The sequence below is a fragment of the Dermacentor andersoni genome, chromosome 4 (genome assembly GCF_023375885.2).
Source record: "Dermacentor andersoni chromosome 4, qqDerAnde1_hic_scaffold, whole genome shotgun sequence".
Classification (NCBI taxonomy): domain Eukaryota; kingdom Metazoa; phylum Arthropoda; class Arachnida; order Ixodida; family Ixodidae; genus Dermacentor; species Dermacentor andersoni.
Window position 1 is genome coordinate 95,082,377 of NC_092817.1, and position 576,716 is coordinate 95,659,092.

At 46.0% G+C, this 576,716-nt stretch overlaps 8 protein-coding genes and 4 long non-coding RNA genes across 25 annotated transcripts; 7 read left to right on the plus strand and 5 right to left on the minus strand.

The window, feature by feature from the left end:
- The first annotated feature begins 17,137 nt into the window (after positions 1-17,137).
- Positions 17,138-19,008, plus strand: LOC126536518 (uncharacterized). Of its 2 annotated transcripts, none has more exons than XR_007600679.2 (3): positions 17,138-17,156; positions 17,835-17,977; positions 18,794-19,008. It is a non-coding gene; the product is annotated as an uncharacterized lncRNA (long non-coding RNA). The 2 variants fall into 2 exon arrangements; XR_008613721.1 differs by lacking the exon at positions 17,138-17,156 and adding an exon at positions 17,248-17,262 and having other exon boundaries at positions 17,818-17,977.
- Positions 19,009-19,518: 510 nt separating this feature from the next.
- LOC129386274 (uncharacterized) lies at positions 19,519-38,470 on the plus strand. 4 transcript variants are annotated; one of them, XR_008613722.2, is made up of 3 exons: positions 19,519-20,869; positions 23,279-26,000; positions 30,941-38,470. It is a non-coding gene; the product is annotated as an uncharacterized lncRNA (long non-coding RNA). The 4 variants fall into 4 exon arrangements; XR_011893883.1 differs by having other exon boundaries at positions 19,519-20,409; XR_011893884.1 differs by lacking the exon at positions 19,519-20,869 and having other exon boundaries at positions 22,698-23,492; positions 25,660-26,000.
- Positions 38,471-63,477: 25,007 nt separating this feature from the next.
- Positions 63,478-74,357, plus strand: LOC126536517 (uncharacterized). The gene is made up of 2 exons (XR_008613726.2): positions 63,478-65,754; positions 69,341-74,357. It is a non-coding gene; the product is annotated as an uncharacterized lncRNA (long non-coding RNA).
- On the minus strand, positions 72,388-103,875 carry Pss (phosphatidylserine synthase 1 homolog l(3)77CDf). 3 transcript variants are annotated; one of them, XM_050183507.2, is made up of 14 exons: positions 103,507-103,874; positions 101,164-101,313; positions 98,861-98,952; positions 95,033-95,077; positions 93,855-93,976; positions 92,417-92,575; positions 89,635-89,786; positions 86,755-86,814; positions 85,045-85,126; positions 84,809-84,921; positions 83,527-83,592; positions 80,711-80,810; positions 79,487-79,546; positions 72,388-75,638 (listed from the first exon to the last, which is right to left on the minus strand). In XM_050183507.2, exons 1-14 carry the CDS (start codon positions 103,674-103,676, stop codon positions 75,468-75,470), a joined length of 1,542 nt encoding a protein of 513 aa, XP_050039464.1. In that variant the 5' UTR covers positions 103,677-103,874; the 3' UTR covers positions 72,388-75,467. The 3 variants fall into 3 exon arrangements, with proteins under 3 accessions (XP_050039464.1, XP_050039466.1, XP_054930032.1); XM_055074057.1 differs by lacking the exon at positions 72,388-75,638 and adding an exon at positions 78,898-79,174 and having other exon boundaries at positions 103,507-103,875; XM_050183509.3 differs by lacking the exon at positions 101,164-101,313.
- Positions 103,876-104,104: 229 nt separating this feature from the next.
- Positions 104,105-115,415, plus strand: mTerf3 (mitochondrial transcription termination factor 3). The gene is made up of 5 exons (XM_050183512.3): positions 104,105-104,418; positions 105,127-105,658; positions 110,313-110,546; positions 113,038-113,128; positions 115,062-115,415. Exons 1-5 carry the CDS (start codon positions 104,291-104,293, stop codon positions 115,337-115,339), a joined length of 1,263 nt encoding a protein of 420 aa, XP_050039469.1. The 5' UTR covers positions 104,105-104,290; the 3' UTR covers positions 115,340-115,415.
- Positions 115,416-118,473: 3,058 nt separating this feature from the next.
- RpL7 (ribosomal protein L7) lies at positions 118,474-135,083 on the minus strand. 3 transcript variants are annotated; one of them, XM_055074061.1, is made up of 7 exons: positions 134,906-134,934; positions 134,637-134,757; positions 134,388-134,554; positions 132,462-132,599; positions 128,921-129,030; positions 125,227-125,453; positions 118,474-118,645 (listed from the first exon to the last, which is right to left on the minus strand). In XM_055074061.1, the coding sequence occupies exons 1-6, from the start codon at positions 134,917-134,919 to the stop codon at positions 125,245-125,247; spliced, it is 759 nt and encodes a 252-aa protein (XP_054930036.1). In that variant the 5' UTR covers positions 134,920-134,934; the 3' UTR covers positions 118,474-118,645; positions 125,227-125,244. The 3 variants fall into 3 exon arrangements, with proteins under 3 accessions (XP_054930036.1, XP_050039477.1, XP_050039476.1); XM_050183520.3 differs by lacking the exons at positions 118,474-118,645; positions 134,906-134,934 and adding an exon at positions 134,982-135,083 and having other exon boundaries at positions 125,198-125,453; XM_050183519.1 differs by lacking the exon at positions 118,474-118,645 and having other exon boundaries at positions 125,198-125,453.
- A 165-nt stretch (positions 135,084-135,248) lies between these two features.
- Positions 135,249-290,824, plus strand: LOC126536512 (uncharacterized). 5 transcript variants are annotated; one of them, XM_050183514.3, is made up of 4 exons: positions 135,249-135,950; positions 263,579-263,981; positions 287,980-288,087; positions 288,968-290,824. In XM_050183514.3, exons 1-4 carry the CDS (start codon positions 135,880-135,882, stop codon positions 289,100-289,102), a joined length of 717 nt encoding a protein of 238 aa, XP_050039471.1. In that variant the 5' UTR covers positions 135,249-135,879; the 3' UTR covers positions 289,103-290,824. The 5 variants fall into 5 exon arrangements, with proteins under 5 accessions (XP_050039471.1, XP_050039475.1, XP_050039473.1 ...); XM_050183518.3 differs by lacking the exon at positions 135,249-135,950 and adding an exon at positions 136,216-136,444; XM_050183516.3 differs by lacking the exon at positions 135,249-135,950 and adding an exon at positions 216,289-218,295.
- A 1,278-nt stretch (positions 290,825-292,102) lies between these two features.
- On the plus strand, positions 292,103-327,473 carry mtd (TLD domain-containing protein mustard). Of its 2 annotated transcripts, XM_050183503.2 has the most exons (11): positions 292,103-292,294; positions 293,690-293,913; positions 296,337-297,979; positions 300,800-300,826; positions 304,983-305,139; positions 313,252-313,576; positions 317,479-317,589; positions 318,741-318,893; positions 318,996-319,091; positions 319,679-319,752; positions 324,795-327,473. In XM_050183503.2, exons 1-11 carry the CDS (start codon positions 292,199-292,201, stop codon positions 324,928-324,930), a joined length of 3,042 nt encoding a protein of 1,013 aa, XP_050039460.1. In that variant the 5' UTR covers positions 292,103-292,198; the 3' UTR covers positions 324,931-327,473. The 2 variants fall into 2 exon arrangements, with proteins under 2 accessions (XP_050039460.1, XP_050039461.1); XM_050183504.3 differs by lacking the exon at positions 300,800-300,826.
- A 13,827-nt stretch (positions 327,474-341,300) lies between these two features.
- Positions 341,301-363,315, minus strand: LOC126536516 (uncharacterized). The gene is made up of 4 exons (XM_072287889.1): positions 362,886-363,315; positions 354,226-359,623; positions 351,750-352,062; positions 341,301-341,663 (listed from the first exon to the last, which is right to left on the minus strand). Exons 2-4 carry the CDS (start codon positions 354,293-354,295, stop codon positions 341,612-341,614), a joined length of 435 nt encoding a protein of 144 aa, XP_072143990.1. The 5' UTR covers positions 354,296-359,623; positions 362,886-363,315; the 3' UTR covers positions 341,301-341,611.
- Positions 363,316-400,337: 37,022 nt separating this feature from the next.
- On the minus strand, positions 400,338-402,617 carry LOC126536816 (cullin-3-A-like). The gene has a single exon (XM_050183819.1). The coding sequence runs from the start codon at positions 402,615-402,617 to the stop codon at positions 400,338-400,340; it is 2,280 nt and encodes a 759-aa protein (XP_050039776.1).
- Positions 402,618-453,906: 51,289 nt separating this feature from the next.
- On the minus strand, positions 453,907-549,557 carry Dbx (homeobox protein Dbx). The gene is made up of 5 exons (XM_050183511.2): positions 548,941-549,557; positions 505,990-506,130; positions 497,752-497,895; positions 482,735-483,054; positions 453,907-456,262 (listed from the first exon to the last, which is right to left on the minus strand). Exons 1-5 carry the CDS (start codon positions 549,431-549,433, stop codon positions 455,954-455,956), a joined length of 1,407 nt encoding a protein of 468 aa, XP_050039468.1. The 5' UTR covers positions 549,434-549,557; the 3' UTR covers positions 453,907-455,953.
- LOC126536519 (uncharacterized) lies at positions 531,771-539,511 on the plus strand. Its single transcript, XR_007600680.3, has 3 exons — positions 531,771-532,207; positions 533,333-533,423; positions 539,264-539,511. It is a non-coding gene; the product is annotated as an uncharacterized lncRNA (long non-coding RNA).
- Positions 549,558-576,716: the final 27,159 nt, after the last annotated feature.

Genomic DNA, 576,716 nt, shown 5'->3' on the forward strand with positions numbered 1-576,716 from the left:
GACTGACTGACTGACTGACTGACTGACTGACTGACTGACTGACTGACTGACTGACTGACTGACTGACTGACTGACTGACTGACTGACTGACTGACTGACTGACTGACTGACTGACTGACTGACTGACTGACTGACTGACTGACTGACTGACTGACTGACTGACTGACTGACTGACTGACTGACTGACTGACTGACTGACTGACTGACTGACTGACTGACTGACTGACTGACTGACTGACTGACTGACTGACTGACTGACTGACTGACTGACTGACTGACTGACTGACTGACTGACTGACTGACTGACTGACTGACTGACTGACTGACTGACTGACTGACTGACTGACTGACTGACTGACTGACTGACTGACTGACTGACTGACTGACTGACTGACTGACTGACTGACTGACTGACTGACTGACTGACTGACTGACTGACTGACTGACTGACTGACTGACTGACTGACTGACTGACTGACTGACTGACTGACTGACTGACTGACTGACTGACTGACTGACTGACTGACTGACTGACTGACTGACTGACTGACTGACTGACTGACTGACTGACTGACTGACTGACTGACTGACTGACTGACTGACTGACTGACTGACTGACTGACTGACTGACTGACTGACTGACTGACTGACTGACTGACTGACTGACTGACTGACTGACTGACTGACTGACTGACTGACTGACTGACTGACTGACTGACTGACTGACTGACTGACTGACTGACTGACTGACTGACTGACTGACTGACTGACTGACTGACTGACTGACTGACTGACTGACTGACTGACTGACTGACTGACTGACTGACTGACTGACTGACTGACTGACTGACTGACTGACTGACTGACTGACTGACTGACTGACTGACTGACTGACTGACTGACTGACTGACTGACTGACTGACTGACTGACTGACTGACTGACTGACTGACTGACTGACTGACTGACTGACTGACTGACTGACTGACTGACTGACTGACTGACTGACTGACTGACTGACTGACTGACTGACTGACTGACTGACTGACTGACTGACTGACTGACTGACTGACTGACTGACTGACTGACTGACTGACTGACTGACTGACTGACTGACTGACTGACTGACTGACTGACTGACTGACTGACTGACTGACTGACTGACTGACTGACTGACTGACTGACTGACTGACTGACTGACTGACTGACTGACTGACTGACTGACTGACTGACTGACTGACTGACTGACTGACTGACTGACTGACTGACTGACTGACTGACTGACTGACTGACTGACTGACTGACTGACTGACTGACTGACTGACTGACTGACTGACTGACTGACTGACTGACTGACTGACTGACTGACTGACTGACTGACTGACTGACTGACTGACTGACTGACTGACTGACTGACTGACTGACTGACTGACTGACTGACTGACTGACTGACTGACTGACTGACTGACTGACTGACTGACTGACTGACTGACTGACTGACTGACTGACTGACTGACTGACTGACTGACTGACTGACTGACTGACTGACTGACTGACTGACTGACTGACTGACTGACTGACTGACTGACTGACTGACTGACTGACTGACTGACTGACTGACTGACTGACTGACTGACTGACTGACTGACTGACTGACTGACTGACTGACTGACTGACTGACTGACTGACTGACTGACTGACTGACTGACTGACTGACTGACTGACTGACTGACTGACTGACTGACTGACTGACTGACTGACTGACTGACTGACTGACTGACTGACTGACTGACTGACTGACTGACTGACTGACTGACTGACTGACTGACTGACTACTGACTGACTGACTGACTGACTGACTGACTGACTGACTGACTGACTGACTGACTGACTGACTGACTGACTGACTGACTGACTGACTGACTGACTGACTGACTGACTGACTGACTGACTGACTGACTGACTGACTGACTGACTGACTGACTGACTGACTGACTGACTGACTGACTGACTGACTGACTGACTGACTGACTGACTGACTGATCTGATTGATTGATTGATTGATTGATTGATTGATTGATTGATTGATTGATTGATTGATTGTGACAATGTTCTACTGCAGCACATGGTCGTGCAGGCCATGCCACAAATTGTGTGTTTCTTGGTTTGGACGACAGTCAATAAAGATGTGATGCATTCATTAACACACTTGTATCCTTAGAACTAAACGAATGCCTTAAAAGGATGCACTCAAATGCCATTACTAGAATAAGTGCAAGGAAGAAAGAAATACTATAACAAATTCACAGTAGAACACCAACTGCATTTAGGAGCTCATTTGAAGTCAACAAGTTGTACTGGTTGTGGTGTTCCAACAAATTTCACATTGCCTTCACACATGTTTGGGCAGTGTGATTAAGGTACTGTAGTTGGATACAACTTACGTCTGCAGTGAAGCCCCACCCAGGCCCTCGTAACCCCAGTCACTGTTTCTCCACGAGGCTGCAAATAGTTTGTACTTCAAACTTTCCCTGTTACCTGAAAAAGGCAGTAACCACAAAAATAAAATTATAAGCACATAATTTTATACTTGTTTACTTGTCTATTATAGTGGAACAGTGAAAGCCTAATTCTTTATTGAACTGAAATAAATCGCTTCCTTCATTGCAACTATTTATTGTCAAGTTTCACTTCAGTTGGCAGCGAAGTTTCATGAGTAAAACGGGATCAGCAGTGAAATTAATTGTACCGTGGACTTTTGAAGAGTGAAATGCTCAGACTCCATACACTTTGTCCGTGTCTGTCACACACCTCATCACTTTCACCGATGAAAAGACTTTTCAAGAACACTGGATGCTCCTGGGGTATCAAGTACGATGCCATTTTGAAAAGGTCGCATGACAAAGATTTTATTTGCTTCTGTGATTGGCTGGCAGAGCAACACAACCCTGCACAGTCCTTGGTTGCCAACTGCTGTTTTCTTAAGTTGTATCCTACTATAGCAGTATTGCAACATGAGTGACCTTTTCTTATGCAGTGACTTTTAGAAAAAGAAAATTGCATTTTACTGACATTTTTGTTGATGTTCCTCCTTCAGAGCCCCTCAGATGGAAAGAAAAAGCTTTTTTCAATCTTTCTTGATTTTATTTTTTTCGTGTGTCAGTGTGAAATAGTATGCAAAAGGCTCGCATAATTATTTTCATGCAGCAGCAGGAGGCACACAGATACTGTCAACACAAAACCTCTGTGTCCACTGCAGCTATGCTATCCCATGCCAGTGAAACCTCATAGCCCACAAGCACATGCGCAATGGAATTGTGATACTGCTTCTGCCCTCCGAGCTTTTTGGTTAAGTCAAACCTCAAGTTGCACCTGCATATCACATGACTAAGTGACCATTCTGCTGTACAGTTTTATTCGTGCCCTTTGTGCATACTGGTCAGCTGAGCAGTCACTTCAGAACAGATCACCATTCTGCAGTGAAAGAGAATGCCAACTGCATATGTGGACCTTGTGAGGAGTCACTGGATGAGAAGATATGTTTGCCTGCAGCATGTCATGCGCCGTTGTGGTGGGCAAGCTAAGAAGAGCTGTATATGATGTGGTGTACATCATATTGCCATGTCACTGTGCAAGACACTCAAACATTGATTGAACAGGTTGTTTTCTCGTATATTAAGATGTTATTGCTTGCTGAAATGAAAGTCATGAGGAAGTTTGTTGTAATTAAATAGCAGTGCATGGTGATGTTCTGTAATGTGAAGGCACAGCCAACCTAATAGCTTGCGTATCAAACATGCCTACCTTGGGTAATGAGGCCCACATTAAAGGGCTTAGACATCATGACCTCTTACTCAGTGAATGATTAAGTTGCCTTTCATGGAGACATAATTTGCAGCTAATGCTGCTGCATGACGGAATGTAATCGTGGAATCAGCAGTGTCTATGTGTATACAGTAGCACCTAGTTGTGTAATGCTGGTATTAGCTATGAAATCTATAAAATTATGTTATGTGTACTATGGTAGGAAGGATGTGTAGATGCTTAGTTGCATGGAAGCTCATTAGTATTTCAAAAAGTGCTATCAAAAACACAATTGGCAGATGCACTCTTATGCCTTGACCATTCATGCTGAGCTATTTTGAATCTAAAACTTACAATTATTCCTTTTTTTTTTCAGGCTTGGGAATGCATATATAATGACATCCATGTTTGTTGCAGTGTTATCGAAATTCTTAGAAATTTTTAGGTGTGAGTTGACATCATGCAGTAGAAACAATGGGTATGTGTTTTGGTAGAGGTTGCCTTGTTGCTCTAGGAAACAGTCTGACTAAGCTGGACTTGCAGTGTTGGACAAGTCAGAATTGTGGTGCTCACATCCACCATTACTTGACAACTATGCTTTACTTCTACATTTCTCAATATATGCACAATAGTGCAATTGGCAGCTTTTGAATCCAGGCACTTGTTGTAGTGTCCCACCTTAAGAGTCTTAATTCATCCATTCTAGGCTAATATATTATATAGCTTGCATGCAGACTGAGCCACTTGCTCCTCAAGTAGTGTCAGGAATGCTTTGTTAATTATTTCATATTGCCTGATTTCGCATGAACAATATGCATGATTGAGTGATTCTATATTTGTAGCATTTTCAGTAATAAGCTTACCGTCCGAGTTTGACATTAGGCATGTTTATTGTCCATGGGACCAATCCTCCTTTGTAAATGTGAATTGTGTCGAAATCAAGGGACACTGATGAATTGTGATTTGACAGCCCAGGTCACAAAATATACAAAAATTAAATCTTGTGCAACTAGCTTATGGAAGCATCAGCACTGGACCCTGTTTCGCTGTAGAACTGCTGTGTGAACTAGTTCTGAATGCAACAGCTGCCATTTATGTGTTTATTTATTTATTTGTTTATTTATATGTGTGTATGTATGTATGTATGTATGTATGTATGTATGTATGTATGTATGTATGTATGTATGTATGGTGCTATGTACCTGTGGGCCTGTGATTATATTGAAATTGTATTCTTGTGTTCTTTCAAGCACGATATGACTAGTAGCAGGCACAATAGCTGTATACATTGATGGTGAAAGCTTATGCCAACTTGTGTCTTCAGGGAATAAGTAGCATCCACCCAAGCAACCTTGGCCAACTGCCGCTGCTTGGCCGATCGTCGGGAAATGATCGTCAAACGACTATATTGGCCAGCGAAGGTTGGCGAGAGGTCGGTATGACAACGGCCGCCGCCTTTACCGGCGGGCAGTCGGCAGAGGGCGTCTTGCCAACCTCTCTGTCAGACTGACTCCCGACCCGCCAGTTGGTCGCCGGCTCGGTACGATGGCAACGCGTCGGACCAACGCCCGAGGCCGATGAGTAGCATAATTTAATTTTTATATCAATTCCTGTCTGTCGGTCTATACTTATAAAATTCTCACTAGGGAAATTTGTTATAGGTGAAGGCAATACATTGTTATGCTTACAGAATTTATACTTTTCGTGACTATTACATATATACACAGCTGCATTATAGCGCAATGCGTTCAGAAACAGCGATATATGTGTGTGGGACCGTTTTCTGAAGCAATATGAAACTCGTCGTACGCGTAAATATGTAAATTAACCTGCCATGCTTCTTTAAGGGAAATTCTCGGGATGCTTGCAAGGATTAATTCTGTAAACATGCGGAATTTCACGTGGGCTGTGGTATATATTATGAATTTTCGCTAATTCTTTTTTACTGTAATTTAAACACTAAACTTCTAGAAATATTTGGGGTTTAACAAAGCAAACGTCACTAAATTAAACTTGTACCTACCGCCCTAAACATAGCCTCCGAGATGCCATCATAGAGCGCCGACAAATCTCTGGGGCGGAGCGCTGAAGCGGTTAGTGCGACCAGACATCGCATCGCTCTGTTAGCGCTGCCCTCGGCGCGCTGCCACGTTCGCTGCACTGCTAGTTTTCCTCCTACTCCCTCCCACAAGCGTCTCCTCTCCAGAAACGTCACCCCCCTCTTCCACCCGGACTCTCCGCCTCCGCGCCAAGAGCTGCAACACAGAGGCGCCTTCCCCACCCACTGCATTCAGCCACCACTAAAAAGAGACGCGTTTTACGATGCTTGGCATCTTTCTTTGCCTCCCTCAAGCTCCTTTATGCATCAACTAATAGCGCTTTCACTCGTGTGAACGACAAGTGCACCAGGACATACGTATGCTCAGCCTGAAGTTAACTTATGCGAATTATTAGACTGTGGAGCTAGGAGTCCTTGAATTCCGCTCAGCAGGCAGTACCGAGCGGTGATGCTTTCATTCCCAAACAGAAAAACTAATGCAGGCCTTGCTCCACAGTGAATTTTTTATATTTCATTTATCACGGCAAGACTATTCGTATCCTCCTCTTTTGGATATTTGATGTAAGGAAAGTGTCAGAAAACTAGTTAAACATCTATTTACTACAGCTGGCGCAGATATATTGTTTACTCAACATGAATTGGTCAGATATGAATTCACAATTTAAAATTTCGGAAGAACATGCGCGACGAGGTGATAACACTGAACGCACGCTGAGCATTTGCCAAAAGGCGAACGCGAATTGTATTGAACCAAGAATAGAACTACGGTTAGGAAAATGCATATTATGTGGAAACCGCTGGAAACAAAAAAACAGTGGCGCAAGAAAAAAAGAGGACTAGAAACAAAATGAGCCCTGTGTCCTCGTCTTTCACGCCATGATGTTTCCCATGAGCCAAATAGCCCAAGCAAACGTTATGCGACATACTAAGAATTAACTTCCCCTAATAAAAGTGCTGATGTCTTCATTTTGCAGGAGATGACTGGGGAGCGCCAGGGGTTTTCTGTTCCTGCTTTGCTACGGGACTGTGAAACGTAAATGCATCAATAGTATAACTTCGGTGTTGCACCTACAGCAACACAATCTCGAAATGTTTTCAGCCAATCTTTTCTTCCTTTTAGTAGAAATGATTTGGCTGCTACGACGGCGCAATTCATCTGCTACGGCACCGAGTCCCACTACCCATTCTCTAAATTTCCGTTTCTTCTTTCAAGAAATGGTTTGCCAAAGGCTCGAGGATCCCTTTTTACGAGTGCGTCCCAGCAAGACTTTCTCTGTTGCACGCTTCTGCAGCAGCACTTCGCGCTCGCCCAGGTTTTCTCGCATAGTTTCCGCGTGGGCGATTTTCAAATAGCAATGCAAGGTTTTCCCTCATGGTGCGGGCTGCCGATTTGACACTCGGCACGCCGCTTTCCGGTTTTCCAGTTGGGCTGGCAAGCGCTCTGTTAGGCACTCATATACATAACAGACAACTGTATCCTCGCAGTAAGCGCGTTTCTCTTCGGTGCAACAAAAAATACGTTCCTTCATAAAAAATCTAACACGAATGATTTCGGCTCATATGTATATCTACAGCACACCGACCTCTTAATGGAATAGTGCTTTATGTTCAGATTCATGATTTATCATTCGCTATGTGCCACTGGCTGCGCGCAATTCAGTCTAATCCTTCATACTGAGCATGTGCCATCTTCTTCGGGTGATTCGTGACGGACGGCGCGGCGCTGCTCGAGACTGTGAAGTCTCCTTTCTTTTCGAACTCGCGCTGCTGCTTGCGGACGGAATGCTTTTCTCCGGAGCCTGAGGGAACGAAACTTGTTCTGCCCTTTTTTTCCTTTCTTTTTCAGCTTCTTCTTGGATCACTGGTAAAGAAAGTTGTGAGTTCGGCGGCAAGCGAACCGCCTGGTTTCCGCGACCCCGAATGTCAAGACGAACACAGCCCCCTCACTCCCCCCACCAACACGTCGCGCGAGAGCAGGCGGGGACCATTCATGCCGTGCAGGCGGCGATCATGTTACAGCGGGGCTGGGGAGAGGAGCGGGCTTCCTGCCGCCGAAACGCGCCGGCGCGCGTATACTACTCCTTGCCCCGCTAAGAATTTGAAAAGGCGGTAGCGCAAGAAGACACGGATGGAGACGAGAGGACAAGGATGGGTGCTGAACTTCCAAAAACATTTATTGTGAATGAATCACGAATATATACATGCTGTCCGAGCCCGGTGTAATCATCTGCGCATTCGTAAATATGCCAACTATTTGTCTGACAGCGTGATGGATGCCATGTTGACACATCCCCATGCTTACACAGCTTTTTTTTCCTCTCCTCCATCGATGATGGAAATAAAGTTCAAGTTCACTTCTAGAAATCGGTTCAGATTCTGCGATTTCCCGTATAACACGAGTTTTACTCTTCTTAATAACGAAAGTGTTTACAAGGTCGGGCGAACAGTCCCTGCAAGTCAGACAATGACTTGCCAGAAAACCTTCGAAATCTTTTCCTTCACGCGGATTTTTTTACATTGTTTGCGTGCTTCCTTAACCTATCATTAACACATCTCCCAGTATGGCCAATGTACACTATTCCGCACCTTAAAAGAATTTCATAGACTACCCCTTATGCGTATTCAATAAAAGGCGGCCTGTGCTTTATGCCGCAGTCACGTTACTGGCTTGCTTCCGGGTCGGTCATTCTACAAAGCTTTTACAGCTTATGGGGAGCAGCGAACACTCGTAACGCTGAGCCACCTTTTCCAAATTGTGGGATAGTGTGTGAACGTAAGGTATCACAGCTACATTCTGCCTACGCTGTGCGCGGGTTTCGCACGTTTGTGGCTTTGTGCGCATATTTCTCAGCAGGTTCCCTGCAGTATTCTTAGCAAAAAAAAAAAAAAGCCCTCCTCCATTGCACCCTGTGAAAGTGGATGTACAATGAAACGATTGCCGACGTTAGACGACGTTACTCAGAAACCAACCACCTCTAACACCACAAGCGACGTACGTAACGCGGGCACGCATGTATACGGAAGTGCAGCATACATGGCCCCCGCCAAGCGCAAGAGCCTTATGGAACTAAATGAATCTTTGAGGGTAAATTGTCAGAAAATGCGTAAAATACAACTTAAGCACAAGCTTCAGACATGATAACTTCGGATTGCAAATCGAGTGTGCGGGAAAACATAATTCTGTTACGCGGAAACTGAAAGACAAAGCCCTTTTCTAGCTGCCATTTGAGGTCTGTCTGAGTGGCCACGGTCGGTAGGTGGCGGTACCTCAGATTAGTACCACAGAGAAAGGCGGAAAAAAAAAGCGAGCTCGCCATGCAATAGGCTGCATAAACATGCAGGGCGCCAGAAGAAAGGAAAAGCGCTTTTAAATTGAGGAGCAGTTAAATAGAGAACGAATCGGGGTGTATGCGGTTATAAAAAACGCACCTTAGAGACTTAAAAGATGCACCAGTCATTGAGAATTATGTTTGGGAAGGTTGCAACAGAACTAAATCGAAAGGAAAGGGAGGGGGGCCGGAATGTTCAAATGGGAAAAAGCATATTCAAAGTGTCAAGGGCATCTTTGGTTTTCAGGCACAATGAGTGGAAATAAAACTTGGCTGGGATTAACGTATTTATGAACGAGAAAACATTGCAGAGAGAAGAACCAAGGCTTAGCGGAATGCCTAAGTGCTGATATTAGGCGTTTTCGGAAATAATGCCGAAATTACCCTGTTAGGTGACATGAATGCCCACATACAGGATCTAGACGTTTATACCGACAACAACAGGAAGTTATTGCTGGACCTTTGTGAGCAACGTAACCTCGTTATCGTAATTACGGGCCGTAAATCTGATGGTCAGATCAGATGGGAAGTTGGAAATAGGCAATCGACTATTGGTTACTGTCTGATGACGGAAGATATTTATGATAAGTTCAGATCAGTTGAGATAAGTTGAGCCATTGGCGAGTAAGACTGTAGTAACACAAGGACTGGCCATAAACGCACCATTTTGAAAATGGGATATGTAGTTGTGAAGGAGAGCACGGAGCGAAGAATGGCCAGTCCAAATTTGAACGCTTAACAAATAACAAATATAGCCGCGAGAGTCGAGAAAGAACACGGCAAATGGCCAAGCAAAAAGTGGGAATACAATGAGCTTCTAAATGTAATGACGAGAGAAATTAGGAAGGAGAAGCAACACGTTTGTTGGAAAACAAAAAGGAAGTCAAAAAAGCTGGTGGAATAGCGTGATACCCGAAGCGATCGATGAATGACAGAAAGCATTACGAGAACATAAGCAGGTATAGAAAGTGCAGTTGCCACAGGTTGAAGTAGACAGAAAATTAGAAGTATACCGGAAGAAAAAAAAATCTATTGTTATAATACTGGTTCAAGCAAAGTTCAAAGGTGAAAGTGAACGTTGGTTGTCGGAAATACGTGAGAAAAAGAAGGCCGCGCCTAGAATATTTTGAAAACACACAAACTTATTAAGCAGAAAGTCTGGAACACAACAGCATGTCCTAGACTAAGATAAAAAAAATGGAAGGGGATGCGACATTAGATTACATCCGAAAAATAACGACCGAATCATTCCAAGGCAATGATGAAGAAGTTTTAAAGAAGAAGAGCGTTAACGAGAACCAGAGAAAATTCTAAAGCGCACAGCCATAGGGTTAGGCGAGGTTCCCGTTAGGCTGATTAGCGAACTAGGATCAAAAAGTAAGGAAGCTCTGTGGGAAGCAGTAGAAAAAGGCTTACAAGATAGGCGAATACCAGACAGCCGGAGACAAAGTAGAATGAATTTAATGTATAAAGATAACGGAGAAAAGAATTGAATTCACCCATATAGACCGTTGACCATTATATCGGCAATATACATGTTAGCAATACAGGTAATTAAATTACAAGTGCAAACATGGGCAGAGAATGGTATGGGAGAACTTCAGAACGGGTTCAGAATAGGCGTCTGGATGATAACTTATTTGTTCTTATTCAGTGTATTGAAATATCCAAAGAGAGGAGACTGTTTTATGTGGCTTTTTTAGATATTACCGGAGCGTATGACAACGTAGACCACAAAATTTTGTGGGATATTCTGGAAGGCATACGCAACGACTTTATATAGCTTTTGACAGAGACCTACCTAGAAAATACAGTTTGTGTTGAATGGGGAGGGATGAGGAGCGAGAAGCAAGTTGATATCAACTAGGGACTGCTGTTTGTGATGTACATGGTAAGTATGAAAAGGGCGCTAGAGGGAAGCAATTTTGGGTTTTATCTCTCATACAAACAGGCGGTTAAAATAGTAGAGCAGTAGCTTCCAGGTTCGTTTTATGTGGACGACATTGTGTTGCTAGCTAACAAGCGGAGTGTTATGCAACGCCTGGAGAATATATGTGCACATGAAGGTGAGAATTTAACATTTGAAATTTAGTGTTAGGAAATCAGCTTTTATGGTAAACAGTACTCAATGAAAACAGTGAACAGACAGTATCAATACAGGGCCAGGAAATACCTCGAGTAAAAGAACACAAATACCTCAGTATACACTAAAAAAAAAAAAAAAATCCACGCTTAATCTCACGCTAAACTGTGAGTTTTAGCGTGACGCGCATGTAAGTGAGGCGCGGATGACGTTTCAGGCACCCGTGACCGAAAATAAGCGTGACATTCCTTTGTGTAAGCATGAGGACAAGACTGCCTGCCATGGTTCTGTCTTGTGCGAGCGTGAGCGAGCCGCGTACGCGTGAGAAACGCAAATTACACGCTTAACATCCCGCAGAGCGCTCGCGTGGGAACTTTCCATCACCCATATAAAAAATCCGAATAGCGGATCCGTTTTATATCACGGGATCTGCGCGGAGCGTGGGCGAGGGAAAACAACGCTGTGTGTCTTCTCACTGCCCTGCGGTGAATGCGAAACTTTTCTTGGGGGGGGGGGCTGAAGGAGACCGTGGTGTTTTGAAGACTGCACCCGGCCATTTTTCGTGTGGATTTTCCGGCGGACTGCCACGAGCGACGTTCGTTCATTGCAGCGCAGAGCTTCCGGTCTAATTGTCAGAGTTGGTGTGTATCGCCATAGTATCGCCACGCTCACTTCTACAGACCTTCATGGCGTACAACGCCGGTGGTGTCTGCAGACATTGTGCACTGTGCCGAGTTTACGAGAGTTTACGAGAGAGAATCCACCGCGGTCTGACGGCTCCAGCGCCATATGGATAATGGATATATGTCGCGGTCCCTCACCTGCTATTCATGGACGATTTAAATATACAGGTAAGAACAGTACTCATGGTTCGCTTTTGTTAAATAGCGGCTGACTGCCAATTGGTCATGATTTCCGGTAAGTGCTTGTATGATGTGTGGTGCAAAATTTGCCGTAATGGTGAATTTATTGAAAAGCGAGCAGTAGCGTTGATCGAAATAGATAGCAGTCATCATCGTGCTTGTTTAACAAGTTTTAACACCGGGCTGTTGGATTTTTATGAATTGTTCAGCTAATTGCGCTGAAGTACCAAATTCACACCATTTCTATTGTTTTTAATTTATCTTCGCCAACTCACCGTTCTCTCTGTGCCCGCTGCCATTTCGCCTCGGGCAAGGGTGGCGAGCTTGGAGTTGTCACTGCATTTTGCACTGTGCTTCTTCTCATGGTTTAGAACTCTGTTAGTGACGCATCGATGTGGTGTGCCATGTATGCCGTGTAGTTGCCGCGTATGCCGCTCATGGTATACTGCGGCCTATAATGTGAAAATTCATAATTTTGTGAGCTATTTGTCGACTGACAGTGACCTGCATCTCCGAAGCGCTGCATGCGAGGTTGCAACCACACGCGCTACTTAATTTGTAACCTCAATTGCACTCTGCATTAGGATATCTATCTTGTGTAGCTCTGCATATTTTACATATTTTTAGCTTTAAAAAGAGGAAGTGTGACTGTGTTCGATGAACACGAATGTACTCTGCCCGTTGCAGCTCTTGATTTCCAGCTGCAAACATGTATATGTCCACAGTGAAAGTTCACGTGTGATAAGTTCACGTAGAATGCCATTCTTGTCAGAATTTCCATCTCCATTGGGTTTAGAATTAAGCGTAACTGCGTTTTTATGGCTCATTTTTGCTTCTATAATGAAAGCTACTATCAAAAGCGTTGCCACTTGTGTTCGAACTTTTAAACTTTATTTTTATCAAGCGTATAATGGAATAATATCAGTTGCAGCTATGTGACTCACCTAATTGCGTTTTGCACATCGTTATTTTGTTTTTCAGGTCCCATTTGAAAGCAAATAAATGTTTGGAAGTAGGATTGATAAAAATGAACAAAATTGAAAATGTTCCTTCTGATCTTATCAAAAATACTGGAATTTTCTGAGCCTTCATTCGTCGCTTCAGAAGCAGGCTTGCAATGCATGCTCTCATTAATGCGGTGATTTGACCATTTTTCCCATATCCCCAAATTCTAAAAACTTCCGGACCGCAACATTTTAAGAGCAGTCAGTAGGAGAAATCTCAGAAGTGCAATCAATGTTAAAGCAGTGAAAAAGCAAGAGGTACTAGTTTAAACACATTTAGCCTAAAGGAAACATATTTTCATCTCTAAAGTATTATACTTTGCGTATAAAGAATTTTTTTTTTTTTTCAGATAGCGCTAAGCGACCTTATAAGGTCATGCAGTGTCTGGGGGGAAACAAGGCTCCTCATATGCGGCCGTCAGCAGGAAAACGCTGAGATAAGCGATGACACATCCCTAGAAAAGGCACTAGTGATGTGCATATGCCTTAATAGTATGCAATATGTAACATATCCGGCGGCATATGGCCAATTTTAGTGCAACCAACTTAAAGCCAAGAACAAGCAAAGAAATATCATGGGTGCAAACTACATTAAAGGATTTGTTTACTGCGTTGCGCATTTAAACCAAACTCGTATAAAGACTTACGCTTTCTCAGTGACCTGAAAACGCTTTAACTTTAAGTTTTGCTTTTAAGCATCAACGTTTCATTGTATCATATTTTCTGGGAATGAATATTATGAATAAAAGATTTACCCCAGGATGAAATATGTCTCATACTTTTTTCGCTGCCTAGAATGTTCGTCCTTCTTATAGAAAGAGGCCAGTGAAAAAAATATTATCAGGCATCAAGAAGGCGCCGTGACCCTGCTTCAAGCCCACCAAATATGAACTAGTGTTTGAAACTTGTGAACGTGTCGGTGTACATATACAATTACAAGAAATAAAGAGCTGTATCAGAATCTTTTGCCTGGCATTTATGTGGCATGAAAAGTACAAAAAAGCGTTCGCTTTCGTGTGGTACTTCTATGCCGGCCACCACACAAGCATGATGCATGATGCGCATGCATCATGCATCATGCTTGTGCGCATGCGCACATCGTGTAATATATATATATATATATATATATATATCGTTTTTTTTGTGAGACCGAAAGTCCCCTCATGTTATATTAGTGGTCGCATCATTTTGTGCATATACGCTAAGCGTTTAATTGGTTTTTTAGTGACGCCACAAGGGACCATGCACACTGTCCGACAGCCGCTGAGCCAATTCGTATATTTAAGAAGCTGTGTTGATGCAGCTTAGTCTTGCAGAGGCCGCCAAATTTAATGTCTTGTCATCGGTCACAAGAAAAGCTAGCATAATAAAGTAACGGGGCACGAAAGGTCTTCACGAGTGGTTCAGGCAGCAATTGAACAACACTTTGAAATTGAACCTTCAGGCCATGCGTTCACACGCGCCAGTGCGTTCCGACAGGCTGCGCAGTCCTTTGAAGAAGTGAGAGGCAGCAATTTTTTGTTGTTGTTGCTTTTGCGTAACAAATGTTGAAGGACGAATATATATAATGACGGAATATATACCAGCTATACAAAAGCGATGACGGCGGTTCATCACACGGGGAAAAACAGCAACCATCACATACAGACGTCAGTGACAGTTCATCTGGCAGTTAGATCACCTTCCGGCTAAAGGATGGTTCTGTGTTTTGTTCTGGACTGATAGAACTCTAGTAATTAGAGTGAATAATGAAATCCGAATCAAATTTATTTTCGCCATATATGCGGGTGCGCATGCAACGACCACTATTATGAGAGCAAGAGTACGTGGAGACCAGTGTGCAAGTCGCAAGAAGAAGACATATCGCGTAAGTATTACATTTGCTTTACCAAAAAGCACAAGATTTCAATACTTCAAAAACGGATATGTTTGCAACACTATTGTGTCGTTCATTATTGCTTTCTTCTTTTGTAGTTAAACTATCGAGAAAATAACTATTTAACGGGGAACAAAATTTAATCAAGTGGATATTGCATTAGACAGTTCTCGTAATAGTCATCTGAACTGCAGAAAGAGTCAAGCAAAATTGTTCGCGAACGGCGCGTTAATTGTAAACGGCCCTGTCGCAGCACAGAAAAAATCGTCAAACGAACTAAGCGCAGGCGACTCGTGGACTGTACAGTTCTAGGAAACATTTCAGTTGAATGTTTTCACTGGGGAGGGTGAAAGAAGCGATTATACGAAGGCGAATTGTGAAGAGATGTCAAAATCTGCAATTTTTCTAGCTATTGTCGATTCGTCTAAGAATAATTAAGGCTGCATGCCAATCAATGTAAATCATAAAATAGAGCATTTCTGCTGTCGACGTGGATTTGATTGGGAAGAACTAGAGTTAGATCAAATTCTTCCAATTTTCGCTCAATTAACTAATGACGTTCAACAATCAAGCAGTTAAGAATTAATAAATTCATGGTATATCATGAGTGTTTTTTCAAGCGCCGTCTCCTGTGAAGCATATCTACCATTTTCGTGCAAAGCTCTCTGGAAAACGTATTGACTGCGTATGCATGCATGCACCTATCGAACTTCGTGCACATATAGACGTGATGCTTTGACGATAAATACTTATTAAAATTCAAATTATTTATTTCTGCCTTGTAAAGGTACAGACAGCAGAGGCGCAGAAAAAGCTGTCAGATACAGATTGACAAAGCCGCAGCCCCCTTTCGCTTGGCAGAGCCTTTACAGCGACACTTTTAAAACAAAGACAATTGCACCCGGTAATAACAGCTATACAATACTGAGCAAGTACAAAAGGAAACCAATCAAGATTATACGATATTTGTACAATACTCCCAAACAAGAAAACAGAACCTACATGCTAACGTACATAGCACCCAAAGTACTGTTCGACACGTTGAAGAGGTCAAAATTATTGTTCACATAAGGTATATACATATTCGTATAGCGCTACCAATCCCTGCAAAATATAGAACGCAGATTTTCATTACACACACGCACGCACGCACGTGCACAGCACACACACCAAAAGGAAACGGCAACGCGCTCACAGGAAGCGCCTGAAAAACGAAAAAAAAGGAAAAGTGTGGGGAACCGAGGTCGTCTTGGGCTGTCGCCTCTCCCTCTCCCAGAAGGAATGAAGAGGTTCTTGGAAAGCAGGGACGGGCGATTCTCTCTGTCAGCATCAGCTCCCACCAGCGAGGACGGGGCGAGAAAGCGAAACGGGACTTTCCTTGCTGTCTATTTTTTCTTCGTCAGGCCAACGCCGCTTGCTTGCAGGGGCGCAGGCGAGTTCCCGCCAAATAGCGCGGGTGCGTGAGTTGCCGCCAAATGCTAGCTCTGGATGCCAGCTCGTTCCGCGTCTCATGGTAGACTAGTTGGTGCATTTCTGTTATCATGGACTGCGCATATAAACGCAAGCTACACAAAAGTGACATGGACAAGAACAGCGCAAGCCCTTTACATGCAGTGGAGCCGCCGTATCTCGCCGTTCAAGATATGCGTACTCGTAAGTGGCATTTTAATTTCACGTTGTGTAATGCATGACTGTCTTTTTCAAGTGAACAAAGGTCGCTTTGTATTGTGTAAATGGTTTTGCAACGTATGATAAACTCCTTGTCTTTCAGGCTTATTTTTTCTGACAGGAAGAAAAAAAAAAGAGGCTTTACATGAGAACGGATCAAGCGTTCGAGAGTTGGGACAGGGAAATGTGAGACGTACTTTCATGTATATATTTCTAATATTATTTTTTCGTCTTGTATTCTCGTTAATTTTTCTCTAGGAAACACTGGAACGACACTGCTTAAATTGAAGCACAGTGTGCGAATGACCTGCTACGCTCGGAACTCTTATCACCATTCGGGAAGAAATTGGGTAAGACGCTTGTCTGGTTATTATTGCGGAAAAGTCATAATTAGAAGTTGCTTTCGTTCCTTCCCACAGGTGAAAAAACATAACTGTAAATACCTGTATGATATACGTCTGGTGCATTGCAGGTAAGAATGGATTGTGTGTGGCGCGCTTCACCGCATGTGGACTTGAGTAGATCTAGGAACATCAGACAAGAAGACACGTATGTGAAACCCCGCGGATAGCCCATATGTAAGTTCTTCCTCAATTTTTCTTTTGTTGCCTTTTCGTAGTTTACGTGTAATACTTTGTCACCGCGGTCTCGACGTTATGTATACCTATACATTTGTCTCGTGGCAGTCTGCGTGCTATTTTGTTTGTGCAACTATGTGTTATATTCATTTATCGCGCTGCCTGGATGGTTTTTTTTTACTGATATTCCGACCAAAGTCGGTAAACCTATCCTTCCTGTCCTCATGTTTCCTTGGGCGGCTCTAAAGCGTATCTTAGAGGAATATTTAGCTTCAGATTCCCGCATGGAACAGATGGTGAATGACATGCTGTGTTTTCTTTTTAGAGAAACTATGTATTCATGTTTAATATTTGGTTGATTTTCATTTTGTCATTCATACAATACCGCAGCCATATGCCATTCTGTCATAGAACGTTGTTTCTAGATATATTTGTTTTATGTGGTTAAAACATTTAAAACGAGAGCGTTTCTTATCCTGGCCATTATTTTTTACAGACCACGATAACCACGTATTTGGATGTCTGGTTTAACTCTACGTGCGCTGGTTCGTGCAGGTGAACTTGTTTTCCAGATACGGAGGAACGGACACCGGTCGTGCCGTGAGCACTATTCTGCAGGGCATACTTACAAATGAAGCTGCACTGCAGTTCAGCTGGAAAGGGTCGCAGGGGAGGAAGCACGCCTTCGTGAAGCTCATGGCCATCACGAATATAAGTAAGAAATATGGCATAACAATCAGCTTTCTAGTGCACGTTGCGAACATCGGTACCAACTGCATGCTTAGTTTTTTTATCTTCATTCAAACAAGCTGCTGCTTATTGCATCTTGCTGCGTCCAGTATTAGCATTTTCTTTAATAAAATAATGCCGTAATAAGTGAGTTCTACTTGCGGCGTCCATATTTTGCCACTGCTTTTGAGGAGTTTGTTTTGCTTCACCATATAATACATGCTGTATATGCTGTTTCTGCTTTAACCCATGTATGCTAACTGTTTTCTGCAAAACATAGACCTATCATCGTTGCTATCATGTCAGCAAGTATATGTATCATGCCATAAGCTTCCCCTCTTGCCTCTCCAGACATTTACCTATTCACCTCCTTGTGCCGCTTGGCGCGCTCCGGGCTCCGGCGCGTTCTTTGTCTCAGCGTTTCAACTCGGCTGTTTCATACAGTGCTCACGGGAAGCAACAAGACCTATCGTGGTGTAAATAGCCGCGCTACCTATAGACACAGTAGCCACTGTGTATGCGTGTTTTGCTATGGTTCCGTGTTCAGTTCCCCCTATTGCTAACGACATATAAATTACCAACTATCCGGTACTTACACGATTTGTGTCGTCCAGCCACTCCTCCTGACAGCTTCGATACTGATTTGCACGTCCCTAATATTACTTTGTTGTCGTTTCTTTAATGTTTCGTGAATATCTGACTTATGATCTTTTTGATTGTTTCACTTCTTCAAATGGAATGCGACTCACCAACTGAACTATAAAGCGGGGGCAGCTTTCTTATATGTGCCGCTTTCTTGCAGCATCTGTGAGGAGCACGTTCCCTGACGCTTCACTAGCATCAGTGGCTGGAGTCGCAAAACGCTGGTTGGTTGGAGCAGCTGACAGGGATTGAGGCCGGAATGAAAGAAGGCGCCGTGACCCTGCTTCAAGCCCACCAAATATGAACTAGTGTTTGAAACTTGTGAACGTGTCGGTGTACATATACAATTACAAGAAATAAAGACCTGTATCAGAATCTTTTGCCTGGCATTTATGTGGCATGAAAAGTACAAAAAAGCGTTCGCTTTCGTGCGGTACTTCTATGCCGGCCACCACACAAGCATGATGCATGATGCGCATGCTGTTGTAAATGCATGATGCAAAAGCTACGATTATTCGGGGCGTCAAAAGCAACGTCGGCTTTCAGCACCGGGCCGGTGCAATGCCGACCATTATTGTCGTCAGGGCCATGGCTGGCCCGCGTGTGGCATGCGCTCGGCTGCGTTGGCCAAATAGAATGGCCCTACGGCTGGCCGACTGACTACGTACCTAAAGCCTTGGTAGGCCCTCGTATGGGACGCCGTCGGCCAAGTCGGCCACAGTGGTCGGGCCTACATCGATTGCCGACGATCGGCCGACGTTAGGCCAATGTCAATCCCCAAAGCTGGGCCGCCCTCGGTTGCCGAGGTCGGGCCAACCGTTTTGCAGTCGGCCGGACACGTCGGGCCGACTTTTTGCCACGGTCTTTTTGTTGCTTGGGCATTCTGTTAGTTGGCCAAATGCAGTAGACTTTAGTTGATTACATTCCTATTAATTCATTCTTCTTTTTTGGTCAATTCAATCTCAGCTCGAGGTCTTGATCGGCCTGCCGTTGGACACTGCTATGCGCCCAAACTGTCATTATTTATGGCTTGGGCCTCGCCGAATTAGTGAAAGGCCCGTCACTTTCTCCGCATACGGCGATTTTCGGCCAACTTTCGGCAGATTTTGAAGCGATCATGGCAGCTCAAATTACATGGTTTTCATTTTTACCGATTCTAATGCACAATTTTTTTTTTGTTGTTGTTTTTACAGCAAAGCTGTTAAGGGCTGCTTTTTTTCCCCACAATCGTTTTTTCCCCACTCGCCGCGTGTAGAAAAAAAAATCCTGAGGATGGTGAAATGCCGGGCCGACCCACGGCGGAGGTGACGCAGGCGTTAAGCACTCCCCATACGTGGGCCGATCCCGAAGATATTGATATGCCGGGCCGACCCGCGGCGGAGAGGAGGTGCCGTTCGTCATTAAGAGGCTCACATACACAGCTTCGCTGGTCATCCTTCTTCACAGAGTGGAAGGGCACTGAATCTTTTTCTTATTATATATATGTGTAAGGTTGGTAAATAGCTTACATGCGAAACCGAAACTGCGTTCGCCACGTTAGCGTGCGACGGCCTGCAGGGTCTACTGTCAAGAGTGAGCGCCATCGTCATCGCAACATGGCGGCTGAGCTCGTCTTGTTTATGCGTTGTATGGCGACGACGACGCGCTGCATTCAAGCTTACGAAGGCTCACTCAAAAGATAAGTAGTTGTACATGCAGGCAGCGACAACAGAGGCGCGTAACGTTCTTTTGGCGCTCCGGATACTTGCATGCATCGCAAGATCGACTGGCAAAGTGGTTAGTCATGGCGTAGGCCGCCATCTCGTTCGCAATGGTTGCGGAGTTTATAGTGGACTGCACGATGAAAAACATGTTAAAAATGTCTTTTAGATAGACAACAATAGTCATCAATGTAGATAAATCTGCCATTATATACTCATTCCTTTTTAACAATGAAAGTCAGACATTTCGTGCCACTTTAAGCCGACTGGACGACGAAGCGTCCACAGAAGAAAAACGGACTAAGGTCTCGAAAGTCATCCGTGCTGTAGGCCGCAAAAGCGCTAGCTGCTGTACTTTTACAAGGCTACTGAGCTCTGCGATTGTCTTTTGTGCGGTGAAGGCTGTTATCTCTGCGTGCGCGCATCACATGTTCATTTCCATAGTTTCTGCCAGCTTCTTTTCCTCCCAGTGTTGTAGGGTAGCAAACTAGGTGCAACCTGTTTAACCTCTCTTATCATTCCTTCTCCCTGTGAAGGTGAGCTATTTGCCATTGCTAGAACCGGCGGCGTACTACCTTTGTTGTATTTGTTGCGAACATGTGTGCGTGTGATAACATTTGGCGTGTTAGATTTGGGATTGTTTCGTATTATGAACTCATTGAAACGCTGCGCATTTGATACGGGGGCGCATTAAAATTGTGGTAAGTACCACCAAATGAAGCAGTGGCATGTTCAAATATTTCTTTACTGTTTCTTTTAATTCGGCCTGCTGTGTGGTTTGATTAATCTTGTCCTTCACGTTAAGATTGAATAAACGGACCCTTGACTGTATACGTCGGCACGGTATGTTCAAGTGGGGAATCAGCCTGTCGCTGGATATGATTCCTGAACTTGTCACATTTTAAAGCTAAGCTTTTATTGCCTGTCTCCCAGCGGTTTGACATGGCCTCGTTGGTCTAATCAGGTAGTCTCAACAATGAGTCCTTTCACGGCTATACAGCAATAACTAGCTAGTCGGCACTGCTAGTTGACGATGAGGAGAGCAATTTTATGCATAAAAAAAAAAGCCTATCAATTCGTGAAGTCATTAATTTGCAACCACAATTCTACAATTTCAGTGGGATAAAACAGGCCATGTTTATTAGAGCTTTCTTTGTGCCACATGAAGGCTTAGACATAATAGGCGTGGGTGACCCTGTGATCAAAGAGGTCCATTGAAGAGCAGCACATACCCAGAGACCCAAGTTGGCGCTAGGTTTATTGTAGAGCGGTACATAACTGTGTGTCACTTACACAGTGACTGAAGTGGTCTGACAGTTGGTGTCGAACCTGGTTCCTTAGCACAGCAGCCAAATACTCCATGGACTACCCAATGACCCAAGTCGGCGGTAAAACGGTCAGAGAGATAGACCGACAGATGGACACCAGAATATGCTTGAAGTACTAAGAATGCTAATTGCATTATCATTAATATTTACTGGTCATCATGTTTTTGTTTATTTGTCAACATTCATTTTCAGCAATAATGATGTATCTTCATCTATGGTAATTGGACGAAGGACTTAAAATGGTTTCCCATATTTCTGTGCACATGTCTGCAAAGTTGGCTTAGCAACGTCACCTTTTATTTTCCCCGGCTTTCATCTTATTCTTTTGCTTGTTCATTCTGTGTATATGGTGGAGCATGTTGAGTTATACACATTCTCACAAAGAACCTCTTGGCTAGCACCGTCCTCGCTGCTGGGCTGCTGTACTATACAGGGTGTTTCACATAATTTGTGCTAAGGAGTTAAAGTAGTTAGCCACAACTGAATGAAACCAACGGCTTATGGTTTGCTGTCATGTGGTGCTTCTTAGAGTATTTTTTATATTCCGCTTAGTTAAGATGATATTTTAATATTCACTTTAAGGCCAAATGCGTTTTGTTGCACTGTAGAGGAGGTTCAGAAACCATCGATCCAATTTTTTGTGGCAATGTACATGCTGCGTGGTGATTTTTTATGCGTTTAAAAAAAGCCCGCGAAATTTGAATTAAAACCATGCGACAGCACTCATGCATTATTGTATTGCAGCACTCTCAATCACAGTTAGTGCTAAAGAACCGTGCACACAAACCATGGCGAAGTGATTGGCCGCAGCTCTAGGCATTGGCTTCACAGTGCGTCAGCATCTTTTTTGGAAAGGAAGCACCGTCGTCCCTGATAAGCGATAGGCTTGATGCATGGTTGAGAGCACTGCAATACGATAGCGCACGGGTGCAGTCACATGGTTCTATCTCATATTTCGCAGACCTTCTTTCACCAGAAAATCGCCATGCAGCATGTACGTTGCCACAAAAAATTCAATTGGTTGTTTCTGCACCCACTCTACAAAGTAATGAATGGCACTTGGCCCTAAAGTGAATATTAAAAATTTTGCATAATTCATCTTAGTTAAATAACTAATTAAGCTCAATGTAAAAAGTACTCTATGGAGCGCCACATGACTGCTAACCATTTTTTTTAAATCCTTGGCACAAGTTACTTGAAACAGCCTGTACATTTTTGGTAGTGTGGTGGATAGGTGTTGTTTATTCGTTTCTTGTACATTCATGGGCAACAGATAACTAATGGACCAGAATAGGTTAAGAGAGTACGTCAGAGGAAACAGAAAAAAAAAAAAGCATGTTTCAAATGCTGTAGTTCATGATGCAAAGCTAGCATAAATTTGTAGAGATAAAGAAAAGGTAGGGTGAAAGAGACAGTATGTATAGACTTTTGTTTGCTTGGTGTTTCCTGCACTGTGTATGTGTGGCACGGCACAGACTCTAATGCATGAAACATTGCAGAACGAAACCACTACAAAACAAAATGCAAAATATTGATTTTATTAAGAAACACTCATACAATTGCAAAGTGAAATTTTTACTCCAGCTCATGTTATGTCGCCGTTGATTTCTGCCACAGAATGAAGACATGCTACAACCTGTCATATGGCCACTCATGAATGCCAGTGAGATCGACAGACTGATAAACCTGCTGTGCTGCGTGCCTGCTGGATTCATTTTACTGCATAGAGCAGTCCATGCCTGAGCTACTTGCATATTAATGCTTAGCCTTTCAGAATGACAACTATGGCCAGAACATTTTATGCGCATAGTGGCTAACACAAAAAGCTAGGGTATGTGTGTAATACCAGTGCCTCATGAAAAAAAAAAAATGGAATTAACTAGTTTTTTTTATCCAAGTTTAATGCCATTCAAACAGTGTCACACAAATGTACTTAAAGGCCAACTGTAACAAAATTTTGAACAACATAAAAAGCTTAGATTCAGATAGATATACAGCAGCCTTCATGCAAAATTATATGTTTGAAATACCGGTGGACATGACAGGAAAAGTGTGCTGCTAACCTGAAGGTTAATAGCTTTATTCTTCTCCTTCCACAAGTTTTACCAGTTAGTAAATGTCTCATTCTCCAGCCTCTATGACGTGTGTGTGGCGGAATCATTTCATTTCCTGGGTGCCCTTTCTGCTGATGCCTTACAATTGAAAAAGTATTTCTTTTTGCTGCTGTGTACAGCTTTGTGTACCTTCTTTCTGGCATAGTTTATTTTTGGCTCTTCACTTGCTGTTATTAAATTATCCTTTCTTGTATTCAATGTTGATTGCATATTGTTGTTTCTATAGCAGTGTGATGGTGAAGCTTAAGAATGGGCTCGGATGCACATTGTCTGTTTCAGACAGTTAAATAAAATAAGTCTATGTCATTTACAATGTAAACATTTATACTGTTCATATGCTTCTAACAAAGTGGAGGGGTAACTTGAAGAACGTAAATAACTATTGCCATAGAACCCATCTGTGGTTACAAATGGTTGGCAGTAAGGTTAAGAAAAATGTATTTTGAGATATCTTAAGGTCAGTGTTCTTGCATCATTTCTGTGTCCATTAAGCTGTGATATTGGAAGCTGTGCAAATGCTACTTGACTGTATAAATTATGTTTTTACTTTAAGCATGCTTTAGTAATTGCACTGTTAAAAATTGTTTTGTGATGTTCAACCAACTGAAGGATGTGGCCGTTATCTTTTTCAACTCTAAAAAAGCTTCTTCCTTAACTGCATTTGCTTGCTCTTCGGTAGTGCGATTCCTAAGGAACACTCTTTATGTAGGGTATGCCTCTAAATTGTGAACCTCAAGAATTAACTACATGCATCTGCGCGAGGGAGTGATGGGCCTGTTTGGATGTGACAATGTATGAGCAGCATAAACTCGGTATCCCTTTTGGACATTGAAAGAAGCATAAGAGTTAGCCCTGGCACATAATTTATTTTGGGTTGTGTGGTGCCTGCTGTCCTGTTTTACTCTTTTCTGGTGTAGTAGCACGACTGAGGTACACTATTTTGCTCTTTTTACACTGTACTGGTTGCTTTCTCCGAGTTAAATCTCTTGGATTGTGATGGACGATGTTTGCCACTTAGCATGAACTGCTTTAAAATACTTGTGCATTGTGCTTTTCCATTTATTGTGAAGTGTTTTATGCTATTTTATGCTTGGGCAAGAGTTCACCAGAGCCAGCTTTAGGAGCCATTCACCACGCATTATTATTACTTACAGCACGCACTAATGACAAGGACAACGAAAAGAGACGAAACACAAGCGCCTTGTTATTCATCCTTGTTATTAGTGCGCACTGTAATTACTAATAATGCAGATGTACCAACTTGCCCAGCTAGCTACCGTTCTACAGTTTATTCGCCACACAGCAAACATTCACTAGCACTGGTTCAGTGCAGTTAGCTGTATTTTTCAGCATTTTCACATTTCCCAGCAGTGCATACCTCATTCGTTTTGTGCCGCAAACCTCTGAGCAGCATGTGCATGCTAGCCAAGCAACAAATAACACATTGCAGTGCATGCAATTTAGCCTATCTTTAACACGTTCTATGTGGAAATAGATTCTTAAAAGAGTTTTTGTATCATTAGTAGTAACCTTCTACTGAGGCAGAAACATTAAGGTGAACTAGGCAACTTCACGAATAATCTACTGTAAACACATGGCACAATCATCCTTTTAGTTTGCTATGCCCGTTGACCACTATGCTGCCAATAAGCACTGAAACTTGTTATAGGAAAGGCCTTTCCTTACTGTTCTTGTGTTTGGCAAGTTGAGGTTTCATTTCAGTGACACAAGCCTTAGCTTTAACGAATTGTTTTAGGCGAAGAAAAAAAATTTGTTGTTTGCATTAGTATGTATGCACTCTAATTTCTTTGGTGTTTCATAGCTGCAGCTTTGCTTTCAATTAAAAACGATACTCACGTGGTTCCTCTCATTTTTCTTGTGCAGCATTAGGTCGTTCCAGCCGTTCAGCGACTGGCAGAGGTGGGAGGCCAAAGCAGGGGCCACGCCGCCACCGCTGTCACCTCTGCAGTTACGTCACTGAAAAACTGGCACATTTGAGAACGCACGAGCGCATTCACACAGGCGAGAGGCCATTTCGTTGCCACTTCTGCTCCCAAAGGTTCTCGCAAAACTCCCACCTCAAGTCGCACCTACGCCTCCACACGGGCGAGCGACCATTCCCGTGCGCCTTCTGTTCCATGTCCTTTACACAGCCCAGCCAACGTAACAGACACATGAAAAGGCGTCACCCAGACGCCATGCAGTGAAGTACATTGCTCTATTGTGTGAGTAGACCTGGCTTATTTATAACAATGTGCATGACAATCCTATGTGCAGGAAAGCGACTAGGTATTTTAATAGCACAGAAAAGGAAGTATCATTGTACATTCAAACCTCAATAAAATGAAGTCTATAAAAGTTAGCACTTTACTTCATTATAAAGAAATGTTGTTATATTGCAATGTCAACCTTTTATTCAAGAAACGTAGTCGCCAATGGATTTTTCTTAGAAGAGGCCGTAAAGCTTTTCAAGTTAGGCAATCCGCATGTTTCATTTTCCTGTGCTGCCCTCTGCCACGCGCCACTGAAAACGTTTTGGAAGGGTGCCAGTGCTTTCGCCGGTTGGTTTGTGTACCTCCCTCCGCCCATGTTGAGTGCGTGTCTGTTGTGCGTTTTGTGGATCACTAATCATTATTAATGGCTTCTTCGAGTAGCATGGTGTTCCTGGAAGCCATGTAGCACTCGACGATTACTGGGTGAGCAGGCCTGAGTGCGCTATTGTGCAAACAGGATGGCCGATAAGGGCACGCTGAGTTGCGTTTGCCGAAACGGCTGCCTTAGAGTTTGTAGTCGCTGATTTCTGCACTTGGAGCTCGCTTTTTGCATTCTTTTTACACATTATTTAGACATTTTTCATATTCAAGAAGTCTTCAGCACAGCCTTCCGTGTTGGATTTATCAAAGTGGTTCACTTGTTTACATTGGCATATACAGCTGCAGATCTTTGTAAGTGTCAAAGATTGTGGAAAAGGTGCACCGTTGATATGAAATAGTGACAAAATGTAGCAAAACATACATATCTGCGCAAATGTGCCGTGTTGTTTCAGTCTGAAATGAGCCAAGGGTGGTGAGAGACTGCACCACTCAAACAAGTGACCCAGATACATATATTACCGGTTGTTACTTTATTACTGATTCTCACTTTTCTCTAACTCAATCATACTTGTTGGCACGTGCCATAAAGCATTATTAGAGAAAACTGCTCGCATATGTGCTCATTTATAGGCCGTGTTCTCTCATGAAAACGCGGTTGTCACCACTGACACCGTTGGTATAACTGAGCAAGACGGGTGTTTATCCAGCTGCATACCAAATGTGCCAGCGTTTGCTTGACGTTTGATGCAGAGTTAAACAGTGAATCTATGAAATTGAGAAATGTGTCGGCATGAGACATACAGGCCCACCCATGTAAGTAGCGAATGCGACCGGTAGCCTACGGGAATTGTGACGTATATAAATGTTGGCACAGCACTGTGTCGCCACTTGCTGCTTATTGTGTACGCATTGTGCGAAGTGAAGAGTAGGTAATTTCAAATCGTTAAGGCCAGTACTGAACTATAAAAGCAGTTTCCTTCACTTTTCAGTTCAGGTCTGCTGGTAGTGGAGTACGAACTCGACCACGAACTCGACGGCACCAGGCTTGACCTTCACTGAAGATAATCAACATTGGCTCGAACTTAATGTGCACAGCTTGAAAGGGTTGAAGCTTGTGCATTTGAATTTGGTAGGCGTGTTTGACTCAGTTTGAGCGTGAATAATTATATATACAAGTGGAGACGCTATCGCTATTGCGTTGTTGGTTCGACGCAGGGTTCAGTCGAACGATGGTCGGTACGCTGATTGTCGGTGCAGTTGACAAGAAAGTCCATCGCACTACAACAACTCGCGCTCATCGGTCACGTTGTTGTCCTGGTATGATAAAATGGTCTCAGCAACGCACTGTGCTAAACATTCGGCCAATCATACGTCGGCATAAGCGTCTTGTCACTCTCATATCGACCCAGCATTACCGCGCCTTAAACGAGTATGTGAAGTCAAGCACGTGCTGCCACCACCAGAAAGTGAAGGCCGATGCTGCAAGAAGACTTCGTCGGTAACGTGATGTTTTTTAAGTGTCACTCAAGTGTAATGCACGGGTTTTTCGTTATATTTGCTAGCCATCAATAAAACGCGGCGACTGTATGCCTGGCTTACTGTGCAGTCCACACAACTCGGACAAAGCCCTGACCGCTTTCTGTTTTAAAGTGGAGTTGCAGTCTTATGCTGCATACGTTTACGGCACCACACCGACATCGAGCTACCAGTGCAGTTTCAACACGGTAGGCAGCACAAGTGTTTACAACAGCGCGTGTCTAAGCATTTTTTTTTCTCCCAGGTGACTTTTCTGCGCGTGGCCCGTTCGACCCTTCCAAAACGTTTCGCAACTAATCCGCTAGGGCAGGGCACATGCGCCATCGCGGCATGAAAAAGGTGGATTGGAAGAAACAAATATTTTCCTAAATTTGAGAGTTAGTAACCAATGGTGTGGTTTCGTGCTATTTTGACAATATTTTCGCAGTGGCGGTACAAGTTAACCCTTGTGAAGCTTGCGCGTCTACTCCGCCGTGGCGGCTGTTACTGTTGCCGACAGTGGGACGGTGCTGTCATGAAAAGTGCAAACCTCTTGCTTCAACAAATCTCCAAAACTGGATGTTATGCCACCTCCAGCACTCGGGGAGGCAGAGCCCAAGAAGCTACAGCCATCTAGGTTTGCCAGTCATTGCATCCACTGCATATTACCTCCAGATGGGGTGCGCAGGCCACATATGCGCTCGCCATGCTCAGCTACTGCTTGACTAGAGGAGATGTGCAGTCCCCACAACCTCCTAGCACATCCTTCATCCTATTACTTCTCACTCGCTACCCCCTCCCCCTGCTTGCTTAGGAAGACAGCCCGCATCAAGCCACCATCATTTTCGGGTCACCTTCGCACACTTTCCTTAACAACCAAGTTATGCGGTGCTCGATAGGGTCTTATCACACTTGGACTTTATATGGAACATGACAGCAAGACGGTCTTGCTGCCATGCTGCTGTGCTTCGGTGGCCACTCGGTCGTGCGGCATGCGGTTTGAGAGGTGCGTTCATAAGCAGCCGCATGTAATTCCAGTTTCCATTTATTGCTACAATATTCCTTCACAGCAACAGGGAGATATTGTTATGTTAAAATTGTGTATAAACACATTTCGTTACATTGAGGTTCAAAATACATGGTGCTCTATTGACAAGAAGTTTGTTATATCAGGTTTAACGGTATTGTTCTTAATAAAAATGCTGGCACTCTTCCATAGTGCACTCAAAAGTTTAATTAATGTCTTGCGCTGAAGGCAGGCACCACCACACAGTGGGGAGCTCTACCACACAGCTTGAAGGGAAATGGCAGGCATCGTGCTAGCATCGTGTCTCATTGAAATGTAAAACATTGCAATTTGCTTATTTTGTTGGTGCAGTGAAATGCACAATGAATTTAACTTTGTGCTTGAAAATTCACTGTCAAAACGCTGGAGTGAGGAAGCGCGGCAGCAGCAGCGAGTGAATTGACCTTTGTGCTTTGTCTCGCATCAATGCGAACTAAGCTGCAAAAACAGAGCGCTAGGCAGGACTTTGTCGCCGTCGCAGATGGCTTTCAAGATAAAGCAGCCAGTGGAGTGGGGATAGTGTTAACATTGTCGAGAGGGTGGAAGGGAGAGGGAAGCGCAAGGCCAGTGATGTGATGCAGCAAAGCCATGCAGTGCAAGGTGCATGGCACAAAGGCAAGCGTGACAAAGTGGCTCCCCCTTCCTCCTTGGGTTTTTGCATTTTCTTTTTCTTTTGAGGTGCAGTGCACACCCAGTAGCCAGATTTAATTGTTATATAGTGTAACATAACATGGGAGCATTGTAGTATGTGGTTTATTTTTCCATGGAACACGTACAAAAGTTGACAGTGCATCAGCTGCTCAGTGTTGTATTCGACATGGTCTTAAAACTGGTATCATAAGTGGGTTCAACTGCACCCCAAACTTTTGACTGTTGTGGAAATAAATTTGTCTAGTTATGAAAAATTGAAGCAATAATCTGCCTCCTAGGTATCTGAAGTCTGCTGCTAGTATTATGAGAGACATAATGCTGGCCTTGTTGCTTCCTTTTGTTATTTTTCATAGGTGCTTGAACAGGCTTGTTTCAATTTTCTTCTGTAGTAAAGGCCTCTCTACTTTTCATTAAAATAAGTAGTTCTTTACATTGCTGTATTATGGAATTGTGCATTTGTTGTATTCTGTATTAGCACATTTTTCTTGCTATTTTGTTCTGTATTTGTTTATTCCTGTGATATAATGATAACATTGTTCATCTCTTATTTTATTGCCTAAAAACTAATTACATTGTTGGTTTTCACTATTCTGCAGCACCTGTGCGACCCAGAATTTCCTAAGTTAAGCAGGGCCTTTGTGGGGTGCTGCAAAACACCTTTAGCCCTACATAATATCGGCATCAAATGAAACGCAAACAGCGGAGCACATAACTGAAAGTATAGGGCACGCTATCCAGTCACCACCATTTACAGGTGCGCACATTCGGTTTGACCGCACTACGTGATGATGGTCCCTCTATACTGTGATATTTTCATTTCTGTTCTGGTTCTCTTTTATTTGAAAGTGATAAAAGATTACGGCGCAGTAATGACTGCGATAACTGTACCACACGCCGTGCTGTTCGCATTTCATTTGACAGCACATACGGTTTCGCCGCACTGGGCAATAATACTGACCCTGACCTGTGAAATTTCAGCTTCTGTTTTCATTGCTTTTTCTTTTCTCACTTTCAAATTAAAGAGATCCAGAACAGAAACGAAAAGGAAGAGCATCATTGTGCAGTGTGGTCAAGCCAGATGGTTGCACCTGTCAATGGTGGTGATTGGACGGGGTATGCGCTATACCTTCAGTTATGCTCTCCGCTATTCACGTTCCATTGGATACTGATACATAGTACCTCAGTGTGCAGTATAAGCTTCTAAACAAAATGAATGATAAAATGAAATTCGTTATTTCAGATTGTCTAGTCTTTTCTGTTTTGCATGTAGTAATTTCATGTTGTAAATAAAATGATAAATAGCTGTCTTGTTTGATTTTCCCTTTTATTTTCTCTGCAGCCACAGGATGGCATCATCACCATCTGGCCACCATCAAGCACCAAGTGTCACTGCACAGGTGCCGCGACCCTTGTGACCAGTGTTGTTATATGACCCTCGGACTATCATCTCTCATAGCACATGGGGGGGTGCATTCCCACACAGACTGGAGGCCATTTTGGTGTTGCTTTTGCTCTTGGAGCTTTTCACAGACGGGAGATCTCAAGTTGCACTTGTGCATCCAGATGGGCAAGTGACCATTCCTCTGCCCAGTCTGCTGTATCTCCTTTGTGTGGGCTGCTCGCCTGAACGGTTTTTTGTGAGCGCATCACTGTGCTACCACAGAGAAGCAGAACACCGACTTTGTATGTGGACATGGTTCATTAACGAGGGATAAATGAAGTTCTGCTACATATGCGGTATGCTGCATAGCGCTCTGGTATGTTGGCGAGCAGAAATGTAACCATGTACTATAATATGTTATAATAATAAAATAAATAATATTTTAAAATGGTGCAGCAAAACTAAAGAAGCTGTTGAGACACTGCTGTGGCCAGTTAAGGTTGTTCCACTGATTTCCCAGTGCCTTAGTATAGTGGGTGGGGCACACATAAATATAGACAGCCATGATATTACGCTTTATTTGAACACTGATACATTGAAAGGTGTAAGCGAAAGAAAAGCTTGCTATGTCAAAAATTGTTTATACAGAAATACTGCAAAGCAAGCCGTTTTTGCAAATTCAGACATTTCCTGTAATTGTTGGAGGTTGCGGCAAACATAAGCTTACTGAATGGTGCATCTAAGGTTTCTAAATTGCACGGCTTTGTGAAAGGACATGCTTCATACCACGGCATTGTTAGGACATGCACAGGTGCAAAGCACAAGTACCTGATCTGCCATCATTACTAGACTTAACTGGCACTCTTTGCTGAAGCACTACAGCAGCAACGAGAGAAGCAACCATAAAAAACATTTCTTTCTTTGGGGTGTTGGGATCTCTGGGAATGCACTGTCATGACGACGCACGTAGCAAGAAAAAGTCAGTGGCTTGCAGTTTCTGTTTCTTTATTTTCTGCTTTTTTCTTTATCAGTATAAACGTTAATATATATTTTGTCCTAATTTTTCTGAATACCGGTATCCTTTGGAATTTTATGCATGCCACTTGGCATTGCTTTGTTTGGTTTTGATTCTTCATTTTTGTGTCTAGAGTGTTAATATTGCACAACAATGTAATTTGTTTATATTTTCTATGGATCAGCATACAGTGAGCTTTGCTGTATGCTGTTCACTATGTGCAGTGAAATGTGTTGCAGCTAGTGAAATGTGTTGCAGCTAGTATTCAGTGCAAGTAACCTTTTTATCTATCAACATACGGTATGAAGTCTCAAGAAAGTCTCAAGAACCTGAGTTTGCAAATAAGAGTTTATTTACTATACTTATACCAAATAATGCTGCCTTCTGTCACCTGCTATTGATGGGTGTGTTGCTCAGTGGCTATGGTGTTAGGCTGCTGAGCACGAGGTCACTGGATCGAATCCTGACCACGGCGGCTGCATTTCGATGGGGGCGAAATGCGAAAACACCCGTGTACTTAGATTTGGGTGCACGTTAAAGAACCCCATGTGGTCGAAATTTCCGGAGTCCTCCACTACGGCATGCCTCATAATAAAAGTGGTTTTGGCACGTAAAACCCCATAATTTTAATTTCAGAACACATGAGTCAACTTACACTTCATTTCAAGCAGTCAGTCAAGATATCTGCTTGAATTAAACTGACAGTTCGTGCTTACAGAAAGGGGCAAGAGACACAGATAGAACTTTAGTAATCTGCATACATTTTTGGGGGGTTCCCACAGCAGACAAGCGAAGCACAGTGTACTTGCTTGACGAACAATCGGATACGACTTATGTCGCAATATCTTGGTTTATGGTCAACAAGCAGTTGTGTTAGACTTATTGGCAAAGGTAATTCTCTACCAAACTGCATAATTATTGTATTCCTTCTCTTCTTGAAGACTATGGCATTTAATGTAAAGTTATAGGCACGATTATTTTACCACGTCAGTTGCCACACTCTGTACCTTGCTGCACCAAAGATTGAGAGAGTGGCTGTAAAAGCTCACTTCTGGTATGTTAGAGTGCTTCCACTTTTATCACTGACATTTCAAAAAATAAAAATAAAGTATCTTAATCCAACAGTGTCTTAACGAGGTCATCACACTGTCTGCATTCAGTAAATTCCAAAACAAAATTTTAAAACCCGGTTGATTCTTCCAGTGTATAGCCAGCGGGAAAGCAAAATCCGTGGAGAATGGAGAATCGAGGTAGAAAGTGGATGGGGAGAAGAGTGTTCTTACATTCCATGAGCAAGGTACAGCTGGTTGTGTTGGCATGTACTGATGAGGTGGAGTCTTTGCAATGGCCTGTACCGTGTTATTCAGTCTAGTGCATATGTCATGTAGTGGGAGTTCAAAATAAACAGGCAGTGTTCTCATTGTTTTAGTGGTATCGTCAAGGGAACTTTTGCACTGCTTGATAAAAACAACTTAATCAAAATATTCAGATCCTGTATATGTAGGTTCGACTGTGCTCGCAGAAATAATATCAAACCTTTCAAAGGGACATGTAGCTGTGCAAATATGTAATTTCACATTTAAAAATTATTGTATGTTTGTGTTTACAGAAGAATGGCTGACTTCATATTGCTATTCTAAACTACCAAGTTCCTAACTCACAGTATTGTACTATAATGTTGATTATACAAAGATATTATACGGTGTTTGGACACTTGCTTGTGTCAGTGATGCATTGTGTTTCAGAGCTTTTGAAGCGGCTTGCCCTATGAACCTCTTTAATTCCTTTCCCCAGTGCTTTCCTTGGCTTGATCTCTGCTAGCTTCATGTTGTAACTAGCAGAGAATGGAGCCCATCCGTTCTCTTTATTTTTGTCATGCAAGGATGCCAAATACTTTATTCAATACTGTGGACTGAGAAATGCATTCTTATTGCGACATTATAGTGAGAACAAATTGGCAGCAGTAAGTCCAAAATGATTTTTGTAGTAGTTAGAATAAAATGCAGGTTGCTGTACAGCAACAGAATTCTTTTCCTATGTGTTGACTGTGGCTATGTGGCATTAAAACATGAGTAAATACTGTATTTACCTGATTCTAACACACCCCCAAATTTAACGCAAACCCAATTTTTGCGGGTTCAATGTAAGAAAATAGAGGTGCTTCTGAACGTAACATGCCCCCCCCCCCCCACGTTCGCTATCAGAAAAACTTGAGGTAAATGCAGGACATGGTTAGAGACTCCCCCGGGACATTCAAGCACTTGCCCGATGACGAAAGCACTCGGTTAAATTCTGTCACTAGTACTCAACCATTCGTTGCAAAAAACATCCTTGTATTGTATTATAAGACGAAATAAACTGCTACTTTTCCCGTTCTATTTTATTCTTTAGAAAAATAACTCGTTGAAATTACCCTTGACAATGACGCGGGCGGTTGAAAGGTTTCAATACCACTCGGCTTCGCGCTGCCCACACTTTCGCGTTTCACTAGTTTCGTTATCGCCTAGTGCTGCACTGGTTTTGTTGGCTCGCGAAACTCACTCAAGCTGCAAGTAGCAGAGAATTCAACTTCCATGTGATGTCGCAGGATGTCCAAACAGTCTGCGCCGCTTGACCAAAATATAGCTGCAGCAACGAATCCACCACTCTGTCTTGGCTCGGTAGTGCCGTCTGTCGAGCAGGGTTTTACTCACCAATAGCAGCAAAAGGTGATGATGGCGTAATCAATGTAACCACTCCCCCAGTTGGGTGGTGGGAAATTAGAATTTCTAGAAAAGCATTCAGACCCTTCAGATGCAATTTTCCCGCAAACTAAGTCTTTTCTTGGCACGAAACAAGCATTGCGAGGGTTCTGGAATCGTATTTAAAAAGTCCACGTTGACTTAGTATTTGCCTTTAGTGTCCCTTTAATGAAAGTGGCATGTCATTGTCTGCATTGTTGCTTTATTAAAGGCCACAGATACTAAGTATTCTCAGGCGATCACATTTAGAGATAGTCTACGCTCGTTACAATGGACCCACTTATGACAGACTCGGTTATAACGGACCATATTTCAGCCTTAGTTTGTTCTACCTGTTTTATTAATGCAACGAAGTTCGCTTCTAACGGACCGCACTACTACGGACTGTTGGCTACAGTGAACCATATTTTGAAAGCGATCTGCAATGTGGACAAAGCACGCTCAGTGCCAGTAGCTTCGTATGTGCTGTGCTTTTGATGTTTAGTTCATGTTGAAGCGAGAGACAGCAAGAAGGACAATTCGCTCGGGGCTGCTGCCGCGCTTATCTTGCTTAATTGGCTATCGCAATCGATGTTTCACCTTTCAGGTGAAACTGCGACTTTGTTTTTTACTTTGGACTTTCGTCACTCACTTTTTGCAATAAAGTTCTTAAACATTGCGACGAAAGTTTCGGATATTACGGACTTCGGATAAAACGGGCATATTTTGTTGGATTATCAGGGACCGTTGTAACGAGAGTCGACTGTACTACTATCACTTTTGCTAGGTTTTACCTGACTCTGCATTGTACTTGTTTAAATACCGTATTTACTCGAATAATGACGCACTCTTTTGTCAAAAAAATTGGCGCGAATTCAGGGGTGTGATCATTACACGGGTTAAATTTCCTGCGAAAAGAAAAATTTTTCATCCCGCGTTTTCTGCGGGATGACAACGGGTCAACAAATAGGTGGCTGCTGCTGTAAGTAGTGCGGGACACCAAAACAAAAATGGCAGCCGGTGGAGCAAGCTGAACGCGATTTTTTTTTTGTTCTCGTGAGGACATGACATGCATTGAAACAGTTCCTTCCGTATCAGTAATGAATAATATTAATATCGGCAAGTTTGCGGCAATAATGTAGCCATGTCCACTTTGAGGGGACAGAAACAGATGGGCGCGCTTAGCTGCCAGTGACATAAAAACACAGCGGGCATGCTGTAAAAACTGCGGCATTTGTCTTCACTACTATCCTAATACGGCACGTTTCCACTAAGGGTGGGCGAATATCTTAGCTGTGTTACAAGCTTCGGCGTATGAATAGGGTACGCTTATAACGTATCAGTGTAAATGGGGCTACTATCGTTTCCGCTCGCGATTTGTTGCGTGCCCACGAGTGCAGATGAGAAGAATCAAAAAGCGCCTTTTTTGTTGTTGACCACAACCATTATAAAGCCTACACATAATAAAGGCAAGTTTGGTTGTACCTTTTTTTGTCATGGAAGTGCGGAAAGTGATGAAAGGAATGAAATGGTGCATCTACTTAAGAATGTTTGGTGCATGCAGACCGCTTGGTTTGTCTTGGAAGAGTCGTTCGCATAGCATTCTACAGATGGTAAGCACGATAATTATTAGCTAGACTTGGCACACAACATATCGCTGTGGCAAGTTCGGGGTACGATCATTACACGGGAAATAAAAAAAATTGAATTTGGCGACAAAATTCAGGGGTGCGATCATTACGTGAGTAAATACGGTGTGCAACCGACAGTGTTCCTGGCACTGCGTGCAGATGGCAAGTGCGGTGTAGCACCAGAAACACTGGCAGCTGTATATACCACCGCATCTGGTGCTGAGTCGTGAGAAATCTCACGAAAGTGATAGTGCCCATATTTCCTGGACTACAAATTACACCTTTTTGTAAGTATAATTGATATGTAAGTTGTGTCAGTGTATCAGACGTGCTTATCTCACTTTGGTCGACATGATGATGCTTGATTATGCGCACTTGCACACTCATCGCAAAAATTCCATACTTACCTATTTCAGGGCACTAAAAAAAATCAGGGAGGCCAAGTGGGTTGCCACTGTGCTGCCTGCATGGTGAGCCCAAGGAGCTAACATCTATCGCCACAATCATTCCACTGTTAATACAAAGTTCGATTTCTTTCAAAATGTTGCTGTGCACGACTTCTTGTTCTCTGGGGGGGGGGCACTCATGTTGGTCTCACCCATCTGCATGCCTTTATGCATATAGAAGTCACACCGTTGCATAGGATGCACTGACAAAAATTTTGTTAAATAGAACGGGACTTGTAGTCCGTGAATTATGGTATGCATCTCGAAAAGTAATTGACCGAGCGTACTGCTCCAGTTCATAGTAGAGCATAAAACTAAACCCATAGCAACCTTCACGAAAACGTGCTCCGTTGCCATCTTGTGATGGTGACGATGCTGCGTCTGGCAGTAAGCTGTTGCCAACACTGCAAATGTTGTTTTGGTTCTGTATCCGATTGTAATGCACAGGCAATTATTTCTTCTGAATGAAGGTATGTGTTAGATTCTGGTAAATACAGTATGTTGGCTACGACTGCACCATGCCATAGAATATGCTGTCTAATGAAGCTGTACAGACATAAGAGCATAAATTGTAAACCTGGATCTCAGATTCTACATCATGTAGAATCTTTTCTACATTTTGCCACACCTCATTCTTTAATTACATTGTGTCTGCAGTTTGTTAGAAGTGACCATGATTTCCATTCAGGTGTTTAGCACGACACTTTCGTTTGCTCAGCAGTATAAATACTTATCCTAGCTGCCCATTTTTAGCACCAATTTCGGGCTGGTGTAAAACTCCTTACATCTTCGGTACCTTTCATGGCACTTGTATGAGATGCCTTTGTTAATCTTCTGTATTTCAGTCTGAGAGCACATTAATATATTTAGACATTGTTATATTGTGATGCCTTTTTCTCTTTCCCTCTTTTTTTTTTTTCATGTGATAAATATTGAAAGGATATGTGGTAGCATGTTAACCTTGATAGAGTCAACTTGTGCACAGTAGCAAAAGGTATGGTATGTACAGTGTTTGCCAAACGTAACAAAACAAATCCACCTAGAGGTTGGATTGCCGAGTGATGGCTACATTGTGTTGCACCTCTGGAGCTTCTGGTTCTAGAAAGGTCGGAAGGGTACGGAAAAGTGTTTTCCTTTTTCTCCAGATCTGTTGGGCCGAGCAGATCCAGTGGGTCGCTGACTGCGCTTTGCAGTCACTGAAGCAGTGTCTGCTTTGTCAAAAGCTGTACTTCCTACCATATAGCACTGCACCCACATTCATCCGCCTCGATGCTGGTGCGGCTGATTCATTGCTGATAACATTTTTCCCCCCTCTTCACATATGGGCCGTTTGTACTTGGTGAATGTTATGTCTGTAGCCACAAGAATAGATATTTATTTCGAGCCTTCGGGTTGAGTGGCTGTATGTCTGAACTTCTTTACACCTCTGTAATTGCTGTCGTCAGTGTCGAATTTGGGTGCATGCGGAAATGTTACCTTTTCTTTATAATTTTTATTAGACATAGTACATTTAGCATTTCTCATTGAACTTATTCTTTCATTCTGTTCAGATCTCCTTATTATATTTTTTTCATGTTGGCTATCCTTCACAGCAAATAGCTGTTTAACCTTCGTTATCATTTGAATTCACTATATGTCTGTTTCAACCCACTGAATAAATGACTGTGTCTAGTGAATCTGTGCTGTTTACTTTTGCTGATGTATCTGTGCTTGCAGTTACATTTGTAAACTGTTTTTGATAATATGAACCTTCTTTTTTAAAATGAGGAAAGCTGCTTAAAAATTGAAATGGTTGCTGTAGAGCACACTTGTTATTACAAATAATTGTCTTTAAAAGGACACTTAAATGCAAATACTAAGCCGACGTGGGCTCTTAAAATACCATTCAAGAAACCTCGCAGTGCTTGTTTCGTGCCAAGAAGAAACGTAGTTTACGTAAAAATTATGTCTGAAGGGTCCGCATACCTCTAGCGCCATTTAAATCACCTACCCTCGATTGGGGCGTGGTAATGTTGCGTACACCGTCACCGTCCTTTACTGCCGTCGGTGAGTAAAACAACACCCAAGAGATGGTGCAACAATTCCTTGTGCAAAATGCAGACACACAGTCGTGGCAAAACCGAGCTAAGGCAGAGCATTGAATTTGTAGCTGCAGCTGCTCTTGGTCAAGTGGCGCGGACTGTTCAGGATCTCGCAACATCACATGGACCTGGAATTCTCTGCTACCTGCAGGTTGTGCGAGTTTTACAAGCCAGCAAAACCAGTGCAGAACTGCGTGATAACAAAACTACTGAAACACGAAAGCGTGGGCAGCACAGAGTGGACAAAAAATTGATTCGAGCGCCCATGTCGTACTCAAGGGTAATGTCAGTGAGTTCATTTTTTTCAAAATTGAATATAACTGGACAAGTACCATTTTCGTTTATCTTTTAATGCAATACAGTGATCTTTTATTACGAGTGGTTCAGTACTAGTGACAGAATTATAATGAGGAGTGCCTTCATCGTCAGGTTAGTACTTGAATGTTCCAAAGGAGTTTCTAATCGTGTCCTGCGTTTACCTCAGTTTCTCAATTACTAAAGCTCTGTTCGCGATAATATTGATGCCTTAGACATTCTCGAGCGCTAATCTATCAGTTTAGCTTGACTTAATATTTGTCTTTAGTGTCCCTTTAAAGCTATGGAAAAAGCCACAATGACATTCCAAGCTAATTGTTAAGATCCATGTACTTGAACCACGTCCTTGTTGAACTATCTTGCTGGTAGCTGCAGAAGTACCAGCATGAAATTTGCACCCTAGTTTTTCTGTACAAGGCATTTACCTCATTTGAAGCACTTTGAGCTAGGTAGGTAGGCATCGTTTTGTTGCCTCTTCAACAAAAAAATGTGTACCCGATACTGGGATTGAATTCCGGCCTCCCAGTGTGCCAGCATGATGCTCTAACAATTATGCCACACTCGTACACTTGTCGCATAACAGCACCAACTATCTACCTGAAACGACTGGCGTGTGAATCACATTGAATACCATAAGCATGTGCCAGTTTTCTTCAAACTACAAACACTGAGATTAAGTGCACAGATGGCCAACTTTACCACTGTCGTTTGTCTGTGTCTCGCTGAATAGCAACAAGTTGCTTATAAAAGAGAGCATGCCAATTTCTCCCACTCTTCTCTACTAGCAGCAGCACTTTGAGGCATCGTGCTTGACTGCAATGCCTTTGGGATTGGCCCACCATTCCTGTCTTTTTCTCTTACTACCTCATACAACATAGATGTCATGAGGCATTCTACCACCTTCATGATCAGTCCACTTAATGGAAAAGGTTGTTTAATTTCTTTGCCAGGGTATAAAAAAATTCAAGTCATGCTGTCTCGTCTATACTAGCGGTGTCACTTACATCATTGTCTTGCTGCTGTCATCACACGATTGTGTGCCTTGCACAAACTTGTTGGTCCATGTGGTAACACTTGACAAAACCCCGCGTGATGTATAGCAGGCTGTCTACTCGCGGTTGTAGCTCGGTGGCTACGGTGTTGTGCTGCTGAGGTCTCTGGTTCGATCACGGTCACAGCCGTTGCATTTAGATGAGGGCAATTAGCAAAAACGCCCATATATTGTGCATGAATGCACATTAAAGTACCAGCCCTAGACCTTGCAACTCACTTAGATAAGGCTAGCATGAAAGAATGTGCTGAGAAGACCCAATACATCATACTTGGTGGCTTACCCAAGGAGCAGAACAAGGTCTGTCTCAGGCTAGCAGATCAGACAATCCGTAGTCCAGAAAAGCATCAGATTCTTATCCTTGACACGCCCCTTCATGAAGATGGGGAGTGCCACTGCATGGTTTAAGGAAATGAAATGCATTGGGAAGTACTACCTCCATTCAACCAGGGGGACCTCGCAATGAACCAGGGGAGCAGGCACTAAAATTGACCACATGCTTGTCATGGCACCCTTCATATCTCATGCCTGCCATAATGCTGTATGCTTCTCTCACCTATGTACAAAAAGAGGAAGCTAGAATTTTTATATTGCGAATCTAAGCAGTGTTGCAATAGGCCTTTCTCGGCACACAAGATCATAACTTCAGCGCTTCTGCAGTCTTTTCTACAATGGGAGCCAGTGTTGAAGAAAGAAAATGGAACCATGGTAGACGTCGGACATTGGCTTCCTCTGCGAGACTCCCCCATGTCCCATGAATTTCCGAGTATACCTCCGAAGACTCCGCCATAGGAAGATGAAAGGATCCTCGGAAACAAACCTATTACGTGAAAGACAAATAAGGAAGCCCACACCCCTCAATGAGCCTTGCTTAGGCAAGTGGGTGTGATAAGACTCTCGGTGCTCTCTTCACTGATGCTGCTTGGGATCCTGCCAACCACTCTGCAGCCATTGCCGTCCACCATCCGGGCCAAAATGGAACCCGTGGCTGGCTACATCGGTACGAGAACAAGAAGGACCTTTGACATGTGTGCTTGAGTTACGTGCAACCAAATGGCTTTGAAATGTCACATAGCAATCCATACAAGGCTTGCCAACATCTAACATCAAGTTGGGCCAGGCTCCTTAAGCTGGGTCTCTGACTGACGGGATAAAACAAGCGAACAAAAAGCAGTTGTGCATTCTGCTTGCAAAATAAAGTAGACATGTAGGTGAACTTGGTGCCCAGTTATGTGGCTGGCATCGGTACTTTTGTCACTTGTGTCTACAAGTGCGTCGGTGAAACCCCACTTGCAGTACGGGCACACCTCCACAGCCACCTGCACTTTTGAGGACCCAGAGGAGAAGGACAATTTGCTTAAAGAATGAGGCAAAAGAGTCCTGTATTCAACTGTTCCAGCTAACTACCATCCACTGCGCAAACCACAATCACGTTGCAAGTGCAAATCCACATTCATGAAGTGAGAGCAGATGCAACCTTTAGAGAAACCATACTTGTCAGATAGTGTACACATGGAAGTCACCATGGCACACAACAATACTTGGGTACCATCAGCACCTGCTGGATGTGCAGCATGCATGCCTGCCTTACACTGAAGCATCTTGTGTGAGATTGCTCTACTCTAGGGACTACTTGGGCACTCTGTCATGTTAGTGTGTTCATATGACACTGGACTTCAATCCCCAAAGGCAACACTACACGGGTCATGCATTCGCTGTAGGATGTTCCCCTTGGAGCAGGCATCTTTGCAAGGATATCATTTTACCTCGTTTTACTATTCCTCATTTCCCCTAATGTTGGGCAGCGTGCCACCAACCTGCGTAATAGTTTTTCCATTGCATTCCATCATTTACGTTAGAGGAGGTGCATTCCATGTTGACACTACATATCAAAGATTAAATCATCCTGTTATATGGGAAGCATGGCACAGCATAAAATGAAGACATGGGAGTCAAAGAAGACATCCTTTGTGGAGACAAGCTCTGTTGCATACTCACATATGTCTTTCTTGCACAACTCTTGCATGTCTCCTTACATTCAGATTTCCTGCATGGCACACACAATGGTAGGACCCAGTGTCGTAACATAGCTACAACAGATGGCACAAGTGCTCCTATGTTAGTGCCATCTGATGGCGTCTATAGTTCATGTGTGTGAGAAAGTTGCTTTCTGCTTTTTGATTGTGGGATTTCAGTGTGAAGTCTAATAGTGCACTTTTTGGTTCACTCAAGGATTGTCCTGCAGATGGCTTCCCTTTTTAACTTAGCAGCACGGCAGCAGCATAGGTAAACCTGATTACTTAGGCATGCTTTTGGTTTGCAGGACCATACCTGTTAATGACCCAGACCTCTCAGTTCAGCATGGGCAAACTTTCCCTCTGTATTCCCGGCTGGTGAGTCTTAACATCCTGAATTCCTCAGCATGTCTCAACAAGGAACTTCCCTCAGTATACCAGCTAGCTGGAATTATGCATTCAAGGAGCAATGAATGCCCTCTTTGTGTAACTACACTACTGTACGTTGCATCTCTTGTTTCAAAGAGCCAATCAGTCTTGCATATTTCAGAACTTCTGTACCTCCCCTTGGGTCCTGGTCTTATGTGCTGTAATTTTTTTTTCATGTTCCAGTACTGACGAGCCCAACATTGAAAATTGGTGAAAGCAACCCTCAGTGCTGCATTGAAGAGGCATTGCCATTTGCAATGGTGCATTCTTCAGGAAGAAACAAACTTGACTTTTTCCAGTGCTGTATGGAATGTTGCCGCTCTTTGCCCACATGTACCTTTCAATTTCTTTTCTTAGTCTCCAGCATCCCTTCCTCTTGCTCATCACTAAATTTTTTTTAACAACAAACACTGAAGGTGCGGGACAGATCAGTCCCAAAAGTGGTGTTCCAAATGCGGGCCATAAACCAAAAAAGAATATGGATTTTCGCCGAACCTTGTTCTCGAGCTCAAGTTGCTTTCCATCTCACAGTGCCATTTCTAGCAAAGTTGTACATTTCTTCCATTCACTTTTGTTACACATGTTTTTGGCAAGCTGAAATGTTATTTCATTCACACCTTTGCTTGTCCTGCTTGTTCTAATGTCTGAAAGCGAAAAAAAAAAAAAAAAAATCTTGGCAACTATGTTCAAGCTTGCCAGTTTTCTACATTCATGAGCGCAGTTTTTCTTGTCCAAAGTATGTGCAACTGACCGTTCTGATTTATGTTATTTTATTTTGTGCAGTAACAAGGTTTCGTGGCCATTCTGCTGCAACCAGAAAGCGTAGAACATCACTGGAGAAGCGCTTCTACTGCTGCCACCACTGTGGCTACGTGACTGATAGGCCATCGCATTTGCTAGTGCACAAGCGTACCCACACTGGAGAGCGCCCATTTCAGTGCCAATTTTGCCCTCAAACCTTCTCGCACAAGTGCAACCTCAAGTCGCACCTACTCCTACATGAAGGCCAACGACCTTTTCCCTGCAGCATTTGTTCCATGTCCTTTGTACAGCCAGGCCACCTGAACAGACATATGAGAATGTACCACCGTGATGCTACACAGTAAAACTGGAAATGGGTGAATATTTTAAACTTTTGAATGGTGAATCGAATAGTATCTTATTCAATTCGGTCTTCGAATTGAAGTCACTATTCATAAACAAATATTTTTTTAATAGTTTTCTAATAATTCAAAACATAACTGTGTGCAATCAGACATGAAATTGTAGCAAAAGTACAATAAATTCATCCCTGCCGGCATAGTATAGTCAAAACATGAAAACTAACGTAGTGCAGTAAGAGGCTGCGTCGCTCAGGGATACAGACTTTACCGGCTATACAGTGAACACACTTTCTGAAAAGTTCTGTGCATGCGAGCAAACTGCTCGTTTGTTTCTAATGATCAATTTGTGCTTTTGATAAACAATCCTTGTTAACATGCAATGCAGTGACATCATCATCATAAGCCTATTTTATGTCCACTGCAGGATGAAGGCCTCTCTGCGATCACAAATTACCCCTGTCCTGCACCAACCGATTCCAGCTAGCATCCGCGAATTTCCTAATTTCATCGTACCACCTAGTCTTTTGCCTTCCTCTACTGTGCTTCCCTTCTCTTGGTACCCATCCTGTAGCCCTAATGGTCCAACAGTTATCTAACCTGCACATTACATGACCTGCCCAGCGCCATTTTTTCCTCTTAATGTCAATTACAATATTGACTATACCCATGTGCTGTCTGATCCAAACCGCTCTCTTTTCTGTCTCTCAAGGTTATGCCTAGCAATGACAGAGACTTGCCAATGTAACGATTACTATGATGTGAACACCGTCTTATGATATTTGTGAAAACTGTTGTTCATTATTTGAAAAATATTCAATATTCAATTCGCTTCTGGCATTGTTTGAATTATATTCGATTCGGTCTCAAGAATAACTATATGCGCACTGCTATTCAAAACAGATCATCCAGTCTTGCAGGTGGACCTAGTATGCTTAAAAAAAGGGCCGGACCAGAAATTTTTTAAAGTGTAAATCACGGTATGAAAATAGTTTAGGTGAGAGGACGCCGCCACTCTCCACTTCACGGCAAAGCTCTGCTTCTCAAGTGCCCCAACAGATGGCGCTACCAACATAGACCCCCCCCCGAAAGGCCTGATCATGGTGTGGGCCAAGTAAACAAAAAGCCAGCCTGGTTTCACAACGGCATCGTTGCGAGGCCAAAGCAAATTGTCCAGTAAAATAAATACCTTGACTTTACCACCTCCATGTTCTGGATTATAAAAGTGCATCATTTATCAAGAACCTAGTGTTCGGTTTTATATGCAGCGAAGGTGAGACAACGAGTTTGGGGGCAAAGTCCCATGTGTCCGGCCGATGTCTGCGCATGCGTTAAGTAGTTTCTTCGATGCCGGCTGTCGCATGAATAAATGTCTGCAATGTTTTCGTTTTCCCCAGTCAATCGTCATAGGTGGTCAAGTGCAGCTACTGTTATAACACCGAGTTTATTTTCCATTGCTCACGTGTGGCTCACCATGGCGATAACATCGTGGGTTGGCGATAAACATGAAAGAAAAGAGAATTCACAGGAAACAGTTGCAACATCTTGGCCTAGAAAACAGCTAATAAACTGTTATAACCCTTGCAACTTTATTCAGCTGTGTCTAACATGCATGTCTTTGACAACTACAAATTTGATGCTGTCTGTCATGTATACTTTTTTATTCGAACTTTAACCCTTTCAGGGTTGATTTTTTTCGCCATATACGACCGCTCAGGGTTGATTTTTTTATTGCAGATTCCAATTCTTCTGAGAAACCTATTTCGAAAAAAAATTACCGTAATTTTTCTAGGGTGACCATAAAGAGAGAAAAAAATATTTTGCGTTGGAATATATGCACTATTTAATCATGAATAACAACAATAAAAAAATAAAATAAACTTATAAGAATTATAAATTTGATACATTGTTATACACACAGTTCCAGGCTTAGAAAATGTGCACACGAGAATATTTCACAAGTTTCAAATGTTCCTCCTCTTACACTAATATTTGTGTCCATAGCGTAATCGAACTGCGTAGGTGAGCGCACTCAAGAAAACTGTGTGGTTGTGTGCCCATCAAAAAAGCTAACTGTGCGACAAACTTCTGCTAATCTTCATTTTATCGCCAACCAGAGGCAATTAGATTTCGCGAGTCTCCCCCCCCCCCCAAAAAAAAGGAAAGAAAAGGAAACACCATGCACGGCGGCATTCTTCCTATTCTCACCCCTTTGAGCAATAAACGAGCGAGAAACAGGCGGTCGCCCTTTGAGCGATTAGTAATGAAATAGCCATCAGTTTTGCGAGTGCAAGAAGCCGAAACCACCCACAGAACAAAACCCAAACTGCCGCATGCCCATGCACGCACTAACGTGCGAGTGGTAGTATAAAGACACGCTGGAGCAAACTAGCTCTAAATCTAACCATGCAACGAAAACCAAAATAGGGAGGCTCGAGAAAAAAATTCCCTGTATTCCCACATAGTGGCAGCACATGCCAGGAAAGAAATAATTTTGAAATTGGTGCACCTTTAAAACGTTACAGACGGCGCCATAAATATACGGCGCTGTATATTTACATCATCGACCCTGAAACGGTTAAGATACATACAGTTTATAGTCTTGTGAAGAATGCATACATTTGTGTGGATGACAACTAAGCCTTGACCTCATAAATGCCATTTATTTGCACTACAGAAAAATTACATCGGTAAGAGTGACAGTGTACATCACACCATACACACACAAAAGAAAGTTTATTCACATATATACTACACATTAGCACTATATTGCACATTGCAATATATGAGCGAATATAAGTACCTTGGTGTAATAATAACAAAGAATCTGAGTTGGAATAACCACGTATCCAACATATGCGCATCCGCCTTCAGTAAGTTATGCTTCCTCAAATATAAACTTCGACAAGCCCCTCCATCCATCAAGCTGTTGGCCTATAATTCAATCATTAGACCTACCCTCGAATACGCATGTGTTATTTGGGACCCACACACTAAGAAAAACATTGATGCTCTAGAAATGATTCAACGTTAATCCATTCGGTTTATCTTTTCTCGATACCGCCTGACGGACTCCCCAACCTTAATGATGCAGCAAAATAATATCCAGGAACTTAAGCTACGTCGAAAAATTTTGAGACTAAAATTTCTTTTTCACTTAAAAAACAACCATCTCGCATTAGACCCTGCTCAGTACGTCCAACCTCTGATGTCACGAGTGACTCGAAATCGTCATGCTGAATCGATAACACCATTTAGAACACGTACTAACACATTCAAGTTTTCATTTTTTCCACGAACGATTACAGAGTGGAACGCTTTGCCGCTATGTATGCTTCAAAACAGTGACTCATTCGAGGCATTGACGTCATAATGTGAAGCGCTTTTCTTGTTTTTTCTTGCAAAGGACTGTTTTCCTAAATGTTCATGATTGTTTTCACGGCCATAAGGTGCTAATTTATGTGTCATCTTTATGTATATATATATATTTTTTTTTCTCTCTTCATGATTTATGATGATTTCTGGTTGATGTCTTGCCAGTGCTTGTGTAAATCTTTTTCACCCCTCCTGCATGGGCCCTCGCTTGGGCCTGCAGTATTTTTTAAATAAATAAAATAAAAAAATTGCGCTCATCCCGGATAAAGGCAGTCATACAAGTTTTGACAAATTATGCAAGTCTTGGTTTTTTTACATGCTTTTTCTTTAACTGTCAACAGTGCTGACGCATGTGCAGGCAGACATAATAGTGCAAAAGCTTAGCAAGCATTTCTTCTTAATGAGCAGCACAGGGCAATGTGGAGTTGAAGTTTTCTAGCACAGCGTTAGTCGTGCAATCATATACAACCCTTTCGCCAGCATGTTTTGCGATGTGCTCCTCAGCCTTTTTAAAAAGAAGAAACCGATGCACATTCGAATGTGCGAGCCTTCCTCTCGTTTTACAGTTTACTAAGTCGGCTTCAGGTAGCCTTGATATACCCTTCTGTCTGACCAGAGCCTCCTTACAAACTGTACAGGATGTTTGAGTGCCAAGCTTTCATGCCACGAATCCAGTGACATAACACACATTGCAGTCAACAAATGCAGCATTCAAATAGTCATGCTCAAACACATCATCACACTCCCAGGTTTTGTCACTGATAAGGCCATCCAGCTTCTGCTTGAGGTCATGCATTTTACCGGCGTGCTGAATAGCTGCAGGTTTAACCACCTCTGTAAAATGGTTGAGAGTGAGAAAAGCAGATTGCTCTTTCTCAGAAGCTACACAGTTGCCAAACTGTGGTGGCCTCAATAAAGAATAAAGAGAAAGCATGCGGTAAAGCTTCAGGGGGGTGGGGGAATGTTGGAAATGTGGGAAGCTCTTATAATACAAAAAGAAGAAAAACTTCAAGGGGTCCTGATTCATTTTGGCTGGCAGCACATGCTTTAAATCGCACTCCTTCAGAAGGAACGCTGACAGTTCTTAAACAGACTTAAGGATAACATGCAAGCCTTTGGCTGTAGATTGTGTTAAAAAAAGATCTGTATGAATGTCACCCCTCACAACTTTGTTCCGTGCCATAGCATGATACAAAGCACTTCTCCATCGCATAGCATACCATTACACTGAACAATAAAACGATCGAAGCACAAACGTGTGCGTGATCACAAGAGCAGGCGCAGCGGGTACGACCAGCATGGATGGGGGGGGGGGGGGGGGCTAGGCGGGTGCTAGTTTCACGCACCACCTCTCGAGAGGTCTCCTAACCAGAACTTAATTCGCCTCTCCCCACGAAGCGTCACCTCTATGCCGTTCTCTCATCTGACCTGTTCTTACACCGTGATGTAAATTGTCACCACTGGCCACACTGTGGCGTATTTTGCTGAGCTGTGTGAAAGTACCTGGTAACTTCAGAAGACGCTGAATGAGAAGCTTATGAAAGGCAGCATGGAAACAGCGATAGCTTGCAGCAAAGTGTGACTGTGTGCTGGACACTGAAATACTTTGAGGATACATGAGAACACTAGAGGAATGTGTCATGTTAGGACATTACAATGGTCGTGTGAAGATATGTTGCATGGAAGTTTGTTTTGCTGATGCTGCGCTGCACTTCAGTGCTTATGTGCAGGTGGTATTTCTGTATGTTAACATACGACAGACTCTGAAGCCCAAGTACTTAAGAAACCAAAGTGTGCAAAAATCAACCATTGCTTTTATTTTCGTGAAGTCAGCTTGTCTGTACCAAGGTGCTCAAGCCAAATTGATCTTGTAGATTCAGGAGTGCTTATGCATGATAAAGGCATGATGCTGTTATCAGACCAGGTTGTTGAGCAGGAACCTTTTGTGCCATTAACTTTGACTATTGCCAAGCCTAAAACTGTTTATCATTCATATGTTCCGGTAAAAAACGCAAGAAAGACCGAGAAAATATGCGATCCAAAGTCACTGCAAAAGTGGCAGACTCAGCTGGAATTGACATCTACATAATGCGCGAATCATTGCTGCACGAGACACGCGTGCCGGGCTAGCGGGGCTCAAGTGGCCCTAAACGCGCATTATCATTCTTGTGGCTTTGGCAAGCTTTATGTTTGCGCTCCTCGTATTCATCCTTAGCAAGCAGCTTCTTTGAATGGGGAATTTTAGCACGAAGTTTTGACATGTCCACTCGGTGCGAATCGCTGTGGCATGAGGTGCCAATGCACCGCGAACGGGTGGGGCCCAAGCAACCCGACACGCATGTTGTCGTTTTCCTATTGCATAGTGTTTTAAGACGATGACGGGAAAATGAAACAAAATTGAGCTGGTGGGCCTTACTGGAAGATGACGCCTACGATGCCGCCAGAGCAAAAGGTGATTCTGACTGCTGCCTGCAGCAGGGAAAGGTGGCGGCGCATTTGGGTTATCTGTTAAAAGCGTACAGTATGCTTTCAAATGGGGGGGGGGGGGGGGGGGGGGGGGGGGGGCTGCACCCCACACACTGTGGAACAGATAGATGAAGATTCTTATTGCAATAAGGTTGGCAGCAAAATCTGTGAATGTGGTGTGCGACACTCAGGAAGATTTGCTGGTATTGGAATAGGAAACTCTGTGCACGCTGGCATTTTCATGTGAGATGGGCGGATGAGTAGTATTGTGGAGAAGCTGCGGCTGCGGACAGCTACTACTCTTGTCGATTGTGCGTGTTTTGCGCCTGCTCTTGTTTACATGGGGTCTAGCAGCCAGAAAACATATCATACGATCGCAGTTTGGCAATGTACTGAACATTGGAGTCGAAAGACCGTGTTTTCCGAGAACATATGAACCGGGAAAAAAGAAGCCTATCTGTAGTGGGTCATTTTTTGTTTTCACAATCGCGAACATTTGCATTGGAAAATTGTATGTAATTGCAATGCAATTACGTACAATTGGTCTACAATTGGTACAATACAATTACGTACAAATGGTCTGATGTGGTACCACATCAGACCACTTCACACCACTTGAAAACCATTAGTACCACTTGAAAACCAGTAGCAATATTTTCACCTGGGATTGTATTGGTGAAGTTCTAGTGTGTTTCCAAGTCGTATAAACTCTCTCTTTCTGGTAGATAATTTGTGCTCTTTTGACTCTCTATTTCTCCTGTCATAATGCTGAAACATGGTCATCAGGTCCATGAGAATATCAAAATTGGAAAGGTTCCAGTGTATAAGCACCAGTAAATGTGCTGTTGCAAGGGCACCATCCGAGTTAATACAAAGTGAATATTTTGAATAATATACCATGGTGTTTGGAAAATTATTTGGTTAAAGAGTGGTTATGCTGGTGTATTAGTATGTGCCCGTATAATAATGTACGAAGAGTTTTAGTAAATGTGTTCGAAATGTCTTATATAAGTGATGAGATACTTAAGTGATTGCCCTGGAACTGCCTTGTCTACAATTGCAGACATAAAATAAACCAAGGTAGTAATTATACAAGTAATTAACTAATTACACTAATCAGCTTTTTAACCAGAAGAGTGTAATTATTTGTCATAATGTGAAACTTGAAGCTCGTTTCCTAAGAGTACTTAACCAATTCCAGACTTGAGAAATACCGACTTAATGCCTACAATGTAATGAATTTCGCCGAATTTGACCTTTGAAACCCAAACTGAAAGACCAGTGAGTGCAACTGGCATTCCCCAGCAGACGTTGTGAGTCGCATGACTGTTTCCATTTCTCTATTGGTCGAGTTTGAAGCAAGCGAGATAGAGGCTTGACAAATAAGCTCACTTATGCTCGCCCAGCAATGAGGCAAAAACAGTCTCATCACTCATGGGCACCTCTAATTCTGCAAGGTCCTTGCACAGGTGTGTACTGGCACGTATTTTGCTATGCACGGTATTGTTTTAATGCATCTGAAGTTTCTCTTGTGTTAAATTCATTTTTGCAAAAGTGTGCTAGCTGAGCTCTTTGTTATGGATCAGATTCAAGACGTTTAATAACATTGGCTGTAAGCACGCTTTAAGCAAACATTGTTAAAGCGACGCCAGAAAGCAGCAGCAAATCACTTTAATCTCGCAAAGTAAGCAAACAAAACTCTTTATTTTCACTGGTTTAATGGGAAAAGGTTGATTATTGCTGCAGAAAGTGAAGGCCAAACATCCCTTCTTTGAATTTCATGGGGAAACCTACCTGTCACTGGGATTACATAGATTTCAAAGTATTTATTTCCTGATTTGGCCACTCTGACACAGAAAAGCTCTTGAAACTTTCTATGACGAGACTGGTTATTATAGTGTGCAGTGCAATCCCTTATAAATAATTAAACTACACCCATGCTTGTGCTGTAAAAAATCTTTGATGTCGTAGTGAACTGGTGCAGGAAGTTCAGGGCAAAGTTGCCACCCATCTGATTTTTGTGTCTTTTGTGGCTTACAAAGACTTCTGTTATTGTACGAGTGCCTGCTTTGCTTTTACAGAAGTGTTGTTTGGTCATGACACCTAACTTACTGCTTTTATTTAGTCTTTAGTTAATATCCATGTAGTTTTTGTGTTATCACCATGTGCATACTAGTTCAAACCATCCTGTTTATGGTTTTGCTGGGAGTACTTGTGGATTGCTTACAGAAACCCTATATTGAACTGTGTGGGATTTGCTTATGTGTCCAGTAATAGCTGCTTTGTTTAGTACTGTATCAAATATGTGTCTGACTAATAAGGATGTGCGTCTTGATTTTAGTGATGGACTTCTTTTGTAGATATGTGTTTTTGCTTTGTAGTAGTAGCAAGGTGCCTAAAACAAGTTTGTATACACATACAGCCTGTATTTGTACAGTAATAAATTTCGCATTGCAGTTTACTCAATGCATGTGTTTGGCATGAGTAAGTATACATAAAAGAGCTACACTAGCAGTTTTAGATATCACTCGGAACATAGACATGTGCTACCGAGAACATATATTTTACTAAGCCGACTATCGCACTGTTTTACTGCGATAGCAATCAGAACCCAGCTGCATTTCCTGCCATCGGCATGATGTTCCGTATAAAGTCTAAATGTGATAACATCGCAGCTGTGTGCTGTGGGTGTGAATGAAAGCATACAAGGTTGAGCCGAGAAGTATGGTGGCTCAATCTCGCGTGCGCAAGTGAGCACGGTGAGAATGAAGTGCACCATCTTCCATTGCTTGCAAGACAACAGGGGGGAGGATGTTCGCTTCGGTGGCCTATCTTGAAAGCCATCTGTGGTGGGTTCGCAGTCTAGGCGTGCCGAGGGCTGATAACTTCACCTGTGCTCTGTTTTCGCCACTCTGTTTGTGTTCAAGTTAGAGGCAGCACAAAGGGCAATTCGCTCACTGCTGCTGCCACTCTTCCTCATGCCAGCATTCTGATAGTGTCCAAGGTCATGGAGCAAGACGCGTTTGTGTTTGCCTTTTTGTATGTGACAGTGTGCTTGTTAATTTAGTTAGTAAGCGAATGTTTGCAGCGGCTTATGCAGCTGATAAAATGACAAACCTCACTTTGTATAGCTGTCTAATAATTTGCTGTCGCAATCAATGCTTCACCTGTCGTGCAAAACTGTGACTTCTTATGTTTTGCCAAATAACTATTCCTGGCTGTTTACTTTTTATCACAGAACGGTATCAGAATCTTATATACAGTGTCATACTGTACAGTCTGGCCCAAATGTACCCGCTATGGTAGCTTAGTGGCTATGTCATTGCACTTCTGAGCTCAAAGCTGTGAGTTTAATCTCAGTCATGGCGTTCGCATTTTGATGGGGGTGAAATGCCGAAACCCTCATGGTACTTGGACTCCAGTGCACATTAAGGAATCCCAGGTGGTCAAAATTATACCAGTGCTACCAGGGTCCCTCATTGCGGCATGTCACGTAATCAGATTGTGGTTTCAATATGTAAAACCCCAGAATTCAGTGTTAAATTTAATGTCCTGAATGTGTAACAAGCCACAATCCTTTCATTCGTGCATACCAGTATTTGTAAAGTGGAGCTGCAGTTGCTGGGTTTTATTTGCAGTAAAATGGATGCCGTGTTTCACTCCAAGCAAGTGCAAGCCAGCAGAACTGCAACATGCGGCAGCTGATACAACTTGTCAACAAGAACAGTAGCCTTTACACATTTGCAATGAACTGTTTACCTACTGTGTATATGTATATTGCGTATGTTTCCAGTTTTCCTTAATACTGTTGTGCAACAATTAAGAAGTTAATAAGTGTGACAGATCAGACACCAAAACATGCACGAATACATCCATGCACACAAAGTGCATGCATTTGCAACCACCATCTGCTCAGCTGTTTTCAGGAGAGTCAATCCTTATTGCTTATTATCTTGCATTTCTGTCTGCCTCCAAGTAAAGACAAGAAGCCATGAAAAGCAATTACGAACAGTGGGTTGCAAATGTGAAGTGCCATTGTCGTCGTTATGTCAGTTGTGGGTGTCATTTGACGACACAGTGCAGAAGGCAACTAGGCACAAACATAAAAGATGTATGCGTGCTGTAGTATATATATTCATGAGCAGATGTGTAGATGAGAGTTGTTGAAAGTGAGCGCTTGCCGGCCATGGTGATGTAGTGGCTATGGCGTTGTGCTACTAAGCCCGAGGGCACAGGATCAAGTCTCAGCCACGGTCGCCGCATTTCGGTGGGGGTGAAATGCAATAACACCCATGTACCCTGCATTTGGTGCACGTTAAAGAGCCCCAGGTGGTCAAAATTAATCCAGAGTCCCTCACTATGGCATGCTTCATAATGAAATCGTGGTTTTGATACGTAAAACCCCAGAACGTAATTTTAACTCAGCGTTGCATTTGTCTAACTTTTTATTCGTGCTCGGTCATCTTTTACACTGTATTGCGAAACCATGCTATGCCAACTCACCCAGACCTACGTCCTGCTCATTTGTGTGTTGCAACAGACGCAGGCTTTTCTCATCGTAGGTTGCACTATGAGATGGTAGCAGTCAAGGTGGTGGTGCACTCAGAGCTGTAGCCTAACAAATCACGGCCACAGTTCCATGCAAATTTTACGAATTATGCATCATCTTGCCTGTATTGCCATTGTGCACCATCATACAGCATGGACTATATGGCCGGTTAAAATGAACACAATGTTACAAAAAAGAAAAACCTTGCAATAGTGTGCATAATTCCAATCTACATGTGTATAAATGCACATAACCATCATGCATTACTATTTACATCAGGTGCATTAGGCTTGGTTATGCATCGTATCTCACATCGCCTGCCAGTATTTATGTTTTTCTGTACAATAATTTTGGGCTATTCTTTATTTATTTGGTATAGGACATGTTTTACACTGTCTGCACATAACTTTAACATGTCAACTTAAACCATGTACATACGGATGTATAAATATTCAAGAGGTTGACTACAAATGGGCACACGTTACAGTCACTTAGAGGCCAATGCTGGTCATGGCGGCGGCATTATGATGGAGGTGAAATGCAAAAACGCTTGTGTACTTAAATTTAGAGGCATGTCTTTTTAAAGAGCCCCAGGTTGTTAAAAGTAATTCGGAGTCCCCCAGTGCAGCATGCCTTATAATCTGATCGTGGTTTTGGCTTGTAGAAACCCATAAAAAACAAAAGAAAAAGATGTCCAGTATTATTCTATTCAATACTATAGAAATGTTATACATCTGACTTTTTCTGGTTTCATTTGTGGCCAAATATTTTGAATAGCAAATGTTATTGGAACCTACAGAGGGTTGAGAGACATGCCAGTGGAGGCCACACACTGACCAGTCAAAATGTCCACTGTTGGGCATAGTCAGCTGGAGATATGTTACAGTTTCTTTTTAACTTTTATTTCATATTATCCTGTTGATATTGCAGTGAAGAGGTGCTGGTTACTGGCAAGCGTATGCAGCAGCTAATATTTTTGCACAACTTGCCCATTACATAGTAAAGGTTGTCTGTGTTGTGGACTTATCTCAGTTTATGCATAATAATGCCCTGCTTCCACTGGGCATCTCGCTATGTTTGCAGTATTGAAGTGGTGCGTGGTATTGCAAGACATTACTTGGCTTATTTCTGAATATTCGCAGCCATTTTCAGTTTTGCTATAGTGCTTTCCTAATGCAGTATATTATATCGATGTAGCTCACTTATTTTATTGCTAGTCTTAATGGCAGCACAAGATGTCATCATCTCACTTGCATGCAATTTATAAGTTGTCCATTACTAGAACCTGAGTTGCAAATGTCATAGTGTGTTTTACAGGATGCAAACAACCTGTTGGCTAGAATGCACATGTCCAAACTTTTCCTCATACTGAGGGAGTATTCAGTATGTGATCCAACATTTAAAGGCATATATTTTTTGGGATATTTGTATGCAATTTCATTTGAAGGTTTCACTATTTTAATAACCACACATAATAGGCAACAAATGGGAAAATATTTTGCAATTGCAGTGCTTTCTTTTTCTTCTTTTTTCTAAACATAACTTATTTTGCCTTTAGACTGACAACTGCATGTACAGGAACAGTCTCATTAAGAGAGGGTCTGTAGAACCCAATTATGTTCCCTTACTGTGTAATGTTTTGCTTTTGTAGGCCATCCTTGCTTGGAAATGTTGGAGTGAAGCTAAAGCGCCATGTTAATATTATGTATGCTCTGTCTTATGTTTATATTTATGACATTTGTTGTTTATGTAGCACAATGTTGACCTTCCTTGCACCTTCTCATACAGCAACAAATTGCCGATGCTACCACCTGTGTGATTATGCAAGCAACAGATCAGAGCTCATAGCACATATACGCACCCACATGGACAAGCAGCCATTTCATTGCCAATTCTGCCCTCAGAGCTTCTCTCAGAAGGGCAACTTCAATTCCCACTGCGCCTCCATGCAGGCGAGTGACCATTCCGCTACAGCATATGTTCTGTGTCCTTCATGCGGAGCAGTCACCTGAAGAACCACATGAGAAAGCCTCACCAGGATACTGCACTGTAAAGTGGATCGCTCAGCTCTGCAAGTGGGCTTGTTCCACTGGAACTAGGTTGTTGAAGGGACCACTAAAGTAAAGCACTAAATTAGTTTAGATGGATAAAGCATTCTTTGAAAAACTCTGGTTGTCATTAATTTTAAACTAATAGGTTGATTATTAAAAAAGAAAGTGAAGGTCAAAGTTTGTTTTTGAATTTCGTGCCAAATCGCCAACATCGGTATGTCACTGTGACGGCGGGGATTTCAAAGTATTTTTTTGTGTTTAGGCTGTGTTGGCTCAGCAAAAGTTCCCGAAACTTGCCAGGTTCAATCTTTGGCTCCTATAGAACATGATGTAGTCCATCTTTACTGCCAAAGAATTAGCCAGGCCCTAGAAGATGCTGTCAGAATCCATGACGTTGCAGCAACTTGGTGCAGGCACTTCTAGGAAGTGTCACCACCTGTCTTTTGTCATTGCACTTGTTCTGGCTTGCCAAGTATCCTATTATGGTAAGAGTGGTGTTTTTGATAATGTGGAAGGATAATTTACTCATACAGAAGAAATAATTTCTTTCTTTAGTGTCCCTTAACGTGTGCCTGCCAGAAGCAGAAGGGTGCGCTGATGCAACAAAAAAGGAGACTTGAAGAAAAGCTTTATCTAGGGACCAACTGTGATTTCTTGGTTCTAGTACATGTTAAATGCAGAAGCGCTTTCATTAGGCAACTGCTGGACTGGTTTGAATAAAATTTGTTGCATTTAAAAGAGAGCTAGATTATTTTACTTTTTGTTGGTCTTATTTGGTGTCAAGCTTGCCACGAAAATTGCCCAAAGTTTTCTATGTTTAGTAGTGCTCATTAATTCTGCACTAAAAGCAGGCATCACGTGCACTCCTGTTTAAGTTATCTATATTAGAGTGTATAAAGCAAACAGATGTAGTACAGTTAACCCTTGTTATAATTAAATGGTTTACAACAAACTAACGAGTATAACAAAACTACTTATTCCCCTTGAAATTTTCATAGAGAAATATGCGTTCAAAATTTTGTTTCAACCAAGCAAGACTTTCTTTTGAATGGATAAAATGAAACTTTATTTTTGTTAATAAAAAAAGTTTGCTGATAACTTAATGTTGAGTAGGTAGGAATATAGTGGTCTGCTATGTTATTGGTAACTCACCTGATGTGTCTGTTAAGAACTCCCATGCACTAAACCAGCTGCTCTGTCAGGTCATTGGCCTCTCTACTTATGCGCTGTGCTTATTCCAGAGACACTAACTCTGCTTCCACCACTTCTATGCTCCCATGCTACTACCTCGCTGCTGTGCGCTACGATCAACACTAACTTGACTCCCACAATATGTGCATTGCACACCGCACTTTGGTTGAGTGAAACAAGGTCAAACCCCTAGCCATGGCTGCAATAAACTGCTCCATTTCAGCAGTTATGTGGTTCACAGATCTGTGTCCTGATCTGTTGTTCTTGGCAAACACTCAGCTTATCAGCATTTTGTGAGCATGTTAATGAAGTCCTGCAAGCCTACATTCACTGGATACCACAGCAAAGAGTTAGCCTCTTTGTTGTTGTTTAGCAGTGTCTGCTTATGTATAGTGATGAGCATGTTGTGATATTGGAGGCTTGTAGCATTATGTCAATACACTTGCAAAACGCTGAGCACAGCAACAAAGACCATAAAGCAGGACTCAAAGCCATCCATAGACTTAACTGCACATGCTTAGCGGTTTATTGCAGCCATAATCTGATGGCACAGCATTACTGCAATCCGGAAGAATAACTTGTTTATGCCAGAAGAATAATTTGACACATGTGCCCCCTACTCCCCCAATTTCACATCTCATCAGCAGTGCATGACAGGCTGTTGCAACATCTTTGGCTTGCCTGATAGTAGCTCCCTCTCCCATAGTGGGCAATGTTGGCTGTGTGGGTACACGACTGTTATAGCAAAGTAATAATTATAATTAAGTAATGCCCCCCTCTTCTCCCCCTCTTTAACTTCAATAAGAAAGTTGTCACTGTACCGTATCTTCCAGTGTATAAGTCGCAGTATCTTTTCTGAATTTTTTGTTGGTGCCTCTTATAGAATAGCGTGACTTATGTGCGTTTTCTTTTTTCCCCCTGAAAAAGCTGCTGTCAAAATCAGATTGGATGCCATGGCCATGCAAAGTGCGCTGGGTTGACCTTCTCTGGCAGTTGCTACAAGTTGTGTGCACGCTATGGAGGGTACCGGGTTCTTGTGGTTGAGTTGCCGAGCGCCGTGTGAGAAGGATGGAGCAGCAATGCAAGCGGCAGCAGGTAGACCGCGAGTCAACCGGCTATGAAGTCATCGCATCTGCAGACCGCTTTCAAGATACGGCGCGCGCCGTTGCGTAAACTACGCAGTTGCTACCAGAGTAAAAGCCATCCCTGTGCTGCCATGCCCTTCCGGCTTACTACCCTTGTGCAAAATTTAATCACTATCACGCGCTTTCACTCGCACATACAGCATACAGTGTGCGGGGACGATGTTAACACCCTTGGACTTTATACGGAACATTGCGAAAACCACGATGGCAGAAATGCGCCTGGTGTGTCCATATCATTGCTATCGCAATTCTGTAGTAATGGCACCAATACGCTTGCACGTGACCCGCGTTCACAAAGTGAAACGTGATTGTATCTTTTTTTTTTTTTAATCGCTTACTGAATGAACAGGTACGTCTTATACACCGGTGTGACTTATAGACTGGAAAATAGGGTATGTGAGTTTAAATCTTACTTGAAACTATTGCATTGTTCACTAAAGTAAGTGCTGCAAATGTGCTACTCAGAAGTTAGAGGGTATAATTGAGAGCAGTGTGTATTGTAAAATGGGCATGCTGAGTGCCAATTCCTGCAAACGGCTCCTTTTCTTCTGCCTTGTTTTTTCACTTCAACTTCATTACACTAGACCATTCTGCATTTCTAAAAAGAAAGCTTTGTACACAGCAACATCAGTTTTGCCCGTAGACTCCCTTGGTACAAATTGTAAACCACAGAATTGTTTTTTATTCTCCCCTCCAAACTTCCCTTACTACATCTGATACTGCACAGCCAAACAGTGTCAGTAGTCATAGAGACCCTTTTGATGCCAAAGCATGAAATGGCTTATTGAGTAAAAAAGGTGGCATCTGGTGTCTGTAGCAGTGAAATGGCACCTAAATTCCCATTCGCTGCAATGCCATGTCATGAACACACCTCGATGAAGCAGAGTGGGCAAAAGGGAGCACCTGCTGCGGCAGTAGCATGCCAGGTGTTGTGTGAGAGGAGAGGGAATCGCTGCGTTGCCAAATCACCCTCACTCTCGTGAGCCTATGTTATCCACGCATTCCTTGTCCGCACAAACTCTCACCTGCGTTCTAACTGTGCCTTGGTAAGGCCAAATCGAAATGCATCAAGTGTCTCAACGAGCTAGCTTGCCCACAAGGAGATCATAACTCGAAAGCCCACTCAGCAGTGTTTAATTGCATGCGCATTAACGCTTTCACATTCGCAACTTGTAAGAAGTGTTTAGCAGTCCTCAGATTCTTGTGCTTGTTGTTTGTTAAACACTCTTGCAAACCTTTTCTCTATCATTTTGGCTGATAGTTTGGAATATGTGAGTTTGATGGGGATATCCAAGTTGTGCACTTATTCAGGGCAGCTTTTATGAAGTAGTTCATACAGCAATGTCCCTGCTGAAATCTGTAGCAAAGTGTTCACTGCACAAACAGAAGCCTAGGAATGTTGATCCCCTTTTGCTCCCAGCCTGCTTTCAGTATACTGTTTCCAGTATCACACTAACTGTGTTTAAATGTGCCCCTCAAAAGCACTCCTGTGTTTTTTGGAGGCACTGCCCCATAAATCACAATCATGTCTAGATTACCTAACATCTGCAGCTTTCAGTAAATTCTTTCTCTTTGACTTCTTGCTGTATCTCCATGCCCTAACTCCTTTTGCAATGACAAATATGTTGCATGATGTGCTGCTACCCCCAGTTTTGAAACTCTCCTTGTTTTGTACCGTTCCCTCCCCTTCATCTTTTTTTCTTCTCTTCCCCATCTTAGTTTCCCACCAATATTCTTAGACATGCGAAATGCCAGCACACATTCATTTCACATTCATTTTTATTTATTTATTTATTTTGCAGATATGTGCTGGTTACAGCTACCCTACCACTAACACTAACACACCAAAGATGTCAAGGCAGCCTTAGACAAAAATGGGTCTACCCGCCAAACATCATCCAGCGTGCCTGAAGCAATTTATCTGGTTCATCCAATTTTTGCCAAACAGTGTGCTCCCATTTGTCAGCCTTCATCTTGACTGATCTGTCGTACTGAGACACTTTGCTGTGCTAAAATCCATTTATCTATTTGAATATTATCACAGATTCTCAATGCTTTTGTGTAAAAAAGAAATTAACTGCATCATCCAAATTATTAAGTTGCCAGGTCTCTGGAATATTCAATGTGTGAAGGCACTTTTAAGCACATGAATGCTGTGGTCTCCTGGCGATAGTATGTTGTATAGTGGTATTTCAGATAGTATCCGTCAAACCTGCTTTGTGGGAGCACACACGAGGACTATTTTGCTGTGCTTCACAGGACTCACTCAGCTGCTGGGGCCCTCTTTATGTCATTATCGATTGGCTAGCCATGTCCTTTCTTATTAATTCATTAAAATATCCTAAGTAAATTAAAAAATCCAAATTGACCGTGTGTTTGTTATTAGCTGATGTTGAGGCTCCTGGTGACACCATGGATAAAGTTGTTCTCATTTGCATACCCCTGATAATGTGTGTATTGCAGCAACACTGCATTGTGGGTCTGCTTTTTGTATTCTGTATTACCGTGTCACTGTTTGTTACCATATGCAAGCAATATATATATATATATCATTTGCTGTTTGCTTTTGTAATGTCACAACAGCACTTTATAGTTAATTTTTCAGTTCTGTATCAATGTGTGTTCACTTGTGTTTCAAAAATGTTTCTTGTGGCATGTTTGCTCATACTTGTCCAAAGGACTCTGCTTATCTTGGACTATTTTCACATTTGTAAAGTGGGATGAGGCCCTCGTCAAGATGTAAGTGGTTTGTGTATGTGTGTATGCACACACACACATGCTCACACACACATACGCACACCTTATTTTCCGGACTGTAAGTTGTCCACAATTTTCCTCGGTGCAACTCGTCGACGCTGAAATTTACATATGCATACAACCATGCATGCTTGCATGAACAATATAAGCTATATTTTCCCAAGCACACCATACCACAGAAGCAATGCAAGCAATGTGCCTACAATGTCTCTAACAGTTTATTGGCCAATGACGGTGACTTGGCGATGCTGCTGCAAGGCTGAAGTAATTGAACTTTTTCACTGCGTCGAAGGCCTCATCCTTTGATGGCTTTCAGTGAAGTGCAATAAATGTTGCTTTTTTGGCACCTGAAAGGAGTGTTGAAGTTTTTTTCTGATAGAATTTGCAGCTCATAAAACTTTTGTTCGTAGAAATTTAGTGCCCTGAAATTAGGGTAAGTACAGCGTTTTGAGATGAGTGCACAAGCTTGTGTAGCCATGTTGTAGTGAAATGTAGCCATGTTGTAAATTGCGAAAAGTAGGGGGTGGGACTCATACAGAGGTGCAACCTATATTCCAGAAAATGTGTGTGTGCGTGTGTGCGTGATACTCTTCTTTCTATTAGCACACAAAATGCTCAATTTAACAGTGCTCATATTAAAAGAAGACTAATTTATTCTTCTATACACTGGAATAATTAAGATTAGGTATGACATGTAGCCACATAACAAGCTTGTGTGACAAAGGTTCAGCAAGCATGACAAAAGTGCTGCAAGAACATTTTAAACTGGCAATATGAATACCTGCTTTTCATCATGTGCATCATTGTTGCACCACCATATCGGTAGTTTTGCATACACGGGCACCAAATTACCCTGTAATAATTTTTGTGAGCTGTGTATGTTCACTGATGTTTGCAATAACAGCGGCACTGCTTAATATTCTATTAAGTATTAGCATGAGCAGGAAAAGACATGCACCTTCTTGTTTTTGAATTTTTTTTATTCTACCATAGTGGAGCATCTGGAGTACAACTTGAACATTGTAGTGTTTATAATTGTGCATTAATAAACTTAGAATATATTGCCATGTGCTCGGTGAATTGCGTTCTGTTCAGAACTAAGCTTGCATAAAGGAGCACTAATTTATGCTGAGCTAAACCCACCATCCATTTTATGGTATTGGCAGCAGCCCAAGAAGACTCTCATGAGAGTCATTTAGTTTACACACTGGAATGCTTTATATCCGCCCGTAGTCTTGCCTGTCATAATAACACTGCTTTATTTACATATAGGAGTCAGCTTACCATAGAGCATGCAATATAGTGCATATTGCTTGCTCTACGGTAAGCTGACTACCATATTGTTATGCATTGTATTTAACTATTCAACTTAGTGTCTCTGAGAATACCATTTCTGCTTGCGCTAAACTGTTGTTGGATTTTAGTTAAGTTTATCAGCATATCACACGCAGCATCGTCGAGATTGTGCAATCTTGTATGTAGATTCTGCAGTATAATGCAGGCATTATCTGGTGAATTGGTCAGCACCTTATGATAGAGCTTGGACCGCTGAGTGCATGCATGTTAATATTAGCAAGTGTTAGCAAGAGAGAGGCTGTGCAGCAAAGATTACCATCCCTTACTATGCAAGATTTTGGCAGGTGGCTCTTAATTCATGCATTCATCATACATGCAAGTCTTTGTAATGGGTAGAGCTAAAGCATAATGTTAGTCTAACGCAGGCTCTTGTGTCTTTTTAAATGTTCGCAGCTGTGACCTTTATTCCGTGTTTTTTGTAGCACACTGGTGACCTGCCTTTGCCTTCTCGTGCAGCAAAAAATCGCCCGGGCCGTCGAGCAACTGTCAAATACCAAACATCACTGCAAGGGCTCCTCCAACACTGCCACCAGTGTGATTATGCGACCCACAAACCATCAAATCTCGTAGCACACAGGCGCATCCACACAGGCGAGCGGCCATTCTCATGCCACTACTGCCCTCAGAGCTTCTCTCAGAAATGCAGCCTCAACTCGCACATGCGCCTTCACACGGGCGAGCGACCATTTCGCTGCAGCATCTGTTCCGTGTCCTTTGTGCAGCGCGGTCACCTGAACAAACATGTGACAAGGCATCACCAGAATGCCACACAGTGAATGGTCGTACTGCTAGGCAAGTGGACTGTTATTTTAGAATGGACTATGAATCTAAGTGTGCTTGATGAAAGGTGCAAGCTGTTTTTATGCACAAATTAGAAAACTCAGTAGAAACATATGCTGTTGTTATCCCCAAAATACTGAGTCACTTTCAATTTCACTTTTTAATTCATTGAAGCCGTTTTGTCATGTTGAAACATCCAAACAGCCTGAAGAATGTCGCAATGTTTTTTCAATAACATGCACACAAGCCACAATGCTCATGTATGTGCATGGCTTGTTCCTGCATGAAAAAATACAGTGCATTTATATCACTTGATTACGGCTTAAGAGGAAGCTTTAGTACGGGCCCTCCTACCTAAATACATGTAAAAGGAAAATTCGTTTTTCTCGGAAACCAATGCACCAAACTCGACAAGATCTAAAAGAAAAACTTACAGTCTAGTGACTGTTGGTTTCAAATCTTTTATTTAGGTCGTCAATCTTGTACTAAAAATTGGCAAAAATCGTAAATTTTCAGAAAACGAAACTATGAAGTTTACAACTTCGTAACTCGGCAATGAAAAATGTCGCAATTCTGTGAACTTCATCTCACAGTACATCTAAAGCGGACAAAATTGATACGTTACACATTAATTTCAAAAAATTCATTAATATGCAACTAAAGCTTTTGCAGAACCCTTGTACACAACGTAACAAATTCACATAATATATAAATTGATATACTGAATTCGTCCGCTTTGAATGATCTAGTGGATGCCGTTCACAGAATCGTGATATCTGTGTCTGATGCAGAGCTGTTAATTTGTAAAATTTGTGCTTTATTTCTTTAAAACTGCCAAATTTTTGAAAATTCTATAAACAAGAATAAGGCCCTAAATCGCAATTCCGCTGCCAATAGTCACTATAATTCAATTTTCTCTCTCAAAAGCAACAAATGTCATTAGAATCGGTCCAAGGGTCACCTCAAAAAAGTGTTTTTACGTTTTACATGTATTTGAATAGGCCGTGTCGGAGTTGGGCTAGAGGTAAAACTTTCTCTTAAGAGATTGCAAAAGGTAGGTATTGTGTCTGGCTAGAATGACTGATTACAGTCCTGAGTAAACAGAAGGCCGAGTCACTAAGACAGCACGGTGCCAAAGATCACACGAGAAGAGCTTGTGGAGATATGTCATCCACACGTCTTTGCAGCACGGTGATCCTGCCCTGCATTGGCAGCATAGGAGATCACGCTATTCTGAGCACTTAACCTCAGTGATTCAGTGCCTACAGCATTCTGCTGCTGAGCACAAGGTCATGGGTTCAATTCCTGGTTGCTGTGGCCACAGGTTTATATGAGTGCAATGCAACTATACATGTGCACTCAAAATGAAATGCACATTAAGGAGCCCCAAGTGACCAAATTTAATCTGGAGGCCCGGCCCCCACTTGGGAGTTTCTCATAGCTGCAGTCTTTGGCACTTTGAGCCAAATAGATGATTATCATTGAGCACTAACACATTAGGCTGGTGGACCACAAAGAGAGGCACTGTGTTCCAGCAAGTAATGCTGACAGAGAAGCATGATGGATCAACAAGTTCTTGTGAAGGGAAATTTAGTAATATCAGTCAAGCTGCATTTTCTCTTGTGTTGCAATTCTTTTGATTGAACTGCTATTTACCTGTTATATATAGGACCGAAGCCCTATATATAGGAAACTGGTTTAATATTCTCCCATTGAAGGCACCAATCCTGCCTTACATTTACATCATTTTATTCTTTACAAAAATGCCTCTCAACTGAAGTGCCGCTTTAGAAATTTTGTTGCTCTAGGTCTTGCCACTTTAGCTTGGCTTAACATTTGCGTTTAACCTTCCTTTGCCTTTAACCTCTTGCAGTGTGTCCCTCTGGCAGATTTGCATTGGTGAAATTTAAGCGTGGTCCAGACACCCACACTAAGTTTTATATGGTCGCTTTATACCTGCCAGTGCAGTTCGCTATTAGTGTATTACTCAATTCAGGTCAGTCGCGCAACTGTCCACTCAGTTTAGTCTGTGATGCATTGCAGTGCTTAATTGTAAAGCAACCTCATTAAAGGAACCTTAAACGGGCTTTAGCTGCACTAGTGTCAAACATTCGAAACAGTAAAATATATTCCTTTATGCCCTTGCATGCGCATGCTTACGTCACTTTCAGAGGTATCTACCCTCAACAGGTGCACAATGGTACACCGTGCGGATGTCTACCTCCGCTTGCTGCAGAACAAAGCTGAAGTGAAAACTTATATCATGTTGATGCTCAATGCATCAATTCTTGCTGCAAAGGTGAAGGTTTTATATTTGGCATTTGAATTCTCACTGTTTGCAGCTTTACTAGATGTTCATTTCTTTTTTGAAGTTTAAGCTTTTCGGAATGAAACAATGTGATAGGTAGAAAAAACCAGGAGTACTAGGCCAAAAAAAGTATACATTTAATAGATGTCTCAGCTCCCACATGGAAGCCCTGTTCACAGTGGTACTGTGAACAAGGCCCCCGTGTGGGAACCAAAATGTCTATGAAATGTATACTTTTGTTGGCATAGTACCCCGTGTTTTTTCTACCCATCACATTGTTTCATTTTCATTGAAGGAAATATAGTGATGATGGTCACTATGCTTTACTGAAAGAAAAGGCAACTGTTGTAGTACAAGCAAGAAACTACAATTCATGTGTATCAGCATTTGAGTCTCCTCTGTTGTAAAACTTCTCACATGACACTAGTGCAGCCCTCAAGCTGCACATGATTATCCACTAAGGTTTTCTTTTCATGAAGGAACACATTGCAGAGACTATAACATAGCCTGAGAAATTATATTAGTGACCAAAATGCTTCCTTCAGTCATCTACTCCTTCAGTTCACTTTTATAACTCAAATGCAACCGCACACCTCATATGCTATGTTGCGAAGCATTAGCATTCTTTTGCTATCATTTAAAAGTGTTGTGCCATTTTGGTAACATTAGGTATTTACAATAATTAGTACGGTCTGATTAACACAATAAGTATGTTCTTGTGGTCAGGTAGTCTATAGAACATAACAGAATAATGCGAGAGGCCCCACATGCTGCTATTGATGCTAAAAACACTTATGTCGATTGAGCTGGGACAATACTGCAACCATGCAGCATTGGTAAATGTTGTACCATCAGCAACTCTGGAACCACTGTCAAGAAAATACTTAGCGATTAAGTAAGGATGCCGGGAATGGTCTTTACTGCAATAATAAACAGCACAGATAGTTTCGAGCAGCACACACTGACACAAACAGTAAGAAAGGGATGACACACAATACTTTTGTGAACTAAGGGGAATGCAGAAATTAAACGTATTGCTGGCCCAGAGCTTACATACTGCTTGTATAATTCACAGAAACCTTGGCACATGGTCCATTACTGACTGGCCATAAAAATTAGTACTTAGCACAACAGTTTGCTTCTGACATGTTTGTAGTGGCTAGCATATCTATGGGCCTTGCCAAATGTTCTGTATTTGTTGCTTATAAGTGAGCAATCAACATGATTACCTCTGAATCTGAAGTTATGTTCCTTCACATACAGCGAAAACCAAAGGAGCGATTCAAATGAGTCTCAGAATAAGGAATTTATAACTGGCAGAAACTTAATTGGCAGAACCTGAACTTGAGCATCTTGTTATTTTGGAACAGTTCTTAAGCTTAACTACTGCACTTGTCATTGCTGTGCTGCTGCCATTGACTGCAAAGCATCACTGTCAGACGAAGACAGATTAAATTCCTGCCTTAGAATGATTTCACTTTGCTGTGTTATGTGTGTACTGGGTGGATGTTTTAATTCTTTTTCTTGCATTACAGTTGTGAAGGGTGGGATGTTGATAATATTGGATGAACTTATATGCAAGGAAATATAGTGTGACATCACTGTACTTTCTTCTTTAAAGGCTGGCCTAGCAAGTTCATTCTTTATTAAGTTTACTCCTACACTGTTTCTGTTAGCATTGTGTATGATTAAGAGAAATTGGTCTGTTATACATGTGGCAAGTTATGCAACTGCATATCTATTGTGCTTAAAAACAGCTCAAATCACAATGCCAACATAAGGTGAACTTGCATCAGGAAACTGGAATAAAGAGTTTTTGGTGAACTGTTGCTGCTGTTCTTCTGTATGTCTGGGCAACAGGTTACATACGTTGAAAAGCTAACCTAATGCATGCACTTTTCCACCAAGTGTCTGTGCCTATTGTATGCGTATTACGTTTTATTAGTGAACATATTGCTGACGTTTAAGTTTAGCACTGTTTCGGTATTCATGTTCGCTCATGTTTTCAATAGTGTTTTTGCAGTGATTGGCTCATGTTACTGTTGTTCATGCAGCAGGCACTACATACTAGTAGTGGACATGTGAAATATGGATATGTGCTGCCCCATTGTGTTTCTAGCTGTGCATGCAACATTGTCCATGACTAGCAGCATTTGCTCCGATTGTACTACCTAAACTTAAGTCTCAACTAAGGTAATATGGCGCCGAGGTATCTGCTGCGAAAATAAATGGCTACTATCGAGTAAGCAAAGTACTAGTCGAGTATGGCATTGCATTGGGGCAGTTGAATGCCCAAGGGCAAAGCACACTTTCTTTATTTAGTTCCCTTCATTTCTGTAAGGAAATAATTTCTGGTGGGAAAAGCAGGTTATCACGGACATAACTAACCTTTCACTGTGGAATCATGCAAGATAATGAATGGCTCATGCCCCTGCAAACGCAGCCTCCCCATTACGTCAGGAGAGAAGTGAAATTCTACACTGGAATGATGAGTGGCAACAGAGCGAGCCGTGGAAGATTACAACGCTCGAGCTATTGCCGACGATGATAGATTTTTGCACAACGGAGCCAGCTGTAGAAGAAGACGATGATGATCGCACAAGCAGTGGCACTAGGACATTTGCGCAGTTGTAGCCAGAAATTTTTTTAACAGTCCTTTTTGAAAATTCTGTGCAAAGCATTCTTTCAAAAACCTCTTTGGGTCCCACGTGTGACAAGGCTAGCTCAAGGGTGCATTACAGGTCCCTGAGCCTACAAGGGGTATGTGTCAAATCACATGTGTCAAATCACAAAAACAAATCACATGGTGATTTGTTTTTGTCAATGTCAGACACATTTTTTCCCCACATCCTAGCCATTGAAAGCTTCGCTGTAAAAAAAAGAAAAAAAAGAAAAGAAAAAAGAAACCAGTAATGTGGATTTCTCCACACAATCTTTTTTATTGTAGAGAGTGCACATTTCAAGTAGGTTGCAAATATGCACACGCATGCATGGACATATGGACAATGTTAGAAAGCATACGGTCGCCAGTGCTGTTCAGTGTAGGACTGTATCACCTATTAAAGAAATGTCACTGTGATGTCTAAGCATGACAATGCATGTTCAATTAATGGCCATCACAGCGATGTCCTGATCAGAAAGCGATAACCAAATACCCATCTGCAGAACTTATGACAAAACTACCTCTGGTTGAAGTTAATTCTTCCCTTTACTATCCGTCATGGTCCACAACCATAATTTATTGCACTTCTGCTTTAAATATAGTCTTATTGTTTTAATGCTGTGTTGGTCTCCCACAAAAGCCTCATTATGCTCACTATATAGGTGTATCGTGAATTAATGTGAACCCCAGGGTCGCCCGGGGGTGCGGTGATGATAATCTAGTGAGAATAAGCCATGCCAATGCCTTGGGGGTGTAAAAAAATATAGTTGGTCATCTGAATATAGAACTAGGAACATTTGAAAAGACTTCTATCGCATCATCTTTTTGTAGTGTTGTACACAAATTTATTCGCTGAAGAGATGCATGTATGATCTGCTTCTCAAAGAGAACTGAGTGAATGTGTGTACATTTCAGGAGGCTTCCCTCGGGAACGGCAGCAGCAGCCACAGCCACAGCAGGGCATTGCTACAGGATTGCACTACAGCTGTCACTCGTGTGGCTACCAGACCAGGCGCAAGGACAACATGGAAAAGCACGTGCGTGTGCACACAAAAGAGCGGCCATTTGCATGCCGTCACTGTGGTAGGACGTTCAGTGACCCCTGCAACCAGCGGCGCCATGAGCGCAGGCACACTGGTGCCTGTTACCGTTGTGTGATCTGTTCTCGCACATTCATGCGCAAAAAGTACCTGACGGACCACTTAAAGACACACTAGAGAATAAGAGAACCCCCCAGGTTCACATGTCACTGCTGCAGCGATTGATCAATAAGTTCTAATAAACTATTGCGGAATGGTGATGGCAGATAGTCGAAGCACAGGAAGCGATAGCAAGGGCTAGCCCAGTGCTCTAGCTTCTTGTACGGTGTTGTAACAATATAGGTGGAGGCGTCATGTTGGCACGGCACAGCATGAGGCAACCGCTGCTGCACACGAGAAACAGCACCCTGGCAGCTATTGCGCATCTTGCAACATTCTCGTCATGAGGAGCACTGGCAGCGGTGTTGTAGGCACTGATGGAAAACCATTGGCATTTGTCAGTGTCCAAGGAAAGAATTAGATGGTTTCAATTTGAGATGTGCTGTTTATTCCACTTGGACCAGTTTATGCACTACGGTGTGGTCTAGTGACCATGTGTGTTCTTACAACACTCGTGCCAACAGTGGAAGGCAGAACACTGCCCCGGCTCCCCTGCAGAGCAGATTAAACAAATCGTGGCAGCGCGCCCACTTGGCTGGGTCGCTTTTGCAGCTAAACACAATGTGTGTTGCTTAAGTCTATGGAGGCCTTTTAACCCTGCGCACGTGGGTCCCACATGCACCGTCGATAACATGGCAGTATGGCGGTGCCGACAGCAACAGAACACGTGCCCAGAGTGCCTGTATAATTGCTATCGCAATAAAAGGAAAGGTCAGAGATGTATAAGCGGCATGTGGGAAGAAGAATCGGCAAGGTGTTGGTATCATGTTAAGGATTCCAGTTTCATATGTAGGATAGTGGTGGGTCAGGAGTAATTTCTGGGTCTCTGTTTTCGAATTAATCAACATACCATGGTACGACCACTATTAGCTAGGCATCACCACTATGCCAGGCGACTTGGCTGTGGTGGTGGGCCCCATAATGAGAACCTGCCCAGGAGCACGAGGGACAGTGGCAACACTTACACTCTAGAAAGGGAAAGGACATGTACTCATGCCCTGATGGAAAGGCGAGAGTACACGGTTGGACTGTATGTGTACGTTAGGCCCCAAGTTCTGTTGAATGACCATTAAAAAATAAAATGCTTCTTAGACTTTTTCTAACAAAGCAGGTGGATAGCTATGTTATTTGTAAAATAGTTAGCCAGTGGCATGGCTATAAAACTCAATGTCCTTGCACCAAGCTCGAATGAGTGCAACGTGTCTCCCTATCATTTGATAGACGGACAATAATTGAATGGCTGCTTCGAATTCCAAAAAGCCATTCAATAACCAATCACGCTTGAATGAGTGCAACGTGTCTCCCATATCATTTGATAGGCAGACAATAGTTGAATGGCTGCTTTGAATTCCAAGAAGCCATTCAATAACTAGCCTTTGTATGCAAATCCTCTTATTACTCCCATTTTGCACTGACGCCAGTCCATGTTCACGCATAATCAGCTGATGCAACCCGGCACCCATATAGCACAATCCTATCTCCACCAATACTACCAACTGCATTAACTATAGCTCACAGGCCACAATACAATGCCTGAGTGACTGTAATGCAATATGTGGGGTACAAGAAGAGGTAATCTATTATTGTGATAGCAATATTATATGGGCACTCAAGGCATATTCATGCCATCACTGCTATCGTGCTGTCACGGTATCGATGGCACATGCACAAAGAACACTGGGATGTCTAAAAAAGACCGGCAGTGGATTTAGCTGCAAAAACAATGAAGCCAAGTCGACACTCTTTCACATACACCACTCAATCGGCTCTGCAGCGTAGCCAGGGCAGCGTTCTGCCTTCCACTGCTGGCATGAGTGTTGTGCACAAAAACTAGAAGTCCTGCTGAGCAGCTGTGAGTGTACCACACCGTGGTGCGTACAATAGTCTGAGCAGAACATACAGTACACTTCAAGCTACAAACTCTTGACAGTTTCATCAGGCCATATGTAATTAGCCCTTTTGTGGCATGCCAGCATCACTGCTAGCAGAAAGAAAACAGTTCTTGGCCTATCAGTGCACTAAAATTGGTGGAATCCATGGTGGCATAAAGCTAGCGACATAAGTAAATGGCAAATGGGTCACATGTCACCAGCCTCGCGCCGCCTCTGATAGGCAATTTGAATCAACCTGATGCATAGTCTCTATCTGCCAGACAATCACGCCTACTGTTCTGTGCCATGCAGCAAAAGGCACCTGGTAGGAAAAGTGGAACATGTTCTTGCATCTTTCCATTCTGTGCAAATGTGAGCATGCACACAAGAAAGGTGCAAGGAAGGAAGCCCCAAGGAGTGTGGAGATGCAGTGCTGATGAGCATCCTTCCGAAGGGGCCATTATCCTGAAAGGCAACCAAAAGCCCCACGAATAGCTCATGTGAATCTTGTACAGCATAACTCACTGGTTTGTGGGCTGTCACATAGGCTGGGCAGTAACCAAGCTTCAGAACTTCATCTGCAGTTTTGTCAAATATTCTGTTCCAGACTTTAGGGTATGGTCCTTATGCAAGTTTAGCTTTACTACCATATTCCAGTTCTTTTTGCAGAAACCCAGATACAAAAAAGCATTAAAACATGTGGAACGTATAACCTCTTTCACTTGCAATGAAAATGTAAGGTATTCAAGAAAAACTGCTTTAAATTCAGTGAAACAAGGGTTGGTTTAAAATGGTACACATCAATACAGCACATGTGGCTCTCATTAGCCATCAAATCTAAACAGTGACGTGCACCAAGTTCGCAGTGGCATTGGCAGAAACATACTCCACAGCAGATAAATAACTTTTCTTTATTTGTTCTTGTTCGAGAATAAAGAGTCTGCATCGTTTTTCTCTTGTACACATGCAAATGACAAAAGAAACAATAGACTGGTGTTAAAAGCATAAACAGCAGTCAAATTCTTTCTAACCTTCACATGTTTCAGTGAGTGACACTACTGTTCAATTCTTTAAATGTGAAAGACACTATTACTGCTGGCCAGGCATAAATTATTCTGTAGAACTAAAGGCGGAGATTTGACTATGAGCATGTCACAAGTAACAGTGTGCGCTTGAGTCGAACAGCAAGACATTGTCACGACCTGAGTGGCAACATTGAGACACCACGTGGCAACGACTGCAAACACATGACAGAAGTATACAAGTGGGCTGTTGCTGCTAGCTTTGACTCCATCACAAGTGTAAGGTACCTGCAGTGCTTCCTTGTGTTCAAACAAGTCCGCAACATTTGATAACATATTTAGTTGCTGGTGCCAAACAGCAACATGCTCTGCCGAAGAACACACAAGGTGCTCGAAACTGACATACCCAATCATAGGACGTGACAACATAGCATGGGAGTGGAAATATGCAGCAGGTGAGCTGCCCATATATGTACATGGGCAAGTGATAATAGCTGTCAAGCTTGTGCTAAGCACTGTTGATGCCAGAGGTCTTGCACCAGAAGCGTGAACAGGAAAGAAGCACAGCCCAAGCAGTGATACTTTGTTGTTTCTCAATCAGCTTCTTTAAAGGCAGAATGCTATGTATAGAAAGAAGGCTGTCTTGAGGAATCTTACATCAGGAATATCGCTTTGCCTAACCGCTTGAAGATCAGCTAAGTGCTGATCACAGTGGAAGACCACCAAGATCAGAACCAAAGCAGGGACTTGACACATCTAATTCTTGTGTGAAACTGGCTGGGAACATTTAGTGCACATGGCAATTAAGCTCTATTTTGTGAAGGAACCCTCCAAGCCATTCCAAGATAAGTTTTCTTTTTAAAGCAAATGCATGCACAAAAACACTCTTGTGTACATTTCGTGTTCACCATAACCAGTACACTATACTAGGTGAAAAATGGCACTCATTGTTTGTTCGGTTTTTGTCTTTTCTTTCTTCTACGAAGACACTTGTGTTCCAGCCACAAACATGCACAAGACAATGGTAGACCCAGTGATAAGCAACTCCAGGGCATGCAAAATTGCATGAAAATCATTACTGACAGCATGCCATGGCTGCAGTCTTGAAATGACATCCACAAGACAATATCAAAACAGCACTACATGCCCAACCTATCTTACAACTTTTTGTATGTGGGCATGTTAAAACCAGTTGCATGCACCACTTGGCCTACACACGTCACACCCTTGTGTGTGGTGTAACATTGTGAAACGTTTACACACACTGGTGTGCACAACTTTTCTTTTTTCCAATCCAGCAATGTAAGGGTACAGATTTTAAATCTGTTCAAATTTTTAGCAAAGTGCATTGCCTGATTTTCTTGTTGATGCTGACCAAGTCACTGCCAAGCACCTGAAACTTAACAGAGGTTGGTTGTCAAGCTTTGCTGTGTGTAAACTGCATGCTAACACTTCTCATTTCAGCCAACATTTCATTAAAAGCAATTCCATGCTTTGGCACAGGTCTCTTGGATCTTGGGCACGCTCACGGCATAAATGTCCCGACATCACAGTTTTGCCGTCTCTCAATGAGACATCTATAGCGACATCCCTTGCACTTCCAGAGTGACAAGTTCATGGTACTTCAATGTACACTGAGCCTTACCCTGACTCCAGTCATCCAGGCCAATCAAGGTAGCCATCAGCGGTTTCCTACAATTGCTCTTTCTTTGAATGGAGAGCTTTTGTTAGGGTTTCATGGTGCAGCAACGAAGTTTGACTATGGCGCAGCAGAACGCCAACTGGAGATTCAATTTTTGTTTGTGTCTTATTTTTTTCAATAAAGATAGGTGTATACCAATGAACAGGTGTGGTTGCATAAAGCGACATCTTCTACCATAAAGTGAAATTTCATAAACAAAACCAGACAGCTGAAATCTCATTCAGGTTATCTGAAGTCGATCACAATATCAAATAACTATCTTTGTTTAGCAAGACAGCCTATAGGTGCTTTGTAAAGAACACCTCTTCACAGGAGTATATAAGCCAGAGAGGGTATTTTCAGCAAAGTGGTTCACCATCTCAGTGAGCAGTTTACCTAATACATCACATTCAAGCAGGGAAGCTGCATCCTGTTTCTAAAATGAGTTCGTTTATGCTGCTTCCATGACTACTCCCTTCTTTCTACCCCAAATGCAACTGATATCCTCAATGGAATGTTGCCATTTCTGCATGTTCACTTCTCCAAGGAACACTTCCACAGAGCATGTGATATGTGCTCTTCAACACCATGAACAGAAAATACATGTTGATGATTATGTTACTCGGCAACGATTCTAGCCCCCGACAACACAACACTTCAACACACATTTTCTATGGAGTCAATTTCAATCACATTGTGGCAATTGACTGTGTAGTAATTCAATCTGTACAGGGAAAGCAAGGACAGGAATAATGTTCACTATCCTGCATGTAACAACTAAAGCTGCAACAATAACAAAATATAATACAAGCTACTCTACCATGGACGAAGCTTTTCAAGCTTAACACTGTGACGAGGGTATGTTACAGAACTGTTACGCAATACACTCCTGCTTTCTATAAAGTGCAATGAAAGTTATTTCAAATATTTTTGCCCCCTTTCCCCATTCAGAAAAAGGTAAGGTTTTTCTCAACGGGCATACCCATATCTGCCTCCTATATGCCAGTGTACTGAAGTTCTTTCAACCTTAACAGCATTCTTCCACACAAGTCACTTGTCACACAACAGGGAATAATAAAAAAATCAAGCCTAAGGAAAAGATAACGGTCACAGTTCTTAAGCACAGTGTCCTAGGTTGAGTTGAGCAGTTCAAACCAGTCTTTTGTTGATCAGCTGTCTCAACAATGTGCGTTGGATGCATTCTCTTTGGTTATTAAAGGACAAGTGCCTTGAAGGGCAATTGAAGTGACCATTCAATGGTCACTGGGTTTACAGGGATCCATTCACGTGTTTTTGCTTGCGTCGCTGCACGGTGCGCTCATTTGGCGAAGGTGGTTTCAACACAGCATCGCCGGCCTCATATGCGGTTGCATCGGCAGCACTGCTGTCACATGGTTGAGTCAAATTGTCCGCTGTAGTGACCTCCTCACCATCGTGATACTAAACAAAAGCAGCAAAATTACAGGTTAGACTATCAATGCCAATTTATTAAGAAAACAATGATGGAATGCCACACAGCCCAAGACAAATAGCGCCCTGGCAATGCTCCAACAGAACACGATAATTTACTTTAAAGTAGAAGGAAAACCGTGTGTTACCGATGAGATATAATACAACATGCTAGTGATGCCAGCACACCACACATCTAAGCTAGCTGGTTGCACACAGTGAGCGATTGGAGTAAAAGAAGAAAAAAATACATAATAAAGGTTACACACTGCTAAGCTGTCAAAAGCAGCAGCCAATAAACTGACATCATGAGTAATTCCAGTACGCCACCACTGTGGCAGCCCTGCGCAGTGCGTTATGGTCCCAGCAGTCCCCGTCGCCTCTGGTCTCTACTTTTGGAGCATTTGTATTGGCATTTCAGCTGTACATCAAATATATTTTATAGAGCGAATCAACCTTCAGTCCTTCTTGACGATGGTCAGGTTAACATGCTGTGTGCCAGCATGCCTTATGAATAACAAGATGCATAGAGGTATAGAATTTTACAACTTTGCCACCAAAAAAAAGAAACAGCGGGAAGATTGGATCTGGAACATCAGATGAAAACGAAACAATGGCAGGTAATGTGCTCTGTTTTGTGCCTTTTCTAGCTTAATTCTAAGTATACACGAAAGCGAATCAGAAAGTCTTTGCACCTATTTTTTTGCTATATTACGGCTGTAAATTCGAAGTCAACATATCCATTCCCAACAGTGGACCTTTCTTGGACTGGCCCTGCTTTATCTGCCAGCAGCTCTGTGGCAAGGCACTGCTATCGGTTGTTGAAGATGGCAGTTGTGCTTTACATGTCCTCAGTATATGAGCAACGAAGTGTGATTCGTTTTATATGAAGCAAGGAATGAATGCCCATGAAAATCAACAGGGAAATGCAGCGCACATATGGGGAAAGGTGTCTCGCTTTGAGAAGTGTGAGGAGGTGGTATTGTGAGTTTGCAAAAGGCCGTGAAGACTCCCATGACAATCGCAGTCAGAGGGACAAATTCTACCACAGGGGCATCTCAAATTTACTGCTGCGATGGGACAAATGTCTGAACTGGTGCAGGGACTATGTGGAAAAATTGTGGAAGGTACATAGAATAGTATGTATACTTGTAGTTACCTGTATATACCTTATTTTGGCTAATGAAGAATAGGGGCAATGACTTTCTGATTCGCCCTTGTACAAATGAAATTATTTAGTGCGACATGTATAGTGGTCGTCAGTTTAGAGAAAGAGCAAAAAAGGCAAAGAAAGATTGTCGCCTTTCTGTATAGAAAGCTCGCAAGCACTTGATGCTTGCTTGCTCGTTGTGTGTGGTGTTCGTGTGCATACTTGCAGAGACCTGCGTTTTTGTTCTAGCAATTTTAAAAAGATTTAGCACTTTATGGTACTCTCTTTACCCAGACTTTGCACCAAGACAGCATTTTTCAGTCCTCATTATTCAATAAAAGACTTGGAATCATTTGCCTGGTTTGTACTAGACAGACAGCAAAACTCCATGTCTCCGTGGAAGCGTGCTTTTTCCCTGTACGTGCCAGATAAGGTAATGTCAAGTGCTTCATTAGCAATGAAAATTTTCGCTATGCAAGCATGCTGCGATATATGAGCAAGAACAAGGCAGTGATGTGCACCAAGTTTTCATATATATATTCTAGAATAGAAACTCACATACCAGTATGTACTATCATGGCTTTTTATGAACGATACAGCTTTCTTAACTTTTTGAGGGTTAAGACCTTAACCCTTTGAGGGTTAGATTGGTGCCGCACACATATGGCACCGATATTGTGTTTGATACTGTGCATGTATTTGACACCACTGCCTGTTGAGAGGTGCTGCCAACTCTATGGAGTCACCTAAAGTCACTTGAATTTGTGTTTCAGCTCACCGGTGGGCGCAGCTAGACTTGTTTGCCTCCGGATGCTCGATCACGTGACCGCATACGGTGTCATCTGCTACCTCCAAGGCACGTAAGGAGGAGGTCATTCATTACGATCTCCACTAACGCATTTACAAGAGCGTGGTGCAGCTAAAGTTAAAACATCCTAATCAGTTTTCTTTTTCTTTGCTTTGGGTTGCGGTTACCCCTTCAGTTCTGGTTTGCATATTCTCGTACATTGGGGTGCGGGTGCGCGCAGTCGTGATTTCGGTATGGCCACGCGCGGTGCCTCTTCTGGTAATAACTGCTTAAGCTTTTCTTCTTGTGACTCGTTTATGATATTTCTTCTTCTGATGAAACATGTTTTTGGGACACCAAATTGATAGCCATAAATTTTGCCCGATATTTCTCTCAACCTCTTGCTGTATAGCGTGTCTGTGCGTATACTGTCGGTGCGAGTAAAGTGTTTGAGATAAAACATTCCTTGCAATGAATTTTTGCCCTATTAATGAGTTTTCAATCGTTTCTTACTACTGGAAGCTGCAATAATAATAATAAAAAAATTACCATGTGAACACGATTTTTGCAAGAATTTCTACCCTCAAAGGGTTAATCACACAGCCGTGTTGTATTGACACATAGAAGGTTATACAACAAAATTTTGTAGTCTCACAACATTGCAATGTTTCAGGAAACCTTCTTCAAAGGGAATCTAACAACGATCGCAGCTAATGAAAGCATATAGTTGGCGTTAGTGCAACTATAAAGCCACTAGCAAGGTGGCAGCACATAACTTAGGGAAATCTCATGCATGCACGCGAGGACCGGTAATACCCTGCTACAGGTCAACGACCCCCTTTTAGAGCTCTCCTCTTACATTGCTATGTTATTTCATAGGCCAAACTATTTATTTATTCGTTCTGGTGTAGCCTTGACGACCACTTTGCATGCAAAGTCGCACTATTCAAGCACTTTCATGAAGAACAGTGGCTGCAACTGGAATATCAAACTTGCAAGCTAACTTGTGCAAGCACATGCTGCTGAACTGCTTCATTTTCTAAATTTAAATTAAATTGTGGGGTTTTACATGCCAAAACCACAATCTGATTATGAGGTACGCCATAATGGGGGACTCCGGATTAATTTTGACCACCTGAGGTTCTTTAACGTGCACCTAAATCTAAGTACATAGGTGTTTTTACATTTAGCACCCATCGAAATTCAGCTGCCATGGCCAGGATTTGATCCTGCAGCCTCGTGCTTAGCAGTGCAACACCAAAGCCACTAAGCAACCACGGCGGGTATCCATTTTCTAGTGAAAAGAGAACGGCTACAGGTAAAATACAGGAAAGCTTCTGTATGCGAAGTTTATTGAAGCAGTAAATGCCTAGGTGCCAGTGAAGCAGTGAGAGAACAGTAATGCTGTGCCATTATAGTGCAAAGTCAAGGTTCACTGTTGTTCGCAGCAATGCCCATTCACATTGGGTACCACTCGAAGTGACAAGCAATGATCACAGAATTATCATGTAACAAAGTATGGCGAGGGTCGGGTAACTTCTCCAGTAGTATCCGGACCCCTGCTTCTGACACCTTCAGCATTCACATACTCTGCAAAAAAAAGCAATCAAGGAACTACACCTCAGCATGGATGTTTACAGGCGGTGATGGAAGCATGGATGTTTACAGTATAGCGACTCTTGTCATGAGTCACCATGCTGTAATGGAGGCGATTCAGTATGTTTTTCTTCTTGATGTCAAAGAGGCAAGATAAAGTGATCCAACCTGCTTATGCTAAGCCATTTCTGGGCAAAGCTTTACTCCAATATAAGGCACCCGCATTTCTTTTCTACACTTCATAAAAGGAAGCTGTTTCCATGAGCACAGCAATACACAAAAACTGCATCAGCACTTCTGGCTTACCTTTCCTTGATAATTTGCGTAAAGAACACATCCATAGACACAAGCGACGCTCATAACAAACTGCAAAGGAAGAAAATAAATAGCACAGTTGCAAAATATTCAGTGATTATTAAAGTTTCAAAATCCACTGTTCTTATTTTTCTGATCAAAGCTCTTCGCTTATTTGAGACTTCACTTCGACCACAGTCCTTTACAATCAGACATGTAAGCAGACTTCACTGCACGCAATGTCACTGCGAACAAATCCGATCCCTTTCTGTGCAAGAAAGTTAACGAACTATCTGAATTTATTTCTTAAGGAAGGAAGCTCTAGGAAAACACATTCAATGAAATACAAATTCACTGAACTAAAAGTGAGGGTACATTGTGAGTCACATGTTTCCATTCTTCCCATTTTGTAGCACTGTTCTCAGGCTGTTATTCAAGGTAACAGTTTAACATTGCAACCATCTATCCTTACAGGGTCCTTGTTCTGAAGTGAACATGATGTGCTCGTGAACCAGTTCATTAAGCCAAGCTATTTTCTACACATTTCAGCACATCAGTTGGTTTAAAAGAATACAAATAAACAAAGTTTTGCAAATTAAAAAAAGGGGGCATGTATAAACTCAGAGCTCAAAGAAAGGTGCAGCATACATTTCCCTATAAAAGCACCATGCTGCACCCATGAAATCTAACGGGAGTGCCAAAGCCGTGAGAATATGCTATTTGAAAATGAAGGCTATTTAAAAGCAGTCGTATACTTAGCGCATTTTGTTGATACCATGTCAACAGTGTAAACCACACTGTCCAAGTGATAAGTGAATCAATTGCTTGAACACTACAACGCAATTAAATTGTCTGAACCAACCAATATATGCAGAAAAAATACATTTATACAAACGCACATCAAAAGTATTTGGAATTAGAGTGGATTGAAGTTAAACAAGCTGGCACAACACGTGGCACATCATATCCAAAGCATTGTACAAGGCTGGGTCAAGGAAAAGATCCCAGTCAGAGAAACCACGCCAATGGCTGCAGGGCAAGTCATGGATAGAGTGATTATACCACTTTTCTTTCCACGCGCTGGCATAAGAGTGATTTGCATCTTATTAAATTTAAACTCAGCTAAAATACTAATGGCACATTTTCTCCTCGACAAATTCATGTTTCAAAATGCATGCGCAGCAATATTCTATATACATGAAGTGTTCCAAGTGTAGAACCAACCAATTAACTCACCTGCAGAAAAACCCAGAGCAGGATGTTCACTATCTGTGTTTGAGCAAAGAGCTCCAGTCCAAACTTTATGCAGATTATGGCCTCTGTTAGCATGATGGCACTGAAAAGATTGCCAGATTACCAGAAAGATCAGCAGCACCATTGTGCATCTCTTAATTGCAAGGTGTAATATGCATTTGCAATTCTGAAATGCACTAAATAAGATGCAGCAGAATAAATGTGTACAGAAACTTAGAAGTAAGCTCAACTATCTAGCATCATGATGTCAGGTATGGCACAACAGGTAACAAGCTGCACAAGTGAACATCGGATGCACTGAATACAGTCACAATGGCAACATATTAATAGGCATGAAATATAATACTACAGCCACTTTACCTGGATGTGCATGAAGGCGTTCCAACTAAACAATTTCATATGGCCAAAGCCATGACTACAGCCCCCTCAATAGTACTTGCCTGATACATGGGCTTCTACAAACCTACATTGAAGAAAAATTTTAAACCTTTTTAGGGGTTATCTTGTCCCCAAACAATAATTGTGATCTATCTTGTGTGTGCTACCTTTCACTAACACTGCACTCCAGGTACTTTTTACTCCTGGTACTTTAGGGTCAAGAATGGCACACACATATCAACATGACATTTTTGACATGAAAGTAGCAAACGCAGAGCAGCAAAAAAGCAAGTGTAGTAAGATCAATGCTGTTTACTGTTTGGAGAAAGATAAGCCCTAAATGGTGTAAACATTTTTCAGAGTGCATGCATTACTTTAACAAAGTGCAGTGCTTCATGGGTGCCACATACAATGATCTTTGAGCTGCCAGATACAGCCATATTGCACAACTAAATAGAACACATTTCTGTATAAAGCAAAAAGTACACTGCAATGGGGAAGATCAGGTACAGTATACTTCTGCTAATTTGACTCCGGTTATTTCGGTCCTGAACGTAGGTCCTGGCCAGCACCCATGCATGGGCCCAAATTTTCATTATTTCAATCATAAAATTTACTTTTGCCAGATAATTCTAACTTGTTCAGTCAGCATGCACACGCCTGGCCCTTATGGCGACCCCAATAGTGACCCCTTTAATAGCAGCATCCATTTTGGCAGAACCCAAGAAGCAGTGAATGAGTTAAACACACGTAAAAAATTTCACGTCAGAAACACCTATTTCTGGCCTGCCTTCAGAAGACTTTCAAGCAATAAACGTAGCTCACAATGTCTAATTACGTTATTTACCCAATTCTAACATGCACTTTTTTTTCCCGTGGAAATCTGGCCAGAAATTGCCTGAGCGGTGCAAACGGATACACAACCAAAACTGCCATCTGGACTATTGTATACTTTACCGCGTAACAGGAATGTATTGCGGCAAAGCTGACTTTAAGAAACCGGCCGCCATGCTACAACACATATTAGACCCTTGCCCATTTTTCTTGCTAAAAAGTCGGGCATGTTAGAGTTATACTTTGCTTAGGAGCTTTAATCTTATCTCTGCATTAGTTTTCTACTTTGGACACATAAGAAACGGGCGTGCATTTTATTATTGGGCATGTTGGAATCGAGCAATACAAAGCAGTCTGCTTTGACATTTTTTTTTTACCTCTTCTTGTTTAATTCACCGTGCCAGATAATTCTATGAATTTCGGCGGTCCCACCATGGTCGAAAGTCGACTGTACTCCCGCAGCTGTGCCAACAAGAAGATCATGGGTGCGTTCCAATTTTGGCTAGCATTGAAGAATAAGACTGCTAGAAAGACTGCTTTAAGCCAATGCATTTGGACGGTACATCTGTGACTTGATGCCACCTCATGCTGACAAGAGAATGCTAAGAGAAGCACACGTTTAACTTTGTGTGCATGAACCCATGAAAAACACAACATAGTGTACATTAAGCGCATAACAAAGCTTGATGTATTCTTCAGTGCAGGTGACCTTGACAATGAGCTTCCAAACATTCTCTTCAACTGCCAACTTGTCTGGACAGCAACATAGCCTGCATCGTTCTTGACTTTGATGCTGTGTTTTCAAAGCTGTCTCCTTTGCCAGCTTCGTCAGAATTGTAACGAGACTTATAATGGACACTATCTGCTTAGCCGTCTATTTAGCTATCTATGCTGCGCACTAGGAACACAAACCATGCAAAAGCAAGCTTGTACCATTACTAACACACACATAAAAATGTTTGTCATCATCCCTATCAGCCACTGCAGGGCAAGGGTACACACCAGTTTTTTCAGCTATCCCCATAATGCACCACCCACCCTGCCTTCCATAAATTCCAGCCTTTCTGAAGAGCATGTTTTGCTTTCCTTGGCTTCTATGTAATTATTCTAGGTGTGATTTCCAATGGGCAAGCAGGTGCAGAACCTCTGCTGTTCAACTATGAGGCAATATCATCGACTATGCAAGTAGCAACAAGTTTCATGCACTCTGAGCAGCCCCAGCAGCTTCCTCACTGACAGAAGAACACATTTAATGGTTTTAATGGCAACATTTCCACCACCTGGTTTGTTAGTTCTTTGTTTATGTGCACGAGCAAATTTTGCAGGGGAAAGAAAGAGAATCACATGACAATATATTCTTGCACTACTCTCAAAATGGCAGGTCCAGACAGTTGGCAGAGCAAGGAAACCTGTTTGAACACTGCAAGTTGTTATAAGTAACTCCATTGGCAATCTGTTTTACACATTACAAGTCCTACCGAAGTAGGTGGCCCAAATTTTTGCTGAAATATCGCCAAAATACACTAATGGTATGCACACTAGTGACGATACTTGACAATATCGCTGCATGTACACCAGTCACTCACCCAAATACCCAGCATTGTGTGCCCACTCGTCGGCATCTTGTGTCTGTAACGTAGCTGTAGTACTGCCTGCAAGCAAAAACACAAAAGCTTCACAAAAATTTTGATCTGTATCCTCAAATGCAGCCGGCAATTTTTAACAGAGAAATATATTTGAATTGCTCTGATGCAGCACCAGTTGCACATAATGACATGAAAATCATGCAGTGCACCAATAATGATGAAGCCACAGATATTAACATTTTTACACTGATGTGAAATGACTGCAAATAGACTTCTGGAACTTGATTTACTGCACCTGCTTAATGCCCCTTACAACTAATACATAATGGCAGATAAAGTTCTTGATGCTGTGGATTTCTTGCTCAATTTTTCAGACACAATTCATGTGGCAACGTTGCTAATATCCCAGCCACGAACGAAGTTGCCATCATTCAGGTTACCACATGCACCCTCACTCTTTGCACTATGCCAAATTTCTCTCTTGTCAAAATATAAAGAGATGCAGGTCTTGAGTAAGCTTTTGGACAGCTGCAAAATATTCATCTGTTTTTGCACTTTCAGCTCCCTGTACGTACTGATGCCATCTAACACCCATACACACCACATAGTGCATTACATGCAATAATTATTCCGAATTCAAAGCTTGTGTGGCCGGCCAGTGGCAACACACAGGTGTATCACTTGGGGACAACTGTCCCAGCATCAATAATGATGTTCACACTGGGGTCCCTCCAGTTCAGCTATATCTGTACATTTCGGTAATCCTTCAAGTAAAACAACAGCAGGTCTGGCAGCATCAAACATTTCATATGCAGCTGCAGGTAATAGATAACCACAAGAGTTGTTTTGCAAGTTTTTGTCAGTGAACTTCTTTAACGGTGCAACAATATTTATGCCAAATGCCCGAAAATTCACAGACACTGATGCCCTCCATTTATGGCACCAATCCCACTTGTGCAGAATAAAGCTAAGTGAGACCAGTAGTAAGCTAATAGAGCAACAATGTGCATTCTGGATTTGGAGATCAACAGTGACCACTGAAATGAGTATAAAAATTAAGTACCACAAGTAACAATTTATTTCCATTCAAACCACACTGCCTAAAACCTATACGTTTGATAAAAACAACAAGCTCATTGCAACCCTCCCTGAGCAACAAATTCTCTCTCCATACCCATCAGAAATTCAGTTCAATAAATGGTCCAGATTTTAGAGCATGGCATGACGCCTGTAAACTTGTGTAAATAAGATAATTTGTGCAAGGGAAAAGAATGACACAGACCTCAGTGTTGGCGCCACAATGATACCGATGAGCATTAACCTTGCCACACTCAGCGGGTGGTCTGGGGGCACCTCGAAAATGTGTTTCAAGAAGAATGTATTCAATTCCGTTACCTGTAGCCAAGAATTACATCATCACCATTAGTCACTTAAGCATGACTAAATATCATTAACACTTGCGCAGATAAAGAAAGATAAAGAAACATAGGCAGCATGCAATGAAAATGGAAGGCGCACCTGCCAAAAAATGACTAGCTCCGTGACAGCCAGGAACCGCATGTAGGTGCACGTAGGGTCCATCCACCGCACATGTGTCCAGCTGCACAGTTATTTAGGAACGTGGGGCAGTGCTCAATGCAGTGTACTACACTACAAGTGACGCTGCTGGCACATGCAATTTCGGAGCAGTAAAATGGACTTTCAGAGCAGGTTTATGAAAGCGATTGCAAACCATATTATGTGGAGCTCTTACAGTGGGCAAGCCATGTGAAAGCAGTAAGTGGTCAGTGGTTCGTAAACACAATCCAAAGACTAAAAATGACTCCTCCCCACTTCATCGCAGCCCTTACTGTGGACTGTGACGAAGCGGCAGTGTCCTAAGATGTGCTTAGAAGGCCACTTCAATGGCTTAGAAAAGCAATGAAGCACTTGGACATGCTATGTGCAGACTTCGGAAGCATTTCGAGAACCGTCAGCATGATTTGACTGCTAGAAATGTATTCTTTCAGATGGAGCACCCTGTGGAAGAAAGGTATCTTGATAATACAGCATAGCCTAATGTATTAGGTGCGCCTTCCTTCTCTAACTCCACAAATGGAATTGGCGATCTCGTTATTACGCATGAGCTACCTGACAATAATGTTTTTAGATATCAAACTAAATTTGACTGCCAATCATTGCTGCTGGGAATATCACCCAAGGGAAACAAAGGTGCTGCTTCCACATGCCTCATCACATTCAAAGCTTGTGAAGCGAGCAATTGCAAACTTATGGTTTGTGAACGCGCTCAGCAAATTATGCCCCAACCAGATGCCTGAGAGTTTTTCAAGACAGAAAGAGTGGCTACTGGAAGCAGGCTACCCTATCCACATACTTTTATCAGTAACAGAAAATACGGTGAAAAAACTAGGTGAACCAGGTGGTAAGCACGAGCACAGCCACGAAAGGATGTAGAAGGTGGTTGTACTGTACACGCATGGGATGTCACATGGCTTAAAGTAGGTGGCCCGAAAAGTGGAAGTGAACATTGTATTTTCAGCTTCACAAAAGCTATCAAGCATATGTAAGGCCACTGATCCGATGAGAAAGATGCGCCAAAGATGCGCGAAGAGCCATCGGCCGCCGTTTGTGCAATGCGCGCAAGGTGTTGTATATCGCTTCCCTTTCTCATGCGGCAAAGTGTACATAGGCAGACAGGCAGATGCCTCAATGACAAGCTAAGGGAACACAAGCAAAAATTGAACCGTTATCAAGATGGACATGTCTCCATGCATTGTGATGATTGCAGTTGTAAACCACTGTTTAAGGATTGTGTAGTCGTGTTTAGAAATAAAGGTAAAGATACGAGGGAAATTGTAGAAGCAAGCTTGACTGCAAAAGAAGGTGCTAACTGCGTCAGCGCTCAGTCGATTACTCTAAGCAGAAAGGAAACTGCCTATCTGGAAAATGTTGGGTTGCGCATGCGATGATTTCCACTCATTTGACCGGTATAAGTACCATGCTATTCTGAAATAAAATTCAGTTGATAGTAGGTGCAGGCTCCATTGTCTTTCTTGTCCATGTCAATCCAGCGCTATGACTTCAATTAATGCAACGAACCAACTAGCCCAAAAATCTGTACTCCTGGATTACATTCTTTCTACTATCATTTGATTGTGTGAGTGCACACTTTCATGCATAAAAACAACAGCAATACACATTTAATGTGTAGTGTTGCTAGAAACAAACCTGGCAGGTGTAAACTGCAGCAGCGCTCTCCTAATCTTTCCCGTTGTAGTTTGAATGTTCCTGCAATTAGAAAACAAAAGTAACACTGAGCATCAAGGTGTATTTGATCTCTCCAGTAACCTCATTTCATAAACAACAATGACAAAAAGATGCAGGAGCAAAAAGGAAAATGATAGAGTGATGGACCGAGCGTATCGAGTGGCAGCTGCATGGCCAGTGGTTGTCCAGTATTCCAATATGCATACCTGCCAACTCTTCCGAATTTTTCGCGAATTCGTCTCATTGTACGATTTTACAAATGTTACGTCAAGTATTATGAAAAAATTACACAGTCTCTTAAGATCTCTCTTAAGAGCTGAACGGCGAAAGCCTACTCTTCCTCCTCTTATCATTCGCCTCTTTCTCTTTTTTCTTTTAGTTATTACTGCTCACTACTAAGCATTTTTAGTCATTCATAATCAATTGTGGTCATTACAAGCCATCGTTAGACATGTTGGTCATTTCATAGTCATTAATAGTCACTAATACTCATTACAGGGTTCATGCTGGTGTATATGACAAAAATTCAAGGGTTTTTAAGGACTTTCAAGGTCCTGTGTGTGGTTTTTCAAGGACCACATGCAGGGCCATAATTATACATGCGTGTATAATTATGGAATACGTACTGTGTTCCGTGACAACTGCCCCTTCCCACGCTTGTTAAGCTTCACCGCAATACTTCACGTACGCTTCACCGCGTAACATCGCTGTGCTGAGGCGCAGCTGCCTTTCGGGAACCAGCATTATGCAACGCGCCACGCTTTCTAAGCTTCGAAGCCATACGCGAGGATTACAGATGCGGAGTTGGTGCGATTACTCAGAGCAGCGAATTCTTTCAACGGCACCGACAACTTGCGCCGAACGGCAAGAACCTTAATAGCGAACGTCGAAGCAGCGAAGCCCAGTGTTGCCGCGGTGGTAGCTACTGCTGCCAGCGGATCGGCGTGCGAGAGCGCTGGTTAATTCGAGGCGGTGAGAAAATCAAAACGGCGGTGATGGCTTTGATTAATGCCATTTGGGACCTGCAGTCGCGGCAAGAACTCGGGAAAATCGGACAGCGAAGGGTTCTTGCGTCTGAAATTACAGACGTTCTTATACATCGACTCTATGGGACGCGTGGTGGAGCCTCAAAGCCGTCCGTGCTATCGGGCATTTCACAAAAATCAGGCGTCCAGAAAATCAATTGTTCACTGTACACAAGCAACTTCTCCAGCCAACGACACGGCATCAAAGACCATTCGTAACGAGTCCTCTCTTTTACTCGAGCCAGCAGTAGATCGCGACTTTCGTTCCCTTTCAATAAAATGACAGCCAATTTTCCGATTGAAGCACAAATTCCCCGAGTTTTCCCCGAGTTTTACCAGACAATTCAAAATGCCTGAGAATTCCCGTTTATTTTTTTTTTTTTACAAAATCGCAGCGGAAATTCAGGAGGGTTGAAATTTTCTCGAATACAATCAATTGAAGTTTATTAAAAATAAAAATTTAGGAAATTAAAGGATTTTCAAGGATCTCCGAATATTCCAGGACTTTCATGGCCTTGAAAACGATCTTTTCAAATTCAAGAATTTTCAAGGGTTTCAAGGACCCTGCATTACGAGACATTGCTAGTAATTTCTAATCAATTGTGGTCATTACAAGCCAACGTTAGACATATTGGTCATTTCAGAGTCATTGGTAGTCATTACAAGTCATTAGTAGTCATTACTAGTCATTATTAACGTCTACCAATCTCTATTAATAACGTTATCATTCACTAACTGTCACTATCAATCATTTTTCATTGTTTAATCTATCTTCATATGGCTTGATGACGCTTCGTTTGACACTCCGGTGGTCAGGTCTGCCGACACAAACTTCACCATGAGCCTAGAAAGGCTTTCGCCTTAAAACAATTCCATTATCGAAAAAGTTTTAAAGGTGTTGCAAGGTGGGCCAGCACATGATTGCAAAAAAACACATTCCAGGAAAGAAATTGAGATGGTATTTGGGCCACCCTCTTGTGGTAACGCAATGCACAATATACCAGAGAGGTACACCCATGAGCAAAAGTATATGCACCACAGGGTTGCCGAAAAAACAAAATTTCTTCGCAGTTAACACGCATAAATGGAAACTGACGAGTGCACTAGAGAATTCATAATGCTGAGTTCGGACTGCAGTCTTTCATTTCAAGTTGCATTCCCAGACAGAGGTCTAAATGAGCTTTTTCGCACAATCCTAGGTCTGTATACTTTTGCTCATGGGTATAGATGCTTTGAGCAAACTTATCCTGAATAATTGCTAAAGCACGCGAAATAGGCAACAGCAAAGTTATTGAAAAACAAAACAACATGTTACTTGTCAGTTTCAACAACTTCAACTTTACTGCTGCTTGTCTGCTGTATCTAAAGGCAGACCATAGTTAATTAAGTACAGATGCATTCCACAAAACGTCCATGCTCAGGGCAAAGTCTGAAAAAATATGCATTCTTCTTTCCCCAGGTCCTGTGCACGAAATTTATATGAATTTTTAAGTTCACAGGTTAGCCAGTATGAATATAGGTCACTTGCAGAAGATGGTCCCATATACATGCTAATGTAAAAGTGAATACTAGTGTACTAGTTTTTTTTACTTATACAATTCAGCTTACATGTAAAATCAAAGCTTCTAGCTAATTTTACTTTAATAAGTGCATCATTCTAAACATCAGTAATTAAATGCTCTATGGTTTGGTCATTTTATACATTACACAATTCCTCAACACAGCAGAGTTGCAGCACAAGCCTTTTACGACGACGTCACATGCTTATACAAGCTGCAGAGCAAAAAGCACAAAAGCACCACGTTTATTGACTCACTTAATACTTTCCCATTTGTAGGTGCGCATTTCAAGCGTCTCACAGATGCGCATACCAAACCAGATGCCCAAACCATTGCACAAAAGCACATCCAGCACAATGGCATCCCACCAGCACTCCTTGAAGTTGGGCAGCAGGTGTGCGAAAGCCATCTGTTGGCCAGAAACAAAAGGAATGGTTTGTCACCCTCATCCTTATTACGAGACCATGAAAAGAAAGGCAACAGGTAATCAGCATTAATGCAATCAATGTTGAAAATGTTCCCGAAGTTTTGTGCCCAAACGCTACACGTTGGTTCTACAAGACCCCACAGTACAATGTTCCCAGATGTCCGGGGTTCTTTAGCATGCACCAGAATTTCTGCAAATGGAAATTTTTGTGCTCCAAACCAGATGCCACCCTCTGAAGTAGGGGGTCAAACTGATCAAGCCATCACATAAGAAAAAAGACTGCAGTACTCTTCCTTTGTATTCTCCGATACACTTAACGGTTTGGGAAGGCCTCAATTATTTTCCATACACATGCACAGTGCACTTCTGTTAAGCTGTACTACTGAAAATCTGAGCTACCCAAATGTTCATACTGCTAGTGCCTGCTGGCAGCATTCAACCACTGTCATGAGCACTATATAATAGTAGTGTCCTTGAAGTTCCACAATTGCTTCATGATAACGGCTCAAAAACAATAAGCATGTGCCACAACTTTCTAGACATGTTTAACATGCTGCTCTTAAAATCAAAATGTTTACATCATAAGGCCTATTTGTAATGACCTTGCAAGGCTTTGCATCATTACAATTTTTATTGATTAAAATGCTATTGATATGGACATTCCACTGGTAGCCAAAAGAAACATTAATAATTTAAAACACTTAATTGCCCCCTATAAAGCAATGACAATGCCAGCAGCTAGGCAACACTAACATAAATGAAGAAAAGTGAATGAGCAAGTCGGTGGGACAGCATGGATCACAGACACGCAGGGAGTCGCTGCTATTACTGACTGATGTTTTGTACTGTGGGTGAGGTAAAACAAGACCGACGTTGATGCCTGGTGTCCACAAATCATATTTTAACAGGGCCGCTGGCCTTTGACCTTGCAACTGCCAACTGCTTGCTCACGCACCGTCAGCGTGTTAGGCGTGTTGTCTTTTTTTCGTCGGATCACTGTGGCCCATAGTAGTGTGCTAACATACCGGGAATTCCATGAATAGGCATGCCACACGGCTTATTGATGCTAAAATTTTGCATTGGTAGCATTTCGCAATGGATTTAATTTAATATGATATTTCCGGGCATTACTTGACTGTTTTGTCCACAATGAACTCTAAGTGCATATTGTCCGTAGTGACACCTGTCATAAGATGCCAATTCTACTGCAACAAAACAATGGCGCCATCTATGATGGCTACTGTGAAACATGGTTCAGGTTTATTGTGGCCAAAACAGGGAGGGCGGGGGGGGGGGAAGCAATGCCCAAAAATTGTATTAAACTAAACCCTCCGCAATATGTTAGAAAAATTTCAGCATAAGTGAGTAAACAGTTTAACTGGAAGAGTCATGTATAGTGTACGAACGACTATCTTATATAATGAACGAGAAAGAAAGGGGGTTAACCGAGGGGCGCAATATTTATTAATCATAGCATAGGAAGCCAGCAAACAGACACCAAGTACAGCACAGGGGAAATTACTTTTACTTACTAATTGAATTAAAGAAGCGATGAATTAATGGAAATATAAGTGGATAAAGAAAACTTGCAGCAGGTGGGGAACAATCCCACATCTTCGCATTATGTGTGCGATGCTCAACCAATTGAGCGACCGCAGCGCCATTCTTCCATCCACTTTCTGGGGTATTTATGTATTACTACTAGAACTAAACCTGGGAGTGTTAGCCAGCGCCCCACTCACAAACCTTGGTGGCGGATGTTAAACATCCTTGAGCATCACATGCGTAATGCGAAGATGTGGGATTGTTCCCCACCTGTGGCAAGTTGTTTTTCTATCCACTTATATTTCCATTAATTTATAATTTCTTTAATTGAATTCGTAAGTAAAAGTAATTTCCCCTGTGCTGTACTTGGTGTCTCCATTTGCTGGCTTCTTATGCTATCTTATATAATGAAGTATATATAAACTCTGTTTGCTCGTGTTTCCTTTCAGTGGGGTATTCTGTTATTGTAACGAAATAACGCAAGATTAGATGTGCAGGCTAAACTAGCAGTATTAGCAGCAGAGTACGGATCCACATGCAGTCCCCTCCTTGTTTGAAACGTATCTCAGCAACGTACAACATTTTGGCCAGAAGCATGGCTTGGTTGGACTGCAGTTGGCAAGCCAAATGCCGATCCCGCACGATAACAGCGATTACATGGTCGCGTATTTGCAGCGATACAGCGCTTGTGTATTCAATTTAGTGTTCTTCTCCTTCTCCATATTGGCATGGCAAGATGTCAGTGGGTCATCAAAATCCACAGACCCTTTGCTGGCCCATCGGAGGCACCCCAGTTACATTTCTGTTGCATAGATCTGATCACAATGATCTTTTCCATCGATATCTATGTGCATGTTTATAAACAAATATCGGATACAACAAAGGTATTTTTGTGTACAGTATGACTTCATCATTATGAGGTTCGACCGTAATGTGCATTCCTATTTTTTGAACACTTGGTGCTGAAGGACTTTAATCAAGAGACTTGCGCTGTGTCAATCACAAGTGTCAATCACAAGCAAGAATATGTAGGCAAGACAGCACGAAAAACAGCCAATAGCTCTCACCTCTGTGATCTCCCAAGTCACGCTTATTGTCCAGCATATGCCATAGTGCCGCACCAGTATGGCCTTCATGGCCCAGCCAAAGAAGTGTCCAAAGGCAAACACATCCATATGGGCCCACAACTTCTCCAGCGTGATGTCTGAGCAGTTCACACCATACTCCTAGGCACATTTGCACAACGCAGAAAATGGGTGACATTAGAAATTGCACAAGAAGCCATTTCAGGATGACTTTCGATTTTATGCAATTAGCATTTAAGCAATGTAGTGACACACTGTATTGATGTATGAGGTGTGTACTCAGCCGGCCTCCTCTTTCGAGCTTTCCACTGGGCACGCTGTGCCATCTAGCAATGGAACCACAAAGTCTGCACATGGTGCGTGCTTGAATATATATTCAGACAAGACTGTCTCAATATATATACATATATGACATGGATTCGATTCTACCCAGCATCACAGAAATGTGAAAGGATCTTCCTCTCCCCCCCCCATTCCCATTTAAAAGCAGCACATACCTAGTGACCAAGTTGGTGTGAGAGAGGTTCACTGAAGAGCGGCACATCATACCCAGTGACTCAAGTTTGCATAAAAGAAGTTAGATACAGACAAACCTACATATGGTAAACTGAACAAAGTTCCCAAAGAATGCTAACCGCATTCAAACAATGAACTGTCAGCCAGCCTCCTGTGCATACAATATGTGGGCCCCAGCGAGCCAAGATGTAGTAAAAAAATAAATAAATTATAGGGTTCTGCTGGAACAGAACATTTGCTTCTGTTTTGCTTGAAGTTTGCAACATGTTTCTATGGCTTGTTGGTTTGACTTGTCACTATGATTAGTTATAGTAACCTCATGTATAGCCCAATGCCAAGCAAGGCAACTGCTTCCACCACTGGCATTGACATTGTGGTTCTGCTTCAATGGCCCCTTGTACATTTCTTGCTTCCTCTTTTGTTTAGTCTTCTTTCTAGCATTTCTTATTTTCCTTCTGTCTTTCCGTGTTTTTTTTTTCTTTGCAGATCGGCTTTAAACAATGTATGTATGCCCTTCTTGTTCGCACTGTTGCTGTACTTAAATGTTTATTACAAGATGGCCATGCTTGTTTGCTTCTATTAAAATCATTTTTAGGTCCCATTACCTTCTGTTAATACCCCTTTGGGATCACTTGTACTGCGATGGTTTCGCTCAAAAAAATGAAACATACAAGCCAGTTTGCAATAACCAAAACAATAGGTTGGAAGAAATACACTTGAACTGCAGGCAGGTTGCTGCTCTACAACAAATAAAACCATTGATGTTTCAGCATTGCATGAGCTTGACTACAACAATCAACACTGGGCAACCACAATGCAACTTTCCCTGACAAAGTGAGAACCAGACATTGACACGTTTGAACATCAAAATTGCAAAGGCTTATTATAGGCAGTGCTGTCTCACCTTTTCCAAGTCTATGGAGAAATTCTGCAGCTTTGGGTAGAACCAGTACATGACATTCTTGATTGTAGTGTAGTTTTGGAAAAGCAGGAACAGGAGGCCCATAAGGTAGAGCACACTCAGGCCTGTGAAAGATTACAAGCAAGAAAGGTCGCTGTGACCCTGCTGGGCTTGTACACAGCATATTAATCACAAAGCAGCCTAGCCTTGCAAGACAGAATCAATTTACAAGGCTACGCAGGCCCACCAAACAGTCACTGATGTTTACTACAACAGAGCACAAAATCCAACAAGGAGAAGGTAGATCAGAGGAAAAATGTAGCATGATGTGGCACCATGTAAGGCATACACTGGAAGCAGTAAGGTGCCATTTCAGGAATGTTCTTCCTTAGAAATTAAAAGTATAAGTTAGGAGTAGCCTTACAACTTCACTGTTCTTTTCAGTGTGGCCATCTACTGGCATCTGTGCCCTTGCTTGATGCACTGAACAGCACAATGGACCTACCATCTTAATATTTTTTCTTTCCCTTTTTTCTGCAATGGCAACTATTATATATTATTACCTCCACCACTTCTAATGACACTCAGTCTGTCTTCTTTCCCTTCTTTTTCATGTTGTTGTTGTTGTTGTTGTTGTAGTATTAGTATTAGTATTAGTAGTAGTAGTAGTAGTAGTAGTAGTAGTAGTAGTAATTCGTTGTTTACGTTAAAGGAAATAAACAAAAGGAAAGTAAATTGCTGCTGACTGTGCTGTGACTGTCTAGCTACATCTGGTGATTTAGCTAGGATAGACACTGGATCAAGCGTAAAATATGAAGTCTTCACCTTTGCCATCGTCGTTGACTTTATTAGTTTTACAACAGGGCGGAGGCTCATCCTAGCAAGTCTCCATTTACCCCTCTCCTGGGCCAGCCAACTCCATCCATGGTAAAGATTGGCAAATATTATTACTCCATTTAATCATCTGCTGCCTACGACTTCACTTCCCTTCACACCAGTTTTTTTCTACTACTCTAACAGATAATTGGTTATTAGTTCTATGCATCACATGACCCACCCGACTCAAAGAAAAAAGGACAGCTAACAGTGTTGAAGTGCAATTGATCTTGTCAGGCCATCCTTCAAACATTTGGTGGCTCTCACAGAAAATGAGAATGGTGGCTAAAATCAAGGTGGCTTACCAAAGACTATCCTCCACACAGCTGGGTGTGGTCGAATGAAGGGACCTGTAAATATCAAAGACAAAAGCAAAGGCATTTAGTCTTTTCAATTTTCATGGCACACACGTTTTTAAAGTGCATGAGCATATTATGAAGTTTATCTTCACAAGCAGTGAATCCCAGAAACAATTACTAAGACAGAAAAAAATAATTTGTATGCCCTACAGCTGAAGCACTGAAAGGTGCACTGAATGCCTGTAAAACAGACTAACACAAAATTAAATTCTTGCAAGCCGAGCTCCAGAAAATATTCAAAATAAGCAAAAAGTTTTCAATCTACAAACTCGTAATCTCTTCCTCAACAGGTAAACCTGAAGCTCACGGAGGTTTCCTTACTTAGAGCAGGAAGAGCACCCTGTTCCAGCATTTAACAATGCTAACAGACATACAATTATGGACCCTTAGAATAGCAGTAAAATTTATGTGGAAGAAATTCCAGCAGCAACTGTCAAAAATAATTTGCAAAGTCAGTGATAGCTTTCTGTTATCCTACTGAATTTTTTTTGTGCGGAAAGGATGTGGCCTGGTGCTCTGCTTCTTTCTATGTGCGTGAAATCATCTGCACTAACCAATCATGCGCTTCCCACTCTCCTCCTCATCTACTCATGCACTCCCTTTACCCTGTACTCTCCCCCACACCTGAACTTCCACTCTACTATTTACTTTCCTCCTCCCTACTCTTGTTACCCTTTAACATGTTAGATCAACATCTGCAAAACAAAAACCAGGGGAAGTAGCTCAAGAAAGCTATTGCTTTAATCAAGGTAGCAAAACATTGTGTCCCTAGAAAAAGTTCCAATAGAAGTTTGTATTAGTCTAATACAGTTTCGTATTAGTTGTATAAGTTGTGTATTAGACCAATAGGAATTTCTATTAGTTGTACTGATTTACCTACATAACCAACAGACCCTGTTTATTAGACCTATTGGTCTTATACAAACAGTTTTGCATGTCTGGTAGTTTCTCTGTTAGACTAATAGGTCCAAATAGTCCTACACAGACTGTTGCTGGTCAGTTATACAGCATGCATTGGTGGATTCTGCTACTCTTGTTTAATGCAAGGGTGAAAGTTTATGAAAAATTAAGACTATATAGGGGACTGTTTGCTTGCATGGAGAGGTGTCTCTACTTAATTGCTGAATCATTAAGCACTCTGCTGTACAAATGTGCAGCACACTGCGTCAGCACGTTTGTATTAGCCTCTGTTTAGCCTCATTGTGATGAGTTGCTGAGGAAACAGCTAGTGTTTAGAGCACAGCGAGTGCTTTCCAGCGAAAAAAAAAAAGACAGCCGCAATCTGCAAGGCAGATTCGCGGAGCCCAGTGAATTTATGAACGATGGTGCAATCGCAGTAACTTATTTGTTTGCCACTGAAGTTTCGTTAGTACCGTATTTTCTGTTGAGGTGCGCATTAAGCAATGTTAAACTTGTAATCTATACTGCTAACTTCATACCACATATAGAAGGCCGTAATATTTATTCACATCAAAGAGCAGTACTGCAGCGAAGGGAACACAGCGGGTGGGAAAACATAAAACTGAGACCGTATTCAGCCATAGTTGCACATAGCAAGTGTGTATTGGTAGGTGCCATGTCAAAGCGAGGCGTGCGTGTTTGTTAGTGAATGAACGATGAGTTTTTAAGGGACCTGTGGTGTTGGCGCCTGCACAATCTTATTCATGCTGTAGTATATCTGGATAGTTCCACCTATGGATGCTGTGTGACTTCAAAACGCAAGGCAACTTTTTTCTCCTGTGCCCCATGGCTTTGTGGACCTATCAGCATGCATTGATGTGCAATGTATTCCCTGTGTTGATTCTACCATTTGGAGGTAATTATTCTACTTGTTTAGGCTTCCATAGAGCACATAAAAGCTTATTTCTTTTTTTTTATCCAAACGGTGGACATACTTCAGTACAGTATCATCAGGCTGATTGTTGTGCGCGCTGCAGCAATGACATGCCTGTTTCTGACAATGCTGTAAAAGATTTCTGCCTAGAGTTGCACTTTATTACCTACAGTTTCGATGTAACACACAGAACATCTTATGTTGCTTTCGTGTGCTTCCTAATTGTTCTGTCGTGTCAGGTCACATGATTTTTCAATATGATAAACATTTCAAGCTAGCATATCGCACTTTGTGCTAAAACAGGTTTAGTAATTTCGGAGCCACATTATTCCAATTTAGCAGCAAATATTGCCAAAACCATTTAATGGTAGGACTAGCAGCCCTGCTTTTAAATGTTCCTGTACATGCATATTTTGCTGCCCAGGTTTTTTAACCACTTCTTCAAAAGGACGTGTTCTGGTTGAAGTGGACTAAAAGCTCTGGCAATCAAGATTGCTGGCATGACGAAGATCTTGAAAGAGCAATCTGTAAAAATACATGCTGTGCTAATAAATGCTTCTAGCAATTTTAGCAATTACGGCTGTTTTTCATTCTGTATCTGGTGCATTGAAATGTTTTTTTTAACACCAATAGACGTATTAGACTAACACACTAATAGGCCTATTAGGCTAATACACCAATAGATCTATTAGGCTAACGAACTAATAGCCCTAATAGACTGTATTGGTGTCAATAACCTCATAGGCTATTAGTTTTTCTATTAGAACTTTTGCTAGGGGTGGTAAGGGCTGAAGGTTTCATTAATGTGTCTGTTGGTTTTCACAGCCCTTGATGCACACACTTCATGCTCTCAACCAATGATCAGTGCAAATGCATGATCCTTAGGCCATATTCTCAAACAACCATTGTTTAAGTTGAAGCAATTAGCTTTTAAGTGCCAACAAAGGGAGTGCGCCCTTTGTTATGATCACCATAACGTTTTGCATAAGGTGTCAAGCACTGGAAGCTTAAAATAAAATGTGGCGCTCAAGATTCCAAGAAAAATAGCATTAAACAAAGCATTTCCTTCTATAATACCTCAACAAAGCATGATCCTTATCACGTGGAACACATGAGAACTTTCACAATGGCCAGTGAGCACACACAACTTGCATGCAGAGTAGTTATCTCATGCACCTATATCAATTGTTTTATCCTCCATGCTATGAAGCATGGCTTCAATAAGTACAAGGGCGCACACTGCAACAAGCCTTCACAAAAGGTAAACAGTTACAGGACAGTGAGAGAATGCCATGAATGACTGAGAATGCATTTTTCAGGAGAATGCTTGTATTACATTTGAAAATGTTGCAAACTGAGTCATTACATGAGGAGCAGAGGCAGAGTCCATTTCACATCATTGATCACAGACCATGTGAAATCTGTTATTAAGACAACAAACATTTTAACATGAAACAAATACAGATATAAATCAACGGCATTCTGCTTACTCATAAAATATATATGAAATCATTTTCTGCTGAGTTTAATTTCAATGTGGCTTAACACATTCACTGCAGCAGCACTTTTCAAAGTCTTGATTCCTGTGTGTCATGACCCACTGGCGGGTCACTTGCGATATGCGGCTGGTGCGTTGTGACCCCCCAGTGAGCCACCAGGGAGTTATGCTCCTTTAAAACGTCCTGAAAGTGTAGGGAGATGGCACCACGATGCATCAGATTAGAAGCAACAAGAATCTTTCAATTTCTTCACTGATTTCTATGTTTGCACCTCGCAAGAAAGCCCTGCACAGCTGCACAGGAAGAATAAATGTTGTGACCCACATGTGACCCATGTATAAGGGACAAGGGTCCCAATGTACCACTCACAACTTTGCAAATTAGAAACGGTGCCCATTCAGATGGCTCCAAAGGATCTCCAAGTTTGTCAGTCACCCTTACCATTTGGGAAGGCGAGGACACTGATGATGAGGAAGAAAAATGCCACGCAGCAGATGCCACTCCACATATTCTGTTCCAGATTTGCATCATCTCTGCGAAGCGTAAAACAAAGACAGAATAAACGCCTATATTTTACAACTCTTTGCTACACCACCAAGAGGGATAAAAAGCTATTATGCCAAAAACTGTATTATGGCGTCCAAATAGGAGGAGAGTTGCTCTATACATTGGTAAGGATTGTTGGTGGGCTAGCTGGTTCTGATTACTAATGAACGAGAAAGTGACACACACATGTGCTGATTTACAACTACTTTCGTTTTTGTAAGTGTACAGAAAATGTAGCATACACATGACTACATGCAGTCATGTGTACGCTATATATATTTCGTACACTTCCACAAACAGAAGTAGTTGTAAGTCGGCACATGTGTGTGTCACCTTCTCGTCCTTGTCTTCTCGTGCTGTTATTCGTTCACTATGCTCTATACAGGCGCAGAGCTGTCCCTTATGAGAAGCAGTGTCCACAAAGAAGTAAAATGGTTCCACTAGTAGGTTTGAAGTAAGAAAAACTTATACCACTGGCAGGAATAGCGGTGATAAGTTAGTTTTATAGGCACTAGCAAAAATTGTACGCAGCATGTGAAACAGCACAGGCTTGTGTGATCATACTATTACTTGATGAAAAGAATGAAAAATGAGCTCTTGGTACATCTCACATATCATATAAACAGAGCATACTTTAGATAGAATAAATGAAGTATTCTGCCCTGGGTAAAAATAAGGACAAAGATAAGGACAAGAAAGACAGCAGACTTCAGCAATTCCTTCAGCTCTATACTCATTTACTGCGACAGCAGCATTATTCCAGTGTGAAGACCACCATCTTAATTTTGCTTGCCTACTTTTTCCTTAATTAATGATGCTCACCCACAACCGGGGACTGGACAAGAAGCCAGCAGTTATTGGGTGGTTTATTGGAGGGTGGGATGTGATCGTATAAAAATGAATTAGTTTTAAGTAAGCATTTGAAGAAGCTTAAATGACATATAATATTTAAATTACATTTACAAATTTTGTGATATTATAGAAAAATATGTCTGCATTAGACAAATAAGTTGCTACTATCTTCTTTGCAGTGTTTGCAACGTCCTTTCCTTATGGCATAGTAATGCATGTTTTGAATTCAAACTACGTACAAAGACAGAAAGAGAGCGACTCTCAGACTTCCCATGTCTAAGTAGACTAGGTTTATTTAGTTGAAATTAGTAGCTATAAGGAATATTTTGTTCACAGCTGTTTGACCAAAGGCTTATGCTAATTTTTTTTTTGTTGAAGGCAGTTCAACATTCTACTGTTTGAATATATTTAATGCTGCCGGGATGAGGAAGTTGTGTTGAAGGTTTCATACTTTTCAGGTTCCAGTAGTAGTTCTGATGGCACTGCCTGGAGATTAATAAACTCTTAGGCCACAACTTCTACTACAACTGATGTCGCCAGTAGAATGATACTGTGCCATCTACAAGATCTGAGCAATTTCTTTTTCCCCGTACATTTGCAGTGCTGCTATATAGGGCACTAGGTGGGTGGTAAATTCTGTGTGCCGCTGTGTAAACTATGTGGCGTTATCACTTCGACGTCAATGTCGACACTCACGTCATTGATGCTTCCAATGTTATTCTCCACCAACCACTTGAATCTCAATGTATCCTCTCTTGTGGGTATTGTGCCATGTTTACGGCTGATCATCATCATCATGCAAGTCTCCTTTGAGTCACCTGCACTGTTTCCACGAGCATGACAACGAGAAATTGCATGCCAACACACCGCCATCTTGGAAAGAACAATTTCTCTGTGATGCACATGTCATCCTTGTCCACCACAGTATGCTTGTTCAGGCCTCCAAAACACATGCACAGGCTCCGTCACTCTCACAGCCTGTGCAAAATCTTGCAGTAAATGACCAGCGCTGTTATTGCACCAGAGCCCAGTGGATGGCATGCCTGATTCCAAAATGCACCAGTAACATGGGTTCGAATCTGAGTGGTTGCAGTTGTGGATAGTGTTCTTTTTCTCCGCCCTGTGGCAATGGCGAAGCTAGGGTTGACGAGGTGACCTGACAACAGCAAAAATGGCCTTTAGGTGTTGTCAGCATAACGAAATGGACGGATGGCATGGACGGAGAAGGCAAGCCCAATTTCGAGCACTTAACTGCTGTCGCAGTAAAATCAGTTTTCGGCACTGATCTCTGTCCCAATCAACAACTCAGCACTGCAGACAGTAAAAAATGCAAAGGCCTGTCCTACAGTGAGGTCTCTCCTGAGCGCACACAGGAGGCTGGCATCAGAGATGGAGAGCCCTTTTTGGATGCCAAGCAGATAGCTTCAAATTCAGCTCCCAGAGAGTGGACTGATGGTGCCACCAAGAGTCTGGATGGTAAACCACAGGAGACAATACTGGAAAGGAACCCGGGCCAAGTTCTGTATAATGGAGTTGATTAGCATGCCATGTGAAAGCCTAGTGTCAAGACTTTAGTTTTAAATGTAAAAATAATATGATATGGGCACGAAACAGTGTTAGAGTGTATTGAATTTTGACATTATGTCATTGCAATTAATGAAAAATGTGTCCTGTGTGTTTCCAGTGAAATCATTATCTACTTAACCTAATGAGTGCCCATGGCATGCTTCTTATCTTATCACACTGAAAAACAAGCGTGTACTCCATGTAAAAGCTTGTGTGTTCAGGTTATATGTTTTGTACACATGATAAAACAGCATATCAACCACTTTGTTTCTGCATCTGTAGGCTCTGCCAACATACCCATCAGAAAAATCAATTCTTACATGTTACTTCTTTTGCATATAAGCTTATGCCGAAGGGCAACTTAGTCATGCTTGCTTAAGGTGCATCATCACACATGTGCACCTGTTAAGTTTGCACAACACAAAGCCGGCACAGTTGTTGCATTGGTCATGTGGTGTGGTAGAAACTGGTCAACAGTGCCCTCCTTGCTGCATTCGCCTGCTTCAGGGAAAACGGACTGGTGCATGCTCAACATATGCACAGAGCCAAGGTGTATGTATAGGTTTCAACCATGCTGTTGTATGGATTATGGCAAGCTTCATGCACAGTGGGCACTGTTGCATCCCCTGCACTTTGTGAGGGAAGCAGACTGCTTCTCACAGTAAATGCGTGCAGCACACCAGAAATGCTTGAGTGCAATGCAAGTGGCTGAAGTCAATGAGCAAGTAAACTGTATGAAAATTTGTTTTACCTGAATGAATGAACAGTCACATCTAATGAACATAGTTGATACAATCACTGGAGATATAGGACAAGATCAGTGGTAAGCGGTTGTTCTGCAAGAGGCAGTCCATAGGACCAACTTTGGTATGTACCGACACTGAATGCTGCTAAACAGACAGCCAAAGATACGCTTTTGGTACAAAATGTTGGTTGCCACATCGATCACTGGTATATGAGCAATGGAGTGAAGGTAGCTCGCATGCGCAAGTACGATTGAGTCGCTACAAATTATTAAAATCACTAAAACACTGCACGCAGATAGGAAAAGAAATGGGGGTGCAGATACAGTGCTGTTATTTGTTTTCATTACAGTAAGCAACTAGAATGGCAAGTAACATTCCTGTTTAAAGAGGATATGCAAGCTTCCCAGTTACTTTCTGTTGCTCTGGTACACATGATTACAGTAGCTTAATGGAACTGTGTTAAGTCACAGAGTTCCCTTCCATGCCTACTGCATGTTGCATTATTTGCTATGCTGGCTACAAAACTTGCTTAACTGGTGAAATGCAATGTATTGCGAGAAGAATACATTACCCTGCTAACCTTATGCACATTCCCTTATGTTCTCATTGCTGCTCACTGTTCTGCTCTTGAAGAAATTCAGAACCATTTTTCATGAATGACCATTTGCTTGTGGTAGTCTTGACTGAAGCGTTTGAATGCAAAAGCCGGTAATGTCAAGCTGGTTTCTCATTTTCGTGTTGCCGTTCAGAATATATATCGATATTTTTTTTTCTTTTTTTAATTTTTTGTTGATTTATTTGTTTACTTATTTATTTGCTAGCTCTATCTTTTAACATATGAATGGACACTGGGCTCTAAGGTGAGTATGTGAGGCAAATCACAGTTATCCGTCGCTCATATAATTGCACGGCGAGTGCGTGCAGGAGCGAGGTAGCTGATGTTCCAAGTGATACTCCATGCGAAACTGATGGACACACAGCGCGCAGATGCCTTCGAATATGTTTTAGATAAGCAGTGCACCCCGTAAAATGAGCGTTATGAAACGTGCAAAAACAAAATTTAGTGTATTTTTGTTCTATATCTGTTTCTTTTTACGCTTTAATTGCTCTCGCGCTGTAAAATTATCTAGCTTGTTCTCCAGTTCTTTTGATGAACATACAGGTTAGCGCTGTTTCATAAGTCGCTGCCCTCTGCTGCCTTGAAGAGCACCGCTTAACGACAGAGCCAGATGCGAAACGATGCGTTTTTGGCAGCATCTGCGAAATCTTACAGTTGCTGCAAAAGGCGCACATTCGCGATCACGTTTCTCGCCGATTAAAAAGACGCAACGCGCTAGTTGCGCGCCCCTGGAAGCAAAATGGCAAGAAATAACTCACCGTGTGAAGGCGAAGTACAACAGCACAATGATAGACACTGTTAACAGTGTAATTGTGTGAGGTTTGTAGAAGAAATCCAGGGAAATATCGTCCACTGTTCGCTCGTTGATAGAGCCGAAGAAGTCGGGCTTCTGACTAGCCTTTGAGACAGCACCTTTCGATGTGCCCATTGTGAATGTTCATCACACAGGCAGTATTTCTGCAAGCTGGACTAACCGGTCGCTGCTCAACCGTGACTACGTAGGTTTACAGCTGGACATAACAAGACACAAGAAAACCCTTCAGCAAGTGATCAGACGAACTGGTGAACGCTGAATGGGCTGAATCGACTCACGCCATGCCTGAGACTGGAGGAGGGAGAGGAGAGATGTGCAGCATCCTCCTCTCGGTGGGCTCCGCAGAGAGTTCGAAAATGAAGCACAGAAACTAAAAAATGCTAGAAATTAACGTGTTTCTGTGCAAGCTTAAAAAAGTCATTGGAGTTCGTCGGAATTGTGCAGACAGTTGTGGGCGTAAAGCTTTGCGCAATCCGTGAACCTGCGCCAAAAGTCTCTGCTACGGCGCGCTCGCTATGTATAACCAAACTAATTTGTTTTTGCTGTTTTTTTAAAATGGCGGCCCCCTGCGTAGGCATGGTTCCCTTGGTTTCCTCTTGGCGGTCCTTGAGAAGAGCAAGGGAGCAGTGACATTGATCTTGTTTCGCCATAACCGTTTCATAACGCGGTTGACGAGTTGGAGCATATAGATACGTATATTTTCGTCTTAGTTATCAGGCAGTGCACAGATGGCGTCTGCGGCCTGTCGGACATGGCTCGCATCTTCGCGATGCCTGCGCGGTCGCGGAGTCGTCGTAAAACGGGCGCATCTCTCCTCTTTTAAAACCCCTGAAGGAGCTGTGAAATTTTGCTCTACGTATGTAGATTTATATCCGTATCAGCTGAGTGTTCTGCTCGTATTCTATGTTGCCATTCACATGTAGTGTATGAAACCACTCAAACTATTGTTACCATTACGTGATTGTTTCATAACGTTGCACACACGGTTGTTAGAACATTCATACACTCTTGCACGCTTTTATCCTATACTTCTTCAAACTTGTGAGTCCCTCAGCATGCATCTTACAGCTTGTGACCGAACAATAGCCACTTATTTCTCATTTCGGCAGTTGCATCGTGACATGCACTTTACTGGTGAATGTGCGGAGTTGCAGCTTTGAGGGAGTCATAGCTGCTGAAGTTACGGTCGGTACGTCGTCACATTTGTGCAAGTCTTGCACAATCGGCGCAGCTCGAGGCAATGTAAATCTCTCTTAGGAACTTTGTAAAAAAAAAAAAATGCCGGTTACTGACCGCAAGGAACTTTGTAATTGATATTAGTATTACGTTTTTATAATGTGGCATTGTAGAATTTTTCAATTAATAAATATTTTTTTTAATGTCTGTTGAGGTTTCCGCAGAAAATAGCATTTATTAGACTCTCATCAGAGGTAGCCTCATTTCTTGAGTTACTCGTCTTGTCCGGTTTTTGCTACGTGTATGCATGTTCATCTAAGTTAAGTGTTTTGCAGTAGGTTCCGTTCAAACTGTAGCATACACACCGTGTTACTCTTTTCAATTTCAGTCACATCTCCAGAAAAGATGGTGCCACAGCATCGAAAGAACCACTTGACAGTATTGGGGGCCCCGAATACTTCAAGTCACTTTATTATTCATTGCACGAAACATCGACACACTCAACACCTTCTCAAGTCAAACCTGCTAGAGACGATAGCCCAGCAGCTGCTGTCTTTCAGATTCCCAATATTGCTGGACTGGACAGTGACGACCTCAGCACACTGCAAAATGAAATTGCCCTTGAACCTAAGCTGGATGCACTGTCAACAAACATTGATGCAGAGTTTCTTGATGAGATGGGACCTGCTCTTCCAAAGGCCTTCAACCTGGCTGCATATGCCAACAAGTCCACTACAGTGCAGCGGTTTGTGCAACTTGGTGTTGACTTGTCAGTGTTGGAAAAGAAAGGCCTTGGGCAGGAGATAATCGAACTTGATTTTGAAAAGGATGTGGAGCCAGTGATTCAGTTCCTCACATCACATGGTGTGCCAGCTGAGCGACTTGGTTGGTGGTTCACTAAAAATCCGTATCTGTTTAAGGTAAGATTGTATTCTCTCTTTAATTTCAACCTTCCAGGAAATTGTGTGTCCCAAGTTGGCAAAGTAGACAAGTGCATAAGCACTTTTCCTCCCAAGGCAGCTTTAACATTATGTAATGTGTTATTTCCTAGAAGCCTATTTTACGTAATGCACCTCTTGCCAGACTTGCTATGTAGTCAACCTGCTTTTGGGCATCTTCATCAGATTTAAAGGTGGCCTTTACCAACCACGTGTTGCACAAGATTGGGTACTTGAAATACTGCAGTGAGAAACCTTGCCACTCAAATTTACAAATGTCTCAAACAAACATTTTCATGTTGTATTCTTTGGAAATATGTGTTTAAAGGAGTAGTGAAATCAAAATCTCACCTTCTCTTTTGCACAGTAGGTAGCAGATATGGTATTGCTAGGTTTCTACCTTTTCTGATAAATTCAATGAAATAAAAAAAAAACACTTGCTAGTAAAAAATTAGCAATTCGGAGTTTCCCAAAACTGAAATCAAAGCTCCCAATTGTGTTCATGCGACTATGCCATGACAGCTTTCGCGGAGAAGTATGAGAAGCAGAAGGCGTTCTTTGGATAAATGAACCCCTCATGCACAACCCGCTCATCAAGTGGAGGTCCTTAAATAAAAATTAAAATGAATCGCACTGAATATTTAAGAAACTAGAAGCTGGGTCTACTCTTTTGCGTGATATATACCATGCATGAATTGCCATGCGCCTGCGGATGCCAAGTTGATGGAATGACACATCTGCGACAACTTTTCCGTGAATGTCGGCTGCATGTTTGACATTGTAGATGATAAAAAGCATTGTAAAGTCGAGCAGCTTCCAAGCTCTGCTGCTGTTGCAAAAAAAGTGGAACCATGCAGTTATGCTTGGTACTGCTGAGTTCAGGCCATTGCTTGTCCGTCGCTCCCCATGGCACCCTTGCTGGTCTGGGCTCCTGGCCCCCACACGCTGCAAACAAGGCTCTCAACAACGGCTTCATATGTACAGGTTTATTTACACATTTACATATCACCAACAGCCTCGGCTGTCACCACAGTCCTCGGCTCCAGCTCTCATCGCTCTCCCTAAAAAGGCCAGAATTCCCCGTTTTAAGCAATTTGGTTAACACGAGAATTCCACTTATCCGCCCCTCGGCAGCATAGAGCCACTGAACTCTGGCAATCACAAGCAGTCTTACAAGCACGTGCTTGTCATGAACCAATTGTTAGCTCAAATCAGACCAAAATTTTTCTTTAGGCCACCTCTATTGGTTCCTTTTGCTCTTTCCCATTTTTCTCTGGCTACTCCTTACATTGTGGCCTCACTTCAAAGCAAACACAAACCACCCAGCAACAATAAAGTACACCATCAAAAGCCAGGACAGCATTTCCCTTCCATTTTTGAATCCGCTTATTACTTGAACCATGCACTGGAGCAAGCTGCACACTGGAGAACACACCATGTAATTGTCTGAAGACAGGCGCTGGCCTACTCTATGTAACGAAGACCGCCTTGGACATGCGACTCCCATCTGCCCGTTAACCTCAAACACTGCTGGTGCGTGCCTTTTTATCATTTGCCCAGCTCCCCCGACACGGTGGAGGTGACAGCGGTGAGGGATAACCGGCAAATGAAGCATTTGTTGGTACCCGTTTGTTGTGTTTGCTGGTTCAAAACATCCTGCACTTATGGTCAACTACCATTGGCTTAATGACACCTGTCACCACCTCCAAACGACCCATCCTACTAGTATAGCACATGCACTTCCCGGGCCCACACACATATGGAAACGTTTCTGCAAAGTCTCCCTATGGCCATGTACGTGTAAACAAATAAAAGGTACAAGCAAAGGTTGCCGACCTGAACACCAAAGAAATAAAAGATACAAGCGAAGGTTGTCGAACTTAGCACATGCTGTGTAGTGAAACATTTCTCATGACTTGCACTACACCAGTGAGCCATTCTGGTGCAATGCTCTGATCATGAACCCATACCTGAAGGCAGCAGGTACGAATAATGTTGCGAACCGCCATCCCCAGGACAACAGTCGTGAACTGGCACCAGTGCTTGACATGTATGAGTTGTTGCTTTCTGCCGTTTTACCACTGTGACATTGCGGTGCCTTGTTGGAAAAAAAAGTTTCCGGAATGTCAGGCATATGCTGTTGAAGAAATCGCTGAACCTCTAGTTCACCGTAGGATGCTGCACAGACTAGCCTTTCCATTCTCATACTGCACTGAATATCACTGGATATACTGGCTTTTCCTGTATCCATCGCAAGTGTTGCAAGTGCTTTCTTGATGTCTTGTTTTTGCAAAATGGGAGCATGTGCCACATTGACCAATTCTAACATTGGTAAATATTATAGGTCTGCGAATATGTGAAATTTTAGATATAACTACAATAATCCGTGTTACCCAATTTGAGAATTCACTGTTCAAAATTGTCAAGTATTTGTTTCTTTCAAATGTATAAAATAACACTTATTGCAGCCCTGATGGAAACAGAATTATAGATGTGCAGACTGCTCCAAATGATTCTAATTTCGTATAATTTTCGAATTCCACTCATTCAATAAGAATTTATATATTAATACCTCAAGGGTCCAAATAGGCCATTACATGAGCGCTGGGCACGTAAAAGGTGGGATTGATGATGATGAAATTAGAAAGATGAGTCGGAACACTTGATGGCAGATCTAAAGCGTGTTGTATCGCGGATGAGTGCAGTTTTTCTGGGAAGGCCATTCCACTCTCGGGCAGTTCGATCGAAGAATGCCTGCAGGAACGTAGTGGCGCACCACTACGCTTGTGGTGGGATTATTAAGTTCGGATGGCCTGTTTGAAGAACACGATGAGCCAGCTGGACCAGCTGGCTGTCACGAGGTATGGAATAGAAAAACCTGTGATAGAGGCATAGGCGAGAGATGCGACGACGAGAGGCAAGAGGCGATAAGTCTAGTTTAGATTGTAGTGATGAAACGCTTGTGTGATATGAGTAATCTGAAAGAAGAGAATGACCCAATTTCAGGCAGAATATATATGAACTTGTTCCAATTTATCATTTGACACTCTCAACATGTTCACATGCCTTTAAAACAATGTGCGGTGGTGTATTATCCAAGTTATCTCCTTTCAATGAACACAACACTTGGATGGACCTGATAACATACTGTTTTCTTGTTTCATTACTATCATTTCCAAAGTGCTTCATATAATTGAAATGCAGATATTTATCTGTTACGAGCTCCTCATTTGTTCGGATGTGTAATTGTTAATAGTATTACATTTATGCACGATTGTATATAAGCCTGATATCTTTTTCTTTTTTCCTAACTGATTCTGTGTAAGCTTAAAATTTCATGTTGCTTTAGAAATAAAAAAAAAAATATTCTATATTTGGCAGTCTTCTTTCTCAAGTATCCGTATTAAATTTGGAAATTTCACTTTATGAAAACCCTTATTAAATATACGAACTGAACCTTTACAGTAATGTTTAGTGGCGCTAAATCCTTCTGCTATTGTAAATTATGACTAAATAAGCATTCCTGCAATTCAATTGCCCCTCGCCCCATTTATTTTTATTTTTGTCTAGACTGTTTTTGAAGGATGAGCGAGAGATATATGGCAAATAAGGCTAGAAATACAGAAAAATTCAAAATTTCATTGCACCATAAGATAAAGTTTTGATAAAATCCATTTTCTACATAAAAAACTTCTGGAGACGATTTTGCCCCAAAATAAGCTCCGAATAGTGAGAACCTAGATGTTGCAAATTATACAGTACTATACAGGTGATTCATTATTTGTCCTTCTTTAAATAAATATCTTGAGTATCCAGAAGCCAGGCTCTATAAGTACATAACCTGCTCTGAACAGTGCATTTTATAAAGCTATAGCAAGCCTTGTGACGTGAATATGAACAGCGAAAAATTTTCACTCTATACGTTCCAGTGCTCTTCAAGCTTTTGTACATACATTCTTACACTTGATGCATTCTATAGTTGCCACTTTTGCTGGACTTATAACCTCCTGTGCTTCCTTAGTGACGTCACTCTGCTATTGATTACACCAAGCTCTGCACCATGAGAAACCACAACTTCGTTGTTATTACAGGTATTAAATTATTTATTGTGTGCTGGCTGATTCTAAAGTGCAAGAGATTGTGGTTAATTACACACGCAGTATTTTAAAGAATAAGACAAACAAAATTTTAGCACCATCTCCGCATGTGTCATTTATAATGATCAAGAAGGCTCTGTCACTGTCCGCAGTGATCACATTGTGTGCAAAAAAACTGGAAGGAGGCTTTTTTACACTGTTAGGTTGCCCTGCACAAGCAGTGACGTAGCCAGGGTGTGAAGCACCAGGCAGATGTACCCCTTCAAAAGATATTTCTGGCTACGCCACTGCATACAAGGTGGTCAAACTCCCGCTCACGGCACCATTGAGCCAAAGGTAGGTCTTCAAACCATGGGAATTATAGTTAGGAGAAGAATAAGCACTACCAGCTCGTGCACTACTGCTTTATTTTCCCTTCTAGGGTGATGTCCACCATCTTGTGTGGGTTAAACGAGATATGTGAAAAAGCGCACTTGCAGAATTTCGCATACCTGTAATCTTCTTTTTCTTAATCCTATTCCTTATTGTCAACCCCCTAGCAACCTCTGGAGAACCTTCAGGTGCGAATCGATTACCTGCTGTCGAAGCGCTTCTCACAAGAGGCTGTGACACGCATTCTGAGCAATGCACCACGGTTCCTTGCCTACCGTGTGAAGGACATTGACCAACGCCTGGGCTTCCTGCAACGTGTTCTATCCCTGTCTGGTGCTGAGGTGCGCCATATCGTTACACGGTTTCCCAAGCTGCCAACGTGCAAGTTATTTGGGGTCGAGGTAGGAATATCTTCTTTTTTTAAATCAGGGGTGTGCAGAGGACAAATGAGAGTTGGCCTTACAAATTGAATTAAACACCAAATATTGCCCCGTTTCTAAATAGCAAAGTAAAAAAAAAATGAAATTGGCAGTTGGTGGTTAAAAGGCTTTGCAACACCTTTGTTTGTCTTTTTACTTGTGGTAGCAAGTAATACTTAAGTACTAAGCCAATGGACCAGCGTAGCCTCTTAACGAGGTTGTGTGTCTTGTGGCAAGATGAGCAAGCGTAAGTGTTCTTGCTTGGCTCTTGTATAGCCTTTGCACCTTGCTACTGCTAGTAGATTCAGTCACAGTTGAGGCAAATAATCCCCGAAGTTCTTTATATATGTAGGCACACATGGCAGGGGGCACACGTGCAAACACACATTTATTCATTTAAGTGATGTATTTATTTGTTTGGAATTGCAGTTCTTTCACTGTCATCAGTTCATTGGAACATCTGAATAAGGAGAGAGTATTGGCAGGTTTGTTTCAGTGGCTGGGTAAAGCACATCCCCAAACAGACTTCTGAAAAAAAAAAAAAAAAGACAGAACGAAGAAGCCACACAGTTGTGCATGAATATTTGGGTATTGCAGAAGTCTCATGTACTGCATCAGGCATGAGGATGTCCATTTGCAACTGTGAAATGAGGGGATAACAACACTAATGCCAAGAACCAGCCCTTTAGGTTTAAAGGTATTGCAGGGCCTCTGAATGGAAAAAAAGAAAGGTTCACCATTATCACTAGAGTAGTTAAGCGTACTTGTAGGAAAAAGACCTCTCGAAATGCTTTCCAGTTACTCTTGTCTGTGAAGAACTGCTCCAACTGTGTAGGTGCAGATTTTCTAATCTCATCAGTTGACGTAATGGTAAGCTCATGAGGCTAGCAAAGCAGAGGGGATGTGTGCCCTTGAGCATGCATAATATTATCTACAAATGTATAGAAAGAAGCATGCCGAAAAGCCCATAAGTGAGAAACTAGTAGAATTGAAACATAGTCCGTGTGACCTAGGTGATGACAAGAATGAACATTGCATGCATGAAAAATCTTTTAGTTGTGCACTGATGCAAGAGTGAAAAATGGCTTTTAATAACTGTTAAGATAAGGAACTACTTAAAAATCATAAATGGCAGACATTTACGACAAAAACTGGTTGAGCATCATGAAATGAACAATTAGCATTCCACATATCAACTTAATGAACTTGCATATATTCTAGGTATTTGAAGCCCTCAATCAAAATTCAGCTGTCAACAGTTGGTCAAATTCATATTTCCCTCTTATGTTCAAATTTAATTCAAGTCAGTTTAGCAGTTTCCAACTGATAGCACTTCTGCATTTCATGTGCACTTGAATAAGGTAATTAGAGTTGATCCATGAGCTCAGAAAAAACATGTTTTAAAATTCTTGTAATTTATTGTAAAAGATGAGAAAAACATCATGAAAGAAAAAAAAAATCAGGAGCTTGTTCTAAGAGAACTGGGTAGTGTTTGGACAGCAGGTGCTGAAGGTGGTGGCATTGTTGTGCTTGATATTTGGCCATTTTTGCCATGATGTCAGAGGAACTTTTCTGGTTCTTTTCTCATGTCTTGCAAAGGGAACATAGAAAGCTAGCAGATAAGCAAATTCTATATATAACTGCCTTGCCATGATGCGGTAGTTTGATTAGGTTAATTCATTGTTGAGCTTTGTTCTAAATATGAATCCTCAGTAGCTCTGATGGAGTCCCATAACTCTGGAGCTTCTTCCAAATTCTTTGAACTTCTCACAGACCACCACCGCGTCACTGTGTTCCAGCATCCTGCAGAATGAACACAGTTTGCCTTCTATGCAGTTCCATGCTTCTGAACTTAACATTCTGCACTCTTCAGTTTAGCAAAGCAGGTTGGCTCACATAGGCTGCTTTGTTTCTAGAGCATTTCATTCCTCCTAATATTATCTATAGAAACAGTTCCAAGCTGGGCTGCATGTTGTTCATGAAAGAATGAAGGTGTGGGAGAAGAGAACAAGCATGCTGGTATTGTCTGTCTGAGAGTTTTAGCTCAATGTTCATTGTCCACTCTGTGCACACCTGTGCAAATTAAGAACTTGCACAAAGACACTGCCAAGGTCCATGTTGGCAGACAAAAGCAAAGTGCATCCCTTGCTCCACTGCCGAGCTGGTTCAGTGGGACATTATAAAAAATGCAGAATGAACACAGTTCTTAACAGTGTCTTAGTGCAGACCATAGGTTACACTGAGCAGGAACAGTTTGTCTCTGTTCGCACATTTTTGGTCTATGCACAAGGCACTATCTCTAGGGCCACAGGTGTACTTATGTATACTGTCATGATATGTGCACTCGTATGCATGCCACTGGGGAACTGTAGAGCATGTTTTCTGTTAAGCTTTCATCTGTAAAAAAATGCTGTGAATGTTGGTGTTCATTGCTATCATGCCTTGTTTTTGCCATCTCTCTTATGTCCGGCAGCGCAACGCGTTTTCAATAAAGGAGGAGATGGGATTCACCGTGGCTGAAATGAAGCAGATGATCATGGTTTGCCCAAAGCTCCTCATAAGCAGTAAGGTGTTCATTTATTTGTTGTGCCATGAAAAAAAAAAATTTTTAGCCTTTGCTCTGGGATCTTCGTATTGTGTGGCACAATATTTATGAAGGTCTTGTCATATTTTGTTACTTTGCTTTCACAGCATCATAAAGATATTTTGAACTCATTGATGCAAATTGCTATTTTGGAGAGATAACTGATAGTGAAAGCAAACACATGGTAATTGTGACGTGACCTCCTCACTGCTGCTTGCTTCAGGATGGAACATAGATGTCGGCAAGGGCTATTTCGAACATGTTATTCGCTCTAATGATGCAGTAGGGCCAATTTACTTCGATGCTAGGTTCCTTTTTCTTGTGATTATGAAGCAGAAATATGCTTTGTTGTGTAGCTAGCGAAGCTAGTGAAACTTGTAAGTCTGCCAGGCTAAAATCTTAAAAATATTGGGTTGGCACTTAACGCACTGTACAGCGTTACCTGCTTCATATATTTCTGAGAAAAATACAGGAAAATATTTGCTCTTGTTACTGCAGAAGCTCAACAAAAACCTAACATTTACATTTACATTTGTTAGAAGATATTAATGAAAATTTGGTAGAGGTGAGAGCTGGAAATTTTCATAATATATGCCCGTCTGCGTAGTTTGCCCATTGTATTGAATGGACAAAAATACCTTGATGCTCTTGTAGACTTTTGGTGCAAAATATGACTTGAATCCAACACTAACCCCTTCAGGTGCCAGTTAATTCTCTCCATTAAAAATTTAGTTTTGCCACATTACTTGTACCTTCGGAATCATGAAAAGCACACAGCTGTAGAATGGATTAAGCGTTTTCAATTCTTCAACAAGTTTTCTTAAGTTTACAGAATGGGCACTCCATGCTAGAACCCTCTAAGGCAATATCAGGTATGAGAGCATCAACTTTTTCAAGTCTATAGTCGGGTTCACCCTAAGAATGCAGGAGAGGCCCTGTCCAAATGGCCAAAGCGCATTCAGCTGATTGCCTCCGTGACTAAAGAAATAGTCCCACTGACTTGACTCAGCCCATTTTGAAGCACAGGCTGCCATGTTCTTCATCAGTGGGGTCATCAGCTGTCCGGCTCATGACGTCAGTCTAGAGTGCGCACCCATTGGTGGCGGCTTGCGTGCACCCGCCTTTGAGGTGGCAAATTCCACTGCCTTCTAAAGTTGTACTGAATATAAAATACTTGGAGACTTATCTGTTGAGCTACATAAAATATATGCTTGATGTAAAACATTGTGAAAAACAATGAAAGAAGTGAGCCCTTTAGAAAATACGTAAACACTTTACACAAATTATTCAAACTTGCAGCACAGTTTCAGCATGCATGCGACACATTTTAAATATTCATTTCATCAGTGCCGTTTCTGCTACACTAATTCGGAGGGCACAATTGTGCACACAGTGCCTGAAAGAGTTCATTTTATTCATTGTATGCTGTCTCATTCGGGCCACCATTGATAGGGAAGCTTTGAAACCCATTCAGGCTAATCCAGAGCTGACTCTCTTGTCTTTGTGCAGTCTTACTCACAGCTTATGGAAGTTATGACAAATCTTGCACCTTTTTCACTTCTGTCTGTGTTCTTTCCAACACATCTTTCAGTTCTACAGTGAAAGTGTAATTATAACAGGAGAGGTTAACCTATTGGCATGCTTAGTTGGGTTATGAAGAAAGTTTTTTCATCACTTTCATGTTCCAAGGACTTCTACAACAATCATGCATAATATGCATTGGAGGAATGTTAAGCCAAATGTACATGCATACTGACCTATCAAGGTGCCATGCCTTTTGTCATTTAGGCATGGCCCCCATGTACATGCGTCTTTGTTTGCGCCATTGCACCTGCACATTACCTAGGTAAAAAAATTAGTTTTACTCACTTGTCAAATAAAATTTCAATATGCTTTTATTTGCACTGCCCCAGATCATGACAAAATTGTTGGTGCCTTCACCTACCTTCATAAAGAAGCAGGCCTGAGTCATGCACAGCTGACGCAATTTCCGGCCATCTTGCGTACACGCGAATGCATCTACAAACCTCGTCACCAGTTCCTCGTCAAGCTTGGCCGAGCACAGTTCGACGCAAAGGAGCCCAACTACGTCTCTCTGAAGGCCTTAGTTTCTGGTACTGATGCTGTGTTCTGTGAAAATGTTGCCAAAACATCTGTGGACAAGTACAATGAGTTTCTAAAGACACTGTGATGTGTGTGGCTATGAAAAATTTAAAGAAGAAAAATAAATAGGGACTGGGCAGCTCGCCTAGTCCAGTTAACGTAAATTATTGAGTCTTCTTCTTATGTGTTTTTTTAATCCTTTCGACTACAAAGTTAGTTCCGGAAAAAAAAATATGCATAATTTTTTATTAGGTACTCTGCTCAATTTTCTTATGTCATGATATCCCAATCAAAAATGATCTTTTATATTCCTAAATACTACCAAGGTAACTTCGAATTCTTGCGTTTCTCACTATATTGCCAGCGCTAGTATGTCAGTTTCACATCACAGATTTCAAAGTAGTATACTTGCATATGGGCAGCTGCGGCTCAGTAAATGTTTTTGAAACTTCAGCCTTTGGCTCCTTCAGAATACAATGTAGTCCGCCTTTACCCATACAATATTGACTAGGCCTTGGCACAAAGTATCAAGAGATCCACTTCGTCACAGCAAGCTCGTGCAGGAACTTCAAGGTGGCCAGCACCACCTCTTCTGCTTCTGCATTTTTCCTCACAACACCGCCTCTCATGGCAGGAGTGGCTTTTTAGCCGAACAAGGATCGAGTGACTCTTGTTCTTTGCCCAGCACTTCCTGTTCACCTCTTGAGACGATCGGGGAGGAAATTCAAAATAAATCAGAAAAAACTTTTAAAGAAATAGTACAGTACAAAATTCATGGGTTTCATTATAGATACGATACCAGATCATAAGTTTAGTTACAAGTTGAGTTACTGAAATGTCTGGAATAATTATAACTAATTAGAAATCACTCAGACAGCCAGGGACGAAATTCAGAATAAATCAGAAAAAAAGAAATAGAACAGGAAATAGTACAGTACAATATTAATTGGTTTCATTATATATATAAAATCAGAGCATAACTTTAGTTACAAGTTTAGTTACTGAAGTGTCTGGAATAATTAGAATTAATTAGAAATCACTGATTACTGCATGCCAAAGTACAGAATCATAGACTTCAGACGCGCCACGTGAGCACAGCTCTGGCGAAATTCTTGGAAACCCAGAAGTAGAAAGCGGAAGTAATGACGTCACTAATGACATCACACACGAGAGGGTGGCATGATATTTAACCGGCTAATTAATGGAAAATAGTTGCCTTTGTGTTCAGTTCATGTGTTCCATTTGCCTAAAGTTAACCTAAAGAACATTAATGCTGTTACGTTTCGCCTACGACGCGCGGTATAGCCGGCGCGGATGCAACGGACGCCGGGGCTTCGTTCAAAGCGGCGGACATTTTGGCCCGTTCGGAGCTGCCGCAAAGCCTCCCCGCCAAGCGCGTCCAGGCGTGTTTCAATGCCACGTGTCTTCGTGTGTGCGTGTGTGTGTGTGCCCACGCTTGTCAAAGCGCGGCAGCCGTTGAGAGGAGCTTCCCAAGTGTGAAGCGAGGAGGTCTGATCGGCGCCTGCTCGGCGGTTGAGTCACTACACTCGTCTCAACATGTCTCTCAGCTCGTCCGTGCTCCGCCGTCACGTGGTCTCATCCCGTGACCTTCCTTCTTGCCCGCGACGCCGAGAGTATAAGAGCAGCTGCCCCCGGACGCCAGGAGAGAGGCTCCGATTTCTTCTGTTGAGCAACGTGCACTCCCGTCTCTCCACTTCGGTCGACCTGACCGGCCGCTCTTTTGCGATGTTAGAATAAACAAGTTGTTCTGTTACCAGTTGACTCATGCTTTGCCGGGACCTTCGGATGCTTCCAGTGCCCCAGGCCGCCAGGCCAACGCTACCCTCGGGGCTTGCGACCCATTTGCAATAACGGGCGTCAGCGCTGAGTTTGCAACAACTCGTGCCAGCGGTGCGATTCCAACAATGCCAAGGTGCAAATGCCACTAAGAGACACCTAAGTCAAATATTAGTGTGGCCTACCATTTTTATTGATATTCTAGAAAGGCAACATGTTAATTATAGCTCAGCTGATTGTTCTCTTCACTGTACCTTGAAGATGTGTTAAGAAAGCCCGAGGAAGCCGCTTACACATGGAAAATGCAAATTGCATTTTATGCAGCTAAACACAGAAGTCGCTCAAGCTGCCGCACTGCTGCAAGACCTTCATGAGCCTCCAGATGCGTCTCAGTTTTTTGAACATTTATATGTTTTGGAACTTCTATGACACAATGCTGTAGTCTCAAATGTTGCACATTTTCTGAATCGCTAAACACCTTCTCTGTGAGATTTCTAGGAGTCCTTGAAGGAGGGTACTTTAGAGCAATGTTTCTCAAACTTTTGACAAGGCTGTATTTGCTTTCTTGATACAACCATGTCTGCTGACCCCTGCTTCTATACAGCGTCCTGAATACTTCGCTGCATGTGTTCGAAAAAAGGTCTTGCGCTGTTCTTGCTCAAATTTTGCAGAACAATTGCATTTTGGCATCCACTTTGTTTAGTATAACACTTGGCATAGTTAACTGCCTAGGTTTTAAGAAAGAAGTGCAAAATTGCCTGTACTTATGGGGATGCGAGCTGCTGCCACGAAGGCGCAAGCATATACTTATATCAACACCTGCCGTCATCTGCAGAAAGCAGTGTTTCAGGGAGGACTGTCACATGTTGCTCGCTCCTGAAGCAGGCGACTTCCCTCCCTGAAATGTTGTTTTCCATAGCTGCCGGCAGGTGGCGACACAAGTTTATGCTTGCGCCGTCGCCGCAGCAGTTTGCATCCCCATAAGTGCAGACAAATTTACACTTTTTTCTTGAAAAACCAGACAATTAACCTTGCCAAGTGTTATACTAAATGAAGTCGATGCCAAAATGCGATCGTTCTGCAAAATTTGAGCAAGAACAGCACAGTGGTGAGCACAAAACCTTTTTCCGAACACGCACGGTGAAATATTCAGGACCCTGTACACTTTCGGTGATACTGAAGTGTCTGCGGTTGGAAGGCTGTGTTCGATCAAGTTTCCTTTTTGGTGACTGAAGGTTTAACACCAAAGCTACCATGAGCCCCCCCCACACACACTTTTATAAGCTTTCTGAAAATTCACTTTTTTCTATGATGCAGATACATATACATTTTAATTTATTTAAAAGACATTAACCACAGCAGACAGAGTTGCCAAAAATACTTGTTAATGTTTTTAACAAGGATTGGTGTAATTGTGTATGTTAATGAGAAGGTTGCATTTGCTTTATTGATAGTACAACCATATCTGCTGAACCCCAATTTTATACAGTTTCAGTGAGACAAGACTGGCTGCAGTTGGGAGGCTGTGTTCGGTGAAGTTTTCTTCATGGCGACAGAAGGTTTAGATCGCTGTTCGTCTTTCTGTTTCACCGGCCATCTTGCGGCAAAAAAAAAAAAAGAAAACTAATATTACACTCTGCATAATAAACATCATTTCAAGGGTGATACTATACAGGGTGGCCCAACTATCATGCACCAAGATTTAAAAATATGCAAATGCCACATAGTTGGACAGAAGCAAGATAATGTTGTTTACTGTTGCTTAGATATGCTCATAATTCTCATGTTCTGCCTAATTACATACTTAGTCTTAATTAATCAACTTCTCAAATATAATTAGATAAAAAGTGTCAATGAGGAAATTGTAAAGTAACATGAATAATTCCCGATACAGCTTTCTGTCGCTCAGTATGTGTTACATAAAAGTGTTTTTCCGAGTGTGAAAGAAGCCTGCAAATACACACAAAATTGCTTTGCGACTGGCCACTCGAGGCACTTCGCGTATATTGACACACTTCATCTGATTATAATATCTGAGAAGTTGATTAATTAAGACTAAATATGTAATTAGGTAGAATGCAATAAATAATAGCATCTCCAAGCAACTGCAAGGAATATTAACTTGGTTCTGTCCAGCTAAGTGGCATTTGCATATTTTAACATTTTAAAGTTATTTAATATTTTAAAGTTATTTAATATTTTAAAGTTAGGACAACATGTATATATGCTTATAACACTCTTAAAGAAAACGGCATTAAAGGAGCATGGGCACAGAGACTGAAAAACATCTTTGTTCTGGCAAGCAAAGTGTACATATAGTTGAGCTCTCTATGACTCTCAGAAAAAGGCTCATGACCCGCAGTTTCGTAAACACTGCTTTAGCAGAATGCTGGTTGCTCTCCAAATAATATACAAGCTGGTAGTGTTCTCCAAATCTATAGATGTGCAATTTGACTCGAAAAGAACAAGCAAAATTTTGCCATCTACAATATTGTCATTGTAACTATTGGAAGTGTTGGCACTGATATGAAGCATGAGGGTTGACCTACCTTCAATGTGAGAATAACCTCCATTGCCATCCAGGCAAAAAAATTTAAAGCAAAAACGACAGCAACACTTCGATGAATGAGATCCCAAGCTACTTAAGTTGGCAGGCCAGTTGTCGAATACAATAAGGATTACACTTCTTTTTTTGCTGGTATACACCCATTCACAATTGATGAAACATGCTAACAGATGAATTTTTGGAGTGCTTTTTCTTTTATTACTCTTATAATGACAAAGATAGCCCGAGCATCACTGCTACCACAGACATAAGAAGACTGAGCTTCGGCATTGCAGCTCGCACTAGACTAGGGCTGTGCTACACTGTACCTTATGCATCTGGGCCAGTGGCGTAGCCAGAAATTTCGTTTGGGGGAGGGGGGAGGGCTTACGTTGCATCTTGGCATCCTCCTTAAGAGGAAACTTTAGCTCAGGTGCTCCTATCTAAATATATGTAGAAGGGGAATTCGTTTTTCTCTGCAACCACTGTACCAAATTTGACGAAGTTTGATGCATTTAAAAGAAAAACTAGGGGGGGGGGGGGGGTTCTAGTGACTGCTGGTTTCGAATTTTTCATTTAGGTCGTCAATCATTTATTAAAAATTGGCCAAAATCGCAAATTTTCAGAAAACGAAACTATCAAGTTTAAAACTCTAACTCAACAATGAAAAATGATATCACAATTCTGTGAATTTCATCTAATAACACATCTACAACAGGCAAAATTGATATGCTACACATGAATCTAAAAAATTAGTATTATGGAAACACGGCTTTTGCAGAACCCTTGTACACAACGTAACTAACGTAAGATACAAATTGACATACCGAATTTGTCCGCTTTGACTGTTGTAATAGATGCCGTTGACAGAACTGCGATATCTGTTCTTGATGCAGAGTTATTGAATTGTAAACTTTGTGCTTCTATTTTTTCAAACTTCCGAATTTTCGAAGTTCATTCTAACAAAATTCAGGCTCTAAATCGAAATTCCGCTTCCAACAGTCACTAGAATTTAACTTTCTTTCTCAAATGCGACAAATTTCATTAAAAGCGATCCAGAGGTTATCTCAGAAAAGCGTTTCTGTGTTTTACATGTATTTGAATAGGCCGCGTCAGAGTGGAGCCCGAGTTAAAGATTCCTCTTAAACAATTTGTCGAGGGATCAAATACATGAATAATAATTGCATTGCCATTGCCAAAGATGCTGCAAACGAATTCTTGAACATTACGCACTGTAAAAACAGGTAAAATATATCATTCTTCATAAAAGAATTTACTCGTATGTGCCAAAAATTGTGTCCAATATAACTGATATCAATGCTTCCATGTTTTTTTGTCTATTTATTAAGTAAAGAAAATATCACACGAACTTTAGAAATAAATCAGTTCGAAACCAGCAAAGCAGTGCATGCCACTGATTTGAAAAATGTAAAGGCCATGAAATGAACAAGTTGAGGACAAATATGTTAATGAAACTTTGTCATTCAAGAACCGTGTTTACATTCATTTACGTATGCAACGGCCAGTGCAAAATATCAATGTCGCTGGCATTTGTTCCAATGTATTACGCAGGAGCAGCTGTCACCAGTCGTGTATCGTGAGTAATTGCGCCGAAATTATAGTCGCAACAGAGAGCGCATATAAAAAGCAGGAGTTCTGCAAAATATACGAGGGCAAGTGAAATGAAAGTGAGCCAATGCGAGTATATGACAAAAGGGGTACTTTGTTTAAAAGTAGTCTCCATGAGCATTTAGACATTTGTCTCATTGACTAAGGAGTTGCGCGATTCTGGTCTCAATAAAATTCCTTGGGTTGCTGCTTCAAAAAGTCTGCAACTGACTCTTTCACGTCATCGTCCGACGTGAATGTAGTTCCCTTGAGCTGTCTTTTTTTTTCGGTTGCCCCAAAATGTGGATGTCACAAGGCGACAGGTCTGGACCGTGTGGCGGATGTTGCGTTTCCCACTTGATGAAATAAAGCATTCATGCATTCAAAAAAAAAAAAAAGGTGATGCTCCCAGGAAAGTTAATTGGTCCCTGTATCCAATTTATAAACATTTGAATTACCATTTTAACGAAGACAGATTTATTTTTTGTTTTATTGATAATTAATATTTCTAAGTTCTCTGTAAAGAAGTTGCATTTTCTAAGGACGCACTATATTAGTAATATATTCATAGCAACCACGCTGAATCACATTTGTATTTGTGAAATAAACTGCATTTTTTACTGCTCCCGCAATCATCTGTGAGCCATTATGAAAGGTTGTGTCTGTGTAGAGACAGAAAACAGCCTTTCGGCATGCTGTTTTATCTTGCTTAATATGCACTCTGCACACACTACCACTCGTTCCTGCTACCATTAGTACTGCATGCGACCGTTTAAGAGTGCAGTCTACCTGAGGTGATAGTGGTGTTTAGTGGCTGTATTTGCTTGTGGAAATGGCATATGTGGGTCTTGCACATGGATCCATGCATTTTCATACCAGTGCAAGTCTACTGGCACATAATGTGCACACGCAGTGCAGTCTACTCATGGCCTGTGGAATAATGGAAATAGAATTGTACATTTGTTGCAATGTTTCAAACAGACATGCTCGTCAAGTGCACTCTTACAGCCAGCAGGCATAGTATAGTATGCTAATACTGATCCGCTACTGTCAGAAAACAGTGGTCCTCTCTGACTCTGAAAATGTAGAACAATTTTACAGGCATGGTGCTTGAACATTGAGAATGGCTGAACAAAATGAATGGACTGCAGTGTTTTATGTGCATTCAGTGTGTGCTTAGACCAAATTGCAACATTTGTTTAAGCGGTATCTTAAATTCTAAAAAATAAAGAAGCATAATGAAAAGTTGCTTTTTCTTTCATACATGCGTAGTAGCAGACGTCTGACTTTGTATGAAAACCTCCAATAATGCAGTGGTGGGAATGCTGCACCAATCTGCGCCGACTGGGATTTGCAGTTCCATACTGCCCCAAAAGTCTTTTTCACCTAAATTGCGCCACTGCTACGCCACAGTGTAGTTTCAGCGGTGTGATAATTGGAAGGCTACCATGCAATACAAGAACTGTATCGCCATTGCATTCATTGGCCACATTCATTCAGTGTGTTACAGCCAGCAATACCGGCGCTGTGACAGGTGACAGAATTGAATTGGTTCCTATTTTTATACACCAACCGTGAGGCATGCATGAGGATACAATGAGTTGGGTGGCCATGCTAGCTTTGCAATGCCATGATCAACGCAGTAGTTTTACGCATCGAGGGCTGATGCGCGATGGTTCTTTTATAGACAAAAAGGTGATCAGTGTACACCATACTTATTCGTGTTGCTTGCTTGCAACTTTATTAGTTGCACTGCATTACTTCTTTCTTTCAAGAGAACTTGAGGTCGTTGAATTTAGTATTCGGCATTACAACCAACCGCACGGTGGTTAGGTATGCTCTTTGCCACCATGGTTCGTGCTCTTTGTCAGCTATGTCTTTGGTAATACAGTACATGTGCCTTTGGTAAAGCTCGCGGTAAAGTAGTTGAACGCGAACGAGCAAGTACTCCAGCCCTATACGCCTTTCCTGCGAGTACGCACCAGTGGCGGAATAAAGAACATTACGTGCTCTCACCACCCTGATATGGTTCATAAAACAAAATTAAAATGAGCGGAATATCAAACCTATGAAGCAGTCCTTCCTTAATGGGAAAATAAAACTAATTTCAGCTGCACTAGTGAACTACTGATATAAATAGCCCCTCTTATAGTGAGAACAGGCTTCGTAAGCCAGAAGAGATGCTAGAACGAAAGACAAGTGGCGACCCAGCCTTGGATTTTGCGCACCAGCTCACCGTGACGTCATCAATTCTGATGGCGACTGCTCATCCCCAGATGTAGTTGTACTGAATTTCATCCTAGAAGAACGAAGGACTACTTTACAAATTTGAAGAGCTTTTATAGGTCCACGACAGACCAAGTGCAAGAAAGCACTTTGTCAAGCACGTGCACGTGCTGTCAAGCTAGTGCTGGTATTGAAGCGCATGATTTATTTAGGACTGTGACCTTCATTTACTGTTCTAATAATCTACTTAATACGACAAAACTGAAGAGTGTTTCTCTTTATAGTGCCCTTCAATGTTCCTTGTGTGGTTTTGCACAGCGCCAGTGGTAGCATGTGGCTGTTAATGTATGATCGCCGCTGCCGTCATAGCTTGCTGTGGTGAATCACTTTTGTTCCTAGTTATGACGAGTAAATGATTATCCGAGCTAAAGAGAACACTAAACTATATTTCATTTTTTCACATGCCCTTTCGTAGAAGGCTTACACCTGCTCCAGTGGCTGCTCCAAAACACTGAAGGGCATTCACACCACTGATAATGTTTCATTGCCAATTTTGGCACACATTAGGTACACATTACTGTTCGTGAGAGCTGATGCCATTTGATCACTAGAAGTGCTTATACTTACATGAGCTTAGGCAAAAACTGTTGTCTTGCAGTTTAAAATAGGTGTGGGAGAACAATATGTAGAGCACAAATACATTTTTTTGTGAACACTGGGATAACTGTTTAGGTTTTGGTGCAATGTATCGACAAAAACTAATTAGTTGCACTGTATTTATTACTTCATTAAATGATTATCAGTTTAGTATATGTGCAATATTACAGTGGCATGGAATCAAGGGCTTGAAAACAGCTCATCTGGTTCATTCATACACTGACCAGTCTAAATAAAAATTTTACTGTGGTTGTTGCCTTGCTTGCGCTTTTGTAGCGACATGTAAAGCGAGAATTTGCGAGCGGCAACGATAGTAGCCACGTTTACACTGATACGTTACAAGTGTACCCTATTCATACGCCGACGCTTGTAACACAGCCAAGATATTCGCCCACCCTTAGCGAAAACGTGCCGTATTAGAATAGTAGTGAAGACAGATGCCACAGTTTCCGCAGCATGCTGGCCATGTGTTTCTATGTCACTGGCAGCTAAGTGCGCACATCTGTTTCTGTCCCCTCAAAGTGGAGATGGCTACGTTATTGCCGCAAGCTTGCAGATATTAACGATATTATTCATTACTGATACGGAAGAAACTGTTTCAACGCACGTAATATACTCGCGAGAAGAAAAAAAAAAAAAACAATCGAGTTCAGCACATTCGACTTGCACCGCCGGCCGCCATTTTTGTTTTGGTGTCCCGCAGCAAATGTGGGATGAAAAACATTTTTTCTTTTCGCGGGAAATTTAAGCCATGTAATGATCGCACCCCTGATGTTGCGTCAATTTTTCTGACAAAAAAGTGTGATCATTATGCGAGTAAATACAGTAAACTGTAAAGCAGGGGCAAGAACCAGAGAAAGGAATCGCTAACATTAAGGCTGTTACCATTCTCCATCTAGAATGTACAATTTGACTCCAGAACAAGCAAAATTCTGCAGCTATGATATTGATACCCAAACTATTTAACACAAAAATGACAGAACTTAGATGAACAACATCCAAAACTACTAAACTCCATTTACAGGCAGTCCATCTACTGCCACGCATAATACGAATGACATTTACTTCGACGGCATCCACCCATTTACAATTGATGAGACAAGCCAACACAAGTTTGTGTGGAGTCCTTTTTCTTTTATTACCCGGAGCAGTAGAAAGCCTTAAATCATCCTGCGAAGGAGCCGGTTGACGAGGTCCTCCCGGTTTCCAAAGTCCCCACCCTCGCTGTAGTGGTTGGTCTTCTTGCGCCATCCGCCACGGGGTGTGTTCAGCTTGAAGTGCCACAAGAAGTTGTTGGCCTTCTTAAAGTTCGGCCCCACTGTGTAGATCTCATGGATCAGGTCCTCAATGCAGATGATGCCCAGCTTGCCTGCACGAATAACAAATGTGTTAGATAAGTAACTTTCATGCTTCCTCTTTTGGTTCTCCTTAGCATTTACCCATAACATACCTGCCAACCTGTGAACTTATTTGTTGAGAATCTCGGACACAACATTGGATAGAAATAGCACACATTTGAAAAAATTTTACCTTCAGCACACACTGCTTGTGGAAAATATATACTTTTAATAGCGACTTTACCAGCTTCTGGAACTTGTCCGAATGAACTTTTGCTCAAAGCAGGTACGCCTCTGTGTCCTTTCAAAATGAAAAGTCCCCAAAGTACGGTCACAGAGCAAACGGGTGGAATTTTATCGTAAGCAAAATTTGTAATAATATGTGACATTCATAAATACTTTCATAAATAAACTTCACTGGAGCGCTCCCAAGAAGGGTCAAAACTAAGGGAATGTTTGGTGAGAGTTATCATGCCGAATAGAAGCATTGATGTTTTGATAGAAATCACATATAGAATAAGCAATCGCTTAGTTCAAAGTATAAGGTACAGTATCAGAAGCACAACGCGTGCTGTCCAACTAGCAACGTTGTGGATGTTTTATATTACGTATACACCACTAGCCATGGCACTTCGCATGCTCCCTTGCATGGAAGAAGGAAAAAGATGGGAGCGAGCCTACCGCAATGCGATTGAAGCAGTGTGTGGAGGCCCAACACGTAGTGAAAACGTCGGAGCGCGAGGTAGGTTTCAGTACTCTCGTTTGATTTCTTTTTTCGATACCCATTTGAAGCTCTTCATATAAACAAAAACAAAACCAAGGAAAAAAACACAATGAAAAAGATTTGCCGAGGTATAAAAGAGGTTTGAATTTAACCTAGCATATGGCGCCACAGCCTCAGCGGTGATGTGTTGACGATGTGGAATGCTTTTAACGACTAATGGTTCATTGCATTATTTTCTACTCCACTCTTGTACGGTATGCAATGACAGTGAGGAGCAAATGCCAACTAGACGCCGCAACGTGGCGAGGGTGAGCATATTCAGGACATTTGACGGCATCTAAGATACATGCACCTTCAATATCGCCCAGCACTGCTTGCAAGTCACTGTTTATGACATGTGCAATGTTTAGGCTGCAGCGAGCATTTTCTTCACATGAACAAGTACGTCAAATAGTTCTGGTACTGCACATAGAGTAAGTCCTTGTACAGCACATGCTAAAGCACTCTTCAATGTGACAACTCATCACTGCTCAGCCACGGAGGTACACTGACACTAGACTCTCTTCAGATACAATTTGATGGCAAGTCGAGCTAGCTGGTTGATGTTCATAATAGACCTTGAAGCGTAATAGCACTGTCCTGTCTGCTATTGTGCTCTATTTCTGTGTGTCCGCTGGGGGACTTCAAGATTTGTTATTGTCTACTCTCTTTAGATAAAACATTAAAAATATATGCTTGTGTGAATATTAGCTTTTATTGTTTCAAAGCAAATACAGTTAAACATCAATATAACGAAGCTGGCAAAATCGGCAATGTGCTTAATTATATTGAAATTCGACCTTTAATGCAAATTAGTTGCCAATAGATTTTTCTTACTCGGAAAGGCGCCGCAGAATTTTCCGAACTATTGGGCAATCGGAAAAAGCTAATTTAGATGAGGAAGATCCATTTTGATAAATTCTGAAGTCTGCTATGAATGATACGGTTTCATGCCACATATGTCGATACATACGAGATTACACAACATTACATATATGTATATGAGATTACACAACCTCTAATACTAAATGTGCAGGAAGACAGCTTGCATGATGCCATATCATTGTGGCATGTCCACTCTTTGCACACGTAGCAGATTACCTTTAAAGCAGGGTGCGTGGCTGTGTATGTGCTCAGCTGCTCTTACAGCCACAGCCGAGACAGGCGCCAATCCTGCTCCCTCCCACGCCCTTGATGGCACTACCGCGAACTTACTCCCTTCTCCCTCTTTGCTTTTGCTCATGTGGGAAGGCGGCACTTGAAGCCACCGTCTTGTCTCACCCTCACACACTTTCACTCGCACTTAAAGCACAGTGTGCGGGGCGCGATAGGCCAATAAAAGCCAAACCAGCGGAAAATACAGCATAGCAGTCCTCAAGATCAGGTACTGTGGCTTGGAATGAGCAATTTAGTCCAGAAAATTAAACTTTGGGACCTAAATTCGCCCGAAAAATCGGTCACAAAAATTTATTAGCTCTACAGGAACCCTGACGGTGCATTTATGAAGTTCTAAATATCCATCAAGTCTGAATTTATGGAGTCCGAAAAATCTGTCGGCGACTGTATTGAGGTTCGAGTGTACATACAGAAGTCATTCTACCTTGATTTACTGTGAGAATGTGAGCTAGCCACGAGGGTCAATTCATATGACCGGACCAATACATGCACAAAAAATGTCTGGCAATATGTAACTTTCCCTAAGTCCATGGGTGAGGAACAGAGAGAGCTCTCACGCACCAATTTGATTTGTGCACATTTTTCTGACCAAGCCAGTTTTGTTAGCTACTGGCTGGTTAAGGGACAGTGCACTGATTATGCAACAGCCACAACTGTCAAATGCATTGCTGCAGCAAGAAACGAAATGGGTTGCTTGCTACCGCCCAAGTTCAGGCAAAACATGCACACTAGTGCTTAAAATCTGCATCATTAGCTGCATTCCCTATGCACCATGTGTCCACGATAAACAAGTGCAACGCTTGTTCTGCCTTTCTTTTCCTAGTTCCACATTTCTTTTTGCCTGAAAAAATATGACGCTGTGTCAACAGACAGCTGTGCAATCTGCATTAAAATGGCATCTCCTGAAGCCGATCTTTCCTTTTCTGAAGGCAGCACTCCAGAACAATGCAATTTTCTGAACTTATAAACAGTTCCTTCTAATGTTCACGTGAAGAAAATGCTCACTGCAGCCTAAATTTGGCACATGTAAACAGTGACCTGCAAGTGACCAAGCCACTGTGGCCATAACAGCAATCAACAGCTGCGCCAAATTACACCTTAACTTGAACTTTCCTTTTTCCGTGTACCATCCTCCCAGGGGGTTTGTCCCAAAACCTTACTGCAGCCTCACTAGCATGGACGTCTCGAGTATTTGTAGAAAGCTCTACACTGTGTGGATGAGCAGCCACTAGGTTCAGTACTTAGCGCAACAGTTAGCTTTGACATCATGCATTCAGCGTGATACTGCTTTGGCACATTTATATCATATGTGCATCCATTTGGAACTGTTGACATATAGCATTGTGTTATGGAGATATTAACACAATCTTAACAAAAAGCGACAAATTTTTATATTTATTGCTCCTCCAAGCAAACTACGTTACTGCTTATATCCTGCATATGAACTTCATTATGTAGCCTAAAAATATGCAGCCCGCTAGGAAGATTTATTATAAAGTAAACATGGTAACAGTGCAACAAAAGAATGCCAAGTTTTTGAAAGTAGAAATCACGACTAACCAAGGCGCTTCTCAATGACAGAGTTGTCAGACAAGGCCACCCTGCGGTCGTCCAGGCGTCCGAAGCCTCTCTTGTAGATCATCTCCCGTACAGTCTTCAAGTTGGGGTAGCTGTGAGTAGAATGCATATAAATATTACATGTGCCACAGCAGAGGTAGGTCGTGAAGAAACAAAGCTTGAATGATGCAATGTCCCAAGACCTTCACAATACAATGAACATTAACATATGCATAACCAGCTATATGAGCAAAGGCTTGGTACAATGACTTGCAACCCCACCCTGACAGGTGACAGAAAAAATTTCAGTGCCTTCCCACTCTGTGGAGAGGGATGACCAGCGAAGCTGTGTATGTGTTCCCCTTAATGGCGAACTGCACCTCCTCTGCGGGTCGGGCTGGTATTACACTATCTTCGGGATTGGCCCACTTACGAGGAGTGCTTAACGCCTGCTTCACTGCCGCCGCGGGTCGGCCCGGCATTGCACTATCTCCGGGATCGGCCCACGTAGGGAATTTTTCGCTTACCACAACGACATGAAAATTTTCTTGGACAGTAGACGTAGACAGCTTCACTGTTAAGCATTCTAGATCGTCATCTATGGTTTAGTCTGCCTGCTTTGTGTTTACTCAGCGATGCTATCACACTCGAAGAGGTTTGAGAAGGCGCCACTAATTACTCTTTTTCACTTCTGTCGGATATTAGACAAAAAAATAAAGTGCCTCAACTCACAAGTGCTGCTAATGCATGTGGAGAGCAATGTCGTCATTACATTACCTGAAATGTAATGGAAGAGCGTCTGCATTGCGCTATGTGGACAAAGGTTACCACTATGTGTGGAGGGCAGTTTTCCCCATAAGCCTTCATTTACATGTATTTTTGTGACTTAGTAAGAAACTTTAGCTCGGGGCTAACTCCGATTTCCTATCCTCGTCAGTCACGGCGTACTCATTTGTGGATGCAACTTATTTTTGCAGTTTCTATGCAGCAGTTGCAAGGAATAGACAATGAACATTAAGCTTTAAGTAAATTGAACATTACGCTTTCCTAAAGTACACCCATTTCACTTCCGAGTGAAATGTATCACTTCAGATGACCGCTTTGGTGAAGGCACTGCCATGTTTGACGGGACGTTTGAAATGGAGCATTTCAGTAGTACTAATTCTGCTATTTTTCTCCCTCCTCGTATTAATGCTTGCACCAAATAATTAACCTGTGCATGTAATTCAAGGGGGTGATTCAATATTCTTAATGATGAGCAGTAGCATGACTGACTGTAAAACAAATGACTAATCATTATGTAATTATGATGGGTCACTCATTTATCATCAGCTGATCGTAATATATGACTGATGGAGCTATTGAAGTACATGTAAAATGTAGACATGCTTTTATGAGAAAACGTATTGTTGTGATTCTAGGAAGCAGATTTAGGGCCTGGCATTTCCTTTCACGAGAATACCGGAAAACTTACAATGGACAAATATATGTAAATTTACAGCTTACATGGAACTGTTGCAATGTTCATGAGGATTTTGCAGTAGTCCTACTCACAAACTAGTGGCATGATTCAGAGCGGCGTATAATGTATCAATTTTGTCCGCTTTAGACCTGTAGTTAGGTGCCGTTAATTGTGACCAGTTTTCTATTGCCCAGCGAGCTGCCGTTTTTTTTTCTCCAATATTCGATATACTTAGCAGACATGACTGTTAGTGAGCACGTATGCACAGGGCTTGTCAGCTCAAAATGACCAGACCTGGTGAGGGGCGCTCCTTTAAGAAAACCTTTACGGCTTCACTATTACCATGTTACACTCCCTCCCGGTATTTGTCCCTTACCTCTATGCTGAAATACTACTACAAACAAGCACATTGCAACATGAATCCAATCTCTTCCCAAAGTAAAACGTAAAAAAGAAACATTTAACCTGCCATAGTACCACTAATTTATAATTTAATACCATATCTATTCGAATGTATGCTGACAGTTTTTTCATATAATCATATACCAAACTTTAGGGTTGGCTTAGATTCGAGGATTTTAAGAAATGTGCCAGTTTTCCACTGAAATTGACGTATATGGTGTATACCTAGCGCAATCTAAACAAGTCAGTATCACAGCTGCTACTGGCTGCACCAGTAGCTACGTGAGCGACGAGGTATTATTGTAATGGCACCAAACAGGCAATGCCACTATAGTGCCGATTCATACGGAAGTTGTGCTAGCTGCAGAGGCATCGTCAAACGTTCAAGCCAGCCGAGGCTTCAGCATCAATGAGAAAAGCGCCAGTCATTGGAGGGGGCAGGCAATGGGAGATGCTTTTCACGTGCACTGGAACAAGGATGGCATTTACCAGACCACAAAAGTGATGGCGTAGAATGAGCTCGGCATGCTCATATTCTATAAATGCAGTCTTCATATTGTGAACACCGTCCTCCATTTTTTGTTCGGCCTACATATGAGGCAAGCTCCCCCCCTGGCTTCAGACTTTCGGTGGTCGGCTTAGAATTGGGGCCAGCCTAGATTCAAGTAAATACGGTACTCTCAGGGTCAATTTATATGAATGCGCTGATTGACAGGTAGGCAGAAAAATGTCCAGCAATGTGAGACTTTCTCCAAGTCCCTGAATGAGGAATGAAGAGAGCTCTCGTGCGCCTATTTGATTTACGCACGTTTTTCTGACCAAGCCAGTTTTGTTAGCTACTGGCTGGTTAAGGGACAGTGCACCGAATACACAACGGAAGGAAAGTACGGGATCACAAATCTCACAACCATGAAGTACCAGTAAACTTGAGATTTTCTTAGCATTGAAGACAAAACAGTTCTCTTTAGGGACACATTAATCCTAGTAACATACACATCAAAGGAGCTCACGTCTATGTTGTGCATGAAACTTGACAGCTCATAAGATTTCAACATTTCATCGCATACCTGCCAACATATAATGAAACAAAGGAGGAGGAAATGCAAGTGCTGTCACACTGTCTACTATTCCAACAGGCACAACCGACGATTACTAGAGACTGACGCAGTGGCATTCCGATACCCGTGCTGACTTCCAAGACATCTACGATATGAATACTAGCATTTAGCATGAAGCCCATTGATGTGTATACAAGTGTTGAGAAAATAGCAGGATATGCAGCCAGACAAGCTTGCACTGCACAAAACAAAATTAACAATGCATGAGCAGTGAACAGCCTGCGACTGATGCAGCTGCAAAAACAACTGAATAAGTTGACAAAGCAAGAGACATTTGACCATCCTTGGCAAGTATGTCACAAGCACTTTGCAACAGAAGTTGTCATTCTGGTGTCATCTCGGCACTGAGAAGGCAACTGTAATCATTCCAATTGTCAAGGCGACTTCAGCATGATTTTGGAAACCTGTTCTACCCCAGATGCACACATTTTTTTCCCTCAGCCTTGCTAAACAAGCATGATTTTTTTTTTCTGGTTAAGAAGTGCATCTAGCTTTGTGAAGATATCAAACAGAAATCTGCAGAAAACGATGGAAAAGGTCTGAACAAGCTGCAAACACTCACCCCCAGGCGATGTAAGGCTCAGCAATCCTCAGCATGTTGAGGGTGGCTTTGTTGAGCTTGACAAAGGTGGCGTTGTTGATCTGACGCAAGCGCAACAGCTGCAGCACTTTCCTAGGCTTGGGGCTCACACCGTTGACACTGCACACACGGGCCAAAGTTAACAAGTGTTAACTCTTCGCTGACCTAATCCCTACAGATCACATCTTGACATCACAAATAGGTGCTTGAGGTCTCATTCACCAGTCAGCTTATTGTTCCCACAGAGAGCTTACATGTTCCCACAGTGGTGACACAGTAGACAAGTCTGGAAAATTTTGTGTAGATTCCACAAGCAATGCAAGTAGCCATTCCTCTAGCTCTGAAGATTTTTAAACCCTTTCAGTGTCACTCACACACACTGGTACGTTTCCACATTTTTGTCTCGCCATGTTCCTATTGACATTCCTATTGTCAGATAGGAATGCGAGGACCACATGAAGAGCGCATTTGCTATTATCCATGTAATTTTCTCACTTCTACACAAATAAAATAAACCATAGGTTCTGTTCAATAACATCTGGGGGAAAAAAAGGACACTGGAGGTGCATCACCTTCGAAAACATGACACTGAAGGGGTTATAAAACCGCATAAACGTGCAAACTTGCAAACTGGTGTGTGCGTGTGGGAAGTGGAGGAGCTCTTGGTGGTGGTTAATTTCCGACAGGTATCGGTAGCCAGTAGTTGACACAACAGCTCGAATACCCTCTCCCTGATCGTAAGCTAGCGCTGGTGACTGAGCAGGAAACAGCTTTGTGAACGAGGCCGAACAGGTGTGGGAATGACCTGGAGTGCTTTCCAGCAGCAAAATTGCTGCTTCAAAGTGGGAATCATCCACATCATAGCATCTTTGTAAAACTGAATGTGTTCCTACCAGCCAAGTTTGAAGACGTACCAAGACAAACAATTTCTACAGAAGCAGCCACTGCAGTAGATAAAACAGAACTGGATTTGTATATGGCTGCATGCTTGTCACTGAAGCTATATGCTATGCTAAATTCACCTCTTTGAAAGAAAAACTCTTACTTTGGGACAAACTGACACAGTGCTGCCTCCCCTGCCATTTCCAGCACCCACCAATGTGTTGCCAGCCAGGGGCTGTATTCTCGGACAATCACTTTCACAGATAGTTCCACCTATGCAAGATTTTGGGAGATCACCGGTCTCAGCACAGTTCTGGCCAGACATGAGACATAGCTCTAATCTCTAGCTGTAGTAACACGTGCTGCCTAAGCTGTAGGTTACTGTGGCCATTTGAAAGGCACCATGCAGTTAGCGTTCACAAACTTGGAAGATGTCTCTATCACACCTAGTTGATGCTCACGACCCTCATTTCTTCTCTTCTGTCTCAGCAATCAAATCAATAAAGCGTGTCTCCCTGAAATATCTAACCAAGCGATCTGCAGCAAAGCTTCCAATATAGAAATCTGTATGAGACACAACTTTCGATGCAAATTCACAGCTGACAAGTAGAAGTTGATGTCACTTGTAATGTACATGCCTATGCTTCGAATGTAGATGATTTTCACGGCATGCTCGCATTCTATGCTACCCTTTTGCATTTGCTGTGCACAAGGAAGTACAAATCTCATGCTGTTCAAACAGCAACAAGAAACGATGCCAACAGTGATTATCTGCTTTCGGGGACTAAACGACATTTGGTACATAGGTAAAAAAAGAATGAAAAAAGAAAAGGAGACTCATTTCTGCAATGTGCGCTTAAACCATCGACATCTTAATATGGTTCCAGTAAAGCAAGATACGCGAGATACTGTGCAGTCTTTCACAGAATCAAGAAAACCCGTGTCACGGGAAACTTCAAGGATAGTACTAAACAAGCAACACAGTTTGGATAGACAGCACGAAGGTTTCGCCTGTGGCGTCCCTACCCTCTGATACGGATGACGACAGCCAGTTTAGGCTCCGCCGGAACGTAGAAGTTGCCCTTGTTCCTAGCCACACGCTTCAGGCGGATGGTGTCGCGCTCTTGTCTCCTGTACTCCTTCACGTACTGCTCGGCCCTCTTGAATATTTCGAGGCGCTTGGCACGCTTGGCCTGCAGAAGAAAACACGCATGTCAAAGTGACGACAGCTCACACACGATGCGGTATCGATAGACACACGACGCGGCTTCTCACCTTCCTCTGCTTGATAGCATTTTCGAGCTGTTTAACTTTCGAGATGGCACGCTGCTTGCGGCGCTTGAGAAGGGTTTCCGGGACCTCCGGAAGCTTTTGTTTTTCAGGTTTGGCTGTCGTGCTGCACAAACAAAATGCACGCGTTGCACATACCGCTCAATGCATGGCCGACGACACTGTTGCAGCGTGAAGTTTTTCAAAGAATTCGGCACAGTTTGGGAAATAAATAAACACAAATACATTTTCAACAAATCTCTAAGTTCACGTACAGCGCCGATGACATATTTAAAACAATATTTGAGCACGATGTAGACAGATTTTCCAAGTAGAAACGGCCGTACTTACGTCGGTGCCATGGCTACCTCGGAAAAGAACACATCCGGGGATCAATGGCGCCGACGGGAACTCGAGTGCCCCAGTGGTCATTGACAGAAGCAAAGTTAAGCGAAAACTCCAAAACTATGGCTTCCGAGATTTCCAATGCAGCGCCAGGGTTGCTTTCTTTTTCTCTGGTAGGATATCTTGGAAGCTACGTCTGAGGCCAAAGCCATATCTAGTAATAAAACACGTCACGATACGTCTCTATGCAGAGAGATGGCGCACCATTGCCACTGACGTCATAACTGTCGCAAACATGGCGATTTAGATGACGATTGAAAGCAACGCGGCTGTTGCTGGAGGTGTGCGATTGTAAACATTCGGATTAGCGCAGCAGCAGTGCTGACCGCTATCTGGCGCTTCTCTCCCGTTGCTCTCCATCACCCGTTCGCGCAGTGCGGGCTTTAATAACGGTGCGTTGCGCGGCGTTGTGCACACCTGAGCTCGTCCCTGGAGTTCGCTCACGTAAAAAGAAAAAAGAAAGGCGCATCGGTAGTATTTTGGCGTGCATCGAGCGCCTTGCCTCGGAGAACGTCGTCGAGCTCGGCCTCGGCGCGGCGCCGCCAGAGCTCCTCGCCTGCCGCTTTCCATGCTGCGTGCGTCGGCGCAGCGGCGACACGACCTTGACGGCTTCGCCCCCGAATCGGAGCAGCCGATACAGCGACGAGGCACCTGCCTGAGTGGGTACGCTTGATCGCCGACGTCGCAAGTCACCGGCAAAATATTATGGTGGTAACAGCGGCTCCTCCACTCAAAACTATGGCGCTGCAGCGGCTGATCTCCGTGCATCGTCGTGAGCGACTCGAGGGATAGGCACCCGGAAAAGAAACATTGTCTGGTGATCTGCGACAGAGTTGCGACAACGATGTCTTCGTCGGGACCGACTCGTCAAAGATCGTTCCGAGACCGGCTGCACGGCATTGGCCTGTCCTGGCAGTAAGTACGACTACGCTTATACACACTTTCTCCATCGACGCTGTTCCTATGCGCGGGTCGGCGTTGCCGTAAGCCTAATGAGCTAGGTGGGTCCTGCGCGGGGGCCCAGGCGATGTCGGGGCTTAATTTTATGACCGGACGTTGACGCCAGTCGCCGTCGCATGACTGAGTCTAGAGACCTCGCGCGCCCTCCTTCGCTTCTGTCCGATATCTGCGTCGGCGTCGCACCGTTCGACGGGCGTCGCGGTTAGTGGAGTTCTGAGGCAGGACATCCGAGCATCGCGCACTGAGGCGGCGAAAACGAAAGTGAGGAAAAAGACAACGAAGTGTCATTCCAAAGTGTCGCGAGCCATCTTGTCCCTTGTGTGGTGTCGTGCCCTGGCTGGTGCTGCGACTTGGGCGCGATAAATATGACGCCCCGCCGCCGCTGCACCGTTGAGCCAGGGCCAGTGCGTTTCGGTTTCATCGGGGATGATGTCTTCCTCCGCTGATCGGTGAGCATTGCGGCGAAGCTTTCTGTAGAGCGAAGTACACGCTTTGGCCATCAAGCATGCTTTTTTGTGAGTACTTTCTTGTGATGCAGACTTTCGCTTTCCACATCGGCGTTTTCTGTCTTGTTTTCTTAATGGTAACAGTTGCGGCTAAAGGTTACGTGCTTCTTTTTTATATATAACTATAGGAAAACGTAAGTTTTGTGTCAAACTATTTGCCCTGCTCAGGATATATAACGGCACACATCTGCTGAATATAATATATACGTAGCGTGCGCTTGTTCCTTCCTGTCCTGAATCTAAAACAGTCGCTCATACGAATTTTCGTTACCAAAAACTACAATTGTGGTGGGAGACGTGCCACAGTGACGTTAGAGGAACATTTATATACTGACATAAAATTGTGGCACGAATCGAATATCTTCCCCGTTGTGAATAAGGGTCAGATATTAACGCAAACCCAACATATCTCGAGCTTCTCATCGAACATATCTCGAGCTTCTTATTTACAGTCACACCTCTTACAATTAAGTACGATTTAATGCATGTTGCGTTACATTTGGTTTCCGTTTACTAAATTGCGCCATGCGCACGCATTTCTTTGTGTATCGTTCTTCACGGGCGGACAGTTTGTTTCTGCCCTCCCCCCCCCCCCCCGCCTTTTTTTTTTTTTAAGCTCAGCACCAACTGTAGCACACCGTCGCATTTTCTCTTTCTTAATTAATTATGGCGTTTTACGCGCCAAAACCACTTTCTGATTATGAGGCACGCCGTAGTGGAGGACTCCGGAAATTTCGACCACCTGGGGTTCTTTTAACGTGCACCTAAATCTAAGCACACGGGTGTTTTCGCATTTCGCCCCCATCGAAATGCGGCCGCCGTGGCCGGGATTCGATCCCGCGACCTCGTGCTCAGCGTGCCTCATAATCAGAATGTGGTTTTGGCACGTAAAAACCCATAATTAAATTAACGAGCATGCAGCTTAATTATCCTGCCGCGCACTGTACGCGTGCCCATAGTATGTAAGTACGCAATTACTGAAGATCCTATTGATTGTGGTTTTGGCACCACGCGTCATGGGTTGTTAGGGAAGAGCTAAGCCAAGCGCACTTAGTACAGTGCACTACATGTACAGTGTTACAGTCGCACTGGCATTTCCCCGAGTCACGCTCATCGCGCTATGTTTTCAGATGCGGGATGGTCTTTCGCTCACATGCGCAGAAGGTTCGCAACTTCCGCAACTCACATGCGCAGAAGGAGCGCAACTCCCGAGTCATCGTCCATGTGCTCGTTGCCTGTATATGTCCGTGCTTGTCCACATGTGCGTGGGCCTGTATGGGCCCGATCGTACTGCAACCAGATCATCTATTTCGCATCGTGTGGCTATAGTTGCGAATATTTATCTTCGTCGGCTTGTCTCACATATTACTACGGGGATGTTGGGAGTACAGAAAGACTGTATTTACAATGTATACACAAGCAGAGTCTGTAGTTAACAATGGCTGACCAGCAACAACACGCTGCAGCCAGCGTCTCGCGATCGTCTTCCTTGCTCTTCTTTTATCCTTCCGTAACAATATCAATAGGCGTATCTACAGATTTCTTTTTTTTTTTTTAGTTGCCATCGAATCGAGTGTTCATTGCTTGTTCCATCTAAAGCTTGCGCGTTTGCACTCTTGACGGTTCGTCCCGGCCGCTCCTCCTTTTTATTTAAATTAAATATGAATATTCTAAAAATACGGTCTCGTTTCTCGAAACAGAGGGAAAGAAAAAACAGCCTGAAGAGGGCCTGATTAATTTTTTTCTTTCTTTCATTCCTTTTCTTCTTTAGTTTTTTCCACATGCTCTGTTGTTAGTCGCAGGTTACTTAAATTGGACGGCTTGTAAAAAGTTAACACAATTTGTCAAACTTTCAGGTTGGCTTACAACGGGCATATTTATCGGCCCTTTTCTATGGCTCCTATGGTAGTATGTAACCCTGCGCATTCGGCCGCAATACAATATCCGATGAAATCGAATATCGAAATGACGGATCGAATAAATAGTTTGATGTGAAATCGAAATATTCAATTTGCATTCGAAATGTCAAATATTCGCACCCCCTTCCCCTTTCCCCTCCTTGACCATCACTGCGTCACAATGGAAAAAAAGAAAGTGCGTGAAAGAGACAGGGACTCAAAGACCACCACACGAGCGCTTGCTCACAACTAGATTTCTGGAATGTATATTTTTTTCTTTTCTGAAATAAATACAGAATGTATACAGTCGTGATAAGCAAAGAAAAAAAAGTCACTTTAAGCTATCAACAAGGATTACAAACGAGAATGTGACGGGTGGTCGTCAAGAACGCTAGCTCTTTATCACGTTGTTAGGCCATCACGTCTCCTTTTTTCTTTACCCATCACGATTGTATAGATTCTGTATTTCTTTCAATAAAAGAACTTGTGCAGAAACCATCGAAGTTGATTGTCAATGTAAGCTAATAGCCGAACGTTTCGAGAAAGATCATTTCGCTTTACTCTATATATATGTTAAAGGAATGGTGCGCTCACGGCTTATGTTTGTTGCATATATGATATTTCAATAGCGTTTATTTTTTTATTTTCTTTAGTGATTCCGTAGAGAACAGGGCTGTTAACCAGCACACCTGTAGCGCAAGTGTATAGGTGGACACGAGGGGTTGATTTTTTTATTATTAGATACCTCCTTGTGTGGTATTTGCGTCGGTTGGCGTTCGGCAACGAGCGCGCATGCCACACAACTCGGTTCACATGCCTTCGCGCGTCCTGCTGGCGATTCTTCACTGCGTGTAATTTAGCACCGGCAACATTACACCGTGCAAGCATGCAGCGTATATATGCAGTTTCCTACAAAAAAAATTACTATAAAAAAAAAACTGGTGGAGCGAACGTTCAGCTATACCGCGGGAATGCTTGGCATATACATATATATACATCATGGATGTGCACGCATGTTCGTGCTCGTCGCTTCGGACGTTCTTGTGGCGTTGTTTATACTAACGCTTTGCCCGTCTATAGCTACGTATCTTAAAACGCACACATTATGTACTTTTTCTGAGCGCAGCAAGTCGGTCGATCGACCTCGCCGCGTATATATGCGCAGTCGCTACGAATCGTCGCATTTATATTGCGCGATATTTCGTTGAAAGTTGTCGTTTCGCAAAGTCGTGAAGTTGGATATAAAATAACATCATCATTATCATCATCAGCCTGGTTACGTCCACCGCAGGGCAAAGGCTTCTCCCATACTTCTCCAACTACCCCGGTGATGTACTAATTGTGGCCATGTTGTCCCAGCAAACTTCTTAATCTCATCCGCCCACCTAACTTTCTGCCGTCCCCTGCTACGCTTTGTTGGAACCTCAGCGCTGACGCCCGTTGTTGCAAATGGGTCGCAAGCCCCAAGGGTAGCGTTGGCCTGGCGGCCTGGGGCACAACTGGAAGCATCCGAAGGTCCCGGCAAAGCATGAGTCGACTGGTAACAGAACAACTTGTTTATTCTAACATCGCAAAAGAGCGGGCGGTCAGGTCGACCGAAGTGGAGAGACGGGAGAGCACGTAAGTCAACGGAAGAAATCGGAGCCTCTCTCTTGGCGTCCGGGGGCAGCTGCTCTTATACTCTCGGAGTCGAGGGCAAGAGGAAGGCCTCGTGACGAGGCCACGTGACGGCGGGGCACGGACAGGCTGAGAGACACGTTGAGACGAGTGTAGTGACGCATCCGCCGAGCAGGCGCCGGTCAGACCTCCTCGCTTCACACTTGGGGAGCTCCTCTCCCCGGCTGCCGCGCTTTGACAAGCGTGGGCACCAACATGCACACACACACACGCACACTTGAAGACACGTGGCATTGAAACACGCCTGGACGCGCTTGGCGGGGAGGCGTTGCGGCGGCGTCGAACGGGCCAAAATGTCCGCCGCTTTGAACGAAGCCCCGGCGTCCGTTGCATCCGCGCCGGCTATACCGCGCGTCGTAGGCGAAACGTAACAGCTTCCCTTCCCTTGGAATCCAGTCCGTAACCCTTAATGACCATCGGTTATCTTCCCTCCTCATTACATGTCCTGCCCATGTCCATTTCTTTTTCTTGATTTCAACTAAGATGTCATTAACTCGCGTTTGTTCCCTCACCCAATCTGCTCTTTTCTTATCCCTTAACGTTACACCTATCATTCTTCTTTCCATAGCTCGTTGCGTCGTCCTCAATTTAAGTAGAACCCTTTTCGTGAGCCTCCAGGTTTCTGCCCCGTACGTGAGTACAGACACAGCTGTTATAAACTTTTCTCTTGAGGGATAATGGCAACCTGCTGTTCATGATCTGAGCATGCCTGCCAAACGCACCCCAGCCCATTCTGATTCTTCTGATTATTTCAGTCTCATGATCCGGATCCGCAGTCACTACCTGTCCTAAGTAGATGTATTCCCCTACCACTTCCAGTGCCTCGCTACATATTGTAAACTGCTGTTCTCTTCCGAGACTGTTAAACATTACTTTAGTTTCCTGCAGATTAATTTTTAGACCAACCCTTCTGCTTTGCCTCTCCAGGTCGGTGAGCATGAATTGGAGTTGGTTCCCTGAGTTACTAAGCAAGGCAATATCATCAGCGAATCGCAAGTTACTAAAGTATTCTCCATTAACTCTTATCCCCAATTCTTCCCACTCCAGGTCTCTGAATACCTCCTGTAAACACGCTGTGAATAGCATTGGAGAGATCGTATCTCCCTGCCTGACGCCTTTCTTTATTGGGATTTTGTTGCTTTCTTTATGGAGGACTACGGTGGCTGTGGAGCCGCTATAGATATCCTTCAGTATTTTTACGTACGGCTCGTCTACACCCTGATTCCGCAATGCCTCCATGACTGCTGAGGTTTCGACTGAATCAAACGCTTTCTCGTAATCAATGAAAGGTATATATAAGGGTTGGTTATATTCCGCACATTTCTCTATCACCTGATTGATAGCGTGAATATGGTCTATTGTTGAGTAGCCTTTGCGGAATCCTGCCTGGTCCTTTGGTTGACGGAAGTCTGAGGTGTTCCGATTCTATTTGCAATTACCTTAGTAAATACTTTGTAGGCGACGGACAGTAAGCTGATCGATCTATAATTTTTCAAGTCTTTGGCGTCCCCTTTCTTATGGATTAGAATTATGTTAGCGTTTTTCCAAGATTCCGGTACGCTCAAAGTCATGAGGCATTGCGTATACAGGGTGGCCAGTTTTTCTAGAACAATCTGCCCACCATCTTTCAACAAATCTGCTGTTACCTGATCCTCCCTAGCTCCCTTCCCCTTTGCAAAGTTCCCAAGGCTTTCTTTACTTCTTCCGGCGTTACTTGTGGGATTTCAAATTCCTCTAGACTATTCTCTCTTCCATTATCGTCGTGGTTGCCACTGGTGCTGTATAAATATCTACAGAACTCCTCAGCCACTTGAACGATTTCATCTATATTAGTAATGATATTGCCGGCTTTGTCTCTTAACGCATACATCTGATTCTTGCCAATTCTTAGTTTCTTCTTCACTGCTTTTAGGCTTCCTCCGTTCCTGAGAGCATGTTCAGTTCTATCCATATTATACTTCCTTTTGTCAGCTGTCTTACGCTTGTTCATTAACTTGGAAAGTTCTGCCAGTTCTATTCTAGCTGTAGGGTTAAAAAGAAAAAAGAACTAAAATTAAAGAACAAAGTTTGGGCAATTCCAAGCACATAGCCATCATCCCCAAGCGACCGCATACTATATGCATGCAACTTATGCATAGACAACAGCGCAAGCTCTCAAGTATAAACCGCCTTATATGTATTGCCACGGAATTTTGACCGGCAAATTGGTGCCAGTGAGTGCGCATCTGTTTTGCGTATATATACCAAACAATAAATCACGACATAATACATTTCCATATAATGTCGACCCACAGGTGTTCCTAAAGCACGCGGACCTTTTAATGGGATCGCGCGTTTTATCCAACGGCATTTTATTTATTTTCTTGAATTTCTTATTTTAGTCTATACGCCGTTCTGAGGCCATTTAGGTATACGGTTACGTACAGCTGGGTGTGAGGGCATTCTTGGCCATTCCTCCAGAATGCGAAGGGGTCGCTTGGATACAATGGGTGTATACATGTGTTGCACTTCCCTGCATGCATATCAGTCCTGGTTAACCGCCCTGCCTTTCATTTATCATTTTCTCTGTCTCCCTGTGCATACAACTCTCACCTCGCATCACCTCGATCATCATACATCGTTCTCAACCCAGTGACATCGCTGCGTCGCCGTCTCACACAGTGCATCCACCTGATTTGGTGTTTGCATTTCGTCACATAGCTTGTGGACGATGTATAGCGCATAAACGCAAGCATCGTGTTTTTTTTCTTCTTGTTTTTTCTTTTTTGCATGTTGCATATAGGATGAAAATAAACACGAATGCACGCTTCGCATTTAGTTGTACACCATTTAAAGGAGCACCGACAGGACAGTTTCGACTTATTACGATGTATTCTTTTTGTAATTATTTTTCTGTTTCTTGCGTCAAATGAAGGTTCTGGACCTCGAAAGCAAGGGTGGGGGGGGTGGGGGGGAATATGGCAAGTTTCGGTTTAGTTTACCGTATGTCGTGATGCCATGACACAGGTGGTCACGTGGGAGCAAGACATCGCGACGGTTTGGTAGGGTGCATGGACCGTAGTTCTGGAGCTCGCTCCGGCCCGCTCGATGGTCTCTTGCTACATCGGGCCGTGGTTTGTAGAAAAGCTATTATAATAAATTATTCAAGGCTCTCGAAAAGCTCTCGGAAACATGCCAGTTTTTTCACAGGACTTTCACTTAACGCAAATCGTGAAGAGTCGCAAGTAACCATGTCAGTGTATTACTCCTTCAATTAACCGCTTCACGCTTTGCTGCCCGTCTGCATTCCAACATGTGCGCTTGCTGTTCAGCGTTTTCGTTGGAAACTCAATGGCAACCCAGGACACGTTCGGGTCATCGTCGAGGACACGTCGTTCGGCCGTAGGGAGTACAATGACACCGTGGTACGTAACGGGTGGTCGCAGAGCAACAGCGATCGCGCCGCGGCGTCGCGCCAGTCGACATAAATGAAGCCGTGGGTGTTTCGACACTCGCTAGTCGCGGCGGCTGCCTTCCCGCCCGCCCATCCCGCCGAAGTGGCTCAATGAAGTGGGGGAGACCAGCGCCGCAGGGTCGTCGTGCGCGGCGTAGCGGGGTTTTGGTGTTTTCCTTCGGGGAGGAAGAAAGGGCGGTCGTGTCAAGGCTGACTTGCGGCTCGCGCGCTGAGGAGCGCGCTGGCTAATGGGAGCGGGGCTACAGAGCGTACACTTTCCCCCTGTCCTGTCCACGCGTCCGGAGTGCATTGGTGGGTGTTCGTGCGGGCGGTGGTGGCGTCGGTCGTACGCGTACCAAGTCGTTGGGCGGGGCTGTTTTGCGGTGATCCGAATAAATAGTAATAGTAAGCCGGTAAGTTAGCGTTATTTACCCGCCGTGGTGACTTAGTGGCCGTGGCGTTGCGCTGCTACAGGCACGAGGTCGCGGGATCAAATCCGGAGGCCGCGTTTCTGTGGGGGGCGAAATGCGAAAACGCCCGTGTAGCGTGCGTTGGGCGCACGCTAAGAAATCCCGGGTTGGTCAAAACAGCAGCCCAACACCATAGCCACTGAGCAACCGCGGCGGGTAACAACGAAAAATAAAAGAAACTATATATATATAAAGAGAACACTTCTATAGTAATAATAATAATCATCATACGGCCATTTTGGCATTTTATTTTGTACGAGAAAGAATAAGGAAATAGCACACGATTATTCCCGCAAGGTAAACGTTGAACCGCGTTGAGCACAAACATTGATCGTCACCTGTATATCTTTCGCGCATTACCTTTCATTAGTATTCCGCTCTCGCAACCTTCCTTTCAAGAACGCTATGGCGCACTCATGCACGCATGCTGTTGGTTATCCGAAAGTACCGCGCGCGCAGCATTAAAGGAAGGAAAGGGTACAAACTTTTCATGGCGTGTATGAGCTGAAGACCCCCCCCCCCCTATCTATCTATCTATCTATCTATCTATCTATCTATCTATCTATCTATCTATCTATCTATCTATCTATCTATCTATCTATCTTGTTACAATGTGTGTTAGTTCGTGTTTCTGCTTCTCGGGACAGTTCCGGTGTTAACGCTAAGCTGATCCGTAAAATAAATATTAACATAGCATGCTATATATTGTAGCATACATATATCAAGACGATCGCCGCGTGCTTTGAGACGCCGCCGTTGTGAGTATGGCTCACCATGCACGCATATTATGCTGAAAGGAATTGGAGTGTTACCGGGTAGCATATGGATTGCACAATTCTCCGGCCCTATCGCGACGCAGCCGGCCCGGCGGGGAGTCGAATCTTCGACTGTGCTCCGCAGCAGAAAGTCGCAGCCACTGGAGAACCCCCAGTCGTGGCGCGGGCACGTTCAGTGAACGTCGGACTATGGCGCGCCGTCACCTTAGCCGGTTCTTCCTTTTTTAGCGATATAGCGGTTATACGGCGCCGCACTCACGTTGTCATCTCCCGCCGTGTGCTGCACCGGTCTGCATGCAAGCCCGCTTCGATCTCTCTGTCGAGTTATGTCGCAAATAATACCGGTCACAGGTGCGCGTGCGCCCGGCTTTCATTCAGCTAAAACGTTACTAGATTGCACAATTTGGATTGCGCGGGTTCCGAGGGTCCCGTTGCAGTCTTTGACATTGGGACCCTCGTTTGTATATTGTTGCCCATTCATTGTGTAAAGAGTAATAAACTGAAAGTGAAAGCGTCCCTCGGTATGGGAAACGCGCTCGGCGTTGTGCTCATCTGGCAATGCTCTACCACTCGACGGGCGCACGGACACTCGCCAGCGGTTCTCCGCGAGGCGCGCCGTGAAGTCGATGGTTCTATAAAACGAGGCGCGGGATAGAGGAAGACAAAAAAAAACACAAAAAGAAACGTGGCGTTCGCAGCACGGGCGCAGGTTGTGCGCAAGGGCGTGTGCGCGTCCCGATTTCAGATTTGATCTGCGCAGGCTTTGAGGGGTGTCCGCGTGTGTATATGCGATCGGACACACGCGCGTGCTTAGCGTTGCTCGGAGCGCACGGCGTGAATCGAAGAACCTGTGATCGCCACGTTTATATACGTTCTTGAAAAAGGGGGGGCCGCATTGCTTGTTGTTCGTGTGGTGCTCGTTGTCATTTCCTCGGCACCGTAAGCTGTTACGCGTATACACGCTCGAAAACAGTGTGGTTTTGTCCGTACATATGCGTGCTACATGGGGGGGCTCACCCACTGATCTGATCGGTGGGCTCACCTGCCTTTGCGCGACTTTCTTTCTCTCTTCTGCTGTAGCCGGTTTGCGCGGGTTCCGACGGCAGTTTCCTTTCTCTACACCAGCGCTCGCGCGCGGTCATGTATCGATACCTGTGTATGCGTGCGCCCACTTGTATACTGTACACGCGACGCGTTCCTGTTTCTCGGGCATTGACTTACGTTCGTGTGTGTGTGCGCGCGCGCCTACTACATGCGCGTGCTATATGGAGCGCCTCGGAGTGGCGAGGGCTTTACGCTTTTGCCCGCGCTGTCACCGCTGCTCCCTTTTGTGCGCGGTTCCCTTCCATTCGCCTCACTTGCCGCGTTGACGCAGCCGGCCCGCGCAGTGCATGACTGCGCCGGCTTCCCTTTGTCAGAGCGCGACAGCTGGGCCAGTCGCGGGCACGAGGGCTGAACCAACGCCACCTAGACGCGTTCTTTAATATTGTTATGTTCGCTGCTGCTGCTGCTGTTGCTGCTGTTACACCGGTAGTGTTGGCGGCGGCGCGGGCGTAGTTTGTGTCGTAGATTAGAGATGGTGGAGTTTGCACACCTGTTTCACTGTGCCACGGTAACCGGTCGTTATAGCGCTGTTACAGGCATATACGGCTCCTACTTTTGCGGATGTCATCTTAGAGAACTGGGAACACTACAAAATGTGTTTTTCTTTTCGTTCTTATTTTGATTGATTTAACTGTGGAGTTTAATGTACCGGAACTGCAGGGGAGGATAGACGACGTAGTGGAGGGCTCCTAATTAATTTTGTCAACGTCGTGCTTTAACGTGCGTCCAAAGCTCCGTACACAATCGTTTTTGCATTCCGCCCACCGTCGGAATGAGGCCGCTGCGGTTGGGATCGAACCTGCGACCTTCTCTTCAACAGCAGAACGCCATGGCCGCTGAGCCACTTCGGCGGGTCATTGCACAAAGTTGTACCTTTGCCTGACCCCCCCCCCCCTCTCTTTCTCTCTCTCTCGCGCGCGCGCCAGAGAGAGAGAGAGAGTCTATATCTACTTACTGCAACTGCCACATAATCTGTGAATACTGAGATTTTGAAAGTTGCTTTGTGTTCCCAATAAACAGAGTGAACAGAACGGCGCATGCGCAGGACCTGGAGCCTGCTCAGGCTCTTTCGTGCGCAGGCCCTGTAGCGTCCGCTAACTTACAGCGCTGCCTCCAAAACCGTCGGAACACTGCTTTAGTAATGTGTCTATGATGCCACGTGCGATTCACCTGCACAACTTCGCGCAGTGCAGCGAAAGCAACAGATTGCGTCAGGCAATCAGCAACGAGGTTAGGATCAGTGTGTCTGGGAAGGATATCGAGGAAGGAAAGCTCTATAGGATGGAGCATTGCTCAACACGATTGAAGCCCAACGGGTCCGTTCAATCCGTGACCGTCACCACAGATCACTCGCCGCGGTGGCGTAGGCGGCTATGGTGTTGCGCTGCTAAGCACGAGGTCCCGGGAGCAAACCCCGGTAGCGGCTGCCGCATTTTGGTGGGGGGTGCAATGCAAAAACGTCTGTGTCCCGTGCAGTGGACGCACGTTAAAGATCCCCTGGTGATCAAAATTATTCCGGAGTCCCCTACGACGGCGTGCCTCATAATCAAATCGTGGTTTGGCGCCTAAAACCCCGGTATTAAGTTCAATTCACCGCAGATCCTTCGGCTTTGCCTCTCCAGGTCAGTGAGCATGCATTGCAGTTGGTCCCCTGAGTTACTAAGCAAGGCAATATCATCAGCGAATCGCAAGTTACTAAGGTATTCTCCATTAACTCTTGTCCCCAATTCTTCCCAATCCAGGTCTCTGAATACCTCCTGTAAACACGCTGTGAATAGCATCGGAGAGATCGTATCTCCCTGCCTGACGCCTTTCTTTATTGGTATTTTGTTGCTTTCTTTATGGAGTACTACGGTGGCTGTGGAGCCGCTATAGATATATTTCAGTATTTTTACATACGGCTCGTCTACACCCTGATTCCGCAATGCCTCCATGACTGCTGAGGTTTCGACTGAATCAAACGCTTTCTCGTAATCAATGAAAGCTATACATAAAGGTTGGTTATATTCCGCACATTTTTCTATCACCCGATTGATAGTGTGAATATGATCTATTGTTGAGTAGCCTTTACGGAATCCTGCCTGGTCCTTTGGTTGACGGAAGTCTAAGGTGTTCCTGATTCTATTTGCAATTACCTTAGTAAATACTTTGTAGGCAACGGACAGTAAGCTGATCGGTCTATAATTTTTCAAGTCTTTGGCGTCCCCTTTCTTATGGATTAGGATTATGTTAGCGTTCTTCCAAGATTCCGGTACGCTCGAGGTCATGAGGCATTGTGTATACAGGGTGGCCAGTTTTTCTAGAACAATCTGCCCACCATCCTTCAACAAATCTGCTGTTACCTGATCCTCCCCAGCTGCCTTCCGCCTTTGCATAGCTCCCTAGTCTTTCCTTACTTCGTCCGGCGTTACTTGTGGGATTTCGAATTCCTCTAGACTGTTCTCTCTTCCATTATCATCGTGGGTGCCACTCGTACTGTATAAATCTCTATAGAACTCCTCAGCCACTTGAACTATCTCATCCATATTAGTAATGATATTGCCGGCTTTGTCTCTTAACGCATACATCTGATTCTTGCCAATTCCTAGTTTCTTCTTCACTGCTTTTAGGCTTCCTCCGTTCCTGAGAGCATGTTCAATTCTATCCATATTATACTTCCTTATGTCAGCTGTCTTACGCTTGTTGATTAACTTGGAAAGGTCTGCCATTTCTATTCTCGCTGTAGGGTTAGAGGCTTCCATACATTGGCGTTTCTTTATCAGATCTTTCGTCTCCTGCGATAGCTTACTGGTATCCTGTCTAACGGAGTTACCACCGACTTCTAGTGCACACTCCTTAATGATGCCCACAAGATTGTCGTTCATTGCTTCAACACTAAGCTCCTCTTCCTGAGTTAAAGCCGAATACCTGTTCTGTAGCTTGATCTGGAATTCCTCTATTTTCCCTCTTACCGCTAACTCATTGATCGACTTCTTATGTAGCAGTTGCTTCCGTTCCCTCCTCAGGTCTAGGCTAATTCGAGTTCGTACCATCCTATGGTCACTGCAGCGCACCTTGCTGGGCACGTCCACATCTTGTATGATGCCAGGGTTAGCGCAGAGTATGAAGTCTATTTCATTTCTAGTCTCGCCGTTCGGGCTCCTCCACGTCCACTTTCGGCTATCTCGCTTGCGGAAGAAGGTATTCATTATCCGCATTTTATTCTGTTCCGCAAACTCTACTAATAACTCTCCCCTGCTATTCCTAGTGCCTATGCCATATTCCCCCACTGCCTTGTCGCCAGCCTGCTTCTTCCCTACCTTGGCATTGAAGTCGCCCATCAGTACAGTGTATTTTGTTTTCACTCGACCCATCGCCGATTCCACGTCTTCATAGAAGCTTTCGACTTCCTGGTCATCATGACTGGATGTAGGGGCGTAGACCTGTACAACCTTCATTTTGTACCTCTTGTTAAGCTTCACAACAAGACCTGCCACCCTCTCGTTAATGCTATAGAATTCCTGTATGTTATCAGCTATGTTCTTATTAATCAGGAATCCGACTCCTAGTTCTCGTCTTTCCGCTAAGCCCCGGTAGCACAGGACGTGCCCGCTTTTTAGCACTGTATATGCTTCTTTTGGCCTCCTAACTTCACTGAGCCCTATTATATCCCATTTACTGCCCTCTAATTCCTCCAATAGCACTGCTAGACTCGCCTCACTAGATAACGTTCTAGCGTTAAACGTTGCCAGGTCCATATTCCAATGGCGGCCTGTCCGGTAGGTCCGCGTGGTAGGTTATACTGCTCCAGCAGGGCAGCCTCCGGCAGGCAAAGCCCCGGCAGGGCAGCCGAACAGGTGCGCGTCGGTTAGAAACCACCGGGACCCAAACATTCCTGTCCAGTGCACAGAGTCTCAGAGGTCAGGTGTTGGGCCGATACTGCGGGGGAAAAAGCGAAGGGAACGGCTTCACGGAGAGTTCGCTTGCCAAGGCTGGTTTCGTGACGTAATGATGCTCCCTCCTAGTTTATTTCCTTCCTACATGCTGCATCAGGTGGGCCACGGTTAGTGTTGCGCAGACAATTCAGCTTCCGAGGGAATGCAGGGAGGAGGTCACATTCACTTCTGCGAATTTGTTCGTCTCGATTTAGGCAAAACAACTATTTTTGTAAAACTCGGCAGGGTTAGACTCATTTAAAACGATTTACGGTGCCATTGAATTTAGCTCCTGCACTTAGCAGAACACACTGCTATGTGCACCTGGGGGTGGGGGGCGGGGGTATTCTGTAAAAGTCCACCTGTAGTGGCCTGTCTATTTCCGCCGCTGCTGATTGGATGTAGCTGTACGAGCGAGAAGGAGACGAGCGGCCCTAGCCAATCAGCAGCGGCCGAAATGGACAGGCCACTAGATGGACTCTCACAGAATACCGCCCCTAGTGACGCTTGCTGTTCCTTCATTTTATTGTTTTCATTTTCATCTAGAGGTGCGCGATATATCGCACGATCATCGAGTTGTTTTCTCAATTACAAGCTTCTCACTTGACCTGTCGTCCAGTTGCTATAATAACGCGAATAAGCTTCTCCTTCTTCTTTCCAACTGGCTGCACACAAACTTTCTACTTCGCTTTGTTTAGAAATGAGAGATATTCGACATTAGAAGGTCGCCTTTCTGAAATATCCGATTCGACAATCTCGTTATTCCGAAGTCTTTTTTAAAAGGAGCCTGTTCGAGTGAGAGAGATAGAGATGGCATGTACGGGCCAGTGTGGTAGACAAAAGGACTTGTCCGTAGATCCGCGAGGTAGTATAGGTGCCATTCATGTGACAATCAGCAAAGGGAACTTGCAGTTCCCCGAATTGGCAATTTGCTTTTCGTTGAATCGGACTTTGCGTGAGTGTGTTTGCGCGGACATGGCGCGTGCGTGTGATGGAAAATGGAGAGAGGACGCATGGAAAGAAGAGAGTTCGGTGGCCGACCGCGCTTCGCTTTCATTCTTGTCTGCGGTGAATTGGCTTTGCACAGGAGAGGAACCTCGCGTTGTTGGCGCCAGAGAAGCAACGACAAAGAATCGATCGATTCGAGCGAAGATATCGCTCGAAAAAAAAAAAAAAAAGGAGCGCGCTATAGAGCCGTACGTATTGGGCTCGGCGGGAGCAACGACTCTTCGATTCGCCCGCGCCTGCATGGTCTCACGTGGCAGTTCGGCAAGCCCTTTGTGTACGAAAGAATGCACGCGTCCGTTTTGATGGTATATGGTGCAAGCCGTGTTGCCGCCATGCAGTTTGGGACTTCGAACGGCTTTGCAGGGTTTAGTGCGCAATGTGATCTAATTGTGGCGTGAACACGGTTGATACGAATTTAGGGATAACTGTATAGTGCGATAAACCGTTGTGCCGGCGAAAACGCTTTTGTAAGCAACGTGCGTAACGTAACGTCAGGTTTATTTCGCCAATTGTGGGTGGTTGAAAGGGAAGAGATAGGTGGATAAAATTTTGCGTGAAGGGAGTCAAAGAATTGGTGATATGATTTCCACATTTTTAAGGAGGTGGAACAACTATAATTTGTGTTAATGTAAGTGCCAAAGATGGAGTAATTGAAGGCCAAGTTGAAGACAGATCTGTCTTCAACTTGGCCTTCAATTACGCCAACTTGGCCTTCAACTTGGCGCCAATTTCCTCATAACACCCTTATGAACTCGAGTTCATAAGGGTGTTATGAGGAAATTGGCGCGGAACCGACTCATGAGCGTTCCGCAAACGCCAGAGTGGAAATGAAGCCCGTGCGAAAACGGCGGGAGAAGCGGATCTGAGCGAAAATAGCTTAAATTCGTGGCCTCTGAGAGCCGTTCGACCAGGCAATGTTTAATGTATCTGTTCATAAGCGTCAATTGCATGGGAAAAGGGTGGTGCCCTCCCACCCTCCCTCTTCTGGGACACAAACCTTGGGCAGCTACGAGGAGGTTACAATGTTACAATTTTATAAGGAGATTCTTTTTGTACAAAGGAATTAACCATGGGTAAACAAAGTTCGAATGTTTTATTTATTTTGTGTGCATTCTTCAATGCATGGTTATTTCTGCTGCCACACGAATTCTGCCCCCTCCACCCCCCCACCCCTGGAAAATGGGAACGCCACGCCTCTGTGTCTGCTTATTACTATACCCAAGCCTGCAGAGAGTATGAGTCTGTCACGTGTGTACATGCGTGTGTGTGTATATTGCAAGCAGCGCTTTTGTGTGGGTTCGTACAGCAGATCGACTGTCGACGCCTCGACGCGGAGAAACACGCGGTGCAGGGGGCACGTTTATAAGCTAAGACCAGCTTTCGCGCCGCACTAATGTGCGACTCTCGCTCTGTACTGTATGCGTTCCGTCGCTTTGTATTAAGGAGGTTATATAACATTTCGGTCTGCGTTGGACGTCGCTGTGTACGGTCCATCCCCGTGAAAAAGATTTTTCACCGCCCGTCTGCTGGTCTAGATTCGATCCCTTCACGGAAAGGGCAAGTGTGCAAGGCGAGCTCATATAGGGCAGTACGACACAAACAACGTGCTTACATAATCATGTTTGGTTCTTTTGCGCTAACCTGCGGTCGTAAATTGTGTTCAGAGTCCCCTCCGCGTGTCTCATCGGGGTTGCATCCGAGACGGGGAATCCCCCCCCCCCCCCCCACCTCACCTCGACACAAAGGGAGCGCGCGGATCACGCTTTGCGGAAGCAAGTCTGTCCCTCGTCATTTATCTCCGTCTTCTCGCCCCCGCCGCTTCGTTTGTTTGCCGGCGGGTCTATGTGTGTACTAAGCCTTTATGTTGGTGATGTGTGCGTGCACGAGCATTGTGCGCTGTGTGACCACGCGGAAAGACACGGGACGACGACGTGAGCGTTTGCGACTGCGCGGTAACAGAGAAGCCCGCGCTGCGCGCGCCTTTTGGCGGCTGCTTCCGCGACGGAAATAGTGCGTGCATCCGTCCGCACGCGGAAGCGTGTGCAGCGTTTGTTTCTAAACGACTGCTTCTCCGTACGCACTATAGCACTGTAGTAACAAGCCGCACGTATAGTGCAAGGCGTTCTGGCCCTGCGCCATGTCGTCACTCAACATGAACGAGTACGGCCACGAAGCGAGCCAGCGGTGCTTATGGGATTCGCACATTCCTAACGCCATGCTTTGCAGTTTAAACGTCAGTCCATCTTCTGCGACGTTGCAGCTCCAAGCTCGCAGGCCTTGCGTTATGCGTTATGCATAGGTGGTGCTGATTGCAAACGCACCATGTTCGACATTCGATTAAGAAAAGACAGAAAAAAATATCATAACACAAAATATTTACGAAGAGTCGAAGTATACCATCATATATTTGTAGGTCTAAAGCAACACATAATTAGAAATATCTGGGATTTAAGTTACAGAAGCTGCATAGTTGTGTTATGAGGGATGCTATATGTGGAGGCCTGAAGTATAATCTTGACCGTTGAGGGCTCCTTAACGTGGACCCAGAACACGGTGCAAGAATGTTTTCGCATTCCATTATCATCGGAATGCAGGCTTGTGCTCAACAGCAGAACGCCGTAGCCAAGAGCCACCGTGGGGGATGAAAGAAAGGAAGAAAGGAAAAGAAAAGACAAGAGGCAAACTGCTTTCTTTGTGGTGTTATTTGTCCTTCTATTCTTGTGCATTTTTGTTATAATGTTTCAGATGTTTGTTGACCTACAAGGCCACCCACAACGTGCGCTTCAGTGCATACAAAAAGGCCGTGTGTGTTCGAAGCCGTGACGGGATGACGTTAGTGGGCCGATGTTTTAACAGCGGGGCACGCAGCGAGGGAAACGTGAATGCACTACGTGTTTCTTTCCGTCTTTCCGCCGCTGTCGTTTGAATGCAGGCGTTGTCAGCTCTTTGCTGGGAGCGTCACGGTCACGAGATTCCCGTCCTTTTACGGCGAGCTGCAGAGCGCGACGTCATGAAGATTCAGCGGCCTTAATCACGTTAAATAAATGTAAGATAACCTTTACGACGCGAGTTTTCTAGTAACACGAGACGAGTACTTGAGGGCGAGTTTTACTTCGCGAAAATAATTTAGCAGTGCGGTGACTATATGCATATTGTGAGAAGTCGACCGATGCGTTGCTTTTATTCCAGAGCAGCCGCCCGAGACAGAGCCGAAGCACCACATGAGCCAAAAGATGATGATGAGTCGTACGTACAAATGACGACGACGATATGCACAGATAGCGCTCACAGTATATATATAATTGGAGAAGGCGCGTTTAGCGTTCGTCTGGCTCAATTTACCTGTATGCACTATGTGGTCACACCACTTTGTTTATAAAGATGGAACTCGTATAGTATGCGTATTGCCCGAAGACTTTAACGATTGACGTCGGCTTCCCGCTGTTTACTATTGCAGTTGCAGCTTCCATGGCTGTTGATTTGTTTTACGGGTCGTTGTTTTCGGATTTACGACGGCTCAGTGCTCCGCGTCGCGTTTGTTCCACTGAATGTTTAGCGCACGATCGTTGTCGCAAGCAGCCTGTCTGCCACGCTGGTCTGATCGGAAGCGATAACAGATATATCGCAAGATCCCGAGTATATGGTTCCACCCTTGAAGTTAAGGTACACTTTATCCTGTCCCTCCTGCTATACTGATGTGCGTCGCATCGCAGATATAAGTGACGATTGACGACGGCTCTGTGTGCCGATAATGGCCGGAATGTGGGGCGTGAAGATCGCACCTGCCGATCTGCTGTCGCGTGTCAAATAGCCGAACGCGTGATACCGTGCAAATGTTAGGAGGTTTTGTCAGTGCGCTAACGCTGCAGGAGCATCCAAGAACTGCTGCTGTGAGCACATTCTCGCAAGGCCTCGAGCGAATCTCTGTTGTGACGGTCTAAAACGCGAGCTTTAGACCGTCGTATATATATATATATATATATATATATATATATATATATATATATATATATATATATATATATATATATATATATATATATATACACATACACTCATTGTTTGGCGACGTTGGCACAGGCACGCGACACTTGCACGACGAAAATCAACGCCACGGGAATCGCGAACATTGAACGAAAACCGAGAATCTTGTTCGCGCGATATGCAGTACCGACCCGATAATAAGATAAGCGTGCTTATGTATATTCTGTCACATACCTAACGAAAAACAAAGCGAGAGAGAGAAATGAAGAGAGGTATGTAAGGAGCATAACCAACACCGTACCTGCGGTTGGCTATCCTACACTTGGTAAGGAGAAAGGGTAAGAATAGATAAGGAAAGATAAGAAGATAATAAAGAGTTGGTCGTTGTAAACAAATTCGCAGAGCGTTTAATGCGCCTTTTGCTTTAACATTTCTCGGACCTTTATCGTCGTCACCACCATCATGTAACCAGCCCAACTTGCGGCTCTAATGCTTACATTAATTGTAAGACGAAGGCAGTGCGCAACGATTTTCAATTACTCGTCTTGCGTCAGCCGCATGATCTCCGTCCTATGCTTGCAAATTTCTTAATCTCATCGCATCACCTGATTCTCTGCTGTCCCCGACTGCGTGGGCTCTTCACAATTGACACCCTTTCGCAACTCTGTATAATGGACCGCTGGCTATTTACTCTGCGCATTAGGTGACCTGCCCGACCATGATAATTCAGCCCTATCTTATCTACAATACCGACTGTACTCGCGGTTGCTGTCTAATCCACGTTACGATATGTATCCCTTTACATTCCGTATCTCGTGTACCGCGGTCCTTCTAGCTTCTGCTCTAGTTATATTGTTATCCTCGAAGTTTCAGCCTGCACATCGTATATAGAGATGCAGTGTATAGATAGCCAGAAATGCAAAAAAAAAAAAAAAGAACGATGTAGGAATCGCTCACACAGAATCAAGGGAACACGGATAAATGTCATAACGATGGAGTTAATTCCATCGCGCAAACGCGAGCTGAACTCTGACAGTGCGTGTATATACTTACTCCTTTGTTTTCTTGCCGTTGTTCGGCTCCAATGTATACGTTTGACCAACTGTGCAGACTCACAGTTCTCGAGAAAATTGTGTCACGACGCGGCGCTTGAACAGCCACACGGTGCTGCTGTTTTATGCTTGTTTTTATAACAACGTCTTTGTTGCTGTAGCCGCTGCCTTAAATTCGCCTAACCTGACTTTAGCCATACGCTCACATTAGCTAGTCGCTCGTGGTTTTGTTATAGCCGTCTTCGAAGAGGTGTGCGTATTCTTTACGGAAATACGAAGCGCATATGCGCCGACTATAGTGTATATGCGACGAACAAAGCCGGTCTCAGAATTTGGATGATGCGTGAACTTCGTGAGCGCGAGCTCTCGGTGGTACTGTTATTATTGACTGGCGTGCGATGTGTCACGTGAGATCACCGATCATCAAGTATGCGTGCGGGGTTGTTGATCGTAACGGGCACGCACCTGCGCTCCGCTCCTCGTTCTGCCTCACCGAGAGGAACATCCGCTTGGACTTTCGCCAGCTTTGTAGATTAGGTGCGAACGCTCGTGTCAGCCATGCAGGGCTCCTCGCGCATCTGCGCTTGACGTACTCCTCCTGTTCCTATTATAGCTGTATCAACATCAAATCTCGCGCCTTCATTCGCTTGCTTTATGGTCGTTACGATATGATAGGCTACGCTGCGGATGGCCGACCCGCTACCGTTGTGCTGAAGCAAGCGTGATGACCGTACATTCAGGTGGCGGTGTCGGCGGGAGCTTTCGCATTTGGTGACATGGAACTGTATAGTAAACACGTTCTTCTTCAGTGCCCGTCGCGACCGGTGTATCCTTCGTGCTCGTGAGACAGCATCTGACTGGCTAGCGGTGTCCGTTCTATATACACTTTTACTTGCGTCGCTTTCGGGTAGCGCAGAAGTATATGGGGAATAACGTCCATCCTAACTCACATGTGGCAAACTTGTTGCTTCACTCCCCGCCAGGGACATGGAATAATCAAACTTTCTCATCGGAGAGAAACTTATCTTTACTTGTGCTTGGGAGGAGTTACATTTCCCGCAGTTTCTCTCGGGGAACGTAGACTTATACAACAATATTTCATGGGCACATAAGGCATGAGTGCGCAGATGCATATGCGACGACCATGCCTCTTTCGCCGACCTGTCACGGATGCCTTCAACCGTGGCTTCAATGCATAGTGCGGAGCTGCGTCACAGAGCGTAAGAAAAATGATTTGGCGACATCACCGTCATGAAAGCAGGTTGCAGCTGCCATATGCGTGAGGCCATATGAATCGTGGTGAAATTATGATGATGATGATGATGATGATCCGCTTTAAAACGGGCTGGTGGCAGCATGTCACCAAGCTCGCTGTTTAAAACCTTCTCGTGCATTGGTAGGCGAGGTATATATAGATACGAAATCTCGCGATCGCGGCGGAGCAACTGCAAGAGGGTGTGTTCACCGCTTCGACGAGAGAGCGCGCGATCGTTCCGCGGTGTTCCTTGGTCATATTGGTTTTTCGAGTTGCTATACGATGCTCCTCAAATAAGGCGAAAACGCGATCGTAGTAGTATATACAGGCATGAAACGCGCGTTGCTTATACGTCGCGGGTCGGCGGCGTGCAGTCAGCCGGGGAAGGTAAACGAGCAATATGTGTGCTTCGAGGATGTACGCACACGGCAAGGAGAAACGATTGGGGCCCCCTGCTATACCGCACGCCCGTAAATGACCGCGGCGACGATCGTCGTCGTTGCATGTGTGGAAGCGGATATCGAGGCCATTTTCGCCCAAGCGTGGCAGTTGCCTGATCCCGGCCTTCCTTGGTATGCACTGATGCGGTGGTGGTCAACCGTATTCGCAAACGGAACAAATACGTGGCGGCGGCGGCGGATGCCGGAGAGGAGATGCGTCGCTGCACGAGGAAGATGTGCGCACATATCTCATACGCAGGTGACAGGATGCGTCGCCCGACCAATTTCTCTCCCCGATGTTCCGTCGTTAGCCTACCGAGGAATAGGCGTGTCAGCGAGCTGTGTTACATGTGGTCCTAAGCGCTTGTTAACGTTGGAGGCACACGCTTCACTGGCTCGGCGATCAACTGCATGCTTCGCTATATAGCTCTGCCGCTCTGATTCGTCCATTCCCGCGGATGAGAAACTGTGATGACAGTTGTGTACTCTGCTGACGAATTCATCGTCGGCCTTTCCTAGATTACGTCGCAGTGAGAACGCGTGGAGAGCCTGTGGTACGCATCAGAGAGTGTTATATATATATACATACACAGGTGCACAACACTCTCTAACGGTATATATACGTTTCTTGCCCCGGTGTTAATAATTGTCATGTGACATGACAGAAATTTGCAGACTACGCTTTTAAAAAGATAAGGAGAGATTAAGTGAAGGCTGTGGGACTAATGATGGGCGACATGCAAAATGCGCAAGGCACTTCATACATCTCGTCTCACATAACCAGTATATATAATGGCGGATGTCGGGCTGGGATCGCAGAAGGCGCTACATATATACCTGTCACCCTCTGTCCCTCGCGCTTTCAAAACGTGCTATTGTCAGCGCCGATATGCTGGTGACCACCTTGTTTAGGGCGAGTTAGACGCGTGGGAAAACACGCTCGGCGAATTTCGCGTATCGTCCATTCCTAGGTGGAGTCACGTAGTCACGTGATACGCAGACTGGAAAGTTATTGGAGGGGCTGCCCACAGACAGCGTCCATCCAGAATATCCTGCGGGATAAACATGCCCCCGTGCACTTCCCCTATATCGGACACCTCCTCTCCCAACCCGGCCCTATTCCGTACGCTAATGGCGCTCACTAATGCGCGCGGAAGCGTTAATCCAGCTTAACAAAAGCCCGAAATGCTGTAGTAACGAAACAGAACGAAACGAAAAAGAGGTGGGGATGCGCTTCCGCGTGTTCCGGAAGTAAATAAGTAATCTGCAAGGTGACAGCATTTCTCTCGGTACAGTCACCGACTCTTCCCTGTCATCCCTGCGTCGCGCTCGTTGTCCGCTCTATCCCCGCGTCGCTCGGTTCATTAGTGCTTCTTTTTTTTTCGCGGACGGCGACAGCCCCGGGCCGCGGATGGTCCGCGAACGCCCGAGAGACGACGCGACCGCCCGTCGCGTATGTTGTGCCCCTCGGCGGCGGCAGGCGAGCGAGCTCGCGTGTTGCGAGGAGCCAACTCTCTGCCGGCCGCGCGCGCTAACGTGGCGGCGACGGGGGCCACCAAATTGCTTCCGACGCTCGCCACCGTTGGCCCCGAGCGGCAAGCGCGCGTCCCTATTCCGCGCTTTCGGGCTCGTTCGCCGCCCGCTTTATTAAATTGCAGCCGAGAACACTCTCCGTATTATTATTTTTTTCGACTTCCCTCCCCCCGATCTCTCTTGCCGCCTTTGCTTCTTTTCTTTCTTTCCGGTTCTACCTTTTTTTTTTTTCTTCCTGCTCCGAAGGTCACGCAGTCGTTTTTCGACGCGAAGCCTAATTCTTGTCGCACTCTTGCAGTTCTTTTCCCGTTTTCTCTCCCCCCCCCCCTTTTTTTTTCCTTTGCTTTCTTTTCTTACGTCTCCAGTTCTTCGAGTTCGTCTTTCCACAATGGCGAAAGAAATGACGGCTGCATTCGTGGCGTGAAGTATGTCGTGTCTTTTTCCGCGCCGAGCAGTGACGGCGTTGCATGTGGTTGGCCACGCATCCCGTTCCTTCGCGGAACTCGACCCAGAACTCGATATATTTTTCTAACGGTCGCTCGAAAACGCAAACGATATCCCTTCGCTCAGCCTTCATATACCTTAGTTTTATCTTTGTTTCGTCTTTGATATCGCGTGAGAGAGAGAGAGAGAGAGAGAGATATTGTGGGAAGGCCACTTACTGTCAGCTTAAGGAGTCCGCAACGTCTGGCTTTTGTAGGCGTATAGGAACATGCTGCCTTTCGTTTTACATATAGCATGTCGGGGTGAAATAGAAGAATAGAAGCGTGCGCCGCATTATAAAGAACATAAGTTTAAAGAATCGTGCGGTCTCTGCTGTGTGAATGCGCTCTTTCGTTTGAATTATTAGATTCTGTGACATGCGCCGGGTGCCGAGCCGTATATGAATCGAGCCTACTCGGTGAGAGAAGCTGCGCTTCTCGAATCGTCGTTCTTCCCCGCGTGACACAGGGAGTGCGTCGAAGCGCCGGTCTCTCCTTGCAACGGAAAAATATCTGACAAGCCCATTTATTTGATTGATTTTAATGTCCTATATATGCTTAGGTAAGTGGAGCATGGATTTGGGTTATGTGATGGGCGGAGTAGCTATAGGAAGTGCATGGTCTGTCGAATAACAGCAGTACGCGGGTCAATAGACGTGAAATGCAGTCGTGGGTGAACGAGTCGAGTTTGTATAGTTCGAGTTTGGTTGACGTGGGATCAACAGGGTGGGAGCGGGATATTCGAGGGCGAGCACGGTGCCCCCCGCCTCAGTAGGCATAGGCATAATCAGGCCGATAATGGTGGTGATGACGAGTGGCGCAGCTAAAGATGTTGCCGGAACATTATAGGGGGCACGGCCAAGTGCGACCACCCCGTGATTCTTTATCTTGCGCCGAAGTCGCTTACGACCGTGCGCGGTCGTTTTCTTGCATTTCTGCCTCGTCGGAACCCGGAAACCGAGGCAAACCACACCCTCGACCTCGTTCGTGCTCCACGACCGTGAGTATAGTATATGTATGTTTCTGTATAGACAGAGCCACTCCCATCGCGTGGCCTTCGCGTGCAGTTAGACTATTCGCACCAAACTGCATTTCTGTTTTAGTGCGATTAGCATGTTATTTACCTACTTCAGGCACTTTGAGACAGCGGCGGCAGTGTAAAGGAGGACAACGATCGACTGCAAGATTAAGCGAAACATTCCGGCAGAACCCATCTCGCGATGACTGTCGACATGAATGCGATGAGTATTCGAGCAATGTAGCGACACACCGTATTAGGGAAAACACCTTTAATTGTCTAGAACCTGCAGTGATCATTCTGAGATTCCCATTGTTTCGGCTATGCGCGACATAAGCAGTCTCCGGAATCGGCCCACTTTTCTATGACACTCGTTCGCCAGGATCGGCCATGACCATGACGGCATGACGACGATGGAATGAAGGAATAACGTTGATGGAACAATGAAGGCGGTATGCTGACGACGGCACGGCTATTCTAAAACGAATAAGTGGAATAACGACAAGGGCGTGACGACGGCGGCATTGAGAGAACGGGACGACTAAGCTCGAATGACGACGATGGAACGATCGACCAGAACAGTCTCCCGAAGACATTATGACAGCCAATGCACGACGACCAACCAATGACGATGATTACTCCACAACGGCGGCATAATCAAGAATGAATGACAGCACGATTACGATGGTACGAAGAAAGAGGAATTGACGTATATGGAATTACACAGGCGGTATGACGACGACGGCATTAATGCAATTGTATGACGATGATTGTATGACGACGACTGTAGGCGACGATAGCGGGGCGATGACGGTATGACGAGGACTGGATGACGACGATAGAACGGCAACATGGCGACGATGCCACGACGAGGGCCGGATGACTGTGTATGTGTGTGTTTGTGGACGTACACACGCACACACACACACACGCACCATTATTGCAAAACCTTATGTGCGATAAAATTTAAATCTAAATTCCCGGATACAATTTTTCAATTAGAAGATGCGTGTATATTCGATTGGTGTGTTCGAAACACCGAATGCTCGGACAACCCCATAGAAATACTGTTTTGCCCGAGAATTAAGCTAGTGCATGCATGTTTGGCAGTGGATGCACGCTTTCTCGTCTTGTATAGTTTTTGTTTAAGTCCACCGACGCGCGTGCTTGTTCCACCAGCCAATGGCGCAAGGAGAAAGACGAACCGTAGCGTTCGATACTCGGGGCACCATTATTTTCTGCCCTTTCTTCTTGTGTCTCGTGCGTGACCTGCCTCGTCTGTAGGCTCGAGGACGAGCGATGCGCGGCTGTTTTCCTGCGGAAGGGAAACATGCGTATCAGTCACGTATCAGTTTCGATCGCGTACACGTTTAGTCAAATGCAAGAGTCCCTCCCACGAAAACTAGCAGAGTGATGTTCTTTGATTAGCTACTGTTTGTGCTATCGCTTTGCCGAAGGCAACAAGTTAGCGAACGCAGACGTGGAATTGACCGCGTATAGGAACACGTATACTGTTCCACGCGTACAGCTGCTGTGTAGTGTAACCGATGATGCAGATGTGTACCGCCCATATTACAGCTGTTAGATGCAGCGCTCAACAAGCATCTCCCTATTGCTCACCAGTTCAGTGCAATTTCGTTTTATATATAAAAAGAATACCGAACCAAAACAACGAACTCATATTGAACGTGTAACTAGTGAACGTGCAGAAGTCAATTTACCGTCACATAATGAACATATAACAATACTGTCACATGATACATTTTTGCATACGGTGTCGAGATCTGCGCTTTTTAATGTCGCTCTTGCAAAATTTTGTATCGTCAGAGCCTCGGCTAGCGCACGTTGACTGCCACTCTCGCTGAAACTGTGCAATTGCGCCATGTTGTCATTTCTGATTGGCCTGAAGGGCCGCTATGACCGCTCTGATTGGCTCAAAATGACAACATAGCGGAATTCGACAGCATAGCTGAATTTGAGACTGTCTAGTATAGCACTCTCGTTCCTAATTAAGGTTTCCTTCTCTCGGCGCCCCTTTGGTTAGTGCGGCATATAACGCCATCTGTTGTGAGCATTACGTGAATGCCACTTCTTTATCTTAATATTGTGGGCTCACTGTACGTCTCCGCGCACGGCGTCGCCAAGTGGCCCCCGAGAAGTGGAGCCTCACGACGCGGCACGACGGCGTACGGCGATAGACCCACCGCAGGTTCGAGCACCGAGCCGAAAGACCTGGCTGGCTCTGGCCGTACGCATGGGCGCTCTCCCAGGAACACAAGGCGTCCAGGACAGTTAAGGCGTTTATTGATCACAAATGGCCAACACGTACCAGACTGCACCCAAACACACGGAGTACACTCGGCGCCCGCGGTTCCCGATGGCGAGGAAGGCGGGTTACGCGCCGCGTCGAACGATGGTTTGCGCACGCGGGCCGAAATGCGTTCGCAAACGCTACCTAGCGCTTCCCGTCACCGACAATGGTCTGCGACGGTTCGGACACGCAAAATGTGACGCACTGAGCACCTGCGACTACCGCAAGGGCGGAACGCAGAGCCACTCAGCAAGCCACACTTACGCAAGCTGACAAAGCACGTGAACGTCCCCAGGCCGGGGCGTTGGGGACACAAATAGCTGGTCGCTCACGTACCTTGCAGCTTGCCTCTCGTGACCGGCGCTCATCCCTCTCGCAGCACGACTCCCTCGCGCACGGCGATCGTCCCCAGTCGGGGCTTCTTCCCTACGTCACGCCCCACGACCCAATCGCAGGGCCGCGTAGCATGACGTCGCGGGACGCGCTCGCGGCGCCCGGGGAAACGGCGCGCGGTCGAGGGGCAGTCATTTGGGAGGGGTTTTCCTCGCAATGGCGAATAAGTCCGTAGCCGTAGGCACAGCAACGACTGCGCCCCGGTAGACCGAAAGAACTCCCACATCATCTACGAGAATTTATTTGCGTTTGATCCCGAATCCCCACCGGACTCGCCATGCTGGTTCAATGGAAGTGTGACGTTCAGCTGCATGAGCGTGAGGTCAAAGGTCCGATTCCCGGCATCGTTCCGGCGTGCTTGGAGGGAGGAAACCCGTGTGTACTTAGATTGAGGTGCACGTTAGAACACCATGTCTAATCCGGAGCGTTTTTCATAGTACCAGTCTTGCTTTGGGACGGTAGTCCTCATAATCTGATGTGGGTTTTAGTCGAATTCACAGTGCAGTGACTTTGTACCTCCAATAACCTTCTTTTCGGAAGGGTTAGATTTTATAAAGTTGCTTAGACGCATCCAGAACTATCAATTCAGGATCAAGGGCTCGGACCAGTGGGAAACGTTGAACCGTGTTGGCACAGCGCGCTGGAGCAATTATTCTTCAAACTTCGCCTTAACCCGAAACTCCATAAACGCCAAATCTCGCAGCCTGGCCCTAATGCAATGAAGTGGCTGCCATGATGTCGTCTTTATTTATTTGACAGGCAGACTGACAAACACAGACAGACAGACAGACAGACAGACAGACGGACGGACGGACGGACGGACGGACAGACGGACAGACAGACTGACAGACACAGACTGACAGACACAGACTGACAGACACAGACAGACAGACACAGACAGACAGACACAGACAGACGGACACAGACAGACGGACACAGACAGACGGACAGACGGACGGACGGTGTTAGAATCTGGGTCGCAAGCCCCAAGGGTAGCGTTGGCCTGGCGGCCTGGGGCACAACTGGAAGCATCCGAAGATCCCGGCAAAGCATGAGTCGCATGGTTACAGAACAACTTGTTTATTCTAACATCGCAAAAGAGCGGGCGGTCAGGTCGACCGAAGTGGAGAGACGGGAGAGCACGCTACTCAACAGAAGAAATCGGAGCCTCTCTCTTGGCGTCCGGGGGCAGCTGCTCTTATACTTTCGCAGTTGAGGGCAAGAAGGAAGGCCTCGTGACGAGACCACGTGACGGCGGGTACGGACAGACTGAGAGACACGTTGAGACGAGTGTAGTGACGCATCGCCAAGCTGGCGCCTGTCAGACCTCCTCGCTTCACACTTGGGGAGCTCCTCTCCCCGGCTGCCGCGCTTTGACAAGCGTGGGCACACACACACACACGCACACACGAAGACACGTAGCACTGAAACACGCCTGGACGCGCTTGGCGGGGAGACTGCGGGAGCTCCGAACGGGCCAAAATGTCCGCCGCTTTGAACGAAGCTCCGGCGTCCGTTGCATCCGCGCCGGCTATACCGCGCGTTGTAGGCGAAACGTAACAGACCGCCCCGCCGGGGGAAGGAGATCCCGATGGTCAGGGGACTGCATCCGCTGTCCGGAGGGATGTCGCTCGATGATGCTCATAACCGAAGTCGGGCGTCCTTCGGCGTTTCTTGAGCGCAGCGCACAGAGAAGGCCTCGTTCTCTCGTTCAGGTTCACCCAGGACACTGCAAAGTGACTTCGGGAGAGTTGACATTTTTGTTCTCGTTCCCGGCAAGCGTTAGAACTACGCCGAAACTCAACCGCTCAGTCAGCAAGAACGGCACAACCCTCACTAAGCCCTGCCAGGCTCTTTCCCCTTTTATACTACTGCCTAGTTCCTTACAGTAGTTTAGCAGCACTCAGAACACGTCCACAAATTGGAATATTGCACGAGAAAGCACATCATCACTTTGAAACACTACACAAAAGCAATATGTTAAAAATCCTGCCTCAGGAAGAAAAACATCAGTAACAAACAATTTTGAGGCTGATTCCCACGTTAGGGGCTTCGACTTAAGCCATCGGCGTTACCGTTGAGACTCCCCTTTTTGTAACGCACCTCAAAGGAATATTGTTGCAAAGCGAGGCTCCAGCGCAGGAGGCGGCCATTTTTGGGAGAGATGGTCTGCAGCCATTGGAGAGGGCAGTGATCCGTCTCAATGATAAACCTCGAGCCGGCTAGGTAGCATGACAATTTCTGAACGGCCCACACGATACACGCACACTCCTTCTCGGTGGCGCTGTACGCCTGCTCACGACTGGTCAGCTTACGACTAGCATACTCCTAGGACGGAGTGTTCTACTTCTCCATTTTCCCGTTGGCACAGTACAACGCCCATGCCTCGCTCACTAGCATCACACTGAACAACGAACCCTTTTGTGTAGTCGGGCGATCGTAGCACAGGCTGGCTTGTTAGGGCGCTCTTTAGGGCGCTAAAAGCTCTTTCCTTCGTCTCATCCCAGACGACTGTTTGCGGCTCTGTCTTTCTTAGAGCATCCGTCAAGGGAGCCGCGATATCAGAGTACCTGGGGATGTACCTCTGATAGTAGCCGGCGACACCTAAGAACGACCGAATATCGGTCTTCGTGCGCGGTTGCGGGAAGTCTCGCACAGCGGCCACCATTATTTCAGAGGGGCGGCGACGACCCCGACCAATCACGTGACCGAGGTAGACAACCTCGGCCTGTGCTAACTGGCACTTGGGAGCCTTGACTGTCAAGCCCGCATCGCGCAGGCGGGTTAGCACTGCCCGCAAGTGGGCCATATGCTCAGGCCAGGATGCGGAGAATATCGCTACGTCGTCTAGATACGGTAAAGCGAATTCTTGCTGTCCCCGCAACACTTTATCCATGAGGCTTGAAAAGCAGTATGGCGCGTTCTTCAAACCAAAACTCAAAACTTTAGGACGGAATGTCCCCATTGGTGAAATGAACGCCGCATACCTACTAGCCTCTTCTGTAAGTGGAACCTGCCAATAACCCCTGACAAGATCTAGGGTGGAAATAAACTGAGCGCTACTCACTCTCTCAAGGCGCTCCTCGATGTTAGGGATCGGATAAATTTGATCCTTAGTGATGGAATTAAGCCTGCGGTAGTCGACGCAAGGACGAGGTTCCTTGCCCGGTACCTCAACTAATATCAAAGGGGAGGTATAATCACTCTCACCCGCCTCAATAACACCGAGCTGTAGCATTTTCTTTACCTCAGCCTCCATAATATCGCTCTGGCGGGGTGACACCCGGTACGCCTTGGATCGTACTGGCTCTGGGGAGGTAAGTTCTATGTCATGAGTAAGGACAGAAGTCCTACCAGGCCTCTCAGAGAACAGACCTTGAAACTCTTGTAAGAGCTGGTGTAGTTCGGTTTTCTGCTCAGGCGACAGCGATGCTTTACTGATTAAGTCACTAATGACTTGATCGGTGTCTTTCCTGTTCGTTACTGAGCCTAGTCCCGGAAGCTCGACCGGTAGCTCTTCGGGAGCGTTTACCATCATACATACTACTGCTTCCCGTTGCTTATAGGGTTTGAGCAGATTACAGTGGTAAACTTGCTGTGCTTTCCGTTTTCCTGGCAGACTGACCACGTAGTTAACGTCCGACAGTTTTTGAACAATCCGTGCTGGGCCCTCCCACTGCACGTCGAGTTTGTTCTTTAGCGACGTGCGCAATATCATGACCTCATCGCCCACCTCAAAACGACGGGCCCTGGCTGTCCGATCATAATAAACCTTGGCCCTCTGCTGGGCCTTTGCCATTGCTTCACCTGACAACTCCTGTGCCCTTCTTAAGCGTTCGAGGAGCTTAAGCACGTACTCCACCACGACTGGGTCGTCGCCCCTGCCTTCCCACGATTCTCGAAGCATGCGAAGCGGAGACCGCAGCGAGCGACCGTACACCAGCTCAGCTGGCGAAAACCCCGTGGCCGCATGCGGCGCGGTCCGTAATGCAAACATCACCCCAGGCAGACACAGCTCCCAGTCAGTTTGATGTTCAAAACACAATGCTCTCAACACGCGCTTCATGACGGAGTGCAGCTTCTCAACGGAATTCGACTGGGGGTGGTGCACTGAGCTGTGTAACAGCTTTACCCCGCACCTTTCGAGAAAGGCTGTCGTCAAAGCGCTCGTAAACACCGTGCCCTGATCTGACTGGATTTCCGCAGGAAAACCAACTCGCGCAAATATGGACAGTAGTGCATTGACTATCGCAACTGAGCTTAGTTCTTTAAGCGGCACTGCTTCAGGGAACTTTGTCGCTGGGCAGATCACAGTCAAAATGTGTCTGTACCCCGTGGCTGTTACCGGCAGAGGTCCCACTGTATCAATAACGAGCCGTCTGAAAGGCTCCGTAATGATAGGTACCAACTTCAACGGCGCCCTCGATTTGTCCCCTGGTTTGCCCACCCGCTGACAGGTGTCGCATGTCTTCACAAAGTGGTCTGCGTCCCGAAAACACCCTGGCCAATAGTACTCTTGCAAGAGACGGTCCTTAGTTTTCTTAACTCCTAGGTGTCCGGACCACGAACCCCCATGCGACAAGCGCAACAGATCCTGACGGTAGCACTGAGGCACGATCAGCTGATCGAACTCCACTCCTCTGCGGTCTAGATACTTCCGGTACAGGACCCCACCTCTTTCCACAAAGCGAGCATTTTTCTTGGCGATACCTTCCTTGACAATGCAGCGGATGTTTTCTAGGCTGCCATCCTTCTTTTGCTCCGCTATCAAAGCCGACCGGCTGACTTTTAGCAACCTATTCAGTCCATCTGACGTAGGCGCGATGAGCAAATCTGCAGATAGCTCTTCTAACTTTCCCGTGTCGGGCATTTCCTCTCCAGTATCTGGTGCCTTCAATGCTACAGGCTCAATTTTATTCAGTTCGGGCGTGCTCTGAATATCAGCTTGCTGCGCCTCCGATCCTTTCTCATTGTTCGACAACGTCGGCCCCGCAACTACTGCCTTTGCAGCGAGCTCCCGAACCTTCGATCTGGTTAAGGCCTGAACGCTAGCCTCACCAAACAAAAGCCCCTTCTCGCGCAGGAGGTGATCGGACCTGTTCGAAAATAGGTACGGGTACTGGGGGGGCAGCATAGATGACACTGCCGCCTCCGTCTCAAGCGCTCCGAAAGGTCCTTCAATCAGCACTTTTGCTACGGGCAGACACACGCTGTGAGCTTCCACGGCTTGCTTGATCCATGCGCACTCGCCCGTGAACATATCGGCTTCTACGTAGGAGGGGTGAACTACATCCATCGTAGCTGCGGAATCGCGAAGCACTCGGCACTCTTTCCCGTTCACGAGGAGGTCTCGCATGTAAGGCTCGAGAAGCTTCATGTTCTCGTCAGTGCTGCATAAGGACAAAAACACGACTTTTGTTTTTGTTTCTGGACACTGCGCCGAAAAGTGACCCGGCTTCTGGCACGTATAACAAACGCGCGCTTGCCTCGTCTCGAACCGTTTTCTGCGTTCGGCTTCGGCTGCCGCCGTCTCCTTAGGTTCGGTTGGACACTGCGCCGAAAAGTGACCCGGCTTCTGGCACGTATAACACACGCGCGCTTGCCTCGTCTCGAACCGTTTTCTCATGGGTGTGAACTTCGGCCTCTCAAACTTGGAGCCAAATTCACCCTTTTGACCGTCCTTAGCTCCGCGAGCCCGACGCGTCACAAACTCCTCGGCTAGCTCAGCGGCTCTAGCCACCGTACTAACGTCTGGCCTATCCAAGACCCAGTACCGCACGTTCTCAGGTAACCGACTATAAAACTGTTCTAGCCCGAAACACTGCAGAACTTTCTCGTGGTCACCAAACGCTTTCTCTTCTTTGAGCCACTCCTGCATGTTTGACATAAGCCTGTACGCAAACTCTGTGTATGACTCACTTCTGCCTTTCTCATTTTCCCGAAACTTCCGACGGAACGCCTCCGCGGACAGCCTGTACTTTTTTAGCAGACTCGATTTCACTTGGTCGAAATCCTCTGCCTCCTCTCTCTTCAAGCGAGCGACTACGTCGGCCGCCTCGCCGGGTAACAAAGTGAGCAAGCGCTGTGGCCACGTTTCCCGAGAGAACCCCTGCTTCTCGCACGTTCGCTCAAAGTTAACCAGGAACAAACCAATGTCCTCTCCAAGCTTAAACGGCCGCATCAGGTCAGTCATTTTGAACGATACTCGTTCTCCTGCACCGTGTGCCTGACTTCCATTACGAGCGCGTTCCATCTCTACCTCGAGACGCTTCATTTCCAAAGCGTGTTGACGGTCGCGCTCTTCCTTTTCTTTCTCTTTTTGTTCTTTTCGTTCGCGCTCATCTTTCTCTTTCTGTTCTTTAAGTTCGCGCTCCTGTTTCTCTTTTTGCTCTTGAAGTTCGCGCTCCTGTCTTTTTGCCGTCTCCCTCTCCTCAATGGTCTCAAGGCATTCCGACAGCTCGTCATCCTCAGCTTCTAACTCAAGAATAGCCCTCAGCAGTTCTGGTTTTCTGAGTTTGTCTGAGACATCCAGACCCAACTCTCTTGCAAGCTCCAGCAATTTCGGTTTGCGCAACGACTTCAAATCCATGGCTGCTCTGAATGCTGCTTTCTCTACTGCCTACTATTGTCTTGCCGCAAACTAACCCGGCAGCAACGACAACCACAATTACCAGCTCTGTTTCTGACACTAACAAAAGCCTGGCAAAACTCAGAAGAAGAAAGTCCCGCACTCACCAAACCTCGCAGCCAAGAACTCAGCGCAGTCGTTCCGCTGCAGGCAACCAGTCATCACACAGGGCTCGTTGCACTGCTCCCGGATGGTCGTTGTGCTGCTCAGCATACAGTCAACTGCATATCTTCGCTGCTGGCCTCCGTTGTCGCGATCTCACCGCTGGCAACCAGCTGTTAGAATCTGGGTCGCAAGCCCCAAGGGTAGCGTTGGCCTGGCGGCCTGGGGCACAACTGGAAGCATCCGAAGGTCCCGGCAAAGCATGAGTCGACTGGTAACAGAACAACTTGTTTATTCTGACATCGCAAAAGAGCGGGCGGTCAGGTCGACCGAAGTGGAGAGACGGGAGAGCACGCTACTCAACAGAAGAAATCGGAGCCTCTCTCTTGGCGTCCGGGGGCAGCTGCTCTTATACTTTCGCAGTTGAGGGCAAGAAGGAAGGCCTCGTGACGAGACCACGTGACGGCGGGTACGGACAGACTGAGAGACACGTTGAGACGAGTGTAGTGACGCATCGCCAAGCTGGCGCCTGTCAGACCTCCTCGCTTCACACTTGGGGAGCTCCTCTCCCCGGCTGCCGCGCTTTGACAAGCGTGGGCACACACACACACACGCACACACGAAGACACGTGGCACTGAAACACGCCTGGACGCGCTTGGCGGGGAGACTGCGGGAGCTCCGAACGGGCCAAAATGTCCGCCGCTTTGAACGAAGCTCCGGCGTCCGTTGCATCCGCGCCGGCTATACCGCGCGTTGTAGGCGAAACGTAACAACGGACAGACGGACGGACAGACGGACGGACGGACGGACGGACGGACGGACGGACGGACGCTCTAACCAAGTCTCTGATGGAGGCAAATAATGCTAATCGCATTATTACAGCATATCATGCCATTCTGCTGTTGCGGTGCCAGCGTCTTTTGCGTCGATAGTCCACCGGAACGCGCCCGATGTGCATCAAAAGCGCGGACCAAGCCCGCATCGCGCGGCTTCGGTTCCTCGACACCCGAAACTTCCGTGCAGCCGGGCTTTTTCCAGAGCCCTTCGAGTCTGTTTATAGGCTGACGCGGCGGCGCGGATATGTATACCTATATACCGACAGTTCTGTCGTGCCGCGGCAGGAAGCACGCCTGCTCGTCGGAATCCGCGGCTTTCGAGGACGACGATCGCTCCCCAGCGCCGGCGTCTCAGCCTTGTTGCCAGTTCTTGTTACACTGGTGTAGGTAAACAGAGGGAGCGAGAAAGAGGAGAGAAGCATAACGGGGCGTTCAAAGGATGCATGTACCACATCCACCGCCATTTTTGTGAGGGCACGGCTCTCGAAAACACTCCCACGGCCGTCGCCGTAACACAATCGCCATACAGAGCAGCGCATCTCGCACGTCGTGCAGAAGTTGTAGGTGCGGTTCCCCTCGACGGCACTCCGTTCTAGAGCGCAGCTCTCCGGCGCCCGTTTATTTATTTATTTTCAATACTCTCAATCGCCGAGGCATTGCAGAGGGGAGCGGGTGACAAGATATAAACAAAGAACAGACTGGAACGTTCCTGCGTTTCGCATCGCCGTTGCCGGAGCCAGCGCGCTCCTGGCGCCATCTCTCGCGCACGGCGCGAGCCTTGCTCTCCCCTTGTCCTCCAAAGCCGGATCACGTGTTCTCGCCTATCCTCTCGCCTCCTTGCTCCGCGCAGCGCCGTTGCGGTGACCCTCTCCGCTACCGTCCACTCCGCCCTCGCCGTCTCTTCTCCTGCTGTCGCGGCACTGCCGAGATGCCGGCGGCGGGCCCTCCTTGCCGCCTCGCACGTGATCCACGGCTCTCGCTCCTCCGTCTCCGCGTCGCGTGGTTGTACCACAGAACACCTATACAAACTTAGAGAAGGGAAACTGTACCTTCCACAGTGCTACGGAAATAAGCGTAGCGGTGGCGTCGTGAACTAAAGTATGTGACCACAGGTGGCGCTGTACAACAGGAAACGGAACGGGGTTTTGCACACGCTTCACCAGGTTTGCACACGCTTTACCAGGTGTTCTGTGGCTTTACTGGGTTTCTGCGCCTCGATCGTGCTCCCGCCAGTTTAGTTGCTGTGTAGCAAACGTAGCGCCTACATATTTATGTAGGCGCTACGTTTGCCACACAGCAACCAAACTGGCGGGAGCACGATCGAGGCGCAGCGGAATACATGTAGCGCTGAGTCATATCGAGTTAAGGCACACTCTGAATATCGAGTTAAGGCACACTCTGAACTGACTTTTAAGGGCATCCCGAGTAGTGCCGCCGCGCTCCAGCCGTTGCATTTCGTGTAGGGCTACTGACAGAATGCGGTTTCCAGATGGCACGATGGCCTCGACTGGAATAAACGCACACGACACCAAAGATTGAGTAAGCCTGAAAGTATTTTATTTGCATTTTACAAGTACAACAAAAAGCACACGTCTACGCATCCACACAAACGCGGTTACATAGCCAAGAACATAGTCAAGAGATGGCTCATTAATAAGGGTAGCACAAACACACAAGAAAGAAGACCTAAGCTACAAAACGTACGGTCGGCTGCTAAGTATAATAATTTCCCTGTCACCGCGTGTCACTTTTATACAGCATCTTTACAGCAATACCAGGCCGGGTAGTTTGGCGGAAAGAACGCAACAGCTTATACGGCCGTCAGCTGCCTCTTCCTTACGGGTGTCATAATTATCCTAATCTCCGCATCAACGTCGTGCAAGTTCGCATACAGGTATCTGTATCTGAACCATATGTGCCAGCCTAATACATGTGTAGTGAAATTATAACCACTGCGTCTTATCAAACGTATTGGTTTTGCAAATGCGCATTACAGCTGACAGAACGACATACTGTAAGTGAAGCACAAGAGAACAAGGACAAAAGGAGGATACAACACTTGAAGAAATGAAGAGTTAGTAGGCATACGGCAAACAAGCGATGACGGAGAACACACAATGATGCATCGGGTGTTCTGCGACATCGGTTTGCGTACTTACGGTGTTATGGAGATCAACGGCATAAAAACGTACCTTCAAGCGTACTCCCTCAACCTCCGCCGCATTCATTATGATAGTCAACGCCTAAACAAAATGAGGCACTATTCTTTGCCAAGAGTAGACCTTCTTACAGCAAGTCTATGTAATGATTCGCAGACGAAACCAGCATGCTTTCGAAAATGTTTTACCGCCGTAGTATTCGAACGCCAACGGCCAGGAAACACATCGATACCAATAGGCTGTCGGCTGTTGGTGGTTAATCGAGCACAAAAACCTTGAGGCTATGACTAAAAAGCAGCTTCAACAATCAAATTAAAAGAAAATCAACTGCCTATTTGCCTGAGGTAAAAAAGCATCCTTAGACACCTCGATTGTTCATGTCAATGGTTTGTGTAAATTAAAAAATTCAGCATGTTCAGCGCCCCTAGCAGAGAAAGCACAAATTAAACTATTCGACCAAATTACAGTAGCTCCACTTGCGCGCTTACGCTGAAACGCGCCTCGATTGATTTTTCGCCCTCTGTGGCCATTTGTTGAACTTGAGAGTGTGCGGGGCCTGGTTGTACTGCTCTCAGTCGTGTCGTTCTTTTCCCAGTTTGCGGGGCGCGTTCCTGAGTGGCATTTGTCGCCTCTGGTAGTGCTTTTGGCTGGCTGTCCTTCTCCCGGCTCCACTCTTGCCCTATACCTCCCTTTACCTGGCGCAGTGTCGTTGCGATGACTCGAAAGACAGTTCAATCAATCAATCAATCAAATGAACAATCAAATGAAGTGACGGAAAAAAAAAAAGACAGCGTGATAGTGTTTCGTCCCCTTCTACTTCGCACCCTAACTTAGTGTGGCCACATTGAAGCCTGTTTGTGAGTGAATGAGTGTTTGACCTCTGTTCAATACCCCTGTTCTCTACCCGTTTTTTCATCCCACCTCAGAAGAAACATTAAATAATAAGTGCTAATCCCGTCCCCTCCCCCCCTTCCACGGCGGTGACCCACTACAAAACGGCGCGATGGCGCGTTGTCGGAGCGCCGGCTCGATAGCGGCGGATCGCGGTGTTTGCTGCCCAATCCGAAACGCGGAACCGCCTCCGTTCGGCACTGCGCGTTCTGTATGCGGTTGCCTGTTGTTGAAATAAGGCAGCAGCTGCGCTCAAAGATCGCATTACCAAGCGTAATCATCGGCCAATTTTTTGCACTTTTACTGTCATTTTCCTTTATTAAGAATCTGAACCTTATCGCAGGTTTAACCCTCATTCATAATTCGACATTTCAATTTATGTTGTGTCATATTTTGCAAGCTCTGATCTTTTCAACCTTTTTCTTTTTTTCCAAGGAGGATAAGTGAATGGAATTGTTTTATTGAAGATGCATTATCAGACTCCGATATGATATTTTTGTACTTGCATTGCTTTTGCTTATTTTGTTGTGTATCGCCGTTTTATTTTCATTTGTATTGTCCATCCGGTTTAGACAATGAGGTCGCAGTACGGAATAAAAAGAAAAACAGGCATTTCCTCTGTGCTTTCCTTGTCACCGTTCATTGCCGTACGGTTGATACGAATTGTCGAGCCCCTCGGTTCCCCCTGATTCTTCTCGCCCGCTGCTTTTCACTGATTTCTCTGTCAATAAACTATATAGCCGTCATCGCTGTTAAGACAGCGCAGAGAAAGTCAATACTGTTAATGGCAACCACATGCATTCGCCAACTTCGCCTTCATTTTTTACCAAACACGCGTTGAAACAATTTAGCGGCTTCGGAAATTTGCTTTCTTGATCTTTAAGCTTCACTGCCTTTCGTATAGACCACTTTCTCACTGAAATGTTTCAAATTCGGTTGTATATACGTACCTCTTCTCAGAGCGTCGCCCTTCAAAGCTAACTGAGCGTAACATAATTCTGTCTCCTGGCGCCTCTAGCTCCCTCGCCCGATGTGCTCCCCATTTCCTCCGTTCAATTTACAGCTCTCGCCTATCGAGCTGTTTCACAAAAGAAAGAAAGAAAGAAAGAAAGAAAGAAAGAAAGAAAGAAAGAAAGAAATACACTCGGTGTCCCTTACCGGCGAGAGGCTGGCGATAAATTGTCTCTAAGGATTTAATAATGACCTCTCTTCTGTTTCGTGGGCACACGCCGTCCTAATTTTTGAGACGCGAATCGAGAGGCGACTCCTCGGTCGATTTCTTTTCGTATTGACAAAATTCGCCTGAAAAGAGAAAGAAAAAAAGAAAGTCATGCTTACAGAAGCTTCCTTTTAAGGTCCTCCCCCCCCCCCCCCCCTTTTATTTTTCTATCGATTCAGGCGCGATCTTTCAGGCGCGATCTTTCCTTCGGAGAATTCGATCCCGAGTGTCGCACTTAATTTGTTCGCATCCCGCAGTATATACGATCTCCTTCATTTGTGAATGAGCTCGCGCGTGCATATAACCACGCATAGACAGTATCCAATCAAGTCCTAGCTCTCTGTCTTCGCAGATTTTTATACTTTTCTTATCGCTGTATATATATATATATATATATATATATATATATATAGGGGCACGATTTACGGGACGGCTCTGCGAGTAATTGGTTCGATTGTCCGAAAATTATAGTCGATGTTAGGTAGAACTTGGAGGAACCGGTTGAGGCGCAAAGCTTATCGATTAAGTTTGCAGGGTATTTGCGACAGCGCATACTGATGCTATAGAGCGCACGAACAACGCTATATATCTTGCTGTCCATATATCTTGCTGGAGCACGCGCGTTCTCTTCTTGTGAGGCGACTTCTTCCGGTAGCTCGCCAATCACCTCGACCTATGTAGAGCTCAATTTCGTCGAGCTTTCTTCAATATCGATTATCCGATTTCATACCGCCCCGACTGAAATTAACTTGGAAGTTGTTTGTATTCGCCATCACTTTGTTTGTTTCGTCGGCGCGGACCAAAAGATGTCCTATAAAGTATGGGCCATCGAACGTCATGGCGTTGAAAGAAAGCTGAAATGATGCGTTCCAGCCAAATCCGATCTCCCCGAAGCTATATTTTTCACCCCATCCGTATATCTTAAATACGTTCCGGGGAACTCGACTGGCGCATTAATTATCTGTTTCCTATGGTTTCGAAGACGGTGAGCGTGGTAATCGATATATCAATAGCGGGAGACTGACAGTAATGAAAACTCTTGTGCCGGAGCTGCAGTTATAAGCGCTCGGGATTTGTCGTAGGCTTCGACGGATTTTGCGCACGCAAGAAGAAACTGTAAGAACTTGAAAGAGATTCTAGCTGCATGGAGGTCATAAGAGTTTCATACTAATTATAACCTCACAAAGAGGAAATTTGGTGCTATAGCGTCCTTCTATCTTCAAATTACCTTGTGGATTGTAATCTATGTGGATTTAGCGACACAGGCCATCGAGATGGTCGCGATTTACTCAGGCACTGGAAACTACGCCATCAAACGAAATAAATTGTGAATGCAAGGCATTTGATCGCCCCAATAGAACGTTGTTATAGAACTACAATCAGCTGTGCCATTTCCTCTTTTCCTTTTATATACTATGCCGTTGCATGTGTGCTGAAGTCAGTTTTGGTTCATAAGCTCTGCCTGCAATGGCAACGTTGATGCGTTATTGATAGGGCGGCGACGGGCGTCGTCTGAATTACGCGGTGGCTTTTCGCGCATGTAGTGGCTTGACATTCGTGTGTATACGCTTACCGCACGGGCGTCACGAGCACTGCTTTAAATGTCTCCTTTGTTCTTGCCACACTGATAGGTACAGTCATTGAAACACGAAAATAACGAAATCAGTTATTATTTTAAAGAAGTGCACATATTTGTCCAGAAATACAAACCATATAGGACAGCAACCCGCCTGGCCGCGAAATTACCCGTTCCCCCAAAGACGCGAAGGGAAGCATCCGCCCATATATACCGGGAGCCTTGTTCACGATGAATTTCAGAAGATTGATGTGTTTGCTGTAAGCACATAATTAATTAGGGTTATCGTATACCCTGTGGTGCAACGGTTGTACGGGGCCCTGCTCGGGTCGCTAGTGTATAGCGCTAAAAAGGCCGATACGTAACCATGACAGCGGGCAGACGTACGTGCTTCTCGGGCACTTCCTACACGTCCGCGTGATTGATTTTTGATCTTGTACACAACACCGGTCGGATGAATGCCGGGAACCGCGCCAGCCACATCGCTTCTCCGTCGCCGCACCACTTGGTTGCATGCAGTGGACAGTTTCATCGAAACTTTGCCGGCGCCTTCGATCGTGTCCTATTGTTCTAAAGAAGAGAGAAAGAAAGAGAGTGGGGTGTGCACGTGTCCTTCATCGCCGGCCTGATTAAGCCCGCTGCAGTATGTACACAGGCCAGCCTATTCTAGAGTCTCAATTTGCCCAGCTCTGTTCTGCTTTTGGACTGAACCCAAGCTAATTCCGCGGATTTTCCTAATCTCCTCACCAACATCTCCGCTGCTGTCGGCTGCATCTGCAGACCCCTTGCTGGTTGCCAATTTCCTGACTCGTAGACCACTGGTTAACTCTTATACGCATTACATGATTAGTCGCTGGCTCCAGTTTTATCCTCTTAATCTCAGATGAATGCCATGTACACTCTTGCGAAGCCCAGTCCACGCTGCCGTCTTTCTACCCTTTAATTAACTCGACGCTTGACATTTTCCTTGTCCGCGTTCGTCGTCCGGTGCTGTTTTCAAGTTATTTGTTAGGCTCCAGGTTAATTGCGGCTCAGTGTTATCGCTGCCGCATTATCTTCTCTTACATACCGTGTGTCCCAGCTAACGTTAGCCAAGTTGTTCAAAGAAAATAAGAAGGAATAAAATACCACGGTGCAAGATACGGTTAAAGACTTCAGAGGTCAGACGACCGAACACGTCGCAGGCCTTGCGATCGCATCTCGCACCGTATTTCTTTAACCTCTTTCATTTCTTTCAACAGCTTGGCCAACGTTTACTGGGACACCCTATTGCGCAGATGCGTAGCCTGCTGCACCACAACGTCAGTGACGACATCATGCGGAGTTGCTCTGAACTAACGAAATATAACGAAAATGCGACACGCGGCTTTGCGTCGCACATATCAATGTCCTTTCCAGAAGGTCTTCTTGTTGACATGAACTGTTCATGGTCATCGTGTGGCAGCGCAAGGTTCGCGCGCACGCACGCACGCATGCACGCACATGCAGACATGGACACAAAACACCGAATCCTGCTGTATGTGTGTTTTTTAATTGTCTGCGTCTGCTTGGCGCCGTTAATTCCTGAAACACGGCCGCTGGAAAAAAAGAAAACCCAGAGCTATCACTCACGCTATAGTGTAATGGCTGCGACGTATATTTGCTGCAGTCATTCTCTACCCGCCGAGTTGACTCTCAGCTATCAGCTGCCGAGTACGAGGTCCCGTGATCGAATCCTATAGCCGCGTCGGCCGCTTTTCGACGGCGACAAGGTGCAAAAGCACTCGTGTATGCACTTCAATGTGTAGGCGTGTTCCCAGCAACACTGCTGTGCGGGTCAAAATTAATCGGGAGCCCTCCGCCAACGCGTTCCTCATAACCCGCCACACTGCAGCGATTAATTACAAGCGTTCCTTGTTTTCATGCGTTTTACTGCTGTCCTGCCCAACGTATCCCAGTTCGACGTCCCGCGCTTTCCCTCGCTGTACTCCTCCCACGCAGGCAGCTGCATTTGGAACCGAACCCGTGGAACACCGCGCCTGGTCGCTGTGCGAGCTCCTCGACTGAGGGGCCCCTCTACTTCGCTTTCGGCGTCCCCACCGGCACGGTTTTCTCCGAGGCGGGGGCTGAGAGCATGGGGCGCGCCCCGCGAGATTCACGTACTGCATTTCGATCACGCCTGCGTGGCCACTTTGACCCGTCCCACGCGACGCGGGCCGCCAGATCAGGACGTGTGTAGACCCGATCATCTTTAAATATATATATATATTTTTAATTCGTAGGCTCCGTCTTTCGCATTCCGAAAGAAAGACTTACGGAATGCATAACCAAGCACGATAACGGATACAGCTGCAACAGTGTGTCTTTGACTGGAGTAATAAATACGCAATACAGTAAGTTTCGTAGCTCGGAGCTGAGCAGGATATATCCTCCGTTCCCTTTTGCGCGTCCGACAGTAAAATAGAGTGCACGCATCAGCCGCAGTTCGTCGCGCCGACTCTCCTGTGCTCCGCACTCGACGTCTCTCTGACGTGTGCCAGTCGATGCCGGCCCATCAGGGAGGGGTGCCTTTTAACGCGTCCGATGGAAGGGTGACGCCCTTTGGCGAGGAAAGTGATTCGCTGCTTCTCCGTTGCCGTTGTCATCGCTCACAGCTATAGATAGGCGCGATATCACGCTTCACCATCGCACTTACTGCTGCAATGGTCCGTCGAGGAGTCGTCGCATGTCACTTGCCCAATCGCTCTCTCTCTCTCTCTCTCTCTCTCTCTCTTCCACACTCTTTTGTTTAGTCAACGGGGTATTGCCGTCCTTCGTGCTGCGACCCCTGCTCTGTATTTGTTGGCCGAGCCGGATTCTGGCGAAAGATCCTGCTGAGCTGCCATTTTGTCTTTTCATTCGCAAACGCTTTTAACCGCGCACACGTGGCATAGTATATAGCTCGAAGTCGGCACTGTCGTTCACAATCGTTGACAAAGTGTTCATAACATCCTCAGCTCCAATCGCTTGTGGCAAAAAGCTTGTGATAACTTTAGCAAGAGAATAATTTCTAATTTGATAATAATGTAAGATTATATATAATGAATTATAATAAATGTAAGATATGTACATAGTAGCGATACCGCATAAGTCGCCGTAGCAGCGCCACCTTGATGTGCTGTGCCAGCACAACGCGTCCGAAACTCTCTTTTGTCGAACGAATATTTTAGACACACGCAAGAAAGTAGAGTATTTCCACTGGTAAAGATTGTGTCAGTATACGGACGTCCTTGCGCAAGCACTTAGGTAGCAAGGCAAAAGGACGGCCATAGGCCGCCTTCTGGTTACTGTCTTCTCTGACAAGTGTTTCATGTTTATCATACGAGCAACCACAACTGTAAATTCGTGAGTTCACACCCCCGACGGGGACGAGTATGCTCTCTTCTTCGACGCAGTATTTTTTTTTTTTCGACGACCGACCGAAAGCGTTACGCGAAGCCCTATATACAAGCTTGGTTTGCGAATACGACGGATAAATTGCAGACAGAACCTCCCGTTTACCAAACGCCGACACGAGCCAGATAGCCTTGGTTGGGCGCCCCGCAGATCTGCCGCCGTCTCGGAGACGTTGTGCGAACACCCGTCGATGCCAGAGGCGCCGCCGACGTCGCCAAATCCCGAAAGCGGTCGCGCGCGCAGTGGTCGACTCCATTCTCTCTTGACTTCCTTCCCCCTCCTTCTTTTCTCGCCAATGGCTTCGAAAACGTAGGGGCCGTCCGTGTGATCCTCGCCAGCAGGGCGATGCGGGCGGGGAAGGGAACAATGCCGCTAAACCGAGCGAAACTGCCGACGCCGGCGCGTCGTCGTCCGGGCGCGATGGATCGCAGAAGAGCACTTTCGTCTTGCCGTTTGGTTCCGCTTTTTGTTTCCTCTCCGCTCCCCTGTCGATCGCGTTCGGCTGGATGCCCTTTGCTTTTCGATCTCCTTTCGTTGGTTCCGTCGTTAGCTTGTTCCGTTTTCGCGCACTCTCGGAGGCTCCGCGAGTAAGTTATGGACGCGTCGTTATGACGCTCTCCCCTCTCTCGGCCTGCTTTCGCTGATTCTCTAATGGTTTCTGCGTGCGTGCTGTATATTGTTGTACGTGTATCCGTGAATCGCGGGTGATGTTGTCTGTTTAGCTTCTGTTTTCTTCCACGCGGATCCTCCTTTGGGTCACCATTTTCACGCTGCACTATCTATTCACGTATATACATGTATGTAGTATACTGCCGTGCCACCTTGGCGTTCTGTGCAGCTTAATTTACTTTCCTGGGCGCTCTTTCGTTATCTCGTTACAAGCTCGTGCGGAGGAGGCACTTAACCGTGTCTGTCGAGTAATCTCGCCCGAAACACGCGCGCATATTGCAACGTCCTGCCTTCTCCCTCCTCCCTCTGGTTCTGCGCCCCCTCTGTCGATAATTAAATAACGCGAAGAAAAGTAGCTGTATTCTGCGTTACGTTTCGTGCGAGGACTTTGGGTGGTTCGCCCATCTATTTCTGCTCTGACGCTTCTTTTTTCTTTTTTTTTATTCTTCTTCTTCACGGCTACAGAGTGAACACTGCACCGTGGTGCTCAAGCTATATAGCTAACATAATGTGTGGGCCTCGTTCGCCGTTGGGCATTCTTCATTCACATTGCAAGCATTTATTAACGGGAAACAAGGCACAGCCGGGGCAATGCAGCGAAGCGGCGCTGAAGGCTGCTGTTCCGTTTAACCGTGGGGATTCACTAGAGAGCTTTAGATTAGGGGACGCAAGCGGCTTGCGTACCCAAGAGCTAGGGGCGACGGTACCGCGCATGCGCAGACACGGACGTAGGGGTCTGCGCATGCGCAGTACCGTGGCCCCTAGTTCTTGGGTACGCAAGCCGCTTGCGTCCCCTAACCCCAAACTCTCTATTTTTGCTAACAGATCCCGTCGTTCTACCGGGACGTGGCTGGCTTTTGACTCGTTCTTCACGGCCGCCTCGTTGCCACACGCATAGACAGCCGGCACGGAAAGGGCTTCCTTGGAGGCTGAAGGGAAATGTGCGCGTGGTACACAGTTGATATGGGCGCTTTGTACTAAATGTGATGTATATGCAGATCGCCTCCTTTTCTTCCGCCTGTTTGTTTTTTAATGAGGTCGAGATGTCGGCGGAAGCCCGCCTAGAACCAAAAAAATAAGCGATAAAGGACGAAGACCACGGAACAAAATACGAGGAAGGACGTTGAGGAAAAGACAGATTTTCATATGCTTGCGTTAGCAGCAGATATACTATGTACGTTGTTGTGCAGTCGGCCGGAATAGGAATGCGGCGGCGTGCGGGAACTTGAGAAGCCTGAAATTACTATGTCATCATCATCATCAGCCTGGTTACACTCACTGCAGGGCAAAGGCCTCCCCCATACTTCTCCAACTACCCCGGTCATGTACTCATTGTGGCCATGTTGTCCCTGCAAACTTCTTAATCTCATCCGCCCACCTAACTTTCTGCCGCCCCCTGCTACGCTTCCCTTCCCTTGGAATCCAGTCTGTAACCCTTAATGACCATCGGTTATCTTCCCTCCTCATTACATGTCCTGCGCATGCCCATTTCTTTTTCTTGATTTCAACTAAGATGTCATTAACGTGCGTTTGTTCCCTCACCCAATCTGCTCTTTTCTTATCCCTTAACGTTACACCTATCATTCTTCTTTCCATAGCTCGTTGCGTCGTCCTCAATTTAAGTAGAATCCTTTTCGTAAGCCCCCAGGTTTCTTCCCCTAACGTGAGTACTGGTAATTGCTATGTATATGTATGCATACTGTGTACATGATGCTGCGATGGGACATCAATGCCTTAGCAGTCGAGTTGCCTTGCTGTGGCCAAAACAGAAAAAAAAAAAAAAAAAACCAAACGGAATTTTGAGAATCTCTCCCTCACACGCACGCGCACGCGCGCGCAAGACAAAACGAATAGCATTGTTGTTGGCCAAATTTCCATTCTGACCTGCGTTGCGTAATGTAATCTGTCGGAACAGCAGGGAACTGAGGCAATAAACGTCTCTCCGCCATGCTCGTCCTATGCATACATGACCCAGCGCAGAAGGAAATTTGAGAGCCTCGACAGTGTATATATATATATATATATATATATATATATATATATATATATATATATATATATATATATATATATATATATATATAAATATATCGGAGTAGGGTTCAATTAAAGATTGCATAACGCGCGCTGTAGGGGCACGGTGTTTGCTCGGACTCAACAACACGGTCGAAAGTTTAATAACCATGCCCCCTCCCCCCACGTCTTTTTTTCTCTCTCTCTTTTCCTTCGTCCTTCGTGTGGTTTAACCGTGCAGGACTCTTACCCCTAAAGCAATTTCGAAGTCGCATTGCCGTAATAACGAACTGCGCGAAGAGAGAGAACGAAAACGTAGAGGGAAGAGGGGGGGGGGGGGGGGGCATAGATGACAACGTATACGCCAAACTACTTACATGCCACGTACAGGTCGTCAGAAAGTTGACCACCAAAAAGTGGTGGGCGCCCGGTTGACGATCGAAGTTGGAAAACCCATTTGCGACGGTTGCAGCAGCGACGGGCAGCGCCCGCGCTACATTTCAGATGGCATGGAACGTTTCGCAAGTCTGCGGTTCCGTGGTGCGCATAAGGAAGGGAAACTAATTAAAAAAAAGAAAAAGAAACGATGCAAAGCGTTGACCGAGAACAGTACATGCGGTGTGCCGTTACTAAACAACTTGATTTATTGTTTCTCTTTAGTGTCCCTTTAAAACGTGTAAGGCTGCAGCGTTACGCTGTACCTGGATAACACGGTACAAAAAAAAAATTGTTGCGCGTGATCAGGTTGCCAAGTATTTTGTAAGAAGCATTTTTCTCATGTGAAATACATATACGAGACAAGCGGTGGAGAGAAAGAAGGCCACGTACAGGCGCCCAAATCTTTAGCTGGCGTGCGCGAGCGGCGACTTTTCCGTGCGTCAGCGCCGCATGACGGGGCGAGGCTCGAAACAGTCTGAGGCTAAGCTCATGCGGACAAAGCGCGCTCAGCTGGGCCCATCGTCTGCTAGGCTGTTTCCATCCTCGCCCCGTCATACGGCGCTGACGCCCGGAAAAGTCGCCGCTCGCGCACGCCAGTTAAAGATTTGGGCGCCTGTACATGCTTGTCGTGCGCGCCATAATACCATTCCGCTCCCCCTAAACTATTCGAGATTACACTTTCGGTTTATTCAGGTGTTTCAGTGGGTGTGCGTTCGTTTAGTGAAATATGCAGGAGGGACTCTCCGCACATATATATTTACTCATATTAAGTCGCATGGCTAAAATATGGTAAACGCAGATGCACAGCTCGTTAACGTCTGCTTAACACCCGTTTTATGCACATTTTTTGTACAGTATATAACCAGCGGGGCCAGTCGTGGTGCAAGTGGCAAAGTTTCTGCTGATGTCCTGGCACAACGGTAGTGCACGCTTTTAGTGAACCACAGTACTCGGGCGAGGGCGGCAATTTTGTGCGAGAGGTCGAGGGACACGAAGCACATTTACGCGCATGCGTTGTAAAGTCTCTCTCTCTCTCTCTCTCTCTCTCTCTCTCTCTCGTGCACAACGCGAGCCGTGCGATTATGAAAGCTGCCTCGCCATGGTCCGCGGTGATTTGGCCGCGCAATCGCTTAAATCTGGTACTTTCGAGGGACGGGGCGGGAGGGGCGAATTTCGCGGCTAATGCGTTTCACACGTCGCCAGCTCGCGTAGATGGCATCCGAACGAGGTTGATGGTGAACAGCTAGCTGCAGCTGCGAGCAAGGCCATCGCAATAACGAGTATTCCGAGCGTGCGAGTCCGGTCATGTTTCTGCTCACACACACCGCTCAGCTACACGCGCATACTATAGTAGTGATTGATTGATTCATTGCATCGCTTTTCTTTGTTCGGCTTATATATATAAGGGTCGCCGATGCCGCGTTCCCTGTTCGTTCACTTTCGTTTTGCATCCTTTATCATGAATATAATCAAACACGTAAAATAAACGCCACGGGGAAAACACGCAGCTTCAATTACCTCAGAGTATGCACTGTCCTGGTTCAGCGGGTGTCTCCACGGCCTCTTCGTGTAGATTCACCTTAGGACACTGTCGCTCCTGATTGTTGTTTTTATCGTTCGAGCGCTACTTGCTTCATCTATGTGGATGCTATTCGCTTGCAATAAGATACGATGCCCTATTGTCGTGCTTTTTTGAAACGCGAGTAATCAGTACGTTTGCGAGCCATGCAGCCGCGTCGAAGGTCAGAATGCTTGGCCAGGATTTTAACTGACGATTGGGTGCGATAATTTCCACCCTGCGTGCATGCTGCATTGTCTTATTGACGTGTATATATGCGATCGACACACACACACACACACACACACACACACACACACACACACACACACACACACACACACACACACACACACACACACACACACACACACACACACACACACACACACACACACACCTTAATTATTACGAACCCTTATGTGCGATAAAATTTAATCTAAATTCCCGTACAATTTTTCAGTTAGAAGATGCGTGTGTATTCGATTGGTGTTCGAGACACCGAGTGCTCAGACACACCCATAGAGATACTGTTTTGTCCGAGAATTAAGCTAGTGCATGTTTGGCAGTGGATGCACGCTTTCTCGTTTTGTCTGTGTATCCGTGTAGCGCGTGCGTGGCGTGCTTGTGTGTGACAGCTTAATTCGTGCACGCGCTCCCGTGCCCCTGTTACACTGGAACAAGCAAGACGAACGGCCTTCTTGGCGCCTTTTCCGTACGTGTCTTGTGCTTACACATAAACAACGAACTTTTTTTTTGCGTGGCAAATGACATAAAGGCTGAGAGAAGTGCTTGCATCGTCGAAATTTTCCGCAGGAATCTCGAAACCCTCCCTCTCTACTGCTCTGTACTCATAAGCGTGCCCTCTCTATGCCCACACAAAAATATTGACGCTTCTTTTTTATGTATTTGTTTCTCCTACATGTTTCTTTCCCTTCCGCTTCCCGCCCATGCGCGTGTCAGCAGCCGTTATAACTATATACCAGCGTGTGGTGCGCGTACGTTTACACACGCGGCTTCATTAAGCGCCGCTATACTGCTGTCCGCCCTGTTGCGACACCAACGCCGAGCCTATATATCATCCTGAGTTCCGGCTATGGGGAAATTGTCCAATATATTGGACATCAAATACTCCGCCACTACGCAGGCCGCAGCATGTTTTAGCCCGTAAAACCCAATTGTCCAATACGTTAGACACCTACTAGCGCCACCAATGGCGTTTTGTTGAAAATGCATTAGTAGTTTGGCCACCAGGGGTTTTTGCAATGGCGGCACGGCTTTCTACGGCGACCGCCGAAAAAGTAACTGTTATTTCTCATACTTTATCGCTCGTTCGTTTTCTGTGATGAAATTTTGATTAATAAACAGATTTTGCACTTTTGAAGGCATTTTTAATATTAAATTTACCCTTTGCTACTACATACCCACTACCCCAAAAATGACCGGGTAGAGTTCCAGTGTCCAATATATTGGACATCATGCTGTGCTAAAACAGCCGATAATTGTGAAATAATAAAATTCACTTTTCGTCTCTGTAACGTACGTAAACATCAATTTCTGAAAAGCTCACAAAAATCTGTGAACTTTAATGCACCTCGGAACTCGGGAGGATAAAACGTGCAGATTATGCGCCACGGCGGGTTTCAGTTCAGTGTGGTGTCGGCCACATCCGCGTATGCGCGACGCGGGCACATATATAGTCACGAGTGATTTTGATGCAGTGAATGTATTTGATTGCTTATTTTTTAAAAAATCGGCATAGACCTTTTAGACTGCTTACGTGTGGGAATGCGAAAGCATTGTAGTCCCTTTCGTGAAATGTTTTCTTCCTCGCCTTCCCCGTCCGCGCAACCTCTCGCCGGCGCTGGCTTGCCCGCGAGGAGTTCGTAACTCGAAGGACCGCTCAGCGCCGTTCGATTGGACAGTAGCGCTTCATTTTTATTTCACGCACTATACACTCGTGACGTGGCGCCACCTCCTCCCCATTGGCTGCGCCGTCACGTGCCCAATGACGCACGCACTAGGCCACACCTTTAGTCAACGAGAACCGCCGCCATGGCGTCGGGGAAGCGTGCTCGTCCAGCACCCCGTACCGAAATGTGTACAAAATTTTATTTTCAAAGCCGTTAATTTACTTTGTTTACAGGAACCTCAGTGAGAAATTTGTCATCAGTCCGAGCATTTTGTGACGTGTCTTTATTCTTAGCGATGTGGGCCATTTTTGGCACCATCTTTCGGTCAATATATATACAGGGTGTCCCAAAGAAGCCCGCGTGTATTCGCGGGCTTCTTTCACGCTCCGAAAAACACTTTTATATAGCACGTATTGAGCAACAAAAAGCCGTGTCCGGAGTTTTTCAGGTTGCTCTACAGCTTTATAATTTACATTTTTCATCTAATTATAATATTAGAGAAGCTTATTAATGAAGACTAATTATGTAATTAGGCGGAACGCAAAATATAATCTGAGTATCTCCAAGCGACGGCAAACGACATTACCTTGGTTCTGTCCAGCTACGTGGCATTTGCATATTTTTAAAGTTTGGCTGCTGACACCTGAACGTTGGCCGGCAGTGGGAGGACGGTGATAATAGTAAAGGGAGAGAGGATCTGGTAAAAATCGAAACAGTTCACACACACACGCACAAAACAGAACGACTAAGGGAAAACGGTGAACAGCTAAAGCAGTAACCATGTGGGTCTGTTTTCCGACGCGCATACGTTTTAGGCGTGGGCGTCGCCCGGCGTAGGCGCCCGGCGTAGGCCCGGCGCGTCCGTTCACGGCTGCGATATGGTCCAATTTACGATTGGCAACGACTGCGCTGTAATACCCGTTGAAATCGGTTTCTTGTGGTTATACCACTTACGCTGGCGCCTGCTGGGACACATTTCAGCCATGCTATCTGGGGGGGGGGGGGGGGGGGGCGGCGGGCTAATTCGCAGTGTAAAAACGAACGCGTCGACGCCGAGCGATGCCCCACCGAAATATACGTCGGATACATGCGCCCTATGTATAGTTGCCACGCTGGGAATTTGAATGCACAGACTTATACAGTAATGCATGAAGGTCTGCGCGAATGTTTTACATGTATGTATGTATGTATGTATGTATGTATGTATGTATGTATGTATGTATGTATGTATGTATGTATGTATGTATGTATGTATGTATGTATGTGCGTGTGTGTGTCAGTGTGTAACGTTCACCCATGCACGTCTTTTCTCTCTCTCTCTCACACACACACACACGCACGCACGCACGATACATAAAGTCCGCGTTTTTCTCGAGAGATATAAAAATTACCCGGTTCTGCCGTTCTCCTCTGCTGCCATATCTATGTGCGTGCAGCGCAGGGCCTCGCTTCGCGAACGCAGGGCTTACGCCCTGAGGCGCCCGTGCTCGGCAATATTTCTCTCGTTCTCCGTTTCCCCCCATAATTTCCTTCCCTTCGCCCTCGCTCGCATCCTGCAACCCTCACCCTGCAGTAGTCTGTTTCCTGGTTTCAGCTGCCATTTGTCTCCTCGTGCCGCGGCCTTCCTCCTCTGTTCTTGCGTGCGTGTTTCGCCCGATAAATGATCCCGCGGATTCCCGGGAAACGGCGGGCAGTTAGGGAGCAAAGGGGAACGAAGTGCCGTTGCGAATATAGGTGCGACGAGCGCCCGCTGCATGCGCCTTTCGTGATGCTCTATGCATGGCGCGTCGAGCAATGTTGCTCTTGTTTCGGCCATTTCGCGCCTTTCCTTCCTTTCTCGTCCGCGGAACCGCGAGACTTCGCGTACTCCGAATCGGGATCCGTTTTCCAGGAACAGGGCAGCGCGGCGAACGCGAGCGTTTAGTCAGCGTCGAGAGGTGAACGGCGCATAAGTTCGCAGCGAAGAAATCGACATGCACATAGCGTACGCGTACGTGCGTGCGTGTGTGTGCGTGCAGAAAGAGAGAGGAGAGGGAGCGTGGGGGGGGGGGGGGGGGGGGGCGTGCGCAAGAATACGCGTGGATTCGCTGAATTAAGGGACAACTATTGCGTAGTTGTACATCCGCGCTAGGACTTGGCCAGGCGTCGGCGCGTCCGCATTTCGCGCTGCGCGATGCCCGCTATGTTATTTTCAGGTCGGAACGGCCTTTATGTGTTCAAGCGAACATACGTATTTTGAACTATAATAGCGGCATATATGGTTATCGGCAGGGCGAAAAGGGCTTGCCGACGTCGAAAGTATACGAGGAGAGTACGTGTGCCATACGATTCTGTCGCTGCTGCCTCGGTTATATAGCGTGGATCCATAAGATTGGGACCAATGTGAAACGGAGGATTATCGTCCGCGTTTTCTTTTTTTCTTTTTCCTATATAACGTTCACTTCTTTGGCATCGTTGTGCTGCTGTCGGGAAGATGTCGAGCGTGCATGCACTTTGCAGCCAATCTGCGAACAACTGGCGCATTTGCGCGCTGACTTCGAAACTTTGTCGCCACGTGGTTGCGTGCGCACGAGTCCATCCATATCATGCGCCCATATACCGTTGGCTGCAGCTCACACAGTTAACAGGCACCTTGCACGAACGAATTTTTCTCCTGAAGTATATATACTTTGATTCTGCAGATGTATCTGGTGCTGGCACCCGTCTCCCTCGAAGCTCTTTGCCCGTGGGCAAGTTGACCCTCAAAATGAAAGCTTCGTGTAAGCCGTCTCCAGGAGTTGCTTTGGAGAATCAGTCGGTCATATGTCGCTCAGCAAGGTGACTGATGATCAATTGACTGGTGGTTGACGAGCAATCTCCTACAGAAACGAATTGCTGTAAAAATGCGCTGTCATGTTTGGATGTTAAAGTGTATGTACACCGCCAATGTGAGCTGTGGCTAAATTTCGCAACGCGGCTTATATTGGTGGTCGCGTTTGGCAGTATGCATCGCATATAGACCGTGTATATTTAGTGCCTCTGCCTTGTATTCCTTGCTTAACGTCTGAGCGAAATTAAACAGCCTGCAGCGCTTTCGGCATTACAAGCTTGCCCGCATGGGCTGAAGGCGAAGGTGGTATATGGAAATTCACGCGGTGGGTATAGCTGTGGTCGCCGGCGGCCTTAGAAAACTTACGGTCGCATCTGTTTGTCAAATCTGGCAAGACAAAACGTCTTGTGTACTGTGTGATATTATTGAACAGCAAACGAGTGCTAATTTGAGCTTACTGGCTTATGATGTAGCTAAATACAGTAACAGCGTATATAGGATACGATAAATGGAATGGACGTACGAAGCGCATGCGCTGCACATGGACAAACAGAATGAGCAGCGCTTCCTGTGTTCATTCCGTTTGTCCTCTTTTAAGCGATAACTCGAAGTTATTAAATATGTGCCCCTACCCTCCCCCACTGATATATATTTAATGTGTTTTCTGTATGAGAATGAGAAACAGATACCTCATTGCAAGTATACTTCGAGCTCATATAAGTATGTATGCGGTTTTCTCTCTCTCTCTCTCTGTGCGCTGCATGCGTGTGTGCGTGCGTGCGTTAATTTAATAGCAAAACGATATCTCGAAACCTTCTGCCGAGAAGTATATCGGGTGATATTCATCCTGCGGCGACTCATGCGGGCTATTGCAAAAGACGCAGGCGGAAGTGCTTTGTGCCTATTTAAGCAGCGAAAGCGCCTCTCTGGCTGTATAGATATATATATATATATATATATATATATATATATATATACATATATATATATATATATATATATATATATATAATCCTCGGCAGAGTTTTTCAGGAAACTTGGAAACCTCGTGCGTTTTTAGCGAGTTCAATTTTTTTATTTCCTGTAATTCGTGCTTTCCTCGTCGATCACCTTAGGTGCGTCATATTGTTGCGTTTTCACCGTATCGGTGGGCTCCTATAAAGACGGCTGTGTTTGCCTTCCCATTAGGGAGAGCACTTAAAGTTCGCTGGTTCCGCGCTTTGTTTGCTCTATAACCGTGTTTTCCCTGCTGTTCTCTGGCGGCGGGCATGGGCAGAGTTGTATACGGGGAAGGTCATGTGATGGCGCCGGCCGTTAACGAGCTTCACCGTGAGCGTATAAATCTTACGGGGACGGAAAAAGGGGCGGCACAAAATACAATAATAAAAATACAGTGTAGGGAGGCATGCGATGTTTTTTATGCATATACATATAGTTGCTGAAGGCTGGACAGCTTTGATGCACTCTCAGTGCTTCCTTCGACAACTCATTGCATGCGATTTTGTTGTGTAGCATTTTTCTCGCAAAAGTTGAAAAAAAGGAAATTTGCACTATTGGCTTTCGCTGCCGACGCGCTTGCAGTTACTTACAGAACATGGTCGTTGCAAATATATATATACTATACTAGTTCTGCGTGCTCTGTAGTTGGCATCAGTGTTACATGATAACGCCACAGCGCTGCTGAGTGCATCGCCGCGTGATTGGAGACGTAGGCGTAAGCAGCGTAAAGGGGCTTTGAAATAGCCGCGTTGGTGGCGCCACCTTGTTGTGTAGACTTTAACAAAAGAGGACACATATCGACGTCTCTCTGTATGATTGATTGCAATGACAAACCATATTCTACTTGGCTGCTACAGGGTAAATCTTCGCAGCGACCTAAATGGCTAGCATGCAACGAATCTTTTATTTTGCGATGAGAACACCGACGTAACACACACGCACACGCAGCACGCACACACATACACGCAAAATGCAGCAGATCCAACGAGTTGGAATCTATATACAGTAAAGCTTTGTGTGTGTGCATAGAGTCGATACACGAGTTTGTGTTTATTGAATGTCCGCACAAAGTGACTAGGAATGTTTTATTAGGACATTGTAGATATAGAATAATGCGACGCTGCCGCGTATGCGTGTAGGTGAGCGTTCTGGTTCTTTCTATTGCGATATCAATTGTGTGGATGCTGCAGGCGCATTTTTGCCCTTGTCGTCGTCGTGATGTTCTGTATGAAGTCCAAGGGGCACAAGATCGTCGCCGCGCACGTATGCTGTATGTGCGAGGGCAAGTGAGCGAGGGTGGAGAGCCGACGATGCTGGGCTCGATCTCGCGCGCGCAAGGGCGGAAAGCGATGAGGAAGCGCGCCGTCTTCCGCCGCACTCAAGCCACCGGGGGAAGGGGGCGTTCTCCTCCGTCGGAGGGCCCTCTTGAAAGCGATCTGCGATAGGGACTGAGTTCTGACAAATTCGCGTGCGTTGTTCTTAGTTCGTGTTGAAGCGAGATGCAGCACGAAGGTCAGTTGGCTCGCTGCTGCTGCCGCGATTTCTGACTCCAGCGTTTTGACAGCGGGTGTGCGCGGTTCATAGCTGTCTGCTAATTTGCTATCGCTGTCGATGCTTCGCCTATCGGGCGAAATTGCGACTTTTTGTTTTCTTTCCCCCGCACGGCCGGCGCTACCGCTGCCGGGGATGCGCGAAGGTAAGCGCCATCTGTTGGCGATGCAAGGAACCCAGTGGCGCGCGCCACGCGTCCTCCGCTGTGATTGGTTGGTTCATTCGGCTAGAGAACAGCCACGCCACAACACAAATAGCCACGAAAACTCGGCGAGATTCCCAAGGGAAAGCATCGATTTAAAAGAAAACGATTTTAAAGTGTTGCGTTTGGACGAAACGTCGCAAGATGTCGCTACTAGCGTGCCACAGCGGTCCACGTCTTCGGTGTCCGGTATATTATGTCCGTAAACTGTCATGTCTCTACGGATAAGCTAAAGCTCTAGGCCGTCAGGCTAAATCTCTGTTGGCGCTCAGCGCAGTGTCATCGCTGTCGGATATTTGATTTTCCTTTACACAGACAAACCATGGCGAGACCGATGTTAGAGAGAGAAGCAATAGACGCCAAGTGGCTTATCGTAGCCTAGTACAGTGAACTCTCACTTGAGTGAACTACAAGGGACCGAAGGAAATAGTTCACCTAACTGAAAGTTCACTAAACTGAATATTCACTAGACCAAAATAAGACATGGCATACAGAGTCAAAAGTTTGAAGTGCAATTCATGGTGCAAAAGACATGGCATCCACAGTGTTAGAAATGTGTGAAATGGAATTTGTACATATCAACAAGTACAACGTTCATAACAGTTATAATGCTGCCTTTCTCACTTAGAAAAAAAGTCTGTAATCTTCTTCTGCACTTGTACTATTAAAGCACAGGAAGTAACAAAACTGTCCAAAGAGTCAATGTTTTTGTATACTTCTGGCACAGCTTGCTGTTGAGGCAGAAAGTCTCTCAACATTCCAATGTACCCTACAACCTCAGTTAAAATTATAGGGCTTGAAACTGGCTTGGCAGTTGCCTCTTCCTCGTCTTCTTCGCCTCTTAAAGAAAGAGACGACGACCATGCCGCAACTAGCCGGTCGAAAAAAACACACACCACGTGGTTTGTGGTGTGACAGATCGCCGCTTTGCTGTAGCGGCATTGTAAGCACCAGCGATGTTCATGGCCTCCGAGATTACATGCTTGCTCGTTTGTGCAAGTAATCTCGGAGGTCATGCCTCGTTGTCGTTCGTTTTCCGCGCCGCCGCTTTGCCCCAGGGGCGCTGTAGCGACATTGCCGCTGGAGCGGCGGTTTGACGAGGGTGGGCATCGGTTCTGATCGCAAAAATAAGCCTTGATCCTCTGCGCGAGTTCGTTAAACTGAAATATTGACTGTTCCGAAATTCGTTTAAGTGAAACAATTTTGCATAGAATCTATAAGAAAACTGTCGGGGATTTTTAAAAAGTTCGTTGTTCTGAAATGTTCGATAAACCGACGTTCGTACAACTGAGAGTTTACTGTAGTAGTGTCAGCAGCCCTAGCTGCCGCATACGTTTTACCAAACTTCGCCTTGAGTTTTATGTCAGCTCTTTCTAATACTCCCTTAGACCTATTTCCTCATTGGCAAGTGCGCTTCTCTGCACTGCACATTTGTACAAATAATGGCGGCACCGGTCATCGTTCAAATCCACATGGAGTGTTAGCTGCACATACTGGGGCTTGTCTCTTGCGCATTGTTTCGTCACGAGAGCCACGTCTGCGTTTTCCATGCCACGATACAAGCAAACTGTGCTTGAACATGCTGTTTGCAAAAACAACTATGCTGCCATTGGTTTAGCAGACTGCCTCACAGAAAAGCTAGCTTTACAACAATGGAAAGGGTCTATTGCCACTGCAATAAGTTGTTTCGCTGTGTAGGACGGTAACAGCTTGAGATAACTACGTCTAGCTATAGCTTCTAACACGCTATAAGGTATACAACTGAGCTTATCGAGCGCAAAGCCAGTTGCCCTTCGCTCTCACTCCAGTTTGAGCTGGGAAAAAAGAGGGATAAAGGAACGGTCGATACAGTGTTTCGAGGTGCGCGTGCTGCCTCGAGGGTGCGGAATACGCCGTTGCGAAGAAAAAAGGGAGAAACAATAAACAAGGCGAACTGCTTCTTGGAAGCGCCAGCGCGATCTTTCGTCGTGTCTTGTTTTGGGTCTTCCTCTCGATTTTCATCCCGCGCCGCGTTCTAAGGAATCCGCCGCCTTACTCCGTCGTCGATACTTTTTCCTCCCTTATTTTGTGGGCGTCACCTCCTCTTGGTCGCGGTCCGTGGCCCTTGTCAATGAACACGCGGCGTTTTGTTCGCTTTGTTTTGCGCTTTATCGGAGAAGACGGAGGCGCTGCGTGCGGAGTGCGAGCATTCGGGCACGGAGAGAAAGTAAGGAACGGGCGACCGGAGGCGCTCACTTCTTGTAGCGGCCTGTACACATCCCATCAGGAGTCTCGGGAGAGGCTCCGGGACGCACAGTGGGCGGGACCGGGGAGGTTCGGAGAGTGGATCAAAAGGGATGTAGCTGCTGGGAAGAGGGACGCGCGGTGAGCCTGAAAAAAAGCCGCAGAGGATGGGATGGCGGAGGGAAGGCTGTCTTGTTTCTTCGAACTTTTGCGTGAAGCGATGGAGTAGCGGTGAAGATGTTCTTTTACCTGGCTGTCTTTCCGATGAACAGACCGCGAGTGCGCCTGTGCGGGTGTGTGTTTGTGTATACGTGTGTGTGGGTGCGCGCGCACGTGCGTGCGTCTTTCTCTCAGAATGGAAACAGGCCGTTGCCCTGTTCCTCTCCTTAGGCTTTATTTTTTGGCTGTCCTCCAGCAAGCTTGTACAGCGGCAGATTCGCTCTTTTCCCGGGGGAATGGTGTTCGTAGAAACGAACGGGGATGATTACTTTGCTACTCTAATATATATATATATATATATATATATATATATATATATATATATATATATATATATATATATATATATATATCAGCGTGCATTATTTAAAGTACATTGGTAAAGTATCCAGAGAATCTCTGTCTCTTTTCTGAAGAAGGATGATGAGTGCAGTATCCCAGCCTAACAATATTCACTTTCTTATGATTAATCGATCAGTCTACCGTGGAAACCGCGGCAACTTATGAAGCATGTGATATTTTATGTCTTGCATATAGTACGATAAAGCCGTGACACGTGTATTGAACAATACCACGCGCTGCATGCAGCTCCTTTTTTCTGCTTCACTTTAACATGTGCATGAAAAGAAAACATATCGCCTTATATTTTATAGAACGTAAGTGATATGCGGTAGTAAAACCAAACTGTGGGAATTACGCAGTCAGGGTTGATGTCCACTAAAATTTAAACGCCTGGTATACCAGACGAACATTAATTTCGACTTCTGTCAAGGCGCGCGCCTCCTTCATCATTTGGCCGTCAGTCGCTCCGCGTGGCGGTGTGTAATATCACGCATAAAACCGAAACGGAGAAAATCCAAATCATTTTTGTCGTTACACGTTGAGGATGACAACTGGGCTCGCCTTGACCATAGGAGTGATACACTTATAAAAAAAAATACACCGACAGTTACGATACTCCCTAATGTGAAATTTGAGCGCAGCTCCATACGTGTTTTCATTTCGCGGGTCAATAATTTGTGTTGTGAATATATAGGTGCACGGTTTATATTGGGAAGAGGACGCTGTGGCTAGCGCGGCTGGCGCGGACAATGTCTCGTGCGGCACGTTAATTACAAACGGAGTGAAGTGTGGGCAAGACTACCTGACTACATCCCCAAGATGACAGCCCACGAAGTCCGCGTGGCGATCTACGCCGATGACATTGCACTGTTCGCGTGCGGGCCCACGGCCCTCGGCTTCCAAGTGCGAGAATCCCTGCAGTCGGCGATCAACGCCGTCGATGAATATCTCGCCAGCATAGGGCTCCAGCTCTCGGCGTCAAAAACTGAGGCGTTGTTAGTACACCCCCGTGCTCGTGCGCGCTTCGAACTGCCTTGTCTCACGCAGAGAAAAGTGCGCTATCTCGGACTTGACATCGACTGCCGGGTCAACTTTAACGCCGCCGTCTCCCAGCTCTGCAAGAATTCTAAGAAGGTGGCTGGCGCCGCACGCTCCCTGCTCGCCCGTGGTCGTGGTTGTACACCGCAACTTGCGCTTCGAGTTTACAACTCCGTCGCAACAACGCGAGCACTCTATGCGCTTCCCCTCACGAACGCCAGAGCCACCAACTGGAACGCCATCGACATGGAGCACCGCACCGTAATTCGTCAACTTTACGGGCTTCCTCGCAACTCGCAAGTAGGAGCAACTCTCGCCGAAGCGGGAGTCTGGCCGCCCTCACTTCGCGCACGGAAGCAAGCGATGAACCACATCGAGCGCCTTCAACGTTCGCCACAGGGACAACGCCTCGTTTGTCGCCTCCACACCCTCGAGGGCTCGGGCATGGGCCAGCGTGCCACCGAGTTCAGCGCACTCGTCGCGTCGACGCCGCAATTCCTACCTCTGCCGGTATCGCCGCACGCCTCCGCGCTACTCGATGTAAACACCACGGTGCCAGGCGTCAAGTCCAAGCGTCGAACAGCTGTTTGTGCTATGCAGCAGGAAACGGCCGCACTGCTACACGAGCGCCTAGGGGGCCGGCTGCTCGTTTACACCGACGGCTCCGTGGCGAGTGATGGTTCTGGTGCTGCAGCGTGCACGGGGCCGGATATTTGCGCTACACGGCAGTGCCGCCTTCGTGTTGTGTGGTCGTCGACGGTGGCCGAGCTTGCGGCGATCGACCTAGCCGCTGATCTCCTGCTTCAACAGCGCAGTGTTGTTTCTGCCGCGATCCTTTCGGACTCGCGCGAGGCACTGTGTATGCTGGCGAAGGATTACCTTGGACCTCCGTTGGTGCAGCGCGTCGGCTCAAAGCTCCGCCATCTCGTCAGCCAGGGCTGCGATTTGGCGTTGCAATGGGTTCCAGCGCACATCGGCCTGCTAGGGAACGAAGCCGCGGACGCTCTCGCAAAGCAGGCTCACTCCCTGCGCTTCCCCCTCGCTACCTCGGTCAGCGGCTTCGACGTGGCCAAAGCAACCATTCTGCGAACGCTCCGTGCGCAGCATCCGGACCAGCGCGTCGCTGCGGGTGCGTCACTTCGACTCCTCCCCCGCGTGGGCTTCTCCCGGGCGGACCGCTCTTTCCTGCTTCGCCTGCGCGTCGGCTGCTACAGGACGGCTGCTAGAACGCACAGGCTGCAGGGAATTGGCGACCCCGCGTGCAGCAACTGCGCCGATTTGGACACGCTCGACCACTTGCTACTTCGCTGCCCTGCCTTCGATGTGGAGCGCACGGACTTGTGTACAGTCTATCGGCGACTGGGACTGACTTACGATACGGCGACAGCGCTGCTATTCCCTGCAGCCCACTCGTCCATCGTGAAGCACGCTCTTTCGGCACTGCTAGACTACTGTAATGCGACGCACTTGAGAGCGCGGCTCTGAGCCCCGCACTCACATTTTTTTCCCCCTTGCCACGCTCGACCTGTCTTTCTCTCCTTCATCTTTTTCTTCCCATTCCCCCTTCCCCGTGCAGTGCTGTTGAGGTGTCCTCCTGTGAGAGACAGTTACGGCGCTGCACTCATCTCTTCCGTTTCCTTTCCTAAAATCACTTCACACACACACACACGCGACTGCCTCGCCAATCGGGAGATCGCGAGAGGTAGCGCGTAAGTGACGCGTAAGCGCGATTCATAGCAGCAGCCGCAGACAAACCTTCGCTCATGCAGCGCTTTGTTTCCATATGTTTGACGCGCGATACTTTGGCGCCATCTCGTAGCCACCGTCGCTGCAGAGTCCTCATTGCGCGGCACTGCGCTTTTCTTCTCACGCTTTCGCCGTATCCTTCTACTCCGCTTTCCGCCTTGTGGTTCCGCTGCACCTACCTCCTCCGCTTTCCTCCTCGCGTTCTTTTCGCTATCGCTGTTTTTCATCACCCGCTGCGCTCCGCTTTCGCTCTTTCGTCCTTTGCTGTACTCGTTCTCTCGGTTGACGCCGAGGCACGCCGACGCTCAACGCAGGCTCTAAAATGTTGGCCGCCTGTTTTATTTAGTCGTTTGAACTTGGTTGTGTTCTGGCTTCACTGAAGAGCATGCAGTAATTGTGACGATGTAAACGGTGACGGAGTGCGTGAAAAAACGTTCCCGCACACTGATCATGTGGAGCGTGCAGCAGCCCACGCCCACGTCTTTGTCTGTCCGTGTTTGCTGTGGGCGGTACCGCTCGTACTTATGTCGTCGCGCAGAGAGCTGTATCTTTTTGCGCAGCCGTGTGCCCTCCGGCGGTGTGCGTTGCACTTCGCGTGCGTACTGCCAATGGGAAACCGGTCCGCGCGCAGTTCGGTTCTTTCATGCCGTGTACGCGAGTCGTTCGCCCTCTGCGGTGACCGCCCGCGCCGCACGACCTTGCCCCATAAAGCGGCTATGCAGGGAATGTCTGTGCACGCGTTGCTTACACGCATCCAGAGGCAAAGGTTACGGAACGCGGTAAACCAAAAAAAGAGAAGAAAGAGTGAAAAGCTAGCGATGTCAATGGTCGCTAGGCGCGCAATTTGAATGTATACATATTGGAAAACAGCGGATTAGGGTTTGATTTATCCTACATGCCTAAAGGACAAATGGTGCAATAGAAGCCCTCTGGACTGATGTATGCGGACGACACAGGGCTCTTAGCGGGCAGTAAAGGAGGTTTACAGACACTTGCAAAGAATACGAACTTTACTGAATCATAAATCTGAGTGGTGTCTATGGGTGGAGCGCCTATTTCAGTGCCCCACTGGCTTCTGCGACTCGCCGGGCCTGGTAAAGTTCGCCAGCTGGCTTCCCAAGTCTAGTTCGGTGAGTCGCGCCTCCCACGACCAGTTAGTGAGTGAGTCCGTAATTAGCGGCGAGACGGCGTGTGCCGGCCGCCTCGGGCATTCGTATATGATGTGCTGAAGTGTCGGTATTTATTCACACCAGGGCATTTGTCTTTGTGTCTGTCGGGGTACGCCTTGTGTAGCCTGTGCAAGAGAGGGAAGGTGTTCGTCTGTAGTCGGCGTCAGTCCCTTGCCTGCCCCCTTTTGAACTTGGGATGAGGAGGAGCCTTTGTTCATCGGCCGAATCTTTAGATCTGCAATATTTCTCGTGTCATGCTGGGTGTGTGTGTATATGTTTGGGGGTGGGTGTTCCGCGACTCGGGCCTGCCATATCTCGAACCAGGCGGTCCGAATATCTGGCAATGCAGCGACAAATCTAGGCCTCAAGTTTAGCACAGAGAAACCAGGAATTGTGATCTTTAATGAAGAGACGAGCAATTACGTAGTGTCAATTCAACAGCAAGTCATGCCCATAGTCAAGCAATATAAATACCTCGGCGTAGGCATAAACGAAGGAAAGACTTACTCAAGCACCCACCAAGAGAATCTGGAAATAAGGGGGAAGCGGAGTTCTGTAGTAATGAAACACAAGTCACTGTGGGGCCACAGTAAATATGAGGTGGTGCAGGGAATCTGCAAAGGAGTAATGGTGCCAGCGACAACGTTCGCGAATGCCTGGACAGAAACAAAAAGGGCCATGGAGATTTACAAGAATGAGAAGAAAGAAATTAGAAGGGAAGATCTATACGATAACACAAAGGGCAGTGCCTTGCTATTTGAGGCTCGAGCAGGTCGCTTAACGACAGTAACATACCGGAGCAAATATTCCTAACTAGATTAGGCATGTGTGTGCTGCAGCAAAAATCCGGGTTTTCACCCAGTGAGAACCGTAGGTAACGTGCGCCTTCCAAGAGTGCTTGTGTTTAAAGTGGACGGAAGCGGGAACAAGTCAGCAGTCGAGATAAGCAAGAGACGCTTAGAGTACTGGTGGAATAAAAGCAGGAAAGAGATTGACACGACCGAATCTCCGACAGTCATAGCTAGCAGTACAATATAGATTTTGAAGGAAAAAAGAAAGAAACGATTAAGGAGATGTATACAAAAATGCTATAGACAAACAACATGTATAGCATACCTGATTAAATCAAGCAGGCTAGGTGACTATTTGTCACGACCCCGTGCCAATGGCGACGTCATTAAATCACCATCATCATCAGCGCCGTTGTTGAACATGTTTATTTGCTCTTTAAAATGATACTTTTTCCTCGGGACATCTTAAGTTTACAGATAAACTTGTCGTTTCATGAGCCCCGCTGGACCATCGTGTGATGCTGAAGAAACATCGCAAGTGCATTCAGAGCAGTCAGACCGCAGAAAGCGGATTGTACAGTGTATCGTGAGGAGTGAGCTACTCGTTAAAATTGCAGGACCAGAAAGTGTTGTTGCTGTAAGGGAGTTATCGTGGGTAAACGAAACGTGCACTGGACAGTACCATTGCAAAGAGACGGATTGTGCGATCCTTCGTTCTTCAGTTCGTTTGTTTGTTCGCTCTTTTGTTTGACGTCATGTAAGTAACGACTGCCAGCTGGGTCAGTATGCTGTGCAGGTGACTATTGTCGACAGAGAACCCTGTCGGCAACGCACTATCGAACACTATGGAATCAAGCGCGCTGAAAACTGAATGGCGATAGCACAGCCCACTACAGTTACATGAGCTGCAATGGGCTTACTGCATGGCGCTCGCGTGAGTATAGTTCCTGACACCGCATGACCACCACTTCCGGTTAATGCTATTGACTTATCCGGCCTCCTGCTGCATATCCGTAGCCGTGCTGCACTTGGCGTGCTTCGAAATGGCCGCATACTAAAAGGCGATGCATAATTAATTATTTGTTGTTCTCTAAGTCACTTTAAGCGTCATATCGTATAGTTACGGAATCAACAGCTCTAAAAAAGAGTAAAAAATAAACGACACCGAAGCAGGAAAAGAGAAAAATATAAAAAAGAGGTTGTTGAACCTGCCCAGGGTATATAGTGTAGTCAGCCGGCTGCAGACGGCGCTTATGCAGGTTCGGCAAGACAGTGCCTCATACTGCCGTTTGGGGAAACACGACTCGGAGGAGACGAAAACAAACACGGCAGGTACCATTTGCATCTCCCTCACGGTGTCGTGTCGTTTTATGTTGCTTCCCTTGCAATTTTACCGACTATGTATAACCTGGCAGCCGACTCTATACCGAAGACGGTGTAGATCAGTGGAATGTAGAGCTGACACAGGCCCCCGTGTTGCATGCTCTCGTGTTGTGTCAAGACAATCTTGTCGTTCCCGTGCGTGTAAGCGAAGCCAGACTCCACGTCGCACACCAGTGGCGATCGCCGGCAACTTTAACTATATATACCGCGTTTCGAAGCCGGAAAACCGAAAACGAACATGTATATACGCTTGTGGGAAGTACGTTCGATGTGGACTTTGCCGGCAATCCGATCTGATTGGTAGTATGCACCCCTTTCATCGGCTCTGCCTATATGCGTAATAACATATACCGTACGGGAGAGGAGGTGTGTGCGCGACGTGTCCTCCCCGGAACATGTATACCCGTATACGCGTCAGGTACTTCAGTTAGCCTACCTCGCGGTGGTTCACGTACGCGGGGGGAAGGCGCGTATGATAAGGATGGTCACGCTCCTTTATAGAGTTACGTGTCCCACGTGAAATAAATGGTTTATATGGCTATCCATCTAAAGCGAGCACATTTTGCGACTGAGTGCACTTGCATTAGTATACATTGCTCTTGGCTCTCGAAGGACTCGTCAAATGGATAACCTGTATGCGTTCGCCTATATATGCCTTGTGTTCGGAAATCATTAACATGTGCTCTCTCTCTCTCTCTCTCTCTCTCTCTCTCTCTCTATATATATATATATATATATATATATATATATATATATATATATATATATATATATATATATATATATATATATATATATATATATATATATATATATATATTCTCATGCGCATGTACCCATACTTCAGAAAAATATAGGTCTTCCCTTCACTATCTCTCTTTAGGCTCGCGCGGCTGCCTGATTCTGCTGCGTGAGGCTTCGCTGACGCGCCGCCATGGTCTCCGTCGGCTGAGAAGCTCGCCGTATACCGGCTGTATCCGGTTAAAAGAAAGACAAGAAAGAAACCCGTATTGCCTTTATGAAGAAAACGATGAACACGGGAAGAGGCCGTATAACTCGTCGATATAACTTTCCCGGCTGCCTTGCATGATATGCGAGAGAAGCTGCAGGCGGTCGTACGTATAATAGAAAGTAATAAAGTTGGCGCACAGCCGTTCTGGGATAGCGTGCTCGTTGGTGGGGCCGTCATATGATGCTGTGTTGTGCGGACGACCCGAGAAAGACTTGTTAGCCGCCGCTGACGCTGCTTTCACTTGGTATCTATTTTTTGGGCTTGAGATGTTCTGGAGATGCCAGCGGGAATGAAGTGCTTCACGTCGTGTGAGCTCTTTTTTTTTTCTTTGCTTTTTCATGGCGGCGGTTCTGAATAATGCAGAAGCGTGTGGCGGCGCGCTGTCGTCAGGCTTCTTCCCTGTAGCAAGTACGCCGCTGCAATAATACATCCGCAGCTTCCCCCCTCTTGGCGTCGCTGCTGCATGTTTAATTTGTTTCCGTGCAGTCGCGATTGCTGTGTATAAGAGTTCCTTTGGGGCAAAGTTTTTTTGCGAGCACGGGCTTGTATCCCTCGCAGTAAAACAACAACAAAAAAGCAGCATCGCTGCGTAGCGTGGTTGTTTCATAACAGACTTGTGTGAATATTTAATGAAAAAAAAAGGTTTTATTACGATTTTTGGCTCTTCGTTGGTAATCATAACGATGATTAGTAGGGATCAAAATGAGGAATTTTGTTTTTCTCCTCAAATGAATTGATTGTGACTGTTTGGCCTGTGATAAATTTATCAGTCCATGTAGACGAAAGGTACCGTACGACGCGAAACCCGTTGGAGTATAAGGTTCGACGCGGATGGCTGTCGTGGTTGCCTTTTGTATACACTGTATATATAGGCTGCACTGCATGGGGCCCACTTCCCTCCCTCTCGAGCTGCGCGCTGGCTTGCGTAGGCCTCTGACGTGTGAGAAGTTTCAGTGAAGTTTTGTGGTATATATAGGTGAGGCTGCCGTGGTCGATATTTCTTTCTTTTTTATTTTTGTCGTGTTTTCGATGTGCGCTAGTCTCCGGATTTTCGCGAAACATCCGCGGCGCGCTTAGGAGACCAGTTCTATCCTCTCCGTGACTAGATCCCACCCATTGTTCAAGATGAATTTTTATACTTGCATTCTTCTGGTGCGAATGAGTGATCATCGCGGCGGAGCGGTGGCCGCGCGAGTCCGAACCGGGGTCCGAACGCTGCGCTGTCGGACCGTAGCTGCCCCGTCGCCCACACGTATAGCAACGCTCAGTTGTACGACCCCCCGCACATTCCGCAGCGCCTAGGTCGTCCCTCTGTTCGGCCTGCGCTTGCAAAGAGCAACCGCTCCCGTAGTCTGTGAGGCCTGTATACCTTACTCCTTGGGTAAGACGGAAGAATGAACTTGAAAATCGCGTTTAGGCGTTCCTTGTATTCCTAGGGTACGGATGCTGCCGTCGTTTTCTATAGCTTCCGCATGCTCGATAACAGCTGAGGGACATCGCTTTTCGAGTGGGCTCTTATTGCCGGCTGGTGCGTTACGAAAGCGAAATAGAAAACGTATCTTTTTTTTTTTTTTTAAGTGTGGGGAGAAAGTATAGCCGTCTCTCTGCTCACGTTTCTTGTAAAAAACCGCGTTTCTTGGCCTAAACACAGATACGAAGGCATATAACATCGTGTGTCAGTTTCAACTTTACTTCCAGAACAGGTTACCTGATCTGGTAGCGTATGGCCATGTTGATGCTGTACGCCCTGTACTTTAATGCCCCCATCTCGCGGTATACTCGAAACACACTTCACGGGTGGGTTTCATCGTTTGCGGCTACTTAGCGGTCTAGATTAAATTAGTATCAATTTTCGCGAAAGCTGACGGCAATATTGCGCTTAAACCAAATGCATATACAGTTCCGCATGCTACGTACCTACTTAATGTCCGGGATGATAGTTTTCATAAACGCTTCCAAGTTAATTTTGGAAAGGATTAATGGTAGTGCGTGTTATAATGTCTAGGTCAATTACACATAGGGGACCCTGATCATAGGAAGGAAATTTACAGACGAATAAAAATGGGTTGGTGTGCATATGGCAGGGATTACCAAATCCTGACTGGCAGCGTACCACTGTAGCACGAAAAAAAAAAAAAGTGTGCAATCATTGCATTCTACCGGCACTAACATAGGGGGCAGAAACTTGGAGACTGACAAAGAAGCTCGAGAACAAGTTAAGGACCGCCCAAAGAGGGATGGAAGGAAAAATGTTACGGGTAACGTAAAGAGACAGGAAGAGAGCGGTCTGGATCAGAGAGCAAATGGGGATAGCCGATATTCTAGTTGACATTAAGACAAAAACAAATGGAGCTGGGCAGGCCATGTATAATGCGTAGGGTAGAGAACCGGTGGACCATCGCAGTTACAGAATGGGTGCCAATGGAAGGGAAGCGCGGTTGAGGGCGGTAGAAAATTAGGTGGGCTTCGTCTTGCCAGTGGACATAAAAATAAGCTGCTGCTGCAGCAGCAGCGGCGTGACATTATATAAGGTCTCGCGGAGTCTCTTGTCACGGGCTCACCCACAGGTAGCGCGAGCAGCCTTGACTGGGAATGTCGCCCTGCAAACATTGAGAGAAAAACAACAACTTTTATTGACGTTACCTCTGCCAAGACCTGTGTTGGTGACATATCTCGGGGTACAGGTCGGTGACATCTTGGGGTACAGGCAGTTTTTCAAGATTTGAATTAAAAATAAACAAAGACGAGAACGGAGATGAACGCTGGAATGTCAAAGGTTAAACAAAGGTTAATGGAAAGGCCCCGGCGAACATTGGGATCGCTTGTAAAAGGGGCCGAGGTCGCAGGAACGGATGAAAAATTGTAGCCTTGCTTCCGCGCAACAACAGCGTTTGTGTAAGTAAGACCGATGTGCTCGGTGGGTGTTGGGTTTCGCGTTTCGTTTTCTGCGCTGGAACTTCTGCATCTGACAGGGAAAGAGAAATAATACAAACTTTATTATGCCTTTGGCTCCTCCCGTGCTGTAAACTATATACTGACAAACAATACTTCGACGTCCATATAGGGCTGTACTGGTAAGCGATTTCAGCCGATTTTGATGACATGCTGTACCAATGCCTTTCTCCTTTCCAAGTCTCTTCCCCACTTCACGATTGCTCACATATCTGTATGGATGTGCGCACACACACAAACACGTGGTGCAGGCGCGGCGTCTATTTGAAGGAAACGCGCAGGTGCTGCCGACGCGCATTCAATCATCCGTGTTCTTCATTCCTCCCTTCCTTGTTATGACACATTCCGTTTCTCTCGCACTGAACTTGTTTTGACGGTCTCTCCCTCGCTTTCCGCTTGTCGGGGTTGTGGCGAGCCGCGGTTCCCTCGTGCACGCACCTCACTGTACATATCGGTGTCGTGTTGTTTCCAACGTCCCTTCCGGCTGAAATCGCGCTCTTGATTTAGAAGTTTCTGAACGATATACTAGCTGGAGAAAACAGCAAGAGATTGAAAAGTGTCACTGCGGATTTATAACTCGGCCGAAAATTGAGGGATTGCTTTTCTGCGCTTGTCAACATCACAGACGTGAAAAAGATCTTCTACCGTTTCGTGTTTATTTTTCTTTCCCCGCTGCCTGCGCGGAATGAATCAGAGAGGGGCAGTATTTTGCTCTCTGTTTTAACTGTGGGCCATAATAGCCGTATACCGCAGAGCCAAGACAGTAAAAGCAAGAGGAGGGCGATAGAACGGGCGCGCTCTCTCATAAACCGTTACTATCTGGACGATCCCGCAAAGCTAGCTCGCGGTTTGCAGCAGCTGTTGTTCGGGTGCTTAAAAATGCGAGCTATATATTTCATTCGTTTCCCGGAGTGCTTGTTGCGGGGAAGTATATGTATTTCACTGTCCTTGTTCACTCCGTTCTCGGCTGGCAGTGCTTGTGGCGCCGTACTCATCGGCGAAGTACAGCTGCTGAGGTTCTTACACCTGTACTGTTTTTCGGCGACCACTAACGAAGGTAACGATTTCTAACCACTCTCTAACTTCTGCTGAACAACGCAGCGAAACTATTGAGTGCCAGGCAACTCGCATGTGTGTCTTGCTGCCTCGCAACGCTTCTTGACATTACATTTAAGATGCCTCCACTGAACGCATCCCCATTTTCTTTATCCGTCTTTACGGCGGGTCGCCAATAGAAAAGATTTTCGGCGCGTTACCTCGTTGTCAGCGTCATCATGTTAAAAAATTAACAATAGGCGCCCGCTCTACCAGCGTGCGATGACCAGACGTTTAGTCAGCCTGCGTGTAACCATGAAAGCTGTTCTGCTTGACACGGTTCCGCCATATTGTCAACATTCGCCACGTTCGTGCTTTAAACCAATCATAGATGGCGCAACTGCCTTGCAAGTCAATTAAAGCTGCTGATATGATGGCGGAATTCGACGATGTGGCGGAATTTGAAAGTGTCTCAAGAATAACATTCCAGGGCGCTGTTGGTCTATAGACCAACGGCGCCCTGGAATGCAAGCCATATATGGCTTGCGGTCTCTCGTGCATTGCCATTGTACTCGGCTTGTGCGCTTTGCTTTCGTCTCGTGCTTAATAGATACTGATGGGCTATAGTTTGGTGAGCCATGATATTGAAGCAGCGCCTGTGTATGTCCTTTTCATGTGTGCGTGAACGTGTCAGATTTAAGTGCGCTGCTTCAGTGTATTTGCCTCACTCTTTGAGTATAGTCTACGCGCATAACGTCATCTGATTCGATGCTTTGTACAGCAGCTGCGCATTTTTCGTGGAGACCGCGAGAAAGACAAGCTCTTTTTTATCTCCCTCGATCCGTTCCGATCATTGCAGTCATACACATATAAAATTAACCGAAATTTGCGTTCGAATTAAACGAGTTTTCCGTCCGTAGCAATCTATACATTCTCGCCAGGACTTTCCACGGAGTGCATTCGAATTGAGAGAAATGTCTAGTTGGCCGAGGTCGAATTAATGGGAGCCGATTGTATTAGCCTACGTTGCCTCCAAGCTGCAGGGCGCCATTGCGCTCGTCTCGTTCTGCACCTATGTAACCGCAGGTGAGGAGAAAATGTGCTGGAAATAAAAGCAGAACGTTTACATGCTCGATCAGCTTGCTCATGCTGGCTGTGACTATATACCAAAGGCGCGCTGCACGTTCTGGCCTCCGACTGTCCTGTCGTTAGAGCGGTTGTACCGGGCACGTCGCGCTCCGCATGACTCGAGGAACAAATTCCTGCGCTCTTGTAAGTGCACCTGAACCTCAGAATGTAAAAACTGCGCTTTACACCCAAGGATTGTGCGACCCATTTTGGAACATCCGGCAAATGAATGGGATCCTGACGCTAATATGCTAATTAATAAGTGAGAGGCCATTCAGAATCGTGCTGCTCGTTTTGCTACAAGTTCGTACCGTCGTTACCTTAACCTTAACAAGATATATCGTGGTAACGTCCACACCAATCGACAAACACACACACACACACGCACGCACACGCACGCACGCACGCACACGCACGCACGCACGCACGCACGCACGCACGCACGCACGCACGCACGCACGCGCGCGCGCGCGAAGTACCAATCACCACGGAAATACAACAGCAAGAAAATTCGAGAGATACAAATCATCCTTTTATTCCCGCGTGCCCTTTAGTAACTCCATCCGATACCTCGTTCCCCACCACTATACTTAAACGCCACATTAACATCTTCATGATTCTTGATCACGGCACGGAAAGTGTTATCAGCATAGACATGCATGCATTTCTTTTTTTTATTACTCATGTATGAAAAGTATGCTTGGTGTACCTTTATGCAGTTCCTATTTATCTCGTTTAGTTTTGGTTTCATGCTTTTCCAACCCTGCTTTCACATCGTACTTGTATTGTTCGAAATGTACCCCCATTAGAATAAGGCCCTTTGGGCGTACGTAGTTTTCTGAAAAAATAAATAAATAAATAAATAAATAAATAAATAAATAAATAAATAAATAAATAAATAAATAAATAAATAAATAAATAAATAATCGTGTACCTCGCTTCCGATATGTCGTTGTACAATGGGGCCGACTAACTGTATCGGGCCGACTCTGTGGCAGGCACCCTTTGATTATCATAGTCGCTTTCAAATTAAAAGAAAAGAGAGAGAAAATTCGAGCATGTTGTGTACGTGCCGACGAGGTGTAGCGAATGGAAGCAAGCAGAGTATGCCACCTCATGAAGCACAGGCGGCTGTACACTGGACAGCTGTGATTGGACAGAATACTCAAACTTCGAAGTAATTGCTGTAAATGTGCTGACGAGTTCCCAGACAGAGTTGCAATATACAAATGCAATCACAAGGCTCCCACTGACGGCAAGTTGTCTTTTCGTGGGTTTTAATTTTCCTTTTTCGTACTTTTTCTACATTTCAATTACACATGATTTATTTCCCCTATGATTTCTCTTGCTTCATTTATCTGTTATGGTCGTTTGGCTGTATCTGAAAAAGAAATCGAGCCCCTCCAATCCCCTTGCACGGACGCGCGCACACACACACACACAGACACACTCTCCCCAACTCTCTCTCTCTCTCTCTCTCCCTCCCTTTCTCGGATACAATTATTCAGTTAGAATATGCATGTATATTCGATTGGTGTCCGAGACACCGAATGCTCGAACACCCCCATAGAAATACTGCATTGTCCGAGACGCTAGTGTATGTTTGGCAGTGGATGCACGCTTTCTCGTTCTGTATCTTCTGTATCGTTTTTGTTTGGGTTTCGTTCCACCAGCCAGTGGCGGCTTATGCGCAAAGGTAAAGATGAACCGCAGCCTTCGATACTCGGGGCGCCATTATTTTCTGCCCTCTTTTTCTTTCGTCTCGTACGTGACCCGCCTCGGCTCGAGGCAGGTCGCGGCTGTTTTCCTGCGGAAGGGAAACATGCGTATCAGTCACGTATCAGTTTCTCGCGTACGCGTTCAACCAAATGCGAGAGGCCCTCCCACGAAAACAAGCAGAGTGATGTTGTTTGATTGGCTACTGTTTGTGCTGTCGCGTTACCGAAGGCAACAAGTTAGCGAACGCAGACGTGAAATTGACCACGTATATAGGAACACGGATATACTGTTCCACGCGTACAGCTGCTGTGTAGTGTAACCGATGATGCAGTTGTGTACCGCCCATATCACAGCTCTTAGATACAGCGCTCAGCAAGCGTATTGCTCACTAATTCACTGCAAAAACCACGAACTCATCTTGAGCGTATAACTAGGGAAGTTGCATAAGTAAACTTACCGTCGCATAATTAACATATAACAATACTGTCACATGACACATTCTTGCAGTCGGTGGATCTGCGCTTTTTGCCGGCGCTATCGCAAGATGTAGTTTAAGAGCCTCGGCTAGCACACATTGACTGCCACTCTCGCTGAAACTGTGCAGCTGTGCCATAGTGTCATTTATGACTGGCCTGAAGGGCCGCTATGACTCCTCTGATTGGCTCAAAACGGCAACGTGGTGGAATTCGACAACATGGATGGATTCAACATTGCTCAGCATAGCACTCTCGTTTCTAACTACGTTTTTCTTCGCGCGATGATGATACTTTATTGCCAGCAAGCACCTCGTCATGATCACTGCCAGCCTTCAGCTGCGTTTTCCATCTCTCGGCACCCGTTTTGTTAGTGCGTTATATAACGTCATCTGTTCTGAGCATTACGTAACCTGTCCATTGCCACTTCTTTCCCAGGCAGCACACCAGCAATGGTCCAACCATGGCCCAATGCTGGCAGAAATTGGTACCAATGTTGGACCAATGTTGGCATATTGGCAAAGTGCAACACAATCCAATGCTGGCCCAGCGTTAAAGCCAAGATTGGACCAATGTTATGCCAATGCAGCAGCCACTGTGCTGCCAGCGTAGGACCAGCGTTAAAGCCAAGATTGGACCAATGTTATCCCAATGCAGCAGCCATCGTAGGACCAGCGTTAAAGCCAAGATTGGACCAATGTTATGCCAATGCACCAGCCATCGTGCTGCCAGCGTAGGACCAGTGTTGAGCCACATCATTGCCATTATTAATGCCAGCTTTGAGCCAATGCCCTTTGCATGACGAATATTCTAGATATGCTGGCTTTAGAGCACGCACACATTTTTACCGCAAACCTTTTGCTAGCGGCATTTTTTGTAGCAATTGTCCCCTTACCGTCTTCCTCAATAGTAGCTAGGAAAGCTCGACAAAAAGATGTCAAGAAGCAGAAGTCATATATGCTTGCAAATAATAAAAGAATACTGAAATTGATGTTTATGACAGTTTATTTGCGAATAAATTTTCACAAACAGGCATTTTCCGTGGACCTAGATGGGTGACGCTCGGATATCTTCAAACAGTTTATTTACAGGCATTGCCCTCAGGATAGGAATTGGGCAAGGTGCCGAGGACGGTGGGCTGGCCAGGGGTTTCAGGGCAGGGAGCTGACGTCGGTAGGCAGGTTTGTCAGTGCTTGGATGACAGCGGGCTGATCAGGCCGCCGAGGACCACGATAACGCGGTGGTTTCGTTGATATTGCTACCATATCCCATAGCGACTTCACCATTACTTGGAGGAAATGCTTGCACTGTAAAATAAAAAGAAACATTATCAGAGATGTTGGTATGACAAATGTATATGGCAGCGTTTTCATTTGAAAAATCGCCATACTGCAACAATATTATAAGTCTGAGCAGAGAGTTCGAAGGGGTGAATCAAGAAACTTTCTTGCAAGAGATTTGTCAGGTAACACTTCTTAATATTTCGACATATATGGCATACCTTGTACAAGGTGTAACGTAATATTTAGAACAGACATAAAATGCGCAGGATCCGTCCGCTTTGTTTACAGCCCACACCTAGTCAGCCTAGCACTTTATAATTAAAAAAATTGCAGCAAAACCTGCTACCGCACAAAAAGCCTAGTTTCAGACTGTGTAGACACAATGCGGCCTTCGTGCGAAATTTTTAATGTGGAAACCGAGAAGTTCCGTCAGGAAACACTAGTAAGAGAGGCATTTATTATACGAAAAGAAAGAAATACTGTCGGCTGGAAATGATGCTTGACCTATAACAGTGAGAAGAAGCGTGGTTCCTCGGTATCACTAGCAGGATCAGGCCGCGCGCGTGGCTTGATAAAATCATAGTCCTGGAATTTGGGTGAAATTCACAGAGATTTACACGTGGTTCTACTCCGGGCACTATTCAAAGGCTGCAAACGAAAAGAGCTATGTAATTACAGGCACTCTACATTAGCCAGGCCTGTTTCAGTAATATATATACCGCGTGATATTGCTTGGGTGATATAACTTGGGAGATATTGCTATATTGCTCCTTATAAAACTTGTAACATGCGGAAAACAAATGCACTCACCATTGTAAGATCCATGCTTCTTTGTATCCGAGTTCATCCCACATCGAAGACGGTGGCCACGAGCGCCGACTTTTTCTATATTAATTCTAACACTCACAAAAATTCGTGGCGACATTGCTGCGTATTTCAAGATGTAGGCTTCTCAGTAGGAATGACGACCGCAAGCGAGCATTTTTCACGAGAGGAGTGCGCTGGCAAGAACGGACAAGACGGCAAGCACTCAGGCGGTGTTGCACCCAGTCGGCGTGCTAGCGACGCATAGAAGGAAAGAGTGAAAGGAAAGGGTGAACGAAGAATACGGCGTAAACGCCACTTTCCCCCGCTGGACCTAGCCCGACCGCGTTTTGGGGTGACAGCGACGGAGGGCGACAAGGAGGACAATAGTGACCCCGCTGCTTTCCCCCATGCTTCCGAGAGCACCCAATTCGACACAGCAGCTTATGGCTGTCTGAACGCTTGACTGATAGCATTGACCAGGCTCACCTGGGAGCGTGGGCGAGAGGCAAGGGAGGGCTAAAGACGGAAAGCTAGGCCGAAAAAAAAAAATCCGGAATGCGCCGTGCCTACTAAAGGCAAAGGCAACAGGTTGTTGACACGCAAATGCCAAAAAGTGCAATTAATTTTTTCTTTCTGTCAGGGGCTTTCACACAAGGAGCTTGCTACACATGCACGAACAAACAAATATATCAGAATAGGAGCATGATGATTATGTCGCCGCAACATGCCATGCATGCTAAACAAACAAACAAAAGTTTCACTAATACATATGCGCTCCATCTCGATGCAATATAAAACGGTTCCATCAGCTCTGAGGCACTGTAATTCTCGATTCTCCTCAGAATCCTGACCCACCAAAGCCGCGGAGCGTACATGCAAAATATACAATCGCAGGCAAATTCGCAATACCGTTGCTTCTTATGGAAAGCTCATGTTCTTATTCACGATCAATAAAGCAGCGGCTAAATTTATGCGACTTCCCCTGCTTGCTACGTGGTACACTGGCTTTTCTCTTTAGGGGACGCATTTCGGTAAAGAAGAAGTGCAAAAATGGCGGTGTACCATTCATGGAGTTGACATGGGAGAACATATTTCTGGTTCCTGCGCAGTGTGCCTGTGATCAGTGCGTTACTTTTCAAAACACGTTGTTCAATCTCAGCAATTCGTAGAGCACTAAAAGCCGACAAGGCGAAAATTGGCTTATTACGGGCCAATGTCCTCCAAAGAAAGCCAACTAGTAACCCATATTGGCAAATCCATACGAAAGTCGTTCCAATAATTCCCGCCTTGTTGAACGGCAGTGCCAATATTGTTTACTGACTGTGTAAACTGGGCCAACATTGGATCTCTATCAGAATGGCACAGCCAATATTGTTTACTGACTGTGTAATGTGGGCCAACGTTGGATCTCTATCAGAATGGCACAGCCAATATTGGCGCCACGCTGTTAACCTTAGGCCATCATTGGGCCAGGAATCAGAATGGCACTGCCAATATTGGAACCACGCTGTTAATCTTAGGCCGTCATTGGGCCAAGAAGTGCCAATATGTTTCCAACGTTGGCCCAACCTGACGTGCCGCCTGGGTTGTCTGAATATCTACCAGGATATCGTTTGCTTGCGTTTGATCCCGAATCCCCACCGGGCGCACCGTGTCGGCTCAGTAAATATGTGACGCTCAGCTGCATGAGCATGACGTCGAAGGTCCGATTTCCGGCCGCTTTCCGATGTGGGCAGTGCAGGGAAGAAACGCTCGTGTGCTTAGATTGAGAGTGCACGTTATAACACCAGTGGTCTTAAATTAATCCGGGGCGTCTTTGATAGCCTCAGTTTTGGTTCGGGACGTTAGACCTCATAATATGATGCGAATTTTAGCCGAGTTCACACAGCGGTGACTTTGTACCTCTCATGACCTTCTTTTCAGAAGAGTTAGGTTTTAGAAAGTTGTCTGGCATATCCAGGACTATCGATTCTGGATCGAGGGGCCAGTAGGAAACGTTAATTCATGTTGGTACGACGCGCTGGAGCAATTACTGTTTACCCGTCCTCAAACCTTGTTGAAGAAGCCCGAAACTCTATAAATGCCATATCTCGCAATCTGGATAACGCGATGAAGTGGTTACCGTGATGTTGTCCTCGTAGATAAATAGATGGGTCGATGGACAGACGGATAGATGGATGGATAGATAGGTGAAGGAACCGAGGCAGATAGAGAGGCAGCCCGCTAAGCTGCGCACGCGGAGCATTTTGTATAATTATAGTGCTCCTTAAAGATGAAAGATACCGGAGCGATACGGTCGTAGTCATCGTTGCAACATCAAATACCAGCACTGATTTGAAAGCCTGCGCTTATCCAATGGAGATATGCCCTCGATACTAAATAGAAATCTGGGCTGCTCCGACATTTGTGAAGGGGCATAGCGAGCGGCGGCAGTTATAACAACCTATGTTGCCAGTATTCCGATGGAACAGGTTTGGAAGTGACGACGTGCCAGCAAACTGCGACGTGCTATAGTGCGGAAGTGTTGTCTTATTTTGCCTTGCCGCATCTCTCCTTGGAAAGTTGGCGCAGGGAACTGCAGGCCATTTTAAGCTTTGAAATTATAAGGTTTTACGGGCCAAAACCACGATCTGATTATGAGGCAAGCCGTAGTGGGGCACTCCGGAAGTTTGGACAAGCTGGGGTTCTTTAACGTGCACCTAAATTTAAGCACACGGGTGTTTTCGCATTTCGCCCCCATCGAAATACGGCCGCCGTGGCCGGCATTCGATCCTGCGGCCTCTTGCTTAGCAGCCCAACATCACCATTTTAAGCTTTCTCTGCTTCCTGACACTTGCAGCGCCATGCAAGGATGGGTGGATGGATGTTATGAGCGTCCCCTTTAGAATGGGACGGTGGGTTGCGCCACCAAGCTCTTGCTATTATACTTCCTTAATGTCCTACCTGAGTTAAAAAACCTAGAAAAACCTGTTTCGAAAAGAAAACCCACGATGAATTCCCATAACCAAATTTTCTGACCCCCTATGGAGAACTTTGTTTTTGTACGTCTCCGTTTTTTGTCATTTCCCTACTTCCATCAATCTTCTAATCGCCTCTTACTGGTCTCTATTGCGGACATGTATACTTTCCCCCTGCTCTCTCTGAACCCAAGGGTTTCAAGGAAGCCAGTGGTGCCTAAATCGACCGCTGGGCAGATATCTTCACATTCTAATCAAACATGCTCCATCGTTTCCCTAACTTTACCGCAGCAAACACACGCTTCTTCTTCCTTCTTATATCTCGCTTTATAGGTGCGTGTTCTAAGGCATTCGGATTTCGCTTCGAAAAGTAATGAGCTTCCCTTTGAGTTATCGTAAATTGTTTCTTTCCTGATTTCGTTTTTTGCTCTTAAGTAGTTACTCATGGCAGTCCTCCAATAAGGTGCCCCCCCCCGCCCCCAGAACTCATTGTACCGAGTGTCAGGACGTTAAACCCCGTAATTTAAACTTTATTTCTGATTTCGCTCTTCCATGGGCATCACACTTATACTTGAATCGAGAATGGCATTTTAATTTTAAGTAAGTGCTGAGGCGACCTGTACGGAAGTACAGCTTTACTGGCAGCACTTCCATTTCGTCGGCGTTCTCCGAGAACCGCCTTTTTGTCGAAAGACTGGCTCGTGCTCGCGCGCGAAAGAACTTGGCGGCTAAGTCTCGCCTACCGGAAAGAAGAAGCACCAAAGAAATTACATCGGATTGCAGGCATTCATCGAAATCCTCCTGGTCTAGATTGGCACCGTTTTTTTTTTTTTCTCCCCACCTCACCGTCTTCGATGTTTCTTTTCAGACGGTACTGCCGTATATCTGCTTCTTTTCTCTCCTCTGTAATTGGCCCTCGAGCGAACAGCGTTCTTTATTTTTCTTGCCTCGGTATTCTCGTACGTACTCTCGGCGGCATTGTCTCCTGCTTTTGACTCTTGATAGCCTTGTTAGTGCGGTTTGCTGTGTTCGTTTCTGGCCGTTCTTTGCGAAACCACCTGGCACGTGTCCGAAATCCCTCTTCGTCGAGAGACCCGTGCATCGTCGCTGTGGTTCGGTGCATAGGAAAGTGGAGCCGCCGGCTTGGAGTGGCTCCGAGAGGACTTAACCGTACCTTCATGTAAACGCTATTCTCCTCGCCGTTCCGCAAGCCATCGTGCTCGCTGCCAGAGAGGGATTCGCCGCCAAACCGATGTTTCGGCGCCCCATTTCCCGCCTGCTTTGAGCCGCCTTTCGGCCAATCGCTCTCCTGGTGAGCTTTGTTATATTCTAGTTTCTTCTTTGCAAGCTTTGTTATGGTCTAGTTTCTTCTTTGTAAGTCTGTTTACCTTGCGCTATTCGGTGATTAATGGAGGCATGGACTTTTGGAAAGCCAAACAAAGAAGAAGAAAAAGCGGGCCGTTCTTCTCACTGTATAAGAGCCTTTCATATGAACGTGCTGCGATGTGCGATGACTATAATCTGTTACAGAAGTGTGTGCAGCTAGGCTGTATGGTAGATAATCACGGTATTGAAGTGCAGAGAAACAACCGAGACACGCAAGCGCTTACGGACACTTTCTTACTCGAATTATGGAATATATATATATATATATATAACGATTCTCTTGCCCCGATCGGTCCCAGTGTGTTTTTGGTCCTGCTTCAAGACCATGTATAATTCACCATGCAGTGGATTGTCTGTAGCGAATGTGCTCACAGTGGAAAGCAAACGAAAGAGGACGCTACCCTCGCGGACAACTTTCTGTGGCAATGCAGGGAAAGCTACGGGAGCGTGGCTGTTGCACATGTGTTACGACGCCAAGTAGTCCGTCCGCCAGCGTCTGACAGTGCTTTTGGTTGCTCGGAAAAGACGCCGAATCGATGCAGCTACCACGTGCGAGGGTTTCGCATTTGCCCAGACGCGGTAGGGAAAAGCCAGAAAATAAGTAAACTTTTACATTCAGTCGTGTGTTTTGCCCTGTTTAACTGCTGCTAATAAGGTGTTTATATTTTCTCTTCCCGAGGTCAAAGTAACGTGGATGGAAACACGGGACTCTTTTCAGAAGCTCTCTCTCTTCTGCGCGCGTTGCTTCCGTAGCTTTCCCTTCATTGCCACAGAAAGTTGTCCGCGAGTATAGCTCTCCTGTTAGCCTTAGTGAATACAGAAGCCTCTAAGTTAAACGGAAGCTGGATTGATAGCTATCTTTTATTCGATTCGTTGAATGAATAACTTGTGCTAGCTCACGCGCACAACGGTTCACCACAACTATCCTTTCAACTCCAGGGTAATGCCTTTTGATATCGGCTCGTAGTGAATACAAAAGCCTCCAAGTTGAGCGGAAGCTGGATTGATAACCGGTTTTTATTCGATTCGCTGAACGAATAACTTATTGTGCTAGCTCATGCGCACGACAGTTCGCTACCACTGTCCCTTTAAGAGGAAGCTTTAGCTCGGTTGCTTCTACCTAAATACATGTAAAAGGAGAATTCGTTTTGCTCGGCAACCACTGCACCAAATTCCACGAGGTTTGTTGCATTTAAAAGAAAAACTGAAATTTAGTGCCTGTTGGTTTCGCATTTCTGATTTAGGTCGTCAATGTTTTATGAAGAGTGAAAAAAAAAAAAAAGAATGTTACGAGAACGAAACTATCAAGTTTACAACTCTAACTCAGCATTGAAACATGATATCACAATTCTGTGAATTGCATCTAATAGTAATCTAAAGCGGTCAAAATTGTTATGTTACACATGAATCTAAAAAAAAAAATTAGTAATATGAAAATACAGCTTTTGCAGAACCCTTGCACACAATGCAACAGATTCACTTAAGACATAAATTCACATGTCAAATTTGTCCTCTTTGGATGACCTAATGGATGCCGTTTACAGAACCACGATATCTGTTCTTGAGGCAGAACTATTAATGTGTATTTTTTTTCGAACTATCGAGTTTTTGAAAATCCTTTTCAGAAAATGTACCATACATATCGTCCTACTTAGACCATCCCTTAAAGTTAATGTTATATAAGCTGGGACAGATGCATTGAAGTGCTCTTCATTACGTTAAGTTAATGAAGGTCTGCACTTCATTTTTTGTCGTACAAGCGTGAATTATGTTGATATGTTTGTACGTCGACCCTCCGATGTAAACGAATGTTCTTGCAACGAACGAACGAACAAGCTAGCGAGCGAGCGAAAGAAGTTACCAGAGGCGGAGTGCGTTGCAGAAGCGAGCGGTGCCTGTTTTGTCTGCCTGCACAGGTCGCGTTTGAGTAAGCGCAATCTGCGCACGCCACGTGAGAGTGTAAACAAAGTCATCGCTTGAAAGCCGGCAACGCGTGCGCAACGTTTCGAAACCAAAACAGCTGCCGTCTGGTTGCGCCACCTATTGCGAAGAGATTCAACTAGCAACAAAAATACATGGCCTTCATGATTTGGCGACGCACCGCGAGTGGGCCTCGGATGGTTATTGCAAATAGGCAGCCTTCGAGATTGGCTACGCACGACAAACAACATTAACAGCAGCAAACGAGGAGTGTGCAACCAGCGCCTCCTGTACAATTGGCTGCATGTTGCGTAGGGGCGCGCCGCCTTTGCGTATTCTACCAAACATGGCTGCCTCCTGTTAGCCGAGGGGACCGGTCAAGCTGCCAAAGTACGGAATGTGCGGAGTTTCCCGGCTGCGGCGACGCTGACAATGTCGTACGTCTCCAAACGAAGAACCCAGCGAAGCTATGCTGTCCATTACAAGTGAGTTGAGAGCCAAATTTCTCTCTCGCGGGCTTCAAAATCGGGTGGACTGGCGACTGTGCGTTCGGTCACTGTAACCTGTGGCGGTGGCTGGCGCTGGCTGGCTACGCCAGCTACGCCAGCTAGCCCGTCGGCTCTCTGCCGCGCGTGTGGAGATGCGACCGCTACTATCGCCGGCCGATGAGATTTCGCATGTTTGCCACCCTTTGTGTGCGTAGAGTGATATCCAAGCCTCGCTGGTGATAAGCGGCGGCGTTCTCTCGTACGCTCGATAGGCAGGCCCCATCTCGCATCATCGCGGATCGTGGCCCCGAGCTGCATTTTTGTTCCGCCGCTATAATCTCTCGGGTGGACTGTCTTACAGCGTTCGTTATCTAATCCGGCGCGTTTCGCCGTAAGCTGCCGTAATCGGGCAGTCAACAGTACTAGGGAGCACACGCATTGAGCTAGGGAGAAGGGCCGTCGCGCGAGGAAAGCGCAACACGCGTGGTTTAGGATTGCATTGACGACTCGAAATGCAGATAAGCGTGCTGAACACTAGTTTGTTCGCAAGAGAGCTTTGAGTCATTTGCGCAGTCCGTTACCAGGCAGAACGTTGCTTTCTGTGTTGAACTATACTGCAACAACGTTGAACCCAATGCAGAGAGTTCCAAGAAAATGCCCACGGGAATAATTAATAATAATAATAATAATATAATAATAATAATAATAATAATAATAATAATAATAATAATAATAAAGGCTCTGTGTGGATGGTATCGGCACGTATATGTTACGCGGCAACCTCATAACGTCGTGTGAGCTCCACCCACAAGAAAGCAGTGCAGCTGCCCGTCACCTCTGAAAGAGAGCGGCGCCAGCTGTAGTCCGCTCACAGCTAAATGACTTTGCTCTTCTAATATAAATGCTAGGCCGACTGAAAAACAAAAAAAGCGCTTTGTTTCACGCTAAAATATTACCTTTGGCTGGTGTCAGGATTACTAATGCAAAATTTGCCCATACGTTCATTTTTCATCGTAAAACCAGCGACACCAAGACATATATGTACGGAGAATATAGCCGGTTTAAACACGCAAAACCGTTTGACGTCACAGCGGAAGATACGCTAGGGACATCGGACCTTTATTTTTTAAAATGATATTCTGTACAACAGAGATCTAACGACGGTATTGCCTCTAGGCATATATAACTCGTCTGCGATTGCACAGTTCGCGCGTTTTCCTTTATTTTATCTCGAATATTGCGAGATGTTATAGCAATACACGACAGCTAAATGAAATACTTATATTCGTCGAGGGATCCCAGCTTCGCTTCTCTGATGCCTAATACAGTGGCGTCTGCTCGTTCGCTAGTCAAGTGCCTGTGTACATAACTCAGTGTCTTCGTTTGATGTAGCGTTATAGTTGTGAAACGATTTCGAAACATCGCTGAGGCATCAGTGGTTCGCGTCGCCAATTTGTCGCAGTGGTGCGCAGTAATTACGTCTTCCAGCTTACCCAGATAGCAGCATTTTATTCGGCGAGCTTCCCCGTAGTCGTCGAGGAGGACACAGGAAAGTCACAGGAACGAAACGGGCACTTGGCACTGCTTCACGAATGCAAGAGTAAGAACACGAGAGCTGAATAAGACTGAGTAACAGAGCCACCTATAAACGCAAAAAGCGGACGAACCATGTCGTCTGACGACGAAATGAAAGCAATTAAGAAAATACTGCGGAACGACACAACCATGGCAGTTCTTTACCGCGGCAGACAAAGGTGACTGCACCGTTCTTCTGAACATGTTACTACGAGAAAGTAAGAAGAAAAAATACCGGAAAACCATCTTTCGCAACGGCCCAACTTCTGGAACCTACAGTAAACATACCGAAACGGATCGGCGCTAGCATAATTCCACGTCTGATGTACCACCAAAATCCGCAAACCCGGAATTTCCCTGTGCCAGAATGGGGCCCTCTCCTGTTCTCTCGTGCGATCGGTGACCGCGGACACCTACACGGGTTTATATGACCACTTGCTAGAAATACAGCGTCCCGCATCCGCAGCTCGGAGGTCAGAAGTCATCAACCTGACTCCTATAACGCACGTCTCGAATACGATAAATGCATTGACTTGTTCGGTGTAGTCTCCATGTTTACCGAAGTATACACATGAAGTTAGCCGTCACCTGCTGATCAAGACGCCCTGGAACACAACAATAGCTTCAGGGCAGGAACTTCATTGAGATCTGTCGCTTTCTGGGACCCTGACTGTCGAAGGAGGGTAGGAGAGGAGGATAGAATTAGCTCCGGAAATAATAAACAGTATGCACTTAGATACATATCGTGCCTTAAGTAATCATTCAACCCTCTAGTTAGCGTGCTTAGCTACCTTCTGAACGAAGAAATTCTGTTTCCCTTCCATGCTTGTTGCTTGAGGGCCTCGCGTGTTTTGCGCGTCATTTCATTCCTGCGTCGTTATGAATCACTCTCGTTTCTTGCCTCGTAAATTATACAGCGCTCGCATATATTATCTGCTGGCGCGTGTTCGTTGCCCACGAATAGCCGTTGTTGGAGCTATAGCGATAACGTTTAAGCGCAGACCACCGACGCATTATCGCTTTTCGCTATAATTGTTAGTTCACCGTTATCTTTTAGGGGCGCGAGACAGAACGGCGCGTCTGTGTTTTCAGACCCGCGCATCTTTTTTTTTGTTGTTTTTGTTTCGCGCTGTATATCTTTGCTACCTGCCAGAAATTTCGCCGTTCTGGCGGATATATTGTACGGGTGGACAAAAAATGACCATGCTTGCGTTTGTCCGCATTGTCAAGATCCTCCGCGTGTCTTTCTTTTATATACCGCACAAAGATGCTCGCCTAAAGCTTTTTGTGCTTATGCCTTCTTTTCGCGTAGTGTATCATTGCATGCGCTCTTCTTCGTCGATCATGCGCTGTACCAAATCATTCGAGTCTGGCATCCGAGATCGGGCGGCACGCGCAATTCTGTGGGCGCCGCCGGATCTCTGAGGTCGTGGCCCAAGCTTTCACCTCAGCTCACGGACAGGAGCACATGCCATACGGCCATATAGGCGCACCTTGAAAATTGAATAGTTCGACGACACAACTTCTGACGCAATTAGATGTTTTTTTTTATCGGCAGCTAATCATGGCGATTGGTTTGAATTGGTAAAGCTACAGGCCTTGATCTATTTTACTGATTTATTTCAGCGTAAGGCACTAAAGGACGATCTAGCTTTTAGGCTCACTGCAGTGCTACACCTCGCATGCGAGAGGCGCCGTACGAATATATATATATATATATATATATATATATATATATATATATATATATATATATATATATATAGTGAAGAAATCTTTGTCAATTTTGCCTATCTTTATTTGGATCTGTAACATATGCAGAGGTGCTATATACACGTGCTATTTTTATTCTTAGGTTTAAAAAAAATTTCCATTCAGATCCCATAGGAATGCGGCTACCAAAGACAACACGAATTTCATGCCCCAAGCAGAGAGTGATTTTGATTTGCCTGCATGTGGTCAGCGCTGCACCTGAGACTGGAAGGAATGAAAAAAAAAATAGCGATCTAATTATGAGGCAGTTTTACCATCTGGGGATCCTTAACGTGCCCCCAATGCACGGGACACGGGCGTTTCTGCAGTTCGCCCCCATCGAAGTGCGGCCGCCGCGGCAGGGATTCGATCCCGCGACCTCGTGCTTAGCAGTGCAACACCATAGCCGCTAAGCCACCACGGCGGGCGGGAAAGAATGCGATTAGTATATTTGGCCCCTTTGAAAGGATCGTTCGCATCACATATACCAAATTTGGCACTTACTATTTCCAAGACTATAGCAGTACGCGTTTGTTGCATGTCTTAGCAATAACCGCCTTGTCAAGAACCCAAGGAATGCCCCCCCCCCCCCCCCTCGTCCTCCTTTTTTTTTTTCATATGTTATTTGTAGACATTGATGAGAAAGCATCAAATGGCCCATTGAGCGATAAAGCCGGCGTCTGTAGCAGCGAAACGGCGCCTATAATTCCCATTGGCTGCGACGCCACGTCACGAGTGCACCTTCACAGAGCAGAGCGGGCGAAACGGAACAGCTGCGGGGCGAGCGCGCCAGGTGTTGCGTGAGGGATCGAAAGGCCGTCGCCGCGACGCCACGTCACCAGCGCGCCTCGACGGAGCAGTACGTGATTCGCGCGTGAGGATGCCGCTGTCTCCTCGGTACCGGCGCGCGGTCCGTTATACATATATCCCAGTGGGCTCAGCTGCTGCGTGCACCTGGCGTCCTTGGTGCCCGCTGTTGCTTCCGCGGGCTCTTGTCGCGCAGGGCGTCGGTGGCACGAGGTGTTGGCCGGCACCGCATGCTTCTGCTGCTTGCTGGCAAGGGCGCCACGTACCGCTATGGTACATTACTCGCAGCGCAAAACTTGAAGGACCGCTCAGGAGCGTTTAATTGAACATAAATGCTTTCGCATTCACAACTCATAAGTGCTTAGGTGTCCTCGAAATCCTTTCTTAAAGGTTCAACTTGCAGTACCTTTCTTTTCTTTTCTTTCCTGTACCAGCGCTGTATGTAACGCACAGAAATACATTCTGGACATAATGACATAAAAAATGCTATTCCGCGTCATCTTTCTCATTTTTTTTTCATACAGCTGCTCCTTGGCTTTAGGCCAGAGGAATATGTACTTTTTTGATGGAAACCCAATTGCTGCCTCATCAGCGCGGCGGTAGCCTCTGTCACTGAAATATGTGGGACGCGTACGTGACCACTGTTTCAAAGGCCGGATCTTGTGTCCAGCCCTTAATGTACCTTTTACGTACCTTGCCGGCTTTCCATAGATAACAATACTTCAACAGGCGCGCGCTTCCATAATGCAAGTTCACGTATTGATTTTACCTCCCACTTTCTGTGCCTTTTCAGCGATTTCTGCTGCGTTAATTGCCATTCTCTCCGCTTTCTTTTTATCTTTCTTACCTTCGATATTCGTGTGCCATGATATCTCATTGGCCTCTCGATCTTTTTTTTTTTCTTCTATCGTGAAAACTTCTTTGCCCTGATTGTCATTGTCCGATCGGGTGCATGCGGTTAACTCCCAGATTTTTTTATATCGCTTTCTTCTGCTACTTTTGTTTCCGCCTATTCAGCCGCATATCTGTGGTGTTCGCAGTTTTCATGGCTCCGTGCGCAGACACCAAGCATTAATGGCGGATATGTCGTGGAACATTGCGATACAGTAGAAAGGCACGACAGCGTGCGAGCAGCACAGGGCCACGAGAACCATGAGTGGCCGATTCCGTGCTCCAGCGCGTTTTCTGAATTAAGCAGAGGGCAGCCTTCATGCTCGGGGCCCTGTCGCTAGCACTTGCGACTGCCCGAGGACATAATGCGAGCACACGCTCCATTTGTGCTCCCACTCCCTTGTGGTAGTTCCCTATACGGTTCTTCAGCGCGCGGAGCGTTGGTTAATTAATTAAGCCCGCCGAGGTGACTCAGTTGCTATAGCGTTTTGCTGCCGAGCACGAGGTTGCGGGTTCGATTCTCGGCCACGGCGGCCAATTGACAACCTTTTCGGCGTTAAGATCAACCAATCAATTTAACGTAACATGAGACTGACTCAATCTGTCAGTCTCATGTTACGCGCGCCTATCTTTTTTGTACTCGTCTTTGTGAGCGCTATTTTACAATCATGAATTAATTAATTAAATAATTAATCGGTCAATCAATCGACCGGTCGCTTGCTTGTCTCGTGAAGTGCACCGCCGTGTTTTTGATGGGCGGTGCACTTTTCTGGGACTTGGCAGTGCACTCGACTACGGCTTCGCCAGCTTATCTCCTGTTGTCTTGCACACATATCAGGAATGCGCAGCAGACACAATTCAATAGCTATACTTAGGAGTCGCACCTCCCCCTCCGCCCTTTGTCTGAACTTGGCGACACGTTTGAACCATGATTATGTCGAATATATATGTGTCGACGGGAAATGCGATCTCCGTCATTAGCTTTACTCGAGGGTAATGAGCTTTACTCTTCTTCAGGCTCCCGCCTGTACAGGAGCATATATGTGGGACTCGGTCGTGGCTCTTGGTTGTTTTATAGTCGAATATATTCATAAATTTCTTTTTAGGTCCACTTTTAAGGAACCGATTATAAGTGTGGATCCTCTCAAATGACTTTGAAAAAGAAAATACAAGTGTAAAACCGAACAAACATCTTTTTTACGAGCCGACAATGACGAGCGCTCGTCCTTGTCGTCTCATCACCGTCTGTGTTTCTTTGCGCTGCCGCCTTTTCACATATGTATCTCCTAATCGCCGCATTAAACATCTTTTTTTGATGCTTTAGAAATATTTTGAAGTTTGAAAAAAATTGTTCATGCGGAAAAAAAGGAGGAATTTTACTCGTGGACAAGGGAAGTAAACGAATATTTTGCCTCGAAACGTCAGTAATATACGCGTGACAAATTGGCAACACTGTCTTAATGCCCTGGTAAATTTGCTTCCACTGACCAGCTTAGGTTAACGGAATTCCCGGGAAAAAAAAAGAAAGAAAAGAGATGGCGTGCCTTTTTCGGTTGAAACAGAAAACGCTGAACCCTGTAGTTATATGGCCGTTTCGGTGGCGTGTGTAGATTTCTCCTCGAGTTCTTTGCTTGCGGATTCGCTTCTTTGAATAATGGTATGTGTTAACGCTTTGCAAAGGAAAGTTACTCTATACCTGAACTTCGAGATCGCGTCGGCCTTTCGTTTATGCCTCCTGACTCGCCAAGCTTCACATCGCGATAAGGCTGTCGCATTTGGCGTTACAGAGTGGGTGCACACGAGTTTGTAGCCTAACGTGATAGTTGCCCGCAGTGTTCGATTAGTAGGCGTCTGCGTTATAAGTGGTATGGGCCATGTTTCCCCCATAAAAGCACGAGGTATTGAGTTTGATTTCCTGCCGCGGCAACCACATTTTAATGGGGGTGATCAAAAAAAAAAAAAAAAAAAACGCTGCTTAGATTAAGAGGGAACCTTATGTGACCAGAATTATTCCAGAGTCCTCGACTGCGGTGTCTTTTATATTCCCAGTGCCCCTTAGGGAGGTTAACTATAATCAATCAATCAATCAATCAATCAATCAATCAATCAATCAATCAATCAATCAATCAATCAATCAATCAATCAATCAATCAATCAATCAATCAGTCGATCAGTCAGTCGATAAAAAATTATGGGGTTTTACGTGGTAAAGACACGATCTGATTATGAAGCACGCCGTAGTGGTGGACTCGGGAAATTTGTGCCACCTAGGGTTTTTAACGTGCAGGGTTGTTTTCGCATTTCGCCCCCATCGAAATGCGGCCGCCGTAGCCAGGATTCGATCCCGCGACCTCGTGCTTAGCGGCGCAACATTATAGCCACTAAGCAACCACGGCGTAATCAATCAATCAATCAATCAATCAATCAATCAATCAATCAATCAATCAATCAATCAATCAATCAATCAATCAATCAATCAATCAATCAATCAATCAATCAATCAATCAGTCAATCAATCAGATGTTGCTCATCAATAGAAGCGCCAACAATAACGTATTCTGGTTGCTGCACACCACCCGCCTTGGTGGCTTATGGGCTATAACGTTGCGCTGCTTAGCACGAGGTCGCGGGATCAAATCCCGGACACGGTGGCCGCATTTCGATGGGAGCGAAATGCAAAAAACGCCCGGGGACCGCAATGGGTGCATTTCAAAGATTCCCAGGCGATCAAAATGTTCGGACCCCCCCCTCCTCTTCCCGCTACGGCGTGCCTCATAATTATATCGTAGTGTTGGCCGTAAGAACCCGAAAAGTATATATATGCTGCACCGTGCCATTGAAGCATTGCGCACGCGTGCAAAGCGGCACCTTTATATATATTCGCGTGCTCGGACCTTTTTCTTTGTTCCACGTTATCCTCTTTGTTCCACGTGCGTGTGCGATCAGCTCAGTGCGGGAATCAAAGCATTTACTCGGTTTACCACTTGGCCTCCTCTGCGGATTTCGCCCTCGACCCGTCTCTTTAAAGGGCGCGATGTTTGCGGAGCGTCCCTTCCAAGAAGAGGAGGAAACGGCGAAGAAGCGGAAGGAAGCCTTCACTTACGCTCACGTCTAACGGACAAACAAAGTGCGCACATATATATATATATATATATATATATATATATATGTATAATTCGGCGACAAACAAGGGCGTCCGTGCGAGGCTCGCATTAAATCAATCGATGCCGCGTGCGCCGTCGCCGAGTGCAAAACAATGGCGAGTGCATTGTCCTGCGACGCGCGACTCGAGCGCCTCGCTGTGACGGCGCGGAAATGCATATGCATGCGCGACCCGGCACGGCCCCCTCTTCTCTTCCGCCCTCGCACATCCGGGCCGATTGACCAAATTCAGGATATGCGCGCCTCATCGGTGGTATTGATTCCTATATATGTTGTCGATTGCGCAGCCCCATGCACGCAGACAAAAGCCTGCAGGTCTACCCGTGCGCCGTTTTTGTGGGCCTCCGAGGAGGCTCTTGTGTGTGCGAGTGTGCCTGCAATGCGCGCTCTGCAGGAACTCGCATAGGGGCTTACAAAACGCGTGCATTTCTCGCCTTGTTGCGCTTGGGAAAGTACACACCCATCGCGCGCGCACGCACGCGCGCACGCACGCACGCACGCACGCACACACGCACACGCACACACACAAACACACACACACGCACGCACGCAACATCTCCCCCCCTCCCCCCACAGACACACATGTCGAGGCGTGTTGCAATACGTTGTATTCTTTGCCGACCCTCCCCAAAACCAGGCCGCATGAGTGAACGATCAGCGGCGGCGGGTGTCCCCTCCCCCTTTCTTTTTGGTGCGTGTTTTGTGATTTCTCAGGGATTGAGAGCAGGACGCGCGCGCTTTCTCGCAGTGTGGGGAAATAAATTTTTGCTTTGGAGGGTTGTCATTTTCTGCGAGCGCCTGACGTGCTAAAATGGGTGCCGCGTCTGCATCTGCAATTAGCGAGTCCTTCTTGTGGGTGACATCAGGAGGAATGCATAGCGTGGTGGTGAGAGATATGGATTCGGCCTTGCGCAAGTGACGGAAAGATGCGTTTCCGCGGGGACGCGTCTGTTTTGCTGGTGCACTATCGCGGTAGTGTACGTGATTCGTGAGTCTGCGACAAAGACATAAGCGAAAGTTCCGTGCTTGCTCTCAGCTTGCTATGGGAGCGCAAGTGCAGCTTCCAAATCCGGGATGCCTGCGCTGATATGGTTGTGCAGAATTTTAAGAAGTATATATATATATATATATATATATATATATATATATATATATATATATATATATATATATATATAATATGGTTTGACGATAGGGTTTGGCCGCCGTATCGAAGTGGCGTGCTGCCAATATCTCTGCGACCGCTCTCCTGAGAGACATGCGAGAACCGCTGAATCGTTCCGTTGAGTCTTTCCGCGATCGCATATTTCGCATCGACAACTGGTGAACTAACTCTTCGTGGGAGGTGCGCAAGCAGTGTGTCAGCATGGTCCTCCATGGCTGCAACGAGGGTGAACTGTACACGCAGCGTGGCGTCTGTTAGTGGTCCGGCTTCGGACTCCGTATGCCAGCCGTTACATGCAGTATTGAAGTGCTGAAATGTCCTACTCTCTGCACGTGTAGGATGCCAGCCGCTTCATGCTGTATTGAACTGCAGAAATGTCCTGTCCTCTGCACGTATAGGGACATGGAAGACGACTGGCCTTTGCGTCGCATCTTCGTTTCCCGGCCGCTGAGGCCGCATTCCGACGCGGCCTCGATTGAAGTCCCCGTAGTCGGTGCGCATTAAACAGTCGCACGCTGTCCAAAATGATTTCAGAGACTCCCGCTACGGCGTTCCTGGGTGTATTTCTGGTACCTTAAACATCAATCAATCAATCAATCAATCAATCAATCAATCAATCAATCAATCAATCAATCAATCAATCAATCAATCAATCAATCAATCAATCAATCAATCAATCAATCAATCAATCAATCAATCAATCAATGCTGTCTTAATGAAAAACTGGGTGACCATTAGCGCGTATATCTCATTCAGTGTGAGGAACAGGAACTGCTTCGTTCGCCAAATTGTCACTGCAACGTTATGACTTCTGTATAATTATTCGATGCATACAAGATTCCGCAAGGACTCAGGATATGCGGTTCAGACTGGACCAATGTGTGCGCTGAGGCTCCAGACGGGTGTGAGTCACACCGAGCGGCGCTGCCGCGTGCCTCCATCCTGATCTTCAGTGTTGTGACTCTCTCCCTGTAGTTGAACGCAGCTGCTGCGTGTACATAGCGATATATATTCCAGTCCACACATGTGTTCGCCTTGCGTCAACGGGCCCGCGTTCACGTACATGCACTGTTCGTGAGTCATCGCGGGGGCCCCAGCCCGCTCACAGGCGCGGTATAAAAAGTGATTGGCGGCAGGACGCGTTTGTATAGGGTCTCTCCTCCCGCTTCACTTTTGCGTGTCTACCCGGCGCTGTGTATACTGTAGAGTAAAACGATCGATCCGCAGCGTTCCTGGCGTGCCGATGCACGTGCTCGCGATATTTGCGTAGGGGTCACGTGCGGCTAACAATGCTGGCTAACACGTGCCCGCGTAACACATAGGTCCTTCGTTTAATGCACCGTATACACAGGCCAGACCAGTCAGTTGAAAGTCGAAAGCTGGCCTGTGTGCGGCGCCTGTTGGATGCAGAGTGATGATGGTGTGTTGTTGGGTGGGTATTAACATATCGTGCCAAACGCGCGGAAATATGAATAAAATAAAATAAAATAAAATAAAGAACTGAACTGTGAATACCAGCTAGTGGGATGCTTCGCCAAGGCGCACTGAAGTGAAACAAAATTTCGAATATTGCATGCAGCACGCCCTTCTGTACGGGGAACATGCAAGTGTACCTAGAAGGAACAGCTGGAGATATGGTTTGTCTACTGTCGCCAACGAGTATCGGTCTTTTAGCCGTTAGGCGAACGCCTTGTGTCGTGAAACAGCTACAGAGACAAGTGCGAGCGTCACCTGATAAGCTGTCTCCCGTCACCTTCAAAATGTAATAGAGTTGGATGGAGGACCTTTTAATCCATACACTCGCTAGCTGCATGGTGCAGCTATTCACATGTGAAGAGTCGGCGTATAGACCGAACGCCTTTGCAAGCAAATGTACCGCCTGGCATACGAAGCTACGTGCGTGCTTCTTGTGTTGTAATCGGGAGCTTGGCTTCAGCAACTCGCTTGGTTCCGTGATCCCATTATGTATATGTGGCCTTTGCATTTCCTTTAATCTCACTTTTTTTTTTTTTCGTTTTGGCGCTTGCAGCGCTCGACAGTGCAGCATGCGGCTATTATTATTATTACTTTTTCATCACGTATTATGCGCGCAGTTGCACGCATATTATTTTCGGTCATCTGTAGCGTATTTGTTGGCTATAGGGCGTGATGCGGGCACAAAGGCAAAGCGCATATGAGAAACGACCGTTCATTGACAAAGGTTTGTTACCATTGAACATGTCGTTTTCCCAAAGAACTATGGAGTAATGAATTATTTGCATCTATGTAGAATCTTTTACTTCTCCCCGTTTCTCTACCCCCGCCCTCCTTTTCTTTCCCCCTTCACATTTTTTTCCACACTACTTCATTGTTCACGTTTTTTCGTTGCGTGTGGAGGTATGCGTCATAACATTGCATGCGTATAGGGCTTCTTTCTTTCTAAATACTCTGACACGTCATCGCTCAGCGATGGCTTTGGAAGCACTTAATCCGTTGGTGCGCGGGTTATTAACCCCTCCGCTCTCGATCTCCTTTTCTGTTTGTTGTCGTTGCTCGTTTCACGCCGAATCAGTGCGTCAGTGCGTTGTATGCTCGCAGTTGCAGGAAACGTGCGAGTGAGTTCATGGTTATCTTAAAACCAAACGCTGGTACTCCGCACAACCTCTCCACTTCGCGCCGTGTATACACAGTGCGCAATTAAGATAGAGAACTTCTGATTTGAGTTTAAGAGAAAGCTTTAGCTCGGGCCCAACTCTGGCGCGTCCTATTCAAATACATGTAAAACGCAAGAACGTTTTTCTGAGATAACCCCTGGACCGATTCTAATGAAATTTGATACATTCGAGAGAGAAAGTTAAATTCCAGTGACTGTTGCTAGTGGAATTTCTATTTAGGGCTCGATCTTCGTAAAAAAAGATTTTCAAAAATGTGAAAGTTCGAAAAAAAAAATGGGAGCACGAAGTTTACAAATTAGTAGCTCTGCATCAAGAACAGATATCGCGGTTCTGTAAACGGCATCCATTAGATCATTCAAAGCGGACAAAGTTGATATGTCAATTTATAGCTTACGTGATTTCGTTACGCTGTGTGCAAGAGGTCTGCAAAAGCTGTATTTCCATATGAAATATTTTGAGATTTATTTGTAAGATACCAATTTTGTCCGCTTTAGATGTCCGCTTTAGATGTAGTATTAGATGCAATTCGCATAATTGTGATATCATTTTTCCTTGCTAAGTTACGGAGTTGTAAACTTGATAGTTTAGTTTTCTGAAAAGTTTTGATTTTTGACAGTTTTTAATAAAGAATTGACGACCTAAATAAAAAATTCGAAACCAACAGTCACTAGACACTAAGTTTTTCTTATAAATGCAACCACCCTCGTCAAATTTGGTGCAGTGGTTGCTGAGAAAAACGAATTCTCCTTTTACATGTATTTAGATAGGGGCACCCGAGCTAAAGCTTCCTCTTAAGTGTATGCAATTTATCTTGTTCCCTCGCTGAAATAAAGGGAATTCAATTAATGTATTCCACAGCAAGGAGCTATATGTCAAATACGGCCCTTAGTGGAATTATGATGTTTTTTTTTCAATTTCAGTTTATTCTTTTCGTTTACGTCACAGAATATTACACAAATAGTGCCTTTGTATATATATATCATTTTGCGGGAATCCCTATAGTTAGATAGATAGTGGCCCCTCTGGTGTAGATGCAGGATGTACGTGGCTCAATATTGGTCGGGCATGTCGGAAAGCTTCCAGGAGCATGTTTAAGCGACGCGTCAAATCCGCGAGCGGTGATATATGAATGAAATTCTAAGGATCTTTAATATGACGTTCAGGGATGCTCTCCTGGACACCGCCAGATTCTGCCGCATTGTCGAACTGGCCACCTGTGTCGGCTCTTATTGGCCCACGGGTTCGCTACAGTCTCTCTGATGGCTTACAGCGCTGCGGTGAGGCTGTGGCGCGCAGCACAGGCTCCACTCGAGATCTGCGGGAGGAGAGCCCTGCTCGGCCGATGAGGGGTCGCGAGGAGGAAGGTGTCTGTTGGAAAAAAGAAGAAGAGAGCGATAGAGGAGGCTGCGAACGGTGTTTTACGCTTGATGAAGCAAAGCACTGCCGGCCAGAACCCATGCATGCAGAGAATGAAATCGCGTCTGCAACGCCATGCAGGACGCTGCCTTTGCGAGGATATTTCTTTGCTTTTTCGCTGAGCTAAGCACGAATATGGCCAAGAACGATATATATGAGTGCACAGGTTACTCCTACACTGCCGTATTATAGCGGCGCCACATTCGACTGCGGCGTCGGCCCGTCGTGGCAGTCGGCTCTTACTCGTATAGCGGGTTCGATACCCTGGCGCACCGTGAGGCACCGTGACTGTGCAAGAGTACCGCTCGCGTACTGGTATTTCAGCGTCCGTCCAGGACCACGCCAAATGTCAAAATTAATACGGAGCCCCTCACTCTGCCTTGCCTACTCCCCCCCCCCCCCCCCCACTCCTCCCGCAGCACTGTTACATATTTCACGTATTATTATTGTTATTAATTCGTTCCCGTTGCGGCACACCGTCCGGGAACGACACTCTCACGCTGAGAAGCCGCGTAGGCGACCGCAGGCTTCTCTCTCGTCAGCGCCGCACGACTTCTGTTTGCGGGAGGCGTTAGTTCTCCTTTTCATTCCAGCGCTTCGTGGCGTGTTGCTCGTGGTCGCGTGCCGCCCTCGCCGCGCTAGCGCCGTTCTCGCCCCTCGACTAATTGGCCGGCGTCTCCACTCCTGTCTCTCTCTCTCTCTCTCTCTCTCTCTCTCTCTCTCTCTCTCTCTCGTTTCCTTCGCAAGTCGCCTCCGTCACGGGCCGACACGTCTCTCACGAAACGCGTGACGGCGGGACAGCCGCGGGGCGCGCCTTGGATGCTGTTGCGGCGGGATGCGAGACGCGTGTGCATGGTGCGGGGATCCGTACTACTACGACTACTACTATATATATATACACACACACACACACACACTTCTCCGAATGTGTCGTCGGTGGGGCCGCTTGCACTGGCAGACTATACACGCCATTACGTATGCCGACCATATTCTGCTACACCGCCTATCACCGGCGATCGAGGGAAAGCACCGCGCAAATCGCCGGAAATCTGATCCCGTGTTCGGATAACGCCGTCAGAGCAGGCATCGGCCAAATTTATGGCATCGAACACTACATCAGGGGCGGGCAACTTGCTAATTAAGAACGGTCCTCAAAATCGAAACTGAACTTCGGGAATTCAGATTCAACCTGGGATAAGCTCCTGAATGTTTAAGGATAAAAGAACAGTGATGAAGAAGAAAGGAAGAAGTGAGGTTACTTAAGGACGCAGGGGCAGTTAACGAGTGGCGTACGGCGGACGAGGAAGCAGTAATGTCGCCTTTACGCGTAACCGATTCGCGACAACCGCACCTGCCTGCCGTTCCACGTCATAGAGCGAGCCCTCATTAGCGATAATAGCGACGTCGGAGAGCGCGCTGGCGCTTATACCTTGATGCCCTTTAAATGCCTTCACTTGCCTGGTCGAGAGTTTCGTCCCAGCAATGAAACAACGCAAATAGACGGAACAGAAAGCAAGTTGTTGCGCTGTTGTGCCCCCCCCCCCCCCCCCCCCCTACCCCGTCTTTTCTTCCCGTGCATTCCTTGGCGTCTTCCGGCGCAAGAGTGTAAGGCATACCGAGTGGGCGCACGCAGCCTGCAGGGACGATTCTTCCGTTTCCGCCCCTTCCGCACACGCAGGCGTCGTGTACGCGCCATCCTGCATGCGCGTACGTGTCATCCGATCTGCGTCGCACTCTATCTCCGTTATTTTTTTTACTTCTTTTTCTTCTATCGCCTCCCTTACGTCGCTCTTTCTGTAGAATTCATTCCCTCGCCGTCGCGCGCGCTTCTATCAGCCGCCGGCTTCGCGTGTCGTTACTCACGTGACCCTGTCTCCGCGTCAGCCGTGCGTATACATTCAGGGTGTTTCAGCGAACACTTTCGATAGTTCAAAAAAAAAAAAAAAAAAAAAATGCCTGCGGCAGATAGCACAATTCTAGTCCATGAGCTGGTCTGCTCGAAAAGGCGGACATTACTTGCAAAAAAATAAAATAAAAAAGTAAACAACAATAAAGTTGAAATGCATAATTGACTAATTAACAAGAATTCAGCAATTAGGTTTTTAACTAATTTATCTCAGGGCACATATTGCAATTTACAAATTCTAGCGGGCGAGATTGCAAGGCATGTTCACTCGGAAAAGAATTGTGTGGATTACACCATGTACGAGACGTGCGCCGTCAAACTTGCGGTAAAAATGCGCTGTCGTCCCACTTACTTTCTTGGCAAAACGTCCTCTTATGCATTCAAGCACAAAAGTAACTGGAACGACTATGCATTTCTCCGCGAAGTTCGAGAATTAATATATCGAAATTGGTGTCATCCTGAGAATTCGTTCCAACTGAATCCGCCTTGCGAACTCCCCAAGTAGAATTTGCAAGTTGCTATATAAGGTAACTAGATGAAAACTTAGTTAGTGAAATCTGGTTAATTAGTCGATTATGCATTTCAATTCTTAGTGCAAGTAATGTTCGCATCTTCGAGTAGACCAACTCATGAACTAGAATTGATATCTGCCACAGGCAACGGCAACTTAAAAAAATATATTGAAAGCGTTCGCTGAAACACCCGGTATATAGTCGACTTTCCCACTAGCACGACGACTTTGTCGCAGAACTTGTGATGCCTGTTTTCCGCCGCTGCGACAGAGAATGAAAGCACAAAGGACAAATATAGGCATCGAAAACGCTTACAACCGCGCCCATATCATCTGCGTTGATTTTTTTCATAGACGTTTATATACACACACACGGGCCCGCCAACCTGCCATTTTACACGCACGCAGCGCGCCTGGGAGCAAGTCCCGCGTGCTGTGCCGCTGCGCTCAGCTGTTTTGTATCCTTCACTCCTCGCGACCGGTGTCTGGGTCTCTTCCTCTCTCGCCCCCCTCCCCCGTTCTCTCCCTTTCCCTTAATAATGCACGTCGTCGATACTTCTCACTTTGTTTGTCTGCCTCTGTCTTCCTTTGTGCCTCCTATCGAATAATCATTCCCCCCCCCCGCGTTGGATACAGTAGGGTCTACTAGTCACTGCGGTACACTAGTATACAGGAGCGTCATCCTTCGTCGTCGCCATTTTTCCTCTTGTTCCTTTCCTCGTCGTACAGCTCGTAATAGCTCGTTCTCCCATCAGAGGGCGCCGCCGTTCGAGTGTTCCCGTTGCTGTCATTCTCTTTCGTTTGCACCGGTTAAACAAAATAGCAAATAAAGAAGGAAGAGAAAGAGACACAGAGAGAGAGGCGGTGTCTGTCGTTTAAAGTAAGGCGTCCTGCTGTCACGTCGCTGAGTTCGCGCTGGCAGCGGCAGCGATAAGATACCTCTCTACTTTGCGCCCTCCGACACCGCCGCCGCCGCCGGCCTTCGATACGACGTCGACCGCCGATACAAAACATCGACTGCGTGTTCGCTATATTTGCGCCCGTGCTCTTGTGGGCCGTTCAGTGCCGCGTCGAGCAGCATCCGTGGTCGCCACCCGAGTACGTCATTTCAGAGTTGCCGTGGCGACGTCGAAGCCGTTGTCACTCTCCCGTGCCCGTTGCGTGCCTATATACAGCTGATGTGCGTATACAGCAGATCGTCCTTCTGCTCCCTTGCCGCTCATCATCGCTGCGGCTCAGCGCTGAGGACTCGCTCATCGCCGTAGTCGGGGAACCATCGTCGTCGATTCGTTGCTGCACAGTGACGGGCTGCTGCCGGACTTCGCCGTGTTCGTCGTTTCAGAACGGGCGGAAGAGCGGCAAGCGAATCTATTGCTTTCTATTTTATATAATTGTAGTCGCTCCAATAGGATATTGTACGTGTTTCGTACTGTGCACCAAGTCCCGGAAAACAGCGGACTGAGTAGTGACTAAAAGTACGCCGTTCGTGCGCCACCTGACAGTTGCCCCGTTGGGGCACGATTGCCGGTGTCTCTGGTCCGATTGCGTTGGCCTTCTGGACCCATCCGCCGTTCCGTCTGGTGCGTCCGTGATTGTGTGTTTCCGTGTGAAGACGATCGAGGCAGAAGAACGATGCCGGCGTTTACGAGAGCCCTGGCCGTACTTCTCTACAACAAAATTCGGTAAATGGAATTTTTTTTTTCCTTTGCTCAGCCGTTGTCACGCGACATGGCCTGTCGTGCAGCTAGGATATAGTGCGTATAAAATGAAATTTTGAGTCAATAGATGTGGACTGTTTAGACTGCATTTCGGATATGTGAAGTCCCCAGAATTCATCTAGTATATGAAGTATAACAGTGGTCTGCAGACTTCGTTTGAATATATATTGGGCCATGGGCTGTGTACAGAGAGTCTATGGGGAATTTTATGAGACGGCGTCAGTTGCGATGCTGCGAGTGTGACCTATACACTCGACTACAGTGAAACGACGCATTTCCCCGGTTTATACAGAGTTCCCGCTATCAGACGTCGGATCTGATATGATGCCTTCCTTCTAAACCCTTGTGTATGGGCTCAATGAATGCCTTAAAGGGACACTAAAGTGAAAAGGATTTCTTCTGCATCAGTAAATCACTGTTCTACAACACCAAAAACACCACTTTTACAACGATAAGACGTTTGGTAAGCCAGAAAAAGAGCAAGAACGAAATACGGTTGGCGACGCCTACTTAAGTTCCCGCACCTGGGGGCTGTGACGTCTTGGATTTTGAAGGCATCTTCTAGGGCCTACTAATTATATATAGCGGCACAGATTGACTACATTGTGTTCTAAAGGAACCAAACATTAAACATGGCAAGTTTTTGGAACCTTTATTCAGCCAACGCGGCCCAAATGCGAAAACATACTTTGGAATCCCTGACGTCACGCTGACGTACCCGGCGCTGGGGTTTCGGCGCGAAATTCAAATACTGATACTTGGACCTTCATTTTCTCATCTAATAATCAAACTATCTTTTTTTAAATGACTGCCTGCAGGCTTCTCAAACAGTGCTTCATTAGTCTAAACTGATTTATTGCTTCACTTTAGTGTCCCTTTAACGATGGTATATACTGTATAAATGTGTGAAGTTTCTATCGCGGCTGTAGCAGTTGCTCGCGGCGTCGACTTCAAGCCAGCTATAGGAGATGATATTCAGAATAGAGCACTCAGGAAAATGTTTTTTTGATTCTAAAACATCTCATCTTTCTCCACTGCGGCTTTCTCCGTGGTTGTGTGCAGCTGCCGCCATGATTAACGAGAGCAGTTAATTTCAGGCGGCTTAACTTGACAAACGCGAGCTCTAAGCAGTCCTGGAGATCAAATGCTTTCGAAACATTCAAGGCACGCCAACCTGAGATCTCCAGCACCCTCAGCAGCAGATGCAAAAAGGCTCTGGAGGCGTGTTCGAGTTAAAAATGACGGAGTCTGTACGTGTCTATTCTGGAAAACGAGTCAGTGAAAAAGTGGCGCGAGTGCGAAGGTGAAAGTGCATGCATGTTTGTGCAGTAGTTTGCATTCGAAGAATGCTTAGAACTATGAGGGACCATCCCCGATCTATATTCCTAGCGCAAGGCGATGTCTACCAGTGACACGTTTACGGGTACTTATATACCAGCGGTATTATGGAGGGGGGTAGACACTCGCATTTTCTTGCAGACGAGTCGCTTTTATCCATGCTTACATTAGTACGTGCTACAAAAAAAAATGAAAAAAAAAAACCGGGTCTTCAAGGGATGACTTCTCCCCAGAGACGTCCCTCAGAAATAATGCGCTCGGGCGAGGCCATGGCGCGGCAGCGGCTCGCGTTTTGTGTGCAGTGGGTCGCGGAGCAGTCGCTCGCTTTCTTTCGGATTAGATGCCGCCATGTCTCCTGCAGCGTCCGTATCGCTGTACAGAATTGTTTGCTATAGCAGACATCGTCTTCGTACGTACTCGAAGTGGTTGGTTGGGCTGAGCAAACGCAGGTTTATGTGCAGGTTTTACGAGACAGACGCGAAGGCTTCTGCCGCGCGACGAAGTGCGGCAAACAACGGCTCAACGTAATGTCTCCCGAAGAAACAAAGAAAGAAAAAAAAGAAAGAAAAGAGGGAAATGGCCGTACATGCCCATTGTTTAGCCATACCATAGCGTGGAAAAATTCTGGGAACACTACCGGCGCGTACTGTATACCTCCGCTATAGTCGCGCACATCCCTTCCTTGTTTCGTTATCCGTTTCTTGCTTGTTTGTTTGCTTCGTGGGCGCAGCGAATCATTTCATGCGCGCACTGCAGTCTGCGACAATCGAGACAGCTTAATCCGTTGCGTGTCCGTCGCGAGATGCATTATGCACGGCTCTGCCGGTGACAGTGACGGATGTCGGCTGCTCAGATTGGACACATATAGAAGCTCTATCAGGAAGAATGAATAGTCAGCCGCGGAATGCGCGCCATACGGCATGCATTGGAGTCGGGCTAGTGCATGGGCGCCGCTTGTGTGGTGCCGTGTGTGCCGGGTTCTACGCGATTGGCTAGAGTTCACAGTACGTTGCCCTGTACGAGAGCCATGTGCCGGGACTCCATACAGCGGGCCTTTTTTGTTGTTGTTTTTCTACCTTTTTTGAAACGTTCAAAGTCAGACAAATTCTCCTTGATACCCGACATTGCGCTTCTCACGAGGCGCTTCCAAGAATGCAATCATTGTTTTGTTACACGAGTGCTCTGCTTGTGGTGGTACATTGTTACGTGGGGAACTTGGAAAGTCTGCTTAATGCCTCTTGAAAAAAAAAATTAAAAATCCGAATGTGTCTCAGGGAAAAATAAGAGTTGATCAGAGGTGATCGCAGAAGGGGAGAAAAACCTCAGCCTGTAACAGAGGGCTGAGGCTTCTTTCCCTTTACAGCTCATTTTTGGTAAAATGCAAGCTGTACTTGTCGTTTGCGCGTCGCGCTATTTATTACAAATATGACTTTCTCCTCGGAGTCGCCATCTATGTCGACACAGTTTTGCAATCAATGTTTGCGCTTATCACGGCATGTGAAAAAAAGTTACGTTTAAAGTTATCTTTTGTTTAGCTTTACATCTAGCCAACACTATCCTGGTCACACCTTATACGGCTTCATATCATATTGACCGCAAATAAAGACGGGGACAGCGGAAGAGAACAAAAAAAGAAAAGAAAATTGCCGTCCGTGTTGTTTTTGTGTTCTCTTTCGCTCTCCCCGTCTTTATTTGCGGTCACTATGATGCGCAGTAAACACCAACTAGGCCAAACTGAAATTCTTCTGACACTTATACGGCTTCAGTGAAAAACAGTGGGCTCCATCACCACCGAAATGGTTTCGCAAAATAGCGCGACTTTCCATTCCTCAAGTCTTTACTGCGAGTTTTCACTCATGTTTCCATCGTCTTTCTCTTTCGTAAGACCAGGATCTCCCTCAGCAAGCGAACTGGTTTTCGTGAACTTCTTCAGTCATAGTTGAACAGCGACGACCTTTTGGAACTTTTGTAGCTTGTCCGAACGCTTTGAAGTTGATTTGGAGCTGTTCTAACTGCGGCAATAACGCCACTTGGAACAACTCATTTTGCAAGCTTGATGCGCGTAGTCGTAGTACGTGGGCTTCATCGTGTGCTATACTAATGTGTCCTCTCTTGAACCAAACAAAAACACTCCTGGGTGTTTCTCTGTGTAAAGATACTTGATTACCGAAGTGAAGTGTGTGCTATACTAATGTGTCCTCTCTTGAACCAAACAAAAACACTCCTGGGTGTTTCTCTGTGTAAAGATACTTGATTACCGAAGTGAACGTCAATTGACGTTCACTATAGTGTGAACTATAGTGTATCTCTACAAGAAAAGTAGAAAGGTACCTATTAAGAAAGGGGTCAGGCAAGGAGATGCAATTGCTCCATTATTATTCACGGCATGCTTGGGAGAAGTATTCAAGCTATTAAACTTAGAAGGCTTAGGAGTGAGGATCAACGGCGAATATCTCAGCAACTTTCGGTTTGCAGATGACATTGTCCTGTTCCGCAACACGTCACGCGCAAACCCAGCTCCACAAGATATCGACTGTATTAGTTAAAATTTGCATGGTATATGGCAAGCACACGTGCGTTGGACCCTGCGCCAAAAGTGTCTGCTGCTGCGCCAAATCGGCTTTTTGCCTGCGTCAGGGCATGGGGTTGGAGTGCATACGGCAGGCATTGCCAGATCCTGACTGGGAGCTTATCACTATCATAGAAAAGAAAGGTGCTCTACATATGGAGAAGAAACGTGGAGGTTGACAAATAAGCTCGAGAATATGTTATGGACCGCGCAAAGAGCGATGGAACGAAAAATGTTCCTCATAACGCTAAGAGACAGGAAGAGAGCGGTGTGGATCAGAGAGCAAATGGGGATAGCTGACATTCTGATAAACATTAAGATAAAAAAAATGGAGCTGGACTGGCCATGTAATGCGCAGGATGGATAACCGGTGGACCATTAGGGTTATGCTGAATGGGGTGCCCAAGAGAAGGCAAGCGCAGCCGAGGACGGCAGAAAACTAGGTTGGGTGATGAAATTAGGAAATTCACAGGCACTAGTTGGAATCGGCTGGCGCAGGACAGGGGTAATTGGAGATCGCAGGGAGGGGCCTTCGTCCTGCAGTGAACATAAAATAGGCTGCTGCTGATGATGATGATGTAGGAGGACGCCAGCTGTTTGTGTCGCTTATTTTGAGTGAAGGAGTTTTTCGAGACCTACGCCTCTAACATGTTTAGAATGGAACCCCAGTGTTCGAACACCTCTATTGGATACTGGTTTTTCTATCTTTTAAATATGTTTAAGAGTTAGAAAGCGTTAATGTCTTCGTTCAGCCCGAAATCGAGCAATCGCGTTCGCCCATCTCTGAGCATAAAATTCACAGGTGCGCGAACGTTAATTTGTTTCCACCGATCTCTTTTGACATATGCTTCCAACCCAGCTGTATTTAATAATGTTATTTAATGCTGTTTTAACAACTGTATTTAATGAAATCTTGAAGCGCGAGGCTGTACCTATACAGCTTTTGATAGAGGTGCCGCAGTGAGGGACCGTGAATTAATTTGCCGCACTTTGTGATTTAATTTTTTTTTTTGCGATACACCTGCGTTAGAGTGGAGCCGCCGTGACTGCGAAGCCAATCGGCAGCACAATTAATGTCGTAGTCGCAGAGTTGTATTGGGCAGTTAACGCGAATGTATAGTACCTGACGTCTCGCTTCGAGTCGCCGCAATATAGGTGCAAACAGTTTTGTTTTGTCGTACGCCGGCCGCGTGTCGGTGCGTTTGTGCATCGTTTGTGTACACGTGTATCTGAGCGCGCTTTATGCGGGCATGGACCCGTGGCTGCGCCCCCGATTTATGTAGCGCGCAGATGTCCGCACCAAATGCCCGGGGCTGTGCGCAACACGTGTACAACGTGTGGGTCGGCCGTCGGATGCCTGTATATGTATACCTGTACAATACCTGCGCTTACCTAGACTGAGACTCTGCTGTATGGGTTGTTTTATTTTGTCATTAGCAGAATTGTTAAAGGTTACCCGTGGCATATGTAGCCCAGTACAACCTATTGAGCTAGATTACTCTCGGAGGCAGACAATATTTTCATAAACACACAAAAAAAGAATCAAATTCAGTATTTGATTAATTAACAGGATTTTGTTAATTAACTTTGATTATAACTACTTCACGGCACATGTATGTATTGCAATCTACAAATTGCCGATGGTGGCTTCTGATGTCATCTCCACTTAAAACGAATTCTGAGGAGTGCACCAAATTCGAGATATGCGTTCCAGTGCATTGGTGTCCCAGTAATTTTCGAGGTTCAGTGCACAAAACGCCGTTTTGTTAAAAAGGAAAGTAAATGGAACATCAGTGCACTTTTTACCCAAACAATTTGACTGCGCCCATCTCAACACACGTGCTGTAGTTTCACAATTCGTCCTTGGTTTATGTGTCTTGTGAATTTAGGGGCTTCAATTCGTGTATTTCAATATGTGCGCTAACGTAATTAGTTAACAGTGTTAGTGAAATTTTGTGAATTAGTCAGTTATGCATATTGATTAACTGTGTAAGTAATGTGTGCCTCTAGGAGTAATCCAGCTCAATGAATATGTTTGTGCTTTATGCCAAAGGGGCGAATAAAAAAAAAAAAACAAATTCTGTTAACGTTAAAATAAAACATCCGATATACTGCCATGCAATCCCACTTTCTTTCTTTCTCTCTCTTTCCATTCTGCCCCATCGAAATGCGGCCGCCTTAGCCGGGATTCGAACCCGTCGACCTCGTGCTCGGCGGCAGAACGCCACAGACGCTGAGCCACGTTCCACGACGGGTCTCGAAACGTGCTGAAATATATACTGAAATGGGTAATGGCACTCAACGCGATTACTGCGATTGCCCACACTTCCTATTGTGAATATAATAAAAAAAGAAAATTCATTCTTGCGATTAGCTACCTAGACACGGCGATTCACCGGGAAGACAATTCCCGCCTCTGGTAGAATGCAGTCCCCCTGAAAAGGCGGTGCAGCGCTATTTGTCAGCGGTGCAAAACTTCAAAAACGAAGCATGTAAAAAAAAAAAAGGGTATTGCACAGTCTGTGCAGACGAAACTGTAGCGCGGGATTGCTGGAATAAGAGCTTTCCATTAATTTTTTTTTTTTTTTTTACTGACCTAACAGAGTTCACCTCTTGAAAAATGGGGCACGCGTGCATATACAGCTGGTGGCTCACTTTAGAAAAATGTTGCTTCGTTGCAAAACTTGTTTTTCTTTTTTCTTTTTAAAGACATTCTGCAAAGGCCTTACCGCAACCGTTCCTGACTTCATTGCTTATCGCGTACCCCATCGCCTTAGAAGCTGGAGCTTTCTTTGCAAAGAAGCAGTAGCTTTAATAGCATTTTCTTACATATATATGAAACTTGATCCCGCATGAATATATACACCGACACATGATGTCCTCATAGGCGAGTCGTTTGGGCGTGTGTGCTTGGAGAAAATTGCCGGTAGAAATGCAGCAGGTGTAGGGCCAAGGAAATGCTAAAACTTGCGCCTCATGAACCATCACCTACCCAGATAACGGAAGCTGTACGAGCTTTGAACAGTAACATCACGCAGTGAGGTCAACAGCCTATCTGTCTCATAGAGTAATCCTTTTCTTTTTTTCTAAAGTGTTGCTCTCAATATATATGAGCGCAAGGTCGTCCTGGAGATGACGTTACAGACACAACGCTCAGGCCCCGTGCTCATGTTTGCTTGTTACATTATGATCCTTTTAAGGAAAGCCTCTTAGATGTGCCCTACACGTGCGTGTAAACTTTGAAGGCGACTAGGAAAGTTTAGCACGAAGGGTGGTCCGTGCTTGAGGAGTGCTTTCCTGCTGGCTTGTCTGCGCGGGTTTGGAACTAGCTGGAACAAAATGTTGGCTTCTTTCCAGGGTGCGCGCGGTTTGCTCTCAGCAATTCGCAAATTTTGGCGTTCGGTAGCACCGATCCCTGACCATTGACGCATTGTTCTATGTATGATCTGAGCTCCGCTACTCATACTGCATATATATATATATATATATATATATATATATATATATATATATATATATATATATATATATATAATAGAGAGACAATCTATCGATCACTTTATCGACCACTCAACCAATATGCGAACCTCTTGTTGCGGGCACGTGCCTTCTGGACCGTCGGCTCTCTGTGGGAGGGCGCGTGTGGATACAAAACAATGGAACTTGTTTCTTTCGAACACTGATAAGACACCGTTCTTTCGTGTGTTGACCGGTCCACGCGGGACCGGTCAACATCGACGTACTGACCACAGGCGGAACCAACCGGTTACACTTCTACGCCTCCCTCCCGCCCCATCCCGGGCTACTCTCTCTCTCTCTCTCTCTCTCTCTCTCTCTCTCTCTCTCTCTCTCTCTCTCACACACACACACACACACACTTGTTTTTTTTTTTTTTTTTTGCCATCCAGGCGTTTGTCTTAGGTGACTTTCTATCATCGCTTCTTACTATACAACAGGTGCTACTTACGGGTCGCTAAACCATGCGTGTTCGGTTGACCCTCCTTCCAGGTCCAGAGGAGGCGACCCTATAGAGGCGATGAGCATACCTGATTACTGTAGCAGCAGCTAGAACAATAAAGTGGGCGTAAAATGAAAATGTGGCCCCCCTAAGTCGTGCTTTGCACATTTGTGGACGCTGCGCGACTTATTTTCATCAGTTACGTTTCGTAGAGGCAATGCCATACGCACACGCGCGCGCGGCAAGAGATACACGGACGTTAAGCTGAGGTTCTCCTGCATACCGCTTTGTTGACCGACGTACCTCAGTTTCATTTAGCGGAGTATCGTTAACACACTACTGCTTTGTTGAAGGGTCTACCACATTTGGCAGGAAGTTCGGTCGACACGTCAGCGATAGTGAAGGCGTACTTTTTTTTTCGTCGCAGTGTCAAAGCAAGATTTATTAACTCTGTATTCACGAGGACTCGTTAAAAATTGTTCTAAGCGTCACCCTACCATATCTGACCATCTTTCGACCGAGTCTGCATCACCTTGGAATGAAAATATGTAACTTTGACGTATTTACTGTGAGTCCATCATAATTACTGGCTCAGCGGAGCGATAGCGCTGTGCTGCTATAGACGCGTTGTCCTCTGTACTATTCGGATGAATTCGTAAGTAATAAATATAAAATCAGTTATCCCTATTTTTCTTCCCCTGGTACATTGGCTCACGATTAGCGTATTTACTTATTGTATAATTACCCAGCAGGTAATACAGAACTGTGCCGTAGTCTGTGTGTAGAAAAAAGAAAACGCTTTGTGCTGTTTCCTTAAGCCTCGGCGGGCGCTTGAGGGCTGCAGCTGTTGCGCGCTTTGCGAGAATTAAAAGGAAGCGAAAACGCACTTGGCCTGTTTTGCGTTTTCTTTTCTTCAATCTTACGGCTACGTGTACTATCGGACCGGAACATATTTTTCTTTTGCTTTCTTTTTTTAAAAAGAACCAGAACACTCATGCTTGTGCTCGCCAGTTTCGGAACAACTGGTGTATTTTGCGCGCTCCGCCGTGATGCGTGTAATGCCCAGCGAACATCGACCAAACGGTTGTTCTCGGATGTAGTGTCACGCATAAGGAGGTAATATTTATCGCATGAAAGTGTGTTCGCGTCCCGTAGCGTCTGTTTCGCTTTCTACTCCCGGTCCCGATAGCATGTGCGCTGAGTGTCTCTGTGCAGCTCTGTCGTCACGCGAGACTCATCGGGACATCCGTCTTATTCCTTTACGACGCCGTCGAGGAAGCGCACATCATTCACTATCTTCGTCACGACATTTTGACATGTGCTTTCATACGGAGTCGGTGAGTCATGTTGTCGGAGGGGCCCGCACGCGGGCTGAGCAGGCGGGTATTGAAATTCGCTGGCTTCAGGGCTGGCGTTCCAGGCGGTCGATTTACGTTCGAGGTAAACCTCGAGGTCGAAAAAAAGAAATGCTATGGTTAAGTTTGTCCGTTTGTCCTGGCTATCGACAGCACGTTCCAGAAATTTTCAAGAAAGCCTTATTACGCGACTTATAGTTGAACGTATTCTGTGCCATATCGTGTTCCCAAAAGGTTTCTCGCAAAATGATGTGCACGATTTGACGACGGCCTAATGGTGTCCCCTACTTTCGCCTATCTTAGCGGGTAAAAACAGCTCTAATGCACGCGTAGTAGATACATAGCGTTCATTTTCCTCGTATGACGCTCTAAAATAAAGCAATGCCAACGTACATCTGATACCTCGCTACCAATTAAACAATGATGCGCATCAAACATGCCCCAAGGCAAGTCTTCGTCGTAATAAAGGGAAAATAATAGTGAGTGAGACCTCGTGAGTTGGCCCTTTCGTGAGACCTCGTGGCGTGCAGAGAAGCGTGCTTGCGGTATTTTAACTTTACCCTCTAGCTTTTGCGATGTTCGGGCTCACGACGTCCGCTGGGTTCGATCCCCCGGCCTGACGCATCAAAGAAATTACGCAGCTGTGCCATCGGCAGGGGGGGAGGGGGAGGGGGGGGGTTAGCATCGTAACTTCGTTTGAGCAACCGAACGTAGCGGTTTCGCGTCGTCCGCGCGGAATATCTGTTGTGACGTTTTACTATACACCGGAGCGTCACCCATCCAGCCGAGTGCCTTCCTTGCCCCATATTGCTATACACTGCGTGACGCAATATTACGTGGCTAGGCCAGACCAGTTCTCTGAGCGGTCGAGAACGACCAGCTGTGAAGATGCCGTAAGTGCGGAAATATTTATGGTGTGCAGCCGGGGTTATCCGCTTAATGAAGGTGAAAGACCGCTTTTCGGTGGGTTCTGACGACTCGAAAGATTCGATCTCCACAGTGCACTGTGCCAGTGTCTGTCGTTTTGTCTTCTCTATTTCCGTCCATTGTATTCGACTCTCTCGCTGCGCCTCTGAAACCGAGTGGGTGCGGTGACAGTTCCGCGACAGCGAAAGTTGCACGGAAGCTGGTCTACGTCGTTCCTCCGCAGAGTCATCACACTCTCTCGTCTCGGAGCTACCGCTGTCACCAACGTTGCTTAACTATAGGAGGAATCGGCGTGCGGCCACCATTGAGGGGGCGCGACTACACCGCTTCGCTGAATCCTTATCGGCGCTAGCGTCGCTCGACGCACAACACATATGGCTTCCCGGGGAAGCCGCGCTTGAGTTCTTGGGGCCGAAGGTTGATTAAATAATTACTACTAATTATTTAATTAGGTGAAATGCAAAAAAAAAAAAATAATCTGAGTGTCTTCAAGCGACGGCAAACAACATCGCCGTGGTTCTGTCCAGCCACGTGGCATTTGCACATTTTTACATCTTGGTGCGTGATAGCTGGGACGCCCTGATATATAGTCACCTGGTTACGACGTGCGCGTCCCTACATGCGCGGTGCGAAAAGCCCGTGGCGCGCAGGCTGCAGTAACACGTACGCGGTTCGCTCGCACGTCCGAGACCCCGGTGCGAAGTGAAGTGTTCGGTTATACAGCTTGGTGCATTACATTTCCGCAATACCATGGAGGCGGCCTTTATCGAGAGCTTCGTGCTGTTGTTCGGGCGATTATTTGCACGTCCGCGCAGCCCTTTGCGTATGCCCTATCGTGTTGTGCCGCCGGGAGGTGTTTTATCGCCGCTGTTTACTTCTGAACCTCTACACTGGCTGGCTCCCTTTATTTCCAGTATGCGGGAGTCGTATACGCGGGAGCAGAGCTATATAGACGGTTCTGTTATGGAACTGGTTCTAACGCTCTCTCTCTTTCCCCCTCGATCCACTCATGTAGTGTTTACGTCACCGTACAAGGAGTTTCACCGAACACTTTCAAAACTATCTAAAGGTTGTTTGTGGCAGATAGCACAATTCTAGTTCATGAGCTGGTCTACTCGAAGAGGCGGCCATTACTTGCAGAAAGAATTGAAATGCATGATCGACAAATTAACAAAGATTCACTGATTAACTTTTAAGATAATTATCTTATGGACTATATTGCAATTTACAAATTATAGCGCTGGAGTTCGCAAGGCGGATCCACTCGGAAGGAATTCTCGGGATGACACCAGTTTCGAGATATTAATTCACGAACTTTGCGGAGAAATGCACTGGCGTTCCAGTTACTTTCTTAACAGAACGTCGCTTTATGCATTCAAGCACAGAAGTAACTGGAATGCCAATGCATTTCTCCGCAAAGTTAGTGTCTTGCAATTGCAGTTTGTCATTTCATCCCTTCAAGGCCCGTTTAGAGCTTTGAGATCTTTTCCTCCTTACTGTCCGGGGTATTTCACTGTTCACAGCGAGTGAAGCTGAGGTTGATCGCGTTTTGCCCGTTTAGGGCAGAGAAAAGCATCTCTTGCAAAGTGCTACGGCAGCGGGAAAAAAAATGCAGTAGAAAAGTCGTAGTCATAGACAAACTCCAAAATCAGAATTGCATGCAGTGTGTACACCAAACAGGAAGTAGTACACCAAACAGCGCAGGAAGTAGCGATCGCGATGGCCCTCACAGACCAGGAATGCGAAGTCGTACTAAGCGACTCGCAAACGGCAGTAAAGAATTACGCCGAAGGTAAAATTTCCAAGGAAGCCCTGTCCATTCTGGCCAAAGCGGGCAGATCCAAAACCGCTAGCTCGAGAATCATATGGTTCCCCGCGCACGTCACCACGGAAGGCGACGCGCTCCCGAACCTAAACGAGACGGCGTACCGGACGGCGCGAGACATGACCCGCCGCGCCGAAAAGGGCAACGCCTCTCGCACGATAGCGAACACTCCTCGCACAGAACGGGACAGGCTCACCAGATACAACGACATAACCAGTGCATATCTAAACGCCAGAAGGATATACCAACCGCCGAGTCCCAAATTGAACAGGAGGCAGGCCGTCGCCTGGAGACAACTCCAGACGAACACCTTGCCTAATCCATTCCGTCTGAAACGTATCTTCCCAGATAAGCATCAGGACGACACGTGCAAATTGTGCCAGGAAGGACCAGCAACACTCAAACACATGCTGTGGGAGTGCAATGTAGTTATAGTAAGGATGGCAGTTGCTCCGGAGACCCTGTCGTCGAGGTGGGCCGCCGCTCTGCGCAGCTCAGACCTCGGAATCCAGACGTGGATAGTCCAGCAAACCCGTGAGGCGGCGTTGAGGCAGGGCCTTGACGTTCCCCCGTGGGAGACCTGAGCCCGGGCCGCGTTAAACCTTGCCGGACGTACACGAAAGTTGTATCCATCCATCCAAAAGGCTTGGGTACGTGTGTAATCAGGGGCGAGAGGAGGGTATATATACATCACGGCGACATACCTTAACGCATGCGTCGATATAAGAGGTACGTAATAAGTGACTAAGCTTAAACGCCCCCAAGGTTACAGATCCACGGGCTATGAGTAACGTAATATAGTTGATGGGCGCTGCGAGTTAAAAAAGTACTTTATAGCGTAACGTAGATCTGTACCGTAATAGGTATGACGGAACACCGCCGATGACGGCGACGCCTGGTGTAGCTGTCATGAAACCAAAATGCGCTAGAAGCGCTCTTGCATGTGGCATTGCTCTTACCTCGAAAAATAGAAAAGAGGCTAAAAGTACAGTCATCACAATTATGCATTTCCAGTAATGTTTACGCTTGCCGACAAGTGGAACACAGTGGGCTGTTTGAGAATTCTGCGCGCTTTATTGTTCAGATACGGCGTCGCGAGATGTCGACACGTATACCTATCGCTGCTCCTCGCGTCTGCGCCTTCCCGTATTGGTCAACGTTGTGGTAAAGCTCTGTATAGCCTAGATATAGGATACTTTGGGAATCTCGGCACACGAGCGTTACTTTCAACCCTCCACAAGGTCGAACTCGCGACCTTGTGCTGGGCAGGCGTTGCCATGGCTTCTGGGTTACCCGTATAGGATCCATCGAGACGTAACCAATAGAAGTACGCTGCAGCTCGGATGAAGGTTGTTGTAGGCCGCCCCCTTCAACGTAAAGGGTGAACTTCGCGAAGGTTACAATGAGCTGCGGCGTATGCAGATATTGGTTTGTCCTTCAGCACCACTTAAAGAGCGCGTTCTCGGGAACGGCAATATCAGCAGCCAAAACGCCTCGCACTTGTCGACCTTCTTTCTTCTTCTTTTCCCTCACCACAGTGCCGGTTTACGCGCATTTACCCACTCGTCGACGCGCCGGCGCCAGATAGTATTCGCCTGATCGAGTATACCTAACCGAACAGGAGGGACAGACACGCATTGAGCGCGCCTTGGGAGTAAACAAGGGACAATCTCTGCGCACCGCATCGAAGCAGTTTTGGCAGCCGACTGTTACGTGGCCGCGGCGCGCCGGTTCGCTTATCGACGCCTTATTTGCCTCAGTCGAGAGCATTGTTCTCGCCTGAAAGGTTAGATTAGTGCTCTCCATCTTGGCGGTCGCAGGGTGCGTGCGTTATGTATCGCGTTTGGCCTCTGCTATGCATATATGCTCTGCACGACGTGAGCACTTAGTTTATGCTCCGCCGTCGCTTACCTATAAGAAATGTCGTGGGTCGCACAATGAACTTATTCAGTAGCATTGTATGCTTACAGTGAGATTGCAAACACAACCTATGTGATCATATGAGAGAATATTGTGTTCTTTGGCTGTACGGCTAGTGGGGTTTATTAAATTTGCATTGCAGTGAGACCGTGCAGGCCTGTCAAGCTGGAACGAAGCACTTTCGAAACATCATTGTGTAGACTCCTTTTTAAAAAGAATATTAAGTAGCGTACGTATGATTCGACATTGTATCACCTTCAGTGAAGTTTAAACGATAACGAAATTGTGGAACAAGTAGTCGAAGTGTGAAGGCACCAAGTATTTGTTTAGCGAGTGGTAAATGAAACGAGTGCTATCGGGTCGTCGTCACCTACCTCTCTGGCTTGAACGGAGCACTGACGCAGCACATTGGAATGCGCCAGCTGGGCTGCGGACAGTTGGAGCGACGTTAGTTTGATGTGCAGGTGCAGTGGATCCCGACGCTACGCTCGTCGTACTGTTGCATCGTATCCCGTTAACTGCCAACGAATCACAAAAGCTCCGGTGAATTTGTTCGTCTTCTCGTCGGTCGTGTATCTGGCTCAAGGAAGTATGAAGGCCTGCGCACGTTATAGTACTTGAATATGTTGTGTTGCCGCTGGTCACTTGCCACCTAAACTAATTAACGGTTGTGTCTGGCAAAAACGTCGGCTTCACCCCGCGTCCGGTAGGAGCAGCACGTGGCGTGACGTTGTGTTGCACTGTCGCCACTTTTCTCCTGTGTCATTGATTATACTATTCAGGAATGCAGCACACCAATGTAGGGCAGGATTTCACTGGTCACTGCTGTAAAGTGTGTTTCAAAGTTAATTGCTCACCACGATATGCAGCGGATAAGAATCGGAGTATTTGCGCAACCATGTATTTGAAGCCAACCTCCACGAGGTCCGCCTTTCTTTCTTTCTTTCTTTCTTTCTTTCTTTCTTTCTTTCTTTCTTTCTTCATACGCAGGGCAACAAAATATGTGGAGACAAAACACGGTGTTGTAAGGCTAATGCACTGTAGATTCTTCTAAAACATGACGCTCAGATGTGATGTGTTTTTGATTCAAGGGTAGTACCGTCGTATAAAAAAATTTTTGAGCATCACAATGGTTGTATGTCTAGGGGCGCAGGCAGAAAGCTTATGCAAAGGCGGTGTTTGCGTAGCGCATGAAAGTAGGAAACGAAGGACAGAGACGAGTAAAGAGTCTCTGTCCTTCGTTTCCTACTTTCGTGCGCTACGCAAACACCGCCGTTATGAACCATGACCAACTCGCCCAAGTCTCTACCCTAATACGTTTATGCGAAGGTTAGACTAGGGGTCTGCGTCCCCTATAGAGAACATTTAGACCTTGCCGATATCATTTTTAATAGGTAAAGCAAACCATACTCGACTCACAAAGCGAAGATTACGCAATAGTTAGCGATAATGATATGCAGTACATATATATACTTAGTGCGTATCATCTATGCGCCAACAAAAATGTATGCAATGGACGGATGGAAAAAAGTAATCAGCGAAAGGTTAGCTAGTAACTGCCGTGGAAAAATGATTACAAATACATATAATTACAATAATTAACCTATATTGTGCATGTGGTCCTCAAGCTTGGCCTCTGTTAACGGCTTCCTTTTTTGCTTTTAGACGCGATCTGTATACATATGTAAGTAATCACTTTCTTGACTCCACAACTATTGGTAAATCCTCCTCTCTCTCTCTATACTACACTACACTACGCACACACACACACACACACACACACACAGAGAGAGAGAGAGAGAGAGAGAGAGAGAGAGATCAGTGCGACCAGTATAGAACTCTTCTCTTCCTATTTCTTTCCAGCTTTACCTATTTAATGAACAGTCAATTATTGCTCGATTTTTGCTCGTTTAGCGATGCAGTTAGACGAAGCGAACTTTCAGGTTTCGTTCGTCCGACTGCATCAGCCCGCAGAGAGCTACAGCATCTGTCTTGGGCTGATAGCTGGACTTGCGCGCGCGTATGTGCGCAGGTGTGTGTGACAAAACTTCATGAAACCGTTGGGGGCGAGGGCTTACGGAGTCTCCATCTGTCGGAAACGTTTCCCTTGCGTAGTTTCAGGGATCACACGGCGCGCTCCTCTTAGGTTTGGCTGTCGGCGCTCAATAAAAACACAACGCGGGAGCCCTCCTGGACATTTCTGTGAGTACTTTCGAAACGACGGGAAGTTTTCTACCGTCAAGATAATAATCTTCGGCAAACAGAAAGCACAGAATGGTTTACAGACGCTATACCTTTTTACCGAATATTAATATATACGTACAGTGAACGCCACTCTGCGCAGTCGCCGCGATGGAGTCTCCCGAACCGGCTTCTTGCGTGAAAGGTTGCGTCGCACTGTATGTTTATCGGTCTTCTTAGCGTGCAATTTCCCGCTGCCTCTTTTTCGTAATACAGTGCATTAATTCGTAACATAAACATGACCATATATGCCATGCCGTCTTTTAAATGTGCTTCTTACCACCCCCTTTCCATTCCAGTGAACTTGCCGGTGTCTAGCATCAACAATTTCATAAACCAAACCGTCATGACATTAGCCGGGCAGCGGGCGAGCGTCTCAGTGCGCCTTTTGTGCTACTCGCCGAACGTCGCAGTCCCGACGCCGTAACAGAAATCTTCCTCGCGGCTGTGCTTGCTGCATACGCGAGTTGTAACCGATGGCTGTTTGCCGGTTCCAAGTTTCGCGAGCCAAGCTTCACGCAGCTTCTTGTCCTGCGGCTACGTGTGCATAAGGCTGACACCGGGCTCCGCCGCGTACGTCCGGCACTGCGGCACCGAGCAGCCTACCATGCTGCACGCCTCCAAAGGCACCACTATCTATTATAGTGCTTTCAAATGTTGTCAAGCAGACACCAAAGGCGGGAAAGTCTCACCACTTAAATCAGAACCACAGCGCAAGTGGGACTTTAAACTTTCGCTTTCAGCTCGCTTCGGCGATTCCGAAGCAGCCGACGCGGCTGCTGTGTCCACGTGATCCCTCATGCCACGTCACGCCGACAGTGGCGCCAGCTTTTCCAGTGGTGGAGCTCGCCCCTAATAGAGGCTAGCTAACCCACTTTCCGTTTCCTAATCATGTCGGAAATGTTCTCGGTAAGATCGTTTATACCCTGAAAGGAATGTTCACTTGAACACGAGTGCTCGTTGCTCTACAATGCCAATGCATTGCTCCGAGAAACATTTCCCGCAGGTGCCATAAGAACCGCGCGCTTTCAGCTGTGACGTCATTGTCACGTATAGACAAGCAGCCAACGCTCGGCGCGTTCATATTTTTTTGTAAAGTAAGGGATCGTCAATCAAGCTAGACGACGGCGCATCACGTGACACTGCCACGGTAGTCTGTCGCATTGTGAACGCACCGGTCGTCTTGGTCTCACACGCGGCCCAACACTACGTCACGCGCGTGCATCGGAATGCACCGAACTGTTTTTCAGTCGTGCGCCACGAGCGATCCCTGCCTTACGATGCCTGTCGTTGGGCATACGTAACCCCGACGGGTCAGTCCCTGCCCTTACTTTTATATTCGTCTTTTTTTCTCTCTCCTCCTCTTTCCCTTCTTTTAATCTCGCCGTGAAATCTCTCGCATTCGAGTCGCGCCGTACGCTCGCGTGCGTGGTCGCTTTTGTGTGTCCGGCGAATCGTGCGCGCCCGCGGCGGTTCGCCGTTGTTGTCGCTTGTCGACCGAGTTCGACGGGAGGAGGAAGCGTTCTCGTCGGCAGCCACGCCGTGTGTACCAACGTATGTGCTTGTGTGTGTCGCCGTTCGGAGCTGCGTTCGTGCTGGCGCTGAGCGCTAGCGGACGCCCCGCATGTCACGGCGGCCAGCTGTGGCGGCCCCGCCGCCGTCGACGAGGCCTCCGCGCAGCCTGTGGCGCGCCGCCACTCGCCGACTCCTCGTGGTTCTCGCCGCCTCGTGGCACCGATCGCGCTCGACGCTCAGGTCGATCCGCCGAGCTAACAGGTAACTGGCGGGCCACGTCGAGCGCGCATTTATTCCCGTGAAGTTGTATAGCTCGTTTCGGACTTATCCTGTTCTGCAACCAGCGTCTGCAAAAGAAAAGAATGGTGGTACGCTGTGTTTTTCTCTTCTTTCTGTCTTTCCTTATAGAAATACGTGCAGCACAGATGCACACTTCGAAAGCGTGAGGCGATTAAAGCTTCCTTGCCCTGCCAATAATACCGTTTTCATCCGCTATGTATACAGTATTATGTTTTGTGAAAGTACGCCCAGAGCGCTCACGGCGTCTCGTCGTAGCCCGCGTCGTTTGGCAGGCCGAAACTAGCCACACTGTATAGCCACACCAACTTTTGTCTTCATGTATTCTGAAGCGTGGCTTAAAGAGACGTCATAGCCGCCGCCATCTTGAAGCACTGCAATGCATGCCTGACGAGACGAAGCGAAAATCTACGCCTTACTACAGTCTTATCTACAGCAACGTATATGGGAGTGGTTCATGGATCACCCCCTAAGTGTCCAAGCCGTGTCATGACGTCACTTGCAGGCTATTGAGTGTCGGCGTAAGCCAAAGGCGTGTATTTCCGTATGCCCTTATAATACGCGCAGAAATAACCTCAACGAGAAGCGTTTTAAGCGCAGTACGCGTGCATGCGCAATCTTGCCGTTGCGTGATACCTCCCGTATATGTATAGTGCGTCTTCCCCGCTCTTTCGTTCCTCGTCTTCATGGTGTCGCTTGCGCCTTATTCAAGCAATGCTGGTACGAATTATGCACAAGCTAGAGACCACAGTTCATCGCTTCTTGTATGCAAAGAAAGCGTTGTGCCGCTTATGTGTATACAGCTAACCGATTGTGTGGCTCTTCGCACACCGCTCTTTCGCTCCTGGGGGGGGGGGGGGGGGGAAGGTATTCTGTAAGAGTCCACCTAGTGGACTGTCCATTTCGGCCGCTGCTGATTGGATGCAGCTGTACGAGAGAGGAGGAGAGGACCGGCCCTAGCCAACCAGCGGCGGCCGAAATGGACATTCCTTTAGGTGGACTCTTACAGAATACCCCCCCCCCCCCCCCCCTTAGCTCCGCTTCTTGTCCACCCGACAATGCTGTTTTATATACGGACGCCTCGCTCCGCGCATATGCGTGCGAGTGGTTTAGATCCCTCCAATAAACTCGCGGTTCCCGTCGGCTATGTGCAGTCGCAGCTGGCGCCGTTATTGCGTGTTTTTGTACTTCTATATTTAGCTGCTTATGTCTGACGCATTGTTTAGGCGATGCGCTTTGAATGCTGTTTGAAATTTGCACGACCAGTACCAATTGGTCGAGGAAGTCTGAATAGTGGCAAGAGAGGACAGTCATGTGGATCGAACACAAAGCTGCACATTATAGTATGCGAGCGCGATTCGATATAGGGGTCACTGCGCCCTCGGGGACGCGTGTAGCTCATTCTTTTAATGAATATACCTTAGAATATCTCCCTGGCATTAGTCATAAGTGGCCTGTGTAATTATAGCTGACGTGTGCGACGTTGCCGGAGTCTAATTTGAACGGCAATCTGTGCCTCTAAGCATGCGCTCGCGTCAGGCCGCCATATATCACCGCGCGGACGTCCCGCTGCATGTGTCTCGGCGGCGAATCGCAGTTGTATCTTGCTCGAAGAAAGAAAAGTGAAGCGGTAAGCTCGCGAAGTTCGGGACAACTTCAAAACGCTGACGTTCCGAAAACATTCGTGCGCTCTTTCGCTGGCGGGATGAAAAATGAACCGCGCGAGCCGCGGACTGTTTAAGAAACGAGCGTTTCATCGATCGCTGCGCGCGTTTCCATATCGCACTTCTGTGCAGACGTTGTGTGCGTGTTGCTCTACTACTCCTGAACATTCCGTTTGCGTTCGGCTGTCAGCCCCTCCCAGTCTGGCTCGCCCGTTTTTCTCACACACACACAAAAAAAAAGGAAACTGTATTGAGTCTGCGCTGACGCTGCATCGACGCGTGTTCCCAATGCACGATTGAGGCGCAGGTGGCGGAACGAACATCGTGACGCCTGTCGGCGTTTGCGGAAATTTGCAATTCGTTTTTTGACGCCACGTGCGATCGAGGAAGAAGGCAGGCAAGAAGAACTGCAACGGCGGTCGATATTGCCATGCGTTTCCGCGTTGGCTTGTTGCAGGCGCTCTTTCGAAAGAGCGCTTAAACACGTAATAGAGCGTTATACTGGAGCGAAACGTCAGCAACTATGCGCATACTACACACGTGCGTGCCTCGTGGTTTATAGATAGTGGCGCTCTATACCGGCATCTGCGAGACAGACAAACGTGCACGCGTGTAGTTTTGCGAGCGCGGCGTGTGTGTAACTTGGGTTTGTAATATATGCGCGCGCTTGGCGCTTAACTATCATCTTCCTGTCGTAGTTTATTACATGCAGACGCAAGCAGCAGCCAGGCGCTGTCGCATTTTACCTTTGAAAAACTGAAGTGTTGTTCGCCTGTGCTAGCGTGTGATGTCGTATACTTGATGCACTAAATGTCCTTCTATATAGTTTCCGTTTGCCGGGTATGTAAAATGTTCTTGCTGCACTGCGTGCGTGTGCGTGGCAACCCTGAAGCGCAAGTTCGCTGCAAGCCCGTTGTATTCGGTTGTGTACGCATTTTTTTGTTGTTGTTGTTTGTTTCGCTTGCTACTGCGTGCCTCCATTTAATATTTATTAGGTTGCACCGTATACATTGCGCTGCGTGCTTGGCCGCGTTGTATCAGATCCACAGAAGCTTCAGTATAGTGTGTAATCGCGCTTGCCCATTTCTTTACCGGCGTTTCACGGTGTCATATGCCACTACCTTCTACTTTAATTCCTCGTTATTTTAACTGACTGCGCTTGAGGGGTGCCACTGAAGAATTGTTTGGTTAAGGGGGGCGAACTTGCCAAGCTTTTTCTCGTCGACACGGCCCGTTAGTTGTCACTTTGCTGGGGCCTCTCCATTTCGCTGATAAGTATTTGTCGGCGCGCGTATAACAGCTGGCCGTGTGATTGAGTTCCGTATACATTTATGGACCGGTTTTTCAATAAGTTATTTCTGTTTGCTGGTTTCCGCCGAAATGAGGCCCCGAATGGTTTCTTCAATCTTACGCATTCGCTTATAAACACCGTGGGCTCGCGTGTGGTTACGAATGAGTGGAGGAAGCGTGCGCGCCCTTTAGAGTGCGCGAATAGGATAACGGGCATGCACTAATTAAGCACTTTCGCCGTACGCATTGGGTGGGTCACACCGATCTCGCTGGTGAGAAACATGTATTCTGTAAAGAGAGAAAGCCTGTTTGAAGTGCTGCCTACGCTTCTATATAACGTTGTTGACGCAGTAAGGTGGAGTGAAGAACCACAACCGCACTGTGCGTGCTTCTTTGAATAAGCACAGCACAGTGTACGAATGCAAACACACACACTCCTAACGGCGCACGTTATGAAGTGCTGTCGTTGAGATGGGACGACCACAGTGCTCCGCGCGCACATGTCGTGCTCGCGCTTTACGCGTTACATCCCAGTATTCGCCCCCCCCCCCCCCCCCCCCCTTTGTGCTGCGTGTGCATATGCGTAGACCATTTTAGTTCGTCTTTAGGCGTGCACCACCGTTGCGATAGCACTCGGTGGTGGTAATATAGGTACGCGTGTGGCGTTGGAGTGCGGCGGTTAACCGTTTCATGCCACTCCAAGCAACAGTGTGCAGACACGGATGGCGGTTCTGATGGTGGCCAGAATGAAAAAAGAAGGGCTAATTAAATCTGCGAAAAAAAAAAATGTTAACTACGCTTCAAAGCAATTCATATAGCGCACTTCGTCGGAGCGCCATATTGAACACACTGCAGTATCCAACGGCCATGCGTCGCACACCGGCGCGTCCGCTTCGTATAGACCGTTTTTTCGTAGGCGCCGCCATATTGTGAACGCAGTGGCGCCGCCTATGAGCAGCGCCATACTGGCTTGGGCGAAAGCGGTCTTTTGCATGGCAGGTATACGCTCGGCGGTAGGTTCTGGCGTTTCTGTTCGCGGTTGTACGGTCTGTTTAGTATGACGTGCGTCTTCTACGTGGTACAAGGTCCTGTGAGACTTGCTGAAGTGGTTTAAGGTGTCATGGCCGGAATTTCTGCTGGCGTTGAGGTGGACGGAACACGCAGCGCGATGTGTGCGCGTATATTTGAGCCTACAATCAGCCTCGGAGATCAATTGTGTATTTCTGAATGTTCCAATCCCTAATGTGACCTTATTGTAGTATTATCCTCTATTTCTAGGCTGCGGTTTAGGAGCCATGACACATACGCGACGATCGTAACAGCGTGGGTACCGTTCTGCTACGATAGGAGCTGTGCTGTTATACTTTGACAAGCATTCAAACTGTTCGCTGCAGGTTACACTGCGTGACTACTTGGTTCGATGGATGAGGTTTCCACCTATGAATAAATGTTTTGGCTAGTAATAGCATCATACCTTACAGTCTGAATTAAGCTTGTCCAGCAAAGCGACCGTTTACTAACTGCGCGAGCGTCCTAGGCAGTAGTAGGTGCTGAATTACAGATATCTTTGTTCTATATAGCGCATGGTCCAAGCATACGGCATCAGTGGTTATATATTTATAAACGTTGTGCAGCGTTAGCCCGTTTTCCCTTGCTTTTTAGAGAAAGAGGATGATAAATGAATTTTTTTTTTGCGGTTGTGTTCGTTCAGTTCTCTACGACGCACTCACACGTATTAGGGAAATCTTGCGCTAAAAAATAGCCATCGCATTCTTTTTATGCGAACCCTCTCATATATTATATGGCTGTATACAGGCCAAAAGGGCAATGCCGAAGCACACAGCTTATATATATGTATCGTGCTGGCTCACCAACCGCAGTGATCGCTGTGTTGAGCAGCGCCATGGGCCACATGCAGCAAGGCTAGCGCAGACATACGGTAATTTCAAGCATACTAGACTTGAAATGCGTGAGAACGATGCCAGCGTATCACAAATATTTGATAGCGCTTGCCGCTCAGATATTTCGTGGTTGCCTTAGGTTGGCCGTGCACAGCACGCGCTCTTATGTTTTACTCCCTACGCCAACGATCAGACAGTGAGCTGATTTACCATTTAATGCTAGTAATACAGACACGCCGGTTTCCTTTGTTGATTTAAAATCGATATAAGCAAAATAGTAAAGAACACATACACGCACAGCGACTGATAATGCGCGTACACCGCGGCTGATTATGCGCGTCACATTTTTGCACCACCAAGACATAATTCCCCCTATAGTAGTTACCGATGCACCGAAAGGCTTCCCTGACGACCTTATATGAACGAACATGGCGTAAATTTCACAAAGTAAGATCTAAAACATCTCGAAATCGTTCCGCAGCACGCGGCAGCAATACTTTCAAGCAGCGCCGCGCCGGATCGCCCAAGCCAGAGAGGAGGAAAGGCTCTCCGCGCGCCCTATCCTCCTCGCCCGATGAAACGGTTCCGTATAACGGATCGGCGTGCAAATGTTGCGCGTGTTCGTTTAGCTTCTCCGTACCGCGGGCGAATCTGCGGGACAAACTATCGGACGCACCTAATGTTCGCGCGTGGGCGAGTTGTTTATAACCTCTTGCTATATAATCTGCGCGCCGCGCGTTGCTTTTGGCCACCTTTTGGCGCCTCGCGTGGGTACGTGTGCATTCGCAGGCTTCAAAAGAGCGTGATATACTCGCCGGCAGCTTTCTGTGGCTATGAAGGGGAAGCTACGGGGGCGGAGGTTCTGCACACGGTGGTACCGCGCCAAGTAGTCCGGCAGCGTTTGACAGTGCTTTCGGTTGCTCGGAACATATACGCTGAATCGACGCAGCTTCCACGTGCGCCGCGGTTTCGCGTTTCCCCAGACGCGGAAGGGAAAAGCCGCAAGATAAGTAAACCTTTGTGCTCAGCGGTGTGTTCTAATTTAACTGTTGCTAGTAACGTGCTTATTATGTTTTCTCTTCCCCAGCTTAAACTAACGTGGGTTAAAACGCGGGACTCTATTCAGAAGCGCTCACACTTGAGCGCGCTTTGCCTCCGTAGCTTTCCCTCCATAGCCACAGAAAGTTGCCCGCGGGTGTAGCAATTACCTCGGACCATTAAGCGCTCGCTCGGAGTCTGCACTCGGCGAGCACAGAGCGCGACTATTGCGTCGGCGCTCTCGTGTGCATGTGGTGGACCGTCTGTGTGCGCTCGCTCGGCTGTGCATGGGCGCCTGTGTGGAGTGTATATACGCTTGCGGGTTCTCGCGTAACTGTAATACGCCAGCCCTTCATTCCGATCTTTTCTCCTTTTTCTTCCCCTTTGTCGCAGCGTCCCCTTTTTGTCGCATGTCGCCACTTCATCCACCCTCGGCCCTGCAGGAGTCTTGCGTAACGCGTACTGCGTGAAATGTTTTCCGTAAGGATACATTCGCGCTGCGACGGCTTTGCTGTTTAACCGCGCGTGTACGGAAGGAAAACGAGTTGAGCAGCCACTTTAGCTGCAGCCCTGCATGCCAGCGAGAACTTGTGTGGCCGTTCGGCATGTTTCACTCAGTGTCCCGATCGTTTCAGTTCTTGCTGCTCAGGTGTAAGTGGGGGCCGGTACGACGTTGTACGTGAACGGCTGCTCTTTGGACGCGTAGGAGTGCGAAGTCATGAATTTGTTTAAGCGGCGTTGCTGTGTACGTGATCACTGTGTTGCTTGAGGAGCCTTTTTTTTTTCTTTTTAGTATGTCTGGTTGTGGGGTCTCCTATATAGTGCAAGCTCTTAGAGCGTGAATGAAGTTGGAAAGAGCGATGTGTTCGACACTATCTTTGCTGGAAAAGTATCCGCTGGAGAAGTGGCTAAATGTCTTCGTTTTCAACGGAGCAAGGGCTTGCCGTCGTGGATAGCTCAGAAACTCGGTGACGCTCAGTTTTACGGGTCCATCGTCATCGAAACCGTGGTATTGAGAAAAGCGACTCCATTTGTGCTGTCTGGTCGAATCGATAACCTTGAGCCATTTAGCTTCGGGCATATATAAATGACTTGATGAATATCCTTGAACAGGACGTCGTCGTCAATACGTGCTTTAACAAATTCACGTTGCAGCGGTCTGTAATAAGTATTCGGCCCAAGCTACTTGGCGATGAACTTTCAAAACGGTTGACTCGTGATTCCGACGGCAGGTCAGCGCCAGGCGTTTTCAAATTCGCGGGCGTCCCGGGCTCTGGTCATACGACACTCCACGAAAAGTATAACACGTGCGCGCTCGGCGACGGCTGAAAAATACGCGAGACGATGTTATATGGCACGTATAGACAGCTGTTTGATTAGTGCGTCTCACGTGGCGATATGAAAAGTCCATAGACATCATTTATCGTCTTAAGACCCGAAGATGCAACTCACGTACATAATCTCTTTTCAGATCGGTTCTTGTAACTAGCTTGTATGCTACGGAACTTGTAAAAAACATTTTCTTTATAAATACCGTGGTTAGATGCTTGCAGTCAACATCTCCACGTATACGCGGAGAAAGCGACCATCTCGCGTTTCTTGTACGTAGAAACCGCAGACTTTTGATGTGTTAGAAAGGACTTGGCGGTTACTTTTCTTTATCGGCGGCGTTACAGCGGCCTATGTAAGTGTGTCAATTTTCACGAAGGCTGACGGCAAGAATGATTGAACTACTTCTATTCAGTCCCGCATGCATTCGACCTTGTGTGAAAATCTTAATATCGCTTTCAATGTAATCTTGAAAAAGGTTGAAGGCAGTGGGTAACAGTGGCACCTAATTGGTATACACAGTTACCGAAGAGGCTATCTTGCTGAGAGTTGAAGTTGTTCCATTTGACACCTGCTACACGGGGCTGGTGCACGTGTAGTCTTGAAAGAGTACACCGCGTGCATGAGCCAACCGCGGACAGATCGCACAGCGCCTGTTCCATCTGAGGAGTTTGTCGGACCCTTCGTCCAGGGGCGTAGGGTCTGCCGAACCTTATTGCTCAGCCCACGCTCTCAAAAATGCGTGCCCATTTCGTGCACCGCGACGCCCCCGAAATCATCCGCTCGTTCGACCTATGACTCAGCTTACGTGCGTCATGTTTTCCTTGGTATAGAGCTATCGCTTTCCTTCGGAAGGGGGGGGGGGAGGGGGGGAGGGGGGGGGGGGGCGAGAGATAACGAAGTTGTGTGACTCACTGAGGAGCTAACGTGGCGCGTTACTCAGTTACAGTGGTGCAATCGGTAGCCAATTGTATAGCGGATATACGCTTAGCGCGGTGACTCGCTCCGACGGAGCAACGGGTGTTCTCAGCCTTCGCACTAATCAGTCATTATTCGTTTCACTTGTTGCTCAGGCTGGATCCGTCCGCGACTCAGCGTGACCTATTTAGTTGTGTCCGTTTATTGCGGCCCTAACGCCGCAGTGTTCGGGTGGCCACGGGCAAGTTGGCGAAGCAAGCTGTGTTGACGCGTCAGCGCTCGTAAATTGAGTCTTCCCGAAAGCCGTTAAACGCAGTCTTTCGGCTCAAGCCGTCGCAGCGAATGGACGTTTTATTCGTGGCGCGCTGTACGCTATATAGTGGCGCATTCTAAAGAATGTGCAATACGGGGGCGTTAACGTGTGGCGCCTATACTGAACCTATATTACTTCCCAGGGGAAGAAAATGGAAGCTAATATATATATATATATATATATATAGGCAGTTGGTTCGACCGTTCCGTCCCGTCGCCTTCACGGCGTCTTGTACTTCAGCATAGACTTCGAGATCTGGCGGCGTGCGACGTGTCACCGCACGCCGCCCGATCTCGTACGTCATGCCTTCACATACAGGGAACATGATTTATTTGGCCACTAGACGACGCCATTCTCCTACGTTATCGCGGGCAGGGTGATGGGATGTCCCTGCGCTCTCATGGCACCGTGTCTGTCATTACTCTGCTCCTATCTCTCCCAAAAGGAGCTGCTCAGTAGGGAGCTGCCAGCAGTATGGACGCTGTCGCGACGGTGTGTGTTCGCGACAGTCCTGTCCCTAAACTCCTTTTAAAATAGGGGTGGTGTCTTGCTCCAATAGGTATCGTATTTCCGATAAAGTATGGAAAGGAAAGCAGTCCGCAGAGACGCTTCTGTGTCTAGCTATTCTGTCACATTATCATTAAGAGGTTCACTTCTTGCTTGATAGCAGTAATTTGTGTGCTTGCTACGAATCTTCTGTGTAAAGGTATGCAAGCACAAGTAACATGAGTAGGAATGTGCGGCTCCACTATAGCGCTGTAAAACGAATAGTGCACACATTTATTCAGCTACTGTATACTAACATTCGGCCAGAAACAGGGTGGTTTATGAAGAAGCTTGAGAAGCTAAGAAGCGTGCAACTAACGATGGAACGAAAAATGGTAGGTGTAACGCATGAGGGGCAGCGGTGGAACTGAGAGCGAACGGGGGTGGTCCTTATTTTAGTTGCTGTTAGAATTAATGGGGTTGGACGTGTTTATAGTGTGCGGCGGTTAACCGGCGGTCTGTTACAGAAGGGCCAAGAGAGTAGGGAAGCGCAGTGACGAAGAGCAAAGATGGTGCGATGAAATTAGTTGCAGGTTTACGACGGCGTCAGCTTACACGAGACGGGGGTAATTGGAGATCACTGGAAGACCTTTTTTTTTTTTTCAGCGGTCATAAAATAGATTGCTGATGGCGGTGATAATATGACGATAACGCTGTTGCGTCTCTTGTCTTTTGCTAATCCCTCTTCACGATTGCGCAGCGTGTGTATTCGCACTGTCCCCCCGCACGCAGATGAACGTTCGTTGCTGAGTGTGTCGCCCCGCTCTTCTCTGTCGCAGCAACAAGACCCAGTCTGTGGACTGCCACGGCTACGTGAACCCCTTGGAGCTTGTGCTGGACACGAGCAAGAAGGAGGACGCAGGGGGCCGTGGGGGCCGGTCCTCCGGGGGTCCCCTCGAGCCGCTCCTGGGGCCGCTGGCCGCGGCTGCCGCGACGCAGCAGCAGCAGCACCGCCACCCTTCCTCCTTCCATGGGGGCCATTCCTCGGTGGCAGGCCGCCGGACGACCGCCACGTCGCCCGGCGGTGCGGCCGCCGGCCGGGCCGTGCCGTCGCCCCCCCTGCCGCCGGCGCCCCACTCGGCGCCGCCCACCACCACGGCTGCTTCGTCCGACGCCGGCGTGGGTAGGAAGCAGCTGAGCAGGACGCCCACCCAGCCGCCGCCGGGCGCCATCGAATACGTGGTGGGTGCTTTTCTATGCTTGCCTGGTATTATGACGGCGTCGCCTTCACCGTCGCAAGCAAGGTGCAGGCCAAGCAGCTGGAAGAATTCTTTATCGCGATCCTCGGATCACTGTCTTCGTCTCCCGCTAGCAGAGTCATTGAACCGATGTCGGCGGGGACAAGGGCGACTCACCTTGGGCGATATTTGATCGCCAGTGCGAGTGGAGTCGACGTGCGCAGAATGCAGCAATGAATTCGACCTGCTCATGTCACCTCAATGTTTATCGGGAAAATCAATTCTCGAAGAAGCAGATTCCCGAATCATACAAAATAGTGAAACTTACCCTTACCCTATAGCTTATTATGATGTGCTTCCATTAGCTCGCGTGCAGTTCTCCCTTCGTTTCTTCCCAGAATCTTATTCTGGAATTGCGACTCTTAGATGCTGCAACGCGCGGGCTAGCGCAGCTGTTTTTATTATTATTAGTTGCGTTTGGAGGATGTTCCCTGGCCCGTTCATTCAAGTAGCGCGGCCTATCCCTTCACGACAAGGGAATCTTGCGTATATACCACTCCTGTGGATCTTCTCACGTAAGGCTTGGCATGCGTTTTCCATGCTATTCGAGTGATAGGGCCAGCTTCACAGGGGAAGAGAAGGTAAAGGGGACGCGACAACTTCCTTGCAACTTTATTGCGGTAGCAGTAATACGGACATTCCAGGTCCATTTCTGCTATCGGCGTCGTGTAAAGTAAAAGGGTGATAAAATCGTCGCCGCGCGCGCCGTATGCTGTTTGTGCGAGTAAAAGCGTGCGGGGTATGAGCCGGCGTTCGCGACTCAATCTCGCGCACACAAGGAAGGAAAGCGACAAAGAAGCCTGGCCGGCCGCGCGCGCCCGCCCGAGACGCTGTATTTTGAAAGCTATCCGCGACGGCGACGGAGTCCGCCGTACGCTGTGCTTTCGCAGCTTAGTTCGCGTTGGATGCGAGAGGCAGCGCGAAGGTAAATTCGCTCGCTGCTGCTGCCGGGCTTCCTCACTCCAGCGTTCTGACAGAAAGTTTCCGCGGTCATCGAGTGAGATGTGTTCATGTTTGCTTCGGCGCGCGTGACACCATGCTTCTTAATTTAGTTCGCATGCCTATGTTTACAAGTTTATATATATGGCCAGTAAAACTACCATCCTTGCTTCGTATAGCTGTACACTAATTTGCTATCGCAATCGGTGCTTCGCCTTTCGGGCGAAACTGCGACGTTTTATTTACCCCTCTTTAGAATGTCCGGGCGTTGCCCCCAGTCTGATCGAATTCGTCGCAAGGAGGGGTATAGTTGTCCGGAGCTGGCGGAACTCAGCCGCATTAAACATTGCAAGGGCAGGACGTAATTGTCGGACCGGCGTGTGCGCATCTGCTGGTCGATCGGCGAAGCCGAGTGGCTCGCGCTTCCCTTTAGATACGCGTGCCTTCTTTTTCTTCCTGCGCCGGCACAAACAGTGTCGGCGGGCCGCGCGCTGTGGCCATAGGTGTGCGGGCGATAAAGCCGTCGCGTGCGAGGCCGCAGGTGTGCGCAGCTGGGACCGTTCGCAAGGCATGCCACGCGCGCGTTGCCGGCGCACGTTGCCTGGCGCGTGCAGCTAGATCACCCGCTTTTCGCACGCGCAGTCGAGAGCGCGTGTCAACTGGGCCTTTTCCCCCCAGCCTTGTACCATTTGCATGTCTAAGTAGCGAGCTTTAAAGAAAAAAGATGCCGTTCCTTTTCCGCGATATTAGAAATAGTTCTTGTCTGGAGGTCGTTTGATGCGCGTAAGAGAGAGGAGTTCTCTATATTTTTGTTAACATAGGCTAATGTGACACAACATTTTAACTAGCTATAGGGCAGGAGATACGAAGGAAGCGTTGTCTTGGAAAGCTTTGAGTCGCCTTGAATGAAACACTTAATTGCTAAGATCTTGTTTATTTTTTTTGTCTATGTTTAGTGTAGATGCAGTGATATACATCGAGCGCTGCGAATAAGTGAAGCGCCAGAAAGGTTGTCTCAAGGCTAAAGCCATTGAAACGATGAGGCCCATTGTCGTATGCCCGTTGAGTGTTACTGATAAAAATAAGTTCAAAAGCTGGGACCATTGTAGAAGGGTAAGCTGCAACAGCTTCTTGTTGGATGCATCCTAGACAAAGGAGCCCGTGCTCTATATGTAATTTTAAGCTCTCTGTAGTTCAGGTGTCGTTGTGCCAGGTTCCTGCTCGACTCGTTCGTTAAATGTGACGGACGCTGTGTCTGCTTCGACACGCTACGGAGCTGCATGCTTTGGTGAAGACAGACTGCTTCTGAGAGACCCGACTCGCTACCGATTTAATGATTGTAACTGGCTGCTCCGAAGTACGGCCGATTCATTGCGGTCGTGTGATTACCAATATGCGCATTTGCAGCGTGCGCCGAATGAATTTTAGTCTCCCTTGGGCCCATGCTCGAGTCTGCGTGCGCGTGAACCTTCCGGTTAACGCTGAAGTGTTTTCACTCGCAGCGTGTATCTATATCCTTGGGTGAATATAGGCAAATACCATCGGAGGTCTCGGGCCGCTGAGCTCTGTCTTATGTAGACTCGGCGCGCACTCCATGTAGACCTGTCCGCTGCGATCACCTAATGGCCCTTGATCGCTTACGCAGGCGTCGCAGCAGCTTCTCGCGCCATCTCTCTTCTGTTCCTTGCAGACGTATACATGCTGGAAGCATGGGTAACAAAGCTGCTTTCATCACCGGCGCGATGCTGCTGTAGTTCGTGCTGCAGTGCAGGCAACATATTGCAGCTGTATGTATTGCTGGTTCGTATATACCGTTCAGCGTCTTTCCTTTCTCCTGAAACAATTTCTTTTTTTTCATCGGTTAAGCCCATTTTAACAGGGTGACCGTTTCGCTATTGCAAAATAGTTAATTTAGTCATGTAGCTTAAAGGGACACTAAAGCGAAACAATAAATCAGTTTAGACTAATGAAGCATTGTTTGAGAACCAAGCAGGTAGTCATTTCAAGAAAATAGTTTTATTATTAAATGAGAAAATGAAGGTCGAAGTGTCAGTATTTGAATTTCGCGCCGAAACTCCAGTGCCGGTACGTCAACGTGACGTCAGGGATTCCAAAGTATGTTTTCGCATTTGGGCCGCGTTGGCTTAATAAATGTTTTCGAAACTTGTCATGTTTATTATTTGGTTCCTTTAGAACACAATGTAGTCTATATGTACCGCTATATATAATTAGTAGGCCCTAGAAGGTGCCATCAATATCCAAGACGTCACTGCCCCCAGGTGCGGGAACTTAAGTAGGCGTCGCCACCCGTATTTCGTTCTTGCGCTTTTTCTGGCTTACCAAACGTCTTATCGTTGTAAGAGTGGTGTTTTTGGTATTGTAGAACGATAATTTACTGATGCAAAAGAAATCATTTTTCACTTTAGTGTCCCTTTAATTAACTTAATATTCATCGACGCCAAGCTTTTGTGCACAAACTAGGAGGGACAGTAGCAAGTAACGAAACAGGCACAAGGACAGTCTTCCTATTTGGTGTCCCTTTAAAGAGCATATCATATTATCAATTGGAAGTTTCTTGGGCTTGCGCCGAAGCGGCACACAGGGCACGGGACATACCAGGGAATAATGCTAGTACTTTATCTACAGTACCGATAGCAGCGCAACGTGGTCGTGTATGCAGAAGGCAACTAACTCGAGCTTTTGCTTTACTCTCGTGTCGCTTTGTGGCTTAACCTTCTCGTATTTCCCTCTTTTTTCCTCCTCCTGCTGGCTTACCTAGTTTCCCTCTTCGTGACTTGTTTTCGCTATAGGCGCCGTGGCGTTATGACTTATTAAGAATGTAGTTTGTTAAGCATGGGGTATGGGCAATATTGCTCAATTAGAACGTGCGTGATCTTCAAGCGTTTTAATTAGAGTTCGAAGGGGAAACCCTAGAGCAGCACGAAGGTATACAAGTGAAACCCATGAGGGATGGTAGACGTACCGGGATTGCATACTGAGACTCACCGTCTCTAAGAGCGTTAGTCTCTGAAACATGAACGCCGCCATTTGGCGTTTTATAGTCGAAAACGCGGAGCTGAAAAGCTTCGGATGACAAAGCAGATTTTCATCCACGCTGTGTTTTTGATCTTGCTTATGTAAATAAATTATTAGAGATGCTGCTGTTTGCGTGCATATAGTATATTCACTGCTCTACCACGCGCCTGCTTTGCATGCTTTTCGATTGCTGTTCACAACGGCTCTTACGCAAGTTCGTGGCCCTCTCACTTGAGGCGAACTACACGGCACTACACGGCTGGGCACGCTCCTGTCGACTGAATGGGGAAGGGGGGCGGATCGAACCTTGATACTAGTACGCCCGTAACGGAAATAGAAATCGGGCTATGGAGTCTTGCCTCCCATCAATCCGCGACAAACTCCTCCGAACGAGCCGCGGAGCAGCGACTTTAAGTCTGGTGCGTTCCCCCAAAACGCGAGATAGTTTGCAACGTTAACTTAGCTTCGTACAAGACAGTGATAACATGAGCTGTAATGTAGACTTCTGCACTTTTCTTATTTTTATTGAAGACGATCACGCAGGAGACGAGGAAAGTAACAAGATCACGAACAGATTGATAAAAACGGAACACGCCCGTGGCTTGGCGAGGGACGCGACGCATCTGCAAATTTCGGCCGACAGAACGACGGCAACATGTGCTGTCGTTCAATGCAGCGTATATTATAGTGGCTTCCCCCTCGCGTAGCGCTTCGGTTAAGCGATGTATGTAGCATTCTGCCTCCGGGTGGCCTGCCGCGCGTTGGCTTCATTGATTGCTTCCGATTTAGGCTCGCTCACGGCTTGCTTAGGTGGCGCGCGCGTCGCGACTATTTGCGGATTGGACGCCTCAAACACGCGCTCTCGCTGCGCTGTATCTAGGGCGTGATGTCAGGGGTCACTTGGAGGTGGGGTGGATGTGATGTGTGGGTCGCCCAGCTTCGTTTTTGTTGCGAGGTGGTCTCGCGGCCCTTTGCCAGTGACCGATAAACGTGCGCTCCTTACAAGAATGGGAGTCCTTAGTTCAAATAAAATTGAGAAAGAAGCGGCATATCCTCGCATCTGGGAGGGGGGGTTTCTTGCCCCGAAAAACCTTTTGTAGAGGTGACTGATGCTTTGCTAATGGACTTTAATAATTATCTCGTTTTATGTTGACTATATACCATGGTAGAACGTTTTCTTGCTACACACGCACACATACACACACACGCACGCACACTTGTGGTCACGTGTGCGATCCCTGCCGCGGCAGCCGCATTTCGATGGGCGCAAAATGCGAAGCTGTTCGTGTACTTCGATTTAAACGCACGTTAAAGAACCCCAAGGGGTTAATATTAATCCGGAGCCCCCCACTACGGCAGATTTGGTTTTGTGCTTGCTACATAATATATATAAATCCCACGTACAGGCAGCCCGTGGGTATAACGTACACTTTCCAGAGGCCTTTGGATTTAAAGTGGACGGGAAGCATCAACCGGTCAGCAGTCGACATAAGCAAGAGATGTTTGGAGGTACTGGTGGGAAAAAGCAGGGAAGAGATTGGTACGACCGGATCCGTTACAGACATGCTGTCGCAGTACATGGGAAGTTTTGAGAAAGAAAGAGATTAAATAGATGTATACAAAAACGCTAGAATGAAAAACATGTGAAACGTAGCGGATTATATCAAGCTGGCTAAGGTCATTATTTGTCACCTCCCCATTTGAAAGGAGATGCCAAAAAAAATCAACCCATCAAAGACGACGAGATCATAAATCCGACAGTGTGGCGGAATTTGTCAAAATGTCCGGAGTAGCACTATAGTGCACTGAAATAATAGCACCTCGGCATCACTTGATTGACAAACGAACGATACACAATCGGCGGGTTGTCGGCTGACTGGTTGTGTCATGGAAAGCGGCTTGCTTACATGCGAAATTAGTTGTAGCTTCCGCAAGTTGCTGCTTGTGGTCTGTGAGGATCACTCGCGGCGTGTGCCTGCTGGAGTGTATTCGCGATGACCTCCCGTTTATACGAAGTTACACGGCCACACAACCAAGTTGCGGCGTGTAATTTAGTGCTTGTTGTGCGAAGGTGTTGATCCGGATCATGAGACTGAAATAATCAGAAGAATAAGAATGGGCTGGGGTGCGTTTGGCAGGCATTCTCAGATCATGAACAGCACGTTGCCATTATCCCTCAAGAGAAAAGTTTATAACAGCTGTGTCTTACCAGTACTCACGTACGGGGCAGAAACCTGGAGGCTTACGAAAAGAGTTCTACTTAAATTGAGGACGACGCAACGAGCTATGAAAAGAAGAATGATGGGTGTAACGTTAAGGGATAAGAAAAGAGCAGATTGGGTGGGGGAACAAACGCGAGTTAATGATATCTTAGTTGAAATCAAGAAAAAGAAATGGGCATGGGCAGGACACGTAATGAGGAGGGAAGATAACCGATGGTCATTAAGAGTTACGGAATGGATTCCAAGGGAAGGAAAGCGTAGCAGAGGGCGGCAGAAAGTTAGGTGGGAGGATGAGATTAAGAAGTTTGCAGGGACAACATGGCCACAATTAGTACATGACCGGGGTTGTTGGAGAAGTATGGGAGAGGCCTTTGCCCTGCAGTGGGCGTAACCAGGCTGATGATGATGATGATGTGCGAAGCGGTTCCCCTGAGTGTTGGTCGATTTCGACTTGTGGGATCAGCACTGCAGTGGCAAATTTCCTTTTTACGCAATGTAGGCGTACGCAACCGAGATTAAGATTGCTTACGGAGGCCGGGTTATAATTATTTGATACATGCGGTATCAGCGGTAAGCCGCCGAATGATTTATCGTGCAAGTCTGCACGTACCCTGGGAATGGGTAGAAGAATGCATTGTTTCAATGCGCGAAGCAAACCAGGCATCGTGGCGTCGAGCGCGTATCAAAGTACGGTAGGTAAATTAAGTAAATTCAGTTTTTATTATGATTATTTTTATGTTTTTTTACGAGCCGAGGCCGTGATCTGATTATGAGGCACGCCGTAGTGCTCCCGATTAATTCTGACCACCGGGGTATCTTCTGCGCACTAAAAATGCACGGGAAACGGGCGTTTTTGCATTTCGCCCCAATCGAAACGCGGCCACCGCGGCTGCAGGATCGAACTCGCGACCTCGAGCTTAGCAGCGCAGGGCCGGCCACCAATCTACCGCGGCGGTTCCACGCTCGGTAAACAATACGCAAGTCACGGGTCATTCGCACGTGACGCAGACCGTGGAGTCTGCGTCTGCCCGTACTCTAAGCGAAGAATATGTTGCACTATAAGCGAAGAATATGTTCCAGGTGCTTCGACAGCGAGTCAGAACTGCTGTGACGAAACACCCGCCTTGGCGTCACTCTTGTAACAAGCCGTTTTTTCCATCCAGCAACAGGGAGCTTGCCGCTACGCGGGCTAAGAAGGACAGCATGTAGTACGTGAGGTAGTGTTTAAAGCCTTACAACCGATATCGCTCCCACCTTACGGATGCGTCGTCCATTGTCTATTGTTGAATCCACACGCGTAAGGGCTGTCGCCATCGCTATTCGCGCAGTCTTCATTGTTTGTCTTTATCTACAACTTGTTTGGGTGTCTCGCAAGCGCAGTGAACGTGTCGCGGCGTCCGTCGGTGTACGCAGTTCAAGGACAGTGGTTTCATACCAGCGACCTTTGGTCCTTCCTTTCCTTAATGAAAAAGAATTCATTCGTTCATTCATACGCCGAGCACGCTTGCGGATGCGTCGGTCGTCCTGCGCTTGTAAAATGTTGCGTGGAAAAGCCAGTAGGAATGAAAGGTCGCCCCGCGTCACAAAAGAGCCGGCCAAGGGAGCGCGAAGGCGAGAATGCTCATTTTGAGCTGACAAGCGCAGCGCGTACAGTCGTGGTCGTGTACATATTACATCGCTACGCACCGCGGAAAGAGCTAGAGAAAGACATTCTACAAGAGCGAACACTCCCATAGAGCCCAGAGGCCGAATCGACTGTAGCGCATCAAGTGGATGGGATTAACCCCTTCCGGTTTCGGTTTTGGGCTCGCGCGTTTCGAACGCTACCTGGCACGCTTTACGCCGGCTGCGCTACAGTGAACTAGAATAGTTTAGCTGCGCTGCTCAGCGCCCCGCCCCCCCCTCCCCCTCCATTTTTTTTTCTGCTGCTGCTCAATCGCGTGCGGTCTCAGTGCGGACTCGTTTATTAAATTAAAACGATTGCGAACGATCTTTACAAGCGTCCAACGAACCTGTGCCACGTGCAATTTTAAAAAGTAGATGCAAAACGCCTTGTAAATGAGGCAATCTTTATTTTGCTCTATATAAATGCTCGTTCCGGGCTTTTTTGTGCATTCATCTAACGTTGTGGCACGAGGTAAGCAGCAGTAGTTCCCGTACGAAGCTCCACCGGATGGCATCAGCTGAAATAAGTACAAGTACGTGTTCATTTTGGTATTAAGACCTTATAGGAATACTGCGTGTAGAGGGGAAACGTGCGAAAGTGGTGAATGGGCGACATTACAAACAAAAGCAATTCGCTTTTTCGTACATGGCGTCGAAAATACCCGACCCATACCAAGCCGTACTATAAATTACGAAAAAATAAATCTGATTTCCAAGCTTTCCCCCATTCCCAGGGATTATTTCCTGAAATTCAAGAGCACAAATGCACAGGCGACTGCGCGTTTCCAAAGCTTGGCCTCAGCCGACGCGATAGTACGCCACATACACAGATGGCCACAACACAGGCTGTCAGCCAGACCGTGCTAGGCGCTCGCAGAATGACTACTACTCGCACTCAAGAGAAATGCGAGTGCAAAGCCTGTTTCCAGTCGTTCAGAAGAACGAACTTTCGAGTTGGTTTTTGAGCTCTTCGGCGTTATCTTTTGCGCGTTCTACCGGCGCAAGCAACACACTCCACTGTTATCATTCTTGGAAATCGCTCGTCGCGTTTTCGACAAGCGTGAGTACCGAAAGAAGGTATATGTTGCGGGGCCATAGAAAACGTCACAAACATGTCCCACTAAGATTCAGTACACGCCAAACTGTTACCACGGTCGGCTTGCTTTTCGGTACACATTCAGTACACACGAAACTGCGTCACACGGCCGAGGTGCTTTTCGCTAACTGCGTCACAAAGCCGGGTGCGGTGAGCGGGCCCACAAACAACCGAAATAAGTTGTAGTAATGCTCGGGCTCATAGAAAGCGTCGAAAACATCTCCCAGTACGAGTCATTAACTCAAATTAACAATGTCAGGACGGCCGAGTTGTTTTTTCGCTGACTGCGTCACAAGTCTCGGTTCCGTGCCGTAGAAACCAAAATTGCTTGAAATTCGTTGCAGACTGTCAAAAAAAAAAAAAAGAATTCGCACCTTGCGGTAGTCCAATAGTGCAGTGGTGCCGTGTCGAAGTGCAGAAGGAACGCAAGTATACGCTGGGAGCCCAACAAACACGCTACATCCAAAATAGACGGGTTGCCGAACAGCGTGAAATTCACATGCGCAACCGGCCTCGCTGGCTTCGGTGGCTTGTCGGGCGCACGACGCATGCATCTGTCGGGCCTTGCGTGCCGTTAGCTTGTTGCTAGTTAACGTAAGAAAATTAGATATAAGTTCATTTATACGCAGAACTTATTGGTTTTTAGTGGGAAAGAATTTAAAAAATAAGTAAAACGTTGTCTGCAAGTTCATTTCACATACTTTTTTTTTTCGATGCTCGCGTCGACTAACGGATGGGATTAACGCTAGGCCTGGCGTGTTTCCTGTTGCCAGTTCTCGCCGAGTGTCCCCTCTTGCTGAATTTTTTTCTCTGGCTGATATTTGAAACCGAACGCCGTTTGCCCTTCTGCTCGCGGGCGCCGTGCTTCCAGCCACAGAGGGGACGTATATGCGCAAGTGCGTCTGCGCACACGTATATGTTGTGGCTTCGCTCATAGTGCCACGTGACTTCGAAAATTATTCGAGGCAACATCTGTTAGTTGTGTAATCTGTTGCTTCAATAGACGAATTAAAGTTTAGAGAAATGATAAAACGCAAAAACCTAATATATGCGCGTTTTTTATTTTACTTCGTAGCGTAGCAAGAGATATGTATACCGTTTCGTCTGCTTGTCTCCAGGTCGTTCGGTTACGCTCGCAGACACCGAAACTGCCATTTTCTACCGTGTTCCAGCGCGCGATCATGCTCGGATACGCTTGTCTGCCTCAGTGTTCGTGTAGCACTGGCTTTACCGCTAGTCAGGTGCTCCCGTGCGCTGCGCGAAGCGAGACAAACGCAACAGCTCGCACACGACGCCGTCAGCGGAAGTGCGCCGTGCAGCAAAAAAGGGAGAGGGAATAAAGGCGGTACTTGGGACGTCTACGTCATACGATCCTCAAGCTCCGGTATGGGAGAACGCAGGGAAGAAATTTCGTTTGCGGAGGCTCGACGGGGCAAATGCAGAGAGTATTATGTTGGCGGTGACGCTCGCCTCCTGAAATCATGGGTTCGCAGCACTGAAATATTTCTACCTCGGCTATTAATGAACCAATTTGAAAAATTCTTGCTGTGGTAGAAGGCACGTAACTTCCAGCGTATAGGCGAAATTTTCAATGTAGCCTGGTGTGGAGCCCTTCAAAAAGGAAAAGTCGATTTTGTTTAGGCAAAAAAAAGTTCGTAAGGACAACTGGCGTTTTTTTTTAAGTTCGCATATATATACTGTATAGGGGGCGCGAGTGTTTTGTCGAGTGGGGGCACGGCAGCCCCATGCATGATCACACACTCACACTCAGAAAGCGTTCGTGTTTATCTCCCACCACTTAAAGATGGCGGTGCTCTGCAAGTCCCTAGCAAACTCGTCCTTGGTCACGTGTAAGCATACAGTGGTGGTGCCAACAAAAAGTACAAGAATGTAAACTGAAGATAAGCGGGTAAAAGTTAGCGGGTCAAGTGCGTCTTCCACTCTTGCTGTCATTTTATGGCAGCCCGAAGTGGAAGTTATCGGAGCGTTGAACTGCATCTTCAAGCATCGCTCCGACCCTTGTTTTGCTGATAACCTTTTTCTTGGAAGACGCCTTACGTTGCGCTCTGTGAAAGCAGCTCAGCGTCATGCATGGATTGTTTTGAATGAAGTCTTTAACAGTTCTTCGCCTATTCTTGGTTGATGTATCATTTAGCATTATACTTCGTTTAGAGGAGTCCGGAACTATTTGTAACCACAAAATTTGGCCATGTCAGTGCAAACGTTCTTTTTTTTTTTTTTTTTTTTGTGTGTGTGTGTGTGTGTGTGTGTGTGTGTTTGCGCGTGCGTGCGCGACGAATTACAGTTAACCTGAGTTATAACCATATAAAGCCAACAGACAGTGGAGCGAAGGAAAGCATCAGAGAAATTAGCTGTGGTTGACATTGGAATGTAGAAAATAATAAAGAAAAGGGAAATGAAAGTGGACGAAAAGATAACATGTCGCCTGTGGGAGCCGGACCCACAACAAATTTGAAGTGCAGCGCACGCGTGCGGAGTTAATGGGTCCGGCTCCCACCGGCGACAAGTTATTTTTCCGTCCACTTTCATTTCCCTTTTCTTTATTTTCTACATGCCTGTTTCTGCCACGGCTAATTTCCCCGATGCTTTCCTTGGCTTCATCTAGAACTAACAAAATCGAGTCCCTCGATTATTTTTGTTCTCTCAACCTGAGTTGTAGCTCTATTTGAGGTACACATGGTTCGACGTGATCTCGCAAGGCTGGGGTTCGTTGAATAAACCCTGGGCTCCGGCCTGTTCGTGTAACTGCGCGTAATTATGCGACTACGTTAGCGCCGCCTTCCCCCCCCTCTCAAAGAAAAAAAAAACGTATGAGTATGCGATAGCGTGCTTGATTGTGACGTCTTCGCAGCTTCGTGCGCATGCCTCACGGGCGACCATGCACACTATTATTTATCAGAGTGACCTTTCTGTACCTCGTATCTCTTATTAACTTGGGATGTCATGCACACGGTGTCACGCTCGCGTAGGTTCAGCACAGCTGGAGTTCTCTATTAGATACTTCCGAGGTGGTTGAAATCCGCCTATAATGCTGTAAACAAATGCCTGACCGATGGTGGGATCGAACCTGTTTTCCAGCACACCAATGCTCGAACCATTAGGCCACGATCGCAGGCGTGCTTCTCTCGCGCCAAAGTCGCTCTTTGAAACGTATGGCCTGTCGCATTCTTTCCTCGTGGAAGCGAGCGCTTTGAGATGCAGTGTTACACTGCACGGCATTCGGCATCGGCCCACATTTTTCGCCAGAAGACCGTGATAACACTGGAGTCTGTGAATTTCACATTTATTGCTCGCCTTTGATGCGTTTAACTTTGCCGAGAGCACTATCAGCTCCCGATTGTAAGTCACAACTCAAATGCGCGGACGGTTGGTAACACCTAGCAATTCTATTTTACAACTGGTCTAACCTGCAGGGAAGCCTGTTTAGCGTGGCGTTCCAAAGTAGAAGCGGCAACACGGTGAACATATTCTGGCCGTGCCATTGGCAGTTGCGGCTCACATACGCGATTGTATTCCTTTGTTATTGCGGTTTCAATTATATGGACACTTCAGGCCCATTTCTATCGTCGCCGTCACCATCATGTTCCGTGTAAAGCTGGAACCGCATGGCGCGATTTTTGACACGACCGACGCGCGGCGGCGGGGCCCGGGAGTCGTTTCGACGAACGCACCCCTGAAAATCGCGTTGCCGCGCCCGCGTCCACCCATGACAGCGCTGCACTAGTCCACGTCACGTTATACGTCACGCATTAGTTCCCTTATGTCACCATATGGTTACAACGAAGGCGCCAAATAAAACAACGGACGAAGAAAGGGGACCTTGTTTCCTTGTTTCCGTTGTAATCATGCATAACCAACTCGCCCACCAGCACGTGTTCAGTGACCATATGGTGTTGTCCTCCGAGCATCTTGGCGGAGAAGCTGAGCGGAACATCTGGCAAACGCGGCACGGTCGCCGCACACCCGCCGTGCTCATGCGGGTGCGGAGTCAGCGGGGGCGCGGGCGTTCGCCGAGCGTCGCGTTGTCGCGAGCGGAAAACGTGCCACGCGGTTCCAGCTTTAAGTCGACGGACTATAACATCGTTGCCGCGCGCCGTATGCTGTACGTGCGAGTGAAAGCGTGCGGGGTGGAGCCGACGAATGAAGCTGATCTCGCGCGCGCAGGGGAGCAAGTGCGCCGTCTTCCGTCGCGCGCAGGGCACCGGGGGCATTGTAGGGAGGGGGTGGGGGCTTTCTACTCCGGCATCTGCTGCGTATGGCGCGGATCCTATCCTGACAGCGATCTGCGACGGGGACTGAGTGCTGATAGGTTCGTGTACGCTGCGTTTCGGCCCCTCAGTTCGTGTCGAAGCGAGAGGCAGCATGAAGGTCAATTCGATCGCTGCCGCGCTTCCGCACTCCCGCGTTTTGACAGAGTTCCCGCGGTCATCGAGGGGGATATGGTCATGTTTGCTTGTTGCAAATTTCACCATGCTTCACTTAAAAATTGTAACAGCGCAAACACGTGCATCCACAAAGTAACAAGGAGACACAAGCTTGTTGCACATACACCATGTTTGTTGACGAGACACAAGCGCATATACCATGCTTGTTGGCTTAGTTAGTAAGCAAATGTTTACAAGTTTACCTGGCTGAAACAGCTACTATCATTACTTCGTATAGCTATCTACTAATTTGCTGTTGCAATCGGTGCTTAGCTTTTCGGCCGAAGCTGCGACTTTTTTGTTATCACAATCGATGCGTCACCTTTCGGCCTAAGCTACGACTTTCTATCGCTATTGCTGCTTCACCTTTAGGGCGAAACTGCGTCATTTTTCCCACAAGAAATGCGTAGATGTTATGAATACCTCAATCACTGCTGTTGTCGTTTCATGCGGTTCTAGTGATGGTATCTACTTTTGCGTATATTTATTAGAGCTGGATCCAGCGTTGTCAGTTGCGCATTCACACGGAACTATAGGTACGTGTTCTTATTTGTTCTGATAAGGCCGTTTAGAGGATGCACGCGTTCTTGTGCTGATACGCTGAATTGGCTTTCGATCATCGCTTCGGTGTTTCTTCATCCTTTGCTATTGGAGTACAGGGCAGACAAGGGAACAGGACAGCTTAGGAAAGACCCAACGGAAAGCAAGTAAATAAAGTGGATTGTGAGCAAAACGTTGATGGCCATGATTGCAGACAGTAGCGAAAGGGGGCAAAAATGTCAAAAGCGTGGGGTTTTCTGGTGCATTGTTACGTTGGAAAGCTAATTAGCTCTCTAGACACGTGGCAAACAATGCCAAATCATTTATTGCTCTTGAGTATCGTTCCCGGCACGTGCTGCGCGATGTGACGAAATTTAAAGGTGCCGGCGGGGCTGTATACTTGTCCCAGCATATACCTATAATACTGAGTGCTTCAGAGAACACTTTAAAAAATTTTGAAATATTGCCTGTGGCTCATGGCACACCCAATTGTGGTCCTTGAGCTAGTCTACTTGAAGAGGTGGACATTATTTACACAAAAAAATTGAAATACATGAACAACTAATTAACAAACATTCACTCATTAAATTTGAAGCTATTTAACTTGTGGCACATATTGCAATTTACAAATTCTAGCCGGGTGTTTGCAAGGCGGATCCACTTGGAACGAATTTTCAGGATGACACCAGTTTCAAGATATTAATTCTCGAACTTTGCAGAGAAATTCGTTGGCATTCCTGTTACCTTTGTTTTTCAATGCGTAAAGCGACGTTTTGCGAGTATGTGGAACCACAGGGCATTTTTACCAAAAGTTTAATGGCCCATATGTCGTAAATGGTGTCATCCACACAATTATCTTCAAGAGGATATGCCTTGCAGTCTCACCCACTAGAATTTGTAAATTGCAATATGTGCGATAAGGTAAGTAGTTAAAAACCTAGTTATCTTGGTTAATTAGTCGACTATGCATTTCAAATGTTCGTGCAAGTAATCCCCACTTCTGCGAGTAGACTCTGCATGAAGAAAATGAACGAACTAGCGTTCGGTTCTGTTGGCCGCGAAAATTGGTGCAGCCATCTACGGCACCATGCATGTGCTCGAGTTTAATGCAAGCAAACTAAGCTCAATAGTTTGCTATGTAAGCCAAATTTGCGCAGGACACGGGTATAGATAGGTCAGAGTAGAGGAGGGGACATGCCATCATTCCGTTCCAACTCAATTCTGGGGAGGGGAGCTCATCGTAATTCCACTTCTTTTAACTCCTCGCAGTGGTGATTAGAGAGGTTTAGAATAGGGGCCCCAATAGTTTGGGTCCCCAAGAAGCTTTGCAGGTGTTAGCATTGGGGCACGCAGGAGTGAAGAGTTTTAGAATAGGGCTTTGTGTTTGCGGATAGTATCTTGTGCTGACAGCACCACTACGGTGTCAAAGAAAAGCTATTAGAAATAATAAAATAAAATATACAATTTTATGATAAGAATAGTAATTTTGACTTTCGTGTATTTGCTTTTAATTAGAATTTAGAGGTTATCCTGTTAGTAGCAAACAATTAGTTGCATTTAGTTTTGAGCAACCAACTTTATGTGCCTTCATCAGCCAAGCTAAGCCGTGTTAGTCCTTTGAGCCATAAAATCCATAATCGAATTCAGAATCAGCGGCATCTAATGAATCAATCTTCATAACACATGCTAGTTGAGCGAAAGCGATAAGTGCAGTCACTACTCCTAGCTTGTGAACTTCACGCGTTACCACAAATCGAACCCAGTTTGGTGCTAGGTTAGAGTCATCGCTTCTATGGGTGCCACCATGTTTGTTTACGCAAATCCTTTGGGGCAACTTTTGGGGCTCCCGCCAGATCGGTGAAATAGTATGCAATACAAAAGCCAAATGTAGTTTGCGCCTCGCGCTTGCGCAGTGGCTTCGGTGCTATTTCTTTGGGGCCCCAAAACGTTTGGGGCCCCTATTCTAAAACTCTCTATTGTTGGACCATTTCATTAATTCCCATAAAAGAAATGCTTCTGTAATTGTTTACTACTAGGGCTTGCTTGACTAGTGACAAAAAAAGAAAACCGCACATTTTTGAAGACTTAACAACATAACAAATAGTGCCACTAAAACAATGTAACAAATACTATTATGCTCTATTTCTCTTTTTTTTTGTGCATGAATGAAGACATTTTGTAGTCTTATCTCTTCAGGGTGTTGTTGCTATATAACCTCTGTAATTATTATTCATTCAAGTAAAGCAAAATTTAAAATGATTTTATACCGTGTCTCCCGTAGTGGATGAGCGCAATTATTCGTAGAAAAAGCAGGCAAGCAAAATTAAGATGCTGGTCTTCAAGGAGAATGCTGCTGTTGTAGTGAGTGCAGAAGGAATTGCCGAAGTCTGCTGCCTTTTCTTTTTCGCATTCGAATGCGTTTCACGTTGGCTCCATAAACTTCGCATTATTGACGGCACTTTTTCGACTGGAACCACAAAATTCGCATCTCGGGAGAAGCAGGGAGATCCAAGGATCACCTGGACACCTAATCAACAAGGTGGGCCATTTCCAGAAATCATTTGTTTGCCACGCGGATCGGGAAGCCTAAGCGTAATGATAGCATCCCGGTTGCCATGCATCACCAGCCATCAATGGCTGATGTGGTGAGCCTAATTCCGCAATCAGAGGTGGAGAAACCCCCTCCCCGGCTCTTGCAGAGCATTAGGGTTAAGCAAGGAGGTTGTAAGCGTAGAGGGTGAAGGTATTCAACCAGAAGAGTTGGACCAAGGCTATTGGTTCAAAGTTAAAAAAAATCATCGAAGTGATAAAACATCATTTCAGAGAGCTAATTAAACTACTTGCAACAAGCTACAAAAAGGGCAACCGGCAAATCCGACAATTGTCGCAAGCCGTGTGCCATGCTTGCCAGTGGATGACTACAGGATCATTATTAGACCAAGAGGCAGACTCAACGTGACTGAACACGGTACAGACCGCATCTACCACTGCGTACGACGTGCTGCAAATGTTGAACACACAGTGCACGAAGAAGGTAATCTTTGCCTCAACCAGAAGCAGAACATTGTAGTCCTCGGCACACCATTGAAAGAAAGAGCCAAAATATATGTCGCAATAACCAGTCTGAGCATTGGGAGCGAGGAATATGAAGCCTGTGCCTATTGTGCAGCACTGGAGAACACCCCGAAAGGAGTCATCCGAGGTATCTCTGCCGATGAAAGCCCGGAAGACATCGTTGGGAGCTGGCCACAACACGTGACCCACTTAGTGGTATAATTATGGACAGAATTTTCCAACTTGCCTCTCTGACTACCTCTTATAGCCCCTTCTGGATGCTCGACGGTGTACTAAGAAAAATATGGCAGGATTTAGAAATTAGCATGGACTCATGCGGGGTGCAACCGTTTGCGGCATGGCTGTTTTTGGCATGCGTCCCTTTGTCGTAGGCCAAGCATGTTCTTGCTCAATCGAATAATCCTTGGCAACCCAGCTCCTTAATTAAATGTTAAGGAGTTCACGAAATCTAAGAACTTGACTTAAGTAAAGGTTGCTGGCTTTAAATGAAGTGCACATTATAACGAAGAAAAGTTCCTGTATCATCATAAGTATAGAATGTGTAGAATACCGCGTTGCTTATAATGTAGATACTGAAAATTCCATATTGAGTAAAAGTTGAGAAATGTGATAAATTATCCAAGTGTAGTTTAGCCTGATTGGCAAATTTACTGGTTTTGTAGCATCGCCTAAAATTGGCAGTTAGCGCTCCAAGACTATGGGCCAATCCCATTTCAGCTCCTTTCCTGAATCTTGGGCTCACATTCCATTCTCATTACTTCTGCCAGACTGGTGACCCCATTCAGATTCCATTCCAAATGTTTGAAAATGGGGAATGATTCTGGAATCATTCCAACTCGGGAGCTGCCACTCCGCAACTCTGGTGCAGGTATTGAGGCTTAGGCGGTGAGAGCAGTTTCAGTCGCGACTGCGCTCGATGCTAGAATGCATGCTGCCTTTCCTGTCATCGTGCAGTTTTCTGCTGTTGGATATCGTTGCGCCACTGTGCCACGCAGGAACGTAATGCATCATTGGACAGGAGTAGATTCCCCTTATGTATTTCTAAGAATATTTAATTGCAAACGTTTTCATGCCTTACTGTTTGCTGCTGATTCCTACCACATGCGAGAACAAACATAAACGTATATGCCGAGAGCTTTCTTTAGTGTGGCGTTTGCCTAATGGTGTTGGTATAGTTCCCCCCCTTCCCCCTTCTTTTTTGCCCCGAAGTGCATATCAGTGGGTCGAACTCGATCGAACTCTGCCAACCTGTGACACGCATGGGACAGCATTTAACCACCAAGTTTGTGTGATATATTTGCCCATCGCAGCGTCAAAATTTGACATTTTGATGGCTGTGTACTGCAGGAATGAAGCTTTTCAATTCATATATCCGTTGCACCTGAGATTTATTCTGATGCTGTGCTCCTCCTTGTATATGGCTTTAGCTGGTAGTTGAAAGCCTAGATTAACAAAACCACTGATGTATATAACAGGCATATGACGTTTATGATTTCATCGTGCGCAGCCAGCGGCTGTTCTCCTTTCACCCATTCGTGACCTGATGTGCACGTTGCTTATCCATCATGGAGAGTTGACTTTGGACACTTATTTTTTCTGCATGTGCGTGCGTGGTTTTTTTTGTCTGCACTGCGTTATTTACAGGCTCTTGTGCAATCTTTTAATGTGCATGCATGTTTTTTACTCATTGCCACAGTGACTTGTCGCGCTTTAAGCTTTGTGTTTCGCAAACATTGTTTGTGCAATGTGAAAAGCCGCGTACACATGGCCTGCAGTCACCATGCAGGAAGCGACCTGGGTTGCTGTGTACTGAGGCGCAATGTTACGATTCACTTTCCAAGCCGTTATATGATCACACTCCTGGACCGACCTGGTTCTATAAACGTTGCCCTGGGGCCGTATTCTGTAACAGTTCGCTTTGGGACCGGTTTGGTCTGGCTGTTATGTCAAGGTGATGTCACTCGGAGAAAGAATGGAATGTTGCGGCGTGAGGGAGACCAATGAACGTGTGCCGATCTGTCGCAAGGTCACATCATCATTTTTGTTTGTGCTTTGGGGACGATATAGTAATTGAAGGATGTTGCTGGTTCAGGAGGAGGAATAAACTTTTATTTTGGAAACAGTATTCCAGGGTAAGCCCCAGTTCTACTCTCGGTGGGAGGTCTCCTCATTCCAGGAACCCTCTGGCCTTCGCTGCTTCCTTGGCCCTGGCGACGAGACGTCATTGTTGTTCCAGGTCCTCGGAGACGAGCTTGGCCTCCCACATTTCTATGAGGTCTTCGCTTTGTCTGGCGTTGCAACAGTCTCTCGGTGAAGGCAATGCGTCTTTGTCTAGATGCCATGGACATTCGAGGATCAGGTGCGCTAAGGTGTCCGGTACGCCGCACATTGGGCAGTGGTATCCTTGTAGCGTTGGGTACAGTCTGTGCATGATGATTCCGTGGATATAAGTATTACCTTGCAGTCTTCTGAGTGTAGTGCTTTCTTCTTTGTTGAGCTTCGGGTGAGGTGGTGGGTACATCCTGCGTTCCAGCCTGTGATGTTGAAGGGTCCCTGAGTACGTGATGGGTAAGGTCTCTGCCTCCGCTGGCGCAGACCGGGCGTCTCGAGAGTAGGAAGGGTTGGCCCGGCAGGTGTGGCCTCAGGCCGCGGCGTGTGCCGCTTCGTTCCCCTCCAGCCTCTCGTGCCCAGGAACCCATGTCACGCAGGTGTAGGGGATCGGAGTACTGCGGTGCTTCAATAGCTTCAGTGCTTCTGTTGACACGCGACCCTTAGCGTAGTTCCTGACGGCTGCTTGAGAATCGGAGCAGATGACAGCTACGTCCATGCACGTGGTAGTTGCTAGGGCGATCGCTGTCTCTTCTGCAGTCTCGGGGTTTTGTGCATGGACTGTGGCAGACGCTAACTTTCTGCCCTGAGAATCTACGACGCTCAGGGCGTAAGCGTTTCTTTTGCTAGTTCAGTAAAAAAAAATATTGGTTTGTATGCAACACTTGCGCATTTAATTTCCAGCAATAACTGAGCTTCCGACGCAGATGGCTAGTGGTTTAATTTTATCTGCGTTCTTTTATTAATCTTTTTGTCGCTAGGTGGTGCGCCACACATTAAGCAATTAAAGTGGTTCTCTTTGTGTAGGCTACGGTTCTAATACGAGTTCGTTTAGCCTTGGCTGAGCTTATTAGGGTGGACGATTGTGATTAGAGTTCCGTCCACGCATCCCCTAACTTCGAGAATCTTCCCGCGGCCAAGAAAACATTCTTGACTGTGGTTTTTCTCTTGCAGTGTGGAGAGAAATCTCGCACCCCTTTTTCTTTTCCCTCAACCGCAATGACCCTAGTGATGGCAGTAATGATGCGACTGACTGATGGTTGCAACAACGACCCGCCGTGGCTGCTCAGTAGTTATGGTGCTGGGCAGCTGAGCACAAGGTCGCGGGATCGAATCCTGGCCACGGCGGCCACATTTCGATGGGCGGCGAAATGCGAAAACACCCGTGTGCTTAGATTTAGGTGCACGTTACACAACCCCAGGTGGTCGAAATTTCCGGAGTCCTCCACTACGGCGGGCCTCATAATCAGAAAGTGGCTTTGGCACGTAAAACCCCAAATTTAATTAATTTAATTTAATTACGGTTGCAACAACCGAATAGCTTCTACATTCCAGATGCTCTGCTGAAACAACCCGTAGAAAAAAAACAATGAAAAAACTAGCGTGTACAGCACTAAGGTCACAGTGTCAACGCTACTAAATCTTGTGGTCTGCGATATTCTAGCTCATTGCAAATCCATTGCATTCTGTTTTTGGGGTGCCTAAACTGCCTTCGCTCATGTCATATGCGTCGCACCGTTGCCTCTCATCACATCGCTGTCTGAGGCCAACACTCGCCAGCAACACAGCCAAAGAAGCCACTATTGGCATCCCTCTCGTCACTCCAGCCAGTGCAAGACTAGCAGGTGGCCACGGTTGCACCCTCGAGATCATGCTCGCCACCGCGCGCGACCTTCAAGCGAATCACTTCTCCGCGGTTCCTTTCATAGCAGATGAGGTGTTCTTTTCCAGATGATTGACAACCTATGTGAACAAAATTTGTTGTCACGCCTACCAGGGATGACGACAGCGAAGCGCCAACCAATGGCATTCGTGAGAGCAAACAGGTTCCAAATCAAACCATTACAGAATACGGCCCCTGGACTTTGTCAAATTCCCCCCATAGTGTTGACTTTGCCATCTTGTCTGCTCTGATTGGTCCAGAGTGCTGCCACAGCCTCTCTGATTAGCTCATTACAGAATTTGACTTTGTCGGAATTTGACCGATGTACAGAATAGCATGCCTGGCAACATATATACAGGTAATTAAAAGAAGGCAAGGAAGTTTTTGCGTGGCCTGAACTCCGCCGCCACCTGTTCAAATACATATGCAACGCAGTAATGGTGTTCTGAAATAACCCCTGGGCTGTTTTTAATTTTTTTTTTTCACATTTTACAGAAAGAGTCAAATCCTAGTTACTGTTAGAAACAAAATTTTGATTTAGAGCCTAAATAGTTTACAATAATTTTTTTTTATTGGTAAGCTGAGAAAAATATGGAAGCCCGAAGTTTACAAATTTGTCCCTCTACATCAAAAACATATATCGCCATTGTGTAAACTACATCCATTAGGGCATCTAAACCGGACACATTTGATAAATAAATTTACAATTTAAGTAAATTTATTACGTTGTTTACAAGGGCTTCGCAAAAGTCCTACTCACACATTAGTAGTATATTTGAGAGCTATGTATAATACATAAATTTTGTCTGCTTTAGATGTACTGTTAGGTGCAGTTTACAGAATTGCTATATAATTTTTCATTGCTGTGTTCGAGTTGCAAACCTTGTAGTTTCGTTTCTGAAACTTGGGAATTTTCAATTATTTTTATTAAGAGGTTCATGGCCTACATTGCGGATTCACTACCAACAGTTACACGATCAAAGGTTATTTCTTTAAATGCAACAAACCTAATCAAATTTGATGCAGCAGTTGCAGAGAAAAACAGTTTCTCCTTTCACATGTATTTAGATAGGAGCCCTCGAGCTAAAGCTTCCTCTTGAAGCCCAGCATTTTGTACAAGTGTGCTATTCTGGGCATTCAGCGATATTGTCAAACTTTGTAATGGTGGCATTTTGAGCCAACAAAGAGGCCATAGCAGCATTCTGGACCAATCAGAGCTGACAAGATGGCGAATTTGACGGTATGGCAGAATGTCCAGACAACGTCCTTGTACAGAACAGTGGTCCTTAAGAGTCTGCTCCTTCTTTTAATTACATGCGACCCCTCCGTCGCAATGCTTGACTGTGTGTGTGTTCTACCGCGTTTGCCGTTGCACCGGTGCCAATTAGCCACATCTGGTGTGTGGGTTCGTGCAGTGAGCCACCTTTGCGCATGACCTCGGAGCTCAAGCAGCGTGAGTAGCCAGATCTTGGAGGCTATGCTTCGCGCCTGTGCTGCTTGAAACATACACAGCTCTAAGCTACGATTCAATTTCTGGTTTTCTTCTGAATGGCTTGAACTTCGCGCAATACAATCGAAGGTTCGAAATGCTGGTTGCCGTTATTGCGCCTATTAACGCTATCATACAGTGCTGCTTTGTTCCTGCTAGCAGCAAGAACAGTGCTGCTGCTTTGTGGGTAACATGAAGTCTAAATGTCGTTGTAGCTGTGTATATCTTCTATTGTGATGACATCTCCTTTTTATTAATTGAACTTTGAATTGCAGCTATCACTTCTATCTTATCATCTTTAAACAAGCAGCATTCTTAGCTATGTTTTCTCTCTAACAGTACTCTGTCGCTGTTCCTGACTTAATTGTTTTCAAGCATCAGTAGTGTTCCATGACTAATGTAGAGCTGTGCCTGTAGAGTGCACAGTGAGTGCTATTGTACTATAAGTTTTATGCATGTAAATTTAAGCATACAATTGACCTTATGATGTTCAGATACATGTTGTATTTTTGCATTTTGATCTGTCTTGCCAGAAGTGAGTAGAAAAGTTTCTGCCTTTCTCAGAATGTTGTTGAAATTGGTATAAGCAATCATTTCCGTATAGTGCTGTGTTGAGGTTTGGGCTATTTGCACCGTGTGGCAGCACCTGCCATATGCCAGGCATGTTTGCAGCAAGGCAGCTGTGTATCCTGCAAGCACAAGTGTCGTGCTGCTGCTCTTCTGGGCACATAATGCGCTTGCTAGTAATGTATGCATTGCATCAAGACACGCAATGTTGCAGCAAGAATCAGGGAGCTGGGTGCTCTGGCTTTGTTCTGGTTCACTGGACCATTGATGCAGGAAGCAGGCAAGACAACGAATAATGATGAGGCTACATACTGCGCTTCAGCTGTGGTGTGCTAATGCCGAGCTGCTTTTGTCGCAGTTATCACATGAGCTATTTGGGCCAGTATTTGCTTTTTTGTATCAATGGACAGCTGTGAAAGCAAGTGTAATGGGACATTAAAAACACATTTGTGTTAGTTTCACTTTGTGAAACTACCGACATGTTTGCAATTAATCACAGTTTGTCCCTAAAGAGTACTGCATGTGCTCAGATAGCTCTCTCTCTGCTTTTCATAAATGTAAAACAAGAAAACAAAGATGCATTTTAGCAGCTTGTTTGCTCTCATAGTTGAGGAATTGCCTACTGTTTCTTGACACTCTACATATTGCAAGGGCTATATTTCAAGGACTTGTATAGCAATTTTTGGTTTTCCGATCAACAATCCTAAGTATAAGAGACACTGATGGTGCCTCAACACTTTTTTGATAACAATAGCTCAAGGGTGTCCTCTATCAACAGCTAGAATTTGTTCCAATGCCTTTATCTCCAGTCATGGTTATGTGACTGCCACATGTTCTGGAAGCCATGTCATGCAGACCATTTTGCTTATACTTGCAGGTCAAGGCTTCTGACACGTTGGCTGGCATTGCTGCAAGGTTTGAGTGCACACCAGGAGAGCTGACGACGATGAACCGGTTAACAAGCAGACTCATCTTTCCTGGCCAGGTCAGTAGCAGACGCTTCTCAATGGAGTGGTGAAACCCCGCTTTACCAAAATCAAGTTGAATAGCGTCAAAAATGGAAGATTTTAAGTGGGATAATAGCTGTCAACAACATTGATGCCAAAATTTGTGCTTGTTTCTTGATGATCTTGAATTTAGAACAGCACAACATGGGACAAAGAAGGGAACAGCACTGTGCTTGTCCTGTCCCTGTGTTGTTGCATTCTTCTAAAGTGAGAAAGAAAATAAAGTAATAATAATAAGATGGCAATGTGCAGAAACAAAAATGAGAGCTGTGAAGAAATGCCTCCTTGCTTTCTCTTGTGCAGTTAACTCTGCCTTGTTTGTCACCTGTAAGATTTTCTTTTTTTTAATGCTCTGGTAGATTTTCAAGTAATTCCACTCATGTTAATGCACCTTTCAAAAATTGATGACGACGACTTGTCGATGATGATTATGGCCACCATAGTTGTCCACATAATGCAAGTGACTGAAAGACACAGCAAAGCCAGTTCTAAACTTCTAACTGTTGTTTCAGTAAAAGAAAGAAGGCGAAATATATTGCAAGGCATGTTTGGGTTCAAGGTCATCCAAGGGTGGTAGAAATGGTTTCAACTTTTCACGAGATGCATATTTATATGCCACTTAAGAAATAGGTTCCCAATATATGATGAAGACTTTATTTGGCATTTGATACGTTATATGAAAGTTTCGCATCTATTTGGTATATGGAAAAGGTGATGGTAAACAAAAAACACTTCCTGCGGCCTCCCCTTATAAACTGACTCCTAAATTTGCCTGTCTCTTTGGTACTTTCAAGGGCTTTCCTGTTTTCATACTCAAGGGAGTAAGCATTGTTGTCTGTGGTCCCATTTTCTTGGCAGACACTGTACATTCCTATCAAAGACCAAGATGCAGCTGACGCACCTGAGCATGGGAGACTGGAGGATGACAAGGCAAGCTTTGATTATTGCCATTTGGTATTTGCTTGGCTGCTGAGTAGTGTTAGTAGGATTTAGTCTTGACACTGCTCAGTGTAAATGGTTTATAAATATTTGTTGTGTTGTTGGACTGCCAAATGGGGAGAGCGACAACTCATGTTCTAAGCCATGTTGGATTGCATCGTGCTTGGCCTCCAGATTTTGCTGCATTTATTTCTAGAAACTAAAGATACTGCTGAGCTTTTTCAGACAAAATACTGAGGTCCAAAGATGCATAAGTGTTAACAAAAGCATTTTTTTTACATCAGACTTCGAAAGCCAAACATACCTGCAACGTCTGTTTACGTGATAAGCTAACACTGTCTGTCATGTATGCGGACGCTGTATTCATCACCATTTTGTGTTAACTCTAAAAGGACGAAACCTATAAATACCTACAAAAAGCATTTTTTGTCTAAGTGTGCCAAACACATTGTGAATAAGCATAATCAGCCAAAAGGAAAAATATTTTCTGTGAGCTTTTTAGCAATAAGGGGGAAACACCAGGCAAAAAACTGGAAGTGGGCTTCACCCCAAGCCAAGTATGGCTTCGTTTGGAATTTGTGTAGACGGCTCTCGTCATATGTGAACCATTGGTGTACATTTGATTTGTTTTACATCATTTGTGTGACGCCACTGCAGCTGGAGGTCATGCATCAATTTTTCTCCTCTGACCATGCTTTAAAAAAAAGTGAGTCGTGTGCCACAATTGTCTTCCTAGTATTTTGTTTCTGCTCTAAACTGAAAAATGATGCTTGCTCTCTATCACTCAGTGTTGGCTGAAGACATATAGCCTGAAACTTCATACTCAGAACTGAAACTCGTCAAGAAAACTTTTTTTTTCTGGTATGTTGCCTTAGGCAACACTCATCCACAGAGGTTTAATAAAGAAGCAATGACAGTGGCATGAACTGTAACGTGAAACCAACATGAAAACATGCCATCTTTATGAACAATAGAGTGTATTCCCTGAAGCTAGAACTGATGTGTCTTCCTGTATATACTGTACACATTTCATAATTTGTATATGACACCTGTGGTGCATGCAGCTATAATGTATGGAGAGAGAGTGAACATTTTATTGAACTAATGTGTGACCAGCTGCTAGGTTATTCTCATGGTCAGGTTTTGTAGTTTAATTGGAACTTCTTGGTGCAGATTTCTAGCAATAGTCTCTAAGCACTGCTGGGAGAGTAACCTCTTCTCCAACTTCAAAGCATTTGGTCTTTAGGAGTGCGTCAGCGTTTCTTGTATATGCATATGCGGGACCACGGAGTGCAATTATCGTTGCGATATGTTCTTCACTAGAAGGCAACAATTGTGGTGCCTATGTAGCATTTAACTCTTACAATGTTTTGCACATTTGAAAGAAATTATTTTTATAAACTCTCACTACAAGTGAATTCCTCAGATTAGGTGGAATTGAAAAGTTGGTGACTCTTCTGTAGGAACATAGATGTCAGCCACAACAATAGCTTTGAATTAATAATTGCTTCTATTGAAAGGATGGATCATGGGTGCTAGGTCAAAGATTTCCAAAAAAAGCTTTCTTCCTGCCAGAATTTTGATTGAAGATACTTTTTGGTATTTTTGGTTGAAACTGGTAAATTAAAGTTAGTAAAATCGGCCCTTTAATTCGTTATATCAAAATTTCATTATATTAAAGTTTAAGCTTTTAGGCAGGTAAGCCTAGCCACCGACAGATTTTCATACGGAAAGAGATGAAGTATTTTCTGACATATCAGGCAAATGAAAAAAAAATCTTGATAAGAAAAAAAGAAATTATTTTGTGGAATTTGAGAGTCAGCGACCAAAGATACGGTTTCATGCTGTGTTGGCAATATCTTCATATCGGCGGTGTGCAGCAAAGCCTGCGACACTTTCATGTCTACTCTGCCCCCACAGCTATTAGTGCTGTTTCATTGCGAGTGACACCATCACGATAAGCACAGGCAGGGGGAAGCCTATCACTTCAACACATATCGGAAACTCAAGATTATGCCACTTATAGCACTAAACACGGGGGAAGACAGCACACATGAAGCCACGGCCATCTCGGCACGCCTAGGCTTTACACCCGCCACAGATTATTTCCAAGATGGAGCATGTGGGCCGCGCATGCGCTGCAAAGCCACAGCCGGGATACAGGAGATGCGTGCTCACCTGCCTCACACCTGCAACTAAATTTTGGTAGCTCGTGCTTTTTGGTCACTGCAACTTCTTTCTGCAACAAACTAAGGAATGTTATATTTAACAATGTGCCGCTTACATTGAAGAAATTATTGATTTCCCGGAACTTAAAGTTGCACTTGTAGTACTGGAAGTGCCAGGCTGCAATGTACACCATGCACACAAAACCCTACACTGAAGACTTATCACATGCCACCTTGCTTCATTATCTCTGGTGCACATAAAAGTCAGGTCCTAATAATGCCAGTTTTTTTATATATACTACTTGTAAGGCAATAAATAGCTTTTTCAGGTAGGAACAGCGATAAGGACAGGGATGGCGTGAAGGCATGCAAAAAGACCACGTGCAACTCTGACTGGCAACTTTCTTATATTTGCAACAAGCTAACATTCAGATATGCTAGAAGGCTTTTTCGCAAGTATCAGCCCCTACATTGCATGCATGGGGGAAATCGGTGTGTTTAGAGGTTTACATTTAGGAACAGCATTTCCTAACAAAAGCAGATGCCCCACTGACAAAGTTTCTGTTGATTTTAATTCCATGGTTATTTAGTTGCTGTTTCTTGCTACTAATTCACAATTGCCAAACTTGGGTTGGCAACCACGCACCTCGCACTGAATGTCCAGATGGCTACTCACTACATTTGACATGTTGCAGTGGAGTTAAGTTTATGTTAGCACATTAGTTATGCTGACATTGCTCACATTTGAACATGTGCCACAAGGCAGATATTAGATATTGTTAACACCAATTTCTGTGCCTAATTTTGGTGCATATGTAATATCTAATGAACAACCGTTTTTGCAAGTGTCAAATTATTGCAGTAATGTTTGGCTGTGCTTTTTTCTTGGTAACTCATCCACTTGCAGGCATTTGCGGGTCATCATGGCACTGGGGCAGGACCACCTTTGCTTGGCGAGCGACCTTGTTCACCAAGGGCCATCATGTCGCCACCAGACTCGCCGGTTGCTTTTGTGGAACAGCAGCGACATGGTGGCTCTTCCACTGAGCACATTGAATCAGCTGAGCCAGAGAACAAGGTAGCTGCATTACCTTAGACACTATCAATCAAATACTCGTTGCCTTCAGTCCCAAATTAGTACTGTATATTCTATAATATAGTCAGCGCCGGGTGTGATCTGCAGGAGCAAATCGGGGCTGAAAATAAAAGGCTATTTCTTACACAGTGGCATGCACTGTATAGTGTGCAGGGACAAATTTTGGCTGGAAATAAGTTTTTCTAGATTGTCTACAACAATGCATATAGCTGGTAAGCAAAATTGTATTGTCTAGCATTAAGACCATGCGTCCTTTATTAGACATCATATTATATTTTATTAGATGATCATGCTGTGTGGTTTAGCATGGTAAAGAGTGAGATGCAGTTGGCCTCATTTCTTTCTAAGCCTTCGGTCTGACAAATTGTATCCTCCGCACCCTCACATACGTAGACGGCGCATCACAAAATTTTTATGCTTGGACAAGTATTATTTACAGACTAGGGTCCGGAAAATTATAAAAATAAAACAAGGTCATCAGCGCCTTTGCCCAGTGACAAATCTGAGAGCATCCCGTAAACAAAAATGAAGCAAAATCATTTCTTGATTGTTTTCTTTGTGTTGCTCTCCTTTTTTTTTTCTATGTCACGACACTGAAGCCTGCATGTGCACATCACCACCTCTGCTTTTACGAAATCAGTTTTGTTTTTGTGAACATCTATTTATAGTTTGTATGTTGTTAAGTGTGAAGTATTAGTGTAATTTATGTGGTATAATGTTCTAGATGTTATTGTATCAAGTATTTAACCACCCTCTGTGTTTGTTCATGGTAGTGCATTTCATTTGAACTTTATTTTATGGCATATGCAAGTGATACAAATAGGTCATACAAATGTTTAATTCCTAATGAAGTCAAAGGATGTGTATGTGTTAATTATAGCATTACGTAGCATTGAATACTGTACAATGCTGTATAAGTAGTGAAACACTTGCAGAAATTTTGTGCAGTCGAACATCATTAAGAGCTGCTTCTGACACAAAAATACCTTTGTTATAATGGACATTCATTATAAGCCTATATATTCATTACATGTTGATATCAACAAAAAGGAGTTTAAGTCTACCTTGTTATATCCAATAATAAGTTACATGTTATATCGAGGTTTGACGGTAATACCTGGACTGTTCTGCTATCCCCAATGACCTCTGGCCCACTGAGGCTGTCTCGGGCAGCATTTTGGCTGGAGGAAGCATATTCTTGGAAAAACAAAAATTCTAATTTTAAATTTGCATGCAAACGTTATTGCTAGAGTTAGAAACTTCGCATGGCAGTTATTCAGCTGAGTTTGACATTTTGTTAGTTTGTAATTGCAGCATTTGTCAAGCACCTTGATGCAGCTCTTTTGACTTTTTTGGGGACCTTTTGGGATCTTGCAGGAGAACATGGACATGTTCCTGAAGATTTCATCACGACACATAACGGATGGCCAGGGGGTGGTGATGGGAACACTTCTGGTGACTCCGAACAATGTGATGTTTGTGCCCAATGTGTCTGACGCACTCGTCATGGAGCATGGGTCTGAGTGTTATGAAGTGACTGCCCCTATGGATATGGTGGTGGCTGCAGCCCTCTACAACGACATTACACATATGCGCCTTCGGTCAGTGCTATTTCTTCTTTTCAATTCCTTACTGCCTGTGTTACTAGCAATCAGTAATGCTGAACTTGCTAATATATGAGTTGTGGTAGACAAACAAACTAGGTAACGAGATTTTCAGGTGGAGCTATTTAAGGGACACTCTCGCTGTCTCAATGGAGTCAGATTGCCCTGCTTCTGAGCTCTTTGACGGAAATTGAATTTTCACAGAATGTTGCAGGTGGTGAATGAGACAAAAAATGTGTAATTAACTGCCTATGAAAGCTGCACAGAATAAATCTTATGGTTGAGTTGTGGACATTAACTGCCCATCTCATGGGGCAGTAGCCACTCTATTAAAAGTGAACATGCCTGATATCTACTTCTATGTGTCATACTGGGAAGTGTGGAGTCAGTTCCTTGCTTTAATAATGAACTGATGATACAGTAAGGATGTCAAGATATAAGGCTAACTGGCATAGGTTTAGGTTGTTAACCTGTCAGTGTGACGTCACAAATTTCAAAGTATTTTCTTGTACTTGGGCTGTTGTGGTGCTGTAAAAGCTTTTGCAACTTGACAAGTTCATTCTTTGGTTCTCTTGAGGTACAATTTAGTTCATATTTACAAATAAAAAGCGATCTAGGCAGGCCTGAGTAGATGCCTTCAAAGTCGATGGTGTCACATCGAGCTGGTGTGGGAAGTTAAAGGCAAGGACGTCTTTTGTTCTTGCATATTTCTTGGCCCTGCCAAGCATCCTGTCATGGTAACAGTAGTGGCTTTTTTTTGGTATCAGAAAAGGGTAATTTACTCACACAGCCCAACTTACTTTTCTCTTTGGTGTCCTCTTAACTGGCTCACTACGGGCTTCATTATATGCTGCTTTCATGGTTCTAATGACTATTACATCTTGGTGCTTGCAAGATGAGCCTGCTATGTTGGCAGAGGCACTGAAAGCTTTAAAGAAAGCTGTAGTGTTGTCCGTTTGTAGTGTCAGCAAAAAGTGCACAGGAGAGCTTCCATAGTTGCTTCCATAGAAAGCACGGATGCAAGCTTCCATAGAAAGCATGGATGCAAGCCTGTCAGATGAGTGGCTTACAGCACCACCTGTTCATGTGACGGTGGTGATGATTTATTGCCATCCCCTTCGAAACGGGGCAGTGACAAGTCACCTAGCCTGCTTGAGGTAATCAGGTATGCTGTACATGCTTTTCATTGTAGCATTTTTGTATACGTCTCCCTATCTTTTTTTTTTCTTCCTCAAAACTTCTCTATATACCTTGTACCTATGCCTGTGACGGATCTGGTCATATCAACCTCTTGCCTGCTTTATTTCCATCAATACTCCAAACGTCTCTTGCTTATCTCAACTGCTGACGAATTGATGCTTCCATCACTTTAAATCCCAGCACTTCTGGAAAGTATGTTACCTACAGGTCTCACTGTTTGAATATCTTCGCATCCCTCTCAGCACTCAGCACATTCTTTTAGAATGCGCGGGGTGGTCTCCAGATTTTAATTGGAGAGCAGGATAGGAACACACTACTCCGATAAAGTAAACCCGATACTACTTGTACGCATGCCTCTGGACAGCTTTTCTGTGTGTTTCTAATATGCGCCCTGGGCTAGACCTGTGGCCGTTATGAACATCGACTCTGTCTCGACAGTGCTTTTTATAAGGAGGAAAAAAAAAAAGCAGATACCGGACCATAAAAGAATTAACTTGCACTCTGCGCTTTTGTTGTTTGTAAATGCTAGCTATGTTTGGTACGTGGTCACCATACATGGCCTCCTTCCTCTCTCTCCGCATTACCACTTAGTGGCTTGGGAAATTTAGTCACTTTATGCTACCCACCCCTTGTTCTCTTGTACAAACTAAATGATATTCAACCCTTCAATAGAGAGGTAGCAAGGTTGCTTCGCCATAGAAAATGACTGGTGGGGAACCTGATCTGGAATGACAATGTAGTCTCGGTATGTTAGTGTGCATCCAGGAACATTGAGACCAGGGTCCATATTTCGTACCATGCATTCCGATCTCCTATCTTCTTTTCGTGAGTGTGACATCAAGTGTCTACCCCAAATGACAGCGGTACTGTGGCATTTGAGCCATGTCTGAGCCAATGACAAAGGGAAAACTGAATGGAAAATTAAATGGATTGTTGGAAAACCATGGCAGCAGCAGCATTTGGTTGTGTGATGCAGAATCCCATCGAAGTAATCAAATGATGATAAATGCAGGCAATGATAAAGGCGCAGCATACTATACATGGAGGTGCAGGTGTAGCTTGCATATCAGACTAGTGTGTCGTTGTAGGCTGGAGGGGGGAAAAGTCTTCAGATTTGTTTTCCATCATGGCTGGAATAAAACTATGCTAAATTAACAAATGTTTATGCTGCTTGTTTTTCTAAGCACAGGGTATAAACACCGTTTCTTGTGGCTGCGCAGTGACACTGTGGACCCTGCTTCCGGTGTTCAATTGGAAGAACCATACCGGCCCGCTGACTACCAGCCACCCCCCAAAGACCAGTCTAGCTCCAGTGGGAAGTCATCAGAGCCAGCCAAGTCTTCGCAAGAGTGTACTACAGAAGTATCGCCTAGTCTTTCAATGCAGGAGGCAGGTGAAAAGCCTTGCTCCGAGCTGTCCCACAGTGAGTGCATCCTGGAAGAACTCATGTCTGATCAAATAACAAGTGCCGAGAGTACAGTAATCGTCACCTCACCACCCAAGACGCCGGAGGAAGGCGTGCCCCCTACAGCCCAAACTGGCAGTGAAATGCCTGGTTCAGCAGCTAAAACCGAGAACAAAGCTCCCACATCTGTGTTGTCGGATGTGTTGGGGGCCAAGTGTGAGCAACCGAAAGCACTGCAAGATGCAGTCAGAGCAGATTCTGTTGTCAAGTCCGAAAATTGGGAACAAATGCCGCAACAAAGCGTGACATGCGACTTGCAGTTGGGAATTGACACGCAGAAGCCAGAAGTAGTTGCAGAGTCCACTGAACAGAGTAGAGCACTGTTGGAAAGCAAAGACACATGCTCGCTGGAAACGCCACTTCATTCTGAGCCGCAGAAGGAAGTGTGTGCAGTCCAAGTCAAAACAAGTTCTGGTTCAAAAGTGGCGGGTGCTGTGTCTGGCAAAGCAGAGTCGGGTGTCAGACAAGGTGCAGTAGAACAACTTGCTGCACATGTAGCACCAGCTCCGGAGGCCCACGAAAAAACTGCGAAGGTGTTCACTGAGGTGAGCAAGCAGCAGGAAGCTGCTGCTGGTGAAGCGGGCACCGGGGAGTCTAACAAAGTGGTGCCTCATGGTGCTCAACTTGAAGTTGAACTGTCTTCTGCAACTGCCCAGGTGGTGAAGGATGACCGGGCTGGCGACAAGCTCGTGGCCCAGGACATCGCAGCTCTGATGAACGTTCAGGAAAAGTTGCTGCCAGATATGGTGACTGCCCAAAAGAAAATTCTCAGTGCGGAAGAGAGTTTGGCAGCTACAAAGAAAGAGGAGAGGCAAAATACTGAATACTTGTTCAAGCCCATTGACAAGGCGTCTGAATCTCCACCAACACGGCGCAGGGAGCCAGACAACGGAGGTCGCAGGGAGAAGGCATTCACACCCCCACCGCCATCGTCGGGAGGAAAGAGTTTACCCGAGCCAGCACGCTGGTCTCGTATGCTGAGTCCAACGCTCAAGCTGGACTCAACAAGCGATGTGCCACCCCAAGAGCCATATAGTGCCTCCTCAACGGAGAGCATTACTCTGCGAATGAGGGAGTGGGCTTCAGTGGAAGGTGGCGTCTCTTCCGACAGGGCCCAGGAATCCGCACACGAGCGGGTACTCAAGCGGCTCTCAAATCCAATGGAGTCAATCTCGTCATACACGCACTCCATCTCCAAGATGATTGCATCATCGCCCAAATCGCTGGCTGACTTTGTGCGTGGTGCCGACGAGCCAGCACCACCAACACCTCCGCTCCAGCCGCAGATGCAGCAGCCGGCAGTGGATGAGAAGAGACCCTTTTCGCATACTGAAAACGCCAATGTCTGGCTCAAGAACATGGTGGAGGAAAAACCTGAGCTGTTTGCAGCATTTGAGAGTGAGTTTCGTGACATTTTTTCTTTCTTTCCTTTTTACTTATTGTTTATACTAAATATGTGAAGTAAGCACACATGTATTCATTCTTTGGAGTGTGGATTTTCTAAGTGTCAAGAACAGGAGGACTAATAGATTTGGTTATCTGGTTGCTTTTGAGTGACTTGGTAACAGTAATATACTTTCTTAAATGGCACTGCAGATTCATCACTTTAACCCTTTCAGGCGCTAACTGATTCTGTTGATTTACCTCGACCGCATGTCCTGCATTTTCAAGATCATAAAAAGCGTACAGCTGCAGAATAGATTAACAATTTTCAGTCCTTTAGTATGTCTAGAGAATGTGGACTCCATGCGAAAACTTCTTCAGGAACATCATCTAGGAGGACACCAACTATTTCATGCCTAGCAGGCTTGATAAGCACCCATCCAGTCACTTGAAAATTGTGCCTGGTGCAACGAATTGTGAAAAACAATGAAAGAAGTGAACCCACGGCATACTCGATATACTCACACTGAGTAAAAATACCCAACCATCTACATTTCCACTCGTGTTATTAAAGTGTCTTGCACTTCTATTCAAACTTGCAGCACAATTCCAATCAGAAGTGTTTTAAGATGTATGTGACAGACTTTAGATTTCGTTACTTTCATCAGTGCCTTTGCTGTTGAAGCACAACTTTGGCATACGCAGTTGTGTACATAGCGTCTCAAGGGGTTAATCTTGATAAACACCCGCCGTGGTTGCTCAATGGCTATGGTGTTGGGCTGCTGAGCACGAGGTCGCGGGATCGAATCCCGGCCACGGCGGCCGCATTTTGATGGGGGCGAAATGCGAAAACACCCGTGTACTTAGATTTAGGTGCACATTAAAGAACCCCAGGTGGTCGAAATTTCCGGAGTCCTCCACTACGGCGTGCCTCATAATCAGAAAGTGGTTTTGGCACGTAAAACCCCATAATTTAATTTTTTTTTTTTAATCTTGATAAACAGGTAAAGGCCCCTGAAATAATTTGTGCCGCTAGTCTTCAAACACCTAGCATACAGGTATGATGACAGATTCTTCATTAGTTTCCAGTCATTTCATAGACTTTTCCCCCTCTTTCACTAGCCAATAAAAGTTTTAGTTGCTGAAAGGTTTTGTAAGCATTTTAATTATTAACCCTTTGTCAATATAGCCGATGACAAATACATAGTCGTGAGGTCATGGTTCTGGAAATCACTGGGAAATTCGGCACACTTTTTGTCATTTTCTATGGTATGGAAAGGGTTGAGGTCTGAAACTGCACTTGTGCACATAGTTTCATAAAGTTTGGAGTTTCTCAGCAGTGATAAATAAAAAGCTTTGACATTACTGAGGTCATGACTGAAACTAATGCATATTAGACCATTCCTATTACATGACAAAGCCAACTGCAGTTATTTATCTTCTCTCTCGAGTTTACTTTCAAGTATAAGTGGCTAAGTATAATGCCCTTTCCCATTCTTTTATTCCGTTGTTTTTGGAAAAACATCTTTCATGCAGAATTGTTTTAGTAATATATACAAGCCTTATAATGCAAAGCAGTACACAAGTTTACAAAGCTCGAAGGTAACCATTGGCTGCACTCAGTCTGGTTGGGGAACACTAAATTAGGCAAATTAAACGATCACTAACGAAGAAGGTTTATGAAATACATTCGAGCGCCTCTACAATGAGTGCCTCTACTACGAAATGACCCGTATACGAAGGACTAATTTTGTTCCGGTTCTATTGTGAGTTGTGCGACCCTTGCTAAAGAGTGACCTGTATAATACACGATTTCGGAAGCCCCGACCTCTTCGTTATAAAGGCGTTCAACTGTATTAACCCAATGTTTCCTTCAGCAGGTCTGGCTCGAGAAGCTGTAGCAGTTCTTCTATATATTCGGCTTGTGGCACTGGTGGTGGTTCTCTCGGGAGGCTGCTCTGCATGCCAGTTTGGGGCAGCGTTTCCCCGCAAGTGGCATATAATCCCGGTAGCGACTTTGATGTTCCAGGACTCAGGGTAGAGCCATTTCCATAGGTTCCTTGAGAACTGCTTCCATCATGCGTCCTTGGAACTGAAACGACCCTACAGAAGCAGCTCTACCTTGAGTCGTGGCACATCTGAGCCACTACCGGGGCAATACACCACTCGTTGGGAACATTACCCCAACAAGCTGAACATACAAAAAGCTGCAGCAGCTTTCCGAGCAACCTCTGATGAAGGAAAGATTAGGTTAATATTTAATAAAGCTTCGTGGTTTGTGGTGGTTTAATTTATCTAATTTCATATGTTTACTAGGTTGTTGTTTGAATAGGGTGGTGTAAAATATGTTAAGTACATTAATTAGTACTGCCACGAAGATGGCTGTGCTTGTCTTGTGTGCTCATATTACTCTTATTTTCTCACAATGGCACATTAAACTAAAAAGTGAAAAGGATGACCTTTAAATTGTATTTGTGTTACTAATGTGCTGTTTCCATATTTTGTGTGGTTTATTCATGGCACACAATATTAGAATGAATTATTGTGAGCTGAACATGCACAGCTTATGCCTGATTTGTCACTCTGAACAGGCAGAGCCATTTCGTGTTCTCTTAATGCCAATGTAATGGTGAAAGCTAATCACAGGCTTTTAATGATATTAGTTTAATCTGTAAACCCTTTGCTATTTCAATTTTACATGCTACTGCTGTTATGTCCGGCTGTGCTGCTGGGCCCAATACTACTTGGGAAGTGCTGTATGTAAAATGTTCACAACACATGTGTCACAGTTAACAACACTTTACTTATTCCTGCTCTCAACGCCGGACTGTGCAGAACTGGGATTCATTTTTGACGACAACGGTTAGTACTGAAATTGAGCTTCAGCAAGGCTTTTTCATTTTTTGGAAGTCCTCCGTTTCCTTGCCAATGCTACACATTATCATTCCTTTTCCTTGTAAAACCCTGTTTGGTTTTTGCTTTCGGGTGTTGGGTACCTTAGTTTGCAACAACCTTTCCATTACATCCAAGTGGCTGTTTTATAGTATTGCTGGAAGCTTCTTGGACCTCTGGTTGTGGGATGCAGTAGTCGCATTTGTGTGCCCTTATAGCAGCCTCTTTGTGCTATATTTATTCCTTACTTTGGTGTTCTGCTTCCAAGCTTTTTTCAAGCATGCAAGCTTTTTTATCCCTATTTTTGCTGCAATGCTGCAACAATAATGTGTGTGCTACTGTTAGGCTTTTATTGTTGCTTTTATGCATGGTTTTTTGTTAGCTGTGAACTGATAATTGTCATGTGACATGCTTGAACAGAGCATGCTGTGATGTTCATTCTCTTCATGTGTTCTTGAAAGCAAAATCAACGTCATACTCTAACTTCCATACCTTTCTCAAGATACCTTTCTTGACTGTCATGACTGTAAAACTAACTAGTCACATTTGCTGTTCCCAAGCTATCTCCTCTTCTCTCTTTATGTAATGCTAAAGTAAGTCTTCTAAATATCCTTTCTCACAAGAGGATTGACACCTTTCTTAGTGGTGAAGCAGGGTGTATTAAGAAATGCCATTCACAATAATACCACAAGATCAGGGATTCTTGCAAGGGTAAAACTTGTCATACCCAAGTCTTAGAAGACTGGTTTGCTTGAGTGCAAGTTTGTCATTCGTACTTGCCATTGCTATCTTACATTAGCAACTTGCTACTTACCGCGTTTTGTAAAACATTTAATGGTGTTACTTTGAAAAGAATTGCCGATCATGGAATATGAAACAAATCCAAGGTGGGCATAGATTAAACTGTAAACAGAAGAGACTCACTGAGTAATCAAAATGATGTCCTGTCATGGAACGAGAACCATTAGCTTTTCAAATGACAATTTTTCAAATGTTTCTCTGGACAAAGTACATTCTCCGAAGTCTGTTAAAGCTCTAACCGTGTATATTAGCTAGCTGTCTTGGTTACAGAACTTGTTGCATATAAGTCCGGCAAGTGCATGTGTTTAATTCTGCATTTCATATGATACCACATAGTTTGTGCGCGTGCTGACTGCAGCACAGCTCTAAAAGCATATTCTCTACATACAAGACAGTTTTGTTCAGGTGCATAGTGGATAATTAAAGGGCCCCTGAAACGGTTCGGACAAATTTTGTAGACGCGTAGGGTACAGCTAAAGTTAGTCATTCGCACCACAATTGGTGTGAAACATCACATATTAAGAGAGCTACGGATCATTACAAGTTACCCTTTTCCATAGTCGTGCATTCGTGCATTTTCTCCTCAACTCGTTAGCCGAGTGATTGGGGCTAAGCTCTGCCTTCACTGGCTCTGCATCATGATGGCACGTCGTGTCGTCAACTTCCGGCTCTCTAGGAGCGCGCGCGCGAAGCCTCTCCATACTTTCTGCCAGCTGCTTGGCAGTCAACCCCAAGCGAGAGCTATCGAACCAGCGTGCGTTGCGAGCATTCTGTCGAAGCGCCGAACGTGTCTGGTATTCCAGTAACTACAGGCTGCCTGGGCGTTTCGGCAGATGGCTGGAGGCATAAACTCAAGCTGATGAAGGAACCTTAGTGTAGACGTACGTGAGCTGCCTGATCGGTCTCTACAGTCCAGCCACCCATTGGCGCAGAGCTTAACCAGCCAAACAAAGAACTCATATTGCTCTAACCAAGTGTAAAACATTTTAAACATTTACAAAAACAATGTGTTAACGATTACACTCCTGCGAAAAATTTACACCAGCAGCAAAGAAGTATACATTTTGTTACTGCTACTGTGTGTGGTTGAGCTCTGTGCCACCAGGTGGCTGCACCGTGCAGACCATTCACATTTGCACTTCTGTTCATCCCCTGAAACGACACTCAAGGGGACATGGCCAGGCCCTGTCCCCTTGCGCTTGCGTTTACCCTAATACCGGACTCGCGAAACATTATTGCGTTATTAATCTTCTGGTGTAAAGTGACAGCCGCAAACGCACAAATTCTGGCGCCGATCGGATAGCGGCAGTCCAACGTGCTGCAGCCAGTCCACCTGTCTGCATATGCTGCTGCGTACATAATGTCGCAGCTTGACATATTGCCAGTCACTACGTTTGCAGTCCACAATGCAACAAAGTCGAATCATAGTGCTCGCGAAAAGACAGACAGACTCTGACCGTGGAGCTCTCGTCAAAATGGAGCACTTTGTAACACAAGCAGACAACTCTTGCTGTGTGCCAGAAGTGCTTAAGTGTAGTGAGAAATTGTTCTTGTGCATTCTCTTTCTGTTACTTTCTTTTTATAGAAACAAATTAATTAACATTCCAACTATTACGAACATCACTTGTTCACCATAAAGGTGGAAAAATTATAGAAGACGCGCCCTGGGCAGCCAATTGTATAGCTCGCCCACATGATGTCAATTGGGTGATTTATGTCACACGGGTAGGGGCGGCGGCTGAAAATTCCGCCGAGCAGTGTGCTGCGATCGGCAGCGATGTACATATTTAAACCCTTATAATAAATTACACGCTTTGCGTGGAGAACTTAGATGGGTCAATTAATGATCAGAAGGACCTGCTCCAATGACTCAGTGCATTTGTAGAAAATTGTCAAAATCGTTTCAGAGTCCCTTTAAAGAGTGCCACTCTACCTTTTGTTTTTAATGCAAGTTTGGCTGCACATCTGCAGGAATCATCTTAAGAGTGAAGAAATGGAGTCAGGTACATGTGGTCAAGGCCGACATTCCTCAATTTTATGGAAGGACTTATGATGAATGCTTTGTGTTCCCACGTAGTGCCAACAGTCACTCAGTGCATTTTCACTGCAGTAGCTCTGTCTCCGATACAAAGTATTGGGCAACTTCTGTAGAATCAAAGGGCTTGCTTTTACATGTAGTGTGCCCTCTTGCATCTTACCTTTGGATTGTAATTCTGTGGCTTAGTGATGGCTGATTTATTTTCTCTGCTGAGCACATTTATCTGTGCTGGTTGCATGTCTGGCTGCTCTGGAGCTTCTCTCTACAAGGCAATTATGTCCTCAAGGCAGGGGTCTCGTGCCATCACTTTCACATAGATTTACGTGAGAAACTGTGGGGTACAACTGCAACTAGTTGACAAGGGAAGAAGGAACTGCAATCAATGATGGCAAGAGATTTAAATCCCCTGCTAAAGGCAAACACGAGGTCTCCAGACAGAAGAGATCATGTATTCGTCCCTCAGTAAATCTAAAACAATGTTGACAATGTCAGTGGCATTGACTTTGATCTACTGTTTAGATGAAGCAGTGAAAGTAGATGGGTCCTCAATTATGGCTGTTATGCTGCAGTCACTCTGTGCATGCTTGCCTGCAAATTTTCACAGTATGCTGCAAGTGGATAAAAACACAAGATAACTCAACAATATGCCTGAATGAGATGGGTAATTGTGACCTCTCTAACTATGGTGGCATGTTCAACTTTATGAGTTAGACATTGTGGCAGTCGTTTGTCTCCAATGTAAGATTGAATAGCAGGACCGTTTTCAAATATGTAGCTGTTGTTCATAAGTTGATACATGAGAACTGTTCAGGTGATCTTTCTTGCATTGTAAAATAGATGCACACATATGAAAGTCCCAAAGTTGCACATTACCATGAGACTCTCGCTGAACATTTTAGGAAAAATAATATCATGACTGAAATACTAGTATAACAGACATTTACATTACGAGTGTATTATTTACATGAGCAAAAAAAGAAAGAATGCACGGACAAGCCTAAGTGCAATTCAAGACAACGGACAAGAACCAGACAGGACGGAGTGCTGTTTATAACAGAACATTGAAGGGTGTTAAGAGTGGTACAGCTTAGAATAAAATGGTAAGTAGTTTCATTGCACTATTGCAGATAGTTATGTAACATCATTGTAGTTTGTGAAAGTGTTGCGTGGAGTTGTTTCATTTTATTTATTTAGCGCTTCTGCTGGCTTAATGTTTCTTCCTCTTTATAAACAAGAAGCTGATGAGTGCTTTTTTCTCTCCTTCCTCCACGATGTGGGCCACTGTAGAGCTGGTTCCACGGCTAGCACAGTCATCGGAGGCCACACTGCTCTACTTGTGTCTACGCATGGGACGACCCCTGCACAAGAAAGTCCAGTGCTCTGTCACCACCTCCTCCAAGCGGCGCATTCGGCCCCAGTACTGGTTTGGCGTGCCACGGAACAGGTTTGTGAGGCCTCGCTTTATTCACAGTTCTTGGCCTGCATGTTTTGGACATGGAAGCAGTCCTGCAGAAAATGGCTGTAGTCTGATGCAATGTATCAGTTAGAATAATGCCTAGTTTTTTGCAAGTTTCATCAAGTTTACAAAGTGTGGACTCCATGCAAGAACTCTCTACACAGGAACGTCAGATAAAACATCTGTCCAGCTACTTGAAAAATGTGCCCAATTTGAAACATTGCAAAATGCAATGAAAGAAGTGAACCCACTACATAGTGGCATATTCACACTGAGATCAAGTATCAGCCATCTGCTTTCCAACTCGTTTTACTAAAACACTTTACATATATAATTCAATCTTGCAGCCCAGATCCAGTCAGAAGTGTTTCAAGATGTGGGCCATTTTTTTAAATATCATCAAATATAATTATTTTTTTCAATAATATTGCTTTTGATGCACCATCTTGGCATGCATAATTTAATTCTGGGTTATTACGTGCCAAAACCACAATATGATTATGCAGTACGCTTTAGTGGGGGGGGGCTCTGAAATAATTTTTACCACCTGGGGTTTTTAACATGCACCCACTGCACGATACTCGGGCATTCTTGCATTTCATCCCCATCAAAATGTGGCTACTGCAGCCGGGATTCGATCCTGCAACCTCTTAAAGGGGCACTAAAGGCAAATATTAAGAGGAAGCTTTAGCTCGGGTGCTCCTATCTCAATACATGTAAAAGGAGAATTCATTTTTCTCGGCAACCACTGCATCGAATTTGACGAGGTTTGTTGCATTTAAAAGACAAACTTAAGATGTAGTGACTGTTGGTTTTGAATTTTTTATTTAGGTCCTCGTTATTTTTATTAAAGATAGGCGAAAATCTGAAATCTTCAAAAAACGATACTATCAAGTTTACAACACTGTAACTCGGCAACAAAAAATGATAATAATGTTCTGTAAATTGCATCTAATAGTACATCTAAAGCGGACAAAATTGATATGTTATACATAAATCCTAAAAATTCAGTAATATGGAAATGCAGCTTTTGCAGAACCCTTGTACACAACGTAACGAATTCACGCAAGATATAATATGACATACTGAACTTGTCCACTTTGAATGATCTAATGGGTGCTGTTTACAGAACCGCAATATCTTTTCTTGATGTAGAGTTATTGAATTGTAAACTTTGTGCTTCTATTCTTCCAACCTTTCGAATTTTTGAAGTCATTCTAACAAAATTCAGGCTCTAAATCGAAATTCCGCTTCCAACAGTCACTAGAATTTAACTTTCTCTTTCAAGTGCAACAAATTTCATTAATATCGGTCCAGAGGCTATCTCAGAAAAATGTTCTTGCGTTTTACGTGTATTTGAATAGGCGGCGGAGGAGTTGGGTCCGAGATAAAGCTTCCTCTTAAGTCAAGCTAATGCGATAGATTAATGGTCGAGAATGTCTAAGGCATCAGTATTAACGTGAACAGAGCTTCGGTAATCGAGAAATTGAGATAAATGCAGGACAAGATTAGAGACCCGAGGCATTCAAGTACTAGCCTGAGGACAAAGGCACTCATAATTTTGTCACTAGTACTCAACCACTCATAATAAAAAGATCGCTTTATTGCATTATAAGATGAAAGAAAATGCTGCTTGTCCAGCCCTATTTGATTTTTAAAAAAAGAAACCCCTTGGCGTTAACCTTGACAACGACGCGGTCAATCAGAAGGTATCGTTTTTTCCACTCTACGCCGCCCATGCTTTTAGATTTCAGTAGTTTCGTTATTGCATAGTGCTGTGGTGATATTGCTGGGCCGTGAAACTTGCACAAACCACAAATAGCAAGAATGCTACATCCCTGTTATGTTGCGAGATTGCCGAACGGTCCGCACTACTTCACCAAGAACAACTGCAGCAGTGAATTCAACACTCTCACTTGGCTCGGTGCCTCCTTGGCCGCACATTTGCATTTTGTGCAGAAAATCGCACAGTCATCTGTGGGGCATCGTTTTGCTCAATGGCGGCAGTAAAAGGCAGTGATGGTGTATGCAACGACACCACTCCCCGCTTGAAAGCGGGCGATTTGAATTGCACTAAAGGTTTGTGGGGACTGCGGGAGATAGGAATTCAAGCGATGAGCTGCGGGAAATGAAAATTTGGAAAGGTTTGTGGAAGGTGATCGGAACCTCCTACAGTTAAACCTGGATATAACGAAGTTGACAAAAGCTCGCAATTTTTCGTTACATGCAGGTTTTCGTTACATGCAGGTTTCGCGTGAAGGCTCGTACGAATGATGCAGAAACGAAACCAAATAGCTCAATATATCCGTGAAGGTGAACTCACCCTTCAATCATTTATTTTACACTAAAAAACTGCGTAATTTCCGCTTGCTTCTTCGGCACGAGTGTAGGCACAACACGCCGCTCCAAAGAGGCTAAATCGTGTAGAGCTCCTTCATCGTCGAGCGAGCCGACGAAACGGCGCATAACGTCCATTGCGTTCATCACCTCCTTTGCAGTAGGCACGTCACACGGATCTGCCTCACAAGCACCATCATCACCGCCATCCGGATTTTGCACGCTTTCAGCTACTGCTGCATCAGACATTTCTTCTGTAGTCACGGCGGCGTTGTCGGCAAACAAAAAGTATGTCAGTTCAACGTCGTCGGGTACACCACCGTTAGTACATAGCTCGTTCCACGCTTCGGCCACATTGGACGGAGTAGAAAGGTCTGCCTCCTCCTCGTCGGCACCAGCCCGTGCGTTTTTGGCTATTCCGGCCTTTAAAAAGCAATTCGCGATAACATCTGCCCTGACCTCTTGCCAGGAGGCAGCAAGCATCTCGACTGCTTGATAAATGTCGATCTTCATCTCCCGTTCCAGACGGATGTCGAGAAGTATTTTCAGGATTAGTCGGCGCCGGTAACAGCATTTAAAACTGTTAATGACCCCTTTGTCCAGGGGTTGTATTAGGGACGTGCAGTTGGCCGGGAAGTAATGCAGTTCGATGTTCGACAGCTGCAGGCCCTCGACGTGGTGCGCCGAGCAATTGTCCAGCAGTAGGCAAACTTGACGGCCTTGCCGCTTGACGTCCTGGTTAAATTCCTTTAACCACTCAGAAAATATTGGCCGAGTCATCCACGCTTTGGAATTCGCCACATACTTCACGGGCATACGCTTCGTTCCCTTAAAACACCTGGGACGGGCACTTTTGCCGACAACTAGCGGGACTCGCTTGTCTGTGCCGTCGAGGTTGGCACACAGCAGAATCGTTATGCGGAGCTTGCTCTGCTTTCCACCGCGGCAGTCATCGCCTTTTAACGCTAGCGTGCGGCCCGGAAGCATTTGATAAAATAGAGCTGTCTCGTCGGCATTGTAGACATCAGCCGCCTCGAAGCGACTCAGGATTCCAGGCAGCTTGTCAGCCACCCACAAAGCAGCAGCATTGCTGTCTGCGGAGGCAGATTCGCCGCTGATTACTCTTCCGACGACACCGTGCCGGCTCTTAAATCCCTGCAGCCACCCGTTGCTTGCCTTGAAATCGTCATGACCCAAGATACACGCAAAATCCTTTGCCTTCGCGCCACTTATGGGTACATTTCTGGCTCGCGTGTCCAAAAACCACGTGAACACTGCCTTGTCCACATCAGTGTATGTGGACAGCTTCAGTCTTTTTTTCTTCGAGCTTGTTCCCGACTCCACTGCGTTTCTGATGCTGTGTTCCGCACTCAAAATCGTTGATAGTGTGCTCGCTGGAATGCTGAAACGGGTGGCAACGTCCTTCTTCTTCTCGCCCGCGGAGACTGCATTTGTCTTCAAAAGACAGAACTTTTCGTTTTCTGGCAGTAGAACTCATCACGACCAACCGACGACGCAGTTAGAAGCGGAGACGCACGACTACACGCCGACAGGCAGGCCTAGCACCTCCAAAACAAGTCGGACAAACCAGTACCAGAGCACAGTTGACACACGCACAGGTGCAGAACGCAGGACAACACTCAAGATGGCGAATGCAACGCATCCATAGAGAAAGAAAAAGAAGTGACGAATATCGTTCGTCATCGTCCCTCCCCCTCTCCCTTCCGGCGCCTTGGCAATGAAAGAACCGGCTATCAGCGTTGCTTTTCAAGTGAATTCTTACACATAAGTGTGTCTAAGCCGTTGAAACAAATGAAAATCACAAAATAAGAATGCTTGTCCTCAAATCCATACGAAACAAAATAATTCTGCAAGAGAAATCAGCTGCCGATACCAATGCCACCTGGTGCCACGCTAGACAAGCAAAGCCTGAAAAGACTGCTACGTTAGGCACGGAGCGGCGCTAGTTGCCGCCATCATCATCATCATCGCTAACTTTGCTCGGTCGCGGCAATCCCTGGCGTTCGCGTAGCTGCTGGCTCCTTACAGCATTAATATTCAATAATCTAGAGCATTTCTTCGGCCGAATTTTCCTTAAAAGTGCTAAAAGTAATGACTGATCAGCTTTGGGAGTTCGTTACATCAAGGCTAACCGCCGCAACGCGTTCGTTACATCAAGGTCGAAAATACATGGGCTTCAATGGGGGCAGCGTTGGGGAATTCAAAAACTTCGTTAAATCCAGGAATTCGTTACATATAGGTTCGTTACATCCAGGTTTAACTGTATATGAATACAACAATCAAACCCCAGCCCTCAGTCCCCAGCAGCCACGAAGCAACTGACCACGGCGGCGGTCAGACCTGTGACGCAGCAGAGGGTGCTAAGAATCCCTGGCTCCGGACAGGCCGCCATTGGAATCTGAACCTGGCAATGTTTAAAGTTGGAACGTTATCTAGTGAGGCAAGTCTAGCAGTGTTATTGAAGGAATTAGAGGGTAGCAAAATAGGATACAATAGGGCTCAGTGAGGTTAGGAGGACAAAAGAAGCATATACAGTGCTAAAAAGCGGGCACGTCCTGTGCTACCGGGGCTTAGCGGAGAGACGAGAACTAGGAGTCGGATTCCTGATTAATAAAGATATAGCTGGTAACATACAGGAATTCTATAGCATTAACAAGAGGGTGGCAGGTCTTGTTGTGAAACTTAATAATAAGAGGTACAAATTGAAGGTCGTACAGGTCTACGCCCATACATCCAGTCATGATAACCAGGAAGTCGAAAGCTTTTATGAAGACGTGGAATCGGCGATGGGTAAAGTCAAAACAATATACACTATACTGATGGGCGACTTCAATGCCAGGGTAGGCAAGAAGCAGGCTGGAGACAAGTCAGTGGGGGAATATGGCATAGGCTCTAGGAATAGCAGGGGAGAGTTATTAGTAGAGTTTGCAGAACGGAATAATATGCGGATAATGAATACCTTCATCCGCAAGCGGGTTAGATGAAAGTGGACGTGGAGGAGCCCGAATGGCGAGACTAGAAATGAAATAGACTTCATACTCTGTGCTAACCCTGGCATCATACAAGATGTGGACGTGATTGGCAAGGTGCACTGCAGTGACCATAGGATGGTAAGAACTCGGATTAGCCTAGACTTGAGGAGGGAATGGAAGAAACTGGTACATAAGAAGCCAATCAATGAGTTAGCGGTAAGAGGGAAACTAGAGGGATTCCGGATCAAGCTACAGAACAGGTATTCGGCTTTAACTCAGGCAGGGGACCTTAGTGTTGAAGCAATGAACGACAATCTTATGGCCATCATTAAGGAGTGTGCAATAGAAGTCGGTGGTAACTCCGTTATACAGGATACCAGTAAGCTATCGCACGAGACGAAAGATCTGATCAAGAAATGCCAATGTATGAAAGCCTCTAACCCTACAGCTAGAAAGAACTGGCAGAACTTTCTAAGTTAATCAACAAGCGTAAGACAGCTGACATAAGGAACTATAATATGGATAGAATTGAACAAGCTCTCAGGAACGGAGGAAGCCTAAAAGCAGTGAGGAAGAAACTAGGAATAGGCAAGAATCAGATGTATGCGTTAAGAGACAAAGCCGGCAATACTATTACTAATATGGATGAGATAGTTCAAGTGGCTGAGGAGTTCTATAGAGATTTATACAGTACCAGTAGCACCCACGATGATAACGCGAGAGAGAATAGTCTAGAGGAATTTGAAATTCCACAAGTAACGCCGGAAGAAGTAAAGAACGCCTTGGGAGCTATGCAAAGGGGGAAGGCAGCTGGGGAGGATCAGGTAGCAGCAGATTTGTTGAAGGATGGTGGGCAGATTGTTCTAAAAAAGCTGGCCACCCAGTGTACGCAATGCCTCATGGCTTCTAGCGTACTGGAATCTTTGAAGAACGCTAACATAATCCTAATCCATAAGAAAGGGGACGACAAAGACTTGAAAAATTATAGACCGATCAGCTTACTGTCCATTGTCTACAAAGTATTTACTAAGGTAATCGCAAATAGAATCAAGAACACCTTAGACTTCTGTCAACCAAAGGACCAGGCAGGATTCCGTAAAGGCTACTCAACAATAGACCATATTCACACTATCAATCAGGTGATAGATAAATGTGCAGAATATAACCAACCCTTATATATAGCTTTCATTGAGTACGAAAAAGCGTTTGATTCAGTCGAAACCTCAGCAGTCATGGAGGCATTACGGAATCAGGGTGTAGATGAGCCATATGTAAAAATACTGAAAGATATCTATAGCTGCTCCACAGCCACTGTAGTCCTCCATAAAGAAAGCAACAAATTCCCAATAAAGAAAGGCGTCAGGCAGGGAGATACGATCTCTCCAATGCTATTCACAGCATGTTTACTGGAGGTATTCAGAGACCTGGAGTGGGAAGAATTGGGGATAAAAGTTGATGGAGAATACCTTAGTAACTTGCGATTCGCTGATGATATTGCCTTGCTTAGTAAGTCGGGAGACTAATTGCAATGCATGCTCACTGACATGGAGAGGCAAAGCAGAAGAGTGGGTCTAAAAAATTAATCTGCAGAAAACTAAAGTAATGTTTAACAGTCTTGGAAGAGAACAGCAGTTTACGATAGGTAGCGAGGCACTGGAAGTGGTAAGGTAATACATCTACTTAGGGCAGGTAGTGACCACGGATCCGAATCATGAGACTTAAATAATCAGAATAAGATTGGGCTGGGGTGTATTTGGCAGGCATTTTCAAATCATGAGCAGCAAGTTGCCACTATCCCTCAAGAGAAAAGTATATAACAGCTGTGTCTTACCAGCACTCGCATATTGGGCAGAAACCTGGAGGCTTACAAAAAGGGTTCTGCTTAAATTGAGGACCACACAACTAGCTGTGGTAAGAAGAATGATGGGTGTAACGTTAAGGGATAAGAAGAGTAGATTGGGTGAGGGAACAAACGCGGGTTAATGACATCTTAGTTGAAATCAAGAAAAAGAAATGGACATGGGCAGGACATGTAATGAGGAGGGAAGATAACCGATGGTCATTAAGGGTTACGGACTGGATTCCAAGGGAAGGGAAGCGTAGCAGGGGGCGGCAGCAAGTTAGGTGGGCGGATGACAGTAAGAAGTTTGCAGGGACAACATGGCCACAATTAGTACATGACCCGGGGTAGTTGGAGAAGTATGGGAGAGGCCTTTGCCCTGCAGTGGGCGTAACCAGAATGATTATGATGATGATGATGAAAGGTTTGTGGACCCTTCAGATGCTGTTTTCTTGTGAACAAAGTCTTTTCTTGGCACAAAGCAAGCACTGCGAGGTGTCTGGAATGGTGTTTTAACATTCCATGTCGACTTGGTATTTGCCTTTAGTGTCCTTTTAGCAGTGCAGCAGCAAAGCAGCTACGCCACCATGATGGGTGGGGATAATTATGCATTTGGAATATGCTCCGCTGGCATAGATATTTTTGACATGCAAAATAGTTTTGAAGGAGCTCTCTAAAGCTTTCCATAAAATATTATTATTCAAAGAAGTGTAGGACAACATAGAAATGGAATGTCACCGTATGCATTAGCTCTTTTTGTCCGCAAATCTCAGTTGGGCTCGTCTTCTCTGTGTCTCCTGTGTTCAAGAATGCCTTTACTGCATAGGAACTGTGTGACGGTAACTTGCTGGCATGGAGCTGAAGTGAGATGGCTAGCAGAGGTGCTGTGTTCTTCTCACGTGTTTCTTTGCTGTGCTGTGTCTCTTACAGAGCAGATGAGCTGTATTACTTCTTGGAAAAGTGGGCGCCTTCAGTGTATGGCGATGTGCATCGGGTTGACATGGCCAGCCGTGGATTTGAGCCGTTGCCGGAGCCTGCCGACGAGGATGAGGCCGAGTTGCTCACTGCCAGCAGCCACGTCATGGGGACGATCAGCGGTACTGAAGAAGGACGCGACACTCCTGACATAAGTGGCAGCAGCAAGGGCCACCATGGCTCCAAGAAGGGCCACAGTGGTGCTCTGCGCTTCTTCAAGCTTTTTGACAGTGGCACAGCACAGCCCGAGGCTGCTGCAGTCTCTCCTGGTGATTGGGAGGCAAGTGTCTTTCTGCACGTTTTGCAGTTGCATCACAGAAGTATGTTGAAGTGGGTCATTCGAAGCAATACTGAAATGTGAAGTGATAAACCAAAGGTCGAGAGTAGACAGATGTAACACGATTTATCTACCCTTAAACTTGCGTGGCCCATTTTGTCCAACCTCAACTTTGTTCCATCCTTTGCACGGTTCTTTCACATGTCAAGGTTTGTTCCTTCACTGCATGGAGTACTTGTGCTCAACGTGCCTTTATTCTCCATACACTGTCATTTGTCATGCTTGTTTTTTTTTTAAAGCATTATTGCATATGGTCGCCAACATCTTCTTGCACTTATACTTGCAACTTCACAAGCCGATTATAGTTAAAATTTGTTAGAGCAGACAAATCAGGGCTGAGCTAAACATATGTTACCTGATTATATCGGAAGTAGAACAGGGTGTCTACCAACCGGGAAAACCGGGAATTCTCAGGGATTTTTAGTAGTCTGGAAAAACTCAGGGAAAACTCGGGGATTTTGTGCCTCTACCAGGGAAAATTAGCTTTAATTTTATTGAAAGGGTCGAAAGTCGCGGTAATGCTGGCTCGAGTAACAGACAGGAATCGTAACGAATCGTCTTTGACGCCCTGTCGTCGGCTGGAGCAGTTGCCAGTGTAGAGTCAACGACCGACTTTCCGGATTCCCGATAATTTGGACGGCTTCGCGGCACCACCACGTACCCCGTAGAGTCAATGTATCAGAATGTCTGAAATTTCGGACCCAAGAACTCTTTGCCGTCCGATTTTCCGGACGTCCTGCGTGACCGCAGGTCGGAAACGGCGTTAATCAAAGCCACCACCGATGCCATTTTGATTACCTCGCCGCCTCGAACCGGCGCTATCGCACGCAGATCCGCTGGAAGCCGTAGCCACCACTGCGGCAACGCTACGCCTAGCTGCTTCGTCGTTCGCTATTAAGCTTCTTGCCGTTTGGTGCCATGTTTCTTCATTTCTCCGCTGTCAGCAATAATTTTGGCTTCGAAGCTCGGAAAGCACGGCGCATTCCTTAATGCTGGTTCCTGAAAGTTACTTTCGCCTCAGTACAGTTGTGTGACGTGGTGAAGCATTAGTAAAGGTATTGCGGTGAAGCTTAACAAGCATAGACGTGTGCACCCGCGTGTGCACCCGCCCTCTCATGTCACAGTAGGAGCACCGCTATGCCTAATAAGTGTACTGACAGGCATTCAGAGCTTTTCCAGACCTGTCTGTGTTGACTTGAGCCCTTAAGAGCAGTAAAAGACATGCATTTATTTTTTCGGACTGCCTGATTTTTCGGAAGTATTCGCGGCCCCTAGGGGGTCCGAAAAATTGGACGTTGACTGTAAACTGACTAAGAGTATGCTTCAAATGGTCCGTAGTGCGAACTCGCGACAAAAGGAGAACGAGAACAGAGAGGACTGACGCATTGAGGAATGAACGGGGAATGAAGTATGCGAGTGCTTCTTTGAAGGAGCCTGAGCTCAAAAAACACTCTTGGCTGACGCCGAGATGCAGGTGTCCCTCATACAAATGAAAATAAATTATTTAAAGCAATGAAACACAACACTGAGGCGTCGTGCGCGGGCTGAGAGTATGTCAGGACAGTTGAGGTTGACTTACGAGCTGTTCAGAGAGACTCTCAATTGTGACAAAATTCGGGCCTCATACCGCTGAGCTTGCTATCAGTTGGTATAAATAGCTCATATTCGAAAATATTTGCTTCTGTATGCATCTCCTTTTTATTTGTATTTGAGAATGTCTGACTCTATTTGCAATTTCTTTCGAAGACATTTTATTTGCTGTGCATTTTACTAACCCCTCCCTTCTATTCTTTTTTTGAATAACATAAACACTACTCCTTAGTATTCAAATTGGATTAAGTGGGTTCTTTTAAAAGATTTTTTCATATGCTTACTAAAGAGTGACAGCATCGTGCGATATGGTTCCAGCCCGTGTTGCCATAAAACATAGTTCTACATCACTCAGGGAATTTCGCAAAGGCACTCAGGGAAAACCTGGAAAACTCATGGAATTTGGAAATGTCAACTTGGTAGACACCCTGTGGAAGTACAAGTGGGGTTACTGCAAAATGTTGTCGATTAACATGACTGTAACTCTTTACTATCTCAGTGGATGGCATGACTACAGGAAACCTTTAGAGATGAAGAAGCATTGTTAATATGCTAGCATATTCAGAAACCAAGGAAGCATGCTAACCGGAAGACTTGCTTTTGATGACAACTGAGCTGAAGATTGCCTGGAAAAATTTCACCATGGCATCATGTGTTTGTAGTCATACAAAGGAATAATAGTCTAGTATTTGCTTGAAGAGGGTATATTCATAGTGCAGTAGTACTGCAAGGTGCCTGGATTAATATAAAGAAAGTTTGTCAGGTTTGATTGGTTACTAAGTATAGAGCACAGGAATTCAGTTCAGGTTTTAGTTTCAGTTTATTGATGCAATTCAAATTTTGTACAGAAAAAGTAACTCTAGGAGGTCCCATAGTCAAAGACTGGGGAGGGACCTCCAAAAGTTGGGACTACAACCTGCACCTACTCTAAGCCGAGCTTTACTACACAAGGAGTTAAAAATAAAAAAGATAATTAAAATGTGGGGTTTTACGTGCCAAAACCATGATCTGATGATGAGGCACGCCATAGTGGGAGACTCTGGAAATTTGGACCACCTGGGTTGCTTAACGTGCACCTAAATCTAAGTACATGGATGTTCTCACATTTTGCCCCCTTCGAAATGCGGCCGCGGTGGCCGGGATTCAATCCCGCGACCTTGTGCTTAGCAGCCCAACACCATAGCCATTGAGCAGCCGTGGTGGGTTACACAAGGAGTTACTCTGATTGTGTTACATTTTATCCACAGCGGGGAGTACGCAAGAATCTTGGTTATATTTCCTCCTTAGTACTAGGTGTGGGCAGTTTCAGCATTACTACATAGGAAGTGTCAGAACGCACCACTTAATTAAATAACAATTTCTTTGAACTGTGCTTCTGGTTTGTAAACGGCTGAAAATAGTGCAAATTATTGCAACCAAATGTCACAAGGTTGGTTACAGGAACATCATGGCCATACAGAATTGGCTGGTGCATCTTGCTTGGGATATGAGAATGCATTGACAATGCATGCCTTAGAGGTGAAAAAATATGCAATGGAGTGCGGACATTTTTTACAGAGACACCTAAGAAAATGTTTATTATTCTGTTACACTCCCATGTGAATATGTCAGAAAACAGTGTTAAAGAGAAGGTCATGCAGTGACGTGTCATTGGAAGTTTTGGCACCAGCTAGTCACCTGTGGAGGTGTGAATTTTACGAATGTCTGGAGCATCCTAGACTTGCGAACAACCTTCTATTCAACATGCGAACTTTTGTTGCCACCTACTGGGTAGTTAAAGACCCAATACATGAAACCACCACTAAATTCATGATGACCTGAGCATGACATTATAGTTTTAAAGTTCGGGCTTTCCACCAGTAGATCCTAATAGTTATGTTCAAGAGTTGAAGATTGCTTTCTGTGATTATCAGTGGTACATGTATCATTCCAGGGAGGGGGGAAAAAAGGAGTCTGTAGTTTGTGGTAATGTCAGTAACTCAAGAGTGCAGAAAGTAATCCCTTCTGCTTTCGGTTCTTCTTAATGTACATAAGATCCAACTGAAATTTGTTTCTTGTATGCACCTGTGCACATTCATCTGTTGTGAGCAAACATAGGCCATGTACTAGAGTGCACTGTCTTCTGACTAACAACATAAGCACTGTGCACCTTGAAACCTAATTAGTGTACTGACAAATCCAAGCGGAATTTCTGAAATCTTAGTGTTTGAAACAATCTCACCGCTCCCTCTTTTTTCCCTCCGCTTTCCATACAGGTGGTGTCGATGAGTGAAACGCGTAGAGAGTCTCCACTAGACCTGACTGACCTTCCTTTGCCAGAGTTGCTTGATTCCACAGAAATCTTCACTGAGGAGCATCGTCGGGAGGTTTGTAGAGGACCTCACTTAAGTTACGGGACAGTTCTTAGTGTCCATGTTGCGCATGCATTACCGTGTGCAGCCTATGAAATTTGGCGTAAAAAAGACAAGTGGTATATTTTACGTGAAAACCTGTTCGATTAGGTCACTGGGAAAATAGACAGCTATTGCATGAATTGACCTTCTTACAGATAGATACCCAAGTCGATGAAGTAACTGTAGTGTTTCTTAGTATGCAGCCATAACAAAAATGACCGCCCTTCCGATACTGTGAAGAGGGGTGCAAGCGAAGCTCGGGATGCGCGGCTCTTTGTTGTCGGAACGCCTCGGCTTTGCACTCCCTCATGGCGAGGTTGGTACATCGACGACGAGCCCTTTCTCGAGCGAGTTCCCGGTGGCGTTCACCAAACACCGCCTGTTCTTCAGCCGAACGCACAACGCACAGCCTGCTCCTGCTTCCGTTCCTTCAGTGCAGCCTGCTTTTCAGCAGAACAAATCAAATGCGGCCTCCCCATCTGATTGCTGGGCCTGAACTGGCAGCAAATGGCAGGTGCAAAGCGAGCGAACGCACGATCACGCTCTTTCCTGCCTCGGAAGGATGGGGTGCCTATGATTGGCTTGTGCCCTGCACTGCGTCTACTTCTTCATGCATATAAAACCCTGCTTTAAATGGAGCGTATGATGAACAGACAGTGGCTGAATCAGTCTCGCAACCCGGAGGTCGGTGGTTCAAATCCGCAGCCTGACACATAATTTTAATTTTTGTACACGACGACAGCCACACCAATGGCGCGAGTCAAGCAATACAAGTTTCGCTTGAAAATACCATTCCAGGAAGCCAAAGCTTACGTAAAAGGTCTGGTGTGGTGGGGACCACAGCCACTGGGAACAGAGCTGTATTAACTACTTCTAGGAACATATGCAGCTGGCTAGCTTAGATCCATATGCTGTGCAAGTTTCAAGGGGTAACATTCAATTTTTTAAGTCGGGAGCTTAGTCAGGGGTGGGTTGTCTTTTGGGGATGAGGCATCTCTCAGAACTTTGATACAATATGTTAAGTATGTTTTACACAGTATGTTCACAGTCATGATTGTGCAAGAGTGCTGCTATCTAATGTGCGTATCTAAGTCTGCATGTGTTGTTTTCTTTTCTTGCAACAGCTGTGCAAGCACCTTCCAGCACGTGCAGAGAGTTACTCGTGGGCACTTGTATACAGCACGTTAAAGCATGGCTTTAGCCTCAAGACTCTTTACCGTGAGATGCTCAAGATTGAATCACCCATTCTGCTTGCAGTGTTGGACACTGAAGGCGCTGTGAGTTGGCTTTTTCACATTGTACCCCCTTTTGTCTGAAACAACGACGAGTGCGTGTTATGAAGGAAGTTGTATTTTCTTTTGTTTTGTTTTATGGTGCAGGTTTTTGGTGTTCTGACATCATGTTCTCTGAGAATGAGTGACCACTTCTATGGCACAGGAGAATCATTCCTTTTTACCTTCCACCCAGAGTTCAAGGCAAGTCTTCCACTAGGGGTATTTTCAGTTGGCTGTATTTTTTTGTGAAAAAGCATTATTTGTGCAAGCAGGGAGGTAATTTTTCTAAAGTATTTGTTCACAGTAAAGTTAAATGGCAGCTTTATTGAGAACCTGCCTTGTACAGCACTGTGGATAGCTTGTTTATTTTGCCAGTTACACGCCCTGCTCACTCATGGCAAAGTGACAATGCGTCATTGGCACGCAGCTGCGTGTCGTAGAACGGAGTGATAAACAGTGCTAGCACAATGTGACATAGGCATGAGTCACTCAAGAAGTGTTTAGGAGCTTGACATGACATTGCCGCACAGCTGTTGGCCAGAGCCAATAGCGAAAGTGTATTGTTCGACAGCTGTGCACAGCATCAGTCGGGAAGGTGGCATGGGTACTAGTATCAATAACTGCACCCACACAGCATTCAGAGCTTAGTGTGTCAGATAGAGGTTTTTACCAGTCAATGTGTGCACTTCTGACAAAGTCTTCAGTTTTTGGTTAAGAAGTTGTATGCGCTGTCCTCGAATATATCTTAGGTTGACAGATATCTCTCTTTTGCTTTCCAATTTGTGCAGTTGTACAAATGGACGGGCGAAAATGGGTACTTCATCAAGGGTAATGCCGATTCCCTGGCTTTCGGTGCTGGAGAGTGAGTACAGCTCTACTTTCTGTCTTGGCTAAGTCCCTAACAGTACATTTTGCTGCTGACCATAGGGTTGCAGGTTCAATTTCCAGCCTAGGAAGCTGCACCTAAGTGAGCACAGGATGCAAAGGCACACCTGTGTGATATTTCTAGCATGTTAAGGAACTTTGTATGGCTGAACTTGAAGCAGCACTTCTTAATATGCAGGCTTGAAGTGTGAGCCTAAACATGGCCTGAGATCGATGTTTTCAGCACTATACTCAGCTTAATCTGTCGTAATAAATCTGCAGCTTTCACTTGGCCCCGTAACGACTTTACACAAAGCTCCAGTGTTGCTGACTAGGAAGCATGTCGTTTGTTCATTAAGTAACATTGAAATTTTTGTTCTGGCATAAAAAGAGGGTGACGTAAAAGATGCTCCTGGATGACAGTAACTTTGACTGTCGGATCAGGCTTGGCATGATATATTTTCAGTATTTAGCACTTGCAGAGTTAGGTGCACCTTTATCAGTACCAGCCAGATTAGGCGAGAAACAAGTTATTGTGAATCTTGTCGTCATGGATAATTTGGAGAAAAGCTGTGGCTGGGAGATTTACCAAGTACGATTTAGGTAAAACCACTAGTCTCAATATTTTTCATATTGCATGATGAGCAACCAATGAGTGGCATTTGATTGTCAATGTATTGCTGACATCCACTTGCTGTGATGGGTCAGTGGCTATGATATTCTGCTGCCAAGCACAGGGTTGTCTATCAGGTTCCTAGTCACAGTGGACACGTATTTATGAGAGTGAATTCCAAAAACTCATCTGTTTAGATTTAGGCAATTATTAAAGAACCCCAGGTGGTCATAACCAATGTTGCCAACTAAAGATTGAGAAAAAAACCCACTACAGTGGAACCCTGGTTATACATCCCCCGGTTTTGCGACGACCCGGGTTTTACGATGGATTAGTGCAGTCCCTGCGAAGTCCCCATAGAAGCAATGCATTAAAAACCATGGTTATCCGACGCAATTTTACGCCTGACCCGCATTATACGGCAACCCTCGCGAAGCGCAAGACAGAACGGCGGATGAAAGAAAAGTGCCGCGGGTCTCTTTCCTCACTCTGTCTCTCCACATGCGGAGCGCTTGACACCGCTTGACCGGTTCACTCCGGCGCAGCTTTCTTCCCTGCCTCGTCTCATCATTCGTTTCTGTCTTCCCCACCAGTAGCCGCCCGCGACGCTCGCTGTGCTGAAATAGCGCCTTTCTTCTCCACAATCGCTTTCTCCCTCTCTTCTCGGCAGCGTTGCCTCTCGTCTCGTTAGGGAAGCGTTTCTCTCCTTCCAGTTTCCCAGCAGCAGATCGCCGACAAGGTAGCCCGGAGAGGTCTAGGTTTATTGCACGTGTTCTTCGTCGTAATACTAGCGACCAGCATTCAGCGGAGGTATTGAGGTGTGTGGAGCAATGCGATGCACGATGTCCCGAAAGCAGACAGCTCTGCCGCTCGGCGATAAGCTGAATATTATCAAGGAAGCAGAAAAGTGGCATAAAGCCACGAAAGTCAGCATTGCCTGGGACCTTAAGATATCTGAATCTTCGCTTAAAACGATCCTGGCAAACAAAATGGTGATACTGCAGAATGCCAACAAGTTGGGGCTCAAGCGGAAAGCAACAAAAGAAGGACAGCATGAGAAGTTAGAAAAAGTTCTCAAGTGGCTGCATCAAGCACGGAGCTCTGCGATCAACGTTGACGGCACTATTCTAAAAGAAAAGGTGGACCATGTGGCATTGCGTCTGGGCATCAACGACTTTCAGGCATCAAACGGGTGGCTGGATCGCTTTAAAAAACGAAACAGGATTGAGTACAGCCGCTCCTGCGGAAAAAGCACTTCCGTGGACGTTTCGACGGTGAACAAGTGGATGGAGTCGCTGCCGAAGACCATTGCTGCATAGAAGCCCTGCGACGTTTTCAACGCCGATAAGAGCGGTATTTTTTACCATAGGCAGCCCGAGCAAACCCTTGCGTATAAGGGTGACAGCTGTTATGGTGGCAAGCGTTGTAAAGAGCGTGCGACGGCACTATTCTGTGCTAACGAGGACGGTTCCAAGTGGCTGCCCGTGCTCATTATTGAAAAGTTTGCAAAGCCACGGTGCTTTAAGAACTTGAAGACGCTGCCGTGCAGCTACAACTTCTACAAAAAGGCGTGGATGACGTCTTCACTCTTCAGCAATTTTTTGCAGCAGCTGGATAACAAAATGGGTGCTAAGGTGAGGAAAATATTGCTTTTCGTGGACAACGCACCATGCCACCCACCCGATACATCCAGCCTGAGGAACATAAAGGTTGTTTTTTTTTTCCGCCCTACTGCACAAGCCGGCTGCAGCCGCTGGATGCCGGCATCATTAAGTGCGTCAAGCAAGGGTACCGGAAGCGGTTAGTGCAGCGTTGGCTGGCAGCTATGGAGCATGGCGAGTTAGAAAGAAAGATCACTGTGCTTTACGCCATGCATTTTAATAATAGCCAGTTCGTGGAACGCAATATCGCGAAGCACAATCGCTAACTCGTTCAAGCACTGTGGCTTTAAGCGAGAGACTGCCTCCTCATCTGGGGACGCGACAACCTTGGTGCTGCTCGAGGCTGATGCAGGCTTCGCCGACAACGATTTCGAGGGTTTAAACCTCACCACGACCTTCACCGAGTACGTGGAGGCTGACAACAACGTTGCAATCTGCGGCAAGGTGTCGCTGGAAGACCTCATAGAGGAGGCTTTGCCTAGTGCCGACACTGCTGCGACATAGGACGGGGACAACGACGACGCCACAGATGCTGTGCCTGTGCCTAACGTTCGCCGAGGTGCTACGGCACATAGACACCATCCGGAACTTCAACTGTTCACGCGACACCGCAGAGGACCTCCTTTTGGATGTTGCCCAACTCGAGCGAAAGGTCTTGGTTCTAGGATCAAATGAGGTCCAAAAGAAACTTACCGACTTTTTTAATATTCACGCTGGCTGGCAAGAATCGCGGCAACGGGCAGAGGAGTGCCGTGAAGGTTCGTTTGAATAAAGCATAATTGAGCATTAATTCTTATCACATTTACTTTTTTGGTAATTTGGGTTTCCAAGCCCTGCAGAGTATGTTCGCAGTTCACATTGAAGTTTCTCGTAAATCCGTTGCGCGAAATAAGTAGTATTTTTATAGGCATAATTTATGCTCGGATTTTACAGCGCCCGCATTTTACGATGCCTTTTCGCGGTCCCGAGAAAGTCGTATAATTGGGGTTCCACTGTATTTGAACCTTCAAAATACACTAAACTCAGCTGCAGTTTGAGCTTCCTGAAACTTCTGGAAAAAGCATAATATTCAAGCTCCATACAGAAATGCACTAGGACTTTGTAGATATGATACTGTTTCATATGATTTCCTGGTGCCAACATCCGGGATTGAAAACACGAAAAATAACTCCGTGCAATTACATTTCTTTTTTATTGGTTAATACATTCCCGGAAAAGTCTTTTGGCACCAACATTCAGTACATTGCCAAACTGTAATAATATCATACATTTTCCGGCTGCTAGAATCAATGTGAACAAGACGAGGCACGAGGCATGCACAATCAAGAGCAAGTGCCATGGCAGCTTCCCCGCAGTACTTTCCTGCCCATGTCATGTAAAAATGCCGGCACACATTGTTTTTTCTTTCTGTACTGGCAAATCTACTTGTGGGTAGCCACACGTTGCATTCACAACTATAGATGCCAACTATTTTATGATGTAAGCATCTTCATTTATCTTTTTCACAGCGCGTGTGGTGAAAGTGCCATTGGAAGCCTACTGCATGCCTTTAATATGCGATGACCTGAACGTGTCGTGGTTCCCTGCTGCAGGCGGCATGAAGTGGGCGTCATGTTCACTTTGTTGGCATCGCATTCCTGCATCGCCCACTAGCAACCAGCTCGATTTCATTTCGGTTTCTCATTGCCTTCTTAAACTACTACGTGGTAGGAAAACTGCAAAGTACTTTCGTGCCACTTGGGTCCCAAAAGCTCAACAAGCGTTGACTTTTCCTGCCACAACATTCTCGCTGTGTGAGCATGTCAAACTTCCCACCAAAATGCCTTTCCTGAAGAAGCTGCTGACACAGGCTGAATTGGAGGAGTGCTGACGTAAACTTGCTGAAGCTGCAAAAAATGACAATGTGCTTCTCAGGCTGCTCGAGCCCCACCAGCTGGGTGTGCATCAGTGTGTCTGCTGCAACGATTCGTGCAACTCCTCACGTTACATAGATGTCAACTACAGTTGAGTCAGCCCATTTTTAGTGACTTCGGGTGGTATGTTGTTCTAGTTAGTGCATCGTTTATCGCTTTTTTCCCGATAACACATGAGATTCTACTGTGTATTTACCGTTAAAATGTATTGCCTGTCTAGATTTAAGTGCAAAAGAATAATAGTGGAAAAGAGCCTTTTCTCACTTTAGACAGAGCTAGATGTGGATAATAAATATCTGTAAACATTATTTTTGTGTGGCCGTGAACTACGGAAATATATGACCCCATGTTTTATGTTGGGTTTTGCTTTGTGACAAAGAAAGCTTGCTATTCTAGAACCACCCGGGAAGCGTCGGCTACCAATGCCAAAATGTTTGATGGTGTAGCCATTTTCTGGACTTCGCATGTACCACTTAACTGAGATTACTTAAAGCTTGCCCCAAAAAATATAAAATTAAACTACTCCAAGATCTTAAAATTCCATACTTATGGAAACTACTGGAGCTCTTGTTGAAGGAAGACATGTACAGGCTAAGAAGCAAGGCAGGTCATTATTTCATGGTAATGACGTTATTTTTAATATGCGAATCAGCAGCATGCTTGCAATGCCTGAAGCATCATCTGTATGAAAAATTACAATTTCTGTACTTGTGTAACTAGCATGACCTATGACCTGGCATCACTGGTCATAATTGATCCATAGCTCTCCAATACTGTGTCTCTCACAGTCAAGGTACTGCTTGTGCACATGCCTTGCCATCAGTATTGACATTCATCATTCTGTGAATCGCAGTGGACAGTTTGGGCTGTGGCTGGACGGCGACCTGTTCCACGGGCGGAGTCGTCGCTGCAAGACCTACGAGAATGACATTCTCTCCACAAAGGAAGACTTTGTGGTCAAAGCACTCGAGGCCTGGGGCTTTGTCTGAACTGTGGGTCAGCAACCAGGTGCATGCCACCTGAGCACATGCACACATGCTGCCCACTTTCTGACGACCTTGAGAGGAAGGGTACAAGAACAGGCGAACAGGCAGCCCCGTTTGTCGTCCTCTCACTTTCTGCACTGTGCAGCTGGCATTTTTGACGATGGTTTTTCCCTGGGTCATGCGGACCAAACCGTCAAGCTCACGACACATTACAGGAGGAGTGTGCGCTCTTATCCCAACACACACACAACCTGCCACCATCCTTCATCCCCTGCTTATTCTTATGTTGTGGTTGAGCATTGCTATCTTGCTTCCACCAAACCCTGCTGCCCACCGTTTTCGCTTTTGCGAGACTGGCATCTCGTATCGCTTTTATTTTATTTTTGTTGCCACTTTGCCTTTGTAATTAGAAACATGGCCACTTCTATATTCTGTCGAGGATCAATGACAAGTGGACTCGTATTTATTTGGGTTTGTGGTTGGGGAGCCAGGTGTTGTCAAAGTGATTTGATGATGAGTTAAGGAGTACTGTGTGTTGCATTGCGTTGCAGTCACTAGAGAAGAAACAATGTGTAGTCAGGGGTCGATCAGACACTGAAAAATGTGCGACTGCTGGCAGAAGAAAGCAGAGGTTGCTTAGGACTGTGTTAGGGAACAAGTCTTTGCTTTATTTAACTCTTGTCTGGAAACCTGTTGAGTTTGTTGTTGGAGTGTTTTCGGAGAGTACATTCCTGGTACATTATTTCTTTTTCTTGTGCCTTTGAAGTGCAAGAAGCTTTCAAGGCAAAAAAAAAAAAAAAAGAGCACCGGTGTGGTTCCCAGCAAAACCATTTGTTTTTTCTGTGATATGCAGCATGCAGACACAAACACGTGCGTGTGCAACCTTTGTAGAGACAATCCCCTTGGTGAGACGAGACCAAAAGTACCAGGGTGACTGCATTGAGAGGTTTAACAGCTATCCCGGAGAGTGTTACGGAGAGGACAATCACGGGAATAAGTGCAAAGGACAGCTGCTTGTGCCCTGATTTTGTTACGTTTGTTGTCGCTATTGGGCTTTCCCGCAGTGGTAAAGTAGAGCAGCTCAGCAATCCTGGTTTTCCAGATTTAGTTTTCTTTGCATGGTGACCTTGGTCTGGCTGTTCAAATTAATTTGATGAGCATCTGTTTGGGGCTTGTGAAGCTGAAGTTTTTTTTTACAAGTGGGAACAAATTGCTTGTTTATTTTTGGGAGCCTTAAAATGCAGGAACAATGGTCTGGCACTTACTTGACTTCTTGCAGTCACAACACATACTGCTCATTTCTGATGGCCTTGAAGTGTGCTGTGGAGCTACTCCGATCCTAGGTGACGCTACCACTGCCTGCATGTCATCCTGTGTCGACAAAAATGTTCTGAGGTAGCGGACCCACCATCATGGATGAAGGTTTCAAGGAGAGAAGCAAAAGAATGTTTTAGAGTTGCGGAGGCATGTTAAACGGTAGACGTGAGCGACAAATCTTAGTTGCTCCCCCAGCTGTCGTCCCTCTTAGCGACGAGGATGTGGGAAAGTGTCCGTATCCGTGTGAGTGTGTTTTGTAGCTGGCACAGAATGCTGCCCTTGTAGGAGAGAAAAAAAAAAGTGCTTATACCACATATTTTAGGCAACAACCAGTGTACTGTGGAACAACTCTCACAAAGTAACAAAATTTTTTTTTTCCCTCAGAGGAAATGAATATGCGGTGTGGCAGTGCACTCTACACACACGCTCTCACACAAACTTGTCTCAGCCAAAAGTGACACATCCTACTACAGAGCGAGTATATACATAAAAGCTATTTGTCTAGAGCCACTTGAGAGGCTGTTAGTAGCTGACACAAGGCTGTTTCTAGAAAATAGGATTGTCCTTCGGACCACTTGACGGTGGTGCGCCGTGCTCGACCAATGTCCTTTGAACAAAAATAGATTTTTCTTCCCCCATGCAACATATTCATGACCATCGGCTATCCCCTGCTGTTTAGATCACCTTTCAAGGCTGCCTGCTCTGCGCACCATCGCAAGCGGTTCGGAGCGGTAGCTCGTGTGTACATGACACTTAGAGAAGACAACACTGTGGAATTGCACGCACACTTAGGTTTGTTTGTATATACTGTACAGTATTTGTTTGTGGTTTTCTTTTTCAGAATTCTTGCGTTGCGTTTTAAGTGTATAGAACTTCTGTCAAATCGCGCAGAGGTCCCTCACTGTTGGGAAGGGAGGAAATGCTGCTCTTGTCGGAGGTGGAAAGTGTCTTCTGGTGAAAGTGCCCTACCAGTGTGACGGGGGATCTATTTTTGTCTGCTTGACTCCGGCTTTGAGCAGCAGTTTCTTTCCTTCAGTGGGGTTGAAGCACGCAGTGCTGCTGCAATGACCTTAAGGCAACTAAATGGTGCGCGTGCTAGGGTCATGGTTTGGCCTAGGAACTACTGCTTGTGTACTTGTTGGTATTGTAAAGAAGTGTTGGAAGAAAAAAAAAGGAAGTTTAAAATAAAACCATAACATGGACACTCTGCGGTGTCTTGTGTCTCCAAACTCTTGTCTTTGGGCTTTTATTGCTACCATGTGGCATTCAAGGCTTTCCAAGGTGCCTGCATATCATCTGCTTTGTGCTTCAACAACTTGTAAGTGTCGTTGGTGTTAACTTTTTGGGCAAATTGAGGCTTGTTGTTAGATGGCCGTAAGAAACCTCTTGCTAGTATTAGCTTGTCAGTGACCTTTACTCGATTATATGTCTTGGCACTCTCACATGCCAAGTGGACTGGAAGCAATATGTTGCCCTCGCGGAGTTGAAATTGCATTCTGTATTTCATCTTTTGTGTACATTCAAGCATTGTTCAGATGGAGCACTAGGAACTCTTTCGCAGCATAGCTGGCTCATTACAAAGTGCACACACAAGGCACACACAAAACTAGAGGACTAAGCACCACCATTACATGAAGCACTTGGAAAGCATACAGTATCATTAACCAACTCGTACTGGGAACAATACTCATTCCTTATGGCATATATGCACAAAATTTCGCAAAAACTGGAAAGACCCTAGATAAAAGATGTTTCTAAATGTGGTAAAAGCCTTAGTAAAAACCTAAGTAAACTACATAGAGTGAAACAGTATTGGGACCTGAGAACATTTAATTTCAAACACTTCCTGAGTGTAATGGTTACCGCTGCTCTTTCACTTGCATTTCTCAAGATTGCCTCTTTTGGTGCACGTTTTTCAGCAAAATGCATGGCATTCTTGCTTGCAGGATTTGCCTGGTCATTTAGTTGGCAAAACCAGTCATCTCTGCAATCCAGCTGACTTTTCAAATGATCAAATGTGTTTAAATTTTTTTCTGGGTGAACTGGGCAGGCAAATGTACCTGTTACTTTATTTTATGTTCATTTAAAGATATGTTACAGGCCCAAAGAGCATTGAGTAAGGGGGGCTTAGTTATTACAATGAAAGCATCAGCAGACTAGTAAGCAACAGGGTTATGAAGAAAGTGAACATCAAAATCCAACGTAACGAAGTTAATTGCAAAATACAAAACAAAGTTCAACGTAAGTGGACAAAAAATAAAGGAAGAAAAGAAAGCACAACAAAATACAGAATAAGCAGTAAAAGCTTTTGAGTCCAAATGAAGAAAATGCAACACATCATAAGATAAACAAATTAGGAACTTAAATGACTAATGGATGTTACAGTGCTACTGCAAAAAATTTACTTCAAGCTTGTGACGAAATGTATTCAGGTCATCAGAGCCGAAATCATTGGGAAGATCATTCCACATGCGCATGGCTTGTGGAAGTGCAGATGTGTTACAAGCATTTGTGCTGCCAAAGATGTGCGTGAATCTGACGTGATTATGTATCCTGCATGACATGAAAAGGGGGCGTTCAAGGTGTAACGAGGTTATTTTTATTGCTGAAGACGTACTTGTGATACAGGCATAAGAGAGACACTTGACGGCGAATGGCCAATGATTGAAAGGAATGATTGAGTTTAAAACTGAGTCGCACTTGAATCACTAGAGTCACACTAGAGTGGGGGAGGGGGTGAATGATTTCGACAAAGAAATGCTCTCTGGCTGTGAACTTGGAGCGAAAACAAAGTAGTAGCTATACATGACACAAGTGGCAAAGATTACTTTTAGTTATGTGAAGAGACCCTACCTAGCAAACAAGTTCCACAAGATTGTTTACAGCACAAACGAACTGCTTCCATAAATATGTAAGCCTAGATAGCATAATAGTCGATCCGTAAAGGCTATAGTAAATATGAACTGCCTGAGCTCATGCAAGTTAAAAGCCTTAAGGCCAGACAACACATTTGCTTTCCAGCTCGCATACACATGTGCAGCTGGTGCAGGACTAATAGTATGTGTGGAAGCACGGAGCAAACACATATCTGCTCCACACAGATATTGGGCTCTGCCTGCCTCGTGTTTTCACTGCCTGGCTACGTAGCTATGGCATGGTACACTCGGCAAGGCAATTTATATCGTGCGAGAATGTGCTTTTTGTTTACTTCTTGCGCTGATCTAACGGCTCTAAAGATAAATTATGTTTATCAATAGTTCAGCATTTTGAAGTGTCAGTAACAAAGTACAAGACAATGTCAAAACGTCTATATCACTGAGCCAAGTGGGCACGTGCTGGCGCGTGTCATTGTACGCTTAGTGTACATGTAGTTTGGCCTTTAGTCTCCATTCCATACCTTTTTTTTGCACATTGCTCGATGACATGTATCATACACAAATTTACACTCCGTCTTATTAACTCCGTATAGTGCACTGCAGGCTCATGTCAGCCGACAGTAAGAACAGACAACTGTCTTCCAGAGAAGGAAGGAGGGCTTGCCCACCATCTACTACTAATCCTTACATGACGCTTATGTTGAGACAATGTCACGGAGACTACGATCGGAGGTGGACAATGAAGGAACCCTTCTCATACTCTTCTTGCTGGCTGATGTGATCCATAGCTTTTGCTGCACTTCACGGATTTGGCAAATTGCAGTATAGACGAGGCTTTGCTCTGCAAAATGAGACTGTGCACATGAGTGTGGACAAAGGACCTGATGATACAAGGACCAAGTCCTAAGAAGACAGCCAGCCATGCAGTGACAGTAAAGCAGACTGACATGCAAAACTTGGGTGCATGCACACTTCTCTTTTTTTTTGCTGGCAGTGCAATGTCTATCGCCTTCACTGCTGTATGTGCACATGTAGCAACCTTGAATGTTGAGGTGCAGAGCTTTGGGAATCCCACCAGTTTGTCGTGCCATCCTCACTGCCTCACGCATTTACAGTCGAACCCACTTATAACGATACCTTTTTTAACAATATATCGTTTATAACAATGATAAGCTGCTGCACCGCCAACTTTTGTATATTTTCCATGGTGAAATAACCCACTTACTACATTGCCCCCATGCCGCATTATCAGTTATAACGATGAAGTCTGCCTGCTGGGTGTCGAAGCCAAAAGGTAGTGAAATGCGAAATCCTTGAAAAGAAAAAAAAAAGAAAACGAGAAGTTCGAGCCACTGCACAATGGGCCGCTGCTCCAACAGCCGCTGCGCTCTCATTTTCCAGCCATCTCTGCGCGCCTCTCTCCTGTTGCCCTTCCACCCCTCCGAACACAAATGGACTGCACGCAGCGATCTACATCACCCCACCTTCTGAAACACAAATGGACCGCACCAACTGCGTTGCTCACAAATTGCTCGCATGTTGTCGTCTCGTGTTGCTCGCTGGCTCCTCATTCAGCGCAGTTCTGCAAATAGCTTAACGGCCCACATTCGTCTTTGTTGGCTGTGTTGAAATCGTTCCTGGCCACGCGGTTTCTTAGCCGCGTTTGACCAACAGTTGGTTTGACTCGTCGCTGAAATGGAAGATGGCTGATCCACCCGCTGATCATCGGCAATGCATGACGTTGCCGGTGAAAAGAAAGCACACGGCCATAGATTTGGAAGCTAAGTGCTTGAAACCGATGAGGTGATCATCACGAACGTGCTTGTATCAGATAGCGACGGCGTCGACAGCAGCGATGACTCTGTGGGGCAGGCTGCCTCAATGTTGTCCTCACAGAAGGCCCGGAAGATGATCCAGTCCCTCCGGGGCTTCGTTTTCACGAAGAACCTTCTGCTGCACTACGTGGAGCACCTGGATGCCTTGGAGAAGCATGTCGGCAAGCATGCAAGGCTGATGAACATTAGGTTTTCTCAGCGTATCTTCTGGATTTCTCAAGCTGACGGGCTGCCACAGCAGCCTTCTCGCAAATTTATTAAAGGCCCCTTTTGAGGCCACCAAAGCGATGCCTCAGCAATGCTCCCATATCACTTGCCACCCATGACCCTTCTTTGCAATTGTTATAGCAGTGCCATTCTTTAACGCCGACAGCCGCGACTTGTTACACGTGATCGGAGTGCCCAAGAAGCAGTTAAACGAGTGAACACAATCAGCAGCGTGATGGAGGAAGGTGCTGGGTAGGGGCATTGGCCTTCCCGCCATTATAGTTTTGTCATATCAGCTCAGCCATCCCCCTATTTTGATTTTTTCATGCAACTCGGTTATAGTAATGGAATTTTCATGGCACTTGAATATCGTTACAAGGGGGTTCGACTGTATTGAATGATCAAGCTAGTTTGTCATGGTAAAAAGGTTGTAGAGGGCTGGCTTAAAAGCTTTTAGGCACTACCAAAAACTGGCAGCTGGAATGACCACCGCTACGGCAATGACAATGCTGATGACAGCCAAGATGTTGCGGACCCAGGATCGAACTCTAGTTGGGGACAATTATTTTCCTTTGTCAGTTTTAGGCAAGAAGGCATGGAAATGATAAACACCAAAATAACTGTGGCAGAGACCAATGAAGTAGATGGATTTAAAGCCTTCACAGTTATTACCAAGAAGAAACTGGCGACTGTATAAGGTACTATATTGTACTCACTTGATTTTCAGTTCATCGTGCAACCCCACAGCAAACATCTGGTTCATGTGGATAACTTTCTCAATAGGAATGAGTGCAGTTATGCATTTCGCTGCGACAGCATGCGCACTTCGTCGGAAGATGCATCCAACGCACATGATGCTGATGACTCGGTGCAAGGTCCCTTACCCTTGTGGGCAGCCATACCAACCCAACCTCCTCTGATGCCGCCCCTCCTTTAGGCCCTCTATGGTTGCTTTAGGCCCTCTATGGGGGGGGGGGGGGGAGCTTCAGCCCCCTCCCTTGAAATTTTGCCATGTTGTCCATGCACCGCCGACCAAAGCAACTCCCAGCACTGGAAATCATTCTCGATTTTGTCTAGAATGTCTTTTTCATGCTCAAAAAGACATTTCGGCACAAACATTGCGAACTCTGGCTGGATTTCATGGCAAGGCCTATGCACTGGGAGTTGTAATGCAAGGAGCCCCATCCGGGCATAAAGTATCAAGAACGTTTTGAAGGTGAGCGGGCTCGACATGGCCTCTTGTGGAGGCCGCGGAATCTACGGAGCGCATGGATGTCAATTCTGAAACGTTATGGGTATAAAGTTCTCAAACTTGATGCGAAAGGTGCATTGACAGTTCCAAAGTAGCGCTTTACATTTTCACTTTCGGAACGTTGTGGGTTTAATGTTGTTATGAACATCTGACGTCAAAGGTGTGTCGACTTTTCTAAAGTCGTACATCAGAACATACAACGAGACAAGCCAAATCAACACACTATCAGGCAAGTTGACAAAGCATGCAGCAAGGTCCAATGAGACGAAACGTTGTCATGGTTCATTTGTGCTATCATGTCACAGAAAAACATATCAAAATTTTTTTCACCTATGCCAAAGCATCCATGTAAAGACACTAAAGCCAGCAAAGGTAACTACGTTCTCATTTATTTTTTCTACTTTGACTTCTATTCGCGAGGGCACATTGAGCCTCTTCAATTTTTTTGTTCTTGCTACCCTACCCACGGTATGCCAGAGCCAGCTAGAGCTCATGCGTTTTTCTCGTATTGCCCCGACCACCGTGTGGCGCACTTCGGTGCGCGTTCGGTTTTCTCTGGCCGAGTGGATTTTCGCCTGGCAGAGTTCTGGACGCTTTCTGGTTAGCAGATGAGAAAAAGAAACGGTCGCTCACCACCATCACTGTGGGGACTTAATGGATTGCAATGCGTTTGCTTGAGTGCAACCTCTCCAAAAAGTCTTGTCTCGCCGGTGTAGGATACCGAGCAGTATGCGTATGTTTCTCTGTGGACCAAGTGTCTCACATTTTCTTCAATATTTTTTCGGTAGCCACACTAGGTGCCCAAATTTAGGCATTCAATTGTAGCCAACATGCTTTCCTTTGCATTACTTCATTTCGGCGCACCCCACTCCAAAAAAAAAAAATAAATGACATTGTTGCGGCGCAGCGAATTGTCAAATGGTGAAAGTTAGATTTTGTTACTTCTTCTTTTGCGGAATGTAATGGGTCACGGGATGCTTCAGTTGCCGTATACTCTTATATTATTGCGACAGCGGTTATATGGACATTCCAGGCACATTCTAGTCGTCACAGTCACCCTCATGCTATGTATAAAGTCCAAGGGCGATAACATTGTGACTGCGCGCCGCGTGCTGTATGTGTGCAAGTGAAAGCGTAGGGGCGGGGGGGGGAGGGGGATGGGGGAGTGGCACGAGTGAGCCGACGATGGTGGCTCAGTCTAATGTGCGCAAAGGAGAAAAGCAGAGAGGAAGCGCGCTGCCTTCCGTCGTGCGCGATACATCGGAGGGAGTGGAAGGAGTGGGGGCGGGCACTAGGATTCTGTGATCTATGATTGCATAACATGTTTATTTGCCTTGTTTGATGCATTATGTACAGGGACTTTCTCTTAGATACGTAGATTTGTTGGATACTTATACGTATATTTAAGCATCTTGTTGCGAGGCTTTGTGTATATGTACAGTGAACTTTCTTTCCAGTTACACTTTTTTGGGCCCTTTATAAAGCTGTATCTTTGCACCTGTATATTCCATTGTATCTTCACATTTGTAATTGCGAGAGCGAGTCAAATGAAAGTGAGCCAACCAACCCTGTGCAATAATGGTTCTGTTCGTTATCTGCGAGGCATGCGCGTAGCACACAGGCATCTCTCATTTACTAGAGTGACATGCAGGTGTGAGGATAAATGTTTTTTAATGCTCTGATACACTTGGTTAAACATGGTTGCAAGACATAATGGATACTCCAAAAGTTGAAAAGCGTGGTGTCGTGAGGTTTTTTGACAGCTGAAGGTGTTTCCCAAAAAGAACTTAGTTGTGTGGCTGCCATGGATGTTGAACATTGCATTTCATTTGTCATTGTGAAGCGTTGGAGCAAATGGTTTAAAAAAGGGCGTGAAAGCTGCAAAGACAATCCAAGACCGGGCCAAAGCCACCATACAATCAACCCCAACACAACTGCAAAGGTTGATGAGCTGATTAGACAAGAACGAAGGATAAGCATGGATGAACTGACTGTGTGTGTCAACATCAATCACGGTTCAGTTCAAACCATAATTCATGAACATCTTGGTTATAGGCTCTTATGTGTGCAATGGATACCCACGATTTTGAACCACCGCCAGAAGACGGAAAGGTTCGGCACTGCCTTGACTAATCTGATCCGGTATCACAATGAGGGCGACAACTTCTTGTCTACAATTGTGGAGGATGAATCATGGTGCCACTACTACGAGCCTGAAACACGACGGCAAAGCTTGCAGTGGAAACATTCAAATTCACCACCCCCAAGAAAGCAATGGCCGTCATTTCCACGGGAAAGGTGTTGTTGACTTTTTTTTCGATTGTCAGGGGCTGTTACTGATAGAATTTGATAAATCTTGAGAGATTATCAATAGTTTCTGATATTGTGAAACGCCAGATAGGTTGCGTGTTGCAATAAAAACAAACGATGTGGAAAATTGACGAATGCCGAATTGACGACAATGCCCGTCCTATGGTGGCTAGACACCATACTCGACCCCACAATACAAAACTGGCAAAGTTCCAGAGAGAAACGCTGTAACGACCGCCATACAGCCCGGACCTGTCATCTTGCGACTTCCACATTTTGGGGCAACTGAAAAAACAGCTCAAGAGAACCAGATTTGTGTTGGACAATGACGTGAAAGAGTCACTTACAAACTTTTTGAAGCAGCAACGCAAGGAATTTCATGAAACGGGAATCATGCAACTCGTTAGTCACTAGGACAAATGTCTAAATGCTCATGGAGACTACTTTTAAATAAAGTACCCCGTTTGTCATATATTCGCATTGACTCATTTTCATTTGACTCACCCTCGTATATTTTGCAGAGCTCCTGCTTTCTATAAGTGGTCTCTGTTGCGACTATAATTTTGGTGCAATTACTCACAATACACGACTGGTGATAGCTGCTCCTGCGTAATACGTATACACAATTGGAACAAATGACTGCGTCATTGAGATCTTTCTCTGGCCGTTGCATATGTACGAAAATGTAAGCAAGCTTCTTAAATGACGATGTTTTTGACATATTTGATCTCAACTTGTTCATTTCATCGCATTTCAATTTTTCATATCAGCGGCATGCACTATATAGCTGCTTTGCTGGTTTCGAACTGATATATTTCTAAAGTTAGTGTGATATTTTCTTTACTTATTAAATAGACAAAAAACATGGTAGCATTGATATCAGTTATATTAAACACAATTTTTGGGACATGCGAGCATATTCTTTTATGAAAAAATACATGCTTTACTTGTCTTGATAGCGCATAGCATTCAAGAATTCGTTTGCACCATCTTTGGCAATGGCAATGCAGTTATTCTTCATATATTTGATCCCTCGAGAAATTATTTACGGAGGAGACCGAGCTGCAAAGTGACCCCCCCCCTCCCCCTCCTTTCCCCGAACGGAATCTGTTTAGAAATACTCGGGGAAAATTCAGGGAATTTGTGCTTGTATCAGGGAAAATTAGCTGTAATTTTATTGGAAAGGAACGAAGGTCGCGCTAATGCTGGCTCCAGTAACAGAGAGGAATCGTCTTTGATGCGGTGTCGTCAGCTAGAGGAGTTGCCAGTACACAGTCTACGACCGATTTTCAGGAAACACGATTTTGGTACATGCCCGATAATTCGGACAGCCCCCTTCGCGGCACCACCACGTACGTACCCCATAGAGCCAATGTATAAGAACGTCCGATTTCCGGACTTTTTGCCGTCACCGCAGGTCCGAAACGGCATTAATCAAAACCTCTACTCCCGCCATTTTGATTATTTCGCTCCCTCGCTCTCGCACGCAGATCCGCTGGCAGCCGTAGCCACGTGCTGCTTCGACATTCGAAGCTTCTTGCCGTTCGGTGCCGTGTTTTTCATTGAAAGAATTCGCCGCTCTTAGCAATGGCGCCGACTCCGCCTTTGTAGTAAGGTCCCTGAATAAAACTATTCAGGAACCTTACTTTATAATTAATGGCTTCAAATCTTGGAAAGCACGACGCGTCGTATTATGCCGGTTCACGAAAGTCAGCTTCGTGTCAGTACAGAAATGTTATGCGGTGAAGCATACGTGAAAGTATTGCGATGAAGCATACCGAGCGTGAAAATGGGCAATTGTCGCGGGGCACAGTAGGTATTCCTTAATTATACACGCGTGCACCCGCCATCTCCTGTTACAGTACGCGCGCCGATATGCCTAATAAGTGTATTGGCAGGCCTTCAGAGCTTTTTCGGATGTGCCAGTGGCGATTTGAGCCCTTAAGGGCAGTAAAAGACATTCATTTTTTCGGACTGCAAAGATTTTTCGGACATCTTCGCGGGTCCTAGAGAGTTCATAAAAATCGGACGTTGACCGTACAACTAACCAAGAGGGTGCTTCAAATGGTCCATGGGGCGAACGCACTGCGGAAGGAGGACATATAAGAACAGAAGGGACCAACGCACTGCAGAGGAATAAACGCAAAAGGAAAAGTGCCGCCGCTTCTTTGAAGGACCTTGAGCTCAAAAAACAAAGTGTTGGCTGACGCCGAGATGCAGGTGTCCCACATCCAAACCAAAATAAATTCTTTAAAGCAGTGAAACGCAACACTGAGGCGTTGTGCGCGGGCTGATACGATCTCGACCGGGTGAGGTGGGTCGATCTTCACCGCAAGAATCGGGAAACGACGATGAAGCTGGTTGTGACTCTCATCCGAATCTCGAGCGGTTCTGATTGACACGGGGGCAAGGCTGGCCTTAAAAAAACTCCTTGCGGTCTTGTGGTCGTGGACGTCTTCTTAGGAAACAGCTAGCTGTGGAAGCATTAGTGCTTTCGTCGGGCTCTGCCATCGAGCTCCTGACCTTCGGATTTTCTTCCCTTCGTCCATCACTTTGTGTCAGCTCGAGGAATAAAAGGGGTGACGCTGTTTCGGAGAAGGGGACAATTATGTCGACACGGGGACGCCCGTTTGAATGCTTCTCATGCTTGACAGGTCGTTGTCAAGGCTTACCGTAACAGCCTTTTCTTGACAGGTCGATCAGGGCTGAGTGTCTGTCAGGATAGTTGAGGTTGCCTTCCAGCTGCTGAGAGAGAATAGCACTTGTGGCAAAGTTCGGGCCTCATACCAATGAGCTTACTATCAGGTGATAGAAATAGTTCATATTCGAAAATAATTACTTCTGTATGCATCTATTTTTATTCGTATTTGAAAATGTTTGACTCAATTTGCAATGGCCGTTACCATTTTTTTTCGAAGATATCTTATTCGCTGTACATTTTACTAACGGCTCCCTTCTGTTTTCTTTTTGAATAAAATAAACACTACTCCTTGCTATTCAAACTGGATTAAGTCGTTATTTTTTAACATGCTTACTTGAGAGTGACAGCATCGGGCGACATAGTGTCAGTCTGTCTTTACATAAAACAGAGTTCTGTGCAACTCAGGGAATAAATTTTGCAAAGGCACTCAGGAAAAACCTGGAAAACTCGGGGATTTGGAAACGTCAGCTTGGTAGACATCCTGAGTGACCCATGTCGGCGTGAAAGAGCTTCATTGGAAAGAGGCATGTATGTACGTGGGCACATACTCTGACCCATATTGATATGGTTGCCTTCAAAGCCTGTTACATCAGCACAGCAGTTAGATGTATTAACCATTCGACCTCACACTAATTGTCACACACACACAGCTCCCAGAAAGTGTGGAAGTATCCTTAGAATGCCAATGCATTAAAACAATTCATCCTGTGTCCGTCACTGCCTGGTGTACTGAAGAATTTGCAAGCATACAACTGCACGCCTGTTCTTGTTCTCTCAAAAATGACTGCACCCATGAGAATAAACTAGAAAGGCTGAAATATCGCTGAAAGGAGGAGCCTGGGAAAGTGCTCACGAATGATGTCCACAACTTTGCTTATGAGCCAGAGCAAACAGCGCTCGCGATCCTAAGCCCCAGCCTAAACTTTGATTCTGGTGCAGCAAATTATGTAAAGAAGATTGTGTGGGCTGCAGAATATGCCACCAGTCTGGTCGACAGCTCCCATTGGGACAAAACATGTACACGACTAGTGGATATATCCTTTTGAAGCTTGGAGTAGCCACCACTGTCTTGCGTCTGTATCAGCACGAACATAACGCCATGCAGCAGCGCGACTATCATCTCCAGAGCAGGTGAAGAAGACGGCTCACGGGCAGGCAGCTCGAGAATAGAACACGCTGGCGTTTGACCCGAGCGACTGCAGTATATCGGCTTCTCCAGAGATCCTGTGGCACCATAGCTGGCCAGCCTAAATAAACAGTGGCCACGGCAGCTACCTCTTTGTGCCACCTCCCACAAATTGGTGAGCAGGACAACCGAGCCCAGCCATGGCAGCGTCAACGCACTCACTCTACCAAGGCGAGAACGATGTGGCCTCACGCAGTCCGGCAGACGTCCCGCGGTTGTAGGGTGTCCGGGAATTTTACACTGACATGCCAGACATCTGCCAGCTGTACAGACACTTCCGTATCTACAAGGTTCCAGGCTCCGGCTGCGTTTCAGGCTCCAGTTGTCATTCCCTGGCCCGATGTCTATGCTGACTTGCGGGCAGCCTTCCTTGCTCACTGCACCACCTCGAGCGCTCAGTCACAGCAGCTCTCGTCATTCGAAGCGTCGCGTCATTCCATGTCTTATCATCCCTGTGTCCACCCATGCCGACCGTCAGCAGTGCTGGCCCCAGCATCAAACCTCTGCTCGTTCCGTGAGCCTCTTCCTGAGCTCAAAGGCAGCTGTGCGACGATTCTTTTGAAGGAAGTCACTGGGCCACGTGCACTGGGCCAAACGCTAGCGCTTTCGGCTATTCTACGGCCCGCTGCTCTCCTTCCTTGGACATTCCCGCAAGCTACTGCTTTCGTTTCGGGGGCACCTCATCATCACCGGCTCTTCCACCAGCTCCACTAAGTGCAAATTTCACTCTTGCAGATGCAGCGACGTTACAAGCACAATCTTGGCGATGCCTTCAGCGACCACTGCAACCCTGATGCTATCAGCATTCAAGGTTTCACCACAAGCAGCAGCAGGCGAGCCTTACGATGTTTTGTGCTTGCACCTTCCGCAAATGCATGGCCTACCGAAGTTTTGCAAGAGCAGTTATGCCATCTGTTTCCTTTAGCTCGAGGATCACTTCCACATAAAAACGTGAGTGATCAACACTTACGCTATCTCCACGCAAGTCGCGAGCTGCCAGATGGTAGCTAGCTCTGACTTCTACCAGGCCCAGGCATCTATGAGAGCCTGCGGCAGGTCGTTACTTCGCACTACAGTGTCACTGTGGCTGCACCTCGCTCACTACCTATGCTGCCGGTGCTGCCTGGTACAACTCTCCCGTATTGCATAACCCCGACACTACCAACGACGCCACCATCTGCACACTTTACGTGGACTCCTTTACCTCGACTTTACCATTGGACTCTATTTCAACCGTGCTTCGCACTAGGAAGGGCACCCTATAGCCGCGCGACTATCACCTCCAGGGCTGGTGAACAAGACGACGGTTTTTACGGGCAGCTAATGCGAGAAGAGAACATGATGGTGCGCTCGACCTAAGCAGCCGCGGTATTGGCCGCTCCGGAGATACCATGGCACCGTGGCTGGCGGACCTAAATAAACCATGGCCTGGCGGCTACCTCTTCGCGCTGCTACCCATAAATTGGCGACTCCGTACTTCCAATCCCTCCCACAGCCATTGAGAAACTGTGGACATTGCGACACTGCCAGCAGACAAGGGAAACACTATTATCAGACAAAATGATGGCCATACTGAACAAAGTTGACACATATTCCTGTTTGCTGCAAAATCCAATGCCAAAGGTATACGAGAGCTAGAGGGTCTCCCAGCTGATGTTTTCAGTGTGGTGCCTCCTCAGCATACGCCATTTTATTATCGATGGCTCTGCGACAGTAGATCTTCCTCTGCTCAGTACACTCTGCCTAAAATCCACAAACTGGATGGAAAGTGGATTTTACCTGCTCAGTTCTACATAGCCAAATTTTTTGGATTACATCACATCACCTCTTTTCAGTAGAAGCAGCACCTGCATCTGGAATGCTGACAGCTTCATCACGAAGGTCTAAGGTGCACAAACTGACTGTGATGTCATTGTTTCCTTTGATGTTACGTTGCCTTTCACGTGTTCCTATTCTACTTGCTGTAGATAAGCATTCTGTCAGCTTTGTGCAGTGAAGGCTTACTGTGCACTAGCACCATCTACTTTCTCAATATTAGCATGGACAAGTATTCCTTCTGTCCTAGGGGCAAGTGAAGTGAAAGCTCACATCGTCTGCCCGTGCAACATGCAGATTGCCCATGCACCAAGCCGAAAGCTTCGATATGATATCATGAATGTGAAGGATAAACTAAAGAAGGAAAAGTTTTCTGATATGGTTTGTGCAATTCCTTGCATGAACTGTACGTAGGCTTACATCAGTGAAAGCAAAAATTTTGAGAGGTGGTTCAAGCAGCACCAAAATGTCAAGCAATACATGTCATTGAGTGCGCTTGCTGGACAATGCATTTTGTTGGATCATAATATTAAATGGAATCAGGCAAGTGTGATCGTAAAAGAAAAGAATCTAAGCATGCATCTTTATCTAAAGTTGCTTCTCATTCATACTGTGGCTGACACCCTCAACTGACACGAAGCTAATTTGCCACCAGTGTACACTGGGTGTCCCAGCCACACTATACGGTGCACTTGAGCGAGTTTCATAGTCTTTTAGTCTAATTGTGAGCAGCTGTAACGTAAATATTACTAAATCTTTTGTGGTTGATGTTTGTCTTGACTTTCATTATGTTTCATTCTGACCTGACGGCATTCTACAATACTCTCAATGATTTCAATGAGATCAGTCTAATATAAAGAATTCAAACACACAATGGAAGGCAAGATTTTTTATTCTGGACATGTTTATTGACATACCATGGGTTGTAAGGCTGGACAAATAGTTTATGCCCTAGCAAACGCTGCCACAGTAGACTGTTATGATGCCATTTCACTGCATTGTTTTATTGATTTGATGTGTAGAAATATTATGGGCACCACAGTTATCAAACTGCAGCTTGGAGCCCATTTTATGTTTTAACACTGAGCACAACTTGGTCACTAGCAGTAATAAATGCAGTCATTGAGCTCTACTGGCAGAAACTGTTCTTCAAAATCTTGCACAAGTGCCATGGGAGCTGACAACTTAATGCACGGCGCAGGATGTGGCCCCAGCATATGGCACTGACCTTGTCTGGCTAGTACCATGCAAATGGATAAAAAAAGGTCAACATAATGGTGCTTGTATGTATACAGAGAAACAATGCACAGTGACCAAATACAGCGAAGCTTGTGCAAGAGATTTCTATTTGCTCGCTCACTCATCAAATAATAATTAAAAAAAAATGAAACATCTACAGGGATGTGCATATTTTGGTTAAATCTTCGAAAAAAAGTTTTGTGCTTACTGCTGCTCTGTTGTTGCTCAAATTCTGCAGAAAGATCGCGTTTCAGGCTCTATGTTGTTCAATGTAACACTTGGGACAATTGCTTGCCTGTTATTTAAGGGACCCCCCCCCCCCCGCAATTTGCCTTCGTTTATGAGGATGCAAGCTGTTGTCGAGACGGCGCTAGCACACACTTGTGTCGCTGCCTACTGGCAGCTGCAGAAAGCAGCTGTTCAGGGAAGGTTGCCATGTGTTCCAGAGGAGTGGGTAATACGAGACAAACCTCCCTGAACAGCTGCTTTTTGCAGCTCCCAATAGGTGCCTACACAAGTTTATGCTAGCCTTGTCTCAGCAGCAGCTTGCATCTTCGTAAACGAAGGCAACATTGCAGTTCTTTCATTAAAAAAAAAAAAGCACTGATGATTATGATACTCCCTAATGTGAAATTTGAGTGCAGCTGTAGGTATACGCGCTTTCATTTCTCTAAATATTAGCTGGGGCAAACAATCTGTCTCATGGCACGTTGCAAACAGAGTGAAGCGTGGCGTGACTGCTTTGTTAATCTGTAGATCGTGAGAGGAAGCGCGTGGGTGACGCATGGGTGCGATTTAAAGCAGCCACCGCAGACAATCTTTGCTCATGGAGCACTTTGTTTCAATACAGACGCGTGCTACTCTGGCGCCATCTTGTAGCCATTGTTGTCGCAAAACCCCTCATGCATGGCATTAAGCTTTTCTTCTCCCACTTTCACCATACCCTCCTCCTCTGCTTTCCTTCTCGCAGCTGCCACTTTTTTCATCCCCCGCTGCGCCCTGTATTCTCTCTCATCTTTTGCTGTGCTCGTTCGCTCGTTTACGAGGTAGGGTGCCAATGCAAATGCTTGTCGCAGGAATGGGCACCTAAAAGCTGCACTCTAAAACAGGCAAGTAACTGTCCAGAGTGTTACATTGAATGACGTAGACCCTAAAACGTGATCTTTCTGCAAAATTTGAGCAAGAACAGAGCAGTGGTAAGCGTAAAACCCTGTTTCTAAAGTTTTAACTGAAATATGCATCTCCCTGTACAACCCTGTTGTGCATGCCTGCTTGAAATATATATTAGCACAAAGACTTCATGCAAACATTTCTAAGGCATCGCTTCCGACATATTTATGAAATTATGTACGTAGTGAGAGATGTTTCATAAATTACATAAAAATGCACAAAAATAAACCCTAAAGACTTTTTGCTTTATCAGCACACACAACACATTGATTCTAGCCATGAACAGAGTGCAAGCCCTGCATATATCAGCCACCACAAGATGCAATCTAGGCAAGCAAGATGCACTTCTAGTGGCATTATTTAATAGCTGCAAACTGTATAAGGCAAGCGGGCCAGTGTAGGACTTCCAATGCATTGCGATAATAATAATAAAAACTAGATGCAGGTAAAAAAAGAAACAAAGAGGCACAAAGCATATGTTAAGTTTGACGATGACCACACAGTTTAAGCTGAGCGCCACAAATGGTGCTTAGTAAGATTACAACAATATGCTCATTGCCACAAATAGTTACCAGCTGATTTCATGAATGTGAAAATTGACGAAAGCCATTTTGTTGTGTTCATTATCGCATTATAAATTGGTGGCGCCTGCACATTTTCAAAGCCCAACTGTAGATGACCTTGAAGAAGGCATGGAACGGTAAAGTTTTGAAGACTGAACCATTTGCTGTCACTGTCAGCATCTGTTTCTAGTTTAGTACTACCAAGAGAAACAAACTTAAAAAAAAAGAAAGGCTTTCTAGCCGTTACACATTTCCTCAGGCAAAAACACTACAGTGGCAGTTTGACTTCGGAGATGATTGGGACAAACCCAAAACAAGAATTTTCCACAATGTAAAGCGATGAAAGGGTAAAAACCATCAAGACAAAATTTTACTGGACAAGCAGTTGTAATTTTTTCAAAAATGCATCATGTGCTTAGTAATGACGGTAGCATATATGACCAAGGTACACTGCTCTATCATGCTACTCTGCCAAAATGCACTAGACTCCACTAAGTCCTGCAATGTGAAAGTGCACATGGTAGTTTCTTTGCTGCGCCTACAAGAATTATCAAAAACCTCTAATCACTGACCAAATGGTGCTAGCAAGGCAGTAATTTACACAAGTTGTACATAACTTGCAAAATGAATACAGTTTGAAGTTGCAAAACAAATAGTGTGACTGTGTATTATTCCAAGTTCCATGGTGGCTCAGCGGCATTCTGCTGCTAAGCATGAGGTCAAATGTTTGATTCCTCGTAGTGGTAGGAACCTAAGTGCATAGGGTGCTTACTTAAAGAAGCCTGCAAGAAACGGGAGCCTCTGATCACTGAAAAAATGGAAACAGCAAAGCAGTCAGTGACGAATGGCATTTGAAGTTGTGAAATGAATGACGCAGGGTGACAATTTGCTATTGGTCACACGAGAAACAATAAAAGTTCAGCTGGGGCTGCACTTTCTTTCTCTGACATTTTTTTTCTCCCCTGAAGACAGCGAGTGTAGCACAAAAGAGAGCTTGCCTAGTAGGGAAAGTGGAACACCCACAGTGGTTATAAGCAATTTGTGTGTACACACTTCCACGCAGAGAAACTGGCCATTGTGGCCTTCACTTTCAGCAATCAAGTACACATCATCCAGATTTGGCTAAAGCGATGAAAGATTATGAAGGATACGTAAAAGGAGTTCAATGCTAGGTCGAAGCCTGGAACTGTCAGTACCAGCAAAGCTTTATTTACTCAGGACAGTTGCATGCAGTTGAGCAAAGCTACTTTGCAACTTCAGCATGATAAATGAAACTGTAAATAAACGACACACACATTAGCCAAAAGCTATGGGTGCACCTGAGCAATTTCTTGAAATTTACATAGTTTAACACAAGCCTAGTATAGCAATGCCATGCTTGCGCATGTACAGCTGGCCACATAGGTTCAAATCCTGTGTCGAAGGATTTGCAACAAAACTGAATTCCTGCACAACCTGGGCACACATACTTCAATGCAGTTTCAATTAGAAGCGATTTCTCCGACCTACACAGTGACACATTAAACCAGAAGCGCTAAGCTTAACAGAGCAGAAATTCACATTTGCCATAGAACTCGTGTCCTGTAAACTTTTGTTGCAAACTGTACACACATAACTGATATGAGCCAGCACACAATAGGCAATTGACTATGAACATTTTGGTTTCTCTGCATGCTCACAATCTAGTCAATGCATGGCTTTACAAACAGCATATCTATATGCTAGTCTACTTGCAGTCCATCTCCTGGCAAGAAAGAGCCTAGGGTACACATCCCAGGTCCAGATTTTATAGGCAGGCTTTATTTATCACAGATTAACAAGCAACGGTTCATGAACAGTGAAATTTCTGCTGCCTGCTCACTGAATGTCAACCACATGCTGTAACAGACAGTAACGCACAATGATTTTAAAATTTAAAATGACAATATTGCTAAACAAAGTCACAGTTGGAAGAAAGAAAAAAAGCAAAAGCCTGCTTGGCCATGTCAGTACGCTAGTGCGTCAACATGTTATCAAACGCCTGTCCATTATAATTGTTCATCAGAGCTTGCACGATCTTTCTGTCTCACTAGGAGAGCAAATAAGGGACTACACTGCAGAAATTCTGCAGCCTGTAACTGGCTTCTTTTTAAAGATCAGCGGATGAGAAGTGCCAATTGCATGCACTGCACACCAGCAGTTGGAACTGTCAGTTCTAAATTTGACAACAGATGTACAGTAAAACTTCGTTATAACGAAGTTGAAGTGGAAGCCACAATTACTTCGTTGTATTCATTACTCCATTATGTTCATATTGCATGTACTGCAGTATGAACCTCTATGAGGATTTCATGGGGAAATTTACATGCTTCGTTATACCCCGTTTCATTATAACGAGGTTTGACTGTAGAAGAGACAAAAAAATATGTGCTAACAAGAAGCTTTGCCTTAATTCTCTAACACAATAAAAAAAAATTGAGACTGAAGTTTTGTCTAGAGCTTTCATCTTCATCTTTCCTGGTCACTTAAACACCAAACCTTGCTTAAAAAAAGAATGTATATGGAAAGACACAATACTGCATAGTCAACAGATGATGCGAGCTGCTGTTACGGCTTTTTTGTTTCGGCTAGAAGACTGAGCCATTTGATTTACACTACAAGAGCATGCAAGTGAAACTGAAAAGCCAAGTAAACAACACAGTGGTGCAGCTGGGGATAATGTGTTGAAGTGAAATAGAGATATCGAACATTAAAATAAAGTTTCAGGTAGCTTAAATATGAGCACAGTTCAGACGGGTAGAGGGGATGTGCGACAAGGAAACGAAATTGGAATCACCACATCAGAGAGAATCAAGGCTGCCCAAAAGACAGCAGTGGAGCTAACCCACTGTTTCACAATAATGTTGCACCGGAATAGAACCTCCGATGCGAGCGTACTGCGGCACTTGAGACCACACTCAGGATTGTGCAGATAACACTCCGACATGGAGGAAGGTGCTCTACGAGAGGCATGCACTTCCTTGTACATTACCAAAGCTGTGGTTGGCCTGACTTTGAAGTTGGCAAACAACTAAATGTGCAATGGAAAATGCACAGATGTCTAACTGGGAAAGAATTTGTGTGGCTGCAGTGGCCAATCACATTCACTCATTTCTGTGACGTCACAGCAGAAACAAATTTCTTTTGATATTGGCATATGTCGGGAGCTATGCTTTGGAGTGTGGTGGCACAAAAGGCGTAAGGAGTGAGGTATTGTAAGTGGAACTTGTAATGAATTGTTAGGTTGTCAATGAGTATAGCGGCAGTTTTTTCGCCAGTTCCACATAATTGTGAAACGGAGTATATAGTGATGACGTCAGAAAGTGAAGTGATGCAACCACTTAGGAATGAAAGGAGGTCAAGACCACGAACACAACAGTGAAAGTACAAAAGGCAGAATGAGTGCAGCATAGCCATGCACACAATGAGAAAAGATTAGAACTATATCACCAGAAAGAAAATTACGGCTGCAGCTGGAAAGAAGATGACATAAGGTTGGTATAGCAACACAGTTTTAAAAACCATATCAGAGCCAAAGGACCCAAAAAGCAGTCACCTAAGAAACCAATGGTTGCAGAAGCGAAGGAAAGAACATGGTAGCTGAAGTATTCTTTTTAATATTGTAGAGGCATTCATGAGTTGTGTTTTTGATCCACATTCAAGATTGTAGGGATAAAGGAAGAGAAGGAATGTAGAACAGAATGTGCAATTGGAAGGATCAAAAGAGATGAGATCCTCACGCTACATGTAGTTCTCTATCTAGAGAGCTGTATTGGTGGCTGTCCTTCTGTCCACATTCTCGGATACAGTTGAACCTCGATATAACAAACATGGGTGTAGCGAAACATACATAAAATTTGGTTTGCCATGTATCATTTAATTGCTGGCCATGCTTTGTTCTACTGCTATAACGAAACTGAAAACGCCAGGTCTGAGACACTATAGCTCAGAGCAAAACAAATAATTTGTCCACTTGCAGCACAATGCATGCACCTTGGTAGGAAAAACGTAAAATACTTGGCAAGAGCAACTTGAAATAGTAAATTCAGGATGCACATATTCCAGTGGCTTGGCTTGGCTGGCACACATTCAGCAAGTTAATGTGCCAATCCTTTACAATCACGTGGTTGTACACTAACGACAGTGCAAAATGGATTTATAATTTAGCGTCATGTGCCATGTAGCGGCATGAAAAACTGCCAATGGATAATCAAAATTGACAGGAGACCTTTTGCTGCTGTGATGAAGGCATCACATTTGCTTTTCTTTTGCATAGACTTGACCTGGAATTTTTTCGCCAATACTTTTGGAACATTTTTTTACTGGTATGTGCCCCTATAACAAATATTGGATCTAATACAGGTATTATCGTGTCAGACGCTGCTACTTTATATATCAAGATTCGACTGTACTTATAAGCTCTTGTTCACAAGCTGGTCTCGACAGCATTATCCAGAGATGCTCTTTCTGGCGATGGTGGCAGCTACTACAGTGGTTCATTTACCAGATGTGGCACGAGGTGAAGCAGAGTAGAAAAAGGGAAAAAAATCTCAACAAAAATAACTAAGCTCATGTTAAGCAGTGGTTATAGATTAAAAAAAAAAAGAAGAGACATGTGTGACAGAAATACGAGGTGTAGCTGTGTAAGGTAACACAAGTCGAGCCGGAATCGCTGCATGGCTGCCTACAAATCGGAAGTGACAAATCATCAGCTATACTCAGATACTCAGACACAAGCAAAAATGTACTAAGCTGTCACTATTTCAACTTGCATGGTACAATCACATTCACTACTGTACAGTTGGCCAACATACAAATAGGACCCTGCTGACTTTACAATTTGATCCAGTAAGGCATTGCAAAAATGTGCTTACAACGCAGGTTCACGATTGCTTGCAATGGAAGCAATTTCTAGACCTGTACAAGAACAGAGCAAGGATTGCATGATAAATAAGAGTAAATGTCTAATAAAGGTTTCAGAATATGTGTAAATGCATATTCCCACTCCCAGTTTAAAAGTAATGTGTAAAAAAATGCTAGCCTCGCATGCTCTACTATAATACAGAGTTGTCATTTACTCCGAAGATAAGTGGAAGAAAAATAGGTGTGTAGGCAATGCCATGAACGAAATAAATACCAAAAGAATTTTAAAATATAGTTTAAAACAAGTGCAATGTTTCTGCATACATTAATCAAAACATAACTAATGTAAACAATTAATCAAAGCAGGTCGGTGATTATTTTCTGGTATTTAATCAACTCGTGGTGCCACTGTCCACTAAAACATGATAGTATGCTCAGTGTTCAAAGCCATCAAAATTAACACGTGTCCAAAGTATCCACATTCTCAAATCTATGGCTGCCCTTGGCATTACTTAGTACTTTTGGCGGTATGTGTGGTATCAGCTTATTATCAATGTCTGTTCAGAAGCTCACTGTAATGACAAAGAAAGAAAGAAGAGATTGCCAAGGTGTATTGCGAAGAATTGCAAAGAATAGAATCTCACCAACATTGTGCATATAAAATCTCTAAACAACACTGAAGCAGGAGTGCAAAAGGAATGAAATATTTTGGACCTAGCAGGTGGCTGGCTTCATCTTTAATGTAAGAATGAATATCGTTGCTACTTGCTTCTAAAGTGTTCGAAAAAAGCTTTGAGATTTTTATCCACTGGAAGCACGAGGCATGAAGTTAGCTTACCTTTTCCTAAATTTTCTTTTTTAATTTTACCAGCAGTATGCCTCACTCTGCATCCTTGCAAGACTCATTGTTGACTGCGTAATAAACTTGCTGATTATTTGACTAATGTTCTAACTGCAATTAGATTATAAGGCCATTTGGCTAAATTAGCGTGGGCCAAATAAGGCAAGTTAACCAATTAAATTCCTATATGCACTTGTTGGATTATAGTCTCTGCATTTTGGTAACTGTTTTCTTAACTGGGCACTCTCAGGAGTAGACATTCTTAACTATGTTTAGTTCAGTCTGCATATTACTGGAATTACTCACATGGCCTATTTCCTACAGATATGCGCCTGGCGTATACTCATACCTGTCAACCTATGAATCATAAAATTATTAAAAATCCTGTTGAGATCACAAAGGGGTGGGGAGGGGTGGGGGGTAACATTCATATTTAGATCACAGCGACATTTTCAGCGACTTTGACGTTGCTGATTTGGCTTGCTTCAGGAACCTGTCTGAGTACAGTTGCTTGAAAAAGGTAGTCCTCTGGTATATGGCATCTTCTGCTGCCACAACAGGGCAGCTTAGGTGCCATCACAATTACTTTAATGTACACATTTTCTGAATCCTGCACCTTTGCATTCAACACCTTTTTCGTAAACAGAATCCATTTTTCGTAAAACTTGACGCAACGCGTTAAATCATAGAATGGACTAACATTTCTAAACTTTATTAAAAAACTTGCGAGAGGTGGCAGGCATGCAAACACGATTTGAAAACTATAAGATGCTTACTTCATTTTCTGAAGTTGCACATCTGAGCAATGGGCATGCTTTAAGGGAGGGTGTAATAAATTGTTAGGCGTGCCATTCTGATTGCCCTGTTATGCTGTTAGTGCTTCCTGGTTGGTTCCTTCCCTTCAATTTGTCTTTCCAAGAAAATCTTTGAGCATGTCAACAAAGCGAAGAGCTACATCAACCAGATGCCACTGTAGAATTTTTTTTTTCAGCAAGTTGTCTTTTTGGCTCTTGGCATGAATGGGACAGTCACGACGAAACAAACCTCCTGAAAGCCCATTAAGGATAATGGACACTGTATACTGTGCTATCGAAAACTTTACATACATGAGAGAAGGGAGAAACGAAATTTACACTATTACACTTTGCAGTCTCAACCAGAACTGACAAAACCAGCCAAGCTGGTGACTCTCATGAACTTTAGTATGGACCTTCTGTAGCTGCATAGGCTAATTAGTGGGGTTGTAACTAAAGGAATTTGAATTCGTATGCTCAGAGTTTAGAAGCTGGAACTCAAGACTAGAGGGCCATAACACTGACATAATCTTGCTATGCAAACTTTGGATCCTAGTATGTTATCCAGAAGACTGCCACCACTGCATAATGCACCTTACGAGAATCACGCTGGTGCAGTTGCTACGTTCATCAACATATTTGTGCTTCCTAAATAGTGCTCACTCACTGCACTGCCTGTTATAACTGCAGTAAGCCCACCAAAAGTGATAAAGCAATGGAAGGTAGTGAAGAAGTGCTGAGATGCCAGTGGAGAAGAAAAGTGAGATGAGAAAGGGAATCTTTGGTGAGCGTTGCACCTTTGACTAACTGTACAGCGACAATGAAAGCAGTGCTTCACTGCACAAAAGTTGCACTGGTAGCCCTCATGTGAACAAAAGGCGCTCATGATACTGCCTTTGATGAGTTTGTGTAGTCATTGTGTAGCAGCAGCTAATTCTAGTCGCAGAAGTTGAAGGCAAGCCATCAGCTGTCACTGCTCTGCAGTCATTTTGCTTCGCAGCTTTGTGACCTGCCGATTCCTCTTGCTTTCGATGCTAATGGGGGGTGTGAAGCAGTAGCTACTCAAACTAGCAGAGACAAAATAATGTTTAAAAACTTCCGCAAATGTGTATTAGCACACGATAGCATGTGCTGCGGCATTTGCAGCATCTGTGTTATGGCATCTGCATTAGACAACAGATGCTGACACTTTAGCCATCTCAGCGGCTGTGCAACGCTACAGTCGAATGACGTACCACACTTTACAGACAAAGGCGTGTTGTGCATCTGCCCATCATGGGTCGTTCCTGCACGCCAATACAAACACGGCAGCAAGATAGAAAAAAGTAAAACAGAAATTGCAAGGTTCCGGAGCACCTCTCAGAAGGCAGACAAGAAGGCTGCTTGACAGACTTTCTAGTGCACTGAAAAGCACACAACGGCACCGTGTTTCAACTAAATGACCACGCAACTGTGCACACGTGGACATAGAGATCCCGAATACTGCTCAAGAACTGGCTCCAAATTAAAGAAGAAACTGCGTGTACTATCAGACAATGTGACAGCAGTTCATTGGAAAGGAGAGAAAAAGGACCTAACAGTTCATTTAATGTAGTTTCTCGTCAATCAGGCAGTACACACTGGCATTACATCTCAGTATAGTCGGCTGTAGCACACCATGCAGTTATTCAAAATGTCCCAGACAGTGGATGTACGGCAGCTGCAAATGAAACTTAAAACCTCCTGTGCCCCAAGACAATCTGAGAGCAGTTTGAAGGCAAAGAAATGCAGAGGAGACCAAAGGCATGGCCCGACTGTGAAGCACTACACGAGAGGGCAGGCAAAAAGGTGCTCACGAGCACTCCTTGGCGTGCCTCTCGAGGTGCTTCTTGAGGTGCTGTCGCAACACAAATCGCTGTCCGCACACCTCGCAGCCGTAGTTGCGCACGCCTGTGTGCACCAGATTGTGCCGGTTCAGATTGCACTTGAGGCTGAACTTGCGGCCACAGATGGTGCAGGCAAATTCCTTTGGTGGCTGTGCCAGTGACATTGATGCCTGCCGTGTGCTTGCTACTAGGACATCCGAGACAGATGTAGAATTCAGGCCCGTCGATGATGATGGAGACTGCTCGTTGTTGGTACCAGTCAGGAAGTAGTCGAGAGAAGGGACTGCATATTGAGCAAAGAGATTAACAAATGAGACCTCCTATGCTAGTGAAGTGTACATTTGTCATTAAAACACATATACATAAACAGATCTCAATAAATCCTATTGTGGGGTAAGTGGGTTCGTAATGCTTAGGAAAAAGATACTGCGTAAAAGACAGACAAACACAAGAGCCAATACCCTCTTGTGCTTCTCTGTTTTTTTTAACAGTGTTTTCCTGAACACAAACAAATGATCAGCCCAGGCTATGCCCAGCTATAGTGATCGACTCTCATTGCTGCACACTGCAATTCATGAATGTGCTGGCTTTGAGAGCGCAGGCCTTTCCCACTCTGCATTTCTTGAGGTGGTTTATTAGACAGTTATTACTTACCGGAACAAAATTTTAATCCCGACTCATATTAACCTTGGCCTGTCACACTTGGAAGCAAACGTCACAGGTATAATTTTTTGCAAATGATGAGATATGCAAGTTATTTTAAGTGGAAACTGTACTTCTAGGCTGGGGTAAAAAATATATATCGGACTTCAGTGGCTCCTCTTACTCGAACTAATTTTTTTGCAACAGCAGTTCCTTTCTCAACACTATCTCCCCTCCGTTCCATTGCCTCTAAATTTGTGCATAACCCCTGCAACTCTGACCAAACCATCCAACTTGAAAGGATCGACGTGCCTCTCCAAGCCTCATCCCCAAGGCTGCCTGTGGTGAGAGGCTTTTTGCCAAGCTTGTTACCTGGGAACCATCACCTCTTCAACAACATGGCACACACGGGTAGTGCACTGGAGCTACTTTCCCAAGCAAACCATGCTTCTCTCTCCCTGGCGTTGAGTCACACGCCACTACAAGGCGCCCTGATTGGTCTCCCCATTGTCGCACATGGGTGCACTCTCCCCCGAACTCTGTACCGCTGAGCACTTCTTCAGCACTTCACTGCAGCAGATGCTCCGCAGACCCGCTACGAGTTGGTTATGTGGGACCTTTACTATTGCAGCTTGTTGTGCTCAGAGGACCACTACCTGGTTAGCCTAACACAGCAGCCTCGAGTACTCGATCAGTTTTCCAGTGAGCCTTTTTGCCTGCAACCGTGGCTGTCATGCTATGATGTATCCTGGGTTAATAAACCAGTGCTTGCTGGAGATCTGACTCCAAAGCCTTCTTTGTACCGCGTTGAAGAGTTGATGAACCCTGCCACAGCATCCTTTGTGCGCTGTAAAGTGGAGGAGCGTCGGGCGCTTTCCTGACCATCATTCAAAGGGTAAGCGTTGTACAAACCCATCTCAACATTACTGGCACCCCATGTTGGGCACCACATACTGAATGCAGCAGCAAAAATGGCAACACCACACTGAAAACAATGATGATGTCGGTAGGACGAATGCGACAGCACAATGGAGCCATAATGATGATGGGAGCAACACAGCGTGACAACAGCATGGCAATTACTCTTTGTCACTGACATCTAAAAAAGTGAAGCATTGCCTCAGTGAGAAGAAACTGGAGAATGACAGATGCACTGTGTGCCAACCATGCAGCGGGAGAGTATTGCAGGCTGTTACATTGAAAATACATATGCAGACAACTCTTCAGGTCACGTGGGCTACAAACCCCACAAGAACTATGTGGGGGCATTGTACAATGAGCATCATTCGTAATTTTCATTCCATTCTTGTGAGATGTCTGTTGTGATGGAGGCACCACCCAGTGAAAGCCCCCATTGTCCCTTCTAATGTGGAGCACCTAAGTGGAGTGAATTGCAATGACTGAAACATAACAAAGGCATCCAAATTTTGAATTCTACATTCTTCAGAAACATTGCCGATTTATAGAAGTAAAAAAATAATGTAATCACACAGATTAAAATTTCACTGTTTCTTTTTTGCTGTAAAAGCTTCAAGCGTTTGAAGTTCAATGTTTGCCGTGTGCAATGTTGCCAATGCCTACACATCAATAAAAAAGTGAGCTCATAGGTCTCAAAATTCTGTTAAACATTCTCACGAGTTTTCCAAATAAACTGCTGCAGGCATGCTAAATATTGGTGATAAGCTTTCGAGTGAGCCACAATAATGGTGATAGTTAAAAATCTGTAGCCAGTTACTTCAACAACATTAAAATGCACTTGAATGACAGAGCCAGCAGGAGTGGTCAAATGATTCCCACCACTCACCACTGTAAAATGGAAACTCTTGCTTGGGCAAAACTCGACTGACTGCCCCTCCATTTCCTGTAAAACACATACCAATGAATACAGTGAACACAAAACAAAATATGAGAAAAAATAAGCAAGGTGACAGCAGCAACAGATGTAGCAAGGTCAAGGCCACTTTAAAGTCATAAAAGCAATGCTGAAGGGGGAGAATAATAATGTGAATTTATTTTAGTTTTGAGAATTTTACTAATCATGTGACCCTATTCCAGAGGCTTCCTTAAAGGCAAATACAGATTCCAATACAAGTAAATACAGCCGCCTTCCAATGTGTGCAACACATACATCAATTAACTCCAAGCAGGGTTATTCGGTCATATCAGTAACATGATGACGTGAACGACCATGCTAGCTGATTACAAGAAAGGGATTTGTGGACATGAGCAGTGGCTTCCAAGCGATAACATTTATTGATGATGGCAAACACTTGAATACCTCATAAAAAAAAAAAGGAAGAAGAGATGGCAGATCGAAAACTAGGTATACTAACAATGAAAAAAGCTAATTTGCACATTATTGTGACTTATGCACAACAAATGTGAAGGCTCTTTGGCAGATAATGTGACGGTGCAAGCTCACAAATGCAGATCTAGTTATATTCAATTTCAGGCTAGTTCAACAATTTAATGAATGATACTGTTCCGTGTTGCAGTACTTTCTTCACACCAAAGCAATGATCTACATGTAAAACAATGTAATGAAAGAAATACCTGCATTTCTTTCCAACAGTTTTGTTACGCTAGCATGAGCGGTGGTTAAGAGTTCATCTATGCTCTGGAACATACTACAGTGGAACCCGGATATATCGAGCTCAAAGGGTATTGCAAAATAGTTCGATATATGAATAATTCGATATATAGTATAAAAATTTGATACAAAATTATTCAGGGGGATTTTACAGCTGTTTGTTACACACAATAATTTGTTATATCAGGGTTCGATATGCCCAGGTTCGACTGTATGTGGCCATAGGAAAGGGTACCATAAGGAAGAAGGTGGCTCATCAAATACAAGCCCCATATAAATCCAAATGTTTGATTCTAAGCATCGCATGTGCAGAATAGTGAAGTGCTGACAAGAATAGCCATTGCAAACAAGGTAATGAAGTCAAAAATTTTCCAAGATGAAAGTACACAAATGGTAGTTCAAAGTTCAGCTAACGCAGACTTTAACAAAGGAAGGTCAGGTTCAAGAAGGAAGCATTTTAGATATGCTCATGTATTGTGAACGATGAAGCAAATAAGAGCCCATGAAGTCCGATAATGAGACAAGATCAACATGTTGAGTCATCCTTACTCAAGCACATTCAAGACAACAATGCAAGGCCCTTCTGGTACACTCAGTTGCATGTCAGAAACTAGACAACAGAAGAAAATGCCATCCACAAAATTCTCTGTAGCAAACTTCACCGCCTGAAAAAGTCGTTTATGCAACATTTCACAGCAAACACACAATGCATTTAAGGGCGCCCTGAACCACCCCTCAGGCTTGGTGAAATAACATAGTTCGTGGGTAGCATACACTGCTGTGAACATCACAGCCAGGTTTTGCTTTCGTACACGGTGCTTGGAGCTTGCAAGCAGATTGTGAAGTCACCTGTCTCTCGAACACTCTCTTTTCAACAGAAGGCCCTATCCTCATTCTCTTCTGGATGCTTTACTTTGTCATCGGACGCTTTATTTCGTCATTCCCTTAGGCGGCTGCTATTGGCTGATAGCTGACATCAAGCTGGGGTCAGCTACATGGTGCAGATACCGCGGCTGCCACGGGGTGCCACCACAAGTCCAGTGGCTAAGTGCACTGCGGCTCGCTGAAGACAACTGCGCTTGGCTTATGTTTAGCGCATGTAGGCCCCAAAGGCAGAAGTTGTGGCGTCTCCTGAATGAAACTTGAACTGTGCGCCATGGCGACATTTAGAAGGTGGAGCGTTGTGGGCACACTTCACTGCATCGTAGCCTTCACAGTGCAAGGCATTGAAGGAACGGGAGCACAGCGGAGGCTGTATTCGATTGTCAATAACTCCGCTTCTGCTGAACGCACTGAAGTATTTTCTGCGGCAAAGTTTCCTGACATAGCCTATTTTCACTTCAAATGCCTTTCTCCGTTTCAATAAAGTGGTCCAGGGCCCCTTTAGGAACCACTTGGTTTAACCAAATTGTCACTTGCAATGAGATGCACTATAGTGAACAACTGAACAAGGATTCTCTGCAAGAAAAAACCCAGCAAGAAAGGTCCATGAGAGCTCAAACACAGTCATTGCTAATAAAGTGTTTTGTTGTCTTGAAGTCGAAAACCTATGTGAATAAACAAATGCTGACATTTATCTACACTTAAGAATTTCCAAATATTAAAATCATGTTTGCTATATTCATTTACTGACATTAACAAAGACTGCACACTTACAAAAATAACTGCTTTTCATAGCCCTCAGAACATCCTTGCAGCAAAAGAATGCCTGACAAGTGGAACAAATGCTTGTCTTTTGTGACTTCCAGGTAATACATTTTCTTCTATCTCTGTGATCCCACGAAGAATGCATTGGAGAGGTGCTACTACACACAGTATTTAACAACTCTTGTAAAATGAAATTGTTTTTTGCAGTGAATTTTACACATGGATTCTGTGCATAGCAAAAGCAAGAGAATAATTTCACAGTGATCATTGAAAACAAGCACCCCTTTGTTGCAGCAGTGCGGTGACTTTGAAAATGCTCCAGCATTTTTAAAATGGCGCCACATGTGTACATAATATTTGAAAAATTTGAAAAGATATACCAATATATCACTGCACACAAAAATAATTAACGGAAACATGCGTTCACACAGAGCCTGCCAGTGAATCAAAATATCATGTAGCAAAATACAGCACCGCTGGGCCCCGTGCCAGGACAGACTCAACAGCATTGTGGGGGGGATAACAAAAACACTTAAGCAATTGTTGGGGATTCCCCACATTTTGTGAACAACTTTAAGGTGAGAGTAAAACTTTATAGCCAATAATGGTAAATGCAAAGCATTTTGCCAGGATGCTTTATGTGTGTGATCAAGTGAACTGCACTTGAAAAAGAAGGCTGAGCACATTGTTTGTCGACTAGCTCATGCTCAAAGAGTTGAAGATGCTAACTACCAATGCTGTTGAGGGCAACGAAATTAGACCTGCATAGGCAGTGCCAATATGTGCTTAGAGTTCACTATATCCGGCTTTAAGTTTAACATAGGCAATGTATTGTTGCAACAGACTTGCTGAAAAAGAGGAAATGGGACTCGGTACCAAAACAAGTCCGGCTAGGCAATAACTGCAATGAAGGCTCAGTTAATAAGGCTTCGAGGCTGATTGTTGTGAGGTTGGTACCTCACAACTCCGTTGAACTACAGCCAAACCTCACTCTAATGAAGTTGCATTTGACACAAAAATACCATTGTTATATCAGGTATTCATTGCAGGCACATATTCATTACATGCCGATATCAGCAGGAAACATTTTAGATTTCAATTTAGTCTATTTATTTGGTTATTTAGACAATGTATATGATGAACTTGAGGCTAAAGGCTGAAGTGTCCGACGAGGCCTTGATGGACTTTACTTCGTTGTGCCCAATAATTTGTTACATACATGTTTGATATATTGGGGTTCAATCATATTACATTAGCAAAAGCGATTTTTGAGACATGGTAAGTAGTACAAGTTGGTGTGAGGCTGCAAAAGGAACTTGTCCTTCCCTTCGTCTATACCACCGCCTATTCTTCAACAAGCGTGCTGTGACAATATTTTTCATTGGGGATGTTTGCAGTTTTAGCAGTTCAGCCAGAGGAATACATAACTGTACCTGCCTCTGTTACAATTTTTCGCTATATTCGTAATGCAGTAGGCACAGTGGGTGCTGACAGAGGCTTCAGAGAATAAAGTACAAAGGCATTTACAAAATTTTCTGCCTGCATATCATTTGGGGCAATGGTCATCAGAAATTGTGAGATGATCGCCAACAAGCTCACAATTGTCAACTATGACTATTTATATATTTACTAGTTTCCTCGTGAGCATGTTCGTGTGCATTCAGGGCCGGGCAGTGCTCAAGGAATCCTAAAATGGCATTCTGCTGCTAAGCACAAGGTTGCAGGTTCAATGTCAGGCCACTCTCTGAAGAGGGCGTTATGTAAAAACACTCACTGATAGTGCTTTCGATGTGTATTGAAGAACCCTAGATGGTCGAAATTAACTTGGAGCCCTCTACTACAGCACCTCTCATAGACTACGAGTTATTTTGGGACATTAAACGTTGGAAAGAAGCTAGCATCAGTCACATTATGTCTCTAAATGCGTGACAAAACACAGAGGCTCAAGTAGATTACTTTCCTCAAAAGCCCTCTTCATTCATATTGGGACATGGCTGCTAATGTGTCATGGGGCACTGGGGTATCCCACTAAACATTTTGGGGACAGACAATTGTAGTCTTGGAGGCTCACTGTAAATGGACATGCATTCAGCAATGGCCAGCTTCAATTCCACATTACATGTGTGCTGAAGTTACAAATGATATATTGGTCAGTAAAACTACTTTAACTAATTGACTTACTGACAACTGTCACATAATTCCTAATGCCTGCAGATGCAAATAATGAATTCAGTAAAGGATGGCACTAGATTTGACATCACAATTGCGCTATGTAGGACTTGGAAAACAAACATTAAGGCAAAAGAGCACACAATAATGTTCATGTGATTTCCTTCATCCTAGTGCATGTTTCTTCACAGGTATCGCAATATGACAACAAAATTGCACGTTTATCTCTATCGCACTGCTTTCAAGTATTTATTGTCAGGTGTAGCTCAGATTCCTGCTATCAGGCACTATCACGAGAATAGGCATGTCATTGAGAGCATTGTGCACTATCAAGAGCACAGGCAAATCATCAAGAGCATAGAAGGGACTCGCGCATGTGGCTCTGTCACAGGTGTATGCAAGGGGCATGGCAAGAGCCTGGTGAATGAATGGGGCTAGGCCAGGGTAACACCGACGCACCCAACACTGCACTGTCCAGCTGGTGTCTTCAGGGGGAGGGGGGGGGGCAATCATTCCACAGCCTGTGGTGCCCCCCCAACTGGTGCCCCTGTTCTGCTCTTTTCAAATGTCTCTAGAGCACGAGCATGCAGAGTTTGGAGGTGCCTTTCAAGATGGTGCTTGAGTAGAAATCTCCGGCCACAACAAGTGCACACAAAGGATCTCTCTCCAGTATGAGTAAGCACATGCTTTCGCAGGTTGCTCACACTGCTGTACGTCTTGCCACATGTTGAGCAAGTTCTTCTGTTAATCGGCACTGTCGGCCGTGGCTGTCGTCGCCGAGGCCCATGAGGAAAAGCTGCACATGAGAAGCAATACGTTTCTGGTTAGTGCACATGCTGGCCTGAAACTTTCCAATCTACTCAGGCGCAGAAATTCTTAATGGCTACATAGAATACCTACTCAAACCAAGGACTAGTCTGAATCCCAGGCCAATAGCGAAAAAAAATAGAGGACGCAAAAAAAGTTTCCTTTAATGCAAGATGATTGATAAATATATCAACAGCAAAATATACAAGCATTTAACCATTTTTACAGTAATTTGAATCATTGTCGATCTGCCATTGCATGGCACATTGGATGCTCATCCAGCCTATTTCTTATAATATCGCTTGAGTGTGGACCACAATGATGGTCAGTAGCATGTGATAGAGCGCGTTGGCAAAAAGCATAAAACTTGTACCTTTGCTCGTGTTGTCTCCTAGGCTGTTCTCACTGGCATAGCATAGCACCTGTAGCTGTTATTCCCGAAGCATGCTTTACTGTCATTTTATGATAGCAGAGGCATATAGACATAGTTCACAGTATTTTTATGTCATTAACATTTACCACATACAAGAAATGGGAAACAAAAATGACACATGATGAAAGTTAAAGAGCTAGAATGTTGAAACTGAATGGGAGAAGGCAGGGAAGGAACGTCGCTTGCGGACGCTACTCGAGGCAGAGGGAGAGAGGGTCTCATTTGGTAGTTGCGCTAGCCCCCTGCTGGTATGATAACAGGGCATTCAATTCCTTCTACCTCTGCCAATAAGAAACCGATCTGCAAAATTATTTCGGTAAAATGATTCCTAGATGGCATTTTAGAATTGTCAGTGCGTAACTAAAATTTGCAATGGGTTCTGTTGAGGGCCCTTTAAGGGTGGCAAGCGCTGCACAGCACTCATCAGAACAGCCTAAAAGATTATGCAATAGCATGAGCTTTGTATACATGCCAATACTCTAGCCTATTTCACGGATGCACTCCATTACACTGACTGTTTGGCTGGTTTCAAGATATTAAACATTTGGATGGGTGTGCAGTTACTTTTGTTAAGCTCATTATTTGTTGGCATCTGTGTCATCAGCCAATTCCTGATCCTGATCACCTCACAATGCCTGGTTGCATTTTCCTTCTACACCACCCACATTCATTTCCCTTCAGTTCAATTGCAATGCCTGAACCAGTTCACAAGGTGCTGCACCCTGCCATTTGTTTCCGCACCCTCCAAACCCATGCCATTTGTTTCAAGAAGTGCAACAGTGCAGGGCTGGTTCATAATTGTTCTGTGCCCTCCCTACTGATGGTCCTGACTTGGCATAGATATGCTGGTGCAAAGCATGAGTGCAGCAGATGTTGCAGCACATGGGCGTGAGTGTCACTGAAACCTTGCTGCATCTATACAGCATGCGGTTTTTGTTGTTTACATGTTTTTATGCACGTGTGCACTAGCATGTTTATATTTCCCATAGCCTGAAATTAAGTTATCCTGCTGATCAAACCAAAGTTATTTCAGATTGAACTTGTCTCTCTTGAAATGTAGGTGCTGGTGGTTTTCTTGTGTATTTATTGCCCGGCACAACTGAGGAAAAAGACCATCTTCTAACATGTTTGCCAATGAAGACACACCAAGTCCAGTCCAAGATGCACACATCGCACACGTTGCTATCAGAAATATGCTGTTGAATCATCTGTAATGTAGGAACGGTTGCTTTTTGCTGTTTTCCGAACCAAGCACCTCAACAGTGAACTTATGGTTCGGAACCCATCACTGAGCCTCTCAAACTTATTTGGCCGGCACACATTAGGCAGACAAGCATAAGGCCTGCATTGCATCTGAAACTTTGACATTAATTTCGTGCGTAACATTGTTCCTGAACAGCTGAACATGAGCTGCACAATTTCTGAACTTCCTGTGCCCCACTCTGAACTAGTCTACAGTGGTGCAAATGAAACGAATGGACCTATCATCCATAGGTCTGCTCAGTGTGTTTCGTAGGCACCGCACAATTGTTGAGAGATTAGCAGTAAGTTGTCTCGAGTAGCACTATCTAGGTTGCCATTGGTCTTTTCAGTGTGTGGTTGATGCAGCAGGTTGGGCAAATTAGTGCTAGCACTGCCTTAGTTACAGAGTTAGTGCACTTTTTCCAATTCCTGCCTTAGTGAAGACATCGTGTGGTGGAAACTGATAGACTGCAGAAATCATATACGTAAACCTCACTCTTCAATCTAAACCCTCGAGCTTGTGCTGACTCCAGGGCTTTATAGCGAGTACAATTACTTTAGAGGGCAGGGGGAAGGGGGGATATCTCAGCTAAGGTTAAAGGAAATATTGTATGTCACATCAGCAAGTTTCCGCAGAAGTGAAGCACAAAGAGGATTTAAAACTAAGCAAAAATGTACATGTAGAAAAATTGGCAAAAGTCATTGTGTATTATTTCCTTGTCAAAATTACAAGAAACTGAACATATACACATGTGCAAAAAGTGCCAAAAATTCATGATGAGTTAACTCGTCCTTGGCACCAAAGGATCCTCATTGTGATGGTGAGTTATCTTGTCATCGGCAGTTATGTGGTTAAACAAGATAATAAAATACATTCCATCCTTGGTTTACTGCATATGTAGATGAGGAAAATATTTGAACCTCTGTGTTTGGCAGGTTTGGAAAGTATGCAGGTACGAGATAGTGGCACCTAAGTGTTTTCCTTTAATTTTCGAACTACTTGGCACTGGCTGGAGTGAAAGCCATGCTGGGAAGAAAAATATGAAACATAGTTCAATTATTAAAGTGCTGCACAATATGCACAAGAAAAGAAAAAAAGATGAGAGGACAGAATGCAGTCTGCAAACTAGTCCACAAGAAAGTCCACAGGATGAGCAACATGCGACATAGGTTGTTCGCTCCTGTTCAAGTTTCATGCTGGCCTGGTTTAAATGCTTGAATCAAGAGGTGATTATTTTTCACACGTGAAGAAAACTACTACTCACATACTCAACCGGTTACACAATACTTTCCAAGATTGCATATGCGAATGTATACATTCAAAAACCGCGTATAACAGCAATGACAATAAAAGAAACAGTTCAGGTCTTGTCTACACTTCTAGGGTCAAAATTTTAAACAAGAACAATAAAGAAGACATGCCCAGAATTGTCAGTTGACCGTCACTACAACAGCAAGCTGACAAACTTAACTGTGATATCATGTGACCACAGTTTGCATACACCGATCAGTAACTAGCAGCAGAACAGCACATAAGTAGGTAAGTAAATGCGAGATGAAAAGACGCATTGCGTACTCGGCATCTACATGAACGCTCGGCTGATGGTCGAACGCACTACTCAATTTAGGTGACAGCACACAAAACGAAGACTACGAATATTAGGACACCAATAGGAACACAGTTTAACATTTGTCGGTTGTAGTACGAGGCAGATGACGTTGTCAGTACTGAGATATCTCCTTTTTCTGAGACAGCGTTTATCTTCTCGCAAAGACCAGCGCCCGTTCGTGCTGACATTGTCGATGTAGTGACACATTCTCTAGAGCACACATTGAGAAGCACTAATCCCACATTGGTCACACGATGACTTGATGCTACGCCGTTAGTAAGCGCACCGCACGGTAGAAGAAAATCAAACATCAATTTAAGGGCATTACATGAAGGCAATCACAATGAAAAGCTACACATCTCGAAGATTTTCCAAAGCCGCTAGCCGATCCCAATGTTGCCGGTCGGCGCAGTTGTCGGCGGCTACGAGGTGTTAATAAAGATTAGTAAAAAGTGCCAAAACATGAACATAAGGACAAATAAATAAAAAATATTTTTTTAGCCTGAAATAAACATAAGGCGACTAAATGCAACTAAAAGTTTGAGTTCGTTGGAAGCAGAAGTGGCGCTGTCATCGCAGGCGATGCAAGGATGCAGGTAAAGAAGTATCGAGGAAAGCAGCTGTCTGCTGTCCTAGCTATGGATATGGAGGCTAGCACGGAAATGCTACTAGAGGGAAAGAAAGAGAGGGAGTAAAGTAAAGGAAGAAAGAGAAATATTAATTTACCCTAGCTTCAACAACAACAACAGAAATCGCAGCTTCGGTGCGAAGCACGGAATCGGCGCTCGTGTCCTACCAAAGACCTTGTCAGATAAATAAATAAGTGAATTAATCGATCGATCAATCAATCAATAATTATTTATTCAGTTAATTAATTTATCGACCAGTTGGTCAGTCAAACATTATGTAGGGTTGTCAGCAGCTACTAATACTTACCACTCCTATATGTAACGCCTCAATGGTCCTAATAGTAACCAAATAAATAAATAAATAAATAAATAAATAAATAAATAAATAAATAAATGAGTTAGGGAGGGACACTTGAGATAGAATATCTAATTGAGATACCATGGAAGGTGGGCATGGCTGCCAGAAGAGACCAACGGAGCCGGCGTGAAAATCTCCTGCGCGCAGATTGATCAGACGACAATACCAGCCTCCACACAAGACCCTCTCACGTGAAGATGCCGTAACATGGCGACAACTACAAACCAACACATACCCCCATTTAAGCACCCTACACGCAATACACCCTACACTATATTCATACAAATGTCCCCTTTGTAATGAATACGCCTCCCTATATCACACCACATGGGCGTGCCCCAACGTGAAGGCGGCCCCGCAAATACCCAACCCCACACCCGAGCAGTGGGAGGCCGTGCTGACTAGTTCGGACCCTCGTAACCAGCAGCAACTGGTGCGGCGGGCCCGAGAGACAGCAAGAGCCGCCGGAGCCCTGGACTAAGGGCGCCTCCCACACAAGCAGAAAGACACCTGCTTGTCCTTTCTTTTTAATAAATGTTGCTCCTCCTCCTCCTCCTGCGCGCAACCTTCTGCGGTTAGTTAAAACGCCCCCGTATTATCAAATGATCATCGGCCCTAAGCCCTTCCTCCATTCCACCGCAGCGCCGTTCCTCGACTGAAGAAGTTGCGATGCTCAAGAATTGTTGCGAACAGTCAATGAAGCGCAGCGACCATTTGTGTCGAGGGTCGGCGCTGCCGTCCACTGCAGGAAACGGGCAAGAAAATGGCATAGCCTTCACTCTTAAAACGGTTGCACCCTTTGGGGTGTATATTTGTCCCACAACGATAAGCGTCATCTGCCTTGCTTGCGTTTCCTTTCTTGCAAATTCAGCGCTAGCTACTTTCATGTCGGCAATGCTATGTCATGCTGATAACGCGCATGCCGTTCGTTACTGGGAAGTACCGTGCTCGCAGCGTTAAAGAAAAGAAATGCGGACAAGAGAGATGATGTTTATCGTTGTGTGGCAAGATACGACTCAAAGGTTGTAAACTTTTCTTAGAGTGTTGCCATAACGTCGACTGTTGACATACCACGAACTATAGCTACTTTTGAAGACAATAAAAAAAAAAATCAGTGCCCGACGCACAGGATAGCGAGAAGTCATTTTTCTTCAAATGACATAATGAAAAGTAAATAAGGAAGCTAAATGGAGTACATCTTTTTTTTTTGCCCAAGTTCATAAAAGTACAATCTCAAGATGATTACACCCTTAAAGATGTTTTCTTGTCGTATTGGTAACACACTTACCGTTAGGGTCTTAGAAAAATTTATCATAATCATCATCATCATCATCATCATCCTGGTTACGCCCACTGCAGGGAAAAGGCCTCTCCCATACTTCTCCAACTACCCCGGTCATGTACTAATTGTGGCCATGTTGTACCTGCAAACTTCTTAATCTCATCCGCCCACCTAACTTTCTGCCGCCCCCTGCTACGCTTCCCTTCCCTTGGAATCCAGTCCGTAACCCTTAATGACCAACGGTTATCTTCCTTCCTCATTACCATGTCCTGCCCATGCCCATTTCTTTTTCTTGATTTCAACTAAGATGACATTAACTCGCGTTTGTTCCCTCACACAATGTGCTCTTTTCTTATCCCTTGACGTTACAACTATCGTTCTTCTTTCCATAGCTCGTTGCGTCGTCCTCAATTTAAGTAGAACCCTTTTCGTAAGCTTCCAGGTTTCTGCCCCGTACGTGAGTATTGGTAAGACACAGCTGTTATATACTTTTCTCTCGAGGGATAATGGAAACCTGCTGTTCATGATCTGAGAATGCCTGCCAAACGCACCCCAGCCCATTCTTACTCTTCGGATTATTTCAGTCTCATGATCCGAATCCGCGGTCACTACCTGGCCTAAGTAGATGTATTCCCGTACCACTTCCAGTGCCTCGCTACCTATCGTAAACTGCTGTTTTCTTCCGAGACTGTTAAACGTTACTTTAGTTTTCCTCAGATTAATTTTTAGACCCACCCTTCTGCTTTGCCTCTCGAGGTCAGTGAGCATCCATTGCAGTTGGTGCCCTGATTTACTAAGCAAGGCGATATCATCAGCGAATCGCAAGTTACTAAGGTATTCTCCATTAACTTTTATCCCCAATTCTTCCCACTCCAGGTCTCTGAATACCTCCAGTAAACATGCTGTGAATAGCATTGGAGAGACCGTATCTCCGTGCCTGACGCCTTTCTTTATTGGAATTGTGTTGCTTTCTTTGTGGAGGACTACGGTGGCTGTGGAGCCGCTATAGATATCTTTCAGTATTTTTACATACGGCTCGTCTACACCCTGATTCCGTAATGCCTCCATGACTGACGAGAAAAAAATTTATACTCTTAAACAAATTTACACCCTTTGGGGTGTATATTTGCCACACAACAATAACCGTCATTTGTCTTACTTGCGTTTCCTTTCTTGAAAATTCTGCGCTCGCTACTTTCCTGTCGAGAATGCTCTGTCATGCCGATAACGCGCATGCCGTTCGCGACTTGGAAGTACCGGGCTCACAGCGTTGAAGAAAGGAAATGCGGACAAGACAGATGAGGATTATTGTTGTGTGGGAAGATACCACCCAAAGGGTGTAAACGTTTCTTAGAGTGTAGAGGCCGACGACGGAGCTCAAACTAGACGTGCGATTAAAAAGACGTAGTTGAAAACTATGTAATTATTCTGATAGCCTTGGGCGCACAGAAATAACCGTCAAGAGAATTTCACAAGGAGAGATGTGAAACTCTCCTGTCGGATATTTCTGTGAGCCCAAGGCTGTCAGAATGATTACATAATTTTCAACTACGTCTTTTGTCATCGTAGGCCTACTTATAGCTCCGTTGTCGTCCTCTAGAAATTTTTCTAAGGCCCTAACGGTGAGGGTGTTACCTGCGCGACAAGAAAACACCCTTGAGGGTGTAAACATTTTTACAGTCTAAGCTTTAGAAGGAATTCTTTATTTCTTTACTAACTGTTTGGCAATGATTGAGACAAGGACGTTGCATGAATCAGTAAAGAGAAGCATCTGCCGTCGCCGTGTATTTTATTGCTGCTTACAAATTTAAGATGTGCTCTATTTTTATGTCAGCTGCTTCCATGCTTACAAGAATGCGTACAGGCATTTAATTTTACATCCACATATGATCGTAGATATGACACATCAAATATAAATGAATGCTTCTAATACTTTGATATTTCTTTCTGTCAGAGACGTCGTCTTCTTTTACTTATGTCCTGTACTTATCTCGTTGCCCGCTGCCGCCCGTTTTGTCTGGCGTGTAAAGATTTTCTGGACGTGAAGCAGTTGGTAACGCTGGGACGAATATGCGTACATGATGACATCTCGTGCATCAGTAGAAAGGGAGCGCGTTTATCATATGAACAAAATACAGGACGAAAGTTTTGCACTACGTAAGCAGGACACATTGAAGAACGTCTTATGCACTTCGTGCCGTGCTCGCATCGCAGGTTCCGTGAATGTTGCGTGGGCATTAATGTTTGCCAATGAACGTGCGTTTCGCGAAAGACGCGTCGTCTCTGTATGGTCGCTGACTGCGTTGCAGCTACCTCTATGAACGAGCCATCCATACAATAATGCCGGAGTGCGTCAATCGCGCAGCACTTGATCGTCATCCATTTCCTACCGGCGATTGAGCTAGTGCACGCGTGCTCAACGATTCGAGAAAGAACACCACGAGGTACAACTTCCAGCTCCATCGAGCCAAATAGCAAGTCAATGAATGCAAGGCACCAACGGGGCTCTGTTCGGAAGACTAAATGCAAACAAAACGAAGCAATCAAGTGAAGAAACGAACCGCCTATCGGCCGCGTCGTTGCCTACCAAGAGGAGGGGAGGGAATCCTCTCGGCCGCGGGCCCTCTGGCGGCATTCATCAGGAACGAACGGAGGGGATACGCATGCCAACGACACCTGGTGGCGTGGCCTGAAATCTATTGCTGCTTCGTCGTCGCTTTTGGTGGGACCAGGCTTTTGTGCTTCGCTCCCTCGCGTTGGCCGCGCGTGGAAGCCCGGGAGGGGCTTTTGTGCACGCGTCGTTCCATTAGCAGTAGGTCTCGCCGCTCGCCACTCGGCGTGGTGCGTGCGTGTGTCCGTGCTTCCACCTCTGGGATTGTATATCTGCACACGTCTAGAGGTTCCAGCGTTTCGAGTGAATGTGGACGGGTCTGCATGGCAGCCCAGTGCTGCTGCGATGAGCTGAATAGATCGATGTGTCGAGCTCAGAGGCAAGCCGGAAAAATCGTAGATGATAGGAGGTAGGGAGGTCGGTCAATCGCTATAAGTGTATGGCGCAAGAAATGGTGTTAATGGCGTTGTTTCTCCCGTCACGTTACAAACATCCCGACAGGCTGTTACGTGCGATCGGAGGAAGGCGTAAATATATGTATCGAATACGCTATAAATATGATAAGCTGTTAGTATTAACTTTGTTGCTGCGCTTCTGCGTGATTTACCTTCCTGGCTTGCTCTCTGCCTCGCCATTTGCCTGTACTTACGTTGTGGGCCTTTCTAAGGCAATATGCAATTAAGAAAAACTTCGAAAGGCGTCAGGTGCTGTCACCGCAACGTGTGCGTTGATTATACCGATCGATTTGAATTTATTTTGGCCCATTGTCTGCGTATGACGCTAGATATGAAGGGGGCGGTAAATTATAATTGTTCCCAGGAATAGACCTGCGTGTGTGTTACGCGCCAAGTGCTCTGATGTGCATGAATTTGTCACGCAATATGTGTGCGTATTTATGGTCCACTCAGCGCAGTTCATCCAGAAATGAACTGGAACGCATATTTCCTAGTTTGTGCCATTTCGGAGCAAAGACACTTGATTTTTACTGAAATTATGTCACCTGAAACTCATTTGCAATGGATGTGACTGAGTGCTGAGAAAGAGCTAGAAGAGTATTATTTAAACTGAACGGCATAGTCTGCAGTGAGATATGTAAAAGTCGAGTTTTCGTGTGTTCCGGAGAAAATAAACATCTCTTGGCTTCTTTCATTAGGTGGTTAGAAAGATGCACTTTAGCGGTTGCTGCGTAACGCAACATGCGGCGTTGATGCCATGGCCTTCTCACCACACTAGCTCCAAAATTGACACACAAAGATCATCACGACCAAAGCAAACAAAGCAGCAAGCAAGAAAAAAAAAAAAAGGCACTTGAACGAAAGTGAAGAGTTGGCTTACATAAAACGGAAGGAGGGCGACACGAACGATGATAGTCAGAACAGAATATTTTGGCTCCAGATAAGCAGACATTAGGAACTAATTTATACAGAATAAATATGAATTAAATGAACCGTAACATGGGCGAGCCGGTGAATCCGCTGCACTGAGTTCTTTCTGGTACGTACTAGTGCTTCTACTGGATTTCTTGCCGCCCACGGTGCAAAGTTGAAGAACTGCCGTACCGTGTCACGAAGCCGTTACGCCGCCTTGGAACGGAGACAAGGTTGTAGATGCTGGTAAGGAGACCATTTAACGAAAATTTCGCTTCAGTTTAACGAATCTTCAAAACCGATGTATAATTTAACGACTCTTTTTTGCTCACGTCTATATTGTTCCTATTGTGCAGTGTGCCGACTGGCCAATCCTGGCGTTAAAATAGGTTGAATGCCGGTAAAGGCTGGGAATAATCGCAACCGCCTTGTCCTATTCGGGCTCATGGTCGTTAAGGCGCCAGAGGGGGGCATGACAGCCGGATACCTCCGATGTAGTTACGGTACATTAGGCCAAAAGATAGTCACTTTATCATCATCAGCATCACTAGACTTCGCTTCAGACATCACGTGCAACAGTGTGAAAGCTACGCAAGAAGTTGGGTCACGAAAATTTATCATTTCGCGCATTCCGTGCACGCTTCGTTGCACGCCAACGGCGTTTGCTCGCGAGAGCGTGGACCTGAGGCTGCCGCGACGAGCTGCGAATAAAAATCCGAAAAGGAAAACAACTAAAATCAAATTGTTCTAAACGCCATAGCAGCCGTGTACCGCAGTTTGTTTGTTTCTATGCATTAAACCTTTTTTCATTCAATACTGACCCTACAGCAAGCACAGCTTCACACAACTGCGGTAAAAAATAACAAAAAGAGGAAGGTGCTATATCTAAGCGTGAGCGCAGCCACGGCAGAATGTCTCTCTAGCCTCCACAGTGTCGCACCTGATGCCTGAAACGGAGTCTAACCGCCGGTACTTTTTATCTAATGCGACTCCTGTAAAGCGTGCACTGTTACATAATGAGTGCCTGCAAGGAGAAGCCCGCTTCACAAAGCCGAACGAGAAGAGTTTGCCATACGTAAGGTGGTGTTTAACAAATCAGCAGAATTCAATGGTTCCCACGGCTATCAAATCATTTACTGCGAAAGGAGCCGGCTTTGAAAGTGGACACCGCCGTCTTCAGAGTAACAACTTCTCTGCGAAGCGCTCAACGCCGTACACACCAAAGAGGCCACCACTTACACGCACAGTCAAGTGCCCTAAACCCCTCGCAAGTTACCAAGCGCTAGCGCTGCACATTTCCGCAAGGCCATGACGCTGGGATCCCCAGTGGTGGCGGCGAGTAAAGTTATGATTTTCTTTGCCATATGGTGCGGATGAAACGGGGACTGTAGAAGTAACCTGACGACGACGGCCTGATTACGGTGGCGCAAAAGAAAACACGAGTGCACAGAAGAGACCCAGTTTGGAACTTTTAAGTTATGGGCATTGCGTTGTCATTGACGGAGGGGACACGCTCGGAGCCAGTGGGGCTATGCCACCGCCTTGTTAGACTGCTGTAGAAACGGGTTTACCTTGGCGTTCGCTTCTGAGCAGCCATATATTTCACTTCAAAAGCTCTTGAAGGGCACCTCACAAGGCTTCAAAATAAATTTTGGTTATACATGGCGATGATGATGATTTATTGTCATCCCCTTTGAGACGCACCGTTTTCCCGCCTATCATTCCGAGGTCGAACGGTTAGCGCATCGGGCTGTTCTGCTGAGGTAACAGGGTTTGACAGCAACCATCGGATGAATATGGGTCAGGGTATGTGCCAGTGTGTACATACATGCCTCTCTCCAACGAAGCTCTTCCAGGCCGATATGACTCACTGTAGACACGGGACTGCGTAGGCACCGCTGTCCGAGAAAACTATTGACGCCGACTTGAAGCACTGGATAGGTGCCTTAATGTCTGACTTAAGAGGAAGCTTTAGCTCGGGTGCCCCTATCTAAATACATGTAAAAGAAGAATTCATTTTTCTCGGCAACCACTGCACCAAATTTGACGAGGTTTGTTGCATTTAAAAGAATAACTTAAAATCTAGTGACGGTTGGCTTCTAATTTTTTGAGTTAGGTCGTCAATTTTTTATTAAAAATTGGCAAAAATCGAAAAATTTCAAAATACGAAACTATCAAGTTTACAACTCTAACTCAACAAAAAAATATGAAAATACAATTCTGTGAATTGCATCTAATAGTACATCTAAAGCGGACAAAATTGATATGTTACGCATGAATATACAAAAATTTAGTAACAGGGACATAAATCTTTTGCAATATCCTTGTAACCAACGTAACAAGTTCACGTAAGATGTAAAATGACATATTGAACTTGTCCGCTTTGAATGATCTAATGGATGCCTTTTACAGAACCGCGATATCAGTTCTTGATGCAGAGCTATGAATTAGTAAACTTCGTGCTTCTATTTTTTTCAAACGGTCAAATATTTGAAAATCGTTTTAAGAAAATTCAAGCCCTAAATAGAACTTCCGCTTCCAACAGTCACTATAATTTAACTTTCTCTTTCAAATGCAACAAATTTAATTAAAATCTGTGCAGGGGTTATCTCATAAAAACGTTTTTGCGTTTTACATGTATTTGAATAGGCCGCGTAGGAGTTGGGCGCGAGCTAAAGCTTCCTCTTAAACGCCAACTTGGGTAACTAGGTATGTGCCACTGGGAATATGCCCTTATACAATGATGCAAAAGATCCCTTAAACTTCTCCGATACTGAGCAGAATAAACCCACGTCACAAACGTTCCTCAAGGACAGCAACTCGACGCATCAGCAGGCTGCGCCACAAATTCACTGGGTTTGTGTCGCTTTTCGATGAACGTATTTCACGCCAACGCTTTAGCGAGCTGCGCCATGAATGCACTAGGTATATATGTGCCGCTCGTCAATGAACCTATCGCCAACCTGGGTCACTCAATATGCGCCACTTGCTGTGCGGAAAGCGAGGGAAAAATTCTCAGCGTTCACAGGCACAGACACGCCACGCTTCTTGTCTCGGACGCCACGCGCGGACTTCTCGGCAGCGCCATTAGATGGCGTAGCATGTCCAGAGAGAAGTGCAAGAGGGGAGCCCGGTTGCCGCATGACGCGTTTTTAAGCGGTCGCACGCACAGGCGCGCCATGAATTTCGAAGGCCACGCGTAGGCTTCCAGGAATCGGCTCTGTAGATGGCACCAAGTGTTTTGGAAGCGCGGAAGAGCAGGCCCAGTTGCAATATACGCCTCATGCATGACCCGGTTCGACGATGGCAATACATTCTGTCACTAAATTGAATCTGCTAAACGCATTGCCGTAGTCATCGTGAAAGCGGTTCCGCCGCTTTTGTTTGTCCTTAGGAAATCAGCTCGGACCAGCTGAAACATTGCGGGATGCAAAGCCATCTAGAGACCTTTTACCGGAATGATTTTCTTCGAAGGGGTTCATTGTTAGTAGAAAGGAGAAACTGAGATGTTACGTCGCCATGCTGCCAGACGGCGAACTTTTGCTGTCAACACAGACAAACTCTTCCTTTGCCTTCGCTAGCGCCCGTCACGTTTACGTCACGAGCCGATCGCCCCCCTTCCTTCTTTCCTTTCTTCGTGTTCGTTTTTTCTGTTCGGCGCACTTTTATGGGGGCCATTTCTGCGTTCCCCATAGGACGATTTACCTAAGTCACGGGTTATAAGCGGGGGCAGTGGAGTAGCCAGAAATTTCGTTCGGCGGAAGGGGGGGGGGGGGGGGCTCACAATGCAGCTCGGCCTCCTCCTAAGAGGAAACTAAACATTAGGTCTGATGCTCCTATCTAAATACATGTAGAAGGAGAATTCGTTTTTCTCGGCAACCACTTCACCAAATTTGATGAGGTTTGTTGCATTTAAAAGAAAAACTTAAATTCTAGTGATTGCTTGTTTCGAATTTTCGATTTAAGTCGTCAATATTTTATTGAAAGGTGGCAAAAATAAAAAATTTGCAGAAAACGAAACAGTGAAGTTTACAACTCTATAAATCAGCAATGAAAATTGATGTCACAATTCTGTGAATTGCACATAATAGTACATCTACAGCGGACAAAATTGATGTTACACATGTATCTCAAGAAATTGAGTATTATGGAAATACGGCTTATGCAGAACCTTTGTACATAACATAACGATTTCACATAAGATACAGATAGACATATCGAATTTGTCCGCTTTAAATGGTGTAATGGATGCCGTTTACAGAACCGGGATATCTGTTCTTGATGCAGAGCTATTAAATTGTGAACTTCGTGCTTCTATTTTTCTCGAAGTTTCGAATTTTGCAAGATATTTTAAACAAATTTCGGGCCCAAATCGAAATTCCGCTTCCAACAGACACTAGAATTTAACTTACTCTCTCAAATGCAACAAATTTCATTAAAAGCGATTCAGGAGTTATCTCAGAAAAGCGTTTCTGCGTTTTACATGTATCTGAATAGGCCGCGTCGGAGTTGGGCCCGAGCTAAAGCTTCCTTTTAAAAAAATTTGCCTAGGGATCAAATACATGAATAATAACTGCATTGCCATTGCCAAAGATGCTACAAACGAATTCTTGAACGCTACGCACTGTCAATACAAGTAAAATATGTATTTTTTTTATAAGATATTATACTCGTATGTGCCAAAAATTGTGCCCAACATAACTGATGCCAATGCTTCCATGTTTTTTGTCTATTTAGTAAGTAAAGAAAATATCACACGAACATTAGAACTACATCAGTTCGAAACCAGCAAAGCAGTGCATGCCGCTCATATGAAAAATGTGAAGGCCATGAAATGAACAAGTTGAGGACAAACATGTTAATGAAACTGTCATTCAAGATCCTTGTTTACATTCTTGTATATATGCAACGGCCAGGGAAAAATCTCAATGACGCTGTCATTTGTTCCAATGTATTACGCAGGAGCAGCTGTCACCAGTCGTGTATCGTGAGTATCGCGAGGCTACGTTTCATTAAAATTATAGTCGCAACAGAGAGCACCTATATAGAGCAGGAGTTCTGCATAATATACGAGGGTGAGTCAAATGAAAGAGAGCCAATGGGAATATATGACAAGCGGGGTACTTTATTTAAAAGTAGTCTCCATGAGCATTTAAACATTTGTCCCATTGAGTAACGTGTCGCGCGATTCCCGTCTCATAAAATTCCTTGGGTTGCTGCTTTAAAAAGTCTCCAACGGAGTCTTTCACGTCATCGTGCGGCACGAATCTGGTTACATTGAGCTGTTTCTTCAGGTGCCCCAAAATGTGGAAGTCACAAGGCGACAGGTCTGAAGTGTATGGCGGATGTTGCAGCGTTTCCCACTTGAACTTTGCCAGTTTTGTATTAACCACCTCAGCGACGTGGGGACGGGCATTGTCGTCGAACAAGATGACCCATCCATCAATTTTTCACGTATTTTGTTCTTGATTGCGACACGCAGCCGATCCGGCGTTTCACAATATCGGAAACGATTGATAGTCTCTCAAGATTTAGCAAATTCTATCAGTAATGGCCCCTGACGATCGAAAAATAAAAGTGAAGAACACGTTTCCGGCGGAAATTACGGCCTTTGCTTTCTTTGGGGGTGGTGAATTCGAATGTTTCCATTGTAAGCTTTGCCGTCGTGTTTCAGGCTCGTAGTAGTGACATGATCGTTCGTCTCCGATCACAACTGCAGACAAGAAATCGTCGCCCTTATTGTGATACCGGATCAGAGGAGTAAAGGCCGCGCCGAATTTCTCCGTATTCTGGCAGTGGTTCAAAATGTTGGGCATCCATTGTGCACACAAGAGCCGATAACGGAGATGTTCATGAATTATGGCGTGAACGGTGACGGTGAACCGAACCGTGACTGATGTTCACACGCTCTGGCAGTTCGTCGATGCTTATCCTCCGTTCTTGTGTCATCAGCTCATCAACCTTTGCAATGTTGTTAGGGGTGATTGCACGATGGCTTTGGTCCGGTCTGGGATCGTCTTTGCAACTTTCACGTCCTTCTTTGAACCGCTTATTCTGACGCTTCACAGTGGCCAATGAAATGAAATGTTCAATTTACACGGCAGCCGTACGGTGACTAATTTCTTTTTGGGAAGCACCTTCAGCTGTCAAAAATCTCACGGCATCACTCTGCTCAACTTCTGGAGCGTCCATTACGTCACGCAACCATGTTCAACCCAGTGTATGAGCGCATTAAAGAACATTTATCCTCACACCTGCGTGTCACTTTTGTAAAGGAGAGATGCCTGTGTGCTACGCACAGGCCTTGCAGATAATGAAGAGAACCATAATTGCTCAGGGTGGGTAGGCTCAATTTCATTTGACTCGCCCTCGTACATTAGAAATGCGAAGATACAATGGAATATACAAATGCGAAGATACAGCTTGATAAAGGGCAAAAAAGTGCCACTGGAAACAAAGTTCACTGCACGTATGCACAAAACCTCGCAACAAGATATCTAAACATAAGTATAAGTCTCCAATAAATCTACGTATCTAAGAAAAAGTCATGGTATATAATGGGTCAAACAAGGCAAATAAACATGTTGCGCAATCACAGATTCACAGAATCCTAGATCCCTCCCCTATTCCATCCACTCCCCCCGATGTATCGCGCGCGACGAAAGGCGGCGCTCTTGCTCCTCACTTTTCTCCCTTGCGCATACAAGACTGATCCACCATCGTCGGCCCACCCACGCCATCCCCCACCTACGCTTTCACTCGCACATACAGCATGCGGCGCGCGATCACGATGTTATCGCCCTTGGACTTTATGCGGAACATGAGGGCGACGGTGACGGCAGGAATGCGCCTAGAGTGTCCATATAAATGCTATCGCAATAATATAATAAGAGTATTCGGCAGCTGAAGCGTCCCATGGCTCATTACTTTCCGCAAAAGAAGTAACAAAATAGAACTTTCAACATGCGACAATTCGCTGCGCCGCAACAACGTTTTTTTTATTTTGTGGGGCGGGGGCACCGCAAGGGAAAAAAAAAAAAAACCCGAAGGACAATATGTTGGCCACAATCGAATGCCTACTTTGGGCAACTAATGTGGCTATTAAAGGAATATCGAAGAAAAAACGAGACGCTTGGTCCACCAAGAACCATGCGCATACTGCTCGGTATTCTACACCGGCGACACAAGACTTTCTGGAGAGGTTGCGCTCAAGCAAACGCGGTGCAATCCGTCGAGTCCCCACAGTGATGGCGGTGAGCGACCATTATTTATATTTCTCGTCTGCTAGCTAGAAAGCGTCCAAAACTCTGCCAGGCGAAAATGCACTCGGCCAGAGAAAACCGAACGCGCACCGAAGTGCGCCGCGCGGTGGTCGGTGCAACACGAGAAAAACGCATGCGCATCCCCTACCCGATGGCTCTGGCAGCCCGCGGGTAGGGGAGCAGAACAAAGATATTGACGAGGCTCAATGTGTCCTCGCGATTAAAAGTCAAAGAAGAAAAAATAAATAAGAACGTAGTTACCTTGGCTGGCTTTAGTGTCTTCACTGAATGCTTTGTCGCAGGTGAAAAAAAATTGTGATATTTTTTATGTGACATGATGGCATGAATGAACCACCACAACGCTCCGTCTCATCGGGCCTCGCTGCGGGCTTTGTCAACTTGTCTTATAGTGTGTTGATTTGGCTTGTCTCGTTGTATGGTCCGATGTACGACTTTGGAAAAGTTAATGAACCTTTGGCGTCAAATATTTATGGGAACATTAAACTTACAAAGTTCCGCAATTGAAAATCTAAAGCACACGTTTGGAAATGTCAATGCACCTTTCACATCAAAAGTTTATGAGAACGCTATACCCATAAAGTTTCGGAATTGACATCCACGCGATCCGTAGATTCCATGATAGAGTGTAGATTCCGCGGCCTCCGCGAGATGCCGCGGTGAGCCCGTTCGCCATCAAAACGTTCTTGAAACGTTGTGCTCGGATGGGGCTGCTTGCGTTATGTGACTCCCGGTGCATGGGCGTTGCCGCGAAATCCCGCCCGAGTTCGCAATTTTTGAGGTGAAATGGCTTTTCGAGCGTGAAAAAGTCGTTCTAGACAAAATCTAGAATGATTTCTGGCGCCGGGGGTTGCTTTGGTCGGTGGTGCATGGACAGCACGAAAAAATTTCGGGGGGGGGGGGGGGGCTGAAGCCCCATAAGCCCCCCCCCCCCCCCCCTGGCTACGACCCTGAGCGGGGGTGTCGCAGGCAGTGCCTCTGACATTTATGCATTGATACATGCGACCTTCGTTCTCCGGCAGGAAGCAGGGCTCCATCAGGAGTAGGGGCGCACGGGACTTTCGTTTGACATTTTAGCTGTTCTCGTGGCTGTGTTCGATGCCTTTCCCCACGCACGACCGTCAGCGCACGATCTACGCCCCACGCTTGCCTGTTTTCATACTTCTTAATCAGCGCGAATGCAACGGAAGACACAAAGCTAGAAGGACAGAGGACGAGCGCTGTATGTTTTCAATGCCTATAAACTGGTAAGGCTTGGACGTTGGAGCGGCGAAGCGCTTTAAGTGTCTTCTTCTTGTTTGACACCAAGGGATGACGACCACTATACGCCATAGCTATACGGTCTACAAAATGGCGCCAGTTTACGTATACAACGTATCAGTACCGCGGAAGCAATGCCAGCCTGTATTTGAGCCTGTATTTGTAGAGACTTGCCACGATTTTTAAAGCTGCGCAACCACTTTAAAACAAAACACATATCGCTTTCCGATTCGTTCTAATATCATGCAGGAGCCCGCCATGGCGTATTTCCAAGGCTCAAAGTGCGCCTATTGCAATCTGTCCCATTTAATACCACGTCCTTTATGCAAACTGTTGATCTACATTACGTGAATGTGCCGAAAGCTTAACGCTACGTCAAAACTATTTAAAGAAACAAACTATTGTGTTTTCGTGTTCTCACTTATTATAAGCGCCGATACGCCCAAAAGCGCTCGACAGCGAACTGCCCTTCATTTCTTACAGACACCACGCGAACATGCGACGGACACTTCTTCTTGCAGCTGTTTCGTCGGCACGCAGCGTGTCATAATTGTTCGTCCCATAAAAGATTCGGGATCGAGTAATCTGTCCTGTTCGTCGCGTAAGAAATTTAATTACGCCTAAGTGCCGGCAAAGGCGAGAACGACGACGGACGCCCGCGAGCCGTGCAAAAGCTCATTTCCTCGCTTTGTCAGGATCTCCGTTAAGAGCTCTCATTTCATTCGGACTCGACGCAATTAACGAGTGCAACGAGGACGCGCAAGCGCGCAATTCATTATAAAACATGCTTCATTACACGCTTCTACGAAGAGTATTATTACTACGTTGTACACGCATACCCACCTCTCCTGTGTTTGAGAGCGTATATGTAGGTGAGCGTTCTCGGTGAGAAAGCGAAATAGCACGACGCCGATCTCCATCTTCCCCCTCTCCCCTTTTCATTATAAGCCCGCGTCTTGAGGATCTGGCTCGAGAATCCTCTCGCGCCAGCGCAGACAGAGGAAATTGGGGACATCTTTTAAATTGCCGCGACGACGTCGTCGTACTCGGTTTTTCTTAGCTTTGGCGCAATCTTTTCTTTCTTTCTCACTCTCTTTTCATTCCTTTCTTTTTTTACTTTAAACGTCAGCCACTGTCCTGGAGCGCCCGGGGAGAGAGTGGAACCGTCGGCGCTCAGAAAGCAAAGAATCGGGCCGGAGACCGACTCCTCGACGACGAGGATTCAATTAAACGAGAGAAGACGACCAAAGTGAGTCGGAATGACGCACTTGGCGAGAGTGCCTGGCTTCCTACCCCCCCTCCCGATATCCCGTCATCGCCTTTCTTTTTCCACATTTCCCGCCCAGGGAGCCTTCGCCATTTCCCAATCTTCCAACTCCCTCTATTTCCTTTTCTCGCTCGCTTGGCGCGGCGTTCCTTATTCGAGCTTCCGCGGCGGCGGCATCGTATCGGGTTTTAAGTTTTTTTCTTCCTATATATATTCTCGGCTGTTTATGTCTGTGTGGGTATTAACTTTGTCCTTTGGGGTTATAGTCCACATGCCTTCATACATCGTCTATACTGAATCCCAAAATCGGGTCTCCGACGTCGCTTCACCAAATAAAAAAAATAAAATCAAAGAAAGCGAGAAAGCAGTACTGCCGCCGGTTGCGGAGCTCTTAATTGAAGAGCGACGGCATCGTCTCGCGCGGCGTCGAGCGACCGACGGGAGAATTTCCGGCGACGATGAATAATTGACCCTACTCTCGATTGGTTGGCTCGCTAGGAAAAACCCGATTATGTTCGGCTGCAGGAACGCCGCCGAGAGGAGCCGAACGAAAAAAAAAATATGACGAAAGTGGAATGGGAAGGAAATATAGAGTGAGTGAGAGAAAAAGCAAGAGAGCAGCTTCAGACCGTGCACAAGGCAAGCATAGAGACGATCGAAAGCGGAGATCATAAGAAAATAGGGGAAAAATGGATATGAGGGAGCGGGTGAGAGGGGGAGTCGAAGGCGAGCGAGAGATTAGATTAAACGGGAACGGTGGTTCGTCGTCGATGTACCGCAGTTGCGGCTCGCCCACATACGTACAGACACGCACACACATTCCATTTATAAGCGGTGGCCGCGGCCTCCGCCACGAGAGACATGCCTCTCGAGTTGAGCACGCAAAGAAACAAAGAAAAAGAAGAAAGAAGCACGTGATTCCGGCGCGGAAGAGTACGGAGTGGCACCGGACTCTCTCCGGTACTCCCGCCCTCGTGGCGCGTGATTGGTCGAGATGCTGTGTGACGTCACGCAAAGAAGGCGGGGTGCCGGCTCGATTTTGCGGCGCGCGCTTGCGAGCCCATTTTGGGGACATCTCCGTCTGCGGCGACAGCGGCGGCTTTTTCGAGCGATTCGCGCTCAATGCGCGGCTATAAATGCTAATAATAATAATAATAGCAAAAAAAAAAAGAGTCTCTGATGGAAAGATGCCGAGAGTCGACGGCGCGGTTTGAGCGAGAATGGGAGAGCCGAGCAGATGTAATGCCCGCCTTGCTCTCCTTTTTTTGGCTGGGCTGCTTTTATCTCGGCTGTATGCGCGGGGGTCGTGCGTAGTAGCCCCTTCTGCGCTCCTCCGGGACCTTTCTGTTGGTCCGTGCGTGCAGTGCGCACTCTATTACAAAAGGGTTCTTCTTCCAGCGGCTCAAAGTTTTGGCTCCTTTATTACCCTTTTATTTTTTATTCGGCAGAGACGGTTCAGAATGTATAGAAACGTGGTCGACTTTGGCTGCAGGCGCTTTTCGACTGGTCAAATGGGCTGCTTCGCTTGGTTCCGTGAGCGATTTGAAACCATTATAAACACGGGTGCTCACGTGACGTGATAGAGAGAAAAGGGAGGAAGCGGCTGTCTTTTCTTTTAGTGTCGTCGGTTAGGAAAACGAATAAGCTTTATTCTGCAGTTTTCTTGTGTCTTTCTAAGTTCACAGAGAAGAAGCTTACGCTCGTTTACTTAGCGATTTCTTTCTACTCCCCCCCCCCCCTTTTTTTTTTGCTCCCTATGGCTAGAGCAGACTCTTACGCTTATCGTCCTTTCAGTAACCCAAGCTTACGATGAGTGCACAATTGATGTACTCGCAGATGTGTCACGTGGGATCGCCAATGTATTTACAAAGGCAGTAAACAGCGACATATGCAGACACTTGAAGAAGAAGAAAATCCTGTTTCCGAGAGCTGCGATTAAACTGCTCGCTCGCGTACTAGTCTCGTTATTGCATCATCTCATTTTTTATCTTTATTTTACTTTGCGTTTATCGTTTTCAAATATGAATTTCCTTTAGCTACCTCCTGCGGCCCCATTCTTGGCCTATCCCCCTTAGTGCGTGCGAGCCATGACAGTGGTTCATCATCATTAAACACAATGAAGCACTGCACAAACCAAACAAGAAATCGCTTCTTAAGAATATGGAAACTTGCAATGATCAACAATGGTCGAACTATTTGATTTGTAACGTCTATAATAAAAAGAAAATGTGCTTGCGGAAAGCGTTCTCAAAAATTCGTTGTATCATTCTGGTGCTCAAATTTCACACTCATCTGATTAGCCGATGGTAAAAGCCTCAATATAGCCACTACCAGTTTTCCTTGAACACAACGCTGCCTGATAAATTGAAGGTACGTTTCACCGTTATGAATGTCGCATTGCAAAAAAGCAACCTTTCCCGTTAATGTTCCCAGAACGAAATCGCGCCATCTTCCTCCCTTTCCATCCCACTTTGACCTCAGGTAACGACCGCTAACGAAGGTGATCGTACCTCCAAGAAAATGGAAGACACATTTACGTCGTTAGCACCACTCCTCGAACGGCGTTTATCATGGACACCCTCGTGAAAGCGACGGTGAACATATAGTCGCGGGGGAGGGCTAAGTTGGGTGAACATGCGGACAAGATACAGACAGCAACGATAGCTATATATATATATATATATATATATATTGGCAGTGACTTAGCTTGGCTAAGCCTAGTGGATTGCGAAAGCAATCTTCTGTTCAGGTTGTACAGTTCCATACTGCTCATCGAAAGTGTAGATGCAGTCTCGTCGCCATTTAAAGCATCCATAAGGCTTGCTGTCGAACGATCAGGTGTAGCCAAAGTCGCGTCGGCATTGAGAGCATGCATGATACTTGTAGATGCATTCAGATCAAGAGATGTTGAACGCATTCGCCTGGCTGCATAATATGCACGCCGTTTAGCTAAACGTTGTCCCCCCTCTTCATCCGTTTCTTCCGCACGCCGCCGCTTCTTAGCTGCAGCACATCGTTGCAGCTTCACCTTATACACATCATCCGACATGCCGTGGAGGATTCGCTGGGACGACTGCGACGAGCCGAGTTGGGGGGCCGCTTTTCCACAGCTGGCATGACGTCACGTAGAGCGAGCGCCTCCCCCACGGCAGCGGCGCGTGGAGGATTCGCTGGGACGATCGCGACGAGCAGAGTTGGGGGGGCCGCTTTACCGAAGCCGGCATGACGTCACGTACAGCGAGCGCCCCTCGCAGCAGCGGCGCGCAGCTGCAGCATGGAGGATTCGCTGGGACGATCGCGACGAGCCGAGTTGGGGCCCCGCTTTTCCACAGCTGGTATGACGTCACAGATAGGTCACGCTAAAGGTCAATGGTGGATTCTTTGGGACGACGGCCAAGAGCGGTAACCTCGAGCAGTATTGCTTTCGCAATAAAATAATAATAATAAATAAAGAAAAAAGCCCCCATTGGTGCATTAGAGGCGTGTATGTGCGTGCCTCTTACGCCGGCCTCGGTTGTTCGTGTCGAACGAGAGTTGACTCCGGAGCGTAGGTTTCGACGAGGCGTCCTGCCTTCGCCAGGGCAACTGAAGCGTAGGGGGGGGGGGGGGGGGGGAGGGGTATTCTGCAAGCATCCACACCTAGTGGACATGTCCATTTCATTTGCTGCTTAAGTGCTGATTGGCTGGGAGCGCCTCTCTCCTTGTGGCGCGTATACCCCAGGCCAGCGAATCAGAATTTCAGCAGCAGGCAAAATGGACATGTCTACTAGGTAGACACTTACAGAATAACCTCCCCCCTGCTTTCCTCAGCAGTGCGTATGTACCGTATGTCCCCGAAGGCAATAAGTGCCCTTGTCGAAGCGTTGGCTTCGAAGACGTATCTTGTTCGATCACTGCAAGAACCAGGCGAGTGCACGCGAATGCTACGCGAGCTCCTCGCCGTGTTCAACTGCGTCCACAAGCCGCAGCGCTCGGCGCATCACCGTTTTAATTTTCTTTTTAATTCTTTTTCCAATGAGCATAATATAATTCTCGGAAACAGTGAACCACGACGACAGTAATTGCTTTTCTTTTCTTTGAGACCCGCTCTTGTTTTCTTCGCTCTGTACGTTTAAGGGGTAACTTCTAGGTTTTCGTATCATCATCACCGCCGCGCATGTAGTATATATATAGAAGAACCAAAGTAAGGCAGCGACATCCTTTTGCATTATCTATAACCAACGCATGAACGACTTTATATTACGTGACTTCTACGACGATTAGCGATTGTTTATCACACAAATAAGAAAATAAAAAGAAATGTTGCTACAAAATTTGGTATGGGGAATGTTGAACCGCTTTACACGAAGCACTTCATATTTCTAAGTAGCCGTGTGCCTTCCCCAGTACGTTTGTGTTGTCCAGACGACGATGACATATTGCTACTACGTGACCGTCCCAAGCACATTACCTATATAGACGGCACGTCGAGCAAGAGAACTCGGCTGACTTGACCCACGTTAACCATTTTTGCTTGCCAACAAGTTGGGTCTATGACCATAAAAATCAGTGCACCACAAAGGAGCGAGCACACTTCAATGTCTCTTCATGAACAATGATAATATTGGTGAATATTGACAACAAAGTACCACTGCAGCATAATGATAAATGCATAATGATGCGGTTTGAAATGCTGTCTATATTTCGGCCCAACCAAGCCCTGCAGTTGCGTGCGGCGCTTTGCATCAGAGAAATCACCCCCTTAAGTCACTAATAATTATTAGCTGACGATATATGTGTCAAATTTGCACAATCTTATTCCAAGGCGCTGAAGACTCTTGCACTGAAAGGGAGCTGTGGTAATGGGGTGACGCTTCGTACATTTCTCTTTGAGTCCTCTCATATCGGCAGAGTAAGTTAGGTATCACCCTATTCAGACACCTTGACGTTTATTTAATGAAAATAATTGAATCAGCAGCTCTAAGCTCAAGGACAAATTAAATATTGACTGCCGGTATTTCGAGTTATTGAAGGAAACTTCTTTCGCCATTACTAACAGAACGTGGCGCATCTAGCAACCCGCATAGTGCCTTCAACAATATAATTGCGTGTATATAGCCATGCATTGAGTTCGCAGAGGGTTCAATTTGCCCGAAGCTCAATGTCAGTGGTTTTTTTCCTTGTCTCCACTGGACATACCTAAACAAAAGAAGACAAAAAGGAATGTCGTGTACACGAAAGTGTGCGCTTTGTCTGAATGGCCTTCAGGGACTACACCGAGGGTGAGAGGATTAAAGAGCGAAAAGACGGCCATATGCTGCCGCGGCGCCGTACACATGCGCGCCGAGACGCAACACTTCGGAGAGCGTCCTTTCCCATTGGCCCAACGGGCCTACGCTTCACCTGGTTGGTCCTGTGTATTCATACCGCATAAAACTAGTAACGCAGAGCTCATTTAAGGCGGGGATTGGTTCGAGCACGGGAGAATGAACTGCGAGACGAAAAAATAAGGAAATAGAAGGGAGCGAGCGTAACTGGCAGCAAAAAGAGCAAGCCTATAAAGGAGAACGCGTTTCTTTCTTCAGTGGCTCGGCGACAACAGATCGTCGCATACTTCACGAGGACGGTCGACGTAGACACTTTTTCCTCACAAAAGCGAAATCCGAAGGACCCCCTCCCCCCAACTCCGCCCTTTCTTCACCGCTCCAGTTTCGTTCTTGCCCCTATCATAACAAACGCGCTGCAGTTGCGGCTGTCGAGAGAAGAGCGCTGGCGCGTTTTGTCGCGAGCTGTGTACATACGCGGCCAAGTGGGTCCGAGCTTGCCTACATGCGTCGGCGCATGTGTAAAAGAGGAGGGAAAATCCGCGCCCGGCGCGGCAACGTACGGATGGCATTGTGCCATCGGTGGCGGGCGCGCTTGGAAAAACAACTTAGCGAGCCGCTCGCTCGCCCTATTATACATTAAACGTGCACGCGTTGGGACCACGAGCGCCGAGAAAGGGCGGCGGAAATCTGCGGTCGGGGGCAATTGAAAGGCAGACCGGTGGAAGGAGGGAGAGCCCAGAGCGGATTAGGAGGAAATAGATACGTCAAAGCTGTTGGCTTTGGCCCGACCGCGAAGCCCTCCTCCTGGGCCTCCTTACAGCGCGGGGCGTGGCGGTTGTGCATGCCATACACAGGAGGGAAGCCGGGGAGGTGCGAGGGAGGCTTTTCGCGGCTAATCTCACGGAGATTAGCCAGATAAGCGACGGCTAATCTCTCTCTCGCTCTTCCCCCTGCGTGGCCGAGCTTTCCCGCGCTTTGGCACGCTGGACCGCGGCAGCCTGCGGTTGAGGGGGGAGCTCAACGAGCGGTTTTGTGGCGAGCTGCAGGGGAACGCAACGGACGAGCGCTGCGCAGGCCGCGGAAATGCTGCGATTCGTTTGTCGGTCGCGGACGATTGAACTGTGCGGCCGGAAAAGGCGTCAAGGGTTTGATACTGCGTCGAACTCCGGTCCGAAATTGCCGCGTGGTCCGCGGTGGAGATCGTTGCTTATGGCGAATGTTAAAACTCAGATGTTGGCAGATATTGCGCCAATATCTGTGTCGTTGATACTGCCTACACCATCAAAAATAACAGCGAAGAGGAAGGAGAAAAAAAAGAGAGAGAGATAAATAGAGTGAGACGAACCGTTCATGGTGCTGCGACTGTTCTGTGTTTGGCGCACCGCACGCATTGTTTAAAAGCCTGCTTTCGATGTACGCGAAGAAAACATTGAACTTCACTCTTTATGTTCAAATGACCACGGCCAGTGACCGCAATCAATGCGGTACCTACTGTGTCGACTCCATGGCGCTGAAATGGAGATGCGGATGTTAAGCATATTTCGCGGAAGTTCCGGCCATCCTCGCGAATAATATCATAGCTGAGAACATTGCCGCCTGTTCAACAATTTCTGGGCTGCTCTATCGCTGATTAAGATGAGACTTAACTATTGGTAAGCGTCAACGCGCCTGGAAAACCACGCAAGGCCTCGCAAAAGAATAATACAGAAAGCAACAAAAAGCGGATGAATCCGAGAGCCTTTGGAACAACGATTATGGCATCCTTCACAGCCTATAGCTGCAGCATTGGGAAGGCAAGACTCATAAATTGATAGCATATTGCAGTATTTATTTTCGACACCGTTCAGCTACAGCCTCTGTTTCTCACTAAAAGGTATTTGTGCTTCTCGTTCGGTCTTTCACATCCCGCGATAGCTTTATACCAGTCAAGCGCTATCGATCATTACAATGGTCACCACTGTTCTATTTCTGTCCGATATACCAGACGGAGGCATCTGCCAGTACATTCCTTCCTATATGCCTGCAAATTTCCTACAATCTCATCACACCACTTTAATTTTTACCACCCTCGAAGCGCTTCTCTTCGTTGTCACCTATTCTGTTAATCTAACAATCCAACGGTTATTTGCTCTCCGCATTACATCATCTTCACAATTTCACTTTCTTTTAATCTCAGGTAGAATATCAGCTACTCCAGTTCGCTCCCAAATGCATACCGCCACGTTTCTGTCTCTTAACGTTGACCCTGTCGTTTCTTCTTCAGCGCTTGCTGAGCGGTTCTTAGGGTCCTCTCAAGCTTCTTGGTTATCTTCAGAGTTTCAGACCATACATAGATGCAAATGTAACGCCCTTATTGCGTAACTTGCTTTTTTTTTCGAGAAATACGGTAAGTTGCCGTTCATGACTTGGTAGTACTACGCATCGCATGTGCTTCAACCCCATTTTATATTCTTCTGTAGATTTCCTTCTCGCGATTTGGGTATGCTGCAGGTGACTACTTGTACTGGACAAACGTATTGTTGCAAAGCTTCGAAAAAGTGACATCCAGTCACGAACTTTTGTTTAGATATGCCAGGATAGTAAACACTGGGTTAGACGCTTGCATATTAATTCTCAACTTCAGACTTACGTTTGCCGGTTCAAATCCTCGATGATTTCTCGTAAGTCGTGCCCGCAGCGTTTCAGAAAAGGCCAGCGTTATTCAGAGATAGGCGGTTGCTGAGATATTCCCCTTTGATCTTCACACGTAATTCATCAGAATACTAAAAATTTCAATTCTTCTTCCACGCACGCATGAGAGACTGGGTCTTCTTTACCTATAACCTTCTGTATATACTTGTTATTTTTCCGCTTTCTTTCTGAGAAATTGTGGTAGGCGTGGAATCATTTCAGATTTTGTCGCTTTCCGACTGGGTTGCCCGACGCCTGATTGCGAAATAAAGATTAGATTTGATCTGATTTTCTAATCTATTCTGTACGCTTCCTCTGCGCTATGAGTATACACAATGCCTACATGCTGGTACCTCTACTGAATGAAGCAGCTTTTCGCAATTTGTGAAGGTCATTATAGGGGTTGATTATATACTGCAGATTTCTCAGTTGCCAAATCGATGATACGTATGTGATCACTTGCGGTGCGTGTACTTTATATGGGAAAAAAGGCGCACGGCTTGCCGTTCGGCATTGTAACGAGGGTCGCAAAAGTTGGAGAGCAGCAACATTTCCATTCAGCTCGGCCAGTTTTTAGAGGCCAGTGGCTCTCCGGGGAACCAAAAGAACAATATTCATGGGGGCAAGAACCTCGAAAGAGTGTCTCATGACTGAGCCCCAAATCAGCGCTGATTGCCACGGAGAGATGGCGCTAATTTCAAAGGTGTCACGTGACCGCGATATGTTGGAGAAGGCACTGGATAGTACGTCCATGCCGGCATCGCTGTGTCTACCGCTCTGGTGTGAACGCACCGGACCGACACCCGACTTGTGCAGCGATACGCCGCGTCGATGCCCACGCATGCGTTAGAACAGGCGTGCCTGTGGAGATGAAACCTTGTAGCAGGTGACCATTTGTGCAACGCATAAACACGCGATTATGCGCTAAGCCTCCACCGCTACGCATTCCTGAAATACCCCTCTCGATGTATGGCCAACAACTCCGGCTTTCAGGGCAGCTCGAACCCCATAATGATCGTCGAAGGAAAACATGGTACATTGATTTTTGCTGGGAAGATACCGCAACCTGTTTGTACGCAAAACACTATAGAGCTACCGTGTACTCTATGGAGGTGATGCTCAGATAAAGTAAGTCTAAGGAGGGTATACAGACGGCACAGTTTGGCCAGCTGTATATAGGAGCGCCACGTCCAGACTTTTGTCTATAACATTCGAGAGCAGAGTTTGTGAGCTTTCTCATTTTCTGAGCGTAGAAGTATGCGGACAAGTTTAAACTCTCCATTGTCACGTAGATTCTACGCAGCAATAGCCGCTACGAGGAGAGGACTCGAAAGTGCGGGCCACCTCTGAAAGTGGTATACAGCTGTCGCGAGGTAAGAATTCGAGAAAGCGGCACGTGATGCACGCGCCGGAAGTCTCAAAAGGCGGTTGACTATATATGGCACGAGAGAAGTATGCGTACGGTCCTGGCCTAATGGTTATAGCATCGGGCAGCTGCTGTGCAGGAATACAGATTCGATCCCGCCCATCGTTCACGCATTTCTGTCCATTAAGAGCCCTAAAACCAGGCGAGGCAGGAACTGATCTACAGCAAGGTATCTGGAATGAGGCGAAAAATGCTTCTCATTAAGCTCAGTCCGAAGGCCTCAGATTCCGGCTTGAATACTCGTCTCAGTCATATCTGCGTGGCTGCCGCTTGCTCGCAGGTTCTTACAATGAAACTGAGCAGTGGATCGAAGATATCGCTGTCCTTGCTTCGCAGCTGCACAGCATGTAAAAAACCACGCTTATTGTGTCGCGTTACCTGTGGGACGCTGTACACGAAGCTACCGTTGCAAGGAATTTGGTTATTAAAAATGGAGTAGGATACCTACCATCCCTATAATGTATGAGCACGGGCGCAGTAATGAGAAGCCTAGGGCAGCGAACCATTAATTTCGCTCGGTATTGTAGTACATGCATGCTGTAAATAAGCCTTCCAACGTTGCTTCAATAAAGAGAACTGTCAATGACATCGCACCGGGTGAACAGCGTCAAATGATCACGTGCTTAAAAAAAAAAAAGAAAAAAAAAGAGAAGAGAAGGAAAGAAAGAAAGAAAGAAAGAAAGAGAGAGAGGAAACAAAGGAGCATACAACGATACAGAGTCTGAAGAGGAAAAGAAGAGATAGAATGATGAGCACATGAGTGCACGAAAACACCGCTAAGGCCGTCCCTGCGAAGTGATTGAAAGAGGGAGTGAGACCAACCAGAGATGAACGCTTGGATAAAGAAAATACGCGAACGTGGCCGAAGTAATGGGCCTCGAATAGGTTGAAGGAAAGACGATTTGTATGTAGCTGCAGCAGCGAAAGAGAAGGAAGGGAGAGAGAAAAAATAATAGAGAAGGCCCTAACACAACGTATATATATACATACCTATATAGCGACAGCATAAAAGGCTCGTGGCGCCTGGCGTGCGAGACATCCCTCGTCAATGCATGTTTCTCTGCCCGCTCTCCAGCCTGTGCGGCCCCTTTCGCTCCTCCTTCTCTCTCTCTTCGTAGTCCTTTCTCCGTGCGCCGCCCTGACTGCGGCACGATATACAGTCTATGACGCGCAAAAAGGATGCGATATCCCCTTATATATAGAATGGCAGCTCAATTTCGTCGCCGAGAATGTGTCTCCCACAGCAGCTACCGCGCCAGTCAGAACAAAAAAGAAGGCAAAAAAAAAAAAATCCCGAGGAACCGAGGAGAAGATAACAGCGACACTATAAAGCCTGAAGAAGATAGGCGAATCCTGGAGAGGAAAATGTCTCCGCTATAGGATAGGCATTCGTGGTGCGGGAGGAGAAAGATAAAAAAAAAAAAGACGAAACGGCAGGAGAAAGGAAATGATGAAGAAAAGAAAACCAGCGCGAAGGACGAGGCAGGAACGAGGAAAGTGATGAAAAATGGGAGGACATCGAAGCAGCTTTGGCAACGCATAGCGCCCACGGTTCGCTGGGAAAAGCAGAGAGATCGAATCCTATCTCGGGGCTGAAGCAGCACGGGCGCCACAAATATACGCACTGCGCCTATATAGGATGCGATGCGGTGCTGTATCGATTCTGCGCGCTCTCGTGGCGGGCACGCAAGAACGCGACGCTGAAATCCAATGACGTTCCTGCATGTAATCGCTGGATAAAAAAAAATACAACAAGAAATAAGCAACAACGAAGAAGCCAGGCGTACCCAAGGGCGGTATGCACGTGAAGCCACGCGCCGAAAAAGGAAGAAAACTGATCGAACAACTAAAAGGGTCGATCTTAATCTCGACTGCAGAAGGCACCCACCCGCCAATGGGTAAACTTAATTCACTGTTACGGTGTTACGCGGCTAGCTCATTTAATAACGCGGCGATGCATTGAGCCGGTGCCCAGACCACAAGTACCTACACGCGTAAAAGGTCTTACCTATACAAGAGGACTTGCAAGACACGCGCAATGGCGTAGTGTTCGTGATGCAAGCATTGCCGTTAGAAGAGATGGTTTCAATAACGCCGCTTTAAGGCATTTCTGTCGGCGCCAATGGATACATCGTCCAGGGTTCGACGGAACACCGTCTGGCGAGGGGTATGCATTTTCTTCTTGACAGAAAACTAACACTCGCCAAAGTTAGAAAAAAAAAATTTTTTTGTCCGTACTTTGGCGAGTGTTTGATTGCTGTCAAGAAGGAAATGAATAGATTATATACTAGGCACCGCCAAGTATAACGTATCCATTGGCGTATATAGAAATGTCCCAAGGCGGCGTTGTCATATAATATATCCGGGACAGGGCGATAATAGTGAGCGCTACTATTGCTTTATTTAATTAATGGAGAAAAATGCCTGCCGTCATATGCCGGCTTGTCGTGGTTTTGGGAAGATTTCCATGCAGTACACGGTCGTTATTTCACTGCTATTACGAAAACAACGACTTTAGTTTTCGCTCAGCACCCCTTCCCTAATCCTACCTTTCTTTTCCGCAGATATTTGTTTCTGATTTGTCATGTTTGTATTTGTAATTTTTTAACATCCCGCAATAAGTTAGACTGCAGTGATCAGTCTGCCTTTCTGTACTTTTCTTGCACCGCAATTTTAATTATGTCTAGAGGACTGTACAAATGATCACACTTCACTAAACTAATCAAGCCCCACTACATAAGTGCGCACAAATAAAGTGCAGCAAAGTGAATCGAAATGGGTGTGTGGTTGACCATCTGGCTGCGTTTCAGTTCGTGGTATGTTCGCTCTGAAGGACACTGCACGAATTCCAGGAGATGTTCAGGACGTAAATGCCTTTATTGAAAGCAAAATAAAGAAATATATGGTCTACGATACCGGAATAATGTTTTTGGACGCCGCAGCCACATCGGCAGCTCTGGCTTGAGGTGCGCTTTTGTCATATGTGAGTCTCAAACATTGTTATCTGTATATAATTTAGCACAGATTTGAAAACATGCTCCCTGTATAATCAGCCGACCTCTACCCTCCCCCACTTCACGCCCCTTTCCTCCCCTCACCCGGAAGTATTCACTGTTCTAGCGAGGCCGGCGTTGGTGTCAGACAACGTAAGGCGTCGTTGCGTTTTTCGGTAGTTAGGGCACAGTCGTATATAGCAAGCGTTTCTCTTTTTAATATATTTAATTTTTTGGGGGGGCGGACAGCTTGCAGTTGGGGCACAGTGGTGGTCGTAGTTGCTGCGGAATCGAGGTGTTGGTGGGCACGAATTTTGACTGCCATGCTTGGCGTGTATATGCACAGCTGGTGTGAATCCGACGGGGCAACACCGTCTCGCGACGCAGAAAATTTGGGAGAGTCACTCAGCCCGCCGACGAGATGACGTCACACGTGTTCCGCTTCTGCATCAAACGCATGGCGCCTGCAGCACGCCAACAAGTCGCAGCAGGGGCAGCACGAACTCGTGGATACCACGCAGCGCGTACAACTGCCTCTGGAAATGCACCGCGCAGCAAGAAGGCGGCCGGAGCGGAGGTCGCGACAGAAGAGAATGAGCGGTGGGGGGGGGGAGGTAGGAAGTGAAGTGTGTTCAGCTTTTCACGTGAAAGCACGCGAATTTTCAAACATTGCAAGTGTGAGAAAAAATACAAAAACTAGATTTTTTTAAAACCTTAGACTTAGCAAATTTACTTTTTGACCTGAACATTATTTGACACCACTGAGGTCGCGGCTAACACGACATCGCCGTGTTAAATCATGAGCTGCTTTCAGCACCAGAACTAATTATTTTAAATAGTAATTTTTCCCTCGAACTACCTCTGAATAGAATAGTTTAACCCTCATTACACTAAGTAGCACTGACTCAATTGCTCAAATTAGATCTAAACTTGTTATTTCCGGAGAGCACTTATATCGAACGGAGCGTTCTCGTGGATTCAGTCTTTCCTCAGTATTCCAGAAAGTTCGTTCACTCAACGCCCCATCTCGACTCAGGAGGTGATGACGATGATGATGATGATGATGATGATTATGATTTATTGGCACCTCTTTAGAAGAGGGGCGGTGACGAATAGTCACCTAGCCTGCTTGAGTTATTCAGTTATGCTATATATGCTCTTAATTCTAGCATTTTTTTATACATCCCCTTAATCTTATTTCTCTTCCACAAATCTTCGCAGTTTTACGCCATTTTCGATCCCAATTATACCAGTGTAGCAACACTGGTGAGCAAATCTATCACATCCAAAGTAACCTATTGTGAAAAAACGTAAGTGAACCATCAAATTATAGGCATCCTTCCTCAGAAGAGAGGAAAAACAAGAACGATAATTGTTAACGTCTATAGCTCTCCCAAAAATCACAAATGAAGAATTCGCCGAGCTCCTAACGGAGGCTATAAAAGTCACGGGGAAAAAAGGACCAGCTGGCGGTTCTGGGCAAATATAATGCACCCAACACCTCATGGAGCTGCGTTCGAGACTCCCCAAAGGGAACCCTACTCGAACGATCACATTCAAATTACGTCTCAGTCTGATAACGCTTCCTGTGGCGCCTATCAGGCTCGGCAATAGTGTTAACAAAGACACCTTTCCGGACTTCATGTGCACCTTTACATGTCACATAAAGAACGCAACAAGGACGAATATAGAGGAAGAGCTTGATAGTGGCCCTACATCATAAGCACTCCCACATCATCACCAAATCTGCGCCGAGTAATCGGAGAAACAGTGTTAACGGACTGGTAAATTTTTCGAAAACACGCAAATGCCTGAAAGCGTAGAAGGGTGGGTCAATTATATACGCGAAGCACACGAATAAAATTCCAAGAAAATTGCACAGTCAACGGAGGCACCGGTAATAGATCGACACCTATTACATCTATGGGAAAGTAGGCGGAATCTGTTGAAGAGGTGGAAGAGGTAACGCCTACTCAGAAGAATCCTCTCAATCATCTCTAAGGAGGCAAACGAGTATGCTACGGAACTCGCAACCTAAGGATGGATACAGTTTTGCGGGTCCGAATTACTCCGGGCGCTGCAATAACAATGGACAATATCGAGAAGCGTGCTTGAACCAGATAAGACCAAATCGGTAATGAATAGGGCTCTCCAAAGAACAGCAGGCGATTTGCCGGGTAACGATGACGAGCTAATTCAAGCACTCAAGTATCGTTATATCGGAGACATCCAAACTGAGGAATGTGCAGTCACATACGCAGGGATCGAAAACAAATAGCTACACTCGCCTATAACAGCGGAAGAAGTCTATGTGGCGGCCGGAGCGGCAAATTGTAACTCAGCCCCAGGTTCAGGTCGAATTACGAATGTAACGATTAGAAATTCCAATAGCAAACTGACCGAGGAAATCACAAAATTCTTCAACAAACATTGTTGGTCTCAGGGTCACATCCGCCCGAAATGGAAGAAGGGCAAAATAATTACGGCACCCAAACCCGGTAAGAAGCCCGCTCTCGATGCCTTCCGACCCATCTCGCTGACGTAGTGCAGGGGTAAACTCTCCGAGCGGGTCATTCAAACGCGGCCACAAAATTCCATAGAGAAAGAAAATAATTTTTTCCGGCAACCATGGCTGGTTTCAGAAACGGGCTTTTGATCAACTCGGGATGCTTTCCTTGTCTTAAAGTAGGAAGTACGAAGTTGTGTGCTTAAAGGCAGCGAACACTTAATTTTGGCCCTTGATCTCAAAGGGGCATTCGACGACATCTCGCATGAAGCCATCCTCTCTGAACAAAACGGGATTGGACGCGGAGAACGAATTTTCAACTACATCAAATCCTTCCTTTCTAGGCGAATGGCGACCATAGGGACAGGCCAGACAAGGTCTGCACCTTTTGCAATGACTTATAAGGATTGCAAGGAGCAATAGTTTTCCCCTTGCTCTTTAACGTTGTCATGTGTACACCCGTTCGCGCCCTGGATGCTGTCCCGAATTTAGGTATACCCTATATGCGGGCGATAACAGCCTTTGGACAACGAAAGGATCCCTGGCACAGAAGGAGCAAACGCTACAGGAGGCGGCAACGGCAATCGCAGATTTCGCTAGGAAAAAGCGGACTAAGCTGTGCGCCGGATAAGTCAGAGGTTACACGAATTCGATGCAAGTAATACAGGAGTAACGGTGACAGCAATTTAAGAGTGGATGGCCACACCATTAAAGAAGTCACCAAAACTCATATACTGTACTTCTGGGTCCAAAATACCAACGGAGCAGACCACACTATTACTACGCTAAAGACCACCGTCAAACAAATTACTTGAATGATTTACCGCATGACATATTACAAGGAAGGGGTAAAGGAGAGTGACACTTTAAGACTATAGACACATCAAAGTTCTATAGTCATGAGATAGAGTGATGTATGGTCTACCATACCACACGCTCAACAAGAGCGAATAGAGTGAAGTGGACTCCCACCATCAGATGCGCCTGCAAGGCAGCGCTTGGATTACCACACAGTACATCAACTGAACGACCTCTAGCGCTTGAGGGGGGCAACACTTACAACGAACCTAGACCGGCGACCCTCATATATAAGTGAAATCGCCTCGGCCAAACTCCTACAGGCAGAGAGTTCCTCGTTAAGGTAGGGTCTCCACCTTAAACCCAACATTTATATGAAGAACTGGGGGATATGCCGCGCGGAGCTCGCAAGAAAATAGCGGTAGCACCAATTCCTAGAAACATGCATAAAGAAGCTCATGCAAAAAGAAAAAATTAGAGAGTAAAATGGCTCAGGAAGAGGGTCGGAAAAGAGACAGACCTGTCGTAGGTAGACGTGGCGGGGTATAACTGCCGTAGATACGTGGCCACAGTAGTGGACAAGGTAATGAATTTCATGACGAGTGCCTCGATAAGAACCACCTCGGCCACCAGGGCTGAGGCTATGGTCATAGCCCTGGCCCAGGAATTCCGAGAACGAGAGCCTTTCTTTAATTTTACCAGACTCGCAGGAGGCGTGCCGCCTTTTATGATCGGACGCCTTCCCACAGCAGCACTAAAGCTGCTGGGCCACAGACTAACACAGAATCATAGGCTGGTCTGGTCCCCACGACATGCAGGTCTCGAGGGCAATGAGAGGGCCGCAGGGCTAGCTCGATGATTTGCCAAACGAGCGGCGCATCCAGGACCCTCAGGCGAATCACAGACAATGAACCTAGATAAATTCTCGCTCACCAGCGCTATATACGTCTTAAATACGGAGCTCTCCATAATTCTTTTAGAGAGCAGGAGGCAATAGACCTCCGTAGTGTACAAACGAACGTCTTCCCAAATGTTTCAAAAGTCAGCAAAATTTATCCGATGCTGTACCGGGACACTTGTCCGTGGGGCGGTGAGAGGCCAACTTTCGCTTCTAGACCAGGTCCGGCATGCGGCTAAGGCAAGTGGAGCCCTGGACAAGGGGGCCCACCCATCAAGATTCGAATTCTTTCTTTTACCTCCTTCCACATTTTGAAATAAAGTTTATCGCTCTCTCCTCAAAACTTCTCTATCTACCTTGTACCACTACTTATGCCTCTAACGGATCCAGTCGTATCAATCACTTTCCTCTTCTTTTTTTACACCAATACTCTAATCCTCTTTTGTTTATCTAGACTGCTGCTGACCGGTTGGTGCTTCAGTTCACTCGAAATACAAACGTGTCTGGAAGGTTTACGTTACCTACAGATCTCACTGGGCGAATCCCTTCACTATGCCACCGCACCTTCGGATTCCATTAGGATGTGCTGCTGGTCACCGGGTTTTTTCTGCGGCATACACACGCCTCACTTTGTGGCGAATATTTGCTCCGATAAGTTTTTCTCCTTAGACAACCAGCTCGAGCCTCAAATAGCAAGGCACTGTCCTTTGCATTATCGTACAGATATTAATTTCGATTTTCTTTCTTCTCACTCTAGTAAATCTCCATGGTACTTTTTGTTTCCATTCTCTGCATCCAGTTCGCTGTCTCCGTTTCTATCACTACCTTTTTGATGACACCTGCTTGTCTACTTACACGTTCGATTACCCTGTCAGAACAGTTGATGGCAGCGCCGCTCTTCGACAGAAGTGCTCACTGATCTTCACTGACAATCCACGGCTATTCTTAAAGCCGTAGCACATTATTCAGTCGAGGGACGGCGCTGGGATCAACTCGGTTGCTTGCAAGAAGAGCTTCGAACGAAGGATCGTTTAAGAATGCGGGAGTTAATTTCTGATTTTTATAGCATTCTTACTTGTTTTTCAGCTTTATACATGTACAATTATTTTATTTTGATCTGCAATTTTCATTGCTTTTGATTAGTGTATATTCTACTAAGTTGGTGCACCTCTGGCATGTGCCCTTTTCAAGCCTGCAGTATAGTTAAATAAATAAATAAATAAATAAATAAATAAATAAATAAATAAATAAATAAATGAGAAAGGGTAGGAGAGGCGTTGGTCGATGCAGCGGGAGCGAACTTTTGCTATGGGAAGGGCAGCTCACCTCCTCGTACTATTGATCTCGTCGTTTTGTTTGTTTCTGTCTCGACAAGTACTATATTCTTTCCTTACTAATACTGACTACTCAGCTGCTACAACGAATATATAGTATCCAGGCCTTTCTACATGGTCTGAGGGAGAGTACAGTTATGGCCAAGACTCTATCTGCACGGATGCGATCCGGATCTCTAGATGAGATGTGTGGTCGGGGAAGCGGAGAAGAACGGCAACTCCCTGCGTGTACTTGGACAGTGGAATTACATTGCACGCATGACATGTCTCTTTGGGTAGCCTTTAATTGAAACGTTTCACGGGCGCTTCACGATGGTTCCAACAAGCACGTCGGATGTGCCGTAATTTTCTCTCTCTCTTCATGCCATGAGTAAGTGAAGCTGTATATGCAGATTCGGCCAAAGCATGCAGTGAAAGACCTCCGTAGTGATCGCCGTTCGCAGAAAATGTGCGCAGAGGAGCGTTGACGTTCCCGTGCATGGTGAAAATTTTCCGGAAACCCCGCTTTTCTTTACCAGAGCGCAGCCTCGAGTGATATATTCACTGCCGCGCTTACCGCGACACCAGGTGCTCACGTGACTGTCTATGTGGGAGGTGTTTCAACGTGCGCACTGTGTTGCGGTTGGCGTGTAACACCCCGTGCAAAAAGGATGATCGAAAGACCATGCCTAGTCGAAACGGAGGATGGATCCCTAATTTGCTATGGGTGTCTCGAGTGGTTGTTGGTCTGGCGGGCACCTCGTAGTGATTTCGGGCCCTTTGTGTGTGCGTGACAGGAGGGAGGGCCGCCTTCCGCGAACTGTGCGACTCAAGGGGAGACTCCTTTCCGCGAACCAAACTGGACCCCCGGGTTGCCTCCAGCAGAGGCAAGCACGTGCAACGTCGCCTAGGAGAGAGGTATCAGCCGCCAATCACCGACCGGACTCAGTATATGTCGCGTGACGTCGACGTGAGCCAAATCCCGCCTACGACTTTTATGCAAAAAGGTGAGGCGTGCAGACAGGACACAAGAGAAGAGAAGTGGACAGCACGAACGCCGACTATCAACTGAAGGGAGCATTGAGGCGAAAAGAAGAAAGAAGACACAAAACTCATCTGCGCAAGCTCTGGAATGGTATCACCACGTGTCAGTCGGGTACATGTGCCGGTCTACGTGAGAGATAGCTGTTAAGGCACTTAATCTTTTCCTTATGTAAAGTAATCGAAGGGTGACTCACGCACGCACTTCCAGATTAAGTAAGCGATTAAGTGCCCTAACAACTGTTTCTCACGTAGACCGGTACATGTACCCGACTGACACGTGGTGATACCATTCCAGAGCTTGCGAAGACGAGTTGTGTGCCTTCTTTCTTCTTTTCGCCTCAGTGCACCCTTCAGTTGATAGTCGGCGTTCGTGTTGTCCACTTCTCTTCTCTTGTGTCCTGTCTGCACGCCTCACCCTTTTGCATAATGAATCCTTACCAACTAGCTCAGCTTTCTGTCATTCTACGATTTTTAGCGGGCCCATTTAAGCGGCCTTGCAATGTATTTTTTATTATCATTCTCTTATTTTATATCCTTGACCAAGAATGGAATAAACAGTGCAAGTTTCGCACTAGAAATCGTCTCGCTCCTGCCTAGTAGCCCTGGTCTACCGGACGCCTGCAGCCTGCAGTCAACGCTACGCTACCCGGAAGTAACGCCGGTCGAAGTTCGAGTAACCGGCGTCGCAACAACTGCCAACTCCGTGTGGATCGTACCTCCAGCTCGGTTTCTCCCGTTGCGAGTAGTTTGAGTTAAAAGCCTTAGTTCAGGGGCTCCTATATATAAATACATGGGGAAAGACACATCGTTTTTCCCGGCAACCATATTACCGGATTTCACCAGGTATGTTACATATAAAGGAAAAAGTGAAAATCTAATGAGTTGCAGGAAGCAAAGTTTTGATTTAGACCGTAGTTCGTATTATATTATATTATATTATATTATATTATATTATATTATATTATATTATATTATATTATATTATATTATATTATATTATGAATTATATTACCATGTGAGAATTGAACTTTTGCGAAACCCTCGCAAACACTAAAAATCCACTTATGATGGAGATTAAGATAGGTACCAAAATTGTCCACTTAAGGTGCTCTATCGGATGCAGTTTAGAGAACTGCGATATTTGTGTTCTTTTGCATTAATGATTCGTTACGGATTTGTACTCGTGCTTCTATTTTCTTTTTCAAACCACCAATTTTAGGCAATTTATCTAAAAAAGAATCGGACCCTAAATTAAGGTATAGTTTCCTACAATCACTATAATTTGGCCTACTCTTAAATGCAACACATTTCACTAAAATCGTACGAGAGGTTTATCTCAGAAAAGCATTTCCGCGTTTTACATGTACTTGAATAGACGGCATCAGAGCTGGGCATGAGCTGAGTCCCTCGCTCGTCTGCCCTCGCAGATCTACCGCACATATCTTGTAGTCACCCCTGTCTACGCTCATCACTAGCTGTCAAAAGTGGGGCTACACCCAAGCCGCTCACGGGACTACCATTATCTGTAGATCTATAGTACGCATCATAGGTTCCTGTTGGACTTCATTCAACACAACAAATAATACATGTACGTATAACATGCACTCTTCACAGGTTTTTATGCCACAGGACAAACGTCTCAATAATAGTAATAAAAAAATATCCTTTCAACGTCTTCCTCTTCGCTCATTGAAAGGCTATGAAATGATGAACGTCTCTGTGTGAGACCAGCAAAATAACACTGCCAGAAAATTGTGCTGGAGCGCGGATGGGACGAGTGCAAGCGCAGTCTGACTCTTCTCGCTTTAATCTGTTAGGTAATTGAGTATTTGCGTCGTCCTGCCTCATTTTTCGATCGACTGAATTTAAATGTCGCAGTAAAATTTATCTTTCGGCGAGTACTCGATGTTTTTTTTTTTTTTTTCGTGTGTAACATTCTTTATGCCGGGCGTGCAAGGACGAGATCTGATTTCACCATAAACGAAAGACTCTACTATATAGGCCGCGTTAACGATGACAATAGCAAGCGCACCGTTACTTAGGCCACGATACGGAAGAGTATAAACAGCTACGGAATCACCTGCATACGAAGCACGATCGCCTAAATATAGAGCAACATTTGGTACGACAACGCTATTTACGGCGTTAAGTCGTTCGAGGAACGCCGATGGGCAAGCAGGACGATTTCTAGTTATTGGTATACCAATAACGAACAGAATATCATCGAGAAGTCAGTCTCGTTTTCGAAAATAATTCTTTTCTTCAATCAAAAATTTGTTTTCCAGGAAGCGAAGGATTTCCTTGCCAAGACATGATAGAAGGGCTAGAGTCGCACCTTGCTCTCTATTCGTGGTACGAGTTGTTCCTGTTGAGCTGCGGCAAACCAAAGGGCATGCTATTGCTGTATTTTTTATGGCATATAGATGTACACCTCTGGGTCCTCGGTAGCCCTCTCAAGATACTCTCTTTCTATAAGGGCATCGACTCTCTTCTTAAACGCAGCGGGACTGGGAGTGTACCTGGCTTTAAGCACGTTCGTCACTTCGACGAGAAGGTCGTCGTGTGACAATGTCTTGCGCGCCTTCATTATCCTCACGATGGCCGCTTCCAGTTCGTACCGTCGCTCTTCCTGCACGTTACCCACGTTGCCCGCGTTACTATCGATCTTTGGCGCGGAATTTTTCTGACCCGACGTCGGCTGAATTTTGACCTTTCGCAAACCGGACGTGAAGGCTTCATTGACAGCGAAAACGTGGTCCTTATCAACTTCTTTCGTGTTGGGCGTCTTGGTAAGCAATGGCATGGAGGCGTCTGCCGCGCTCAGTGAATGAAGGGCGCGAACCAGGTTTGTTTCGGGGATGTCCGTCTCGGAGGCGATGTCCTCGTACGATATCTTGTCGCGGCTGTTGAACAGCATCAGCACGCACATCTGGTACGTCGTCACCTGGATTGTGTAGGTGCGCGGCTGGAGCTTGTCTGACGCTTGCGACGAACACGGCTCGTTGTTGCACGGCCCGTAGAACACGGCGCTCATGTCTGCCCAGCCCAGCTGTGGCTGGAGGGTCAGACGTCGGCCTTCATGCCTCGCCAGGTAGAACCGCCGGAACGTCTCGAAAGCGCTGCGCGGGCCGGGGGGAATGTTGCTTTGCTGCGTGGCGACAGGCAGTGGCCAGAAGCCCGTCGTGAGCACGTGCACGTTCAGGTCGACTCCGTCGAAGTCCATTCCGCAAGACGATATTGCTGCCTTGAAATCCAGCATCATGTTGTTGGAGATATTCATGTCCTTGAACATGGCTTCCATCTTGGAGGTGAACATGCAGCCACACTCGTTTGCAAGTTTAGCGACCATACTTCTCTCTGCGTCGATTGAGACGCATTTGTTGAGCAGCAGCCGCTTGGCCAGATGCTGCTTGTAGTAGCGTTCGAAAAGGTCTTTCTCCTGTAGGAACCGAAATATCGCGATAGCCTTGTCCAGCAACTGGTTAATCTCCGGCTTTGTCATGCCCTTAATTCCTTTTCGTAACGCGCCGTCTACAAACGCAGACAGAAGCTCGGGTGACTTGCGGGTCAGGCTAAGTATATACTCAAAGTCGGTGGTGATCATCTGCTTGACTAGCTGCTCGTCTCCGAACGAGTGCTGTACAAAGTGGTCAAAGCTTTCTTTCAGCTCCATAACTTTCGGTACCAGGTTCACGGAGTCCCCGTTCTCTCTCACGATTGATCTTCCTACGTCGCGCAGGTACTTGCTCATGCATTCAAGCATTGTCTTGAGGCCACCCTGCACGCATTTGAGGAGCCGGTATGTGCGCGCCAGTTCCTCTGTCATCCGGTGCTTGAGCATGTGCACGAGGCCAGAGCCCTCCATCTCCAGGATGGCCTTCATATGCTTCCCAATGAGTTCTTTCTCCACTACCTGCACGACAGAAGCCACGGTTGACTCGCACAGGCACTGTCTCGCCCACTCCGACTCTTCCTTGATATGCTGCTCTACTTTGGCGATGTACTCGAAAGTGTCCATCGTTCCGATATAATGATCACCCTGTAAAGCGTAGAATTGCGCCGACTCTTCCAGGAAGGGCTGCTCGAAATCTTCCTTGTAGACGGGCGTAGAATCGAGTTCCAAGCTTGTGAGCATTTCGCACGCGTCCTTCATGGAACGCCTGTCGACTGGCTTACCTTCGCGTTCTGTCTTCACCAAGCCGAGCAGGCTTCTGCGGACGTGGTTCCGTACGTCAGCGTTGCAGGCCACCTTATCCCGAAAGAGCAAGACGCCCACTTTGTGCACGCTGTCAACGCTGTTCTGAGGCACGTAAATGAGGTCCAAGTACGTTACGATGTCGCCAATCATTGCCATGCTTGTCTGGTGGTCCTTCCAAGCCCGAATCAGTGTTTGCAGGAAGTCCTCGTCAACTTTAGCCAAGACTAGGGCACGTACTTTGTTGATCAGGTGTTCTGTCACGGCTTCGCGCAGTCCGTGGTAAAGGAGCGTCCCTTCGTTTCGCACCACCATGGCGTATGCGTTTTGGTACAGCTTCTCGAAGCGCAGGCTGGTGCTTCGCTTCTCCTGTATCTCGCTGAAGGCTCTCCGCAGCTCCAGCCAAAGGTCCTCGGTGCGGCAATCTTCCATCTGCTGTGCAGGTTTGGGAGCACGCACGACCGTGGCATTTTTCCTGGCGGAGAGCCAAGCCATGGCGTCTAGCTGTCTTCTGGGCTAACTTCTCGCGCTAACCTTGTCGTCTTCTTTCTTCTCGACCAGAGCACCGTTGCTGTTGATGACGTTGATTCATTTTATGCTTGGCAAAAAAGAAGAAGAGAATGGAAGCTGCGGCAAGCTTGCGTTCAGTAAGATAGCTATGTACGAGTACATCTTAGGAAAAAGAATGTGGAAAAATGGCAGCTTGGACTGAATTGTCAAGCCGTGACAGAGATAGTGTAGGTATTACGTGTAGTAAGGGGGGGGGGGACTCCATGTATGGTAGTATGCGAGTTGTCGCTAACATTCGAATTGACAAGCGATGGACTAGTCGCTAAGTTCATGAATTAAGTACGGGGTACGCGTACGTCTATAAATTTTGGTTTTTATCTTTTAACCTTCTTCTTATTCCTTCAAATTCTGGCCCGTACCCAAGAAGGGGGGGGATGAACCTTTCGTGGACTGTAACTTATTTTACCTCAAAGCTAGTTTACTACTGCCTCGTGCACAAGTGTGCCATCACAACGACTATAGGTAAGGACATAGAGGATAAATTTATTTATAAAATAGAATACAGCTTATTATGGAATAAACTTATGTAGGACTTCCTACCGAAATTGCTAGAAAAATTGAAGTTTGTTCTGGCGCCATGAGAAACAGGGGTGGCACGTCGATTTTCGACGAATTTGGCGCGGATCAGAAGAGGCCGAGGTGTGCGGGCGTTTTCATGTCGGCTCCGGCTTCCTCAAATGGTTTCGCAGATTTTTTCTGTGATTAGCAACCTAAAGTTTTCACCAAACGATTCGTGAAGTTCTCCGGACTCTATGTACACCTCGTTTTCAGGTGGGACTTTCCATTTTCCCGGGAACCGCACCTTTTATCCACCCGCCACGTCGCCGCCGCGCTAAGCCTAGCTCGCCGGTCGTTAGGCCTCCGACTGCGCCGGCTGCGTCTTGGCGCCGTGTCGGGCCTCGGCCTGCGCCGTTTACATCTCCCACCAGTGTGAGCCCGCACCTCGGTCTTCGCTATGGATATCCAGGTCGCCGGCCAGGATATTGCGCCGGAAGAAGTGACCGCCCAGTCTGGCTGCCTCACTGCCCGATCCCGCCGCTCAAAACGCGGCACGAACAACTCAACCCCGACCGATGAATCATCTCAGGCCCCAAGTAAAAGGCGGGCCGCATGCCACCGCTTCCGACGGAGGATATCAAGATTGTCATCCGCCCCAAGGGCGCCCTTCATGTAGCCAAGATCGGCAGCCCCGTGGTGACCGCAGCCATTCTCCAAGCAGCCAAACTCACGACGAAGAAAGCTTAGAAGACACTGTCTGCCCGAATACACAACAAATCATCGTTGTCGTCAGCACACCTCACCCGAACCATGCAGACCAGTACGCTCGCATCCATTCTATCCAAGTGAACGGCGTCACCCACGAGGTGAATGCCTACGAAACCACAGCTGAGCATGACGAAGGGGGTGATTCGTGGGATCCCACTCACGGAGACCTCCCTGCAGATCCGCAACAAAATTGTCATTGCCTGAAACCCGACAGCCTTGGCAGCAAAGCGCATGGCCTCTACTACAACAGTGATCATCGTTTTTGGCGGGCTGGATGTGCCTTATCAGGTCCACTACGGCTCCACGTTACTCCCGTGTTCGCTACATCGGAAGCAAATTGACATTTGTGACCAGTGTAGGCGCCTCGGACACCGTATGAACGTTTGTCCCTACCCAAATAATAAGATACGCCGGGGCTGCGGTGTCCGCAACCCCCCCGCCAACCACAACTGTAACCCTAAGTGCTCCCTCTGTGGTGGTCCCCATCTCACCGCGGACAAAACCTGTGCAGCTCGTTATAAAACCCCGTACGTCATCCGCAAGCATATCGGGGAACGATGAGCAACCAGCCAAGCCACCTATCAGCAAGCCGGCTCCTCCACCCTCAACACCGGAACCATGCCACGCTCCCGCACACCGTCAAGGGGGAGCCGTTCCCGCTCCAGAACTCCATCTCGATCCAGGCAACAACGCTCAAGATCCCGGTCTGCATCGGCTTCACGCATCACATCTACCAACAACAACAAAGTGAGCTTCGCAGAGGCCCTCAAGGGCACCTTGCGAGAGGGTCGTAACAGCACCAACATGCAAGCCACCTCCCCTTCTCTTTCACCAGATAACCCATGCAGAAATAGCTCAGCTTAAGCGCGAGAACGCCATCTTACGCGATCTCCTAAGTAAGCTCACACAGGAGGGTAGAAACCTCAAACAATTCCAAACAACAGCCCCTACACCTATCGCACAGAACGCCCCTGCCCATAGGAGGCCCCCACGACTCCAGCTCCCAAGAAGAGAGCCCTGCAAGATCATCTCACCCTCTTTAAGAAGGCTCTTCATGTAACTGAAACGCACCCCCTACTCATTGACGGTGATTTCAACCTCGCCCACACAGGCTGGGGCTACCTTCGCACGGAAGATGTAGTTCGTAACCTCTGGCAAGATTACCACGACTTAGGCCTCACGCTTATCACGGATCCCTCGATTCCCACACGCCTCGGTACCTCCACAACCCGGAACTCTACCCCCGACCTCACTTTCATCAAACATCAACAATGCACACTGGACCAATATCCAGCGACCATTGTATCCTTACTATTTACCCCAACTCGCTGCCGCCGCTGCCCCCACTAAAGAATTCACCATTACCAACTGGGATGTTTTTCGTAAGATACGCATTGGTGCTACCTCAGCAGAAGGCACTGCCGACATTAACACCTGGATGCAAGCGCTACGCACTGACGTTCGAACGGCCACTCGGGTGGTAACTACAGATGCCCCAGTTGAACGCATGGATAGCCGCCTCGCCCATCTTCTGGAGGCTAAGGCCTCCATCCTAGCTCGATGGAAGGGGCAGCGCCTAAACCTTCGCCTCAGAAGTAAGATCTCTAAACTCAATAGAGCCATCAAGGAGCGTTGTCAAACCCTCAGCCGGCAACAATGGACTGAGCTGTGTAACACGGTGGATGGACAACTTCATGGCCCATTCTTGTGGAAACTCCTCAAACATCTGCTTGACAATACCACCACCCGCACCACCCAACAGGATCGGCTACAGAAACTCCTTTATACGCAGGCCCTTAAGCAAGGTCCACAACAGGTGCTTGACTACCTCTGCACCAGATATATATCCAGGGGACAAGTCAGTCAACACAGCAATTACATCGGTAATCCCAACCCTACACTAGACGCCGATTTCAGCGTATCTGAAATACATGCTGCTCTTCGGAAGCTTAACGGTCGTTCTGCTCCAGGTCCATACGGGGTCACTAACAAAACTTCGCAATCTTGATGACGAGTCCGCGTCCCATCTGACTGACTACATCAACGATTGCTGGCGCAATGGTGCCCTCCCAGCTGCCTGGAAGACTGCCAACGTTATCTTCATCCCAAAGCCTGGAAAACCATCTAGCATCAACAACCTAAGGCCCATCTCCCTCACTTCATGCATAGGCAAGGTGATCGAACACGCCTTCTTAGCACGCATCAACACTCACCTCGAAGACAACTCTATCTATCCCCACACCATCATTGGATTTCGCCCTCACCTTTCTACTCAAGACGCTATGTTGCAGCTCAAACATCAAGTGCCAAACGACCGTTCCTGTTACATCAAAGCCATCCTCGAACTCGATCTCACTCAAGCCTTTGACAGCATTTCCCATGCAGCTATCCTTGAGCAGGTCTCCCACCTCCACATGGGAGAGCGAGCCTACAATTACATCCATGACTTCCTCTGCAATCACACGGCCACCCTCTCGGCCGGCGATTTACGATCAGACCAGCTTCCCCTTGGCAGCAAAGGCACCCCGAAAGGTTCAGTTATCTCTCCCTTGCTCTTTAACTTAGTGATGATTGGCCTTGCCCAGAAACTACAATGAGTCGACAATATCAACCATACCATCTACGCCGACGACATCACCATCTGGGCGTACCGAGGTCAAGTGATGGTCAAGTGGAGTGAGCCCTCCAAACGGCGATTGACACGGTTGAAGCCTATTTCCAAGGAACCGGACTGCGCTGTTCGCCGGCTAAATCGGAGCTTCTTCTCTACAAGCCCATTCAGCGGGGTCGCCCTCCCAAATACCAATCCAATCACCGACCATGTGACGCCATCACCCTACGCCTTCAAGATGGCAGTCCTATACCACCCGTCCCTAGTATCCTGGATCCTCGGTCTCACCATCTCTACCAACGGCGCCAACGCATTGGCTCTCAGCAAGATCTCTGCCTGATCTCAAAACACCCTACGCCTTCTTAAACGTATTTCTAGCCGACGAGGGGGACTCAAAGAAGAAAGTCTTCTCCGCCTCGTGCAGTCCTTTGTCATATGTCACATTACCCATGTTGCTGCGTACCTCAACTGGTACCGGGCTGAGCAAAACAAGCTCGACAGCCTCATACGAGGGGTCTACAAGCAAGCACTTGGCCTCCCGCATTACACCAGCACTGAACTCTTCAATTAACTGGGAGTTCCCAACACCCTTGCCGAACTCATCGAAGCCCAACAACGCCCTCAGCTTGAATGGCTCACCCTTACTGAAACGGTACGCTTTATTCTAACCACGTTTGGCTTCACCTACCATCAGCAACAGGGCCCCAAACAAACGATCCCGACTGACATCCGTAGCTGGATCTACACAGACCCTATATCTAGAAACATGCACCCTGAATATAACAGGGCCCGGCGCCAAGCTCGGGCCGGAGCTATCGTAAAAGCCTTTGCTCACGTACCTGGCGTCACATTTGTTGATGCGGCCCAATATTACCATGGCACACGATTTGTGGCCGTCGCCACAAGCGATGGAGTCCTACACCACGCCTTCAGCGTCACTACCTCTACTGCCGAGACGGCTGAAGAAGTGGCCATCACCCTGGCCACTCTAGATCCCACCTGTCACACCATCGTGTGTGACTCTCGCTAAGCCGTCACTAACTTCAGCAAAGGCCGTATTTCTTGCCAAGCTCTTTGCATCCTCTGCCACTCTAAAGACAGCATGATCTCCCTGACATGAATCCCGGCCCATGCGGGCCCTGTCCACCCACACCTCCCCAATCTCGACGAGGTCATCCACTCCATTAAGCGAGGCCTAGTCAACAGTGCCGGAGTCACTGGAGACGAGTCGGACACCAGGGACAATCTGACCACTTATAACGATCTCGTTAAAGCCGTTTACCTCAGTCGCCGAATCTCCCCCCACCTGACCCCAAGTTCAGCTGGGCGCAGGCTGCCACCCTGCGTCTGTTACAAACATGTACCCTTCACCCGCCCACCTCCCACCTTATATTCCCAGACGTTAGCACTACCCCCAACTGTCGGAGCTGTGGCATTCACCCGGCTACGCTTCCGCATACGCTGTGGGAGTGCCCAGCACAGTACACACACATTAACACCACAACCCTCTCGTCTAGGTTGCATGAGGCTCTGCGGAGCTCCGCCCTCGACGACCAAACCTGGGAGACCGAGCACGCCCGTGAGGCGGCGGCGAGGCAAGCCCTCGACGTCCCCTCATGGGAGGCTTAGGCCCGGCCATCATAAAGTGCTGGTTCTACAATAAAAGTTTATCCCCCCCCCCCCCCCCCGCCACTTCTGTTACAGTACTTCGTGGTTGAGTCGTATTCTATGCCAAGCTCACAACATTTTGTAGCAGTTAGGTGCTTAGCGCTCGCGGGCTGTCTTATTACATAGCATCCGGCACCTTAAAAAAAAAATCGACAGTATGTTACACTGTAACACTTGAAGGCGAAAACCTGCTGCACACTTGGTAATGCATTAAGTTATACCAACGGGGACCAGACTTCTTGCAAGACACAATGAGCCTCAGTATGAAGTGAAATACAAGTGTAGCGCTTTTAGGCAGACCTCCGCAACCAAACATGCGAGTACTGAATGCACTATGTAAAGGTGCAGCATGCTTGTCGCCATTAAGTGTTACAAATGTGTAACAGAAGCCGAACACAATTACATTGCATCCTCTCAGTAGGGGAAAGCATCACTCGCGGCCGCGCGCCTTGCTCCCACCGCTTCGCACGTCGCTCCTCGTTTCTCGGCCACAGCGCACTTGCGAGGCCTACCGCGCAATCAGCTAGTGCTTGGCCGAACGTCCTTCCTCGCTAATTTCGCAGTCGACTGTCGGCCCGCGACCACCATCGACCACCGCCGCCGTCGCATGACGTAAGCGACGCAACACATGTTTTTCTGTCTGCGCGCCGCTCGTTCCCCTCTCCACCGGCCCCTTTCTCGTAGAAGGTCACGTGGGTTTTTTGTACCACTTTGCGCACCTGCCGTGTTTAGCTCACGGTCACCGCGCAACGAGATTAATATGGCATTAATATGGAATTAATACGACACCTTTCATTATGCCTGGGGTCGGACGTGGTTGATGCTTGTATGGTCAGATTTATCTAGCATTTTAAGCAATCATTTTAATGATCTAGCATTGTACAGGACGTTAGCGGATGACAACATTATGACTTTGTTTTGATTTGCAACGTCTCTAACAAAAGTATACACCGATTGCCTTAAGCATTAGAGGCGTGGGTGGATTACCCGTATACGGGGGCCTTGGTTGTTCTTGTCTTCGTGGGTGGTTCCTAGTGATACGGTGGCCTGTTCCGTCTTTATCCTTGTTGAATTCGGCGAGCTTCGACGACAGAAGGGAAACATCTTCCTGATTGATGCGGCGAAGTCCAATCCAATCATACTATTTGGCTAGCTGGATTTCTTCCCACGATCCACAGCAAAGGACTGAGAGAAACCCACCCCAGAGCGGCGTTGTTATACAACGTAAAACGCGTATCTTTCTCATTGGTACAACCCTTTGTGACGCATAACCGTGACATTTTGGAAGCATTCCTTCACTTCTTTTTTCGTCATCGTCAGCTGTAAGATGCACGTGCTCATTTTTGTATAAGTGAATTGTTGCTATGCGACGCGCCTGACGCGCAGAGTAAGGGATAATTTTAATGCGTTCGCATTCTTAGGGGGCTTCACAGCCTTTTCGGCAGTTGATTGTCTTTGTATCTATGTATCTAACCCTTTTCCCGCCTACATGGATCATTGGGCAGTCCACGGTCGAATGGGCAGCGCATTTGGCTGCTGCGCTGAGGGAACAGGATTCGAACCCAACCGTCGGACGAACATGGACGGCTGAGCATGTGGCAATGTGTCAATATGTGCCGCTCTTCAACGAACCTCTTTCACGCCCACATGGGTTCCTGTATGCGGGAGTGGGTATGTACCGCGTGTGAGCACCCGAAATCGGCCACTCCAACGATACTGCAGTAACGAATACTGCACCTGAATGGTGTTGTGATTGGCCTCTGGCGCGTTTATTAAAAATGATTGGCTGACATGGCGCTCTGCAGCATATGTATAAACCAGCGCCCGCGTAGAAGAGTATATAAACCATGCCTATGGGACGAGGCGACAGGCATGATAGGATACAGTAAGAAGCAAGAGTCTCGTGTCTCTCCCTTTCTTTGCCGCCCCGGAGCGTTTCCCTGCGCAAACAAAGACGACTTGGACTAGAGGCGCAGAAGCTGGGAACAATGGCTTTACTGCGCCTTGCCGCCGTTAACCTGCGGGTATAGGCGCCCGAAGGTTGTCACATCAGAAGTGCCACCTGATGTTACATTTTGCGCATCTCTGACTTCTTGCTCGTACTCCTATATAGAATGGAGATTGGTCACACCCATCTGCGAATGTTTGCTCCAGCAGATACCGCACAAAACAGTGCAAGACTTGCGCATACTATTGCGCGAGTTATGACGTCACTGCTTCGCGTTACAGGCGAGACTGAAGCTTTTTTTTTTTTGTCTGTACCGAATGCCGTATGGTTGGGCAGTGGCAGCAACACTAGAGTTCGTTCAACCTGCTCGCGCGTTGCTTGTCAATGCACGCTTCAAGTGAATTTGCCCCCCTTTCTCAGCCACCACCTGCATACCATTCTGCTTGTAATAAATGTATCTCTTCCTTTTGGTCGGTGGTCTCTACTCGAAAATTCTCGCATCTCGTAAGTAAACAATCCCAGATCCGGCGCAACGCAATCCGGGCATTATTATTATTATTATTATTTTTTTTTTGCCGGCACTGAGTCACAATATTGTTTTGCCTGCGCGCCTAACACGCGGAGACGAGGTCCTTATAAACAACGCCGCCCTTGCCAAACGCTTCGGTATGCGCTCACAGAAAATAAGGTTTACGTGCGACGAGCTTTCGGCGCGGTAAATCGATAGTGTACCTTTACAGGGGGCCTGTTTAAGCGGCGGGAATAAAAGTCGTGTTCCTGACCGTTGTCCTCGCTCGCAATATTCGGGGGCGAGGGGTGGGCGAGCAGCAGCTATAGGCGCACCGATTTATTGCTCGCAGGATTTAAAGAAAGAAAAAAGAAAGACGAACAGAGAAACAAGGAAGCTGCTCGCTCGAGGCCCAAACCCATTTTGCAGTCGCGGGCAGAACCCCGTTCGCTTGCGGCATGTCGCGTGCAGGGATTATACCCCGGCGGGCGGGCTCTCTCTGGACGAGCTCCGCGAACGATACGCAGCATTTTCGGTGTGCACTGACGTTTTGCCCGGATTTTGATGTCATCGGGAGAGCCTTGCGCTTTTCTTTTTTTAGCTTACAATCGAATGTTTTGGCAAGAGGTTGAGCTCCGCACCTTATAGGCCTGTTGACTTTGATATGTTTCCCTTTTATACGCTCTCCTAGAAATATTATGTTGTGATGGCGGCAATTGGATCAGCCTTTTGCTGCTCGTAGATTGAGCGTTTCACTCTACCTTTAGAGAATGCGCTCGCTACAGAACCAAAGGAACGCCGCAAAAGCTCGCTCTTTCTTTGGGCGCATAATTTTTTCTTCGGGAAATGCACCTATATGACTAAATGGATGACCGTTCGGGGCAAAGGCGCGGAAACTTACCGTACGGCGAGAGAGAAAGAAGGAGGGCGAGAGTGAACGATCACGAGCTTTTCTTTTTAGCTTTCTTACCGGCACTCGAAGCGTACGCTCCAGCTTATGAGAATAAGGCCCGACAAAATGCGGATCGCAGAAGGAACACGAAAAAAAAAAAGAAAAAGGAACAGGAAGATTGAGAATGCACGGCTTCAAGTGTAGCGGAAGAGGATGCGATCAGGTCCCTTTTCTTTCTCCTTCGAGCGGCGACCTATTCGAAATTCAATTTCCTCTAGGGTGCCGCATCGTGTGCACGTGATCCAGGCACGACGGGCGAAATAATCTGACCAATGGCGTGCGTCTACTTCTCGACAATGAAGTAGTGCGTGTATGCTGCGGCGAGGGGGAAGGGGAGAGAGAGACATTCATGATATGTATATGCATGCCATCTTTTTTTTTCGCCCTTAGAAAGTAACTCGGCTCAGTTCAGTTTAGGTATTATTATTATTGTTATTATTATTATTATTATTATTTACCAGAAACAAAAGGAACTGGAAGGACACCTGGGCAAATAGCTGTCGCAGCAGCTTGACGGAGGCCTAGTGTCCCTTACATGGCAGCAGGACTCACATGACATACACACAGAAGGTTTTATTCACAACAAAGACTACACATCGCACGTATGCAAAAAAAAAAAAAAAAACACTTCACGCTTGAATGCAGTATACTGAACTGTCACTATAAATAAAGACAGTAATCACGGAATCCCTTTTTTATTTAGCGTAGCTGTGTGTTTATATTTGTTTAGTACAGTCGGGATATTGTGTGTTAAGGACTGTAGGCTATAATTATTTCGCTACCATGGTACCTTCCATACCTCGGGGTTTCATGTAGTCTGTTTTGTGTTAGTGCAGAATTCTAGCTTACAAGTGATAGAGTGCGACACATACCTGAATCCCTGGCTGCAGGTATATTTGAATTCGTTCCAAGACGACCAATGAGATAGACAACACAAATAGGCACCAAGTTAGGACATATTCGTGTTAACTAAGTTACTACAACTAGATACAGATCGATAGAATGTAAATATTTATCACGAGAATCCTGCGACGGGTATCCGATTGCTATTTCCAGATCTATGCGTGGTCCGCAGAAGAAGCACTGAATGGTGTAGTAGGAAATGTAATGTTCAAGTTGATGTGACTGAAATCATTGAATGAAGTTTTGTTGAAGTTCTTCGCTGATTAGGCGGCAATATTTTGTTCACGTCCTTTTTTTCACAGTACAAGCGATCTTTCGAAACGGAAAAGTCGGTTTCTTACTATAATAATGCACCATGTTAGAGTCACGGACATCTCAACTTGAGGTCTGGGAGGGACAAATATGTTAACTTGGAGTGTTTATTATGTTAATAAAAAGCTAAATACTAAAGCGAAGCCTTCCTTGCCTATACCCTCACAGTTTTGGGCTTGGTTCTCCTCGCTCGCTCGGTACCTCGACGGATATATTTATGAATATATTGTAAATCGTCATTCCATCGCCTAAATTACGTTGTGATGATTCCTTAGTTTCATGATGTCTTCAACGTTCTGCATTCTCCACTCTGTTGTTGTCACTGCGTTGTGATTTTGTCATGATGTCGACATCATGCCGTCATCGCCGTGCCCATGTCGCTCTGCCCATTCGTGCTGTCCTTTGAGAAAGAAAAATTAGAAAGAAAGAACGCGGCAGACTTTAGGGATTCCTTCGGTTCTAAACTAATTTACTGCGAAAGTTGTGGCGTGATACCAATGAAATAATTTAATGTTAGAATCTAAGTGGTGCCTATTGTGGACAAAGTTTTCTTTTTTTTTCTTTGTCTTGTGGCAATGATGAAACTGAGCATAAGGGGGCGCTTTGACGACGACGAAATAATGTAGATGACCACGACGGTTATCGTTATCTTTATGGAATAGTCGGATGGGCAGACAGACAAAGCTGACTCAGTTTCGAGCACTTCAGTGCTGTCGCATTAAAACGTCTAAAGCGACCATTATGCTACCACAACATTAATTGGCGCACATTAGTTAGTTACCTTTTTAGAGTGTATAGCTACTGCTAATAAGAATGATATTCTCGGTAAAGACTAATCAAATGAAGCGTGCCATAAATTTATGGCAAAATGTACACACGACTACAACCAGCGCTTTCCCCATAGATCATTCTAGGTAGCAAAATCAGCACGCAAATCTTGGATCAGTGACGTGTTACTAGCCTTAGTAAGAAACCGTGACAAGAGTTATAACGTCCTAGCAACTATGTAATCGGCAGTGTTTGACAACATCAAACCATTCATCAATAAGGTCAGAAAAAAAAAATGCATCGACGAATACGATATTCCCTATTGCGAAATTTGAGCGCAATTCTATACGTGTTTTCATTTCGCGATATATTGGCCGGCGCGGACAATCTGTCTCGTGCGGCACGTTCCAAACGGAGCGAAGTGTGGTGCGTCTGCCTCGCTAATCGGGAGATCGCGAGAGTTCGAGTCACAGCAGCCACCGCAGGCAGACCTCTGCTCATGCAGCGCTTTGCTTCCACACAGACGACGCGCGCTACTCTGGCGCCATATCGTAACCATCGTCGCCGCGCAGCCCGCCTTTAGCGGCTTTTCTTCTCACGCTTTCGTTCCACCAACGACGACAGCGGCCCTTCGTCGTGGGGAAGTCGTGCCACCAGTGTCAGCGGCGACAACACCTAAAGGAGCGTCACATCGAGCTTTACTCGTATAGGCTCGCCATCGCCCCTTGTATTAGCAAGGATCCCCGTCGCACACGCTGGTACCGCAGACTGATCTCAGCAGCAGACGCCGCGAACGAGCGTATCCCACCCCACCGCACGCCACCGTGACCCCCCTCGGAAGCGCAGATGAGATCGCCCACGCAACTGCCTATTGACTACGCGGTCGAGTGCTGCAGGAAACTTCTCGAGGCTGACTCGTCTTTGCCCGGACGCACGCCATATAAAATTCTGCCTTGAGAATACGTACTTCGTCTTTAACAAGGATTATTACAAGCACGTATTCGGCACAGCGATGGGAGCCTCTGTATCCGTCGTTTGCGCCATCATTGGTCTAGAGGATCTGGAAAGTGCCGCCTTATCTTCATTCGGGACGCGGCCAAAGCTATTTTTAAGATACGTGGACGACTGCTTCTGCATTATCCCTCGCCGGCACGCAACACATTTCCTCGACCCCCTAAATTCCTTTAAGCCGAGTATACAGTTCACGGTTGCAGAGGAAAACAATGGGCGAATTCCCTTCCTGCATGTCCTCGTAGAGAGGACTTCAAGTGGCTTGAGGACTAGTGTCTACAGAAAGCCAACGCACACAGGAAAGTACTTGAGCTTCGACTCGGCGCACCCAATCGGGCAAAAGCGATCCGTCGCAGCAGCACTCTTCGCCCGGGCATTCCGCGTCTGCTCTAGCCCCACGAAACGTAGGCAAGAGCTACAGGTTGTGAAAAGGGACCTGTTGAACAATGGCTACCCTCGACAACTGCTCAGAACGCAGGAGCGCAAAGCAGCGAAGCCCCGCCGTGAAGGCGAAAGAAACAGTGAAGCGCGCGGCGGTACCCTACACAGTGGGAACAAGCGAAGCCCTTGCACGAATTTTTAAGGGCTATGGTGTTCAACATCGCCCACGTGCCTTCCCGTAAAATTGGCTAACAGCTGGTACGCGCAAAAGACCCTTTGCAACACACGGACTACCCGGGCGTGATATACAAGATACCTTGCAAGGAGTGTGACGTTTCATACATCGGGGAGAGCGGACATCTTAAACGGCGCTTGAAACAACACATGAATGACGTCGCCAAGGGCCACACAGCAGCGAACGCCCTGGCGGAACATCACGAACTAACCGGACACATCATTGACTGGGACTCGGCAGCCATCATCGCAAAAGAAAAACACTTATCTGCCCGTTTGCTTTTAGAATCATTTTACATCCAATCAACTAGACACACGATAAACAGGACGCGGGGTAATCTTCCCGAGATATACACTCGAACACTGCGCCACCTCACTCATAAATAGTCACGCGCTCATGCTCACTTCATTGTGATCAAGGGACCCGTACGGGGCCCGAAACGTCGGTTCTTTATTTTTATTTTGTTCTTGGCGAGTGCACGTTTTTTGGCACAAGGTAGTTAATATGTTCACCTGAACTGCTGCTTCCCTGCAATATGCAGTGTGCGAATGATAGTTATATATAAAAATGAGGGAAAAATTGAAATTACCGCCCTGTTCTTATATGTTCATTCCTTTCGAAAGGTTTAGAAAAAAAAAGTAATTCAGAGGTGTCCAGCCCGACTTACGGGCAGCTACAACACCATTACTTTTACTCAGTATGGCTTCCCAAAAATTTAACACTGCTGGCGTTGCTGGTACAAAAATAATTTATCTCAGAAAAACTTTGGAAATAATAATTTTGTTTAATGTCTTATTTTACGAAAACATTTCATCATGTTGACCACTGCATCTTTGCGTAGCATTTACATCACTAAAGGATTTGTGGACACGCTTCATCTTTGACATCTTCATATTTCCAGTACAGGTCACGGTTTGCTGACATATGTGGTCATCTCTCAACTATTTGGCCAGCTCCTTCAGCTGTTTCACAAGGCAGCATTCTCAGCATCCATGCTCGGACTGTTTTGTTTTGCTTTATTTATAAACGATGTTGTAAACATTGATAAATAAGCGAGAAACGTTACAACGGCGAATGACCTCATCCCTTTTTTAACGTAGGCCAGCAAGTTCATTAGTAAACCAAACAAATGGGACACTGAAATGAATCAGAGATTAGACCTCGAAAATTACTTTACTGCTCAGTGCTTCTAAGACATAAACCTTCGTGTTTCATCTATTTAAAAAGTATTCGAACCTCCTAACGTTTCACTTTATGATGCCTAAGTCAAACTTGATTTTAAAAAAGACTAGCGTTTTTTTGTAGACATTGCTTGGGATAAACGTGCTAGATACGTAATGGCGAAGTTATTTCGTACCACTGGTCTGTTGCACTGACACTACTTTACTCTTTCTCACCCGATTTATCTGTTGCCCTGTATTTCATTGTCTCCTTCTGCAATAAACTGCGCTTCGCAGGCCTTTGCATTAGCGACGTCTGAAAATATCAGACAATTATTTCTGATGCAAGAACTACAGACGTACAGGTGCGGAAGAAAGTAAGTGGAACACGGGAGCTGTGGCCAAACTGCCCCCCATGCCCTCATCATCACAGCCCTCACTACTAGCCTCACATTATGCCCATTAACGACCTTGAGTCTGCTTGAGGACACTGAGATGCAGTTCGGCCACAGCTGCCGTGGTCCAGTTACTTTTGCCGCATATTACATATCATAAGCAAAATGCCCTATCTGTTTCACACTAAACATCTCACAGTGGGACATTGTTTGTGTCAACTTTCTGTATCTGTAGAGATCTTTCCATGAAGTGCATTTAGGGAATAATTAATTTAGCTGACCTGGAACATAGTTTATTCATGAATATATTCGATACGAAAGCCCGAATTCTCGAAAATCGACTGATGTCGCAGTAATTGCGTTTGAACGAATGTTAAAATACATACTTACGATCATACGAAATAAGTTAAAGCCGGAGCAAAGTTGCCTTTCTCTTTCTTATTTTTCTCCTTTTTCTTTAGTTCTTATACTGGCCTGAGGCCTCACACACGCCGTGCCGAAACCGTTTCCTTTCTACAACGCGTCATTCTGCGCTGTCCGATCAATGCGTTCAGATGGAGGCGGCCCCGTTCAGCCAACTTCCTAGCTTATAACGGTTGATCGCAGTGTATAGAAGGAGGAATCGGAGTTACGGTTACGGCATTCGGCTTTATCATGTATAAGCACTAGTCCGACTCTCTACGCGCAATATTATCTTACGGTGTATGAAAATTGTTCAAAGTGTTACCGAAGAGGGACGGACACGTTCAGATCACTCTATAGTGTATATCTCTTTCTCGCAGTAAAATAAAAAAAAATATAAAGAAGGAGGTCAGTAAGCCTACAAACAGAACACAACAAACAATACACACGCTAGCACAAGTCATGCACAAGCCCACGAGCGCAGTCACCACGAGCGCAAGCGCATATGGACTGCCTGTAAAATTCGTTGCGAGTATAAATTCTCCGAGTATTACTGACGTTTTATTTTGGCATAAACGTGCAATCGCACCGGTATATACGACGACACAGGGACAGCGAGTCTGTGGCAAGCCAGAGCCGACCGCGTGGCGTTCGAAGCGGCGGGAACGAGCGCTCTCGGGAACCTGCAGGCGCGTGTGTGCTTGACGTGAGCGCTCGTTAGACGCGGTGCGGCGCGCGATTGAAAAGCGGGCTCGCCACAGGGGGGTGGACCGTCGGCCCGAGCCTCTGCGTACACCGCGGTGCACCGGATCCACCGCTCCGTGCGGCAGAGCCACGCGTGCTGCAACCAACTAAGCTCCTTCTCTCCCGATTGTCCCCCCCCCCCCCAGCCCCCGCGCGCCGTCCTTAAACCCGTAGCTTCCCTATCTTCCCTTCGCAAGACGTCCTCTCCAATCAAAACGCATCCGCCGACGGGAGCTTACTGTGAAGGCACCTGACGCAGCTTCCAACTTCGTATTACAGCGGTAGCTGTTATGGACTCCTTCGGCTCTCGATGCGTCGACACAAGCGCCGTCGAAAAAGAAAGAGAGGGAGAGAAACAATACGAACAGAAGAAGAATAAAACGAAGAAGTAGAAGAAGAAGAAAAGTAGCCATATCGTATTGGCAGAAGAAGCTGGAGGCCACAGCCGTAAGCGTGTACGGGAATGATACGGTGCCTTGGCCATGCGTTGCTCGAGTTTGTCATCCCTAGGAACTCAACAGTCGTGCCGTCTTCGTCGCAGAGTCAGTTACGCCGGTGTCGGTTGCTTTGAGGGGCCTTCTGGGTTTTTCTTTTTCTGTCGAGGCCCCATCTGGACTGATCGACCGTTGCAGTTTCGAGTACATGTTCGGTGCGATGTCTCAGTCCGCGGGTGATTTGTGTAAACTTTTTTTTTGTCGTTGTTGAGCGTAATGTATACTTAACCAAGGTAGCAGGAGGCCCCGTGCCGTTCTGAGCCTCGACGTTACGTATACTTACACCGACGACAAATGAGGACACAGGCTAGCAACCTGCCGCCATAATCACGCTTACGCTCTTTTCACATCACCCGCCGTGGTTTCTTAGTGGCTACGGTGTTGGGCTGCTAAGCAAGAGGTCGCGCCATCGAATTCCGGCCACGGTGGCCGCATTTCGATTGGGGTGAAATGCGAGAACACCAGTGTACTTAGATTTAGGTGCACGTTAACGAACACCGGGTGGTACAAATTTCCAAAGTATCTCACTATGCCGTGCCTCATAATCAGATCGTGGTTTTGGCATGTAAAGCGCCATAATTTCAATTCTTCGCATCATACTTGAAGATGGGCAGGTCGGTAAACTTATGGGGCGTTACGTTTCCGATCGCGCATGCTTCGAGTCATTTATCAGGGCATTCGCACGAGTCCGGCAAGAACGGGTCAAGTCGATTTTGAGGCCAAATTTGCCTTTTCAGCTCGTGTGCAGGCTGACGGGCCTGGGGGGGGGGGAAGTGCCGGTTTAAACTGAGTCAACCTTTCTGCCTACGCACGGTGCAGTTCACTCTACATGCCCTTCTTCGCAGTGCGGTTGCAAACGGTGCCCGACACAGGGTCGTGCTATGTCCCATCTCCAACACAGAAAAACGGAAAACTGTTGCGAACGCTCTGCAGCGTCAGTTTGACGGACGATGTTCCTGTGATATAGGCCCGTTAGAAAAGAGTTGATATAAAGTCGCAGTTTCACCCGAAAGGCGAGACATCGATTACGACAGCAAATGAGTAGACAGCTATAGAAAGTAGAGATAGCAGTTTTATCGCCCGTGTAAGCATATAAACATTTGCTGTGTTAATTTAGCTAATAAGCTAACGCCTATTAGCTAAATTAACAATCATGGTGTACGTCAGCGCGCACAGGCAAACATGAACGCATCACACTCGATGGCCGCGTACACTCGCTGTCAAAACGCTGGCGTGAGGAAGCGCGGCAGCTGCAGCGAGCGAAGTGACCTTCGTGCTGTCTGTCGCTTCAACGCAAACTGAGCGGCGAGAGCACAGCACGCACAGAGGTATGAGCAGTCGGCGCACCTACACTCTGCCGCTAACGCAGATCGTCTTCAGGATATGGTCCGCGCGGCCCCGCATACGCAGTTGCTGCCAGAATGCAACGCGGCAACTCCTCCTTCCCTCCCCCCGGTGATTCGCGTACAACGGAAGACAGCGCACTTCCTCCCCGCTTCTCTCCCTTGCACGCGAGAGATATAGCCGCTATAGTCGACTCCCACCGCACGCTTTCATTCGCACATACAGCATACGGTGCGCGGCTACGGTGTTGTCGTCCTTGGACTTTATACGGAACGTCACCGCGACATCGACGGCAAAAATTCGCCTGAAGTGTCCATATAATTGCTATCGCAATAAAAGCGCGATCAAGTCAGGTTGTGTGACTACCCTATCCGATCGTATGAAGCCGATCACATGTGGGCGCGGCTCTATTCTGCGACAAGTTGTGTTTTCGAGCACTTTCGTTTCCCTATTCCTTAATTTTTTTTACGATTCAACTGTAAACAATAGTTAATTTCTCCTATGCTTTCCTAAGCGTCATCGTCTATTGGCTTCGGGTGGTCGCAACTGACAAAAGATCGGGTCCCTCAGTTCTCCTTAATCTTCTAACCATATCCAATGTTGCAACAAGCACTGGCGGACAGTGGGATATCTTATGACTGTCATCATCTCTTTATACAGTAATTGATATAATGTTTTGAAGTATGCTCCGTCGTCTTGTGCACTTCTTAAGAGTGTTCCCAGTGCTTCTGGAGGTATGACCTTGTACGAGTATGTGTGCTGTTTCTCTGCATATAACGCTCACTGACCCATTCTCTAGCTAGGTGCTTGCAGTATGCATAAATGTGCAAACAACAATACAGAAAAGGAGTTGTTCAATCCGGAACATGAAAAGGACTTAGAGCGTTCACAAGTGCATTACATCAATCCAATTACTACTCTTTACGTAATATAATAGCTTTTATTAAAAAATAAACAGTGTCGTTCTTGCCCAGTTACCACTCCTTTTCCGTACGGTGTATGTATGCTTCCAACGCCTTTTTGGGGGCAGATCACGGAGATAGTGCAGTCTAAATATAAGTGCCACTTGGGTCACTAGGTATGCACTACTGGGTTCGTGCAACTGGGTCCACTGAGTGAGATGACTGTGATGATTAGGCTGATGATAATGATGACGATGATAACTGATGATGATGGTCATGATGATGATAATTGACAATAACAACTTGGAAGGCAATTTAACCTCTATTTGACGTTAATCAAGCGTTTTCGCTCTAGTGCGATTCTTACAATAAATTACAAGTTAATGCAGCTATTTCTCACATCCAACTCGCTCAGTGATACTTAGTCTTTCATGGACGTCAACTAGAGAGATTGAATCGCCTTCCAAAATTTTAGTGTTCCCTCCTTTCTGTGTCATCGAATTGTATATTTGACACTCAGTTTTGATGCTTTAGTGAAACTCCTGGGCTAGGTTAAACGATATCTCGACTTGATAAATTGTAACGAAGAATAATGGCAGAAAGGCCAGTCAATCTACGTATGAGCGCATCTTCCATGATACGCAAATGGAATGCACAGTCCTATAGAATTTCTTCAGGTAATATGCAGTGCGTATTTTTTTTACCTCGAACTCATAAAAAAAAAAGATTCCTTATAAAATTTACTCTAATTATGTCACTACAGAAAAGTTATCTTCCAGGGCGGACATAATTTGCGCGAAAAAGCACAGTAATTAATTCACCAGTTAAACTAATCATGGTAATTGATTTCTTACTCACAAACTTCAGGGGCACATGCTTATATCGTAAAGTTGAAGAGAATCACACAAAAAAAAGTCTTAGTCACGGGCTCCTAGATTTCGAAATGGCCGCGTGCGACTTATATAACTGGCTTCAAATTATTTTGTAAATTTATCTGATTACGCACTCGGCACCACGAGGCGCGGCCCTGCGTCCAAACTCTGCGTGGCCTTAACGTGTGCTCTAAAATGAAGCTGCCGCCGCCCTTATGTCTTCCGACGAGATTATTCCTATTGGCGTTTTGGGCAACTCCCTAATTGACGCACTGGCACTTGAGCAGTAGGGGCAAGGCAGACTGCTTTGTCGCGCGGTCTTGAATATAAGGTTTATTTTACGCCGCCCTTGTATACGTCACAAGGGGGTTGCACCACGAGCCGCTCTTCCCGGTACCGCAAGCGTAATAAAGCAAATTCAACGAATTGTCGGTCACCAGTCATTTCGGGCTACATGGCGATCTTGAAATATAGAAACGCGGAACTAGGACTTTTGTGGCGATTTCCTTCAACTGTCCAATATAAAGAAGTTATTTGATGTGCTTTGGGCAATTAGTCAATTGATTGCTTTGCTTTTTTTCTTGCAAATAATGTCCGCCTGGCCAGATAACTCATCTGCAGTGACGCTGTTCGAGTAACTTTTACAGGCTTAAATGAAAAAATAAGGAATGCACGAAATAGTAAGAAAAGCACTGTATCAGCAGATCTTTCAGCTGCCTGAATCAGTTATCAGTTGCGAGGCCCATTATATTACCATTAAAGTTCATTAGATGAACCTTCCCACATTCCTTTGCCAAACCTTGTATTCTAAAAAAATAAGAAGAACGGGGGGCTTGTAAATAGGTTTCAACATAGTAATTGTAGCGTCTCATACGCTAGACAGCTCGAGTTGGTAGGAAAAAAATTAACATAATAAATTTTACGATAATGTTTTTATACAGTCATCTGTATGAGGAACTCAGCCTGCTAGCGCTCCGCGTATTCTCGAAAACCTTGGAGATGTCGTGCGTCCCTGGGCATTCATCACACGCGGCATCATTTCATGTTGCGGGCGATGCAGAAAATTTCATCACAATGCGTGAAATACAACCAACAGAGCAAATCACGGTTTGTGTAGGTAAAAGCGAAACAAAAGCCCTATGATTACCATATTATTCACTTTAATGGGTAGGCAGAATTTACCTTAATGTTTCTTTGCCCTTCTTTCGCTAAGCAATTGACAGCTCGAACGTTTTAGGCTAGTTTCTACTCATCAAAGAATTCGAAAAAAGAATTCTACTGCATTTCAAACGTTCTCGTAGATGAAGCTGAGCAACGCTCTTTGTAGCTTAGTCACGGAACAACAAGGACGCTTGAGCAGAAATAAAAGAAGAAAGGAACGCCGCACTATCTGTGCCACGGCAGCAATTACACGCTTGATCCGACGATGAAAGAGCTTCGGAAATCGCAACTTGGTAGGTGGATGTCGTAACCCGGGGTTCTGAGAACCGGCACGGGCGCTCGCAGGGCCCTCCGCATCACAATCGGCGACTCGAGGTACAACGATGAGGAGGAGCCCGGAAAGCGGCTGCGGCAGGCTATGGGGAAGGCGCGCCATTCGCTTCAGTTAGGTTCTTCAGAGCGAATGCGCTCGCTGCGGGTAGATACATCCGAGCGACGAAGCCAAGGGAGAGGGAGACAGCTGGACCACCGCAGCTCAGCCCGAGAGCGCGCTTCTCCGCAGCAGTGTCGTGCAATGCGGAAAAGAGAGGAGAGTCAATCGGGAGTCTATTGATTTATGGCCAGGCACCTGGGCTCGTCACGAACGGCGCTCTGTTTACGCGCGTCGCCAACAGGTGTCTCCTCCTTGCCGGCACTAGTTTATCTCCTGTCGGTGGCCGCCGCCAATCGGATTAGTGCAGCCGGTGGCGGTAGTACAGCGTCCCTTTCCCGCCGTCCCTTCACCGTCCCCAACTCAGCGTGAGCGCCGAGCGAGCGCGCCGCTTTCTCCCGGGACCACGCTCCATCGGCGCTGGCTTGCCGAGAGAGGATGTGCAGTGATCGAGTGTCATGGAGTGGAAGTTGTGCCGAGATTAGGAGGGGCGACGAGCGTGGCGCGGTCATCTAGAGCTGCGATCACTGGTTGGGAGCGAGCGGCATAGAGCGACGAGGAGACCGGCGGGTCCCTCTAGAAAGGCGGCGATTAAGGCGTTCGAGCGCCTACCAACTACGCTGTCAGCGCGACGGCGGTAAACGCAATTGCGTGCCGCCGAATACTGGGATGGGATAAGACAAATTCTTCTAGATGGTCTTCTTTTTATTTTTTTCGTTATATACTGCGACCTTAGGCGACGTTCCTATACTCGCACTAAGGAAATTTCATGCGAAACTTTACTGTTTTCAGGTAACTCTTTCAGACCAGGTCACTGCGGCACGATAACCTGAGAGATTTGCTCTTACACTAATGTTCAAGTTTCGAATCTCGAAATGTTTTCTGATCGTCTCGCATCGCGTCCAGAAGAACGAGCTAAGTCGCCGTGCTCGATATAGCTTCCCATTGGCGGTATACAGTTGCTCTACGTTGTGCGTGCGCCAAACTAGAAAGTGGCGAACGTAGGTTAGGCAACGGCTCGCAAATTGCCGTGTAGCTAAACCTAGACTGCGAATTGACACCGGTGAACGGCTGCGCCGCCACGCGCCGACAGTCTCGCCTTTAAAAAGTGCGGCAGGCGATCTGTAATAGCAGCTCGCGCCGTGTAAGCACACGCTCGAAAAAAAAAATGCTCTCTTTGAGCCGTGACAAACGGTGTTAAGCGCCTCCCCCATTGATTCATACAATATACGTGCGTTACGTCGTTCGGCTCACGGCGAGCTTCGTGGGTTTTGTTCTTCCGTACTTTCGGCGACCGAGGCCCGACGGCGTACGGCGGCGCTCAAAAACCGCGCGGCGGCGCGCCGTTTCGCGCGTCAGCGCCGACGACCGTAGCGAATTCGCCGCGGGGCAGAGTGATGGCTGCGGCAGGAACACAATGGGGCGGACGGTTGGCCGGTTCCGGCGCGAGCATTTCGCCGGTGAGATGTCAGAAGCGAATGTGCCCGTCGCACGCGCCGTCGCTCCTGATGAGTTCAGCCCTGGGCGAATCATGGAGCTACGTCTACACGTGCGTACGTGCGTAAGAGAGGGAGAAAGCAAGCAGTATACATGATCCTCCGAGTTTTTAGAAAAAGGAACAAAAAGGAGAAATACATCCGCTGGGGGAAAAAAAAAACTAATGAAATGTAGGTTGCTAGAAGTTTTGGCCCTCCAGATATTTCCTCCTATGCGGGTGCCATGCAAATCCATCGTCGTCGCGCAGAGAAGCTGCAAACAGCGGCCTTTTTCGTTTATAGGGATGAGCGCTGGCAGTAGAGTTCGAACTCATTCGTAGAATGGACGTAATATTTGAGAATTGGGGAACGTGAAAGGACGTTGCAGAAAAAGCTCGGCTTGTCTTTTTTTTATCCTTTCTAGTAGCGCTTAAACGATACTATACGTACAAGGGCTTGATATTTAAGTTTCGAACGCGAGACAACCTTGGCTAAAACTCCGCAAAACTTTCCAAATATCACTCACGAATGTGTCGCCTATAATTGCGTAACAGGATGTTTCCTTGTTGATGCATAAAGGTTCTGACTGACATTTTCGTTTGAGAACAGCACATGGCCCGTTGCAGGTTTCTAAGCGAGCGGTCTCACCATATCCTTCTCACATGATTTGCGCTGAACCCCATCGTTGAAACGGGGAATTTCATCAAAGTGCGCGAACTACTTTTCCTCTGTTGATGGGCTATAACAGTCAATCAGCGAAAGTGTAGGTTGGTGGGGGGTGGCAAAATTTCAAGACTGCGGTTTTTCAAGCGCCAACCAGTCGCCTGCGCACGCTCCTTTTTCCCCACGTGCACGCGTGAACTTATTCTATTCTTGTTCCCGCATTGATACATCTACTCGTCTCGACATCCATCGCTACGTCAGCTCGTCCAGGCGCTACTGGGAGTTTAGCTCGTCCAACTACGCAGACCTCACATGCGGAAATCGAGGCCACGAGAGCAATCAACCAGCTACTATCCAAGCCGCAACTAGCCAACCGTAGAAGCAAATGTAGTCGTGCTTTAAGCGAAGCCAGACTTTCGTTGAGGACCCAGCGACGCGAATTCCCCCTCGCTGCAGATGCTCGCGGCGATGCCATCGCTTTTCCTTTCTTTCTTTCTTTTGGACTTTCGCGCCACCAATGCCGTCGTTTCACGCACGCCGCGGCTGTGGCTGACAGTCATGCATGCGTTCGGCGCTGGGCGTGGGATTTCCCCTTCCTCTTCGCCGTCTTTTTCATCGCCGCGACCTCATCCGGCACCGATGCTGCTGCGCTCAATGAGGGTGCACAACTCAAAGCACTCGAGTGAGGCATCGTGTGCACTGCCTGCGCCCCCTCCTTGCCCTCTTTCGTTTACCGAACGCGCCGTTGTCCCTCTCCGCTTTTCTATCTCACTCTCCTCAGTCCACTTTCTGCGACTCCTTCTACCCCCCTCCCCCCGAGATTTCTCCCCATTATTTCAACCAACCACACACGTTTCCCGCCGTCCTCCCTCATTACCTGTTCTTTTCCATATGAAAAAAAAAGAAAGCCAGCCTCCCGATTCCTCCACCTCGTCACCGATTACTTTCCTTTCCCGTTTATCCCGAAATCGATGCTCGCCGCCCGCGCCAAGTGCCCGCGATCGCCCCCTGACTCATGCATTGCGGCGCGCCAGCCATCTCGGCCGTCCCATACACGCGTGCTGGCCCTAGCGAAGGAAATCAGCTGGAACTGCGGACAAACACACGCAAGGGGCTTCGCTCTCGCCCTCTTGCTTGCTTACTTTGTTTTCTTCCATGCGCGCCGGCTCGCTCGATCTTTGATGCGCCTGGCGCCTCGAATGGCCCTTTTCGAAGAGGCAATGATTTGAAGGTCCCCTTTTCTGCTGCGTATACGAGCGCATAGGCGTCGTGCGCGGCACGCTCTTCCTGTTCTGGTCCTGGCACTTCTCCAGTTTTCGTCCATTTCGTCCCTTCAATCTTTCAGTCTTCCGTTCCCGTCAGGGGAAATAAAATCAAATGTTTCCTTACCCTTCGGTTTATTGTTCGTAGCTTATTATTCAGTCTTTCATTCTGTCGACCTTCTTTGGCGCCTATTTTCCGCTTCCCCCTTTCCTTCCTACCAGGTGGCACCTGTGGTGTCCAATCTTGTGTTTTTTGTGTCTGATTAATTGGCTCTACAATGCCTTCACCAAATGAACATGACAAATCGAAATGAGTCGCGCTTGCAGACGATAGGCGAACAAAGTGACTGTAATATAAGAGACAGTTCAAGGCGGAGGACACCAGTAGAGCAATAGGTAAGAACGGAATGAGCAGAAAGAAAATCAAGTACAAGTAGGAGGTCATGGGGACATAGTAGGAAGTAGCGCAATTAGGAATTTCGCACTGCTGATACTCTGTCGCCAGGTGACCGATAAAATTCACGCTTCCCGAATTTTTGCGCTTACCTCTACAATGCAGTTATCCGCGGCACGACCAAGAAACTAGAGGAGAGAGACAGAAAGGATTCGGGAAAGCCATTGAGAAATAAGTGTCATTGGGTATATCTTAGAGAACGACGTGACGTCACAGGAGTCAGCCTGTTGCCCACTCTTCTTACTTTGCATATGTGTCTCCTTTGCAGGAATCGTTTGCTGGCAGAGAAAGATATACGTGCACGGCCACATACGACTGAAGTAGACTGGATTCGATAAGCGATACCCTGAAAATTTAGTGTTACTATATATTTTTATGTGTGGGAGCTCTGATATATCGTGAACAAAGGTAAACTGCGACGATAAACGGTAAATTGAATTATGCAAACAGAGAACGAAAACGAAAATGCTATATACATCGTGCAATCAATTGCGGGCCTGCAACCGACGCGATAGTTTGACAAAATAAACGACGCTGCTACCGCCATCTGGAAGCGGGGGCGAACTATATGCATACGCCGCTTTCTGAGCGGCATGACAGAAGACTCGCCGGCGATTCAAGAAGCCGGCCGAGAAATATGGCCCGGGGGGAGGTCTTCTCTGCAGAGCTCTCTTTCAGCGGGGAAACTCGACGCCATACGAAGCAACGACGCGATGCACAAAACAAAACAAGACAATAAGCGCATGCGAACGAAACTCGAGCTTTGGTTCCTACTATACTTCTATGTGCTTGAGCATAAATCTTGCTTGGCAAATTTAGTAGTCTATATATTCGCGTATATGCATGCGCACGGCAAGAGCATGGGCACGCAGGTACGCGTACATACTTGCGCACATGTGCATACACGCAAGCACAAAAAGAAACAAAAAGAAAAGAAGGAAAGAAAAAGCGGTTGAGACGCAGTCGCGAACCGGAATTCACGCATGGCTGCGTGGAGATTAAAATGAAACCGGGAGACATTTATTATTAAGGTGGAGCGGGCTCGGTCTGAATGGTAATTATGCGAACACGGCTCTCGTTTCTCCTGACGTGGGCGCGGTGCAGCATCAGTGGTCAGGAGCAGGAGTGTAGCTGTCGGTGCGTGTGCGCCAGACCAGCAGTTTTCGCGTGTTCTACTCATCATCATCATCATCATCATCAGCCTGGTTACGCCCACTGCAGGGCAAAGGCCTCTCCCATACTTCTCCAATTGCCCCGGTCATGTGCTAATTGTGGCCATGTTGACCCTCCAAACTTCCTAATCTCATCTGCCCACCTAACTTTCTGTCGCCCCCTGCTACGCTTCCCTTCCCTCGGAATCCAGTCCGTAACCCTTAATGACCATCGGTTATCTTCCCTCCTCATTACATGTCCTGCCCATGCCCATTTCTTTTTCTTGATTTCAACTAAGATGTCATTAACGCGCGTTTGTTCCCTCACCCAATCTGCTCTTTTCTTATCCCTTAATGTTACACCTATCATTCTTCTTTCCATAGCCCGTTGCGTCGTCCTCAATTTAAGTAGAACCCTTTTCGTAAGCCTCCAGGTTTCTGCCCCGTACGTGAGTACTGGTAAGACACAGCTGTTATAAACTTTTCTCTTGAGGGATAATGTCAACCTGCTGTTCATGATCTCAGAATGCCTGCCAAACGCACCCCAGCCCATTCTTATTCTTCTGATTATTTCACTCTCATGATCCGGATCAGCAGTCACTACCTGTCCTAAGTAGATGTATTCCCTTACCACTTCCAGTGCCTCGCTACCTATCGTAAACTGCTGTTCCCTTCCGAGACTGTTAAACATTACTTTAGTTTTCTGCAGATTAATTTTTAGTCCCACCCTTCTGCTCTGCCTCTCCAGGTCAGTGAGCATGCATTGCAGTTGGTCCCCTGAGTTACTAAGCAAGGCAATATCATCAGCGAAGCGCAAGTTACTAAGGTATTCTCCATTTACTCTTATCCCCAATTCTTCCCAATCCAGGTCTCTGAATACCTCCTGTAAACATGCTGTGAATAGCATTGGAGAGATCGTATCTCCCTGCCTGTCGCCTTTCTTTATAGGGATTTTGTTGCTTTCTTTATGGAGGACTACAGTGGCTGTGGAGCCGCTATAGATATCTTTCAGTATTTTTACGTACGGCTCGTCTACACCCTGATTCCGCAATGCCTCCATGACTGCCGAGGTTTCGACTGAATCAAACGCTTTCTCATAATCAATGAAAGCTACATATAGTGGTTGGTTATATTCCGCACATTTCTCTATCACCTGATTGATAGTGTGAATATGATCTATTGTTGAGTAGCCTTTACGGAATCCTGCCTGGTCCTTTGGTTGACGGAAGTCTAAGGTGTTCCTGATTCTATTTGCAATTACCTTAGTAAATACTTTGTAGGCAACGGACAGTAAGCTGATCGGTCTATAATTTTTCAAGTCTTTGGCGTCCCCTTTCTTATGGATTAGGATTATGTTAGCGTCCTTCCAAGATTCCGGTACGCTCGAGGTCATGAGGCATTGTGTATACAGGGTGGCCAGTTTTTCTAGAACAATCTGCCCACCGTCCTTCAACAAATCTGCTGTTACCTGATCCTCCCCAGCTGCCTTCCCCCTTTGCATAGCTCCCAAGGCTTTCCTTACTTCTTCCGGCGTTACTTGTGGGATTTCGAATTCCTCTAGACTATTCTCTCTGCTATTATCATCGTGGGTTCCACTCGTACTGTATAAATCTCTATAGAACTCCTCAGCCACCTGAACTATCTCATCCATATTAGTAATGATATTGCCGGCTTTGTCTCTTAACGCATACATCTGATTCTTGCCAATTCCTAGTTTCTTCTTCTCTGCTTTTAGGCTTCCTCCGTTCCTGAGAGCTTGTTCAATTCTATCCATATTATACTTCCTTATGTCAGCTGTCTTACGCTTGTTGATTAACTTCGAAAGTTCTGCCAGTTCTATTCTGGCTGTAGGGTTAGAGGCTTTCATACCTTGGCGTTTCTTGATCAGATCTTTCGTCTCCTGCGACAGCTTACTGGTATCCTGTCTAACAGAGTTACCGCCGACTTCTATTGCACATTCCTTAATGATGCCCACAAGATTGTCGTTCATTGCTTCAACACTAATTTCCTCTTCCTGAGTTAAAGCCGAATACCTGTTCTGTAGCTTGATCTGGAAGTCCTCTATTTTCCCTCTTACCGCTAACTCATTGATCGGCTTCTTATGTACCAGTTTCTTCCGTTCCCTCCTCAAGTCTAGGCTAATTCGAGTTCTTACCATCCTGTGGTCACTGCAGCGCACCTTACCAAGCACGTCCACATCTTGTATGATGCCAGGGTTAGCGCAGAGTATGAAGTCTATTTCATTTCTAGTCTCGCCGTTCGGGCTTCTCCACGTCCACTTTCGGCTATCCCGCTTGCGGAAGAAGGTATTCATTATCCGCATATTATTCTGTTCCGCAAACTCTACTAGTAACTCTCCCCTGCTATTCCTAGTGCCTATGCCGTATTCCCCCACTGCCTTGTCTCCAGCCTGCTTCTTGCCTACTTTGGCATTGAAATCGCCCATCAGTATAGTGTATTTTGTTTTCACTCTACCCATCGCCGATTCCACGTCTTCATAGAAGCTTTCGACTTCCTGGTCATCATGACTGGATGTAGGGGCGTAGACCTGTACAACCTTCATTTTGTACCTCTTATTAAGTTTCAGAACAAGACATGCCACCCTCTCGTTAATGCTATAGAATTCCTGTATGTTACCAGCTATATTCTTATTAATCAGGAATCCGACTCCTAGTTCTCGTCTCTCCGCTAAGCCCCGGTAGCACAGGACGTGCCCGCTTCTGAGCACTGTATATGCTTCTTTTGGCCTCCTAACTTCACTGAGCCCTATTATATCCCATTTACTGCCCTCTAATTCTTCCAGTAGCACTGCTAGACTCGCCTCACTAGATAACGTTCTAGCGTTAAACGTTGCCAGGTTCATATTCCAATGGCGGCCTGTCCGGAGCCAGGGATTCTTAGCACCCTCTGTTCTACTCACCTGGCCCCAAGTCCTTCCTTGTCTCAATAGTGCTTTCGTATTGCATGGCGCTTAGAGAGAAAGGATGCGTAGGAAGGCAGGTAGGTTAACTATAGAGGTAGTTCTGGTTGGCTACCCTGCACAGTAAAAAGGGACAGAAAGTGAGAGAAGCAGAAAGAAGAGATGCCTCTACCTGCACCAAGTAAAAAGGGACAGGGGGATAAAAATAGAAATAGGCCGAAAGGGTAGAGAGAGAAAGAGAAAGAAAGATAGACGAGTAGAAACAAACTAACCGCGTTAGCGGGCGGCTCTCTTAAAGTCTATCCTGAAGGCCCGGAAACTGCAGGAACCTGAGTAGCGCGAATAAAGCTTTCCGAGCGGAGTTTCTTCGGGAGCACGGGTATCTTTAAAGTTTAGTTCCGACAGTGGACGATTGTCGAATTGTCGAGCACTGCGCACATCGCTTGCCTCTCGGCACGGTAGCACGGGCAGACACAGATAATGTGTGTGGGCGTCTCACCACAGCTGCACGTGTCGCACCCGGGGCTGTTTACCCTTCTACGCAATAAGGAAGTTATACAGGTGCCTGGCCGAGCATAGTCAGTCTTACAATCGGACTCTTCGGGGGCGCGCGGCCAGTCCTGTCCATGTGAGTGAGTGTCCGCTTATTCTGCCGACCTACGCTGCCTGGTATATGTCGATGAGATCATCAGCTGCCCGTCCGGCTTGAAAGCCATGGACCTAGGTCCTCCTCACAACTGTGAGTTAAATCCTTAAGAACCCCTCCATATTTATTCATTGATTCACTGCATACAACACTGTAAGCGCGAACAGTGAAAAACGATTTATAGATATTTAATTTTTTTTTATGTTGCAGTGTATAGGCGGCCAGTGACAGAGTAGGTGTGCACGGAAGCAATGTGTTTTAGGTGAAAATGAGTAGACGGTGCGACTGACAGGAACAAGAATTTTGCCAAAACCACATATTAAAAATGGCAAAAGATGACAGACCCTATAGGTGACATTCTGGTTGGAAGAAGCTCGTTCATGGCGCGACTTACAATAGTACATAAGTAATCATTGTGGCGCACAAAGAACAGCAAGCGGTACTGAAAGTAGAAAGTGCAATTATGAGCCCCACGTACAGCAGCTACAGTTTGCTTGACTGCGACAAAAACAATGACGATAAGAAAGATGACGCCGGCGATAACGACGACCGATGGTGACCGCGACGGCAAGACGCTCGCGCAATTTCGGCGGTAACCTAAAGCGACATAATAGTTAACGATCGCAACATTAGAGTGCGCATTCAGACCTCTTCCGCATTATCCGCCGTGGTTGCTTAGCGGCTTTGGCGTTGCGCTGCTATAAGCACGTGGTCGCGGGATCAGATCCCGGCCGAGGCGGCCGCATTTCGATGGGGGCGAAATGCAAAAACGCCCGTGTACCATGCATTGGTTGCGCGTAAGAGATCCCCAGGTGGTCGAAATTAATCTGGAGTCCCCCCCCCCCCCCCCCCCACTACGGCGTGCCTCATAATCGGATCATGGTTGTGGCACGTAAAACGCCAGAATTTAAACTTCTTCCGCGTGAACGACATGCCGACACCCTTCAAAGCAGGTGAAACTTCATTTGCAAAGCAACGGAGATACGCGTGGACAAGTTGGAATGCATTGATAACTGCTATCTCAGTAGAGAGACGACACGAGGGCAAAAAACAGGCGTCCCATTTCGAAGAAGTGTCCTAATGACTCTTACTCGCTTTCCACAACCTTGGGAATGGCAGATCATCGAGTATGATATCATTTGCAGAAAAATGAATCCTCCGACGATTACGATACTCCTTAATGCGAAATTTGAGCACAGCTCTATATACGTGTTTTAATTTAGCGATATATTGGCTAGCGTGGACAATCTGTCTCCTGCGGCACATTGTAAACGGAGCGAGGTGGTGTTCGACTGCCTCGCTAATCGGAAGATCTCAAGAGGTAGCGCGGGAGTGACGTGTGGGCGCGATTCACAGCAGCCGCCGCAGTCAGACCTCAGCTCATGAAGCGCTTTGTTTCCATATATGGTATCGGTCGATGCACTCGCTGCATGACATCGGTGAACAGACGGGGGCCTGTTTCTGTGGCGTCATCTCGTAGCGGTCGTCGCCGCTGAGCCCGTCTTGCGCGGCGCTACGCTTTTCTTCTGACGCTTTCGCTATACCCTCCTCCTCCGCTTTCCTCCTCGCACTCTCTTCGCTATCACCGTCATTCATCCCCCACTGCGCTCCGCGTCCGCTTCTCGGCGTAACTGAGGGACGTCGCCGACGCGAAACGCAGGAACGGGCGCCTACTAGCTGCGCCCTTAAAGGGTTGACAAGGCATGCGCTGTCCTGTGCAAAATATCAGATACGAAACCACCTTTAACAGCGGTCGCTGTAAAACAGGCGAAGGTTGAAATGCTTCTGCGTGCAGTGATGTTCTGTACGCCTCGTTGTCGAACGCTAAATTCAATATGATGCTTAGCAAACCCTTCAAGTTTTACCTCTTGTGTGCTTGATCTGCATTTATATATTATGATATAAATGGGCGTCTAGCTGATTACATGCATGCAAGTAAATTTGTGAAGGATCATCAAACACGAAACAAATAATTATGCGCAGCTTTGGTCTGTCTTTCTGTTAAAAACTTTGTTTATAACGCATCCGACAAAACGCGTAGTGTCCAGCAGGTGGGTGAAATATGCGGCAACAAACAGCACGCAACGACAACCATAGATGAGGCTGCAAGCTCAACTACACACACTGTACAACATTTTCTTTAGCGATGCACCGACGTATGCGCTTGCAGGTTTAGATAGGAGGCATAATGTTTTTCATTTAGAAGATGACATGCTGATTTTTGCTATGCCAAGCCGTCTCCTACGCATGTGCTTTTAATAGTATGACCGTAATAAAGGCACTATATATACCTCTAATACAGTTAATTTTTTCTTTTATAAGATGCCATTTTTCCCTCAGGTTCTAATATTTGCTTCAGACTATACGATTTTTATACACCGGGGCTTCTTCATAAACATGGATACAACTTCGTCGACGCTGGCTTGCACCCACTGAAGCCACATGAGATCCAGCTGGTTAAGCCGCTCTTCAGCCGTCATGTTTCGCAAATATGTCTTTGCTATCTTCAGTCTCGACCGATGCTACATTTCACTAGCGCGACCATCACGTATAGCATAGCATGGGAGCTCTCTCTCTCTCTCTCTCTCTCTCTCTCTCTCTCTCTCTCTCTCTCTCTATATATATATATATATATATATATATATATATATATATATATATATATATATATATATATATATATATATATATATATATATATATATATCATTCCCTTTCTTTATTGCGTTGTTGCCGTGAGGCTCCGCATATGTTTAGGTATATGTATGCTATGTGCCATGCCATGCTGCATGACCTGTTGCATTTGCAGGTTATATTTCCAGTCTATTCTATCACTAAAGTTGCTTATACCAGGTCTTACATTCTTGACAAAATTATTCCTCGGAAATTTCAGAATGACGGCCCACAAACAAATCATAAGAAGCCAACAAACAAAGACACCAATGATAACATAGAGAAAATTAGTCGTACTTACTGAATGAGTTAAATAACTCATAAATGAATAGGAATGAGAGTGGTCGAAAAGACAACTGGCCGCAAGTGGGATAAGAACCCACGTCTTCGCATTACGCGTGCGATGCTCTTAACAATAGAGCTACCGCGGCGCGGTTTTACCGTCCAATTTTTGATGTATTTATTTATTACTACTAGAATTAATCTTGGGAGTGTTAGCCAGCGACACCACTCACAAACCTTGGCGGCCGATGTGGAACATCCTTTCTGCCGCAGGCGTCACGAGTGCGTGAATAATTAGGGTGACGGCCGGGAAGAACGCGCAGCGGTATAGCTCAACTGGTAGAACATCGCACGCGTAACGCGAAGACGTGGGATGTTCCGACCTGCGGCAAGTTAATTTTTCATCCACTTTTATTGCCATTAATTTATCATTTCTTTAACTCAATTAGTAAGCACAAGTAATTTACGCTATGTTCTCCTTGGTATCCTTGTTCCGTGTCTTCTTATGAATAAAAATCCAGTCCCTCGGTTACCTTTCTTCTCGTTCAGCCCACAAGCAAATGTCATGAAACGTAACACTGAGAGCCCGTGTCTTCTATCTTAAAGCTTCTCAGACTGTGAAATATTAAAAGGGCAAAACAATGTCAAAGATCAAACCTAAAAGTGATGTAATTTTACAAGCGCGGAAGGCTGCACTACCTCCGGAATCGGTCCACGAAAGAGGTTTGAAACATTCGGTTTGGAAAAGTGGTGGTGAGTCGCTAAGAAAGACGTTGTCCTTAACAAATAAGCATAAATGAAATTGCCCACGACAGGATTCGAACAGAGGATCCGTTGCCCAACAGGTTGATCCTCTAACCATTAGGTCGCGGGCGCACGCCTCACCCAACGGAACAGAACATCCTTAAGAATTTCCCGCGCGCAAACCAGCGCGTTGAGACTTCGCGCGTTTTCTGAACACACCACGCGATTTTTCGCCGTCATCAATAATTACACATAAACATGCTGTTTCCTTTAGTTTTAACATGTTTTCTGAAGAACATTACTGATATTATCTGTACGATTTTCCTTTGCATGAGAATTTGCACGCCAGGCTGCGAAAGACATCGAGGCGTGTTCGTGCTCCAATCAGAGGAAGCTGTAACCTAACACGTCACAGGCTAGACAACTTTGCTTGCCAGAACAAATTGTAAAACAACCTACGTAGACTATGCAGACCATGCAGACTCTGTAAGCTTGTGCAATCGCTTTCCCACACGTAGTAGTCAAGGTACAGAGGTTAGAATAGCACCTGCCAGTGCGGGGTTTCTACAGCGAAGCACTGCGACCTTCGCATCGCGCCCACACACCCTCGCGTGTTCTCAGAACGCCGGCTGAGAAGCTCCAGCAAAAGGCAAATCGCAATGAAGCAAGGTGGACCGGCATACGCGCAAACTCCACTACTTTAGTTCAGATGCAAAACAATGTGCTGCTACGTGTGCGGCGTACGCTGCAGCTCAGCTCCGGAAGGCGCCAAGACGTGACGCTGCGGGAACAGGAGGCCGAGGCTGAGCGACATCGACAAAACTGCAGTTCAAAAGCGTGAAGCACGCGCACACATTTTACCCGCCGTGAGCGTGCCGCAGTACAGGAACGCGAGGTCAATTCAAGGCGACAACGCCGACAAGACCCTGTAGCACCGACGAGACCGACAAGCACCGACAAGGCGACAAGCACCGAGAGGACCCCGTAGAACCGATGCTTGCCCGAGAAATTTCCCTCCGGGCGACCCGGCGTGGTGAGGCGACTAGTTCAGAGTGGGGGGATCCCTTGCTCCGTTACAAAGACATACTCCGTCATTATACACGCATTCGTCGCACCCACGCCGCACCACCGCCGTCCTTCTCGCGGGAGGAAGCAGTGGCATTACGCCAGTTACAAACCGCAACTTTTCCAAATCTTGTCTCTCTCAATAAATTCTACCCACACTGTTATGCAGATCGTTGCCCTGGCTGTGGCAGCTCGCCCACAATCTTCCATGTCACGATTGAGTGCACTGCAAACCTCTTTCCTCCCTTGCCAACTCTCCTTTACCCTCTACGCAACAAAGAGCTGTGGGACGTTGCCCTCCGCGACGGACCTCCCGAGGTCCTCCGAGCTGTGATACAACGGGCTCGAAACATCGCCGGAATCATCTTAGGGACCCTGGACTGAGGGTTCCTCCCACACTGCTCTCGCCATTCAAATATTATTAATAAAGATATTTTACTCTCTCTGCTTGCGGTCGTCGAGTTTTCTCTGTTCGCTTGTCGGCACATGACACACCACGCGCGTTTACTTAGCTTACGTTTACTGCAATTCGTACCGCCGCAACAGCTATGAGCTTTACACTTCATGTAACATCAATGCCTCCTCTAACTATATAGAGGAGGTCGCGGTAATATTCTAACATGTTGCTATCGCATTCATTGCTTCGCCCTGCACCACGCTCTCATACTTCCGCACGTACGTACATGGACTTCACAGTATACCCACCGTGAACGGCAGAGGGAACTCCTTGACCTCAGCGGTCTCCGTCAGGGCAGAGACTCCAGCTGCGGCTGAGACGATAGCCGCGGCGCAAGTAAGAAAGAAACAAGACGGGGAAGCTCACGTCGTTACCGACTCGCAACAGGCCTGCCGTAACTTTACCAACGGACGAGCACCGTTGCTGGCGGCTCTCAGAGCCTAGGCCCGAGGCTGGAAGAATCCCTTCGAATCACGTGGACTCCGGGCCACGCGGGACTGGAGGGGAAGGAAAGGGTGAACGCCTCAGCTCGAGCGCTAATCAACCTAGCTGGGCAAAGGCAATCGTCCCATCAATCCCCTCCGTTTACCTTTATGTCCCTGCCATCCAAATACGGCGAACGCCTAGAGGTCCAGCGGCTCAACCGCAGAATTTATCCTCCCCCTCACAAAAAGCTCTGCACTGAAGAGGCTGTAGCTCTCAGACTTAGCCAAACAAACACATTCTTACACCTACACACATACATCAAAATATACCAAATAACATGTCGCGGCATCTGCCCCTCGTGCGGTGACACGCGCCCTACTTTTTTTTTATTCAGCATTGATTTAGACATAGTGAAGGTCTTGGATGGCAAGGCTAAGGGCAGAACATCGTCTGCCTGACTAAGACCCTGTCACCCACACATTGCTCAATGGTGAGGTAGCATATCACAAAATATAGTATACACACATATCAATAGCGTGGATTACACATACATAGCATACATTACAAACATACGTGCATTAAATACAAGAATCATTGTACAATTTTCTAAGTAGAAACAGTTTAGGTCTAACAGAGTAATATGAATACGAAAATAGGTTTTTATATATACAAGCACAATATGAAACCGACATAAAATAATTATACCTAATACACATAAGAAACCAATTAGCACAATGTCACACTCTTCCACATCTCGTGGGGGTTCGAGGGCAAACCTTAACACTTAAAGACGCCTAGCACGTCATTTGAGCGGTGGAGGGCACTGCTGACAGGCGATACCCTGGCGGGCCAAGAAGTCCTCGTTCAGCAAGGAGCAGCCATGGCCGGTGGAGTCCTGGAATGTGCGCACCACCCACTCGACGTCTAGAGCAACGACCTCGATGGTTGAAATAAATGTTCTTTCTCTTTTTCTCTCATATATTTGACGTGAAATTCATAGGCGGGCTACTCAGATTTAAGGTTACTCGTATCGACATGCCTTGGTGGGACAAATTGCAAATTCTGTATACTGTTGTTGTCCGGTGGTTTGCAAAGCGGCGCTCGAGAAAGGTTCAGAGTTCGTCCACATATAGAAAGTGTACGAGGCTCGCCTGTAGCGCTCCTCTACATAACTAGAGCAATAATTGGCCCAGTATTTCTGCCATGCCGACCGTGCATCTGTGGTACTTCGCAGTTCACTCCCAACTCGCCTGCTCTGCGTAGATCTAAAACAAAACTTTCACTGCTTGGATGGAGGGGAGGAAGAGACCGCGAAGCTGACGCTAGACTCTCTTAGCCGAGTGCGACTGAGACAGAGAGAGATAAACACTTTATTTAGACTCAGTAATGGAACTTATGGAGGCTTTCAGTCCGACGTTAGCGATAATGTTTATGCCTGCCTATAACAATATCCTGGTGAAATTTGTTCCTTTGCACATGAGCAGGTGCGTATATGGCGCAGGAGAGACATCGGCGCATCACGGCTTGTACTTGCATTCCTCTTTCACTTGTGAACATGGCCGAAGAGTTTCATTTGATAGGAGGGGTGGGGGACGTATTTTAGGGGGAGCCCAAGAGGGCCTTCCCATAATATACGTGTCTGGTATACGTTAATAAGGGGCGTAAACTTGTAGGTTAACAAAGAAACTCGAGAACAAGTTAAGGCCCGCGCAATGAGCAATGGAACGAAAAATGTTACGTATAAAGAGACAGGAAGAGAGTGGTGTGAATCGGAGATTAAACGGGAATAGCCGATATTCTAACTGAAATTGCGAGAAAAAAATGCAGCTGGACGGGTCATGTAATGCGTAGGGCAGACAACTGGTTGACCATTAGGGTTACAGAATGGTTGCCAAGGGAAGATAAGCGCAGTCGTGGACGGCAGAAAATTAGGTGGGGTGATGAAATTATGAAGTTTGCAGGCACAAGTTGGAATCAGCTAGCGCAAGACAGGGATACCTTCATAGCATAGGGAGAGGCCATTGTCCTCGAGAGGACATAAATATAGGCTGCTGCTGCTGCTGATGATGATGATGATACGTTAATATCTCTGACTACTGCTACGTCGCGTTACGTCTGCATTCGCGTGCTACAGATGACAAACAGCTACTGACCCCGCTTGCTAGACTGTTGGCTGAATGAATAAACAAACTTGGAAATGAAAGCAAGTGAAACGCTCGAACAGCGCCAGCGTTTTGTGAGCATAACCAGTTGCTCGTACTGAGGAATATAATGAGACCTCTCACTTCCACGTTCTTACGCAGCCTCAAATACTTGGAAGTTAGAATAAGGCAACAACGAGAACCGCAATGAGAGCGACATAATGTGCTTGCGGTCGCCCCAAAGGCACCCCTTTCTGTTTTGAGCAGGGAGTTATTTTCTCGCCTCTGTGCCTAAGCGAATGCATGCAGGGAGCGCGAAGAACAACGAAGAAATTACTTATGCGTTGGTCTGCCCGAGAGTCCTGGGCAATATCGAAATTGCGCGCAAATGTAAATAAACCCGGAATACGGCGAATCGTAATGCGTCAACGAGATGTTGCGCAATCTTGTGTACACGCTACCTTGCTCGCATGTTCGTCGATTGGAGCACAATTTGGTAAAATGAGACGAGGGAACGGCCAAGAAAAAAGGAGGACGTGAGGCGAGCAAAATAAATCAGCACGGTTAAACTGCAACTACGGCAGGCTGGAGACCCAGGCAACAAGAGCTAGATTGCAGAGAGAGAGCGAGAGAGAGAGAGAGAGAGAGAGAGAGAGAGAGAGAGAGAGAGAGAGAGAGAGAGATCGGAATAAGTCCTTGCAAATTGAATCTGGACTGTAGGAGGTACACTGATTTTGGAGGGTTATGAAAGGACCTGCAATCCACCGCTGCTGCTATACCTGCTGCTATACTGCTGCTGCTGCTGCCAAGAGCGAAATGGAAACCTTGAAAGAGTAGCATTAGCTCATATTTCACCGCTGAGGATTAAATTATGCCGCTCGGGCATGGTCGGTCTCTTTCCGCTGATTTCTGTGCTTGCATTCGTCTCTTTGCCTCCGGTACGTTTTTTTTTTATTTATTCCTCTATTCCCATTTCTCCGCCCAGGTATACGCCTCTCGTATCCTTCCACCCTCATACTATGCCATTACTGATTTCTACGTTTTCGTCGGCAACTCATCAACCTCGGCTTGCCTTAAGCACACGCGGTCGCCGAGCGAGTTCTACTGCGAGAATATTTATGTCGACTTCGCCTGAGAAGGGACGAATGGGAAGCGAATAAGAAGTATGGAGGAGCATAAAAAAAAAGAAGAGGGGGACATTCAGACCTTAAGCGAGTGAAACCGGTTTGAGTGCAGCCGAGCGTGCACGGAAAAACGGGAGGCTTTGCGGTGACTTATGACGAGTATAAGAGTATAACGTTGCTTCGGTTATTACCTCCCCATGTTTTCATTTTATTTCGCGGCGCTTCTGTGTCCCCTTTGCTTCATCTTTACGCGTTGGTCTTCCCGTCTTTCGAAGATTGTACCTTATGCCGTAAAAGATTGACTTTCGGCGCGACGTATAAAAGATGTACGAAGCGAGAGCCGGCGAAAAAAGAGGGAGGCGAGAGAGTTTTGACTTCGCGCATATTTTAATCCCCTTTTGCCACCACTTCATTTCGGAAGGGTATAAGTTGAAAGGGAAGAGGAAAGTTAAAAAGAAAGAAGAAGAAATGGGTTCTGCGCAGTTAAGTTCCCTTCTATTCTTGCTCGGCTCACGGGTCGAAGCTGAGCTGCTGTGTATTCGCAAATCGAGGCACTTGAATCATGAAAAGACCGCGATACCTCCTTGACTAGAAAATGAAAAAAAGAAGTGCTTTCAGCGCAGCAATTAGTAACGTCGACGTCGCGTATGTTTAACACTGAAAACCATGTAAAGCGCTACCCGACGAAGGTACAAAAATTATATGAGACGTTAAAGAGAAGTATTAAGTTGAGGTATGTCCGTAGGTAGGTAGGTTGGTAGGTAGGTAGGTAGGTAGGTAGGTAGGGCCTACCTACCTACCTACCTACCTACCTACCTACCTACCTACCTACCTACCTACCTACCTACCTACGGACATACCTCAACTTTATACTTCTCTTTAACGATAGATAGATAGATAGATAGATAGATAGATAGATAGATAGATAGATAGATAGATAGATAGATAGATAGATAGATAGATAGATAGATAGATAGATAGATAGATAGATAGATAGATAGATAGATAGATAGATAGATAGATAGATAGATAGATTTAGCTATAGGATTGGGCGAGGAGTTTGGAAGAATGCGCTTCCTGCTGCTTCATTTTATTTCTATAAGCACTAAGTGATAAGATTTACCCGAAAAAAATGCTGATTGACATGAACAAACAAAAACAAGAAACAAATGGTGGATGACGTATATCAGTGGATTACGTTTATGTAATTATGAATGGACTGGCCTTACCACAAGCAGAGTCGTGTTATGACTAAAGGGCTACGAAGGAGAAAGACGGGTGTCGAAGCCAGCTTCAAATTCGGGCAAAAACTCCTCGTTACTTCATACATTTCGGGCAGCGTCAAGTGGAGCCTTTGTAACCACTCGTTCATAGAAATATTAGTGCAGTGCGATCAGACATAAATGAGAAATTTACTTGGAACATTCGTGGTCTTTTCCTGAAAAAGAGAATGGCCCTAATAAGCGAAGCTCATGCAAAGTTTGTGATGTCCCCTCGATGTCTCGGCGCCAAAGTTCGGGCGCGAAGCTCGAGAACACAAGTTTGGTTGCTTTAAGAGGAAAATCCGCCACTATAACCTGATTTACTGTTATTATTTTGTGCGTCATTACCAACAAGCGAATGGACAAAAGATTTAACTAACTAACTAACTAACTAACTAACTAACTAACTAACTAACTAACTAACTAACTAACTAACTAACTAACTAACTAACTAACTAACTAACTAACTAACTAACTAACTAACTAACTAACTAACTAGAAAGTAAGCGGGTGAGCGTACGGAACGAACTCCAAACAGGGTCGCGTGTTACCCTGACACGTGACGCACTGACGCGGCGCTTTACGCTCACACATACGCGCATGTGATTTGTGTGACATACCACAGAAAAAATGATACGGTATTATGGGTAACGTCTTCGACAGTACATAACGGCGCGTGTACACTGCACACCAAGCCATGGAGATGACCACGGATAAATAATGCATCATTGAAATTATGTGGGGTAATGTCTTTAGACCACGTGTCCAGTAATTAAAGAACGCTATTACTGTGTACCATAAATAAGAAAGTTGATCTACTGCACTGTAAAAAAAGAAAAGTGACCGCGTTTCTTCGTGTATAGCGGTAAATGACGCCAAAGCGCGGCGGCGAAAAAAAGAAGAAATGTGGTTGCTGAAAGCGTTCTGAAACGTTCGTTGTATCGTTCTGGCGCTGAAATTTCACACTCAGCTGATTAGCCGTTGGTAAAAGCCTCAATATAGCCACTACCACTTTTCCTTGATCACAACACTGCCTGATAAATTGAAGGTCCGTTTCACCGTTATGCATGTCGCATTGCAGAAAAGCAACCTTTCCCGTTAACGTTCCCAGAACGAAATCGCGCCATCTTCCTCCCTTTCCATCCACCTTTGACCTCAGGTAACGACCGCTAACGAAGGTGATCGTACCGCTAAGAAAATGGAAGACACATTTACGTCGTTAGCACCTCTCTCCTCGAACGGCGTTTATCATTGACACCCTCGTGAAAGCGACGGTGAATATATAGTCGCGGGGGAGGGCTAAGTTAGGTGAACATGCGGACAAGATAAAGACAGCAACGATAGCTATATTCCATATATATATATATATATATATATATATATATATATATATATATATATATATATATATATATATATATATATATATATATATATATATAGAGAGAGAGAGAGAGAGAGAGAGAGAGAGAGAGGAGGGAGGGAGGGAAAGCGCACGTGCGCCTCTGTGGCGAAACCTGTCAGCAACGTGAAACTGGATAACTCGTTCGGCTCGTTGAGCAAAATAGTAACTGCGACCAAGCGGGCCGCTGGCCACGCACGTCACACCGAATGCGGTCGCTAAATAAAGGAGTCCGGAGGGGACATTCTCCTCTGGAAAGAGGAAAGGAAGCCAGGCGGGTGTGCGGCATAACGAGGGGGGCTATTTCTTTTTTTTTTTCTTTCGGAGAGCGGCGCGCCCGCAACGCACGGCGGTGGATCGTCCTTTTAGAGAACGCGGGCCATTAGGAAGCGATCAGCGGGAGCACTGCACTCGACGTCCCGCTCCTTCCCGATAATTGGCGGCGAGGGAAAAATCGGGAGAGGAGGGAAGAAAAGAGGCAGGGGAAGAAGGAGGGCGATTGAGAGGAAAAAGAACCCCATTGTTATTAAAACGGTTTAAATAGTCTCCGCCGGGGCCGCCGTGACCGTCCGCAGCGGCAGCAGTGCGACCGTTTTGAATTCTCCCTACGGCTCGCGAACGCAAGCTCGCCTTCCTTTCATCCCCGATTTGCCTCGGGCGAGGGCTCAATGCCCATAGTTTCGTTTTTTTCTTCTTTTTTTGTTTGCCCGTGTGTTTCTCCACCTATTTGTAAGGGACCTGTGCCCATCCACTGGTTATATCTCTGTCGTTTTTCGTTTTGCTTCACTTAGTTCTCTATTCTTGTTTTACTCGGGGACATGTGGTTAGTTTGTTCTTTTACTATTTTTTTCCGCACACACTGAGAATGGCTGGGCGGGGAAGAGCTTGTTAAAGATTTCACAGCAGTCAAGAGGTGGTTATCGAACTTTCGAGACCCCATTGTCGGAAAGACGTTATTAAGGATTGCGACCATCGTGCCATTAGGAAAGTCAATTGCGAGCACGATGCTGGATGCCGCGTGTAGGGTAGGCGCGAGCCAGTTGTTCTTTCTTTTCCTTTTTTTCTTGCAGCCGGTTGATTTTGCGTCTGCCTAGAATTTGATAATGAGTCGCTTTATTTCTTGAAGGTAATTAATGAGAACAACGGGGCCACTTAAAATTGAGCCCAGACAGTCTTTATTATTTATTTTTTTTATTCATGTACTTTCAATTACAGCACCCCCGTTTTATCGTTTACGAATAAGAACTCATTAACTCCAGAGTTACTAGCGGACCGAAATCTAATGCCTGTCAGCTGATTCGAAGCATGCTGAAATGGCTTTAGGCATGCTATTTTATCGAAGTTGTTATGCCATAATAGTAGGTCACTTGAATCACTCACCAAGCGCGGCAGTGCGGCTTTAAACTAGCTTCATAAAACTTGATGGCTGTTGACCTGATTACAGCAGTTCAGGCCAGTGAATCCTCAGGGCAACTCACGTGGTAGGAATCCTGTGGCTAGCATCTGTGCTGAGCTATCCTGCCCCAACATGTGCAACGTTGTACAGAATTGCGTTCCACATGGTTTTGATGCACAGTTCGTATTGAAGAAAGCGAGAGAGAGAAAGGCAAATGAAAGACAGGGAGGTTAACTGGAGATTATCTCCGGTTGGCTACCCTGTACTGGGCGAGGCGAAAAGGGATGCGATACGTGAGAGAGGGAAAACGAAAAAAAGTGAAGAATGGACTACGTGAGACTTATCGCAAAGAAAACAACTCGATCGGTGGTTTCTGAAGGTGTTCTACAAATCTGCGTATCATACTTAGGGTCCTCATCCAATAATTACAGAAGTTGGGTAATTAAGCTTAATCAGTTATCACTTTATGGGGAAAACAAAAACAAAATTGGCCGAGTTAATATAGGCTATTGCGAATAGTATGCGTTCGGTTCAATTCGCCTCCGACGCGTCTTGCATTTTTAAATTCTTGGCTCAAGTTATGTGGGACACCCTGTATATATCGCGCGCTTTTTCGATAAAGCTGTAAGTTCATCTCTGGGCTGTAGTCTCGGCCTATGACCCAGTTTACGTGTGCGTGCGCTGCTTCTCGTTCGCCAGAGATGCACCGAGGAACCCGAGTCTCCCTTCTGTTCCGGGGTAATACGGTATAGTCTTCGCTACGCGTCTGCGTCGCGCGCGCATCTCACGGTCCGGCGTCGCGTTGTCGATGCCCTGTCGATATACATGCACTCGGCGACTCTCGCTCTTTCGCTCCATCTCGCGTGGCGCGTGTGATTGCGGTGTAAGGGGCGGACCGGCGCTCCTCTTCTCCGTGAGTGCGCGCGCGTGCACGAGCAGTGGCGACGACGCCGCAGTAGCAGCAGCCAGCGGCGTCGGAGGCCGCTGTGTCCGGGACAGGCCACGGGTGCGCAGTGGGAGCAGGGAGGGAGGTCCTGCCGTTTACAGCTGCCGGATAATTGAAAGCAATCAAACCGGGATCCTGGCACGATGGAGGGGAGAGGGACCCGACGTCTGTGCGTGCGAGCGCTAGAAGGGGGCACAGCGCGGAACAATATGCACCCCCCCCCTCCCGTCCTCCCCACCCTTTCCTTCCCTTGGAAGTTCGCACTCGTCGGCACTGACGGCGGCGGAGAGGCGAGGGAAAGAAGAGAAGAGATCGAGTCGCTGTCTCCCTTTAACTCCCGTCGCCGCAGCTTCGCAACTGAATTTGCGCATACTGTACTCACAACTAGTGCTCCACCCCTGGTTTCCCTATGGTTTTTGCTCCGACCCGCCGAGAAACACAACGATAGAAACACCTGAAATAATATCAACAGCAAAAAGAAAAAAAGAATAGCAGGGCGGTTCGCGTCTGATTTGCGTGTTCTTTACAACTTTCGAAACCCTCGTACGCTCGGCGAGACGCGGCGGAAGCGACGCGCTCATGCGGTGTGGCGGGAAAAAATAAATAAAAAGAAGCCGATGGTCTGGCGCGCGCGCGCGCGTTGTTAGCCCAGGAATCGCAGGCAGCAGTATCTCGTTGTGGATGAAGGTTGGGAGTGATGGTGGTGCTGTATGGGGGAGACGTCAACCGAGGCGAGGGAGGGGGGTGTTGCTTATAGCGAGTGGCGGCAGCAGCAGAAGCAGGGGAGAAGTATGCGCGGGCGGAAAGCCGACGCTCGTGTCAACGCCTGCTGTGCTCCAGGGGGGCTTCGGCGCCTTTTTTGTTTTTGTTTCATGTCGATTATGTTGCTTTATCCCTTTCTTTTTCACCGGAAGAGTCACAGGGGTATTGCTTTAACCCTGCGGTGAAAAGAGCGTACATTGAGTGGGAGCGTAGTGTTGAACTCACTTTGCACGGCGAGAGATGTCACTGAGCGCTCTGTTATTCCGCAGTCTGATGCCCACCTCACCAAATTCCTGCGTCTTCGGTCGATGCGGGTATTTCATGCGTAATGCGGAGCTTTTGTTAGATGGTTTTATGATATAATGAGGTGTGTCATTTAAGTAACTAGTGAGTTAATTAATATACCCATCTACCAATCAAACCGTTATATGTACGAGTCGATTCGCTCTCCCTGGATTGAGTTATAAAAGAATTGATTGCTTATTGAACAAACTGGATTGATTACCCAGATGATCCTCCAACTAATCAGTTAATCGACGAATGCATGTCCCGGACCTAAATTTAACAGTGCCGGCACGAAGGACTAAACCCTGGAAGCATCTGTGAAAGTTGTTTCGGCTACTTGATTAGGAGCAAACAAATGGATTCTCGCTCATAGCTCGAAAGCCCACGTCATGACGACGGCTAGCCCACTTAGAACCATGATACACCCTAACTTTGGAGCGCCTTCTCTGAGCGTCCAACGGTGGAACGGAGACACTAGACAAATACTTACTCAACCTAGCCAATCTGGCACAAACGAATGAGTGACCAAGTTTTGGTGGCGTTCTTTCTTTTTCGATCGCAGGAGAGAAGAGACAGCGAACACTAATACGGAAGAGATCCACTCTTGCGACATCATTTAATGCGATGTTTCAATATTGAAGGCATTTTGATTTACCCGTCTCGCACGACTCCCTCGATGGGAACGCGAGAGGCGTCAATTCTTCGACACAGACTCGAAAACACCTTTCGGGAGGAAGAGAGACAAAAAAAAAAGAGAATAACGACGCGGAGGAGTATTTGTTGACGGGAACGTTGGTTATAGAGCACCAGGAAACAGGCTCGAGGAGCTCGCGACGATTCTCAAGCGACAGGAATAAGAAGGAATTTTCAAAAAAATATATAATCTACAAAAGATTGAGAAAAGGCGAAAGACATACCAGCTTCTCTACTCCCTTCACTTTTCGAAAGGCTGCCCGTATTATTGCCTACGGTCGCAAACACCTCCCCGCACCTTGAGTGCCCTGAAGCGAAGCCGCTTTTTGTGACGCGCCCCGGACGACTATACCGTCTGCGTGAAGCGAGGCGTTCGATTTAAAAGCCCTCCATTTTGGTACACCGTCTAGATTTCCTTTCTTTCCCACTTGTTATTCTCTATTCCGCCTTCCTTTATTTTTTTCAGGCACTGAGTGACTACCGTCTCCGCCTCACTCCCATCCCAGTTTCGTGTCAGGTGCGCTTGACTCGAGCATTGAAGGCATTGAAGGCGGGCCGTGCGCCCGAGCTCAAGGGTTTCCATGTGTATATATATATATATATATATATATATATATATATATATATATATATATATATATATATATATATATATATATATATATATATATATATATATATATATATATATATATATATATATATATATTTCTTCACGGCACGTTACCTACTATAGGCATAGCCGACAAGGCGCCTGCTTCAGAAACCTTACGCTTATATATGATTGCCGTTGACGTGCTGCTGTAATATGCTTTCATTCTCCGTCACGTATTAACCTAAGCTGAGAAGGTTATACCGTAACTTTATACCCGAGCCACATTTGCTGGTAAATTTTCTAAGCAACATGGAAAAGACAGGCGATCAATGTCGACAACCACGATCACTATGGTGGTTGAATTTTTTTATATTTTGCTTGCAACTTGATATAATTTGTATTATGTTTTGTTCCCCTATTCGCCTTACAAATATGAAGTCCTTTTGTTGTCTAGTTGGTACGTTGTTCCGTTGGTCGATGATAACAACAGCAACAAAAAGAACGAGCCTACCTTGGGACCTCGCGATGAGTTTCAAGGAAGAGATGTGATGCACTAGTACTTACTATTCCGTGTGAGACGCAGTGCCACCGGTGATAGTTTTCTTTCTTGTCGTCATTGTGAACCAGATTTATTTTTCTATGTTCTTTCTTAGTTATTAAGTTCAGATGACAATAATTGAGCTTGTCACTTTTTGTTTTTTATTGTTGTTATATCTTCATTAGTTATCAACATTACTTTGCGCACAACATTTACATGAACGTCTCTTCTACCGCTCGATTCGTCGGGTATCTAAAGGCCAACTGCAAGAAAATTTTACTTTGGCTAAATTTGTTGTAAATGAGTAGTATATACCACTGAAGCAATCTTGGCAAATCCGCAGAGCTGGTAATTGTGTAGGCTCTCTCTTACCAGTTTTTAAGCAGCAGCTAAGCAGAAGATGCATGCAGCTGGTGGTTGTCGCTATGACGTTGGTCCCAGCACGCCACCTCCGAGATTTTTCAGCGCGACGCGTGAAGCCGCATGCGCCGCCTAATCTCGGAGGCCATTCCGAGTAGCCGCGCCTTCTATAGGTCACGCGTCACTCCCGGCGAGCAGTAGTGGCAGCATTTTCGCGACGCTTCCGCTCTTATTTGAAACGTCAAAATTTGCACGAAGGATCTTGTGTGTATACGCTATGTTAAACTAGGCTTCTTACTTTTGTCCAAAATTTATTTGAAGTTGACCTTTAAGCATGCGTTATGTATGTATGTATGTATGTATGTATGTATGTATGTATGTATGTATGTATGTATGTATGTATGTATGTATGTATGTATGTATGTATGTATGTATGTATGTATGTATGTATGTATGTATGTATGTATTGCTGAGTAGCCCATAAATATGATCTCTGGCGCAAACAAGGAAGGACGGAAGGGAACAAAGGGAGCGCCAGCTTTCGCCTGTTTATTCTCTAATGTACAACATGCAATATATACACGCAGGCGAACGCGCAACATACAAAACAGCTTCAATCGCGCAACCCCCCTAATCACAGCTAGCTATAAAAAAAACCTCTTTCTGCATGCAAAAGTAAAACTGATGTGTCGTTAATACAAGACGAACCTCGCTCTTTAACATGAAACACCTCTAACAATTCACGTGCCCTGGCGTCCCTTCTTCTTCCAAGAATCCGTATCTTGTGAAGTCGTGGCTCACACGGATGTGAATTGCAGTGCTTAGGCAAATGTGCTTCGTCTTTACCTTTCAGTGACAGCTCATGTTCCCGCGCACGCTCATTTTCGTATCACCCAGTGTGGGTGATGCCGTTTTAGTGTTTTAAAGGTGATATTGAGGTGCATATATTAACTGGCCTGTTTTTCCACGTCTCTGCATGGGCTGCAGTGGCAGCGGGAGCAGGTGCACCAAACTGCAGGTGTTGAGTCACTAAGTACCTCGCAAGACTCGGCGGCCTAGTTCGAAAGCTGCATCGGGCAGTCAGCTGCCTCTGGGCGCTTTTGGTGCAGGGTTGGCAACCCATTGCTGCCAGAGGGAACTTTTTGTTTTACTCGTTTGTTTGGTGTACAAGCCTTTGTTATACATCAATTGAATGGATGGTCTCTGTTAAATTTACGGCTACTTATTGTTGGGTTTCTTATGAGCCTTGTTGTGTTCCAAATGGGTTTCGTTGCATTTAGGATTCTTTTCGGGAAAACACGCGCAGAGAGGCTAAACGCCCTGTCGGTTTTAAAAGGCAACATGCAGAGATAATTGCACTTAATCTACATAGCACTTTATAAGGGTAGCAGAAAGAAAAAGCATGGATGGAATAATTAGCGAATCTATTCACACATCAAAAAGAATAAGAACACTAAGAAAATTAATCTGGCTTCTAGGAAGTCAGAAAACGCGTGTAGGGATCAGAGGCTGGTGCAAGCACTGCCTTTGTTCTTCCCCAAGCGGACCCTTCTGCGGTTTGATATTTTCCACAGTTGCAGGGGAAATAATTTTGTTTTCGGACCGCTCAAGCACGTTTAGGCCGGTAATCATGCGCGCGCGCTTCTCCACACCAACCCTTGCTGCGTAGTCAGCACTTGCAGTTATATTTCTTTTCACTACGTTCGCGCCAAATACAGCGCATGGGTGTTCCCTGATCTTCCGCTGCCAGATTCACTTAGAGCCTTACTGAACCTCGTGCACTTCCTTTCAGCGCATTTATGTCAGCCTCACGTGGGGTTCCTATTCCTCCTTGACTGCTGCAGAACCCCCCCCCCCCCCCCCCCCCCGCCTACTTCCTCCCCGTCCATCTCGCCGCGTAGACAGAGAAGCTTGCGGCAGCATGCCACTTCTACGGTGAAAAAAACGAAAGAAATTGGAGCACGGGAAGAAAAAGCGCTATCAAAAGGTGCGAAGCAGAATGGACGCAGAAGCGAGAAAATCAGCTCCGTCGCTTATAGAAGTCTAGGAGGCGGTTGCGCGAAAGGGAAAAAAAAAGGAACGCGACAGTGAGCGCAATATGTGATGACGCTCGGAATGCGCGCGACCGGGCGGAACGCACTTTCGCGGCCGCCACAAATAAGACGCAAACGCACAACGCACTCGCGCATCGATGGTGCCGCCGGGCCTTTGTTCTCCCCCGTAGGAAAGAAGCGCTAACCGGCCCGCACCACCGCAGCGGCACGCCACGCCGAAGCTCCCCTTTTCGAGGACGCCTCCCGGTGCTGCCGCCTTTCGTTGTCATCCTCTTCTTCCCGTTATGCCTTGGAGATCGTCTCGCGCGCCCTGTTCTCGCCCTCCCCGCGACCTCGCTTTTCTCCTCAGTCGCGGCTCCGGTCGTTGGATTTGTTTCCTATTCGCTCCGGTTGCGCTCTCTCCGAAGTCTAAAGCGTTTCTCTTCTTTCTGCCGTCGATCGCGCCTTATGTCTTCTCCGCATTACTTCGTTTCCCGAATCTTTGTAGTTGTCTCCCCGATCGCTCCGCCTTCGATGTTGTGTGTGTATAGTTCTTTTTCTTTTCCATCTGTTTCTTTCTGCACTCCCTGAGGCCACGCTTTTTGTTCCTTCTGACCCATCGAACCACGATATGCTTCTCGCATTTTTTTTCCTCATCGTCACAGGTCTCGCGTCTCTGGTAGCGGAAAAATGAAGAAATGGGAACAAAAAGAAATTGCGGAACGTGATGCCGCAGGGAAGAAGCTCGGCTTGTTTGCGTTATGCTCGGTCGACGTCGACGCGCGCGCACGTATACGCCTCGCGCCAGCGCCTCACCGCTGAAGGGAGAAAAGGGCGACGGGGAGGAAAGAGGGGTCGAAGGAAGGGATACTGGAAATAGAGAGAAACAAGAAAGAAAGAGACGAGAAAGAAAGAAAAAAGTATCAAGATCAGAGTAGCGCGGCGAAGTGAAAAGAGAAGAAAGAAGGGGACGGGGCAGACGTGCTACTGCTGCTGCTGCTGCTGTCGGTGACAGCTCTCAACAGCCCCGCGTTCTGACCTCGTCTTCGTATTAACGCCTCCCCTCTCTTCTCCTCAACCTGTGTTGCGGAAGAAAGGGGCTTCTCCTTATGCGCACCCCTCTCTCTTTCTTCATCTCTCCTTATGCTTTCCTCGCCTTTGCCTTTAATCTGAGGTGTCGTCGCCGTTCTTGTGGGAGTAACGTCCATTTGCTGCTTATTGTTTTGTTCCCCCCCCCCCCCCCCCCGTCGTGTTCCCTCTGCACTCACTACGGTCGGGATCATGATTGTTTATCTCCTGTTTCTTTCTTTTCTCTCGACTGTCGCTGTATTCGCGCCGTTTCCTTTTTTTTTCTTCTTGTGCCCTCCTTGCATTGGGTTTCTCAGAAGAGAATATTCTTACCTCTCCATTTGTCGCTCCCCAGCGTGCTCCCGTTCTCCTCTCTTCCAAAGTTCTTCCTCTGCTTTCTTCCATCTTTTTAGTTTCTTAAGCTGCCGGCAAGATTTTATCTTCCGCTTTCTCAAGCCGCGGAAGTGTCCGTATCTTTGAATATCTTCCCCCCTTTGCCGCATTTGTTTTCACCTAGTGCACCGAGATCTTTCCTCTTCCTGGGAACGTGACGTGGCTTCAAGTGTCGCTGCTTTTTAAAATCTTTTTCTTACCCCAGAGGATTTTGGCACGGTCAGACGTGGACGGAGCTCAGGAGTTCGTGGAATGTGAAATGACACGTTGACTCTCAATTGTCCGGTCCTTATGTCGCGCCCTTTGAGCTCTTGTCGGTGCACTTACTTAAAGTGTTCTTTTCTTTCAGATTCACATTTTAGTTTTTGTTTCTAACAATGCGTATGTTCTAAATTGCCTGGCACACAATCTTGACACAAGCTGCAGTGCTAAAAACAAGTTAACCCGCAGAGGCTTCAGTGAGTTGATTAGCGATTAGAAGCTTGCTTAACGTGAACATGGACACTTATCCGTATTGTTTCCAATAATGGTTAACTTCGCAATGATGATGTGAGGCCACAGCACCAACCAATGGCCTTCTCCTCTGCTACAAAGTTTACTCGTAAGCGAAAAAATAAAGCGAGCGCAACCTTACAGCGGTGCTTTCGTGCTTGCAATACGTCAGTTCGCAGTTTCAAAATACCGGATGCCCTTAACGCTGTCTTGGGCTGAGAAGTTTTGAACTTCTACTTCATGACCATCTATAGGCATGAAACGGCATTAAGAATATTTTACAAGTACACCTGGCTGTTTGAAGTTGTCTAAAGCATTAACAATTGAACTAAGAGCCGTTTTATACTAAGTACAGAGTGGAACTATTGCGAAATTGTGCGAAGCAGCACTAAGTGTTCATACAATGCAGATGTACCACCGCACGACCACAAGTAATCACTAACTATTTTAGTCACGTGAAACACACGTCATGAGGACTCCGCTATGAAAAATGACGTATAATCCATAACATACGTGCCCAGCAATCTCCTGTGACATTATGGAATTATGCATATGGGTATTGTGTATTTCATTGGAAGAAGAGGTTTGGAGGTATGTAAGTTTTTATTCAGACGCCCATTTTATTCGAAATAAACTGATGATTTCTATGCTGAAGTACCACGTGACTGATGAGTAAACACTGTAATTGATGAGACGTGACAAGGGCATGTAGTGCAGAGCTTCATATAGCGGTAGTAACGTATTCAGCCTTCACTTCTTCCTCTGAACGCGAACTTTGTCGTTATCAGTGTCTCTAGCATCTCAATTCGCTAAATGGAAAAAAATTCTGGATCGAAAAAGTTCGTTACAGAAGGCAATGCGTTTCCTTCTTTGTTTGCTCTACTAAAATGCTTAGGAATATTGACGGATTTTTCAGATATACGTCACAGCGTATGCATAGTCTTTTTTGTCTTCCGACAAGGTTGTGTTGTCCTATCGTACACAGAGCAAAGTTCGCATGCAAACAGCACGGCAGCAATATGAAGAAATGACAATCATACAAACTTCACGGGTTTATTGTACAAGTCGTGCAGATGCAATCTCTCAACAAGAGAGGAACATGGCTTACAGAAGCACCTCACATTTGTCACTGGGATCACGTTTCTTTCTTGACCGTCCTTTATGTCAAAGAGTTTTTTCTGCGTCACATTCGCATGCTCTCTTCTTCGTCTTCGTTTTGAGCCTCTGGTTAACCGACCTCACCGCACAATGGCCGAAGCGACCAAGCAAACTCCGCGCACTCGTGGTTAAACATGCAGTAGTACTTCGAAACGATAGTGCAGTGGAGTGTGGGCATCCTTTTAGCAGTTTTGATCTGGCGAAGCTCGAGAGGAATTCCGAGTTTCTAAAAAATGAAAGGAAGAAATGGGGCTGTTCTTACCGGCTTCCCGACGCCGTTAACTCATAACGTCATTGCCACTAGAAAATGAAATGTTCGTCTGGATTATTGCGTTTGGAAGGATTTGCATGACTTTAATATTCCAGTTTTCTGAGGTTCTCTTCAAGTTCTGGGCTACACGAAAGAATCAAAAAGTGAAAAAAAAAAACCGAACTAATAAAAACACGTTGACTTCCATGCTTTCAGTGTGTTCAGATGAGGTAAACGAGCTTTCGTAAAATATGGACTAGGTAAAATCACTTCTTGCACTGTGATATTCGCTCTATATTTTCCAAATGCCTTGGTAACGTCTGGAAGCTTAGTTTAAAGGTGATATTCAGCATCTTAAGTGGTACGAGAAGTATAAGAAACCACATCACTCGTCAAAGGGCTGAAGACAGAGCCGGCAAGGATGGGGTGCTATTTTCACTACCGCCAAATTCCGGCATGTTGAACGGCCTCACGGATTGGATACTTCTGGCAACGTTGGATTCATGGTTGGGGGGGGGGGGAGGCATCGACACGCCACTGGAGGTCACCAAGTTTGGCATCGAGTGTCTGACGCCCGCCACCAGACGCAGTTCATCAACAGTTCGTTTGCTGTTGGCCACGCTTTCGTGCAGTAAAGCCAAAGCTAAACATAAGCTCTTTTGTATACATAAATACTGTTAAGCCCCCTCGATGTCAAAACATTTGATGAAGGCTATACTCTTTCTGACGCCCACACAGACGTTGTAGGCGCCAGGTACCCAGAGCACATTACTCGGGAGATCTTCAGAATTCTTCCACGGAAGAACGCGGTTGTGTGGCAAACCTTTAAGCCATTTCATGTAGATTGCAAGAATCATCTGCTGTGCGCCGAAGGCTAACTGCACCGAACATTACTGAACTAGCTAAGTCTTTACTCGCGTGACGGCCGGTGTGACTGTACACTGGACAAACTTTGCGCGCAAACTAATCACTCGTTCATAAAACCGAGCAAGAGTCATTTTACGCCCGTTATTTATCGGCTTTGTTTACAGTCTGGCGACACACTCATGGTTCAGGTTTAATTAAATCGCTGCTGATCATTTAGTTCAGGTAGATCTAGCAGCCTTCAAAGCAGCGCTCAAGTAGCGGTCTCTAGACCTGTTGAAGTTGCACCGATGTTAGCCACTGCATACGTGTATTGAGAATTCAGGCTGCCCAGCTAAGGTGCGCGGTAAGACCTAGAGGAATCGGCTCTTTCTAAGGAGTCCTTTCGGATACGGGGCTAGCGTCTCTGTCGGCACCGGTTCAGACGGTTCTTTCTACACCAAAGGGCATCTACATCGCATGGAGCGACGCTATGCCACTTTCGAGTCCGGTTTTGAGTCACACATCACAGAAGAACCCGCGTTTCTGATGAAAGGTCTCTTGACTTGCGACGGTACTCGAGTCGCCTTTTTCTCCCGTACGTGTTCAGTGTGCAACAAGGTTTTGTGGGAGGGCATCTCGACACCTTTCTCTCGACGGCGCTGGCTGTGCTTCAGAGCCAGGGAGGGTCTTGGCACCGTTCAATGTCACGAAGGAAGATTGCAAGGTAGTTCATAACAAGTCACTGTACACGGTTCATATTTCAGTTCGGTATGGGCGCCGGCATATCGGCGACAACGCAGGGGGACAACCGCTCGCGTCACGTGTCCCCCGCTCAGAGGACCTTGATCTCGACGTCTTCGTCGCTGTCCGCGTCCACGGAGCGCCGGTCGTCGTCTTCGTCCCGCGAGGCCCTCATGAGGTGTTCGGCGAGGCTAGCGGCGGCCGTCACCGGCTGGTGGGGGTGAGCGCCGTGACCGTTGGTGGAGCCTGCGGCCGCCGTCGAGGAGGACACGTCGCTCAGGTCCGGGTTCGGGTTGCTCTTCGTCGGCAGGGTCTGCTCTCTGGAGCCTCCGCTGGACAGCAGCTCACGCTCCTTGGAGTTGCGCCACTTCATGCGCCTGTTCTGGAACCAGATCTTCACCTGTGAGAGGGAATGAAGGAAAGAGATCGGTTAAACAAAGTGCGAAAGAGAAAAGAACATATTTAGCACAATGAGAACGCACTAGCGCTGATGTACAGCAGGGATAACGCGAGACGTTATCCCTGCTGGTACTGAACAACGCTGGTACTGATAGCGCCATCTCCAGCTCCAAACAGGGGTTCAAGAAATAAAACTAGACAAGAGAGACCTTGTCACGGTTTCAACTGCTTGTATTTTGATATAACCGTGCGCGTTTATGTCCCGGCTACGTTGAATTTCCCCAAGAAAAGAAAAAGAAAGGGTCTACAACGGGTCGACGCTAAATAAGACAAGGTCGACGTACATGGTGGTTCAAGTGATTCGACGAGAAAACGTTGTTATATTTCTCTATTACGTCCCTTTTTCATGTTCATTACTCACGCATTTCGTATCTTATTCGTACCGTATTTCACACGCAACTACGTCGACCTCGCCTTCTTGAGCATCGATACTTGGCTGAACCGTTACTTTTTTTTTTCTAGAAGTGGCTACAACATAGCCAGATTTCAGACACGCCACACCAGTTTAAAGTAGCAAACAAGACCTTGCCTTCAAAAGCATGCAAACTCGACGCATGTGGCGAAAGCGAGGCGCGTTCGTGAACATCCTGGATATCGCGCACGCGCGTGTAAGTTAGCGCATGCGCTGTAGGCGATGCTAGTAGTAAAATATCACGCACTTTACGAATGTTTACGGCTAATTATCCTCCTTTTTGATTATATCCTTAGTTCCTGACTATTGCTACGTGTTCTCGGCCTGGAGAGGTATCGTCTAATACAATTTTCATGTTCATAGGACATTTACAAGTCACCTAAGCGACCGTTTTTTTTTTTCTGGTAGAGGTTACAAGATAGCCAGATCTCAGATACGTCAAACCCGAGTGAAGTAAATGAAGAAGAAATTGCCTTAAAAATCATCGCGTCGTAAAACTAGCATATAGTAACGCTACTTTATCTAAATCTATTCAAATGTAATCATCTGGACTTGCGCTTTATATCCAGCAGAATAAAGCCGGCGCGGTTCGATACAGCCATAGCCGAATCGAGAGGGCAGTTTCTTTCAGTCTAGTGACTTTATTTGCCTTTCACTGTTGGAAAAAATGGTGGATTGCACAGAGCGATTGATTGTACAGAGCCATGGGTGGTACAAGGGTGAGTCACGAGTGGTTTCAGAGTGCCTGAAGGAGAAAGCTGTCACTCAGACAAAAAAATCTTTTAATTGATAATTTAATTATGCGATCATTTCAAGGCGAAAGAACTTGCTTTGCCCCGCTATTTTTCTGAAACACATTGTAGTTGAACCATATTGCCACTTCACTCGCCTGAAAAAAATAAAAATAAAGAGCGGTGCATTTTCACCCAAAGTGCGCAGTTAAGGCAACATTAGTGGCAATCAGGCTCGCTCGATTTCCCACTGTATTGATTACAGAGGATATTCTCACGCGTACGCTTTGATAATCAGCTTTGTAGAGGGACTGCTTTTGCTTCCCCCTCTTTTCTATCATTTCGCTCCCCCCCTGCCCCATCTCCCTATTCCTGCCGCCAGTGTTGTTCAACTTTCTATCAACTTTATGCTCGATAAACATCATTTCACGAAACGTACAGAACCTACCACAACTTCCGTATTGTTGGGCAATGCCGCTCCTCGTGCAATAGTACAGCGCCACCGCGAGAAACAAGGCACATAGGCACGCATGCCCTACCGCACTCATGTGTACGGAGCTCTATGAATCGCAATGTCAAAAACATGGCGTACTGCTGAGCCCTATGTCGCGGGTTTGGTTCTCGGTCGCGGTGGCCGAATTCCAATGGCGGCAGAAGGCAAAGAGGCTCGTGTGCAGTGCTTCCTGTGCCCGTTCAAGAACCCCCAGGTGGTCAAAATCGATACAGAACAATCCCCCCCCCCCCACCTATTCACTATGGCGACACTTATATCCCGCGAACTGCTTCCGGACGTTGAACATTATAACGACTGGAAAAACTGGTTACAGGATATCGGCCGAAAGGTCGGATGAGCGTGGGCTATAATGCAGGCACATGCGCCGCGCTCGTTGCGCATAGGCAGAAGTTAGGAACAGTGAACGAGTAAATATAGTCGAGGGAGAGAGCGAGAGAAGGCGAGGAGGAAGAGGAGGAGGAGGGCACGAGACACTCAAAGCCAGACCCCGCGGCTGCAGCCGTCGTCATCATCCCCCGGCGGCTGCCGCTGCGACGGCGTGTTCGCGGACCGCGCGAACTCGTTAATTAAGCGGACCTCCTTCCGAAATGAGCCTCCGCCGACGCCGTAATGCGCGCCTTTAGCGAATTAATATGTCGGAACGCAACGCGAGCTCACAGACGCGCGGTTCTGCCGCGTGGACCCTTTCCCCTGCTCGCGTCCCGTTTTTTTATACTTCTTCCCCTCCTTCCCGTTCCGTCGTCGATGTGGCCTCCGCTCCCTTTACCCTCGCGCCACGTGCGGGAAGAAACCGCCCAGGCGTGGCGCGGTTGCGCAGTCGCGTTTTGCCGGCAAAAGCGCACTCGCATGCGCGCGAGCGACGCCGTTCTGACGGCAATGTGGTGGCGACGGCAATTAGGCCGTCATCACGGCAACCCTATACCCTCCCCACTGGCCTCCTTCCTTCGTGATCTCAATTTTCCCCCTATTCCATCAACCCTTTCGAGTACACCAGCGGCTATACGCTGTGCGTTGTGCATTATGCCGCTATTTCCGGTTAGTTCTCGGACTCTCACCAAGGTTTCGTTCTTCGTTTCCACTCTGGTAGTTGGAAAGAGGTTAAAAAAAGTATTCCTGGAAAGTTCATCCCGTCTCTGAAAGTCGTTTCGCTGTGCTGCGAGCCGCAGTATTGTCTTAGAACTTCTGCAAAGAAAACTGTATATGTAGATGCGTGAATAAAGTTTGCCACTCACGCAACGATCTCAGTAGTGAACCGTAATTATTGAACAGCATTGAACCGTCTACGCGCACGTTATTATCGACATCGGCTGACCATGAAAAGTGGGTGATGGGAAAGAAAAAAAAAAGATCGAGCTAAATAGGTTTTTACGTTAGACTCGTTAGATTAACACCAAACTGTGTACAACAAGTTTTTTTGCTGATAAGTACTGAAATTATGGTGACTACCGAATGTACTCTATCTTTATGGACGTACTACAAAAATCTGAAAATTTGCGAATTAGGAAACAAACTTGAAGGATTAAATTCACAGCTGTGCAACTACGCAACTGAAGCACATCTCCAAACTTTGTGCACGTTCTCTGCTAGAGCGCTGAAAGTCTAATAATCACTTAAAGAACAACAAGGACCAGGTATAACATACTGGGGAGTCGGGATAGGTGGTAATGACATGCCGTTCGCAGTAATTGAGTTAGGTGAATGTGAATCACTGGAATTTGGAGATATTTTGTTGACACAGTACGATTCGGCGTAACCCCATAAACAGCCCTATTGAGAAAGTGCTTGCGTGTCCCGTGCTCTTTCCATTTATTTTCCTGCTGTTGCTCAAGAGAAGGGTTGGTCGTCGCGATACGGTATTATACGTGTACTGTCTTTATTTTTTATTTTTTAATACACTGCAGTACCGCAAACTGGTGCGTAGGACACACCTCTTTGCTAGGCATGAGAAGATGTCCTGACATCTGTATATATATGTCATCTGACATCTGTGTAGTTGCGTATGAGTAGATGTCCTGAATAAGTGCCTATGAGTAGATGATCAGGGGCAAGTCAGCGTCGATCTTTGGAGCGAGTGTCACGTTAGGGTTAGAAAAAGTCAACATTTAGACAAAGCGTGGCGGTTCTACGCGTTCTAGACTCGGTTGCGCAACGCCTACAAAGGGAAAAGTGTCCCAGAGCAAGCGGTGAAGCATGGACAACACTCAAAGCCCGTCACGAATTTCTGACGTTCTTCGGTAATTTCGCTAAGGCCATCTGTGCAGACGTTCATCAAGACAAGAGTTCAAAGCTTCTAGTTTATGAAAGTGTTATAATTTCTGTGACAACGTTTGCTGAAGAATGATGAATGCAATGGAGCTAAGAGCACCACAATCAAGTCGTGGCTTTAATACTGAATGCACATGCTACAATCGGAATGCTTAAAACAAGCCTTTGGAAGCAGCCAGTTTGCTTGTTTTCCGTCTTTCTCTTAATTTTTTCTTATATGAATAAGTGGTTTGTCGATGAAACATTTCTGTCGATACATCTATTTCTTCTCTGCAACGCAATACCTACGCATCACAAATGCAACGTATCCTTCGTTCTATAGCGCGTTGACTTTTTCGCATGCTTCCGCTGACACGCCGCGAAGCAGCCTCAAAAGGAACAGCGAAGAACGACCGCGTGCTTTCCAAGGGCCGAGATCCCAAAGCTCCTCATACCTAACCATGAATAATACATGCCGCACCTCGGAGATAAAGCCTAAACACAAAACTCGCTCGCGCTGCCGCCGCTGCCACATCTTCGAGAGCAACGCGCATTCGCTCCTTCGCGCGCGCACGCACACGCACGCACGCCAAATACGAGGTCCCGATTCTCTCGCCGCGACTGAGGGCGCCTTTTCCGAATTTCATATCGGAGTCAACTCGCCAAGGAGCTCAGCGCCGCGTTTAGACGCCCGGAAAAAAAGAAAAGGAAAAAGAAAAGAAAGCGTGACGGCATCGCAGGCACATCAGCGGCAGGCGCATTGCACATCGCGAAATAAACAAGACACACAAAAGGAGACTCTCTTTATGAAGCGGACTACGAAAACGGCGCGGCAAGAGTATAGTATGTGTGGTCGGTCCCGCTACCACTGGGGTCTTCTGCTTCGTAGCACGCTCTTGTTTTCGTTTATGCGCCACGTGCGTCGCCGCTGCTGCTTTTTCTCTCGCCCCTCGTATGCAGGCAGGAACGCCGGGCAGAAGGAAGCTGCATCTAGCAGACGAGGACGCGGGAAAGAGAGAGAGAGATAGAGAGAGCTAGTGGGCGCAGCGTTTTCGTTTGCCTGGCTAACCGCGTAGTTGTTTTCTTGCTTTTTGCCTCTTCCGGGCGCCAGGTTCAAGACGCGAGGCTGCTCTCGCTCGGTTGGGTGTTTCCTGCGGCAGGCAGGCAGCCGCCGGGCTCCCGCTTGAATGCGCCCTCGTAAGCGACGACAACGTCGACGACGACGGCTGGCCCGAAGTCGTTGATTCGTTCCTCTCTCGCTTTGTGGGTCCCTCGCGAGCGGCGCCGCCGACAGTCAGCCAGCGTGGCCGCGCGTGTGTATATGACGCACTCAATGGAAGAGGGGGGCACGTGGGGGTGGCCGGGCGCCGGTTAAGGGGGCGACCGCCGGTGAATTATTCATGCAGCCGAGGCAATTCTCGCGATGCCGCGGCCACGTCGAGCCGAGCCGAGCGAGAGGCGTTAGCGCAACCCGACGTACCGGGACGACTGCGCGACGCAGGCGACGCCGGTGACGCCAGCCTTTCTCGTCCCCTCATCCCCCCCCCCCCCCCTCGAGTTCGCGCGCCAGCTACCCGAGAACACGAGGGGCCACGCCGCTGTCGTCAGGTTATTGGCTCTTTCTCGCCGGAATCCTTCTCCTTCCCGACATACGCGCACTGTTTCTTTCTACCGCTGGGCGCCAAGTGGCCCCTTCTTGCTTGCCTGTCTTGCTGTCTTGCAGGCTTCCTCGGCCATCGGATGCGATAGAACGCGCCACGGTGCTTGGAAAGAATAGGCAACACCGTGAATCTAAGCCTCTGGGCCCGAGCGATACACAGGGGAATAGAACTGACTTCTCGTCTGTAAGAGCACTGATGGAATAATTCAAAGAGCTGGGCTACTCAAGAGCCCCGCAGTAAAGAGGAAGCTTCAATTCGGGGAAATCGGTTTTCTCGGCAACCACTGCACCGAATTTGATTAGGTTTGTTGCATTTAAAACAAGAAGAGTCAAAATGTAGTGACCGTTGATAGCAAATTTTCGATTTATGCCGTAAATGTTTTAGTAAGAATTGTTGGAAATCACAAATTTTCAGAAAGCGATACTATCAAATTTTGAACTCTGTAACTCCGCAATGAAAAACGATATCACGGCTCTGCAAGTTGGGTCTAATGGTACACCCACATTGGGCAAAATTGATGTATATTATGCATAGCTCTCCAATAGAGTAACAACAGGTGAATAGAAGGTTTGCAGAACCCTTTTAAACAATGCAACAAGTTGACGTAAGATATAACTTGATAGTTCAAATTTGTCCGTTTTCGATGCTCTAACGGATGCAGTGCACAGATCTGCGATATCTGTCCTTGGTACAAAGCTACGAATTTGTAAACTTTGTGCTTCAATTTTTTTGAAGCTGACTAATTTTTGAAAATTGCTTTTAAAAAATTAAGGCTCTAACTCAATATTTCGCTTCAATAGTGATTAGAACTTAACTTTTTCTCTCAAATGCAATAAATTCCACTAAAATCGGACCAGGGGTCATCTCAGAAAAGTGGTTCTGCATGTTACGTGCATTTGAATAGGTGGCATCTGAGTTGGGTCCGAGCTCAAGCTTCCTCTTAACATAGCTTTGAGGATGTAAAGAAATCAGGACCAAAATTGTCCGGTGCGCTGGTAAATAGAACCAGCTTGATGACGGGCAGCTCTGACTGCTCGGAGACATACCTTTACCGGGTGTTTCTACGAAGACATGTAGCAATATTCAATAACAGCCTTTTTAAATGAAAGGACGGTTCCTTCGGAAACATGGCGTTAGGTGTGGTGACCAAAGGGCGGCGGGTGATACAACGTAATTAGCCAGTAATTAACCAATAATTAGATTTTACACCCTTTAATGCAGCGGACTCATCGTAATTGCTCATTGTAACGGCCCCACCACTGAAATTGAAAGCTTATAAATTAATTATTTAATTTTCGCTGATTAGCGACAAATTCAATCGTATTAACCCTCCTTCCATGGTTGCCACAGCTCATGGCATGTCTCCGAAAGAGCCATCCGTTTATTTTAAAACGATTATTTTTAAAGAGAGAGAGAGAGAGAGAGAGAGAGAGAGAGAGAGTTATATGAGAAAGCCAGGGAGGTCAACCAGGCTGAGCACGGCACGCTACCCTGCACTGGGGAAGGGAGAAAGGGGAGTGAAAGAGGAGAAGGAAGAAAGGAGTTCAGAGTGCCCACTGTTACACACACAAGCGTTCATCGCAGAGCCACTCACAGGGGGTCATACGGGCTGGTGCATTTCAAGAAACCCACCAGCGCCTTTGCGGCCTTGCACATAGCATACGCGCGAGGCCACGGGCCTAAAACCTTCTTCTCTGCGAAAGGACGGTCGTCTTAAGTTCCGCCCCAAAGCTGTCCGGAGGGCACTCCTCCCGTCTTCGTACGTAGGGCAGTCACACAGGAGCTGTTTGGTCGTTTCTTCGACACCACATGTGCTACAACTGGGACTGTCCGCCATTCCAATCAGGAATGAGTAGGCGTTTGTGAAAGAAACTCCTATTCGCAGGCGGCACGATAGCGTTTCTTCCGGTCAGTTATATGCAATTAAATTAATTAAATTATCGGGTTTTACGTGCCAAAACCACTTTCTGATTATGAGGTCCGCAGTAGAGGAGGACTCCAGAAATTTCGACCACCTAGGGTTCTTTAACGTGCCCCTAAATCTAAGTACACGGGTGTTTTCGCATTTCGCCCCCATCGAAATGCGGCCGCTGTGGCTGGGATTCGATCCCACGACCTCGTGCTCAGCAGCCCAACACCATAGCCACTGAGCAACCACGGCGGGTAATCGGTTATATCCAGGCAAAAGTTGTAATGTCATATGCTGGTTCATGGCATATAGGTGCTAGTAGGTGAACTCCGGAGTGTTCCATTTCTTTAGAGTAACAATATGGGCAAGACCGCTGAGGTGCTGCGCTGCATCCGTTCTCGGTAATGGTATTGCGGTTTCACATTCATCCCATTCACATTCGTCATTTCACATTCATCATGTGCCTCACAGGCAGTTTTATCGGCGCTTTCATTGCCAGTAATGTTGCAGTGGCCAGATAGCTACTGAAATACATTGTTGTGGCCTCTGTCCACCGCTTGATGGTAGCGTAATCGTATCTCTGCTTCCAATTGTTCATGTGGGCAGTGGCGCAGAGCTGATAAGAGTGATTGCAGGGCTGCCTTTGAGTCACAGAATAGCCCAGTGATTTGGTGACTGTTGCTGCACATATAGCGCGATAATCGCGCATCTCTAGACTGTCAACAAAGTTTTCTGCACATAAATAATGCAACTGAAACCTAGGATTGAAAACCTACTGAAGTTATCTGCCGATTACCATAATCATATATGGTCACATGGTTATTTACGTGAACTTGCTCGCTTTCATACGTGATTCAACATGATCATATAGAATTATGCACACAGGGCGTATCAGGTATGCGGGTTTTTGGAATAGGAGGGAAAAGTAGGCATCTCTAAAAGAGGCATCAACTGGATTAACGGAGCTAAAGGAAAGGTCGGAGTGCCTAGAGTGATAAATTAGAGAAGAAATACGTTTGAGGTCCGCCCGCCGCGATAAATTTTCTATTAACTGGGCGTACAGTTAAGTACAATGTCACGTGGCCTTTACAATCACATTTTGGATTACTCCGTGCCGTTTACCGCATACAGTGACCGCTTAGTGACAGACGCCCGAACAAATGCCATTGTTTAGCGCATAACAAATTTTGGGCGTTCCAGGAAGCAGGCCTTCATCGGCTGCTCATGAAACACTCCTAACAGTGGACCTTAAGGAAAGTGCTGCATGCAAAATATCTCCGGAGTCCTAAACTAGAATTTCTTTCATACATCGCGCAAAACGTTTTCGGAACACTGCACCGTAACCCGCATTATTATTACCATCGAAACGCATTACGTACGCGAACATGCAGATGTGTGGAGCAGGAGATCGCGACGGCGCTCGCATTATTCCCCGTGAAATATGGAAATTAGGTCTGTTCGGAGGCGCTATATATATAGTACAAACGCAAACGGAGAATACCGCTACCTATAGCACATTTATCGGCGTCATAATCATAAAGCTAGGCTTTTGCATAACGGAAATGGTCCTTCCGATCTCAGCCACGTACACCAGAATGTGCCCTCGAGCGGAAACGCATTTGGCGCGGCAATATTGCCGAGATCACCGAGAAAATGCGCGCCGATATCGACTCTTGGCCTTTCGAGCGTTTCGCACGAAATGACGAGCATATTCCTTCACGCTTCCGCGGGCAAAGCGGTTGTCGGGCGCTCCAAGAATATTCAAGGTGGAGCAGAGTGTTCAAATATGAAGCGGAAATATTTCTAGCATTTAGCGACGACTGTAGCCGTGTTTTCATTTGGAAAGGCCTTAGTCCTGAATTAGACAAAGTAGGCTGCTGTCGATGATGGTGGTCATAGCCGTGCAAACTTATTTGGACGTTTGCAACAGCTGCGTGACTGCTTTTTGCTACAGACGTTCTTAACCCCAAGAACCATCACCGGAGAGGCTGGTGCATGATGTCGGCATCGCGTACTAAGTAGAATCACGTGACGGCGGCTAACTGCGTCCCTCACAGAGGGAGCAAGCTGGGAACAAACATTTGTCTCAAAACTGCGCTGTTGTTATGTTTTCCCTCATTTAGCGTCGTTAATTAGCACATTATTTGTTCTTCCATATAGGCGTCTATGGACGTGTGTTGCAATTCAGCCGGATGTATTCGTCTATATGAACGTGACCAATGGCAATTAACTATTCTGGTCTACAATGTCGGACGTCTCTCACTAAAGCCGGTTTAATCTTTCCCAAACAATGACACGATAAGGAACAGCGATTAGTATTGTGAGAGCAGGCAAATAATCGTGGCTTATACTATTTGAAATGTAAAGGCCCCTCTTTACTCGAAGTGTTACTATAACGAAGCCTTTCAGCGTACCCTTTCCGGACGGCACTGAATCTGTGGATGGCTATATTGAACCGCAAACTCACAATGCTAAATAACCGATACTTCCCGATAAAATATTTCCCCAAGTCTGGTGCTTTACGCCACCCCCTCAGGCCGATGTCCTGTGAGTTATAAACTTTCCATGGGAGTTCTTGCACGGGTTCAGCTTGACCTGAAGGTTATTATCGTGTTCTTTATGTATTTTTATTTTTTTGCTTCTTGATTTGTTTCATGATCCTCACCACTGACACGTACCCCTGCATAAGCCAATGAGCCATTCTTGTTATTAAGGTTCATTGTATCTTTCAGTTGGTGCAACCAGCATCTGTATATGAAGTATTTTGCACTGCATGTTAAGACAGGCCAATTGCTTCAATTGTTTCTATTACCGCTTGAGTCTGTCCAAAATTATCTACATGCCACGAACCCTGCTGCTCCAACCCATTAGGAGACGTCGGCATAACAAGGTAGAAATTTGGCTCAACGTCACATATTCGTTTTGCTCTGCATAGGTAAGGAGTACGAATATGTTACTCCTCAGAAAAGCCCAGATGGATTTAACCTCCTATCGCGTAAACCTTTACCGCTTGCATGCGCGGCTGGGTGGCAAAGAAACGCTTTCTTCTACCTATACTTATTTAAAGCATACATTTCTGACAACAGTGACGCAACGACATGTACAAACAATAAATATGTGGCAAAGGGTATTATTACTACAATCAATACAAATGTTACATGTGTCATTGTAGAAACTAAATTAAAGGGACCCTGAAACGCTTTTGACGATTTGCTACAAACGTACTGAGTCGTTAGAGTAGGTCCTTCTGATCATTAATTGACACATCTAAGTGCTCCGCGTAAAGCGTGTAATTTATTATAAGGTTTTAAAAATGCACATCGCTGCCGATCGCAGCGCACTGCTCGGCGGAATTTTAAGCCGCCCCTACCCATATGACCGAAATCACCCATATGACGTCAGTGGGGCGAGCTATCCGATTGGCTGATCAGGGCGCGTGATCGATAATTTTTCCAACTTTATGGTAACCAAATGATCTTCGTAATAGTTGGAATGTTAGTTAATTTGTTTTTATAAAGAGAAAGTAACAAAGAGAATGCACAAGAACAATTTTTCAGTACACCCAAGCACTTCCGTCAAACAGCAATGGTCGTCTGCTTGTATACAACGTACCCCGTTTTGAAGAGAGCTACGCGGTCAGAGTCGGTCTCAGTCTTTTCGCGAGCACTATGATTCGACTTTGTTGCCTTGTGGACTGCAAAAGTAGCGACTGGCAATATGTCAAGCTGTGACATCACGTCCCTCTGCAAGGCAGCGTACGACCGAGCTGGCTGCTGCGCATCGGACTGCTGCTATCCGATCGGCGCCAGGATTTGCGCGTTTGTGGCCGTCACTTTACACCGGAAGATTACTAACGCAATAGCGTTTCGCGAGTCCGGTATTAGGGCAAACGCAAGCGCAAGGGGACAGGGTCTGGCCGCTTGACTGTGCCGTAACGGGATGAGCCATGGCATGAGCAGAAGCGCAAATGTGAATGGTCTGCACGGTGCAGCCACCTGGTGGCACAGAGCTCAACCATACACAGTAGCAGCAACGAAGTGTATTCTTCTTTGCTGCTGGTGTGTATTTTTCGCAGGAGTGTAATCATCAACACGTTGTTTTTATAAATGTTTAAAATGTTTTACACTTGGTTAGAGCAATATTAGCGCTTTGTTTGGCTGGTTAAGCGCTGCGCCAACAACTGTCTGGACCGTGCAGACCGATCAGGCCGCTCACGTACGTCTACGCTAAAGTTCCTTCATCAGGTTGAGTTTATGCCTCCAGTCATTTGCCGAAATGATCAGCTTGCCTGTGGTTACCGAAATACCGGACACGTTCGGCGCTACGACAGATTGCTCGCAACGCACGCTGCTTCGATAGCTCCGCTTGGGGTCGACGGCCAAGCGGCAAGCGGAGAGGTCTCGCGCGGGCGGGGGCGGGCTCCAAAACAACCGGAAGTGGACGATGTGACGTGGCATCGTGACGCCGAACCAGTGAAGGCGGAGCTTAGTCCCGCTCGCTCGGCGAACGAGTTGAGGAGGAAAAGCATGGCTAGGGAGGAGGGTAACTTCTAATCGCTTGTAGCTCCATTAATATGTAACGCTTCACTTAAATTGTTGTGCGAATGTCCTACTTAAGCTGTACCCTACGCGTCTACAAAATTTGTCCGAACCGTTTCAGGGGCCCTTTAAGTGATATATGTACACATAGGGTTCGTAAATCACACAGATACGATGAAAAAAATAGATATTGTACGCCGATGTATTATGGGTAACTATATGTTTACTTTACGACAGAGTTACAGTATGTCCATTATCTCAGAACTTTTGTCATTTCTGTCATATGGACGATGAGAAAGCTGAACCCCAAATACCACGTTTTATTGCTGTAATAGCTGAGAACCGTCTGCAGGCGATATTTGAGCAAAACGCTTGAGCGAAAAATTCGGACGCAGACGCAGGGAATAGAACAGGACGAACGCTGGTACGAGGGATGATAAGGCACGAGTTCTCGCACATAAGTTAATAAACTAACTAACACTATTGTGAACCTTAGTTACTTGGCACTATACGTCCATGTCATCCGTGAAGGAATGCGTCAAAGCAGGGCCGCTATTGAAATCGCTCTCGATACCAAGGCACTAAATCTGTAAACTTCATAATTAACCTCTTCACAAGGCACGTAAATTCTCGGAAACTGAACCTCGCAAGAAAAGAAAAGAAGTACAAAAGCCCGCGCGTCTCCTTTCCGCGCGAAGCGCCCCAAATAGGGGCGATGAAAGAAGGAGGCCCGCAATAATCGTCTCAAGGGCCGGATTTCACCTCGAAGCAGCTGACGCCCCGCTTTCGCCATGCGAAGCTTAACCAAGCGCGTTGTAATGAGTTCGGGAAGCGATCGAGAGAATGCGAGAGTCGCGGCGATGATGAAGGCTTTTCTTCCACGGCCGGATCGCGTCGCGGACTGACGCGGAGGGAACGCTCGAGCACGCTCGATCGCTCCCTTCGAAGAGAAATTCGGGCACTCTTCATCCTTCGGTTATATGTACACACGGCGAGCTATTATATATATATACTTGTTACGCAAGGCATATCAACGCGACGCAAGCTGTTGATGGCGGCAGTACCGCATATACAGAGCGCCGCAAAACACCATATAACGGGAAACGTCGATGGCGTCTCGCGTCAGGAAGCTCGTGTCGCGGCTCGCTGTACACACAGTATGCAGATAGGAAGAGACGCCGATATAAGCGTTTAATTCATGGCTCCCGCGGACGCGAACTGCTCAGCAGAGCGTACGTGAGGTTCGGGCGACGCAGCTATAGTATGAGCGCGTCGAAAGGTTGCAGCTGCTGCGGCAGTGAACGGTTGGTTAGGTTTGGGCAACGCACGATGATTGCCTCGCGGGTGCGTATCGCCCGAGACACTGTTATCTGTGATCGCTGGGTGGACGAAAGACTCTTCACTGTGCGCAATGAAGCGTCCTCCCCCCCCCCCCCCCCCCTTTCAGTTTTTATTTCGGCTACCTCGAGCCATTTTGTTGGTTTGACGCCGGCGCGCACGCGCGAGAAAAAAAGAAATGTCTTGCAGTGACTTGCGGCGGTATACTTGGTTAGTGTGGTGAGAGCGATCAGTTTTCATTGTAGCGTGTCGTACCGAAATAGCCCTCGTGACGTCGAGTCGCTTTTTAATCGTACGTGTTTCACCGACGTTCATATAGAAGCCATATTTATCCATAGCGGAGATTGCATTTATCCTTTCCAGAGATGTTTTCTATATGTCGTTGCGATTTGGCGAAACAAAATCTAGCGTTTTCGTACTGGCAGTAAAACTCCGGACATATATATCTATACATAAACAATAAATATTACTTATTGCACACAATGAATAAAATAAATAAATTACGAAGATGAAGTAACCGAGTGTTAAGGCAGTTGTCGTACAACTTCTGTAATATAATTATGTTTAGGCGATGCGCATTCTGCACTGCATGTCGACAGAACTGTGCAGTGTCAGGTTCCCAGTGCAATCGCCGTAGCCACAAATTGTATAGAACTTGTTGTACGTACTGTAACGTTCATGAGAGCCATCATCTTCATATATATATATATATATATATATATATATATATATATATATATATATATATATATATATATATATATATATATATATAGACACACAGGATGCCTGCATTGCGACGCCCCCCTGCCCCCCCCAAACAAGGTCTTTTAGACTCCACTTTCTGAGAAACTCGCAATACGTTCGTATTCTGTGAAGCCATTTGGATATTTTAACGATTGGGCACTGAGGAAAGCAGAGCACGTCCCGCTTATAACACAGTGGACATAATTTCAATAAGTAGCGTATATGTGCTTCGGAACACAAGGTCACGTGTATCTGTAGTTTAGCGGCTATGACGTCCTGCTGCTTAGTACGTGATAGCGGGTACGTTTTCGAACTGTGGTTGCCGCATTCCGAGATGGGCGGAATGCAACAGCTCCTCGGCATGAAGTCCGGAAGGTGCAGGAAGCGAGGCGATTGCTGTTTAGAGCACAAGTAAAGTCAAGGTTATTCAAAATGCATCGTGGCGTAAGCTGTGCATGACAGCAACATCTTACAGCAAGAGTTCCCAGAGTTTCAGTTTCAGGTATGAACCGAAATCGGTTGGAATTTGTTCACCTGTAGCAAACACAACAATCTGCTGTAAAATTTTATAGATGAAGGTGTAGAGAGAGAGGGAAACATAGATAGACATGGCTGACCACTTCGCGTGGACAGATGCTGATGCGCCATGGAACGTTCCTCCTGACTTCTCATGGTAAACGATGAACCGCGCTGCTCCTGCACAAGCCAGCAACTCGAACTATATAATACTCCAGCGACGTGATCCGCGTGATACGAGGAAGCGAAGTACAAAGCAGAGCGTTCCTCTAGGAATTCAACAACTGACTATTAGTAGCTTCCCCACAGAATAAACTACGATACGTTAATTGATTCTGTTTGCGCACGAGGTAGGACGGCCTCTTGCGACGAACTTTATTCACTCCCGCGGGAGCCGTTTCGGTGACGGCGCATTTAGCGAAACCATTTCGCGCTAATTAGAGGGCCGCGCGGCGCACAGTTTGTCACTCAACAGGATTTCAGCTCTTGCGACAGCCTGCAGCGGAGGCGCGCGAAATTTTCGCCTGCCAGCAAAGTGGCCGCTAACGCGTGCCAGAAGCAAACGCCTCGACGTCAAAATCGCGCCACCGAGGGCACTTAATCATCATTACACATCGGTGATAAATATGAAATGATCGCCATTAGGGGCTGATACTTTCCGAGATGCTGAAGAGAGAAATAAAGATAATAAAGGGGCCGTAATCGAGCTCACAGCTGAGGTAACATTAGTGTGTCTCATTTCGCGGGATCCCTTCCATTCTTTCTTTCTTTATTGCTTTCGCGGGTTCATATCGCTGTAATGATGACGACTTGTTCGGGCCGGCCGCGCTATAAATGCCAGTTTGCGTGCATGCTGCAACAGCGCGCTTGAGGGTGCATGCGTGCGAAAGGTCGAAGCGTGCTCCCAACCGTGTTGCGTCACCCTGTATACGCGCCGTCAGTGTGCTTCGGGGGTATCCTTTATCGCGCCTTCCAATCTCCCAGCAAGGTATCTCGAAACCTCCTTTTGGAAACCTGTTGGGCCCCATTTAGGTCGAGGCACTCAGCCACAATTGCAGTGCCTGGGTCCACTGTTCATCTAACAGTTAAAAATCTGCTGAGATAACGTTAATAAAGGATGATAGAAGAAGACAGCGTCAAGTCAGCTGACACTTACTCGGTTTACAAGTGTGGCTACACACATTACCGCTACGAAAAAAAATTGCTCTCAGCCGCAGTTTCTTAATTGTGGCAGCCCGAGGGTAGCAGCGAAGTTATTACACGTGTTTCTTGCATAGAAATGATTATATCTTCACTAGGCATGCCTGAGAAACGACAAACCTCTGAAAAACAGAATCGACATCCTCTCTATTTCGAGCTCCACAGAAGGAGTGGACAGCGATGACTTTAAGAAACAAGCGCGTGTTGTAGAGCGATAACCTCTGCAAAAATTTATATCACACTCAGCGCATAAGCAATGACCACTGTGCGCTCAGAATTCGGAAGGCACAACCATAAGAAATAAAAATAACATGCGCACTTTCTTCATAGGCTGCTATAGGTGTGATTCGAAGGTTCCCGGAATCCCGCTGCCTTGCCTCAAATAAGAGTGGTATACGCTGCTCCGCTGCTAGAGGGTGCCGCTAGTAAAGGCAGGTATAAAACGTAGAATGAAAAGACATTATTTTTTTAGGAAAGTGAGTTTATTCATGAAAACTGTCATAGAAAACGGTGCTCAAGAATATCGAGACCTTGCCCCAATAAGCACTCATTGGGCGCCGCAGTTGTAAGCCAAGAACGTAGTTAAGGACTCTAGGTTTTGAGGCCTGTTAGAGATCCCATAAATATGCATTTTGCTCGCAGTAAAGAAACGAAGCTCGAGATTTACATGTTTAGAAGAGTGTTGCCGGCGGTGCTTTGTCAGTTCTAATTACGAGGATGGCTATAACAGTCAAACGAGCTCGCGGTACGGGAACGCCTGGCACCGAGATGATGTTACTCACAACGTAAAACACACAACAAATGGGCGATCTGAATAATTAAAAGAAAAACTGGGAAGAAAAGAAGAAATCCCGATGCTTCCGGTGATCAGGGGTCTTCGGGACAGGATGTTCCGGTCAAGGTTGCCTCAGTGAAAAAGAGATAACATCCAGAATATCACAAACGAAACGTACACGGCGACATTATCCTCAGGGCACGTACGTGCTTCTTCGCGCGCAGAATACTAGACACTGGGCAAACAAAATTTTCTCAACTTGTTTTGCGCACAGTAAAAAAAATAATAAAAAAAAGGACCGACGCGATTACCCCTTAATACAGCGCACGAGATTTCGAGGGTAGTGCAGCGATGGTCAGGCGAGATGGTGCGCCTTGCTCAATAGGGAACGTCGCAAGTGTAATCGGTTGGGGCAACGTGACGCAAGAAAATTAGGCTGCATACGTGCAGAGTACGGTCGAGATTTTATGGCCTCCTCAGGAAGGCGTTACTCACCTTCGGGTTTAACGTTTCAAGCTATACTCAGCGGCGTATATATAGCTTTATATACGAGGCGCACGTGACGCCCGAGGATAGCGAAATAAGTTATAAGCGCCGGGGAAATGTGTATCTATCAGCTGAAACAGCCAGAAACGAGCTACAGCGGCGACGAAACAAGCCGTACCCATAGTCGCTGCTGACGTATGGAGCGCGTGAGTGTGCGTGTGTGTGAGAGCGCACGGCGAAAAAATGGAGAGGTGATGAGGCGTTCCCGAGCGTGTAAGATTTCAACCGACGAGAGAAATATATGGCAGTGGGCGTGGACCGGCGGCGTTGCGAACGAGAGAAGAGCAGTCAGGGCGGAGAGGAAAGAAGGCCTTCGCGCCAGGCCTGGCCGACCGGCTGGCGTTTCGTGTATATACATCTACACGGCGGCGGGTAATTAAAAGCGCGCAACGTTTAAGGCATGTCGGTGATCAGCGGCTCTTGGTGGTGGAGCGGAAAGGAAAAAAGACGAAAAAGAAAAGAGAAATATAGACACCTGCATAGATATACTATATAGTATATCGCCTATATAGACACGCCAGTTCGTTACAACGTGCGCCTTTCCCGCTGCACACACTCCGGCGCGCGGTTTTGAAAGTACCCCGAGCGCTCGTCTTTATTACCGTTCAACTGAGCTTTCGGTGCACGGGGTGTTCGTAGTGAGCAGAAACTTGCATGCATGGTGATCCGGGGAGCGCGCAGGTATGCGGAGGCTCTATAAATAACGACGAGGGCGGATTGGATAAGAAGGGAACGTGTGGAGAACCTGGAGCTCCCGCGTGCGCGCGCGGGAGCACCTCTTTGCACGTAGAAGTAGCTCGCGGGCGGTGCAAATCAGTGCGACTTTATTTACGACTTCGGCGAGGAGTATAACAGATAACCGAGAGTCGAATGGTAATGGGCGTCGCTTTCCGAGCGAGGAGAAGGGTTGGGTAAACAGGGAATGAGGAGATGCCACGGGCGGCGAAATTTTCCGGGCTCCAGGTTAACGCATTAATGCTTATTGGCGCGGACTAAATCACGACGAAGCCCTTTCTCGTTTCGTTCCGACGCGGGCCGCTGATGGCTCTATCGGAGCGTGCTATGGTTTGCATGCATTATGCGCCGCGCGGGCAGCGCGCCGCTTGTTTTCGTTGTTGTTGCCGCCAAGTCCCGAGAGCGAGCCAGCTAACGGGCGTGTTTCGACGCAGCGAGCGGATAGCGTATGCGCAGTCCCTATAGCCACCAATAAAAGACCACGCACGCACGAACACGCATCGATCGATGGTCGGACGCCGTCGACGCGTGCGCGAGTGTCTGTGCGTGCGGGCGCACGCAAGTGGAGGTTTATCATAATGTTAAACGGTGGCAACGAGCCATAGACTCGTGTAATCGTACGCGGCCCCTAAGTGCCGCGCTAGCGCGATAGCGCTTCGAAACGGTGCTGGCACGGGAGCGCGCGATCGCCTCTGGCCTGCAGTGGGAGTTGTTTTGTTTTCCGGCTTCAGCCTGTCAGCGCCGGAGTGTGTCGGTCCTTGATGCACCCGGCCTCTAGGTGGGAGCCACGGCGTTGGCCAAAAAGGTTCATCGCTTGGTGGGTTTTACGACGTGTGCTTACAGAGTTTAGGCAGAGATGCTGCGCAATGAAGCCTCTGAAGTCGAAGGTGACCCGCCGATATGGACGACGGACGGACGCTTATGAACAGATGGTACTCTATGCCGGTGACGTGCAGTAGGTCTAGTACTTGTGTAGCACTCACGTGTAGCATGCTTCCGTATTGGCAGTCAAAAGGTGCAACATCGCGCACCGAGCTCGCCAACGCGGGAATAGATGTATATGTTGCCAAAAATCTAAAGTTTGGGTTTTGAGAGTTATCGCAACGAAAAATTCTGTTTAGAGAGGCCGTTTGCGAACTTGTGAACATTATAATCATTGATCCGCCCTCTCTCTGCAGCGTTACATGTCAGTACTTTTAGGTGAGACAACAACAAGAGTTTCAAATATATGCGAGAATTAAGAGATGAAAGAAACAAACCAGCAAGTAAACAAACAAGAGAACGGCAACAAACTTGTGCCTCGTCATAAGGGCACACACACGCCCACACCAGCGGGCTTCCCCCCCAGAACGCATCCTACTGCAGAGAAGACAGCTGTGACGAATGTTTCTTGATGAATTTACGCAGGACGTGCAAGTATGAACTACTTTTTCAAAGCATGGCATTTCGCAAGTAAAATATATGCATGATTACAAAAAGTACAAGCGTTTTGTATTATTCAGCCAAATGTCACAAATACAGCACGCATCGTTATGTGTGAATCCTATGTTGGCACTACTGCCTGCCACGGCTGCATAGGCTTTAAAGGAAGTGCTCATTTCAAGAAGTTCCTGTACATATTAGTAGAGAGAACCACGAGGAAACGCGGCACACACAACGAGGGGCGAAGGACCAAAGTTATAGGCGAATGTCTTCGCCCCGTGAATCTTCGAAGCTTCGGCCCGCCTTGTGCTATCGAGAGCCGTGCGGAGGCGTGTGTATTCGGCAAGTGCGTGCGCACGCTTGCCGGTGCTCGGAGCTGCTACCAAGCTCACTGCGTGCGACGCTACATAGTCGGAGCGGGGAGAGGCAATTAAGCGAAACGCGAGAACTAATAAATAGTCCTCCCGGAACACCGCGCCGCCGCAGCCGCCGATCTCTCAACGGCATCAGTGACGCCCCGTAATAAAGACGATAATGGCGATTCGCAGGATTCATCCCTGGTTCGCCGTTTGCCTTCTTTTCTTTCTGTCTTTCTTTCGTTTGCACTTAACCGTTCTCTTGTAACCTTTACGGCCCTCGCCCGCACACACTGCATCCCTCGTGCTTACCCTCCTGCTCCAAAAACTTTGTGAGCCATGCATGCAGAACTTCACTGCCCTTTTCGGTCAGTTGCACCGTATGCGAACTGGATATACGTGAAAGCGAAGTGGGAGAAAATCACCCCGTGTGGTGTGCACGCAAGAGCTTCTGCAGGCACGCAAGCACGTGACCGAGGTGAGAAATAAAGCGCGCAGAAAGAACGAACGGAGGGGGGAAGGACTGTTGCAAAGGCGGTCGGCTTAGAATGCTCCTCAAACAAATACTAAGCTAAGTTAGGTATCAGGAGCGTGAGGGGAAAATGCCAAGTAGCATGAAAAGCAAAAGTAGAAAAGAACACGCAAAAATAACGAACTACGGTATAATAAGCGTGAACAAGAGCAGCCTGCTGAAGGAAGAAAGGAATAGTCTGTAAAGACCGCTGAGAACGGGGAGGGGGGGGGGGGGTTGAAAGAGTGATGGCAAGGTTGTCTTTCGACTCCTTAAAAACCACGCCCCGACTTTGTTTCCAGTTGTCGCGTTTTTAATTAAGCCTGTTCCCGCCGGAAAGGCGCATTAGCGAGAGGACAGACAGGGCGGAAGAGAAGGAGAGTTGATATGGGGCACGGGACGGGCTCTCTTCTAAGGGTCACGCACCCTGTCTCGATCGAAGTTCCCCTCTTCGTTGTTCGGGTGGCAAGCGCTGAATTGAGACATCCGAAAGGCGGGGAGACAAAGGAACGAGCTGACGCACTGGGCTTTGATGGCTGTCACGACCAAATAGCGTTTTCATTTTTTTTTCATTTTCTTCTGACTTATTAATTTGTACAGGCTTCGAACACGAAAATCCGGGAGGCATGGAAATCGCTTGTGTCCAGGTGATCGGAAACTTTTGCCAGTAATCACCGGTGTCTTATAGTAAACCATCGACACTGCTGTGGGGTAACGTGTCCACGACCGAAAAAGGGCAATTGACGCCACACTTTGACAGGTTTCGCATGACTCGATTGTTCCCAGAGCAGCGACCTTGGCACGTGTCACAGGCTCACGCGTCACCAACTCCTTGACGCTTTGGACAGGCGTTTATTGATTATGCTGTCAATTCCACACGATGTCGCGACCACTGAGTGCTCTCCACCTTGCATAACGCGATCTCCATGATCTGGTTGATCCGATGTCCCCATTTATACGCTCTTGACAGATAGACAACACTGAAAACACCTTTATGCGTTGCGCCTACTATTTCTTTTTGGATCGGTTAATACATTCCTGGATAACATGCATTCCCAGCGATTACACTTAAGACCTTGCAAAACATTTTTGTCGGTTATTACTTTAATGATTCATCTTGCCAGCGCGATAGAGACGGGAAACAATGAGGATACGCAGACTTCACACAACGCTGGATGTTTGCGTACTATATAAGTATTATCAACTAGTATCGTCAATAATACTTTCGTGATCGGCAGGAGACGCACTGACAGAGAACCAGTGGACCCGGCCTCAGCACTGGTGGCACAAAAGGCAGGCACGAAGAGGGGCATTGAGGCCCACGTGGCGGATTTCACGCAGCGGTATACAAGAGCCAATGTGTTTCGGTAACACCTTCTTGCACTGCGTCCCCGGTATTACCAACACCGCCGGAGCCTAGTCAGTGGTGATCATGGCATGTAGAAACCAAATAGCATTAGCATTACCCTCATTGAATCCTGCCTTGCGTCTGATTGCCTCGATGCAGTTCATCAGGCTTCTTAAAGCCTCGAATATTTCCTATTTATCTTGTCATGGAAAAGCACACGCCGACAATTAGAACCACGTTATGAAAGACATACAGTTGGCACCTACTCGCAGCACGAGGCTGCGAAAGAAATCCACATGCATTACTTAGAAAGAAAGTCTTGCTGGGAAGCATGAAGCTTCGGAACCTCGCACAACGTTCCAGTGGATGCCAACCTTCCATTTTATGCAACTTCTTCCACCTTGAGGATTGAAGAAATATCGTTCCTTGTAATCCTGTATTCATACTACAAAAGTGACGTCCTGGGCGTCTTATTTCTCTCTGGCCGTCTACAGCACAAGCTGGAACTAATGCTGTGTATGGAGCGAGAGGGTGACCATATCAGGTTGTGTTCAAGAAAGACGTAGCCACGAGTCTTGCGAGACCACAACCTTGCATCTCATATACGAATAGATCAAAATCAACGCGCAAATCACACGTTCACATTGACCGAATACCTCGTCGGACCATAACCGCATTCAATAGATTCCGATCGTCAATGACAAGTGCTTACCGCAGCTCCCTGGGTACCCCTGTAGTGGTCCGCTGACAGCAGTTCGAGAACTGCGCCCCTTATACACAGCGAAAGATATCTTTAGAATAGCATGATTTGTTTTAAAATATACTTCGCAGTTTCTGCACGGAGACAGCGTTTCAAGGTATGCGCAGACCACGGCATACAGAAACAGCAGCAAACATGTTGTCAGGTGACGTCCATAAGGCGCATACAGAAGACGCATAGTCGTGCAGCCAGGAACAGGTGCCATATCAATATGAAATGTTGTGACCAGTCTCAGATATCCCCGCAGACGCTCGCGTAACTGTAAACTCGAGAAGTCTGTGTACATCCGTGATAGTAACAAAAACCGCGGCGCATAGGATGGCTAACGAAAAGATAAAAATATGAAGGAACGAAAAGGAATCACCCGCTGAAAAGTACGCTGCATTTGTGTTGTCAACTTCTTTCTTCTTTCCACGTTTTTTTTTTTTTTACGGTGCTTTCGACGAAAGCATATGCGCCTGAATTTCCTCGGAGGCTTACAATTCGTCATTCGTGTTGTGTACGATAACCGTCGACAGAGCGCCACATGCACGCGTTGCGGCGGCGTTAAGTGGTCCGGCTGGCGTGTTCGCGACATCGATGGCCTCCCCATTTAGGAACCATTCGACACATATAAAGCGACACACGAAGGAAAGAATGGATGAGAGGCAACGCCACACTGAGGTTTCAGATGGCGCATAAATAAGACCGGAAGGAAAAAAAAAATACGATGAAGATCGAACTACAGTATATAGTAAGCACATCGCTATGCAGCTGCAGAACAAACGCCCTCTGGGCGTGACCATGCTCTTGTCCGGACAGGGTCGTTTCGACCAGATGAAGAAGCTGTAAAAATTCTAAAGGTGGGGTGGTGGGGGTTGGAGAGATGAGTACAAGAGTGAGGAAGCGGGCTATAAACAACTACATTAATAACAAGCCCGAGCGGTGAGGAGGAGGAGAGGGCGGCTTTAAGAAAGGACGAGGACGATAGATTAAGACGCGCCAAGAGTGATCGGAACACAAGACGGCGGGGCGACCCACTGGCTAGATACACCCTACACTGTCTCGGGCGTGCGTGCGAACGCGCGTGCACGCGCTGTATATAAGCGTATACATGGATGGATGTGTGCGCGCCACAGCAACCCCTCTCCTCCCCCCCCCCAACTTCCCCCTTACGGATGGATGCTCTCTCGTTAATGCGCCGAGCCGCCGCCGCACGCATTCTCTGTGGCGCTGCTTGCCGCTGCTGTTGCGCCGTCGAGAAACAACGGAGCCGCCGTCGCGGCCGCCGCGAAAGTGGGCGGTTTTCGACGACGCCCCCGTGAAGCGACGGATGGCCTTATCGCGGATATTTATGGGCTTCTCCGGGGCATCTGTAACGCCGCCGCAGCGGACCGAGGGGTGTGGATCGAGAGAGCTCGGGGCAAGCGGCGCTTCGCCGCGGCAGGTTTCGGTTATGTAGTGTCGTTGAGGAGGAAAGCGATCGTGCGCGGCCAAGCCCCCTTTCCCCCGCACCACCTCCACGCCTGCCTGCTTACTTCCCTCTCGGTCCGCAAGCAGCAGTTCTTGAGGCAGCCTAGCGCTGCAGTGCCTTGCTTCCTCGTGAAGGCGACGTGGTCTTGCGCGCTCTGGTACTTTGGTCGCACTCCATCTTTCTTTTTTGGGGGGTTTTCTTCTTTGTCTTCTGAGCTTGAGGAACGGGCAGCGCTTGGAGTACGGTGAGATACGAGGGGCTATCGTTACGGGGCGCCTCGCGCGTCTGTGTTCCTTGTGCGTTGCTCAGAACGCGTAGTGTAGCTCTAGCGGAAACGGGGCGGAAGGTGTAAAAAGAAAAGAAACCAGGAAGACAAAGCAAAGAAGGATGAGCGAAAGGGGTCGGCCGTCTCTCTCTCTCTCTCTCTCTCTAACGCGTACTCGCGCGCGACCGAGCTTTTCCGCATGAATTATGGCGGAGGTGTTACCCGACTTAAATGTCTTCATCGAGCGCCCGGGTTATGTATAGCCGGGGCGTCTGAGAACTCCGAGATTATACACCGTACGTGCACGGCGCCTCGCCGGCGAGCATACACGTCATTGTTGTTTTCAATCTCCCGCAACCATCGGTAAGTGTGCAGTGCATAAGAGCACAGTTTACAGTGCATCATCTTCCCCCGTCGCTCCCTGCGTTTTCTGTGTCATGCGCAAGAGATGGAACTATGCCTATGTTGCCTATGTTAGCTACATGGCCCCCTTTCTGTAGTCAGTTTTTATTAGGCACGTGGCTCCTGCTCTTAACACTCTCCCCTCGTTTTCGTCATCTGGAAACAGCAGCAAGCTCGTTCCCCCCTCTCTCTCTCGCTCTCATTTTACGCCTCACTTCAGCTGCCTTTGTTTCTTTGTGACGTCTTCATTACTGTTTCGCCTCCTCTGCCTCTCTTACACGTTTATTAATATTTTAGTGCCCCGTATACCTCTACGCCTCCTCCCGGTGTATCCGCACCCACCTGTGTTGTGCGCCGCTGCCTGCCGGTGTCGGGCGCAGGCACGCCATCTATCGCGAGAGACGCGAGCTGCCACACCCACCGCGGAATAGAGTTACATCGCCTGGCAGATGCGGCGCACGCGGAGATCATGCCCGCTGCGCACGATGACCATCATCGCCATCATCGTCTTTAGCGGCGCGGCGGGCGAGCTGGGAACAAGGTGGGAGGGTGCGTGCATCGCTCGGGAGAAGGCGGGCGGCCGAGGCGTAATAAAATGCGCCCCCACCCGACTCCCGTGCTTGGTGGCGGTGTGAGCCTTACAGCTCGCTTCCAATGCAACGGACGGCATGCATAGTACGTGGCCTTGCCTTGAACTTCCGTGCGTGGTGGCGGCGGTGTGGTTGCCGTGTGGGAGTCGTGCGCGAGCTCTCGTTTCGCGCGCTTCGCGGCGAGGTATAGGGTCCGCCACCGCCTTGCGGGCGACTTTGCGTGCTCCTTGTGTAGAGCGTTTGCTGGCGAACTCGCGGCTGAAGAGTGAGAGAGAGCAGGCATTTTACGCGCCCGCCCAGTGATCGCATGCGGGAGGAACAGATGGTGGCCGAAGCGGATGCGCGAGCTCCGTGCGGTTTGTTTCGGAGAGAGTACAAGGAGGCATGAATATTGCGGCGGCGAAGGAAGCTATTGAAAAGGTGGCGATTCAAAGTGATTGGGCTGCAATTAGGCGTAAAGACCGCAAAGCGTCTAAACAAGTTAGGCGGAGAACTCGACGGTACATGCGAAAGTTGTCAGACCGCCAGATTCGTCAGGCTGTGCCGGACAAATTTGTCGAGGGTTCCAAAAAAGGCACTTTTCCCAACGAAGGGGCGATTAGTTTACTGGCAGAATGTAGGTACACTCTAATAAAGTATGGCCTGGTCTCACGAAACTATATGTGAGCGACATTGGTTTTTAGGGGGACCTGCCGCCTACTGAAGGCGGTCAAGCAGATGAGGCAACCATTTGACAGCGCCACACGCTATCAAGCAACAACTCTCATGCGTGCTCGCTGTCAGGTTATGGGTTGAGAGGGACTGGTGCATTGAAAGACGAATACGACGACTGGTGAGTGAAAAACAAAGAAAAAAAAACACTACAACGTAATGGACGTGATAGCGACAGTGCGAAGCCATTAAAACCATTTGCCCAGTGTATCAAGCCTTTCATCGCGACAATATTGGTAGAAGTGAGGGATTCTCATGCCATCGACAGCAATGACGCGTCGAAGATTCTACCAGTAGCCAATTGCGTTGCGAGTACGAATTCTACCTGGCATCTCCGCTGCACTGGACGACATTCAGGTAGCTGCGTGTGCCCGTGTATACACCATATACGTACAACACAATGAGAATTCTGACGAACCGCGTCACACGTGGTAATAAAACTCAGCTCTGATTATAGGCGATGTTACAGAAGATTCATTTCGTGGACACCGCCATCTCGGGCCCTGTTACACGAACAATTTTTCAATTTTCTGTGCAGTGAAATCAAATCGACGTGATCGTGAGACACCGAACGCCTCTGTAAACCAATTTCACGCATAGAAGCCGACCGCAGTACTGTGTATGTTGTTACGTACAGAACATGACAGCACTGACAGCCCGAGATGACGGCACTCCAGCGCTGCCTGTCAAGTAGCCTAATACACGGCGCTCGCGCGAGAAGCAGGTCACCTGGGAGTCCTTGAGGCCCAGTTTCTCGGCGAGCTTCTTGCGGTCCGGCTTGCTGATGTACTTCTGTATTTGGAAGCGTTTCTCGAGCCCTTGCCTCTGCGCGTCCGAGAAGACGGCCCGCCGCATCATTCCGCGCCTGGGTTTGCCCCTGGCCGTTGCAGCCCACGGGAAGGTGGCCGGCAACGGGAAGCCATGGTGCAGGGGGCCGCCGGCTCCGGTGCCCGGAGGACCACCGGGACCTCCCGCTCCTCCTTGCAGAGGACTCCGGCCGGGGCCGAGACCGAACTGTTCGCCGCCGCTCAGGCCAGCGGGTCCAAGACCTGCGCGATGAAAAAAAAAAAAAAAGAAAAAGGAACAATACAGCAGTTGATGTCAATCCCGACATCGACAATTCACAAGCGTTCACCGTTGGGGCTGAGGAAAACAGCTGACATAGCGCAAATATGAGCTGGTAAGAAAGGGTCTTTCGTTCATTCATTCAGATAACTTTATTCAGTGCCCTGCGATTTGGTGGGGTGGGCCTGGACCCCGCTTTGGTTTCGGCCAAATGTTGTTGGCCCTTGGCGGCTTCGTCGGGAGTTTATTTTCGAGAACAGTCTTTAGAGAAGACTGGCTTAGCGATTTGTTAGAGCTGTAAGGCACTATTCGTTGCACAAGAAGAGCATACAGGAACAGTTCAGGCAGGCGCGGCTTCCGCCTTTCTCGATGTTTAGCCGTAAGTCAGCACATGCGTCGTAAATTACTTGCGTTGACTGAAGAACATGCGCAACATCCACCCCCCTGCCGTACTGCGTAATGAATCTGGGATAATTAAGTGTTAATGACGTGTAAGGCGCACGTAATTACGCATCGGTGAGGTTGCTCACCTCTAATGCTGGTTATCCGGTATGGGGGCAAATTATTCTGGCACGAACCATGTACTCTGGCGAGGTTAGCTCAGGAAACGGTCGTGGTTTTAAAAAAGGCTTTTGCTCAAGTTTGCGAAAAACTTAGTCGTTGAAATTTATTACAGCTGACCCGGTAGTTACAGAAGAACGTAAAAGCTACACACTCCATTTCTTAAATATATGTCGGAAGAACCAGGGGCCGAATTCACGACGCTTCTCGTTCGTGAGAGCTGTTATTTGCCATTGGCTACAGCCACATTCGCTAATATATGTGAAACATTACGATTGGCTGGCACCTGCTCTTACAAACAGTTCTAGCGAAAAAACTTTTCTGTGACTGCGGGCTCTGGGGCTGAATTCACAAAGCTTTCTGTTCGTAAGTGGTGCCCTTCGCCATTGACCGTTTGCCTACGATATTAATGTGTCCAGCATCATGACTGGCTGGAATTTTGTCTTACGAACAATACTTGCACAAGAGCTTCTTCTGAATACGGGCCCTCACTTTTTATTTTTTTTTTGAGCGCGACGGGAGGGACGAGTTTATTTCTGGTGAGATATCATAGCGAGCGTGTGGTTAAATTTTGCAGTGTTATACTTGGAAAATATTCGGCTATATAAGGCTGAAAGATCAATAATGAAGGACGTGCACTCGGTGGATCGAGATGTCATATAACCTTTTGCAGCATGCACTAGACAAGGACGGAGACAGAGGAACACACACACTGACACGAGACGGCATAGCGTTTCTCTGCCTCCGTCCTTGTCAGATGAAGCGGACGAAGCCCAATCAAGAGCCGACGCCATCCACGTCACAGCATCACTCCCGTTTCCCGCCGCCTCTCACCATCCCCGTAACACCGACAGAAGCTCCGGATTGCGAGGCCGAAATATATATATATATATATATATATATATATACAGAGCAACAATTATATCTCCATCTGTAGTAGCCTTCCTGTGCTACTATCCGCCCTTCAGAGATGAAAGACTTGCCCTCTACATCGTTGTAAACCAGATAGACAGGATACCTTTCTCGTTTAGGAGTATTTTGGGACCACGGTAACTCGCTCGAGAGGCGCTGGAGACCGCAAGAGTCCTCCTGCGGTTTCTGAAGTTAACCGGACTGAGCGACCGTCTGTACCATGGTGCTGATATTTACGATACGTCGGTCACTATACAGTGTACACTGACTCGTGACTTTCTCTTATTCTTTTCCACCGCTTTCGCCTTCTCAACTGCATACAGATAGCCAGCCGAGTTCACTCATAGTTCTACGCCTTTCATTCATCTTTCTCTCTCTCTGTCTCAGTGTCAACAACGAACCAACTCGCCCCAGTTAAGCTGCTTCAAGTGATGTTGGAAACGGTTTCGCGCGCCACCGACCAAGCATGCTGTAGCAAAGAGTTGCGAGTTTGAGACGGTGTATATAGCGAGCCACTCAGTTACTCGCGGTTGTCCCGGCGCTTCAACGCTTGAACTGGAGCGCTGCCGTTGGTTTGAAACGTGCCGCTCGTCAACCGCAAGGTCCTCGAGCAACGAACGACATAGCTGCACGCGCACGCGCTTTCATGACGTCAGCGCACGTCATATACATGTGCTGCGTTATCTCGGCGGACGCAACTAAGTGCACTCATCACCGCAACAATGACCGCGGTATCAAGGCACGCATCAGAAGTCCCCTTGTTGTCTCGGATAGCTCGGACGCACGCCATAAAAACGGGAAATAGTATGTACATCCGGCGGCTCCCGACGTGCTAAATAGTAAAGCAAGGTCTCCTCTTAACAGATAATGCTTGGACAACTTGAAATGCTTTAGCTGCGGATTATGCTTAAGGCGATGGGCGCAAAAGACTCCGGGCTCCAACTCTTTTGTAGCGATTCTGTAACAAGGAACACGTTCGACGACAAACCGCGCACAAGCGATCAATGGAGACCTTTATACTAACTAAAAGCGGCGAAGCGCAACTATTCAACACCGAATCCACTAGTCACTTTAGGAGCCGTCGATTCTGGGAGGACGCGGCTGAAACCCTCGTCGCATCACCCCCATTGTCCCTCATATGTGGTTCCCCCATGACTATGTTTTTTTTTTTCGAGAAGCTATGCTCAAACTCATGTTACAACGAGTACATTCTATAGCAACTTTAGTGACAAGGAACGTTTCAGATCGCTTGTGTCGCATATCGGTGTCGTATCAAACGTCGCAATTCTGTATATAAAATTGAATAAAGACACTATATGCGATGTGTATCTAAAACGCTTGTGAACACTATATGAAAGTCCGTAAGTTATAGGTCACGAGGAATGTGATACATCTTATCCTATTCTGCCTCATTTAAAATTGCAAGTTACGAGCCCTGCGTTTGGTTGCGAAATGATTAATAGCCGAAAGGATTTATTTTTCCCCGTCGTGGTGGCGTAGTGGATTTGTTGTTGCGGTTCCAAGCCTGAGGGCGCGGGATCGAATGCCGACCGCGGTGGTCGCCTTTTGATGGAGGCGAAGTGCAAGAGCACCCGTGTACCATACATTGGGTGCGCCTTAAAGAACCCCAGGTAGTCAAATTTACACCGGAGTGCCCTACCATGTGCATCATCACGCGCACACGCGCGCGCGCGCGCACACGCACACACACACACACACACACACACACACACACACACACACACACACACACACACACACACACACACACACACACGCACGCACGCACACACGCACACGCACACACGCACACGCACGCACGCACGCACGCACGCACACACACACACACACACGCACGCACGCACAAACAGCCTTCATCTATCAAAATCCTTCATTAATTTCACAATTCAATATTGCGTAGGTACCTGCGACATAATCTTCTTTTTGTCAACTTTTCCAATCTATAATTTATAGATATATCAGTCAAAGGCAGACTCGGTCATGTGAACTTTTGCACGCTTACGCTGGTTTGTCTAGTGGTCGTAATAACGGGGGACGTTGCGATGTTCTGGATGCATTAGCTCATCTCAATGACAATATCAGCCTGGTTGAAAGCTCGCATTTGTGACGACAAAAAGAAGACAGAAAGAAAGAGAAAAGACCTCTAGAGATAACTGTAGGCGTTCAATTTGTTTTAACTAAAATATTATTGTATATAGTATGTGTAAAATGCATAACAAATGGTCATTCGCAAACACATAGATCAATGTAGATGTGATCACGGCATCGTAACACGACTACACAAATGGCGGCCACACGCCAAGATGCTCGGAAGTATTCTTTGACTATACCCCAACACATTGCGGTACATAGGTAGCCGGGTTCCGGTCTTGCCCCGTTCGGATCTCTTCAATAAAAATTAATTCAAGTGTCCGGTGCTGGGAACGAACCTCGGCCATCCGCCACAACAGCCCCATTACTACATGATACAAAAGAAGTGCTTATCTTACGTCAAATTTACCGTACAGCACAAAAACATGAAAGTAGTTTCGAGTTTTTTTTATTCTTTCGGGGCGTCGGCTGCCATAAAAACAGGTTATTACAGCAAGTTTCACTGTCTATGTTAGGCTGCACTGAGGTGCAGGCGAACGAGACACAGCTACGAGGCACGTTACGCTTCTTACGCAAGAAATCAATAAAGGGGTTTGCTGATAAAGCCTAAGAATGCCTCTGCATAGTTTTATCCAACGGTGTTGCTCTTAAGCTGAGGAAGATATTGCAGCGTAAAGTTATGCACAGATTTGAGCCGCATATCATGGTACGTAGACAGCAAAAGATAACCTGATCGCACCAAACGATCCAATACATGCGCGTGCGCGAGTTGCCCGAGAGAAAAATCAGATGATATTAACTAAAATTAATAAAGTGTACTTGTAAACTCCGAACATCTACGGCAAGTTCCCTGCACATATTCACACCAACCAGACGCTGTAGATTTACGAGATATGCCCCTGTGCCACGTGCATGCTTGGTTGCATTAGACGCATATATGTCGCCTCTATAGTGTTCTATAGTATTCTTGTATATCTCGCTTCTGCTGGGAATGCAAATCATTATTTCTGCATGTATATGAGAGCTTTAATATTTGCCACGGGGTTTAACGACCGTTGAGCTTCTGTAGATGCTACCAGGCTCTCTATTTCTGCGATAGTAACTAGAGCAAAATCTGTCCAAAATTGGCACGGAGAAGGACCAGATATTTTAAAACTGCAGATAAAACCTTAAAATAAAATAAAAGAACACGAACTTATGCCTAAAACTGCTACAACTAACCGAACTTCCGCGGTAGTACGACAAAAAATTTCGCCGACCATTGCGAAATATTCCTAATGCGAAATTTTAGCGCAGTTCCATATGTTTTTGCACTTCACGTGTCAGTATTTTGTATTATGATTTTATAGGTACATGGTTTTACAGCAACGATGTTTATAGTATAGGCTTGCGGGCATTTTTGCTTTGCGTCAACAATAGCTATAATCATCAGCAATGGCGCATACCCCCCTAAGCAAGCCAAATATGCAATGGCTCATCCCTCTCGTAATGCGAAGGAATATTGAACAAAGGTACACCCATGGTTTTATGTACATTTGCGTGGACGACGCAAATATATATATATATATATATATATATATATATATATATATATATATATATATATATATATATCCCTGTGTTCAAAATTCTGTCACCTCCGTGTGCCGTGTGCTAAACAGCTTCGCTGGTGATCCACCTTCAGAGTGGAATGACTAAAGATTTTGATTTTTTATCACGAGGAGAACGCTGTGAGTAGCGTAGCTGGCGCGGACAATCTGTCTCGTGCGGCACATAGCAAACGGAGCGAAGTGTGGTGCGACCGCCTCGCTAATCGGGAGAGGCACGGCGTGGGTGACGCGTGGGAGCGAATCACAGCTGCCGCCAGGCATCTGATGCAGCGCTTTGTTTCCATACAGACGACGCGCGCTGCTCTGGCGCCGTGTCGGAGCCCGCACAGTCCGTCTTGCGCGGCACTACGCTTTTCCTCTCACGCTTTCGTTCCACCGACGACGAGAGCGGCCCTTCGTCGCAGGGAAATCGTGCCACCAGTGTCAGCGGCGACAACACCCAGGGGAGCGTCACATCGAGCCTTAATCGTAGCCGCTCGCCATCGACCCTTGCAGGAGCAGTGATCCCCGTCACACACGCTGGTACCGTGGAGTGACCTCAGCAGCTGACGCTGCGGACGAGCGTAGCCATCCCCACCTTACGCACTCTGGCCCCCCTCTGAAGCGTAGATGAGGTCGCCTACGCGGCTGGCGATGCCATGGCCGCCGACAACTCAGCGCATGAGCAGGCCGTCTCCCCTCTGCTCCTCCACCGCTCCCGCCTCATGCTCTCATTAGCCTCCTCCTTCGCTTTCTTCCTCGCGCGCACTTCTTTCACCTGCCGCTGCGCTCCGCGTTCGCTCGGTTACGAGGCATTGCAACTCCGACGCTCCACGATGGAACGGGCGCCTAAAGGCCACTTTATAGTCCGACGTAGCGTTGACGCGCGTGCCCACTCGGCACGGCGACGCCACGCCAGTGAAAGCGCAGCACTCTATACGACGCGAGGCGCGGCCGATGTATCCGGCGTCCGTCGACGTTCCCCCGGCTGCAGCCGGCGCGAGATGCGACATGCTGCATTCCGTGGCGGCCTCGTCACCCAGAATGCACCGCGTCCGCGTCTCGCCCACGGTCTCGCCACTGGGGGCGGTGCGTTCCCCTGCAGATTGCAGCGAGCCCGCAGTTTCTTATCATCCTGAAACTGTTAGTTTCGTATAAAATGGACGCTTTCGCGCCACCCTAACGTGACGAACCTGGCGTCGCCAACCTTAAGAACTGCTCAAGGAATCACGCGCGACGGCCCGCGTCGCAGACGTCCCGGCACTTTATCCAGCCTTAAACGTCACCCAGGCGCTGTCGGTAGGTGGCACTACGGTAAGTCCTCGCGCCCAATACCTTTCTGCTTCTGACCGCATTTTATACCGTTGTCATGCGTTGCAAGGTATTCATTCAAAGCTTTCGGATGAACCTACAAGAAGCGTTATGTAAAAAGCCATAAGTTGAAGAGGAAATGCTTTAATAATTTGATGGAAACCTGCAACTGCCACAAATATTGCAGATATATTTAGATGCGAGAGGCGCTCTTGGCCAGAGCTATTATTGAGGTGCAAGAGATCCAGCAAGTCGCATTCTGAACGCTTCGCACGATCATCTGTGTAGCAATAGGTTGTGCAATAGATTGCCCAGATCAATTTTTTATTGCATACTACGTGCCCATTCTCATGACAAGCGCTGTAAGTGCTGAACAGATATAAGACAGTATAGATAGAAAGAAATCAATAGACTTTAGAAGAGTTAAGTGCTGGGCTAGTTGGTGATCTTGCATACTGAAAAGATTTTGCGCCAAAAAACAACACACACAAGAAAGACGACGACACCGTGGTGTCGTCGTCTTTCTTGTGTGTGTTATTTTTTGGCGCAAAATCTTTTCAGTATGCAAAATCAATAGACCTTTGCTGCTTGGTATGTAGCATCTTGACATCGGAACTCGCTCCACATGTGCACGAGCTCGAGCTGGTCAGAGACACGATGAAACGACGCTAAATCTGACCATTTACTGCCTCGAAGCGAGCGAAGAAATGGCAATACGGAACCCAATGTGACATCCTTGTGACAGGAAAGAAATTAAGAAAGGATCTTGCGTAGTCAGTGTCTAAAGGCATTCGATACATGAGTAGTACAGTAGTATTTGCTGTTCTTATGTAATACTACTACTACTACTATACTACTACAACTACCACTACTACTACTACTACTACTACTACTACTACTACTACTACTACTAATAATAATAATAATAATAATAATAATAATAATAATAATAATAATTGTTGTTGTTGTTGTTGTTGTGGCTACCACGCCCAGATTGTCTTGCTTCCAGGCAGGTGGCTATCTCGGAGGCTGTTTACTGAACTAAAACTGGGGCTAAGTTATCACTCGGTGCAAGACGAGCTTCCTATACTAAAAACTTCGTGAACGCTCTCTCCCCTTTGACAGCGAGACAAGCATGCCTAACGAAATTGCACGCGCGGTGCAAACAGTCAAAAAACGCGATTGTTTTCTTTCGTGCCTGTGATTTATGTGTCCTTTGAGTGGCAGTTGTGTCCCACAGAAAGTATACCCACTAGGCCAACAACAAGTGCTTGCGCAATTAGTACTGTATACCATGTCCAATATATGTGAGCTCTAGAATACACGGCGGCACACATGCACATAGCATATGTATGGCTTGAACAGTGACTTCATTCGACAACCGTCGATCGTGATCACTGTTAGCGTAGTATTTTGTTTATTGCTTACTGCGGAGGTTTATTCCTTCGAAATGGCAAGCCCGGAAACTTGCCACGTAATACGCATGCGCATAAATATTTGCCGCTAGTGAAGTAAACGGAAAAGACGAGAAGCCAGCAGCAAGCAATGAAGTTAGCGATGGGAGCAAGCAGCGCTCGTTCAGCGTAAATGTTAAGCGCGGTATCTTTGTTTACGGGCCAGATAAATGACCCGAAGAAAGGCGAGCAGCAACATCGTGTCCTCGTGAACGCCTCTCGCGACGTGTGAAGCACGAGAGGTGGGAGTTAGCGCCATGTAATCATGCAGCGACGAAACGAGGGCGTCGCCACTGTTTACGACGTCCTTGAGTTTTCGTTTATGTGCCTTTTGTTCTACCCTCTTGCAGCAAGCCACGCCCATTAACCCACATACATGGCCAGCGCCTAGCCCCCGCGCACACGTTTCTTTCGAATGATAAACTTATGATTTATTTTCTATTCTCGCATCACCCATCGAATCATCCGCAGTTCAAAGACTGAGGGAAGTGGAAGGCCAACGGACGTTAGCGCGCACTTTTTTCTGGCCCCATTGAACGCGCGCGAGGGCCTCGGGCGTTCCGCTTCGGAGACGCGCGAAAAACAAAACCATTTTCCCGACAGTCAAACGGAATGCCGCAGAAAGAGGGCGGTGCTGTCACGGGTCTCGCCCCTCTGTCAGTATACAGTTCTGGCAACGCCTTCGTTTTTTGCCTTCCATCGCTCTGCCTTTCGTGTCCGAAAGAAGGCGCGTGCTTGAAGCTCGAGAAAATGTCGACTCACGCCTCGCGAATACGACTCTACCAGTTCTTTTCTTTTTTTTCGCGAGTTGTTTCTCTGACGTTAGTTCAAAACAGGCGATGATGTATCGGCGCATAGTATACGAGTCCGCGGCAGAAATTCTCCCGAGGTCGTGGCCCCATCGCACCATCGTATAACTATACACACTTCCGCCCCGATTTTCAGCTTAAAACGGCGCCGGGTCCCGCACGAGCTTTCGTTAACGGGCCAATAACAAAGCCGAAAAAAAAAAAAATTGCCACCACCAAAAAGGTTAGCACCGGCCGCACGCTTTGTTGTTTGTTAGCACCGTATGTAGGCAAGACAAAATGCTCCGAACTGTGGCACAGAAGCTGCCGCATAACAGCGGCGGAGGCTATACGGGTGCCGCTGGCGCTCCCCCAAAACTGCCCATAAATTCATCCGCCTCGCGGCTCCGTTCGTAGAGCGAGAACGCTGTGTACAGCTGAGCGATATCCCCAGCGCCGTTCGCTCGCTCGCTCGCTCGGAAAGGCGTTTTGGCGCACGCTTGTTTTGCGCCGCGAACGTGGCGATCTCGCGCACACTCGCCCGAACGCGCGCGCTATGCGACGTTCGACGCCTGCGAGTCCGATGCCGTCGACAAACGAGGGGAAACAAATGAAAGAAGGCTTTCACGCGTCATTTGTCTACTCGTCGGCGCGACGGGCGCGCGCGCTCGAGTCTCTCTCGCCCTTGGTTGCCCGCCATATAGTCGTCGGTTCGTTCGTTTGTATACGCAGCGCGCAGCACGGACCAAACGTAGAGACGATGAGGAGGAGGGAGGATTGAGAAGGAGGTGGTTGGGGGGGGGGGGGGGGGAGCTGGCAGCGGAAACAAAACGAGCGGCGGCGTTGTTTCGTCTCGCGTTGAGCTGAAGGTGCCAAAGGGGCCATGTTTGAAGAAACAATGGAGGGGAAAGAATCGGGCGATTGCCAGAGGGAGAGAAAGTGAAGCGGAGCTCGGTGGAAGGAAGGGAACTATTGCTCTGCACGAGGCTTCTCTCTCTTCATAGATTCGTTCGCATTTTATTTCAGTTCGCGCTTTCGTGCCCCGAATGTCCTTGCAGTGACGTTCAATGGCCGGTTGTTACGGCGTGGAGACCTCAGAATGTTTGCTTTCGTTCTATTCCGCAGTGCTCGCACGGTTGTTCAGCGCGGGCATAGACCATACAATGGGCCGTGTAACGCGGCATTGTAGCGTGCGCATTAAGTGTGAAACGTCCATCGCTTGTTTTCGTTCATACTTGCTAGCTTCGAGGGATAAGTTTGCACTACTGCAGGGTGGTTTCGTGACAACGCTTCCGGAACGTCACTGTACTGCGCACCGAAAGGGTTAAACCAGTGAAAGCAAACGTGACGAGCGAAACTTGTGGGAGGGCATGCTTCTATATATGTGTGGCGTAACTTTCACGTCACCTATAATTGCCGATTGAGCTTTAAAAGCACGGGCAGAGGAAACTTCATGACGTCAACAAGTGACCGTAACTATACAGCGAGGTACTGCATTGGATGCTAAGTTACATACGTTGTTAGTGAGAGGACGCAGGGAGTGTATGTTGACTGATAGATGTATGTAAATTACGAGCATTCCGTTTGAACGTATCAGCACACAGTTATTTATTAATTACGAGGTCTGGATCTGACCAACGGGCTGACTCGATAAGCGTGACGTGTACGACTCGCTTCTGGATTTCGCTGATGAGTCTGGTTTGTTGTTCAGACTGTGAGGTCTATGCAGACATCTGACGCATATGCTTATCCCTGCCTTTCCACCCCTTCCTATACCTGAGGGAAATATATGCATAACGTCAGTGCCAATTTCTTGGACAGGGAATTAGGAAAATCGCTGATCGTTCGCCGCTTCTGCATTTGTTCTGTACTTGTATACAGGCTATGTTCGAAAAGTAATGTCAATGAGTCGATTAAAAAAATTATTAGTTAGATCGGTACAACGCATTAAAAGGTTTCAATATAGGCTCCTCCTGCGTTGATACATCGCTTCCAGCGAGATTCCCAGGCATCAAAGGCATCACGGTAGGCCTCTTACGGAATGTCCTTTAGAGCCGTGGTGCAGACCGCTTTGACTTAGTCAACTGCCCCGAAATGATGTCTTCTCATGGGGATTTTCAAGCGCGGGAACAAAAATAAGACTGGGAGAGTCATTTCAGGACAGTAGGGTGGCTGGGGAACCGTTGGCACCTTTGAATTGGCCAGGAAGTGCGTCACGAGGAAGGCGGTGTCGGCTGACGCATTGTGACGGTGAAGTTCCTAGTCGCCCCCAATGTCAGGCTGGGCGCGATTAACTCCTCGTTTGTGTCTTTTGCGCACTTTCACATAACATTTGGCGTTTGCGGTTGTATCATGTGGTACCAACTCATGGTGGATGAACCCCCTGATGTCAAAGAACACAATGACCATGGTCTTGACCTTTGACTTGCTCATTCTGGCCTTTTTTTGGGCGAGGGGTACGCCGAGATGTGCCACTCGGCACTTTGCCTTTTTGTCTCGGGGTCGAATTCAAACACCCCAGACTCGCCACCTGTGATGACATTGTCGGAAAAATGGGAGTCACTTTCACACAAGTACAAAAGTTCCTAGCACGTTTCGACTCTGCGCGATTTTTGGTAGTCCGTTAACACTTTGGGCACGATCTTCGCGCACACTTTTCACATCTGCAAATTATTCATCAGAATGTTGTGAACGGTATTTTTTGGAATGTTCAATGTCTGTGCGACTAAAAGGACACTAAAACGACGGTCTGAGTCCGAAAAATCTCTCACACGCGTCACCTCTTTCCCGGTAATGGTCATTGATGGTTGCCCAGCACGTGATTCATTGCTGACCTCTTCACGACCTTCTAAAAAGTCCTTGTGCCACCGGTATACAAAGTTTCAACAAACAATTTTTAGCAAATGTCATCTTTATAGGAGAATTTTCCAATTCGGACTTGTCGAGTTTCACGCAAAACTTGATGGTAATCCTTTGTTCCAACGAGCGCTGCATCACGGCTTGCACGGGAAATTAAGATTAGTGTCACGGGAAAGCCTGTCTTTACTCCCCAGATGGCCGCGGTCGACTGAGCGACTGCGCGGGCATAAGCTAACTTCCCCCTCCACCAATCCCAACTGGTCCTACACGCGCCGAGACGTGCAGTCGCTTCACAATATAATCACTGACATTGCTTTTCGGACAAACCCTGTACATGTTATACAGTAGAGTGGCCACTACGGGATCGGACTCTCCGGCAGTGGAGTCCAGCTATTGTCTCACTAAAGAGCTGCGGCATTGTTTCGGCGTTCCACCCTTCTCGAAAGCTGATATACTGAGTTTTACTCTTTCTTTTTTTTTTTAATTTTCCCGCGTTGCCGCATGCCTGCGATAACATCAGGCCCGTCACGTTGCCTTACCACGAGGAAGCACGGATTGTTACCGAATGCAACGCGTCTCGACGCATATAGACGCGTATCTCGGTTAGAGATCCTGAGGTTTAAGCGGGCTAAGTTGGTCACGAATTCTCGCACGGGGCGCGCGCTTTCCCGCTGCAGGGGACCGTGGCCGAACACGACCGGCGCTCTTGGGTCAGGGAACCAGGGGTGATTGAGTGATCACGAGAGAATGATGAGATGCGTGCGCGCTAGCTGGCGGGACGGAGCCATTAATAATGAGCGTTACGCGATACGGCCGCCCTTAGACAAGGCGCCGTGTACCTGGCGCTTTCATGACTCGCGCCGCGCGAGCACAGGTGATCGAGGTGTAGATGCAGCCTATGGGGGCGCAGTGTTATGCATGCATGGCTGGACGGCGCATCGTTCCTTGAGCACGCTGCGCGCTAAGAGCGTACGTCGGGCCATTAATCTGTCGTCACAGCTAGATTAATCTGTTACATTCTGGCGCGCGCCAACAGAATGGCCGACTCATGGTGCTTTTCTGTATAGTTTTTGTTACTGCCGGCGCTCATACCTCGCTTTATTCTCTGAAAAAAAAAAAAATGAAGTTCTCGCTCACCGTGAAAGAAACACCAAGATCCTCTCACGCGCGTTCTATACTGCGTTCACATTGTTGGAACAATGATCGTTTAACCGTCCGCCTCCTCTCTGAAACTGAGCGGTAAAGATTTTAATAACGAAACCCTTACCATCACTGACAGATCCCTTTTAAGTATCCTTTGTCTGACTTTTTTTTTCTTTCGCTTCTGCGCGATGAGTGAACGAGGAGGAGTCGACAAGATATTGGTGCACTCTACGATTCTATCAGAACACAATACCCGACTGCATTTCATCCTTTCGATGCATTCCTACGCTATCGCAGGGTCTGCAACGAATCAAATGGCTCCCGCACTGAAACCGTCCGTGATTCAGTGAACGCGCGCGCACATCAAAACAGCTGGGCAGGATAAAGGAGGCCTATTATTGGCGAATGAGATTGGCAAACTGCACAGATTTGTTTATGGCTTCTGTTAAATTTCTTGAATGTGCCAGGCAACAAGCACGCGTGCTTGTACAATTGGATGTGCATTTAGAGTGGAAATGAAGAGTGTTGAAGCTACGCAATAACTAAGAGAGACGTCATCTATAAATCATGGCATGTTCGACAAATCGCACCAGTGGAGTGCTCGCCCTGGTGCGCGCCGATGCGATTTTTTTGATGATGCCATAAGATTGCTAACCGTCGAATTCTCTAGCGTGTGCCGAAGCATCAACACACAGGAACATTTGCCTAACACTCCAATTGGGACTCGCTCGCAGAGTCCGGAAAGCTTGCTCGCGCTACCAAGTGCTGAGTCATCGTTCGCAGTGGCCTCAGTTGAGAAGAACGCATACAAGCAGAGCAGATGATGGTGAACTGGGGCGGCTTGGCTCGAGCATTTAATAACGAAAATAATAACAAATTTAAGAACGCGTTCTATAGAAGACATACTTAAATTCGTTATTAATTTCATTACTAAATGTTATTAAAAGACCAAGCCGCCCCTGGATATCGCCACTGCAAGCCTGAATAAGCGTGGCCACGGATGCACTGCTCAACTTTTTGGCGGTTACGCAATTATAACTGTTATAATTTTACCTTCTTGCTCTATCGAAATCTTCGTGAATGCTGTCGCAAGTTCCATACCGATACAGGCCTTGTGCAGTCAGATTGTATACGCGGAACACGAATTGTGTGCGCATATATTGCATATTCGAACCTTACAGAACCGCCGAGTATATATAGCATGGAATGTGCGTGAATGATCTCTACACAGCGCACGGACTTGGGCTGCATGGCTCGATTCGGTGACCGCTGACGGTTGTCGCCGATGTGGCTGTCAGTTTTTCTTCGCCTTCCGGCTAAAAATTGGAGCGGATTTAGAAAGTTCGCGATCATTTCCTTCTCCCTTTCCACTGTAGTCACTATAGGCTCCGTAACTATAGGCTCCGTACCATTGTCCTCAATTCCAAGCACAAAGACAGTATTTGTCCGACACATTGAGGAAACTAGATAATCGTCCTCTGAGTGAACAGACAATATTAGAGCACCGTCCCGACCGATCATCGGCTCAGAAGGCAGTGAAGGCACTTTTGTGTTTTCTCAGAACTTCTGGTTTGCTCGAGCGACTTTAACTGAAGTGCTGTCCTACACCTTCTCTCTCCCTTCTTTCTCTTCCCCTTCTCCCATCCCCCAGTGTAGGGTAGCCAACCAGACTATTGACTGGTTAACATCCCTGCCTTCCTGTATTCTTCTCTCTCTCTCTCTCCTAGGCTCCGTACTTCACTACTCCGCGACAGTGCACAGTATGTTCGACAGGGTCCAAAGTCCGAGTAAACGATTACCTACGCGTGGATGGTCAAGGGATGTATGGGACAAGAAGCTCGGGAGCCGGGGTGCCGAAGGGCCAGCGCAAGAGAGTATAGACTCGTCTCTCGAGCAAACGCTGCAGGATCGAATTCAAGCATACGAGTCACATAAGGCCGCGCGAAACTCACCGGCCAGGTAGGACGACCTGCAGGCGACCAGCGACTGCAGGGGAGACTCGAAGAATCCTCGCGGAATAGGCTTCGCCACGACGGGGTAGGAGCCGGCCAGTTGCACGGCTGCCGCCGCCGCTGCTGCCGCGCCGCTGCAAGACACTGCGCACGGACACCGCGCGTGGTTGAGAATGCGTGCCCCGTCACGAAGCGTTTGGACGATGTATTATTCTTAACCGAGCAATGCCCAACCATAGCTGCACACCAAGAAAGATTGAAACTTGCCAACTTGTATTTCCGGCCATTGAAACTACATATGTTAAAGGAAAGTGAAATGTTATATCAGCTAAAACCTAATTAGTATAGTATAACGAGTTAATTAGTAACTGGTTTGCTGAGCAATCCGCAACTGAAATCCCTCTCCAGAGTACCAAAAACGCTATGAATCATGCTTTAAGCTTCCTGCGCTTAAATGACAAAACTTGAGGTTTCAAACTCAGCGTAGCATGCATGTATATGGTACGTTGGACATTACAAGATTAAACGTTGAAACGTAACACTAATGATAAGAAAGCTTTTTTCGACAACGTATTACGTATGGCAGCAGGTGTAAGGGATTGTGCGGTAATTAAGGCCTTTCACTGGATTTTCCTCAGTGCCGTTTTAAATATAGAAACCGGTGAATGTCCATGACAAGCATAGAAATTCGCGCCAAACATTCACCACGCAAGTCATTGGGGTACCACGAACCTAGGTGCATGTTATGCAGCTGGGTGCGTGCATGTGAACATGCAAGTTTTTGTCTGAGTGTTTTCTTTTTCCCAAGTGTTTTCGCTGGTGACTGAAACCAATTTGTACCCGGCGTGGCTGCTCAGTGGCTATGGGGTTGGGCTGCTGAGCACGAGGTCGCGGGATCGAATCCCGGTCACGGCGGCCGCATTTCGATGGGGGCGAAATGCGAGAACACCCGTGTACTTAGATTTAGGTGCACGTTAAAGAACCCCAGGTGGTCGAAATTTCCGGAGTCCTCCACTACGCCGTGCATCATAATCAGAAAGTGGTCTTGGCGCGTAAAATCCCATATTTTAATTTTTAAAACCAATTTGTAATGGAGCGGCATTGTTTCGAAACCGCAGATTAAACGAAATGACAATTGCTGTGAAATGGCTCTGGTGTCTGCAGCTTCTTATTTAAATTTTCGTTCCGTAGATCACAGTTTAGTGCCGAAGAAACCGTGGAGACTATATCCAGAGAAAGAAAAAGAAAAAGCTTTACAGATTCAATTTTCCCACCTCTCCTCTTTATATCTCCTCTTCTGCTAAACTCGCTTCCCCAAGTAGGGTAGCAAACGACGACGCTCGTATGATTGGGCTCTCTACTTTTCTTCTTGCTTTCTTTCTCATCGCTCTTTCTCTCTTTCTTTGAGGACAGATGTTTGCGCTGTACCATCGGATTTGCCGTATACAACTTGATTGGTGTCTGCCGCCCTCTCTCTCCGACAAGTCGAAGCTTTCGATCAACCTTAGCGCCTGCGTTCTCTAGTGGTGAACTTAGGCGTCCGGTCCCCTCCTGCTAATATTGTGCGCGTGCATTTGGTCGCCGCATTCTTGTAGTTTTATTCTTGACAAAGGAGCCCCCTCCCCCACCTCCAACGCAACTGTTTCCGGTCGATTACCTTCGATACGGGAAATTGTTTTGCGGAATGGACAAATAAGTCACACATTCTTTCGTACGCGAACAGTAGCGCAAAATAAAGAATATAAACATAAACGATCAATGTATCCTGTACAGACAACAAAATGACACTCGATGAGTACATCTGGTGCACCTGGTACATCTGGTCTCTATCAGAATCGCTTTCAAACTGTCTTTGACGTCAAACCGTGGATGCGATTGTCGGGCGTATTAAGGAAGTGTAGACACATATGAAGGCATTGATTCATCCCGATAAACAACTTCTATTGCGAAAGTCGTTGTCCATGGTTCAGAGGACATAAAAGCGGTGTTAGTTTCACACTTTATTCTCTGGACCTAATTTCTTTCTTTTGACCGACTGACATGTTCTTCATTGAAAAACTGGCGTTGTCGAGAATGCGCTGCGATCGATATAAATTGTCGCTGTGTCCAGCATTATTACGATCGAAGGCGCCGCATAATAATAACAATAATGATAACAAAAAAGCAGCAGTGGTGTGGTTTAGAATACCAGGTCTCTACATGGACGATGTATTGGAACGGCTCGCTCACATTGCCGAAATCGCTCGATTTTTTTTTTCTCGCACAGAATGCTAGACAGTGTGTTTCTCAAGCTTTCTTGCTTTTTTTTTTTTCACTGAGCGGAGTATTGAGAAATAATTCGAGTCCCTACGCTAGTGTATCTACCCAATACAGAAAAGAAGAAAGCATGATGTTTCTAAAATTTTACTTCAGTTTGTTTTTGACTGGGAACTAGAGCGTACTCTCAAATTCTGCTGCGTATCAAAGAAATTTCGCTCGAAGCGGTTCAAGCGCTCGCTCCAATGATTTTTCGCGGCACTTTTGCCTATTCACCAAGAAGACCGTGGTGAGCGTCGTTTCAGTGGGTGCTGAACCAATGTCTTGTGTCAGCTTGTCCCAAGCCTCGAGCACCTGCACGCGACAGCCCATCGCAACTACCAAGCACAACAGCTCCAGCACGAAAGCACACCACAATAGTCGAACACAATGTCAGATCGCAATATCCCATCGCTATAGCGGCTGCATGGCCATCTTTTTGTGTGTCAAACAAAGCGCTATGCAATCAGTGCAAATGTCACGCAGATGTGCATATATTTTCTGCGGAAGCTTTCTTTACAACGAGCGCAGCCTCTGGTGAAGCTTTGAGTTTCCGTAAGCAATGCCTCTATCAAAATAATAATGTGATGGGTCGGATACGCTTTAAGTGCAATTACGTGTATAATCAGATGCATGTACGGCCGTACACAAGCGACTGGTTCATTTACTTTGGTTAAAAATGTGGGCTTTTAACGTCCGCAAACTGCCCAAGTCAGTTACATCTAAGGCGCACCATTTACTGTTCAGGGCCATCGGTGCCGTGCGAATTGGCCGTGATCGAGTAATGATAGCCTACAGGTCAGGGGAACGACTTGCACCAACGCCCGGGCTAAATTAATTCCTTACGGTTAGCCGGACGTCTACGCACCGGCCTACGAGCAAATAGAAAGGCGGAGGATATTGCGAGGTCGTCATTACCCAGCGTTTTCATAAATGGCCAGGACACCACGAAACCAGAAGGCTTGACGACGCACAAAATTTGAGTCTCGTGATGTCGACACTCTAAAGGCAATTTCTCATGATCAGGAATTTCTAATGAGCTCCAAGAAAATATGCTCTACGTCTTTTTATTTTCGCCGAAACGCATCGCGACCTACCGTGTTACGAGCCATCCGCTTATAGTAACCGCGCTACTTTTTTTTTAAATATTAATTTTGCCTCGCAGAGTTCATATTTCTTTATTCGGACATGTCGATTACACATACCAGGTCTACCGGCCCATTAGGCAAGTGAAGGGTAATGGGAGGAAAAAGAAAGAGTAAGAGAGCTAAATATTGTCGAGGCAGCATTATTTAAACCGGCACAACCAAAGGGACAGCGCCTGTGGACGGAAGGAGCAAGTGTAGAAAGTGTTCTCAAACGCACGTCATTTGCGGTTGTAGGCGGTGGCACACGTTTTTCGATGGCCCGCACCTCCGTCCACAGCGCATAAAGCGCCTGCGTACGCAGTCAAGGAATGCGAGTGTCAAAGTTTGCGGTTCTCACGGAGAATTAACCTTAAACATTAGTGGACTGCGCGCTGGATTTGCTTTTTGACTTTCTTGGTAGTGTTGTCTTACTTTCACTGCGCGTTCTTTTTTTCTTTTCTTCGTCTTCTTTCTGTGGACTGAATCTTTTTCGAATTTGCGGGGCGCCTACGCGGCACTTTTGAGAGATTAAAAAGTCATTTATCACGCCACGATGAAAACTGTGCTTCGGTGCGCGCAGCAATTTTCGTACCACAGTTCGTGTTTTACGATTTCCTCTTCATGTTGGCATTCTCGTTACATTTTCCTTTTTTTCTTTTCGTCTTTCGAATGGAAGAGTATACGCCATTCGATGCAAGCTTCCCTTACGGTGCATCTATCGCACGATTACGCGTCTACGATCAACGCCCTAGATTTTTTTCAAATGGGACGCGCTCTAATCTGCAAAGGTTCTACCTACATGATCCAGCCTTTCCACATCCTGTCGTTTAATTAATTTGTGCAACACCTGCCGGCATTGCTTTAAACGACTGCGTTAATTTTCGCAAGCAACAGTCGAATTTCGAGAAGAAAATAACCGGATATACAAGCCGACGTTATAACCTATAGACGCTGTATTACGACTGCATGTAGAACCTATGCACTTATCTTTTTGTTATGTATGATAGAGCTAGCAGACTTGAATAACGTGCAACGTTGTGACAGGAATAAATAGACAGTTAGGGCTTACGCAGACGTACTAGCACGGCCGTGTTGCAGACACAAGGAGGGCAGCAATCGTACTCTTACCCTAAGTGGTGGCTCGGTAATACATAAATGACGCAAGAAAAAAAAAAGAACAAAGACGGAAAAAACGAAAGAGACTATTATATAGTGTTGCTCTTTAATCTACCACAGAACTCGTGTGGGAACCACACATCATATCGCTACCGAGCAATCAGACGTGGCGGTGTAAGCGCGACTAACTGTCTACTTCCCCGTTCCCAAGTCTAGGGTAGCGAACCAGGTGCAACCTGGTTAACCTCCCCGCCTTTCCTCTTCTCTATTTCTCTTTAAAAAGAAGAAGATTTGGATGGAAATCCCACCATCAGTTTTGGCAGCCGCGCTGTTTATGTACCTTTCCCGCAGTTTGTGAGTTGCCTGGAAATGCACGTCTGCTTACGTAATACCTTCACCATTTCCGCACCGTCACAATATTATTGAGACACATTTCACAAATGACAGGTGTACGAAAGGGTTGGCCTGACCATCGTCTCAATCTTTTCTCTTATTCCTTTCGCTATCGCTTGCGGTTCTACGTCGAATGGCCTGTTACATGCGAAGTTAATGCGCCTGACTTGTTATTAATTAAATGGTGGGAAGGAAAGTTTGATAATCATATGTTTCCTCTGTAGCCATTAAATACGTGCACCCTGTATCTGCGTCCTACGATTCCAAATGAAATTTCTTGAAAATTTGCACTGCTTTCAGTTTGTGATGCACTATATTCTGCTACAAGGGCGTGTGTGTACGCCTGTGTCTTGGTTGAATTTCCCTTTCGAATTGTTCTTCTTTTCTTTCTCAGTGTTGGGCTATTGTTGATTACGTTAAATCGATAACGCCGCGCGTACCAAGGCTCCACAATACTCTATATGACTGTCGTAGTAATAAAGGTAGCCGGGTTAGTATCTTATACTGCCCGAATTTCCTTAGCACGTTTCTAAATCGCAGTGCTTTTATATTCTCTCCCCACATGGAAATGCGTCCTCCACAGCCGGAGATCAAACTTGCCACATCGCGATCGTGGCGAATGCCACAGCCGCTGAACCAGCACGGCAGCTAATTGATGATACTGGGATATAACCGGCCCTTCAGTAGCCCCACTCTATCCCGGATTTTCCGCACCTATAGTAAACGGCGGCAAGTGAAGTTGCAGCTGTGAATAGTTAAACATTCAATTACTAATTGATTGAAACTATAGTAATTATATTTTCACTCACATAACATTGCACAGTTATCTTTTCTTTACAAATGCACTCCTCACGGTCAGAAATAAAGTAGTATAATTTGTTCCAGTTCTCCTTGATGTAGATCTATGCTGGGCGCTGAATGGTTAAGCAACAGAAAGCTGACGGTTTGAATAAATATTGTCACGTAGTAGTGACGGCAAAGAACACAGCAGCAATACTGTGAATGACGAAACTAACCTTTATTGGGCGAATCTGTGCCCACAAGAACAGGCTGCATTTAAAACACAATGATAGCGGCGAACACAGTTGGCGATCGTCGAAATCTAATCTGCCGGTCAAGCGCGTCAGCTTTTACACATGAGTAATCAAAGGTTCCAAAGTAATCGCTGGTGCCGACGTGTCTTCCAGGAAATTCTACATAAGTTGCGTCGCACATGCAATGAGATTACAAAAGCTTCGATGACAACAGAAAACGGGTAGAAACATCGATAACATTCTAGAGACTTCCAATACATCCGGGTGCGTCCCGCGCTGAGCGACATTTGTTAGACATTGAAAAGCGGTCACCAGAAAAAGATAAACAAGCGCACGATTCAATATAAATTTGGCACTTATTCCACCGCTCCACCCGGCGCCAAATCATTTACTTACATGTTTTTCTTTACGCTTTTTAAAAATCTTAAAGCGAGAGATCTGCCGGGATGGGGTATCTTTGCTGTGTATACACACATTTCTATCTACTCATCAAAATATATTTCTCCTTCTCAACAATCAATAAAGAGGAACTGAACAAGGGATGAAAGGGTCCAAATGAATTTGCTACCTTTGAAGCTTTTGGCTTTGACAGGTGTGCAGGGTCCTGGTAAAAATAAAAATAAAAGTAAAAGAAATAAACCACGGTTTAGTTCTTTATATTCTCCTCATTTTATTTCTGTTTCTGCGGTTGGCTCGTTATTGCACTGAACTTCCAAGGAGACATATTAGTCTCCGTCGTATCTCGAGTACATTAATAGACATGATTTGTCCTCGTAATCACCGCAAGTGCTTCGAGAGCTCGATTTGCCACTGATTACGGCGGGCTTGCTATTCATTAAAAAAAAGGTATAGGAGACCAAATGTCTCGCATCACAGCTGCAGCGAAATATCTCCCTAAAGGAGCCACTCATTAATTACTTGCTTATAATGTATTCCAATACGGAATGGTGCCGAAATATAATAAATACGGCTGCGACGACACGGTGCGAAAAGGAAATCTCGGCGTAAGGTGAAAGGGTAATGAAAGAAGCGCTATAGGAAGCCGATCGGTCGTCCTCGCCGTAATTCGTTAAACTGCGGCTTTCCTTAATTAAATGTCGAGCGAAGACCCGGGTGCGTGAGAATTCTCTATCATTTGCTATTCGCACGGTCACCATCCTGCAGGAGTCAATAAATATGTACGCAGGGCAAAGATTCGATGTCCTCGCGGCTTCCTAACGATATAGACTTCATATCCAGAGATAATTAAATTTCAGGGGAGACGCCCGTAAAGAGGCTTTTTATTCCTTCGCCATCTGGCCCCTGCACTCGCCTATATTATATTCGCTCGGTCGGCGGCAACTGTGGGAATTGGTGCGCCTATATAACTCTATATGTACTGTGAGCAATATTTCAGGGGTGTCTCGTACGGTTTAAACTTCACAACAATTGACCGATCCTTCGTCCATTTTACCCCATGAACATGGAAGTCCCTACGAGTAATTAAGCATGGCTGTAAATATCGATCGATGTGCGAAGTTATAGAAACGTTACCTGCGACTGTATATTTGTCGAAGTAATCACTGCAGCTGCCGCCAGCGGAGCGTCCGTCATGAAGACGGAGCGTCGGTCATGCAACTCCTTTTATTTTCTTTTTTCCCCCTTATCCTCGAGTTCGCGCACTCACGTATATAAGATGTCTGCCGGCGTTGTTATTTATGCTACCGAAACACTACAGTGCTTTCGTGCCGGTGCAGGTCATCAGGAAACTTGTTCAAAATGTAACCTCTTGATTGAAAACTCCATATACCGGTCGTCACGTGACTCCATCTACAGCTCTTCGGTTTTGGAATATGTGTAACTTATGGCACAATCACTCCGCTGAATAGGCCCTAATGCACAATCATGCGCGTATTTCGTATTACACCACCGTCGCGGATCAGTGATGCGCCCTATCAGTCATGCTGGGGCGCCTTGCAATAGCGGGACCAAATGCAAAACTTTTTCTACGCATCTGCGGCCGAGCCTGACACGTTCGTCGGTGCCTGTGCGACTTACGGCGTGCATCGACCACAGTGTTATCGCAACCGATACGCGCACCGTGACGTATCGCTATTATCGGTAAGAAATTTCAGCCCGGAATGTAGCGCGGTAAACGGATAATAAAACGGATACGCGTATATGCGTGGTGTACGCCATGGCCAATATTTGGAAAGCAGATACGCTACGTATATGCGGCTTGCGCCAAACCGTCCTTTGTCTGCAGAGAGGACGAAAAGTTGAGGACCACACACCTGGTACGCAGGGGATGCCGCCAGGTACCTTCTCGTCCTTGCAGGGGGGATACTTTGGCCTTTCGGTCACAAAACACCGGGGAAGGAAGCCAGAGTTCGTCCTCAGTTGCTCGAAGAGGTCCCGAAGGTCGGGTTTTCCCCCTGCGAGTGGCAGAAGAAGAAACAGCAACTGCGGTATGAAAATGCAGGTTCGCGCAGCGGTGTCTACACACCGTTCTGAAGCAGAACAACTTTCTTTAACTGTCATTGGAGTTGAGTTACACAGTACGAAATATATATATATATATATAGTCATATCATGACAAGCCAACAAACACTGACACCAATGACAACATAAGGGAAATTACTTGTACTTAATAAATGGAATGAAGAAACGATAAATTAATGGCAATTATAGTGGATGAAAAAACAACTTGCCGCAGGTGGGAACCGAACCCACAGCCTTCGCATTTCGCGTGCGATGCTCTACCAATTGAGCTACCGCGGCGCTGTTTCCCCATCCACTTTCTTGGGTATTTATGTGTAGTAGTAGATATGACTAATAAAATCAGGCCCCTCGGTTAACCCCCTTTCCTCTCGTTTATATATATATATATATATATATATATATATATATATATATATATATATATATATATATATATATATATATATATATATATATATATATATATATATATATATATATATTGACACGTGTACTTATCTTTATCGGGCGACCACGTTTGGTCGCCTAACAAATGTTATCGCGCAGCGCAGGACGCGCCTGCATGTAAAAGAAGTTTCTGGAATGTTATCGATGGTTCCGTACACTGTCTTTCACCGCAACTTGTGTAATCTGATTGCATGTATGCGCGACGCGAATAGTGTAGAACTTTGTGGAAGACACGCGGGTCCCATCGGTTAATCTGGAACATTCGATGACTGCTGTATAAAAGCCGACGCGCTTGACCCGCTGACTTTCGACGATCGCCGACTGTGTTCGCCGCTATCGTTGTGCTTTAAGTGTAGCCTGTCTTTGTGGGCACAGGTTCGCCCAATAAAATTTAGTTTTGTCGTTCACAGTGTTGCTACTGTGTTCTTCAACGTCACCACCACGTGACAATATATATATATATATATATATATACTCCATTAAGAAAAGACATAGGATTCAGTAGAGATTCCACAGCCACCTTAATTCTACACAAGAAAAGTAGGAAGATACCTATATAGCAAGGGTTCAGACAAGGAGACGCAGTCTCTCCAATGCTATTCACTGCGTGCTTGAAAGAAGTATTCAAGCCATTAAACTGGGAAGGCTTAGGAGTAAGGATCGACGGCGAATATCTGAGCAACCTTCGATTTGCCGATGACATTGTTCTATTCAGCAACACTGCAGAGGAGTTGCAACAAATGATAGAGGACCTTGACAGAGAGAGCATAAGAGTGGGGTTGACGATTAATATGCAGAATACAAAGATAATGATAAATAACCGGGCAAAGAAATAAGAGTTCAAGATCCCTAGTCAGCCTCTAGAGTTGGTGAAGGAGTACGTTTACCTAGGTCAATTAATCACAGGAAATCCTAATCATGAGAAAGAAATTCACAGAAGAATAAAAATGTGTTGGATCGCATGCGGCAGACATTGTCAGCTCCTGACTGGAAGCTTACCATTATCATTGAAAAAGAAGGTGTACAATCAGTGCATTTTACCGGTGCTGACATGTGGGGAAGAGACTTGGAGACTTACAAAGAAGCTTGAGAAAAAGTTAAGGACCGCGCAAAGAGCGATGGAACGAAGAATGCTAGGCATACCGTTAAGAGACAGATAGAGAGCGGTTTGGATCAGAGAGCAAACGGGTATAGCCGATATTTTAATTGACATTAAGAGAAAAAAATGGAGCTGGGCAGGTGATGTAATGCGCAGGTTAGACAACGGTTGGACCATTAGGGTTACAGAATGAATACCAAGAGAAGGGAAACGCAGCCGAGGACGGCAGAAGACTAGATGGAGCGATGAAATGAGGAAATTTGCGGGTGCTTGTTGGAATCGGTTGGCGCAAGACCGGGCTAATTGGAGATAGCAGGGAGAGGCCTTGGTCCTGCAGTGGACATAAGATAGGATGATGATGATGATGATGATGATGATGATTAGTGCATTGGCTTGGATCTATAGTCAATGTAGTATGTCCCACCAGATGCGCATTCGCGTCGTGTTAGTGTCACACAACAGTGAAAAGCAAGTTGAACTAGACACATGCGACTAAGCGTTAGGCGCCCACGGGGATATTGCCAACATGGCGCAATAGCATAGCAGAGATGGATGGAACTAAAGAGTAGGGGGAAGTGAATCGTCAGGGTGATGCTTGCGAGAAAGAAACACGAGCGAGCGAGCGAGCGAGCGAGAGAGAGAGAGAGAGAGAGAGAGAGAGAGAGAGAGATGGGCAAGTGTCAGCCTCATTCTCGTAACACCCGAGTCTTTATGGGCCTGTTGACAAGCGCTGAGGGGCTATGGGAACGACCGACAGAGCCGTAAGAACGAGCGAAACGAGCGACGTCTACTTGTCCGTACAGGAAATATTACTAAGCAGGAGAGACAACGGAGCGGCAGAAGCAAGCTGGCGTGGTGGGAGGGGACGGCGGGGGGGGGGGGTGTCTGAACAAGGAGTTCAGATACATATCCTAAAGCGACGAAACGCAGCGGTGGACACAAGGCTACAGAATAAACCGAGAGGGGCGCCGAGCGCCGTGCAAGACAGGCGAACACCACGTGTGCCCCCTATCGCTATCGCTCAGTAGAGCAAAAGATGCCTCGTCCTGCCGCTCCATTGTTTTGTTATCTGGCGCGCTAAACGGCGCGCTAAAGCTTGGCGAGCGAACACGAAACGGCCGCTGGCGATGACGCGATAACGGCGCGAAAGAAAGAAAATAAAAAGGAGAGAAGGAAAAGGGGGACAGGAGAGGGAAATATAGGGAGAGTGGGAGTGAGAAATCGCTGCTTTTCCAGTGTCGGGTGCTAAACTTCCGCATACTGCGCCACGGTTCTGAGGGAGGGGGTCGAGTGTTGTGCGGGGAAGCGGACGCGGCGCCGGCGCGATCACTGGGCGCGCTGCTGCGATGCGTTGTTCTCCGGGCCCAGCGCAGGAGAGCGCGCGCGCGCGCCCCATTAAACGTCTATTTGCTGACAAATGACGCGCGTGGCTTGTAGCGCTGGACTGCCAGTCTTCTCTACATACACCCTCCCCCAATGCTCACGCTTCGCGCACGGCCTTACGCTCCCGTTCAGCCTGCCACCGTTTGTCTCCCTCGCCCATGTTCAGTGTCTGTTCCCTTTCCTTCCCTCTTTTTACTACTCCTACAACCCTTATACCTTCACACCCCGCAGCCCCCCTTTCGGTCCTACTGCAAACACACGCACTCTCTCTCTGTCGTTTGTGTCAGCCATGGCAGTGGGGGAGAGGGGACACACGCGCACGCGCGTTCGCGCACAATGTGGGCGGTTCCCACAGCGATCCGGTGTCGCGCCCGCTCCGAGTGCCTCGCTTGGGTGCCGAAGAGTGACGGGTACGATGTACAAAAAGAGAAGTGGAGAAATGAGCGTTCGATAAAATAGAGCGATAATAGGAGAAAGCGGGAGGCGAGAGAGAGACAGTAACGGGAGAGAACCGACCCGTGGCTGGGGGATCACCAAACGCGGCACCGAATCTTCTCTCGCCTTGTCCATCTGGCCCTTCCCTCTCCTCTCTCTCTCCCTCTCACTCCATCCTTCACTCACTCACTCTGACTGTTTTTCAGTTACCGATTCTGGGTCGTCGATGGTTGCGAACGCGTGTTCTCACCGCGCTTTTATAAGCAAGCGAATGTGCTTCATGGGAAAAGCACGAAGACCTGCCGGGGACGAAGGGACGGGGATGGTTAGCCGCGGCGTTTTTATGGCGGCCGCGTGCCACTGCAGCCAATGTAGCGACGATGGGCTTTCGTGGCACGCGACCCGGATTTCCCAGAGTGATAAAAAAGGCGGTCGCTGTGGTTTAAAGGTCCCAGTCGGGGTCTATCGCGTCGACGTCTCTGCGGAGAGCGTAAAAGATGGACTCAAAGATAGGCGAGACCCTAAAAGAACAACTCAACGATGAAACGCTCGCTAGAAAAGCGTGGGAGCAAAATCCCTTTTTTTTCTTTTTCCCTTTTGCTTAGAGAAGGCGAGAGTGGAGAGGCGTAAACTGCTCGTAAATTGCACGCATTTCATTGCTGATTTGCGTCGTTACAGGCAATGATGCGTTTTAATGACTGTTGGTTCGACGAAAGGCGCATATGAACTGGAAGCATCGGCAGTTATCACTCGTCAAAGCAGTAAGGAATTTTGTTCGTGTTGTTTTCCTGGCATACTTGTTTCAAGAATGAACTAAAGTGAAATAAATAGATAAATGTTGCCACAGGAAAGAAAGTTCACAACTCACACGAAAGTCTTTTACTCTGCGCCTTCGCACGTGAGAGGTAAGAACCCGGGGTTTGGGGTAATTTTAATTGGCGCTAGGTTCCTAATAAAAGATATTTCGATCTCATGAAAAAAAGAACAACTGCAGTGTCGTTGCTTTATTGCGCTATGGAGTGCACAACACAAAGCTTATAGTTCAAACCGCCGAAAAGCTTTCCTCTGATGCCTTCGACAACTCACACACCTTCGGCTGCCTTCGACTGGAGCTTGGACAAGTTTCGGTTTGCCTCCATTTTAATTTCAAGAGCATTTCCTTTCGCATCCGCAATACTTATCACCTTGCGATAGACTTTTCTGTAAGAGATGATGCTAGCTGGCTGTTAATAAAGAAACATACGTCATTGCGGTACTCAAGAACAATGCAGAGGTGATTAAAAAAAGGAGAAAAGGTACAGAACACCCTCTCTGCATCGTCTTCCGGTGGACACTGATGCATTCTCACGGCAACGTTGCTTTCTTAGAGGTGTCAACGACGACCTGACTCCCGTATGGGTTTTTCAGAAAACTGTTGCATGCCGGTTCAGATCGGCCCCTTTTCGTATGCTAATGTATACCTGACGCTGTTAGCATCGCGTGGAGTTTCACCTCTCCTACCTTGGCTCCCCCATTTAGCTCTGTCAGTTATAGGCAGAAGTAGCGTGGTTTTCCCCCAACTTGATTGTGTTTACTCGTAGTGTACGTCTTCGGTGCGTGACAATTCGTGTCCCCGCTACCATGCAAGCTATGGCGTACGGTGCAGTCACCACGTGCTTTTAATATGCAGTGTGCGGGCCAAACAGAGTGTATGGAGGCGCATCATATCATCGCTTCAAAGCATGCAGATATCCCATAGGCCGCAATCAAAAAGGGAGCAATTTCGACCCCAGATAACGGCCCTTTCGTTTATTGTTTGTTTATAGAAATTGAGAAGATACGTGTAGCTCTGGTCTTGGAATGCACACGAAGGTTTGTAATCTTGAGCAACTATGCTGCAGAAGAATTTAGTTTCTTGACGCAATTCTGCTCACCGGTGCGCGTAACCTGAAAGGAAAACTTGACCCTGTTTCTTAAATTATGGGGCTTTAATTACGTGCCAAAACTACGACATAATTATGAGGCGCGCCGTAGTGGGGGACTTTGGATCAATTTTGAAGATTTTGGGTTCTTTAACGCGCATCCAATGCACGGCACACTGGTACTCTCGCATTTCGCCCCCATCTAAACGCGGCCGCCGTGCCCGGGATTTGATCCCGCGCCCTCTGGATGTAGCAGCGCAACGCCAAATCCGCGACGCCAGCTCGGCGGGTAACTTGGCCTTTAAGAAACCCTTCAGAATTGTAAGCTGCAAAATCGTTCCGCTGCATACTTGAGGAACATGTGGGCAGTTGCGCGCAATCACAATATGCATCGCGATCGAGGGGAGAATTTCACACTCGAGTGTGGGCCGCGAAGTATTCCTGCTATTTCGGAGTTTAGCATTTCGTAAGTATATTGAGACCGTGTGTACGCACTCATGGGCGGACGTATACGCACTCACACCGGGCGCGAATAGTAAGAAAAACCTCGGACCAATAGTTTCAAATTAAGTAACAAGAGCGTGAACAGAAACACGGACTTCACTCAAAGAAGCAACGAGACGTGCAGTTCTCCCTTTGCTTCTTTCGTTCTCGACCATCTCTCTGTTAGCGCTGTGTTACTTGAGATGAAGCTACACCGACTCGTTATGCTGCCGGCCACAACCGACCGAAGAGCGCCGATAGTTTCCACCGGCTTGTTGAAGGCATGATGAACTTGAAGGGCAACTCCGGCGACATTGTAACCGCGCATGCGTCAAGTATGTGATTGTTTGTTATTTCTCTTCGCCTATTTTCACACCTAATATAGTTCAACTGCCACAATTACGCAGATTGATTTGAGAGACACAAAATAGACCGCATAATAAACAAAAATAGATCGGCAAGTTGCTTCTTATGGCGTCATAGATGGCGTCAGAGCAGGTATACGTACAGAAAGCGGCGCTAGTAGCCCCATTTTAATATAGCATATTAATTTATCAAAATTAGAAAGGCTCTTGGGTGGCGGGGCACTTTCTGGTAAAAAAAAAGAATCAACAAGATTGCAAAAGGAAGGTTAGTTGCTGTCAAAGCCTTTACACTAGCTGATAAGTTGCACACAGTCACTCCTGGAAGAACGCTACCAAACTTTGCGTATACAGACAAGTAAACAGTGATTTAGCACCAAGACTGCTGCTCCCGTGAAGGCGTCAAGAACGGTAGTAGTATTGTGTTTGAAGGAGCACCTATCGGAATCGCGTACGCCAATATTTACCGTTATTGGCGGAGAAACTGCACAACTTCCCGTCACGTCGTCTGGTGCACATGGACAAAGCATACAGCGAAAAGTACGATACGAATTTTGTTGAAGTTGCCTTACCGTATTGCTTGAGCTGCCAGTAACATTCGCTTAACGGGCGGTACTAAAATTTTCTGGACAGCTTAAGCGAGGGTCCCCTCAGTCTAGAAAAAACAAGTTGATAAACTGCTGGCATGTGGATGCCGAAGTCGCCATGACGCAAGCGTGCACGTGTAGCTCGAAGCGTATACATTATCGCCCCTCCCTGCAGGTGTGGCTATCGGTCACACACGCATGAATATTCGCGAACCAGCACTGCACATTCTGTCCGCCTCGTTGCGTATGTGGGATGGCGTAACACGGCACGTCGTCTTGAGGCGTTGCGCTGGCGCCGGAAAAATAAGGCGAAACAAATACTGCGCCTGCAGGCGCATCTACTTGAGGGTATTCTTATAGTGTGTTGATTGAAATCTGATGTCCCACTTATGCAGCAAAACAACTTGAAGTTATTAATCACATTCCCACCAATAGTAGCGAACTGGAGCGAACTGCAGCGAATAGTAGCAAACAGTAGCGAACTGAGCGAGTTGGTATAGCGAGTTGGTATAGGTTCTTCAGCTGTGCGGATGACTCCAGCCGCCTCATGGTCGACAAGAATGTCGTTGCCAGATGCATTGGCCACCGAGCAACGACGCCATGGCAAGGCTGTTCAAGGACTGCCCCCGTGTGCAAGGATCGGGAGATGAGTACCGAGGGCATCTATATATGCTGTATACAGGTGGTGGTGCAAAACTACGAACAATTAAACGGACTTGCTTTGAAATGCCATTCGACCCCGTCAGCCGACATTGAAGAAGCCGCCATACGTGCCATGCAGAGTGCGTTCCTATGATAGATGAAAAAATTTGGAGGACGCTTCAGCTTCGCCTTTAAGAGTGAAGCGCGATAGCATTCAAAGATCCCCGAGTGCTTCTCACGCTTCCTTGCAACTGCAGCTGATGTAACCGTAATGTTTACCGGAAAACAATGGCGGCGTACGCTATGCACGAAAGCAAGCTTTCTGGTAGAAACGCGGCCATTTACATGGGCCGCGATTCGGCGGAGGCGAGCGCCATTTGGAGATGTTGCAAGGAACCGGACGTGCCACTTTATGACCTTTGAGAATTGCGCGCGCAAATCTGGGTGGCCATGGTCGCTCTATGATTGGTAGAAACGCTGTAAAAGGGGTTTGTGATATTTTTTTTTAGTTTTCGCGTAACAGAATTATGTTTTGTTGTATATTCAAATTACAGTCCGACGCTATCATGTCTGTTGGTTTTGTGTAAGTCGTACTTTACAATTTTTCTACGTATTTTACCTTGAGAAATTCAATTAGTTCAGTAATTATCTTGCGCCGCATGTAGGGCCTGCGTTGTTTTTTGCTGAAGCAAAAACCAGACAATTGCTGTTTTTTGTAGGGCCTGCATTATTTTTGCCGAAGCCACGTCCAGTGCTGGACGCCGGACGCGGGACGCCGGCGCCGAATTTTCTGCGACACGAGGTCCTTAACGCTTTCGCGTTAATAACTAGAAAAAAGGGAACTGCAAGACGTTGGTGTATGTGCTCTTGTAAACACACACAGAAAAAAAAAAAACGTAGTAGTTGTGTATTGCTGCTGCTAAACGTGTCTCCGTGCCACTTTTAAACACCATGTAAATGCAAAAAGATCATATACTACTGGCCACTAATAGACACTTATACAAAAATAGACGCTTATAGACACAGAAACACGAGGCCCGGTATTTCTCCTAAACATTGACAGCAAGTCTAGCTTTCAGTACAGCTGCATGATGGGCCGTAGTGGATTTAGAGAGAAAGCTCAATAGTTACTCATTCTCAATTAAAGGTTAGGCCGGAGTTATCAATGTTATACAAGAGTGCTGGTCACACACACTAGTGCACGCTGCAGGTCTGAATTGCCGGCTGCCTTCCGGATTTCAAGGATGTTGAAGTCATTTCACTTACGCCAGGCCAGCAAAACTTCTATAGCCGATAGTACCTTGAAATAATTTTACTTACAGAGAGGAAGACAGGCATATGGCTCTCATCAGGCCTATATACGAGTTGCTAAATCGCAGCAGTATGTTAAAGTGTCCGTTGCTAAACGTGAACAAACACCGAGAACAATGACGATGATTAGAGATAAGTTATGGCGTGAAATAGAATCGTTCAAGAAGTTTGCGCACCGCTTGCTTATGCGAACATTGATAGCTGAGATGATGAAGCCACATATCGCAGCCCCTGTTTGGCACGTTGTTTAAAGGGATAGCGGAACGCCAGCGGCGTACGAAGTACGCGAGACGATGATCAAATCAAAAAGGCTACCTGAGGCCAGGTTGAACTGGCATAAAATCGAGCGAAGGTGAAGATTGATCGCAAATTACGCCCTTGCAGAATTCGCACGGATTGCGATAAGTCCTCCTTGATAAGCCGCTTTAGTCGCGATATGTGGCTTCAGATTTGCGATCGATTACACGAAAATTGGCTCTTGGCAAAGCAACCCGTTTGACGGGCGCGCGGTCCTAGTCTCTAATCAACGACCACTTCATCTCAGCATCGTGCTTGCTGACCAAGGCAGAATAATGTGAGAAACAGAGGAAAAAAAAAAAAGCGTTGCAAGTAACCCGCAAGTATAAAACCAAAGGAAAAAAAAAACTCAGAGAGAACAACCCATCTGCAGTGTTTATCATATGCGTTTATTTAGTCGGTGCATAATAAAAGAGAGCTATGGACGAGGGGAGTTCATGCCGCGAGTTTCTGTGAGGGATCGACACGGGGAATGCGGGAGATGGAAATTCAAGACGATGCGCAAGACTATAGAACAAGGTAAAAGCGGGAGCCAACGTTTCGACAAGTGGACTTGTCTTTTTCAAGGCGACATATGCTCTCATTGGCACAGTATAGAGATGTGGACATACGGTTCTTCTAGGGGGGACCGAGTAATACAAAGTGGAATTTAACGCTCAAAGGAGCAAAAATTGCGGCAATGAGCTCGCAAGTAAACACAACTACACACACGCGCGCACAGTCTCTCTCTCTCTCTCTAAATAGGTAGTAAATAACCCGACAGTCACACGGACCATGCAGTCTCACTTTGACTGAAAATGTTTATTTGAATCACTGTCTCTTCGGCCTCTTTTGGGATACGACCAAGGGTAAGTAATATTTTTTTCTCTTTTTCTCTCAACCAGCAGTGCGAAGTTGGGTGCACACGAGAAGGTACCCGCAGCAGGGAAGAAACATCAACGTGGCAACGGTGCCTCCCCGGAGTCGTCAGCTGCGAGCGAGTACACGAAGGACTCGCAGTGGCAGACAGATCCTCCACCGTATCCGAGGGGCGTCGGAGTCGCACACCGGCGCCCCCCTTGCAGCATACGTTCTTTTCGGCTTTTCTCGCCGAGGCACCTGGCCTGTTCTCCGTCCAGCGAGGAAGACTCGCGCCGCGGCGCAGCCAGGGGACGACGTCGTCCGGCGAGCAGGCGGCGCTGGCTCGCGAGCTTGCGATGGATGACTTGCTCTCGCTCTCTCTCTCCCCTCCACCACCGGGGCCCCACAATTAAGACGTCGCGCAACGTAATTAGCATTTAATTGGCTGCCCGACCTCCGCGAGCCGACAGCCCGTGTATGCGAGCGCGTGCGTGCGTTACGCCGTTGCCGCCGCTGCATGTCTGCGCGATTAGTGGGTTCTTCGTGTTTCTCGCGTATTTTTTTTGGTGAGCGCGCACGCGTGCGTTGCTGCGAGCGTTAAACGTTAGGCTTTGGAGAGCGTGCGGTCGTTGTACGTCTGCATCTCAAGAAGAAGGGGTGGGGGGGGGGAGGAGTATGGCGAGGAGGTGTGCGGAGTGTGTCCGTGCTGTGCACGTATACCTCTGTAAGCGCGCGCTGCCTTTGAACGCGTGCGCACTGCATTCAGCGGCTTTGCTCGAGAATCTTGGCTATGCTATACAGGCGCATGCGTGAAGATGAGAGGCCTGGCGGCCGGTGCTTTGGGCGCATTAGTAGAATTAGTGCTGCGGCTGCAGGGATTCAGCGTGCTGGGACTTCAACCGTGCGGGAGGGGTGCGCTCGGTTGGCGACGGGAACCTTGGACAAGGCGAGCTTTGCGGGCAAGACCAGCGTCCGGAAACATCGCCGCGTCGGCAAGCGGGGTAATTTAATAAGGGTGGACTCGTTTGCGGGGGACTTAATCCTAGATGCGCGAAAAAGAAGAATGAAAAGAGAAGGTAAAGACCCAAACGAAGAAACAAAAGAAAGGCGTTGTGTTGAATGCTTCTCGATATGAGAAACGTCTGGATATGAGCGACATGACAACTCCAGACTGCCTCGTTGCAGAAAGCAAAGACGGAAAAGAAAGAACCGGGAGAAATAAAAACGCCCCTCGCGGTGTTTTCCTTTCATTTTCTACTTTGTTCGTACTTAGCACCTGCGAAGGCTTTCGGTGTACTCCTGCGTGTAAAGTGTGCAATTTTGTCAGCGACATTACTCGCTACGTGTCCACTTCTCGCGACGCCTCGGGTAACGCGAGGCAAATTATCACTTCCTTGCGGAGTACTTGCTGCGCGTCACAAATAACGACGTATGTCCTTCTTCTTGTGCGTTACTTTCTGGTCCGCTTATTTCTGACGAGAAGTGTTCTTCCCTTTTTCATAGTTAATTCTTCGTAACACGAAGGTAAAACAGTTCTTTATCTTATGCTTTCAATTCTTTCTTTGTCTTCTTGGTACGTGCGTTTTCTGTTCCTTGTTTTCGCATTCAGATGGCTGGCAAACGAGTAGTATATCTCCAATGTTGCAAAAGCGGCGAAGTACTTTCTTTCTTTTTTTCTTTTAGAGCGAACCTTTCTTTGCCTGATTTGACGTGGCTGCAGCTACTGAGTCAGCCCGTATTTCAGCAAATACAGGTATGGATATGTATATACGAAGTGTGTGTGTGCGCCGATTGGTGTTACCAGCAACCGGACCTTTTTACCACCTATATGAAGACAGACAATGCAGGGCGAGCTGTGCCCCTTTGTCATGCGTTAAGAAAGAAAACAAAAAGCCAGAAAAAGAAGAGAGGATACTACAGAAAATCCAAACATGTAGGTAGGCTCATGGGTCTATCTAAAGCACGTCGACACGGACAACGTGTACCCTTTGATTGACTTCTTTTTCTTTATTTAGGCCATTTGGTATGTGCCACTATTTGTGTGCTCACTTTTGGCCAATACTCCAGAATAGGTGCGTGTCACTGCATACCTCAAAAGGTACATAATCCTTGGCGCAGCATCATATCTGCCGTACTTCTATGTAAATACAGTAAATACACTTGCCATAACCACTCTTCCCTTGGCAATCGTCACACATCGGCTTTGTCCTCGTGGCATCGTGGCGTAGCCGTTTCACACGGTGCGTTCGCCTGAGTTGGAGTTTGAATGTCGGTATAGTTCGCTGAGACGCGTGCTGCATAAGCATCGAAATTGCATGAGAATAAGGTTTTGACCTTCGTGGCGGAGTAAACAAAGATATTGCGTTAACCTGCGCGCTGCGTAGGATGACATTCAATAAGATCCTACATGTCAACCTTAGTTGTATGAGATCTAGTACACGACGCTTGCACTCCATGGGCATTCGAAACATGTGTGACAGAAGTGCATTACTCTTCAACCTTGTCTTTAATACATCGCACTGCGCCTGCACTCTTGTAAGTTGGCGCGCGTTCGTTTGTGAGCACAGGCTTCGGCTATAGTATTTTTTCCACGAAGAGTAGATTTAATTAGGGTGTCAACAGGAGAGGTTGGAAACACTTGCTTCCTCCTGATATTCCCTTTCACTTCAAACGTGCTAAGGAGTTATGAGTAACAGCTAAAAGAAAGTACCGATTAGCAAAGGAAAAATAAAACAATAAAACATGGCGACAGTCGCAATATCACACTTGAGAGCGAGGTGGAAAAAAAAAAGGAGAAGAAGAAGAAGAAGAAGAAGAAGAAAAAGAAGAAAAGGAAGAAAAGGAAGAAGAAGAAAAGGAAGAAGAAGAAGAAACGTTTACACGCACACACACACTGTATTATACTGTGATGCTAGGTTGCGCAAAACGAAAATATTCCACGAAGCAAATAATGCCCTTCTGGATCAGACCGCGGTTCAAGAATGTAGCCCTTAAAGAGTGAAAAGTTCTTCATTGCGGTACAGTTGATGACAGCTCTCGAATCTGCTGGACATGAAGCGGAAGGTTCCTTGAAACTGATCATGCCTTTTTTATTTCTGTGCACGTATTTCCCTCATTTGAAATTCTATTTGGGATCAAAGTTGTTTCATAAAATCTGTCGCAAAAAGTATGGCGCGTCCAACTGACCGCGGAATGCTAATAATATTCGACCCAGGTTCCGCATTCCTTATACATCATTGCACTCGGAAGAACGTATATAAAAAAAAAGTCGAGCCCGCGGTAAATTTGCATTCAGTCTGAATACTAATAACATGACGTTCAGAGCTCATTAGCCCCCAGCAATAGCCGGCCTGCCAAACTTCGCTCATAACGTCACCAGTCGTTAAGTATATATAGCATGTTATCGCCTCCTATTACGTACTCGAACGTATTGATATGCGCGGTTAATGGCCTGTGACGATGAACCATCAGAGTCGATGGTTATTGCCGTCGAAATTATGCGACATTACTGAAACGAATAACGTCAGCGGTGGTACATATAGCGGCAGCAGTTTAGCGTGGATTTATGCACTAAATGCTTACTACATAAAACTGGACACGAATAGGGCCGCGTGCCGATCCAATGATTAGCGTATTTCTAAAATTACGTGGTACCTCTTTTCCACAATTTTTTTCTTTCTTCTTTTCATAAGGTCAAATGTACTTAATATCAAAATGAGTAAGGACCAGGTTATTTACACGAGAAGAAGTGCTCCGATTAAGCTACATTTCGTGTTCGCTAATGGCACCGACGATAGGAAATATGCCTAAATAGTGGTCGGTGCTCGAGGTTAATCCCTTGCAGGTCGTATTTCGCAGTAATGGTTCATAATTTCTTGCGAGCTTTCACGTTAAATGTAATGCCGAGTAGTATGTCATTGCATTTGCCAGCAAGCGCACTTAAGCCTATGTATACCACAGTGACTCGGTTTTCGTACCACACTTGAGGGCAACCTCTGACTTGAGATTCTTGCATCAATAAATTTATAACGCGCACGTTGCAAGTGCTTCTAAACCTTATATTCGCTCTATTGCGATCGATCTTACACGGAATTCAAAATTAGCGAATGTCGCCGCATCTCCAGAGGAATCTAACTGAAGCGTACGCAGGCATTTCGTCAAGAGCCCACCAAAGTGAAGAAAGCTTCGCTCACCCGGTGTTACCCATTTCAAACCAAGGCCACGGCATGAAGTAGTTTGAAACGCATTTGTATTTTAACAATCACCTAATGCAAATTGTTTTAGTACTTTCTTATTTTTAATTATTTTATGACAATACCCTGGCAGTTTATGCCGATGTTGACGGAGCGTCAGAGATTTGCCGCGTGCGCTCGGGTATCTATCTCGAAGAGAATAGTGAGAAAAGCGGGTAGACGTTCGCCGCTTTGAGAGCCCTTTTGTGCGCCGTATACTGACAGAGGCAGGCGATGAAGAAGTAGAACGACAAGAAACAGGGGGCACAGAAACAGAGCCTCAACTTCCTTCACTGGGTTGACGACTAAGCTGCACGAACAAAACGAAAACTATATGCGCCCAGGACACAGGATACCTCGGGAAAGTAAATCTCCACGTACGTGCTCTGGCACCATGTGACTCCAGAAGGCCATCTAATTGGATGAACCTTGACGCATCCCATTACCACCCGGAAGAGTAGTAATGGAATGGCATAGTCTCGGCTGCTTGTCGTGGTATGCCGGTTAATGTAAACGTAGGATAACGCATTTGAAACTGTATTTAAAAGAAAACATTGACAGTATTGCCTTAAGTTTGAAGCATCGACAACCAAAGCAAGGTTTAGCGCTGTGGTTGAACTCCTCGGGCGGTGTTTGATATATACGCGGCTGCGACATGTTGGCGCAACGCATGCAGCGCGCAAGGCAACTCCCGCTGTGCAGAAGGAACAGCACCCTGGAAAACCAGCAGGCGTCTCAGAACACTGGTGCGATGAGCGCGGCCAGCGGCATTCGCAGGCGTCACACCAACTCGATGGTGCACAAAATGAGATCGACATTGAAGAGATTTAAGGGCATCAAATAAAAGTCATGCTACATGCTTGCGTGAGACTAGGAAATAAACAAAGCAGCATCTTTATTCCGGTTTATTTTTAAAGTTCACTGAGTTTAGGTATGCCATCTACAATCGTTTCCCAGTCACTTCGCTTAAGGTAGCAAATTGAACACGTGCCTGGTTGGTCTCCAGTTTGCTTTCATTCTCTCTTTCTCTGCTTGCTCTTTGCCATCAATCGGTTTTGTTACCGAAGACTCTATACCAAAAGTAAGGTGGACATCGGATACTTGAAATTCGCTTTCTTTTTTGCGAAATGTTTTTTGCTAGCGAGTGCTCTTATTGTGTGCTTCGTTTTATTTAATAAAGAAACAAAGTACCCCCTGTAATGATACGGATAAGTAAAATGTTCACATTTACACATAAGTTGTTTTGCGATAAGAGACAAAGGCACGACCCAACCGGAAAGAGCACTCATGCCACACCAATTAGCTCGAACCCGTACGCTGTAGGCCTGCTTTGATAAGGTATTCAATGTTAAAGGAAAACGAGCATTTCAGGTTTACACAGATCTCATACGGCACAGAGTGGCATTTTATTTTTATTTTCTCGATCATCTTATTCCAACAGAGCACTAATGAAATGAGTTGGTTGCGCGTGATCACGGAAGTTGAATTAGTGTGACATTACAATTGTTCGGCTGCAGTCACTAAACACGGTTAGTGTACGTTACGAGAACCAATAATATTTGTGAATAGATGGCCCTCAGGTAAACCCGGAAAAAAAATTCTTGCGAATAAGCTGACCTCAATACCCATACACATGCTTTCTGCAGATTCCATAAAGGCAGCAATTTTCGCGATGTTCTGCTTAGTTTAGCAGTAATCTAACCTGAATAAAGCTTCGATGTTATCAGCACTCTGGGTGTTGCTGCAACTGAATCATTTTGATGGTGTTTTGGAGCACATGCTAAAGAAAGTAATTTATGAGTCGTTCTTTCTTTCCCTTTGCGTTGTGGCAAGCGAGTTCTCGATAAGAGGAGACGTCTGCACGTTAGAATCTGCCGCTCGACAAAGTGTTCGTAAAAACTGTTTGTACAAGTGCTCATAATTGTACAACTGCTCACAGCCTTTGCGGCACCAGCAGCATAGCAAGAACCACTGCGAGATCAATTTATTTAGTAAGATGCACGATATCGCCATATGCAAAGGCATTAGTTCACTCATTGGTTTCGTGTGAACATATTATATGACGCATTGGGCAGGCAGATATAATCATGATTGCACGCACTTGTAACGCGTATTTTCTCTGCGCGTCATTCTACGTATCATTGAATATTATGCGCAGCAGTTGATCAGTGAGAGTAAGCATTTGCCATGCTTTTCCAACGGTATTATTATTTTCTAGTCCATAAACACAATCTATATAAAACCGACGTTCTATTTAATTCGTTTTTCTAAGGCCATTTGTGGGTCCAATTGAGCCTAGATAAGACACAAAAATTGGACTGGTCTGCTCTCGCACACAATCGGCGCCCCGAACCGCTGTAACGTAAAAAAAATCAATAAACGAAGCACAGCTTGACCCCGTTAGGATCCAAACAAATTAAAGACGAAGTGAGCTGTCAAAAGTCGGCACGCCGCTGCTACACAGCGTTCGTCGCCAACTATACAGTCCTATTGCCCGGAGTCCTTCTGTCCGTAGCGTGGCGGAGGAAGAAGTTTCTCGAGAACTCTCGACGTCGACGGCGTGTAGCTATAAGTCACCACTCCGGAGCTGCAAGTCGCGGACAAGAAGTCGAGCCAAGCCGGACCGTTGTTCGCAGCCCCACGGAGAGTCAACAGATCCTCTCTACCCGCGTCTCCCTCCGCCACCTTTTCTCCTTCAACGGTCGTCGCCGAGCTTCCAGCAGCCTTCTCATTCCCACAATACACGATTCGATTTTTTTCTTTCCTTTCTTTCGAGGGCGTTTCCTTTACGTAAGTTTTCACTTTTCATTCCTTGATTCCTTTCGCATCGTTTACTTTTAGCACCTCCCGAAATTCCCTGCCTCTCTGTGCCTTCGCTCCCCTCTCCTTTCCCTCGAAGCTTCTGGCGATGACCGGTGTCCCATCTGGCCTTCTCCGTTCCGGTCACTCGGGGAGCTTTGTTTAAGTCCCGATCCAGTCGTTCTTTATCGGTGTCCGGACGTCAATCTTGGTCCCCTGCCATCCACTTGACTATCTCTTCTTTCTTTATTTTTTTTTTCTTGCGGACCGCTCACGTTCTTTTCACTTTCTCGCCAGTGCAGAGCTTTCTTTTCCTTGTCTACAGTTTGCGCCCCATTGTCCGGCTTGTCGTCAGTCGCGTCGTGTTGTTGCGTGTCCTCCCCCCCCCCCCCTCCTCCTTTCCTCCTACTCCCTCGCCTTGGAATTCCGGGAGGGTTTTGTTGTTCTTAAAGACCCTGAGGTTAAAGAGGAAGGGCACGCGAGAATCGTAAACCGAGAAAAAGTGCCGAAGCACCTGTTGTCGCGTTCGCCTTCGGCTGTGTTCAGCCTTTGTATGGAGTTCCATGTGTTTTCTTTACACGAGCGCAGAGTCACCGGTTTCAGAGTTATATAGGAAGAAGGAGTGTGTGTGTGCTGTCAAACAATTACTGACGGTTTGCTTGAAATAACACAACCCAACTTTTGTTACGTGCTTGACGAACATGTCTCGAACAAAACTTCTGTGCAAGAGTCTAACACAAACGCCGCATGATGTTGTCTGAGAATGTGCCGTCTGCTTTCTTAGCTGCCATCCATCAGTTAAAAGTAGTTTAGAGCATGCGTGACATTACCAACACAGAAAGTGTCAATTACGGGCACGAATGCAATGTTTGAATAAGAGCGTTTCGCGGAATTGTTCAACTGACATGGTAATAATCAGTGCGCGAATAATATCGTGATTAGTTTCTCTTACTTCATTTGCCAGATGTGAAGATTATACAGATAATTCAAAAGTATTCTTCATAACTAAATCACTAAAATGCAGAACGTGAAAAATATCCTGGCTTAACCAGATTGACGGTTAGGAAGTCGGGAGACCCCTGTGCTCGGTGCATTTGGTGGTGTGAAGAGACGTATTGGAACGCGCCCTCTATAAGCATTGACGGAAGGTACCACGAGTAATATGCTCTAGACTTGTGCATAAGATTGTCCTGTCAGTGCCGGACGATGTAGAAAACGACTAATAAAAAAGAAGGCCACATATTCTTAAGGTACTGCGGTGATGTACACCGCATAATATGCGGAAATTCAGACTAATTCCGCCGTGTCAGTCACATCGCTAAGAGAAAGTAAATAAGCAAGCATGAAAAATTGAGGAATTTGAGAGCCGAGAACATTACTTTTGACAGAGATTACAGTACCGTTCACGGGTAACAACCGCTTAAATAAGAAACGACCCTAAAAATTAGAAATAAGAAAAAGAAGGTAGACAGAAAACAAGCTTGCCAGGACATTTGTGTGTGATGGACTGAATGTGAGATACCGAATATATCTGTTTGCAGAGTCAAATTTATTAAAAAAGCACCTAAATAAAGTAGGTTAAATTTATAAAAAGTGTGGATGACTACCGATGGATATAAACAGGAGCGCCGAGTAGCCTACCTCGCAATGAATTTTTCGCGTCCAAATATATACAGGATGATCACTTTTAAGTTTTATGGAATTTTTAAGAATAGTTTGTTGCCTATAACATAATTTTAGTCCTGGAGATGGATGATTTAGGGAGGTGTACATTACTTGCACGAGAAATCGAAACACATATCAACGAATCAACGAAAACCCACTAGGTATATATTTTTAATTATTTACTTTACGGCTCATACTGCAATTTATGAGTTGTAGCCAGTGAGCTTGCAAGGCATAACCACTTGGAATGAGGGGGAGAGAGAGAGAGAGAGAGAGAGAGAGAGAGAGAGAGAGAGAGAGAGAGAGAGAGAGAGAGAGAGAGAGAGAGAGAGAGAGAGAGAGAGAGAGAGAGAGAGAGCAAAGAGAGGAAAAACTGGGAGGTCAACCAGACGAGCGTCCAGTTTGTTACCCTAAACTGGGGGAAGGGAAAGGGGGAACAGAAAGAGGAAAGCGGGATAGAGGGAACACTGTGTGTGCACGCAGCAAAGCGCCTTGAAATAGTCGTATGTCAAGTCAAAGCAAGTGCTCCGCCGATACATTCGGCTGCCGCCATTCTGATTGGAATGAATTTCCGCAATGACGCCAGTTTGCAGATATGCGCCATCAAACATGCCGTAAAAATGCACTGTTGTTCTACTTACGTCTTTATCAAAATGCACTTTTATGCATTGAAGCACAAAAGTGCGTACAAGCGACGCGCCACCGCTTCTCGGCTGGACGAAACACCAGCGTGGCAGAAACAGGAAGCGACACGCAGCCAAAGTCGAGTTCCTAGAATCCTCCACTGCCCCTAGCATCTCGGCCACCGGACAGGGAGCGAGAGTTTGCTACGTCAAACACATGGGGCTTTAGCCTGCGTCCTTTGTAGAAAAATATACTGAGTCTGTCTTTTGCCACCAACCGATGCGCATTCCTTTCACGGACGGTGCCAGACACAGTATACGTAACAAAGAGTAACTGGAACGCTCATGTATTTCGTTCCACACTTTGGGAAAGTATATCTCGAAATTGCTGGCATCCTTGAAGTTCAACTGGATACGCCTTACAAGCTGAATGGCTACAATTCGTAAATTCCTCTATGTGCGTTAATGTAATTACCTGAGAAGCTAATTAGCGAATTTTCGTTAATTAGTTGAATATCTGTTTCGAGTTCTCGTGCTAATAATGTCCGCCTCTTCGAAGAATCCAGCTCACGGACAAGAAAAATGCTACCTGCCACAAGCGATCTTTAAAGCTGCCCTAAAACTTAAACGTGATCACCCTGTGTACGGGTTGTCCTTTCTTTTTAGACTATAGAGATTTTTCATAAAACAAGCTATGACCGTGAGACACCGGCCCTTTTCTCACACAAGCTTTGCGACGAGGCGGAAATACTTTAACGTTAAGTTACTCTGAAACGACGAATTAAAAATATTGTTAATTAACCAATTTATTATTAATTTGCAGGCAGTTGCTTAAATGGAAAGCTTGTACGGAGTCACGATTTATGGCATACCAATGTGTTTCTTTTTTAAATCCAAGAAAATCGCGCGTGATATGAGACGTTCGTGATCGAAATTGAAGGCCAAATGCAGGCAATATCGAGACCGAGCTCGTGCCGCTTCGCGTCAGACGGCAACGCCCCGTAAAGTAGTGTGGGGCGAAGTTTGGATGATCGCATGCCGCGGCAAATCCTGACTTCCCGCACAGCGGTGCATGCTTGCCAGGCAAAGCGTGCCGTGTCAGTATAGGTGCCGCGACTCGCCCGCGGCGTTCGGTTTCAAACTTCCTCGCGCTTGTCGTCAAGGGGCGTTTCGGTCGGGTGCGATACCGGGACCGCGTTTTCTGCGCTCCCCAGGCTCTCGATTTCGTCATTGCCTGGATTTACCGCCGAAATGCGATGATAAATATCACTAATTAGGTGTGATTTCCCGAACGTTTAAGAATTTACGGTGCAATAAGATGGGACTACCTTCCATTTCGCCATTTAAACAATCGCTTCTGAGGCGCCAATAAAAAATATAATTAATAAATTCTTGTTAATTAGCATCTTCAGAGTAACTTAAGCCACCGAAAAGTGTTACATGCGAAGACGATATGTGTCTCAGGGTCATAGCTTCTTCATAAAAAAAATCTGTGTTGTGTAAAAAAAAAAAAAGAAATCCCTCTGTATACAGTATAAGGTCCTGGTGCGTTCCGCCTATAACAGTGCTCCCTTCCACAGCTCGCCTCCTCCTTTCGTCGCGTCTTTGAAATGTGCTTTCTCCGCTTTCTTTCTCCACTAAACGTTTCATTCAAATAGAGTGAAAATGAAAAAAAGAAGGAATAGAACAACTCGCGCGCGAGAACGAACTCTGCCCGTCGGCCAGTTGAACCATGCACGCCGGCATCGCGAAACCCGGCGGCGATTGCATCGCCGAAGTGTGTCAATTCGTTGTCTGCAGCTTGAGAAAAAAAAAAGAAAAAAAAAGCGCCATAGGGCACATTGCCGCGTCGAATACTCGCGGTGCTGTGGGCGTTGCAAAAGGTCACAGGCGCTGTGTTGCGCGGCTGCTATAGCACTCAATCTTACCACCACCTATACGTGCTGCGCTACGAAGCTCGCTCCGGCAAGACACTGATTTGACGCCTGCTTCAGCCGATTGGACAGTCTTGTCTATCGGCATATATAGGTTTGCTGGGCGAGAGGGAAGCATCTGATTCCTGCAGCTCCATTTCCCTGTTACATAAGGCGCTACACTGGACGTGAATTAGACGAAGTGACGGAAAGAAGTAATAATTGTAGCACAAACAAAAAAGAAACGAAAACAAAAACAAATACTGGACGACGTAATCCAACGAAGCGCGAGGTTGAACAAGTAAATAGAAAAGGGAGAACTGTCCAGTTCAAACGCATGAACGCTTTCGGCGCTTTCGGGCTCAATCATATGTAACGAGAAAAATTCCACACTGCTCACAGTGCTTCACTCGCATTGATAGTACCTCGAGAACGCCAATGTCTGTCTTACTCCGTCGTAATAACCGCGACCCAGCGTTGGCGGACAACACGGCAAGGACTACGTTAAGGTCCTGTCTTCATTTGACTATACCTGCCAAATGTTGAAGTTCCTTTGTCATTGGATGGGCTCACGTACCCGCTCGAACTATGCGCAAAACTAGGCAATGTGAAGCGCAAAACGCAAAGTGGCATGTCCACTTGGCTTGACTATACGTGTAGCTGTTGTAGCCAGGCGGCGTCAAGGACTGCCAGATGAGAAAACTATGATTTCACCAATACACTCAGCAGCATTAAGAAAGATAGCTCCTACTGCATATAACAACAGATAAATTATGACTGCCACTTCTACCAAGCTGACTGCCCTCTCGGAAAAAGGAAAAAAAAAAGAAAGCGCGACTATATACTTTTCATGTATCATGTAGTTCCGGGTACTTCTGCAAGCGTACCTCTTACAGTGTCGCATTATGTCGGCGCGAGAAAAAGAAGTGTGCTTGGTTCATTAGGCTAATGACAATAAATGTAAGATCCCATATCTGCGACAACCACACCCTGTGAAAAAAAAATAATCAGGAGCAAGAAAAAAAAAAAAAAAAAAACACAACGAAGCGTCCTTGCACACAAAATGCCCTGAGGTTTCGAACCGAACATGTGGCTAGTGGCGAGGCTGAGGTGTGCTATGGGCGTGCGAGCCGCTTGGAAGCGTGCACCGAACCGGGACGTTGCTCGAGGCCGTGGCGAGGCGTGCACAGTAAAATAATTTACACCCTTGATGGTGAGAATTGCGAGTCATAACACCCTTGAAGGGTGTTTTCATTCTAGAAATATCCCATCAGCACGACTTCTTGCGAAGCGTAGGGCAGTTCTAGATGTCATAACACCCTTTTACCCACCAAAAGGGTGCACTGACTAAGAATATTGGGGATGGGTGCAAGGGTGTTTTTGTTTATTTTTATTACTTTCACAAACATACAGTTGTACAAAGAGACAGCGTGTCCCACGGCACTACAAACCAGTGGCGGATCCAGAAGCGGGCCGTCCCCTACCCCAACCACTTCCCCCCGAGACATGCCGGGCTTTCAATGCCGACAAAACGCCTGAAGAGGGTTCCCCACCGTTTCACTGTCTGTTTTGATGAGCTATTTTAAATATGTCCTGCGAAAAACCTGTTGCTGAAGCACTACTATTATGTCATAGTGGGCTAGGTGGCGCACAGTTCTCAAATGTCGTCACGCACAAATTCCGCGGGATCCAAAAGCGCGCACATACTTTTTCTAGCATTGAATATTTAACCAAAAAGAAAAATATTCAAGACGTTTTCAGCAAGGCAGAACAAGTGCTGCTCTTGCTTGTGGGACGCCAGCAATCCAGCAAAATGACCAGGCCACGTGACAGCATGCAGCTGGACGCGCCACAATTGCTCCAAAGCAATGCGGTCGTCTAGGTTTCTTTCAAGCACAACGAAACAGGCAGAAAAGGGGGCGACGAACCATACTCGGACAAAAGATACGCCAATTCGGGAAGATTTGACCCCACCTGAGATTCTTTCGCGGAATCAATAACCCCAATTCGTTCTGCTCCTCTGACGTTTAAAAACAAGGTAGCTTCGTAGGCAAACTTGAGCCTTCTCACCCACCACAATGCTTTGATCAAGCAGCCTCTACAGAAAGAGCCGTGCAAAACGCTCATGGCTTCGCGTCTGCGTCAATTTGCGAAGCTGGCTGTACAAAAAGAAACTATTAAGTTTTGTTACGTTTCGCCTACGGCGCGCGGTATAGCCGGCGCGGATGCAACGGACGCCGGGGCTTCGTTCAAAGCGGCGGACATTTTGGCCCGTTCGGAGCTGCCGCAAAGCCTCCCCGCCAAGCGCGTCCAGGCGTGTTTCAGTGCCACGTGTCTTCGTGTGTGCGTGTGTGTGTGTGTGCCCACGCTTGTCAAAGTGCGGCAGCCGGGGAGAGGAGCTCCCCAAGTGTGAAGCGAGGAGGTCTGATCGGCGCCGGGTTGTCGGATGCGTCACTACACTCGTCTCAACCTGTCTCTCAGCGTGTCCGTGCCCAGTCACGTGCGCATCTGACGAGACGTTCCTCCTTGCCCTCAGCTGCGAGACTATGAAAGCAGCTGCCCCCCGGACGCCGAGAGAGGCTCCGATTTCATCCGTTGAGTTACGTGCTCTCCCGTCTCTCCACTTCGGTCGACCTGACCGGCCGCTCTTTTGCGATGCTAGAATAAACAAGTTGTTCTGTTCCCAGTCGACTCATGCTTTGCCGGGACCTTCGGATGCTTCCAGTGCCCCAGGCCGCCAGGCCAACGCTACCCTTGGGGCTTGCGACCCATTTGCAATAACGGGCGTCAGCACTGAGGTTCCAACAACTCGTGCCAGCGGTGCGATTACAACAGTTTGTAGTTGTATAGGAAAGGAAAGTTCTACTGGCTTACAAACAGCTGCCAGAACAGAGTGCTGAAAAAGAAAGGGAGGGAAATGTGAGAAAGCATAGAGAACCAACGTACAATTTGCGATGCATACAGTATTTGCCACACCGGCTAACAGCGCTATTTACTCAAATATTTCCCCTCCCAAATTGGAGACAGTATTATTGCCTGCATGGATAGGACATTAAGCCAATCATTATAGATAGAATGAGATTCCAGAAATTGGCGGGCCATTTGCAGACCCATCTTTGTTCACGGTACAGTGGCGAGGCATTTTTCAAGTGTGCGCGCGATTGCCCACCTGCAAAGTACGTTCGAGATGTCTTGGCATATGCAGACCTGCGCGAGACTCGCCCGTCTTCCCTCGCGAGAAGGGTAGGACAGGTGCACATACTTTGTAGAATGAAATTGAACTCTGGCAAAACACCAGAGCTCTGGATGACAGGTTACAGTGTCCACAGAGGCGTTCTGCTAGATATTAAAGCGAAGCTTTCTATGCCTCCTCCCTTTTAATTTCCAATTCTGCTGCTGCTGCTGTCACTGCCTTGCCAGTCGCGGCGGTGGGTGGTTTCAGAGCGTGCATAATGTACATGAGAGGGACTCAGGGAAGGCGTGTGCGAGCCCTTTTAGCGAGAACTTCGTGGGCATCGCTACAATACTCTCTGGACCCCTTTGGCCGTCATAATGCCCACTGAAACACCCTGGTCATCGACACAATGCCATCTGGAAGACTAACGACGAGACAAGAGAATGTTTAAAGCCAACACCCAGACGAACTGGGTAAATAACGCCACTTTTCGCACGTGGCAGCTCGCATACATGGGATGATCGCCGGAGAAGGTAAGGGCGCTGTCACCGTGGTCGCCCTTTTGTGCCCGGTATCCACTCCAGCGCTAGTCACTTCAGCATGGAATACCAACTAGCCCGGTCTCACACTCTACAAACACAAAGCATGCTTCGTTTGGGGTCTCCTCAATAAAAGGAACACTACTACTAAACATGGCAACAGTTGCGGGCAAACAGTAATAATTTTACTTCAAGGTATAAAAGGGCACGTTTCTGCTATTTCTAAAAAGTAAGCACCGCGCAGTTTTGTGCACGTGGATCACTGACTCAGGGCATGCAGAGACGCAAAGCCGCACTAAAGCACCGCAGCGTCAAGACGACAACACGCAAACGGCTGTTCGGCAAATCAACGCTTCAGCCCCGTTGCGATGCGCTCGTGTAAGGGTATTAGAGCGTTAACTTTCACGTAAGCTACGAAAAATGGCGTGCAACAGCGCCTCGAGCAAGCACGTCTTTCTGTATTATAACATTCAACATCACATCACGACTGTGGTAGGCCGTCAACATCATCGCCAAATATCGTCAGTGAACGCAAATAGAACAGCAAGCTGCGCTTATGTGGATTCCCACAGTGCGTGGGATCTGCCTCTGTCGTTTATAATAATAATAATAATAATAATAATAATAATAATAATAATAATAATAATAATAATAATAATAATAATAATAATAATAATAATAATAATTGCTTAGAGGCAGCGTAAAATAAATAGCCTCGAAAGTAATATACACACGTAGTTTAAAAGAATATATGTATTTGTGCCTTGAAAACGAAACCGAAATTGAAATAACTTCCACCGACGGGTGTCGCCGCGATCGCTGCTGAGTCTCGCGGCGGGCCGCCGGGTGCACGTGTGTGTTCTCCGTGACAGTCTTGAAGTTGTGAGTAATTAGATTGTTTTTCGCTACGTTTAGGTTCCACCACCTCGTTGTTTTCGTGTACTTTTGTGCTCATCGACGCGAAGGGAGCATCCGGACTGAAGGCGACGCGATTATGCGTGAGAAAGAAAGGCAGTAGCGGCCTGCGACATCGGTGTTTCTTTGTGACAGTGTGTTTACTATGCCTACGACGGCCGTCATTCGTGGCCAACGAGAAAACATCTTCCATTCGGCCTGACCAGTGATGAAGTGGACTTTTTTTTTCGGCGGAATCCATCGTCAACTTCGTCCATCCACTACGTAAACGAAATGGCGTGCCCGGAGTGTACACATCGTGACAGCGCTCCGCCTTCAAATCGAGGGCCTTTTGCAAGGCGGATGGACGGCTCATATAAAAGGTACGTACGTGGTCACATTCAGCATCGCGTTTTTATGGTGCGTCATTGTGGTAGGAATTTTCGCGTAATTTCTTTAAAGGACAGCACAAGGTGTGTTGGATGCGAGTGTAGTATGTGTACTTCAGGCGGAGCCTACGGGTACCGAACGTGAAAAAGAAATGAAAATATTTAGGATGTTTCATTGTTCGTGTGTCCTCAACTAATTGTGACAGCACATAGAGTTGTAGAGAATTAAGTACTGCTACGCGTCAGTATACGGCGCAGGCAGGTAAATAATACTTTGGTTTGGCTAATTCATTCTGTTGCTAAAGATGGGCGCATACTTATACCGGTTTCACACGGCCACTTTCGATCACGATTGAGCCTGTTCTGGATCGAAATTTTCGGCGGCGATTGGCTACCGTCCGCAGATTCAGCAAGGAAGGCAAACGTCATCAGAAATTCGATCCCAGTCAGGATCGATCGCGGCCAAAGGTGTGCAGTGTGACAACCGTATTAAATGTCGCTTGTGTACTTGCACTCGTTTTGTTTTTATTTTTAATTTTTTGTCCCAGGTCACGTGGTAGGTAATGACGCAGGTAGCTTGCAATGCTTGTGCTTTCATCGCTAGAACTAATACAAAAAAACCACAACCATCCCGGCTATGTGGCTATCCTTCGTTTTCAGTTGTACTCGTTTGTTCTAGAAGCTTTCGTGCCGTTGCGGATGAACGCGTGGTTGCGCTATTTGTTTATGAATTTATCTTTGTGTAAATAAGTACACCGAGCCTAATCATTTTTTTTCTTGACCTTGAACTCGTTTTTTGGTTTCACGCACGCATGCTTATTACTACTACTATTTGTTTTCTTGTTGTACGACTGAACCCTGCCTAAGGCGCCCTGTCAGTGGTCGACAGTATTTCTGAAATGAACTGCACTGAACATCCTACGGCTATTCTACGTTTCACTGCCTTATTCTAATATCTAGTTATAAAGCGTATGGTTATTGTAACTATTCTTGGCTTGTATATATGTATGTATTAAGCGGGTAAATGCTTAATTGTGTTTGCAGTTTTGAGAGGTTCTCTTATTAAGTGGTCAATCTCGGGTGGTATTAATGGTGAGTTGTTTTCTTCTGCCCATGCAGTTAGTCAGCATGAAGCAATTGCATGGGAACCGGCTGATTGTCTTGGGCCTACACATTGCTCAAAAGACAGTGAAGGTGTCTGAGCCGACAGGTATACTTTTTTCATCACAATTGGCCCACATATTTTTTCCACTGGAGGATGAAGACCTCTCCCAGTGAGCTCCAATTACCTCTGCCTTGCGCTGGCTGATTCGAAGTGAAGCCTGCAAATTTCCTGACTTCATCATACAGTCTAATTCTCTACCGTCCTTGTCTACCCTTCTCTTCCCTTGGCATCCGTTCTGTAACTCGAATGTGCCACCAGTTATCTGCCCCATGCATTACATGGTTGAAGAAGGCACTTGGGCTAGTTGGTGCTCATTGCAGACTTGAAACATCAATAACTAGCGTGAAAAAGACGACAACATCAAGAAGCACATAAGACAGAACTCTAGACTTCAACTGAAATTTTTGCTGCACAGAAACATGGGATACACAGAATGTCGACCGATGGAAACAACACAGGAGCTATCGGAACAAATTGATGAACAGGTTAATTTCACATACGAACACTCTTGGTAAGAGCCAGGGACGGCTGCTCACACACCTGTTCCCCACTTTGTTTATGCAAAGTGGTTCGTATATTTCCCTATGAACCTGCTTCTGGAGCTGCCTGAGCGCACGATTGCTTTGAAACTGCTCGGTGCATGAGCACGTATGGCGATAATTGGCCAGGTAGCCACTAAGGCACTGAAAGCAGCCCTATGTTCCCTCAAGTCAAACAGGTCGGTGTTTAAAAGACTGCTTCGGGGAACCAAGATAGGGCAGCTGTCAGTGGCTGGTGGCCATATTGCCAATCATTGCTGTAGGTGCTCATGCACTTAGCAGTTTCAAAGCGCTCATCTGCCCATGCGGCTCTAGAGGAAGGTCGACATGAAAATATTCGAAGCACTTTGCACGAAAAAGTGGGTGATAGGTGTGTAAGCACCCCTTCCCTGGCTCTCACCGAAAAGAGTGTTTGTATCTCGAAATGAACCTATCCATCAATTTGCTCCGATACCTCCTTTGTCAGACAGGGAAAGGGAAAGATGAATGTTGCTTCCATCCGTCGAGGTCGCATCCCCTGAATCCTATGTTTCTGTGTAGCCAAAATTTCAGTTGAAGCCTAGAGCTCTGTCGTGTGTGCTTCTAGCTGTCGTCCGTTGTTTTTTTCGCGCTAGTTAATGATGTCTCAAGTCTGCACTACATGGCCTGACCAGCTCCCTTCTTTACTCGTTATGTCAGCTAGGATATCAGCTCCTTCGTCGGCTTTCTGAACCACGCTGCTCTCTTCCTGTTTCTGCTGCCATCAGGATGGGAGTGGACATGACAAATGAAATTGAGTGTCATTTAGACAAAGGAGCAGTGAGACTTCCTGTGCTTTACCTTTTGTTGTTGTACATAAATGTTGAAATTGCACCAACACATCTTTTTCCACCTTGTGATTTTCCCATAGCTGTGACAAATGAATATATAGGCTTTAAGAAACTAGATATGCAGTTTGCCTAAGAAAAAGAATACTTTTGCACTTAAAGGTAATGTGTATGATGCTCTAACTCCTTTGATGCATGTGCCTTGAGAGGTGTTGATGTTGTTCTTCATTTATTTCAGTAAGCTTTACTTGATCGGTATGACTTTGTATAAAGAAATAAGTTCTGAAGAAACCATAATACCTGACAGGCAGAATTATCGAGGTTGAGAGCCAAGTTTTCTTTCATGACATTTTTTTCAGGCTGTACTAGTTGACCCATGATGTTCAACAGTGCGGACTTGTACAAAGGACGTCGAAAGTGGCGAGAAATGGAGACATCGCCTCTTTCTCCATCCTTTGTCGAGTTCACATTGTCGAACGTCATCGACCAATACCAACTAGCCCGTTTGCGTATCTGTACTAGTTGAGCCATTTCTACTATGGTACTGTAAACCGAATGTGATAAATTCAAGATTGGTGCCTTTTCTATCTTTCTACCAGTGTTTCATATAATAGTTTAAGGCATTATGGTTGATGTCATGTTTTGACACAACCATAACCTCATAAGATGTCTTCATGCATGCGAAAGGTGCCTCTTGTACAAGTTGCATGCTGGCCTGATATGGAGAACAAACCTGGCAGGAGGTAGAGCACATGCTGTATTGTAAACAAGACGCACGATTGCATTTACTTGGCAGTTATCGCAATGTTTTCTGATATTTACCTGGATGAACATTAGTTATCTCAGCTGCTAAAAACACTGGTAAAGATACATCACTAGACACTGGGAGCAGAAAGAAAATCTGATTTTGCAGTACTATTGAAGTCATGCAACATTATGTCTAACCAAACTGGCAGGGATGCTAGCTGTTAAAAAGAAAGGGCTGATTTCAAGAAAATTTCGCATCCCTTGATGTGTAAGTGAAATGCTCTATGCTTATATAAAGTACAAAAGATTTCCAGGATAATCAGGCTAGTTAAACTACACTGGCCATTTGCTGATTCAATAAGGTTCACTAAAGCTTGTTTTAAAATTCATTGTCTTTATACAGGGTGATGATTTTAAGTTTCGTGGAATTTTTAAATATAACCTGTTGCATATAGCATAATTCTAGTCCTTCAGCAGGAATATTCAAACAGGCAGATATATCTTGCACGAGAAATCGAAACACATGTTCAACTAATTAACGAAAATCAATTATCTTTTCAATTAATTACTTAGTGGCACATATGAACACAAAGAAAGTGGCTTAACCGAGGCGCCGATGTTTATTATTCTTATCATAAGAAGCCAGCAAACACTAACACCAAGGACAAGTTAGGGTAAATTACTTGTGATTAATAAATGAAATAAAGAAATAATAAATTAATGAAAGTGAAAGTGGATGAAACAACAACTTGCCACAGGTGGGGAACGAACCCACGTCTTCGCATTACGCGTGCCATGCTTTACCAATTGAACTACTACAGGCGCCTTTTCCCCATCCACTTTCTTCGGTATTTATGTTTCCTAGTAGAACTCTGGGAATGTTTTCCAGTGCCACCACATATATGAGGCACATATTGTAATTTACGAATCATAGCCAGTGAGATTACAAGATGCATCCACTTGGAATTGATTTCCAGAATGATGCCAGTTTGGAGATATGCACCATCAAACTTGCCGTAAAAATGCGCTGTTGTTCCACTTTTTTTAACAAAATGTGCTTTTACGCACTGATGCACAAAAGTAACTGGAACATCCTTGTGTAGTGTTCTTTATTAGGGAAATATTCCTAAACTGGTGTCATCCTGGAAGTTCAAGTGCACACGTCTTCCAAGCTCACTGGCTACAATTAGTAAATTGCAATATGCGCTGTGAAATAATTAGTTACGAAGTTAATAGTGAATTTTTTTTAATTAGTCGAACATGTGTTTCGATTTCTCATGCTAGTGATGTCCACCTCTTCAAATAATCTAGCTCAAGGACCAGAATTATGCCATCTGCCACAGGAAATTTTTAAAAATTCCATAAAACTTAAAAATGATCACGCTGTACAATGCTACTACAGTGCTAAACAGCCAGCAGCCTAATCATCACATTTAAGAATGCCGTAACAACACTGACAAGTGCACTAAAGTTTTCTGCGCTTCACAGATGAAAGATGTTGGCCATTAGAATGTTTGATCTTAGTGTAACTCACAATCAGATAACCAGCAAGATTAAGTGAAAGCAGGTGACAAACTTCATACATAAAAGGCTTTAACTGTGCTTTGATTAAAATAGCTAAACTTCTGTTAAGCATGATGCATTCACTGTGTTGTTCCAGTTCAAAGCATCTAAATGATTAGATGCTAAAGAGTCTTGCTTGGAAGATCTTTAGTGAAAACCTCTGTAATAAAAATACCAGCAGGATTTTGTGCTTGCTTAGTGGAGATGTCTCAGATGATGTTAAAAGGTGTAGGTAGGGCTTCTAGTAGAGATGCCAAATAGTTCTGAGAGAGGGGTTGTTACCAGCCACTGTGTAGGTCATAGATTAAGAAAAACATAAAGGTCAGCTTAGTGATTCTTAGTATAGTGATGCTTGCATTGTTTGCCTGGGAAATCTGAAGAACAGCATCGTTTGTGCCCCTTGTTAAAGGAGCAAGCTTCTGTGAAAATCCTGATTTCTACTCCTATTAACAATGTATATTCCTGAGGAGGCAGGCAAAACAACAATGCCTTGTGTTATATTAACCGATGAATGTAAGGTCATTGTTTTGGCACGTAAACTTTGCGAATTTGTTTTTGACTTGTGGCCACCACCTCCTGTGAAATAATGGTTGGCATTTAAACTATTGGTTTTGGGAACAAGGTATTAATGTCAAAGTACCTCTTGATGGTTACCCTGCGATGCATAGCGAAGCATATGGCTGCACCTTATTTTCAATATAACTTGCTTGTAGCGAAAAGTAGCAGTGAGATGATGTGGCTTCTCATTGTAAACTTACTGCATAAGAAAGGATTGATATATTTGTAAGCAATTTATTGGGCTCAACACGAGCATCTTTATTTGTGCACATTCTAAATGGTAGTTTTGGGTCAGATGTCACACACGAAAACAAACTGCCCAGCGTTATTGCTGCAATATGAGGGCGGTTAAGGAAGTAATGCCTCCAAACACGCTACTGCAAACTGTAGTACTGCAAATATTTTGGCTCTTTATCATTAATGCACTGATGTTTAAGCTATACAATGTCACTTGCCCCATCTTCCTATCTCTTCACGTTCCAAAGTAATCGATCAATGCATGACATCCAGTGGTGATGTCCGTTTGAAACAGCGGGCTGTAATTGAATTTCTCACTGCTGAAGGTTCTACGCCCTTCAACATTGATTGCCGTCTGAAAGCAGTTTACGGGGATGCCTGTGTTGGAAGTCAGCATTGTGCGGAGGTGGGCAAGGACTGTGAAACATCAAAATCCAGCCGCATCAAACGTCCAGGATCAGCACCGAACTGGACAGCCCACAACGGTTTCTGATGAGGATCATCAACATCAGGCAGACGAGTTGAATCGAGTCAATCGCAAGATCAAGCAACACCAGATTGCAACAACACTCGCCATTTCTATTGGTTCAGTGAACCACATAATTAAGAACCTCCTGGGTTACAAGAAGGTTTGAACTTGTTGGCTATGCTTCAACTTGTTCATGTCAGTCGTCAGTTGCCGTGGCACCCAACAAGCGCAAGTCTTCTTGTAACGCAGGTCTTTAATGATGTGGTTCACTGAGCCAATGGAAATGGCGAGTGTTGTTGCAATCTGGTGTCACTTGATCCTGCAATTGCCCCGAGTCAACTTATCTGCCTGATGTTCATGACCCTCATCAGAAGACATTGTGGGCCATCCATTTCGGTGCTGATCCTGGAGATTTAATGTGGCAGGATTTTGGTCTTTCACAGTCCTTGCCCACCTCTGCACAGTGCTGACGTCAACACAGGCATCCCCATAAACTGCAGTCAGATGGCGATGAATGTTGATATGCGCACAACCTTCCACAGTCAGAAATTCAATTACAGCCTGCTGTTTCAATTGGACGTCACCACTCGATGCCATGAATTGCTCGATTACTCTGGAACGAGAAGATGAGGCGACATTCGATAGCATAAACATAAGTCCATCAATGATGAAGAGTTCAAAATGTTTGCAGTAATATTGGCAAAGTAGTGGGCTTGGAGGCAATAATTTCTGAATTGCCCCCATATAATTGTGTAGCCTGTCTCTCCTACATTCATGATGTGGCAGAATAAATGCCTTATTCTTTCGAAATAACGATTTCTTGGAAGTAAGCACTATCTGTGCTTGTTTTCTTTATCCTGGTTTTCATGTGATCTTGAAATATTAAAGTGAATGATGCAGGGAAGCGCTGCTTGTCATGTTTCGTGTACTTTTCCTGACATTAAATTGCAACAAATCATTTTGCAGGTAGAAAACAAGCAGATGGCTACAGCGATCAGTGAATAAATGGCTTCATCTATGATGGCTCGCCATAGGACATTGGAATGGAGCTACACAAAGGCATCACCAGCCTCGCCTGTGCCCTGGAACATTGGTTTGAATAAGACTGTTCTTCAGTGTAGAACGACCACAAGACTTGTCACCACTTACAAGGCATAGTGCAAGCTATAAATATTGTACAGGTGGCTAGAATAAATGACCCTCCATGCAGTCACTCTTCCTGTATCTGTGGTAAATGGGACCATTTCACGCAGAACACTCACACGTGATTATGCGTTTTCTCTCAAAGTTGCTATGCCATGCATTTGGAAACACATTACGTATTGTATGCACACCGTACATAACATTTTTGTGTGCTAGCCTGACTGTAGACTTACGAAACATACAATGAAGTGCATGTGTACCCGCTTCAACATGTCATACTTCAACACCCTTATAGCAAGGGCTATTATATTGCTTATTACACCCGATAGGTGAAGGGGTAATATATTCCTGATCACACCCTTACACCCCATGGGTCGAAGGGTAATATGTTGTTCAAAACACCCTCAAGGGATAGGGTGTTATTGGAATATAGAATAACCATCATAAGGGTGTAATTGCCTATAAAACCCAGCTTTTTCTAGGGTGCTAGGGGGTTAGTTATAGACACTCAAAAAAACCCTTAGGGGTGTAAATTATTTTACAGTGTGGGCTCGTATAAATTACCGAGGAAATTAATGACGCCGTTGTCGAGTATTGACGTTTTCATTGATATACCGAGATATGCAGTTCCATGAATGCGTGTTTATATGGTGTAACAAGTACACTGGACACCGCCAGTTGACTACGTTTCTTTTTTTTTTTTTCCTGTTTGTTTGCGCTCCACGGCGTACGTACGTATAAGCGCGCCTCATTTGTGATGCCTGGAACCTAATAATCAACACAATTGATGAGCGCAGAAACTTCATTTGTGTGGCTTGCTGCAGATTGCTCCTTACTGCCTGCACTTCAGATTGATTTATTCGATTGGTAGCGTGTAAGGCTCAGCGAAAAACTGGGACACTATAAAGACCCTCCGCAAGGGAGGCTGTGGGTTTATCTTTCACAACATGGAGTTTCTTTAAGGTATACGTCCAGTACTCGCTTCTCTAGCGCTGGGTGCAGGTGTATACTGAGCACTGCACGCGGATCACACCGGAATGCGGCCGTTGTGGCAGGGAATTTAAACGGTGACACCTACCGGGCATAGCCGCATGACGCCATGTAACCGCTGTATACACTGCGGCGGCTCTAAAGGTTGTTTTGAGCGTACTTGCACACTGAACACTTGCGTGCGCTCGCACTTGAAAGGCCTCTGAGTCACTCCGAGCTCAAAGACGAGCGAGTGGTTTCTCCATCGCCTCAGTGCGAGACATGCGTGGGACGAAGTTAAGCCCAAGTCAATGCGGAATCTGGAAATACTGTTGATGGCTACGACATGCGTAGGCGGCGGCAAACGAAGCTCGAAAGCTGCAATTCAACGCTAACGTGGGAAATGAAAGCACTGAACTTGTGGCCGGCAACTATAGAAGTCGATGATATTCTCTAGCAAAGCTCGATGCGTCGCATAACGTTCTAAATAAACATTGCTGATAATCAACGTATACCTCTAGCACAACGCAGTGATTTTTTGATGTCGTGATTTGAATTTGTTCAGTTTTGATTTGCCGCTGTCTCTATGCCGTTGACGTTTGGATTGTCTCAAATATGGAAATGTCTTGCCGCTTTACAGAAGCGTTCCGTGAGCCGACCGCAGTAGAGCCGTATGTTTACCGTGCAATTAAGAAACGAAGCCCACTATGCACCTACATGAAGCCCACATGATTTTTGAAAGGAATGTACGAATAACATGGTGGAAGGGTGGAACATACGTGGGATTATTGGACGGCGAACGGGACTGTTTCAGTGAGATGATGTTAAACAGCAATAACAAAGCAAGAAAATGAAAATCCAACCAACGATTACCCCGCAGCCATTACCCGGATAAGCTGTCTTCAGCAAGCATGTCAATATATATACGCTGTTTAATATATACGTCTTGCCTACTAAACTCCATCCGTTGTTAGTTTGATTTGCAGGTTGAAATAAATGCGACTCACTGCGTGCTCTTCCAGTTGGAGAGCACTGTACTCCTTCCTTATCACAAGGAGCGCGATGAAAAAATGTACAAGTCGCACATTACAGTTATGCTAAACACTTTCAAAAGTATGGGCTTGAAGACACACTGACCACTTCTAGCCATTGCATTCAGACCCTAGAACTTCATAGCACGCTGTCATATATATAGGAACTTCAAGTGAGGCATGCACAGCGTCCGACCTAATGTGTATGCAATAAGGTATACTGTGACGTGAATCCTACTCCAAATAGATTTCGTTATATACAGCTGCAGTTTAATACGCCAGATTGCTACTTGCACGGATATAAAGGCGTGGATTTCTCTGTATACGTCCGGCTATATGTCCTGCTTCACACTGATGCGACCTTGTAGTGGGAGCTATATACAGCTGAAGATAGCCACGCGAATGGATGCGTCGTTGATCCGCGTTTCTCTCCGCGTCATAGCGTCAGCCGCTAACACTTGGCACAGCCCCAAGCACGGTTCCTATCGCCGACACAAGCGCCAGAGAAGGAGGCCTCTAAACTTTCATTCATGCGGCTGCTCCGTTTTTGATAGAGTGTTGTGTGGTACGATCGAACACTGTTATAACAAACAAGCTTAAGGGATCAAAATAGTCGACATATACAAGGCAATTCGATATACCAAATCTCGCCTGTAAAGAACCGAAAAGAAGTTTTGTAAAGCATTCGTTGAATATACGGATATATTATACTGATATAGTGGAGAAAAGGCGCCAGTAGGAAACCCATTTGACGAAAGCGGAACTGCGCGCAGTGGGCACTAAACTTTCTCTTTGCCTTGTACTGCTTCTCAGAGAGAGAAAATGATAAATGAAAGGTAGGGAGGTTAACCAGGACTGAGCCCGGTTGGCTACCCTACACTGGGGAAAGGGAAAGGGGGACGGAAAGATTAAAGGAAGAGAAAGTCCACTGGAGATATCAGTCGGTCACTCAGTCCGGATCGCAGACGCTGACTCAATCCGGTCGCTTTCAAATATCGCAGCAGCGCTTTTGTGGCCTTTTGTAGCTGCGATATGCGAGGCCATGGTCCCAAGATCTTGTTCAAGGTGAACGGCTTTCCATCTAGCTGATTGAGAGCTGTGCAGAGGTCTTGCCTTTCATTTTCAAAAGATGGGCAGTAGCACAGTAGGTGTTCTATGATTCCCTCGACACCGCAGGCATTGCACTCGGCGCTATCAGCCATTCCAATCAGAAATGGATAAGCATTGGTGAATGCGACGCCCAAACGTAAGCGGCACTGCACTGTTTCCTCATTTCGCGGAAGACCTGGTAACAGCCGCAGAGTCAATATAAGGCAGGCGTTCTCGATACGCAAGAGCATCCCTGAATGCCGGCACAGTATACCGGCACAGCACATCCTACGCGAAAAATGCTTCCGCTGTAAAAAGAATAGATAGTTTTAGATTAGGACGTCCAAGCTTTGCGTTCCGAAAACCACTACGTGCATATAGAAAAGAATGAGAAAAGAACCCAAAAGAGCGCGAAGGGTTTACTAATGTCCCCTGACGCTTTCTCGTCATTCCGTCTTGTTTCGCGCTGCACCACTTATCAGTATGGAAAACAGACTAGCCCAATCTACCCCCTTTCTAGCTAAAGCTTAGGTGTGGCTTGAGCATCATATCATAAAGCTCTCTACAACAACTCCCTCGAACGCAGCGTTCGTGGCATGCAAGAGTATTTTTGGCACTGGTATCCACTGTCCAGCGTATCCACTGTCCAGTTCGTTATAATTTCTTTTTCTTCATAAACGATGTTATCGTGGGAAAATTGTAGGCCCAGCTGTCGAAAGCATCAACAATAAGCTTGTGGTGCGACAGAACAAAAGCAAAACAAACGAAGAAAAAAAAAGCAGTAAGCGAAAAATAGCGGAGGTATAGAGTATTACGCCACTCACGCGTAGCTTGCTATAAAATATAGAGCGCCTGTATCAGCGACATGCAAACGTCCAGTCAGAGCGAGCGTTTATTTTACGCCTATTACCGGTCAGTAAGTTCCCTTTATACGATATAGATAATAATACACTTTATCCAAGTTCGCTGTACTTGGGTTCGTCTGCTGCGTGCAGCGATATATACGTACCACGTATTGTGTATGTATGTAGTCGGCTACTTATAGTGCTACGTATGCCACGTATGAGCGGTCAGAGCCGGACAACGAAGGCAACGATGTACGAAGTTCCAGCAGCCACAACTGCGCATATACATTGAAATCGTTGTCGTATATTCGAGGCAAGCCAACCCCTCGATCATGTCAACATATAGTTGGCCAACCAAATATAACCAGCCTCGCTCCTGTACGTGGCGTGGCTCCATTTTCTGCAGTTATCAACTGATGACGATAATACAGAAAGCAGCGGTGGATTCTTACGCCCAAAAACTGCAACTGACTCCCACGAGGCACCGAGTTAAGTGTTAAGCAGTTAAGCAGTTAAGTTAAGCAGTATAATCGCTTGAAGCGCACCGAAATTTTTGTGAACGCGTGCCCCGCTGCGCTCAGGAAGCGGTGTACGATCCAACCGGTAAACTCCCGAACAGCAACAGAACGTCCTTACCTCTGAGCCATTGTGCGGTATAGTCCACATTTGCAGAAGCCGCGCGGCTCGCCAATAACGGTGCAAGCGGAGCGGCAATAGCCTCAAACTAAGTCACAGGGCAGATCAACGAGTAAATGAAAGGACCGGAGAAAAGTTCAGAGATAGAAGAGAAGCACAGTTTGCAGAAGAAACGTGAGGCGATAAGGTTCTGCACACGTATGACACGAGAGAACTTACAGCTAAGCCGCGTGATGACATACGTATAGTGGCTTTGACGTTGCACTATTATAAGCCTGAGAGTGCGGGATCAAATCCCGGCCACGTCAGCCAGATTTCGATGAGGGCGAATTGCAAGAGCGGCCATGTACCGCGCATTAGTTGTACGTTGAAAGAACCCCCAGGTGTTCAAAATTAGTCTGGAGTCCTCCACTACGCCGTGCCTCATAATCATATGCTGGTTCTGGTACGTAAAACCCGAGCATTTGTTTAGCTTATACATGCAGGAAAGATGACGCGTATCCCGTATTCACAGACAGCTCTTATACGTTAGAACTGGTCGTAAGAGCTAATTTCGGTCAATAAAGATGCTGGACATCTTATTGCGCCGGCGGCCAGCAAATGGAAAAGAGTGTGATTACGAAAAACGTTGTGGCGCCCAAGCGTACATAACGATACTACTTCTGGTAATAATAATAACGTAACAGTAATCATTATTGACACATCTGAAGATGAAAAGAAGTAACCGGGCCCGTAGAATCAGATTTAGCATGAGCTTGAAAAATTTGCAGGCATTAGAGTCGGTGGTAATGTCGCAGTACAGAGACTACTAGTAAAAAAAAAGATGATAAAAAATAAATTAAAATCACTTATAGACGCCCTTGTTTCCTTGCTGGCTTAGACTGAAGAAAATTACTATGAATACGAAGACGACGATGACAGTGGTGTCATGCATAGAAGGCAAACTACAGTATCACCACAAGTAGCACTGACATCACCCTGAACAGTGAGAAAAAGATGAGCGCACCATCAGATTAAGAGGAAATAAGATGCTGGAGAGTCACGTGAGTGGGGATGACTCAGGCCCCCGATGCACAAGTTGTTTCTGCGTAGAGATATGCGAAGGCACTGAGCTGTACATGCAGCGTCAAGCATAATCACGTACTGAGCATATCCCACCCAGATACTTGGACGTATAGAGAGAAAGAGCCAAACTTTTGCGGCTAAGATGGAATAATGCTGCAGGACTTGAAAGTGGTCCATGATGTGAGGGGAGTATACCACGCAGATGCTGTGCAGGTTCTGACAGTGGCATTTTTGATACGACGTACCGAGACAGAGAGAGAGAGAGATGATGCATAGAAAGGTAGGGAGGTTACCCAGGGGTCGTTTCGGTTGGCTACCCTGCACGGGGGGAAGGGGTACGTAGGGGGACAAATGGTGATCGAAAAAGTATTCGGCTGGAATGCGTGTTACGAGCATATAATGTACAGGGAAAAAAAATATTGGCACAGAGGTAGGACGCAACAGAGGTGCAGAATGCTCATCAAATGATACGTGTCAGGAGCCTTTACGCAAGAATTTTGACTTGTGTAAGGACAAAGCCTACGAACGAACATGTAGCTGCAAATTGACATTAGAATTTCTTGTCACCCTTTTTTGGCATATACCACGTAATTATGAGTCATAACGGTATGTATTTGCTCTTGAGCTCACAGCAACACATGTCTTATCAGTAAACATAATGAATATTACGTAACATTCAGTTTTATGTGTGGAAGCTTTGACCACCATGGAATATACAACGATAAATCCACGTAGAGGACGTAAAGTTCATAAACGTGAAATATTGATTATATGTCATCATAACAAAGAAATATGGCCTACAAACCTATTGAGCAATACTACAAGTTGTCATTTATTCCAGAATAAGTACACGTATATTGAAATATACTATCATGTGGGATTATTGACTACGGCAGCTACGAAGCATATGCCATCATATCGTCTTTTTCAAATAGACATTAACTATTATTGAGAGAAATGAAACAGGAACAAACAGGCTTACCTGCATTTAAAGAAGAACGATTATTATTATTATTATTATTATTATTATTATTATTATTATTATTATTATTATTATTATTATTATTATTATGCGCATGCGCCAGCACTCAGAGCTCAGGGTGGTTCCTGGGCACAGTAAATAAATGAGTGATTGATTGATTGATTGTTGTTGTTGTTGTTATCATAGCCAGAGACAAAAGGAAAGGTGGGGAGGCCCGTCTTGTGTACTACCCTACACAGGGACAGGAGGTATAAAAGGACGAAAATGAAAAGCGCGAGAGAATACAGTTCTTTTTTCGTAGGTATATGCAATGAGCTGAAGCAGCCCACATCGTACTAAATGGCAGTGCGGTAAACACCTCGCAAAGTTCACGGTTGCTTAAGAAGAGACCGCTTGTGCTGATTTACGCCATTGAGGTGAAAAAGAGGCTGAATATCGACAGCCTTCGGAAGCACAATATTGGCGATTTGGTTGCTAAGATGGTTTGTCCGATAAGATACATGCAAGCACCTCTGTGGTGTCGCACTTGCATACCGTGTTCGTTCTCATTCTTCGGTTGCATGACGTGACCTTTACATTCGATACCTCAATATCGTAGTGACCTTCAATTATACAATCATAAGTGTGTCGGCATACGAAAAAAGAAAAGAAAACAAGCGTTGTCACTCACTGAGCGTTGCCCAGCAAGGAAGCAACATCAATGAAAAGTCCGGAACGCTAATTTGCCTTAGAAATGGCTGCCAGATGGAGATCATGCATAATTTGTCGCAGTATTATATACGCATGTGTAGCGCCGCGGTAGTGTTGCGCTTTACACGTCCCATTGAACGAGAGTTGCGGGTGCACGAAATGCCTGGAAAACAATCACATGTATTTCAGGCAATCAATGCCTGAAAACAATCGCAAGGATCGTACAACTGCGCAATTACACAACGTAGTCGGTCAGAGCTCAGGTATATCAAGAGAACATTCGCATTTTATCTTTGCATGAAATGCGCCTAATGTCTTATTCATAATAAAAAGTAAAGATACGCATATATGCTGTTGATGAAGTGGATAAATCCTAACGTCTGTTAACTCTATGCTCCTCTGTTAATTGTGAATGTTATTCGATTTTAAACTGCTATCGCAACTAGAGGCACGTACTATCACTTATGTATAGCTAAGTCTTCAGTTCTAAGCGGGAAGCTCTTGTCATAGCAGAGAGGAGCTACAAGATAGCAAATGCAAACTATTTAAAAAAAATATTTACAAAGAGCGCGATACAAATGTTGTATAGTCGTATAAGGTTGAATATGAGTGTACATGGTTGAAGTGCATTGACAAAAATAACCAAATGGTAAAGTGTTCGCTACACACTTATGTGAATGTGTAATGCTGTACGGGATTGTGTTATTTGTATACCGTTGATGAAACGTCAGAAAGAAGCAAGAGGATGTAGGTTTCTTACATAATATAAGACGCACTAGCCTTCCCCTTTGTAACCTTAACAAGGAGCAAATCGGGCTATGTTCAATGCACGTCGGCTTCATTTTAATGTCTGGTTCTTTTCTTCTGTTTTTTAGGAACCTTAGTGCCAAAAAGATGAACACGCGATCATTTGCGTGCTACGTTACTTATAAACTCAGAAAAAACGAGGGAGAAACGACATTCGAAAAGAATTTCAGATTGTTTGTTTTGCATGATATATTGCACGATAATTGTCAACTCAGGAATGAAGTTTCTTATTTAATTTTTTCCTTTTATAGCCGTAGGGTGGCGTCTTATTTGAATGTTTACAGCCAGTAATTATCATAATTAACGAAGATAACAATTAACAAATTGTTCTCATTCTATACTTGAATAAGTGAGGTGTTCTACTTTTAGAAATGTTTTCTCATTAAGAAAGATGTTAAATAGAGCAGGTGATTGTTAGGACTTTGTATGGAAGGTAAATTCGGTCACACGGTAAACGGGATTGTGACTCCGCGTTTATGTGAAATCCTAAGGAGATTGTGCTTATACGAAGCTTATAAATATTACGCTCTTACCACACTGATTTTTGCCCATGCGTACTATATAATAACTGTTTAGAGCGACACGTTTGAGTGGCCTGGGAAATGGCACGTGGTATATTGGGATGAAAAGTCACGTGGCCGTGACGGACGGAGGCGAATGCGCGCTGACGATACCCGCAGTTGTCGCTGGAAGTAGATGACTATGACGGCCGCTTGCTTTTTCCAGCTGTGGAGGAGGCGCAAGAGACTGCAACGTATCATTTAAACGTCGTACATTTGTCGATTGTGGGAACGGGGAAAAAAATAATAATTTCAGTGCGGTGACATTTCTACCCCACACAACGGAACGTGCTTTTTTTTTTTACGCTTCTGGGTGAGGGGCACGTGTGCCGATCCTCGGCCATTTCTTTTCACAGCTGTACTGAAGACGGTGATGAGGAATCCACCATTTCTTTTAGAACTTGGTGGAGTGAACCTCCGGGAAGTAGTGACTCGAGGGGGGTCAGAAGTGTATTACGTGCGCAGGACCTCCCGCTCCACTTCACTTCGACGTGCAGGTTTCAAAGGCGTACTGCACCACGGAAGAGTTCGCCAACAACGAACTACCAGCTCGATGTCGATGGCGACCAAGGCACTTCCGACCGCCAGAATGGTGCTCCAGCTAAGCATTCAGCAGCGCTAGCAAGATTCCACAAACGCCCCCCGAACGATTTCCCAGTCGTTGTGCCATCCCGAGTGCTGTGTAAACCGATGGCCACGCGCTATTGCGCAGGTGTCACCAGTGTGCCGAGCGAGATCCACGAGAAGCAGACAGCCTGCAACGTGGTTCTTCCCGCCCGCGGCAATTCCCCAACGGGAGGCAGCGGCAGAAGCGGCAGCAACCCACCTGTGGCCGCGGCCGCGGCGAGCAGAGACGCGGCTGCCGCGCTCCTCGCTGCTCCCCCGAAGAAGCGCTCCTTGTCCCGGCCGTGCACCGCTGCGGCTCCGTGGTCGGCCAGGATGGCCGTCACACCAAACTTGAGCGGCGGCGGGGGCGGGGTGCGCAGTTCGTCGTCGTCGTCCCGGGGCGTCATGCCTCCCGACGAGGAACAGCAGTCCAGTTGCTGCTGGTGTTGCTCCTGCTGCTGCTGCTGCTGTTGCTGCTGTTGCAGCTGCTGCTGAAGCTGGTGCTGGAGCTGCTGCTGCAGTTGCTGGTGTTGGTGAGCGACGGCCGCGGCTGCGGCGACTTGCTGCTGGTGGTGCGACACTAGCGAGCCGACCACGACACCAGAGGCCGGAGGTGACGACGCCTCGACGCCCCGCGCCAGCAGGTTGTCCACGAGGAAGGAACTGTTCGGCCGGTGCGTGAGCGTGAGCGGCCCGGCGGCCGTCGGGTACATCGGAGCGCCGTGCGCGTCCCCGCTCCCCGCTATGAATTATACACGAGTCGGTTCGCCCCGCGCGGTTCCCGGATCAATGCATGGGGGAACCGGGCGCCCGACGGGGGCCGCCGTTCCCATTGGCCCGCCGGCCCGGCCCGCTCGCATTATGCGGGGGCCGCCCACCGCAGCGGACCTCGCCGCCGCTACGCGCTACCGCTGCCGCTCCGAGCACCGCGGCCGAGCCGGCCGCGGCAGGAGCCCCGCTCCCTCCATTCCTCCCTCTGATCCGGCCGGATCGCAGAAGGGTGGCAACTCTTCGCACGCTACAGCTCCAGCCGAGCTCATTCGATCGGCCGATTTTCTCTCGAGAGTATACGCGCGCGAAGCGTGGTGTGGGCGAGTGAAGTAGTACGCGGCGGCGGTCTCTGAGGTGAGGCCGATTGCGCTTTCACGAGCTAGCGCAGGTTTATGCGGAGAGGAAACGGCGCCGGGTGATGCGATGCGGAGTCCGCTCGCAATGTTTGCCTCGAGCTCAATGGTGGAATGGTGGCGGGGAAAACCGACGCTCTTTCACCGCGGCAGACTCCGCGGTAATTAAAGAGTAGTGGGCGACTAACTATGCGGGCGATGCAGATTCCTGGCGGTGTCGCGGGGGCGTCGCGTTATGACTTTGGAAGAGGCTGAAAGTTCTCGGCACAGTAAAACGTACCGTATACGCATGTCCTAAGTTAGCATCGGCAGTAATGATGCTTTCTCGACCGGCACATGCGGTCTCTCTTGTACGCTATATACAGTCACCAGTTTGAAACTGGTGCTATTCAGTAGACTAATTGACTTCCTTCAGTGCCCGTGACATAAACAGCAAACACCGCGATTGTATAAACACTCATATATTATTGCTACGTTGGTTAAAACTTCGAAAGAACATTTCGTACCATCGTAGACCTACGACATGACGGTATATAAGTCCAGTAGCTTACCTTTCTGGTTGCGTCATAAATGGGCAAGCTAAACAAATTAGTTATTTTTTTGTTCATTGGGTTGCCGATACCGAAAATAAAATGGAACATTTCCGTTTCTCACTTATGCTCCTTCCTTATCTCTGCAGCGGTGCAGTATAATATTGGTCACTATTGTTTCGACGCCGTATAATTCCTGCTTCCTGCTTGTACTACTTCAGCTTAATTCTTTCCCCTGTATGGAAAAGTAAAGTGGTAAGTTCTGAGGTGAACCACAGGGGTTGGGTTTACCCACAAGTGTTCTTAAAAGAGAAGACGTGTAGTTAATAACATATGTGCCGTGCAGTGGCATAGCCAGAAATTTCATTTGTGGGGAGCTCACGTTGGCGCTCGGCCTCCTCCTTATGGAATTTGTCGAGGAATCAAATGCATGAATAATAACTGCATTGCCATTGCCAAAGATGGTGCAAACGAATTTTTGAACGCTACGCACTGTCGCGACAAGTAAAATATGCATTTTCTTTCATAAAAGAATAGACTCGCATGTCCCAAAAGTTGTGCCCGAATAACTGATATCAATGCTTTCATGTTTTTTGTCTATTTAATAAATACAGAAAGTATCCCACGAATTTTAGAACTATATCAGTTCGAAACTAGCAACGCAGTGCGTGCCGCTGATATGAAAAATGTAAAGGTCGTGAAATGAACAAGTTGAGGACAAATATTCTACTAAAACTTTGTCATTTAAAACCCTTGTATACATTCTTGCACATATGCAACGGCCAGGGAAAAATCTCAGTGACGCTGTCCTTTGTTACAATGTATTGCGCAGGAGCAGCTGTCACCGGTCGTGTATTGTGAGTAATTATACCGAAATTATAGTCGTAACAGAAAGCGCATACATATAAAAAGCAGGAGTTCTGCAAAATGTACGAGGGCGTGTCAAATGAAAGTGAGCGAATGCGAATATATGACAAACGGAGTACTTTATTTAAAAGTAGTCTCCATGAGCATTTAGACATTTGTCCCACTGACTAAAAGTCGCGTGATTACCCTCTCATAAAACTCCTTGGGTTGCTGCTTCGAAAAGTCTTTACCTGATTCTTTCACGTCATCGTCCGACACGAATCTGGTTTTCTTGAGCTGTTTTTTTCAATTGCCCCAAGATGGAAGTCGCAAGGCGACAGGCCTGGGCTGTATGGCGGATGTTGCGGCGTTCAATTGCCACCTGAACATTGCCAGTTTTGTGTTAACCACATCAACGACGTGGGACGACCTTGTCACGGAGCAAGATGACCTCATTCGTCAATTTTCAGCGTCGTTTGTTCTTGATTGCGACACGCAGCCCATCAGGCGTATCGCAATATCGGAAACGATTGCTAGATTCTCCAGGTTCAGCATATTCGATCAGTTATGGCCCCTGAATATCGAAAAAAAAGGTTAACACCTTAATGACAAGTTAATGACGGCCTTTGCTTTCTTTGTGGGTGATGAATTCGAATGTTTCGACTGTAAACTTTGCCATCGTGTTTCAGGCTCGTAGTAGTGGCACAATGATTCGTCCCCCGTCACATTTGCAGACAAGAACTCGTCACCCTCATTGTGATATCGGATCAGATCAGTCAAGGCAGCGCCCAACCTCTCCATCTTCAGGCGGTGGTTCAAAATATTGGGCATCCATTGCGTACACAAGAGCCGATAACCGAGATTTTCATGAATTATGGTGTGAACCAAACCGTGACTGATGTTCACACGCTCTGCCAGTTCATCGATGCTTATCCTGCGTTCTTGTCTAATCAGCTCATCAACCTCTGCAATTGTCCTGGGGGCGATTGTACGGTGGCTTTGGTCCTGTTTTGGGTCGTTATTGCAACATTAACGTCCTTCTTTGAACGGCTTGCTCCAACGCTTCACAGTGGCCAATGAAATGCAATGTTGAACGTGCACGGCAGACAAACGGCGGCTAAATTCTTTTTGGGGAGCACCTTCAGCTGTCAAAAAACATCACGAAACCACGCTCTTCAACTTTTCCAGCGTCCATTACGTCAGGCAACCATGTTCAGCCCAGTGTATGACAGCATTAAAGAACATTCATCCTCATACCTGCGTGTCACTTTTCTAAATGAGAGATGCCTGCGTGCTACGCGCATGCCTCGTAGATAATGAACCGAACCATTATTGCGAGGGGTGCGTTGGCTCACTTTCATTTGACTCACCCTCGTACATTAGAAATAATGTACTCACCCTCGTGCATTAGAAAAGATACAACGTAATATACAAATGCGAAGGTACAGCTTGATAAAGGGCAAAAAAATGCAATTGGAAACAAAGTTCACTGCATTTATACACAAAACCTCGCAACAAGATATTTAAATATACGTATAAGTCTCTGCGAAATCTACATATCTAAGAAAAGGTCACTGTATATAATGCGTCAGACAATGCAAATAAACATGTTGCGCAATCACAGATTCACAGATCACAGAATCCTAGGCCTCCCCCCCGCCCTCCTCCTCCTTCCATTCCCTCCGATGTATCGCGCGCGACGGAAGGCGGCGCGCTTCCTCCCCGCTTTTCTCCCTTGCGCACAAAGACTGAGCCACCATCGTTGGCTGCAAATGCATGGGCGCTGTCACGAAATCTAGCCCGGGTTCACAATGTTCACGCCGAAATGTCTTTTATAGCGTTAAAAAGACATTCTAGACAAAATCCAGAAGGATTTCCGGCGCCGGGTGTTGTTTTGGTCGGCGGTGCATGACAGCACGAAATAATTTCGGGAGGGGCTGAAGCAATTTTAAACGCAAGCTTATTTCTGCTTTCCATCGATTCTTCCATTCTGTGCGAATGCGAACAAGACTCTGTGAGAAGAGGAGAACTGTGACTAGAAAAAAATATTGCTGTATGGAATGTGCTTCCATAGAGCCTCTGTTGAATTTTCCTGGTTGCGTTTTCTTTTCTTTTTTTCTGTCATCTGGACCTGGGGCACCGTTAACCATGGACCTCTGAACGCGTCGCGCCTGGTTTCTACGCTAGATTAGATGGGATATCAGGAGCAAGGTGCTTAGAACTAAGACTGACTCTAGCCCGCGATCTACAAAAATCTTGCGCCTGGGCAGCTAACGGTCGACAAGAAGGTAATGCTTCATTATCTGCACTAGGAAGCCTTGCATGCATACATTGCGCGCGCACACGCACGCACGCGCAGACACATGCATAAACACGCACGCACGCACACACAGCAGACTCTTACCTTGAAGAATACCAATGCCCAGTGAAGCAGTCTTTTTCGATCAGCTGTATTAACAATTTTCCATGGCCATTACTATTCCACACATTTTCAACATTTCGAACTTGGCCCGCAAATTTATACTGGGCGTCACATTGCGTTTCTCCAGGACACAACGAGAACATAAGCATATGACGTCTGCAGAACGCTTTCGAGCGTGCAATAAGTAATTTGCTGCAAAGGCCGTGATTATTACACTCTTTTTATACTTTGCACACATGACAACCATAATGTGCCCCCCCCTCTCCCCCCCCTGATCTCATATATTAAATCGGGCCACATCTTGTTCTTCCAGGCTAACATTATACGCAGTTCGTAAAATATACACATACCGCTTTGGAGAGCTTCCAAAGGTAACTCACCGCAAATGCTCTTACTTACCGCACATACTTCAGAGATTTCACCAGCCCGAAACTTACATATAACAGCGTTCCTATTTCTGGTAAGATTAAATTAAGGGCCACGTTTGCTTGTCCGAGGAAACGGGGAAACATTTCGGACAACGGCTAGATAACGAATTTGAATCCTTGGGTGACTTACTGCAAATGCAGTCATTATTCCACTCACTATCATCGATCACGTGTTCCATAATTCCACCATGTATACTATAGGTGTTACAGGTTACATTTAACGAGCACACGTTAAACTTGGCACGCAGATCACTCATAACGTTACCCTTATTCTCAATAAAGTTTAATTGAATGCGATTTGCAATTCTGTCAGGATAGCTGACAAAGCTTTCAGGTGTTTCGTAAAATATACTTATGACGTTTTGGATCACACGCATAATTGATTCACTGCAAAGACGCTGCACAGGTAACCGACATATCTTAAACTTTGCCGGCACCCGTGAACAGACAATACTAGAGCACCATCCCGACCGATCATCGGCTCAGAAGGCAGTGAAGGCACTTTTGTGTTTTCTCAGAACTTCTGGTTTGCGCGAACGGCTTTAACTCAAGTGCTGTCCGTACACGTATCTACACCTTCTCTTTCCCTTCTCTCTCTTCCCCTCCTTCCCATTCCCCAGCGTAGGCTAGCCAACCAGACTATTGACTGGTTAACATCCCTGCCTTCCTGTATTCCTCTCTCTCTCTTTCTCTTGCCGGCATCCATATCATGGCCCGTATATCCAATATAAATTTGGTGCCCCGTTCAATACACACAAAACAGCAGGAAAGCGTTTGACCCGTTTTGTATGACGCCTGACAAATAGCGAAAAAAAAAAAGAAAAACGAGTGTTCAGCGTCTGCAAATCCCGTAGTTAAGCCATCAACTTAAAGTTGTGTGCATTTCTCCTCTCTTTATTTATTATTCCTTCTTTCACTTTTTATTCCCCTAAATCCTTTCCCCAGCACAGGGTAGCCAACCAGTATTTTCACTGGCTAACCTCCCTGCCCTTTCCTCTCTTTTTTCTTCTTGTCCTTCAAACTGTGGTTGCTTATCGCCCTTAAAGGGACAAGTACTACGAATGAATGAATGAATGAATGAATGAATGAATGAATGAATGAATGAATGAATGAATGAATGAAACTTCATTTGAAATGGCTCTTTGTCCATGCCGTTCGACACCAAAGGGAAACACTATACCAGCTTAAAGCAATAAATTATCCTTTCAAAGCTATTTTGCAAATTTTCGTGGTAAGACATTGATTATTAAAATAGAAAATGAAGGCCAACGTTCTATTTTTCGAATTTCATGCCGGAACCTCGGCGTCGGTAAAGACACCAGTGTGACGTCAGAAATTTTAAATTGTTCCTTTTTTGATTAATTGAATTCTCGGGTTTCACGTGCCAAAACCACGATTTGATTGTGAGGCACGCCGTAATGGGGGACTGCGGAATAATTTTGACCACCAGGGGATCTTTAACGTGTCCCCAAAGCATGGGACACGGGCGTCCTTGCATTTCACCCCCATCTAAATGTAGCCACCGCGGCCGGGATTTGCTCCCGCGACCTCTTGCTTAGCAGCGAAACACCATAGCTGCTAAGCCACCGCGGCAGGTGTGTTTTCTTTATTTTCTTTTCTTTCTTTTTGTTGCCATTTGGGTCATTATGATGCCGTAAATGTTCTAGAACCTTGCGTACTTCAATTTTTGGCTCCTTTAAAACACAACGTAGTCCATCTTTGGCAGGAAATAATTAGATAGGCCTTAGCGAACACCATAAAAAATATGTGACGTCATGGCGCGCTGGTGCGAGAACTTCAAGGCGGCGGCGCTACCGTTCTTTTGTTTTTTCGCTTTTTTGTCAACACTGTAATATAATTTACAACCTTAAATGTTAAAAAGCATGTAAATGTGTGGAGAGAGAGAGAGAGAGAGAGAGATAAGGGAAGAAGGAAAGGCAGGGAGGTTAACCAGACTGAGTCCAGTTTGCTATGTGTGTAAAAGTGTATATAACTCATACACTTAGGGTGTCAATTAAAAAAATCACACCCGAAGGGTGCGATTTATATAACTGACACCCTTGTCTATAACTAAGGGTGTGAGTTATAGACACATTTAAAACCTTTTTCACTTTTAAGGGTGCAAATTATTTTACAGTGAAGGCCCCACTCCTGGTAGAATGGCGTTTTCCTTTCTTTTCTTATATGGTATTGTACAGGTGGTAGCTTACTCACATATAATTTTTTCTCTGTAGTTTCCTTTTTAGCATCTATTTCTATCGGGCTTGAACTTGGTGCAACATTTCGGTCTACCAGGACGCTGGGAGAAAAAAAAGGCATATAACGATTATATGTCGAATTCTTGTATGGGTATTTTTATAGAAAGGCCCGACGTACGCTATTTAAACTATGTCTTCAGCGGTAGCTCAGTGGCTATGACGTCGCGCTGTTGAGTAACGAGCTCCCAGGCTGCTGTGCCGGCCGCATTTCTTTCGGGTTGGAATGCAAGGACGCTAGTGTATATCGTGCATCGGATACACGCTAAAGAATCTCAGATGTTTCGAAATTGATCCGCAGTCACTCACTATATGTATACTGCGTGCCTGAGAATCAGATCGTGGTGATGGCACGTCAGACCCCGGAATTATTTAAAGATTTCAAAATCTGATCGTACACCACTCGTCGCATGCCCTCCTCCCCTCCCTCTTTTCCACGTGTACTGAAACTCGAATCCTCATTTAGTTCTCTCGGTACACTAAGCAAACAGAGTATAGGCGCTCTGTGTCGCGCCTCCAAAAGAGAAGACGAGAATGCAGCCATTATTTGCTCATCCTCTAATTGTAAAATATTGAAAAAAAAAAGATCGCTGAATGTGCGAACGGTCGTTATACATTAATGTTATCCACTAGGTAGTTCGGGAATGCTCCTGAAAGCTGTAATCATTTCAGGACATTTCTTCACAGTGCAGTCTGGTCATTTCACTCCGTGAATAGGTTGTAATACCAATCGCGAACTGCTGCGCAGTTCCGTGGGACGTGGAAAAGGCGGCTTGCTCTATGCGTTAGACTGCCTTTGCGAGCGTTTCGATTCTGTTTTCGCAACGAGTACGTTTGCCCTTGCGTCCGTCCGTTCGCGCTGGGGCGCAGGAGCTTTCCCACGGCTTTCGCACGCGGCTGTGCGAGTCGATAAACAGCGCCGCGCCACCGCCACAGTTTGAATCCAGAGCTTGGCTTGCGATGGCGACGCGCACGCATCCCGTTTCAAAACAAACCGCGCGCGTAATCGCGACGCCTGTTGTTCGGGAGAAAGCGCGAGCACTTGGAATTGCGATACCTGCCTGGAGGCTGCGGCGAGACGTTTGTACGTAAGCATCCATATAGACCGGGTGTCCAAGGCCTCCTGCGGGCAAAGGATGTGTTTTTTGTCTCCATGTGAATGGATACCTTGTTGCATTCGCGCTCGTAGGCTCGTCTCATAACATACGGCCGGTGGCGCGGATGTTATACTGCGGCGGTTGCGCCAGCATCGTATTTCGATGAAGACCGCCTGTGACGGTATGTACTCGCGTACACAAACAGAGAATGACAACATGCGAGTCGTGTGGCGCGCACGAAAAAAAAAAAAAAAAAAATGAGTGCCAACCTTTCGATGGCAGAGCTGCTCGCTCAGAGGACGTCGGGCAAGCTCCACAGGCATACGCGAAACTCTGTTTCCATGGTTTGCGGCTTTTTTTGAAGAGTAAATAAATGAGAGGAAAAAAGAAGAAAAAAAAAAAAGAGTTTTGAACAGAAAAAAAAGGCACGTGTGACAAAATTCACCGCTCTAGTATAACATACCGCTTGTTTTCCGCTTCCCTAGTGCATCGTAGCCTAACGGGCTCAGCCTGGTTAACCTCCCTCCCTTTCCCTTATGACTTATCTCGCCCCCCCTCTCTCTGTCTTTCTTGTTTGAAAGCGCGATTTTTTCTGGCCGTTTTGGCAACGATACCTGAATCTCTTGTTGCCGGCAGTTATCAAATAACAAGTAAAACGAAACACAGAGCGACCATACGTAAGTTATTCTGTTCTATAGACAATAGAAAGGTGTCTATAATATGTGCACCGCATACCGTCTACTCTCAGTGCTTGCTTTCTTAGGCGGTTGCCTGTTATAGGGAGCCATACACTATAGCAAGTGAAAAGGCTAGCTCCCTATTGCCTATTGCCCTATGCCTATTGAAATACGTGTAAAGCGCAGAAATTCCTTTATGAGACGACCGATGGACCAAGTATAGTTAAATTTGCTAAATTTGAAGGAGAACATGAAATTTTAGTGAATGTAGCAAGCATAATTTAACTTTAGTGCCTGTAATTTTTCTACAAAAATTGACGGAAATCGGCAAGTTACAAAGTAAGATAAATCGAAGCACGAAGTTTAGAAGTAGGTAACATTGCATCAAAAGCAGGTATCGCAGATCTGTAAACTGCATCCCTTAGAACAGCTAAATGCAGACAAAGTTTATATAATAAATTACAGTTTATGTGAATTTGTTACGATGTTAAGAAGGGTTTTGCAAAGATCCTAGTCACATATTAATTGTGTATTTCAGAGTGTTTTATAATAAATAAATTTTACCTCGTTTCGATGCATCATTAGGTGCAGTTGACAGAATTATGATCCATTGTGTACTTCTGAGTTATAATGCTGTAAACTTGATAATATCATTCTTGAAAATCTGTGTTTTTGAACAATCTTTATTGACGAACTATATAAAAAAATGTCGGCTTCCTGCAGATAATATATCTTAACTTTTGTGGTACATGCCACAAACCTCATAAATATCGGTATAGGGGTTGGTAGCCGAGAAAAACGATTTCTCCATTATCAGAAATCGTTACCATATATTTAGATAAGAGACTATGAGCTAAAGCTCCCTCTTAAGGTGACATCTTTATCATGGCGACGATAGCATTGTTGGTGACGTTGTCTTGAGAAGCATCATTCTTAGCAGGCTAAGAAAATAGGTAAACATTCAGTAAACCCTTCAGCTGTATGGAAGTCAACCCTTATATATTACCATACAGATATCTGTCGGTGTTCAGAGTAAAGGACAAGAAGGTAGGATAGGGATAAGGATATAAGGATAGGGAGAAGGATATATAAAAAAACGCTATATACAGCGATATACAATTTGCGATGAAGATAGACGACTCTACTGCAATTTGTCTGGTAGTTGGCAGCATTAGTTCACTGACGAGGCACTTTCGTGAACTTGCGGAACAAGTGCCACGCATCACAATGACCCCAATTGGGGCTTTCTTGCTTCACGTACGACCCCGTTCGTTGAAGTGTTTCAACGCTGAGTCGCAAGGCCGGAGCAAGGCGATCTTTTATACCAGCGGTAGAGCCCACAAATAAGCCCAGAGGTTTACCACTATGTATAATTCTGGATGTCGAGGAAGGTAAAGAAACAGCTAGGAGAGCTCAGTAAAATATCTTTGGTATAGGTGACTTCCCCGCTTTATTTTTCGAGGAACTAAGGCTTTCCCTCGTGATAGAATCCTGTCCACTTCTGCTACAGCCGGGAAAAGTGGTGGTTTATATTGTATAACAAGAAACTAAACGGTGTCTGCTTACATGTGACCTGTGCTTCTAACTGTGCACATAAAGTTGGACAAACGTTTCAAGTTACACAACATTATGCAAACGCTTCAAATGCAGCCGCTTTCGTCTCTGCTAGAAGGCTGAGTAAATTACCTGCAGAGGATGAAGTTCTAGTGCCTTCATAAGGGCGTTAAATTCCTACCCTTTGCACGCGTTGATCAACAAACATAAGCAAACTTTTTGCTGCGCTACCGACTCGTGTCGATTCATTTACTTTTCCTTTTTTTTGCTCGCTGCCTGAAGCTTGGCTCTCATGCCCGAGGCCAATACACGTCATCACTGCCGCCGTGAGGCCGAGCTCCTTTAAATATTAAGCTTCACTTTTAATGTTGTTTACTTTCTGTGGCGTTGGTGTCATAGCACCTTTTTGTGGTGCGCATCAACTTGGAAGTAACGCCGCCCTCTGGGAAGTTGAGAAGCCCCTAAACAGTAAAAGTAAGAAACTGCAATAACAGACAGTGGATTAAAACGAAGATGCAGAAGTGAGGGCAGCGTGATACAGAAGATAGAGGGCGGATAGCTGAGGGGACGCTTGGCTTGGAAAGCCTGTCAGGGGATTGAAAAGAAAAAAAGAAAAGAGCGACGAAGGTGAAGTGCATAACAAGACATGGAGTGTATGTTGGAAGCACTCGGCACGATATCCGCGATCCACCGAGGCGTCAATGAATTGGCGGCTCAGTGGTGGTCCACGGCTGTGCGCTCGCGATGGGACGGCGAGAAAGAGCAGCGAACGCGGCAGCGGATTCGGGGAGGGGAACGCGCATAACCGGGAAAGGTTGCTTGCTGCACGCATGTCTCCAACGCGTTCGTTCAGGCGGCTCTGAACTTGGATGCCCGCGAGGCGCCGAGATCGGGTGCTCACGTCACTCGAGGTAAGGTGACAAGGTGAATGAGGCCTGCAATGAAAACAAGACAGGCTCGCGAAATAAAAAAAAAATAAAAATAAAAGAAAAATGAAAGGTGTGGGGAAAAAAAAGAAACACATCACAAGAGACAAAGAAAGAAAGAAAGAAAGAGAGAGAGAGAGAAAATTAAACATGCGACAAACAGCTGGAGACGATGTGGTATTCTGAAACCTTCTTTATCTTTTGCATAATTTTGCTGTAGCAGCTGAGTGAGGAGCTCGTCACATGTGTTAGTCCAGTGATGCGAACTACTTGGAAAAAAAAAAAGAAAGAAAAAAACGCCCCGGCGAGACGCGACACTTGAGAATGAGCGAATGACATCACGTATATGCACGCAACGGCGCCTGTTGTTAAACCGCTAATAACCTCTGTTCTTCTCGTACCCCGAGGCCGAGTAAATGGTTCTGAAAGGTGCCGACGCGCTCGTTTCCTACGGTAGAGACAGGGATGCAATCACGTTTAAGTGGTGGTGTTGGTTGAGAAGAACATGCATCCTAAACAATCACCGCAAGGAAGGCGTGGAGCAGTGGCATGGTGACTGAGTGTTTAAAGCAATAAACAGTCTCGACGCGCTAACATTAATCAGCCGTTAACATGCAGTGATAGCATGTGAATTGCCATCCCTGCAAGCAAAGTATGAAAACCGACGCACGCACGCACGATGTATTCCTTGCCTTTCATCCCATCGTAATAGTAAGAGGCGATCTTTGGTTTTGTGCACCTGTACTTAGCAAAATGTATAGTCGGCTGCACGCACGCACGTGGGAATCGTCCACTTGAGATTTCGTTTCCTTGTAGTTATGAAGAAAAAGAACGGCAACCAAAATGCATATCGCATGTGGAACGCATCCTCGGCGTACACAGGAGTCGCCGGGTGCGGTCACTGCATGTTCGTTCTTCATCGTTCGATCCAAGGTCATTCAGGAGTCAATTTCGGATCGTCTTTCGTAAGATGCAAATTAAAGAAAAAATCCCGCAGCCCGTTAGCCTCCGCAGAGGTCGCAGTTTGCATATTTCGACAAAGGTAATTGCATGAGAAAATGTGACCGAAGTGACAAAAAAAAAAAAAAAATGCTACGCGCCCGTGAAGAGCCTCATTTACAGGCTTAGTTTTTCCACTTTGGAAATGATAAAAATTATGCGCAAAGAAGAAAGAGAGAGGGAGAGAGAGAGAGAGAGGAAAAACAAGGAAATGTCAGGGAAGGACAGCTCTATATTTGCAGACTTCAGCTAGGTAGCTTGTTGCTATCGTAAATTTTGTTTGTAAATATTGTGGCAAGCACGTTTACGAAAGCGAGAACTCGGGTTCAGCAGCCTTGAAACTGGATTTCCGATTCCACAAAATATCTGTGAGGTAAGGGTGGTTACATCATCATCATCATCATCATCATCATCATCATCATCATCATCATCATCATCATCATCATCATCATCATCATCATCATCATCATCATCATCATCATCATCATCATCATCATCATCATCATCATTATTATTATCATCATCATAATCATCATCATCATCGTCGTCGTCGTCGTCGTCATCATCATCATCATCATCGCCATCGTCGTCATCATCATCATCATCATCATCTGTGCTCATGGAGATGATCGTTTCTGTAGACGGCGCCAGCTACCCCTTTTCTCTTAATTCATTGATGTGTCCCAACCGATGTTTCAAACAAAGACTAGAGTGAAGAATAAAAAAAAGAAAGAGCGCAATGGTAACAGTTCTAAAGGTCACACACGCACACGCAACGTGAATATACCGAAAGAAATGCCACTGAGCGCTTCACAATGCACAACAATCTTACAAACTGTCAAATGATGTCCATCGTTGGAGGCGTGTTTCAAGCACAGCTATCGCGAACACGCACACAGGGGCCAAAATAAATCAATAAGAAAACATACTTTAGAAACATTTATACATGCAAATGCAGAAAAAAAATTAATTACTGACACAAATAGATCGTCTTATTATGATCAAGGCTAAAATAACGACATTTATTAGCTTTTGCATACTGGTTCTTCAAGAAACTGTACTAACGCGCCTGCTGCTCTGTGTTTCATTTTTAACGCGATAATGTTAAGGGCCTTACGTTGCAGAAAATCCGGTGTGCAGCGTCGGACGCCACTTCGGCAAAAAAAACTTCGAACCATATTCCGAACCGCGCATACCCAACCACTCTTATGCACCAAATGTGCTCATACCTTGTTTTTCATTCTTTACAAACTTATTCCTCAGAATTTTGAGAACGACAGCCCACAAACAAATGTAATAAAAAAAAAAAACACACAGACAGAACCTATCTATTATGTTGGCTCTTATCAGACTGAAATACTAAAAGTGCTAAGCAATAACGGGAAATCAACCCACGCAAGAGGCCGCGTTTCTACCAGAAAACTTGCCTTCGTGCATAGCGTTCGCCGCCAGCGTTTCCCGCTAAACGTTACGGTTACATAAGCTGCAGTTGTACGGAAGCATGAAAAGCTGTCAGGGGTCTTCGAATGCTGTCGCATTCCATTTTTGAAGGCGAAGCTTAAGCGTCCGCCATCTCTCTTTATGGCCGTCTACTACCCAGATTTTGTCTAGTGATAGTGACCCCCTTTCCAGAGCATGTATCTTCACAGAAAGACTCTTTCCCATCCCTCAATGTAGGGTAGCCAACCACACGCATTTCTGGTTAACATCCCTGCCTTCTCTGTTTATTTCCTCCTCCTCATCTGACGGCGAGTATGACTGTTTTTGCTGCTTAATATGTGTTATATGTCTTCTTTAGTTTCTTGAAATGAGCGCACAAAGCAGTAATTTGGCCTGCATATGGGCGCCCGCCAGTGATGACAGTGATCAGCATGGCGGCGGCCAGACAATGTCCGCATGGCGACGGCCAGTCGCATATGGTCTTTACCCAAGAGAAGTATCGTTAATATGAATCCTGAAGATTTAAACTAGAGTCACACAATATAGATGGCCACTATGCACGAAGGTCAGACACCAAGAAAACATACCTTTATGCCGCGTAACGACTCATTGATGTTGGGACCTTTGATTCCAATGACGCGTAATGTGACCCGACAACAAAGGCCGGAAAACGCGCGAAAGTTTGCAACCGCCAATCTATCTATCTATCTATCTATCTATCTATCTATCTATCTATCTATCTATCTATCTATCTATCTATCTATCTATCTATCTATCTATCTATCTATCTATCTATCTATCTATTGATTGATTGATTGATTGATTGATTGGAAGGTCAAATGGATTTGAAAAATTTTCAGTTGTATATCAAGTGTCACGCATTTCGGTTATAATACGAAAGGTTGGTGTCCACAGCCGTCAAATATGTTCGATGTTCTTCTTGCTTAAGAATAATAATAATGCAAAAAAAAAGACCCACCGCGGTGGCTTAGCGGCTATGGCGCTGCGCTGCTAAGCACGAGATCGCGGGATCAAATCCCGGCCGCGGCGGCCGCATTTCGACGAGGGCGGGCAAAAAAGAAGAAAGAGAGAGAGAGAGAGAGAAAAAAAAGCCCGTGTCCCGTGCACTTGGGGGCACGTTAAAGGTCCCCTGATGGCCAAAATTAATCCACAGTCCCCCACTAAGCGTGCCTCATAATCGAATCGTTGTTTGCAAAGTGAAACCTCAGAATTCTTTCATTGAATTCGTTGCTTATTAAATGACGATAGCCTGATAAAATAGGTCAACAAAGCAAGTTATTTCACAAGCGTTGAAAGCAATTTTATTTCGGGATCGGTTCTCGACGTCCCATCGTGGGAGGCCTAGGCCCAGCCGATAGAACTGCTGGTGCTCATTAAAGTTCACTCTCTCTCTCTCGGGATCGGTTCTACTTATAAGCACACAAGACCACGCGCACAGTGCCCTTATGCTTTACTACAAGAAAGCATGAAAAAAATTAATAAAGAAAAGAAAACCCAGGTAGTGCACTGCAAATGTAATCACTTCTCAAGGCATGCACGAATGATAAAGTTCATTGACGGACAATGACAATGAAAGTTGACTGACACATTGGTGAGCGGCAGAGAGGATACGCTCGGTTTCTGTAATTAATCTTAGTTTCTCATTTACCTCTGCGTATATACGGATAATGGTGTCTTCGAAAAGGGAGTAGAAATGCATACGTTTTGCAGTGAAATGCTAGAAAACCATCATCGGATACACTTTTCACTTTATTTCTGTGCTCTCTCAAAACGCTCATTAATGAATCTTCCGGTCTGACCTATGTAGTATTTCCCACAAGATAGCGGAGGAAGATAAACGACCCCGGCAGCGCATGCGACGAACTTATCCCTATGCGTCTTGTCGGAGACCGGCTTATTATTGTCTTAATGGGATTAATAGCTTTACAAAGCGTGCCCAACTTGTTTGGGGTTGAAGTAACAATGTTGGAGTTTCCTCGGCGCCATATCTTCTTCAGGCTGTGCGAAATCTGGTGGATACATGATATCACGGCAATTGTCTTCTATTCCCTGTAGACTCCTCAATTGGCAATAGTCCTTACGCTGTTCCCTGGGGACTCCTCGAACGCATCATCATCATCATCATCATCATCATCATCATCATCAAGGCTACGCCCACTGCAGGGCAAAGGCCTCTCCCATACTTCTCCAACTACCCCGGTCATGTGCGAATTGTGGCCATGTCCCTGCAAACTTCTTAATCTCATCCGTCCACCTAACTTTCTGCCGCCACCTGCTACGCACCCCTTCTTTTGGAATCCAGTCCGTAACCTCCTATATGAATACAACAATCAAACCTCGAACGTATACCTGCTTGAAAAGTGCATCGGGCGATGGTGATTTCCCTTGTGGTGTCCTTGGTGCCATCGCTTGTTGGCTTTTATGATATGGTTAATAAAAATCGGGCCCCCTCGGTTTCCTTACTCCTGGTTCATATATATATATATCGCAGCGAATACCTTTATATATCTCAACCACAAGAATGTTTCAGTGACACAAACTTTTCATTATATCAATTCTTGCTAACGTTTTTTCGTGGGTTATCACCGTTCACAATCCATTGTTGCGTCGCGTGTAGTGGCACATCCTCGTCACGAGCAACAAATCACGCGAGCCCAACAACCGACGAGGCCAGAGAAATCTAATCTAACGAAGGCGACTACAGTTGAAAAGTGCGTGGCCGACACGGTTAAGGTAAGTGCTGCGGGTCGCGCCTTCCGCATTTCCAAGCGTCGACGGCTCCTGGCGCGCGATTATATCAATGCGGCGCAGCCCCCTCGTTAAGGCGAATGACTATGTGCATATAACCACCGCGTGTCCCCGCCGACTGCGATGCGCGACGGGCGCGCATGCGCCGTCGGGGTCTCTTCCGCTGCCGCAGCTCCATCCGGCACCCGCACATGCAGCTCGCGTTTCCTCGTCGTCGTCGGGGGAAGACCTGGGGAGACGGCGGCAGCTCGCGGCGGCCCGGGATGGCGGTGGGGAGGCGAGGGCCTGGCGGCGCGCGAATAACGCAGCGGCCGTCAGGAGCTTATTCATTTCCCCTGCAGCGGCCAGGCGTCAGCGGCAGCTGGCGGCGACGAGGCAGCGCCGTTTTATTTGAGCCTTGATTGAGAGGGGAGCCTAATTACCAGGAAACAAGGCGACTGGAACAGCTCCCCTCGCGACTCGAACCCCGCCGAGCGAGTGCGTCCTTTTCCTCCTGTCCTTTCCACCTTACTTCCCTCTCCCCTCGCTTTTCCTTCCTTCCCGCAGCCTCTCCCCTTTTCCCGTGCGCGCCTTCCCTCCGGCGTTCCCTGTTTCCTTCTCAGCCTGGAAGGAACCTCCGCGGACGCCATCTCTCGAACGAACCCGCTACCTTATATAGCCTTCCTGCGTTGCGAAGTTCCCCCTTTTCCCGCGAAGTTGTCACTACCTACCCTTTCTTCCCTCGTATCCTTGCCGCTGATGACGCTACTTTTATTCGTTGCCTATTCCTAATTTACCGCTACGATCACTGAAGAGCGCGTGCGTCACTGCTTCCTTCGACGAGGGACCTTTTACTCCTACCCGGGCCACACCCTTCCCCCTTGCAGATCTCCCTCTTCATTTCCATCTTGGCGGGCCGCGTGAAATCCGTCGAACGCGCGACACTAGCGCTGCTTATAAATCGCCATCTGCAAGCGATATTTGTATTTAGCGTGCACTCTCCAGCCTCATCTTTTCTTTAATATTCTCGCCCGTTCTTTTTTCCGCGCTGCACAGAAGCTGCGCATCCAACTGCCTAAGCACTCTCGGCACCGGCAATCTTCTTTCAACGAAACCCTCTCTCCCTCGCCTTTGCCCACCGACGATCTCGCGTCGTTGACTCGACGATGCCAAGCAGCGCGCGCGCCGCTTCCCTAATTGCCGCTGTCTGCACGTCCGCTGCACGTGCGGAGGAAAGGGCCCGACGATGCTGGAGTGGCTTCACGGTGCGCATAGGCCCTCTCGTTCTTTCTCTCCTGCGAGCACCACTCGCACGGATCGGAGCTCATCCCTTTCTCACTGTCTACCCACCCTCCCATCTCATTCTGCCTTTCATCCTCCTCCTCTTCCGCCCTTAGCCGGCAAATCTGAGCGCCTGATGCGACCACCGTGACGCCTTGACTCCGAGCGGCTGTATAGGCGCGGTGCTTGCGTGCCTATATGCGTTCCGAGCCGCCCGTTTATACATGGAGCCCTCCCGGCAGTCGCGCACTCGTTGTCGAGAGCGGGGACTGAAGGTGTATATAATCTCCATTGAGACAGCTAATTCGAGAGGGCCGCCTTTGAAGCCTCTCGCCAAATCGGCTGCCGTTCGCCTATCGCTGCAACGTAGAGGGCACTCTTCATAGAGAAGCCGTAGCATCTTTATGGAAGTAGCTGAATGAGCCGATAGAAGTGCTGGACCAGAACCCCACATTATGTGGCGGTTACTGTACTGCAGAACCTATTATATGGAAGAGTGACATTTAAATGACCCATAATCTCGGCATCGGATCAGATATTAAGCGTCAATGCCCAATCCTGGTAAGTATGAGCCTTGTTGATTCGAGAAATGAAGAAATGGCGTTCGTGGTCCTATTTCCTCTTCGCAATTCGCGGGTCACTTGTTTTACATTGAGGCACACTGATGGGCTCTTTCCCTGCTGCATGCTTCCAAATCTATGTTCTGTACATCAGCGCATTGCAGCGCGCCGCATTTCCGCCAATCGCTACTTCATTATGGTTTGTAACTGCGAAGCTGGCTTTATAACATAACTATAACGTTTGCAAAGAAACATCCTTCGCAGCGGCCACTCATGTGGCTTTCAACATTCTTCCTACGTTATGGCATACTGATTTGAGTGACAATCGAAGAATTATAGGGAGTAGCTTTGCACACACAACCACACTGCAACTATGATTTGTGCCTACGCACCGCAAAACACATCACGAGAGGTGCCGACGTTCAAAGACGTTCACTCCGCCGTGACATCACAGAAATAAGCGAACGTATTAGCGTGACGCATCCACACAAATTATTTTAGAGATGGACATTGGTACATATGCTAGTGTATTCTTACGTTGGGCTACCGACTACAGCAAATATTGCATGTGAATAATGTACTAAGTAAAGGTGAGGTGAACGCGTGGTACAGCTTATCGTATAACCACGAGGTTGCTTTAAAGTGTCGGTGGACAAGCGAGAGACTGAATAAATAATTTAAAGATTTATGTAAATCAGAATCTGGATGAATGCGTACCTTGAAGTGGACCGTGGGATTGTGCATGCTGGGAGAAACCGCAGCGGGCGCACCAGGAGATATGGTAGCACATAACGATCACACTTTGTCGGTATTTGCATAGAAAAGTTGGTGTCGATTTTGAGAGAAGCCACCAGGAATATCGTCTTTATATTGGTATATCAATTATATGGGCACTAGGGGCAAATTTTTCGCCATCGCTGTGATGTTCCACGTAAAGTCCAAGCGAGATAGGATTATTCCCCCCTGCGCTGTATGCTGCAGGTGCGAGGCGAAAGCAAGTGAAGGCGAGCCGAGGAGGACGCTGGCTCTATGCGTGCCGTCTTCCCCTAAGCCCAATGTTGAAAATCGTGATCAAGCGCGCGCTAGGGGTAGCAAGCGAGCTCGCGTCTTCTCCTCTAGCCCGGCCGTGGCTGCTTGTAGCGCGGCACTCGCACCCTATCTTGCAGGCAATGTGCGGTGGGTGCAAAGGTGGGACGAGCCTGGATGGCTGGTGACTTTATGTGCCCTGTATTTCCGCGCACCTAGTGCTGCAGGTCGCCATCTCAAATTTCGCCTTTCTATCAACCCTATCTAGGAAAATGTTAGTATCGGAGCAACTTTGCTCAAAGTGCTAAGATATGTTGATGATTTTCTGATCTTTGTGAAGAGTACTAATTTTCAACAAACGGTTCATGATGTACTTCAAGTTTCGCAGCCGCGTTGAAGCGAGAGGCAGGACGAAGCGTTCGCTCACCGCGGTCGACGCCTTCATCACTCCAGCGTTGTGACAGCGAGTGCACGCGGTCATCGAGTGAGCCATGTTTACGCTTGCCTGCGCGTGCGCGAAACCACGCTTCATAATTTAATCAGTAAGCGAATGTTTACTGCAATTTTACGGCTAATAAAACTACTGCAACTACTTGCAGTATTACTGCATGCAGTTGTCTAGTACTTTGATTCGCCTTTCGAGGGAAACAGCTATTTTTGTTTTGTTCGCATTTCTGCATTGATTTTTACCGTCGCCATGATGACGTCAACATCACAAGTGCTTGTCGCGAAGAGGACACGGCTGCTTGTATGTCTCGAAAATTGCAGTTAAGCTAGGCAGTTCTTTTGTTCTTGATGATGATAATTATTGCTTAGTATAGGTAGCTTGTGCGGAGTGCGGCATTTACAGCTGTTCGCAGCAAAAAAAGGAAAAAAGAAAGTCGGTTATTTTGCCAAAGTTCACGTAAAAGGGAATTTGGCGCTGATACTCACGCAAAGCCGACCACCTAAGCAGAGCGAATGCACGTCTTGACACTCCTTATACCTTTATCCAGAGTCGACGCTGCAAGAGAGCTTCGCAGTCTCGCTCGTACAATCACGTTAGGTTGCTGGCATACACCTCAGAACTCTAAGTGTCGTTTACACAGCCTCGACCCATCACTGAAACTTACATTACCAGCGAACCTTCCACGACGTGACGCAACACTGCTGTGTCGGCTGTGCGTAGGAGTAGCATTCACCAACTCCTACAGCTATCGTATTGGAATGGCGGATTCACCAATGTGCGCTAAGTGCAAGTGTGAAGAGACCATCAGTCACCTTCTGTGTCACTGTTCTCGCTTCGATAATCAACGCGAGACTCTCCAGTGTGCCTTAAATAAACTGGATGACAGGCCATTTACGGAAGCGAAGATCTTGGGGGCCTGGCCTCATAGTTCATTGGCCCAGAAAGCAGTTCGAGCGCTTTTTCGCTACCTGAGGGCAACAGACTTGAGTGCCAGACTGTAGACATCCTACACCTAAGTTCTCTCTCTCCCTCTTTCACTCCCCATTCCCCTCCCCACGTGTAGGGTAGCAAACTGGACTCAGTCTAGTTAACCTCCCTGCCTTTCTGTCTTCCCTTCTCTCTCTCTCTCTCTTGTGCGTGTATATATATATATATATATATATATATATATATATATATATATATATATATATATATATATACAGGAAAGAAAGTTTGCTGTACACTGTACACAACGATACCAAAATAAGACCCGTATAGGATATGGTTGCAAAGATATAAGAGCTATTAGGTTGGATGTTCTCGTTACATGCACTTTTAACAAGCCACCTTCTACACACTGTAGGAAAGGCGTTTCACGTCAAAAGCCAGCAAGCAAGCAAGCAAACAAAGAAAATTATGGGGGAACTTAAGCAATTCTTATGATGTGTAAATGCGACAGCGTTACTTATCCCTGAATGAGTCGCTGAGGTATGTCGCTGAGTTTAGCGTTGCGGCTAAATGTGGCTGCATGCTTTTGAAATCGCATCAACGCTAGAAGACATACCGGCCATATTGCGATCGCTCAGCTGAGTTTTACTTGCGGAGTTATCATTAAAGCAGTGTTTCACGCACTGCATTGCGTTGAGTGTTCTTTCTCGATGACACCACTTTTCAGCACGGTGACACCACTTTGCCGAGCAATGACAGTACGTTTCCGAGCGGCATCATGGTGTTGACACTACATGTCTTCATAGGGTTCGTAGGTGAACTCCACCTCGCACTCTGGGGGGGTGATGTTGTACTCGTCGTCCGACGGTTACCTGAAGCGCGTTGCATCTTATTCGTCGCCCATGGCCTCCGGTGACGGAGTCTGCGGGCTCCCAACAACGCGAAACGCAGAGCGAGTGGCTGCAGCTCACTCTGTGATCAAGTGAATTGCCCACGAGGTATGCAGAGTCCGACCACGTGCACAGGCTCGAAAATATTCATCGCTTTCACCTGTTGCAATGGTTGTGCAACGCAACAATGGCGCAGTGGTTAGCGCAACCGGCTATGGAGCGGTCGCAGTGGCGGTAGGGCAGAGGATCGAATCCTCACCGTGGCTACTTTATTCTTTAGTTAGATGAAGATGACGTAATTTGGGTGCAGCTTTTCTGCCACGGCTTTGTGCCACAGCTTTTCGATTGCGTTGGGGTCACACAAAGAGCCAGGCAGTGGTCTCGCATTAAAAAACAGTGGCCGTATTGTCCGTTTCTCTAGCCCTGCATATGCGCTCTTTGGCGCATTAATTATGCCGTCGCACCAACAAGCCCAGCCAAAAACCGCTAATCAAGCGTGTTGAACGTGGCATGAAAAATGCCCTGGACAATAAATGAGGTAAAATAAATAGGGAGCTTAGGATGATAACAAGAATTAGTACCGCCGTCATCGAAGCCGCCATATTGTTTGGCGGCCAGCACGCGGTGGAAAGCTGCGCTTTATCTCGCTACGCTTATCTGGAGAAGTACAGTGGAAGCTGTAAATAAAGCTACAAAATGGCGTACATGACACCATTGCAATGTTACTTATTGGCCTTAATCAAGTAGCGACAGCACCAACATCCACGCGGCTGCACGTTCAACACATCAGAGAGGCTTATAAGTAGCGAAAGAAATTGACGTATAGCGTTATCCCAAGAAACCGTGTTAACGGCATAGCGTATGTTATAGGATCCCAAACACTCACTGTTATTTTATGCGCAGGGCCTATATATTGACCGATAACTTTCGATTTGCTATTGCTAGATGTCCTTATTATCCAATGCGCTCAAGGGAAAGAGAATAAAAGCCTCAAAGTAAAATTTCTATTCTACCAGTTTTACCGACACGCTGCGCTAGGACATAAAGCGTCTGTCCTTAAATTTTCAGCAGCTATAATACAGTGGTATCAACATTACGCATCTCATAAAGCAGGGATATTAAGGACATTTAGAGATGGCGCGTCCCAAGCGGCTTTGCGTGCCCGAAACTCCAGCCTCCACTTGCTTTCTTTTCTACACCCGGCCCATAGCGTCCCTTAACTTTGGGTCTCATATTTAAAATATCCCTATTTTCCGGAAATCTACATTATGTTTGATGTTTAGCGAGGTCATTACAGCGATGTTCAGCAAACGTCGGAAGCGATAGAATTTTTATGAAATAGTACATCGTGATGGCATTGGTGCGCAGTTGTGAGCTGGAAGCGGAAGTTGGAAGTGGAGCTACGAACCATGTGACGTCATTAACGCTCAGCTGCTTGCTATCAGTCGTCGACGGACAAGATGCGCTCGACCTGGTCAGCAGGTGCTGCCACGGCGCATCATTTGACATCGTCGCCAGAGAGGCTTTCGCCGGTAACGTTTTCGTATTTCCTGCGCAAATCAAGTTTCTCACGGCGACCTACCGGCTGGCGGCTGTTACGATGTCGCGATCGGGTGAAGAATCCGCCATAAAATGGCCATCACTACTGATAACCGGCTATTCTAAATTTGAAATTCAAGTCCGCGCTCGATTTTCTCCTACGGACTTTGATGGGAGGAGTCAGGCTACAGCAGAAGAAGAAAAGCCAACTTTGCGCGTCACACAATAAAATGTCACAATTGTGACGCCTACTGGGCACTTGGAATAAAGGCCAATCACGCCGTGCGCAGTGAGTGAATCAGGTGGAACCCACGACAAATGCGTGACGTCGTCAAACAAATTTTATCTTTCATACAGCGAGGCCACCTATCAGGGGGAAACTCGAGCATCTATTGGGGCACGATAGAATGGGGAGAAAAAGGAAGGGGCAGCGTTCGATATACGCGTCGACTTGACATGCGATACGACGCAGGTGAAATAAATCCAATGAAAGAAAAAAAGTTTCCGTTTATTTTTTTTTCCTAGTCAAAGTGTAATCTAACAGCTCCGGGCTTACATCTTGGTAAAGTGGTGACGAAACAGGAAGAGGGAATCGAGAAGCAAAGGTAAAGAAAGTGAAAATAAAAGAGGACACAGGAAGAAAACGAGAAAGGGGAATACTGCCTAGAAATACCGCACCGAGTGAGGAGAAAGTGACGCGTATTGGCGCCCTAATGGCGACTAACGGCAGTTTGATAGTGTGGGCTCGCAAGCCGCCAACTTGATGCAGATGGCGTCGGCCATCTTTGGCCCATTAGAGCGTCGCTGTCCGCCGCTTAATGCGACTTTGATGGCCGTTGTCGAGTCACGTGACGCACCCGCAAGGAGCGCCACCTCGCGCCGGATACGTGGTTTCGCTCTCTCTTGTTTGTCCGCCGTTTACTTTATGGACGCTTTCCCATGCGGCTTCCAAGTGCTGCGTGGAAAGAAGTGGCCGCCTGTGTACCACCTTGCGATTTCTTTGCTTTGCTTGCGAGCATCAGTTCGGCGCATAGGCACATATTTTCCTCCTTTACAATCGTTACTTTGTATTCCTCCGCTTGTTGATTTTGTACTCTGTTTGTATAAACACGCGCGCTGTCCGTCACGTCTCGCGGCGGGGCCTGTGGCAGCAGCAGGTTATGCATGTATGCATGAGACGGTTGTCGGTTCGCCGCCGCCGGCTGCTTGATACCATGCGCGTAAAAATCAAGAAACGCACGGGCGTTAACGACGCCGGTTCCCGAAAAGTCCGACTGAAGATTACTTTAGAAGAGCTCTTAAATTGAGAGAAATCGTGGCTGTCAACTTCTTAATGACGTCACGTTGTCAAACCAGCGATGTACGAACTGCGCGCTCTGCACTCTGTCCAGGACGCGCTCCAAGAACTGGGGAATTCGCTTTGCGCGAATCACGGTTTAACGATGCTTGCTTGGACCGTGATCACATTTTGTTTCTCTGAGATAAAGTAGGAGTAGAACTGTTTACCCGGGCATATCAGCAGATGGAAATGGAAACGAAAAACGAAAATGCACAAAGGAATGCTAAACTATATATATATATATATATAATCTTCTCGTTTATGCGTATAAATATTAAGCTAAACTGGTTAACCTCCCTGCCTTTCCTTCTCCACTTTTTCCTTCCTTCCTTCCTTCCTTCCTTCATTCCTTTAACATTTTTCTATTCACATCATGCTTTGATTGAGAGGCTTAGAAATAATTAGGACAACTTGCGGTTTCTAAAGGAGCACCGACATTTTTTTGTTCGAATATTTTCGCATGGGGTGGGGGGGGGGGGGGGGGGGGGTCGTTTGCATGGAAACGCGACCTTTGCTACCAGGTATCAAATCTACTACTGGTAGAGTATAGTAAAATAGTGCTGATAACAAATAGATGGAGTGATCCAGGCTTAAAAAGGAATATCAGCAATATTTCACCTGCACCACCGAAGTATCGCAAGTTCACAATTGCAGATGCTGCCGTTTCAGTGGCTGAAAGGCAACTACTGGGCGCAGAACATCGTGAGGTAAGCGAGCTCCTGCTTGGAGTGAGCCTTAAGAAGTCCATGTAGTCTGATGTCAGCAGAAAGTCAGGAGATCACGAAAGAGGGAGAACAGGGAAGCTGGGCTACAAAGGCCACGCTGCTTCGTCAGGAGAAAATTTCAATGCACCGCAATCAATCAATCAATCAATCAATCAATCAATCAATCAATCAATCAATCAATCAATCAATCAATCAATCAATCAATCAATCAATCAATCAATCAATCAATCAATCAATCAATCGTTAGTTAATCTAATCACACAACGTGGTGTAAGATAAGAGAAACGTTCACAAAAGAATCATTTATTCAGAGTGAAAATCGTATCTCTCTTAAAAAATAATTTTAGTGATTGTTAAAAAGCGTAATTGAAAGATTGTCACATGAGTTCGTAGGCTTTTGGTACCCTAAATAAAGCTAACTGAAGGACTTGCGACATCATGAGCGAAAAGAGAGAGGGATAGTAAAGAGACATATTACATAGCTTCCTTGTTTGTGAATAATCTATTTGCGAGGCATGGAAATTGATTCAATAAGTCTCACCGCATTAGGAATCACAAAGTGCACAGCAAAAGTCACATACTGCTGAGAACATCATTACTTTAATCGTAGAAATAAATACCAATACAACTGCTCTTAGGTACAATATTACGTAAGAATATAGGAATATAGGTATTACGTATAATATAGATATAGGTATGATATTAAGTAAGAATATAGTAATATATCTGGCAAGCTTTTGCTGCGCACTCCACTAAGTGTACCGCAAGCTTCTCAAGTACGGAGCACCGAGGTGTTGTAAAGAGCGTGAGCAAGCCAACGGGTGCCCTACGCGTACAGATCTCTGCACGCCGAACGTCGCGCCAAGCCGAGCCGGGTGGCAGCCCCACGCCTTTCGGCGCAGCTTTTCGACCAATCGATGTATTGATGAGGCCGCATAGTCGTCGTTTATATACGGGCCTTCTCGCTGGAGAACACCCTCATATGCATGCGCATCCTGAAAGCGGCTGGCTAGTCGCTTTGCCCGCCAACGCCTATAGCCGCCTGATGCTCCGAAGGCATGAGGATGGAAATGTGCTCCGACCAGGAAAGGATCGCGTCTTGCTGCACTTTTCGGGGGCGCCCGGTCCCTCCCTAGAGGGAGTTTGTGTAGATGTACGGGGACTGGTGATCTTGCTTGCTTTTATTTACTTATTTTGCTTTTCCCCCGTCTGGGACAGCCCTTTCCGGGGTCGGCTGCACCCGACACGGCCGTCATCTGCCACGCTCATAGCGTGTTATGTTATGACGCGACGCATTTAGATGTCCGCGTTCGCGTGGGCGCCCGTGCCTCTGAGCACGTCTGCGGGCTTGCGTTGTCTGCTTGCTTGTCTCTATTTGAGAGCGCGAGTATGTTAGTGTGCGCGAGTGCGTAAGCTTCAGTATGCACCCTTCGCTCGGTTGTTATCTTCTTAGCTCTTCTCGTTTAAAGAGGAAAATCCCGAAATCATTAGCGCTATTTAATTTCCTCTCTGCAAGACGTGTGATATGCGTGAAAAGTTGTAGAAACACCATTACTTCGCTATGAGTTATGTATAACAGTACCCTTCGCAGGCGTAAAAGCTGCCAGCTTATCGCAGTTTCACAACTTTTGCACTATATAGGGACACAGTAAAAAGAATTGAAAGTAGTACTAATTGAGGAGCTGGGCATGAATGTTTAAAAAATATCACAAAATGCACCTACAATAGGGCTTGCCCAGGGGGGGCCTTGTGGAATTGAAAGTGCCTAGATTAGGATAGGAGTCAGGAGTAGTGGGCCGTCTCTAACACCATGATGCGCCGAATCCCAAGTTTTGCAATGATCTTTAAAAACACTATGTCATCCCGGATGGTAACGACTGAGTGAACACGGCTGTATAACTAACGACGTAAAACACACCTGCACCTCTTAATGACCGTGAAGCCTCATTGAAGTATTTGTTTTACGGACGATTTGCCGTAATATATATTGGGAATAAAAGAAGATCAAATTAATGGCTAGAACTCTGAAAATAAGTTTGCAGGGACATTGGTGCCCTTATGGAATGATGCAGTGCCCCAATGCGTCTACCTTTCAGGTGACGCCTGGCTTCCAATTCAGCCTTTCTTAACATCTGCAAGTCTGATCACCCGCTTTCCGGGGCCCGTCCGAAGCAGGTGTCGAGCGCCCGACGTTGCCACAGGAGCCGATCGA

Bases quoted from the DNA above. Each gene is read 5' to 3' on its own strand.
- Pss (XM_050183507.2), bottom strand. From the start codon at position 103,676: ATGGGCACATCGAAAGGTGCTGTCTCAAAGGCTAGTCAGAAGCCCGAC. The intron at 85,127-86,754 runs GTTTGTTTCTAG...ATAACTGTGCAG, and splicing joins CTGCAGTTTACACCTGCCAG to CTGGACACATGTGCGGTGGA. The intron at 80,811-83,526 runs GTGAGTGACTGG...CAATCTTTTCAG, and splicing joins ACACAATGCTGGGTATTTGG to TGCCATCATGCTAACAGAGG.
- mTerf3 (XM_050183512.3), top strand. From the start codon at position 104,291: ATGGCGTCTGCGGCCTGTCGGACATGGCTCGCATCTTCGCGATGCCTG. The intron at 110,547-113,037 runs GTAGGAATATCT...TATGTCCGGCAG, and splicing joins GCAAGTTATTTGGGGTCGAG to CGCAACGCGTTTTCAATAAA. The intron at 113,129-115,061 runs GTAAGGTGTTCA...GCACTGCCCCAG, and splicing joins CCCAAAGCTCCTCATAAGCA to ATCATGACAAAATTGTTGGT.
- RpL7 (XM_055074061.1), bottom strand. The intron at 129,031-132,461 runs GTGAGTGTTTGC...TTCTACTCACAG, and splicing joins GAGCCTTACATCGCCTGGGG to CTACCCCAACTTGAAGACTG. The intron at 125,454-128,920 runs GTTAGTCGTGAT...TTATTCGTGCAG, and splicing joins TGTCATTGAGAAGCGCCTTG to GCAAGCTGGGCATCATCTGC.
- LOC126536512 (XM_050183513.3), top strand. From the start codon at position 253,613: ATGTCACGGCGGCCAGCTGTGGCGGCCCCGCCGCCGTCGACGAGGCCT. The intron at 263,982-287,979 runs GTGGGTGCTTTT...TTATACTTGCAG, and splicing joins CGGGCGCCATCGAATACGTG to GTCAAGGCTTCTGACACGTT. The intron at 288,088-288,967 runs GTCAGTAGCAGA...TTTTCTTGGCAG, and splicing joins GACTCATCTTTCCTGGCCAG to ACACTGTACATTCCTATCAA.
- mtd (XM_050183503.2), top strand. From the start codon at position 292,199: ATGTCGCCACCAGACTCGCCGGTTGCTTTTGTGGAACAGCAGCGACAT. The intron at 305,140-313,251 runs GTTTGTGAGGCC...TGTCTCTTACAG, and splicing joins TTTGGCGTGCCACGGAACAG to AGCAGATGAGCTGTATTACT. The intron at 313,577-317,478 runs GCAAGTGTCTTT...CTTTCCATACAG, and splicing joins TCTCTCCTGGTGATTGGGAG to GTGGTGTCGATGAGTGAAAC.
- LOC126536516 (XM_072287889.1), bottom strand. From the start codon at position 354,295: ATGTGTTTTACAGGAAATGGAGGGGCAGTCAGTCGAGTTTTGCCCAAG. The intron at 352,063-354,225 runs GTGAGTGGTGGG...CTCAATATGCAG, and splicing joins AGAGTTTCCATTTTACAGTG to TCCCTTCTCTCGACTACTTC. The intron at 341,664-351,749 runs GTGAGCACCTTT...GCATGGTACTAG, and splicing joins AGGCACGCCAAGGAGTGCTC to CCAGACAAGGTCAGTGCCAT.
- LOC126536816 (XM_050183819.1), bottom strand. From the start codon at position 402,617: ATGGCTTGGCTCTCCGCCAGGAAAAATGCCACGGTCGTGCGTGCTCCC.
- Dbx (XM_050183511.2), bottom strand. From the start codon at position 549,433: ATGTACCCGACGGCCGCCGGGCCGCTCACGCTCACGCACCGGCCGAAC. The intron at 497,896-505,989 runs GTGTGTGGTCCT...GTCCGTGCGCAG, and splicing joins CGGCATCCCCTGCGTACCAG to TGTCTTGCAGCGGCGCGGCA. The intron at 456,263-482,734 runs GTGACCTGCTTC...TCCCTCTCACAG, and splicing joins TGGGCCTCAAGGACTCCCAG to GTGAAGATCTGGTTCCAGAA.